Genomic DNA, 438,142 nt, shown 5'->3' on the forward strand with positions numbered 1-438,142 from the left:
AGGTGTGATGATGCATGCCTGTGGTCCCAGCAGTTGGGTGGTTAAGGTGGGAGGATCACCACAGGCTTAAGGCCAGCTTGGGGTACATAGTGAGTTCAAAAGCCAGCCTTACAGAGAGACCCTGTCTTAAAAAACTTATTTATTTATTTAAGCTAGGGTCTCACTATCTAGTTCAGGCTGGTCTTGGACTCACTGTGTAACCCAGGCTGGCCTCCAAACCATGGCAGTCTCCCCAATGCTAGGGTCACAGCTGTGCACCATCACATTCAGCCACTCATATTTACTGGTGAACTAAGGCAGAGGCGCTCATGTAATAACCCAGCTCCCCAGAAAAAGGCCTGGGTCCTGCTCCTATCCTGGTCATGTATCATACTACAACCTAAAGGCCAGACAGGAAGCTTTACTGGGATTGGGAAAGGGTAAATTCTAAAAGATATACTATCCCTGTCCTCTTTAGTGACCTCAGACCTTCAGTGCCTCAGGACCAGAGGCCAGTAGCCAAGCTTCACTGAAGCAAGAATGCACTTTGTCCCCCCACCCCCACCCCGCTGAGAGGTAGGGTTAGTACAGAGCCCAGACTGGTCAGCCTAAGGCCCCTTCCACCTCAGGGGAGCAGGCACAGAGTCCACGTGCTGTTTGTGTGCTTTAATCTCTCAAGCCTGGGAAGGATGCCTGGGTGACTCTGCCTGTTCTAAGCTGCTGGCAGCAGATGATGGACACTGCCACACAAGCTCCCCATCACCTCTCCTTTCTACTACTCTCCCTCCCAAAGCCACTTGTACCTACTCCAGAGCCTGGAGAGGTGACAAGTGCTTCCTAGACAACAAAAGTACCTCCAGGAGACAGACATCCACAAAGCTGTACCACCCTCATTCTGCACTGATTTCTGAATCCCAGCTGCAGGCCAGCTCCATCCTTCCCAAGCCTGTGCATCCTTCACCTCAGGTCAGGCTCTCGCCCCTTCCCCAGTACTTAAGGAAGAAAGGAAAGCCCAGCATAGAAAACCTGTCCTGGTCAAGGTCACCTCCCCCTGGCCTCCCAAGTGTTTCCCAGCAATGATGTCTGTTTTCAACGCTGACCACTTCCAACCTGTGTGACTCTGAGTAAGTTATTTAACCCCCAGCCTGATTTCCCCTAAAATAATATAGATCCCACCTTCAACTGTTCTGATGAAATTTAAAGTACGTATAAAATACCTGCACCTTGCTTGACACCTGCTTAAAACCGAGTCCTTATCATTACTGAGCCACCATTTTTAATCTCTCTCTCATTTTCTCCGCTCCAGATACCGGGTGGCCTCAAAGCCCTTGTATTTTGCTCTCCTCGACCTGGAATGTGCTTTCTGGTGGCTAGGGCTCTGGTGGCTTGTTCCCATCTGTCCTTCAGGTCTGGGCTCAGACAGCCTTCCGCGACTGCCTCCCCTTCTCCAGTCCCGCCCTGGGTCCTCCTCTGGAAGCCTACACCTTTTATGTATTAGCCCCGCAGGTGGCTTCTGGCGCCTGGAACGCAAACCCCGCGAGGACGGGCTGTTCTACTTCTCACTCCCGCGCCAGTCAGCATGAATGGATGACTGTGAGCGCGCCTGGAGGCCAGGACCCCGGGGCTGGAGGCCGCGGTATGCGGGACAATGCGCTAGCTACCACACCCGCCGGGCAGTTGCAGTTGCAGCTAGAGCCCGCAAGGTCACGTCCGGGGCGCGCCGCCCGGAAGGAGGCCCGGAGCGGGTGGGGAGGCGGGGCGTCCCGGCCAGGCCACGTCCCTCCGGCCGTAGCTCGCGGCGGGGGCGGGGCCAGCGGGTGGGAGTTGCCTTGCACTTCCGCTCCCCCCACTTATTCATATTCATAAAGTGGGCATGGGCGGGCCCGGTTAGTTGGCCGCGCCCCGCCCCCGGGATCGCGCCCCGCCCCCGGGATCCCGCCCCAGCGGAGGCTCGGGCCCCAGTGGGGCGCCCCTGGCTTCCGCCTTTGGGAGGGAGTTTCCACTTGGTACAGACTCAAAAATGTGTCGCCCTTGTTCCTCCGCCCCTTCGACCCTACCCAGTGCGGAGAGTCTCCTCCCTTGGAAGGCAGGAGGGACTGGCCAGGGCGGGAGGCGGCTTCTCCCCGGACAGGTCCGTAGGGATGTGGGACTGGCCGCGGGGATTGAACCCAGTTCTAATTAACTGAGCGCTTGTTCTGTGTCAAGCATGATAGCCTTTATCTGAACTGTCTCTTATAAACCTTCAAACAATTCAACTGAAATATGTGAAAGTTTAGCACACATCAGAGCCTTGACCGTGATCATACAGTACCTCAGATTTTTTTTTCTTCCTATTTTTTTTTTCGTGCTTTGAGATATAGTCTCAGCGTGTAGCTCAGGCTGGCCTTAAATTCACTATGTAGCCCAGGTTGGCCTTGAATTTGTGGCAATCCCCCTGCCTCAGCTCCCTGATTGCTGGGATTATAGGTGTACACCATGCCCAGAAATCTCAGATTTTTCTGAGGGGGTCAGTGATAGTCCTTCATCATACTGCAAGAAATGGGGCCTATTTAAACCCTTTGAATCTTGCTGGGTGTGGCTGGGTTGAGAAAGAAACTATGTACCAGGGAAAACCAAAGCATGAAGGCAGGACAGGCTGTGTAGTGCAAAATGACACCCCCCCCCACCCCCCGGCAGATCACTTAATCCAATTCAGGGCCTTCCATGAGCTAGCTCTGTTCAAGTGCAGTTTGGATATCCATGAAGTCCTCCTGAGGCAGAAGCCCAGGGACAGCACAACCAGGATGAATGTCACTCTCCCTCCAAGCCTGGGAGCCTCATTCCTGTGCTGGCATCCTGGGGTCCAGTCTCTCCACTTTCAGAAGTAGTATTCAGGCTGCACAGAACTGGTGTGTTAGGGGTCAGGTGAGACCCAAGACTTGCAAGCCTCAGCCAGGCCTCTGTGGGCATCATGGTATGTTGCATAGTGTTTGCCATGCCCAGCATGGTCCTTGCTTCTGGAAGCCCTTCCTCTCTTCCTGGAGCAGGGCCAGACCACCAGCAAGGGCCACTTCCCAGAATAAACACCTGGCCCACAGAGAACCCCGGTCCTGTAGGCTCAGCAGGCCAGTGCCACCAAGAGAGAGGCAATGACCAGGCCATCAGTTCATTGTTAAGAAGTTATTCTGATCTCAATTTTTTTTTTTTTTTTTTGAGACAGGGTCTCATTATGTAATTTAGGTTGGCCTTGAATGCAATATGTAGCTCAGCCTGGTCTGGAACTCATGGCAATCCTCTTGCCTCAGCCTCCTGAGTGCTGGAATTATGTGTACAGGCACTGCACCTGGCTAGTGGTAAAAACTGAGCATTGAACTCACAACTCATGCTTGCCAAGCAGGCACTTGAGCTACTGAGCTAAATCCCCAGCCCTAAAGGTCTTTTCTAAGCACTTAATACTAAGCCTGACACAGGCCCCCCCCCCATGATATATGCTGTGGAGATTGCTATCTTTCAGAGAAAAATTGGGAGTCAGAAAGGTCAAAGTATTTCACCAAACTAAGTTGTCAAAGCTCAAGACTTGCCACTGATTATCCATCCTGGTTCCTATCATCCCTCCTATGTAACATAGGCCTAAGTTTCATTTCTCTTTTTTTTTTTTTTTTTTGGTACCAGGGATTGAACTCACAACCTCGCACTTGCCAGGCAGGCACTTATGCCGCTGAGCTAAATCCCTGGCCAGTTTCATTTCTTTAAGATATTGGGGATTTAGCTCAGCGGCATAAAGTGCCTGCCTGGCAAGTGCGAGGTTGTGAGTTTGATTCCCCGTAAAAAAAAAAAAAAAAGATATTGTCTTACATCTTTCACACTCAGCTTACATTCAAAAAGATAGGAATTGCCTCAAAATCCCTGATTAATGTAGAGCCATTCACTAAGCTTTCATATTGTACAGATTTCCACCTTGCAGTGCACATGTGTATGATGAGTGAATGGCATTCCTTCTAGGCACTGACAAGTGAAGGGTCCCACTAACTCTAGAAGACTCTTTAAAGGCATGGATGGCTGAGACAAGAGGAGCACTATGAGTTTGAGGACAGCCTGGGTTACATAGTGAGACCTTGGGGGCTGGGGATTTAGCTCAGCGGCATAAGCGCCTGCCTTGCAAGCAGGCAGTCGTGAGTTCGATCCCTGGTACCGATAAAAAGGAAAAAGACAAAAAAAAAAAAAAAAAAACAACATAGTGAGACCTTGTCTCAAAAAACAAAAAAAAAAAAAAAAAAAAAAAAAAAAAAAAAAAAGAGAGAGAAAAGGGGGTAAGGATGTAACTCACATTGAGCTACTATTTAGAATCCTCCTGCCTCAGACTTCTTAGTGCTAGGATTAGGCATGTGCTACCACACCTGATCCCCAGCACTTCTTAAATTTTTACACATTCATGGATTGAGACAGGGTCTCAATATGTAATTCAGGTTGATCTTCAACTCACTATTCACATTGCTCCTCTTATCTCAGCTTCCCATCATTGAGATTTCTATTATGTAATCTCACTGGGCCATTACTAGTCATTTCCATTATATTCCCATTCTACAGAGGTGGAAACTGAGGCACAAAGGAATTAACATAATCAAGATTTTTTTTTGTCTTTTTCGTTTTTATCGATACCAGGGATCGAACTCACGACCGCACACTTGCAAGGAAGGCACTTATGCCCCTGCGCTAAATCCCGAGCCCCCAAAATTTTACAAACTAGAACTTCCAGGTGTGGTGGGACACTCCTGTAATCCTAGCACCCAGGAGGCTGAGACAAAGAGGCTGCCCTGAGTTTGAGGTCAGTCTGGGTTATTCAGTGAGTTCAAGGCCAGCCTGAACTACATAGCAAGAACCTGTCTCAAACCTCCTTCCCAAGAAAAAGAGGAGAGGGGTAGAAGGGAGCTAGGGATTTAACTCAGTTTGATGACCCTGGGTTTAATCCCTAGTACTGCAAGAAAAAAAAATGTCTGGTAGAAAAACTGGTCTAATCGATTGAGGATTGGGGGTTTCTGGTTATGTCCACATACGAGTTTTTTTTTTTTTTAAATCACTCACTAGTTTTGTGGAAGCTAAACAGCCAAATTTAGGGGTTTTCTGTAGGTTAAGAGGACATAAACTGGGTCCTAGGCTGAGCATGCCATCTAGAAGCAATTTTCTTTCTTTTTTTTTTTTTTTTTTTTTTTTTTTTTTTTGTCTTTTTCGTTTTTACCGGTACTGGGGATCGAACTCACGACTGTCTGCTTGCAAGGCAGGCACTTATGCCGCTGAGCTAAATCCCCAGCCCCTAGAAGCGATTTCTAAACTCGATCTTTATTAACTGCCTCAAAAGAAAAGTGCCACTATCCACTATGCCAATGCAGGATCCATAGGGAGTGAGGATCCTAGAGTAATCCATGGAGCAACATGCTGAAAAATAACCTCCAAGAAAGGACCCCCAGGGATTCCTTTTCTTTTTCTGTTTTTCTTTTTTTGAGTCTCTCTTTGTAGTCCATGCCTGTCCTCAGACTTGTAGTGTAGCCCAGATTGGCCTTGAACTCATGATCTTTCTACCTCAGTCTGGGATTACAAATGTATGCCACCACTCCTGGCTCAGATTTCAGATTTATTTTAATTATTATTTCTTATAGCGAAGTTTCCTTCTGCTGGTGTTGTTGGCCTTCTGTGTTTACCACTGCGTAGTTTCTGTCATCCTGCAAGCTTTTTCCTGGTGCATTGGCATTGAACCTGAGTCTCGTACATGCTAAGTATGTGCCCTACCACTACATCCACTGCCCCTCGAAATGTGTTTTTGCAAACAAATTTAAACCAGCTGGCCATCTAGATATCTTTATACGGATGCACTTGGATTTTCCGGGGCAGCTGCTCTGCAGGCTGAGTCTCATACTACTGAGTGTGTCGAGCACAAGGCTGAATCGAAAGGATTCCCGACGCCAGGAGGGGGCGCTCTGTGACCCTTAGCTTCCGCTCCTCCCGACGCTAGGCTGCTCGGCTGACCCAGGGTGCCGGCCCTTAACAGCCTCCTCCTGGTAGCTGTAGATCCGCAGCTGGCGTCCCTCCACCCCCATTCCCCGTGTCCATCTGCCGGCTAATATTTAACTCATCCACACTCTACATTATTCACACTCAGAAAGTCCGGGTGGGGAGGTCACCTCTAAATAGCCCCTAAAGGCCTTGGCTTCGGATAAATGGGTATCTTCAATTCCTTTCCAGTATCAGCCAACAGATTTTGAGTACCTACTACGCGTCTTATTTATTCGTCACACCATGAACACCTATTACGGGCCCACCTGGGCGCCAGGTCAGATGCATATGCCAAGCGCTGTGCCTAGTGCTGATGATGCCGTGTAATCAATCAAGACCCATGTGCTTCAGGCTCTGGTGGCATAACATTAATCACAAGAAATGACAGAATTTTAACCAGAATCAGATGCCTCACCTATAGGTGATGCTGACTCTAAAGTGCCTTTTCTTCTCAAGCCAACTGGAAAGGAGTTGGCCAGCAGCAAGAGAGCTGGTTTTGAGCCACGATTTGCCACCAACCAAACAGCAAAGCCAGACAGCAGAGCGGCAACAAGACATTGGGCGGGGGCTGAGGATTAGCCCAAACAAAACACTCAAGAGGTTCAGTACGAGGAGACAGAATACAGCCCCGCTGCCTGGTGCGGGCCTTCTCACTCGTGGTCACTCGTGGCACTTAACTAACCTGGAGTAAGCGCTGGGCGAAATCGAGGGCCCCGGGAGTGCTCAGTTTTGGGGGCAAGGGCTGGTGGTCCCAGCTGCTGACATCAAGACAGTGGAAGCTCGGATTGTTCCAAGCAGGTCTCATGCTTACTCCATTTCAAGGGAAACTGAGGTCAAGGGCAGAGCAGGTACCAGTCCGGTGTTGCTGGGGCACGAAGGGCTGAGCCCGACCTCAAACCCGCCCGGAATCGGGAGAGGCCTCTGCCCGCGTTCCTGGAACTGGGTTGGGCGAGGAAATCGGGGCCTGCGGAGAAGCATTCCGGCCGCCATCCCCACGGCTCAAGACCGCAGGGGGCCTGGCCAAGGTGACCCTGCAGAAGGAGGCAAGGGTCCCCGCCCTCTCGGCCGCAGCAACCTCCTCCATCTTCCCGGTCCGCGGGGCTTCACTGGAGGACCCGCGCGCCCGCCCCCACCCGGGCTACCCCGAGGGCGGGATATTTCGGGCTTCTGTCCGCCACCCCGGGCTACCTCCGGGCCGTGTCCTAGCGCTGCCCTCCGGCAAGGGGCGGAGTCGTGGGGGGGCACGGGGGAGGCGCGCGTCCCAGTTGGGGCTCCTTCCCCCACCCTTGCCACCCGATGCCCGCTCCAGGGGCAGTCTTCCTCTTCTTCCCTTCCCTGGCCAGCCGGTCGCCCCCTCCCCCCGACACGCTCGCCCCGCCTGGCAGCTGGCGCCCGGGGCCTGGGGCCGCGGCGGCGCGAGGGGTTTGCAGAGAGGGCGGGCGCGAGCGAACGAGCGAGCGAGCGCGCCGGAGGGAGGGAGGAGGGAGCGAGGCAAGGAGGCCGCCCCCCGCGCCCCTCCTCCTCGCCCTCCTCCGCGCCCGCCGGTCCCTCCTCCCGCCTCCTCCCCTCCTCCTCCTCCCTCCAAGACATCCCCGCACGGCCGGGCCCCCACGGCCACCTTCCCTGCCCGAGCTGCAGATGTGGCGGCGCGGCCGGGCGCCGGGCGGCAGTGCCAGGGGAGCCCGCTCCCCGTGAGCTTCGAGCCCCGGCCCCCGCCCGCCCCTGCCCTTTCCCCGCTCGCCCCGCACCGCCCCTAGACCGCTGGAGCCCGCAGCCGGGTGCCGGACCGCCCCCGCCGCCGAGGTAGGAAACCCCCGGGTGTCGCGCCTCGGGGACCTGGAGCGGGCGGGGGGGGTCTCGTGTGCCGCGCGGGGGTTGCAGGGCCTGAGGGTCGCCTCCCCCTCTTGCGTCCGCGCCTCGCCCCGGGCCATTGTGAGCCCTTGCCGAGGCCCCTGCGTTCGCTTGCTCGCTGGCTTGCGCCCTCCCTCCCTCGCCGGTTCCCTGGCCCCGTCCGCCGATCTCTCGGTCTTTCTCCTCCCTCTTTCCCTTCCTCCGTACGGAGGCTGGGCCGAGCCGCGGCTGGGCCCGGGGCGGGCGCAAACTTCAGCGGGGAAGTTGGGCGGCTGTGGTAGGGTACACTGCGAGGTGAGAGGGTACCACCCTGCGCCTGAGCAAGAAGTTGGCTGGGGCAGCCAGGCAGCCGCCCCTCCCCATGACTGCGCCCGGGCTGTTTCTAGGAAGAGGTTTGGAAGGTGCCCTCCTTGTCTCTGAACGTCTCCCTCCTGGTGCTCCTCCAACGCTCCTGGAAAGGCCAAGAGGGGGTAGTCCCTGGGGGGTCAACCCTGGGGGCTTGGTCCTCTCCTGCCTTTTGAGGGGAAGGAGGTCAAGGGTCTGCCACGCAGGAGAGGGGGTATGCAAAGGCGCCTGAGGTGGGTTTGGAGCGGGAGAGGCAGGTGCATCTCTCCCCAGGGAGATTCCTGCTTGTGCTTCTCTCTGGCCCCCTGAGATGGGGTTGGAATCCAGACTGGCACCTGGAGACCTTGGCATACTGCCCTGCCCAGCAGGGTACTCAGGCCACAGCAGGGCAGCATGCCGCCTGTCTGCCTGTCCAGGAGGGCCCGCCCAGCTGAGCCAGAGGGTGGCTGGGAAGCTATGGTAGCAGGGAGCTGCCCAGCCCTGCCCCAGGGCCTGGGAAGCTGGAAAGGATACTGGGAGGAGCCCTGGGCCCCCAGCCATCACAGCCCAGGATCTTGGCTCTGGAGGGAATGCTTGACACTTAGGGACAGCCAGCTTGGCTGGGGACCTGGCCAAGGCCTGGGCTCCCGTGGGTCTTGATCTGGGCAGGGTCTGATCTGTGGTCCTCTGAGCCTGGCACCCTGAGTTGTCAGCAGCCATCCTGCTGTTTTGGCATCCTGGAGGGAAGGTGCAGCAAGCAGCCCTGAGACATTGTGCTTTTGAGGGTTTCCCAAAGCCCCCAAGCTTAAGGAATGAAAAAGTGGTCCCTTCAGTCTGCTCACTCATCCACCCTTCCCCAGCCCCCACTGCGGTGCCACAGTACCACAGCTGTCCCAGGCCAGCCCACACTTCCCTCCCAAGTGACCTCGAAACCCTCCCCCTCTTTTCTCCTCTGGGCCCAGGCTGGGCTTCCCAGCTGGCCCTGACCCATTCTGGAGGAGGGCTTGCACCTGGGAGCCCCATGTCTCGATCCACTTCTAGCTCTACTTGACCTTTCCTGCAGCCAGCCAAGTAAGGGACAGTGTCAGGAGGTTGGTCTGTTGGTTTTTTGAGATGGAGACCCCTTGGAAGGAGCCTTGTTTTCCTTGGCTTTTCCCCTCCCCCTCCTTTCCGGAGCTGCCATTAGTGCTGACCCCCTGTGCCTGCCCGCCCTTCCCTGTCTGTGACCTTTGACCTTTGATGTTAAATCCCTCCAGCTGGGGCTCTTTGGCCCCTGAGTGACCCTAGTCCAGGTCCCTTAGGGGGCCTCCCTGCTCCTCCTGGCTCTCTTTTCGGGACACCTGCCAGCCCCTCCCTCACCAATAGGGAGGGGGTATCCTGGGAAGCCAGACAGTGAGTGAGTCACCTCAATTCCAGGCACCACTGCTTTTGGGGTCAGTGGCTTTAGGGATTTGGTGGAGCCAGGCCACAGCCTGTAGAGTGAATGGGAAAAGCCTTTAGCCTGGAATTCTAAAGTCCTGGGTTCAAGTATCAGTGCCAGCACCAATGGACAGTCTCCTCCTGTCTCTTGGTCTCAGTGTCCTCATCTGCAAAACCAAGGGGTCAGGCAAGGTGAGCTATCTGAGCTCCACAATTCAAGAAAATACTGGGTGGGGGGTGGGAGAAGTGGAGAGTAAATCCAACAAAAGCCAACTTTCAATTATCTGTGGGTGGAGCCAGTATGAATAACTGGATGCCATAGACATCTCAAAACCTCATTTTAAACAATTATGTGAACTGAGTCCCCCTAAAGCTTTGTTTCTAAAAAGCCCAGCTGTGAACTAGTAGCCACAGTCATTTCTTTTGCCCAGGCTCCCCTTTCAGGAAGTAGGAGTGGGGATCCAGAGGGTGAACTGGTCTGCTTGAAGACAAGGTTCTGCACCAAGCCCCCTCTTTATGATCAGGAGGGAGGATGAACTCTTACTACAGAGGCCTCAAGATTCCTTCCACCCTTCCGTTGGCTTGGCCATGGCCCCAGACAATGGGAGGGTCTTTTGGCCACCTAATCCTTACAGGGTCTGAGCTGTGGTGTGGAGGCAAGAATGTGTTTTCCCCATATTTTCCTATGTGCATTTTTATCTACCCACTGGACTTGTCTGGAATCTGAATTTTATACTTCGATGAAGGAGTACAACCAGTACTAGAGAGTCAGGACAATCCCAGGATGAGGGAGGTGGGTAGCTGCAGTGATTGGGGGTCCAGATGTTGAGGCTGAGGCAGAGCTGCTCTTTGGGAGGTATCTACAGTGGGACTCTTTGGGAGGCCTGCTGGGGGTCGGGGAGGTGCTGCTGGTCCTGGCCTCCCATGCCTTTACAGCTTCCTGTATTCCAGGCAAGGCTAAGGAAGCCCTTTGCCCAAGTGGGAAATTAAGATTCCAGTGAAGCCCTGAAGGTGGGCTGGAAGGTGGGGGATGGCACAGGGCAATGTCTTTCTCAAGGCTGCACGAAGCATCCCTGAATCCCTCCCCTACTCAGGTTATGGTTGTTGTATTTCACAGCAGACAACTGAAGACAGGGGGGCCCCTTGAAGGTACTAGGAATGGATCCTCCCTTTACCCAGCTAAGCACCTCAGCAATGGGGATCTGTGCTGAGAAATGACCCTCTTCCAACTGGTGAGGTGTTTCTGGGACCAGACAGAAAGATACAGCTTCCTTTACTGTCTAGTTAATCTTCTCTCTCAGGAGCTGCAAAGGGTTCACAGATATGGGCTTGAGGCTCTGATATGTATCTGGGGATTCATCTACTGGAGGACATCAGGGCCAGTTGGGTGGTACACCCAACCCTGTAGTAGCTTGCTGCCAGCCCTGGGTGTGGGTACCACAGCCCTAGCAAAGCTCATGGGACACAGCTGTTAGCCCAGTGCTGTGACCCCACCCAGATAAATTCTAATCTAGGTGAGGACTGGGGTGGGGATGGGCATTTTCAACAAGTACCTGAACAAACTGATGTGCTGGAGGTGGGCCACTGCTTTGACCCCAGGAACAGAAAAGGACCTGGTGGTGCTGGCAATGTGGGAGTCTTCTACAGGGGCAGCCTGGGCTGACCCAGGTTTTTTTCCTGACTCAAATTTAGCCCCACTAGCTTCTACTGTCTCTAGCAAATAAAACTCCAGTTTTAGGTCCCTAGCTGGGTGGGTTAGGAGGCAATAGCATAAGTTGGGGGGTAGAACAGTGTTGGGGGAACACTTTCTAAGGACACTTGAAAAACATCCAACCAGGATAAATGCCTTCTGCTGGCCTGGTAGATTTTACAGAAACTTGCATCCCTCCCCGGAAACTGTTGGTTTAACCTTGTGTGAGAAAACCATTTATCCTTACTTGACAAATTGGGAAACTGAGGCTCAGGATGGAGGACAAATGGACTGTGATGCCTGGGAGGTCTGGTGCTTTGCTTTGCAGCCGGGGAGTAATGGAACCTGCTCTGGATTGTAGCGTGAGCTGCTGCCATGCAGCTGTGTGCCCAGGACCCCTGGGCCATCTTTTCCCTGGAGCTTCCCCTACCCCAGCTGTAGGCCTCTTCCGGGGGATATCAGGTGGGTGTTGAGACTTGGACCTCCTCCCCATTCTTGATCTGGGGCTCAGGGATCTTCGAAAGATAAGAGTTTCTAGGAGCCTGCTTCACAATAGGTCCTCAGGGAGTCCAGAGGTCCATCCTGAGAGACCTTTCTTGTGCTATTACAGCTGAGACAACTCCCTGTGAGCGTCCCCTTGCTGGGCAGGTGTACAGGCCTTGGCTCTGGTTTCTACTCCTGGTCCCTCAGAAAGGGTGAAGGTTTTGGTTAACTGGTGACCAGGATGGGAGGGGCCTGTGAGGCACAGACATGGGAAGTGATTCTGGGTGAGGAATGGGGGGCTTCCCATCTGCTCCAGATGCTCCTGTTGGTGGATAGCCAGAAGGGGCTGAGAATCTTCCAAGTACTGTCTGTAGGGGGAGGCAGCATGGGCTACCTTATGTTCTTTGTCTTTACTGCCTGAGAGGCCAGGTAGTGCCCACCACTGGGAGTGTGACAGCCTGTGAGTGTGACATGTACACACATGTGCCCCAGCCTTGGCAGATGGCTGCTAGGGAGGGAACTCAAACCCAGTCCCTGGTCCCTTCCTCTAGTCATGGCCAAGGACGAGTGGGAAGCTGGTCTAGGCCCCAGGAGACGTTGAATCGACTGAGTCAGCCTGTGGCTAGGAGCCTCCAGGAAAACAGTCCTGCCTGCCAGACAGGGTCTCTACTGGGGTACCATGTGCACACAGAATAGCGCCCCACTGGGACCCTGGCCATAAAGAGGCTGTCAGGGATTGCTGACAGGGAAATTGAGGTTCTAAGAAATTTGGGAGCATGGGGTCAGGGAGGGAAAGAAGGGAACTGGAGTCTAGGACTGTCTGTCTTACCCCTGAAATAACAGTTCTACCTAGAATATTCCTCACGTCCACTCCTTCCCCTGTCCAGTGGAAGGGCCAAGGGTATGGAGTTGTGTCTGGAGGAATCCTCTCTCCCTTGCCCTCGTTGTGACCCCCAGTCTGGCTGGCAGGTCCTTGCCTGGACCAGTTCTCCTCAGAGCCACACACTCTTATATGTGTACCATCAACCCCTACATTTTCAGGCACACTGACCTCAGCTGTGTTGTCCCCTCTCCCCAAGGCTGTAGGATCTTCCATCATTCTTCCAGTTGAGAAGTTTCCAGGGCTGATAGTCCCTTCCTGCTATGGAGGCCATGCTTCAGGGATACCCTGCTTGGTCCTGTGAACCGTGGACTCACAGGCCCCAGAGCAGGCCAGGTCTGGCAAGGCCCTGCCCAGTGGGTGTTACTCTTTAGAAGGAAAAGGATAAGGATGGGGTTGAAGGCTGCCCCAGCTCCAGGATTTGTTTTGTTGTCCAGAGTGGGTGAGCAGGGGTCGGCAAGGGTGGCATCCAGAGGTTGTGTGGTCCCCTGGCAATGCCTGGTCTTGCTTAGCTGACTGGGTTTTGATCCAGGGCTGGGTAGTAGTGTCAGGAGAGGAAGCTGGGCCCTTCCAGGCATCCCAAATGACCAAAACAATCCATATTGTGTCCTCCATCCCCAGTCTGTACCTGGATCCTTTGTGTCCCAGACAGGAGGAAGAGACATCTCTGCTGAGGGGTCCAAAAACCTTAAACTTGGGAAATCATTTCGCTCCTTAGGCCTCAAGCCCCATTGCCACCACCACAACCAGCACCAACCACACTTATCTATCTCATCTGAATGGTGGGGACAAGAAATTAACTAATTTATTCACTCAGTAAATGTTCACTGAAGACCAAGTGTTTAGAAGTAAAGAGAAGATGTGAGGATGCTATGTAAGGGGAGCAGGTAGAATGTTCTAGGATGTTTTCACTCCAGCTCCACTCTAGGCCAGCCCCATCCTTTTACAGTGGGGAAACTGTAGCAGGTATCACAGAGCCACTGTTGGGGAAGACACCCTGCCTTCAGCCTTGGGGATGAAAGCAGGTTCGTGGACACCTGGAGGAACAGCCTATGTATAGCTACAAGAGGTCAATCAGGAAAGACTTGCTGGAGAAGAGTATGGGGACAGGGAAGGCTGTGAGGCAGGAACTGGTTGATGCCTGAGAGGTGTGCCTCAGGCTCTCCAGAGACAAGGATGATAAGAAAAAGATGTGCTGAAGGGGAGGGCTCAAAACAATGCTCTGGCTTGAAGGGGCAGGTAGCGCTCAGCTGTGTGCAGCACTCCACAGCTTCCAAGTGCTGGTTCTGGCCCAGCCCTTCCCACTGCCTCATGAGCTTCCTTTTCTATTGCCTCTCCCTGAAGGCTTATGCAGCCTTAGGCTCAAAAAGATTTGGCTTTGGAATGAGAAGGTGAATCCCAGTTGTGCATCATTGGAGCTCTGGGACCTTGGTCAACTTCCTTGTCTGGAAAATGGGGAGAAGAGCATCTCATTCATAAGGCCAGCAGGATGAACCCAGATGGTATGTGAAGGTTATGCTGGCTGGTCCCAGCTTATGAAGGACCCTGTGTTCCCTCAGCCCTATGACTGCACTCCATGTTCATGTGGTTGATTGATATCTGCCCCCCAAACCTCAGTAGAGCAGTGCACCCTAACACTTTCTTCACTCCCCAGTGCTGGTATTCCCTCAAGACCTAGTTTCATCTGACTTCTCTGTCATGTGTCCTCATCCCCTTCTACCCTCCAGCGGGCCTGGTGTTGGAATACATAAATGAGACAGGCAGGAAAGGCCAAAGTCCGGAGCCTGCCTGACCCTTCTTGCCCTCTTAATTGGCAGGTGCACCCAGTGGCCAGGTGCCTGCCCCAGGGTGGTAGGAGGGATGGGTCACAGGCATGGGACCCCCTGGGACTTAGGTGTCTGGGGTCTGCCTGCAGCCAGACATAGTTTGGGAAAGTTTCCTTCCCTTTGGGGACCAGACCTTACATTATACTTCCTGCCCCAAGCATAAGCTCCTGAGTGTTGGATCATGACATTGCAATAGGGATGTGTTTGTGTATCGGTATCACACATGCATGTGCCTATGTGTCTGGGGATCCTAAGGATGACCAGTCACATCCTACAGGACACTGGCCAGTGTCTGGTCTCTTCCCAGAGACGACTGGTGTGTGCCTAGGTGTGCTGTCCACCAGAAGTAGCAGTGATGCCTGTGCCTAGCCTTGCTGGATGTGTGTCCAGCAGGGAAGTCTGGCTTCCCTGCTGCTGGCCTCTCCCAGGGATCTGGGCAGCTTGCTAGCCCAGCCCTGTTGTCCTTCCCTCCCGGCCAGGCAGGCGGAGTGGGGGCTGCTTGGCAGACTCTCCTTTGGCTGAGGCCCAGGTGTAGGCAGTGCTTGTGGCCCCATGTACTGCCCCCCCCAAACTGGGCAGACAGGAAAATACCAGACATAGTTGTGCAAAGGTGGCTGCAGGCAGGCAGGCAGCAGGGGGTGGGGGCCCCCTAATGGGGGCCCAGGCCACCAGGACTAGGGGAGGCTTTTGTGCCAGGCTTGCCCTGCAGCTGGGTCATGAAGTGTATCTGTATGAATGTACTGGGCTCCCAATTCCAGTGTCACCCTCTTTGCTGGCGTGTGACAAGGAAGCATATGTAGTAAAGGCTGGTGAGGGGTGTAGGAAGCCAGCCAGTGTTCCTTCCAGTTCCAGCTCTGTTTGAACTATCTTGGTGACCGTGGCAGGCCCAGGTTACTGTTTGGGGTATTTTAACCCCAGGACCCAAAATGGGTATCCTCAATGCTTCTAGTTGTTGGAGCCTTTCCAGCAGCAGGAATGGGGTCAAGATTTGTCCTGCAGGATGCCCTGAATCCCCGGGACCATTTACCTTGGTGCCTGAGTTACCAAGAGGAAACCAAGACAGAGTTAACAGGGACCTGTTTGAGGCACCCAGCCAGGTGTGGTGCAGGTGGCTGCAGCTAGCCAGCCTGCCTGGATTTGTGCTGTGAACTTGCAGTAGCTGGTGTTTCCAAGACACACATCGTTCTCAGATGTTGCTCAGCTGGGGACCATGTTCCCATTAGAGTATGGTGCTGGATGAATGCCCCCCTTGGGTGGGAGGGGCTTCCTGTGATGCCAGAGATTTCCAGGGAAGGCAAACACCTGGCCCCTCTTCTGGGGTCTGCTGGGCCCCGCTTCAGGGCTGCTGCTTCCTAGCCCTGAGGAAGGCCTCTATCTCTAGGCTGATAAAATCTCTCCAGCAGCTCTCAGTGCTCAGTCAGGCTCTGGATGGTGACTAGGGTCTGCAGGGGTCATACCACAAAGCAGCAGATACTCAAAGCTCTCTGAGAGGCATAGACTAGCCAATAGCCAAAGCTAAGGATCTCCCAGTTTGGTGTATGTGGTGGGCACAGAGGGGAGAGCCACTGTTCACTGAACTGTGGACAGCAATGGCGATAATTCACATGACAAGTTTTACTAAGCATCTACTATGTGCTTGACTCTATATTAGATGCTATCACATCCTATGAGAAACAGGAATGATTGGATGTGCAGTATTACATTGCTTTCTCTTCAAAACCCCATGTGGGATCCTATTATTTTTAGCATCCCTCCAAGGCCCTTTTCCATCTGATTTCTCCATTGTCCCCATTTTACAGATGAGGATGACAAGTCTCAGGACTTACAGCAGGAAGCAGCAAAGCCAGGTTGGGCCCCAGGTGGTCCACCCCATGTTTGAAACCCTGCTTTGCTGCCTAGCTGCCTGGTCAGGAAGGAAAGCCTATCTGGCCACCAGCCCCTGCTGCTGGGTAGCCAAGGAGGGTGGAGTTTTTGGCCAGAGTAGGGAGCCACAGCTGGTTCCCAGGAATGCAGGGTTGTGGGGACGTTTGCTCTGGCAGCAGTGCTACCCTCAGCTCTCCAGACCTCCTGGCTACCTCCCCATCCCCGTCAGCCCTTCCATCTTTTTTTTTTTTTTTTTTGGTACCAGGGATTGAACTCAGGGCTTTGTGCTTGCCAGGCCAGCACCGTACCACTGAGCTACATTCCCAACCAGCCCTGCCACCTTCTACCCAGTCTGAGTCTTTGTCCCTTCCCATGTCCAAAGGCCCAGGTCTGCAACAGACAAGGTATGTGACTCTAGACAGGTCACTTGATTCCTCTGTACCTCAGCCTTTGCATCTGTAAAGTAGGAATGAAACAGCACCTGTCTTACCAAGTGCTGGCATGTTGCTATCAACAGCTAGCTGTGGATGCTGTTATGGTTTTGTTTTGTTCTGTCTTTTTGAGACAAGTTCTTGCTGTGCAATTCAGGCTGGCCTTGAGCTCACTTCATAGCCCATGGTGGTTTTATTTTTTTGTCTTTTTCCTTTTTATTGGTACCAGGAATCGAACTCATGACTGCCTGCTTCCAAGGCAGGCGCTTATGCCGCTGAGCTAAATCCCCAGCCCCGGTGGTCTTGAACTTGGAACAATCCTCCTGCCTTAGCCTCCTGAGTGCTGGGATTACAGGTGTGCGCCACCATGCCTGGCTTCCTTTTCTGTTCCTGGGCTTGTCATTGACTTGTGCATCTGTAAGACCAGAATACTGAAGTGATGGTCCCTACCAGACTAAGGGTCGGTCACAGAGCAGGGCCTAAGTGACAGGTATAAGCAGACCAGGTTATGTCCCCTTTTGTTCAGTAAGACCACATGAACTTGTGAGAGGCTCATAGTATGTCCTCAGGACTCAGGCCCAGACCAAAGACGAAAGGCTGGGCATGGTGGTACATGCCTGTAATCCCAGCACTGAGGAGACTGAAGCAGAGGACTGCTGCAAGTTCAAGGTCAGCCTAAACTACCTAGTGAGTCCCTGTCTCAAAGCAAAACAGACTAGCAAGGTTTTTGTTTCCTGTACTGGGAATCAACTCAGAACCTTGCACTTGCCAGTCAAGCACTTATGACACTGAGCTGTGTCCCCAGCCCTCAAAACAAAACAGAATTCAAAGGGCAAGTCTTAGGAATATTTTAGGAATAAGAGATGTGCATCACATTACCCTTGACAACACTGATAAACTCAGCCACTCACCTGATCCCATGCTGCTGTAGGGTAGGCAGGGATATGGCCTCTTCTCTTACAGAGTACAACTCAGTTTCTGGCCAAGAGCCTAACCCCCAACTCATATGCACCTCTACCCCTCTAGGTTCAGAGCTAACCAACTGCCATTCTTTTCTGCTTGGGGGCTTCATCCAGAGCAGGATTCTACTTGGTTACTATCAAAATGATAACTGTTAGCCTCAGTTTCCCCATTGGGCCAAGCCTTCAGATTGGCAGGAGGGTGGGAATGGAGACAGTCCCGCCCAGGCCACCACAGCAAGCCTGGGGCCCTGCAGCTGGGGGCCCGTCTGCACAGTGCACAATAGCAGCCATTGTCTTCGCCCTGGTGGGGGGAAGCCCACCCTGGGGGGGCAGCCCACCCCTTGGGTAACCCCACCCAGGGGTGGGGGAGGGCTGTGCCCCATCCCCACTGCCCTGGTGGTCCCTACACCCCCTCATGCTTCCTCCCTCCCACCAACACTGCTTCCTTTCCCTCCCTCTTCTCTAATTAGTTCCTTTTGCAGCTGCAGGAGCTGCATAGCACTAAAGCCCAGTGACTACCTCCACAGCCTCCCTGTGGGGCCTTGCACGTGGGGGTGTTGTACAGTACACTGGCCATCTACGTCTTGACATCTCAGTCTGTCAGCCCTTAAGTCACTGATGGCAGCTCCCTGTCACTGCAGCAGAGTGCTGAGGCACATCATCATCCAACTCATGGGAAAACCATGGTACTGGAGGTTCTACTTTAAGGCATAGAGGGAATTGGTGTAAGCCATGCAGTGTACTCTGTCCTTCACACATTGGCACTGTAGCCAGAGAGAACCCAACTGTGCTTCTGTGCTCAGGGATTACACTAATCCAAGGAACAGATACACCTTGGGGCTGGGTCTCACACACATTGAGGAGGTCCCAGTCCAAGGCTAGTTAACCTTGCCCTGTTAGAATGAAGCAGGCAACTGCATCACCCTTCACCATGCCCCAATTATCCATTCTCTGACTCTCCCCTTCCTGAGGTTTAAGTCAGGTGGCATAGCTGGCTCTCAGGTGCTTGACTTCAGGCTTCTAGAACAGCAGGTACCTGGTTCTTGCTTTTCTTCTATAAAACCTCTGTACCCTCCAGAGCAGAGCTGAGCCTAGACCAGCTGCTGCCGCCTGGGGATAGGGATGGGACATTTGAGGTTGGCCAAGGTCAGAGCAGGAGAGGTCACAGGCTCTTTTCTCCCTGGGGGGGGGGGTGCTTCTCTCAGAGTAAAAAATTAGCACCAGCCTGCGGTGGGGGTGCTAGGAGGTATGGGCCTTGGTAGGTAGGGGCTCCTTCCTCTTTCCCAGGAACCAGAGGCAGTGTGCCTGGGCTGGACTCTGGCTTCCTTGGGAATGAACCCCTGCCTCCCTGGGCAGAACTCAGCAGCAGGAAGTTGGGGGGGGGGTCCCCTGGGGACTAGGCCTACTGATCAGGGGAGGCTCCCCTTCGCATCTTGGGGGCTGTGCCTGGTCCTACCCAGGGATGTAAGCTTTTCCTGGGGTCCTCCCCAGGTCTATGTAGGAGGCAGCATTCCCTAAAGATCCTAAACCAAAGTGACCCAGTGCCATGGCTTCTTTCCAGCTCCCTCTGGCAGTGGTGGTGGTAGGGCAGGTGGCAAAGGCTGCTGCTTGGGCAGTGTTGCCAGTGTCTCCTTGAATTTTCAGCTCCCAAACTATCCTGCCCTATGGTCCTGTTCTCCATATTGAGGGGCTAGGGTGAAGACAGGGGCTATGGGGAGGCTTGTGGCCCTGGGCCAGCATAAGGACCAGGCCACCAGCCCTTCCTGGCTCCTGAATTCTTAATCAGCATAAATATTTACTTCCTTCCTTCCCTTCCAGGCTCCTAGCACAGAGGAGCTTCAGGGAGGTTGGACTGGGCCTGTGTCTAAAAATAAACAGGTGGAAGGACAGGCAGACACACAGACAGACATAACTGTGTGTCTGTGGGGAGGAGGGATTCAGGCACAAGGTAGCTCCATCCCCTCAAGGAGAACAGAAGTGGGGCACCAAGGCCACTTATCCTTGTCATTCATCCACTTGCCAATTTGGGTCTGGGTCCTTGCACAAAGGGTGGCATGCTGTTCTCCACACCCCTTGTACTGCTGGAAGCCCCTTCCCGGGATGCCCTAACAGATCTGACCGCTTTAACAGGGTCAAGTCAGACCTGGGTCCCATGGGTAGAAGCACCTGGCTGGTTGTGCTTTGATGACATAGGCCAGGGAGGCTGGACAGTCTCCCTGTGCCCAGAGACCCCTTGTTAGCCATATGCAATGGAATCTGAGATGTCATGCAAGTAGAAAGTCTTGAGTGAGGGAAGGGACAATCTGATGTGTCTGTGGGGGCCCAGGGGAAACGATGACAGGGGCTGGGGACCAGGTAAAGACCAAAGTGTTGGCCTAGAGGAGGAGTGAGTGGGCATGTAGGGCTGACATACACCAGTGAGAGCATTCAGACAGCACCAAATTCATATGAGCCACTCTAGCACCCAAGGACATGGGGTATAGGCATTTCAAGTACTTTCCAAATGGTGGGTATGTCCACCATGTCCACCCTTTTATATTAAATTTAGTGAGTTACAGAATCTCACAATGACACTCGGTTAGCAGAGAGATTTTTCAAGTGTGCTAGTCATAACTAATGAAGACCAGGAACAGGAATTTCTCCCCCAGTGGGGGAAGAGATTACTGCTTGGAAAATAAAGTGTGAGTTTGGACAGGACAGTAGGTCAGTGGAACCCACAATTCCATTTATATGTGGACAGCTAACACCAGTGAGTAATTTCTTTTCTTTTCTTTTCTTTTTTTTTGTACCAGGGATCTAACTCACTACCAGTGAGTAATTCTATGAAAATGAAATTACAAAATAAGCCTGGTAGCACACCTGTAATCCTAGCAGTCTGGAAAGCTGAGGCAGGGGACAGCTTGGACAATTTAGTAATTTATCCAGTGTCTCAAAGTAAAAAATTAGAAATTGGGGGTGTAACAATATAAAAGCCCTGGGTTCAATGATTAGTACAAAAAATTATATCATGAAACTTAGAACATTATCACCAGTAAAAGATAACAACAACAAAAAGCCAATGTATAAATGATTTTTTAAAAGTTGATCTACTCTACCACGCCTGTCTCCATTGGACTGACCTGGCTAGTCCCCAGCTGCCCCCTGGTGGCCGCTAGGAGAAGCGCTCTCAGTGGTTTGTGGATGCTCTCTTTGGCTGTACCTGGGAGGTGGAACCCTTTGCCTGTGCTCCCAACTCTTCAAGCCAAGTTCTGTATGGTTTGTCTAGGACAGGTTCTTAGCCTAGCTTCCTTGGAGGTGACACAGTTGCTCGCTGGCCACAAGTGGGCACTCAGCAGTTAATAGCTTCAAAATACTAAGTGCCCTCTTGGAGGAAGGTTGTGGATGGAGGCTTGTTGTTCCCATAGTCTGTTTCTGGGTCTTTGGACTCAGACTGGACAGAATCCTCAGGTGAGGCTCCCCACTCTGTCAGAAGTGACAGATAGGTCTTGGCCGGCCAGTTCTGGAAGATCTATCTTTGAGGTCTTGAGATTGGTAGCTCTGCACACTTGAGGCACTTGTTTAAGTCACTTTTGGGCCGGGGATTTAGCTCAGCAGTGTAAGCACATGTCTGGCAAGCAAAGTGCCTGAGTCTGAAAAATCTCACTTTCATGGCAAGATGGAGGGCATGAATGCTGAATATGATGGTGCACACCTGTAACCCTGGCTACTCAGGAGGCTGAGCCAAAGGGTTATGAGTTCAAAGCCAGTCCTGGACTACACAGTGAGATTATGTGTGAAAAAATAAGATTGAAGGAAAAAGAAGTGGGAGGGAGGACTGGAGATATGGCTTAGCAACACAGTGCCTGCCTGGCAAGTGCAAGGTCATGAGTTCAATGCCTAATACCAAAGGGAAAATAAAAAGGGGGCTGGAGATATAGCTCAGTGAGAGAGCAAGCACTTGCCTAGCATGCACAAGGCCAAGTTTATTCCTCAGCACAGAGACAGACAGACACAGACACATGAGTATGAATGAACATGAGACAGACAAATGAATATGAATGAACAAGAGCTTAGCTCCCCAAGAGATTCATGGGGAGTAGATGCAGAACTGGTTCTCTTAATAATTCTGGCTGGCTAAAGCTATTCAGAGCATCTCCCTCCTCAGTTCCTGTGTGCTTTAATGGGTACAGTCTGAAGAGGAGCAAGGTCACAGTGTCACAGCATAGCCCATCCTTCTCCAGGTTCCTGCTTAAAGACCATTTGGTCACCCTCTTCTGCCTGCTGCCCCCTCTGACACTAAGCCCTCATCACCATGCATTCCTTGGACGAGCCGCTCGACCTGAAGCTGAGCATCACCAAGCTCCGGGTGGCGAGAGAGAAGAGGGAGAGGACACTGGGTGTGGTCCGGCACCGCACTCTGCACAGGGAGCTGGGCCTGGTGGATGATAGCCCCACACCTGGCTCCCCAGGCTCCCCACCTTCAGGTACTGCACAAGGCAGGGTGGGGGACTCAGATGGGCCTGAGCCATGGTGATAGTAAAGATGGCTAAGATGTGTACAGGACATAGCTATACTGTAGTCCCTTGCAGCTTTGGTTTAGAGTGTCACCCTATGCTTGTCCACTCATACTCCTAGTTTAGCTTTAGATAAGGGAGGCCACCCAGTTAATGTAGCTGGCATCAGGACACAAGATTCAAACTTGGGCCTCTAGGAGAATGTGAGGTAGTGTGGGGAGAGTCCAAGAGTAACAGCAACAGTCCCAAGACCTCACTTCCTAGACTTTGAGACTTTTATCAAACGATGGTGGAGTTTGGGGACCTTCAGCCCAGCAATTGTGTCTCAAAAGCTCGGTGCTTGTGTCCAGTATACAATCACCCCATGTGTTCTACATCCATGTGGACCTTGAAAACGGAATCTGAGTTGGAAGGCTTGGGAAGCGTGCAGCCCATACCTACCATTTTATAGAAGGGAGTACTGAGGCAAGAAAGGGCCTGGGAAAAACTATCACAGGGAGCCAGGTATCTTATGTTTTAGTTACTATTCTGTTACTCACCTTGTGTGGCAGACCAATCCCATCCATAAAATGGGTCCTATTTCCTGTCTTACTCCATGGCTGAGTTCTCATGAAGTACAGGTCAAAAACAATAAGCGATATCATCACATCACATCTATTAGCTGCATAGGTTGCTTCTTAAGTACCTGGGGATCCTTTAGTTTGTGGAGACACTGGAGACATGGCTGATGTCTGCTCCTAGGATTACAATGGAGATAGAGACCTTGCCCACCAGGACTTCTGGTTCCTGGCTCTAGCATCTCCTGAGTGAACTGTACCTTTCCTTTAGGCTTCCTGCTGAACCCTAAGTTCCCTGAGAAGGTGGATGGACGCTTTTCTGCAGCCCCTCTGGTAGACCTCAGCTTATCACCGCCATCTGGACTGGACTCCCCCAATGGCAGCAGCTCACTGTCCCCTGAGCGTCAGGGCAATGGGGACTTGCCTCCATTGCCCACTGCCTCGGTAAGAAGGGGTAAGGGTTGGTTAAGGGGTAAAGTGTATTGGTTTCTGGGGGCTCCGTGACAAGCTCTACACAACTGGCAGACTCAAAAGATCAGAAATGTGTTATTCTCTCATAGTTCAGGAAGCTAAAGTGTAAAATCAAGGTGTTGGCAGGGACAAGCATCCTTAAAAGTTCCAGGAAGAGAACCTTCCTTGCCTTTCTGAGCTCCTAATAGCTTCTGACACTCTTGGCATTCCTTGTGTGGTAGCTGCATTCCTGCAATCTCTGCCTCCATCTTCACATGACTTCTCTTGACTTGTACCTCTGTATGTGCTTCTGTGTCCATATTTCCCTTTCCTTCCTGTTATAAAGATACCTGCCACTGAGTTTAGGGCCACCCTCATCCAGCAGGATCTCATCTTAACTTGAACTTCATCTCCAAAGACTAAACTGCTATATAAAGTCACAGGCACCAGAACCTGAGGTTAGGGCTTAAATGTATTTTTGGGGGGACATTATTCAATCCACTCCAAAAGAGAGAAGGAGTTTGGGCTTGCCAGAGGGTCTCAACAGGGCACTAACCAGCTCTGCCCCTTGCCCTCTTATCCTAGGACTTCCAGCCACTACGCTATTTGGATGGCGTCCCTAGCTCCTTTCAGTTCTTCCTACCCTTGGGCTCTGGGGGTGCCTTGCACCTGCCTGCTTCTTCTTTCCTCAACCCCACCAAGGACAAGTGCCTCTCACCAGAGCTGCCCCTACCCAAGCAGCTGGTGTGTCGCTGGGCTAAGGTGAGTAGGGGTGGGAAAGAGTGGTGGGGCCCAGGGTGGCCATCCTGCTCAGACCCTGCCTGGCCCTGCAGTGTAACCAGCTCTTCGAGCTCCTACAAGACCTGGTGGACCACGTCAATGACTACCATGTCAAGCCTGAGAAAGATGCAGGCTACTGCTGCCATTGGGAGGGCTGTGCCCGCCATGGACGAGGCTTCAATGCCAGGTGAGGGAGCGGGAACAAGGGAAGGAGGGAGAGGCTGGGTATGCAGTGAGCTTAGTGCCTCCATGCCCTCCCTGGAGCAGGTACAAGATGCTCATCCACATCCGCACACATACCAATGAGAAGCCACACCGCTGCCCAACCTGCAACAAGAGCTTCTCCCGCTTAGAGAACCTGAAGATCCACAACCGGTCCCATACAGGTGAGAGATCACAGGAGTCTCAGTCCATGAAGGAGGGCTGGACAGGTTGGAAGCAGTGTCAGGGATCTCTAAAGCAGGACTGGACTTTAGTGATGAAGGGCAAACTAGATGTTAGGATATGCCTACAGTTCCAGCTAACTGGGAGGCCAAGGCAGAATGACTGCTTGAGTCCAAGAGTTCTAGGGCAGCTTGGGCAAATATAGCAATACCCCATCTCCAAAAAAATCCAACCACCACCACCAAAAAACCCACTTGTTTCATGCAGTCTTTCCTTGAAGCTTGGTGTGTATCTTACCCTCTCACAGCACATCTCTATTTGGACCAGCTGCATTTCAAAGGTTCAGTGAAGTTGTAAAGATTCAGTTAGTTTGAACTATTTGGTGAAAGGCTACCAAATAAAAAGGGTAGCCAGCACTTAGTACTCTCCATCAGCCAGGCCTCTGCAAAACCTTTGTATAACTTTACAGAGACTGCTCAAAATATACAGCACATTTAAATAAAATGAATTGTTACAGCTGGGTGCAGTATATATGTCTGTAATGCCAGCACTCAGGAAGCTGAGGCAGAATCACCACAAATTGAGGCCACCCTCGACTACACAGCAATTCTCTCTCAAAAAAAAAAAAAATTACTATAAACCTCTTCTCAAAATATTCTTCCTCGCTTTGGCCATACTTATCCCATCATTCCTGCCACTGTTTGAAGCAGTTCTGGAAGTCCAGCTGAAGTCTTCTTCTGGGAGTGTCTTGAGTGTGGTAAAAAAAAAAAAATTAAAAAAAAAATATATATATATATATATAGGGAATGCGCCTACTGAGCACTATCCAACAGAAAGGCAGGCTTGGAAAAAGCTGTGTCCCCATGAACCTTATTCATTGGATATGGCACCAAGTGCTTCTGGCTCTTCTGCAAAGTCAAAATGATCATGAAAGGTAAATGTTTTGAATTAATTCAGGACACTGAAGTAGCCACAACAGTTGAACTAAAGACACTCATGAAAGAGGTCTTCTAGAACTTCTTCAAGAAGTGGCAAAAACAATGGGGTAAGTGTGTTTGAAGTGAGGGGCAGTATTTTGATGGAGATTAGTGGCAATGTGCTTTTTACTATTACAGATTTTAAAATGGTTAACATTTAACTGTATTTTTTGATCAGTACCTATGATCTCTTAAGGTCAAGTTCTGTCCAGCAAAGTTCACCTAATCTGTAGCACCAGAACTGAGGCATCCATAGCAAGGACACAGCAGAGAGCTGGGGCCTAACCATGCTGGGTTCCTCCTGCTACCCCTACCTGGGTCTGATCTTGGGTCAGGTGCTAGGGATGCCCCCAATCAGACAGCAAGTGTTCTAGGTGATTTGGGGTAGGGTGGGGCAGTGAACAGTGTGAGTAAGGGGATAAGACCCCTCACATGACCCACTCCTGCAGGTGAGAAACCCTACATCTGTCCCTATGAGGGCTGCAACAAGCGCTACTCCAACTCAAGTGATCGCTTCAAGCACACTCGCACCCACTATGTGGACAAGCCCTACTACTGCAAGATGCCAGGCTGCCATAAGCGCTACACGGACCCCAGTTCACTGCGCAAGCACATCAAAGCCCACGGACACTTTGTGTCTCATGAGCAGCAGGAGCTCCTACAGCTGCGCCCACCCCCCAAACCACCATTGCCTGCCCCTGACAGTGGCCCCTACGTCAGTGGGGCCCAGATCATTATTCCTAACCCTGCTGCCCTCTTTGGAGGTCCCAGTCTACCTGGCCTGCCCTTGCCTCTGGCCCCAGGTCCCCTTGACCTCAGTGCCCTGGCCTGTGGCAATGGTGGGAGTAGTGGAGGTGGAGGGAGTATGGGCCCTGGGCTGCCAAGCCCTGTTCTGCCCCTCAATCTGGCTAAGAACCCACTATTGCCCTCCCCGTTTGGGGCTGGTGGACTGGGCTTGCCTGTGGTCTCCCTCCTCGCTGGCTCCGCTGGCGGCAAGGCTGAGGGGGAGAAGGGTCATGGATTGGTGCCTGCCCGGGCACTGGGTATAGAGGGTCGCAAGACTCCCCTTGAAAGGACGGAGAGCAGTCGCTCCCGGCCAAGCCCTGATGGACTCTCCCTGCTGCCGGGCACTGTTTTGGACCTGTCCACGGGCGTCAGTTCAGCAGCCAACAGCCCAGAGGCACTAACCCCTGGCTGGGTGGTCATCCCACCAGGCTCCGTGCTGCTCAAACCAGCTGTGGTGAATTGAGCCTGTCTGCCCAACTATGCAGTGCAGCCAACAACTCCAGGCCCCTGCCCTGACAAACAGAAACCCCTCTGTGAAACAGCAATAATGTTCCACTACCCTGGGGCCTGGTGTTTTGTGCTCCCCAGGCAGCTGCAGCCTCAGATGAGGTGGCAGCAGGGATGGTGCTAGGAGGTCAGTGCTGGCCTTCCAGCTCTCAAGTGAGGACCTACCATCCAAGGAGAGCCATGCTTTTGGGTGCTGCTCAGGCCTCACTCACCTCTGGCCATCTTGCCCCATAGTTTCTGTGAGGCCCACTTCTGCCTGTCCTCCCCCCTCAAACCTTCTTGACCTCCTATTCTGGTGCCTCCATCTTGTGGCTGACTTGGGCAGGTCTCCTTTCCTCCCTGTATTGCCCACTTGCCAGCTAGGGGCCAGCAGAGACTGCTGTCCAAGTCTCAGCAGTGGGGTGTGTAGGATAGTATCTACCCTGCCTGCTGGTGTCAGGCTCCTTTAATGTGAGCCATAAGGAGGAGTCCCCAAGGATCAGAGGTCTCACCCCCATCTAGGCTCACCTAGCCCCAGCTCCAGGTTCTTGACTCCTTTCCCTCTAGCCCAGCCCTCTGGAGGGAGAGCAAGATAGACGCAGGCCCAGCTAAGCCACAGGAAGATGCCACATTCTCCCTGCCTACCCCTATGACAAAGTGCCTCCCTGACTACTAGAGAGGGAGGCCTGCTTGGTCAGCTGCCCCTACCCCTATGCCCAGCCTAAATCAGACAGCAATGGCAGAGGTTGGCCACATTAGAAAGAGAAGAGATAGCTGACCATTCATCTGTCCCTGCCCCTGAATCTCTTCCCTCTACCTTTTGGGCACACTGGAAGTATGGGAAGCAGGTCCAAGGGATCTAGCCCTCTGGCCCAGCCTGGGCTTTAGCTTCCTTAGCATCTGAGGCTGCTGGGTAAGGAATGTACATAACCTGAGAAATACACCCTGCAGGAGACTGACTGGGCCACCCCAGGCTGGGAGGTAGCTCCAGGTCTGGGGGTACCAAATCATACCAGGTAGGACCTAAAGAGATTTCTAGAGGCTATGGACTGAAGGTCCTGGGCTTACAGGAGGACAGGCCACCAAGGATGCCTGCCTGGCCCCTCTACTGGAAAACAGCTGGCTAGAGGAAGGACCCTTACTTGTGACAGGATTGCTTCCTGTAGTTTTCCCTAGCTGAGCTCTTCCTAGAGGCAGTCTCTCCTCCACTTCCAGCCAGCTGCCCTATGACTTGTGCTATTCAGAATAGGGTCTAGCTGTTCCGCAGGGGTCAGAATAATTCAAGGACGCTGGAGATGTGTGCTCCACAGGCCCACTACCCAATCCCAGGAATCTGGGCCCTGCAACATACCACGCCTCTTGCTGTTTCCTTCTCTGCCAGCAGCTGGGAGCTCTGGCTTCTAAGAAAGCCCTGCCACTGACTGCAGAGTGATCAACCCCTTTTACCTGTCAACTAGAACAAAAGAGCTTCCAGGTGGCAGTGAGGTCCTCAGTATCCCTGAAGTTCCTCTGAGCAGCTCTGCTGACCCCACCCTTTGCTGGACTGCCCTTCTGTCCCAGAGGGGTCACCCTGATCTGGCCTGCCTGGCTGATGGGCCTAACAGCCCAATCCTGACAGGGCCTGGCCACGTTAGCTCTGCCTCTTGAAGGGGCTGTGAGCAAATAGGAAGGAGCTGGTCTCCTTTTCTTGGGCCCCATCCAAGACCCAAGCAGTCCCCTATCCCTGTCAGAGTCCCAGGCCTTAAGTCCCTGGTTAGGGGACCATGGGTTTGGGACTCAAGCCCAGGAGCAGAGGAACAGGGCACTGGAAGGTGACATTAGCTCAGCATGTGATTCTGTGATAGACCAGGCTTGGAAGGGCCAGTGAACTTTTGTTGTTGTCAGTTTGTTGTTGCACATTCCAGGATATCAGTATTTTAACAGGTTCTAAGTGCCTTTCTATTGTAGCTTATGTTTTTCCTCCTCTTGGCTCCATTGCTGTTAGCATAGAGTTTAAAAAAAGAGATAAGCTAATGACTATAACAATATATTCCTCCATGTGAGAGGAAGTTTATAAAGAAACAATAAAAGTAAGTTGCGAAGATGGTTTGTGTCTCATGGATGTGCCTGAAGCTGGGCTGCCTGACCCCCTAGGCTATCCTATCCTGACTGGCTATGGTTTCTCCCAATTATAGAGCCACAGACCCCAACCAGTGTCTTTCTCCTTGACCCTTCAGGTGCCACTCTCACCTGTGACCAGCAGTGCTTGGGAGGGGACAGGTGGCAAGAGCACAGACAGAAGATTCTGGGTTAAAGCACATTACAAGTGCCACTGTCTGCCATGAGTGCTAAGTGGCACCTCAGTCCCGTGAACTTAATGCTGAGCATTCTGCCCAGCTCTTCATGATGCCAGAGTCAAGCCTCACCCAAGTTCTCTACCCTGAAGGGAGGAAGGCCTAAAGGTGTCAACTGGGTTGCCACCTGGCAGGGCACAGGGAGGAGTCAGACATTGTGGGTGGAGGAGTTCTGTGACAGGTCTCACATGGGCCATTTGCCAGTCCTATCCTCACCCCTCCACCTGGACTACCAATGGTTTCTGCCTCCTATCCCAGCATAGTTGTACAATGCCTACAAAAGCAGAAGGAGCAGCCTGCCTCCTAGATTTGGGATACACGCACAGGAGAAATGCAGGAAAGACATTTATTACCAAGCTATAAATTAAGAGGCGGTGGTGTGGGGTGGGGTGGGGTGAGATGAACAGTCATGTTTGCCTTTTCTCTCTGTCCTCCTGGGCCTGGATTCTGAGTTCCTCATCCAGGCGCTCCTTTGCACGGACGACCTGGGGGGGGGGGGTTCAGGGTATCAGGCTCTGGCAGAGCCTCTGCCCTTGCCCCTTTGCCTGCATGGCTGGTCTCTTCCCTTCCCTCTGTGGAGGGCAGTGGGTGGGGTATCAACAGCTCCTTTAGCAATGTCCCAGGGGACTGCTTCTCAGCCTTTTGGCTAAGATCAAGTGTAGCAGTACTCTGGGGTGAGAGGCAGTCTGTGGATAGTCCCTCTTCCAGGGGAGCCCAACATTGGACGTCTGTACTGCTGCAGCCAGAGTGTAGGTCTTCATACACTACCAGCAGCTGGCTCCTATTCCTTCAAGGTCCAAGCTGCTGAGAAGGCCACTGTTTCCTCAGCTGTGCCCTATGGAACTAGGGTTGCCACAAGGAGTGGTAGTTTGGAAGGTCCTCACTAAGGGTGGGGAACCAGGGGAAGAAAGGCCTGTCAAACATATATGTACCAGCTGCTGTACCTCGAAATGAGGGCCCCAGTGAAAAGGAGGTTCACAGCTTACCTTCTTGCAGAATCAAAGAGCACTCACCTTTGACTGCAAGTAGAAGGAGCCACCCACGGATTTATCATTCACTTTAAATAGGTGTTCATAGTTCTGTGGCAGAAAGGAGATGGTGAGCAAGTTTACAGTCTTCAGAAACACCAGGGAAGCTAACAAGGAAGTAAAGCTAAATAGACCTCTGCATCCTACATGCCACACTATTGTAACTCTAGAAGCTGCTCTGACTGCTTAGGGTCAGAGATAGGCTCAGCTATTCTCTCAACCGCCCTATGTCTTTGCAACTGCTCTGCTTGGGCCTAAAACTTAAGCCACACTGGCAATCTCCAGTGGCTACAATCAGAGCCTCCATACCCACCAACCTTTGCCAGCTCCTCTCCATCCCAACTTCCAGAAATCTGGTAGCCTCACCTTCTGGATTTCCTCTGCACTCAGCTTGGAGATGTTGAGAATCTGCTGGGCCTCCTGGAGACTGAGGCCAGAGAGGTTGGATGCAGCTGCAGACTGGTGTCCTGCACGTCCCCGGGCATCAGCTGCTGCCCGACTAGCTGTGTGGACATGTGGGTGATCACTCTGCCCTCAGCAACCCAGAGCTCCTGGGCTTTCCAAGTGGGTGGCTCACCCCTGCCAGGTGGCACAGAAGAGACGCACAGGGACAGAGGTGACCAGGAGAGGTTCTTGTTCTCTAGTAGTGGCTTATTTTTTTTGGCTAGAGGTGGGTGTCATGGTAAAGTGAAGACAGACATGCCTCACTGGATTAATGATCAGGACAAGATCTGACCATAAATCCTAGCTCCTGAGCTTGGTTTGGTGGCACAAACCTGTAATCTTGGCACATAGGAGGTAGAGGCAGGAGGACTACTATAAAGTTCCAGGCCAGCCTGGCCTACAAAGTGAATTCAAGACCAACCTGCATTACAAAGTGAGACCCTGTCTTGAAACAAAACAAAACACCTGGCTCTTGGTCCCCAGTCTAGATCACAAGATGACCTTGTACCTCTTTTTCCCCTATCCCTTATCTCAGGGACACAACAAATTGGGGCCTTTATGGTAATACGGGGACCAGACAAGAGTGAAGTTAAGAGCAAGTGGAGAACAACAGCTTGGCCAGTACCTGGCTGTACAGCAGATACTCAGACCACCAAACAAACTGCCTTGGGTTAACTGTTTCAGTGACCCTAGTCAGGAGCTAAACTTTTCCTTAAAAAATCAGATAGTAAATATTTTAACTTTGCAGCCAAATAATCTGTACTTCCGTGCAAGCAGCCAGAGGGTATGGCTATGCTCTAATAAAACTTTATTAAAACAGGTAGCCAGGTGAGCCAATTGCCAACTCCTGCCCTTGATGCTCATGTTAACCAGGTGTCAGTGAAAATAAATCTTCTCTTACATAAGAAAGTCCCAAAATTGGACAGTGCTCCCCCCCCCCCAGCCTGGAGAAATACCCCATGCTGCCCAAGCCACAGACCCTCAGCCCACAGATGGAGCCCTGCATTCACAGCCAGCCCAGCCTATAGGGGAAATCAGACCTGGAGAGGAGCTCCCAGCCCAGGGGAAAGATGAGCCAAAGCTTACCTGCAAATTCCTGCCGCAAGGCTCGAGCAAAGGCTCTACCCACCACCTGGGCGCCCATCACAATGATCTGGGCCAGGTACTTGGCCTGTGGGCAGAGCAGGCACCTGGTCAGCAGGCTGCATTCCCAGGGCCTTGAAAGGTAGTACCCATCCTAGTGGCAAGTACCCATCCTTGTCAAGTGGCAAGACTGCTGGAGAGCTGAAGGCATGAGGCACTGAACTGTGGCCACAGCCCAAAGCCCAGATAAAAAAGTTTCTGCTGGTAAGGTGGCAGAGGTCAGTCTCTGGAGTCCCAAGAGTTAAGGCAGTCCTCCCATGACCTTCAGGAAAGGCAGAGAGGAGCCAAGACGGCATGGGTGAATATGGAGAGCACAATTTAGGAAGAAACACTGCAGCCTGGCAGGCAGGACAGTCATTTTCCACTCCAGGGACCCAAACAGCTTCTCTTGTGCTTCTGAGATTGGTTGTTATCCATTTCACCGGGGGTGGGGGGTGAGGGGGAGTGGTGGTGGTGGTGACTTTCTCCAGGACTATTCAAGTCCTATACTTGGGAGTCCATTCCAGTCAACACAACAAAATTACTAGCATTCACTTAGAGAAGACTGTCTCCGCTTGCAGGAGACAGAAGCTTACAAGAGGATAGTTAGACAACCGCTAAGGACTCAGAAGATAAGACAGTATAGCTACTTTATCGCTTCAGCCACTGGGTCAGCCAAGTCACTCAAACACTGGTTTAGGGCCTGTGTTTATAATGCTCTCTGTTCAGCATTTGAGTACAATGACATACAGAACCTGGTCTCTACCATCCGAGTTGGCCACACTCACACAGCCTGGCAGGAAAATTGGCTGCAGCACAGCAAGATTATGCAGACCTTCAACTTTTGATTCAATATTCCATGATGGCACCCAGGGAATTTTGTCTAAGATGAGACCAGAGGTACACAGTCAACAGAGGGGGCACTTAGTAACAGGACATAGGTGCTGGGAAAAGACTACTTTCCTTGAGCTAGGTTCTAATGGGACGATAGAATTTTGAGAGTACATTAGGGCTTTGTAGGCACAGGAACAGGGAGGAAAAGTATAAGGGACATCTGGGGAGCAGCCAATAGCCCGAACTGGCAGGAGATAAGCAAGGCAAATAACATGAAAAATCATACAGATCTTATTGTAAAATAGAAGTAATATATAGATAGCATGTATAAAAAAATGATCTACTAGGAGACCAAGGCAGGAGAACCTCAAGATTGAGCATACAAGACTGTTTCAAAATATTAAATAAATAAATAAATAAATAAAGCAATGGAGGGGAGTGGGTCAACAGGGATATAGCTCAGCTGCGTAAGTGCCGGCCTGGCAAGCACAAGGTCCTGAGTTAAGATTTCTGGTACAAACAAAACAAAACAAAAAAACACATGGGGGAGGAGGGTTCTGGGAGCCAAGCATGATGGTGCAGGCCTCTAATTCTACCACTCTGGAAGGCTAAAGCAGAATTCCCAAATTCAAGCCTAACTTAGGTAACACTGCAAGACTATCTCAAAATAAAAAGCATGAGCTAGGTTTATTAGCACATACTTGTAATCCCAGCACTCTCAGGAGGCTGAGGCAGGAGGACTACCATGAGATCAAGGTCAGCCTGGGCTACAGAAGCTAGTACAAGGCCAGCCCGTACTACATAGCAAGACTGTCTCAAAAAAAAAGTACTACAGGGTTGAAACTAGCTTAGAGCAAAGGCCCTGGGGTTCAATGCCTACTATTCAAAAATAAAAAGATCCCAAGTCTGTGAAAAGGGTATAAGTAGGGGCACAGAGGTCACTCAAGCATACTCACTGTACTTTTCTTGTATGTCCCTGCAGTTAAGATTTCCTGTCAGTATTCACTGAGCTTGTGTGCAAGTGCTGTAGACATGTTCTATTGTTTGTGTCCTCTAATCTCAGTAAGTCCAGGGGTTTAGTGACCAGCCTGAGTACACATGGCTGGAACTCAGGAGTGGGGAGGGGGAACTCAGACCTAGTATACTGGCTACTGCCTCCACAGGATCCTGGGGCTTGGGAGGAGGCAACTGAGCAAACTAACCAATATCAGGAACACACTGCAGGCCAAAGAGGGCCTGTCAGATTCCAGTGGAGTCCAGACTCTAGTAAAACTGGCTTCCTTTGGCTCCCAGAGTCCTGCCCTTTCCTAACAGGCAAGATGTGATTATGGGCCATTAGGAGAATGAATAAACAAGTGGATTGCCATTTCATATAGGTAGAGATTTCATAAGCCCTGGAGATTTCATAAACCCTACATTTCACACTAGAAAGCAAATCTCAGAGAAGAACCTTGTGTGATCAAAGGTGGGCAGGTCTGCAGTCAGCTGTGTTGCAGGTGTAAGTAGTAACAGGGCACTTGCTTATTAGTTATCTCACCTAAGAGATTCTGCCCTCCTTTCCTAAAGCCACTCCCAAGCAGGACGAGAGGCTGAGATAGGCTGGTCCTGTCCGACAGGCCATCAGTGACACCAGAGGGCTTTTTCTTTTTTTTAAAAATTTTTTAATTTTTTTAAAACTTTTTTGGTACCAGAAATCAAACTTAGGATGTCACACTTGCCAGGCAGGCACTGTGCCTCTGACCTGTATTTCTGGCCCCAGAAGACTTTCTTTTACCTGGAATACCTTTTGAGGTGATCTCATCTTCTACCAAAAGCCTCTGTTCCTCTGCTGCCAGACATGGCTTTGTAATCACTGGCTTACCTTTCTGCTGAAATAATGCATGTTAAAAATTGAGGTGCTGCCCAATGTGGTAGTATACACCTGTAATCTCAGCACTCTGGGATGCTGAGGCAGGAGGATCAAAAGTCTTGAGTCCAGCCTGGGTAGTTTAGCAAAATCCTGTCCCAAAATAAGGTAAATATTTACACAAAGAACTACAGCTGAGGTAGGGGTATAGCCCAGGTAAAGCACTTGCTCAGCATGCAAGATCCCCAGCACTAAAAAACAAAACAATTTAAAAAAATCACACTTGAGGCTATAATTGGGAAACTTCCCCAATCACCCCCATTCACTTCAAGTCAAAGTGGCATAGTAATCTGCAGTTCCACTGTCCACAGCTACCTGGCTATGGAGAGGCAGGACTGACCTGTAAAGTTTCAGCAGCTGTGTGGGCAGTGTAGTATAGCAGTTATACAGGAAGGCTTTGGGCTTTCCTTGTGTGCAAATCCTGATTGTGTGGCCCAGGACATGTTCCCAACCCCCGAGACCATCTCATCACCTGTAAAATGTGGAAAACAGTATAGCTGTCACAGAGATTAAATGAGATGATGCCTAAAAGGTGCCTGACAAAGTCTAATGATAAGGTAGGTATCAATTAGATGTTTCATTTATTACTGTTGGATTCATAAAACCTAGGAATGGCCAAATAGTATGGAGTAAAAGATTTTTTCTAACATAGTAGCCCCTTGCTTCTTTTTTTTTGAGACAGGGTTTTACTATGTAAGACAGGTTGGCCTTGAACTCACTTAGGTAGTTCAAACTGGCCTCAAACTTGCAGCAATTTTCCTGCCTCAGCCTCCCAAGTGTTGGGATTACAGGTGTGCAACACCACGCACAGGGCTACAGAAGCTTATTTGATATTGTCCCTTTGAGTGCTCAAGGGTAAAAGCTGCAAAACACAGCATTATTCCCTAGAGAACTGAGAAAGCAGAGAAACAAAGGAATGATGCTGATCCAGACTGGAACCCAGCTCTGCTTCTCAAGAGCTACATGGCCCTGGGAAAACTACTCAACCTTTCTGAACCTCAATTTTCTTACCTGAAAAATGAAGTACATAATACCCTCCTTATGGGAGATAATACATGTAAAACCAAGCAGGTTCCATGACAAGTTCATAACAGCTTTGCTTCCAGACCAGACCCTCTTTGGTATTAGTGGTCTGGCAATTGAGCAGCCAAACCTCTCATCTACCTATATGAACCCAAATATTTCCTAAGTACTGACTCTGAGTCAGACAATGCTCATAGCTAAAGATCTGTGGGGAGCTGGGATCTTCCTGCTGCAGCTACCATAAGGGACTGAAACAGCAACTGGACTTTGTATCAGCCTGAGGGCTTGCAGCTCTGCTTTGAAGGAACACTATATTCCACACAGGCCTGCTAGAAAGCTGGGCTTGCTCCTTTTTTGTTTCCTCCCCACACAGGGCCTTGCTATATAGTACAGGCAATTGAGCAGCCTGTACCCCAAACCACCCCATAATTAATTGATTCTTAGACCTTAGGAAGATCCCAGGCAAGAGCAACAAGCCTATGTGGTGATAAACTTCAAGTGGAGAGCAAAAGTCAGAATCACAGGACCCCAACTCTGGACTCACCATGGGCAGCACATACAGTTATTATCTAGGGAGCAAGTTGGCACAATGCAGCACTCAAACCCACAGCTGGGGTAAAGGACTACAAACAGCACTGTGGTGCATCCAGACTTATGTCTTAAAAGTAAATCAGAAAAAAAAAAAAAAGGTAAATCAGGTGTGGGGGCACATGCCTGTAATCCTAGCATTTAGGAGGCTGAGGCAGTACAACTGCTGGAAGTTGGAAGCCAGCCTGTACTATATAGCAAGGCCATGTGTGGGGAGGAAACAAAAAAGGAGCAAGCCCAGCTTTCTAGCAGGCCTGTGTGGAATATAGTGTTCCTTCAAAGCAGAGCTGCAAGCCCTCAGGCTGATACAAAGGCTGTCACTGAAATGCATCCTTCTGAAGGATGCAACAAGACTGGACAGAAGACTGGTCACCTAGGGTGCCTGCAAACAGCTGCTGGCATCACACCTGAACAGCTGGAAAGTCAGGACTACAATTATGACATCTGCCCCAGTATTCCTGGAGCCCTAGCACTGGCCTGTACAGCAGGTCTCTATCATGAACTCAAACAAGTCTGGCTATCAAGAATCCACATAACTAAGGGGCTGAGGATTTAGCTCAGCAGCATAAGCGCCTGCCTTGCAAGCAGGCAGTCGTGAGTTCAATCCCCGGTGCCGATAAAAAAGAAAAAGACAAAAAAAAAAAAAGAATCCACATAACTAGGCCCCCCTGGGGTCTGCTCTGCCCAAAGCTGTAGTTTCAGAAACTCTTATGTCCTCAGACAGTGTTTCCAAATGCTTCTCTAGCTGAAGGCTCTGGGAGCTCACAGTACATCTATTGCTGCCTGCAGATTCAGCTGACACTTCAGCCTGGCATTCACACCTCTCCATATTCCCTCGACTTTTTTCCTGCCCCCCCCATCCCCACTCTTAGAACAGCTCTCATATTGAATACTCCACAATGCCTTTACTACTGAGTCCTTTAACTCTCTCTGGATTCCCCACCCCAGCCTGACACTGTGAAGACCCAAACATCCTTGAGGTCTTGGCTCAACATGTTGACCTCCTCTCACCAGTTCTTCACTAACACAGTTTCTCTTCCTGGAGAAGTGACTAGAATGACAAAATTGAGGCTTCCCTTTTTAGAGACTTGTGTCACCAAGTAAGGCTGTTGGTACCCAGCTTCCTATCTCTTTCTTAAAGTATTATAGGTATCTGAGACCTAAAACCTCATCCCCTACATGAAATTTTCTTAAGCTCCTCCCCATAACATTTTTTTTTCCTATCAACGTACTGTTATATAGTCTTATTTTACCAATTCACTTCCTTTCTCCTTTAGGATACAAATTCCTCTAGGGCCACATTTTATTTGGACTTGGCAGAGGCTCAAAGTTCAATGAGGGAATACAAACCAAGGAGCTGGTTCTGTAAAGGATCACTGTGGGTCCTCAATAAATAACCACAAGACAGGAGTAATGTGGTGGCAAATGTAGCCTGGGGACACAAAACGCTGGGCTCAAAAATCAGGGCCTGGTTCCTGGAAAAAACGACCCTGGAAGAGTCAAGATTCTAGCTTCAGGTTTCTTATGTGTAAAATAGGGTCAAGGATGGTATGACTTCATTATGAATTCAATGAAAATCTACACAAAGCCTCATCTCAAGGCCTGGAGCTTGTAAGCACCTAATTTCTAATTTATCCTCCTCCTAAGTTAAGAGGTTCCTAAACAGACTGCATCAGAATCACTTGGGGAACTTATATATAGGGCCTCCAGAAACTGGTCAAAGACTTGCCTTTTAAATTTTTATTAAAATTTTTTTTTATTATTTTATTTTTGAGACAGGATTTAGCTAAATCGCTAAGTTACCCAGGCTGGCCTCGAACTCACCATTCTCGTGCCTCAGCCTCCCAGACCTGCTCCCCAAACCCTCGACAGGGTGTCTCTATGTAGTTCAGGCTGGTCTCGAACTCTCAGTGATCCTCCAGCCTCAGCTTCCCAATTGCTGGGATTGCAGGCGTGCGCTACCGCGCCCAGCAACCTATGCCTTTTCAAAGCTTCCCAGCTGGCCTGCCAGCGTACAGGTCTGCAGACTGGCTCTCAGTGCCACAGGTAACACTAAAAGGCTCCATTTTCCATGCCTGCGGATCAGTTCAAAGCCAGGTATACTACTCCACTGGATAGTTGACTATAAAACGGAGATAATAAACGGCAAACCCCATGGACTGCGCAGAACCCCAAGGCTCGGGGGCTGCCCATCCTCCACATCCAACTGCCCAGGGCTGCTCGTTCTCAAGAGGTTGGCCACACGGCTACCGTGCCAGCCAGGCGCTCCCGGCCCACCACCTCAGCCCTGCAGCCCAGCCCCGTAAAGCTGGCCAAAGGGTGCCGCGCCGCTCTCGCCTGCTTCCGCCGCGGTGCGACTCCCCTAGACCCTGCTTTTTGCCGCGCACGAGGGAACACAGTTCTCTCAGCCTAGCCAGCGCTCACAGCTCGACGCGTCTCCCTCTCTCCTTCCCCTTCCCGGGCCAGTGCCCGTCTCAGGCCTCACCATGGCGACTGCTATGCGTCCGGGCCGCGGGCTTGGGCTTCTTGGACCCTCGGCCCTCGCTCAAGGGCGGCCGGCAGGTCAGAGGTTAAGAAAGACAGCAGAGAGCGCGTGCGCCAGGGAGTGCTGGGCATGCGCATTGTCATGGTCTCGGGAACCAGCACCGGCCGTGACGTACGCGGGGCGGAGCAGAATCTCTTTGGGGGCGGAACCTGCTGTGGGTTCAAAGGACTATTGGACTCACGTAAGGGCGAAGGGCGCGGCAGGACCGTGGTTCTCCAGCAACTAAGGAGTAAGGATTCTGGGAAATGGGTCAAATGTGGGGCTGTTTATTCTTTTGATTTCGCGAAAATATTTAGGACCAAAACATAAAATAAACAGACACAGTATTGAGTTGGATGCCAAATTCTCCGGAATATTTAATAAAACGAAGAACTTCAGGGCAGGGGATTTAGCTCGGCGCACCAGCCCTGCCACAGGCAAGCACGAGGAAGTCCTGAGTTTGAGCCCCAGCACCAAAAAAAAAAAAAAAAAAAGAATTTCAAAGGTTTCTGCTTATGAGATAACGGACACTCATTTCTTCCACATCTGCCCTCAGATGACACTCGCGGATGTCTACCTGACGCTCTTCATTGTGCTGTGACATACCCTCCATCCTTTCGGTTTTTTGGTTTGTGTTTTAAAATAAAGGGTCACTGTGTAGTTCAGGATAATCTCAATATTGGTACGTAGTACCTCCACACCTGGCTTCGTGTATTTTTGGTGACAGTTTTTTGTTTGTTTGTTTTTGTTTTTTGGTACCAGGATCCAACTCATGATCTTGCACTTTGCCAGGCAAGCCTTGTGCCACTGAATTATATCCCCAGCCCTCGTAACAGTTTTTTAAGATATAATTCACATGTGATCTGGATCATTTTATTTTATATATTTATTTTTTTGAGACAGGGTTTCCCTATGCAGTTTAAACTGGCCTTGAACTCACAGTGATCCTCCTGCCTCAGCCACCCCAGTGCTGGAATTACACCCAGCCTTTATTTTTGAGGTGAAACCTTACTGTGCTGACCTCACACTTGTAATCCTTTTGCCTCAACCAACTCAGTAGCTGGATTATAGGTATGTGCCACCACACCTGGCCTCAGCTTATTATTATCTGGGAGGGGGTACCACTCAGGACCTTGCACTTGTCAGGCAGGAGCTGCACTGCTGAACTATATCCCCAGCCCACTTTCTATTATTTATTTATTTACTTTTTGTACCAGGAATCAAACGGAGTACCTTGTGTTTGCCAGGCAGGTGCTTGTACTACTGGGCTTATATTCCTGGCATTATTGTGGTTTTTTGACACCGTCTCATTTTGTAATTTCAGCTAGTCTTGAACTCAAGGCTTTAAAAATTTACAATGATCCTGCCATCTCAGTGCTGGGATTATAGGTAATGTGCTACCACACCCAGCTCTCAAGTCACCTTCTTAAAATCTGTAATTCTGATCAGACATGGTGGTACATGCCTGGAATCTCAGCACTTGGTAGGCTAAGACAGAAGGATAGCCATGAGTTCGAACCCCGCCTAGGCTACACAGTGAATTTAAGGTCAGCCTGAACTACATTTCGAGACCCTGTCTTTAAAAAAAATCTGTAATTCAGTCAGTGCCTTTTAGGATATTCACAGAGCTGTGCAATTAACATAAACGTCTAGTTTCAAAACAATGTCACCACTTATCAGCATTCTCTACCCCTTCTCACCTCCAGCCCTTGAAACCACAAGTCTGCATTCTGTACTTAGGGATTCTGTCCCTGTGGAGTGTTGGCACAGGACCAGCACCCACAAATATTTGGTTATTGGATGAAAGTGGGCTGCCTTGGATTATGCTATAGACCACTGCCCTGCTTTCCTTCCGTTTCCTTAGCTGTCCAGATTCTTTCTTCCATCACCTACGCTGCCTTTCCTTTGGTCTGAAATGTTTTCTTCCTGGCTCTCTGTTTGGCTGTCTCCTTCAGGTCTTGGCTCTCAAATTAAATGAGTCATTCTCTCAGATCCCTGAATACCCTGGCTTACCCCGGCTTTTTTGTTGTTTTGTTTTGTTGCTGTGAGAGGGTCTTATTAATGTAATCAGCCTGGCCTTGAACTCACTGTGTAACTCGGACTGGTCTTAAACTTATAGCAATCCTCCTGCCTCAGCCTCCTGATGCTGACATTACAAAGGTGTACCACCACACTCTCCTGGCATGCATCTAAATCTAAATCACATCCTTTCACTACTTTCTTCTCAAATGCTCTCTTAACACTGTTCTCCTGCAGACAGTACAGGGTTCACTTGTGCAACAAAGTTATATTAAATTTAAGCTCCCTGGAAAACTCTCTTTCCTGTTAACTTCAGCAGGCTAATACATCTAGGCTGTTGCTGGGCTCCTGAGTGTTGAATGAAATGAAATCCCAGCAGCCTGCATCTAAAAAGCCTTAGAAGAAAAGTTGAGGCTGGGACTGGAAGCACAGGGCCTAACCACTCTCACATACTCGTGTCCCCATCCCCTTTTTAGTCAGAGACCAGAGAACACAAAAAGTGGCCAGCTTAAAAAAGTTTAATTGTTAAAAACATCCAGGGTGTATGCAAGCTGGTCCCTGTGGAATTGATACTGTACCAACCGAGCAATCAGTTTGGTGAGGCTCCTTTTCCAGGCGTCAAGCCTGGGAAGCAGGGCAAGTGGTCCCAAACCCTGAGGTGGAGGCTGCTTCAAATGACTTAGTGGAGGGCCAGCTCCCCATACTTTTGTCTGGAACTGGGAAACAGGCAAGACTGACTGGCACGTAGTAAACAAAAGTGCTGGACAATGCCAGCCCAGGCTGGGATTGGCCGGGGTCAGCAGAAAGAGTAGGAGAGACAGGGAGCCCCGGGCCTGCCCAGGGACATGCTGCTCATCCCTCCCAACCCCATTCACATGCTAGCAGGCAACTGAGGAGAAGCAGCTGGTCCTAGAGAAAGCAGAGATGCAAACAATCTCAAGAAATTGCAAGTGAGCCCAGTGGCCACAAAAGTGCCCAAAGCCCACAGGAAACCAGGGCTTCTGGGATGGGGTGTGCCAGGGCCAGAGATGTCTTCCAGTTTGGAGAGATGTGAGGTATGCAGGAGCACAAAGTGGTTCTAGGAGGTGGCAGCAACAGCTGAGGCCAGAAGTGACTGGTGTGCAGGCTAGTCCTGGGGTGATAAACCAAGAAGTAGAAGGCCGTTAAGAGGCCTGAGGAGAAAAGAGATGTGCTGCAGTGTACACGAGAGGGGCAGCGCTGCCAACTGGAAGAGCTGGGCCCATTTGCCATTCACTCACCCATTCATCCTCATCCACCCCTTCAAAGGAGTCTTGGGGCAGTGGGTCTTCCCGGTTCCCCAGCTTTGCCACCATAGCATTCAGTAGCTACAAAGGTAGACAGGAGAAGAACTGAAAGGAGCAAGACTCACTGACCTGCAAATCATTACATCCCCCATGGTTTAAAATTCAATAGTGTCGTAAAAAGACTTTTCAAGTAAAACTCTGCCAGAGTTGATGGGCTTTCATTGAAAAGGCCACAAGGACTGAGCAGTGGGCATCCTGGCACATACCTATAATCTCAGCTATTTGAAAGGCTGAGGTAAGAAGATCACAAGATAAGGCCAGCCTGGGCTACTTAAAAAGACTGTCTCAGCAATTAAAAAAAAAAAATTAAGGGCTTGCCATGTAGTTTAGTCTGGTTTTGAATTTGATGTGAGCCTCCTGCCTCAGCCTCTCAAAGTGCTGGGATAATTATAGGCATGTGCTACCATGCCCAGCAAGATTAAAATTTTAAAGAACTGAGGATGTAGCTTAGTATGCTTCCCTAGCATATGCAAGGCCCTGGGTTCAATCCCCAGTATAGCAAAAGAATAGAGACAAGAGAGTTAGAGACACAGAGACTATGGCATGGTGCCTCTGTCTGTTGCTGCTGTCTGTTGCAGCGCTCAGGAACTTGAGGCAGGACTGCCTCAAGGCTCACATGTACACCAGGGTCCCAAACACACTTTGGCTCCCAAACTCCAGCTTTGGCTATATTATGCTGTCCAGGGTGGGGCCTCTCACTGCCCTCCCTCGCTTGGCATGCCCTGGGGACAGCATATGCAGGGACCTAGAAGGTCTCCCCACAAAACTCAGTGGACATATATGTGGCTCCTCTTGCCATTTGGGTCACATTGAGACCTGAAGGACAACTAAACAAGGACACTAGCCAGGACCCCTGTCTGTTCTGTGCACAAGGCCAGCTCTCCCATGCCTACCTCTTCCTTCTTTTGCTGGTCTGACTTCTCTTCCAGGTACTGCACTGAGGATGGGGCTCGCCGGGTAGGGGCTTCTCGGGGTGCTTGGCTCACTGGAGTGGGGCAACGATAGGCATTAGATAGTCCCCTGGGTGGGAGCTGCTTGGTGCCACCCCAGAGGGATTCTCTGGCAGAGACCCGGGAGGGTTTTAATAGCTACTGAACCTCCTTCAAGAGGCCTGCCCTGGGTAGTAGCAGGTATGTTGAGTATGTGTGTTGGGGGTAGGGTCTTGAATAGAAACCCAGACCACAGGTCCTGCTCTCCAGAGGCTCAGAGATGGTCTGGAAACATGGTCCTTCATCATTAAGAGCCAGAAGTCTTGGTCCACCAGCAGGGAGAAAGAATTGGAGTCTGCCCCCTCCTCCAGCCCTGCCCAAACTCCCCTGTTTCCTTCCCATACCCAGCCCCATATTCCACCTGGGGTCATGCCAGGGGGCTGCAGGCTGAGCAGCTGGAGCTGTCCATTAGCACCTCCCAGCCAGGCCTTAGCACTGAGTACTGGCTCCCAGGTCACAGCTGTGTCCGGGAACACATCATCTTGGAAGAACTCTTTCTGCAAGGGTAGAGGGGATTATCCTGAGACCAAAAGCTAGGGCACCCTGACACCAAGACTTGATATACCCACCCCATACACATGCTGGAGTTTCTATGAGTTTTAGATTTTCAGCAGAATATGGAGGCAGGTATTACAAAGAATGAAAAGCAACAAGGTTTGGGGGCAGGACCAGAGAGAAACTAAAGTCCCTGACCAGTGTTGAAAATGGGAACTAAACACTGAAGTCCTTGGACCCAACCTCACCCTGACTCGGGGAAGGCGGAATGCAACAGGTTCTAGGGACGTTTGGCGCAACCGCAGGCACCGGGCAAACTCCACTTCCCGCACGTCACACTCGGTCTTGGGCAGGAGGATGAAGCCCTGGGGAGAATGAGGAAGCAGGAGCTGGAGCCAGGAGTTTCTGGCTGAGCATTTTCACTTAAGACTGCCAGGACTTGCCAGGTGTGGTGGCACACACCAGTAGTCCCAACACTTGGGAGGCAGAGGCAGGAGGATTGTCACGAGTTTGAGGGCAGCATGGGTTACACAGTGAGTCTGAGGTCAACTTGAACTATATACCAAGACCCTGTCTCAAAAAAATAAATAAATAAATAAAACCAACAAATAATAAGACCCTCAGGACCATGGCCTGTCCCTGGACAGTAGCATATGGGTAATGTGCACAACTGGCTCTCTAGTGGGAAGAGGCCTGATGTGTAGTCCTGAACTATTTCTAGAATATTTCTATTTCTAACGCCTACCATGACCCACTCAAACCTGCGATTCTCTCGCCTCAGCCTCTCAAGTAGCTGTGATTACAAGGGTGTACCACCATGCCCAGCTCATTTTTAGTAATACAAAATATAACAACTAGCTCTCAAAATTCCTACATAATTTCATAGCCAGCTGACCACAAGTCACAGTACTCTGATTCTGACTCCTGCACTTTCCCTAGTGGCCACCAGAGGGTACAGAAGCCCTGTGAGTCCACCTGGGGACAGAGGCTCGGTCCAGGATAGCCTTACCTTGTGTGGATCAGGTGAAGTGAAGCTGTTGCATTCCAGGAAGAAAGGAGCCTCAGGAAGCAGCTCATATAGAAATACACGGGTGTCACCCTGGGGGGGCGGTGAGGGCAGGAAGGTGACAGTGAAGTGGCAGCACCAGCCCCTCCCCTCACCCTGCCCTCTCAGCCCAGCCCACCTTGCCCGTGAGGAGGACCAGGCTGGTGTCAGGGTCGTAGCTGGGCAGCAGGGTGGATGGTGCCACGTCAAGGCCCAGGACTGCTGAGGGGCCACTGGCCAGGGCATCAGCCATGTACAGCAGCAGCTGGCGCTCACTTCGACTGCCAGAGGGTTAGGGGAAGAAGCAGGACCTTAGGGCTGGAGAGGCCAGGGAAAGGGCAGAAACTACCTCAGGGACCCTGTCCTTTCTGGGCTAGGAAACCTGAGGTCCACTGGGCAATGGGAACGCTGAATCCAACTCTAAGAAATGGCCTGACTAGAGTGGCGGTGTGTCAACCCGCTGCTCTGTCTGCCTCTGTCTTCCTCTAGACTATGTCCCAGATCCCCAGTACAGTGCTGACCCTGCTCTGGGTTTCTTTCCCTCATACTGCTCCTCAAGTCTGCTCCTGTGGACTGCAGGGCTTTCTGGCCTTTCCCCCCAGGCTCCAATACCTTCTCGGTCAGCAGTCCCTAATAGTCTTGGTCAGCAGCCCCTAATAGGACCCAGCTCAGATGACACCTCACTTTGGAGACCATCCCTGATTCCTCTTCTAAAGTGTATTTGGGACCATCTCCCTGGTCTCCCTAACTAGCTTGGTTCTTTGCTTCCTGTGCTACACTTGGTCTCTAATAGGCCTGGGCTCTTGGACTTGGCTTTCACTCTGGGATCCCCCATTGTCTCATTTTCCCTGCCCAACCCTCCCTCTCACAAGTGCATTTGTTTACTTACCTATCCATCCATCCACTCATCGATCTATCCCTTCATCCATCTGTCTACCCACCACCCAGCCCTACTCAACCAGCCAGTAAGTGAGGGGTTGGAACAGGTTTTGCAGGCCTGACAAGTGTCTGCAACTTTAGGAAAGGGGACTCAGGTGGAAAGCCTGGGAATGGTGGTCCCTGAGTCCTCACCTGTCAAAGCCAGACACCAGCAGACAGCAACCATCACATACCCAGACAATTCGGGCTCCACGGCCACCCTCAGGTCCTGGACCTTCCTGTTGAGATGCAGCATGTAAATCCTAGCCTGGGTCCCCCAAGCCAGGTCTGGGAGCCACCCCCAGCCCATAATTGCTCACCTGAAGGGGTTCAGGACCACTCCTGGGCTCATAGACCCGCACATATCCATCCTTGCAGACAGTGGCGAGCTGCTGCCCATCAGGACTCCAGTTTAGACCAAAGATCTGGGAACAGGGTGGGACATGAGAGGTAGCATCTCACCCCATGGCTGAGTCCCTGCCTCTGCAGCTGTCCTACCTGGTCTTGGTGGCCCTGCAGCCTCAGCCGCTCGGCCCCAGCCTGAAGGTCCCAGATCCGGATAGTGAGGTCATAGGAAGAGGAAGCCAGCACATCGGCTGCCAGTGGGTGGAAGCGCAGAGAGTAGATTTTCTCTGTGTGGCCTGGAGGAGAACTGTGAGGTGACACTAAGCCCTTCAAAGCCACTACCCCACCCAGCCCCATCCCAGGCTCTTCTGACCCATGAGCACAGCCTCTGGCGTGGTGAGTACATCCTTCAGACCCCCTGAGGGCACCCGCCACAGTCGGATCCGGGCATCTTCTCCAGCTGCACAAAGAGATCAATAGCTTCCCATTGTTAGACCCTACCATCAGTTTCCTTACCCCACTCAGGACCTGGGACTCCCCCTCAAGCCAGGATCACAGTCTCCTTACCCACGGCGAGGCGGTAAGGGTCAAAGGGGTCCCAAGCCAGATCAGTTACAGCTGCCCTGTTCTGCAGCGTGGGCAGTGCGATGTCAGGCAGGCGGCCAGGATTCTTTAACTGTAGGAGGTGCCCCAAACCATGGCCCATGAGACCCAGGTAGGAGAGTTGGTCCCAGGAGCTGCAAGGTAACAGGGTATCTGGGCCCCCACCCCCTGCAGATGTCCCCACTGATGAGTGGCCCAACCTCTCTACCTTAGCTACCTCTGGTTTGAGCCCCCCAGCCCAGTGCCAACTGGAAAACTCCAGAAAGTGAGGGAGTAGCAGTGCAAAGTGAATGAAAGAGTTCAGGCTCCAGGCTCAGGTGGTCTGGGTTTGAACCTAGCTCCACTTACACAGCTGTGTGACCTGGGCAGGTCACTCCCTGTGCCTCTTCACCCTCATCTGTAAAATGGGGATAAGAAGGCATCTAATGCATGGGGATGTGGCGGGGGGGGGGACGACTGTGTTTGCTGGCAGGTGTTTTGATATATAGTCTTTGCTTAATGAGGCTTGGTGGGTAGGTAAGGCAGCCCTGGTTGGGCAGGATCACTCACCTCAAGCACAGCTACCTGCCCACCACTGCTCAGCAAAGGCACAGCCACATGCAGCTGGTTGGCACAGAAGCCATCACTCTCACCAGGTGTGGTGAGGTTAAGCCCCTTGAGGTTGGTGATATGACTGTCTCGATGCAGGACAGTGCCCTGAGCATGGCGGAACTTGGAACTGGGGCCTGGGAGGTGGAAGGAATGTGGAGCTTTGAGTCAGATGCTGTGCCTGTCCCCCCTGCATTCTGGACCTTGGTTGCTTGCTTCCTTCATCATGGGAAGGTGCCTGAAGTGTGCCCAGGCCAGGCCTCTGCAGAGGCAGTGCACACATTGGGAAGCTCACCCTTGCTTCTCTGCACCTTGAGGAATCTCAATGGAACCCCAGGGCTCCAGGAAACACTGCTTGGGAGTCAGTGGTCCAGGCTGCCTTCTGATTTTACAGATGACACTTAGGAGCCTCATGTTAGCAGGTAGGCTGAATGGACAAATGATTGCCTAGAACTGCAAGTCTAGGCAAGTGGGGGTGGCCCTCATAAAGTCTCCCCTGAAGACTAGGGCTAGATGGCTAGCCAGGGGTGGGATGGACAGAGTCCTGACTGCCTTACCTAGAAGACTCTGCAGTGACTTCTGACTGGGACTGGTGCCAATGCCACTGGTGCTGGAAAGTGAGGCCCCCAAGCTGGAGGGTGTGGAGGGTGATGTCAGCAAGCTTGGAGGAGAAGAGAAGCCCTCCTGGGGAGAAGGTCTTGGGTCAGTCAGCAGGCCCTTGGGCATGCTAGCCAAGGAGAGAGACAGGACACACCTGGCCGACTCCAGGGCCATCACTCTGGGCCTTTTTAGGCCAGACCATGGGCTGGGCATGAGCCCCATTGTGAGTGGGGCAGAACAGGACTGCAAAACATAGCAAGAAGGTGGGCTGGGCTGTAGGCTATAGGGACAGTAGATAGCAGCTCTTGAGTCTTGGATTCATAGGGATCTGTGACTAGTGAATCAGAACTGCTGATGGTGTAAGAAAAGCCAGAAAAAGTCTCATTTCCTTGATGTCTGGTCAACTTTATACTGTATTTTTTTTTTTTTTTTTTTTGAGACAGGGTCTTATATTGCAGCCCAGGCTGGCCTTAAACTCATGGAAATCCTCTTGCCTCAGCCTCCTGAATGCTGAGGCATTTATCACCGCACTGGCTCTTTTTTTTTTTGGTACTGGGGATTGAACCCAGGGCCTTGTGCATGCTAGGCAAACATTCTAAACATTCTACCACTGAAATATATCCCTAGCCATTGTTACACTTGATGATATAAAAGACCATAAAGAGCATCTGGCAGGTGGCCCATACATGCCTACCTTTGATTTTACCCTGCTACCTACTGTAGCTGTCACATCAGTCATGGGTGGGGGCAGCTGGTACTTACACTTGGGTCTGTGTTGGCCTCTGGTGTCTCTGCAGGCTGGGTTGTGACAGACGGAGGCTCCGTGGGGGGCACCAGACAGGAAGTGAAACTGGGATACGGCCGGCATGCAGGGTTGAGGCTGATCTTTTGCACCTGTGGGGAGGCTGGCAACTAAGGTAGTGAAGCTGTAGGGATGCCAGTAGGGGGCACAATTTGTCAGGGGGAAGGGGACCTCCATAGAGGTAGGATTCCAAGGGGTAAGGCTTAGAGGTCAGCAGAAGGCCCCACAAAAAGCTGGACTGGGGGTTTCCAGAAATTGATGGCACCGTAGGGAGCGCTCAGCCCTACCTGCTGGTTGCTCCCGGACCACCAGGTATAGGGGTTGGAGGCAGGAATGCAGCCAGTTGTGTCCGGGAACAAGTCCTCATGGAACTCTACAGTCTGGTGCCAGAGAGTTAGGTCAGGGAGGCCTGAGTTCCCCAGACCCCCAGCCCTCATTCAGGACCCCCTCACCTTCCGGGGCACATGGTGGCTAATGGGTACAATGGCTGCATCACTCAGCTGTAGGACACGGAGTACCTCGCAGTCCATAACACTTAGTGCTCGCCGGGGCACAAGGGCTGCCCCTCGTAGCACATTCTCCAGGATGCACTGGGTCACTGTCAAGGGTAACGTGGCAGAACAATCAGGAAAACAGAGACTCAAAGGAGAGGGAGAACTGAAGGAGACAGGACTCACCTGGGCTCAGTGCTGGTTGCTGCAGGGCCACCTCGTAACAGTACAGCTGACTCTCACCCTGAAAAAAGCCCAGCCTGAATGTCATTCACTGACCACATCCTGGTGGCTGAGATCTAGCGCCAACTTCCTCTCCACCTTCTGTTCTTCCCCAAGCACCAGAGCCACAGAACCACAGTGCTGCCCAGGAGCCAAGCTGAACCCTTAGCACTTCCTGCCTCAGTTGCCTATCCTCATCTTGCATGCTGAGCACCAGGGGTGTATGTCAGCATTTATGGTATGGTGAACATGTCTTGACACTGCTTTATTGGTCTTGTTCTCTTCAGGGCAACTTTGTAGGGGGTCACATCATCTTGACCCCACCCAGAGGAAGATATCCTGGTAGTGGGGTGTACTGTTCTAATTCTTCCTCTTTTGGGGAACAGAAAGGACACTGTTTCATAGGTTCAACTTTGGGTGGTGACATGAGTTGAAGCCCAGCTTCATGCTCACCTTTCCTGCCAGGACCAGGAGCCCGGAGTCTGGGTCCAGCAGGGGTATCAGAGACCTGGGGAGAGAGGGCCAGTGGGCAGGGGGGTAATAAGTGGCAGCAGAAGCAATGTGTGTCTTATTATCCTAAATCGGGACTTGGAAGGTAACACAGTGACCAGAAGCCACTCAGCTGCATTAGCCTACCCCTGCTAGAACCTTCCACCTCTTTCTTTGTACTGTCCAAGTGCCACACACACAGCCCCACATCCAGAAATCTTGCCCCAAGTACCCAGCCATTTACCTGCTTGTGCTGGGCCTGTCCACTGAGGATATCAGGCCCAAGTTCCATCAAGGATCTTCTGAAGACCCCAGATACATCCCCATTCAGGGCTGCCTGTACTCAGTGGGGTCCATCCCTGCTGCTCTAGCTTGGGGCTAAGGTGTGGTGCCACCTGGGATATTTCCCCCAGTGCTTTGGAGCTTTAAGGTATCTTAAGAGACTCAGATCCCTCTCCAATTCAAAGTCCTTTGCCCAAGCCTGAGCCAGAAGCCCAGGCACAATGGCTCCCACAGCTTCTGGGCTTCCGGCTATTCTCAGGTCTGCAGTTCAGGCTATGTGGGCAGTATGTTCCTGCCCTCTCTGCTTCTGAGGTGAGGGTCATGTCAGGAGGACATGGTGGCTGGGACTTCAGAGAGCAGGCTAGAACTTCTCACAGCCCTTATAATGCTGTGCCAGGCCCTGCCTCCATCAGCTGTCTGCCACTACCACTTCCCTCCCTATAGGAGCCCATTTCCAGCTCCCTGGGTCTATACATCCTGCCTTCCAAGCCCATAGCATTTGAGAGGGGCATCCAGGAGAATTTATAAGGGTGCTTTCTGATTCCAGCTTCTGGTCTTCATTTTTTGTTGCCAGGGACCCTTGAACTTAGACCTCCAGCCTGACACCATCAAACAGTTCTCCATCCCTGTGTGGTCACAAGTCACTCAGCTGTGGCAGCTGTCTCTTTTCCTCACTCGGGCAACAAGGGACCCATCCTCATCTCCTGAACACCAGTTTCCTTGCCCACCTCTCCTACTCTGCCAGGAGCTGAAGAGCAGGCTAGGAGGCTGGGTGGGGCCCTGGGTGCTTCTACAATTTCCTGGAATCCCCAGAGCTGGTAACAGGCCCCTAATTATGTTTAGCTGGCAGGGTGAGCTGGGCTCAGTGCTGCCCTTTTCAACCTGGACTGACCGCCTCCAGCTGTGGCAGAGGTGGTGAGTGGGAACAGAGGTAGGTGGCCTGGGCGTGCCTGTGCTGGCACTTGCACTAAAAGGGTCAGCATCAGGTCCCCTTTAGTAGCTCCCTCTAGGCTTTACTCATTCATTTATGATCAGTTATTCCTTTAATGACCTGATCTGTCCCCAGCCCTCAGCCCAGCCTATACCTGAGACCACAGATGAGTATAAGAGACCCTACCTCTATCCTCAAGAAGCTCATAGCCTGGTGGTACAGGCAGATATAGACACAACTCCACAGCTCAACACATGAAGGAAAGGTCTAAAGACCTGCAGCAGGCAGCAGGACAATTTGGCCTTGGATGAGTGCCTGGGAGAAGGTATTTCTCTGATTCCAATGTGAGGCAAAAACCAAACAGATCACAGGGTAGTCCAGGCAGCAAAAGCAGGATGTGAAAGGTCCGGAGACAGGTGGGTATGAGGCCTTTTGAGGGATGGAAACCTGGGGGCCTGGGTGAGGTTAAGGAGTTAAGGTTCAGGCTACGGTGGGCAAAGCAAGATGGCACAGGCCCGGTAGGGCAGGAGGGGAGTTACGCCTCTAATGAGTGATGGCCATCAAAAAGCTGGTAGCATGTTTTAATTGAAGCTGGTATAAGAACAGGCTGGGAGAAGTGGGAATAAGAGGTGACAAATGACTTCGAGGCAGAGGCTGAGAATAAGTGGGCTCAGCAGGAGCCCCTATGGTATCTCTGCTGCCTAAGTGAGATAGAGGAAGAGGCCTGGGGCTCCACTGGGGCAGTGATGGCTCAGCTGTGCTCTAAACCAACCTCCTGAAAAGCCCTGGGCTGGTCTTCCTCATCCCCACCCTGTTGGCTCCTGCCCACTGACTCAGGACATGGGGGCAGGAAGTCATAGTAGGCAGGGCTGGCTCCTCCAACAGGCCAGTCCAGTCCTCCCTGCCTCAGGCAGAGCCACCTGGACAGCTCTGTCAGGTAGGAGCATCTTGCTGTCCACAGTACAGGCTGGAAAATAGGGTCATGGCACTCAACACCAAAGGTTAGTCAGTTCTAACCTTAGGCCTTATAAAGAGACTGACCTGGATCTAGATTTCTTAGCAGAGGATCAGACATAGCGCCATCACTGCCTCTCCCACTGCACAGCCCCTAGGTGTTACCCCGAAGGACTTTGACCCTGTCCTGGGCCCCAAGTCATAGAAAGTCAAGAGTCAAGATATGCTCTAACCTTCAGACCAGATCCCAGAATGATGACACCAACTGGGTTGAGAGAGGGGTCTTGGGTCTCTGATATTGCTACCAGCTCTCCTAATGCTCCTGTGAGACCACAGGTGGAAGGACTGGGATGCAAAGCTCTCAGCCTCCTCCTTCAGTTCCCCCTCCATTCATCTTTCCTGCTTCAGGTCCCTTCCAGATAGCCTGACATTGCCCCTGGTCCAAACCAGACCTTCGGGCCAGGCCTACCCATACATGCTGGTTCCCTCTCCTCACAGGGCTTCTGAGTAGGGTAGCACCTTGAAAATAGCAAGGAAAGACTAGGTAAACTCTAGAGGTTTCTTGGAAGCTGCCTCTGAATGAATGGGGATGTAAGCCCAGGGCATGAGATAAGGCAAGGGTGGACACTTTAGGCAGGGCAGGGCAAGGGGTCTTTCTCTATCAGTGAGAACTGGCCACAGAAGCGAAGGGCTTCAAGGCTACAAGGAAGTCCTGTTTCTTGGGGAAAATCAGGCTAGAGTCTTTTAGACTCAATAACCTTTTCCTTCAGGCATTGGGATGTTCCCAAGGGCCTAGAGAAGTCACACAATGGAAGAGAAAAAGCATAGAAACAGTCTGACCAGAGGCCACACAACAGGAACTGACAACCCAAATTCTTTCGAGCCAATTGGGAGACTTCAGTAAGTGAAGAGCCAGGCATGAAAAAACAGGGAGGTATAAAGAAAGGGATGACCCATGAGCCCAAGCTTTGGCCAGAGAGGTCAGCTGCCATTCAGCAGCAGCAGAGACTTCCTGTTCAAAGGAAGCTGGGAAGCCCCATTTTAATGCAAAACCACCTGATTTTTCAGTACTAGCCAAAGCTTCAAAGTTTTTAAACTGTCACAGTAGCCAAACAAAACATAGGCCAGCTCTGTTCAGGAACAGAGAGGTTTATAGCCACACATGCCCTACATCCATGACCCAAGAAAGTGCAGGACACAGCGTCCTGCCTGTCCTGGGGAATGGACCCAGCAGAGGCCAAGGAGCTGAAAGAGGACATCTAGGTGACTGTTGCAGCCAGATTCTGCTTGGCCCCTGACAACTGGACACAGGTCATGTTGTCTCCTGGAGGGAGAATCCTCCAGAGACTACCAAGTTCCCAGCTGGTGTGGCCCTACTTTTGGAAAGAGTCTTCAGAACCCCAAAGACTCGCACTAGTCCAGCCAAAGGCCTTGGTTGTAACTGAGCAGGAGATGCGGGAGTCCAGGGGCTCTCCAGAAGTTGAGATCCGAGCCAGGTCCCTAGATGCTCTTAGGCATGACTCTGGCCACAAATATAGAGAGGGAGGAGGGCAGAACATTTTCCTGGAATCCTCCGAGACAGGGGAATTTTCTGGACCAGACAGTCCCTGGACACTTCCTGCCCAATCAAGGACCACTGTCAACTAAAGCTCAGGCACCACCCACTGTTGTAAGGTTCAGCACCTGAAGCTGTCAAGTAACAAGGGGGCCTTTCCTTCCTGTGTCTCAGTCCTTCGCAACATGTAAGGGGTCCAGGGATATTACTCCCCTAATGCTGCTGTGGCCACCAGAACCTCAAACTCAGTTAGTTGTACTTAGGTTTTTTCTTTTTTTTCCCTTTTGGTTTTTTGAGACAAGGTCTTGCTATATAGCCCAGGTTGGCCTTGATTCCGTCTGCTGTTAACCTCCTGCTTCAATCTCCCATGTGCTGGGATTACATGCATGCGCTACCACACCCGGTTTAGGAGGCTCTTTCGAGGGCTTTGTGTGGCCTGCTCAAAAGTTTTTGGAATTGGGATTAACTACCAACAATAACATACTGAGAAATTCCACCTAAAAATCTGGATTTGGGAGTCTCTTAAAAATCCCTTCCTCTGGCCTGCTGATCTGGTCATGGGGACTGAGCCCCACCCCTCACCCGCAAGGGCCCCCACTGCTCCAGCCCGGCTTTTCCATGTTTCCACAGGTCCCGGACTCAACTTCTAGTATTTCTGTCACCCGGCTGCTGTCTTACATGAATCAGGCTGTGACTCTTGGTGTCACTCAATATTTGCTTGCTTTTTATGTGAACTGCAGGAACCTGCTCAGTGTTACACAGTAAACTAGGGCCAGACACAATTTGACTCCTGCTGAAGTCGGGCGGCGGCGGGGTGAGGAGTAGGGCAGCTCTGCCCAATGACCCCCGTCAGTGGAGGGGGCGGGTCCCCGATGGCCCCGCCCTGGCCAATGGGCAGCAGCCCCGCCCCTCGACTCTTAAGGCGCGACCCGCCCATCCTTGAGCAGACTCTAGAGCCAGAGCCGAGGCGGGAGACTAGGACGCTTTCTGGCCCAGCGGGCTGAAAAGGACTAAAGCCGGGGCCTTCCCCGCCCGGCCCCCTCAGCCATTGCCACGGGCTCCTGGTGAGTATCAGGGGCGGTGGGAGGGGTCTGTGAATGGGGGCATAAAGGACGGTGCGTAGAGTCGTCCTGCGCACGCACACTCGCATGCTCACCTGGGTCCACCCAGGTGAACGGGTCCTCTGTAACCCTTCTCTGCGTCCTAGGGTGTCTCCAGCTTCATGGCTGGCCAGCATTCATGTGCGTACATGGCTCACTGGTCGAGGAGGTTGCGAGCAGACAAAATAAACACCCCCCTCCCTCGCTTCCTCCTCCCACGGCTGGGCCCTCTGGCATGACCAGTTTTATGAATCAAACCCTTTTCAGAGGCTGGCCCAGCAATAGTCTTTAGTTACTTTTCCCTCCTAGGGTCAGATAGTCCTGGGCCCCTGTGCAAACCAGCCGCCTGGGGTCTTCTAGGCTTTGTCACTCATGGGCGAGCCGGGGGCTTACAGACATACAGCTCTAGGGAAGGATTTGGGGGGTAGACTTTGGCCTGCTAGGCCCATTAATGCTCCAGGTGTACCTTGCTTCTGCCACGGCAGGGGCTTTGCTTGGGCTTCAAACCCAATGGCCCAGAGCCAGCCTAGTGCTTTTTGTCCCTGGTTGGCAGCCTGCTGAGGTCCCTTGTGGTCACTGGCAAGACAGCTGATTGGTGCCAACTATTCTGCCTCACTCCTGTTTTAACAATTACCACACCAGAGTTCCTGACCTCCTTTCCCCAGGTCCAGAGGTAGAGTCTGCAAGGTAAAAGAGGACCCAAGAGTCTAGATGTCCCCTGATTGCCTTATGCACCAAGTGAGGATTTGGAGAAGCACCAAGACCAAGAGCCCCTTTGCTCAGGCCAAGTGCCTCAAGGAGTAGGGACTGGCCCAAATCTCCAAAATCCCTTTCTGCTAGCCTGGACTTTGGGTGTTGGGGACAAGGGGAGGCTGAACTAGTGCCCTCCAAGCGAACTCCATTAGAGCCGGCTCAGTGGACAGTAAAGTTTAGCATGGGTCCAGCTGTTGGCACAGCCCAGCAGAGCAAAGGCAGACGGCTGGGGGTGTGGGGGAGGGAATGGGAGAGCAGTCCCCTGAGTTTACTGACTTCTCCCAGGGGAATCAGCCCCCAGAGCTTCTGTAAACAGAGTGTCAGAGGCAGGAAGAGGGCTCTGGTAATGAGCAGCCCAGCTGGATTCCCTCCAGACCATTATCTAGCTTCTCCTAGGCCAGGGAGCAAGGAAGGACCAGGCCTATATGCCAGCCTGGGCACCTGGGCACCGGCTGTCTCCACCCTACCCCACCCTCAGTCTCTTGGAGTGAGGCAGACTGGTTGGCATATTGGAACAACTACCTGAGACCTGGTGGTCTCAGTTCAGGGTCAGGGGGTCTCAGGGGGTGGGGTGGGGTGAGGTACTGGTGTCCAGATGACACAATTCTCTCCAGACCCTGGAAGTGAGTGGAAGGAATTCAGCACAAGGAGCCCCTTAGACACTGCCCAGACACAGTATCTCTGGCAGACAGGGCAGAGATGGCCCACAGTTCTAGCTTCCATTACTGATACACCTCCTCACCCCCCACCCCCATTCACACATACACAGCCCTGGTAGAGTTGGGACAGGATGCAGGTAAGGAGAATTTATTCTTAGTGTGATAGGTGGTCCCTACCCTTGGCCTACACAGGCCCTAGGAACCCAAGTCGGATCCCAGCTGGGCCCAGGTGGGGGCTTCTACCTCAGTAGCTCAGCTAGTCAGTCCCCCTCAGTGACCAGAGAGAAGGCTGCCCACAAAGGCACCCTTAGCCATTGGTTCCTCTCAGAGTCCCTCCCTGGGCTGGGGAGCCCAAGGCTCAGTGTTGCCAAGAAAACCAGCTCCCCTCACTGCTATGGAATTTGCATGAGTTCTCCGGGAAGGGGGAGGGTGTGTGCGTGGGCGTGCAGCTTGTGTGTGTGTGTGTCTGTCGTGGGTGTGTATCTCTGCACGTGACTGCTGCAGGCTGTGTTTCAGTCATGCAGGGGTGCTTCAGGAAAATCCGTGCACTTGGGGAGAGCCACAAGCTCAGCCTCCTTGCTTTTATCGGCTTCTGCATTCCAAAGTCAGCCGGGTTGCCTTCTTCAACCCTTCACGCAGTCAGGCCCACAGGCCTCCCCCGCTTTTCCTCATTCCAGCCTCCCAGGGTGTGAGGAGGCTGGAGGCTCCCTGGCCACCTTGGTTTGAGGGGGTGGGAGGCAAAGGGCCAGTTCTTGTCAGGGTTGGAGATGGCCCCGCACCAGGCTTATCCGGGGGAATGCAGTAAGTCTCTGACATTCCTTGGAGGCTGCCTGAGAGATTTCATTAAGGAGAGAGGAGGGAACTTCAGCCTGCATTGAAAAGGGGCCTGGTTACAGCAGGGGCCCTTGTGGGCCCTGAGCCCCAAGCCACTGGGTAGCTATGATAACAGAGGAGGTAGAGTAGCTCAGTGACCAGGGCCTACCTTCCCATTAACTAAACTTCAGGCCCCAAGAAGGGCTCCTTGTGCCACAGGTTGGCCAAAACTCTGGTTACTAGTGGGACTGGTGCTTGATGGGTGGGAGAGAGAAAAGGGCAAGACCCCTTTGGGGCCACTATGTTCCCAGATCCTTGGTTCAGATGAATTGAGGATGGTGACCTACCTTGATGACTAAGGTGTTCTTCTGGCAAGATCAGGGTTAATTGCAGGGTTAAAGGCTTACTCTATGGATGCTTGACCCTGGGTAGGGACAGGGTGGGGAAGAGGCCTGGTTGGTGTCTGGGCCCAGTCCCAGTAGCATCACACCTGCCACGTGCCAACAATGGCATTTAGACTAGCCCATTTCTAGATGGGCCAAAGCTACCATATATCTCCTAGGGCCACTGGTGTTCCTGCCCAACAGGTAGAACCTCTCCTGACTGAGAAGGCATATCCTGCCACCCTGAGGGCTCACTTGAGCCAGGGACTAGCCTTAGCCCTGGACTGGCAGGTCTGGTGGCTGCCAAGTCACCCACAGTGTTACTGAAGACACCCACCTGGGGCCATGCCAACCTCCTTTGGTGGAGGTTAGAAGTGCCCAGCTGCCGGCAGCTCCAAAGCTACTCTGAGATCTACAACTCCCTTCCTGGATAGGTAGATGAGCTAAATGCTCTGGTTATCCCCTTTGCAATCTTCTGGCTGCAGAAAACTCACATGGGAAGCTTTTCCAAAATAGAGCTCTGCCTGGATCTCACCCCAAGTTCTTAATTGGTCTTTTTATTGGGTGGGGCCCAGGTCATCATGATTTTTTAAAAGCTTCCTGGGTGATCCTGACCTGCACTTAGGTGGAAAAGACCTTGGGGTTACAGATGGAGATGGAAGTTGAGGTGAGGTCACAAATCAGGCAGAAGGAAAAGACTCTGAAGAACCTGAGGACTTATCTCTCTTCCTTTTGTGTGGCAACCTACAACAAAGAGCCCCCCCCCCCACCTCTCTGCCCTGCTGAGCAGGGGCTGCTATGTTCCAGGGAAGGGGAGATAGGGTGGACCCAACCCAGGCTCTGAGCCTCCTTGGACACGTCAGTGAAACTGGAGCCAGCTATTCTGGCCGCCGGCACAGTCCCGCCTGCCTGGGGGGTTGGCAGACTCCTGGGGCTGGGCTGCTGCCAGCCCTGGCCGGCAGTGGAGATCCTAGGCAGGCCAGCACCCCGAGCCACAGCGTTAGACCCACAGCACTCAGCCCCCATTATCTACTCCTAAGTCTGTGGCACAGGAAAAGGTGTGTAGGCTCTCTGTCTATGTATCTGTCTGTCCAAGCTATCTTTCAAACAGCTGGGCACATGGCCTTCCCCAGGAGCATGAGATGTACCAGTCCCAGGACTGATGTGGTCACCCAGCTACCTAGGTTCTTTCTCACCTACTTACCTGATCCACAAGTGGGTGCCCACAAGTGTATTGCAAATTCAGAGATGGAGGGACACTCTGGGTCCCCTGAGAGGTGTGATGACGAATGCCCTTAGTTTTTCTTACTCATAGAGCCCCTCCCAGAGGTCATATGCTGAAGAGAGATGGCCAAAGGACAGCTCACCCCCCCACACCCCTTTCCAGAACTCAGGACACCTCACCAGACTTCCCCACCAGCCTTAGAGTGGAGGGCAGCCTTGCCCCTGAACCCAGGCTTCCACTGGTATGAAGGTAGTATACAGCTCCTCTCCTTGGTGGCCTCCAAACCCATGAGGCAGATAGGGCTCCAGGTTTATGGGTACCACCCTCAGTAGCTAATGTTTACCAACCACTTGGCAAGTACTCTAAGTATACACTGAATCCCCTGCATAGCAGGTGCTGAGGTGGGTTCTTGCCAGGATGTCCTGCAGTGACTAAGAACCCTGGGAGTCAAATGTATAGCCACTGGGCACTGCAGAACCTACCTTACTGCATACAGCACTGTGGACAGAAGTGTTGCCCTTTTACTTCTGTCCCCTTAAAGCCCAGGGCTGCTCCAGGATACTCCCCATACCCTTTACAAAGGTAAAAGTCTCTGCTCTAGCTCAGTGGATCAGATATCAAAGAACAGGTTCTGTTTTCAGAACTACTCCACTCACTGGATAGTGTAGCACAGTGGTCACCATGAGACAACTCCACTCCACTCCCACTTGCACACAGGTTAGGCAGGCACCCAGATCCAGATGCCAGAACTTGTTAAAAGAACTACCTGTTTAAAAACAAAAAACAATAAAAAACAATGGGGGGGGGGGAGTGTGGCGAGCTACTTATGCCAGCTCTGTGAGTAATGGACCATAGTCCTGAAAGGCTTGAACTTGGACCTGAACTCAGTGCTCTACATCCTGCTACATCCTTTCTAGGGTAGTGCTTTGTCCTCTCGGGTTCCTCACTGGGGCTGCTCAATCTACTCTGGATGCCAGAAAACCCATGGTGGAGCCCCCCTAGCCACTAGACTGCAGCTTGCAAACTGCGTAGTTTTTCTTAGCAGTCCTAGCACCAGTGATGCCTGTCTCTCCTTGGTGGGTCAGGCTGAGGCAGAGATCAGGCAAAGGAGCTCACCTTTGCATCGTGAGGAATAGAAGCAAGCAAGTTAGCTACTGCCAGTCAGCCTCCTTGGCCAAGGACCTGGTCCCTCCTATCCTAACTCAGCCCCTTTCCCTACCAACCTAATATATATTCCATACCTTGTTACTAACCAGGTGGCCATACTATGAGCAACAGACCCACAGTGTCGCTCCCTTCCTGCCTCTTTAATGGTGATTTAAAGCCCAACACATTAGGATGCCCAGAACCCAGCTGTCCTCCTCAGAGCTCTTCCCCAGCATGTACTCCAATCCCTTAGGGACCAGCCTGGCTACTCTGCATGCATCCTCCCTCCACAGCCAACAGTGGTCCAGGACAAAGGGGAAACTAAAATGCTGAGTGTCAAACTGCCATTTGTGACCTCACTACTTGTACACCTTTAAGCACAGGGCTGCCTGCCCAGAGTTAAGAACTCTTAACCATGACCTTATATGAGACCCTCAAGGAGCTGAAAGCAATGTGGTCAGATTGGCCACACGTAGGATCTCCTTCTGCCCAGGTTCTGCCTGGCCTACTGGGAGGGCTGATCTAGTCATAACTCTCACCTCTGTCTCTGGCAGGTGACATCCAGACATCTCACAATGTCTCTGGCAAGGACATTGTAGGTAAACAGGGCCTCTTCCTTCACCTAGAGCTAGCCAGTGAATTCCATGGTCCCATGCACCTGGGGAAAGGGAAACCCATGGATGGGCCCCTTCCCTCCATCCCAATGTGATGGGGCAGAGAGGCAACCTAGGTAGGGGTCCGGTTACCTTTCTTGCCCACATGGGGGAAGGGAAGGACCTGATAGAAGATGAGGGACCTCACTACCCACATAAACATGGGGTGGGTGTGAGTCACCTGAAGCCCACATCACCTTCTGAGTCAGTGAGGGTGGAGTGAAGGGGAGCCTGGAGTGCAACACACTGTCCTTAGGTCATCAGATACACAGCTCCCATGATACAGATGCCAAGAGGCCCTGGGACACCTGAGGCCTCCTTTGGGTACCTGCTTCGCCTAAGGCCTAGGGAAAGGCTCTGCCCAGGCAGTTCACTCAGCAGAGCTATACTACCAGGGCACTGGAGACCATGGAGCAGAGGCAGACAGGGCAATGCCAGCATGTGCATGCTCCTAAAGAGTTTGCTATGGAGGGAACTTGATGGGTCCGGAAGGCTTCTCCAAATGGCCTCTGAAGGATGTCCATCATTGTTAATGAGTGAGGGGCTTTAGGCTGGAGATTCCTGGAAGGGGATGACTTCTCTGGCAGGGACATTGTAGGTAGACAGGGCCTCTTCCTTCACCTAGAGCTAGCCAGTGAATTCCATGGTCCCATGCACCTGGGGAAAGGGAAGCCCATGGATGGGCCCCTTCCCTCCATCCCAATGTGATGGGGCAGAGAAGCAGGCTAGGTAGGGGTCCGGTTACCTTTCTTGGCCACATGGGGGAAGGGAAGGGCCTGATTCTAGCACAAAAGGCCCTTGTGTGAGTAGCAGGCACCTGGAGGGGGAGGGATACAGTCCACTGGGCAGGACTACTACTTGGGGGACAGGCTGCTTAGGGACTTGTGGGATCTCAAAAGGTGAGTTATGCCTAGATACAGCCCCCAGCTCTCCTAGGAACCTAAATACGGTGTGGAAGAAGCTGGACCCATCTTATATTGGGCAGTTCCAGTGAGCCCTCCCAGTCCTGACAGGTTGTTGAAATGTGGGCACCTGCATCTAGAGTATGGCCCCTTTTTAGGGGCGGGCCCAAGGCTACAGCTCAAGACTTCCTGGCATCTCCAAGCACCCCTTTTCCTGTTACCCAGCAGTGGGAAGAGTAGCTTCTCCTTGCAATAGGTATTTGGGAAACTGTATGCTGAGGGGATTCTAGCCCATGGAAACCACTGGCCACTGTCTGGTAGGGAACAGCCGCTGTTCTTCTCTCAGTGCCCATCCCAGAGGAGGCCCCGAGAACTTTGAGGAGAGATTAAGCCTGTGTCACCCCTCTAGCTTGGCATAGCCTCCAGGGGCCCCTCATCTCTAATTCTTCATGCTCAGGAGGTGGGGCCACTCTACTCTGCCCCACCCCAAGACAAGAGGACACCTGCCAAGGGTTGCAGCCAGCCTCCAACCCTCCTCTAAAAACCATCCTTCTGGCCACATCCTGGCAGCCTGCAGCCCCTGTCCTGGGCAGGTCTGACTGCACAAGTGGAAAAACACCGATCCCATAGTTTCCATGTGAAGTCTTCCCACTGCGGTCTCTCCTCACTGCAAGGAGGGAGGGATACAGAGTGTGGTGCGGGGGCCAGGGCCAGGGGCAGCCAGCTTCTCTGCTTACGCGCTGGGCCTCCTGCCCATCCATCTCTCCCAGACACTACAAGGAGGGGCTGCTGCTTCAGGACCCACAATTCTTCCTTCTTTCCTGTCCACCACAGGCAGCCAGCGGAGTTGGCTAGGCAGAGGCAGGAGGCCCTGGGGTTCAGGAGGAGAAAGCAGTCATGGTCACTGAGTGCTCAGTGGTTGTCAGTTCTTTGCTAGGCTCTGTATGCATCAGCCACTGGGTACTGATGACAGCCAACATCCTAAGGTCATGTGGTAAAAGCATGACAGGGTTGGGTTAGGAATTGGGCTGGGGGTACCAGGGTTAGGGCCTTGACTCATTACTGCTGGGGTCTGCATTTGGGGGCAAAGGCTAAAGAATTCCCTTCTGGCCTTTCCTGATCATAGCTATCCTTTGAACCCTGACTCAGGCTTCGCTGCTCCCAGGGACAGAAGATGTGCTCCAGGAGGCCTCTGCTGCCACTTCTACTGCCATTCCTGCTGCTGTTTCTGGAGTCCAGAGTACAGGGCTGCCCATCTGGCTGCCAGTGCAACCAACCACAGACAGTCTTCTGCACTGCCCGCCAGGGGACCACACTACCCCGAGATGTGCCATCTGATACCACAGGCCTGTATGTCTTTGACAATGGCATCACCACACTGGATGTGGGCAGTTTGGCCAGCCTGCCAGGCCTGCAGCTCCTGGATTTGTCACAGAATCAGATCACCAGTCTGCCCGGTGGCATCTTCCAGCCTCTTGCCAATCTCAGCAACCTGGACTTGACTGCTAACAAGCTACGTGAGATCACCAATGAGACCTTCCGTGGCCTGCAGCGCCTTGAGCGCCTCTACCTGGGAAAGAACCGCATCCACCACATCCAGCCAGGTGCCTTTGATGCCCTTGACCGCCTCCTGGAACTCAAGCTGCAGGATAATGAGCTGCGGGTGCTGCCCCCGCTGCGTCTGCCCCGCCTCCTGCTGCTTGACCTCAGCCACAACAGCCTCCCAGCTCTGGACCCTGGCATCCTAGACACCACTAACATGGAGGCCCTGAGACTGGCTGGCCTGGGGCTAAGGCAGCTGGATGAGGGGCTCTTTGCCAGGCTACATAACCTCCACGATCTGGATGTGTCCGACAACCAGCTGGAGCGCATACCTGCTGTGATTCGAGACCTTCGGAGCCTGACGCGTCTGCGGCTGGCTGGCAACACTCGCATTGCCCAGCTGCGGCCTGAAGACCTGGCTGGCTTAGCTGCTCTGCAGGAGCTGGACCTAAGCAACCTGAGCCTGCAGGCCCTGCCCAGTGACCTCTCAGGCCTCTTCCCCCGTCTGCGACTCCTCACGGCTGCCCGAAACCCCTTTAACTGTGTGTGCCCTTTGAGTTGGTTTGGCCCCTGGGTACGTGAGAGCCATATCACACTAGCCAGCCCTGAAGAGACACGCTGCCATTTCCCACCAAAAAATGCTGGCAAATTGCTGCTGGAGCTTGACTATGCCGACTTTGGCTGCCCAGCCACCACGACCACGCCTACAGTACCTACTACAAGGCCCAAGGTGGAGGAGCCCACACTTTTGCCTTCCAGCTCAGCTCCCATCTGGCTTAGCCCCACAGAGCCAGCCACTGAGGCCCCTAGTTCACCATCCACTCCCCCACCAACTATAGGGCCTGCTCCCTGGCCCCACGACTGCCCAGTTTCTACCTGCCTCAATGGGGGCACCTGTCACCTAGGGGCAAGGCACCACCTGGAGTGCCTTTGCCCTGAGGGCTTCATAGGCCTATACTGTGAGAGCCATGTTGGGCAAGGAACACGGCCCAGCCCCACACCAGACACACCAGGTCCCCCGCAGCCTCTGCCCCTCGGCATTGAGCCAGTGAGTCCCACTTCCCTGCATGTGGGGCTGCAGCGCTACCTGCAGGGCAATACCATGCAACTCAGGACTCTCCGCCTTACCTACCGCAACCTGTCAGGCCCTGACAAGCGGCTGGTGACCCTGCGGCTGCCAGCCTCGCTTGCAGAGTACACAGTCACCCAGCTGAAGCCTAACTCTACCTATACCATCTGTGTTATGCCCTTGGGCATTGGGCGAGTGCCTGAGGGCAAGGAGGCCTGTGGGGAGGCCCAGACACCTCCAGCTGTCCTCTCTAATCATGCCCCGGTCACCCAGGCCCAAGAAGGCAATCTGCCTCTCCTTATTGCACCTGCCCTGGCTGCTGTGCTCCTGGCTGCCCTGGCCGCCATGGGTGCAGCCTACTGTGTGCGGCGGGGGCGGGCAGCAGCTGTGGCTCAGGGCAAGGGGCAGGTGGGACCAGGGGCTGGGCCCCTGGAGCTGGAGGGGGTGAAGACCCCCTTGGAGCCAGGTCCCAAGACAACTGAGGGAGGAAGGGAAGCCCAGCTAGATGGGCCTGAGTATGAAGTGCCACTCATGGGCTACCCTGGGCCCAGCCTCCAGGGGTCCCTCCCCACAAAGCCCTATATCTAAGCCTGGGAGTGATGGAGTAGCAAAAGGACCACTACCCTCCTGCTGTCACACAAGTTCTCATTCATAAAACAGAGACACATGCAGGGTGGGGTTCTGTAACCACAACCAGAACCTGTCCCTCTCTGGGCCTTAGTCTCATCTGTGAGCTACTGCAACCTGGGTGACAAGTTCTAATAGCCACGAGCCGAAGGGAATGAGGCACTGGAAGGTCAGTGTCTGCCCATTCTGGGGCGTGCAATCTGGAGTGTGGTGGCCCCGCCGTGTGCTGGTAACACAGGCCAGGGCTCCAGGCCAAAGACCTGGGGGCAAGTGAAGGAAGCCCCCAGAGGGAGCAGGCAGGAACAGCCCCGTAGCTCCAGCCTTGCCCCAGAAGCACAGGAACATGAGAAACTGGAAAGGAAGGTACCATGGCAACGTGTGGATTTGCTTCTGTTTTAGTTTTTGAAGTATATTTATGAGATCCTTTTCCCATTTATGCTGGGAAAATGTTCTTCAAACTCAGTGTCGAGGACTTTTTTTTTTTTTTTTTTAAGACAAATGATGATATGAAGGCTTTTTGTAAGAAAATAAAAGATAAAAACCATGAATGTTTCTTGGGGTTGGCCTAGGGTAATGGAATGGGTGCAGGAGTGTGTAGAGGGCCTGCCCTCTCTGTGGGCAGCTGTGGCACTTCTCCCTCCTGGGCACCTGGTCTGGGCCTGGAATGCTACTACCAAGGCCCACTTTGGAGAAGGGACCATTTAGGGTACCTTCACCCTATTAGCCCAGTCTTCTGCTAACAGGAGCTACAGTGCCTGTGTGTGAGGCTGGGAGAGGTGTGTAGCAGATGAGGAGCACAGAGGGTTTCTAAGACAGGTCATGCCTTCCTTGGGCAGGCCTGACAGTCACTTCCCCACCTACCTCTTCGGGAGGACAAAGGTCTACCTTAAGCGGTCTCATTCCTGGGCCTCATAGCTAGTTCTAGAGCTGGGAGACCCCAGAACCATCTGGCAGGTCTTAGGCCAGCCAGGTGATGAGCTTGGCCTCAGCTCCTCTTTGCTGTCTCACTGCCCCCTGCACAGGACTCAGTTAAGAAATCCCACTTCGGGGGCTGGGGATTTAGCTCAGCGGCATAAGCGCCTGCCTTGCAAGCAGGCAGTTGTGAGTTCAAACCCCGGTACCGATAAAAAGGAAAAAGACCAAAAAAAAAAAAAAAAGAAATTCACTTCACTTCCTACCCTATCTATGAAGAAGGGCCCTGGCTGGAGGGAAGCATCTATCCATCACCAGTTGGTGGGGAGAGAAAGGATATGCCAGCAACTGTTAGTGGCAGACTTAGGATAGGACCTGAAGGCCAAGTCTGGCTTGCAGATGGTACCAAACTTGGTAGTCCTGTGTTTCCCCCCTTGACCCCTGCGCTGGGGATGTGCTCAGGTGCTCCAGAACTCCCAGAGGTAGGGGTGTTTTCCAGGAAGGCTGAAGGTTCAGGTGAAACCGGCAGGGATGTGGAGGACAGTATGACCTGAACTGGGTGCAGGGAGCTTGGGGACAGTAACACAGCACCTTTTCCTGTTACCTCCCAGGGAGTGAGAGGGGAGACGGCCTTGGCCCAAAAAGAGGCCCAACAAAAGCTGGAGCTCAACCAACTCCCAAAGACTCCAGGGCCATGTCCTATGGGTCAATCCCCTGGCCCCCAGCCTTATGCCTGATGGGAAGGAGGCTGTCTAGCCAGACCCAGAGTGCAAGCCCTGCGGCTCAGGGTGTTGATGTCAGCACCGAGTCAGCCCCAGCCACGCGAGGCTCTGGATTCAATTAGTGGCTGCTGAGGGCTCTGGCACAAGGAAGGAGGTGGCGGGCAGCAGGTCATGCGGGCAGTGGGTGGTGGCAGTGGGCCTGGGTGGAGCCTCTTCCTCCTGAAGTGGTGGAGGCGGCAGCAACCCAGGTGGATTTCCTGTAGGCCTGTGTCCTATTAGAACTGTGACCATGGTGAGGCCTCTCCCCCTTCCCCATCAGCCCTGTCAAAGGGGCCTTTGTGGGCCTGTGGCTGCTGTAGATGCAATGGCTGCTGAGTAAATGTTTTCACTACAAAGCAAACCTGGTTGGGTAGCAGGAAATCCAGAGAAAGGGGCCTCCCTGGGGAGGTTTTTAGAGTGTCTGCCCTCCAATGGGGACTAAGCCAAGATGTAGCCTCTACCCAGGATAATGCACTGGTTTCAGGCCAGGAACCAGAGGCACATACGGGAATATACTCATCCCATCACTGGATTCTGACTGCCACAGGCCTGTGTTGTGCAGGCACTCCGTTCACAGCCAACAAGCCCCTGCACTGCAGAAAGGTGGGACAGGAGCTTGCTCAGATCTCAACACCTTGCCAAGGTAGGGCAACCTGCCATGCAGGAGGGAGTGGGGCACAGGATAAGCGCCTCTCAGTTCACACCCTAACACAGCAACTGAGACAGGTATCTCTGTCTTTCCAGGACCAGACATAAGTGGTGCCTCCAGTCCCTCTCATTATTTCCCCCTTTCTACCCTGAGCCGTGCCTGGGGTCTGGCACACAGAAAATGCCAGGCAACCTTGTAAGAATGACAGGATGGCCTGGCTCCCAAGCCCCTACTCTGCTCCCTGTGGCATGCTTCCTTGTAGACACTCCACAAATGGCAGTGAGGAGAGAGATAGGAACCACAACAGCCCCTGGGATGGATGAGGAGAAGCACCAGGGACAGGAAATGTGCCAGAGTCCTGGCCTCTACAGTTCTTAAGAGCACACACTGTTCTGCCCAAACCAAGATGGAAAATCTGTAAAACAAGAATTGAGGGCAGCTGAGTGGACACAGATGTCAACCTCCCCCATGGCTGTGCCCACAGTTAACGCCCTGCACACTTTCTGTCTTGTGTCAGTGGGCTTCCAGAGTGCCTGGGACGGCAAGAGGCCCGCCACCTCTCAGAACAGCCTGGAGGCTGGCAAGCCATCCTTGGCGCCTACTTTCATGGAGGCTGGAGAGTCCCAGGTCCTTTGCCAAGGCTACAGACCTACTGGGGTAAGGGGCAGGGGCTGGTCGGGATGGAGGGGCGGGACACTGAACTGCACCCATCTGGGAGTGATTTGAGCAACTCCAGTCCTCCCTGGTCCTTCGAGGCTATTCTTAACTGCTGTAATTACAGGGTCAGCCTGGCCAGTGGCACCATGGGGTCTGGGCATCATTAACTATTTCAGGGGCCATGCAGGGGCTGGACAGGGGAGAGGGGCCCATAGCTGACGGTGGAGCTCAGAAGACAGGAAGTGGTGGCGCTGAGTGCTGATGCCAAGCCCCTTTTCACCCACAATGCCTCTGCTGGGGGGCGGCAGGGAAGAGGCCAACCGGTGTGGGAAGGTCTGGAGAATGAGATGCCATAGCAGGGCCAGAGATAAGATGGTTACTGAAAATGGATGTGAAGAACCAAGGTCTGACTGCTCTAATTCCAAGGCAGGGGGACTCCTGTTGACTCCTTTCCTGATACCACCCCCACAAAGCCAGAGCACAGGAGGCTGACAACCCCGGCCTTTTACATGCTCAGTGGTTTCAGGAAAGGACCCAAATGTCACTCAGTTTTGCTCTCCTCATGTGTAAAACTGCCTCACTAGCATCCTTCTTGGGTTTAAGAGGCTAGGATAGAGGTTTCTGTGCCCCTAACCAGTCTTCCTTTGGGGGAGCTCTCAGCCAGGGAACCTATTAGCAGGATCTCTTACAGGCACTCAGGTGAGGGTTCTTTCAGGGGATATGAGGGAGACCCGCAGTCCTCTCTGTCCCCAGATACATTACCCTTGCTACTCCTGGATCTTGGGCTGCCCCCTGCCTCTCTATGACTCAGTTTCTTCAGTTGTGAAATGCAGGAAAGATGGGGCTGGGTGAGCCATGCTGGCTCTGGTATTTCCCAATCCTCTCCCCGAGAGGTCTCAGCCAGGCAACCTGTGAGTCACTGCTGAAACAGACTGAGGCATCAGAACAGGGACCAAGTCCCGGCCTCCTCCCCACAGATGGCCTGGCCAAGTCTCGGACCTTGCCTGAGCCTCGGTTTCCTCAGCCGTAATGTGCTTAGTTGAGTGTACCAAATGGACTGGTCCCTTGCAGTGTTTGCCTGGAGACTGCTGGTGGCTGGCTCTACAGCCACTGTGGACCAAGGCCATCTTTGCACAAAGCAGTGACACGGGAGGCTCGGTGAAAGGATGAGACACACCTGGACCTCTCATGCTGCACAGGCTCCAACTTCATATGGGAACAAACCAGGGACAGCCAAGTGGCAGTTACTGAGTGAGCTTCAGACCTCAGTGGAGTCCAGGCCCACGCGTACCTCCCTTATCTGCCCATCTGTCCCAGTATCACTCCATGTCCAACCGGTATCTACCTTCCCATCATTGCCTCAGACCTGAATGGGTCTTGAGGCCCCCAGAAACATTCACAGCAAAATCAAGCATATTCCTGTGTTTCATCAGTGTTAGAAGTGTGGGTCACAGCTCCCTCCCCAAATGCCAAAACACATCTGGATGAGCTTGAGGCTATGGAAGAGGTCCCATGGTTGAGGACTCACTCTGCTTTCATGGGCCCACGGTGACAAGGTAGAACATATCCATCCGCTCAGTACTTTCTACTCATGAGAGCTGGGGCTCCTGAAGGCTAGGACCAGGTCTTACCATAGTCCAGGCCTGCCTCAAACTCACTATGTAGTCCATATGGACTCAAACTCAGGGATCCTCCTGCCTCAGCCTCCCAAGTGCTGGGATTACAGGTATGAGCCACTATGCTCAGCTCTATTAGGCCAGATTCTTTTGGAGAGACCTCGTAGACCAACTCAGGAACCTGTACATTCAGGTGACCTGCCCTTAGATTTTTTTTTGTCTTTTTCCTTTTTATCGGTATCAGGGATCGAACTCACGACTGCCTGCTTGCAAGGCAAGCACTTATGCCGCTGAGCTAAATCCCCAGCTCCCTGCCCTCTAGACTTACAGCGTGGGTCAGAAGTCCTCACTAGTGACACTCACGCACTGTACCTGAATTGAGGACACTGTCCAAGCCTTGGGCCCACAGCCTCCAACCCCAGTGTGCCATATCACCTACCCAGGAGAGGTATCCAGGGTGAAGGAGGCCAGGGCACTGGTGAAAAGTCGAGTGTCCCACAGTTTCACTTCTCGCTCACGCATCTGGGTAGGGGCAGAAAGAGGCTCAGAAGAACCTGGCCCTCAGCCCCACCCCAAGGTTCCAGGAAGCCAGGGCCTGAGGGTGCACCACAGTATGGGGCACCTGCCCAGAGCAGCGGGAGTCATGCCAGGGAGGGGGAATTTAGGTTTTCATGTCCTTTTCCTTTAAGAACTCTTAGGTGACAAGGAGCAGTTCCTTCCTTAGACGCTGGTCCCTATGGGGCCACCACAGATCTCAAGGTCAGGCTTAGCTATTGCAAATGGAATTTGCCAGTTTTCCACAGCCATCAGTCCCCTGGGGTTCTGAGACCCAGATCCACAGCCAGGCCGTATATGGACAGGCCTGCAACTGGCCAGCAGCCCCCCACCTCCCCGTGGTTTCACCCCCTCACCTCCCAGTGGTTTCACCCACTATTTCGGGGCAGGAGCCCAAAGGGCTAAGCACATGCCCATCTGGCAGTACCTTGCGCAAACCAGAAGAACCCTTACCTGGTTGAATCCAGTGGATACAAGGTGCTCCTGGGAGGCTGTCCATGCCACCCGGCTATCCTTGCTGTTCATGTGGGCCTGCACGCTCTGCAGAAGCAAGATACCGTGCTAAGTCACTGGGCCCCCATAGTGAGCTCGACCTGGAGGCATCCCGCCCACAAAAGACAAGTGGAGCCAGGTCTGCTTCCCCTAGGAAGGCCCTATGGCTGGCCAGGATGGAAATTTCCCCAGGGGGGCTTTTTACGTAGACAGGATGACCCTGCCACCACCCTGAAGGCAGGTCTGCACCCAAAGTCCACCCTGGTCGCCAGACTTGGACTTGGGGTCTCTCCCGAGAGAAATGCCAGTGCAGCCATGCTGAGGCCAAAGGTGGCAGCGCTCAGTGGAGCTGCTCAGCTCTGTTTTGGCTGTGGCCCTACAGCCAAGACCTGTGTGACTGTGGAGGCCTCATACTTTTGGGAACCTCATTTTTCTTGCTTTATAAACAGGGCTCATGGTGCCCACTCCTGGGAGCTATTGCAAAGATGAAATGAAAGTATGTGTGGAAAGGCCAGGCCTTGGGCAAAGCGCCGTGCAAATCGGAGGATTAGGAGGATTACTGCTGCCTCCTAATGCTGCCAGCAGGCCAGAGGGAGGGCCTGGGGCCAAGCTCCAGGGAACATCCTGGAGATGGCAGAGGGGTGGCCCCTGTGGCCTCTTGAGGTGCTGGAACTGCATGGAGAAAGGCTTGTGCCCCCAGGAAGGAGAGGAAAGTTCACATCCCAGGCAGGCGGCCCTGTCCCTTTGGGCCCTGGCAGGGGAAGCTGGGGGGCTAGAGGAAATGCAAACAGCTCCCTCCCAGTCACCCTGCCCCTTGGAGCCTGAGACAAGGACCCTGTTACCAAAAATAGTTCACCCCAAATGTGGCCAGCCTCCTCCAAGCTTCCCACGATCTTGGGAATGAATGAGGGAGGGAAGCAGCCTCAAGGAGCTGGCCCAAGGGCCCCTCCCCAGCCCACAGAGGCCGACCCCAGCGTGGGAGAGCACTGGAAATGCTCCGCATCGTGTCATTCAAGGGGCTTTTCTCACTGCTCCCTTCCCACTCAGCCACAGCAGCTCAGGAAGTGAGGACTAGAGCCTGAGAACCAGGATTCCATATTCCTCTCTATGTAAGATGAGTTGGGGGGGGTGTTAAGACAAGGGCCAGGCACTGGCCAGCCCCACCCTTGATAATCCCAAATGAGTCAAAGTGTCACTTGGGCTCCTATCCTCTTGTTGATGTCCAAATAACACTGTGTAAGCAGCAAACCAGATGATTTTCAACTGGTCCGCATATCATTTATTCAATCAACAAACATAGGAGGCTTCCCAAGCCAAGGACTGTGCCAAGAGCTGGAGTGGGGCTGAATGGTTCTCAGAGGATCAAGAAGGTAGGTGAGGCAGCTTTGCTCACTCATTTTTTCTTTTATAATATGAATATTTAAATTGCATACTCTCTTAAGAGCTAGAAGACATGGTGAACGAAATAAACAAGGTCCCCAAACCATGCAACAGTCACACTAGGGAGACAAGCTGGACCAGAGACGAGTAACTATGTTATTACACATTACTGTTTGTGCCAGTGTGGAGCGGACAGGTCAAGGAAGCAAGCTCCAAGTCAAAACCCCAGCCCTGTTCTAGCGCTCTGCCCCAGGATGAATTATACAACACTGCTGTTCCTCAGGTTCCCTGCTGTAAAAAGTACTGAAACCGGCCCTCCCCTTTGGAGGACTATCTCAAGGAGTCAACACTTACGAAGTGTTCAGGACTGTGTCTGGAGCATATCAAATGTGTTTCTTAAAAGGCTGATAATAGTATAATTAGAGCATAACTGAAGTCACTGTGAAGTTATCATTTGAGTGAGGAAGGGAAGGCCAGCAGGTATGAGCCACACAGGGAGGGGAAGGAGCATCGCTGTCAGAGCCTGGAAGCACAGAGGCTGGTACAGTTGGTGAGTGGGGGCAACGGAGGCAGCCAGGCTAGGCTTGCAGGCCTGAGGTGGGAGGCCGCTGTTGAGCATTTCTACCCAGAGGCACAGGTTGGGGCACACTGTACCTTGGTCCACAACTCCTGGCTTCCTGTTTACACACAGAGAAATCGGGGCCCAAGGAGGAAAAGCTGCCCTGCTAGAGTCACCCAGGAACACAGCTGCACCCCGTGAACTGGGCTTTGTTATCTGAGTTTGCAAAAGAAGGATCTGAGTCTCAGAGGTAAAGATCTGTACAATCACAGGTAGAAGGCAGCAGACAGGACCACCACTGCCCTCCCAGATGTTCCCCTGGTTCCCAGCAGTATCTCCAGACCAGCCTTCACTTCACACAGTACCAGTCTTCTGGGCAGGGGAGCTGGCGGACTCTGAGAATAAGTCAAGCATCAGGGAAGCCAATCTCTGCCATGGCCATGCCCAGAGGTTTGCCTAAGGGCCACAGAAGCAGAGAGGTCAGCAGGCACCTTTGCTTATCTAACACAAGATCACTGGAATGACTTCAAGTTACAAAACTGGAACTGGGCTGTGATGGCACACACCTGTAATCTCAGCACTCTAGTAGGATGAGACAGGAGGATGGCAAGTTCAAGCATAGGAACTTAGTGAGTTAATGGGATACTATCTCAAAATAAAGAAAAATTTAAAAAGGGCTGGGTATGAATCTCAGTGCAAAGGCCCTGGTTCAATCTCCAGTACCACCACGATCATTTAAAAAAAAAAAAAAAGGAACATTCTTTGCTCACCTCAATGAGGCTTGAGCCTCTGGGAGGAGAAGCCCTCCCTCCAGATCTTCAGTCTCAATCTCCTGGGTCCAAGGAAGGCTGCTGCTGGAACCCAGGCATCTGCTACCCGTAAGTCCCAGTTCTGTTATTAAGAGACCCCTTGGGAAGGGAGTGGGAGGCCAGATTACCAAATTGTCTCCCAAAGGCAAGGTTCTGCCAGGAGATGGCTTTTGTCCCCACAGACTACAAGGCATCCTACTAATGGAGGAAGAAGCCAAAGAGGCATTGCTGCTTCTTAGTTCCTGGACCAAAGCCCACCCCATTCCTAGCCTTGGGAAGAGAACAGGAGGGGCAATAGCCAAGTAGCCCCAGGGCGGGGGTACGGGGCAGAATACCCAGCATTCCAGCTGCAGTGCAGCCAAATCCCAGTGGCATAATGACACTTTCTGTGTGGGGCAGGGTGGCTCTGGGGGCAGCCCTGGGCTCCTTCCTACGGTGAAAGGCCCTTTTCCTATGGTGAGACCCCTATGTGGCTCCTTGACCAGGCTCAGTGCTGGGCTCTGGATGTTCATCCTCATGCCTGCCTATCTTGTCACAGGAGTGCAGCTCAGGAGGAACTGGCACCAGCCCAAGAGAGAGTCCAAGGCCTTCCTGGACCCTTCTCATCCCTGACCAGGGCACTGAGGCCTTATCAATGCTTGAGCACCCCCTAGCCTTGGGCCGCTGCTTCCCTGTATAGATATAGCTCCCCTGGGCTCTGGCTGGTGACAGGGCAGCAAAGTTGGGGGGGGGGGTTCGTCCCAGCCTCTGACACCATGCTGTGTGACCCTGGAGCAGTGACAAAAGTCTTGGCCTTTGGTGTCCTGGCCTAGACAAAAGAAAGAACCAAAGGGCCAACAGAAGTCCTGCATGCTAAGTACCTCGCACATAAAGAATAGCCATAGGGCTGGGGATTTAGCTCAGCAGCATAAGCACCTGCCTTGCAAGCAGGCAGTCGTGAGTTCGATCCCCAGTACCGATAAAAAGAAAAAAGACAAAAAAAGAAAAAAAAAAAAAAGAATAGCCATAAACACAATCCAAAAATAAAGTAGGGACAGGGCCTGACTCAGTGTCATACAACTGTTGTCCCAACTACTCAGAAGGCTAAGGCAGGCCAGGTATGGCAGAACACACCTGTGATCCTAGCACATGGGAGGCAGAAGCAGGAGGACTGCCATGAGTTTGAGCCTAGCCTGGACTGTGTTAAGTGTAAGGCCACCTTGAGGTATATGGTGAGACCCTGTCTCCAAAAAAACCAAAACCAAAACAAACAAAAAGAAGACTAAGACAGGAAGATCACACCTTTGAGGTCAATCTGCCCAACACAGTGAAACTCCATTAAAAAAAAAATTTTCAAATACAAAGTGCAGGAAAATAAATAAATACACAGCAAGTCCCAGGCCTGAACAGAAGGGGGCTGTCCCAGGTCCCCTGCTCTGAGTTGTAGTAGCTGTCAGGACTTCTCCTGGCCCTGTATGAGCACTCCAGTGACAGTCCAGGGCTTAGAAGAAGTGACACTCCAAAGATCAAAGGTAGGACAAAGGGCAACATACCCTTCCAGACCCGCAGCCATGGCCCTGGCCAGGCAGAAAATGGGATTTCAAAGAAGCCATTACCACAAGCTTCTCCCTGACTGGCCCCTCGGCTCACACGGACCCTGGCTGCCAGCAGCAGTTTTCCTAATAGAAGCCAGGTGTGGGCCAGATGCCCTGGGCGGAAGTGGGGGGCAGGGCTGGGCGGTGGGCGGCATTCCAGCCTGCGGCCCCCGCACCAGCAGTGGGGAAGGCGAGCGCCCACGCTCTTCCCAGATCTCCTCACCCAAGCCCCTTCGGGGGACTCCCCAGACTCAGATCCTCCCTGCTCTTTAAGAACACAGAGCCCCTTGGCTTGCAGCCACTCCTGCTCCACCTCAGCCTCACCACAACCCACCCCTGCTGCAGAAGGACAGGGGAGGGGGGAGAAGGCTGGAAGGAGGGCAAGAAGAAGAAAACACTCGGGGGGCTGGCCCAGCACAGCACCCAGGCCGGCAGGAGTGCAGGTGCCTGTGCACCGGCCTAGCCAGGACTCTGAGAAAAGAGCTCTGGACACTGCTTCTCCCTCTGCCGTCCCACCCCCACCCCCCGCACCTCCTGCCTCTTTGGTTTTTCTTTTCCTTTTTTTTTGGCTTTTGGTTTTTGGAACAGGAACTTGCTATGCAGTCTATGCTGACCAAACTGTCCTCAAACATATGGCAACCCTCCTGCCTCAGCTTCCTGAGTACTGGGATTACAGGAGTGTGTCACCATGCCCAGCCTTCTCTCTTTGTAAACCAAGGCTTGAAAGTCAGTCAAAGAAAGCTACCAAGAGACTCTTTGCATTGGTCCCCACACCAACTGAGACTCAAATGCCCACAGGCCCAGGGGCCAAGCAAGCAGCATCCCCAGGTCACAAGGCTATGTTATGGCCAAACTGCTCTGCCAAGCTGTTTCTCTGTCTTCAGGTGAACAGAGCAGAGCTGACTTTTCCTTCCTGGTGAAAAAGGTCCAATTCGCCACATGACTGGGTTTCTGAGGATGGGCTGCAGGGGCCCCCAGGACACCAGATTTGGTATAGTATCCTTGACCCCAGGTGGTAGACAAGTCCCACAGATGGCAAGAGGGGCTATGTGTAATGGGGAGGCTACTCCCCAAATCCAGCAGCAGAAGCCTACAATCACCTCTCTGGGGGAAGAAGCTACAGCTACTTGAAAGTTTTGTTTTGTTTGAGTTTTTCTGAGACAAGATCTCCCTACATAGTTCAGGCTTCAAGCTGGCTTTAAACTCACTATGTAGCCTAAGCTTGGCCTCAAATTCAGATATCCTTTTCCCTCAGCTTCTCAAGTGCTGAGATTATAGGCATGTGCCATCATGTGGAGTTAGAAAGTTCTTTTGAGAAGCATAAATCCATTCATCTTACTTCTGGCTTAAAACTCTTTGATGGCTTCACATGGCCTGCTTCCCCTTGTATTCCTTGGTGAAATCCTGGGACAACCTCAACATACCTCAGGACACTTGCACATGTGTCCTCCTGACAAAACTCAGGCCTCAGCTCTAAGCCAGTTGCTCTGGGAAGCACTAAACCCTCAAGAGAAGTTACCAGACAAGCCCTGTGTGTCTGGCTCACCTTAAAGGTCTATTAGAACAAATGGCTCCCTGGGGCTCCACATTTGCTGCATAAACCCAGGTCCCAAAACCCTGAGAATTCAAATGGCCACGTGGACTCTGTGCAGACATAAAATACTATTGCTCCAGGTCCTGTGGACCTGGCAGGCCCTTACCACCCCAGGGTCCTCTGATGCCTAGGACATTAGTAAAGTGGTTCTTTTTGGATATTTTGCAGCTGGCCTCTGTGCCAGGGACAGAGGCTGGGAGGGTGTGTGTCTCAAGGAAGGGTAGGAAACTGGAATCTCAAATTACTTTCCTGAAATTATAGACACTTCACCAATTTCTTGTGGGCAGCCTGGATGCCCCCTACCCTGTGATCAAAGCCAGGCCCTCCCAGGACCCAGCACTGTCTTCCCAGAAGGAGATTCTAGCAGCAGCCTGAGCCTGACATTCACCCCAACTGCCTCTGTCCTCACATTTCATGGAAGCTCCACTTACCCGCTACTCACACGACTTACCTGAGAGGCCTCAGGCTTTGCCCTGGGGTCAAAGATCCGTAGCTGCTTATCCTAGAAAAGCAGAGAGGGGAAAACAGAGCATGCAGTTAGAGCCAGAGGATTCCTGAGCTTGTCTCCCTACTTCAGGTTCCAATCAGCCTATGTCCCAACACGGAGGGTTGGCACTGCACACCAGGAGGTATCTCCCCAGCCCAGTTCCTGCTTCCTCCTCCTGCGGGGGCAGGTCCATCAGTCCACCTCCCTGAGCACCTACTATGAGCCGGGTACATCACACACAACTTTCCCTTATTTCTCCAATGACTTTATAAAAGAGTGTCATTACTATGACCCATGAACCCTATTACATGTACAGAAATGGAGGCCGAGAACCAAATTTGAAGCTACCAGCTGTTTCATGTGTGTCTGGTCTGATGCTAGGCTCAGCCTGGTTCATGAGTTGACATCATTTTCCGCACTTAAAGAACTTTTTACCAGGAATATGAGCTAATACTTCCTAACTATCCACTCAGCACAGTTAAAGATCCAAACTAGCCAAGGTTAAGGATGGATTAAAAAAAAAAAAAAAAAACCTACAATAAATACCCAAACCTCACTCAGGTCCTTATTCCTGCAGAATAATCTGTGTGTGTGTGTGTGTGTGTGTGTGTGTGGGCACACGTATATGTTTATACAAGCATAATTATATTAGTACTTAACAACAGGGCTGGGAGTATAGCTCAACAGTACAGCACTTGTCTGGCATGCGTGAGGCCCTGGGTTTGAATCCCAGCGCCATACACACATACACCCCCCCAAAAAAAACAAACAAAACAGAAAGAAAAAACAGGGCATGGTGATGCATACCTGCAATTCTAGTTTTTGGGAAGCTGAGGCAGGAGGATTACGAGTTCAATATCAGCCTGGACTATATAGCAAGGTTAAGGACAGCCTGACTGCAAAAAAAAAAAAAAAAAAAAAAAAAAAAGAAAGAAAAAGAAAAGCACCAGGGATTTAGCTCTGCAGCACAAGTCCCTGTTACCACAAAAGAAAGAAAGAAAGAAAGAAAGAAAGAAAGAAAGAAAGAAAGAAAGCAAGCAAGCAAGCGAGGCAGGGATCATGGCACATACCTATCATCTCAGCACTTGGGAGGCTGAGGCAGGGAGGACTGCTGCGACTTCAAGGCCAGTCTGGGTTACAGAGTGAAACCCTGACTCAAGCAAGCAAGCAAGCAAGCAAGGAAAAAAAGAAAAAACAACTGGGGCAGAAATAGGGCAGTCTGTGTCCATGATTTATGGACTCAGCCATGATTGGTGATAATAAAGTTATGTGCAAAAAAAGAAATTGTAGAATAACACAGCGTAGTATAATTCTACTGTGATCAAACCAAACAAAAATCTCCCTTTTGGTGACCATATTCCTGTACATTTAGAAGGCATGAAGAACAGCACGGGCCAGTGTGTGAATGTTGGACACAAGGGTGGGAAGTGTAGGGGCTGATCAGCACTTCTTTTTTTTTTTTTTTTCAGATTGGCCCTGAACTCACAAATCTTTCTCTTCAGTAAACTCAGAGAAAGCAGCAGTATAACTATCTTAACTATTTTTATATACATATACATATATGTATGCATATACATATGTTGTTTCTTTCAGTTTCTCACACTAATGAGACAATACAGTGTTTACACATGTGTTTTATGTATTTCACTGAGTATAGTTTCATGTTGCATCCACTTACCTGTAAAGTCTCCAATTTATGCTTCTTGATAGCTGAGCAGTACTCCATTATATAAAAATATCACATCTTTTTGTATACATTCCTCAGTCGATGGGTATTTAGGTTGTTTCCAAGATCTGGCTATTACAAACTGTGCTGCTATAAACATGGGTGTACATATATTGCTGACAGCTACCTTATTCTGACAAAGGAGCCAAACAACTTCACTGGAAGAAAGACAGCCTCTTTAATAAACGGGAGTTTGTAATAGGTAAATCTTAGAAACAGTCCCAACAACCATCAACAAACGAATGGATAAAGATGTGTTCTTTTTCTACATGAAGTACTATTCTACCATAAAGAAGGATAAGCTTGAGACATTTCTAGCTAAATGAATGCACCTTGAGACCATATCTTAAGTGAAATAAATCAGACACACCTGTTTAAATGCTGCATTGTTTCTCTGATGTGAGAAACCAAAAGTGTAAACAAGGACCAAATTGTATAATAGATATTGGGAAATAGGAAGAAAATGTTCAAATAAGAAGGGAATCAAGGGATGGGAAGAAGGAAAGAAGGAACAAGAAAAAATGAAGGAAAAAGGGAAACAAAACTTTTGTAAATACAAGGAGGGAAAGAAGGGTTGGAGAGAAGGGAGGGGAATGGGAAAAAAAGATGACAAAAATGTATCTTGTTTAGGGCCAGGAATATAGCTCACCACCACAGCACTTGCCTGGCAGTGCAAGATCCTGAGTTTGAGTCTTGGTACCAAAACAACAAAAAAAGATATATCATGTATAGGTACAAATTCTCTGTGATGGAGTCGGGTGTGGTGGCTCACGCTTGTAATCCCAGCACTCGGGAGGCTGAGGCAGGAGGATCGTTTCAAGTTCGAGACCAGCCTGGGCTACAAAGTGAGCTCAAGGCCAGCCTGAACTGCATAGTGAGACCCTGTCTCAAAAAAGACCAAAAAAAAAAAATTCTCTATGATGAATGTGATGTAAGCATTTATATATCTTAAAATATACTAATAAAATAACCCAAAAAAAAATGTTGCTGGGAAAACTGGCTTTCCACATGCCAAAGACAGAATCTAGCGTCACCTCTTTTTTTTTTTTTGGTACTGGGGATTGAACTCACTCAGTGTGGTATATATGGACACTCTCCTAAACAGCTGAGTTCAGGTTACAACTAGGTTGTTAAACGAATTGGTTGCTAAATGAAGAATTGTATATAGCATATACATTACAATATTTAGAACAAAGAAGAAGTGATCAAAGGAAACTCCAACCTGATGACACTACTTTTATTTGCATAATTATATGTAGTATTGTAAAACAGACCATAAGACTATAGTACTGTACTGTACAGTAAGCAGAAATTATAGTATTGCATAAATATGATATATCATACAAAGAAAGACATTGAGGCTCTATAAACAAGACATACAGAATTATACAAAAAAAGAGAGACAGATCATAAACCCAAGCAGTGGGTTGTAAGTCTGAACAGTTGTTAAACAGATAGGTTGTTAAATGAGGAACATCTATAAATTCAGTGGGATACTATAAAGCCTTAGAAGGGAAAAAAATCCAAACACGTGCTAAAATGTGGATGAATGTGGCTTATTTCCCTTAGCATTTCATTATGCTAAGGTAAATAAACTAATAGCCAGGCTACATACCTATCTATAATCTGCACTCAGGAGGCTGAGGCCAGAAGACAGCCATGAGTTCAAGGCCAGTCTGAGCTACATAGCAAGACCCTGTCTCAAAAAAAAAAAAAAAGAAAGAAAGAAAGAAAGAAAGAGGCCAGTTAAGTCAGGCATAGTGGCAAATGCTATAATCCTAGCACTCCAGAGGTTGAGGCAGGAGGATCACTGCAAATTCGAGGCTAGCTGTGGCTACATAGTGAGTTCAAGTTCAGCCTGACCCTACATAGTGGACCTTGTTTAAAAAGAAGAGGAGGAAGAGGAAAAGGAAGAAGAGGAAAAAGGAGAAAAATGAAGAAGAGGAAGAGAGGAAGTGAAAAAAGAAAAAGTAAAAAAAGAGAAAGAGGAAGGAAAGAAAAGGGAAAAAGGAAAAGAAGCCAGGCTTCTTGCACACCTGTAATCCCAGCATTTGGAAGACGGAGGCAGGAGAATCTCTGCAAGTTCGAGGCCAGCCTGGGCTACACAGTGAATTCAAGGTCAGCCTGAACTACATATTGAGACTCTGATTCAAAAAAATAAAAAAAATTTTTAAAAAGAAAATAAAATTGGGGGCTGGGGATTTAGCTCAGCGGCATAAGCGCCTGCCTTGCAAGCAGGCAGTCGTGAGTTCGAGCCCTGGTACCGATAAAAAAGAAAAAGACAAAAAAAAGAAAAAAGAAAATCAAAAGGAAAAAAATCAGTGAAAAACAACAACAAATAGTATATGATTCCACTTTTATGAGGTATCTAAAGCAGTCAAATTCACAGGTATAGAAAGCAGAATGGTCGTTTCCAGGGACTGGGAATGGAGCAAAGAGAAATGGCTGTTTAATGGACATAGTTTCCATTTTACAAGATGAAAAAGTCCTAGATATCTATTTCACAACAATGTAAACAAACTAGTGGACTATCCATTTGAAAAAGGTTAAAATGAAAATGTTTGGGTTTTTTAACCAGCTTTTAAGAAAATAAGTCTATGAAAACATAGATGAACTTCAAATGAATGTCAGTAAGTAAAGAAAGTCACATACTACCAAGGCGTGGTGACGCATGCCTATAATTCCAGCACTCTGGGAAGCTGAGGCAGAAGGCTCACAAATTCAACCCTAGCCTGAGCAATTTAGTGAGATTCTAACTCAAAAATAAATAAATAGGACTGGGGATGTAACTCAGTGTGATGGCTCAAATTCCAGTACATACACACATACATACATGCCATACTATATGATTCCAACTACTGACGTTCTGGAAAAGACAAATTCTATAGAGAAAGCAAAAAGATCAGTGCTTCTCAGTTTTTTAGCAAGAGGCCCACAGGGAAGATGAACTTTATGGCAGCAAAACTATTCTGTACAATACTGTAATAGACATATTTATCAAAATACATAATGTACAAAACAAGAGTTGCCTTAGTCACTTTTTTCATTGTTGGGAGTAAAAATATTTAACATCTACAAGTTAAGAGAGGGAAGCTTTATTTAGCTCATAGTCTGTAGAGGTTTCATTCTATAATCTGCTGGCTCCAAGGCAGGGTGGCTTGGATAAGGGGCATCACAGAAGAGAAATAGTTCATGGTGGCAGAAGACAGCAAAAGCAACAAGAATTGACCACAGCTCTTTTTAACCTTTATATCTTATCCAGGATACTTGGCAGGGGGTAGCACCCACACTCTTTAATCCAAGTGCCCTTGAGCCTAGCATTGCACCATGAACCAATTCCAGCATCGCACACTGTACATTCAGTCACCTCTGAAAAAGTCCCATCACTGACTACAAGAGGCTTTAGAGAGACATCTAAACACAAACCATAACAAGAGGAAACCCTAAGGTAAACTAGGTTTTAGTTAATAATGCATCAGTATCGGTTCGTTAACTGCAACAATGTACCACCCCAATGCAAGGGGAATCGGGGTTAGAGGCATGAGAAATCTCTGTACTATCTGTTCAATTTTTCTGTAAAATTATTCTAGAAAATAAAGTTTATTAGCTAAAAACAAGACACAGGGATGCAGCTCATGGTAGAATGCTTGTCTGGCATGCACGAGGCCTGAGCTCAACTCCTAGAACTGGAAGAAAAGAAAAAAGATGAGGGGAGAGGAAAAAAAAGAAAAGGGGAGGGGAGGGGAGGAGAGGGAAGGAGAAGGAAAAGGAAAGGAAAGAAAAGAAAAGAAAAGCAGAGCAGAGAAAGCAAAGCAAGAGAGAGGGAGAGACAGAGACAGACAGGGAAAAGAACAGGGAAAGGCAGAAAGAAAATGAACATACTGAGGGTGAGGGGTGGAGCGTGGGGAGGGGATATAGCTCAATGTGAAAGTCTGGTCTTGGATTCAAGTGAATGCCTTGTTTCACGCACAGCCCCAACCTGGACGCTTGGCCACAGCAATTCACCACCAGCCCCAGGTACCAACGAGCTGGATCCCGAGAGCTGGACTAGATAGCCCAGGTGGTCCTTTGGGACCCTGAAGGACAAGCAGGGCTTTCCCTAGGAAGTGAAAGGTGTCCAGAGAAAATGGAATACCATAAGCAAAGATATGTAGACCCTGGTATATGCTGCCGAGGGGGAAAGAAGGCCAAGAAATGGAGGGGATGGAGGGCCAGGAGACAAGCAGAGCTGCTGAGGCAGAGTCCACTCCAAGAGGGCCTGAAAGCCAGGCTTCCCAGGCACACTCAGCAGGGCCCCAGAGTCTGTGTCACTCCAGACAAAGTCTGTCCAGGGACAGTTCACTGAGTACCTGCTACATGATGCAAGAGCTCCAGACACAGGCCAGGACCCCGCTCCTATACTGCTCCACTGCACAGCTCTGATCTGGAGGCACACGGAGACAAAGAAAGCAGAGAGCTGAGAAAGGGGAGACAGAGAACTGGACAGCAAGGGCAGAAAGGGGTCAACCAGAGACATGACAGAGGTGGCAGGAAGGGCAATGAGAGACAGAGACAGAGGATAACGACAGCAAAAAACAGTTGGGGACAGCTGGGAAGCCTGATTTGAAGCCAAGCAGGACAGAAGGACCTGGTGATCAAGAACACAGGGAGACAGGAGGGAAGAGACAGTAAGTAGAGATGATGGGCAAATATATCCTTCCCACTCTACCTGCTGTCAGAAGATGGAGGCCTGGGTTCAAATCACCATGGAACTTTGTGACATAGGCACACAGAGCCCGATGAATGATGCTGGGGATGGTGGCAGTGCTCACAGCCCTGGGGTTAGGGGTGCACACAGTTCTCAGCACCCAGGGAACATCCCAACAGCTGAGCTGAGAGCCGGGGCTTAAGGCTGGGTCCAAATCAGTGTGTCCTAAAGCTGTTCTGGTCTGGACAGGGTTAGCGGTAGGGTGAATTGGGCTGCAGTGGCCCTGTCCTCACTGGGTCCACCCAGCAGCACCAGGGCTGTGGAGAGCACAGCTAGCCAAGGTCGGCCATCCACGAGACCGACACGCCCCCTAGTGGCCACCTGCTGTTTTCCTCATGCTGGAGAGCAGGGGGAGCAGTGGTCCTAAAACACAGAGGTGGTCCATGTTAAGAGTAGCAGGACAGGAGAAACAACTGGGGATGAGTTTTCCTCCCAAGGAAAAGACACTCTCTGACAAGGGGAAGAACACACTCTCCTGGGAGCAAGCACATCCCCATATGGGCCCAAATCAGGAAGCCCTTTACAAGCAGTCAGATCCCAAACTACTAGCAAAGGAGGACTCCGCCAGGGCATGGCAGCAGCTACCTGTAATCCCAACACTTAGGAGGCTAAGGGAGGAGGGTTGTCACAAATTCAAGGCCAGCCTGGGTTATACAGTGAAACCCAGTCTCAAAAAACCAAATCAAACCAAACTAAAACAAAAAACAAAGTGACTCCGGTCCCACTGCTGTGGAGATGGTTTACCAACCAGTTGCAGACACCAGCCACTTGGCTTGCACTCACAAGGTGGCCTCCTACTTCTAGGACCACACTGCAAAGGCATCACTGTTGGGGCCCTCACCCAGGATGCTAAGGCACCTTTTTTCATTGTCTTTGCTTTCTGAGAGGGTCTCAATATGTAGTCCAGGGGCGTCCTGATCTTACTATGTAACTCACGTAGGCCTCAAAATCACAACAATCCTCCAGCCTGTCTCCCAAGGCTGAGATTACAGGCATGCAGCCTCACACTCAGCCCAAGGTATTTTTCTAGCAAAGGAAGTCAGCAGGGGATGCAGGACCCAGACATGGGTCTAGGAAAAGGGGCAGATGCAGCTGTCCACAGCCTCTCCCACCACTCTCCACTCTCTCGGCTTTAAACTCTGAGTCTAGAAGGGAAACACTTCCACTTAGGGAAATAGCAACAGTCCACTGGGCTCAGACCTCTGCTTCACAAGATGCCTTACTGCAGGAGGCGAAAGGACTGCTTGTCACCTACAGCTGCTCCTTGTCTTTTGCTGCTCAGCTCTGGTGACAAATGGAGCTCAGACCCAAAGGAAGGAAAAGCTGGGCCCCACAGCAGAGATGGAAGCGCTGACCCAGTGGTTCAGATAGGCGAGGTCACCAGTCACACACAGGCCTGGCCCCATTTGGGACCTCTGTCGCTTCCTCAGCCAGGCCTTATCCTCCCAGCTCACTCTCCTTGGGAAGCCATCCCTACCAAGGCTAAACTGGATCAAGCACGCCAGGGGATCTTGGGGATGTCAGCCCAGCTTCTTACTTTTTTTGGCATTTTAAAATTGATATTGGTGCATTTTAGGTATACATAATGGTAACATTCATCACAGGGAATCTGCACCAGTACATGATATATCTTGCTTTTTGTTTCTCCATTCTCCTTCCCTCCCTTCAACCCCTCTTCCCCTCCTAATTTATTTTTTTTTTAATTTTTTTTTGTGTGTTTTTTTTTTTCTCAGTTTTATCGGTACCGGGGATCGAACTCACGACTGCCTGCTTGCAAGGCAGGTACTTATGCCGCTGAGCTAAATCCCCAGCCCCTCCCCTCCTAATTTAAATAACCTTCGTTTCCATTTTTTCCTTCTTTTTTTTCTAGTCCTTCTCTCCTTTCCCCCTCCTCCCTCCCTTGTTCCCCTTCTCAATTTTAGTTTAATGCATGTTGAAAGATATAGGTCTAGTTTTAATGTTTGGCACAAGTAGAGCCAGTTTTCCCAGCACCACTTAAACCAGCCTGTGATTTTCTCTTAGTAGGGTCCTTCTCTAGTTTTGGTATCAGGGTAGTGCTTGTTTCCAGGAATGAATTTTGTAGTATAATTTTTTGTTTCAATTTCATTGAAGAGTTTGAGAAATAGTGGTATTAGGTCTTCTCTAAATTTCTTGTAGAATTCAGCAGTGAACCTGTCAGGACCTGGGCTTTTCTTTGTTGGCAGGTTTTTTATTACATCTTTGATTTCACTGATTTTGGTTTATTTAGGAAGTTTATATCTTCTTGATCAGCTTTGGTAATTCATATGTATCTAGGAACCTGTCCATTCTTTCTGTATTTTCATCTTATTAGAATACAAGTTTTCAAAGTAGATAATCTGGATTTCTGCAGGATGTGTTATGATTTCACCCTTTTTATTCCTAATTACATGGGCTTGAGTCTTTTCTCTCTTTTTTTGATAAGGTTGGACAAGGGTTTGCCAATCTTATTTATTCTTTCAAAGAACCAATTCTTTGATTCATTGACTTTTGTTTTGTATTTTTAGTTTCCAGTGTGTTAATTTCTGCTTTTTTTTTTTTTTTTTTTTTTTTTTGTCTTTTTCCTTTTTATCGGTACCGGGGATCGAACTCACGACCACCTGCTTGCAAGGCAGGTGCTTATGCCGCTGAGCTAAATCCCCAGTCCCTTCTGCTTTGATCTTTATAATTTCCTCCCTCATATAAGCTTTTGGCTTACCCCGCCTTCCTTTTTTCGAGAAGTTTGAGGCTTACCAGTAAGTTGTTTATATGAACTTGCTCTGTTTTCCTGCTTTGGGTATTATAAATTTCCTTCTTAAGACTGCTTTTATTATGTTCCAAAAGTTCCATGTGGTACTGTTCTCATTCAACTGTAAAAACTGTCTAATTTCTTTAATTTCATCTGTAACCCAATGGTTGTTCAGTAGGGCAATATTTAATTTCCATGTTTTTATGAAGTTCATGTGATTTCTTTTGCCATGGATTTACAATTTCATTGTACTATATTCTGATAGTATGCATGGGATAATTTCAATTCCTTTACATTTACGTAAGCAAAAAGGAGCCAGCATACAGTTCATTTTAGAGAATACCCCATGTGCAGCTGAGAATAATATGTATTCTGATGTTGTGGAACGGACATCTACTAAATCCATTTGTTCAAAAGTTTCAGTTCTGCCAGGGGTTTAGCTCAGTGGCATAAGTGCCTGCTTGGCAAACTTGAGGTCGTGAGTTCAATCCCTGGTACTGCCCCCAACAAAAATTTAGTTCTAAAATTTCATTATTGGATTTTTGTCCAGTTGATCTTTTTGTGACAGTAGGGTATTGAAGTCTGCCAATACAACTGTATTAGAGCATATTTTATTTTTCATGTCTGTTAGTAATTGTTTTATATAGTTGGGTACACTGATATATGTTACGTATTATATCTCTTCCCCTTGCGTTATTCCTTTTAAGAGGATGTAGTAACCTTTATCTCTCTTTTAATCAGTCTTTGCTTGAAAATCACTGTTTGCAAATAGAATAGCTGAGTTCCTGTTACAAGGAATAGTTTTCCATCCTTTGACTTTCAGTTTACAAATTTCTTTTTTAATTAAATGTTTTTTGTTTGCAGCATATTGTTGGATCTTGCTTCTTGATCCATTCTGCCAGTCTGTGTCTTCTGATTGGTGAATTGAGACCATTAACATTGATAGTTATAACTGTACGTATTGACTTATTCTTGTCATGTTAGTTTCCTGTTGTTGGCTCCCTCTGCCTTTTTTTCCCCTCCAATTGTTAGCCTTCCCCAGTGGATTACTTCTATTGGGGTTCATGGAGCCATAGTCCTCATTATCTCTTTTTAGAATGTCCTTTAGAACATTCTGCAGTGGGCATAAATTTCCTCACATGTTCTTTGTCACGGAAGTATCTTATTGCTCCATCAATTTTTTTTTGTCTTTTTCTTTTTTATTGGTATCAGGGATCGAACTCATGACCATACACTGGCAAGGCAGGCACTTATGCCACTGAGCTAAATCCCCAGCCCCCTGCTCCATCAGTTTTGAAAGATAGTTTTGTAGGGATACATCAATCTGGGTTGAGAGTTGTTTTCCTTTAGAACTTGGAATATTTCATTCTAAGCTCTCCTTGAGAATTTGTGTTGAGAAGTCAGCTGTAATTCTCATGGGCTTTCCTTTATGTGATTTGTTTGTTTTCTCTTTTCAGCTTTTAGGATTCTATTCTTGTGTTGAATTCCTAGAATCTTGACTATGCCATGCCTGGCTGCAGATTTTTTTGATCATGGCTACCTGGAGTTCTCTATGCCTGATCTATATGCATGTCAAATTTTTTTTGTCTACCAGAAAAGTTTTCTGTCATGAAGTCTGTGAACATTTTTAATGTCATTTGTGGTATCTCCTGCTTTTTCATTGACTCAATCAATCTTTTTTTATCGGTACCGGGGATCGAACTCACAACTGCCTGCTTACAAGGCAGGCGCTTATGCCGCTGAGCTAAATCCCCAGCCCCGACTCAATCAATCTTAAATTATTCTTCTTGGTCTCATCTAGCAGCTGCTGGATTGATTTCTCATGGTTCCTTGGTTTTTTCTTTTTTTTGGCTTTTTCATTTTGTCTTTTTCATTTTTTATCAGTACCGGGGATGGAACCCACGACCGCCTGCTTACAAGGCAGGTGCTTATGCCGCTGAGCTAAATCCTCAGCCCCCCGTTCCTTGGTATTTTTGAGAAATCTTTCTTTTCCTGGTTGTTAACTGTAAGTCTGTCTTCAGTATCTGAGATCTTGTCCTCATATTGGCTTACTCTGCTTCGAATACTTTCAATGGAATTTTTATCCTCCTGGATATCTGTTTGAATCTGCTTTATGGGTTCCATTTATTTCCTATGCTGAGATTCCATAAGTTTCTTAAGCTGGTCCTTTTTTATATCTGTATCTGCTCTAATGTCGCTAAGCATGGTCTGTATTTTGGTAATCTCTGTCATCTGAAAGATTATTTCTGATTTTATTTTTTCTACAGCCTCATTCAATTGCTTGGTAATTGCCATGTTGCAGAAGACTGGTGGGGAGCTATCAGACTGCCCCATCTCATTGCCCCCAGATTTGCCTTTGGTGAACTGGATGTCTGGGACTATAATTTGCTTAAATATCTTCTCATTTTCCTTTCTCTCTTCAGTTTAATTCCTGGGGTGATGCTCATAAATTGCCTATGGTGGATTGCTTTATTGCCAATACTTAACACCCTTAGGTGATGACTACTTATCTAAAGTATCTTCCAGGTGTAGCTGGCTTTTGGGTTTGAGTCTGTTAGAAGATCTTACCTCGTAGTTTGTTGGAGATGAAAAGTTGTTGCTTGTTTGGCCTAATCTATGGCTTTTTGGCATTGTGCCACAGTATTTTCTGTGATCCTCAGTCAATCTCAGTTATGGACTACCAGGACCAACAGCTGTTTAGAACAATTATGTCAATTTTGGCTATAATGGTACCAACAGCATCAAACACAGCCTAGAAGATGACAAACTGAGCTAACCCTTATTTTGCCACTTTTAACCATATGAACTTGATTTGTAATTACATAACAAAATGTAAAACAAACTGGAAAATTATATCTAGTATATGGGTCCTTAATGTATCAATTTTGCTGATGGAGGTTAAAATTTAAAATGGATTAAGGAGAAAATAGAGAAGTAGAAGAGGAAGAGATTAAAAGTAAGGTTGGAGGACAAAGGGGGATCACACCAACTCTGGGAAACTGGTGCAAAAGAAGACAGACGGAAGTGATAAAAGGAAGAACAAAACAGAACCACATCCACAAAGAGGCTAGCAAGTATGTTCACACTCATATAAAATCAATGAGGAGAAAGAGAGAAAAAAAAGAAAGAGAAATGGTCCACTTTCAGGATTCTCTTTGGTTTTACTAGTAGACCACCTACGGAGACAGTCCTGAATTGTGACAATCTAACCTAGAAAACCACAGTAGCTTTTTGGTGGGGTAGTGGATAATCTCAGGAAGCCTGCCCCAGGACCAGACACATTAGGTTCACCACTGTCTGAGCAATTTCCAAGGGTCTGAGCCCTGCTGGGATCTGCTAGATGGAGCCAGCAGTAGTTCTGAGTTCTGAGTTCTGAGCTCAGCCAGTTCATCTCCAAGATGGCTCCCAGGTAATTACTCTCTCCATGGGAGGACTAAGTCCTCTGCACTCACCACCAGCCAGTGCAGTCCCTCACATCTGCTGCTCCCATCCACTACCACATCTCTCTGCAGGGCCTTCCAGGGTTGCCAGCCATGACTTTCACCGTGACTGTGCATCCTCAGGTTTGAACCGCTCCTCTTGTGCAGTGAGACCCATCTCTGGGAGAAGGCCCTGCCGGCTACTGCTTTTTTCTTCACTGAAGTTTTTTTCTTCACTCTCTCTGTGGACTTCAATTTGCATGTCAAATTCTTTCTGGGTCCAGAGGAGCCACCTCCCTCCTTGTCTTCTACACAGTGCTATATTCCAGCATCTGGACAGCAGCTCTCAGAGAGGCTGTTTTCTCTGCTGTTTACCACTCCACTATCTTGGTCCTCCAACTCTGTCCATCAATTTTTGTTTATTTTGGTACTGGGATCAAACTCACTGCCTTACACTTGCAGGAAGGCAACTTATGCCGCTAAGCTAAATCCCCGGCCTGTTCATCAATTTTGAAGATAGTTTTTTGAAGTACTTCAATCTGATTTGGAGGTTGTTTCTTTGAGGGCCTGAAATTCTTTATTCCATGCTCTCCTGGACTTGAGGGTTTCTGTTGAGAACTCTACTGTGATTCTGATGGGTTTTCCTTTATAGTGATTTTTTTCTTTTCTCCAACAGTTTTTAATATACTGATCTCATTATAAATTTCTATAATCTTGACTATTATGATTTGGTATAATTTTTTTATCATGGTTAATTGGAGCTCATATGCCTCATTTAGTTGTCAGATTCTTTTTCTATACTTAGGAGGTTTTCTGTCATTACTTCTTTTTTTTTTCTGTCATTACTTCTATGAACAGGTTTATTTTATGAAGTTTGCACTATCTCTTGCTTTTTCACTGATTCCAATCAATCTTATGTTATTCTTCTTTGTAGCATATATCAGCTGTTGGAATGACTTTTCATGGTCCCTTGGTATTTTAAAGAAAGCTTGCAGGGGCTGGGGATTTAGCTCAGCAGCATTAGCACCTGCCTTGCAAGCAGGCGGTTATGAGTTCAATCTCCAGTACAGATTAAAAAGAAAGAAAGAAAGAAGGAAAGAAAGAAAGAAAGAAAGAAAGAAAGAAAGAAAGAAAGCAAGCAAGCTTGCCGGGTATGGTAGTGCACACTATAACCCCAGCACTCAGGAGGCTGAGGAAGGAGGATTGCTAAAGTTTGAGGCCAGCCTGAGCTAATCATGAGCTCAAGGCCATTCTAGACTGTTCAGCAAGACCCTACCTCAAAAACCAAAAAGAACTACAAAATATTCTGCCTTTTCAGGATCCTATCTTTTCTGCAATCCTGTCTTTTGTATCCGATATTCTGGCCTCATATTAGTCCATTCTGCTGTATAAATATTCAACTGAATTTTTAACCTCCTGGATATTTGTTTGAATCTGTTTCACAGATTCCATTTCTTTCCAAAGTTAGGCATTCATGATTTCCACTATTTTCCTAAGAGGTTTTTTTTTTTTTTTTTTTTCCTGAATCGGCTCTAAAAGTCATTATGCATGTCTTTCATTATGGTCACCATCCAACATCTCTGTAGTCAACTGAGAAATTACTTCTGGTTTGATTTTTTTCCTAGACCTTCATTCATCTGTCATGTTACTTCCACTGTTACCACTTCAGAGAGTACAGGTGAATGGCTTTCGAATTGTTTTACTTCATTACCCCGTGGGTTTACCTTTGGTGAGCTGGAAGTCTGAGGTTGCACCTTGCTTAAGTGTCTTCCCATTTTCTTTTTTGTTTGTTTGTTTCTTTTTTTTTAGTTTAATTCCTGGGTTGGTGCTTATAAACTGCTAATGGCAAGTAGCCTTAGTTCTTAGAACCCTTAGGAAATGACTACTTCTCACAGATGTCTTTTAGGTATAGCTGGCTTTTGGGTTTTTAGTCTTTTGAAAGAGCCTACTTCTGCCTTGCAAGCAGGCAGTCGTGAGTTCAATCCCTGGTACCGATAAAAACGAAAAAGACAAAAAAAAAAAAAAAAAAGAGCCTACTTCTTCTGAGGCAATTTCAGTGTTGATATACCAGGAAGAACTGATTAGAACAATTATGTTACCTTAGCTAAAGTAGCACACTCAGTAATAACAACTGCCTCAAATACAGGCTAGAAAATGACAAACCACGGTATTAATTTGCCACTTTTCACCATTTGAATTAGAATTATGGCTATATAACAAAATCTAAAACAAACAAGGTAACTGTATGCAGCACATATCCCCTCAGTATGGTGATTTTTATCCTCGTGAGAAAATTTAAAAGAGGTTGGGGAAAAAATAGAGAAATAGAAGAACAGGAAGAGATTAGAAGCAAGGCTGGAGGACAAAGGAAGACTACCCAAACTTTGGGAAACTACTGAAAAACAGAAGGGAACAAGAAAAGGAAAAATTAAAAACAAGAATAGAACAAAACAACAACAACAAAAACCCTAGAGCCAGGGATATAGTTCAGTGGCATAAATGCCCGCCTGTGACATGCAAGGTCCTGAGTTCAATACCCAGTACTTCAAAAAAAAAACTAGAAATAATGTTCACATCCCTGTAAAAACAAAAACAATCAAAAAAAAAAAAAAAAAAGAAAGAAAGAAAGAAAGAAAAAGAAAAGAAAATCAAGAAAGACAAAAAACAGAAAAAAATGTTCACTTCAGGGAGTGTCTCAGATATCACTGGTAGACAAAGTGGCAGACACAGTCCAGATCCACGTTGATAACCTAGCAAGCCAGCTGTAGATTTACAGCAGAGTAGTGGATAATGCCGGCAAGGCTTCAACTTTAGTCCCACTGAAGTTCTGGCTGGTTGCTGGTTGTGAGGCTGAAATCCAATCTGTTCAGCCTACAACACTCACGTGCCCCTTGCCAGCTTGAACTCAGCTCCTTGATTTCCTGCTGACTTAAACTCAGTTCCCTCTCACTCTGAAATGAAGCCACTAGAAGGAACCAGCTGCTCTGAGTTCTGAGCTCAGTTGGTTCCTCTGCAAGATGGCAAATGGCCAACTGCTCTCTCCTGGGGGAAGTGTGAACCTAGTGACTCACCAGCCATTACAATCCACTGTATCCACTGCTTCTTCCACTGGTGCATTAGTTACTGTGGGTCTTCAGGTTCAAGTGGCCCCTCCCACTCAATGTGGGGGTGCTCAGGGAGAAAGCACAGCTTGCCACTTCTTCCTTCTTCATTGAAGTCTCTGTCTTTGCTTTCCCCATGGGCTTGTTTTTTTGTTTTGTTTTGTTTATTTGTTTTGAGACAGGATCTCACCATGCAGTTCAGGCTGGCCTTGAACTTCATGTGTAGCCAGGGTTGCTCTCAAACTCACAATGATCTTCTTGCCTCAGCCTCGTGAGTGCTGGGATTACAGGTGTGCACCACCACATGTGATTGCCATGGGCTTATTTTTTGCCCCAGATTCTTACTGGGTCATGAGGACCCACTTCCCTCCTCCTTCTCTTCCTCACTTTGCTATATTTCAGCATCTGGAAACCAGATCTCAGAGACTATCTCTGCTCTTTACCACTCCACCATCTTCACATAAGTTCCAGTTTATTACTTCTTAACTCCCAGAGTTCAGGTTAGTACATGGAACCTTCTGCTTAATGAATAATATTGGGAAAAAATTGCCAGGCTGGGTGACACATGCCTGTAATGCCAGCAGTCAGGAAGCTGAGGCAGGAGGATCCCTGCAAGTTTCAGGCAATCCTGGGCTACATGGTGGGATCAAAGCCAGCCTGGACTACACAGCTAACTCTCCCTCAAAAAGTCTGTATCAAAACCAACCCTCCTCCCTGCAAAAAAAAAAACTACCTTGATAAATACTGTAAAACATGCCTTACAGAAAGGGAGAAAAAAGAACACTGGAATTGGACCCTTCTGAGTATGTAAAGCACATGCCTAAGGGTGTCCGCAGCTGGTTGCCGCCTCCCTGCTTCAGAAGAGCCCCATTTTTCCCTTCCCTGCCAACCTGCTTCCTTCCTCCTCCCCTCTCCAGTTGTACTTCCTCACCTCTCAACCATTCTACACTAGCGTCCTCAGGCTCAGCACAGTACGATAATGGTCCTGAAGGTAATTCATGTCCCCAGTATACCCCTTTATCACCCAATTCTGCTCTGAACCCACCCTAGGTTCCACATCCTAACCTTGTCATAGCTATGTATTTCATACCTTTTCCTTGGAGACTATGATCTTTCCTCCTTGAGTACAAACCATACCTACTTTTCCACCTTCCACAAATCCAGGTGATACCTCCACTGGGATGTACCCCAGATCAACACACCTACAATTCCCTGGGGAGCAGCCCTGCCTGAAACATTCACACCAGGTGTACCCCACCCCCTCCACAGTCCCAGGACCTACTCCACACATGTGTCTCACCATGAGGCTGGTACTGGAGCCAAGGACCAGTCCCAAGCACCCACTCCTCCACACCCAATCCATCAATAAGGGTTTAGGTTGCTCCTCCCAAGGGTCTCCCACTCTCACTCCTAACTGTGTCTCAATACCCTCTAACTAAAGAGAACCTCTTCCCATTCCTCACAAAGTTGTTCTTGGGGAGGGTACTGGGGACTGAACTAACCTACATCCCCAGTCCTTTAAAAAAATATTTTAAGACACGGTCTTGCTAACTCTCAACTCTTTAAGTTGCCCAGGCTCGGTACCTGCCCAATTTATAATCCTCTGACCTCAGCCTCCCTGAATGCTGGGATTTACAGGCATGAGCCACAATGCCCAGCCCACATCTAATTTTACACACTACCCACCCCTGCCATGCTCTGTCCACAAGGCAGCTATAGGAGTATCCCAAGTGCAAATCTGTTTACCTCATGTCACCACTTGCCCTCTCTGGCAAAAACCACAACCTTTACATGTGAGGCCTTAGCACTAGTCTCTCCAGGTGGACAGCCAGGTATCTGCATCAGCAGCTTCCTCCACCCAGCAGGCTTGCTCTGACCTTCTCATCCCCAGGATCAACTCTTTTTTCAGAGCTCTGTTACTTTTTTTTTTTTTTTTTTTTTTTGGCCTTTTTATCGGTACCAGGGATCGAACTCACAACTGCCTGCTTGCAAGGCAGGTGCTTATGCCACTGAGCTAAATCCCCAGCCCCAGAACTCTGTTTCATAGTTCCTGTCTGTGCCATGTCTAATCTCAGGCTTGTCACAAGTAACAAGAGTCTTGGGGCTGGGTATTTAGCTCAGCGGCATAAGCGCCTACCTTCCAAGCAGGCAGTCGTGAGTTCGATCCCCGGTACCGATAAAAAAGAAAAAAACAAAAAAACAAAAGTAACAAGAGTCTTCTCCTTAGTATCATCCCTGATCCAAGTCAGCTGCCCTACTAACACACAGCAGGCCCAATGCCCTGTATAAGGACACTGAAGAATTGAGGCTTAGTGGGAGTAAGGCTGTTTAGACAAACTAGACACTTGGGTTGAGGCTGACTGAAGATGGGGATGGAGTCAAATGGCAGACCAGAGAACAGCAAGAGGCAGTGTAGAGGCTCTCTTCAGGGCCCCATCTAATAGAGCCCCAGCTAGGTGCAGAGTTGACAGATGCCCATCCTGACCTCAGTACTCTCTGGCACTATAAAGATACAGAACCAGACACAGGGCCTGGGCTGGACCCAGGCAGAGCTTGATAGCCTCTCACTACCTACTTACCTTGCATGCAGTACCCACAAGGGCTCCGTCCCGGCTCCAGACAGCACTCTGCACTAGGTCTCCATGGGCTGCCAGCTCTGTGGGGAAACAGCCAAGGTCAGGCCCCAGGTGATGAGGGCACCAGGGAAGTGAAGGTCAGGCCTCAGGTAACTCCCAGAGCAAAGGCAGCCCCAAGGGTTCCTCTCAGCCAAGAGGCATCAGATGCAGCAGCCTGTACCCCCAGGCTTTGACCTTCAACCCTGAACTTGTCAGGCCAGATGTCAACACAGCCTTTCAAGACTCCCTCTTCTTTGGCCCTCGGTCCCAAACCCAGGCTCATGTTCACTCATTTGCCATTCCACCCTGGCTCTCTGCTTCTGTCATCTCTGCTTCTCAATCTCTCGTGCTGGTGTTCTGAAGAAAGTCCATGTGTTCCCTGAAAGTCTTCCTGTCCTATGTTGAATTATGTCCCCCTAAAAGATGTTTAAGTTCTAACTTCTAGGTCTGTGAATGTGACCTTATTTGGAAATTGTTTCTCTGGGTTTTGGAGGTGCAGCCTAGTGGCACAGTGCACGCTTAGAATATACGAGGCCCTGGGTTCAATCTCTAACTTCAAAAAAAAAAAAAAGTTCTTTGTAATCCAATATGACTGGTATCCTTCTGAAAAGGTGAAATTGAAACATAGTGGCACATGCCTCTAATCCCAGCCACTTAGAAGGCTGAGGCAAGAGGATCACAATTTCAAGGCCAGCTTGGGCAACTTAGTAAGACCATGTCTCAAAATAACTTTTAGAGTTCAAGGCCAGCCTATATGACATAGTGAGACTCTCAAACAAACAAAACAATTTTTAAAAAGTGATGAGGAAGGGGCTGGGGATTTAGCTCAGCGGCATAAGCACCTGCCTGGCAAGCACGCAGTTTCGAGTTTGATCCCTGGTACCGATTTAAAAAAAAAAAAGATTATCTGGTGAAAGCAATGGTGTGCTTCCTCCTTCTGTGTATTCTCTCACTTTCTCGCTGTCTGATGCCACAGCCAGCATCTTTAAGTGAATCTCCAGCTGCAGCCAAGCCTTCACATGATGGCAGCCTGGTAAGAGCACCGAGGGAGAACCCCCAGCTTGGCCACCCTCCACATCCCTGACCCTCAGGCACTATGAGATGTCCCTATATTTTGGAGTAATTTGTTCCAAATTAATAGATAACCATTACACCAAAAGGTTACTACCATGGGACAAATCCCAACCTTGCCATATACACCATGGCTTTGGTCACGTTCTGTAAACTCCTGAGCCAGTCTTTATCATGGGGACTGCAAACAGATGTGTGGAGGAGGTCTGAAGTTCAGGGCCAGCCTGGACTACATCATGAGATCCTGTCTCAAAAAGACAAAAAAAGAAAAAGAAAAGGAGAAAGAAAGAAAAGAAAAGAGAAAAGAAACAAAGTAATAGTGGAAGGAAGTTATTCACAAAATGGAAAAAAAAAGAAAAAATACCTGAGAGATACCGAAGGGGAATCAGAGGGATGGTATATTTATACAATTGACAGTGTGTATTTGTTGAACTTTGATACATTCTTAACATTTATTTATTTTTTGGTCTTTTGAGATACAGTCTCGCTATGGAGTTTAGGCTGGCCTGGAGTTTAGTTTGTAACCCAGGCTGGTCTGGAACTTGCCACAATTCTCCTGTCTCAGCCTCCAAAGTGCTAGGATTACAGGCCTGTGCCATCATGCCTGGCTGATACATTCTTTTTAAAAAATTTTTCTTTTTATTTTTTGCAGCCTTGGGGGTAGAACTTAGGGCCAACCTCACACTGAGCTACATCCCCACTAGCCTTTCTTTCAAATTTTTTTTTAAGATAAGGTCTCACCATATAGTCCAGGATAGCCTCAAACTCATTATGTAGTCCAGGTTGGCCTCAAACTCTCAGTGATTTTCCTGCCTCAACCTACCAAGTGCTAGGATTGCAGGAATGCACCACCACATCTGGTCTTTTCCTTAGTTTTTTTATTTTGAGGCACAGTCTCACTAAATTGTCTAGGCTGGCCTTGAACCTGTGATCCTCCTGCTTCAGCCTCTTGAGTAGCTAGGTTTACAGGCCATGTATGGCCATGCATATATGCTAGGCAAGCGCTGTAACACTGAGCTACAACCCCAGCCTTAGCACATACTTTTAAATTCATGTTACTAAAAATACCACTAAGGAATGGGAGGATTGTGCAGATGGAGGCTGCTCCAGGAATGGGAGCGAGGGTGGCCTTACCTGTCAGGGGCTGCTGCTTGGCCGCATCCCACACCTTCACAGCCCTGCCTGCTGCAGTCACCAGAATGCCATCCACAGTGGTGTGGAACTGCAGTACTTCCACTGGCAGCTCCTCAGGACCCAGTACCAATCCAGGCCCCGAGGGCAAATCCTGGCCAGGGTCTGGCAGTCGCCAGAGCTTTACCTGTGGAAAGGATTAAGATTTTAGCCCAGGACTGGGAGGCCTTGCTGCCTTTAGCCAGCCTATGTTAGGCCTCCCTTGCCTCAACGAGGTCCTTAGCTGGTACAAGGCTGATCCACAAGGTGACAGCTTCTGGCCTGGCAGGAACACCTCACCTGGTTCAACTGTTTGGTCCTGGAACTACAGCTGTGTATCTGGTATCATTGAAGGGAAGGAGGGAACCCAGCTAAAAGATCCTGAGATGTGATCAGAGGATGGCAGGGAAGACATGTGAGCGGGAATAGGGGCTCTGCCCAGGCCAGCCCCTCCAGCCTCCCAGATCACCCCATCTAGCTTTCTTGGGCAGTAATGTAATGTAAGGTCAAATCAGCATCTTAGCACTTGGAGTCCATGGGTCTGAAGGAGGGGAAAAGAGCAGGGACAGGGATGGGGCTTGACAGGCACAGAAGGCCCCATACTAGTATGGAGACATGAGCCCTTCTCCAGCTGGCTCCACTCACCATCCTGTCAGTGGAACTGGTGGCCAGGAGGAAGTCATCAAAGGGAGAGAAGTCCAAGTCAGTGATCACATCTGTGGGAGAGGAGGCATTGAACTAAAACATCCTGTTCCACCTAGCAGAATCATCTCCAGGCCCAAACCAGAGCCTAGAGCTTTAAAAGGGATCCTTCTGCTCTGACAGAGGTAGCTAAAAGTTTATGAGCCCAGCACCCCTCTGAACAAGATACAGGGGGGAGCCCCCAGGGCACCATCCTGTGACATACATAGGAGCCCTGGGGACCATGGATGGCCCAGAGCCTTGGCATCAGGAAGCTTCTTTGGTTCCAGGCACCTGTGGGGATCCAAATCTTCAGCCCGGGCCTCTCCTATGGTGCCACATCTAGCTGTGCCTTTCATTTAGAAGGTTCCTAGGAATCTACCAACAAATCTCCTTTAGACTTAAGCAAGACTGATGTGGTCTTAGTTCTTTGGTGGGAAAAAGATGTGAAAGGTACACAGAGTGAGCTACAGCCCAGAGGAAAAAAAGCTGGTGGCATGGGGTGGTGATGAGGTACAGAGGGCAGTGCGGGGGTGGGGTACGGATAGGAGCATAGGCTGGCATCCCCAGAATGAGGAGCAGACACCTGCCTCCCTATGGAGAAGCAGGGCTGTTTTCCTCCTGGCCAGAGGAGAACAAAAAAAGAGGACATACATGGACAGACACCACTTAGGATAGCTCCAGCTTGACTCCCAGACAATAGGGTAAGAGTCCTGGTCCTAGAGCCTCAGAACGCATGCCATGCCAACTGCTGGAGCAGGAAAGGGCAAATTCCCACCCAGGGGTAGCCGGCAGTGCAGGCAGCCTGGTATCTTCCAGGGGAACAAGTTTTAGTAATGGATGAGTAATCTGAGTGCACCTGCACTAAGTCCTTAAATGCACTGAGTTCACCAAATCCTCACAATGACCCTTTAGGTGGTCCTTCAGCATCACCCAGCTGGGAGGGTAACTTGGTCAGAATCACACAGCTACAAAAGTGCAGAGCAGAGGATCAGGCCCAGGTGCTCTGGTGTCAGAACCTCATCAATGTGTGCCATTACGCTGCTTTCCCCATAGTACATGTCCCAGAACCACCCCAGATGCCCCCTCACTCTGTTCCCCCTGGCTAGCAGGCTGATGGCATATGTGGCACTGAGATGAGAGGCTGTAGGGACCTCTGAAGGCAGGAAGGCTTCAAAGGTAGGTTAGCAGTCAGAGCCCAGCCTTCTCAGTTTCCCCCACTGCCAGCACCTATGAGGGCAGAATGGACTTGGAACCACAAGGGCAGGTTTCTTACTCACAAGAACTACTTCTTGGCAGGGCTCCTGGAGGGAGAAACTAAAGAACTGCAGTTACCATGATGCTACAATCTACCCAGCTTCTATTTAGAAAAGCTGGTGATTGGGGGCTCACCACCTTTCAGATATCACCAATATGGGACAGTTCGCCTAGGGAGAAAAAGCATTAAGAAGCAAACATAGATTCACAATTCTGTGACTAATTCTGCTTCTGCCAGCAGCTGCATGTACAATTAGGTTCCTAACTTCTCTGACCCTCAATTTTCTTAATTGAAGAGTAGATTATTTTAAAGCCCACTTCAGCTGGGCATGGTGGCACATGCCTATAATCTCAGCACTCAGGAGGCTAAGGCAAGAGGATGGCCATGAGTTTGAAGCCAGTCTGTGCTACATAGTAAGGTCAAGACCATCCTAAACTACATAGTGAGACTTTATCTCAAAAAACAAAACAAAAAAAGAGCCAGGGATTTAGCTGAGTGGCTCAAGCACTTGCCTGGTAAGCATGAGGTTTTAAGTTCGATCCCTAGTACCAAGAAAAAAAAAAAAAGAAAGAAAATCTAACCAGGGGCCGGGATTTAGCTCAGCATCACAAGTACCTCCCTGGCATTCATGAGGTCGAGTTTGATTCTTTTTTTTTTTTTTTTTTATCGGTACTGGGGATCGAACTCACGGCCGCCTGCTTGCAAGGCAGGTGCTTATACCGCTGAGCTAAATCCCCAGTCCCTAGAGTTTGATTCTTGACACAAAATAAATAAATAAAATAAAATCCACTTAAAATAAAAAAACTCATTTCAAAAAAGTCTGAAGGAGCCAGGTGTGGTGGCTCACACCTGTAATTCCAGTACTCGTTGAGGCTGAGACAGGAGGATTGATGCGAGTTCGAAGCCAGCCTAGGCTACAAAGTGAGCTCAAAGCTAGCCTGCACTGTATAGAGACCCTGTCTCAAAAAAAAAAAAAAAAAAAAAAAAAACAAACCTCTGAAGAGCTGGGGACATAGCTCAGTGGCACAGTGCTTCCCTGGTAAGCATGAAGCCCTAAGTTTGATTCCTGGTACCAAAAAACAAAACAAAACAAAACAAAATACAGTAGATCACAAAATCCATTTCTTATACATACTACAAGAGAGATGAACTTCTAAAATATTATGTTAAGTGAAAGAAGCCAGATTCAAAGGACTATATTACTGCAGCCCTTCCAGGGGGAGAACTAGCAGTGTCTCCTGAGATCCATGCCATGTTGGAAGTGAGGACTCTGGGAAGCCAAGCCAGCACCTCCCCTCCCTGGTAAGCGGAGGCAGGGTGGCAGACTGCAGCCCTTCCAGGGGGAGAACCAGCAGTGTCTCCTGAGATCCACGCCATGTTGGAACTGAGGACGCTGTGAAAACAAATGACCATCCTGCCTCCCTGCTTAGCAATAGTGAACCTACTGCTACATGGCCTAGAGTCAAATATCCCACTTCCCCTATCCTCCTTCTCCTCCTCCTCCCCGCCCATTAGCAAGTGGGAACCAGAAATCTGAGCATCTCCTGGGAGACTGACCATAGCAAATAAGGGGGACTTCCTTCTACCATTTCTTTGAAGGCAAATATTTTTATTACTGTTTTGCTATTTTCTGATTAATGGTACTGCTCTATTCAATATTCTGTTTTGATAAGTTCTATAGTGTTCTATATTTCATCTCATTTTGATATATGGGATTGAAAGAACAACTATTATAAAGATAACAAAATATACTGTGATACCTATTACTGTTATCCTGGTAACCTGCTGTGAAGTTCTGTACCAATTTCACTGTACGATCTTAGTTGGCTTTATTCTGACTTGTTCTGTTGTATACTTTCAAAATAAAAATTTTTAAAAAAAAAGGACTATATTGCATGACTCCATTTATGTGAAATGTCAATTTACATGAAAAGACAAAGCAGAGACCAGCAAACATTTCCTACAAAACACAGAGTAAGTATAGATTTTAGGATTTTTAGGACTATATACAACTGTTGCAACTAATGAATTTTGAGCTGGGGGTACAGCTTATTGCTAAAGCATATGCTTAGCATACACAAGGCACTGGGTTCCACTCCCAGCACCAAAATTAAAATAAAACAAAACAAAATAAAATAGAAACAACCATTCCACTTTGCAGTTATTGCAAAAAAGTATCCACAGACTATATAGCAGGGAACAGATGCAACTATTCCACTAAAACTATTCATGAAAAATAACAGTTTAGGGGCTGGGGATTTAGCTCAGCAGTGTAAGTGCCTGCCTTGCAAGTGTGTGGTCATGAGTTTGATCCCCAGGACCGATTAACAAAAAATGTAAAAAAAATGACAGTTTGCTGGATGAGGCCCTGACAATAATATGCAAGTCTGTTAGTGAGGCAGAAAGTAGATTAATGGTTCCCTGAGACCACAGTCCCAAATGGAATCATCTGGGGAAGGACAGAAATGTTCTGAAACAGAATGGAGGTGCACATAACTCTGTCATTCTCATACATGGACAATGTTTATGGTATGCTCATATTGCTTCAATAGTTCCTTTCCTAAAAGTTTAGAGCAGAAATGCAGATAGGCTGAACCTGAGGCACGTGCCTCTAATTTCAGCACTTGGGAGGCTGGAGCAGGAGGATTATTGTGAGTTTCAGGTTAGCCTAGGCTACATAGTGAGTTCAAAGATAGCCTAAACTACATGGTGAGACCCTGTCTCAAAAAATAAACAAATAAATAAACGATGTTATATAGCACACAGCGCTCCAGGTATTAAATATCCTCAACATTATCATTCTTACACTGAGCAGCTCACCCAGTCAAAGAAACAACGATTGACCCTTTTTCTTACTTCCAACATCTTCTAACAGGAAGCCAAGAATGTGGGTCACAGGGCCCAGAGCTACTACAGCTAGATGTGTAGACAAGGCCAGCCGTGTGCTCCCAGAAGCAACTGAAGTGGACGAAAGCCTTTTGTGAAGTCCCATCTCCAGCCTCCATCCCAGCATGGCCACCTTCAGAGGACCCTGGATGGGTTGGCTGAGGAGGATGCCTAGTGTTAAGAGGTGCTGCTGGGCTCCAGGACAACAAGGAAGGGTAACAGCCATGCAGAAGTGAGTCTTCAGCACTAACATACAGCCTCAGCCTGGCACTGTACATCCTCCCCCTCCCAGCTGGAGAACCTGCAATATCCAGTCTCCCTCCCCTCCACTCAGGCCCAAATTCTATTTCCAGATGTTATTTTTATTTTATTTTAGGTACCAGGGATCAAACTCATGATCTTGTGCTTGCCAGGCAGGTGTTTATGCCACTGAACTAAATCCCCGGCCCTAGGCCCAAATTCTAAATCAGATGTAGCCTTCGGAACACAACCACCTCATAGAGTACTCAGAATAATAAGGCGTGGGCTATAGGATAAGCTGTATATCTCTAACCCTGGGGTCAAGTTCCAGGCACTCACTCACCTGAATGGCATCCCAGGTAGGCCACCTGTCTCTTGTCCTCTCCTTGGCTTTCCAGAGGCACAATGCCCAACACACCTGTTAAACAAACACAGCGGCTCTGACTTCGGGCTCAGCAGGGATCTCTGCTAAGGGTTCCCATAAGAGAAAGTATCTGAAAGCTCCACCTAGGACATCCTAAGAGGGTCCACTAATCACAAAATCACACCCCTCAACACAGCAAATAGTCCAGAATATGTTCTTCCAACCCATGAACTATCCATACAATGGCTATACACTGGGGAAAAGGTTGCATTTTTCTCACGCTGTAGGTCCTACTATGAAGCTATATCACCTGCCTTGTTCCCTGACTTTTTTTTTTTTTTTGTCTTTTTCATTTTTATTGGTACCAGGGATCGAACTCACAACCGCCTGCTTATAAGGCAGGTTCTTATGCCATTGAGCTAAATCCCCAGCCCCTGTTCCCTGACTTCTTAAGCAAAGTGAAAAGGTATTTATTTTTTGCTCAAGTTCATTTAAGGTCTACATTATCACCAGTAGCCAAGAGAGACCCAAATAATAGAAAGACTTTTCAAATCTTTGCATTCTTAATGATTTCAAGTATGTTGGGCTCCACAGACATAACCAGTGGAGATGGCTGGAAATATCACTATCAGCCCCCTCTCTGCCCTTATTTGGGCATGCTCTTGAAGCAATAACTATTACAGTAAATCCATGGGAACATTCTGGGAGAATATTTGTAAATCGGATTCATTTCTAAGTCCAACAAAGTGAGTTTTATTTGGTTTTGTTTGGAGACAGGGTATCCCTGTTGTTCAGGTTGGCCTGGACTCACTCTATAGCCCAGGGTGGCCTCAAATTTCAGCAATACTCCTGCCTCAGCCTCCCAAGTACTAGGATTAGAGGTGTGTGCCACGACCTGCAGCAACAAAATGAGTCATGAAATTACTGCTTTGGGCTGGGGATTTAGCTCAGCGGCATAAGCGCCTGCTTTGCAAGCAGGCAGTCGTGAGTTCGATCCCTGGTACCGATAAAAAAACGAAAAAGACAAAAAAAAAAAAAGAAATTACTGCTTTGTGCTTCCTAGCAGTCCTCTCCACTTTACCACTGTTTTTTCTCTGCTTTGGACACTCTGGCTCTGACTGAACATTGCACACTAAGCACACAGCAGTACAACTGTGACAATGTCTAGCAGACATGTGAGCTATTTCTGTGATTTGTTCACATTTACAAATGTAGGGGCTGGGGATTTAGCTCAGCGTCATAAGCACCTGCCTTGCAAGCAGGCAGTCGTGAGTTCGACTTTGTATCTGTGAAATGTGAGGTCCATTTGTATCTGTGAAAGTTTGCAACTTGAATGTTTCTAAGCCCAGGACTTACTATATAGTTTATCTTCAAGCAAAAATTGATCTGATTACTGCATGGTTTTTTTTTGTTTTGTTTGTTTATTTTGATATTAGGAATCAAACTCAAGACTTCATACTTTCCAGGAAGGCATTGTGCCACTGAGCTAAATTCCAGGCCCTGATTACTGCATGTTAACCAGTTTGTAGAGGTCTAAGCCCTTCTAACCTATGGACCTCCTACTCCAAACCACTGCTAACTCTCCAGTCTACACAAAGCCTGCCCTCTCTCCTTGCCCATGTCCACTCCCCTACCTGGACGGTCAGAATTGAAGGCAATCAAGCTACAGCTTGATTTGATATGATTCCCACAGGAGGGAGTAGTTCCTGCACGAATGTCATTGATCCAGGCCTGAAATAAAGAATAAGACATGTGTGGTGTGGTGAGAGCCAGGTTTCTGCACATGTTGAAAAGGGGACAAGGTGGAGGCATAATTCAGGAAACTGTACCTTTAAACTGTACCAATAGAGATGCATCTTTGAATCAAATCCTATTCCATCTGATAAAGTCCCTTAGAAAATACGAAATGTTCTTGAAATAACCTGAGTCTGAAATGGGTATGATGGTGGATACCTGTATTCCAATACTCTGAGAAACAAAATTAAGATCATAAGTTTGAGTCCAGCCTCAGCAACTTAGCAAGGTCTTGTCTCAAAACAGAAAATTAAAAAAGGGCCAGGGATTTAGCTTAGTGACATCAGTGCCTGCCTAGCAAGTGCGAGGTCATATGTTCAATCCCTGTACCAAAAAAAAAAAAAAAAAAAAGAAAAATTAAAAAGGGCTCAGTATTAAGGTTCTGGTTTCAATCCCCAGTATCACAGGAAGAGGGAAAAAAAAAAGGAAAAAAAACCTATGTCACTAAGAGGGTAATATTAATATTGCTCAGTTTCTTAAACAGGGGGAGGAGCTGTCAGAAGGAAGTGGGGCAAAGGCTTGTTACTATTAAAAGGAGAGGAGGGTTGGGAGGAGAAATAAGTACCTAAACAGAAGACAGGCTCAGCTTTCCCAACTGCACAGCTGAGAGCTTCACAAGAGCCCAGGGGCTCTTCTATCAAGAGAAAAACGCCTATACTCAGGAGGGAAATCAAGGCCTGGCCTTATCAGAACGTGCCCTTCCACCAAGTGTCCTAGATGCCGAAACGCTGCACCCCCACGAAAATGTGTCGATGCCAACACCCCCACATGAAGGGAGGCAGAAGAGTACTATTTCTGAAACAGATCAACCAGGTCTTTATGCTTCCTGTTCGTGTCAAACCACCGCACTCCACTTCTTCCTGCCTCTAATGACAGAGCACCCACACTTCCTAGTCCACCCATCCACAACATCACCACTTCAATCTCCTACTTCAGTGTTCACTTGTCAGTGGTAGAACATCAGTGCTTTACATTATTTTCCTTCCTGATTAGTGTTAACAGTACAAACACAATGACACACAATGTTTTTGAAATGGAGATGGAGAACAGCCTGTCTGTTCTCCCATCTTCCTAACATGTACTGCTTTAGGTTCCCCTGCAATCTCTGGTTCCATCCTGTCTGTTTATCTTGCTGGACTGAGGCCCACCCAGGAGAAAGCATGAGGTCCCTCAAATACTCTCCAGGACCCTCCATCAATACAGTACTTACTGCACCCAGAAGTATGGTCTTACTGAAAATCTAAACACTAAACACCTCCCTCAGCCTTTGCATGGCTCTCCACTGCGCTCAAAACCAAACTTATTCCCATGGCCCTCAGGCTCTGCAGGACTGTTCTGGTCTCATCTGTTTCCACACTTTTCTGGTCAATACTTTCCATCTACCCTGGCCCAATTTCCATTCCCACACCAGGCTTTCCCACTTCTCATCGTTTGGGTCTTACTTGGCTGAAATGTCACTTCCTTCAGGCAACCTGCTCCCCCCACCCTACTGAGATAAACTCTCACTTTCCCATTTTCCATTCCAATCCTTCATGTGTGTTCTTCAGTGCACTTATTAAAACTTACAAGGCCCTGTATGTCTTTCTCTTTTCTGGCTGTCTTCCTCATTGAGGTTATAAAAGCCACAATTGAAAGATAATACTATTACGCTGACAGTGGTGGCTCCAGCAGTTGGGCACAACACATAGGTGATACAGAGGAAATACTGTCCAAAAGAAAAAAATCGAGCATCTGCTCCAAGTCAGCTGCCTTGACTTGCTTAAGACCGTTGATGGGGTCACCAGAGGTCAATTCACAGGCCAATTATCCGAGGACACTCCCAGGCCTTTCAAGTAACATAGCGGGTGGCACCATCTCTGAAGTCCACCCTTCATCAAGCTGCCATTCTGGGGCTCCGTGGTGCTCCCAGCACCTGCCTCAGGTCTTTCTCTGACCACACCCAGCCGCAGGCAGCATTTACCCCAGTAAAAGAGCTTGCGCCAGCAGCGAGAGGAGGAAGCGCCGGCGGAAATCCGAGGGAGGGGCTCCCACACGCTGGCTCGGTGGCCAGGGGGAAGAGCTGCATCTCTCCCCCAGCCCGCCTCGAGGCAGAGAAGACTCGGGACAACAGGGACCAGGAGCCGGGGACTAGCAGCGTCCCTGCCCCAGCTCACCAGCGAGCCGACCGGAAGCCAGGAATGCAAGCATGCATTCTCGCAGGCCTGAGGCCTGGCCCCGGCCCGTAGGGCAGCGCCGCCTGTGGGGTCCCGGGGCGAGCCGGGCGGGCCTGACAGACAGCCAAGATCAGCCAGCTGTGTAGGTCGAGTCCACCAAGCGCTGGACTCTGCACTCCCCGCAGCAACGGAGCGGCCAGGACGCAGGGTCCGCAGCCTGAAGGGGCGCGCCAAGGAAGCATGGCTCGGAAGGCGCGGGTTCGGCGTCCCCAAGCGTCTCCTGCGGGGCTTAAACAGGGGGAGGGCGCCAGCCGCGGCAAGAGCGCAGGGCCGGCGGGTCGGGCTCACCTCACGGCGAGATGGTCGGACCACCGTGTGCCGGAACTTGGACACTTTGAAGCGGTTCATGGCGGCGGGGACCGACTGGGAGCAGCCTGAAGGACCAGAGTGTTGACTCTCAGGTGCAGGCTGAGAACCCGCGTCTCCCGAAGCCGGCAGCCCCACCCGCGAAGCACCGCCCGCGGATACACCCCGACAAGACCTCGGACCAATAGCAGCCATCTGCGGCCCACATCGCCACGCCCCCAAATTGCCTCTCTTTTCGTGCGTGCGCCGCGGTCCCGCCTTCCAACCAATGTCTACTGAGCCACCCCTCGTGGCCACGCCCCGAAGCCGAAAGGCCACCAGCAAGGGTGGGCGATCACTTGCAGTTTTGCTACCTGTCCCCAGACCTGTGAAGCGTATTTGGGGAGTTGGCCACCCGCAGTCTCAGGATTTAATAGAAGAGGAGACTTTCTACTGGGCTGGTTGCGCCCTAACGCATTATCTAGCTTCTTAAGTAGGGAAACCAGAAATTTGCTCCATTTCGGAGACGAGAAGCTCTCCTATGATGGTGTGGCGGCGCATGCCTGTAATCACCACTAGCGAGGTTGAGGTCTGAGGTAAGGAAGATCTCTAGCAGTGCGAGGCCAGCCTGGGGTACAAAGTGAGTTCTAGCCATCCTGAACTGTGTAGTGAAACTCTGTCTCAAAAAGACAAAAAAAAAGTGCCCCTCAAGACAAGGGTAAGAGTGGAGTTGCAGCTGCAAGCATGAGACCTTGGACAAATCCTTAGCACCTGGAAAGGGTCAGTTGCTTACTGCAGACCACACAGGAGTCAGTTCAGTTCTGACTCAAATATCTGTCCTCCCAACCTATTCAAAAGCCCATGAAGGGGGCCCAGGAGTGGCAAGCCCAAGATCCTGAGTTTGATTCCTCATACCCACAAAAATAAATACATAAATAAAATTAGATCATTATATATATACATATATATGTATACAAACATATATATATATATAATGCCTTCCACCCTGTTTGGGCCAGGTGACTGCATGAGAGCATAAGATCCTTTAGCGGCCACGTCTTAGGCCTTGTGCATAGTCGGGTAGGACTTCACTAAAGTCAGCTTACAGATAAACAGAAAAGGCAAGCAGAAAAGATAGGGACTCAGCACTTGGGAGGCTGAGGCAGGAGGATTACTGTGAGTTCAAGGCCATCCTGGGTTACATAGTTCAAGGTCAGCCTGAACAGGCATAAGCAATGAAGAATCCTTTAAGTAGTGACCTACTCAAATGGGCTGTGTGGCTTAGCTCCCTAGCAAGTCCTGAAAGCGCACAAATTTATTCTTGCAGTGACCATTTATTCATTTCTTTGAAAACTGACTCCATGGCTCCAATATGCTTTTCTCTTCGGACGGGGCAGGTCACTTGCGCACATGCTGTCTGTGAAAGGGGCTCTCTGATTTGAGGACTGCTCCTTGTGACTCCCAGCTGGAGAATTCCAGCAAGTTCTGGATTACACTGTGAGTTTAATGCTAAGCTGAACTGCATAGCAAGCTTCTGTAGAAAAAAAAACCCCTTTAGTTAACATCTTTAATTTCTACAGAATAGAACTATGATGCCAGTTGAACTGACTGAAACCTAGGATCCAGAATCCTAAGCATATTGGGATGACAAGTGCATGTGCCACATTCATCTGGAATCCAGTAGCTTTGTTATTATTTTATTTTTTTTTATTTATTTTTTGAGACAGAGCTTCACTATGCAGTTCAGGCTGGACTTGAACTCACTTTGTGGTCCAGGCTATTTTCCTGCCTCAGCCTCCCAAATATTAGGATTACAGGCATGTGCCACCACACTTGGATCCAGCAGCTTTGGGAAAGGCATCACCAGTACAGTCTTGAGTACTTAACGCCAAACCACTCGCTGCATCTCAAAGAAAAAAAGGGAAACAGGCCCATTCTTCCTGAGAATTCTACCTTGGAACCTCATTGGCCACTGCAGTTGCTGCCAACACCTATAGCTTCACTCTCTGCTCCCAGCTTGTCGACTTCCAGACAGTTGAACAGGTTTCAGGTAACTATTGCCCACATTCGACCACAGAGGTCTTCCCTCCAGAGCCTTCTGCTTCTCCATCCTGGTCAGATGGCATCATCTAACACCCACCTGACAAGACTGTCAGCAATTCCTTCTGAGTTCCACATTTTGACTGAGGAAAAATTGGACTGTCAGCCCTGTTGAATGAGTTGCCATGTCATTTCCCAAAGGTCTTGCACCTAGAAACCTAAAATCAGTCAAGTGCTTCTCAAAGACATCAAAGAGGGGGGCAAAAAACCCATCACCCACTGCTACCCAGAAATCTGATAAAAGTATCTAATACTCATAAGAAAATCCAGTCTGGTAGATGCCCCTACCTTTTGGCTCCTGCTCCATCTGTGAGACACAAAAAGCCTGACTATCCAGGCTTACCTCAGCCTAAACCTCTCCTCATCCTGTCAGGGCTGAATGGATAGGATGCTCTATCAAGTTGGGCTCACAAGAGCTGTGGTCACTGCAAAAGTCGGGGGCAAACCTGTGACTTTCCTGGTAGACAATGGAACAGAACACTCTGTCTTTATAAGTTCACTATGTCAAGAAATTACCATCACTGGGGAAACTGGGATTCTTTTTTTTTTTTTGTCTTTTTCATTTTTATCGATACCGGGGATCGAACTCATGACCACCTGCAAGGCAGGTGCTTATGCCGCTGAGCTAAATCCCCAGCCCCAAAACTGGGATTCTTGCCTCTTCCCTCTTCTGCTAGGCATAAACTTGTAGCCTGGGAGGACATCTCACCAGACATGAATTCCTGTATAAATCAGTTCCTATACCACTTTTGGGAAGAGACCTCCTCTTCAAATTAGAAGCAACTGCCTTGGGGCTGGGGATTTAGCTCAGTGGCATAAGCGCCTGCCTTGCAAGCAGGTGGTTGTGAGTTCGACCCCTGGTACCAATAAAAAGTTTAAAAAAATGACTGCCTCCTTTGCACTAAGCCAGTCTTACTTAACCCTGAACTTTCAACTCTGTTTCCTGAGAGGAAGATGAAACCTACATCAGCCTGAGATAGATAACCATAATCCTGAAATCCTGAAAATTCTCCTTCCACAGGTATGAACCTTCAACCGTGCCACCTCACCACTACCCCTTTTGCTGCCAGATGTCATGGGAAACACAAACAGGCATCCATCCATGCGTCAACCTGATAGACTGTTAATCACCTTGGGCAAGATCTCTCTGCCATCAGCAACACAGCTGTCACCTTACGTTCTGTAGTTCCCAATCCATTCACCCTTTTTAGACTGTTACTCAATTGCTGTAAGGGTTTGGGAACTTTCGCACTATTTTGGGGGAAGTCCTAGAAACAGATTTGGCTCTACGACAGCCTGTTTCTCTGTCCCTTCCAGTTCCATCACAGTACCCAGAAAGGAAAAAATAAGGTTTCAAAACTACAAAAGGTCTATAGATTGTCAAACTGTTAAAACGCACTTCTGCCTCTAAAGTCAGTTCAAGATCTCTGAGCTGCCAGTGCCTCCTATTCCATCAGTCTTCTGCCAACCACAGCCTGCTGGTACACTTTGCATCTGTCTGCCTTTGATTGGCTCCTGTCAGCCACTCCTCTTCATCTTTAAACGAAAAGATCCCAGTTCTTGACCCAAAAGTCAACTGACTTGGACTCAACCTCTCAGAAATTAAAAAACTTGTTTACCTTCTTCGGAGATGCGCCCACAGCTGACCTCACTAGTTTACCAGCACAAAATATCGCTACACTTCTGATTAATGACACCCAAGCTCCCTGCTGGAAAGACACATAAGCTCTGCTGCAATGTCTGGCAGAAACTTGTTATAAGAAAGAAATAATGCAAATTTTTTGGAGCTGCTGGCTTCTATGGAATCTGCATCCTTGAGTTCACAAAAGAACAATGATGCTTACTCAGACTGTCAGCCTCTGGGAACACCCATTGGCCTACCAGTACAAATAGTTGGGTCTAGTTACTAAGAGAAGCCTCCCCCTCTCTTTGCCCAAGTAATAGTCCTGGTTACAGTTCCTGTTACTTTGGTTTTTTAGAAAAACCTGGTCACTATGATGCATATTCTAAGAAGCAATCCCCATTTGACAAGTCATTCTGCCTCTGTACTTACTACTTGATATATAAGCCCTAGACCACCAGAGATCCGTGCCTGATATTTTAGAAATGATCCCACTCAGTGCCCATCAACACAAATCTGCCTCCAAATCCTGGATGTCATGTCAGTGTTTCTGTTTGCCATAACCCTGGGATCACAGGCATTTGCTGCCATGCCTGGCACTTTCACCATTTTGAAGTGTACAACTTGGTGGCATTAAGAACATTCACAGGGGCTGGGGATTTAGCTCAGCGGCATAAGTGCCTGCCTTGCAAGAAGGCAGTCCTGAGTTTGTGTCCCTGGTACCAATAAAAAACGAAAAAGACAAAAAAAAAAAAAAAGGAATCTGTTGTTGGCATTGAAGCTGATCTCATTCATTTTTCTTTTGCAAAAACTATCATTTATGAAAACCAGTGATTTACTGGAAGATTAAAATGACATAAAACTGTAACTTCTTTTGTATTAGTTTACAATTAGTGACGTATCACAAGACTTACACTTCTGTGCCGACTTTTTGTCCTTTTTCCCCATTCTTAATCATTCTTTTCTATCTATTAATGCCCTTTCCTTCACTTAGATGAAGTGTTTTTGAATTTTTTTTTTGTCTTTTTGTCTTTTTCCTTTTTATCGGTACCAGGGATCGAACTCACAACTGCCTGCTTCCAAGGCAGGCACTTATGCCGCCGAGCTAAATCCCCAGCCCCTTTGAATTTTTCAGAATAAGAACTGTTTTGGACTGCCAAATTCTTTGCTTTATTTATTTTTTTGGTACTGGGGTTGAACTCACAACCTTATGCTTGCCAGGCAGCTGCTTATGCCACTGAGCTAAATCCCTGGCTGGACTGCCAAATTCTTGTTCAGTTGGGCATAGTGATGCATTCTTATAGTCCTAGCACTCAGAAGGCTGAGGCAGGAGGATTATTGTGAGTTCAGTAATAAACTACATAAGGAAAATCTATCTCAAAAACAAAACAAAACAAAGTTCATTATTAATTGTTCTTTAAAAAATTTTTTTTGTAATATGGATGAACCCCAGGGACTTCATACTGAACTATATCCCCAGCACTTTTTTGTTTTTTGATACTGGGCCTTACTAAGTTGCTAAATTGCCAATGTTGGGTTCCAATCTTTCATCCTCCTACCTTAGTCTTCCAGAGTTCTGAGATCTACAGGCTTGTACCACCACACTACACTCAGAGTAGGGTAGTGTAGTAATCCCCAGCCCTCAGATTCCTTAGGTCTACTTTTTTGCCTCTGAGCTAATTATGCCTAAACTCCACTTTGTTCATTTCAGGAGCTAGTATACACTTATCTCAGAAATGAAAAATTTTATTACTAAATACATTTCAAAAACGGGGGGAGACATCCTTTCTCAGTGTGGCAGTATACCTTACATTATTATTTCTTTTGTTTAAGTGGAAATGTAACAATTTGTTCTTGGGTTCTGGTGTTTTAAATACACCTAGTAGGTGAGGATACAGCTCAGTGGTATGCCATGCCAGCATGTGTGAAGCCTGGGTTTGATCCCTAGTACTGCAAAAAATAAAAATAAAAATAAACAATGGCCAGGGATATAGCTCAGTGGCACAGTACCTGCCTGGCAAGCGCAGAATCAGAATTGTGAGTTAGGTCTCTGGTACCAAAAAACAAAAAAACAACAAAATAATTATATATATATATATATATATATATATATATATATATTCCATATATATGTTAGATATATATATATTCTGTGTATATATATATATACATATATACTGAATTATTTTCATTTCTTATAATAACATACAAATTATTTTACCAGTGGGAAACACAAAATGTAACTTTCACTGTGGTAAATCACACAGAGCATCTTATAAAAAAAGCCTGTTTCCTGAGGGAATGGTTTCACATTAAAGTCTCAGGAGATCCACAGCTTTATTCGTAGCATCTGTGATCATCTTTTTCCTTTAAAAGTGATTCTCACCAGACATATACACTTGTAATCTTGGCACTCAGAAGGCTGAGGCAGGAAGATTACTGTGAGTTTGAGACCATACTGAGCTACATAGCAAGACACTGTCTCAGAAATAAAATAAAACAATACAAACAAAAAACCCCAAAATGACATCACCTTGCACACCTGTAGTCTCAGTTACTTGGAAGTATGTGGCAGAAGGATTATCTCAGTCCATGAATTTGAGCCGAACCTGTGAAACATACTAAGGTCTTATTACCCTTCATCCCAAAAAAGCAACTCTTGTTTTTCTGACATTTGCAAAATATTGCTTAAACTTTTGTGTACAGTATGTGTTTGGTGTGTGTTTGTGTGCATGTGTGTTGCTTAGTTTGGTTTTCTTTGGCAGTACTAAAGATTGAACCCAGGGTCTTTCCACTGAGTTTGTTTTCTTTTGAAACAGAGCCTGGCTAAAGTCACTAAATTGTGCAGGATGGGCTTGAATTTGTGTTCCTCCTGCCTCAGTCTCCCAGAGTGTTGGGACTACAAGTATGTACAGCCAACACCCAGCTCATTGCATACATTTAATCCTAGTTTGCATAGAAGAGTATTTACCTTTGAATTGAAACTACTGTTGTTATTTAAAAGCTTTTAGGTGTTTTGTTTTGGTTTGGTTTTTGTTTAGTTTAGTTTTGTTTTACTGAGACAAGGACTCACTATATTGCCCAAGCTAGCCTCAGACTCACAGTGATCTTCCTGCCTTGGTCTCCTAAGTGCTGGGATTACAGATGCATGCCACCACATCCATCTAGGATGGTGGTTCCATTGAGGGATAACCAGCGGATTCAGACAAAGAAAAATTGGTTTACCCACTGTACATATCATTCCCTAAAACAGTAGTGATGAATCTTTTAGAGTTTTCAGTGCTACAAACAGCCCACTGTGGCACACATGCCACAGGTTTGCCACTACTGCCCTAGGACATCTGGATAACACATTCCATACCTTCTTAGAATTGTCCCTTACCATCATAGAGAAGAAAGTAAATGCTACAGTTAGAAAATCATAGCTAAATTGGGTGTCATAGTACATTCCTGTAATCCCTGCATTCTGGGAGGCTGAGACAGGAGGATCACAAGTTCAAGCTCACCCTGGGCAACTTAATGACTTAGCAAAAAGTATGTATCAAAATAAAATAAAAAGGGCTGGAAATTTGGGTTGGTGTAAAGACCATGGGTTCAATTCTCAGTACTATACACATAAAAAAACAAAAACAAAGCTGTCTTTAACAGCCTCTGAAGAGTCTGACCTCCCTGAAAGGGCCCTGTTTCATAGAGTCACAGCTATCTGGCAGCCATGGATTTCTCCAGGCCCACTAACACTCATATATTTTGGAGACAGAGTCTTGCTGCATAGTTGAGGCTGGTCTTGATACATGTAGCCAATGCTGGGCTCAAACTTGCAGCAATCCTCTTGCCTCAGCATCCCCCAAATGCTAGGATTACAGGTGTGTGCTACCACACCCAGATCCATTAACACTCTTAATTCCCCTTTGCCTTCAGTCTGATTCCTTAGAAGATTTAAATTTCCCACTGGATATTATAGATCTTACCAGGTCAAATGATCAGGCAAGGACCTAGAGAATTACTGCTCTAATAAAATGAAAAGTATACCGGAGGAAATGTTTGCAGTTTTTTTTTTCTCTTTTTATTGGTACCAGAGATCGAACTCATGACCGCCTGCTTGCAAGGCATGTGCTATGCCACTGAACTAAATCCCTAGCCCCCAATGTTTGCAGTTTTACACCCTTCTGAAAGCAACATTTGTTTCTCCTTAAAATTTATGGTTTTAAAGAGATAAAGAAGAGGTGGAGTTTTTTATACAATGGAATACTCCTCCACCATGAAGAAGAATAAGATTGAGACAATTCTAACTAAATGGATGTACCTTGAGACCACACTCCTAAGGGAAACAAATTTGACACACATTTAAATACTACATTGTTTCTGTGGTGTGAGAAACCAATATATAAATAAGGACCAAAATGTATAATAGATATTGGCAAATGGGAAGAACGTGTTCAAATGAAAAAGGGAATAATGGAGGGGGGGAGGTCGAAAAGGAAAGACTGCCAAGAAAAAAAAAGAGTAGAAGGAGAAAATGGAAACAAAACTTTTGTAAATAAGAAGCAAAGAGGGATTGAAGAGAGGGGAGGGGAATGGGAACAAAAAAGAAACAAAATGTATCATGTACAGGTATAAATTCCCTATGATGAACCTGATCATTATGTATATCTAAAATGCACCAATAAAATAAAAAGTCAAAAAAAATTTTTTTTGGTCTTTTTCCTTTTCATCGGTTCCAGGGATCAAACTCAGGACTGCCCGCTTGCAAGGCAGGCACTTATGCTGCTGAGCTAAATCCCCAGCCCCCAAAGTCAAAATTTTTTAAAAACACAAAAAAACAAAAACAAAATATGGTTTTAGGCTTCAGACTGCAAAACACTGAGACTGAAGATCTGGGGCTTATGCCCAAATATAGGGGTGTGGCCTATCTGTGGCAACAAGTGTGGGGTGAATCACTGTGTTCTGTCCCAGCTGATGTCCTTGGAAAGCAGGGCAACAATTTACATGTGACAGTGACAATAAATACTTGCCCTTCTTCCCTTTTGTTATGAGAAGCAAATGAAATTAAGTATGAGAAAGTATTTTGTAAACTGTCAAGGGCTGTGTAACTAAGAGTTATGGATTGCAGTAATATGACATGTGATGTGGTTTAAAGGAAAAAATCATGGCTTCATTGTTAGATATGGGCTTGGGTGTTGGTTGTGTGACTGTATGGTCTTGGACATGTCTTTTCATCTCTCAGAGCCTTTGTGTGTGTACGCGCACACAAAGGTGAGTTTTGGGGAGGAGTCCATTAGAGAAAATGAGAATACCCTTTTCCTACTTTCTTCACAGCTTTGTGGTTACATCAGAACAGAAAACGTGAGAAAGTTATTTGTGAAATGTAAATGAGCTGTTCTTAGCTAGCACAGCTACAGCTTTCAGATTACTGCATAGTTATAACACCAACTACCCTGACATTCATGCCAGAGACATCTCAAGTATGATGAGAGCAAATAACAATAACTCACTCTTTTCCCCAAACCTGCTAACAAAGTTCTTTACCCTGGCATTAAGAGTGCTTGGGGTGATATTTAAAAAGTATCTGCTTTTCTGGGCATGGTGGCACATGCCTGTAATCCCAGCACTTTGGGTGATGGAGGCTGGAGAGTTACAGATTCAAGCTCAGTCTTTGGCAATTAAGTGATTTTGGCAAGACCCTATCTCAAAAGAAAAAATAAGGAACAGTTTGGGAATACAGCCCAATGTGAAGATGTGTGAGTTCACTTCCCAGTGTTGTAAAATAAATAAAGGCTTGGAGTGCAGTTTTGAACTAGTGTTTGTCTAGGATATCCATGGCCCTGGGTATCTCACAATATGGGGTACTGCAAAAGAAAAACAAAATGTATATACTTTGTTTCTTACCAACAATCAACTCAGGATGACTCAAGAAACACAGGCCAGATACCACTAGAAGCAGAGAAAAAGAATGGCTTCCATTTGGCTGTCCAGGTTGACAAGAGTTTTTCCTTCTGAGCATAGTGGTACATGCCTATAATCCCAGTCCTTGGAAAGCTGAGGCAGGAGGATCATCAGAGTTTAAGGACAATTTAGGCTACATAGTGAGTGCAAGGCCAGCCTGAATAACATAGTGAGAGCCTGTCTCCAAATAAACGAATAAATAATAATGGGAAGTTGCACAGCTCATTTCATATTATTGAGCCATCCTCTAGTCCTTAACTCATTTTGAGCTACATCCCCACTCCACTCCTTCTTTTTGAGACACAGTTTTGCTAAGTTAATAAAGTGCCCAGGTTGGGCTCAAACTTTCAATCTTCCTGACTCATTTTCCAAGAATGCAGGGATTACAGGTATGCACCACCACATTCAGCTAAGAAACCAGTTTTATGGGGTAATTGTGGCGGGCTGAGTGTGATCTGGAAGAGTATCTCATTCTTGTTTTCACATCTTGAGAGGAATCTTCATGATTTAAGGGGCAATTTATTTCCAAGAGTTGATTCTTGCTTGGGACAATCTGTTTTGTGAGGCTCTGCTGGAATGTAAACTGACCCTAGGTTTAGAGCTATAAAGACTTCTGGATATAACTGAATATCTCTGTAAACCTCTTATCTTGGTATTCTCAGTATGGAGGGGGAATCTGATAAGCGAGGTACATTTAGGACTAATAAGCCATCTTGAGTTGAGGTGCTTTCAGGACTCTGTTACAAATTCAAGCCCAGTCTGGGCAATTAAGTCATTAATCAATTAAGTGATTTAGCAAGACCCTGTCTCAAAATAAAAAATAAGCAACAGGCTGGGAAATAGCTCAATGTGAAGATGCGTGGGTTCAGTCCCCAGCGTCATACAGTAAAGACTTGGTGTGCAGAATTAAAGTCCTGAGGGAAAATGATAGTCAATTCAAACCCGGCTTGGATGATTTAACGAGTGTCTCAAACATAAAAATGGGCTGGAGATGTAGCTTAGTGAGAGGCCCTGTGTTCAACCCCCAGTACCAGAAACAATGAATCAAAACCCGTTTTATCAACTTTTAGACAGACATTCACTGAATGACTAAAATGCAGAGTTGAGGATTAGACCTAGAGTTTTACAAAAAGACATTCAAGCTTGTTCTACTTTTAGTTATCTGTTGAGTGCCCAAAGGCACCAGTAGAGTCATAATTTTTAGTAAAAAACAATCTTAAATCCCTGATCGCCTCAGAAGAAATTACAAATCATGCTTAGGAGATATTTGCCCTCTGTTGCAATGGTGGCCTTTCCATCAATACCTCAGATAATCTTTTAAGGATGTAATTTTGGGTTCCTATTTTAGAGGAGTGGAAACCGAGGCATAGGAAGGTGAAGTAAATTGTTTAAAGACACAACTACAACTAGGTGTGGTGGAGTATGACTGTAACTCCAGTACTCAGCTGCGTCAGGCAGCAGATCACAAAATTGAGGCTAGTTTGAATTCCAGGCCAGTATGGGTTATACAGTGAATTCAAGGCCAACCTGAACTACACAGTGAGACCTTGTCTCAAAAAAAAAAAGAACATAGTTACAGCTGGACATGGTGAGGAAGACCTTTTTAACCCAGAACTCTAAAAGGCTGGAGGCACAATTTCAAGTCCTGCCTGAACAACTTAGTGAGACCTGTTTCTAAATAAAAATCAACGAAGAGTTACAGGCTCATGGCACCATGCGTAGGTCGACTTTCTTTCTGAATCAACACGTTTGCAACAGGTTTGGAGAAGACTACCAAGCTCTGAAGAGAACCGAACACTCCTAGTCCTACTGAGCAGAGAGCGAAAGAAGACTGTGAACCAACTCTAGGCGCAGAAGTCTGCTGTGCGACGCAATCAGATGCAAGCCCGAGTTAAGAGGCAGGCAGCGGCGCGCAGTATGCTGGGAACTGCGTGACGCAGGGCCACGTTGGATGGGATTTGTAGTAATGTCCCTGGTTAGAAGGCGCAAGTGTTACTGTCGCTATACTACACCACGCTGTTCATAAATAACGTGCAGCCTTTACTTGTTCAGCACAGAATACTGAGTTTCTCCAGGGCAAGTGTACCTGACAGCATTTTTGAAACAAACTGCTTGTCGCCGAGTGGGCACGATTGCGCATGCGCAGCCCTTCTGTCCCAGCATGCATGCGGAGCGCCCCACCCCCGGAAACGTCCTCCAGCGAGGCCTCCTTGAGCCGGGCAGCGCAGGCGCAGTGTCCCCGGGCCAAGATGGCGATGCGGTGTTCTGCACGCTGGTTGCTGGTGGCTGTGGGGACCCCCCGGCTGCCGGCTGCAGCGGGGAGGGCGGCGCGCCCTCTTTGGGAGGGTGTGGTTGGGGCGTCACTGGGTCCCAGGCTGAATGTCGCCGCCTTCGCGCCTTCCCTGGGCGCTCGTGGTCCCCGGGCGCTGCTGACATTGAGACCCTGTGTCAGCCTCACAGGTGAGGGCAGACTCCAGTGCCAGAGTAGCAGTTCAGGGTTAGAAAGGAGTCTCTCGACTCCCTATAGCTGAGGGGATATCAGGGTGGAGGCGGCTTCCTACTCGGATGTGCAATTGCTGGGCAGACAGGTAACCAGGAGGCAGGCCCAGAAGTTGCCCAGAAGTCAAGGGGGCAAGAGCTGCATGGAGCTCGGGGTGGTGGAACACCCCGAAGGCCATGAGCTTTCGCCTTTCTGTCAGCATTTCTTGAGGCCGCTGCTACCTTGCTGTGTCTTTTCCCATCTGTCTACCTCCCGTAGTGGAAGGGGAAAGGCAGCTACCATTCGGTGAGTGCTAAGCAGTCAATAATCTTCCAAAGTTAGATTGTCACCCTTATTTTAAAGAATGTGAAGCCAAAAGCCTTAAAGGAATTGACTTGATCATGGTTATAAATTAGATATCTGAGTTGTCAGCCTTCGAGCTATGGTTTCATAGTTTATGCTCTTTCCACCACGTGGTAATTGAAAGACATAGTCTTTTAGAAATCCTTAGTCAGAGCTTGTAATAGCATAGTTATTGAGCACTTAACCCTGGTTCTATGATTACATTTTACAAGGAAACTGAGGCTTAGCTGCTAATTTGTAGCATGCCACAAAGTTAAGAATGGTAGAGATTTGCTTTTGAAAAAGGAGGAGTGGTTTATTTTGGCTCATGGAAATCTGCTACCTTCTTAATTGCTGAATTAATACCAGATTTCTATGTAATAAGTCTTGACGTACTTAACCATATTTTCATGTGCTGTGTGTTGGATACCTTCAGTTTATTGAGAACAAAAGGAAATATTGAACAATTTATCATGTTCTTGTCCTCATTGTTTTGTGTCTCCTAGAATTTGCACAAAGGATATTAAAGCTGCTTACAGTTTATAAAGAAAGTTAAAGAGCCCTGGCTACGTAATTTATTCACAATAATTTCCTGTTGTGGTCCAATTTTTTTAATGGTTACATACTAGTCATTAATGTTTCAGTAATTGTGATTATTTTGTGCAGCTTAAAAAGTATGGGTAGCTAGATGCAGTACCCCAGCTACTTAGGAGGCTGAGAATTGAAGAGTTTGAACCCAACCTGGGAAATTTAGCAAAAGACTCGGTCTCAGAATGAAAAAATAAAAAGGAAGCCAGGTATGGCTTCCCAACACGCAGCAACTGAAGAAGCAGAATCACCACAAATTAAAGGCCAATTTGGGCTATGCAGTAGAGTTTAAGGGCAGCCTGAGCTACATAGTGGGACCCTGCCCTAGCAAAACAAAACAAAAAAGGTGGGGGCAGGTGTGATAAAAGCCTGCAATCCCAGCAGTCTGGTAGGTGAAGCAGGATTGGGAGTTTGAGACCAACCTGGGAAATTATTGAGATCCTCTTTTAAATTAGAAAAAGGGTAGGAATGTAGTTTCTTCTAAAGGCTCTGGGTTCAAACCCCACCCCAAGACAAAAAGAAAAAAAAAGCATGGGGTTTGAAGACAAACAGATTTGCCTTCACCAGAGTTTGTGACCTAGGTGCAATATTTAATTTCTTGAACCTTTCTCACTCTTTTCTTTTTGAGACAGGATCTCGCTATGCAGTTCAATCTGGCCTTGAGCTTACTTTGTAATCCAGGCTGGTCTACAGTCCTGCTTCTGCTTCCAGAATGCTGAGATTACCGGCTTGGCCCAGCACACCCCTCAATAAATATTTACAATGAATTTTTATGGTTAAGAGAGTCAGTCTTGCTGGGCATGGTAGCCCATCCCTGTAATCCTGGCATTTGGGAGGCTGAGGCAGGAGGATCATGAAGTTGAGATGAGAGTGACTAAAGTAACTCACTCCTTTAACCCCAGCATTTGAGCTACAAAGTGAGCTCAAGGCCAGCCTGAACTGTATAGTGAGACTGTCTCAAAAAGACAAAAAAAAAAAAAAAAAAAAAAAAATTAATTGAGGTCCATCCTATGCCAGCCACTACCCTCACAGGTGTGAAATATGGATGAATTTAGGCACCTCAGCCAAGCCAATTTCTGTAGCTTATTAGGTATTCTAGAACCTGTCTCTGAACTTTTTATTTTTTAACTAAAAATTTTTTATAGCAACTGTGTTATGTACATTTACCAAATCCATAAAAGGAATGGAAAGGTGCCAAAAAAAAAAAAGATCAAGAGATGGATGGAGGTGGGGGGAAGGAGGAAAGGGAAAGGGGATGAAAGAAGGAATTAAGTGTTATGTACATGTACCACCTTTCCACAAGAAATATAAATATACTACACACGTGCTAATAAAAATAAAAAACAGTTTGCTTTTGAAGCAGGGTCTCACTATATGGTTCAGGCTGGTTTTTAACTCACTGTGTAGCCCTGCCTGGTGTATAACTCATGGCAACCCTCCTGCCTCAACCTCCTGAGTGCTGGGATTCCAGGTGTGTCCCATCGTGTCTGGCAGAATTTTCTTTTTTTTTAAAAACAAAAAACAGTATCTCAGCTGGGTATAGTGGTACACACCTGGAATCCCAGCCCTTGGGAGGCTAAAGCAGGAGGATTGCTCTGAGTTCAAGGCCAACCTGAGCTAGCTAGCAAGATCCTGTTAAAACAAAGCAAAACATCATCTAACTGGTGTTCAGGCTGATGTAAACTTTTGATCCAAGTGAGGGGCTGAGGATTTAGCTCAGCGGCATAAGCGCCTGCCTTGCAAGCAGGCAGTTGTAAGTTTGATCCATGGTACCGATAAAAAGGAAAAAGACCAAAAAAAAAAACCTTTTGAACCAAGTGATCCTCCTACCTCAGCCCACCGAGTAGCTTGTACTCAGTTTGCCACTGGCCAATCTCATTCCTTGAAATCCTTAGGTTGGCTTATGAGTGGTTGACAGGAAGTAGCAATTTAATTCTGAACAGGATTTTGGGCAGTGTCTGGATGTATTGCTTTTGGCCTTCAATTTGGTGGGAGGGTGTGTGTTGATTTTCTGCTGGCATCTAGGAGATGAAATCCTCTAGATTTTATAGTACTTGTCTAGGATGGAGCCTAAATTTTGTGTTTACAGCAAGCTGTTTATGCTGCTGAGCCAAGGACCACAGTCTGAGAACCAGCCCGTAAGTAGATAGCCAGAGTTGCGTGATAGTGAAAGAAGGATATGGGGAATTGTTAAATTTTGAGTGAGATAGGAATTTAGATATATAGCAGTGGTAAGTGCTCAGGCTGTGTAAAAGAGTGAGCTAAACCTCTTTGATCATCCTTAAAGTGCAGCCATCTCTGGGATATTTGCAGAGATTATGCTAGTTATATAATGCAGCAAAATCAAATGCATCCAGTAATGTGACATTGTATTTAAATTGAGGTAGTGATTTTAGCCACTTTTTTCTGATACTCGGGATTGAATTCAGGGAGTACTGAGCAGCATCCCTAGCAGTCTTTTGAGACAGGATCTTTTCTAAATTGTTTAGGCTGGTCCAGAATTTGCTATTTTTTTTTTCCTGCCTTGGGCTCCTAAGAAGCTGAGATCATAGATACATGCCACTATGCTACACTAGTCTTAACCACTTTTGAAGAGCACTTGAGTTTGGTCTCTGAATAGGCTTGCGAGTATTGTGTCTATAAACCTGTGCCCTGTTTGTTCCCTCACAGATATATCTGGCTGGTCATTTACTCACAATTTTCTTTGTTGAACACATTCCTAGAGTGATTTTCTTTTTCCATTTTCAGGAACAAAAACTTACCCTGTTGTTTGTACTGCCTCCTTCCACACAAGCACCCCTTTGGCCAAAGAAGATTATTACCAGATATTAGGAGTGCCCCGAAACGCCAGCCAGAAAGAGATCAAGAAAGCCTATTACCAGGTCGGTATGGAAATCAGATTTAGCAACAAGACTGTAGACATACAACCATTGATTTGGTCCAGTGCTGATTGGTACAGTGTATACCCATACTTTTGGATCATATGCAGCTAATAGTATCGAGTGATCTGAGGAAAGTATGCCTTGATGGACACATTTTTCAGTGCCTGATGTTTTAGCAGTTAATGCTTCACAAAAAAACAGATTTTCATTTTGTTTTGTTTGTTTTTTGAGACAAGGTCTAACTTTGTAGTGCAGGCTGGCCTTGAACTCATTGTGTAGTCCAGGCTGACCATGAACTTGTGGTGATCTTGGTGATTTATGCCTCCTGCATGCTGGGATTACGGGAGTGTGCTACCGTGCCTGGTAGCAATGTAGGATTGACAGTTTTTTCTTTCATTTTTGCAGTGCTGGGAATTGAACTAAGGGCCTTGTGTGTGCTAGGCAGGTATTCTATCACTAAGCTACAGATTCAGCCCTTGTCTATTTAGGGCTGGGATTGGATGTAAGTCTTGTATATAGAAAGCACACACACTACTACTGAGCTACATTTCAGCCCCAGGACAGCATTTTTTTAAAAATCCAAAATGTGCTTATTGGGTTGGATTCCCTTTCATTTTGATTCAAGGTACTGTTAGTGCTGCTTCCTGCTGAAAGAGCATCCTTCTCTAAACCTTGCTTTTCCTCTTGTAGCCTGGCAGAGGGCCATGGAGTAGCCAAAACACATGTTCATGTCTGTGCATGACTAAAGACTGTGGAGAGTTTATAGCATCCTGGGGATTTGACCCCGTGAAGTAGGAACTGGGGCTCTGTGCCAGGCACTTCTTGTGCTTTCTCTTGTCCTCCTCTGGAGATGGATGAAGGAGATCTATGAGAGGCATGTTCTTGTAAGGCGGTCCTCACTGCCTGAAAGTCGACAAATTTTAAGTGCACAGATTACTAGTTTCTAGTACATTCAGAGTTGTGTAGCCATCACCACAAGCAATTTTCATCGCTTCATAAAGAACCCCATGTCAGGGAGATGCAAGGACACACCCATATAGTCTCAGCACTCTTGAGAGGCTGAGGCAGGAGGACTTCAAGTTTGAGCTCAGTTTGGGAAATCTAGTGATTTAACAGTACCCTGTGTATCAAAAAATAAAGTATTGGAGTCATAGCTTAATGTGAAGGCTCTGGATTTACTTCCCAGTGCCGGGAAAAACCCAACTCAAAAGGGGCCTGCTGTTACTCATTTCCCATTGTCCTCGCTCCTCAATGCGAGGGCCTTTACTCTGTATACCCGTGGATTTGCCTATTGTATTTCATTTTCATATAAGGGAATCATGTAGTGTGGTATTCTATTCTGTCTTATTTCACTCAACCTGATATTTTCAAGGTTCATTCATGTTGTAGCATGTTACCAGTATTTTATTCATGTTTTGTGATTGAGTAATATTTTACTATGTGAAAGGGCCTTATTATTTTTATTCATCACTTGAGGGACATTTAGATTCTTTTTTAGATGTTAAGAACAGTTGCTGCTGTAAGCATTCATGTGTAAATGTGTAGATGTGTTTTCATTTCTCTTGAACATATACCTAAGAATGTAGTTGCCAGGTCATATGGTAACTGGATACTTACGTCTTTTCAATAACACTAGCCTTTTCAGAGTGGCTACACCAGTTTATAGTCTCAGCAGTAATGTATGAGGGCTATGATTTCTCCACACACCCAGGCCAACACTTCTTATTTTTAAGATTTTAATAAGTATTTTTTTCTTGAGACAGGGTCTTATCATGTAGTTCAGGCTGTCCTTGAACTTATAGCAAGTCAAACCTCCTGCCTCTGCCTCCCAAGTGCTGCGATTACAGGTGTGTACCACTACACCTGGCTAATTCTTTTTAATTGTAAGCATTTTAATAGGTATGAAATGGTATCACATTGTGATTTTAATTTACTTTTCCCTGGTAACTAATGATGTGAGCATTTTCAGGTGTTGGCTATTAATGTCTTTGGTTAAATGTATATTCGGATCTTCTGCCATTTTGATTGGGTTTTCCTTTTTAATTGGGTTGTAATGGAACTAGGGCATTGGCACAAGTAGTAGACCTAGGTTTTGGTTTTGGGGTTGTTGTTTTGTTTGTTTATTGTTCTTTTGACTTACGTAGGAGATTGAAAGTTAACTGTTAGTCTTCATAACTAATTTCATTTATGTGTGTGGCTGTTTTGTAAAAGAGGAATTAAAGTTACTTGTATAACAGGAGTAGGACAGTTAAACTTGCTGCTTTTTTTGTTTTGTTTTGTTTTGAGTATGAGAATTTATTTTAAAAAAGGAATAGAAATGGGACAATTGGAAATAGCAGTAGCTTCTGAGAGATAGGAGGGGTCCTGATTGGATTGCTAATGAGTCCACCTCTCAAAGGAAGTTTGTTTTTTTTTTTTTTTGTCTTTTTCCTTTTTATCGGTACTGGGGATTGAACTCACGACTGCCTGCTTGCAAGGCAGGCGCTTATGCCGCTGAGCTAAACCTCCAGCCCCTTCAAAGGAAGTTTTATAGAACAAAATCATGAGGCAGATACATGGGTCAAAATTACATTCAACCAGTAAGATTGCAACTATTGTGTTTAGTTTTGGTGTTGTTTTTTTTTTTCAATCGGTATCAGGGATCGAACTCACGACTGACTGCTTGTAAGGCAGGCGCTTATGCCGCTGAGCTAAATCCTCAGCCCAAGATTGCAACTATTGTCACTTAGGTAGTTTTTTTTTTTTTTTTTTTTTTTTTGTCTTTTTCCTTTTTATCCGTACCAGGGATCGAACTTACGACTGCCTGCTTGGAAGGCAGGTGCTTATGCCGCTGAGCTAAATCCCCAGCCCCTAGTTTTTTTTTTTTTACACTTTTTTTTTTCTTTTTTCTTTTTATTGGTACCGGGGATCGAACTCATGACTGCGGCCTGCTTGCAAGGCAGACGCTTATGCCGCTGAGCTAAATCCCCCGCCCTCACTTAGGTAGTTTTAATCTAATGGTTGCAAGGGTATGTGAGTGACATCATTAAACTTGGTCAATAATCTATAGTTTTAGTCTTGCCTTTGGTCTTGGCAATTTTAGTTTTAGTTTTAGCTAATCTTAGTGGTTTTAGTTTTAGTGAGTGGGAGAGTATAGTGTTAAAGAGAAAATGGGAAATCTCAAAAGGGTAATATCATTAATCCCAGATCTACATTAATCCCTTAGGGAAGTATGTAAAGAAGCCATTGTGATTTTAATCTTCAGATGCACCTCCAGTTGCAGTCCTAATGTATTGTCCTCTCCTGCACTGACTCCCTCGAAGGGCCAGCCCTGCTGACAGCCTACTATATTTCTACTTAATTTAGCTATCCATCATCCTCCCCTCTGAAGATGAAGAACTGCAATTAGGGGACAAGGGAAGTAGTTTCCATCTAGCTGCTTTGAGCTGAAAAGGATCAGTATAGGGGAAATCTCAGTCAGGAGCCTTATCTAGAGTGCTAATCTAATGTTCCTCAGCTAGAAGGCATGTTATAGTCTAGCAGTTACAAACTCTTTACAAGGTTGATCTGATGGATCCCTGAAAAGGAGCCTGGCACATGTGTCATTGGTTCCATCTGCATGATCACTTGGAGTTTGGCAGCCTCTGGCAAGAGTAAACAAATTTCCAAGAAATAAAAGCATATATAACTGTAATCAAACCAGAGGCACTAGAGAAGAAAGGCATGTTGGGGAAAGAGCCACATGCAGGAACTATTCTTAAGGGACTGGAATTGCTATTGTACACAGTTGGCTGTTAGACCCCTCTACTGAGGGAGGTTATCTATTTTTTTTTTAATATAGCAAATGTAGACATATGCTTTACATTCCCTGCCTTATAGTTAATAGCTTAAGGTATTTCATTACAAGTTCTCAGAAGTCCTGATTCAAACCTTTAAAGTAAATTCCATATAAAATAAAATAAATTAACTACTCATTTCCTCCATGATATCTTGTAGCCACATCTATTTATATATATATGATGACAGTCAACTGTTAAATATTAATGTTCCCTTCCAAGAAGGGACAAATTCCAATTTAAAACAAAAGAGTATGCCATCTTACAATGACTTTACATAAATGGCCATGTGTGTAACCTGTACAAAATTAAGCTGTTTAAAATTACATACCATAAGGGGCTGGGGATTTAGCTCAGTGGCCTAAATGCTTGCCTGGCAAGCATGAAGTTGTGAGTTCAATCCTCGGTACCAAAAAAAAAAAAAAGTTACATACTATAAGCAATCAAATCCAAATATCTAAGTGTACATTCTTTTCCATACTACATTTCAGCCAATATTGTAGAACTAATGAGCCTTAAAGGTTGCTATTACCAATTTTGTCTACTACAGCAAGATACCTTGTTACAACAAAATCTTAGCAAATAAGTCTAAAGCCGAGCATGGTGGCTCACGCTTGTTATCCCAGCACTCAGGAGGCTGAGGCAGGAGGATCATTGGGAGTTTGAGACCAGCCTGGGCTACAAAGTAAGCTCAAGGCCTGCCTGAATTGCATAGAGAGACCCTGTCTCAAAAAGACAAACAAAAAATCTGAATAATATCTTTTATAGAAATGCCCTACTCTTTACCAACTCCCACCTTCCCCTGCCTCTTCAAAATCATAAGCAGTTGTCTTCTGTGACAAATATAAGAATTGGTATAAGTTCCTACCTGCAAGCCCCAGGTTGTAAGTTCAATCCCCGGTACCAAAAAAAAAAAAAAAAAAAAAAAGAATTGTGAAAACTAAATTCAATTTATGTAGCGTATCTCTTGGTCTAGTGTCTGGCCATTCTGTCATATTTTGCTTTGTTGGTCATATATGGAGTGGCAATATTTCCCACCAAAGGGTCTGCAGGATTGCAGTCTGTAAGAAGTGAGCAGATAGAAAAGGAAGACTTTAGAAATACTTATTGTTCCACTCTAGTTCTCTTCATGAAAAAAAAAAAAAAAGAAAAAGAAAAGAAATACTTATTGTTGGACTATAATTATCTTTCATTATATCCAAGCAATAACTCTTTGACTGTTAGTATTGCAGTGATAGATTGGTGTCTGAAATGTAACCTTTGGAGGTTTGAAGGGATATTCTGGAGTAAAAGTGATATCTAGGAAAAATATACCACCTTCATACACAGATCTTGGAGGTCCTAGAATGGTAGATCTCCACTCATAGATGTTATCACCTTTGGGACTAGCACTGCAGTTAGATAGAGGGTTTAGAGTGATGTCTGCCAGCTCCTTCTGAATCCTCTTGGCGCTGGTAGAGAGGAGCTTGGAGTTTCTGCTTATGCTGACTTTACTCTCCTTCTTTGGGGTGTTTGTTTCTTCCTTGGTTTGCTGGTTGGAGGGCGAATATCTGATGGAGGTTATCTGTTTGCCTGATATTTATTAGTCCTTTTAATTTAGTTGTAAGAAGACAGAGAAAAGGAAGTTAGAGGCTCTTGTTGAGCTTTTAGAGATTCCACTGTAGTTTTTTCTGTCTTAGTGACCCATAGTGTCCAACTACCTGTGTAGCTGGAAATTTCCACAAGGGAGTCAGTGACTGGAGTCCCTTTTTGTATCGAGCTCTTATTACTGTGCTATTGTTTTTTTGTTTGGGGCTTTTTTGGTACAGGAAATCAAACTTAGGACCTCACACCTGCCAGGCAGGTGCTGTGCCACTGAGCTATATCTCTGGCTATGGTATTGTTTTTATACATTTTTTGGTTATAGTTTAATGCTGGATGTTTAAGACCAAAGGCTAACTGCTATCTCACAATGAGGCTCAGGATGCCTACCACCTTGGGAGATAATAAGTTACCATCACAGTACATAGTCCTTTGACAGATCTCAAGCATGGATAATGTACTGATCTCCCCTTTTTTTGTGGTACAGGGTGTCAGATCAAGGACTTATACATGACAGACTCACTTTTTTTCTTTTTCTTGGGTGAGGTTTTATTTTTTTTTGGGGGGGGGTCTTTTTAAGACAGGGTCTCTAGGTAGTTCAGACCAGCCTTGAGCTCCCCATCTGGTCTCAAACTCAATGATCCTCCTGTGTCAGCCTTCTAAGTGCTGGGATTACAGGCGTGTGCCACCATACCCAGCAAGTTTTACATTTATTAAAGGTAGGGAAAGAAAAATGCCTTGCTGAGTGTGAATGGGCCAATTATAAGCAGGAAAAGAAGTATGCTTACAGGATGACAGCAGACCACTGTGAAAGAGAGAACACAGGAGAATGTTCAAAAGTTAGGTTTGTTCATAAGTCTGACAAAGTGAATCTTACGTACCTTTGACACGAATATACCATGAAAAGCATAGAAAGAAACCCACAAAAAATACTGTAAATTATTTTTACTTCTACAGTAATCTTAAAATGATGGTATAGGTTTAGAGTGAGCTACTTCTGTGGTTTGTTTGCATCTATAAATGTTGGTAATACAAAGTCCATTGATATTTATGTTTTGTTTTGTTTTTTTTTTTTTTGTCTTTTTTTTTTGTTTTTATCGGTACCAGGGATCGAACTCACGACTGCCTGCTTTCAAGGCAGGCGCTTATGCCACTGAGCTAAATCCCCAGCCCCCTTCCATTGATATTTATGAAAGTCTGCAACTTGAATGTTCATAAGTCAGGGACTTACTGTAATGATTTTATGTAGTAGACAGTGGTGTTTGTCTAAAATCTGGTTTTTCTTCATATCATGGTTACTTTATCCATGTCTCTAACAGACTTTTGGGGTTGGTTCCATTCATATAGCTTTGTGATGTCTCTATTTGCTTTTGAAAGTAATTTCTTTTGTCTCCTCATTTCCTTTTTTGCTGAGCTACAGTGGTGGCTCCTCTGTGTGTATGGGTGTGTGCATGTGTGTCTGTGCACATGTGTGTGTAGGCATGTATATGTAGACAGGATCTTGCTCTGCATTTCAGATTTCAGGCTGACCTTGAACTTGCTGCTACCTTCTTGCCTCAGCTTCCTGAGCACTGGGATTACAGGCATATACTATTGTGCCCAGCCCTATTTTAAAATTTCAGTTTCTTAGAATCTTTTGTGCTATAAGCCATGTCATGATTTCACTGTTGGCCACCGATCCATTATTTATATGTAATGTGAGTCTTTTTTTTTTTTTTTTTTTTTTTTTGTCCTGGGAGCCAAACTCAGGAACTCAACATTTGCCATACAGGTGCTGTGTTGTTGAGCCCATTGTGCCACTGTGTCCCTGGCCCATTGTCAGTCCTTATTCTTTATACATAAGCCACACACCCAGTAGTCCATATGTAATTTCTGAAGTTGTCTGTGGTGATTTACTTTGTTTTTCAGACTAGGGGCAAGTTTTATTTTCCCTTAAGCTATCAAACATATCTTGCCTTATGTGATAGTTGATTTTGGTAACTTGACTGGATTAAAGAATGCCTAGAAACCAGAACCCACTACTATATTTCAAACACAGAACCCACTACTATATTTCATAATGGCCATGCTGATAACTTAGGGTACAGTGACAATATTTTTTGGCTATGGAAATTTAAAGATTCCTCTTAGAACTTCTTCAGTGGCCCACACACACTTGTAATCCCAGCTACATGAGCAGCTGAGGCAAGAGGATTGCAAATTTGAGGCTAACCTGTATAGCTTAGTGAAATCTTCTGTTAAAATAAAAAGGATAGGAGATATAAGTTTGTGGTAGAGTTCTTTCGTAAGGCCCTAGGTTCAGTCCCCAATTCTGAATAAGGAAGGCAAAATTGTGACTTTGCATTGTAATTCATTATTTTTCCTTAGCTTGCCAAGAAATATCACCCTGACACGAATAAGGATGATCCCAAAGCAAAGGAGAAATTCTCCCAGCTGGCAGAAGCCTATGAGGTAATGTGACTGTTGTGCATGTGGTTACTGTCATTGAGCTCTGTGCATAATTATTATTTGCTTTGCTGATCAAGATGGCCTCTCTTGTGACATGGTCCCTGGGAAAGCAGTGTCCTTTCACCATATCACCTTGTAAAAAGGAATATTACAAGAGCATTCAGAATTCTTGTGCTAGGTCTGTTAACTTGGAGTCTCAATAAGGAAATGACTAGAATTCAGTAGCCTCCATTAATAAAGTTCCCCAGTAATTCATATTTGTAGCTGAATTTAGGACCATCCAGTTGCGTTAATTAATTCAGCCCCTTTTCAGTGATTCTGCTGCTTAGAATATTTCTACCTTGGAGATAATGACTGTTTGGAAAGTAGAAGACCACCCTTTCCCCGGAAGACATTAAAATGTGATCAGAGGACAAAGTATACTCTTACAGAACAACATTGACCATCTAGAATTGTTGGAAAGTTGAATTTCTCCCATACTTGATCAGTCTGAAATTATGAATAAGTGGGAGCTCAATAACCTCAATTCATAAATACTTATCAAATGAGTAATCTTTCTACCTGTCAACTACATCTAATGTATATTAGAGTTTTTTAGATAAGTAAAACCAATAGAATACATCAAAGATGAATTCTTTGATTGGATCATGTAACTGGGGACTGAGTAGTTCACAGTCATTGTCTGCAATCTGGAGAGCCAGGGAAACTGGTATCTGGTCAGTGCAAGAACCTGGAAGCCTCAGAATGAGGGGTCAGTGATGCAGCTTAGTCAGTGACTGAAGACATGAAAATGTCCTATGAAGTGGTTGGTACAAGTTTGTGTTTAAAGGCTGAAGAACCTGAGTCTGATGTCCACAGCAGAAAACATACCTATTCAGAAAGGTTAAGTGCCAGTGACCACTAGCTTACCCCTTCTGCTTTTTTACTGCATCTAGGCCCACACCCTGTGGGATGGTGCCACCCACATTCAGGAAGGGTCTTCCCAACTCATACCAGTCTTCTCTGTAAATACCCTCACAGACACACCCAAAGTGTGCTTCACTGGTTTTCTAGGCATTCTTTAATCCAGTCAAGTTACCAAAATCAACTATCACATAAGGCAAGATATGTTTGATAGCTTAATTTTTGTTTTGTTTTTTTGTCTTTTTGAGACAAGGCCTTGCTATGTAGTTCAGGCTGATCTTGGGCTCACTTTGTAGCCCAGGCTGGTCTCATGCTTTGAAAGAGCCTCCTGCCTCAGCTTCCCACATGCTGGGATTACAGGAGTGAGCCATCACACCTGGTTTGATAGCTTAATTTTCAAATAGTAAAGTAACTTAAATTAGCTGATAATAAAACTAAAGAGTCTTAGAACCTGCATCTGTTAAAAATAAGATTCAGTTTGTAGTGAGATGTGATACTAAAAATTTTGTATGTTGATAGTTGTTTGATCCAGTGTTTCTTTTTTTTTTTTGAGATGGGGTCTTGCTATGCAGTTTAGGCTGGCCTTGAGCTCAGTTTGTAGCCCAGGCTGGTTTCGAATTCGCAACGAGCCTCCCGAATGCTGGAATTATAGGTGTGAGCCACCACTTCCGGCTCCAGATCCAGTGTTTCTTTAGGGACAAGTGCTGGAGAGTTTTGTTCCACTGTCTTGCTGATTTCCAGCTCCCAGGAAAATGCTGTTGAAGATAGACAAACTGGACATGGTGGCACATACCTATAATCCCAGCTGTTTGGGAGCCTGGTGCAGAAGGATTCCAAGTTCAAGGCGAGAATGGGCTACTTAGATCTTGTCTAAAAGTAAAAGGACTGGATTTGCAGGTCAGCTGCAATAGAGTACTCGACTAGTACATATGAGGCTCTGGATATTTAATCTCTAGTACTGTGCTTAATCAATGAATAAGGCAGAGGAGCCCAAAACAGCAGTTTCTCAGATTTTTCAGGAAGGCTGCAACCAAGAACTAAAAGCTACCAGGGGGCCAGAGACGCCTATCCTCACCTTTCTCTGTCTTTATTCTTTATACCTTGGCTGTGGTCCCTAACAACTACCTTAGGCTATGAGTTATTTGCCTGAGTCTCTTAGTTCCCTTTCATTCTAAGTGGAAGTGCTTTTTTTCTAGAAGGAAGAATATGCTTTTCTGTTAGATCTCTATGGCAGTACATTTTTTAATTTTTAATGTTTTAATCCAAAGGTAGAACATATACAGAGATATACTATGGGGCTGCAAGTATAGTTCAGTGATAAAACCTAGCATTCCTAAAGCCTTGAGCTTGTTCCTTGACACCACAATGAAAGATTGAGATAAAATGAATACTGCATTTTTTCCCTGTCACTCACTAGTTGCACTGTTTGAGGTAGTGAGTCCCTACTAACAGCTTTATGTCAAAACCTAAATATATATAACTGTATACTGAAGACTCAGTATAGTCTTCAACATGTTTACTTACAAAACACATTCTCCCTGCTGCTTGTTACTGTTATTCCTCCTGCCTAATGTTGCTCTTTCTGTGGCTTCCAGACCATGAAGAGTAAAGGATAGGAAGTCTATGTTTTCTACCAAGCAGTGTCTCCTGTGAAGAGGTGAAATACGACTCTCTGAAAACTACAGAGTGGTTTTGAGGGTGTGTGAGGATTAACAAGCATTTCTCCAGGCAACCCCTGGAGGTTTTTTATAAGACATTTTAAAGTATTTCAGGCTCCATGCTTAAGAGTCCAGCAAAGTCATCTCTTTCCTCTCTAGATGTTGAAGACACAGTACCACCTATTCCAGAGACCCTTACAGAATATTCTTGCACAGGGGCCTATTCATAAATTATGTGACTGCCTTACTTGGTATGTGTTTGTGTGCCCAGGTCTCAGATGACCAAGAAATACCTGATGACTCTGCCTTTGTAATTGCAGGTGTTGAGTGATGAAGTGAAGAGAAAGCAGTATGATACCTATGGTTCTGCTGGTTTTGATCCTGGGGCCAGCAGCTCTGGACAGAGCTACTGGAGGGGAGGCCCATCTGTTGACCCAGAGGAGCTATTCAGGAAGATATTTGGGGAGTTCTCATCTTCATCATTTGGAGACTTCCAGAGTGTATTTGATCAGCCTCAGGAAGTAAGTTGCTTATTTTGAAGGAGCATTGCAATTTTAGGATGTTAAGGGTGATGCAAACAGATTTTGATCAGTTTCTGTTTCTCAGAAAAACAAAACAGCTATTTGGTAGAAAATAATTACAGCATTTGAAAATTCCTATAGATAGTAATAACTATCCATTTTGAGTATATCCTTGAAAGTTGCTTAGCAAGGCAGCACTATGTTCCTCAGAGTTTGTAATTTGTGTGAAAGTGATTTGTGTAGGAGAGCTTGTTGCAGCAAGAAGTTACACTGAATCTCTTTCATATTTATCTGAATAAGACATTGTCAGGGTTGAAGAAGGAGAAGAAATGTTTTTTTTTTAAATTTTTATTTATTTTTTTTAGAAGAAATGTTTGATGATTATGACTGCATAACATCAAGTTTTATTATGTGTTGTTACTCAGCTTTCTGTACTGCAATAAAATATCTGAAATAAGCAACTTAAAAAGAGAAAAGATTTATTTTGGCTTATGATTTCATGTTTCAACCCCTAGTCATTTGGCCCCATGTTGTTTGAGAGCTTTTGCTGAGGAAGCATATCACTGAAAGATATTCATAGCACATAGAGCAAAATTGTTCACTTCATTGCAGCTGCAAAGGAAAAAAGAGGGAAACCATTACCCACAGTCTCCTTCAAGGAATGTCCTCAATGAGCTAAAACTTCCCACTAGCTCTGTCTCTTAAAGATTCTACCACCTTTAGTAGCATCATATTGGGGACCAAGCTTTTAAGAAATGGGCCTTTGAGGCCAGGTATATAGCTTAGCGGCCTTAGTGGCTGCCTAGCAACCACAAGTTCGTGAGTTCAATTCTTGGTACCCCTCAAAAAAAGGAAAAAAAGAAATGGGCCTTTGGGAATATCAAAATGTAGCAAGTACTACAGACAAGTATTATCTGTGAACACTTTCAACTTGTTGAGAAGTATATTTTCACTTAAATTAAGACACATTGTAGCTGGATGTGATGGCACACACCTGTAATCTCAGCACTTGGGAGGCTGAGGCAGGAGGATCATCTAAGTTCAAGGCCAGTCTTGCCTACAGAGTGAGTTCAAGGTCAGCCTCAACTGCACAGCAAGATCCTGTCTCAAAAAAAAAGAACATACACTGTCCATTAATTTTGAGAAGCAGGATAGGAACAGATACGAGTCCTGCCTACCGTCACCTAGCAGAGTGTAAGTATCAGTAAGTACAGTAGTTAAATAGTACCTGCAAGAGGTTCAGGACCGGACCAGACAGAAGACACAGCATCAGAGACCTTTGGAAGGAATGTAGTTTCATTATGTTAGTGGGCTGAAGGGAATGTCAGTTCCAAATCATTAGCCCTGCTTTGAGACTAGCAGTCGCTTATTAGGTTTTTCAGGAGATAACAAAAGACAGATAACAAGATATTCTATAATTGGTTATGTAAGCTGGGTCATATGTTTTCAGGCAGACTTACACTACGTAAGCTAATGTGGGTTACTATTTTATAATGGGGTGGGGGAGTCAGGATTGTGATAAGTAGGAAGAATCAATCATTGTCTTTAACTGAGCCAGTCTGTCCTTGAGAACTTGAAGCAAACTAATATATAACAAATGCAGCTGACCTCCATTTATCTTACAAGTTGCAGCTGGTATGAGCAATGCCAAGGCTTAGCTGAGTTTTGTTTTTTTTTTTTTTTTTTTTATTGGTACCGGTGATCAAACTCACGACCACCTGCTTGCAAGGCAGGTGCTCATGCCACTGAGCTAAATCCCCAGCCCCAAGTTTTGTGGTTTTTTTTAATTATGAAAACAGGCTGTGCTTCCCAGTCCCATCCTTGAATTAGAAATACAAGTTTTTAAATTTCCTATACATTCAAAATTGCCTTTATAGTTGTAGAGAATGACAAGCTATATCTTGGTTTCTTTAGTATATCATGGAGTTGACATTCAATCAAGCTGCCAAGGGTGTCAACAAGGAGTTCACCGTGAACATCATGGATACCTGTGAGCGCTGTGATGGCAAAGGGAATGAGCCCGGTACCAAGGTGCAGCATTGCCACTACTGCGGTGGCTCTGGCATGGTAAGGACATTGCAGAGCCTCATTCTTCCTGCTTTCTTCTCTGTTCCTTTCTTCTGTGCTCCTGTGGGTATTTTTTTTTTTTTCTTTTGTCTTTTTCCTTTTTATTGGTATCGGGGATTGAACTCATGACTGCCTGCTTGCAAGGCAGGTGCTTATGCCACTGAGCTAAATCCCTAGCCCCTTCCTGTGGGTATTTATTCAGGCATCCTGGACTGTTTAATCTAGAACTGTCATAATTGCTTTTCTGTTGAGACAAAATACCCGATGCCCAAAATTAAGGAAGGAAAGGTTTATTTAGCTCACAGTTTGTAGAGCTTTCAGTCCATAATCAGTTGGCTCCAAGGCAGGGTGGCATGGTACAGGGGCAACACTTCAAGGTGGCAGAAGATGACAAAAGCAGCAGGAGCAAAATAAAAAAGAGAGGAGGGTAGCAAACTTCTTTTTCTCCCTTATATTGTATGCAAGTTACCTGCCCTTGGATGTGTGTAGCACTCATATCATTTCTGTGCCCTTCTCTGGCACAGGCTCAGAGTGAGGACCCTGGCTTCCTGCTAAGTCATTTAGTTAAAACTTCTAAACTTTTCAAGTTGACTCAACAAATTACATCCTAGAGTGGTGACAAGGGCATGTTCTCTAAACACTAGGATGTAAAACTGCTAGTTACTTAGATAAGCTTCTGGACTTCTCAAGTTAACAAAGTGTATCGACCATAACTGGAGGTCTTCACTTTTCCAGTACTGCTCTGTCTTGATCAGAAAATGTACTTTGGGGGCCAGGGATATGGCTCAGTGGCACAGAACCTGCCTGGCAAGCATAAGGTTCTGAGTTTGATTCCCTGTACCAAAAAGAAAGAAAGAAAGAAAATGCACTTTGGAATATTTAGATAATTTGAAAATCAGAGGAAAGACTTTTTTTTTTTTTTTTTTTGCTTGAAGTCTATAATGATTTTTTTTCTCCTTTTTGGTAACTTTATATAATGCATACTTATACAATAGTATAAAGTCCCAACTCCCTCATCCCACCTACCCAGATTCACCCATATTCAATATTTTGTCCTATTTGCTTTGTCATTTTTGTTTTCTTCTCTATGTGTGTGAATCTCTTGATTTCTAAATACTTCATTGTAGTATTTCAGTGTGTATTTTTTTAAGAACGTGAACATTCTTTTATGTAACCTCAGTATAGTTCTCAAAATAAGGAAATTTTCACTCAATACCATCATATATGTTATCAAATTTTCTCAGTTGTCGTTTCTTTTTTGTTTGTTTTTTTTTACGGCGTAGGGTTTTGTTATGTATTCTAGGCTGACTGTGAACTCACCATATAGACCAGGCTCACCTTGAACTCTCAGCAATCTTAGAGTTAGGATTATAGTTGTACACCACTGCTTCTGCTGAATTGTCCTTTTTTTTTTTTTTTTTTTTGTCTTTGGTCTAGAACCCAATCTAGAATCATGTTTAGAATCTAGCTGTCATATCTTTATTCCTTTTTTTTTTTTTTTGGTGCATGTGTCTTTGTATAAGTTTGTGTGTTTTCAAATTGAATCCAGAGTCTTTTTATTTTAATTTTTACCAGATCTCTTCCTCAACCTTCAGGCACTTTTTTTTTTTTTTTTTTTTTGGTACCAGGGATCAAACTCATGACACAGTGCTTGCCAGACAGGCACTTATGCCACTGAGCTAAATCCCTGGCCCCTACGAATCCAGAGCCTTTATACTGATATACATTCTCAGTCCTTTATTATTATTTTACTATTATTATTATTATTTTGGTACCAGGAATTGAACTCAGGACTTTGTGCTTGCCAGGCAGGCACTGTGCTGCTGAGCTATATCTCTGGTTTATTTTTTATTTTGAGATAGGGTCTCACTAAATTGCCCATAGTGGACTGGAACTTGCAATCCACCTGCCTTAGCCTCCCAGAGTGCTAGAATTTTAGAATTTTGTGTGCTATCATGCCCAGCTAGGCTATTTTAAATCTGGAACCATTTCTTAATTCTTGAAACTTGTGAGATTGTAGGCCGTGGGGCTGGGGATTTAGCTCAGCGGCATAAGGGCATTCCTTGCAAGTGTGCAGTCATGAGTTTGATCCCTGGTACCGATAAAAATGAAAAAGACAAAAAAAAAAAGAGATTGTAGGCTGTTTATTAATAGAATGTCCCTTGATTTGAATGCTTAAGATTCATATTATTTCTGGGAGAAACATCACACAGAAAAAACGAATGTTAAGACAATATCACCGAGGAGATGTGTTCTTCTTAGTGGAATGTACAAGGGGCCCTAAGATGTCAGTTTGTCCCATTAGGGTTAGGGTTATGATTGTGGGGATTTTGGAGACGTTGTTTGATTGTTTTAGTTTTTTGAAACTGTCTCACCATATAGTTCAGGCTGATTTTGAACTGTAATCAGCCTCAAACTTTTGGCAGTCCTTCTTCCTCAGTTTCTCGAGTGCTGGGATTATAGGAATATGCCGCTGCACCCAACAGATTTTTGTTTTTGTTTTTGAGACAAAGTTTTGTGTAGTTCAGGCTGGCTTTGAACTCACTTTGTAACCTAAACTGGCCTCAAACTCAAAGCTGTCCTCCTGCCGAAGCCTCCTGAGTGCTGCGACCAGCATGATTATTTGTTAAACTACTTTCCAGGCTTTTTAGTATAAAGTTATATTTTTCCCTTGAAATTAATAAATTCTGAGGTATCTTGAGACTGTTCAAATGTCATGTTTCTCAGACTTTTACCCACCAATTTTTTTTATCAGTATCAGGGATCAAACTAACGACCACCTGCTTGCAAGGCAGGTGCTTATGCCACTGAGCTAAATCCCCAACCCCTACCCACTAATTTTTGCATCTATTGATCATTCTTACTGAAATCACTTAGTAGAACCATGATTGTTGTAAAATGATGATTTTCTGATCCCAGTATTCTGTCTGTTATTAGTTGGCATTCTGTATTTTTATTTGGATTTTTTTTTTTTTTTTTTTTTTTTTTTTTTGAGACATGGTCTCGTATTTCAGACTGGCCTTAAACTTATTATGTAACACAGATTGGCCCTGAACTCACAGAGATCCTCCTTTCTCAGCCTCTTGAGTGCTAGGATTACAGGCATGTGCCATAATGCCTAGCATTTGGCCTTCTATTCAAAGGAAGACTTCCTCTTTCCCATTTATTAATTCATATCAGTATGAATTTAGGGATTTTTTTTTTTATATATATACTGGGAATTGAACTCAGGATCTCATGCTTGCTAGCCAAGTGCTGTGCCACCGAACTATCTCCCTGGCCCAGGGATTCTTATTTTGTTCACTGTGTTATAACCTGCATAGTTAACTTTTTTTTTTTTTTTTTTTTTTTTTTTGTACTGAAAATTGTAACTCAGTACTTTGCACTTACCAGGTAGCACTTAATGCCACTGAGCTATATCTATGGCGCTTATGTAGCTATTTTGATGTTCAAATTATCCCTGAGGAAGTCCTTTTGGGTGCAAATTGGCCTGTGCAAGTATTTATAGCTGACTCTTGCATTTTTTTGTTGCTTTGCTTTGCTTTACTTTGCTTTTGTTTTTGGTACCGGCGATCGAACTCATGTCCTCACACTTGCCAGGCAGGCACTTGTGCCACTGAGCTATACCCTTGGCCCCTGTATCTTTTTATTGATTGATCAGTTGGTTTTTTGGGTTTTGATTGTTTTTTTGTTTTTTGAGATAGGGTCTGCATATGTAGTTCAGCCTGGCCTTGAACTCATTGTGTAGACCAGGATGGAACCCTTTTGTAGTCTGGGAGGCTGGGAAGAAGGATTACAAGTTTGAACTCAGCCTAAGCTATTTATTTATTTATTTAGGTACCAGGAATTGAACTCACAGCCTCATGCTTGCAAGGCAGAGCCTAAGCAATTTGATGTGTTAATGAGACCCTAATAAAATAAAAAGTTAAAAAGAACAGTTAGGTTGTAGCTCAGTGTGAAGATGCTGAATTCAGTCCTCAGTGCATCATACACACAAAAAAGAAAAAGAAAAAGAAAAAGGGGTTGTGCTGGAACAGAGCTCAGTGGTAGAAAATGTGTGAGGCCTGAGTCCAATCCCCAGCGTCAAAACAAACAAAAAGAGTTGGTTGCCATGAAGTCAGGGTGAAGGAGAAATGAATAACATTTTGTTTGTTTACCTCTGTTTTCTTTGATCTGCTACATCAGGCATGTGTCTGATAATGTTCTCGTTGTCCCCTTCACCCCTAAAGAAGTTAAGTAAAAGCATAACCAGTTTCTGTATATCAATGAGAATTGATGGAAGTGGTCCAAATCCTAAGGACCCACAGCTCTGGGAGGGGATAGAGGGCTCCTGAAGGGTGGTGTAGGTGAAGTTTGATGTGGGAAATAAGGGAGAAGTTGTTCCTGGAGGAGCATGAGTAGAAGGGTGCATGTGAACCCTGTTCACACTGTCAGCTTGAATGCAATCCCTGTGCATTTGGCTCCATGGTGAGTCTCCTCTTTCTCACATCTGTTTTCAGAGGAGCACTCCCCACTAAAGACTACCTCAAACCCTTTTGAACACTAGTGACATTTGGTACCTGAACTGCTCAGGGGGAACAGAGTTAGGACCGTTGGATGTTAGGAGCCTTCAGCCTTGGAATCAAAGGCTCAGTGACCAGCATGACAGAGGAGGGATTGTATCAACCTGTCCCTTTCTTGTTTACTTTCTAGTTTTCCCAGCTGTCTTTTTTGTAACTAGTGGAAAAAACATCTTTTTATGTGTTGCGCAGCTCTTGGAGATTTCAGATAGTGTATCCTGTTTCTTCTGTCAGCAGCATAGTGGTCTGGAAGTGAGAGGTCGATCAATCCATACATTTTAGTGATGTGAGCCCCTGCTCCTGTTGCTTTTATTTTTTTGTTTTGTTTAATTTTTTGAAACAGGGTCTCCCTGTGTAGTTCATGCTGGCCTTGAACTATGTAGCCCAGACCTTGAACTCACCAATCCTGCCTCAGCCTCCCAAGTACTGGGATTACAGGCGTGTGCTACCACACCTGGCCTCGTGTTGGCTTTTAGATACATACATGTAAGACAAGTGTTTAATGAAGCATTTTCCTCAGGTGCATTTACCTACATGCCTACATTTTTATTATCTTTTTCACCAGGAAACCATTAACACAGGCCCTTTTGTGATGCGTTCTACGTGTCGGAGGTGTGGTGGCCGAGGCTCTATCATCACAAATCCATGTGTGATCTGCAGAGGAGCAGGACAAGCCAAGCAGAAGAAACGAGTGATGATCCCTGTGCCTGCAGGTGGGCTCCTGGGTTTCCCTGTGCCTGCAAGAGCACATGCTACCATTTCTTGTGAAGTGTGGCTGTTGACAGAAACTGAGATTGTGTCCTTAGAACCTTGGGCTGGAGAAGGAACTAAAACATTCTTGAATCTTTATCTTTGTGCCAGTTATCATTGTGTGCTTCTGCTTGATGAAGTAGCAGCTTCTGTCCCCTGGTTTCATTTCCTTTGTCTACTCTCTTCAGGTACTGAGGCCAGATTAACAGGAGTGAGCAAGGAAGCCTGTGGCTGGTCAGTGGGTCTCACGTAGAAAGGGCTGTCAATGTAACTGCTGTCTTTGGAACTTTGGTTTTTCTAGGAGTCGAGGATGGCCAGACTGTGAGGATGCCTGTGGGAAAACGAGAAATTTTCATCACATTCAGGGTAGGTGCCTGCCTTCATAGCTTTTGTCAGCTTATTCCTTTCATGGAGTCGGAGCTGTTGAGGTGCTGGTTGACATGAGGTGGGAGCATTGTGGATACACTTCCCTTTTTTATTTTGAGACAAGGTCTCAACTTAGGTTACTCTGACAAGACTCAAACTTGCAAAGCTCCTGTGTCACCCTCCCTCAGTGGTTGGATAGGAGGTGTGTACCACCATGCCTGACTCAACCTTGGTGTCTTTGATTAAAAGAATGGCTAGATATGATGGTGCATACCTATAATCCCAGCAGTCAGGAGGCTGAGGCAGGGGAAGGATTGCCATGAATTTGAGGACAGTCCAAAGTATATATAGCAAGACTTGTCTCAAAAAAGGCAAAACCAATAAATAAATAAATAAACCATGAACATGGCTTAGCTAATTGCCACGTCATAGAGAACTGCAGGGCTATCAAGAAAAAGGAACATAATGGCATTTACCAGTTATCCCAGCACAAGGAAGGCTGAGACAGGAGCTCATGAGTTTGAGGCCAGCCTGAGTTATATAGTGAGACCCACTCATGAGAGAGAGAAAGACAGACAGACAGAATGAACCAACCTAGCAAGGCAAGGTGGCTGTACCTGTGATGCTAGTACTCTGGGGAAGTTAAGATACAGGGATTGATGTGAGTTCAAGGCCAGCCTGAACTATATAGGAAGACCCCTATCTCAAAATCAGAACAGTAGACAACTCAAGAAGAACTTGAATATGTGTGAATAAGAGATGCCTCAGTTATTAATGATACACCAAAGAAAGCAAACCCTAAAAGAGTGCAAAACACAGGAGGCCATCTAAATATTTTCATGCATGTGAGATGGATTTTATATTATTTAGGGACATGGAAATACACAGCAAAAGTCATGCTTGTGGGAAGCCAGGCATGATGATACATGCCTGAAACAGGAGAATCTCTGTGAGTTCAAGATCAGCCTGCACTATATAAGTGACACCCTATCAAAAACAAACAACAAAGAAGAAAGGAGAAATACCAATTCAGAGTAGTAGTTAACTGAGGAATAGTAAGGAGGTCACATGTATACTATTGTGAGGATGCATCATGTTTGATATTTAGTTTCAATTTTTTCTGTGATGTGAGATGTTTCATGATTTTAAATAAAAGCAAAAGCTGAACCTAGTGTCCAAGTGTCTATAATTCCAGCTATTACCAAGGCTGAGCCAGGACAGTTGCTTGAGCTTAGGAGTTTAGGACCAGCCTAGACAATATAGTGGTACCTTAGTTTATGAACTTAATTTTTTTCTGTGATTTTGGGTGTAAAAGTTACTCCACGATTCAAGTTGTACCCAAATTGTAAGCATATACTATACTGTTTAGTAAGACCATCTCAAAAAACATAAAACAGAAAACAAAGTGTGCAAGGCCTAAGTTCAGTTCTCTATGCTATGAAAAATAAAGCAAGTCAGGAACAGAAAAACAAAAACAAGTAATGTGAAAGGTAAATCTTCTAGACAGAGATGAATGTTGAAGGCAGGGGCTGGGGATGTACCTCAGCAGTACAGTACTTGCCTAGTATATGCGTGGCCCTGGGGTCAGTCCCCTGTATCACAGAAAAAAAAAGATGAAGACAGAAGACTGGATGCCAATGTGTAAGAAAAGTCTGGTAGAAACTTCAGCTTTTCTTCCTATTTAATAATAGAGAAAAAAAAGGAAACAACATTGGAGGCTGAGAATACATAAATACTAAAAAATAGTATTTGTAAAATGAAATAAATTTTAGTGTTGCAGCGGCTGGGGATTTAGCTCAGCGGCATAAGCACCTGCCTTGCAAGCAGGCGGTCGTGAGTTCGATCCCCAGTACCGATAAAAATGAAAAAGACAAAAAAATTTCAGTGTTGCCAGTCAGTTTTGTTTTATATTTCTTTTTGTTGTTGGTTTTGTTTTTTGAGACAGGTCTTGCTATGTAGTCTAGGCTGGCCTTGAACTCGTTATGTTACTCCAGGCTGGCCCCAAACTTTAGTGATCTTCCTGCTTCAGCCTCCTGAGTGCTAGGATCAAAGGTGCTAGGATCACCTGACCAGCTCTCCCTGTCAGTTTTGAAGGCAGTTTATATTGAACAATCATCTGAAAGATAAATCATTTTTACCTTTGAAGATATATTAGTCTGTTTCTCTATTCTTTTTAGAAAATTCTTAGAAAATGTTCAGATAGTCAGTTTTTATTATTTCCCTTCACTTTACTGTTTTTTTTTTTTTTTGTTTGTTTTGTTTTTTTTTTTGAGACGGGGTCTTGCTATGCAATTCAAAATGACCTTGAATCACCTAATAGCCTAGGCTGGCCTTGAGCTCTGGTGATTCACCTGCTTCAGCTTCCTGAATGCTGGGATTACAGGCATGGAACACCAGCATATCTGTATTTTGTTTGAGTCAGGGTCTCATTATGTAGTTTATGATGTAGTTTAGGTTGCTTTTGAACTCACTGTATAGCCTAGGCTGACCTCAAACTCATATTAATCTTTGTGTTTTATTTAGCCTCCTGACTATTCAGATACAGTTATGTGCCATCGCTCCAAACTCCTTTTTCAATTGAATAACGTAGCGGAAGCTGAAGAAATCTAGACCTTGTTCCATTGAGTATGTGGTTGTAGAGGCCCTGGCCCTCCTGAGCTGTGGAGTGCTGTCTTCCATTGCAAATGCAGGTCTTTCAATACTGTGCACTGAAGGTGGAAAAGTGTGTCAGACTCTAATCTTAAGTCTCATGAGCCGTGTAGCTCATGCCCAGCAGCCTCAGCAGGACTTCTTTGGTGGTCACACTCATCTTGTGTTTGACCTTAGGTGCAGAAAAGCCCTGTGTTCCGGAGGGACGGCGCAGACATCCACTCCGACCTCTTTATTTCTATAGCTCAGGCTCTTCTTGGAGGGACAGCCAGAGCTCAGGGCCTGTATGAAACAATCAATGTGACGGTAAGAGGACTATTTGCCACTCTGGTATGTTGCTATTTTCTCCGAAATGGACAGTGGCTGACATACCCTGAAACCTGTGAGCATCCAGCGTGTCAGGAATTCTGAGGGGAGAAGCAGCTTGGGGCCAGGCACTGGGAGCTTTAGGCTGTTCTTGGGTGGGAGTCACAGCTCAGGACTTGCTGTATGATTGCTGCAGAGTAGTTCTTTGCCATCACCTGCACAGGTCAGTAGGCCTGGAAACTGGGTGCATGTATGACACAAGCTACAACATTGTAGTAGGTGCTCTTTGCTCATCTGGCTATGACAGCAGATACCTTTGGCACTGTCTTTTCCCTTTGGCTACCTCTGATTTTAGTAGCAGCTGTAATGGGCATCTGCTTGGGTCCACACATACCTGTTGTCTTATATCCAGGCCCACCACTGTTTATATTTGGCTCAGGGCCTTCTACGGCTTTTGTGTACAAGGGACTTTGGGGTGGCCTCTACTCATGGAGGTGGACACTGGGGATAGATTGTCCTGCCTCTGTTCCTGGGTGTCTGTCTGTCTGTGTCTCATTTTTTTCCTGAAGACAGGATCTAATTTTGCAATTCAGGCTAGCTTGAATTCACTATGGTATAACTCAGGCTGGCCTTGACCTCATGGTGATCTTTCTGCCTCAGCGTCCCAAGTGCAGCTGGAATTACAGACATGTGCCATCGTGCCCAGCTTCTCTTATGTTTTTTCTCCCCTTGCTTCCTAGGCCGATGGTACCACAACTTTTAACCTCAAGACCTAGTCGTAGTCTGCTCTAGGGAGACTGCAGCTCAGCCAGTATCTACATGGTTGTTATCAGGCTCACCTAAACATAAGTCCCTTTTGAGGAGTTCTTTCAAGATTGTTGTTGTGGGACTGGGAATATAGCTCAGTAGTGGTTTTTTTGGGGGGTTTTGTTTTTGTCTTTTTCCTTTTTTATCGGTACCAGGGATCGAACTCATGACTACACACTTGCAAGGCAGGCGCTTATGCCGCTGAGCTAAATCCCCAGCCCCTATAGCTCAGTAGTGGAGCACTTGCCTAGCATGTCCAACTCTGGGCTCAATCCTCAGTGCTAGGGAGAAAAAAATTGTCTATGTGTAGTGAAAAGGTTTTTTTTAGGATCTTTGTCAGTCTTCTGTTGACGCACAGTTAGGGGCTGAGTGCTGACAAGCATGCTGTAGCAAAGAACTTCAGTATGTGGGAAAGTGAAGACCAAGGAACATCACCATTTTCCTTTCTCTATAGATTCCACCAGGGATTCAAACAGACCAGAAGATTCGCTTGACTGGGAAAGGCATCCCCCGGATTAACAGCTATGGCTATGGCGACCACTACATTCATGTCAAAATCAGAGTTCCAAAGTAAGTTCTACGTTGGCTCCGAACTCTACACACATTCCTCTGCCCACTAAGCCATTCACCTGCCAGACTCTGCACCCATCAGTTAAGGTGCCTGTGAGCTGTTTGCTTGGGCAAGACCCTTCTCCCATGAAGTTGGATGTGTCCCAACCCTGTCTACTTCACAGACACATCAGAGATGCTGAGCTCTTGCTTTTTGTTTTTATGAGACAGTCTTGTTATATAATTTCAGCTGGCCTTAAACTCACTATGGAACCTGAGCTGGCCTTGAACTCATGGCCGTTCTCCTACCTCAGCCCCCTGAGTGCTGGAATTGCAGGCACATACTGCCATGCCTGGCTTGCTTGTGCTGTGTTATGGGCAAAGTACTGTAGATACCCTGTTGGGATATATCTGACTTTTCTTTGGAGGCCAGTTTCTGACACTTTTTCTTTTTAAAATATTAATGGGATCATTTTCACTGCCTTCATAGACACTTGAGATACCCTCTCACCCCACCCTGTCACCTATAAACTGTATCCAGCATAACATAGTAATGGTTGTTTAAACAACTTGGGGTATCTTAGAAGGTCTCTTTCTCTTTCTTTCTTTCTTTTTTTTTTTTTTTTTTTTTTTTCCTAGCATTGGGGATTGAACCCAGGGCCTTCACACTGAGCCCTTTTTTGGCTTATTTGAGACAGAGTCTCATTATTGTAGTTCGGACTGGCCTTGAACACAATATGTAGCTGGCCTCGAACTCTAGGTGATCCTCCTGCCTCAGCCTCCTGAGTGCTAGGATGTGAGACTTGCACCACCTTTCCTTCCCTGCCCTTTCCTTCTTTCCTGCCTTCCTTTCTTTCTTCCTTCCTTCCTTTCTGTACCAGGAATTGAATTCAGGACCTTGTACTTGCCAGACAGGCTCTCTGTGCTACTGAGCTAAATCTGTACCCTCCCCACCCTTCTCATTTGTATTTTGAGACATAAAAGTCTATGTTACTATTTTGCCTGTCCAGGTTAGACTCTGAATTGCAATCATCCTACCTCAGTCTCCAGAGTACTGGCTTTATAAATGTGCACCACTGTGCCACTGGCCCAAAGCTCTTCTTTACAGGAGCTTGAGGGAATGACCTCAAGTTATTAATGTAGTAAACATCCCTCCCTGGTTAGGGTCTCACTTTCCCACACACTGAAGTTCTTTGATACAGCATGCTTCTCAGAGGAAGCACTCAGCCCCTAATTGTGCATGGTCCACAGGAGATTAACAAGCCGGCAGCAGAGCCTGATCCTGAGCTACGCTGAGGATGAGACTGATGTGGAGGGAACGGTGAATGGTGTCACCCAAACAAGTGCAGGTAAGGGATTGGGGGTGTCATGGCTACACAGTGGAGCTTATAATACTCTTGAAAGATGGACAGTTTGGAGCAGTGTGTTCCTACTTGGGGGTCTTAATAAAGGCCTAAAAGTACTGTTGAAAGAATGGAACTGAGGGGCAGAACAGCTGGTGTGGTGCAGGGGACCCCAGTGACAGCTTCTTTCCCTTTCTCTGCATGAATCTGTGTGCTGAGGAAAGTTCTGGGAGCTCTGTGTGTCTCAGAACTGGTGTTCTGAGTTCTAGCCTTGGTTCTGCCACTTGCCTCGTGACCTTGGGCACTTCCCTGCTATGAGTTCCTTGTAACAATTTAAGGAGGATGTTAACTGGAGAGATTTGTGCATTCCTGGCCCTGAACAGTTTAAAGACCTTATCAGATGACTTAGTCTCCCTTTTAGAACAGATTAACTTTTTTTTTTGTTTGTTTTGACTTTTTGTGCTGACTATGCAGTTCAGGCTGGCTTTGAACTTACTTTGTAGCCCACACTGGCCTCAAACAGTGATTTTTCTGCCTCATCCTTCAGAGTGCTGAGATTACAGGAGTGTATCACCACACCTGGCTTAATTTTGGTCTGTCCTACAGTGAACAAATGACTGACTTACCAGAGGTCACACATCATCCTCTGTTGGAGGAGCATAGATCAAAACTGGTGATTTGATATTAGCATACCTGCTTGGCTGGAACTTTGACCTGCGCGGTGCCGTCCCTCATCTTGTGGGAAATGAGGGGCTCTTAATTGGGATCTTGCTAAGTCAAGACAGGCTGTACCCAGGAGGTCATTGATTCAAGTTGCATGTTTTCTCTCGTTGAGTCATTCTGTTTTCGTCAGGATCATAGAGCAAGTTCTCAAAACTGGAGTCCTGTGTATTATCCACACAGTTCCAGGATGTAATGGTGAGCACTCTAGACTCTGAACCCAACAAATCTTTTCTGTATCCCAACCAATCACTGAATGGCACATATTTTAATAGTTGGTAGAATATACTTTCCTCTTTTTGGTTTTTTCTCCTGTCTCTTCTTCCTCCTCCTGTCTTTTTTTTTTTTTTTTTGTACTGGGGATTGAACTCTCGCCTGCATGCTTGCCAGGCAGGCGCTTGTGTACTGAGCTAAATCCCCAGCCCTTGTGATGTTTTTTTTTTTTTTTTTTTGAGACAGGGTCTTGCTATGTAGTTCAGGTTGGCCTTGAACTTGCAGTTATCCTCCTTCCTCAGCCTCCTGAGTGCTGGGATAATAGGGTGTGACATCACACCTGGCATTCTTTTCTTCTTCGTAATGGTCTTTGCTAATTTGCACAAGCTGGTTTTGAACTTGCCTCAGCCTCCTAGAGTGCTGCAATTACAAGTGTGTGCTGCCACACTGGCTTTTTCAGTATCTTCTGAACTAATGAAGTGAGACTAGTTATTCTATAGCACTGAGCATTTACCTCTAGTTTCTCTTCCATGAAAGCCATGTGTCCTTGCAGTTGTGTGACATACGATATTTGTTTACACAGCTTTTTTACTTCCTGCCTGCTAGAAAGCTCAAAGGGTGGCTGTTTAACCACGTTAGAATGTTGGATATTAGTGGCCCCTAATTTTATTTATTTTTGTTTGTTTGTTTATTTTTTGTGGTACTGGGGATCAAAACCAGGATCACTCTACTACTGAGCTGCATCCTCTGCCATTTTAATTTCTTTGTTTTGCAAGATAGTCCCATAAATTTTCTAGCTAGGACTCAAACATACTATCCTTCTGCCTTAGCCTCTATAACTGATAGGATTGTAGATGTATGCCATACCACCAGCCTGTTGTTTTGAACCATCTCTGATACCTTACGGTGAGAGTCAATCATATAGTCAGCTTACAAACATCTTTGGAACCTTTATGATTCTAGAGATGAGATTCTTTGTCCTCATGATGAGTTTCTTTCATTCATCCAGATATATTAGGAGCTTCCTGTGTGCCAGACACTTTGTAAACTCTTGAAATTCTTCATGACATAATTTTATTGAATACAACATAACTGGGGCCTGAGATACAGCTCAGTGGCATAAGTGCCTACCTGGCAAGTACAAGGTCCTGAGATCAGGTCCCAGTGCCAAATAAATAAAACATAACCTTAATGTATTGGATGCATATTTGAAAAATTGCTAGTAAAGTAAAATAGGTATACCGATTAGATTTCTTCCTAAATGGCATTTGTTAGATTTGACTATATGCGGTGCACTCTTGTAATCTGTAATGTCAGCTACTTGGGAAGGTAAGATAGGATTGCAAATTTGAGGCCAGTTTGGGCAACTTAGTGAATACCTAGTTTTGGGGGAAAAATCTTCCTGACTTGATTTTGAAAAATGTACTGTAAGTGTACTACTATGAAGAAAATCACTTTTGCAATCCATGTGTGAAAATATTAACAGTGCATTAATTCCCACTTTTGAGTAACTTCATAGCAGTAAGTTTTATTTAAATATACTCCACCCTGAACCTGTTATTTAAAGAATTTAGCATACTGTAGAATGATTTGGTTTGATTTGGAGATAGTTCTTGCTGTGTAGCTCAGGCTACCCTTCATATCACGATTCTCTACCCTCAACCTCTGAAGTGCCAGAGGTTGTTATTTTTATATTCATTCATTCTTTTTTTTTTGGACTGAGGATCAAACTCATGACCTTGTGCTTCCCAGGCAGGCACTTGTGCCACTGAACTAAATCCACAGCCCTCATTCTTCATTTATTGTGGTGCTGAGAATCAAACCTATTGATATGCTAGACACACACTCTGTCATTGAGTTATATCCCCAGCTCTTATTTATTTTACTTTAATTAATTAAAGTTTGTTTGTTCATTTGTTTATTTTGAGACAAGAGCTCACTAAATTGCCCAAGATGGCCTTGAATTTGTAATTCTTCTGTCTCATCCTCCCAAGTAGTTGGGATTATAGGCATATGCTGCTTTGCCCAACTAAATTTTCTTCTCTCCCCTCCCCTCTTCTCCTCTTCCCTCTCTTCTTCCCTTCTCTTCTCCTCCTCCACCCATTCTTCCCTCCTCCCCTTTCCTTCCCCCCTCATTTTCTTTCCCTCCCCTCTCCTCCTCCCCTTTCATTCTTTTCCTCCTCATTTCATGATGCAGGGGGTCAAATCCAGGGTTTATACACTTTTGAGGAATCTCTCTGCCACTGAGTCACATCCCCAACCCATACAACTAGAGTTTTACTGGAAACAATTTGTATTCCTTTAGCATTTATTCATGGGATAAAGGTATACTGTTTGTTTTTGTTTTTGTTTTTTTGTCCCCTGTAGTGCTGAGGTTCAAACCCAGGGCCTTACACATACTGGAAAGTATGCTTACCACTGAGCCACATCCCAATTTCCATATTACTTTCTTTTTCTTTTTTTTTTTTTTGTACCAGGGATTGAACTCACAACTGTGCACTTGCCAGGCAGTGTGCTTATTCCACTAAGCTAAATCCCTGGCCTTTCATATCACTTTCTTTTAAGTGTGATTTATTTTAAATTTTAGTAGTACGTAGTATGTAGTGATAGCATTCCGCTTAGGAAGTTGGTACCTGTGCATGACAAGTCTTTATCATGTTACTTTATAGCAGTATTTAAGGGCTGCAGAAGTGGCTCTGGTGGCCTACCGTGTGTGAGGCCCTGGATTTAATCCCTAGCACCATAAAAACAACCACCACCAAAATAAGAAAACAAATACTCCTCTTTTTTTCTTTTTTCTTTTTTTGTCTTTTTCCTTTTTAGCGGTACCGGGGATTGAACTCACGACTGTCTGCTTGCAAGGCAGGTGCTTATGCCACTGAGCTAAATCTCCAGCCCCACAAGTACTCTTCTAAATTCTCACAAATTAGAGCATCATTAGAGACTGAGAGTTGCTCACAGGTACATGTTTGTTTCTCAGAGTCTTTGAAGATTTGTTTTCATCAAATGAAAAGGATACATGGATGGCATTTGGAATGTACCCAAATCTTTAGCCATAAAGTCACAAACAGCCTGCAGTTATTGGGTTCATTTTGATGGTTGAGATTGAATACAGGGCCTGTTCATGCTGTGTACTACCCACTGAATTACATTCCCAGGCTCCAGTCTAAAATTTTTGATGAGTTTAGTATCTCTTTTTTGTTGTTGTTCAGAACTGTTTTTGTTTTGAAACAGTCTTTCACTGTGTGGTTCAGGCTGGCTGAGAACTCCTGCCTCAGCCTCCCAGAGAGATGAACACAAAATTCCTTCTCTATAAGACTATACCTAGGGCTGGGGATTTAGCTCAGCGGCATAAGTGCCTGCCTTGCAAGCAGGCAGTCGTGAGTTCGATCCCTGGTACTGATAAAAATGAAAAAGACAAAAAAAAAAAGAAAAAGAAGACTATACCTAGTCTGCCAGGGAGAGTCTGGACCTTCAGTGTCCTCTCCTACCTCTCTTTGGTTTGGGGGGTTTTGTTTTGTTTTTTGGGGGGCTGGTGTTTTATTTTGTTTCTTGAGACAGAATCTCACTATGCAGTTCAGACTGGCCTTAAACTCACTATAGCCAAGACTAGCCTTGAACTCGCAGTGATACTCCTGCCTCAGCCTTTTTAGTGCTCCCCACCTCTCTTTGTATCTCAGGTGGCTGATTTGCTCCCCTCTTGCTGTGCTCACTGGCTGAAGACCCAGACAGAGCAGAAGTGCTATATGGTTCCTTCCAACTGGAGTGATTTCCATGGAGGGTAGTTCCCGTTTATTCTAAAGTGCAGATAGCGTGTACTAGCCTCGCTTAAAGAAGCTTTGGAAGTAAAGATTTCACATTTGTGCCCAAAGTACCAAAGTCATCCTGCTGGGAGGTCTCTCCTTCCCCAGGTAGTCCTCAGAATTCTATCAGGGCTTGAAGAGCGAAAAGGTAGTGTTTTAATAGACCTAATTATCTGTGTGCAATACTTACAACTGGCCATTGGCGTTTGGTTCAGAATTTCAAAATCTGTTCTTCATGTCTTTTTACTTCTCTGACAAGAAATCCTGTTCCCATAGGAGCCATACCCCATTAACCCTACTTACAACAGATATATTATAGGTAAAGTGGACATGGCGGCATATGCCTATAATCCTAGCTAATTGGGAGGCTTACATATTTGACGCCAGCCTGGGTAATTGAGATCTTGTCTTAAAAAAAGCAAAATGGGCAAGGTGTGGTAGCACATGCTTTATAATCCCAGCACTCAAGAGGGTAAGGCAGGATCAGTACCTGTTCAGGCCATCCTCAACTGCATAGTGAAACCTGTCTCAAAAAGATAAACAGATAGTCAGTCTATAGATCTAACTCACTGTTAGAGTACTTGCCTACTGTGTGTGAGGTACTAGGTTTACTCCTTATTACCAATAATAACAAAATAAAGTAGAAGAAAAAAAAGCAAAGATAAAGTAGAGATAGGTAAGACCATTGTTATGGTTTTAGGAAGTGAGAAAAGATTTCAGTGTGCATGTGTAGGTTTTGTTATTTTCTTCTGCTCCTTGAACCAGTAATCATCTTACCAGGTGCTTGTTCTAAGTTTCCCAGACTTTTAACTAACCTGGCTCAAGTAGAACACTAGCCATGAGGCACAAACCATTTATTAACCTTTATGACAAGAACCAGCATAGTTAAGGAAGGAGGGAGACAGGAGTTGCTGAGTGTTTTCGTGCCATACTTGGACTAGCTAGGAGTTTGGTGCTGATACCAGATACATCGTGTTCCAGCTCTATCATTGTTAGCTGTAAAGCTTTAAGCAGATGACTTCATCTCTCTGAACCTCAGTTCTTTCTTCATCTATAAATTTGAGATAATAACAGTGCTATCTTATAGGATATCTGTGTGATTAAACGAGCTCAGATGAATAAAGCCTGCGGCATGGTGTCTGGCATATGGTAGAAGCTCTACCAGTGATAATTGGTGGTGTGACGCACTTCCAGCATACCGCATGATTTGTCATTTGTCTACTGAGGACATAACAAAATTCAAAACTCATGCTCTCCCTTGTCTTAGAAGACCCACAAGTGATGAAAACGTAGTTTGTAGACTTGTGTTAGGGGAGTCTTTTTGTAAGAAGAGCCGGTGAAGAACTGAAGGAGGGTGCTGTTTATGGGGGCTGTAGTATACTGTGCAAGGCTTGGTCCTCATCTAGTGAGCCCTGGAGATTAGATGTGACCCAGCTGTATTAGTGATTGTCTAGATCTCATTCAGCAAGTCGTTCTCTGAGGACACAGCTGAGCTCTGTGAATGTGCCAAGTCAGTGGAGTGAGCTGTTTCCCTCCTCTTTATGCTGTATCCAGATAGCCCCACCTGGTCCTGCTCAGGGACCTGCCCCCCTGAGCTTTGGGCCCCTTGCTTCTTAGGTCCTCATCTGACTCAGACTGAGCTCTTGGAAACCATGACTGTTTACACTGTGTTGTGCAGCAAGGTGTTTGTCTTGGCACATTAAAAACATGGCCCTGGTTGGGCATGGCAGTACATGCCTGTAATCCCAGCATTTGGGAGTCCAAAGCAGGAAGATCACGAGTTTGAGGCCACCTGGACTACATAGTGAGTTCAAGAGCAGCCTTACCATGTAGCAAGAGCTAGGCATGGTGGCGCACACCTGTAATCCCAGCACCCAGGAGGTTGAAGCAGGAGGATTGCTGCAAGTTCTGAAAACCTGGGCTACATAGTTCAAGGTCAGCCTGAAACTACATTGCAGGATGCTATCTCAGGGTGGAGGTACCTGTGATTGGCAAATCACTTAGACATCTGTGCAGCAGAATTCTAGTCTTAGCCTAGGACCAGGAGCCTCGGCCCTGTATCTGGAGCAGTCAGGGTTAGGAGCCAGATATGGGGGAAGTTGATAAGGGAAATAAAAGTCCCACCTGGTGTTGTAATATATGAGATGAAGTGCATTATCAGAAGATTCCACATGCCCGTGGGTCCATCACTGGGTATCTTGGGCATGTCATGTGTATACATATATAGTACGGAATCTAGTTAGTGGACCTAGAGATAGTCCTATCTCAGTGTGCATTTTGTCTTATACCCAGTAGCATAGTGATTAAGAGCTTGGATTTGAACTCAGTTCTGCCTCCTCTTTGCCAGTTCTAGGACCTCAGGCAAATCATCTAACTTCTCTGTTGCCATTGTTTTCTCCCCATCTGTGAAATATACCCATAAAGTAAACTAAGGATTAAATGACCCAGTATTTGTAAGCGGAGTGGCTCACCTAGAAAGGATGTAGCATATAGCTCTGTTTCTGTGACTCTGGTTTAGATTAGAGACAGCTGGTCAATCTTTGTCTGTTTTGTTTGCTCACTGCAAGTCCATGACTTAAGCAGTTGGGACACAATAAGACTTTCATTGGTCCAGTTGCTTCATTCTGACAAGTGAGGCAGCCTTTGCCAGCTTAGAAGTGGCCTCTTCTCTTCTTAAGGTGGTAGTTGGTTGTCCTTGAGTGCTTAGGCCTCAGGTTGCTTGGCATGAGTAGGATGGGGCGGGGATGTGATGGGTGGAGGTGTGTGCCCTTGACCCTGGTTCTTTCTGCTGTTTGTGCCCAGGTGGCAGGACCATGGATAGCTCCACAGGAAGCAAGGCTAGGCCTGAGGCTGGGGAGGACGAGGGATTCCTTTCCAAACTTAAGAAAATATTTACCTCCTGATATTCCAGCCGAGGTAGGAAAACCTGTTGAGGTTTCTTCCCTTTGCTTCCCTATATGAACTAATCCCTGTTTTCTCTTACTTTAACCAACAAGATATTCACCCTACCCAACTCCAGGAGTTGGAAGAGGTGCCAGTCAAAGCTGTCCTAATCTGGCATCCTTAGAAGCAGAGTGTGGGGCTGCCAGCCAGTAGCATGCTGGATCAGGCTGTAGTGGCCAGCCTCAGGTTTGAATTCAGTTCAGAATCCTTCCTGCCTCACAGCCCTCCTTTTACCAGTTCCCAGGGGTTTTCAATTTCAAAATGGTGGGACCAGCTTACCTACAGTCACAGAGGGAAAACGGTGGCAGACCCAGGCCTCGAACTCAGATCTCCTTCACTTCTCACCTGCTTTGTAGCTTTCCACCCTGCTTGGGCAGGATAGCACTGCAAATCTGGGGGCTTGCACACTGTGGTGTCCTGTTGTTTGTGCTTAACCCTAGTGTTGGGGCTCTTGACCCTGACTCAGCACAGCCACTCTCCAGGGATGGGGATTAGTGGAAGCCTTCCCACTAGGATGTGAAACATAACTGTGTGTCTCCTTGATTCAGGAAAACGATCCACTGGAAACTAGGCCGGGAGCAACAGTCCTCCTTGTGACCAGGCTTCAGAGACATGAGGATCCCAGAGCAGTAGCACTGAGCTCCTGCCTGCAGAGCCCTCTCAACCACCAGGAAACAGCAAAACAACATGACAGCACATATCTGCATGAAAAGGTCACAGTGGACAGCCTCTGGGCAGTGAATGTAGCACCCAAGGACTGGTGGAAGTTCATGGATAGGTGATGCATCTCTTCTGACTCAGGCAGGGTAAGACAGCTGGACACTTCTTATAGCACTAAAACTATAGTTTGGAATTAAATGTGGTGGAGAGTTTAAAGAATTAAAGGCCATGCTTTCAGCTTAAATTGAAGCCTTAGAACTGCACCAAGTGTGAAATGATTCATTTTCCTCTCAGCAAACCTCTAAGAGGTCCTGAAATGAGTCCTTTGTGACAGGTCATCTTCATCAGAAACAGGGCTGCATAACTCACCAGAGCTATCTTCTCTCAGCACACTCTGCCCAGGCCTCCTCTTGGAGTTTATTTAATTCTCCAAGGTACCAAGCGGCTGGAAAGTGTATGCTGGGGCCTGGGGAGGCACCTAAAGGCCCACAGGGTCTCTAGAAGACAGACAATCTCTTCCACTGATGGCATTCAGCCCCGACAGATGGCATTCGGCCCTGACTTTTGAATTCTGTGATTCCAGCTGAGGGTGGTGGAGCTCCTGCACTTCTGAGCCACAGCCACTGGGCCATGCTGGGGAGACATCAGTTACTGCAGGAACTTGAAGCCATGCCAGCCAGCATCTTGGTTCTTACCACCAATGTTTTCAATATCTGTTTTCCAAGTGTGTTTAAATTACTCAGTGCTAAGAATCACAGTCTTTTCCTGTGTAAATGTGCATTCAAGAGAGGAAAACAGTCCACACCAGTGAAGGTTCCCCACCATGCAGCCAGGGCAAATGCCATGTCCTCAGCCTCTGCTAGTAGCACACTGCAGTTTCCACGTGGTTCACAGTCCTTGCTAGTGTAAGACAGGTTAATGAAGAACATTTTTCTTTATAATTTACAAAATTAAAGATGACAGTAGTGTCTTAAGTATGTAAAATGATTCTGTATCAATGTAAATAAGATTATCTTCTGCAAAACATAATTTAAAAACTAAACTCTGGTCATTGCTTCTTTGAAAGGGGCCATGCAGCTGGGGGAGACTAGAGAGGCAGCTGGTTTCATCCAGGTGAATCCTGGGCACCAACAGTGCTGACCTGATTGCCCTGTTCCTAGGGCAAGGTGCTTACTTGTAAGACTGTGTGCTGGTGGGAGTGAATGTTCTAGAAACTAGTTAGCTGCTGCTTCTCTTCTGAGAACCCATGTTGAGAAATATGTATGAGCTGACTGGGAGCCCACACATTGTGTCCTTTGTTACTTTTTTCCCATTGTTTTTAAAGTCTTTGTATTTTTTTTTTTTAATTAAAATTTACTGTAGTTTATCTGGGCTCCTAGCACAGCCATGATTCCTGGCACAGCTGGAGGACCTAACTTCTTGCTCATATCCACCCTGGAGTTCTGAGCTGAACAGGGTGAAGTATAAGTTTTTCACTTTGCTGAGTCGAATAGAGATTGGGAAAGAGCTGATGCATAAGAGAAGCTCAATAGTGACATTCTGTGTTTCTGAGATTCTTGCTTGTATTTCATCAGCAAAGTATTGCCTGCCTGCTCTGAAAATACATTGTGGTCAGGCACTGCCAAGCCTGGGGCTGTAGCAGGGCATGGGAAGAAGAATGGGCACTATCTTGGGAAAGTCTATGTTTATACCTAGAGAAGTCAACCAGGTCTCACTCACACCCTGTCCTGGGAAGAAGTATAGAGAAATTTTGAAAGAGGAGTATGGATTTTCTGGCTAGAGACACCCTTACTGAGGTACCGAAACCATCTTAGAGGGGAATGTGGCTATGCAACAGTTGCACTATTAAGTGAGGCTTACAAACTTGACTTTAGTTTATATCCACAGAAGGCTCCTGAGACACATGTTTCCAAATAACTTTGTACTCTTTGAATTAGAGCTGGGCTGCAAGATAATATATGTAAAAATGCAAAAAATAAAAACAAACAAACAAAAAAAAAACAGTGGGGGCAGGCATTGTGGTACAGTCCCATGATCCCTGTACTGTGGGAGGCTGAGGTAGGAGGCTTGCAAATTTGAGCCCAACCTGAGTAAGTGAATCTTAGCAAAAACCCTGTGCCAAAATAAAAAATTAAAAAGGGCTGAGGATAAGGTTTCAGTGAGAAGTCGCTGGATTTAATCCCCAGAAGTGGGAGAACAGAAGGACTATCTGTAGGTCCCTGAGTCTTTGGGGAATGAGAATAAGGAGAAAGGTAAATGAATGTATAGCACTTTCTAAAATATTAGGATGACAAAACAGGGCAATAGTAATTTGAGTGGGTAAGGCCACTGTTGGAATTGGTCCTCAGCTACGGCCCCTTTCAGGCCTCTGCTGTTTTATCTCCAACCTGAGCCACCCTCTTTAAAGTTGATCATCTAGGTTCTAGTGCATGGCATTTGCATCCTTCTGTTGTCAGAATCTCTCAACGAACAGGAATCCTCTTCATCCCAGAACTAGAAGGCTAAGGCAGGAGGATTGCTCTGAGTTTGAGGCTAGCTCGGACTCCATAATGAGACTGTGTCCCAAAAAACAAACGAAATCCTCTCTGCAGTTCTGCAAGTCCTCAGGCGACTCCGGCATCACATCATCTTGCCCTGCACTGTTGGTTAGGCTCTGCAGAAGCATGTTGAAGCATTCTTGCCTGCTGACTGTTAAATCTGCACTTATCTTCTAACTAGAGGTGCTACTTTCTTGGTGTGCCCTTCTCAAAGGTTCACAAGGTGAGTAAGTCTTAAACTTTACATAAAAAAGTGAAGTGGGTTCACAATCCCATGGTCTAAGGCCATTAACCCATAACCTCAGTGCCCAGAGGCACTAAGGAATGAGTGATGGATACTGGCCACCCTGTTGAGGGGACGCTGCTCTACGGCTCCTGGGGAGTCCAGACACAGTGCAGCCAGATGAGCACTTTCCAGGAGAAGCCAGCCTCTTGGTATTTACATGAGGGTTTTAATCAGCAGTTGCCTCACCCCTCCCATAACAGCTTTATTGTGATGTCATGCACATGTCATACAATTTAGAGTGTACATTTCAGATGCTTTTAGTTCATAATTGGGTGGGCAAACATCATCAGAGTTTTAAAACATTTTCATTGCCCCACCAAAAAAATCCCAAACATGTTAGTACTTTCCCTGAACTCTGTAAGTTTCTACCAGTTGCTCATCTACTTTTTGAACATTTCATAGAAATGAAATAGTTATTTGTGACCTTTTGTGTTCTGGCTGCTTTCACTGTATAACGTTTTCTAGGTTCATCCATGTTGTAGTGTTTATCAGAATGCCACTCCTTTTTAGGGCTGAGTAATATCCAATTTTATTGATAGTCTGGATTGATTGATTGTTCAGAGAGGGCCTTGCTATGTTGTTCAGCTTGGCTTTGAATTCACTGTGTTGCCCAGGCTAGTCTTGAACTTGCACTAATCCTTCTGCCTTAGCCTTTCAAGTGTCAGGATTAAAGGTATGCATTATCACACCCAGCTTTTTATTTTTTAATCTATTGATAGATATTCAGGAGGTTTTGGGGAGTTTTGTTTTTTTTTTTTTTTTCTGAGACAGGGTCTCATCATGTAGTTCAGGTTAGCCTTCTACTCACTGTGTAGCTCAGGCAGGCCTCAAACTCATAGTGATCCCCTGCCTCACCCTCCCAGGTGCTGGGATTACAGGCATGTGCCACCATGCCTGGCAGCTTCCAATTGTGTGAACCACCTAGAGCGGTCTGATTCATACAGTATATGGGGCAGTAATTATATAGCTCAGTGGTAGATCATTTGCCTAACCTGTACAAAGCCCTGGTTTTGATGCCTAGCACTACAAAAAAAAACTTAAAAATAAGTAAATAAAAATAGAGTGGCTAGGGATTTAGCTCAGCAGCATAAGTGCCTGTCTTGCAAGTGTGCAGTCACGAGTTCAATCCCTGGTACTAGAAAAAAAAATTAAAAAATAAAAATAGAATGATGGTTGTTAAAGTTTGGAGAAATGGAGTATTTTAATAGCTAGAATTTTAGTTTTATAAGATGGTTGTAAAACTGCACGAGTATAGGTGCACACACCTATAATTCTAGCACTCTGAGGGTGCTGAGGCAGGAGGATCATAAGTTCAAACCCATTCTGGGCACCTTAGTAACTTAGTGATACCCTATCTCAATTTAAAAAAGGGTGAGGGGTGTGGCTCAATGCAAAGGCTCTGAGTTTAAACCCCAGTACTGCTAAGGAGGGGGAGCTAGGTTCTATTAAGTATATTTGATCACACTTTAAATATTGACAGCTGCTGTGACCCATGCAACTCTTAAGGTTCCTGGGGTGAAGGACCATGAGAGGATGAGAAAAGAAAAAAAGAGACAAAGCTGGGGTCCGATGGAGCCCATACTCTTAATGGGAGGAAAAGAATTGCTCAACCTCTGTAGCACTTTTTTATTTATATACTCAGAAAAATGACATCAGTTTCAACACTGCTGCCTTGCAACCCACTGCTTGGATTGTCTAGGGGCTTGGTGTTTTTATGGGCTGAAGCAACTTCTTCACCTGGCTTGCCCAGATGCCCTTTGTTCTTTGGATGGCCATACCCCAGCTATGCACATGTGGTCAATATCCAGCATCAATGGCTCCCAACATACCCCTCTTTTTTGTTCTTCTTCTTCTTGTTTTTTTATTGGTACCGGGGATCAAACTCACGACTGCCTGCTTGCAAGGCAGGCGTTTATGCCGCTGAGCTAAAACCCCAGCCCCTCTTTTAAGTCCCTGCATTCCACAATTTAAACTTTGTGCAGTCCATTAATCCATAACAGTACACAGTTACCAGTGTAGCCAGCAATTGTCAGAAACCTTTCGTGATTTGACTTTCTTTTATAGCTAACATTTACTGTGGCATTGCATTATACATTTTTGTGTTGTACTTTTCTATTGGCTGTCCAAGACCAAGTTAGGGGAAACCTCTATTAAATATAATCAATCTCTTGCTATCTATGAAGGTCAGATAAGTCTCAAGAATATGTTCTTCTGTCAGTATCAGCCATCTGGATGAGTCACGGCCATCGCTTGACCAAGTTGCTTTCTATGAAAGCTTGAGAGATTTTTTTTCTCCTACTGATTCTCCTCCTACTGCCTCTTGATCAGAAGATTAGGGACTCATCAAGTAACAGATGTCACAGCAGAGGTTCTCTAATGTCCTGAATTTTCATTGACTTCAGAGGGCTAGGACCAAAATATTGGCTATCCTCTTAGCCCATCTATCTTTCCAATTTTTGGTCTCTAAACCTCAGTTGTGGAATATCCAGAAGAAAAGATTGGTAACAGTATAGTATAGTAGAGACAGTAAGCTTAACATTATTATCTAAGTAACAAATTCCATAGAACATTCAATGGAATCGTTATTTCCTATTAACCATGGATGTTTTAATGTTTGAATACCTATAGAATGTCAATAGACAGTTACATATTTTATACAGAAAATTAGACATCAAAATCATATACAGGAGCTGAGGATTTAGCTCAGCAGCATAAATGCCTGCCTTGTAAGCATGAGATTGTGAGTTCGATCCCCAGTACCCAAAAAACCCCAGAAAACCATATACAGCATTATAGCATGACAATCATGATGACATTTTGTAACCCACCTGAATTTCCATTTTAACATAAAATATGTCCTTTTAACCAATCATTCCTATCTAATACATAAAAAATTTTATGAAACTTGGGGCTGGGGGTTTAGCTCAGCGGCATAAGCACCTGCCTTGCAAGCAGGCGGTCGTGAGTTCGATCCCCGGTACCGATAAAAATGAAAAAGACAAAAAAAAAAAAAAAATTTTATGAAACTTGTTGACTTTTAGTGGATATACATTTCTTGGAAGACCTGTATATCTGAAGGCATGAATACACCATGAGGTAATAACACTCATTTGGGGCCTAGGATGTAGCTTAGTGGCATAAGCACCTGCTTTGGCAAGCTCAAGGTCCTGAGTTCAATTCCCAGGACCAAAAAAAAAAAAAAAAAAACAAAACTCATTTGTCATGACCATATAAAAACCTTTGTATGGGCATCTTTAAATCAAAAACCTTATTAACTGGAAAATTTAATATTTTGACAATGACCAATGTGAACACATTACAATATTTTTTTATATCTTTAGTTGGGGTTTCTCCCTTAAGGCTATGGATACCAGTGGGGCCTCTGATCAATGAACATGAACCAGTTAAGTGTACCAGGCAGCCACTTTCTTATTTATCAAAGTCCTAGCCAATAATCCTCCACAGGCCCTAAGGGATTTTTGTTTGTTATCTTAATAATGTTATCTTAATGATGACTTATGAAAAACCCAATCATAACATTTAACCCAGTAATTTTTTAAACAAGTAGAGACTCCCAGGTCAATAATAAACAATATATATGACATTTACACAACCACTTTTTTTTTATTGGTACTGGGGATCGAACTCACGACCGCCTGCTTGCAAGGGGTGCTTATGCCGCTGAGCTAAATCCCCAGCGCCCTATACAACCACTTTTAGCAACATTTTGACTAGCTAGGAACTCAGGTGGAAGCATGTTTGTTTTTTAAAAACATATGACCCAAATTAAACTTTCATTAAATGATCAAAAAATGCAAAAGACAAAAGAAAAAATTGTTGAGCTCAAATAAATAGAACAGCTGTTCACAGAATGGACAAATGGACAAACAGTCTGTATAGATTGGGACAGACATAGAAACAAGCATAACAGCTTGTTGGTGTCTGTGAGAACTCTAAGCTCTCAGGGGGCCTATTTAGTCGCTTGAATCACACCCCTTTGTTAAACTAGCTCTCTTCTTAGACCCATGTTCTTGGGGCTGGAACACCTGTTCACCTCTAGCATCCCATACCTCTCAGCATTTTTGAGGTGTTTTGTGCCCTCAGGGACTCCTTGTCCCCACCCCCCAGGGATGGAACTTGCAACCTCCTGCTTGCCAGGCAGGTGCTTAGGTCACTGAGCTAAATCCCTATCACCCCCTCAGGGCACTCCTGTATGAGCACTTGTGCCTCCAGCTCCACATGTGTGAATGATCACTAGTTCTGTTGACTCCCAATAGCCACTTATAAATAAACTAAATGAACACACAAAAGATACATAGGCAGACCGACAAGCATCAAACAAAATCAAATTGCACTCAAATATATTTTCGCCAAATTGAATAACACTAACTTTACAGTTACAGTATTTGTAACTATAAATAGACTAGTCAGATTTGTTATAGGTCATTTAGCAGAGATCTCTTATAAGAGATTTGGAAAGGACAAAATCTTATCTATAATTAACATTTTTGTATTTTAATACTAGTACTGTTTGTGTCTCCTTTCATTAAACTTTCAGTTTGGTTATTTCTATGTACTCTTACCATCTATTTAGACCTTTGGTTTTTGGTTTTGCTTACAACTCCTGGGCATCCTGCATCAGTTCCTTCAGTTGCCTCGAGGTCTGGTCTAACCCCATCCTTGTCTTTTGGTTATGGCATGGTTTCTGAGACATCACTGTCATAGGGCTGAACATCAGCTTCTTGAAAGGTAAAGTCAACTCCTTCTCTGTGCTTGGGTCCGTGATATAGCCGGACAGCATGCCCTGGCACCCAGATAGGCTGTTCAGAATTTTCTGGAAAAATACAAACATACCCTCTACCCTAGGTGATTAGTGGCTGGGTCCTTTCCATTATCCAGTATAAATATCCTTCCAAAGGACTCTTTCTAACCCTTTATTCTTTACTCAATTAAACTGTCTTTCTGCTGCTGTAATTCCATCTTTAGTAGAATTTTAAAAGTTAATAGTTTATATTGCCAAATGAAGTCTATTATGAAGTGTAAATTTTATACGAAAAGCTTTATCTTTTTGTTTGTTTGTTTGTTTTTTGTTTCTTGTGATACTGGGGATTGAACTCACGACCTCGTGCTTGCCAGGCAGGCACTTATGCCTGCCTATCTTTTTGTTTTTGTAATTGAATCTTGAGCATATAGTGAACACACAACAATTCCTTGATGTTGAGGATTATAAAGAATTCCTGTGGTAAGGGAAACATGAAGTTTTATAAAACATTTGGAAGGTAGCACTTTATATAGGCTGGGTCATTATCAGTCTTAAGTGCCCCCGGGGCGGCCAAGAGCACGAAAGGCATCTAAGCAATGAGTAATGACATGTTTAGCTGCTTCACCACTGTGAGCAGAAGCAAAGGTAAATCCCAAGAAAGTGTCCAGTGAAACATGGACCCAGCCTTAGAGAGCCAAACTCAGGAGTGTGAATGACATCCATTTGCCAGATATGACTGATGTGTAGCCTCAGGAATTAACCCCCATGGAGAGTGAGAGAAGATGTATTACACAGCAAGAGCATTGTTTAACAATTTTTGGAGCCTGTTCTCAGGTTGAATGGAACTGTTTGCCTAGGGCAAAAGTGTTTTGATGGACTGTGGCATGGGAGGCAGAAGCCTGTTGAATGGTATCTGAGGGAGCAATAGTGAAGGTAGCTAGCAGTCTGTCTGTAACATTGTTTCCTGCAGTAAGAGGCCCTGCTAGTTGGGAATGGGAAAGTAAATGGCCAATAAAACAGGTAACTTGTCATGATTGAATGACATTGAGTTGGAGTGTATGAAATAAGTGAAAGGTTTTGACTAGTGTGTACAGTGGTAGTTTCAGTATGGTGCATCACACCACAAACATAGGCACTGTCTAAAAAGAGGTTAATTGGAGTGGATAAATAATCTTGTAAGGTCCATATTACACCTTGTAATTCAGTCTTTTGTACAGAAGAGAAACCCATATTCTATATTCAAGAAGAGGCCATTACATAACCTTCCTTACCTGAAGATGACCCAGCTGTGAAAACAGAGAGACACCTACTATGGGAACCAAACTTATTTTTGAAGGAAAGACAAAGGGTGTTAGGAAAGCAAATTGAATTAGTTTATCTGGAGGATAATGACAATCAGTAACACCAGGGAAGTTAGCCAATGCAGATTGCCAAGAAGATGAAAACTACCATAACCACTGTGTTAATGAGAAGAAAAAAGGAACAATGATAGTTTGCCCCTCATGACCAAAAAGTTGAATAGTGTATGTTTTCCCACATGTGATCAGTTCTGCCACAGCCTCATAAAAGGGAGTAATGGTTTTGTGTGGAGTATGTATAGCCATTGTAAAGGCCCCTGTGACTGCCAAAGGACCCCAGACATTGGCAAAGATGGGTCAACTCTAGAAAGTTGAGCATTAGAGAGAGCCAGATTAACTTTGTCCAAGGCAGCTTTTGGCCTCTGTTATGAGTGTCCTTGGAGATGTGTGGGCTGAGTCCTCCTTGAGAATGTCAAAGAGAGGACCTAAATCATGAATAGCTGATGATCTGGGCAGAGCCAATTAATATTACCAAATAAGGTCTGAAAATTAGATAAAGTTATAAGATGATTAATTTTAATCTGAACAGGGGCTGAGGATTTAGCTCAGCGGCATAAGCACCTGCCTTGCAAGCAGGCAGTTGTGAGTTCGATCCCCAGTACATATAAAAAGGAAAAAGACAAAAAAAAAAAAGTTTAATATGAATAGTTTGGGGTACAATATGTCTTTGCTGGATGATATAACCCAAATATGAAAAAGGTGCCATGGTTTGTACCTTTTCAGGAGCCACAACTAGGCTGGCACTACCAAGGGTGTTGCCTAATTGGATAAATACTTGGTGCAAAGTGGATAAGGATTCATGTACTAATAGTATATCATCCATATAATGAGTAAGACAAATAGATGGATAAGCATGATGGACTGACAAAATAGCTGTGGCCACAAACTCATAAAGTCATAAAAATATAAAGTCATAAAACTCATAAAGTCATAAAAACATAAACTCATAAAAAACATAAAGTCAGACTATTTGCCATTCATTGTGGCAGACACCACTATTGGAAGCAGCATATAGGAGCCTGACGATTAACAGAAGGTAGACTAAAGGCAAAATGTTTTTTATCCTGGAGATGAAGGGAAATAGTAAAAAAGCAGTCTTTTAAAAAAATCAGTCGCCATGAGGGAAAAATGCAAAGGAATAGCTATGGGAGTGGGCAGTTCTGGTTGAAGTGCTCTCATAGGTTCCATGGTTTTATAGCAGCCTGCAAATCGTGTAATAATCTCCATTTTCCTGACTTTTTTATTATGAAAATTGGGGTATTCCAAAGGCTATTGAAGGATTCTAAATGTCCTGCCATCATTTGTTTGTAAACCAATATGTGAGCCCCTACAAGATTCTCCTGAGTGAGGGGCCACTGATCAACCCAAACAGGGTCATCAGATATCCAAGTTATCTTGGATGCCATCTGTGGTGTAGAAGCAATCAAGGCCCCTCCTGAAAATGTGAAGGTGCATATCCTGTGCCAAAACAATCCTGTTTTGAGTCTATTGGAAGAGATTCTCTCCTTCCTTGATTATTTTTACCAAGTCCTTGCGTGGGAAGAAAATCTTGTTGTAATATCTGATAAGTCACCAAAAAGGTAAGGCTAACCAAAAGTGCCCCCATATCCTATAATACATCATGGCTCCTAAATTGTCTTACATGGGAGAGGACATAAGGTGAGAAATGTCCAGAATGATCTTCTACATTCCTCTAGATTAACAGTTTAGCACATCTAGTATTGCCCATACCCTGTAGATCTGTAGTTGCCACATCCAGAGGCCATGCCATAGGCCAGTGATGTTGGGCAATAATAGAAACATCTGCTCCTGTCTAAAAGTCCTTTAAATACTTTTCCTTCAATGATCAGTTCCATCTTGGGGCGATCCTGCTTGATCTGTTGAATCCAATAAGTATTGGAAGACCTAAAGCCTTCGGATCCTCTTCCCTTATTTATAGATTTTCTAATTTTTGCCATAAGAAGAATAACCAATTGAGTAATACAAGAATCTGGGGTGATTTGAAGTGTTTTGAGTAAACTGAACCTTGATTTCCCCTGTATAGTCAGCATCCATGGCACCTGGCAAGACCTGAAGCCCTTTTAATGTGAGACCGCTATGACCTAGTAGTAGACCCACTTTGCCTTGAGGCAAACGCCCATAGACTCCAGTAGGAGTACTTGAGGTCCCATTTCAGCAGTTAGCATAAAACTGGAGGAAGAACCGAGGCCCAAGCCTCTGATGTCTTCTGTTACTGGCTAGAGGTCAGAAATGTGCTTCATTACAGCAGAGGGTAAGATTGGGGAGAAGTTGAGGAAAGTTCCCCTATTGTTTTGTGGGGCGGAGGCAGGCCCCATTGGAAGTTTTCCAAAATGGGCTAGCCTTCCACATCTATTTTTGACCTATAATCATTTTCCCAATGATATCCTTGTTGACACCTTGTACAATATGAGTGGGTTTTGTGGAAGAGACAGACAACAGCTGGGGTGCCCTGACAGGTGCAGCAGCAGAACAATCTTCAGCAAAATGCCCCTCCCCCCAAGAAAACAAATAGCTTTGTTTTTCCCCCTTTAGGCTGTGGGTTAATGACCTGAGTGATAGCTACTGCCAGTGCAGCTCCCCCACCCTGTACATATTATGGGCCAATATCTGCACAAATCTTAATCATCTCAGATGGTGTAGTTCACTTTCTTTACACCATTTATTTGCATTTTTAAAAGCCAGTTGTTGAACTATTAATTTACTAGTTTTTTTGTCACTTCTAATTCTCTCACTAGTTTGCAATAAGCATGCAGCAAAATCCTGAAATGGTTCCTCCGGGCCCTGATGAATAGAAGTCAAATCTAGGGCTGTCTAACCTTTTGAGAGCAGCTCCCTCCAGGCTCTTGTGGCTACTATTCTAACTTGATCATACACTTGCATACCAAAAGCAAGTGAACTGCCTGCAGTGGCAAAGACACCTTCTCTCATCAACCTATCTTCTGTAATAGCTATGTTCTGAGCAGCATTGCTCATGGCCCGGTCCATGCACAATTCAAAAAAATTTCCTTTTCACAACAAATAATCCCCCAGACTTAAACATGCTTTAGCTATTCCTTTCTGGTTATTTGGGGCCATAACTTGCTGTCCTAGAAGCTTTATAAAATCCAAGGTAAATGGGGCTTTAAGGCCATAGAAGACCCTAAAGCATTTTTTTAAGCATTTTTTAATTTTTTTTTTTTTTTTTTTTTTTTTGTACCAGGGATCAACCTTACGACCTTGTGCTTACCAGGCAAGTGTTTAAGTGTTTAAGCCACTGAGCTATATTCTCAGTGTTTACTTCTTTTAATGACTTAAACAGTACAGTTTCATGATGATGTATAACTTGTCCTGGGTTATTGGGGACTCAAAGTTCTGTAACTGGGTAGATATGCTGAAAACCTTCCATGTACTCACCTGCTCGTCTGGCTTCTTTTAGTGCCAACTGCAAGGGAAAGAAAATGGCTCTACTCCCTGAGAGGTGGCAGTTCCAACTTATGATGCAGGAAGATTTGAGCTGAAAAGGCAGGAATTGCCGCTTGTGGCTCAGCTAAGGTTATCAGGATGGTTGTCATTCCACCATCTTTTCCCTGCTTGGGACTTGATTTTAAAATAGTGCCTGGAGTCAATTCCACTGTGGTTGTCTCAAGAAACTTAAGATTATTAAGACCCTGTCTAATATAAATGCACAAAAAGAATGTAAATAATGGAACCAGGCATACAACAAACAGTTCCTTATACATTTGTGACTCTTTAGCATATGTTTGTCCCATAATTAGACAACTGATATAATCAATATACTTTTTCTTCTTCTTTTCAGGTCAGGGTTTCTCACAAGCCTATTTTTAACTGTGGCCCTAGAGAATAAGGGTTTTTTTCAGTGACCCAATCTTTATACCAATACCAGTACATTCCAGTAATGAATACTGACCTATACCAATTCATTTTTCCTCCTAGTTGTGCACAATGAGAAGTGTCCCTTTGCCCATGATCTCTTACCCTGTCCAAGTTCAGATACATATACCATGACCCATGCGGCTCTTGAGGTTCCTGGGGTGAAGACTATGTGAGGACGAGAAAGAGACAAAGCTGGGGTCAGGTGGAGCCCTTACTGACCCGATAGGGGAAAGGAACTCCTCAGCCACTGTACAGTTCATTTACACACTCAGAAGGATGTCAGTTTCAATCTCTCTGCCTAGCCAACCCATTGGACTGTCTAGGGGCTGGGTGTCTTTCTGAGCCAAAGCAATTTCTTCACTTAACCTACCCCAGGTGTTCTTTGTTCTTGGGATGGCCATACCCCGACCATGCATGTATGGTCAATTTCCAGCTTCAGTGGCTCCCAACAGACAGCTAACCAGTTTTATGGTCCGAATTCCAGACCAGGTACATATGGCTTCCCAGATTGGTACTTATCCTGGGAATCCCTTAACTAGCAGGACCCTATGAGGTTGGTTATCCCGTGTGGTGCTGGCTTGGGTCCCCAGAGCCCTCATACAGCCAGAGGCTTTCTCAATCCCAGTGCAGTCAGCACAGCAGTGCTGAACCCAAGGCTGATGCTGGCCAGCATAGGGTACCTTCATGTTTATCACCAAAAGACAAGAGAAGCAGGTGGACACATGCATCTGTTTAGGTCAAATGGTTTAAAGTATGAGGCATATTTTTTCTTTTTGCAGTACTGGTATTGAGCCCAGGGCCTCACAAAAGCTAGGCAAGTGTGCTGCCACTATACTACATCCCCAGCCCCAAGCCATGTATTTTTATGTGCAGCATATCATTTGTGGCACATGAAACATTTTCTAGAGCCCTGCACAGTTCTCACTCATTGCTTTGGGAACTTGTCCTGTTCCCACTGTGGTCTAAGATGGCTGATGGGACATGAACACACTGAAAGTGCCCTACCTAAAGGCCAGCAGGCCTCTGATGCTGGGTGGCAAATGAGCAGGAAGGTGATGGGGCAGGACTGGGGGCTTTGGCACTGCTTTGCACAAATGACTTCCGTGTCCTCAGCTCAGCATGCCACATAAGCAGCAGATCAGCAAACACCAGAGAGGGTTGGTAATACAGCCCTCCTGGCTTTGTTGCTTGGGGTGAGGAGCTGGCTGGGACTGTGTCCATTCTGGGCCTGGATTTTGGAGGGTCTTACCCAGAGTTGGGTGGCTGACCCTGGACCATGTCCAGGATGTCAGTGCCAACAAGTCTAAGGGGTCATTCATGGAAAGCTGGACACAAATGACCTATTTCTTATCCTATTTTTGAATTAGGTGGGCTTAGGAAACCATACTTGTCACTGTCTTTCTCTCCTACCTGGCCTGGAGGTCTGCTGCCGCTGGCTGTAGATTTCAGCATAACTCTCCTGACTGAGGCCGTTCCTATTCCATCAAAATGGTCCTGGGTTTCAAACTCATGTTTTGTGCACAGGCTCTCCCACTGAAGCTTGTAGGCGAGCCCCACCCCCACCTACTACTTACCTCTCAGCTCCTCTGTGCTTTGCAGCCCTGATGTCAGTTTGTTTTGGTTTGTTTGTGAAACAGGGTTTTCCACTAAGTAAAATTCAGGCTGGCTTCAAACTTACAGCAGTTGTCTCACCCTACCACATGCTGAAATTACATGCATGTGCCACTATGCCCAGCTCATGTAATTCTTTGTCTCTTTCCATCTGACTTTTCCACTAGAAAAGCTTGTTGAGGCAGAGAGCATAACTTATGTTAACATTATAAAGGCCCAGCACCATGGTAAATTGGGGCTGAGGAAATGCCTCATTTAATTTACAGGGAATGAGCTGGGACTACTGGACAGTTTCATGGCTGGAAGTGCTGGAGGCCAAGGTATAGTAGTAAATAGTATGAGTTACACAAACCCTTACACAGATCAAAAATTCAAATATTTGCCATAGAATCTCATGAGGGACTTACATTCTCTAAGTCTCTGTAACCTGCCCTCTAAGGGAGTGGAGCTGAAGGGCTGAGCCCCCAAACAGCCTCTGTGACAGGCCACATCGCTGCCTCACCAGTGCCCCATACAGTGCCACAGCTCATTTTCAGTACTTGCTCTGAAGGTCAGCTACACCATGAACACAAGGATAAGAGGGAAGGGGAGAGCATCTTCATCTTCTGCCCTATCTGCCTGAGTTTCTCCTCAACTCTAAAAAATGTGCAGGCATGAATAGGATACAAGGTGTCAGAAATGTTGCTGGCAGCCAGCTGGACTCCTCTGTGCTATGTATCTGGTCTGTGTATGGATTTCAAGCAGAGTGAGAATGGGCAGATGCTGGTCACAGGCTCCTGTTGAAGTGGTGGTGAGCCTATGGCATGTGCCTCAGCAAGCTGTTTGTCACTGAAAGCTCTAAAAAGTTTACCATCACTGTCCTACAAACAGAGGATGGACACTCCTATTTCCAATCACACTAAACTTGAACACATTCATCATCACTGTTTATCAAATGATCCCTTCAGCCTGACCCACCTTCCTGCCCTCTTTACTGAGGGAAAAGAGAGGTCGGGCACCCACCTCAGCTATTTGGTACCTTCTGGAATTTTCATACTGTTGGTGTCCCAGAAGCTGCCACCTATCTCACAGAAACAGAGCCCTTTTGTTTTGGAAGTCATCAGGGAGAACAATGGTCTTTATTTGAAAAAACAATATTTGTATACAAGAAAGGATGATTGTATATCTGGGTCTCTTGTTCCCTGGCTCAGGGCTGTAAGGTGGAGGTCAGAGCTGGTTGTCCCCTTTGTGCTGCTCCAGCCACTGGTCCAGTGTCTGGGCCTTGGGGTTGAGGCGCAGGGTCAGTTCAATGTTGCGGTCAGGTTTCATGGCATAGAAGCGAAACATGTTAGCTAAGTCGCAGGATCCAGGGAAGTCAAGCTTCTCATAGTCCTCAGGAGTTATCTGGAACCAGAGGGAGCCCAACATGTCTAGCCTCCTCCAGCATTCTGGAAAGGCAGCCAGAAGCAGGGGGGCTTGGTCTCCCCACATCCTTCCCAGAGCCACTGTTGGCCTCTAGATTGGTGACTGCAGTTCTCACTATGAGGTCATTTGAAAACTTTCCAAAAGGGAAAGTTTGTTTTGTTTGTATTTTTTTGAGACAGGGTCTCACTATGTAGTTCATTTTGGCCTTGAACTCACTATGTAGATAGGCTGTCCTCGAACTTGTGATGATTCTCCTGCCTAAGCCTCCCAAATGCAAGGATTACAGGCATCCACCATCACAGCTGGCAAGAAGAGAGTTTGGAAATCACTGCTCTGAAGAACTACCTGATAATGTTAGTCAGTCTAAAAACCGTACTTTCAGTATCATGAGATGAAAAATGTCTTAGTCCCTTCTAAACCAGAAAAATCAAAAGTCAAAAACTATTCTTTGCTCACTCAAATTATGTCTCTTTTGAGGGAGGTGCTTACTGGGGATTCAACTTAGGGCCTTCATACTGAGCTACTTCTCTAGCCCTCCTCCCTTTACATTTTGAGACAGGATATTGCTATGTCACTAAATTGCCCACATGGGACTAGAATTCACGATTCTCCTGCCTCAGCCTCCCAGAGAGCTGGGATTACAGGGGTATACCACTATGTTGAGTTGAACTAAATCCTAACTCTTTGGCTCCTTCACAACCCTTTGGGAGACTAAGGCAGAAGAATCAATCCCAGTATTTGGGAAGCTGAGACAGGAGAATTATAGTGAGTTTGAGGCCAGCCTGGGCTACAGTGAGTTCAAGGCCAGCCTGAACTACACATCGTGACCCTTTCTCAAAAAAAACAAACCATGGGGCTGGAGATTTAGCTCAGCGGCATAAGCGCCTGCCTTGCATGCAGGCAGTCTTGAGTTCGATCCCTGGTACCGATAAAAACGAAAAAGACAAAAAAAAAAAAACAAACCAAAACAAAAAACACTAGGATGCATCTCAGTACAAAGGCCAAATTTAGATTTTTAAAAGATTACCCATGACTTAGCCTAGGTCTTTTTTTTTTTTTTAAAGCAACACATGGCCACTTAGTATGTTTTCTAGGCACTGTGATAAGAAAACTAATGTCAATTACTGAGATGTTAATATACCCATTTTACAAATCAGGAAGTGGAAGTAGGAAGGGGTCAGGGAACAGGCCCAACTTCACACCTTTATGGCGTTTGAAGGACTGGGCTAGAACCAGGATCAGCGTACATGAGCATGACTCCCTATCCAATCCCCTCTTTCTTTCCTACTGTTGCTATTTGGGTCTGGGTAGGGGTTCCGTTCGTGGTTTGTTTCAACCCAGTGTCACCAGTTTTCTTTGTTGTTGTTGTTGTTTTATTTTGAGACAAGGTCTCCCTATGTAGTTCAGGCTTGAACTCACTATGTACCCAAGAATGACCCTGAACTCATGGCAACCCTCTGCCTCAGACTCCTGATTGCTGTAATTATAGATGTATATCACTATGCCAGGCCCCAGACTTTAATGAGTAAGACAACATTAGAAACAAAGCATCCAGGAGTCTGGCCAGAAAACTTAATAGTCATCAGAAAGAAGAAGTGGGGAGGGTGGGCGGCAATGGTACTCTGGCTACCCAGCCACACCAAGAGGAAATGGATCTGGCCTCTGTCTCTCAATATGTACCCTACATAGGGAAGACCCAGTGGACACTACCTTTTCAACTTCCTTGCCTTGGCTCCTACAATCCATTCTTTCTGGAAATTTTCTGTCTCCTTGGTAAAATGCCTAAGCCAAAAATTTCACTCTGGCCATACTAATGTCTCAAGAACAGCACAACATGAATGTTTTTGGGTTTTTTTGTCTTTTTCATTTTTATTGGTACCAAGGATCGAACTCACGACCGCCTGCTTGCAAGGCAGGTGCTTATGCCACTGAGCTAAAATCCCTAGCCCCCTACAACATGAATGTTAACAACGACAGTTAATTTAGATTTACATTGTTCAGAGGGATGGGAAGCTGTGGATACTTCTTTCCTATAACCCCAAAGGACCCTTTGGGAGTTAGAAGCTAGAGGCTAGTCCCTTGTAGCAACTGGGACAACATCCCCTCCCCATCCCCAGAAGAATAAGCCCTCTTGGGCCAGGGATTTACTCAGTGGCATAAGCACCTGCCTGGCAAGCACAAGGTCGTGAGTTCAATCCCCAGTACAAAAAAAAAAAAAAAAAAAAAAAGAATAAACCCACCTTGGTGTGGTGCACAGTCTTGCCGGTATGCCTGGTAAGCAGTGCAGCATATTCCTCTGCAGTATGCCTGCAAGTACTAAGCCCAATGTTCTGCCCCACGTACTCTTCTGGCATCTTCAGCAGGCTGAGCACCACAGGACCCAGGTCACTCACAGCCATGCCATCCATCGGGATATCACCCATGGGCAAGTCTGTGGGGCAGAGAGATATGCTGGCAGACACAGCCTCCTCAAGGTGTTTAGGGCTGTATTCCCAGCAGTGAGTCCACTGGGTACCTAGACACTGACCTATGTGAAGTCAGGAATGGGTGGATCCTGTTATCTTCTTCACCCAAAAAGAGGGGTCACCCAGCTGCTTATTCAGATCATCCAAGGGGCCTGAGAGGATACAGCCTGTTACAGCTTATGTCTAGATGTTACCCCAAAACCTCATGCAGTCATACGTGAGACTTTTCAGTGGTGGCTGGATCTAGAGTGTCTGATGCCAGGATTAAGGATGCGATGTTGGGACTGATTCATGGTTCAATGCCAGGATTAACAGTGCCCCACCAAGTAACTTCGATAGAATATAAGGGACAGAAAGAATGCTATAGTCACTGGCTACTTTGCTGCCTTCTGCCCACCATGAGCTGTTTTTCCTGTGCAATGCTCTTCTACCAAGCCACCCTGCCTTGAAGCCAGCCAATTATAGACCGAAACCTCTAGAAACTATTGCCTGAAATGAACCTTTTCTCTTTTAACTGTGGGTATTGGATATTTTGTCTCATCAATGAAAGAAGACAGCTCCATTCAGGAATATAACGCAAAGTATTCCTGACAACTGCCCTGCATAATATAAAGGGCAGTGTCAGCAGGCTATTCCTAGCATTGGACTTCATGTACAGATGAACAGGACACCCCTGGACTCTGGCAGGATTTTATCCCTCTCAGTGATCTTAAAACAGAGGACAATGAGTAGCCATCAGGCACCAACCTCTCCCACTCTGGCTGCTAATGTGTCCTGTTCTTGTCTACTCCCTGACTGTGCAGGGCACATGTTGGCTGAGGTTTCCTTTCAAATTGGGGCCCATGCATACCCTATGAAGCAGATCCTATGAAGATCCTGAGCAGACCCTATTTTGTGAAATCTATAAAAATCTATCTAAATCTTTTTTTTTAGGGGGAGGAGTTTTGCTGGGGATACAACCCAGGGGCCTTGCACAATTCTACCAACTGAACTATATGCCCAGCCCTCCTTATCTTTGAAGAAAAAGTAACAACCATGTTCCTTTCTCTGTAGCTGTCCAAAGAGCAAAACAACACATCATCACTGCCACAGATTTTCTTATATGGACATAATCAAGGCTCAAGTCTTAGACATGATGTGAGGGAACCAGAGCTTGGGCCCAGAACCACCTGACAAACCTGCTTTTCTTTTCTATTATACTTGTGACTTTACAGGGTGAGAACTCTGCTCACTGTACAGGGGGAAGGACACTCACTCAGCAAGTAGCTCTTTCCATCTGGAGCTTTCTGGGGCAAAAAGTATGAGAGGAGGTTCTCAAAATAGCAAGGCAGCCGCACGCTGGTCATGGGAACACCAATGTCTCGGAAATATTCCTCCACTTCCCCTTTGCCATCAAAGTGGCCAGCTGCCAGCTTCCCAGCCGTCAGCTTTTTGATGTTCTCCAACCCACTGTAGACTATGTAGTGGAGGCCCAGGCGCTTGGCCAGATCAGCTAGCAGCTTTCCCTAGTGGACAGAAATGAGACCATAAGGCTAAGAGGAAGGATATGAGTCTTTATCCATACCATTCACTGATGCTCTAATCCCAGACCTGTAACAAATGTGAGGCTAAAACCCAGGCACCTCTACTGAGGAAAAAACTTGCCCTTCCTGAATGATGTTCATACACCGTACATCTCCTTCAACTCAGAACTATAAGCCTTCTACCAGCAGGCTATGAGGTCACCTTTCTAGAACATTTGCTTATTGTCAACTGCAGCACACCATGTGCACCAAGAAATATGGGCAGGTGTGCTGCCCACAGAGAACCATCTGACACCCATATCCTATTCTTGCTGGCCTGGGTCTTAGCCACAGGGCTCCACCAACTTCCTTGGAGAAGGTGCTGTGGGTTGGCAGTTAAGCACACAGGTTGGATGACCCAGGATGTATGATATAACTATTCTGACCTCATCAGTTAAATGCAAATAATAATAATAATAATAATAATAATATAATATAATAATACCAGGCATGGTAGCATGGGCTTATAATCATAGCTATTACAGAGACTGAGGCATGAGGATCACAAGTTCCAGTCTGGGAAACTTACCAAGCCCTTGTCTCAAAATAAAATTGCACTAGGTATGGTGGTACATGCTTGTCATCCCAGCATCTGGTAGGTTGTGGCAGGAGGATCGTCATAAGTCTGAGGCCAGCTTGAGCTACACAGTGAGTTCAAGCCAGCCTAAACTATATAGCAAGACCCTGTCTACAAACAAACAAATATAAAGAAAAAGAGAAATTAAAGAAAAGGCAGGATGTGCTATTATCCCAGCACTCAGGAATCAGAGAAAGAATTGGCTTGAGTTCAAGGTCAGCTGTGCTATGTAGTTGACTTCAAGGTCAGCCTAAACTGTGTAACAAGACCATCTCAAAAACGAACAAAGGGCTAGGGATACGTCCCACTGGTAGATCATTTGTCTAGCAAACATGAGGCTTTGGATTCAATATCCAGGACTAGAAAGGGAAAAAAAGGACCCAAGCAACCAATATTTGCTTCACTATGTAGGGGGTTAGGATAGTACCTCTAAGATATGTCCATGTCCTCACCCCTGAAAACCTATGACTCTAACCTTATTTGGAGAAAGGGTCTTTGCAGCTGTCATTAAGGATCTTTAGATAAGATTATCCAAGATTAATAAAGTAAGTTCTAAATCCAATGCTAAGTGTTCTTACATGAGACAAAAGAATAAAAGACAAAGGCACAGAAATTGGAGAGAAACAGCCACAAGCCAAGTAATGACTGAAGCCACTAGCACCTAGGAGATGTGAGAAGGGATTCTCTCCCGGAGCCTTTGGAAGGAGTGTGACCTTGGTCACTGCTTGAGTTTTTATCTTCTAGCTTCCAGAACCATGAGAAAATCAGTGTCTATGGATCTTAAACCATCTGGATTATATTCTTTCATTATAGTATCCCTAAAGCAGCTCACAGAGGTTTCTCAGAATGAAAGAGATGAGATCTACTCTAATAAGAGTAGTAGTCTTTGTCCATTCTGTGTGCTATAGTTTGGATGTGGTCTGTCACCTCACAGTTCATGTGCTTAAGAATTTGTCCCCCATCAAAGCCCACAGGGGCATGAAGACGAGTAGAAAGGTCACAGTGCTCAGTCCTCTGTGGCAAGATGGAGCTGTTTTTTTGGTGGTGGTGGTGGTAGTACTAGGGATTAGACCAAGGAGCACTTAGCTGCATCTCCAATTCTTTTATTTTATTTTACTTAAGTCTTTTTGAGACAAGGTTTCACTATGTAGTTCAGGCTGGCCTTGAACTCACTTGGTAGCCCAAACTGGACCTCAAACTATTAGTGATCCTCTTGCTTCAGCCTCCCAAGTCCTGGGATTACAGATGTGCACCACCACACCTGGTTTGCTATTTTGAGACAGGGTCTAAATTGCCCAGGCTAGCTTTGAACTTGTGATCCCCTGCCTCAATCTCCCAAGTAGCTGAGATTATACATATGCTCCTAAAAACTAGCACTCCCAGCATAGCACCTGCCTGGCAAGTACAAGGTTGTGAGTTTGATCCCTGATACAAAAATAAAAAATAAAATAAAACAAACACAACTAGCACTCCCAATCATGGTGCCCCCTCTCAACCTGCTGGGAGCAGCTGAAGCTGGAGATAGATCACACATACCACACTTCCCAGGCTAACCCAAGGCCGGTCCCAAGAACAAAGAGCACCTTCCTATATTTTGTGTTTTTAAAAAAAAGAGCACCTGGGGCAAACCACATGAACAAGCTGCTGCAACCCTGGAAACACCAAGCCCTAAGCAAGGAGTGTCACCTTGACTTTATCTCGCTAAATGTATAAACAAACGCCCATACAGTGGTTGAGCGAATTGCTTTTCTTCCATCACGAGACAGGGTTCAACCTGACCTCCATTTTCCTCTCTATACTTTCCCATCCTCTGCATTGTCCTCCCCTGCCCCCCAACATCTACAGCTGCTGCCAGACACAATACCAACCCCCAAAACTCCCCTCACCTGCTTAACCTCTTGCTCTTGGCTGCAATTCTCCCAGTAGTTGGTCACAATGAAAGCAGCATGAGCTCCAGTCAGGGCCAGTTCCATGCTGGCTTCATCATCCTGGTTTCCCTGCACTACTTCTGCACCTTGTAGTCTCAACTCGTTGGCAGCCTTCTGCCTAGGGTTCCGGGTCACCACTCGAACCCTGAATGTCCCATCTTCCAGGAGTGTGCGGGCTACTGAGCCCCCTTGGGCACCTGCAAGGTGTCAGAAACACAAACAGATCCCACAGTGGGTGAAGCCTGGAAGACACTGGTCCACTACAGCAGGAAATAGTCACGCATGATTCTCATTAAATCAGTTATGTGCCCACTTCAGCAGCAGACATTCTAAACCAGTGATTTATTTTTGTAGTATAAGAAATTGAACTCAGGGCCTCATGATTCTAGGTAAGCAGTATACCACTGAGCTACATTCCCAGCTTCATTAAACCCATTTTTTAAATTTTATTTTTAAAACCACTTTTTAAAACCACATTTTAAAAACCCATTTTTAAAACCACTTTTAAATAATAGCTTTCCTGAAATAAAACTCTTAGTATAGACAGCTGAGGATATAGCTCAGTGGCTCAGTGCCTGCCTGGCTAACACAAGGTCCTGAGTTCAATTTCTGGAACAAAAAAAATCATTTACCTGGCTAGGGTTTAGCTCAGTGGAACAAGTGCCTGCTTAGCAAGTGGCAAGGTCATGAGTTCAATCCCACATACTGAAAAAAAGGTCATTTACCATAATATTTGGGTTAGGGGGGGTAGGTCTTTTTATTTTTATTCTTTTTGATACAGGGTCTTGTTTTGCAGTTCAGGATGGCCTTAAACTCACTTTGTAGCTCCGGCTGATCTCAAACTTGCAATGATCCTTTTGCCTCAGCCTCCCAAGTGCTGGGATTACAGGCATGCACCACCACATACTCAGCTCCCAATGCCATTTTAAAATTTTGATTGTCTTGTTTGGTCCTGAAGTTTTTGAAACTGGGTCTTGGTGTAGCTCAAGTTTGCCTTGAACTTACTGTAGCCCAGGCTGGCCTAGAACTAGAAAAAACTTGTGATGCTCCTGTTTGAGCTACCTAAATCCTGAGGTTACAGGCATGCCCCAGTTCACACTTCACCCTTTCAAAGAATTTTACTTGGGCACAAGGTAATGTGTGCATACCTGTAGTCTCAGCTATTGAGGAGGCTTACACTAAAAGTCACTTGAGTTCAGGAAATTGAGGCCAGATTAACGGATGCACTGAGAACCTGTCTCAAAAAAAAAAAAAAAAAAAAAAAAGAAGAACTGTCAAATTAAAATCAGCCAGGGCCATGGATTTAGCTCAGCAGCATAAGCGCCTGCCTAGCAAGTGTGGGGTTGTGAGTTTGATCTGTGGTACCAAAAAAAAAAAAAAGATTATCAGCCAGCGTAGTGGTGTGTGCCTGTAATTCCAGCATTTAGGAGGCTGAAGCAAAAAGATCACTGCAAGCCGGTCGTGGTGGCTCATGCCTGTAATCCCAGCACTCAGGAGGCTGAGGCAGGAGGATCGTTGTGAATTCGAGACCAGCCTGGGCTACAAAGTGAGCTCAAGACCAGCCTGAACTGCATAGCGAGACCTTGTCTCAAAAAGACAAAAAAAAAAGATCACTCCAAGTTCAAGGTCAGTTTGCACTACACAGCAAGATTAAGATCAGCCTGACTACATAGCAAACAAGTGAATCAATCATCAAATTACATCAAATAATCAGAAAGGCATAGTGGCACAACCCTGTAATCCCAGCACTCTGACAGAATGAGAACTATCATAAACTCCAGCTTATTTTGGACAAATTCTCAATTTAGCAAAACCCTGTCTCTAATTTTTTAAAAAGGCCTGGGAATTGTAGCTCATTCCAAAGGTTCTGTAAACAATTCCCAATACTAGGGAAGGGCGCACCTTGGTAACTGATGGAAGAGGGGTGTAGGAAATTTTAACGTTGGTATCCTCTTCAAATCACCTTGTTGTGAGGTAGAACCCAAGGACCCATGCATGCTAGGCAACGGCTTTACCATGGAGTTAAATCCTCCAACCCTTATTTTGAGTCAGGATCTTACTAAATTATTTAGGTCTGCTTTACATTTAGGGTGCTCCTGCTTCCAACCTCCCAGGTGGCTGGGATTGCCAGGGTGCGCCACCAAGACCATTTACTTATTTTTCAATGCACTAGTAATGTGTGCCCCAGTCGAGCACCGCACCTTCCTGCTTCCGTGGACCCGAGGACCCACAGAATTCAATGCTTGGACTCAGCTGTAAGCCCTGCACTCTCAAGCCTCGCTTACCTGTGGCTCCAAAAACCACCACCAATTTCTTGTCGGCCATGAGGGCCAAAGCCCTACTGGAAAAGTTTCGAGAAGCTGGGCTAGTGAGGCCGCGGAGTTGGAAAGGGGGCAGAGATTTCCTCCAAAACTTAAGGCACTGCGAGCTAACAGAAGGTGGGGAGAAAGTGTTATCTGGAATCTGAGTCTCAAGTCCACCACCACCACCACCACCACCCCAAGACCTGCAACCCTGCTCCCTCCAGGTCCAGTCCCCAGTCCTGGAGGCCCAGGTGAGAAAACCTCGCGGGAACTGGGATCCGAGTCCCGCAGTAGAGTCCACTGGAAGGGGGGACGCGGCACTACGCGCCTGACAGCCCACGCATGCAGCATTAGTTCACCCTGGTTGAACCCTCTCCCGGCCGCACTTGGTCGGAGCCCCTCGCTGCCCAGCCCCTGGACGCCTGCGGGCCCCACAATCAAGCCAGCATGTTTCTGTCCCCCGCCCCTGACATAGATGGTTCATCCCAGCTCGGTGGAGACAGATGTAGCGCGCGAAAAAGGGTTTTCCTCCGGGAGGGAGCCTGGTAGGTCGCAGTGTAAGTCGGTTCCGACCTCAGCGCGTGTGGGTGGGGGTGGGGGGCCCTCGAACCCACTGCCATGTGAAACGAAACAATAAAAAAGTGTGTAGAGGGGAAGTTAGATCTTTACCATGAACATTGGCATTTTTCAGGTATTGGCTGTCACCTATAGACAATTGCATTGAGAGGACTGTTGATGCCGGCACATACAGGAATTTACGAATAGACAAAGCAAAGTAGAAAACTCTGCAGTTTATTTAGATCGAGTTTCCCAAGAAAAGCCAAGGATTTAGCTCAGTGGCTCAAGCGCTTGCCTGGTGAGGGCAAGGTCGTGAGTTCGATCCCCTATACAAAAAAAAAGTTTCCCAAGAAATACCACCTGTCATGGCGAGAGATTTTGACTTTACGAGAACTTAAAAATAAGTCTAGACAGCAAAAATTATCCAGAGAATGTCTGTAAGTCTTTTCCTGGATCTTTAACATCTTGTAGATGTTTGGGGAGCAGCTGCATTGAGTTTAAAATTTTGTATTTATATATGGGGAATGTTGAGACAGGTTCTTGCTTTGTAGTTCAGCTGGCCTTAAATTCACATCAAAAACTTGTTGGTGTCTTAAACCGCCTACCAAGGAGTGTTTAACTGGAGTTCTTTGTTAAAGGTTTTATACAGAATTCAGCGCTTAAGTGTTGTAGCCCATAGGGAATAACACCAATTTTGTCATAAAGGCGTGTTATTGTGGTTGTATAATCCCCACAAAATATTCTTTAAAATATTTCAATTTTATGAGTTTATAATGTTAAACAATGAGCACTTAACAGGCAAAAAAAAGTATTGAATTTTTATTATTGAGTTTATAAAAAAGCATCAAATTTTTCAACTTTTTTGGTGTACAAAGTCTAAAATGTAACAAATTCCTATATGAGCTACAATGAAAATATCAATACAACTCTACAAAAAAAAATCTTTACTTCAATTACCACACCTAGGGCGGTCTTCACACATGACAACAGCACATTCCTATTTGACTAACACTTGCTTACACTGACAGCACATGTTGCTTTCCTGGCATTTTTGTAGGACAAACCTGACATCTTGCTAGCCTAGCTATTTTGGCAGGAGGTTCTTATCATATTATAAAATCTGTAGTTAATAGAAACATGAAATATGAACAAAGTATTAAATTCTTGATATGGATTATGCATTTAGTGTAAACATCAACATTTTCACATCAGCTTGTTACTTGCTTACAGAACCTAAAAGATAACATCAAAAATAAAAACCTACCTGAATTACAATATAAATACAAACAAAAGTCCACCCCAGAAGTAACTACTTGAACTGTCACACCCAAGGCAGTCTTCACCCATGACAACAGCATGTTCCATACACAAGTATCACTTCCACTGGTAGTTTAACTGCAAATAGAAACATTGAAAAGACACCCAGAATTTGGAGGCAGATTTATTTAAGTCAACGGGCATTGATTGGGACCATTCCCAAAATATCAAGCCCTGATCTCTGGTGGTCTGGGGCTTAGATGAGAAACGCAAGCAGGAAGTACTGAGGCAGAATGGCTTGTCAATTGGGGATTGCTTCTTTCTATATGCATCATAGGGACTAGCTATGCATCACAGTGACCAGCTGTTTCTAAGAAACAAAAGGAACTGTAACTAGAACTATTATCAGGGCAACTAACAAACTGAAGTATACTGGCTAGGGAGGGGGCATCTTCTGCTACAATAGTAGGTATGGTTTGTTTTCCTATCCTTTTTTTTTTTGGTATGGGGATCAAACTCATGACCTCGCGCTTGCCAGGCAGGCACTTAAGCCACTGAGCTAAACCTCCATTTCCTATCCTTTCTTATAAGGCACAGTTGACATCTTTTTGTTTTCCTGTTGCTGTAGTAGGTCTTTGAGATGCTGTACCAGTCTGTTCACCTATCAGCTCACCAGTGTGCTCCACAATTTTTTTGTATAGTTTCCTGGGTAGAGACATTTATTTTTTCACTGGTATAAATGATCTCTTACAAGTTCCAGTCTCTCTCTCTTTCTTTCTTTTTTCTTCCTTTTTATTTTTTAATCGGTAGGAGGGATCAAACTCACGAATGCGCACTTGCAAGGCAGGCGCTTATGCCTCTGAGCTAAATCCCCAGCCCCTCTTTCTTTCTTTCTTGGTATTGGTATTTATTGGAGACTGAACTCAGAGTCTTATGCTTGCCAGGCAGGCGCTTGCACTGCTGTGCTAAATCCCAGGCCCTAGTCCAAATCTTGTAAGAAAATTTCTCAATGATATTTTGCAGTTATTTTCCTTGTAAACTATTTATGCCATACCTGTTTAAGATCGAATAAAACAACTATTGGTTCAATGCTTTGTGTTTCAAGTGACATAAATGCTGCATAACTCATCAACATCTCCTCCACCTTTGGTTTTGCTTCCCAGACCAGAGTGTACTTTCATTTTTGCTCTTTTAATCTTTTCCACGTTTGTTTGATCCAAGTTTACTCTACAGAGCCAGTTTCTCCCTTATCCCTTTACTCTTCACTTTTCTTTCTTTTTTTCCCCCCAATTGTTAGATCCCCCTGTCTGAGAGACGGTACGATCATCATGACAACAGTTCAAAACTTTGCCCTGATAATGCATACCTCCTTCTTCCCAGAAGCCTCTATGGCTTCTCCCTCCCAAAAGTCTGTGCCAAAGCTCATGTGTGTAAAGATTTGCCCAATCCCCTGCACTCTCATGAAATAAATCAGCTCATATCAGTCCCCAGAGCCCCACTACCATCAGAGCTTATATCAGGCAGAACCCACCCTTTATCTACTGAGAGCCACCACAGCCTTCTTGTGGTGACTCCCTCTGGGCCCCCATCTTTAAACTCTTCTTACCTAGTTGTCTCCTTTTTTTTTTTTTTTTTGCCATACTGGAGGTCTAACTCACAATATCGTGCTCCCTACGCAGGCACTTATGCCACTGAGCTAAATCCCCAGCCCTTATATTCTGTGCTGCTCGAGATTGAGTACAAACTTTCCATTCAATCACCAATAAAGGTCTTTTATTGTCTCATTAAAATATCACAGATTGGTTTTATAATCCAGAAGCTTGTGTCTGTGGCTGGATAACTGGGGGGATAACTGTTCCCTTTTCAGAAACATAGATAGCATCCAAAACTTTCTGATATCTTTGTTTTAGATTGTTGTGGCTTGCTGAATCAAAGCAGCTGAATTTGAAACAAGTTCAGTGTCATTTCCGTCAAGGATTACTTCATGCTTCTGGGCTTAAGATACTGAGCAAGTAACACCTGCCCTCATAACGAACCCAGCGAATGTATATTTTATCCAAGAAATTCCACTTTTCGACAAGAGACTCACTCTCCTGAATAACAACATTGATGGGGAAATGAGCATACACAGGCTTCATCTTGTAACAGAAGCCCAGATTAACTTCCTTGATCATGTTCTGTACATGACTACAGATTGTGCAAATGGTAAACAGTTCTGTTCTGTTTCCCCACCATTTGTCAACCTGGAGCCTCTTTCTTTCCGAGAAGACTGAGTTCTATATTGATGTGGCTGAAGTCACTCTGCAAGTTTCCTCGGGGACCCTTTACAATATTGTGCATCCTTTCAGAGTGATGTTGACATTTTCTGTAATGTCAACAGCCTGATTACTGAGAATGGTGTTCATTCTTGCAGGAGATGCAACAAAAAGCTACCCCTTTTCAAATGGATTTTGGCACCATTTTGTTTTGTCTCATTCAATTCTTTGTTTGAGGCAAGAAGGACCTGGAATGCATTTAAAGTGAGCCATTTCTAAAGAAACTACCTGTTGACAATCTTGTACAGCTGCTCTGCCTCATGTATTTTTTTTTTTTTTTTCATGCTCTTGAAGCTGGCTTGTCCTTGTTTAATTGAAAATATTCTCGGGGCTGGGGATTTAGCTCGGCGGCATAAGCGCCTGCCTTGCAAGCAGGCAGTCGTGAGTTCGATCCCTGGTACCGATGAAAAAAAAAAAAAAGAAAATATTCTCCTAGGAGCAGAATTACTCCATGCTCTTTGGCTTCCCTGACCTAAGGGCCTGGAAAAAGGTCAGGCATTGCCTGGGGTGAACCCAGTCTCTCTCCCTAGGCTTCCAGCCGGTGTTAGAAGTTGAGAAACTGTGGGTCAGGGAGCAGTATGGCAGCCTGTAGCAGAGCACTTAACTCTTTGAAGCCCCACTCAGCCCACAGTCTAGTGTCAGAAGCAGAGATTCGGCTACTGATTGATGCCATCAGGCATGACTCAGCCTTTTCTAAGGGATTTTTATATCTGACAAAGGACTTGCTGTGAAGCACTTGACGATTACTCAGACTGGTGACATAAGCTAATGATAATAACCTCCACTGCACTATTTTCCTTTTTTTTTCTTTTTGGGTTTTGTTTTTTGAGACAGAGGCTTACTATGTAGTTCAGGCCAGCCTTGAACTCACTTTGTAGCCCAGGCTAGCTTCAAACTCACAGCAATCCTCTTGCCTCAGCTTCCCAAGTGCTGGGATCACAGGCATGTGCTGCCACACCCAGCCTCCTCTGCATTGTTTTATATGTCTGCCACAATCTAAACCCAAATTATCTCACAGCAACTCTTCTCTCAATCAGTTTATTACCATTTTCTTTTTTTTGGTACCAGGAATTGTATTCAGGGCTTTGCGATTGCTAGGCATGTGTTTTAGTACAGAGCTGCGTTCCCAACTCAGTACATTCCCATTTGATGTGTATGTCTGGGGCAGAGCAGGGGATGCACTGGGTACTTCCTATCACCCCTATCTTAAACATGGGGTGGTAGTCACCTATACTTCTAGCCGCTTGGGGTGGGGGGCAGGAAATTAGAGGACAGCCTGCACAACTTAGTGAGACTGTTACAGTAGAACAGGCCAACAATAACCCAGGCTCTTGGTTCCAACGAGAAAAGAATTACCAAGTGTACACCCAATAATAAGTTAAGAAACAGCTACATTTTGGGGGGGGATAGTTGACTCAGGGCCTCACTATGGCGTCCAGGCTGACCTTGACTTTGAACTTACTATGTAGCCTAGGCTGGCTTTAAACTCACAGTGATCCTCCTGCTGCAGCTGCTCGAATAGTGGGATCACAGGTATGAGCCACCATCCCTGGCAGCAGCTACATTTATTGAAGATCATGTGAACTTGTAAGATAAGACACAAAAAGAAGCAGGTACCTGAGTGACAGAAAAGCACTGGACATAGGTCTAAATACACAAAAGTAACAATAGCAAGAAAAAGCCAGAATTTAGGCTTTGGAATTTAAAGGCCAGGATCTCTGTCTTAGGTGCCTCCCACTGAATCTCTAGGTGTGATTGACAGGGTGCTGAGTCATCTCAGAGGCTCTCAATACACATGCTTGTCCCAGAATTCACTCTGATGTTAATTAATGACATGCAGTATATATTTATGAACCTATAATGAGGTAGAACTAGAGTGAAGGCCACCATGTGGAAAAAAGTAGTCTTTTCTGCTAAAGGAAATAATTGTAATAATTCCATTTTAGGCCAGTGGGCCCACAAAGTACTTCTTTTTTTATTATTTATTTATTGTTTTGGTATGAGGAATTGAATTTAGGAACTTGCACTTGCCAGGCAGGCACTTATGCCACTGAGCTATATCCCTGGTCCAATGACTTCATTTTATATGAAGTCATTTTTTTTTTTTTTTGTAAAATGTACAGGTACTAATTTCACCATTTCTCAAGAAACTTAAAATAAAGGGCTACGTGCCTGTCTGCCTGCCATAAAAGGAGTACTTTGTCTATAACAAAGGTCTTTCTAGTTCACAGAATTCTCTTCACCTACATCCTCATTATACTAGCCAATCAGGCTAGATTATGAGGCCATGTTCCTACCAGTGGAATGGGGCACATTGAGGACAGTGCCCAACAGGGATGAAATATCATTGAATACACAGCTAGGCTTGTATAAAGAGCCTGTCCTGGTCCTCTTCTTGGTTCGGGAAGTTTATATTCGTAATCCCATGGAAAAATTCTTGGAACTCCAAGAAGTTAATTCTAATCTATCACTTTCAGTGCAACACACAGGCATATTTATAGGTATGACGAGCCAAGGGATCCTAAGTCTGGCCAGGATGAAGGTTCACTGGAACAAAGGCCTCAACCAAAAGCACAACCTGGATTTTATTAACTTGTGAAGCAGGGAGTGGCTTAAAGTTTATGAGTGACTGTGAGAAAGGGAAGTATGTGACTGCTATGAGCTGAGCTAGATAGGTGACCTGAGATCACAGGTACAATATGCAGAGAAAAGGCTGTGCAACACAGCCCCATTTACATTGCTTAGAGCCAATGGAAGGGATAAAGAAATGGCCTAGCCAGCTCTGTACATATCAGTACCTGGAGATAAGGCCAGGGTTAGCCAAAATGGAGACAATTGCTGTTTATTCAAGGAGAGTCATCCAGGTAGTCCTCCATAGGCTTGCTCTTTGCTGATTTTTGTCTGGCAGCACACCCTTTGTAGAAGTAAAATTTGCCTTTCTGAAAAACTTTTTCAAAGGCTGGTTTCTTTTGCACAACTGATGACACCAGAAAATTCATCCTCAGCAACCAGAAGGCCATGCAGTGTTGTTGAACCTAAGGCATGGTGCTTCAGAGGGCTGTTTGTGTGACTGAAAACTCTAAAGGTCTGCCATCACTCAGAGGAGACTCAACAGGCATGTGCTCTCACCTAGAGCATCAGAGATCTGCGTTTTTTTTTTTTTTTTTTTTTTTTTCTTTTTCCTTTTTATCGGTACCGGGGATGGAACTCACAACTGCCTGCTTTACAAGGCAGGTGCTTATGCCACTGAGCTAAATCCCCAGCCCCAGATCTGTGTTTTGTTATTTTATTTTCTTAGGACAATGGAAGCAGGAAAAACCATAGGGTATTGTTCTAGAATTAAATGGAGGGAAGAGAATGACTCCTTCAGCTCCATTGTTTCTAACAGTACTAAGACTTGTCTCAAAACATAAAAACAAAAAATACTGGGAATATGAAGGCCTCAAGTTAAAAAAAAAGACATTTTTAAAATTTGATTTTCAAAGCCAGTAATATATACTGGATTTATACCTCTTGATGAAAAACTTAAGTTGTAAAGTCCTGAGGCTATAGCTCAGTAGTATAGCACCTGTCTGGCAAGCACAAAGTCCGGAGTTTAATTCCCAGCACCAAAAATAAGATAAGATAAAATAAAATAAAAACAAAAAACTGAAGTGATATAAATATGGCAACAAAGAACCTATGTAATTCTACTGTTTTCTTTTCTTTTTTTTTTTTTTTTTTGTCTTTTTCATTTTTATTGGTACCAGGGATCAAACTCATGACCGCCTGCTTGCAAGGCAGGTACTTATGCCACTGAGCTAAATCCCCAGCCCCCTATGTCATTCTAGTACATAAACTTTCCTTGCTTTTTTTTTCTTTTTTGTTACTTATTGTACCCCCAAAACAAGGCCCTAAGATGTTATTTAAAAAAAAAAAAACAAAAAAAACGGGCAAGACGTCTTTTTTTTTTTAAAGAAAAGAAAAAGGCACCAGCGATACAGTGCAAATGGGGTTTGCAAAGCTGTGCAACTGGGTTAGAATTTTAACAGATTTTTATAGCGGTTAAACCGCAAAATAAGGAGTGATATGAAGCCAGCAAGAATGCAGAAGGCCTTTGTTCCCTTTGCTTGGGTCAGAGGCCTTTCCCAGTTGGTGGTTACCTCTTTCTTTTCTTAATTTACTGCCCTTGGTCTACTAATTCCAGGAACATTTGTTTCTCATAAAGGGAACAAAGGTTGACACAGGAAACAGCTTACTAGGGTGACGAAGCATACAGAACAGTATGATGACGCATCAGTTAATCTATAACTGTGTGCTTGGTGCTCCAGTCAATCTTTTTAACTTTGCATTTTAGTTTTTTAGCATTTTAGTACAACAGTACTGAGAACTGAACTCAGGACCTTGTGTTTGCCAGGCAGGTGCTTATGCTGCTGAGCAGTATGTCTAGCCCCCCACTTTTTTTTTGTTTTTTTGTTTTGAGATAGGGTCACTGACCTTGACCTCAATAGCCCTGGCCTAGAATTTTCAGTGATCCTCCTGCCTTGGCCTTCTGAATACTGGGATATAATAGTGTAGGACCATGTCTGGCCATATTGTTCCTGCTTTTGAATGCCACACACTTATTCTAGAATATGAAGAAATATTTGAGGGGCAGGGTTATGGTTGGATATACTATGTCAATTTGAGAAGTTTAGAAATTTAAGAGAGTCAGCAGGCAGCAGAGATCTTCACTTTGTAAATATCCTCATCCCATGCAAGAGGGAGGCACAGGGATTTTGCAAGTGCTACATCTGCCCTGGGGCGGGGGGCGGTGGTAGGGGTGGCCTGCATACAATACAAGGGAGAAAAAGAGACTTGCTCTTCCCCCACTTTTGCTCTGGCTGCTTTTGCTGGCTGCTGCCTTGAAGTGTTGTCCTAGTGTCATGCCACCCTGCCTTGGAGCCAGCTGATTATGGACTGAAACCTCCACAAACAGTGAGCTAAATAAAGCTTTCTTTCTTTCATTTTGGATGTCAGGTATTTTGTCCCAACAATGAGAGAAAAGTAACCAAGATAGAGTGGGAGGCATATCTCATTGGTAGAGCACATACTGAGTATACACAAAGCTGTGCTTTCAATACCAGGCATCAGAAAAGAAAAAAAAAAAAAAAATAATATTTTATACTTAAAAAAATAAAAACCCAACATGGTGGCATACAACTGTAATTCCAGAATTTGGAAGGCAGAGGTAGGCAAATTATTACAAATTCAAGATCAGCCTGAGGTATATAGTAAGTTCAAGGCCAACCTGGGGAACATGGCAAGACCCTGTCTCAAAATAAATAAATATCCCATGAAACAGGCTCCACCATGGTTATGGGTAAGACCCTCAGCCAGAAGAGGAAACCATGGCTTCCTGTGAAGCAAGCTCTGCCTTGCTAATCAGAGAGAGCCTAGCAAAAGAGAAGCCATGCCTTCCTATGAACCAGCTGGTGGGCCAGTTGAAAAACCAGAAGAGGGTCCCCCCACCAAGCTGATTTGGAGGACTCAGGATGAGATGATAGCAACTGAGAGAAAGGGAATAGCTTGATGCTTATATTGTTTGGTTGACTCTGCAGGCCTGGGGCTGGTGTCTGGGCATCTACTTAGAAGATGGCAGTGTGCATTGTGTCAGCTGTGGGGATTAACCTCCTGTGTTGTTTGAAGTCCGATGTTTTGTTCCATTTTACTGTGTTGTTTTATTTCGTTAGATTCCTACTCTCCACCCCCATCACAGCACAATCCTCATGGCAAGGGTTCAAAACTGTGCCCTGATAATGCATATCTCCTTCTTCCCAGAAGCCCCTATGGCTTCTCCCTCCCAAAAGTCTGTGCCAAAACTCAGGCATGTAAAGGTTTACCCAATCCCCTGCACTCTCATCAAATCAGCTCACATCAGTCCCCTGGGCCCTACCCCCATCAGAACCTATATCAGGCAGAACCTGCCCTTCTTCTGCTGAGAGCCATCACAGCCTTCTTTGTGATGACTCTCTCTGTGCCCCCTCCCATTAAACTCTTTTCTTACCTAGTTGTCCCCTCTTTTAATATTCTGCACTGCTCTAGATTGAGTACAAACTTTTACTCAATCAATTCCTGCCTCTGGTAACCTGAGCAACTATTTTAAAGATAACAATGGGCAGTATTGTTCTCGTTATTTTGTTTTGTCCCCATTTTTTTGTTTGTTTTGTTTGTTATGTTTTGATTGCTTTTATTCTGTTTTGTTTTGATTTTGCTAGGTCCGATGGTATGGACAACTACTGTGAAAATAGTAAGATATATTATGGTAGCTATTGTTGATTTCCTGTTTGGAAGTTCTATACCACTCTCACTGCTTTGTTTTGTTTCTAATTCTTTTTTTTTTTTTTGTACCGGGGATCAATCTCAGAACCTGTGCTTGCCAGGCAGGTGCTTAAGTCACTGAGCTAAATCCCCAGCCCACTGCTTTGTTTTGTTCTGTTTTGTTGGGTTTTATTCTCTGTAAAATAAAAATACATAAATATTTAAAAATGAAATTATAAAAATTTTTCTTTGAAAAAAAAATTTTTGAGACAAGGTCTCTCTTTGTGTAGTACAAGCTGACCTTGAACTCACTGTGTAGCCCAGGCTGGCCTGGAATTCATGGTGATCCTCCTGCCTTAGCTTCCTGAGTGCTGGGATTCTAGGCATGTGCCTGGTTTACATATCACATTTTGATCCTTTTTATTTCCACTTTCCCTAGCCTGTCTCCTGTCTACTCCTATCCCCAGATTCTCTTTCTGTCCCCACAAAGTCTGTCTGTTTCCTTTTGTTTTGTTGAGACAAGGTCTCACTTTATAGTTCAAACTGCGCTTGAGTAGACTATGTAGCACAAACTGGTGTCAAACTCTCTCACCCTCTGCCTTAGGTGTGTGCCCCTATCATGTATCTTTTACTTTGGTCTTTAAATTATACTTTGGGTTTCTCACATAAGAGAACAATATTTAGCCTTCTGTGTCTGATTATATTTTTGTACTTCCTATATATTTTCTTTCCTTCTGCCCAAAGTAGTCCCCCAAAGCAGTGTCTGCCCTTCTTTTGTACCTGTGACATAGCCATGTTACCTTCTCCTCTTTTGATAGACTTTTATTTATTTATTTGGTCTTTGGAATCAAACTCATAACCTTGTGCTTGCCAGGCAGGTACTTTTTTTTTTTTTTTTGGCCTTTTTTCAGGCAGGATTTTACTATGTGGTTTAGGCTGGCCTTGAACTCAGTTTGTAGTATAGGCTGGCCTTGAACTCACAGCAGTCCTCGTGCCTCAGCCTGTGAGTGCTGGGATTACAGGCGAGCGCCTCTGTGCCTGGGTTTGATGGATTTTGAGATTGTCAAAATGTTCACAATAAATGTGCAATAAAGAACAAAATTGCAATTTTGTTTAAAAATCTCAATCAGCTTTATTTTCATTGTTTTGTTTTGTTTCGAGATAGGGTCTTGCTATACAGTTTAGGCTGGCCTTGAATTTACTGTGTAGTCCAAGCTGGCCTCAATCTCAAAGTGATCCTCCTGCCTCAGCCTTCTGAGTGCTAGGATTATAGGCATGTACCACCACAACAGCAGTTGGCTTCATTTTTAATTCTAACATCTACTAACACTTGATTTCTTTCCTTTTTTTTTTTTTTTTTTTTTTTTTTAGTATTTATTGGTAGAAATAGATCTTCAACGCATACTTTGTGTTCAGATAAATTCTACATTCTCTTAAGGTTTTCTCTTGCACGTTATTTGGCATTAATTGGTCTCCAAACACTTGATTTCATAAACTGGAGTCAGGGGGGCATGGTGTTTCATGCCAGCACTTGGGAGCTGAGGCAAGATGATCGAAGGAAGTTCAAGGCCGTCCTGAACTATGTAGTAAGAAATTGCTGCAAGCAAAACAAGAGTAAGTGAGGTGAGAGGAAAAGGATAATTTTTCTCATAAGGTGAGAGGAAAACTTTTGTTTGGTAGTGGGAACTGAACTTAGGAACCTGGGCTTGCCAGGCAGGCACTGTGCCACTGAGCTATACCTCTGACTTGAAAAGGGTAGTTTTATAGACAGTAAAGTACTCAAGAAAGCAGTGTGTGTGCGGAGGAGGCCTGGTATGGTGGTGCAGGCCTGTAATTGCAGTTACATAAGAGGCTGAAGCCAGTTTGGGCAATTTAATGAGAACTTTTCTTTTCTTTCTTTCTTTTTTTGTCTTTTTCCTTTTTATCGGTACCGGGGATTGCGAACTCACGAACGACTGCTAGCAAAGCAGGTGCTTATGTCGCTGAGCTAAATCCCCAGCCCAAGAACTTTTTTTTGGTACTAGGAATCAAACTGAGGACTTCTTTCTTGCCAGCCAGGTGCTGTACCGCTGAACTATATCCTTAACCCTTTAGTGAGAACTTGTCTAAAAAGAAAAAAATCAAAAGGCTGGAGATACAGCTGTATATAAGGCTGAGTTTAATTCCTGATACTGTGAAAAACAGAAAAAGGAAGACTGGTCATTTTGAAGTTACTTTCCATGTAAGGCAGGGACAGGGAGGCAAAAACAATAGAAAAAACTGCTTAACTTCAGGTTATATTTTATGTAAAGATTAAAGCAGAGGGAACTTCATTATCCTGACAACTGAAACTGCCCTGTTTGAGAAATTTGGCTATCTCTCTAAACCAGTTTTCTTGGAAATTTAGATAATTTAGATAACTTAATTTTAGCTCAGTGATATGAAATTTTGGCCTGAGTGATTCTTAGCCTGGCTCAGTAGCCTAATTTATTGGGGTTTAGTACAGGAGCTTAGTCCAAAACAATGGTCTTGGGTCTTGGGTAATTTTTATTTTACAGGAGGTTTTTGGTTTTTTTTGAGACAGATTCACTAAGTTGCCTAGAATGGTCTGGAACTTGAGATCCTCCTGCCTCAGCCTTCTGAATAGCTGTGACTACAGTTATGTGCCACTAAGTCTAACAAGGAATGTCCTTTTATGTATTAGAGTGATCTTCCTGTGTGTGCCTCTTTGGAGTCTTGTAGGCATTCTTCTAGTATAGCTACCCCAAAATGGAGTTGCTGGATCAGTGTGTCCCTACATTAAATTTCACCAGATGTTGCCAAATTGTATCCTCTTAACCAGTAAACTTCCATAAGCACTATTTCACACACCTCTGCCAACACTGGGTATGACCAGTCATTTGATATGTCCAATAATATTAGCTAATTTTGACTAGAACACAGAAGGCAGGTGGAGCCCAGTGCAGCCTATAAGCGGTATGGTCTGGCCTGGTGGTTGGGGGTATATTTTCAGAGTAGTACAAGGATGGGGACAACTAGGGAGCCATGAAAGGGCTTTAAGGAAATGATCACACTTAGGCTGGGGTCTCACTAGGCAGTTCAGGCTGGCCTTGAAGTCACAGTGATTCTCCTGCCTCATCCTCCTGAGTGCTGAGATGACAGGCACGTACCACCTAACCAGGACTTAAACTTGGCCCTTTAAAACATCCTTCTGAGCTGGGGAAGGTGGCATACAACTATGTTCCCAGCACTTTGGGAAGTAAGGCAGGAAGATTACAGGTTCAAGCCCAGCTTGGGCAACTTATTAAGATCATGTTCAAAATAAAACATTTTACCTTATTTTATTTATTTATTTGTCTTTTTTGAGACAGGGTCTCGCTATGCAGTTCAGGCTGGCCTTGAGCTCACTTTGTAGCACAGGCTGGTCTCGAACTCACAACAATCCTCCTGCCTCAGCCTCCTGAGTGCTGGGATTACAGGCGTAAGCCACCACTCCCGGCCTTCAAAATAAAACATTTTATTTTTATTTTTTTTTGTCTTTTTCGTAGGGGCCTGGGGATTTAGCTCAGTGGCATAAGCGCCTGCCTTGCAAGCAGGCAGTCGTGAGTTCGATCCCTGGTACCGATAAAAACGAAAAAGACAAAAAAAAATTTTTTTTAAAAAAAGGCTGGGATCTCATCTCAGCAGTAGTAGAAAAAAAAAAAAGGCTGGGAAGAGGGGAAAGGAAAAGAAAAAATAAAAAAATAAAAAAATGAGAAAAAAATGGAAACAGAATGAGGGGAAGAAGAGTTGAAGGGAAGGGAAGGGAATAAGAAAAAAAAAAGAATTTCTATCATATAGAGGTACAAAGTCCCTATAATGAACGTGATCATTAGATATACCTAGAATGGACCAATAAAAATCATTTTCTTTGGGCGGGGGAAGCTGGGAAATGTAGCTCAATGTGAGGACTCTGGGCTTAATCCTTATTATCGCAAAACCGAACCAAACCACTTTAGGCATGGTGGTGCATACTCTTAGGCTGACGCTTGAAGATCTGTGTTATCTTCAAATCTGTGCTACTTAGCGAGTTCGACGCCTGCCTGAGCTACCCAGTGAGGCTCAAAATCAAACGAAAATTAAACAACAACGTGCACAAAAAGCACGTCGTCCGGAGGCGTTTGCTCTCATTAATGCTAACAATCATTCTGAAGCACCTCAATTCCACTAGCCTCGCAGCTCAGACCAACACATCCCGCGATCTTGAAAAAAAACCGACCAAAAGAGCCTGGCCTCTGGGGGCGTGTCCCACTCAGGGCCCGCCCCCTCGCGTCTGCACGTCGCGCCGTCCTCGCGCTCGCCGTTTGGCTGCTGCGACTGCGGAGGCTGAGGGAGTAGCTGACTGGCGAGCTCACTAGCTGACTGACTGGCAGACCGGTGGCGGGTGAGTGTCTTGTGACCTTTGCGGCGTCCCCGATGGCTCCTCGGCCCTCGGAGGGTCCTGGCCCAGCTTGAACCTCGCGAGCTCGATTAGTCCGGGCCTCTGCGTCCCCGCGGTACCCTGAAGAGATCTGCGGGCAGAGGCCGGCCGGAAGCGGGGTGAGGCTGGGGAGAGGGTGACGGAGGGGACCGGGACGGACGTGGAGGTGTCAGATGAAGGCAAAGCCCCCGATGCTGCTCTTTGAGAGGCGTTTCAGTAGGTTCCGGACGGCCCAAGCGGCTCCTAGGCTGTCCCCTGGGACCCAGCCCTTCCCTGTGTCTGGAAGAACACCTTGGCGAGGTGACCCCCGGGCCGCAGCTGGTGGACAAGTCCACCTACCTGGGCTCCGTGGGACCTTGAGATGGCCTCTGCGTTGGAGATGGAGGCTGGCGTGGCAGCCTCAGGGGCTGTTGGCTTTGGCAGTTCTTGACCATCTCTGTCGTGACTCACTTCTGCGGGAAGTGCCATTTGGATCACGGTAGAGGCTTCGCGAGTGACCTCTGGTATGCCTTGGTGTAGAGTATGGGACTGGGAGGGATCAGGTGCAGGTGCAGCCGGTTAGTCAGCACCAGAAGTTCGCCTGTCGTGTCCTAAGCTCTAGATTTCCTAATTGCCCTGTAAAAGCTACCAGGACCGCCTTGCCTAGTGTTGGCATAGGGCCTATCTGTATCATGGCATTTAAATTGATTCTGAAGGACCAGTTGTTGTGGTTGTGGCTGTTCATCCTTATTGGCTATGAGGCGCTGTGAAACAAAGGAGTTAGTATGTGATTGAAGATCCTCTTGCTCTCAGGCCCTTCCAAAATCTTGTGAGTTGGTAGTTTTTCCTCTTGTAAAATGCAGTCACCGAGAGACTCACAAAATAACTTGAGCTACATCTCAAAAAGGTGGCACAGATGATCTTGAACCTGAGTGGTCAGTCTCTATATTTTGTGCTCTTTATTTAATGGAATTGTAGAGATTGGAAATGGATTATGTTGTGTAAATGATCTTCCTTCTCTTAAACTGTCCTGTCAACTTAAAAGGAAATGAATTTACTGGTTTTGAATTTCTAGTATGTGCTTGTCAACCAGTATGGGCTTTTTTCCTCCCTTAAGTACTAGGCAAGCATTGTACCTCTGAAGTACATTGCCAACTCTTTTTATTTTGAGACCATCTCCTTAAATTGCCTAGGCTGGGCTAGATCCTGGAATTCTCAGCCTCTTCAATAACTGAAATTTATAGGCTTATACCACCACTCTCTGTTCAGGGTGTGATATTTGTGTGTGTGTGTGTGTGTGTGTGTGTGTGTGTGTGTGTGTGTGTAGGTGATGAATACGTGCTGTGGATCCAACCCAAGGCTTCCTACATACTGAATACTCCACCACTCTACCACTGAGTTAAGACCTCAGTCCTAAGCAGTGTATTTTGATTATACTTTTATTTTCTCTTCTCTTCTCTTTCTCTCTTTTTGTCTGTCTGCCTTTCTGTTTTGTTTTTTGGGACAGAGTCCATGTAGCCCAGTCTGGCCTTGAACTTGGGATAATCCTCTTACCTCAACCTCCCAAGTACTAGGACTACAAATGTGGGGCACCATGCCTGACTTGATTACAGTTTTCTGATTAATTTCTTCAGTTTATTTGGGAAGAAAGATGAGGAATGTGTTAGTAAGTCTGTGTTTATTTGTGACTTTTTGTTTTTGAAACAAGGGCTTGCTGTGTAGTTTAAGCTGGCCTTGAACTCACTACATAGCCCAGGCTGGTCTCAAACTTGGACAGTCTTGCTTCAGCCTCCCAGAGTTCTGTGATTACAAGTGTGCACCACCACACCCAGTTTTAGTTATTTTCAAGAAACATTACGAACTCTACAAAGAGGTGCACACTTGTAATCTCAGCTATTTAGCAGGCAAGCCTTCTAAATAGGGTGGCAAAGGCTGTGCAATTAGTGAGAAACTGTTTCAAAATTAAAAGGGTGAGGAAAGAGGCTAGGGATGTGGCTCCTTGGTAGAGTGCTTGCCTAGCATGCACAAGGCCCAGGGTTCAACTTCTACCCAGTACCACCGTAAAAAAGAAAAGAAATATCAAAAGATATAATTGCTTACAAGTAGTTCACAGTTCAGTAGGCATTTATGTTTCCTTGGTAAAATTGGTGATCATCGTCTTTTAAATTTTTTTGCTGGGCTGGGAATCAAACCTGGGCTTCATGTGTGCTGGCAGGTGCTTCACTGCAGAGCTGCACCCCAAATCCCATACTCACTGAAAATGGAAGAAATTTTAAAAAATACCACCTATGCCAGAACACAGGTAAGGATGTGGGAATTGGTGAATTTTAGAATTCACTTGCTCATTGAAAGAACTAATGCTACTGGGGATATGAAGAAGGAAATCCTGCAATTTCTCCATTGTTGGATTTGATTTCCTTTTTTGCTCTGCGTAGGCCAGTAAGTTGAGATAGTGTTGAGCTGGGATTACCAGAGTCTAGAGTGTGAGCTATTCCAGAAATGATAGTGCCAATGAGATGAGATACAGAAAATTTGTTGCTTGCCTTTAATTTGGCTCTCAACAACTTGAAAACTTGTAGAACTGGACAGCTACGCCAGTTTTTGGTTTTTTTTTTTTTTTGGTAGCTGATTTGCTTTACAGAGAAAGAAAATTAATACTCTACATTAAGATTAAGGTTGCATTGGGGCTGGGGATTTAGCTCAGCGGCATAAGCACCTGCCTTGTAAGCAGGCGGTCATGAGTTCGATCCCTGGTACCGATTAAAAAAAAAAAAAAAGACAAAAAAAAAAGATTAAGGTTGCATCAAAAACTGGAATATTTATTTTTCCAGGAGGCAGATAGATCTTTTTCTTTTTTCTTTTTTTTTTTAGTACTGGAGATTGAACCCACAACCTCACACTTAGCAGGCAAGTGCTTGAGCTGCTACGCTAAATCCCTAGCTAGATCTTTTAATTTTTATTAGTACATCTTTGCCATGTACTAATGATTCATTTATTGTGGGGAAGATCCTTTTTTTTTTCCAGTTTCTTGAGTTTCGTGTGTGCGCATTTGCATGTTTTGTTTTAGAGACAGGGTCTGGTTTTGTAGTACAGGCTGGCCTTGAACTCACCAGGTGGCCCAGGCTGGCCTTGAAAGTGCAGGGATGCTACTACCTCAGTCTCCCAAAGTGCTCGGATTACATGCATGTGCCTCCATGCCCAGGTTTCTTTTAGTTGTTTTTTCTCTTTTGAGACAGGGTCTTGCTCTTTAGCCTAGGCTGGCTTTGAACTGTCTAGGTGACCCTAGGCTAGCCTTGAACTTAGGATGATTCTCTTGTCTTAGCCTCTCAAATGCTGTGAGTATAGGCGTGTGGTACTGTTCTTGGCTGGGAAAGTTAATTTTTGTCACACAAACAGGTTTGTTTCCTTCCCAGGAGTATCATAGGCCTAGTTATTGTCATAGTTATTTGTAACTTTAAAAGGGCCCTGAGAAAGAATGGCATAAAAGACTGGTGCCTGGTATTTAGCTTGCCTGACTTTTTCTAAACATTCCCAGTTCTGTGCCTTTGTTTTGATAAGCTTTCTTAGTTTTAGAGTACTCTGGTTTCACTGCATTTTGTATTCAGTCCTACAGTTATCTGAGCTAGCTATTAAAGTACTTGTACTGTTGTGGGAAGGTATGTGCATGATTATAACAATTGGTATCATGATCCCATGATTTTATTATTATTGTTACTTTTTAGGTGTTATATGATTTTATTTAATCTATTTGACTAGCTTGCCTCATAAGTAGCTACAGTGATCAGATTTTTGTCTGCCAAACTCAGAACCTACGTTTTGAGCATACCGGTGTACTAAAGAACAAGATTTTTTTTTTGTACTGGGAATCAAACTAATGACCTCACACTTGCTAGGCATGCCATTGAACTTTATCCCCAGAACACAAGATATTTAAAATTAGAACTGTGCTGAAAAATCTAAAACGTAAGACTGTATCTTTAGTGCTGTTATGTGTACTACACAATTAGTATTTCTTTTTTTTTTTTTTTTTGGTCTTTTTCCTTTTTATCGGTACCGGGAATCGAATTCACGACTGCCTGCTTGCAAGGCAGGTGCTTATGCCGCTGAGCTAAATCCCCAGCCCCACAATTAGTATTTCTAAGGGCTGGGGATTTATCTCAGCGGTGTAAGTGCCTGCTTGGTAAGCGCAAGATCCTGAGTTTCATTCCCTGTACCAAACAAACAAAAAACAACAAAACAAAACAAACCTCAAAACAATTAGTATTCCTAGAAGGGTACACTTTGTTATGCTGTTTATCTTCGTTTTTCCACTTGTTACTCTGTTTAGATTGAAAGCTACTCAAAGTCCAAAACAGTATCTTAGTCTTCTTTGTAGCTAGAGACTATGAGTGTGTTTGTTGATCGTAATATGTAATGTCACCTGCCCAAGTGTGGCTATCACTTTCTATAGATACTTGATCTCTGTTCTTTCCAAAAAGACTGCTCTATGCTGTCGCAGAGGAACTGCTGTCACTTGGGACTATTTCCAGGGCAATGTCGAAGAAGGGAGGAGGAAGGAAAAAAATCAGTAAGAAAAACAATGTAGAGACTGGGAGAAGGGTCCAGGTGGTAAGTAGTATTTGAAGGCAGATGAAATAGGCAAACATAGTGAAGTGGGGTCTGGATACTCTTTCCACTTCTTTTGCCTGGAAAGACATTAAACCTTCATTCCCTTCACCCATCTTTTTATTTTTTGAGACAGCATCTCTCTATGTAATCCAAGCTAGTCTTGCATTTGCAATGTAGTTTAGGCTAACCTTGAACTTGTGATCCTCCTGTTTTAAACTGAATGCTGGGATTATAGGGATGTTGTAGTAGAACATCCTGTGTCTCTGTTTCACTTTCTCTCTCTCTCCCTCTCTCTTTCTCTCTTTCTTCCTCTCTCCTATTCCACTCACACCTATATACTTTGTAAGGTTTTGTTCTGACTGTTTTGACAAGGCAGGGAAGTTAAAGAGTTGAAAAACAGAAAAGATGAGGGAACTTGAACTGAACCCAGTGGATCAGGTAGATGACAAATAGGAACAGAAAAAAAAGGATGGAGGCCAAATAAAAATAAATCCATTTTTGAGCTTTCAAGTCATTGGAAATGTATTGCTCACGAATGTATTGTTACTTATAAAAAACTCCTACAGTAGAATTTGTTTGCTTGCTTGTTTGTTTTAGAATAGGAATTCTTAATCTGAAATTCTTGTCCATGTGTCCATGAGTAAAATTTGGGGGCCTGAGGTTGCTCACTTATAGAATAGGTAACTTTTTTTTTTTTTTTTTTTGAGGTTCTTGCTGTGTAGTTCAGGCTGACCTTGAACTTACTGTGTAGCTCAGGCTGGTCTCAAACTCACTGATCCCGCTGTTTCAGCCTCCTGAATGCTAAGATTACAGACACATACCACCATGCCTGGGGGAATAATTTTTTATGTATGATTATCCTGGAGAGTCTTAGATCTTCATCTTATTTCCCCTATCCCATACTGGGAATTGAAACTAAGGCCTTGTGGCACTGAACTACATTCCCAACCCTTGTTTAAAGTTTTGAGGCAGAGGGGCTGGGGATTTAGCTCAGCGGCATAAGCGCCTGCCTTGCAAGCAGGCAGTCGTGAGTTTGATCCCTGGTACCCATAAAAATGAAAAAGACAAAAAAAAAAAAGAAAAAGTTTTGAGGCAGGATCTTGCTGAGTTACCCAGATTGGCCTCGGACTATATTCTCCTGCCTCAGCCTCCCATAGTGCTAGAATTACAGGCCTGCATTACCACATAAGGCCTTTATCTGATTGATTGAGACAAAGTCTCACTATATAACTAAGACTGACCTTGAATTTAGTATGTAATTCAGATTGGCCTTGAATTCCTGGTGATCTTTCTGCCTCAGCTTCTCAGGTATGTGCCACCATATCTGATTCTTCATCTGATTTTTGTTTTTTTCGTACCAGGGATCAAACTCAGGACCTTGGGCTTGCCAGACAAGCACTGTAGCACTGAACTATCCCTAACCCTGGTTCTTTTTTTTTTTTTTTTTTTGAGACAGGCTCTCATTGTGTAGTTCAGGCTGGCTTTGAACTTACTTTGTAGCCCAAGTGGTCTTGAACTTGCTGTGATCCTCCTGCTTTAGCCTTCCAAATTCTGAGATTACAGGTGTGTGCTAGGCTACTTTATCTGATTCTTAGGGGATAAGCAACCAAAAATAGCTAAGGGTGTTTCTGGCAAATATCTTTCCTCTGCATCTTCAGAAATGTACAACTTTTTATCTTTAGATGAACAGGCATTTGATTGGAAGATTAGTGACATACCCAAGGACATTTCTTTCTAAACAACCTTCATGGGACTTGTATGCATGTTTATCTGAAGCCTGCCTGGGGCAGGGTGCCTGTCCTCCTCATTGGTTAGTATGGGTGAGGCAGAGATGTTTAACACCTTCACAAGGGAACCATAATTTATATGTCCTACTTCTGGACAGCTCTGAACCTGCATGACTATCCCATCCAGTGGCATAGGTGGCAATTGGTATAAGCCACATGATGGGACACTTATGTGTATACTGTTAGTGGTTCAAATAGGAAATGAGTTTTAAGTATCCCCTCAGGGAGACCGTACAGTCACTTGCAGCTGACTAGAGCCTATAGCACATGAATTATGAAGATGGGGTGAGTTGAAGACACAAAAACCACATGTTCTTCGGAAGGTCATAAAATTTTCAAGAAATTGGAGTATTGGAAATGAGATGTGAAATAGTAGGAGCTGTAGCCTGGCATCCAGGAAAGCCCTGGGCAGGCCTAGGAATAATAACTAATGTACGACCAGCTCCTCTCTACTGATTTTCTTTGAAACCCAGCTTTGAATTTCTGGTCACTTAGCCCATGCAGTGGGAAATGGTAGCTTACTGTTTAAAGGAGTATCCTGGCTTTTCTAACCAGAGCTGAACAAACTGGACTGAGCTCAGGGAACTTAAGGGGGAGTGGAAGAATTGAGCTTCTGAGTTTGCCTTTCCTTTAACTATAGAAGCTCCATTTTATTTGCTTATATATTGGCCTTTTGTTCAGGATTTCATCTGAAAAGGCATGAGTAATAATCTCTCACAGCACTGGAAAGTCAATTTCTCCACCTTTTCTAGCCTGAAAGCTGTAAGACAGTTGCCTTCTTTATCTTGTCTACTTGCTTTTTTCCTAAAGTTATTCATTATAGTTAATTGTGTGCTCAATCAGTAGTTAATACTCTGGGCTATTTGAATTTCCTCTTGGTAATGCTTAGATGGTCTTTTGGGAAGCTCTAGGTATCATAGGAGTAAACTTTGGGAATGAAAATAACTTTAATGCATTGTGTAGTTTGTGAGTACCACATCATTGGAAAAAATGGAACAAGTTTTAAGGTTACAAACAGGTGGGGTTTTATTTTTATGTTTTTTCCTTATTTCTGGTGCTAGGGATACGACTCAGCCTTACACATGTAGACAAGTGCTGTGTCACTGTGCTATATCCCTAATCCTTTTCAGTAAATTAGGATCATTAATAGCATTTTGATTTTTTCTTTGTGAAAGGAATAACCAAATACATTGGTATATTTATTCCAAAATGTGAATAGAAACGGGATATGGATTTGTTAAGCAGTTGTATTGTTATTGAATTCTGGTTGATTCTTTGGGGAACAAACATGAAAAGATTTTGTTGCTGCTATGAAGCTCAGAGTCCAAGGATAACTGGGAGGATTCAGGGATGTTTTTCATAGGTGTAGATGTCAGAATGGGTTGGTTTGTGTATACTTTGGGTGGAGAAGGCTGGCAAACATTTGGTATCTCGTTAAAATTTGCCTGTATATTTCTCTTTCTTAAAAAAGTGATAACATGGCTTTCAAAATCTAAAAGGTACATGATATCTACTGAATTATCTATTGCATGTAAGAAAGCCAGGTTAAAACCAATGGAATGGGGTATTTCTCCTTCAGATAGGAAATGGAGTTATTTGAGCACAAAGCACCATGTTTGATTTTCCCTTCGCCCAACAAGGCTATTTTCTTCCCCCAATGAATTCAGTGGGAATTCATTGAAATTTCTGCCATGAAAAATGTTGCTCAGAAATGTCTATGTCCAGCGCTTGGCAGGCTGAAGCAGGAGAATTACTGTAAGTTTGAGGCAGCCTGGACTACATAATGAGTTCAAGGCCAGCCTATATTACTATGTAGCAAAACCCTGTCTCAGAAAATGGAAAAAAAAAAAGTCTATTCACTAGCCAGCTACTTTGCTTACTTCTGAAATTCACCTTCAGTGGTATCATCATCATCTCTTTGAGAATGGCTCAATTTTAAGAATTCCTTGCATTATAGAAATCATTCATTTACCCAGAAAACCCTGGTGAGGGTTTGGCAGTAGGAGATAGAAAAATGAGCTATAATCTGAAAAAAGCAAACAAGTTCTTTTTTTTTTTTGTACTAGGAATTGAACTCAGGACCTTGCGCTTGCCAGACTGGTACTTGTGCTACTGATATATCCCTGTAGCAAGTTCTGTAATGAAATACAAATACTATCATAGATGAGAGAAGGCTTACTTAAATAGCTCTCAATATAATGTATGACCTCTAAGACCATCATGATGTAGGTAGTTTTCTTTTTTATTAAGTTTATTGGTTCATTTTAGGTATACATAATGATATACATAATTTATATCATTTTAGGCATACATAATGATATATTTAAGTGTAGTTTTCTGGACTTTTTATTTTTTTGGTAGTGAGATTGCGCCCAGAGGGCCTTCATACTGAGCTACTACCCCAGGGCTTTTTTTTCTTTTGAGAGTGTCTCACTAAGACCTTATTTTTAGAAATCACACATCCTTTTTTTTTTGTCTTTTTCTTTTTTATTGGTACTGGGGATCGAACTCAGGACCACACACTTGCAAGGCAGGTGCTTATGGTGCTGAGCTAAATCCCCAGCCCCAAATCACACATCTTCCTTTTCAAAAGAAATTTAACAAGGTGTACAGGAGGTGCTCTGACTGAAGTACATGTACACCCCAAAAAATGAAAGAAAAGAAACTAAGTACAGAGTCTGGCCTGAGGCCATGTAGCTGGTATCTGATAGAACCAGAGACTGCTTGTGTGCATGTCAAGAGCCTGTACCTTAACCACATCCATGTGCTGCTTAGCCTCTGTGTGTCTAATAGATTTCTCTGTTGACTGACTCAGCTTAGTTAACTTTTGCTGTGTGCTTACTACCGATCAGATTGTAAAGATCATTACAATTCAATATGCTGCTTCAGCTCTTTGTATGTTATATCAGTACATTGTTGATTGTTATATGCAGGAAGGATTTCTGTGCATATACCTGCTACTGTCTTCTAGAAATTTTCAGATTGTGGAATTTAGTCTCCATGTGGTAGGTTGCATACTGAAATATATATACATATATGTGTGTGTATAGACATATATGCACATAGATATGTATATATACACATATATACATATATACACGTATATACATATATACACATATATACATATTTACACATATATACATATATACACATATATATGTATATATGTGTATATATATGTATACATTAATAATCAAATGATATTTATATGAATATTGAGTCTCTGCCAAGTAACTATTGGGATGAGGAGACTGTATCCTGATAATCTACTGGTGAGGAAACTAAAGAGCATGTTCCTTGGCCAAGTGGAGTGGCACACAACTATAATCCTAACTACCTTGGGAAGCTGAGGCAAAAGTATTACAAGTTCAAGGTCCGCAACTTAGTGAGACACTGCAGAATAAAAATATTAAAATATCTGGAGACATAACACTCCAATGTTTTGGTTTTGTCGGTTTTATTCTTTACTGTTTTGTTCAATTGTATTATAACTAACGATATAGGCAATTCTATTAGAGATAGCGGGAGGCATTATGGTAACCATTGTTGATCACCTTGTATTATGTTTTTACATTATCTATTATGTCCACCCTTTTGACTTGACCGATTCTGTTCTGTTATGTCACATTTGGTTTTACTCTCTTCCAAAAAAGTAATAAGAACCGTGGGAGCAATGAAACCCAAAATGTGTAATAGTCATGGTACAAAAGAGAGGAAAAGTAAGTGCTCTAAACTATATAACTGCATGTATATTTAAGTGTATAAGATAGAAAATGATATCACAGAGTTTTATTGGATCAATGAACAGAACTGTTTGCAGTATCATTGATGGAATGTCCACTTTACAAGCTTTAATTTTGTGACTTGAACAATTATTTCTAAGATGACAATATGTAATCCATTAACTATTGATTTCCTACTGTTCATTTTTTTTTCTGTAAATCTGTATAACTTGTACCCTTTCTCTGCTTTTGTTTCTTTTCTCCTTAAATAAAATTTAAAAAAAAATTAAAAAAAAATAAAAGATCTGGAGACATAACTCAGTCATGGACTGTTTAGTTGGCTTGTGCAAGACCTAGATTCAATCCCCTATACTAAAACAAAGTAAAAGATAACACCACCCAGCCTAGCTCTGAAAGTTTCTGACATAGACCAAGCAGAGTAATGTGTCAGTGCATGGTGGCCCGTTACATCTCATCTTCATTTTTGAAAAGCTTTATTGAAGTCAAGCATGGTGGTGCATGCTTGTAATCCCAGCACTCAGGAGGCTAAGGAAGGAGGGTTGCTGTGAGTATGAGGCCAGTTTGGGCTACATAGTGAGTGCAAGGATCAGCCTGGAGTACACAGCGTTGTTGTTGTCCCAAAACAACAATAGACCTTTATCAAGGAGCTTAAGTGTCTAGAAAGCTTTTCTTGAAAGTTAATTGAACATCATTTTTGCTAAGTAATCACTGTGTCACTTTGATTTTTCTGCCTTTTAAGTGTGGTTATGAGATGTGTTGCAAGTAATTTGGTACTGAAGTTTATCGGTGCTTTCTCTTTTAAAAATAAGTGTGGAGGGGGCATGGATATAGCTCAACAGCATAAGCGCCTTGTCTGACAAGCAAAAGGTCCTGAGTTCAATTCCTGGTACCTCCCCATCTCAAAAAAAGTTTGGGCTGGCTGTGGTGGTGCAACACCTGTTTTATCCCAGCTTCTTAGGAGACTGAGGTAGGAGGATCACAAATCTAAGGCCAGCTTGGACAATTTAGCAAAGTTAAGTTGTCTCAAAAGTAAAATTTTACTTTATTTTTTAGTACCAGGAATCAAATTCAACCTACCTTGCCCTTGCTGCTAAGCCATGTCCCCCTGGCTCAAAGTAAAATTTTAAAAAATCCTGGAGATGTAGCTTAGGTGGTAGAGTGATTGCCTAGGATTTGAGGCCCTGAGTTCAATCCCAGTACCACACACACACAAAAATTGTTTCAAGATTATTCTCATATGCCCACATTCTGAGAGGCCTTATAGACTAGAAGAGTGGACTGCTATTATAGCTAATGTCTGGTAATGTCTCCTACAGTACATTCTGTCTATGCTTCAGCACCTAGCTATTCCTATGGGATATTGTCATTTATGTATAAATCAGACCATATCTACAGAGGGAGAAAAACTGTTAAGGATCCCTATTCCTAAGGACTCTTGGTGCTTTGTTCATTAAGATAGGGATTCCGAGGCTGACTGCTCTTCAGATTATAAACCAGTACATATGGGTAATACTGGGAAAACCAACCTTCCTACTCTGAGAAAGTCATCAGCTGCTTTTGATTACTTGCCACCACAAGACACAGTCTGTGTAGCACAAGCCAGCCATGTAAAGTTACTGGTCCTTGTTTCTTTGCCTGCACTCTACCCCTGCTACCAGAATCTGGATGGAGTTACTTTGCATAAAGATTCTTTATACAACCAAAGTAAAAAATAGGAGCCACATTGTTTAGTTGATCAAAGTCATGTCCTAGGGAGTTGCTAACCTAACATGAAGTTTCTGTTGATAAATTTTCTGTCTGCACTGCCATTTCCAAGGCATCATGCATTTGGAGAGGAAGAACGTGGTTGACAACTTTACCAGATTCTTGAACCCCGCCAGATCTCTCTGTGATACTAAGGGTTCAGCGAGGGCCTTTGGACCGAGCTACATTCCTAGCCCTATTTAAATTTTTGTTTTGAGTCATGATCTTGCTAAGTTGCCCAGGCTGGACTTCAACTTGGATCTTTCTGCCTTGGCTTCCCACGGTGTTGGGATCACACTCATGTGCCACTAAGCTTGGTTTGCAGTTTCTCTGTAGTTTCCATGGTGTTGGGTGCTATAGAGATGTGGAGATTCTATTATGACTTCTTTTTGGTGTAGGGATGTCTTACAATCCCTTGCTTTATTGTCCACCAAAGCCTGGCAGGTCTGGCTGCTTCTTTTCTAGGCACTGAATGGTGGGATGTACCACCTTCCCTTTTGAGACCAGCCTTGGGCTGCCTGTTAGTTAACAAAAGTAGACCTCACCCAGGAACAATCTTATGTAATCTGAGTGAACCAAGGTGAGTATTGTGAATACAGGAAGCAATAGCACAGCAGCCCTGCATCTTTTTTTTTTTTTCCCTTCCATGTTGGGAGTTGTGATAGAATTTTAAGAATGTGGGGAGAGACCCCCCTGACCCTCTGGGGTCTGGCATTGTCTCCGGGGGCTGGCATTCTCTCCCTTGGACACGTGGAGTGGGGGCATACATGTAGCTTAGGTTTGGAGTGGTGCCTAATTTCGCCTAGGGGGGGGGAAAGCTGACCTCAAGTTAGAACCCCCTAGTTCCGCCCCCCAGCCTCCTCCCAGCTACAGTGTCCGGCCTAGGGCAAGATTCTTTCAAGTTGAACCCAGGGTTTTTGTACTAAGCTACAGTCCCAACTCCTAATTAATTAATTAGTACTGGGATTGAACTCAGGGGCTTTGCACCAAACTAGATTACTCGCCCTTTAAAAAAAATTTTTTTTTGGGGGGGGGGTCTTTTTTTGAGACGGAGTCTCGGTATGCAGTTCAGGCTGGCCTTGAGCTCACTTTGTAGCCCAGGCTGTTCTGGAACTCCCAATGATCCTCCTACCTCAGCCTCCTGAGTGCTGAGATTACAGGTGTGAGCCACCATGCCCAGCTAAAAAAATTTTTTTATTTATTTGGTTCTGGGAATCAAACACATGTCTTTGCACTTGCCAGGCAGGTATTGTGCCGCTAAGGATGTGTTCATTTGCCCAGGCTGGGCTCAAATTTACGATCTTCACACTTCAGCCTCCCAGAATGTTGAGTTTATAGGTGTGTGCCATCACACCTGGCTTTTTATTTTTATGTTGGTGTATTGCTAAGAAAGAGTCTCTTGCTGTGTAGCTCTGGCTGAGTTTGAGTCTCTGATCCTCCTACCTCAGCTTCTCATATTGCTGGGATTACAATCATGTACAACTATGCTTTTTTTTTTTTTGGTACTGGGAATCAAACTCACAACCTTGAGCTTGCCAAGCAGGTGCTTACATCACTGAGATAAATCCCTGGCCCTGCCTACCTTTTTTTTTTTTTTTTTTTTTTTTTTTTTAAGGGGAGCATATAGTGCTGGAGATTGAACCCTTTGCACTAAGCTACATCTCTAATAACTTCCCCTGCCCTTTTCTCAGTAAATCACTTAGCTGTCCAGGCTAGACTCGAACTTGGATTCTTTTGCTTAACCGCCAAGATTATTGGGATTACAAGTGTAATGCCACCATGCCCAGCTACTGTGCTTCACTTTTATTTTTTATTTTTGAGACATGATTGCTAAATTAAATTAAAGTTGCTAAATTGCACAGGTTGGGCTTGGATTTTTGATCCCCTTGCCTCAGTCTCCCAGAATACTAGGATTACAGGCATGTACCACCATGCTTTGTTTAGCAGCTCTGGATATTTAGATGGAAGGCTATTAAATTATTATTTACTTTTTGTACTAAAACAAATCATGATTTAGCCCCGACACTGTGAGAATATATACATTGTGGTACTAGGGCCTCTGTATCCTGGAACCTCATTTTCCATGTTTCTTATAGTCTGGTAACACTGTCACATCTATGTACCAGTGAGGGGAACATAGGAGAATCCCCTTATTTTCAAAATAACTCATTTATTCCCAGTTTAACTCTGAGAAGTCTTAGCCATATTTTCTTGATCTTTGTTTCTTCACAATGACCATTAGTCTAAGTAATTTAAACTAGTGTATTCAAGTCTCTCTGATTTGTAATCCTGTAGGCTGTTCTCTGTATCAACCTCTACTGACCTCTGTCCTGCAGGAATACTTTCTAAGGCTTCCAGTTGTAGAGAGTGAAGCATCTGGGAGCTGATCACCTGTGTAGATATTGTAAATTGGCAGTTAGCTGTAGCCTCTTAAACACTTCTCTCTTTCCACCCCACAAAATGCTGTTCATACTTCCTATTTATGATAGATGGTAAACTTACAGGTGATAATCTTTCTGCTTGAGTGAAAGAAAGTGATTAGCTTACTTGTTCACAGGGCATTCAAGCTTGTTCAGAGTGGAAATAAGTTTTACTTGGTGTTTACCTGGAAATGACCCTAGATTTCATCAGCATTTCCTCTGTCACCGAGCCCTGTAGGAAGATGGTACCTAGGTTTTCTTACAGAAATCCTATCCTAGTTGTATGTGGTGTTGTACATGTGTACTCCAAACACTAGGGAGCCTGAGGCAGGAGTTTAAAGCCAACCAGAGCTATATAGATTGTTCAAGCATGAACTACAACTGTGAAATTCTGTCTCAATAAAGAGGGAAAAAAAAAGTTGGGCATCGTGGTACACCTCAGTAATTCTAGCACTCTGAGAAGTTAAGGCAGGGGAATTCAAAATTTGAGTCTAGCTTGGGCAATTCAGTGACTTTTTGTTAGATTCTGTTTAAAAACAAAAAAGGACTGGAGGTACAGCTCAGTTCAGAGTTCTTATTACATCCAACCCCCAGTACTATCCCCACGCCACCCCCGCCCTGTCCCTCCCCCCACCCAACACAAAGAAAAGTAAAGAGAAGAAAAGGTGAGTCATTATCAAACCATTTTAGAATTCAGTCAGGTACTCACCTACAACCCATTTCTCCCAATGCTGCTTATGGGGCTAATGAGTCTTTGTCCTCTTAGCATTGAGTTCCAGTCCTATTTGTAGTAGGAATAGAACTATTTTATTTGTAGTAGGAAGACTCCTGCCATCCCCTTCCAATACCTCCTCACTGCTCTCCTTTCTCTTCCTTTTCTCCTTTCCCTTCTCCTTCCCCTTTTCTTTTTCTTTCTCCTCCTTTTCCTGGAGCTACAGATTGACCCCAGGGTCTCATACATGCTAAGCAAATAGGAAGGCTCTTTATTAAGGCTGATAATCATGCCAATTAGTTGTAGGCCCCTGCTTTGAGCTCTTTTCAGTGTTTTTACATGTCCTTGCTGTCTACTTTGTTTGCTTGTTCCATTGTATTATATTTAGATATGCTAGAGATGGACATTCTCACCTTCCTCAGTTAAAAAAATGTCTGTAAGAGAAATCATAGACTTCCTGAACTAATGACAGTTTTTGAAGTTACTAAGAGGCTGGTTCCTTTAGACTAGTTTTTTGGTTTGGTTTGGTTTGGCTTGGTTTTACAGTACTTGGACCAGGACTTTAAGCATGCTAGATAAGTATTGTACTTGTGAACTACATTCCTTTTTTTTTTTTTTTTTTGTCTTTTTCATTTTTATCGGTACCAAGGATCGAACTCACGACCACCTGCTTGCAAGGCAGGTGCTTATGCCGCTGAGCTAAATCCCCAGCCCCGTGAACTACATTCCTAGACCATGCAGTTTTTTTTTGTTTTCTTGTTTCATGTTCAAATGTGCAAGTACGTGTTTTTTTATTTGTTTTGTAGCAGGAATCGAACTCAGGACCTTGTGCTTGCCAGGCAGGCACTTGTGCTGCTGAGCTATAACCCCAGCCCACAAGTGGGTGTTTTTAGATTCCCACAGTGGATGTTTTTAAATTCCCACAGTGATTGAAAGAAAAAGGATGAGGCTTATATATAAGATTTTCTGCTAAGAGTTCAGAGATCTTAGGCCGTTTACTCTAGAAACTCAGAAGCTGTTGACCTAAATGATGAAGTTTCCTTAAGGTGTTGAGCAGCCCCTATTATCACGTCCTTTGTTGGAGTTAACATGTTCACAGCAGGGCTGTAATTCATAAGTTTTACTGCTGGGTGGCTCTGACCCACCATTGTTCCTATAGGATGTTATGCATTTATTATAAGCTGGCAGACATGTTAAAACTCATTCAACCCTGTTTACTGCTCCCAACATCTGGCTTAGCCAGCACTGGGTGGCATCAGCAGTGTGGTAATTCTAACCTGCATTGGTCACATGTCTCACCTTAGAAAGAGCAGGTATTCCCATTTCCTGATACTACCAGAAGAAAATGTCTGGGTACTCTGACGTGACCTCCTCGTAATTATCTATGAGTTCACTGAATTTCTTGTTCTTCCTCAGTGTTTCACAATTACCCAGGTGCTCATTCTTGCCAGTAACTTTCTCAATAAGAGATCAACATTTGAAGCGTGCCAGCTATGAAGGTGCATGCCTGTTATCCCAGTCCTTGGGAAGCCAAGGCAGGAGAATCACCATGAGTTTGAGGCCACTCTGGGCTACACAGAGAGTTCAAGGCCAGCCTAAACTATATAATGAGACCTTGTCTCAAAACAAAACAAAACAAAACAAAACATTTATTGCAGCATTACATTTTGTGACGCAACTTTCATTGACATTAGCTTGTTAGTTCTCACAGCATTCTTTATATATATATATATATATATATATTTTTTTTTTTTTTTATCCGTACGGGGATCGAACTCACGACCGCCTGTTTGCAAGGCAGGTGCTTATGCTGCTGAGCTAAATCCCTAGCCCCTCTCACATTCTTAAGAAAGCAAAGCAAAAGTTACAGCTAGGGATGAGGAAACTCAGCTTTTTTTAAAAAAATGTTTTTATTGGTACTGGGGATCGAACTCATGACTGCCTGCTTGAAGGCAGGTGCTTATGTCGCTGAGCTAAATCCCCAGCCCCTTTGTTTTGTTTTTTTGAGACAAGGTCTTGCTCTGCAGTTCAGGCTGGCCTTGAACTCTTTATGTAGCCCGGAGTGGCCTCATATTCTCTGTGATCCTCCTGCTTCAGCCTCTGAGTGCTGGGTTTACAGGAATATGCCATCACACTCAGCTTTAACTGCTGTTTTTTTTTTTTTTTTTTTTTTTTTTAGTTTTTAATTTTATTTATTTATTTTGTCTTTTTAAGACAGGGTCTTGCTGTGCAGTTCAGGTTGGCCTTGAGCTCCCTTTTAGCCCAGGCTGGTCTCGAACTTGCAACAGTGCTCCTGTCTCAGCCTCTTGAGTATAGGGATTTTAGGAGTGTGCCACCACACCCACCTAACGCTGGATTTTAAACACCAGTTATTAGCGAAGGCAGTTATACCAGTTAGCAGAGAGAGAGACCTTCAGGCAAAAAGAACTGAAAGTCTCATAACTCACTATGTAGCCTAGGCTGGTCTCAAACTTCCAGGAGGCTGAGGCAGGAGGATCATGCAATTTTAGGACCAACCTGGACTACAAAGTGAGCCTCAAGGCCAGCCTGAATTGCATAGTGAGACCCTGTCTCAAAAAGAAAAAAAAAATTGTGTTATTGAGTGAGCATTTTTTTGTTATACACACAAAAACTTTAGCTAGTTTTCTCAGTAGGGATTCTGCCTGTGCATTGCAACAATTGTAACTCAGGTTAGAGTTTGGTATGTGACCCATGCCTGTAATCTCAGTACTCATGAGGCAGAAAAATTGTCCACAAGTTTGTCAGCCTGGGCTACATAATGAGTTTATTATGAATTACATAATAAGACTATCTCGAAACTAAGGAGGTTTCCTAGGGTGCTGAACTGTGCTAATGGACCCTGAAAATGAGTCGGGGACATGTCTTTATGAAGCTTCTGGTTTAACTGGGGAAACAATTTGACATTCACTTGTGGTATACTATCAGTTCTAAACAGAAGTCTGAGCTTCAGACAGCTTTCCAAAAAGCAATAAGGAACCTCCATCAAGTTGTTCAGCAGGAAGGGAATAGTAGCCCAGTCCTAATGCAGAAGTCTCTGAGCAGCCACTTACTTCCCTGTGTATGTAGGATGTCAACAGACATGGGCATCAGCTGGTCAATGGTCAAGAGTTGCTGCCATAGTGAATGAGTGAGAGGCCTACAGCATTATTCTGATTCCAAGGAGCAGGTCACCCTGGCATTCCTGCCTCATTGTGCTGGCTGAGCCCAGCAGCCTGCTCCCTTCCTTCAGTTGTATTTTCTCTAGGGCAAAGAAAAATCTTTATTGTTCCTGTTTGGATCACCTGAAGGGAAATGAATCATAACATAGTCTTTAGATTATGTTTTGGCCTGGCAGCAGTACAGTGAGGTTTCTGATCTTGTAACATTTGTAGGACTTAAGTCTTTTGAGGATTTCTTTGAATGATATATTTGTTATTTCAGAAGTGACTTGATACAGCAATTTACCAGCAGCATTTTTTTTTTTTTTTTTTTTTTTTTTGGTCTTTTTGAGACAGGCTTTCACTATGCAGTTCAGGCTGGGCTTGAATTTACTAAGTGTCCTATGCTGTCCTTAAACTTGCCAACCATTCTCCTGCCTCAGCCTGCTGAGTACTAGGATTATAGGTGTGCGCCATCACACCTGGCTAAAATTTTTGAAATGAGTTGTTCTAGATCAGGTGTCTACAGGAACCTCTTTTGCTGGAAATCACTGTGATAGGAACTTGCTGCTACCCTCAGATCAGGTGGTAGAATGAAGACCAGTAGCTGATCTGGTGAATGGATAAAGGTAGAATTATAAACAAAGGTTCACAGTTTTCTGGTAGTGGGAAAAAGGCAAAGCGGGTCCAAGGACTGACTTCCTGTTGACTAATTAGTGCAGGGCAGATCTTACCTGGTTTGCTTGGACCCATTTCTTTCTCTGGGTTTTTCTCCACCCCCTCTGTATATTCAGTCCTCCCATTTTCTTTCCAAGAGAATCAAGCAACTAGTTGCCTAAGAAATCCAAGAAAAAATAAGGATATAGCTATCTAAATTTACTTCCTAGCCAGTGTAGTGGTGCACACCCATAATCCTAACACTTGGAAGCTGAAGTAGAGGACTACTGTGAGTTTGAAAATAGCCTGTATGGAGTTCAAGAACAGTTTAAACTGCATAATGAAACCCTGTTTGAAAAAGATCTCTCCCTAAAAAGTTCCCTTTCTTTGTCAGTATACCTATATACTATATTTTTTGCACACAGTTATAGCCAGTTCTGGGTTACTTTTAAAAAAAATTTTCTTTGAGACAGATCTCTTTATGCAGTTTAGGCTGGTCTTGAGCTCACTTTGTAGCCTAGGCTGGTCTCAAACTCATAACGATCCTCCTGCCTCAGCCTCCTGAGTGCTGGGATTACAGGCGTGAGCCCCCATGCCTGGCTCTATTTTTTTTTAATTTTAATTTTTTAAAATTAAGTTTATTGGGGCTGGGGATTTAGCTCAGCGGCATAAACGCCTGCCTTGCAAGCAGGAAGTCATGAGTTCAATCCCTGGTACTGATAAAAAGGAAAAAAACAAACAAACAAAAATTAAGTTTATTGGTACATTTTAGCTATGCATAATGATCATATTCATCATAGGGAATTTGTTCCTGTACAAATATATTTTGATTCCTCTTCCCCCCGGCAATACTGTTTCCCTCATTTAACCACCCTCTTCTCCCTATTTACGAAGCTTTGTTTCCATTTTCTTTTTTTTAAATCATTTTTTGGAGTCTTTTTTTTTTTTTTTTAAAGAAATTATGTAGACTTTTTCCTGTGTGAATGCAGCTTATCAACTTGTCAAAGCTGTGCCAGCATTCCATTGTTTACTGTCCTTTGTTATTGGGTTGGTAGGCTGCATGATTTGTTCTCTCTTTCTTCCTTTCTTCTTTCTTTTGTTTTTTTTGCAGGGGGAGAGGGACAGGGTCTCACTATGAGTTCAGGCTGGCCTTGAACTCACTATGTAGCCTAGGCTGGTCTCAAACTTGCAGCAATCTTACTGCCTCAGGCTCCTGAGTGCTGGTATTTCAGGTGTGTGTTACCACACCTGGCTTGATTTGTTTTCAAACATCATAGTATGACTATTTATTATTTTTATAGAGATTACTATGAATACTTCTTCAGGTATATTTTGCAGAGTGTAATCTTTTGTTTCACTGTGTGTGTTTGGGTAACTTCTTGTTGGTATGAGAGAGTGAAATCTACAAAGGTCCTACATTTGTGGTTGGGAATATCCCACTATTTTAGGGATTCCAGTAATTTTTTTTCTTTAATTTTAAAGATAATAAAATACAATAAAACAAGACAGAACAAAGCCAATCAAGACAATGCAGCAGGGGCTGGGAATTTAGCCCAGCGACATAAGCACTTGCCTTGCAAGCAGGTGGTCATGAGTTCGATCCCTGGTACCGATAAAAATGGAAAAAGACCAAAAAAAAAAAAAAAAAAAAAAAGACAATGCAGCAAAATTGGTACAGAACTTCAGAGCAGAATACCAGGAAACAATAATAGTTGCCCTGGTATATCTTGTTATCTTCACAGTAGTTGTCCATTCCATCAGGTATAGCAAAATCAAACCATAAACAAAACACTATAAACCCAACCAAACTACAGTATTGAATAAAGCAAAACAATTTGAACAAAGCAAAACAGTGAAAACAATGTTGGACTTCAAAGACAAGATAGAAGGAAATCCCCATATTTGTTATATTGCATATCGTCATCCTCCCAAGAGATGCTTAGACAGCTAGTCTCAGGCCTGCATAATCAACCAGTAAAATAATCAAACAGTAAAAGTATTTAGTTGCTTTAGTACCTTAGTTGTTATCAACTCAGGCTGTCGTCTGAACCATCTGATTGCTAATGGCAGGTCGCGGGGCAAGACAGTTTCAGCCGTGCATGCCAGTAGGCTAATAGGAGGTGCTAACTTTTCTTTCCCTGGAACATGCGTGGCTTGCACATCCTACCAGGAAGCCTGGCTAGTTGATTTCTTAGTTGCCCCCCAAGTCACAGCATGGCAGTCCATTGGTTCTTTGAGAGAACAAACACAATTCAAGTATAAAGATTAGCCAGAGTAAGTTTGGATATGTAGCTTTTTCAGAGAGTGAAGAGAATTCTGCTTTCTCTGTTGAAGGGGCTGCATACTGGAGAACGGTAGACATGCCACCACGATGGGCACAAGCTGACTTCCTTGGCATCAGCTTGTGTGGGTTGAATGCGTTAACCACAGTGTTTTCAGCCAGCTTTGAAGACTCAGTATTCTTGCTGCTAGGGACAGAGTAAAACATTATCTTTCTTTAAAAATGTTTTATAGGAAGAAAGCTTTAATTGGAAAGTCTTAGGGAAGACAGGAAAAGATTCAGCATAGGTGGCTGGAGGAGCCACTCTGATACAGGGGTTCAGACCAGCCCTCTACATAAGTGGCAGGCAGCTGTCAAGGACCGGCTGGTGAGTTAGGAGCTGGGTGATCAGTGTCTCATTATCTCGGTCACAGTTCTGGGATCTTGATGGCTGAAGGATGGTTTCCAAAAGAGGACTCTTGAGTCCAAGGGGATCTTAGTCACATGGGGCACCCCCTTCTCTGGAATCCCTGTGATCACAGGTTCAGGACTGTGATTGGGGCTTCTGGGAGTAGTTGAATATCTCTGTAAATTTATTGTAGGAAATCCCTGTATGAAAACTTATTGAAGAAAGGAATGTGGGGAATAGGAATGGGGGAATGGAGAATATGAATGACTCCTGGGGTTCTGAATGAGCTGCCCAACATTATCATTTTTTCTTAAGAAAATCAGTAAATCATGTTTAGAAAACTGTGAACATAGTAGACAACAGATTTTTTTTTTTTTCTTAAAAACCAAAACAAAACTACATATTAGCCAGGTGGGGTGGCACACACTTGTAATCCTAGCACTAAAGAGACTGCAGCAGGAAGATTGCTGAGAGTTTGAGACCAGCCTGGGCTACATGAGTTGAAGACCTGGTCTGAACTACACAGCAAGACCTTGTCTTAAAACAACAACAGGCAGGGTCTGGTTGGGCATGCCTGTAATCCCAGCACTTGGTAGGCTAAGGCTGGAGAATTGCTTCACATTCAAGGTCAGCCTGGACTACAAAGTGAGTTGAAGGCCAGTCTGAACTGCATAGTGAGATCCTGTCTAAAAACAACAGCAACAAGACCTACATATTGTTGGTAGTATGTATGAGAATGAGACCTTTTTCTTCTCCATTTTTCCTTTTTTGCGGGGTGGAGTAGGGTTTATGTGTGTGTGACAGGGTTGAACCCAGGGTCTTGGGGCATGCTAGGCAAGTGCTTTTATCACTGAGCCACCACCTCCCCCAGTTTTAAAAATTTTCATACAGAATTTCACCAGGTTTTTCAGGTTAACCTTGAACTGTGTTCCTTTTGCCTCAGCCTCCTGAATATCTGGGGTTACAGATGTGTGCAATCATTGTGCCCAGCTTGGACTATTATTTTAAAAAAACAAAACAAAACAAAAAAAAAACTTCATAGGTATTCATTGAGAACCTAGTATTTTTCAGATTCTGGAGCTACAGTGGAACAGACAGCTGTGGCCCTGTCCCTGGGGCCAGAGTTGAGCTTCTCATGGACTAGAGGACAGAGTTAAGGGTTGGCAGATAGAAATAACAGGGTCGGTCTCTCTCTCTCTCTCTCTCTCTCTCTCTCTCTCTCTCTCTCTCTCTCTCTGTGTGTGTGTGTGTGTGTGTGTGTGTGTGTGTGTAATCCTTAAGGAGAGATAGCACAAGTAAAGTACTGCACAGAAACAGCAAATGCCAAAGTGAGCATCAGTGGAAGCCAGCTTTCTCTTCGCCATTTTGTATTTTTAAGAGGAACAAAAAGTTTTATTGCTTAAGCAGGACTACATTCTCCCAGAATGAACAATTATCATCAAATGAAACATAGCTAACATTTTTTTTTTTTTTTTGTCTTTTTTGTTGTTATCGGTACCAGGGATTGAACTCACGATTGCCTGCTTGCAAGGCAGGTGCTTATGCCGCTGAGCTAAATCCCCAGCCCCAAGCCATCTTATTTCTGCCTTTAGCATATTTTCCCCTCATTTTGCAGGCCCTCTCCCTCCAACCCTGAATCCTTGCTGTGTTGCAGGACCTTCTTCAGGAATCCTTTCTGCATACCATTCTCTATGTGATGGCCACCAGTCTTTGCATTCTTATGGACAATCCTGTGCACTAATATAGTTCATCAGCATTGTACAGAAGACAAGAAAGTGTCTGGTTGAGAGTCAAGACATGGTTCATTTTCTGTTCTGCCATTTATTTATTTTAATATTTTCATGATGGGAATTGAACCCAGGGCCTTACACATGCTAGGCAAGTACTCTACCACTTAACTAAATCCACAGTCCTGCTGTTTATTTTTTTAGTATTTTTAGACATCACTAAATCTCAGTCAAAATACAAATCCAGGGACTGTGGACTCAGTGGTATAGCACTTGCCTAGCCTGCATGAGGTTCTAGATTCACTCCCCAGCACCACATACATATATTAATAAACAGACCAAAACAATTATAGTCAGTAACATTTATTGAATGCTTACCACGTAACAAGCATTGTGCCTCTGCTGTTTTCATTTAACTTCCTGTGACTGATCCCACTTTATAGGGTGAATCTGAAGATGAGAGAAGGTTCTAAAAGACTATACTGAGCAAATGACATACTATAATTTCCTAAAAGAGAAGAAAGAAAATAAAAAGTAGGTACTTAGAGGAATCTCAGAGAGGACATACACCAGTACATTAACCTATGGGAGAGACAAGTTGTTTTTTTTCTTGTTTATTCCTTTCAAGGGCTATTTCTTACACCCACCCCCACCCCCCGCACCAGTTTGAGGGCAGAACATGTAGAAGATGCTTAGTAAGTAAGTACTGATCGAGGTAGAAAATGAAGGCCTCCTTTCTCTTTGCCCCCATTTGTCTTGGCCTGGCCCCAATATTGTAGCAGTGTCTTTGTGAGTAACTTTATTATTTGTTTGTGCTATTGTGCTTCTGTTCATCTGGAAAGTTCCCCAAGTGGGTTGCCCCTTCCAGTGGCAGAGTAGAAGCCTACAGGGATGGACGATGAGCTTGTTGTGCTGTGGGACCGTATTTCCCTGGCTGACGAAGGTTGAACCCCTGCAGCTGGTGATGGAAATTGGTTGGCCAATTTATTATTTACTTCAGCCCAGAATTCTGAGTAGGCTGGCAACAGTCTGCTAGGTGACTAACACACAGCTGATGCAGACTGGGTATTTCATGGGCTGCTGTGTTTTATTGCACAGTGCTGGGCACAGCCTTATCTAACTAAATTCCAACCAGCACTCTATTCCCTTTGCTTTCTGTACAAGGCACAGATACCAGCAGGTAGGTTGTGGTACCCTCAGGTATACTTGTGGTGATGTGGAAGACTGGCATTGCTTACCAAGCAGAGAACTGTTACAGTGATGTTTTCTTTTCTCTCAACCCCTCACCCTGTACTGGGGATTGAGCCCAAAATCTTCACACTGAACTACATCTTCAGTCCCTTGAGACAGGGTCTTGCTAAATTGCTAAATTATTCAGGCTGTCCTTGAACTTGAAGTTCTCTTGCTTTAGCCTTTCAGAGTGCTGGGATTTCAGGTATGTGCCACAGTGCCCAGTTTGATGTTTTTGGTAGCTTTTAATGTTTATTTATTTATTTTTGTTTTTGTTTTTTTGAGACAGGGTCTCACTATGTAGTTTAGGCTGGTCTTGAACCCACTATGTAGCCTACACTGGCTCAAACTTGCAGCCTCCTGCCTTAGCTCCCAAGTACTGGGATCACTGACATGTACCACCATGCCCAGCTGGTAGCTTTTTATTTCAAATGTACTGTAGTTTCACATGTACTGAAGAGTTGTTAACATGTTAACATGAAGAACTCTTGTATTCTTTTTACCAAGATTCACTATCAGCATTTTGCTTTGATTTCTTTCCTGTGAACCTCTACTCCCCTTTGTCTCTTTGCACATAGGTATACATTGACATCCTTTTTTGAACTGATGATGGTAAATTTCCCTTTATTTGTGAAAGCCTCAATGTGTATTATAAGAAGTTTAACATCAACGCAATGGTATTAACCTTGTCTACTGTCCATATTCTGTCTACTTTATATTATATTCCCAGTAATGACAGTTTTATTGTAAAGAAAATAAACAGGGACATCTCCTTGGTTATATTCCTCAGAGGAGGGCACAATGGCAGGCATTTGAGGAGGTGACTGCCAGGATGTTAATCACCATTTCCTTGTATCTCTACAGATTCAGAGTGAGGGTAGCAAGAATCACTCAGCAACAATGTCAGCAGAAGTGGAGACTTCTGAAGGGGTAGATGAGTTGGAGAGAAAGAATCCTGTGGCCCCAGAAAAGGAAAACCATATCAGGTGAGTGATGAGGGCTGGTTACATCAAATCAAGGGGGCCCAGCATCTTCTATGCACAACATATTTGATTTTGTTTTTGGAAGCACTGGGAGTTGGTCATGGGACCCAGAGCTGTGAATCCTAGGAGGCCTGGTAAACACTGCAGGGCTTTGTTATCTTTTTATTTTGTTTTATTTTTGATCTTTTTAAAACAGGGCCTCACTATGCAGTTGAGGCTGGCTTTGAGCTTACTTTGTAGCAATGATCCTTCTGCCTCAGCCTCCCAAATACTAGGACTTCAGGCATAAGCCACCACACCCAGCTGCTCTTTTACTTTATCCAAGGAAGCAGGGTAGGTGCTGCTGAGAGTCTTTTTTTTTTTTTGAGACAGAGTCTCCCTGTGTAGTTCAGGCAGACCTTGAATTCACTTTGTAGCCCAAACTGGCCTCAAATTTGCAGCAATCCTCTTGCCTCAGCCTTCCAACTGCTGCTCAGGCTCCCATGCCTGGCTTTGGGAGTTCTGAGTAATAGGTTTTAATAATGGTCTTAGACATTTTTTTTTTTTGTCTTTTTTTTTTTGGAGACAGGGTCTCTATGCAGTTCAGGCAGGCCTTGAGCTCACTTTGTAGCCCAGGCTGGTCTCAAACTCAACGATGATCCTCCTGCCTTAGCCTCCTGAGTGCTGTGATTACTGGTGTGAGCCACCACGCCCGGCTCTAGACATTTTTTCTTAAAAACCTAAATTGTTTTTCATTGAGCTGAGAAGTGGTAATCAGTTAAAGCTGGCTTATTTCACAGCCTCTTCCTCAGTCAGGGCAGGCTTTATTTCTTATTATCAAGACTACTACTCTATAAATCTTAAATTACTGGGCCCTTTCTGCATTATTCTTAAGCCTCTCATTAGAGCCCCATCATTAGAACCAATCTCTTGGTTCCTTTTTATATTTAGAAATAGTTTCTAATAACAAACTGGTTCTCAACATGAAGGTGAAACAAGCTAATCTTGTAAGGAAGCCAGCAGAGACTGGGCCATGAGAGGGCCAAATTTTTCTCACTCTAATAGACTGTGGATTAGAGCCCAGCTCAGGTGCCATCATTCTTAGGATCATACGTTTTCTGCTTTGTCCATCAGTTAGCACAACTCTCTCCTATGTGATTTTGTTAACAGAAACCCAAAGTCCCTACCCCAAACTCTCATTGTTTCTTTCTCATATTCCTGCTCCTGGGGCCAGACAAAGGTAGTCCTGAAGACCTGACACACAGTGAGAGGAAGGCAGCAGGGCTTCCCTAGGGGGTCCACACTGTCATAGCCCTTTGTAGCAGCATGGCCTGGGCTCTGGGAGACACATTTCCAAAGGAAGGCTAAAAAGTGAAGCCAGTAAGTGCTGATGTGATTAGAGGTGTGTGTTTATTCTGCCAGTAGGTGGCCACAAAATGGGCTTCCTAGCATATACAGATGGACATATGACTCAAACTCTGAGGAGGGTTTTTTTTTTTCCTTTTCTTCCTTCCTTTTTTTTGAAACAAGGCCTTGCTATTTAGTCCAGGATGGCCTAGAACTCATTATGTAGCCCAGGCTAGTCTTGAATTCAGAAGAGTCCTCCTGCCTCAGCCTCCTGAATATTGGGATTATAAGCATGTGCCACCATGCCTGACTTGAGGAGACCATATATTTGCATGTCACCTGAGTCCTTGGGGCAGACTGACAGGTCTGTTTGTTCTATGTGCTCTAACAAGACCCAGCTGTTTATGCTGAAGTGTCTATATAGCCCTGCCTCCAGTCCATCAAATGGTCACCCTGGGACATAGGCTGACTTTTTTTCTGGGTCCTTTCTGGGGAGTTGGGACACACGCACGCACGCACACACGCACACACACACACACGCACACGCGCACGCGCGCGCACACACACACACACACACACACACACACACACACACACACACCCTTATCTTTACAGAATGCCTGATCTCTCTGAGCTGCTGAAGGAAGGAACCAAGGAAGCACATGACCGGGCAGAAAACACCCAGTTTGTCAAGGACTTCTTGAAAGGCAACATTAAGAAGGAGCTATTTAAGGTTTGTGTCAGTCAAACAAAGATGGATTCCAAATTTTGATATGGGCTTGGGGTGGGGGCCTTAGTCCCTGAGGAAGATACCCTGGAGCTGTTCTCAAGGAGAAGCTGGGCTTTTCTTCATGTTCACTCATTTTTGGCATTAAGCTCTGGCTCTCCTGCCTTAAATGGAATAACATAATGATGGAAAGGAACCAAAAATATCCATGTCCAAAGAATTTATGTCATTCCTTTGAGAAACAAAAGCTTCCCAGGTATGTTAAGTAATTTACCATATAAAAATGGGCAGTAGGTTGGATCTTTGGGGACTGAGAGGGGGTGCTACTTGAGGTTTACTTTCAAGTCACTCTGATGTAGTTGACATTAGAGTGGTAGCCCTCTCCCACCGTTTACCTTCTGTCACTCCCATAGCTGGCCACAACTGCACTTTACTTCACATACTCGGCCCTCGAGGAAGAAATGGACCGAAACAAGGACCACTCAGCCTTTGCCCCCTTGTACTTCCCCATGGAGCTGCACCGGAAGGAGGCACTGACAAAAGACATGGCGTATTTCTTTGGTGAAAACTGGGAGGAACAGGTGATGTGCTCTCAGGCCACCCAGAAGTATGTGGAGCGGATCCACTATGTGGGGCAAAATGAGCCAGAGTTGCTTGTGGCCCATGCATATACCCGCTATATGGGGGACCTTTCAGGGGGACAGGTGCTGAAGAAAGTGGCCCAGCGGGCCCTGAAGCTCCCCAGCACAGGGGAAGGGACCCAGTTCTACCAGTTTGAGAATGTGGACAATGCCCAGCAGTTCAAGCAGTTCTACCGGGCCAGGATGAATGCCTTGGATCTAAGCCTGAAGACCAAAGAGAGAATCGTGGAGGAAGCTAACAAGGCTTTTGAGTACAACATGCAGGTACTGCTGGGTACTGACCACAGGATCAGCTCTGTTGGGCTGCAGTGAACCTTTTACAGGGGGAGCAAATCTAGAACTTCCTGGGAGAGCATCAGTGGCACGAGGAGAGATGAACTGCAATATATCCTATAAAAAGGCAAGGGAACCAAATAGGCACAAGAAGTTTGTGGGCCCAGTAGATAGCCTCCAGCATGGAGACCTGGCTTGGTAGAGGCCTATAGATAGAAAGTTGGGACAGGGAGGCCCCAGCAGATATAAAAAAGGAGCTGTGTGTCTCCCTCTCATCATAGGATGCTGGTATTCAGGACTGGATGATTTTCCCCTTTTGAGCAAGGATTGCTATGAAAAGTCTTGCTTGGTAAGTTCAGCTAGAGCCAGATTCATCAAGGAAAGTAAGCACAATAGCTATTTACAACTAGCTTTGAGTTGGAGGCAAGCTTGAGGCTTATTTGGCCCCAAAAGTATATTGTCAGCCCCCAGGGTGAAGGAAAGGAGGTTTGGGCAAGTGAGATGTCAGGCTGATCACAGTTCCCAGCAGCCCTTTAGTGTAGCTTCACAGGACAACATAGGATGTGTCTGCCCTGCTATGGCAGTTTCTCCCATATTCTCATTTTTCTCTTATTTCTTGCTAAGTAATAGCCAGCAATCAGAAATGAAGTACCAGTAGCTCCTTCACATATCTCTATCCTGATAGTTTTGGTTATTTGAGCCCCCTCAGAGACAGCTGGCATGGGATATGTGTCTGGTTGAGTATTCAGGGAAAATTTACCACAGTGGTTGTTAACCTGTGAGTGCTATCGGCACAGGTATGGCCTTACCGCCTCTGTTCCTACTAGGGGGAGAGAGCACTAGTGTCCTGTCATCCACCCATGGGGCTGCTTGCTTGGCTAATCGGCCCCTCTGCACAAGTGCACCTGTGCCAGCTCCCTCTGTATGAGTAGGGATAGAGTGGGTATCTACTCTGTGCAGTCCAGGGATGGCTGTTGATCTCTGCTTCTCAGATATTTGATGAACTGGACCAGGCTGGCTCCATGCTGGCTAGAGACACCCTGGAAGATGGGTTCCCTGTGCATGATGGGAAGGGAGACATCCGTAAATGCCCCTTCTATACTGCTCAACAAGACAAAGGTAGGTTGTGGGTTCCAAGCTCCTCTCCTGGGGTGGGCATGTTATCAGCCCCTAGTGATACCATGTTTCCTATCGTACTGCACACAGGTGCCCTGGAGGGCAACAGCTGCCCCTTCCGGACAGCCATAAGTGTGCTGAGGAAACCCAGCCTCCAGTTAATTCTGGCCACCAGTGTGGCCCTGGCTGCTGGACTTTTGGCCTGGTACTACATATGAAGGACCTGTCATGCCATGGTGGCACCCTCCTCCCAAGTGACCACTGCCCACTCCTATCTCCACTTCTTGACTACCACCTCAGGTGACTTTTTAAAATGCTGGGTTTGAGAAAACAAGCAACCAATAAAAAAGTCAGATGCTAGAGCCTCTGCCTGATGGCATATTCTCTGCGGGCCCGATGCACAGCACAGCAGGGCAGGCCTGGCCCGGGCCTCTGAACCAGCTTTGCTCCAAAGCTCCTCAACCTCTTGGGCCCCAGACACTTTCTCTCCCCAGTATGTGGGGAAGCTATCCTTGTCTTGATAGAAGTGAGTAGCCAGCATGCCAAGGTTCGGGGCTAGGGGTTTCTTGCCAAATGATGCTGCTCAACTTTTGGGCCTCTCACCTCTTAAGGAGTTTGGGGGTGGGCAGAAGCAAGGCCCCTCTGCTTCTGCAGCTCTAGAACTCATCACTCTCAACTAGGATGCTCCTGAGGTCTACTAATCTGGGCTGTCCCCTCTGACCTGTATAAATGCTTAGTAAAATAGACTGCATGGGGCTGGGGATTTGGCTCAGCGGCATAAGCGCCTCTCTCGCAAAGTGTGCGGTTGTGAGTTTGATCCCTGGTGCCGATAAAAAAGACTAAATAAATAAATAAATAAATAAATAAATAAATAAAATAGACTGTATATGTCCTCCTCCCTTTTTTTTTTTTTTTTTTTTTTAAAGATAGGGTCTCACTATGTAGTGGTTTTGCCTTGAACTCACTATATAGTCCAGGCTGGCCTTAACTTCCAGTAACCCTGCTGCCTCAGCCTCCCAAGTGCTGGAATTATGAGTATGCCACCAGGCCCACCTCACATAAGGTGGGTGAAGTTTTGTTGTGAACCCCAATATCCCATAGGGAAGGACAGTCCCCTCATAACAGTGGCATGTTGTATCCATGTAGAGAAGTGGGTATCTTCCCTGACAGCCCCAGAGAGCTCCCTTTTGTCTTTATGTGCTACCCCCCAGCTCTACAGTTACCTCCTAGCATCCACCTCATCACCAAGACTCTGAATACCTTTATCACAAAGATAATATTTATCTGTACCTGTGATTATTTTCTAGCTTTGATATTTTGGAGGTTTTCTACTTAGAAAGCATATATCTGTAATTTATACACAATTCATCTAAAGTAATTTGTGACGTTAAATATTTTTATTGATAGGAAACTATTACTGTAAAAGTTTTATTCAAAAGGGAGTTAAATAGTGAGGAAACACTTCTTAAACTACAAATTGAGCACACCACTTTCACAGTTAGGGAAGTTAGGCCACTGCCAGGGCTGATCTAGAATCCCCAGTGTCTCTATCTTAAAGGTAGGATGACATCAAGCTGAAGCTGGGGAGAGGGGTTTTCCCGCTTTCAGATACTGTGGCTGGATACCAAGTAAGGTAACTTTATGAGCACTGCTGAAGCCAGCTCCTGTCCTGGGCTAGTCACAGCTGGATTTCCAGGAATAGTCTACATCAGACTCTGGCACAGTTAAGTCCTTATGTATCGATGTTGTTGCCAGACAGTTGGGTTCAGCTTCCTACCTGCCAGTAGATTCACATATAAACCCACCCTCTTTCCCTCAGAAAAAAAGGAAGCCAGGCAAGACAGTAGAGGCCCAGCTCAGGGGAATGAAAGGGCCAATTTAATTAGTAACTACAAACCAGGCCGCAATTCACAGTGATGGGAGGCCATGCAGTGGCAGTGCGAGACCAAGAGAGGGACAGCAATAGGATACAGCATCCACATGGGCAAATTCACAAACTATTCAGGAAATAAACACAGATTTGGGCTATACCGAGGGCAAGGCTGGTATCTACTAGGGTACTCCCAGCACTTACGCCAACTCTTTCCTAGCCCAGTGCCACAGCTGTTTCTACTGGAGTACCCCAAAGGGAGGGTGTGCAGAATAACACCAAGTCAGCTAAGGGTCTAGCACTTACTGAGAAGAGAGCCAAATGCAGAGGGTGCTGCAGATCCCACTACACCTGTAAGGAGTTCCTTTATATCTGTCCTCGCCAGGACACAGTTAATGGGAAGAGGCTATACCCACACCCAGGGAGAACATAGTACACAAAACAAGCTAAGTTTGTGAGAATTCCTTCTGGCCTTAGAAAAATAGTGGTTCACAGAGATGTGGCCAGAGTAGGGCTACACACTGACTCAAAGGGAAATGCATGAAGGCGAGTCCCTCTTGGCTACCTTATACCAGATGGTTGTTGGGCACATGGACAGGGAGTTCTGGGTTTCCACACCTGAGAGATCTGAGGGCCAGAATTACCAGTTATTATTTCTGTCATGCCCTGTCTCTGGCACTGCAGAGGCACAGCATACATCTTAACAAACCCAGGACTTGACTCTGTCCTGCATGGGTCCAGGCAGACTTCAAACAATACTCTGATCTTGATCCAGCAAATCAGAAATGACTGCAGCTCCAGGTACAGCCCCACTATAGATCTCCATCCTGGACCCAGTACTACTATGGCTACTTTTGGTCCCAAGGACAGTCGGGACCAAGTTGGGACCTTGTAGGGAAAGGGAAGAATGGGAACCCCAGTAGGAAACCCTTCCCAGCTTATCTTCTGGATCACAGATGTCAGCCAAACCAGCAATACACAAGTTCAGTGCCGCCACCATCCCCGCTGCCACCCACTGGCCCCTGGCCTTAAATCCAACAGAACTTTTGCTGGAAAAGTCAGATGCTCAGGTTAGGGCAAGGCAAAGAGGACAGGACTTTCAGGGGACAGTGGCACAGCTTCCTACCCCAAGTGAGGAGAGAAATGACCACTGAATGCAGGGAGCAAAGCATGGGGCTAGACTGACAGGCAGATGAGTCCAATCTGGCTCCGTCAGCACAGGCGCTTGTATGTATAGATGTAGGCTTTGCAGCTGGGGCATGTATGTGTCACATCCTTGAAGTCGTTGATGAGGCAGGGGATCAAGCAGCAGCCTAGATCACACCTGAAGCAAAGACAAGAGAGACAGGCTAAGACTTGAAGAGAAGCAGAAGTGGCCCTACCCTACTTGCACCCCTCACCTACCCCATGAAGCAGCAGAAGAAACCCAGCACAAAGTTCATCAGTCCAATCTCATAGGAGATCTTGGTAGTTATAGCCTGCTGGCAGTGGGGACACACAGTCTGCACTGGTGCACCTTCAAAGATCTCTCCCTGCAGCACTGTCACCGTGGTGGCAGCCCCTGAAGGGACCAAGACTGTTGCTGTGTGGCCCCCAGGGCCAGGGTAGGGTCCTGGAGGGTAGGGTCCTGATGGGTAGTAGCCCATGGGTGGGTGAGGACCTGGAGGAGGGTAAAAACCTGGAAAGCACAGATGAGTAGAGACATCTTAACACATGTTGCCTTCCCTGACAAGAGATAACACAAAGCTGGGTCTCCAACACCCAGGACACAGCTTAAAACTTCCTGCCACACTTGTAATGGGGCCACTGAGTGCCAGTGAGAATCCCTGAGACTAAAGCCCAACTTAAGATGGTTGTCCACATTTTCCTAGTCCTTTATGTTCCCTAACCTGTGGGACCAAGACAGATTTGGTGGAGTTAAGACCATGACCCAGTGTTTCCTTCACTTCTAGCATGCAGGGACCCGGTGCTTAGGTGCTTGCAAGGATGACAGAAGAGAGACCTTGCTCTTCTTCAGCCCCTTTCCTGCACAGGGGGCCTCAAATTCAAAACCACCAGCCCACCTAACCCAGTAGCCTGTTCTGGAGCCACACATGCTTCTTGGGCTTGAGTAGGAGCTTCAGAGAGCTGCTGGTGAGCAGACCATGAAGCTCACATTAAGGGCTTTTTAAGTCCTCAGGAGAGCTCGGTAGTACCCATTGTCCTCACCATACGCTACTGTAACTGAGGGGCCTTCCCTGAGCTGGTGTCCTCTAGCATGACAAGCCCAGTAAGACATCTTGTTCTGTGTCATCCCTTGCTGTATCCACAATCTGTGGTGGACAACTAACTGTTTACACTGAAGGCTGGATAGCAGTCACCCCCATGCTCCCTCATGTCCCTTCCCAGTTCACCTGGAGCCATGTAGGTGCCTTCTGCACCCATATGAGGGGGGACAAAGCCAGGCTGAGGCATTGGATGACCTGGTGGCTCATATGGTGGGGGGCCAATGTCTGCAGGGGGCAGTGGCATGCCTGGTGGGGGCTGCATCACAGCTGGTGAGGTACGGCCTGGACAGAGAGAGAGAGAGGCTCAGCTGGTCTCAGTACATAGGCTGGGTAGAGTAGGAGGCCAAACTGTACCTGGGGAGGAAAAAAGAGGAAGGCCTATGACAGGGACCCCAAGAGCAAGATCCCTACCTGGAGTGGGTGGAGCTCCACTTTTTTCCTCCAGCAGTGGGGCTGTGGGGCCCCCAGGATAAGGAGGGGGTGGTTCATTAGACATCTTTGCTGCTTCCCCTGAACCTGCAAGGAAAACCCAGACATGAACCCAGCTCCCAGCCAAACTGCTTCTCACTTGGCTATGGCAAGGACTGTAGTACAAGGTGTGTGACCATCCTCAGAGGTGCCCAGTTGAGCCTAAGCACTTGGCTTCCTATGCTTCTCCCACAGGGGTCTCCCTGCTCAGGGACCTCAGCTGCCACTTTACTTTCCCTCTACATAAATCTTCAAACTCTGAAAGGAGCAGGGCTAATGGGCTGGGACTAAAGCCTTCAGGAGTGCCATCACTGGACTCCTTGGCACTAGGGCTGACCTACTATTACCAGTGGTCCACTAGCTTACAGCTACCAACATCTTCACCTCTCCCCAGTCATCCACACTTGAGGGCAAGTCCTAGTGAGATAAGACCCTGACCCACCAGTCCTGGGACCCTAACCCTGTCTGACATCTAGTTTCCTCACCCTACCCCTCAACATTTAGGAGATGCTAAGGGAGTCATGGAGTGGCTATCCACTACCAGAGGCTTTTGTGATCCAGGGACAGTTTCTCACCTCAGATCTGATACTCAAAGGGAGGCAGACGAAAGTCCTTGAGCTGCTGGCCAGACAAGGCTTTGGGGAACTCTTCAGGGGAAGAGGCAGCATCCTTAGCCCAGGAGGGCTCTCAGGTAGTGCCTAGGCACACCCTGTCACTGTGCTATTTATAGGTCTAAGCTTTCTACTCCCCTGATCACCTGGCAGGTCCAGTGTCTCTCCTGTGTCCTCTGCTCTCCAACAGACCCAACAGATCCACTTCTCATGCATGAAGGAATATAAAATAAGCCAGTCATGGGATGGGTTAGTCTATTAGCTTGGGTTAGTCCTGTTTTGGTTAGTTTGGGAATTGAGAAGGAAGGGATTCAGTCAAATGAAACACATTGGTTTCTTTCTTTCACCAAATTCCTTGAGTACCTAGGCCCTAGGAAAAAAGCAAGGAAGCTAGAGGTCTTCTTGCCTTCACTTTTATTTAGCATCATAAAGGAACAATTATTTATGGTACCAAGAATTAACAGCATTTTGAAATGAAAATAATACTATGAACTAGAAAAAAAACAACAGTACAATAGTATACAAACTACAAAAATGGTTCTCCCGGGGCTGGGGATTTAGCTCAGTGGTATGAGCTCCTGCCTTGCAAGCAGGCAGTCATGAGTTCGATCCCCGGTACTAATAAAAAAGAAAGACAAAAAAAAAAAAAAGGTTCTCCCAGCAAAGCCCTACCCACAGCCCTTATAGTCCAATCGTACAGGTTAGTTTCAAAACAGAGGCTGGGTTTCATAAATTAAAAATTAAATTTAAAAAGTTAGTTGCAGGGCTAGAGGGACCCAGACCAAGATCTCAGTCTCAACTACAAAGAAACATGACCGTTTTACTGGGCATGGTAGCACATGCCTTGTAACCTCCAGCACTCAGGAGCCTTCGACAGAAGGACCATGAGTTTTAAACCAGCCTGGTCTTACATAATGGTAAGACCCTGTCTCAAAAAAAAAAAAAAAAAGAAGGAAATATAGGTATAAATCTTCATGACCAGCATCAAAATTAAAAACTTGTGCTCTGTGGTACACTACGGAGTTTTGTAAGCCATCTACCTGAAGAAGGACTTCTATTTAGAATATATAAGGAACTCACGACTCAGTAACAAATCTCCCCCCACCCTCCGAAAATTAATCTCAGGACCTCGTGCTTGCCAGGCAGGTGCTGTGCCACTGAGCTATATCCCTGGCCCAACAAATCACTTTTAAATGGCCAATGATTTGGACAGATTACTTCTTGAAAGATAAGTGGCCAAAGAGCAAATAAAAAGATGAGCACCTTTTCCAAGGGAAATGAAAACCCAATAAAAAATCAGGCACAGTGTCATTTAGTCCCTAGGTTCTCAAGAGGTTGAGGCAGGAGGATTGATTTGAGTACACAAGTTTGAGAATAATCTGACCAATACAGCCAGTGCATGTCTAAATAAAATATATCTAACCTGGGCTAGGGGGTGTAGCTTAGTAGTAAGGTAGTTGCCTAGCACATGTAAAGCCCTGGACTTGATCCCCAGCCTAAGTACACATACACATCCAAAAGAGATACCGTTTTTTTTTTCTTTTTTAAAAAAAAATACAATTTCAAAAAAAAAAAAAAAACCAGTAAGAAATCACTAGTTGATAAATTACATATTGTCCTCTTAGAAATAGTTGTCCAAGTTACACAAGTAAAGCATACAAAGTGGACATTCAAACAGCAAGACTGCGAACAGTTCTGTTCAACGATCTAACAAAAACCTAGTAATAATGGTTACCAATCCTACACACTTAAAACATACATGCAGTTATATCTGGGTTGTATTACTCCTACATTTTTTATTACTTTTAGAGATACCATTTTATAGCTACTAGGATGGCTACAATCTGAAAGACTAACATGCACAGAAAAGGGAGAACCCACACATTGCTAGGAGTGAAGCCTTATAGGACACACAGCCCTGTTGCTACTCTGTCTCCTCCACATCCTACTAATCCTGTCATCTTCCAGAACTGTAGCAGAAATGGGAGTTGGGGGAGATTCCTCATGTGTTCAAAGAGCATCTATCTGGACAATACCAACTGCCTTCCAATGTAAAATGAATGGATAAGCCAGGAGTGTTCATACACACCTGTAATCCCAGGCTAAAGCAGAAAGATCAGCATGAGTTCAACTCCAGCCTATATGGTGACTGCAAGGCCAGTGTGGACTACAGTGAGACCCTGAATATAAAGAAAGAAAAACTCAGGCCTTGGTCACAGTGCCAAGTGTCTTCAAGAATTTCTTGTGTAGCTGGTAATGGTGGCTCACACATATAATTCTAGTATCTGGGAGGCTGAGGTAGGAAGATCACTGTGAGTTTGAGGCCAGCCTGGACTACACAGTGAGTTCAAGATCAGTCTGAACTACATAGCAAGACCCTGTCTCAAAAAAAAAATATTGTAAACCTTAGGTTCCTGTTTTTACCATTTTCTGGCCAGTGTTGTGAATGCCAGGAGTACCACACTCAGCCCACACTAAAGCAGTGTGCCTACTGATCAGCCCACAGAGGTGGCTCCTACTGTAGAAGCTGTAAGCCCTTGAGAAGACAGAAGTACTTTTCAGAAGCTGAAGTATAGGCAGGAATTGTTAAGTATCCAGAAATACGTATGAGGTGCAGGTTCCATCTAGGAGTACAAACTAAGTTAAACTGCCCAAGGAGCTATGTTGCCTCAACAGTATTTTCAGGTGCAGGTCAGGTCTGAAGGAAGGTTCTGACCTTTGCCAAAAAAATGAGACCCTACCCCAGTGTACTTTTCCAAGGGCAGACCTCAAGGGTAGGACATAGTCTGCCATCCTAGGCATAAGACCAAGTACTTTTCTGTAAAGTCACTCTCATTCTTCAAACCACAGTGTACTGACAGTATCCAGATCTTAAATATCATCTGCTATTCACTCTGGCCTGTTATTCAGTCATGGAGGGCCTTGGGGCCTGAAACCTTTACTTTGTGCCCCAATGATGAAGCCCAATCTTTGCTCCTCCTCAGTCTTTCAGACAACTCTGGCAATGAGTGTGTACACTTCATCTTCACTCCGCCTAGCACACACTACGCAGGGCACGCTCAGCCCTACTGCCACATAGATGCTCTTGCTTCTCTGGGGAGCTGCCAGGTGGAGGTGTTCCCAGGAGTGAGGACAGAAATGATATTTTAAAATGCCTGTGGTAGTTTTAGGGTACACTACAGAGCCATTAAGCTAAGCAAAACTACTGTATTACTCCATTCTTCAATCCCAGGCCACATAGAATGTGACTCAGCTCTGAGAAAAGAACCGACTTCTAATGTGGAACTGATGTGGAACCAAATTTGAAACCACATCTTCCTCGCTCAGTGAGAGTAGAAAAGACCAGCCCGCATCAGGCCACCAGTGAATGAGGAAAACCGTGAGAATGGACAGCATGGAGCTCTGGAGCCAGACAAACCTGGGTTCAAATCCAGGACCTTGGGCAGGTCACAGAGCCTCTACCTTCCTATGTGAACTGAGTCTAGGACACCTGCCTCTGAGTCAGGCCTCACTAGACCCCTTATTGGGGAGAGGAGTGCTGCTTATTAAGAAGGATAAAAACATGGAATTAGATCACAGTGATAATTACACTTTGTGAACATATTAAAAGCACTGAACTCTAATGATGGGTATATTCTGAGAAAGTGATTTTGTCATTGTGCTAACATTACAGATTATACAAACTTAAGGTGGCTAAGACATCACTAGGCAAATTAAACTTATGGGATCTCATCATATATGTAGTTTATCAATGACTAAAATGTTATGTAGCACATAGCATTTGAAAGTAATACAATTCTAGGACAGGGCAGTTAAGGACAGCTTTGATGTGAGAGGGCAGGGAGAGGAGGGAAAAGGTCTGCTTTTCAGTGGGAGCTCCAAGCACAACACCCTCAGGGCCCTGGGAACTGCCTCTGATGTTCTGTTCCACTCTTCAATATTCATTATTGTCTGCAGTGAACTTTGCAGTTGATCCAAGGCCAAAGGCAGGCCAGTGGGCCGTGGCCTACCTGCCACTGCAGGGCCCCTTGGAGTATAACAGCAGGATACACACCTCCTGGCTATAGCCAGTGCTGCAAGGTTGATGGGAATGCTTCAAAACTTTCCTGTGCACTGCAACTGGGGTTGTGTACAAGCTGGGCACCCACAGATATCATAAATTTCTATGGAAGAAAGCCAAAGAGAGGAGAGGAAAGCAGCACGATGAGTTCCCCAGGGACAGTCAGTCTGGTTGGCTCTATCCATTAGTGTGCTTTCTTGGATAGGACAGACCCTGAGGGGCTGAAGCAGAAAGGTGACACAGGGGACAAGCCCAGAGGGACTTCCTGACACTAGTTTCCTCAGGGTCTGGCAGAGTAATAGTTCTCAGACATTTTGGACTCAAGACTTACTTAGAGTTGATAACTAAGGACTTCAAATAGATTTTGATTTTGTGGGTTGTATCAATATCATACTAAAGGCCAGGTGGGGTGGCATAGGCTTCCCAGCCCTGGGAAGGTTGAGGCCAGCCTGTGTTACAAAATGAATTCAAGGCCAGCCTGAATTGCATAGTGAAACTCTGGTTCAAAAACACCAAAAACAAAAACAGAAGAAAAAAAAAAAATCACACCATTGATAGTACCACTAGTGTCAATAGAAAAGTTTAAATACCACATTGTGACGTGGACTGTGGTAGAGCATTGCCTAACATGTGAAAACAACAGTAACAAAAGGTTCTGACCCCAGCCAAAAATCAGGAAGCCCCCGCAGGACTGCAGACCACATTTTGAGAATGACCCACTAGAATGTGAGTGAGTATAATACTAAGTCCCTAAGGCAGGGTCAGAGCTCCTCACCAGAGATCAACAGTGCCCTTGTGGGCCTTGAGGCCTTGAGGGCCTTGAGGTCCCTTCTAGGGAGGCTGTGCCTGTTGTTCTGCTTGGGCCATCCTCCAGGGGGGTGCTTGCTACCACCCAGAGACTTTAGAAGCTAGCCATCAAGATGTGGTTCTGGATCATCCAGATCAAATCCTTCTTAACCATTGTCTAACTGTGTGACCTGTGTGCCTCATTTTCCTCATCTATGTCACAGGGTAGCAATGTGTAAAAGTATGCAAGTCAAGGCATGGTGTCACATGCCTGTAATCCCAGAAGGCTGAGGCAGGAGAATCTCTGTGAATTCAAGGCCAGCCTTGACTATATCACAAGGGCCTGTCTCAAACAACACATAAACTTTGGCCTCTGCATGGATAAATATAAAGAAATGATGAGAAATAGATTTGCCTATATCCCCCGCAAAAAAAGAAAAAAAAAAAAAAAAAAACATATGCAAAGCTCCCACTGTAAGACTGCAGGGCTGGTACACAAGAACACTAAACTAATGGAGCCTGCTATTATTGATTATGAATGACTGCCAACAGGCACAAATACCTCTGCTCTGGGGCAGATGTGATACCAAAAGCATTGATTCCAGAAAGATACACTTGGCTCAGTCCCACAGTATCCCCATGTGCGCTCCATCCCCAGCACAGCTGCAGTCACAACCACTTAGACAACTCCTTGTAAAGGAAGAGGTACTAGCAATCCCCAAAGGGCCAGCTCTTCTGTTATACTTCTTTCTTGGACATGTGGTACCTGACTGGAGGTCACAACACCCTGGGGAAGGCATTCCATCTAAGATATGGTGGCAGGGGGGTCAAGCAGCTGCTGCTGCAGAGCAGCCTTTCCTAGGGCTTGATTGGTTGCCACTGCCCTCCCTACATGAGCTCCTTGAGCCAGCCCTGGCACCGGGATGCCAACTGGTCTCGAGGGGCTCCTCTATCCCTAGGAGGCAGGTCCCAGACATCTGGCCATGAGCAGGGCTTTCTGCTTTGCTGGGGAAACTGAAAAGCAGCTGTCAGCTTTACCTGAAGCCTCCCATCTATTAAACATAGAGGCATCCATTGAGACATAGGTAAGGTGACCGTGTGGCATGAAGGATCACGGTGATGGGCATTGTTACTGGCAAAGGATGGCCTTTGATTCCATAAGCACCATATATAACTCTTCTCATAAACAACCCAGGGATGAGCTTATGTAATCTGTGTAGTAGCCATTGAAAAGAGCCCCTGGGAAAGGCAAGGTGGGCAAAGGCAGTGCTCTCTCTTAGACACTGGTTGTCGATGGCTGCTAAGTCAAAGGACTGGCAAGACCTGAGAAATCCTGATTGTGGCCCATGTTCCATTTTCCTGATGATGCAAAAACAGAATGAAACAGATAGTGCCTCCTCAGACAGCATCACTGGTGGCTCTAAAACATTTATTTCTGAACATAAATGTATCTGATGCTTGGAAATTCTAAACACATTAAGACACAGAAAGCATCAGAAAGCAGAACTGACTTTCCCATCTGTTTGTTCTCTTCCCACCCAGCCCTGCATGTTATGTGCCTATCTCCTGATTAGTTTTCCATTTCAACGGAGTCAATATACCAGTCTAATTTACCTTCTCCCCACTACCAAGAGACAAGAGCCATGTACCACAGATGGAGCTGCAAGGGCACAATTGGGACATAGGCACTAGGTCCTCGCCATATGTCTTTCTATAGTCAGTTTTCTCATCTGTAATATGGCAGTAATAGTCCTGCCCCATAGCTGTAATGAGGCATAAAGGCCTGTGCATGAAGAGCACACAGCTCAGTTTGAATGCTAGCATTCAATAAATAAAAATAACATTGTCATTTGTATCTATAGAGGCACAAACAGCATGAGAAGGAAGTACAAAAGAAAGAATATACTGGTTGTTCTTACACAGAAGAAAAATTAAAAGGCAGATGGGACTAATGGTTTTTGGATTTTCTGTTTGTTTTCTGATATTGGATAGAAGCCAGGGAGTGCTGAGCTATATCCTCAGCTCTTTTTTTAAATTTTGAGACAAGACTTGCTAAATTGCTCAGGATGGTCTTAAATTTGCAGTCCTCTTGCTTCAGCCTCCTGAGTAGCAGATTATGGGCATACACCACCATGCCTGGCCCATGACTAATGGTTCTAAATGTAATACAATGACAGTAATTATCACTGTACAGTTTGCGTTATGCAGAATTCTTGTCAAAGTTCTTGACAAACTATTGCTGTTTCCATTCCCTGAGACCCAGTGTCAAATGGAAGAGCCAAGGCAAAGCTTTTCTGGAGGACAGTTACATTACCTATACATTCTTTTTAATTTATTAATTCCATTTCAATGTACTTACCCTGGCAAAAAAAGGTATATGTGAGCAATGATTCCTATACAGAGCTGTTTGTGTACCTCACCGACTTGATGCCAAAGGCACCGTTAAACCCACCTGGCCTATCAGTGCAATGTAATTGTATTCACTCCCTGAAAATGACATATACTTTTACTGACATGGAAAGATGGTTTTGACACAACCCTGAATAAAAGAAAAATGTAAAGGAAATATGTATAGCATGATTCTGATAGATTCTGTCCACCTGGGGCTTAGTTATCTCTACATGACATCCACCCAACTTGGCACTGGACCCTGAGAAAGGACTTCATCTTTGCAGCATTTTGAGATCACTCTTATGACCTTGACGGGCATTCCTTCAATTATTTTGAAGAAAGTTCTGCTGGTGGAGAACATAAGCCACAGAGACCTGCATCAGTGCTTGTGGGGGGACACTCACAGAGGTCACAGGTGGAATCATTAAATTAAAACCAAAACAATACAAAACCCAACAAACATAGAAGAGATTAGTAACCTCCTGGCCACTCAGTGGATGTTGCTGTGGACAGCCTTTTCAAGAGCATTTTAAAAGCACACAGTAAGCTGTACTACAGAAATGTAAAGAAAATCAACCCTGTGCCTTGGAAACTTCAGGAGACCTGTGTAGACAGCAACTTCAAGCGGGAAGCAAATGTAATTAGTGCCTTACGTGCATTATATATAAGCTGGGTGTGGTGTCACACACCTGTAATCTCAGCACTTGGGAGGCTGATCTCAAGCCAGCCTGCACTACAGAGCAAAACTGTCGCAAAACAAACAAACATGCATTATGTGAAATAGTATATGGACTTTTAAATTTTTTTTTTTTTTTTTGTATCGGGCATCGAACCCATGAACTTACGCTTACCAGGCAGATGCTTATGCCACTGAGCTATATCCCCAGCTATATGGATGTTTACATTCCTACCACACAGTATTCACATGGGACCCTAAGAGTTTACTCACATCAGTTGGGATAGAATTGTTTTGGGTTTTCTCCTTGGGAAAGTCATGTTTGAGGCTGCTATATTTGACCACATTAGATTTCACTATTAAATATATAAAGACTGTTTTTCAGGACTGGAAAAGCCATTTAAATAACTAAATCTTAAGTTTCAGCCAACATTCATTTAGACATCAACATTTACTAAGCACCCACTAAGTGCAGGTGCCACATGAAGGGCTGGACATTATCGTGAGATGAACAGCATCACAGACTGGAGAATAGGCTCTGAGAAGTGACATGGCTATCTGAGCTGCTCAGAGATGAAAGAGCCAAGACAGGACCTCAATTGTCATGACTCATGTTCAACACTCTGTTCATAGCACTGTCAGCTTTTGCCACCTGTACTCCAAAATGTTGTTTAAAATCCATGAGTGGGATCTTACGCTCCCAGTGAATTCTTTGCTATCCATTAAGTGTAGATGGGTTTTGTGATACCCAAAATAAAAAGCTGAATTAGTTCTGTCTCCTGTGATACAGCAGGTCAGGGAAGGGAAATAGGACACTGAATATGCTATCTTTTGGGCTGTGGGTCCTTCCATTACCTCTCACAACTCACAGTCCTTTCAAGGACTTTAAATGGCAGTTTGACTACATGAGATCTTTCCTTGATCAGCTGACTTTAGAACTGATGGGATTCTGCCATCCTGGGGCTAACATGACATCCACCCAACTTGGCACTGGGCTCCGAGAAACAACTTATCTCTCCAAAAGTAACTTCTGTGTTCTTTCTCTAGTTCCAGAAATAAACCTCCTGCTCCCTATTTGTGCGTGTACCAAGACCTTTCCACTCCCGAGACTCCACAGTCACCCAAATGCTCCACTCCCAGCCCAACTCCATAAAGACTGTTCCCCAGCTCTCCCTTTTTGAGGGATCTTGCACTTTTCTGCAGCCCTCAATCTTACTCCCTCTTCCACTATTCCTGCTCATTCTCTTGTAGGACACATAGCTTTACTGGCAGCCTACTCCACAACTTTCAACCTCACTATTCCTCTCTCCCACATACATCCCAATGTAAAATCTCAAGTTTGAATAAAAATTCTCCAATATTACAACACACAACAATCCTATCTCAAACTAAGTTTCCTCCTACTCTATGAGCTCCCACAATGCCCCCACCTTTACTCTAAAACCAGTAACAAAATCCTTGCAATAATTAACTACATAGCCATCAATAATATCCATCACTCTTTGTTTCCTACATACTATCAGCTTTACTTTATTATAACAGTAACAACAAAAGACATCACTTTAGACATAATCAAAAACACCTCCTTCCACTAATACTCCTAGGGTAAAACATGGGCAATGCCTTTTATGACAGAGCAGCACCCTCCTCAGAAAAAAAAAAAAAAAGATTCTTCACATTTCACTCAATGCCCACTAGGACCCCAATCCTAAGTGCTCTTGCTGATGTTGTCTCTCTTCCCCACAAGCCTAGACTTACCACACCATAGCCCTTCATTTCTTCTCTCCTTAATCAAACATTCAAGACTCCAGCAACATTACCATCACTAACAAGGTTTTTCCATCTGGTTTTCTCTGAGATGCTAGGCCCCTACCTCGTCCCCTTGATGGGACCTCTCAAACTACTTGTCATATTTTTACCTATAGCTGTGTTTTAAAATTCTTTTTCAAGACTTCTTCAATCCAGGGTATCAGTCTTCACTACCAAAGAGCAGCTTCTTGCTGAAACCCGTGGCACCAGCTTCTACATGAGCCTAACCCATCATCCCTACAACTACAACAGCTTTCCCACCACAATGTCCCTCACTACCAGGAAACAGTCTAAAATGATCACTACCCCTGTTTACCTAGAAAACAAAAAGATAGGAATGATAGTAATAATAGACTCTACCAGCCTGAGGCTTAGCTATCTCTAACATGACTTCCACCCAATTTGGTACCAGATTCCAAGAAACAACTTATCTCTCCAAAAGTAATTTCTGTGTTCTTCCTCTAGTTTCAGAAATAAACCTCCTGCTCTCTTTTTGTGCATCTCCAATCTTGAGACTCCACAGTCACCCAAATGCTCCACCCCAGCCAACTCCATAAAGGCCATTCTCCTGCTGCCCCTTGTTGAGGGATCTTGCACTATTCTGCAGCTCTTCTGTGCCCACCATATAGGCCTTTTTATCTCTCTCAACTGTGCTAAAAAAATAAATAAATAAATAAATAAATAAATAAATAAATAAATAACAAGAACCTAACCTAATGATTGTACACGAGAGAGAATTCAACTCTGCATTCAAACTGGTATTCCAGCATTTCAGGAAGGCAGTGTGCATACATCGTAGTCTCTGTGCCTTGTAAGCTAACTAGCTATTAGGAAAACAAGATTACTAAAATGCAGAAAACAGAATGTTATTTTATTCAGCCAGCACTCATTATGTGTGAAGCCCTTTCCTTTCCTAGGCAATAGAGGCGGAGGAATAGCTATCTTAATAGAACTTACATGGGGGGGGGCACATACGTGCACTGTAAAACAGAAATACAAGAGAATACTATAAAGTAATTTGTGTCATAGAAGAACAAAAAATAAGGGAGTGCTGAAGAGCTGCAGTTTTAAACAGGGAAGACTTTACCGAATAACATTCTGGCACAAGTCCGAGGAGGCACGCCATGTGCAAATTGTGAGGAAGAGTCCAGGCAAACAGAAATTAACTGCAAAGATCCACCTAAAGCAGCTAAGCAGAGTGGGAGTGTGAGGTGGGAAGGCTAGATTCTCTGGCCATATGGGAGGCTCACCTTTATACAGCAAGCTAAGGGGCTTCTGTACTTCTAAGGAATGGGAAAATCATGTTGCCCTTCACAAGACATCCTAAATTCTGTGGATGTACTAAATTCTGTGTTGTACTAATATGGATTTCTCAAGCTCCTGATATCAAACAGATGGCTACTAGAGATGGGGAGCTTAGAGTACTTGGCCACCACCTCCAGCAGGTACAGTTTCTTTCTGGCCAGCCTGATTGGGATCACAGAGAAATGAGTAAATGGTGTGGCTACTCTCCAGGCAAAGCAGACACAGACACACAACACACACATAAAACCTAAGTTTGACCACATTGGGGAATGAAAAATAAGACCCAAGCCTTCGGAGACACAGAATGCTGAGAAATGGTCACTTGAGGGACCAAAGAGGACACAATTCTTCAGGTTTGAGATGAGCCAGTTCTTTTCTTTTTCATCAGTACTGGGGATGGAACTCACAATGCACACTTACAAGGCAGGCACTTATGCCGCTGAGCTAAATCCCTAGCCCTTTTCTTTTTTTGGTACAAGGAATTGAACTCATGAGCTCGTACATGCCAGTTAAGTGTTGTGCCACTGAATTATATTCTGGGCCCAAGCTAATTCTTTTCTGAAGAGCCATCACTACCCAAATTTCTTTCTTTTTCCAAATGACTGCCTCTTTGAAGACTTAATTCAGCCAACAATTCACTGGAACCTCTAGATCAGTGGTGGCAAACCTATGGCATACATGCCACAGTGGGCTGTTAGCACTGAAAGCTCCAAAATGTTCACCATCACCACCCTACATCATTCACCTGATAGTGTAGGGAGCCACTAAAGCTGGAGATTGATTACATGTTGGGGACTAAAGCAAGACCAGCCCTGAAAACACAGAGCCCAAAGCAAACCAGATAAACAAGCTGTTCCAGCACCAAGAATACAAGGGGCCCAGGCCAACCAGGCAAACAAGTTGCTAGGCAGAGAGGTTGAAATTGACATTTTTCTTTGGAATGTATAGAGTATATAAATAAATGTGCTACAGTGGTTAAGCAGTTCCTTCTTTTCTATCAGGAGAGTAAGGGCTCCACTTGATCCTAGCTTTGTCTCTTTATTTTCTCATCCTCTCACCTTCCTTCCCCTGGAACATCTAGAGCTGCAGCCAGCTGGTCACTATATATAGTCCTTACCCTCAGGAAGCTACAGATCTACCTAGGAAACCAAGTCACCCTTGAGAAGAATTTTACAAAATATACCAAGGTACTCCAGTTCCAAGAATGGTTAAGTGTGTAAGGTAGGAATGGGATGGTTTCTGGGCCTTGCAGGAAAATGGACAAGAAATTCCAGGTTCAGGGCATTAGTCACTCATAGCAGAGAAATTTGAAAGTTGTACTCAAGGGCCCAGTTTCCTAGCCAGACCTGTAGCTCCCTAGGATCACAGAAAGTGTTTGAGGGTAGTTTCCCCATAACATATGGTAGTTACTGAAATACCTGGGCTGAGAGAATAGACACCGCAGCTTGTCTGACACTCCTGGACCAAAGTTCCCCATCTTGAGCTATACCTCCAGTCACCAAACAGAATGGCTGAAAGAGTGTTTCAGGTTTTTCTCTTCTTTTTAAATCTTGACCTGTTGGCAGGTCTTCCTAATTCTGTTTCAAAAAGTGCTCAGAACCACCTATTTCATCTGATGGTCAAGGCTTAAAGGAAAAGTCTGGGCTTAGCCTTGTGTCCTAGACCTACCACAGTTCACTCCAGCTCCACCACACTTTACCTTACACTTTTCCAAACTAACTGTACATGTCTGGTGAATAAATGAGTCCATGACGTTGGGGGGTTAACTTTAGTGGACTTCCTATGCTATTCCTAATGTCCATTATCCAAAATCCCCAGCTCAGAACACTATCCATAGATAAGATTTCACCAGCTTCCTCCTGGAAGTGCCTTTGTTTGTTGGGAAAAAAAAAAAAAAAAAAAAAAAAAACCAGCAAAAAAACATCATGTCTTGAATCATTATTAATTCCATGGGGCCAATAGTCACAGTGGGGCTGGAAAAGCCCACATTTACTTTGTCCTCTCTCCCTTTGACTCCCACTGTTTGAGGAGAGTATGGTATACGGCCCTGCTTTGCCATTATTTGGCAACCTCAAGCAAGTCACTTAGAAACTGCTGTTTCAGGGGCTGGGGATTTAGCTCAGTGGCATAAGCACCTGCCTTGAAAGCAGGCGGTCGTGAGTTTGATCCCCGGTACCAATAAAAAAAAAAAGAAACTCTGCTGTTTCATTAGATGTGTTAATTGTGCCTGTGCTATTCCTTAAATGACAAGTGAGAAATGGACCAATAGGAACCATACATATATATACACATACACACCCACACTACTCATAAATCTCATTCCTTCCATTTTCCCAATTGGCAAGGCTGTTGTACTTAATGTCAGATGGAACTGTGACAATTATCCCCTGAAGGAATAGGGGTTAGAATTCTCAAATATCACTCAAGGTAATCTTTGCATTCTTCTCTTCCCACTTCTATTACTCTATCTATCCTTCTCTTCATCTTGCAAGAAAAACCCAGACCCTGCAACTAGACATGAATTGAGACTGAATTAACATTTACTGACCATACATTATGTATCAGGTATATTCACAGCTTTTACTGAATCCTTGTGACATCTTGCAGTACGAATTGACAATGATGGATCTCTGAATGGACAGGCCAAACAGTACCAACAAATCAGGAATATAGAAAAGATGACAAGAAATGTTTTCTGGGAAAACAAAAAACATATTACAACTGGCTTTTGTATGTTCTCAGACTTCTTTATCCTGTGTTGGATGGTTTTATATTATTTTGTCTAACATCAGGGAATCCTCATCTTTTCAGTGCTTACTGTGGATACAAGTCTTCTTTATCTGGCCTGGGTGTTGCTTTCTACCTCCCACAGATGCAGTGAACAAGGCTCTGAAAAGGCCAAGTGACTTGTCACACAGCTTCAGAGTCACAAGGAGGGGCCTCCAATGTGGTCTGCTGATTCAAAGGCAATACTAGTCCCAGGATTCCATCATTATCACTAGAGCACTGATGATGATTCACGGGGTAGGAGAGGCAGTGGGCAGACTCAGTTGGCTCAGACGCTCAAGAATTGGACAGATCAGCATCTCCTGTGGTGGATGGCCCTTTGGGGGCTCTGTGGCCAAGACCCTGGCCTGGCTCACTTTTCCCTCTCTGACACTATATTACAATGCAGCCTCTTCTACTGCCTAAAGAGATGGTATTTGGGAGAATCCTTATAGGGTGCAGATGGAGACAGAAATCTTTTGTAATGTCTAAAATTGGGCACATTTCAATTTTGTGCAGTCTAATTCCAAGTTCCCTTGTGGAATGAGAAACCTTCCCTCACCACTGCCAGTCTGGCTCTCATCTCTTTCCCCCCAGAAAGGGCCAAAGTCCTCCACAGAACTCCTTGCCTGCTGCCTTCTCCTCAAAATATACTTCACATACAGGTCACAGACATCAACATAAAATACCATACCTTTACCACACTTTTTTTTTTTTTTTTTCTTTTTGAGACATGGTCTCACTATGCAGTTCAGGCTGACCTTGGGCTCACTTTGTAGCTCAGGCTCTTCATTAACTTGCAACGATCCTCCTGCCTCAGCCTCCCAAGTGCTGGGATTACAGGAATGTGCCACCACACCTGGTTTACCATACTTCTTTAAGTATGTTCTCAATTAATAAAATGTTTCTATAAGTAGAGAGGAATTTTCACAAGGCCTGTCTCTTGTCTTCCTCTTAACCAAACCAGGTGAGGGAATGGTGTTCGTGACTATGGAATTAAGTACATCAACATAAAAGGGACTCAAGCTATGACTTCCAATTCATCAGCATAGTGATCCTGCCAACTGTGCTCCTCAGTTCTGTTCCAGAATTAGCAAACATAACAGCTAGGTGTAGTGGTGCATGTCCATAACCCCAGCCTTTGGGAGGCTGAGGCAGAAGGACTGCCATGAGTTCAATGCCAATCTGAATTAGAGCCTGTCTCAAACAAAGAAAATACACACCAGGCAAACCAGCAGGTACAAACTGGTCAGGCTTACACTGTACGAAAAACTAAGACAGCATGCAAACAGATAACTCTAGATTATTGCCAACACAATCTGCTGCAGCAAATGGCCTTTGGGACATATTTCATTCTCACCTTCAAAATAATTTTGTTCTCTGAAGTATTCTTCACATGCCATGTTTCTGCTTTTAGGGTGATTCTACAACTACGGGTAGCTGTTTTTAAGTCACTATAAAAGCAGATGTTAAAAGTCTTTCTTACTTCCACACACAGCTATCCTACAGGAAAATCTCCCAACTCCTTCAGCTTTTCAAGGTGGAGACAGACAGACTTTCAAACATCCAGGGCCCGTGTTGATTAAAATTCAGAATTCTAACCACTACAGTTAATGATATACATTGCTACAGTAATTTGTGAACTATACATTCTCTGTAATGGTCTGCAAGCATACACTATAAAATTCCTTCAACTTCTGTACACTTAAAAAATTTTCCTAATTAAATGTGGGTGTGGGAGGATCTTCTAAAATGGTGACTGAAAATACATTTCACATTAAAAGTAAGGGCTGACACCTCCTCACCCCCAACTCTGGTCAGCTCTAAGGAAACAAAGTACCAAGGAGAATAAGCAGTTCTTATTTGTCTAGGCATGGTCCTGCTCACATCAGGCCCCAGAATACATACAAAACTGATTATAAATGCTACCGAATGCCCTCTCCCCAGGGCCCTTGATTCTCACTTTGAGACAGAGGTTCTTAGCCCCAAGTGTATCTGAGAATATCTAGGGAGCTTATTAAATACAGATTCCTGAGCTGCAGTCTGTGACTACCAAGTCAGAGCCTGACAGGTGGCGGTGAGCCCTAGAGTCCACCCTTTTAACGAGGGCCCCAGGTCGCTCTGACCCAGAGGATCCAAGGCCACTCACTGCATCTTCCCTGACACCTGTTGAGAGGCCCCTAGGAACCCACCTTCCCCGGCGTCCTGCATGGCGTAAGATGTGGTCAGTCCGCAGCCTCTCCAACAGGCCTGCGGGAGCGCGGCGCAGAGCCACGTCCAGATCGGCACGATACTGAGAGCTGCACGGGGAAGGGAGTGTGACGAGCTCCTTTGGGACTGCCAAGGTCACTTGCAGGGCCACCAGCGACCCTCCCTCCCACCCCGCGTCCGCCCTTCCTCTCTCATTTCCTGTGGAAAAATGACACAACCTTCCCTTACATAAAACTTGTAAAGGCATAAGAGGCACCAAGCTTGAGGCTGGGCCTCCGGGACCGTAACCCTGTGACTCAAGACCCCCAGGCTGGGAAGCTGTTTCCGCAGCCCCGCAGTCACTGCCACACTAAAGCCCTGGGCTACACTGGGTCCAGCAGCATCTCGGTGGGGGACGGACCCGCCACGCCGCCCCGGCCCTCTTTACCTCCGAAGCCGGGTACTCCAGGTCTACCCTCAGGACTTAAGAGAGGGGCCTGGGTCCTGCCTCGAGCTCTGAAGAGACCTCTCAACCCGGGGGTTCCGCGCGCACTGCTCCCAAAGGCGCTGGGACTTGTAGTTCGCCCGCGTGCCCGAAGGTCGCTCGGATTCGTAGTCGGCCAGTTCGCCTTCGGCGAGCCCAGAGGCAAGGGGCCTACAGGAACCAGCATGCACCGCGCGGCGCCGCGGGCGGGGGCGGGGCCCCGCGGCTGAGGTCATTCCCTACCTGAGGGGCGCGAGGCCCAGCCCCCTCTGATGGGAGTGTAGGTTGGGATTCCCACGGGAAGACATCCCCAAGTAGGCAGAGGCGACTCACCGTCCCGCAACCCTTCAGCGGCGACGAGCGCAGCAGCTGGAGCGGCTGCCTCAGCAGCTGGCTGTCTCGCTCCGTCAGACGAGGCGGTAAGCTTGGAGAAAGGCCCAGGACCCTGGCGTCGCGGCGAGGAGGCGTGGTCTCGTGTGACACGTGACGGGCCTGGGTGACGTCGCCCGGGGCTGAGTCTCCTTGCAAGCTGGGCGCTTGAGAGGACTCGGGGCGTATTTGCCTTGAGGGGAAGGCTAGAGAGTCTTCCTGTGAGGACTCCTTTCTCATGCCCCTGCTGGGAGTTAGGCGGGGGTCCCACGAACGCGCGCCTTCCTGCCCCTGGGTAGCCTTTTTCTACAACTGTTATTGGGAGATTAGAAGCCGCGCATAAAATTAGGAACTAGCCGCTAGCCGTGGTGGCGCACCCCTGTAATACCAGCACTCGGGAGGCTGAGACTGGAGAATCTCCACCAGTTCAAGGCCAACCTGAAAAGATAGCAAGACCCTGCCCCCAAAAACAAAACAAAAAGCCATAGAGTACCCAATGGCTACCACTTTGCTTAAAGTTTCCACCCCAACAGATAATACACAGTATAAATACATCACAAAATGTGCAACGACAAAATACTCAGGGGCCATAAAGAAAAGCAACAAGATGCCCTAGCAGGAAATTATGGGATGATGCCTGCATTAGAATAAACTGAGGCGCGACTAGGGCCACGAAGTCAGGCAAGTTGAAGCAATAAACAAAATTTATTCCAGGCTGGGTGCAGGCAAGCCAAGGGCATTAAGACCATTGGCCCCAGTGACAGGCGAAGGTGGGAATTATAGGGGTGTTTAGATGCGGGGGTGGGGTATGGCAGTTTTAGTTTGAGTCTGGGGAAGTTGAGAGTCTTGGTAACATCTATGTCTTGTAGAGTAGCTGCCTAGGGCAGTTGCTTATTCATCTCCTTTTGCAAGTTCTGAGTTCCTGTTATCTCTGTGCCTCTGCAACTAGTTAGCGGCTCTGCTTGGGGAGTTTTTTTTCTGCTGCCTAGGTAGGGATCTGATATTCCTACCTTTTTATTATAAAAAAAGGGGGGGGCTAGGGATTTAGCTCTGTGGCATAAGCGCCTGCCTTGCAAGCGCGCGGTTGTGAGTTCAATCCCGGTAGCAAAAAAAAAAAAAAGGTGTGTGTGGGAGGAATAAGGGAGAAAATAAAGGTCAAGTGAAGTTTCTCATAACTGTTTCCCGTGTGCCACAGGGGCAGAGTAAACAGCCCGCTTGGAAAAACATCAAAAAAGAAAAAAAAAAGAGGTTGGTGTTGGACTCTTGGGAGTGCTGTGTTTTGAGAGGTTATTAAGAATTTTCCTACTGGGCTCAGCAACACAGTGCATGCCTGGCAAGTATGAGGTCGTGAGTTTGATTCCCAGTACCAAAAAAAAAAAAAAAAAATTGCTGTCATGGCTTGAATTTGGTTTTGAATAAAGTTGGTTACAGTTTTTATGAGGCAGGGCCCAAAGAGGAGGATTATAATAATTTTGCCTATGGGGCCTAAGATTGGCATAAGCCATGTAGTTCAAGTACTTCAGGAAAATGGCCAGAAATTAGACTGATAGTTTTAAAGTCTTTTTTTGGGAATGGAAGTGTGTTATAGGGCTGCTTAATTAGTTATTTTTTTGAGACAGGGTCTCACTATGTAGCCTAGGCTGGCGTGTAATTTTTGGGTGTTCCTCCTTCCTCAGCTTCTTAAGTACTGGGATTATAGGGGTGCACCACCATGCCTGGCTTGAGTTTTTGTTTTTAACAAAGGACAAGACAGCTTTCGGGCTTTGGTGTCCCATAGAAACCAAATCTTTCCATGATTAGTGAGGCTTTTGCTGGTTTTTATTATACCGTATGTCAGGGTTATAGCTGAAGTTAACCAGAGCCCAGAACCTAAGAGGAGCTGGGACACTTCAGGTGCCTGAGTTGAAAGGAGACAGACCCAACAATCCCTGGTCAGGATAAGTTTGCCTCCTGTAATACGGTTAAGGTTAGGGTCCTAGTGCAATAAAGGGGAAGGAGATCTGGTTATTGCTGGTTTACTGTGTAAGGGGAGTAGGGAAGGTAGTATTAGGCTCTGAGTGATGGGCATGGTGACAGGGGTTATATCTGAGGGCACACAGTGAGACAAGGATGAGCCCCACCAGAATGAGGTAGGTTAGGGCAAAAAGGGCCTTTTGCAGGGTGGTCCAGGCAGCCAGAGCAACTGATGCTAGGCTTACAGCAGGATTTGCAGGTAGCAGGAAAGGGAGATAGCCGTACATGTGGAGAAGTTAAGCTAAAGGGGTAGCCTGGGAGAGAATGAGAAGAAATGTGAATAGGTGTATCTTATCTGGGGAAAAGTTACAGAGTCCCTTGGAAGAACCTCTAGACAGAGAGGTTACAAAATGAAGTGGTAAGGCAGAGGCATGAGGTAGAAAGGAAGGGAAGGGGTGTTGAGCTAGACAGATGAGCTGGGTGACAAAGAGCAGGGGAAAAAAAAGCAGGGAGCCAGTCTCATCAGCAAGATTAGGGTGCTGGAAGACAATAGACTGGATCCAAATCATTTTGGGCCTTGAAGGCTGTTTACTCTAAGGAGTTTGGATTTTATTATAACCGGAACCTGAAGCCTTTGAAGAGCTTTAAGCAGTTTAGTTCTAGACAGTTTTCATTATTCATAGATTTAATATTCACAGATTTGCCTGCTCACTAGCGTTCATCTTCAATCTCCAAATCAACACTTGAGGCATTTTTTCATTCATGTGTGGGCATACCATTCTGCATGTTCTCACGGGGGCTTAGTAAGGGCACTCTCTGGCTACAGGTGTTCTTTTGGAGTATATTTAGTGCCATGTTTTCTTATTGTTGGTGGTGATTTTGCTATTTAAAATAGCTCCAAATGTAGGGTTGAAATGCTGTCTAAGATTACTAAATGCAAGAAGGTTATAACATACCTCAGTGAGAAAATGTACTAGATAAGCTTTGTTCAGGCCTGTCCTTGAGCCAGCTACACTAAATCACCAACATATATATATATGGAAATACTTGAAAAAGATATGTATTCAGGGATGACAAAAATATTGTGATTTGAGGCTTATAGGGACTTAATATAATATTTCTCCTGGAAGCAGGAATTCGATATTCACTCATTCAGTATTTGTGGAAGCTTTATGAGATATAAGTAACTCAAACAATGGGTCTCTATACAAGGTGTTATAAAAAAACTAGAGTGGATGTTTAAAGTTTTAAAATATTTATTGCTGGGGGCTGGGGATTTAGCTCAGCGGCATAAGCACCTGCCTTGCAAGCAGGTAGTCGTGAGTTCAATCCCTGGTACCGATAAAAAGGAAAAAGACCAAAAAAAAAATTTATTGCAGTAGAAGACAGATTGCCATTAATTCACCTCAAAATATATCCCTTTGCTTCAAACACTCTTATCTCTTAGGATTGCCTAGAGGCCAGCCTGGGCTACATAGTGAATTCAAGGCCAACATAATAAGACCGTGTCTCGAAATAAAGATGGTAGCTAATGTGCTTTGAGACTTCATGGGAATGAGGACCTAGACAAGGCTTCAGAGAAAAGATAGACATATAAGTGGGGACTTTATGTGCAGGAGTACCCCATGTGAAAGAAGTGGCAAAAGCACTCCAGGCATGAGAGCTACTTACGTCAAGTCACAGAGAAATGAAATACAGTGTCTCTAGAGAAATGCAAGCAGTTCTATGTGGCTGGATTTCAGAGTGTGAATGCATAACAGACTTCTTATGGAACTTAGAATTTATCCTACACAATAGGTAATATAATGGGGAAAATTAAGAGTTTTGAGCTGAGTGATATGACTAAATTGTGTTTTTGACAACTCATTATGGCAATGTGGAAGGGGTAGAATTTGCGGTTCGAAGGTCCCTTGGGAAGGGAAAAGGATTAAAGTGGACTCAGAGGAAAGACCCATGGAAACTAACAAAGAGGGTCAGAGGAAGGAGATCAGAACGTGGACAAAGGTGGCAAGAATGTCCCACACAGTGGGGGTCAAGTAAAATACCACATGCAGACTAACTTACAATGCCAAACACCATGTAAAAATTTGCTAACGCTGTATAACACACTGAGTATCAGGGGGGTTCAAGAGCCAATGAGAGCCTAAAGTTTAGTTTAAAAACTGGGTGGCATTGTTCAAATATTTTAAAAACATTTTTTTCAAATATTAAAAAATTTTAACTACAAAAAGAAGATAGGCTGAAGCAGAAAGATAACTTCAAGTTCAAGGCCAGCCTGGGCTACATAGTGAGTTCAAGGCAAGCCTGAACTACAGGTAGTGAGACCCTGTCTCCAAAAAGCCAAAACCAAAACAAAACAGAAAGGAATTAGATGTAGCATGAGTTTTACAGGACTTTTCTGAGCATGGAATGGCTTAGTGCATTGAAGTTACTTCTCATGGCACCTGGCATATACCTAGCACTCAATACAAATAATGGTTGTGGTTCTCCTGTGAATACTCTGGACCCTAGTTCCTTTGTCTATAAAACAGAATTGTCACCTTTCTCCTGCTGGTAACAGGAATAAAGTTAAATATAGTCACTAGTCAACTGAGCAATTCCACTCCTAGGAATGTGTTTGAGAGCATTGAGAACGTTGTCTACTAAAATACGGCACAAGTGTTTATATCATGAATGTTCATGTTTGTGATAGATGAAAAGTGGGAGCAACTGACAGACTCTCCTTGACCATATTTTGATCAGATTCCTCTGAATTCTCTTCCCAACTAAACCTTGACTTTTGAACTTCTTGCTCTCTTTACGTTACCCAGTTTTAGCAACCATCCTGTTTAAGTAAACCCCCACCCTCAATAGCTCCAAGACTCCTCACCCCACCCACACCATCCCCTCGCTGACGCTAGATCATCCTGTTGGCCTATCTCTTATCAAGAGTCCTTTTAGGAGCTGGATGTGGTGGCTCACACCTGTAATCCCAGCACTGAGGCTGAGGTGGGAGGATCATTGCAAGTTCAAGATCAGCCTGGGCTACAAAGTGAGCTCAAGGCCAGCCTGAACTGCATAGCCAGACCCCATCTCAAAAAAGACAAAAAAAAAAAAAAAAAAAAAAAAAGAGTCCTTTTTGGTCAGTTTAGTCAAGAATTCCCTGCATCTCAGTAATGTTCCACCCATTAATCATGTATTATTTCATTTCTTGACTATAAATTCCCATTTCTTTTCTTGTTATGTTCAGAGTTGATCCTATTTCACTTTCCCCCTGTTACAATAGTTCCAGAATAAAATCTGTTTTTACAGCTCTAACTTTTGTCTAGCTCCAGTTTTCTTTGCTGCATCCCAAATATCCATCAGTGAATGGATAAATAAAATGTGGTCTTCACCCAAACAATGGAATATTATTCAGCTATAGGAAGAAATGAAGTACTGATACAGGTTACAGTATGATTAACCTCAGAAACATCATATGAAGTGAAAGATGCCAGTCACCAAGGACCATCTATTACATGATTCCATTTGTATAAAATGTGCAGAATAGGCAAATCTATAGATACAGGAAAATTAGTAGTTTCCTCAGACTGGATGAGCTAAAGGCAAATGGAAGGTAAGTGCTAATAGATACGGGTTTTCTTTTTAGAGTGATTTAAAAAAATGTTCTGAAATTGAATGTCATGATGATTACACATATCTGCACATATACTAAAAACCATTGAATTGTACATTTGTTTTGGAAATAGTCTGAAACTCACTATGTTGCCCAGGCTGACCTTGAACTCACAATCCTCCTGCTTCAGCCCACAAAATAGCTGGGACTATGTGTATGTACCACTGTGCCAAGCTGAATTGTACATTTTAAATGGGTGAATTGTATGAGTATGTGAATTTTTTTGGTGGGGGGAGTACTGGGGATCGAACTCATGACTGCGCACTTGCGAGGCAGGTGCTTATGCTGTTGAGCTAAAACCCCAGCCCCTGTGAATTATTTTATAATACAACTGTTATCAGAATAAAGAGTAGAATGGGGTATACCCAAAGCAACTCAAGAATGATTCAAATGAAATAACAGGAAATTAATTAAATAACAAAGGAAAGGCATCTCTATACAAAGGTAGGACAATGTCATTTGTCTGGAATCCTTATTGGGTGTACCTGACAGCCGATGACAGCTGCCCCAGGAGGTATCATTTTCAGCCTTGCAGTGTAACTACTTGTGTCACCTTTTTCTGGAGATCATCAGAACACAGTTCCTTCTGCGTCATTGGCCTCCTCCCTTGGCACCTGAGGCGTGCCTCTGATGCCCACATGTGCACTGCAAAGCTAGCTGTCTTTTATTTTTAGTTCATATTTTACTAAAACTAGGGCAGCAGGAGCACCACAAGCCCAGCACACTTTCAGTGATAGGTGCTTTTGCACTTAGAGCCCTCTACCTTCAGAAGATCATCCTCCTGATCAAAACACACCTTTTCCCTTTAGCAGGGCCAGCTCCTACACTTTGTAAGTACTTTCACTGAACTGTTTGCTTTCAGGTTGTACAAAAATAGCCTGAAGGTGGCAAAGCCTGAGCTCTTCCATCTTTTCCACAACACTGCTTTGCTTTTTCTTGCATGACAGCATCAGGGATCATGTTTATCCCTCTTTTTGGGGAAACTCATGTTTATCCCTCTTTTAGGGGAAAATGGTCTCACTCTGTAGTTAAAGCTGGCCTTGATCTCACTATGTAGCAGCCCAAACTGGCCTCAGACTGACAGCAACCCTCCTGCCTCACCATCCTGAGTGCTAGAATTACAGATAATGCGCCATCACACCCAGCTTTGTCCCCCTTAATTTACTTCTTTTATGCCAGTTAAAAGTAAGTCTAAGTGTTACATTGAGACTCCATAAAGAAAAGTGTATGCTAAATGTTCAGCTTGGTGAATTTCATGAACCTCACACATTAGTGCAGCCAACCTTAGGTCAGGATACAGAACATTACCATCCCATTCCCAGCCTCCCTTGTGGCATCTCCACTCACTTGTTGGTCCCCACTAGGAATTTTTTGAGACAGGATCTCACTGTACAATGAAGGCTGGCCTTAAACTCACTTTGTAGCCCAGCCTAGCCTTGAACTCTCAGTGATCCTCTTGCCTCCACCTCCCAAATGCTGGGATTACAAGCATGTGTCACTATGCCCAACTTCCCCACCAGTAACTCACTAGACCATTTCCTTAAATTGTAGTTACGGTTTACAAGGGAAACAATTTATAGGATTATTTTATAATATTCACCAAAAGAGTTGAATTCGAAACAGTGCGAGAAATCTATCCACACACCAGAGACCCAAATAATCTAGCTGGGGGCCTGGATCTACAGAAATATCCTTCATGAGTCCAATTTAAGATACAGAATCCATTGAAATGTCCTTCACAAGTTCAACTGGAGGTCTAGAGTCCATGACAGTGTCTCATGCAAGTCTGTTGCAAAGATCTGTGCTGGAAAGGTCCAAAGGTCAGTGATAGAAGCTAGAAAGTCTGTGCCAGTGGGATGAAGGATCTGTGCTGGAGCCAGGAGTGACACTCAAAGAACCAGAGCTCCCTGAAAAGAACCTCAGCCATCCTCAGTGACAGCAAGAACCCAAGCTCTTCCAGTGATGAGAATAGTGAGTGCCTATCAGGAAAGCCAGCATAACAGGCTTCTCCAGGAGAATCAATAGTACACCCATGTTCCCATCTGGTTCACTTTTTATGTTGTGGGTAACAATCCTCAGGTGGGCCATCCAGCACCATGCTGATTCAGTTCAGCTGGGTTTTATAAATTGACTAATAATCCACTACACCTAAGTACAGATTTCTTTTTCCAGATTTTTTTTATCTTCTAATACAAGTTGGAACTGATTCAAACCTAAGGTGTGGAATTATCATAATGCGAAAAAAAAACCCTCAAAAACAGAGATGACTAATGAGCATTTGGAAGGTAGTTCTCCCCATTAACACAGAGATTAAGTAGTCAAAACGAGGTACCTCACTCCTCCTGCATTCTGTGCTTCCTCCTTAGCATCCTCTACCCTACCCTCATCAAAGTGATGCATCATTGGCTTGAAAGCCTCAAATTCTTATTCTCACTTTGGGAGACACAACTAAAATCATTGAGCACTTTGTGTGCTAGGTCCTGAGCCAAGAACTTTGCATGCACACTTCCCTTTATTCCAACGAAAAAACCTATAAATATTTGCCTCTGGCTCCTACAAGGGAAGTAACATACAGACTGATCAGGGTCACATAGCCAGGGCTCAGCAGATCTAAGATCTTGGGATTATACTTTATGGTTGCTTCTTATAGCCTAGGCTGCTCTCTTGGTATGGGTGTGAATCAGCACTCAATGAGGCCCCAAGACGTGATGTTATATTCAGGCTAGTTCTTTGCAAGAATTTATCTTTACATCCAACACAGGACAGGAAAGGAGCTGCTTAGAATCGAGTCAGCAAACTCTGTAGAGTCCACATTGTGGGGCCTGTAATTCGATTATTACCAATTCCCAGACTTTTGATATAGAGCAGTACTCTCATTAGAAGTGTATGGCTTGATGAATGTTTTTTTTTTTTTTTTTTTTTTTTGTCTTTTTCATTTTTATCGGTACCGGGGATCGGACTCACAACTGCCTGCTTGCAAGGCAGGTGCTTATGCCGCTGAGCTAAATCCCCAGCCCCTGGCTTGATGAATTTTCACACATCAGTCACACCATGGCAACTCTACTTCATTCTCACCTCCACTGAGTTCACCTTAGAGTAATCACTGTTCTGACACCTGACACCAATGCTTAGTTTCTCTGTCTGTACTTTTCACAGCAATATTCCGATGTGGCTTCTGCCCAGTTTTATAGCTGTGAAAGTTACCTTTATTGCAGCATATATAGTTGTCAATGTTCATCCTCAGTGCTGTTTTATAGTTTATTGTGAGAATATGTCACAGTTTGTTTTGCTATTTGTGGGCATCAACATAATCCCACATGAGGATTTTTGGCTGTTGTCACAAACACTATGATTAAGATAGTACTGTCAGGGCTGGGGATTTAGCTCAGCAGCATAAGTGCCTGCCTTACAAGCAGGCAGTCGTGAGTTTGATCCCCGGTAATGATAAAAACGAAAAAGACAAAAAAAAAAAAAAAAGATAGTACTGTAACAAATGCTCAAATACATGGTCTGTGAATATTTCTATTGGGTTCCCTTGTAGGAGTGCAGTGGCTGGGACACTTGTTCCACTTTGTAGGCTCTGCCAGTTTGGAGCACAAGGGTTTTTCTGTCCACATCCATGCCAATCCTTGGTAGTGTGAGGTCTTCACTTTCTCATACTAAGTGATTCTACCAGAATGTGAATATATCTATTTTATATTTTTATCATTAACATGGTCCATGAGAGCTGAAAGCTCCTCTGAATCTATTATCCATTTAGCAAAAACAGAGCACCTGCTGTGTGCACGTCTCTGTGTTCTGGTACTGGAGTGAGAAAAGTTTCTGCCCTGAAGGAGCAAGCTCCAGAAACACTGCCTCTAGGATTCAGTTCACACATGTCATCTCCAGATGGGCCTCTCTGAGTATCTGCCACCACAGGTATGATTTCATTACTTGCTTCATTTTCTTTACAGTTCTTTTTTTTTTTTTTTTTTTGTCTTTTTCCTTTTTATCGGTACCAGGGATCGAACTCACGACTGCCTGCTTGCAAGGCAGGTGCTTGTGCCGCTGAGCTAAATCCCCAGCCCCTCTTTACAGTTCTTGCCATCATTTAAATTATCTTATTTATCTGTTCACCTATTTGCTGTCTTTTTTTTTTTTTTTTTGAGACAATAGAGTATATGCTGGCCTTGAATTTGCTATATAGCCCAAGCTGGCCTTGAACTCACAGTGAGCCTCCTTTTTCAGCCTCCCCAGTGCTAGGATTATAGGCATGCACCCACCATACCCAGATCAAAACAAAATTTTGTTTTTCTTTCATGAGGGTAAAAATTTTGTTAGATTTTCTCTAGCCCCTAAAAGTCTGACATATAGTCAACATTCAGTACATATTTATATAGTAAGCAAATTACTGCATAATTGATTGAAAGGGTAAGACCTGAGATCTTGGTTTCAAGTTGTGTTCCTACCATCTTTGTTTTTTTTTCTTCAGTACTGGGATCATGAACTCATGACCTCCACACTTGCCAGGCAGATTCTTGTACCACTGAGCTATATTCCCAGCTACCTACCAGTTTTTTTAAAAAAGATCTTTCTCTGTTGCTTAGCTGGCCTTGAACTTTAATCTTTCTGCATTAGCTTCCTGAGTAGTTGGGATTGCAGCCATGTGCCACTGTGCCCAGCTCTGGCCCTGTCACTTATTTGCAATGTGTGATCCTTACTAAATTGCTTAAATTTCCTATTTCTCATTTCCTTATTTATAAAACAAACGTATTTGGAGTGGTAGAAGAAAGAATTGGCAGAATTGACGCTAGATTGATAGGGATTATGCAAACCAAAGAGCAGAAAGAAAATAGAATGAATTAGAATTAGTAGCCGGGGCTGGAGATTTAGCTCAGCGGCATAAGCACCTGCCTTGCAAGCAGGCAGTTGTGAGTTCGATCCCTGGTACTGATAAAAAAGAAAAAGACCAAAAAAAAAAAAAAAGAAAAAAAAAGAATTAACAGCTCCAGAGAGAGGCTGCAAGTGTGGCTCAGTGGTAGAGTGCTTGCCAAGCAAGCTTGAGACCCTGAGTTCAAGCACCCCCACCTCACTACTGCAAATGCAAAGCAAAATGGAGCCTCAGAGAAACTGGAAATCTTTGAATATACCACCACATGCATAATGGGAGTACTTGAAAGAAAGGAAGAATAAAGAAGAACAGAAAAATATACAAAAAAATCCTGAAAACCTTCCAAATTTATTTTTAAAAATACATTAATCTACACATTCAAGATCTGAATGAACTCCAAGTAGAACAATTTGAGATAATGAGCAGAAAGCTTTTAGCCTGCTGTGTTAGTCAGATTTTTGTCATTATTAAGAAATACCTGATATACACAACTTACAGGATAAAAGTGAAAGGGTTTTGGCCCAGACAGGACTCTGTAGCCAGGAAAGCCTCAACAGGAACCAGGAAGCTCCTATCTCCCCCGCCCCTAGGAATTTAACCTGTGACGCCATCTTCCCGCCCCTGGGAATTTACCTATGGCGCCAAACCTAGGACCAATGGGCTACCTGTGCATCCCTAATGCCCCCCTTAGGTTCCACCCCAAACCAAGGCTACTTATGTGCCTCACTCCACGTGTTCTACTGAGAGATAGCAGACCGAGGTGGAGCTGCCACGCCCCAGGGGATTGGGTTGTCTCTCCCTGCATTCTCAAAATAAAGGTCATTTATATTTCATACTTCCTATCTTTTCAGCCACCGCTGGTCCTCCCCCACAGTTCTATCAAAAAGATTTATTGTGTCTCACAGTTTCTGAGACTTCAGTCCATGGTTAGCTGATTCCGTAGCTATTAGGCTTGTGGCAATGCAGGAACATCAGGGTGGAAGAACATGAGAAGGAAAACTGCCAACCTCTTGGCTGCTAGGAATCATAGAGAAGGGGAAAAAGTCCAAGAGGAAGGGTCAGGGATCAAATTAGATCCTAAGATCGTGTTCCTATGACCCACTCTCTTCAACTAGGCCCAACCTCCTAAGTTTCCATTACCTCCCAATAAAGCCATCAAGTTATCTCCTTCATCAAGTTATCTCCTGCATAGATTAATCCACAGATGAAGTTAAAGTCTTCATTATCCAATGACCTCTCAAAACCCAACCCTTTGACACCTCCAACTTTTGGGGAACATTTGAAATCTAAACCATGATGCTTCAATTCTGGCCTCCAAAAGTCTCATGACTACCTCATTTTGCAAAATGCACTAGTTCATCTCTGAGAGTCACCAAAGTCTTTTTGTTTTTTTATTTCTCTTGAATCACCAAAGCCTTAACAGTCCCAGTACAGTTCAAAAGTTTAAGCCCCTAGGGAGCTGGGGATATGGCTCAGTGGCATAAACACCTGCCTAGCAAGTACAAAATCATGAGTTCAATTCCCAGTACGCCCCCACAAAAAGAATCTAAACCCTAAATCTTCTCTGAGAATCAAGACAAACTATGTGAGCCTCTGTAAAAATTTTTGTTAAAAAAAGTGTTAAGATTTTAGTTCACTGGTAGAATACTTGCCTCATGTATAAGGAACACAGTCTTGCAAAAAAATTTTACATACTCTGTAATGACACAGAATAAACATTTCCTTTCCAAAAGTAAGGATGAGGGACTAGAAAAAAAATTGGGCAAAAGCAAGACTGAAACTCAGCAAGATAAACTTTTTAAATCTTATAACTATGTCTGTCATCTGGGGTACATAGCAATAAGGGCTGAATTTCAAAAACCTTGGGCCTTTTGATCCTATAATCTTAGAGTGTGAAGCCTACATGATCCCTTCATGAGATGTTTCTGCTCATTGTCAGGCTGTTTTGCATGTATTCCTCATTTGTGGTATCTCTGACTTCCTGGGATCTCAATTGCAATCTCAATGAATGTAAATTAATCCTCCTGCCTGCTCCAGAGTGTCAGGAAAGCACTGAGTTGGGAACTCCAAGCAAGGCTTGTTTGGAACAACCAGTTTCTTCTCAATGTTCTGTGGCCCAGGTTGAGTGTAGCCCAGGGCCAGGTGTGCCCCTTCACCACCATACCTGAAGGAATTCATAGTCATAAGCAATAAAAACCAATTCTTTGGGGCCGGGGGTTTAGCTTAGCAGCACAAGCACCTGCTTGGCAAGTACGAGGTCATGAGTTTGATCCCCAGTATAAAACAAAACAAAACAAAACAAAAACCAATTCTTCTGAAAAGAAATTTACTGAGAAAAGTTGAGTAGCTAGAGTTGTTACTAGGAGAACTGGAGAATCTGGGATAGGTACTTCACAGACAGCACCGAGAACCTAGACCCCCTGAGCTCCATCTTAGTTCTTGGTGTAACAAATTACCATAAATTTATTGGCTCAAAACAAATCAGAGTTATAGTCTCTGTCTCTCTCTGTCTCTCTCTGTCTCTCTCTCTCTCTCTGTCTTTGTCTCTTTCTATCTCGATCTCTATTTCTATCTCTATCTGTTTTACTAGAGATTGAACCTGTAGCCTTCAGACTGAACCACATGCCCAGTCCTTTAAAATTTATTTTTAAATTTTGAGACAGAGTCTTGCTAAATTGCTCACAGGTTGGGCTCAAACTTGTGATCTTCCTGCCACAACCTCTCAGAATTCTGGGATTACAGGCATGTACCACCATGTCCACCAGATTTATTTTATAGTTCTATAGATCAAAAATCTGACTGGACTAGAACCGAGGTGTCTTCAGGAATGGTTCCTTCTGGAGACTCTGGAGGAGTTTATTTTTCACCTTTTCCAACTTCTAAAGGCCATTGGCATTAAATCTCTCTCCTTCCACAGAAACCCTTTCTTTTCCATTTCCTCACTGTTTCACACACCGTTGCAATGACAGCGGGTCCAACCAAATAATCCAGCATACTCTCCTATCTCAATATCATTAACTTGCTAGGTTGATGGCACATACCTGTGATCCCAGAACTTGGGAGGCTGAGGCAGGGGGACTGATAAGAGTTTGAGGCCAGCCTGGACTGCATAGTAAATTCAAGGCCAGCCTGAATAAGATTTTATCTCAAAAACAAAACAAAAAACCCCAAATCAAAAAGTCTTTTTGCTCTATAAATTGACATATCCACAGGTTCCAGGTTTGAGGACATGAACCTCATTGGGACCGTTATTTTGCTTGCCCTTGCCCCATCCCTTCTACCCACCTTCATTTCCTGGCCATCAGAAAGAGGGGGATCTGCTTTGTATGTTTTGCATCAACATGTTGTTCATTACTTAAATCCCTACAGGGAAATATCTGATTGGTCTTCTGGCCATGCCCTTGCTTTAGAGGAAGCTGGGGAAATTGATAGACTCCTTAAGTAGAGACTTTTCCAGACATTTCCATAGTTAAGATGCTGAGTATCCTCAAGAAGAGACAAAGAGCCATAATACCCTCTTACCCAACATGGTTCCCAATAACCAAAAATTGCTTAAAATTCTGTTGCTTGTAATTCATTGAATGGCCTCAGGCTTATCTTTCCAACACGTTACTGAAGTAGTTACAGTCCCTCTTATCATCTCTTGCACACCTGGATAACATTCGCCTAACGGTGCACAGTTCCTGGTTTGCAGTTCCAAAATTAGAGTGCTCAGATCACAGAAAGATTTTTTTCTAAGTTTGCAGGATCGGTCTCCTCCAGCTCAGACAACCAGGAGCCCACCTGATTCTCACAGTAAGATGTGATTGGTTGGTTTAAATATTTCCAAGATATGGCAGAAGGTGAAGCCCATGAGGTGAGGACAAGGTCAGTACAGCTTGTCTGGCTGGGAGAAGAACTGGCTGGTTTCCGAGGTGGTTTTTGAGCTGGTTTCTCTCCCATTTCAGGAGGCATATCTGTTAAGAGCAGGGAAGTCAGGGCCCCTGGGTAGCCCAATGGTATAACAGTCTGAACCTGTGAGTTGGCAGAGAGAATATTTCAGGAGTTAACTCCTGAAGTGTACAAAGGCAGGGGAGTCTTGCATTTTTGTGTCCAAGAACAGGAAAAGAAGAATGTCTCTCTGTACTGGACATAAATGGACACATTTGCCTTTTGCCTGTTTTTTTTTTTTAACTCTAGGTTCCTGGCAGATTGAATGGTGCCCACCCAGATTGAGGGCAGAAGCACCATGAGGGAAGATATGTTTGGCCTTGCTCAAAACCCAGCATAGGAAAAAAAAAAAACCCAGCATAGTTCTTCAGCCTCTTTTTTTTTTTTTTTTTTTTGTCTTTTTCTTTTTTATTGGTACCAGGGATCGAACTCACCACCACACACTTGCAAGGCAGGCACTTATGCCATTAAATCCCCAGCCCCTCTTCAGCCTCTTTTATAAAACTCGGACCTCCCTAACTCCAAAGAAATCTGTCTTCTGTCCTGATCCTAGGGTCTTCAAGGGGTAAGCTACCTTTGTCACTTCTACATGTTTCTTAAAAGAACCATTGTCTTACATAAGAAGAAAACTTGAATGAAAAGATTACTAATTTACTATTTAAATATTCATCAAATATTAATTAAGCACCTACTGTGGCTGAGGCTTACTCGGTAGCACTTGCCCTTCTCCAGGCTCTCAGAAGGATGTTGATTTAACTATGTTCTCTCGTATCCTAGCAACCAGAAACTGATCTGTGCTCTAGCCAGGACAGAGGTCATTTCTCCCTGACTGCTAGAACTTGCAGCCTCCCCAAGCCTCTGAAGACCTGTCTGTGCAGCTGTTTAGGACCACTGAAACCATCAGTTTTTCCCAAGAACCTCAACCCTACTGACCCACCGCCCAAGTAAGATGAGCTTCTCCCTCACATTCACTGAACTGGTCAACATTGCTATACCACAATGTGGGGTGGTGAACTTTAAAGCCCTGCATCTTCTGCTCCAGGGCATCCTGGAGCACATAAAAATGGCTGATCTCAAGAAGGTCCTCTCAGGGGATGAGGACTTTCTGCAGACCTCACAGGTGGTGGTCATGCCCAGGGAAGGAGATGCCCAGCCTATCCTTAGTCCTATGAAGCGGCTCAGCAATGTCTTTGACCATGTGGTGAATCGTATTGACAAGATAGAGAACCAGCTGGCTGTCCTGCAGGACCTGCCCTCTACCACCCAGCTGCTGGAGGGCAGCCAGGGGACTGTCCGACCCATCCAGGATGTGTGGCATCTGATCAAGCTGAGGAAGATGGTGGAGGGCAATGAAGAAGCCACCACAAAGGTACACTTCCAGTGTGCAGGAGCTTCCCAGTCCCTTTGCTCTGCTCCCAAGCATCTTGTCCTCTCTTCCCTTATAATGGGATAATCCATTATGAAGAGGGAATGAAGTCAGACCTTGGAGTCAGGCAGAACCAAAACTCCAATATTGCATCCTTCTCATTTATGGAGGAAAGAAGCAGACACTAAAGACCATATATTGTATGATGCCATTTATACAAAATCCCCAGAATAGGTAAATCATAGACACAGAAATAGATTGGTGGTTTCCAGGGCCTGGGGGAAAAGGGGAATGAGGAGTGAGTGTTTAGTGGGTGTGTGGTTTCCTTTTGGGATATGCTTTTGAACTAAATTATAGACATGCAGGTGCCATGATAAATGTGGCTATATTCTTCTTTTTCCACCTCCTCTTAGGCTTCTGCTTCTTTCTCTTCTATTTTTTTGGACAGGGCTGGGGATCAAACCTAGGGCCTTGTGCATGCTAGGCAAGTACCCTACCCCTAAGGTACATTCCCAGCTGAGTTGCTCCCTTTAAAATGGTTAATTGCATGTTATATGACTGTCACTTCAATTAAAAGAATTAACTGAGAAACTACCAATAAGGGGGGTATCAAGGTGGGCCTTGTGAACACAGACTAGCAGGAGGAGACAGGCAAAACAAGTGAACAAAACCCCACAAGACCTAACCAGGTAAGCAGGAAAAGGGAACATTACTCCTATTTTGCAGTGAAGAAACTGACATTTAGAAATGCTCATTAACTTTTCGATGGTCCAGCAGCCAGTGACCGGCAGAGCTGGGAGTGGAGTAGGGTAAAGGAATTTCACATTTTACTATAGACTGCAGTGACCCTTGTCTCCTGGTTAGTGCAAAGTTAGTGTTCAATAAATAGTAGTCCCAAGAAGGAGAAAGAAAGGGGAAATAATGATTACTGGTGAGAATGTGGAGAAATTGGAATCCTCACATACTGATTGTTAGAGGGAATGGAAAATGGTATTCTGCTGTGGAAAACAGGCAATTCCTCAAGGATTAAATGTAGAGTGACTGTATGACCCAGCAATTCTACTTCTGGGTATGTACCCCAAAGAACTGAAAACCGGTGTTCAACTAAAAACCTGCACACAATGATCATACTAGCACTAGTGACAATTCACAAGGGTGGAAATAACCAGAGCATCCCCTCCAGAGGGTGAGGGCATTTGTGTGAAAGCTTGCCTGCCTCCTGCTTTCTTATCTATAAACTGAAAATCTCAGTAACAGCTGGGAGTGGAGCCAAGTCAACGAACTTCACACTTTACTGTAGATTGCTGTGTCCCCTGTCCCCCTGGTTAGTGCGGGTCATTGTGTGGGGGGAGTGAAGTAAAGGTACTTGACACCTGGCAGGGCTAAGTAAATACTCAGCAGGGAGTGAATCACTCTGCTCACTGGAAATGGGTGGTGGGGGTAAGCTTGAGTGGAGAAGGAGGATGAGATTCCTCATGGAGAAGCCGACAGCAAGTAAGGAGTAAGAGAAAGAGGAGCAGCCAGGTTTGGGGCCTGTCCCCTGGTTCCAACTGCAGTCTGGTAGCTAAATGTCTAAGGAGGGGTGACCCACATCAGTTAACTTCCCAAGGGATCCTACCCTTGCTTCCAACCTCCACCATTGTCTGGGGCCCCCAGTGAGCTCTTGAAGGTTAAAAAGCACATGCCAGTAAGAATTGAAGAACTGTCACCAGTCCAGCATGATAGCATACGCCCCTCCCCATAATCCCTGCAGTTGGGAGGCTGAGGCAGGAGGATCGCTGCAAGTTTGAGGCCAGCTTGGGCTACATAGTGAGTTCAAGGCCAGCCTGAACTACTGAATTATACAGGGAGAACCTGTCTCAAAAAAAAGTCACCAACTCACACTGAGTCTGGTGGAAGGTGGGTCTCTCACTCTGAGTCTGTTTCTGCGAACTCAGAGAGGGCCTTCTCATCCACATATAGTGGGGTCATGCCTATGAAATACAGGGAGGACTGCTGGTCAAGTCTCAGGAGTGAAACCTAAACCAGGAAGTGTCCTGAAGACATGGACAACACAGGGACTACCAGGTCTGACCTCTGCACCGAGAAGGTAGGCACTTTGGTGTAAGCACTTGTAGAGTGACGGAGAAAGCAGACAGCTGTTGCTCTTTCCTGCAAATGAGAAAAAATGTGCAGACTTAGCATTTTCTCTGTACAGCCCAACTTTCATGGCTTCATACCCCTATTTTTTTTTTTTTTTTCTTTTTGGAGACAGGGTCTCACCATGTAATGCAGACTGGCCTTGAACTTGCTTATGTAGCCCAGGCTGGCCTCAAACTCTTGGTGATCCTTCTGCCTCAGCTTCCTAAATGAGAAGTTAGAGGAGTGCACCACCACACCCAGTGCCCTATTTCTTTGTTGTCTTTTCCCCTTATTCCCTCTCCAGGAAACTGAGTGCTCCTTTAAGCTTGCAGTAACTCAGTGGGGCAGGTGCTATTATCCCTAGCTTTCAGATAAGGAGACAGAGGCACAGACGGGTTATGATATTAGATAATGGGAGCCAATGGAAACCTGGACATTCTGAGCAGAAGGGCAGCATAGGTATCTGAGCAAGAAGCAGGACCCGTCTCTTGTCAGTTTGGGGAAAGGGTGGGGTGTGGGAATGAGATGATGATGATTTTCTTCTAGGACTGTATCTAGAACTCACACTGAAACAGTGCATGGGAAGTGCTTGGCACAGAGTTGGACACGTTCTGGGTCCAACTTATTATTCAGAGGTTTGACCTGAGCAGAGGCAAGTGGATTAGCAGCCTTAGAGGCCTGAAGAACAGAGCTTAGAGTCTTTGGGTAGGACGAGGAGGCTCAGTGCCAGGCAAGAGAGGCGAAGCAACACAGGAAGGAGCCCTGTGACACCATGCCAAAAGGAAGAAGCCAGACAAAAAAGGTCACAGGTTGTGTTTTTATTTATCTGAAATGTTTAGAAGTGGAAAATCCTTAGAGATAGAAAGTATATTGGTGGTTTTTGGGAAATAGGGATGGGAAGTGACTGCTGAAATGTCTTGAAACTAGATTGGTGGCGATGGTCACATACCTTCTGTATATACTAAGTGCCATAGAATTGTATGCTTTAATAACATGCGCTTTTACCACACAAAAGCAAAAATTAGCAAATTGATTGTTTTAAGAACTAGGGGGCTGGGGATTTAGCTCAGCGGCATAAGCGCCTGCCTTGCAAGCAGGCAGTTGTGAGTTCGATCCCTGGTACCGATAAAAAACAAAAAAAGACAAAAAAAAAAAAAAAAAAAAAAAAAAGAACTCCACCCTTAGAGACTGAGGCCTAAGGATTGCAAGTTTAAGGAATACACAGCCATACCAAACAAAACCGTGATTAGGCTAGGGGTATAGCTCAGAGACAGAGCACTTGCCTCCTATCTCACATATACAAGGCCCTGGATTTGATCTCTGGCACTATAAAAAAGAAAGAGAAAAGGAACCCCTATGATCTAACAATATGCTGTCCACAAGAGACACACGATAGGTTGAAAGGCACAAAAAAGTTGAAAGTAAAAGGATAGAAAAAGATACTCCATGCAAGCGGGAATAGACAACTCTGGGAGTTGTACCAACATCAGACAGAGTACGCTTCAAGACAGACAAGGCTGCAGGGGCAGCTGAGGGCCTTGCAGGCAGAAGGACTGGACACAAGCGTCTGAGATGCTGCCCCATGGGGCAGTCTCCTCCCAAGCCTTGATAGACAGAGGTTTCTAGAATTCTCAAATGTCTTAAGCAATTGAACATGATCACCTGCTCAGCTTACAAAAGGGTTCAGGGACAGGTTTGGCTGGCTGTGAAGATGTCAGAGGACTCAGTACAGATAAGAAATGTCCCTACAGTTAAGAACATTGCCCAGTCCCAGTCCCAGAGTTACCACAATGGCCCATCGAAAGGCGTTGCCATGTAGGGATTCTAGAATGGTACATGCTGCTTGGCCAAGTGTCTGCACCCACCAGCCAATGAGGCAGGCAGACCAGATGCTGTGTAAATAATGGGGTTGCCTCAACTTCACCCCTCCACCCCTTTTCTCAGCATTGGCTAGGTCAGTGTCCTGTCCTTTTTTTTTGGGAAAACCTCAGTGGGTACAGACTCAGAGCGGGAATCAGAAAACAATTTGTCTCAAACTCACCCCAAACAGAGAATGATGCTTGGGAAACTAGGACAGACACCAATAGGGGCTTTGCCCCTGGATGAGCAAGAGGCCTGCGGAGAGCCATGTATGTAACCCAAGAACTAGAGCCATCAGTCACATGTCTACTGCCAGATTTGGGGGCTTGAGCCCCAAAAGTTATTTGTTTTGTTTTGTTTTTGCTCTTTTTGAGACAAGATATTGCTGTACTGTTCAGGACAGCCTTGAGTTCACTTTGTAACCTGGGTTGGTCTTGAACTTGCAATGATCCTCCTGCCACAACCTCCCAAGAGCTGGGATTATAGCCATGTGCCACCATGCCCAGCTATAACTCACAAGTCATTATTAAGCAGAGTTAGATTGCAGGGCTTCTCAACCCGGTTCACTATTTACATTTTGAGTCAGAAAATTCTTGTGGCTTGGGGCTGTCCTGTGCATTATAGGATGCTAAGTGGCACCCTGACCTCTACCCAGTGGACAGTAGGAACACTTCCTAAGTGAGACAACCAACAATATCTTCAAACAGCACCAGTGCCCACTATCTCTTGATGGACTTCTGGATTAATAAATCTGGGCTTCCATTTCACATGCCATTTTACTGAGCCATCCTGAGAATTCTGAAACGTCACGGGTCAGGAACCCACTGGTCGTATTTGACATCTGTCTGGGCAATAGTTCCCCCTAGTGAGAGTTTTCAAAATCGCAGATTTCCTGGCCCCTCCCTGACAACCAGTTTTGGGACCTCTGTGGGGCAGCTGTCTTTCCAAGTGTGTTTCTGTGGCTAGATGAGGCCTCGGTTTTCTCATCTGTAATGACAACCCTGGCAGCCAGCATTAAAGGAGAAAACGAGGGGTGTTTGTTACTAAGACTGTTTTATATGACCCTGTTTCCATTAAGTTGATGACAGTACTAGGGAATTTTAACCTGTTGCTTTTTAAATTTTTTTTTGTTGGTTCTGAGGATTAATTTTTTTGTTGTTGTTGTTGGTTCTGAGGTATCCTCCCCCCTTTAGCAGTTGTAGGCATTAAACACAGAACCTTGCACTAACTCACATCCCAGGTTCCTTTAATTTTTTATTTTGAGACAGGTTCTCATTAAATTCCCTAAGGCTGGGCTCAAAATTGTGATGATGTTGTCTCAGCCTCCAAGAGTGCATGGCATCCCACCTTCCTTATTTTTTATTTTGAGAGAAGAATCTTACTAAGTTGTTCAGGCTGGCCTCAAATTTGCAGTCCTCCTGCCTCAACCTCGCAAGTAGCTAAGATTGCAGGAGGGTGCCAGCTTTTTTGACTTCCAAACTTCCTTCCTCATTCTACTCTGCCAGCAAACCAAAAAACACCTATTGTATATCACACAAAGTAAAATGAATTTACACTTAAAAAGTATTTCATAATATTGCTTAAATCTCTGGGAGATGCTTTGGAGTTTAGAGAATGGGCTTGAAGTTATTGTTATAGTAGTCACAAATGTTGGGGTCACCCTTTACACTGCTGTGAAGTGTTTTTGTATCCCTCTTTGGGAGAAGGTGGTATTAGCAGTTTTAGCATTTTTTTTTTTTTTTGCTCTGGATGGGGCCCTGCATGTCCACCTACCTGAGTGTGTAGGCAGGCTTTCCTTTGGACTCTCTTAAGGCTTTTTTTGTTTTTTGGTACTGGGTATCAAACACACGACCTCACGCTTGCCAGGGAAGCGCTTATGCCACTAAGCTAAACCCTTAGTCCTCCCTTAAAGCTTTTGTGAGTATTAGGCTCTTGTCCAATCCCTGCGTTCTTAGATCCCTCTTTAGAGTCGCATGGAGCAAGCAAGTTTGGACAAGCCCAGCTTCCAGTGCCCAGCCTGTGCTGAGGCATGCCATGTGTCAGCCCTGATGTGGCCTGAGGGCCATAAGCAAACAAAAGACTTTGATCCTCTCATTGGGACCTCTCTGCTGTTCTTCCCTAGAATAGGAGCCCAGGGCTTGTCCGCAGCCCTGGGAGGCAGCAGCTGTGTTATGTGAGAAACCTTTCCCTGTGCTTGTCACAGTATAGAACCTCACATAAGAAAAGAGCCTCTTCTCTCTTTGTGTGCCCATCTAGCAACCCACTAGGTTCTGCCTCCTTTTCTGGGCCCTACCTGACCCTTACCTGTTTTAGGGTAAAGATGACTCCTGTCTGGGCCCTGGTCTTCCCCAGAGAGTTGGACGGAGACAGGAAGCACCAGCAGAAAGACAGGAATCAACACATAGTGGGTATCTCTGAAGGGCATTTTATGCAGCAGATAAATTATAGACTCATCCCATAATAGCATTGTTACTTCCAACAAAGTTAGCAACCCATGACAGTACAACAAACAGCATTGAAAATTTCCCCCATCATTTATAAAACAAAAGTTCTGTGTTTTTTTACTACTTTGTTGATATATTTTACACTCCAAAAAATTCATACATTTAAAAAAATTTCTGCATTTAGCTGGGTATGGCGGTGCACACCTGTAATCCCAGAATTCAGGAGGCTGAGGGACAGTTGGCGTGAGTTTGAGGCCAGCCTGAACTACATAGTGAGACCCTGTGTCAGAAAAAAAAAAAAGTATACAATTCAGTGATTATAGGATACAGTGTTCACAGAGTGTACTAATACCTCCGTAGTCTAATTTCAGGACATTTTCAACAGCCCAGAAAGAAACACTGTAACCATGAGTAGTCTGTCCCCATTCCTGGCCTTCTTGAGCCCCCAGTCTTTCATTTTATGGTAGTGTTTTCAAGGTTTGCTCCCATGCTGGTGCATATGTCAGTACTTTATTATTTTTATTTCCAAATAATATTCTTTTGCATGCATAAACCACATTTAGCTTATTAATTGATGGACAGTTTATAGTTACCATCTGTAAACCATTATAGTGCTGCCATGAATACTGGTGTATAAGTTTTTACTTTTTTTTTTTTTTTAAGGAAACAGGGTCTTGGATTGGCCCTGAATTCCTTGACTCTCAAACACCTCTCTCTTTTGTTTAAATTTTATTTTGAAAGTAGTAAAAATTCAGTAAAACAAGACAGAACAAAGCCTGTGCGCCAGTAGGCTCACGGGAGCCACTGGTTCTCCTCCTGGCTGAGCTGGGGGTGCTTACCAAGAGGGTGGGCAGATAAACTGCCTAGGTCCCACCATGGCCAGATCTCGGTGATATAGGGGAATGAAACTCCCAACCTACTGTGTCCATGAGTTCATTTTCTCTAAAACCAAAGAATGAATTTTAGGAACAATGGAAGTGAAGAGTAGAATATATTTATTGAGAGAAAGAAAGCTTCTGTCTGAAGAGAGACAGAAGGGGATCCCGAGTGGGTTGCCCCTCAAACACCTGTTTTTCTTCAGCCTCCTAAGTAGCTGGCAATGCAGGTATGTGTCACTTCACCTGGATATCTCTTTTGCACAATGTTATCTAGTTCTGACACCATTTCTTAGACATAATTCCCTTATTGGGTCAGATCATCTTGGTGCTTTTGTTGAAAATCTGTTGACTATATATGCACAGGCTTATTTCTGGGTTCTCAGTTCTATTATTTTTTTTCCAATCAGATTTTATTAGTACATTTTAGATATACATAATGATCACATTCATCACAGAGAATTTGTACCTGTGCGTGATAACATATCTCTTTTTCCCCCATTGTCCTATCCTCCCTTCATCCCCTCCTCCCATTTACAAAAGGTTCAATTTTTTTTTACTTTTCCCTTCTTCCCTCCTTGCTCCTCTCCCCATTTGGACATTTTCTTCCTATTTCACAATACCTTTTATACATTTTGGTCCTTATTTACACTTTTACTTTCTCATGCCAGAGAAATAATGCAGTATTTACAAGTGCATCTGCTTTATTTCACTTAAGAGTATGGTCTCAAGGTGCATCCGTTTACCTAGAAATGTCTGTAGCAGCTTCTTCTTTTTGGCAGTGTCGTGCTCCACTAGGTAAAAAAAAGCTACGTCTTTTTGTATCCATTCAGCAGTTGATGGGCAACAGCAATATATGTTCACCCATGAGCATATATAGCTGCACGGTTTCTAATAGCCAAATCTCATTTGTTTTTTGAGACAAGATCTCTATGTAGCCCACATTGGTCTCAAACTTGCAATGCTCCTGCCTCAGCCTCCCAAATTCTAGAATTGTAGGCGTACGGCACTATGCCCAGCTTCAAGTCTATTCTGTTGATCTATATGTGTGTCTCTGTGCTACTATCACATTATTTATCTTTTAATTTTTTATTTTAAAGAGGATAAAACAATAAAACCAATCAAAACAAACCAGTGTAAGAGATGCGGGACTTCAAAACATTACAAAATCAACAGTAGTTACCATAATGCCTCTTGATGTCTTCAAAATAGCTGCAGATAACTTTGGGCATAGTAAAAATCAAACAGAACAGAATAGAATACAAACAATAAAAACAAAGCAATGAATACAAAAATGATTTCAAATAAGCCAATAGTACATGCTACCATAATATTTCTTGCTATCTTTGAAATAGCAACTCCTAGGGGCTGGGGATTTAGCTCAGCGGCATAAGTGCTTGCCTTGCAAGCAGGCAGTCGTGAGTTCGATCCCCAGTACCGATAAAAAAGAAAAAAAAAGAAAAAAGAAATAGCAGCTCCTGCCATTGGATTTGACATAATCAATCCAAACAAAAGAGCCCAATAAAACAATGGAAATGGTATAGGACTTCCAAAATAAGATCATTGGGAATCAACAATGGCTGCGACCCTCAGGAGATCCCCCCAGATGCCACACTGGGCACTGCTGTCCTCTGAACCCATGATTAGACCCAGACATTTCACCTCTATAGCTATCATTACAGCTTGTTTTCTCCAGATAAGCCAGTCACTTATGATGAGGTAGGGGGATGCTGATACTTCTTGTTTGCCAGCCGGAGTGCCAGAAGGGTTAGGGTCTGATTGTTCTAATCTGGAGGCAATCCATGCATGGCGTTGGTTCGTTCGCAGACTGGGCCTGCTTCTTGGTGTGGCCTTTTTGTCTCTACTCCTACTCCACAGATGGCGTTGACTCACAGGGAGAGACTGGGGTCTGTCTGGTTCAGTCCAGCAGTGGCCTGCACATGGTGCTGGTTCCCAGACTGGGCTTGCTTGCTCGTGTGGTTTAATTCTTTCTAGCCCCAGTCTGTAAATGACCCACATTATCTTTTTTGTTTGTTTGTGTCAGTTCTGGAGATGGACCCCAGGGCCTTGTACAGGCCAGGCAAGTGTTGTATTACTATGGTATGTTCTGGCCCTACCATACAATCTTGGTTATTGCTGTATAGTGGTAAACTTTAAAATTTGAAAGTAGTGGCCAGGGATATAGCTCAGTGGCACAGCACCTGCCTGGCAAGTATGAGGTCATGATTTGATCTGCAGTACCAAAAGAAAATCATAAAAGCATGAGGCTTGCTGTATTATTCTTTTTCAAAATTGTTTCGGCAATTGAGTGTGACAGCACATGTTTATAATCCCAGCTACTTGAGAGGCTGAGACAAGGAGGATCACAAATTTGAGACCAGCATGGCCAGTTTAACAAGGTCCTATCTCAAAAGGAAATAAATAGAGTGGGGTGTAGCTCAGTAGTAGGGCACTTACCTAGCATGTGTGAGGCCCTACATTTGATCCTCAGCACTGGAAAAAAGAAGTTTTAACTATTCTGGATCCTTGGAAATTCCACATGTATCAGCTTGCCAGTTTCTATGAAGAAGTGAGCTGATGGGAATTGGGTTGTATCTATAGACTAATTTGGAAAAAATTGCCATTTTTACAATGTAAAATATTCTGATTCATGAGGATTTACATTTTTTTATTCAGTTCATTTTTGTTTTCTTTCAAATGTATTTTTGAGGCCAGACTCAGAGGTGCATGTCTCTCACCCCAGGTACTCTAGAGATCGAGGGAGGCAGATCAAAAGTTCAAGGCTCGGGGCTGGGGATTTAGCTCAGCAGCATAAGTGCCTGCCTTGCAAGCAGGCAGTTGTGAGTTTGATCCCCGGTACTGATAAAAAGGAAAAAGACAAAAAAAAAAAAAAGTTCAAGGCTCCATAGGCAACTTAGCAAGAACTTGACTCAAAAAAAAAAAAAATGCTGTGAGTGTAGCACAGTACAAAACCTGCACTGAAACCTCGTACTGCAAAGACTGCAATGTAGTTTTGCATTTTTGTTGAATTTGTTCCTTGGGTTTTTTATGCCAAGTGGAATTACTTTTTTAGTTTCACTTTTTGAGTATGTGTTGTATATGTATAGGAATACATTTATTTGTTTGTTTTTTGGGATAGAGTTTCGCTATGTAACCCAGGCTGGCCTTGAATACTGCCTCAGCCTCCCATGCGCTGGGATTACAGTCATGAGTCACCATGGTTGATTCCCAGTACATTTTCTTTTCTTTTTTTTTTTTTTTTTTTTTGTTTTTGTCTTTTTATCGGTACTGGGGATCGAACTCACGACTGCCTGCTTGCAAGGCAGACGCTTATGCCGCTGAGCTAAATCCCCAGCCCCTCCCAGTACATTTTTATTTATTTATTTTTGAAGCAGAGTCTTACTAAATTGCTGTCTAGCCCAGGTTGGGCTTGAATTTATGATCCTCCTGCCTCAGCCTCCCAGAGTGCAGAGATTCAGGTATATGGTACCGTGCCTGGCTTAATTTTTTTTTTTTAAAGGAAACAATCTCTCTGTGCAGTTCAGGCTGCCCTCAAACTCACCATATAGCCTAGGCTGGTCTCAAACTCTTGGCGTTCTTCCTGCCTCAGACTCCTGAGTGCTGGGATTATAGGAGTGTATCACTACACTCAGCTATGTAGCTTGATTTTCTCATGTGAGTATTACATTCTGCAATCTTGCTAAACTCAATTATTCTTTCTAATAGTGGGTTCTTTAGAACCTTCTATTTGCAAGATAATGTCTTCTGTAAAGTGATTTTACTTCCTTCCCAACTTGGATGCCATTTTTTACCTTTTGTAACCTAATTGCTCTGGAAATAGCCTCTAGACAGTGCTGAATACAAGTAGTGGGAACAGACATTGTCTTATTGCTGATCTTAGGAGGAAATTATCCAGACTCTGTTTTGAGGAGATTTGTTCATCTTGTAGTGTTCAAGATTGAACCTAGAGATCCACACATCTTAGACCCTTGTGAAGCTCTCAGCCCTTTACTATCCATCACATTGAGGAAGTTCTATTCATGGTTTATTGAGTGATTTTTGGTCTTGGTTTTGGTTTCTTTGCCATACTGGGGACTGAATGGAGAATCTTTGCATTTACATACCTCCCTAGTCCTTTTCTATTTTTTTTTTTTGTCTTTTTTCGTTTTTATTGGTACCAGGGATCGAACTCACGACCGCCTGCTTGCAAGGCAGGTGCTTATGCCACTGAGCTAAATCCCCAGCCCCACCTTTTCTATTTTTTATTCTGAGACAGAGTCTCTCTGAATTGCTAAGTTGTACAGACTTGATCAAACTTGCAACTCCTTCTGCCTCAACCTCCAGAGTAATGGGATTACATACATGTACCACTATGTGAGTATTTTCTGCATCAGGTGAGATAATCATGTACTATCTATGTGTGTATAAGCCTAGCATTGCAGCCACCAGCTTTTTGTTTGTTTGTTTTTCAGTACCAAGGAATGAACTCAGAGTCTTTCCACCAAGCTACATCCTCACCCTTTTGATAGATGGTCTTACTAGTCACTTAATTGCCTAGGCTGGGCTAAAATTTGGGATTCCCCTGCCTCAGGCTTCCAGAATGCTGGGATCATAGTCATATACCACCACACCCACCTTTAACAATCAGTTCTTGCCTGCCTGAAAGTTACCTCACTATTCCCCTAGATTTCCCTCTTGTACTCTATAGCTAGTCTCTGTATGCAGCCGGAGAGATCTTTTAAAAATATAAATCTAGTCACATCTCTCCTACTTCTGATCCTCCAAGGGTCCCCACCCAAACTATGCTTCCTCCTGCAGCCGTCATCCTGGCTGACATGCATCACACAGAGAGAAGGGTATGATGCTCCATGATGAGTAACTCCTGTTATTGGGTGCATTCATACCCAAAGAGTTGCCTCTTTCCCAAGCAGAATACCTGGGATGTAGAGCACCATTGTCTGGAACATGATTTTCTTGCCTCAGAGTACATTCCAGCTTAGGCCTAGTGGAGTGAGGAGGACCCCTCTCCTGTCACCAGAAAGCTTCCGTGCTTCCCTTGACTTCTACTCCAGCTATACCCAACTTCAAAGTTTCCTTCTTCTTTCCCTTTCCAGTCCATACAGATCCTGCAGGATTTGCTCACTGATCTTTCTACACTCAAGGCCACAGTTGGAGACCTGAGGAAGGACGTGGACATGCTAAAGGATGTGTTCGAAAAGGTAGTTCCTGTCTTAACGTTCTCTACACTGGCCGTGCTTTTCAAAACTCTGGTGGTTGGGGTAATAAAGAAGGGCTCTTTCTTTTAATTTCTTTGTGGCACTGGGATTGAACCTGGGGCCTATGTACTAAGCTAAAATCTCTATCCCTTTAGTTTTTTGGGTTTTTTTTTTTTGTCTTTTTCTTTTTTATCGGTACCGGGGATCTCACGACTGCCTTCTTGCAAGGCAGGTGCTTATGCCACTGAGCTAAATCCCCAGCCCCCATCCCTTTAGTTTTTAAGAGACAGGCCTTACTAAATTGCTAAATTGTCTAGGCTGGGTTTAAACTTGTAATATTCCTGCCTCAGGGTCCCAAGTGCTGTGATTATAGCTATACATTACCACTATCATCTAAGAAGCCTGTTGTTAGTCAAAAAATGCAACCATAGGGACTAGGGATTTACCTCAGCAGCATAAATGCCTGCCTTGCAAGCGTGTGGTCATGAGTTCAATCCCTGGTACTGATTAAAAAAAAAAAGTGCAACCATGAGTAAAGAAGGGGAATAACCTGACTTAAAAACTTGGCCTGTTTTGCTGAGCTTTCTGCAGCTCTTTCATGCTTCTCATACCATTGTTTTAGGACATTGTTAAGTGGCAGAAACCCAGTTCATTTTAACTTAGGAAAAATAATAGAATGTATTGTCTCATTTACTAAAAATCCAGCAATGCCTTCAGATACAGTTAGGTCTAGGCACTTATACACCATTGACATGTCTCAATGATGCCTTCATTCTCAGGCAAGTATTTCTCAAGTCTTGACAACTCTAAGCTGACATTCTACCAATTCAGCAGAAAGAACATCTTTTTCTTTTTGTACAAAGCTCTGTTCACACTAAAAAGTGGGATAAACCTGACACAGAAACACACACTGTCTTCTTCTGTGGCCCCAAGCTGTGCCACTAAGCATGTTGCAGCATCCTACCATTACATGGAAGGACACAAAATCCCTGAAGCCTGAGGCACTTCCCCTACTCCACAACTGGTCAGCAGCCTTGTCTTCATACTCCGAGGTCAGCATGGTGGCTGAGGCTTAGCCATTTGCCCCAAATAATGTGATTTTTGTTTTACTCTGGATTTGTAGGTCAGGGCGTGCATTTGAACTTCAGTCTTGGTCTAGATAGCTCCTCTGTAAGTAGAAAAGGCACTGTCAGGAAGCAACACCATGAAATGCTGAAAAGGACCCTGTGGACAGATCTGTTTGAGATATAGTGCCTCCATGGCCCACCTTTTAGGGATTGTTAATGTATTTTTTCTCAAAGTTCTGAGAAATGCTGCAGTATAGAAACCCCCAGAATGATTTTAGCTCAGCATTTTCCCGTCTTACTTGTGTATGGAGTCTGTTTCACACTCCCTTTCCTTCCCTGGGAAATTGTTCTTCTTCTCAAGCTCTTAGTCATCTAGCCTCATGGGAGGCAGCAGGGCTGGGACCAGCACCTGTGTACCCAGCCCACAGACTCAGGTCATGTGATAGGTACCCCTAGAAAGACTGGATCTCATCTCTGAAGACCTGAAAACTCTGAACCGACAGATGATTGTTCTGAAGCGTGAAATGGTAAGGGTCCCCTGCCCTGTCCTCCCTCCCTGGGGTCTGGGACAAGGTGTGGAAGGGAAAGGAGCATAGTCTGGAAAGGTTTTTCTTGTAAATGTAGAAGGCACTGAGGGTGATGAGCTCCTGAGAGCAACATACCTCCTGTTTTCCACCCCACTCACAGATGTCTCTCCAAAAAAAGCTCCATGCTGTCCCTAGCTCTGAAGATGTGGTGTTCTGGAGTAGCCTCCATGAGGCCATGTTCACCCCAGCGAGTGGAGGAGGAGGACCTGGGGCAGGTGCAGCAGGGGGAGCTGCCCAGCTGCGTCAGCCCCTTCTTCCTCAGAAGGCTGCTTCACAAGAGCTGGAGCTGTCCAACATGTGGCAGACCACGGAGCCACCCCCACAGGCTGCCATTGCCCAGACCCAGAACATTGAAAAGGTTGGTCACCCCCATGTTCCAGAGCCTATCCAAGGCCTCAGGATTCTACAGGCTCCCTGGCACTCTGACATCCAGGTACCCTTATCAGACCAGGAATCTGTCCAGGCACTTCCATCCGGCAGTGCCAAGGAGCCAGGCCAGCCTCAGGCCCTCATCACTGGGTCTGGGTCTGTAGTTGGACCTGCAACTGAACCTGAACCTGAAACTGTGCTGGGACCAGAATCCCAGTCCCTGGCTACACCAGGTCCCCCTGTGACACCTGAGTACACACCAGCACCTTTGGTTACCTTTGGACCTGGGATTGGCCCTTTGCCTTTCTTGGATGAAGGTTTAGTCCAGCCTAGCACAAGTCCATCAGGTACCCTGCAGTCTTCTCAGCTCCAGCCCTTCAGGGCACCGCCTCCAGCTCGGGAATTTGGATCAGCATGGCCTCCTTCACTGCAGGCTGTTCAACTTCTCAAGAGAAAGTCCCACCAGCTCCCCATGATTGAAGAAAAGGGGGGAAAATATTATGTGAAACACACTTGGGAGGGATCTCCCAAAGATGAGGCACCAAAAGAAAAAGACTTCCAGGATGTGGTCCCCAAGGATGGGGTCCCTAGGGACAGGGCCCCAGAAGTAGGAGCTAAGGACCCCAAGTCTGCCCTGCATCGGCTGAAAACCACCGTTGCCACAGCCACTGCTGCTGCTGCTGCCTATGCAGCTGCTGCAACCTCAGCAGCCCAGACAGCCAGGGCCGCTGCAAAGGTGTTGGAGGAAGCCCCTGCCACCAAAATGGCTACTGAGGCAACAACTATGGCAGCGTCTGGGCCCTTCGTCTTTGCAGATATTGTAGGGGCAGGGTTTTCCCATGGAGCTCTAGACTCCACAGCCCTTGGCACTGACGGTGAGAAGCAGGAAGACCATGTGACAGGCTCTAAAGCAGTCTCTCCCCTATCCACCATGGGCCTTGGCATTTATGACTCATCGCTGTCCCAGAGTATGCTAGCTGCCACACAGGCCGTAAGCCCTGAAGACAAGAAGAAAGCCGTCAAGCACTCCATGAGCCACATAGCCCAAATACCCATTAGACATGACAACTTGAAAGAAGAGTTGGCCCAGCTGTCATCTAATTTGCAACAGCGCTTTAATTATCTAGGTAAGTAGGAAGGGTAGCAGGGCATGTAGGTCCTCCATGCAACCTGCCCCTTTTGTTTGGTTTTACCCACAAAATCTACATGCATTCATTCTTTTGGCTTAAACATAGCTTTCTACTAGTCTATTATTTCTTTTTTTTTTTTTTAATTGTGGTAGAAGTGCTGGGGATTGATCCCAGTCCATGGTATATTAAGCTACATCCCCAACCCTTTATTTCCCCTTTGAAACAAGATCTTGCTAAATTGGCTAGACTAGCCTCGAATTTGTTGTCCTTCTGCCTCAGCCTCCTGGATTTCTGGGATTGCAGGCATGTGCTGCCATTCCCAGCACTAGTTTATTTTACTGTGCGTGTACAGTGAGCTCCTATCTTGGGGAAGAGAGGCTGTTAGGATCTGAAGTTGGCACTTAAAGAGGAAAATTTCATGTACAAATTACTCTTCAAAACTCCTTTTCATAGTAGGAACAATGGCATATACTTATAATCCCAGCTGCTCAGGAGAAGGCTGAGGCAGGAAGATTGCAAGTTTGAGGCCAGCCTGGACACTTGTCTTAAAGTAAAATGAAAATGGCTAGGGGATGAGTGCATGCATGAGGACCTCAGTTCAGAAAAAAGAAAAAGAAAACTCCTTTTCAATTGCCCACAAAATAGTTACATATAGTGTGTTAGTGTGACTTGACCAGAGAATGACCACTGAGCAAAATCCAAAGAGGTCAGCTTGCAATTAAGAGCAAGTATAAGCAAATATTGCTCCTGAGAGACCACAGTTCCCTCTGAGTGGCCAGAACATACACTTTAAGAATGGAGGGAAGGCTGGGCATGGTGACACACACCTGTGATTCCAGCACTCAGGAGACTGAACCAGGGAGATTGCCCTGAGGTAGAGGCCAGCCTGGGCTATACAGTGAATGCAAAGCCAGCCTAAACTACATAGTGAGACTCTGTGTTATAAAACAAAACAGCGGGGCTGGGGGTTTAGCTCAGCAGCATAAGCACCTGCCTTGCAAGCAGGCAGTTGTGAGTTGGATCCCCCGTACTGATAAAAATGAAAAAAGACAAAAAAAAAAAAAAAAAAAAAAAAAACAGCAAAAAGGAAAGAAAAGAAAAAAAGGATGATCCATCCTCAGCCTTGTGCCCAGCTCAGTGTCCATTGGAGGGTCCTGTAAACCAGATGACTGGGTTCTACTCTTAGAGCTTGATCTAAACAGGTCCCAAGAATTTCCATTTATCTTTTTTTTTTTTTTTCTTTTTCAGTTCTGGAGCTTGAACCAGAATTTCACACATGCTAGGCAAGCACTCTACCACTGAGCTGCATCTCCAGTCCCCAGAATTTGCATTTCTCACCTGATCCCAGGTGATGCTGATGCTGAGGCTGTGAACTTAGGGAAACCATTTTGAGATCCACTTTCTTCTGGTCTTTTGAATCATCATCTTGGTTTTTTACTGTCTGAGAAGTACAATAACTGAATTCACTAAAGTCACAAATCTAGTTTGCCTTCTCCTGATAAGCAGTGCTATTCCACAAATCTAGGGGGAAAAAGAGTGAAACTTCAGGTAGCTAAAAAGAAATTGGGTATAGTGGTATTGGCCTATAATCCCAGCACTTGGGACGCTGGGGGAGGAGGATCATCACCAGCCTCAGCTACACAGGGAACTTAGGGCCAAGACCCTGTCTCATAAATAAAATAAATAAATCAAACAGCCATATTATAACATTCTTGAATACAGCTATAGCTATGATGAGGATAGTAATAAATTTAAAATATAAAGCAATAATAGCCTAGATTCTACATCTGTCAGTTTTGTTAAGAAAACAAGACAGCATTTAAACTTTGTCTTGGCAACAGTTTTTCTTGCATTCTTGGTTGTTTTATTTATATAGTTTTTGGCCTCACCAGCTGTTTAGATGTAACTGATATAGGCTACTTTTGAAAAAAAGATTCCCTTTGTTTTGCTAAATGTACCCATTTTTAATCTTAAGGAGAGATAATATACTTCAGAGACTTTCATAACTAAGATACTTCAGGGCTTGGATGTATCTTAGTGGTATGTGCTTGTTTAGCATGTGTGAGGACCTGAATTCAATTCCCAGCATCAAACACACAGACACACGCACACATTAAAATATCATGCTTCACAGCTTTTGCTCAAGGTCATTTCTTGGTGTTAGGTAGTAAGTTCTGGAGGTACTTTCTTAGGTCTTTGGTATCTGATAGGATCACCACAATCAGTGTGTAATGCAGAGCCCTGAAATGTGGCCAGTCCAAATTCAGATGTGACCTCTACATGAAGTGCACACAAGATATGGAAAGTTTACTACAAAATTAAGAATAAAAATTTTCATTAATTTTAGAGCGCAAAGCTCAGTAGCAGAATGTTGACAGAACATATAGGAGGACTAGCCAGGTATGGTGGCTCACACCTGTAATCCCAGAACTCGGGAGGTTGAGGCAGGAGGATTGTTGTGAGTTTGAGACCAGCCTAGGCTACAAAGTGAGCTCAAGGCCAGCCTGAACTGCATAGAGAGACCCTGTCTCAAAAAGACAACAACAACAAAAAACCATATAGGAAGACTTTGGTTTAATCTCCAGCACTAAAGAATTTTTAAAAATTACCTATTAAAGTGATACTACTTGGGATATATTGAGTTAAATAAAGTAGCTTGTGAAAATTAATTCCACATATTTTTAAAAAAATTTTTAAAAATATGGCTACTATAAAATCTAACATTACCTCCAAGGTTCCCTAGTTCTGTATTTCTGTAGGATGGCACTGCCTTAGTGGCATCATGTCAGCAGCTGGAGTGCTAGCTAGTCTTTGACCATCCCTATACCTGACAGCTGCTCCCCTCTTTGCTTTCAGCTGACATGGGAGGTGCTTCCAGGTTTGGAACGGCAGTAGACCTACTGGAGGAAAAGATTATCAGCCTCCAGAAATCCAGGCAAAAGGTCAGTGTCCTGGGCAGAGAGGAACTTTTGAGAAGATGATGGTTTGCAGTGTCCAGGGGGCTGACCCTTGTACCCCACAACCCTCTAGAGACAGCATGTGTCCTGTAGCTGAGAGGAAGACTAAGGAAGTGAGCCAGGCAGGCTAAGAAAGAAGGGGCTGTACAGGGCCTCAGAGGTGGGTGACTGCGATTCCTTCTAATGGGCATGTCAAGTAACTGTTGAGGTGCAGGTTAGAGTGCACAAGTCTGGCACTTTCTTCTTGGCCTTAGGCTCTTTCCAGCCATGCCAGCCTCAAGAGCAGAGGCCTCAGGTGTCTGTGTCCTCCCCCTTTAGGAGGAAGAACTTGAGAGAATTTGGGGCACCCAAATAGAGGAAATGAAGAATCGCTACGTAGTGCTGGACAGGGCAGTGGAGAAGATCCAGACTCGCTTGAATGACTTAAAGGTTTGGAGCCCTGGACAGTCTGAAAGGGGCAGGCAAGGGGGAAGAGTTCTTCATCAGGGCCTGCAGACCCTCCCCAAAGGCTTTTCAGAAGGGGGGGTTGCATTGACAGCTGGGGAACCAGAAGATGGTTTACTTTGTGTAAATTACACTTCAATTAAATAACCTCCTTACACATACACAAGAGGAGCTGGACAATCTAAGAACCCTTGGATGCTGACAATAGAATTGCAACTTTGAGCCCAGCCTGAGAAACTCAGTGACTTAGCAAGACTTTGTCTCAAAATAAAACATAAAAAGTGCTGGGGATGTAGCTCAGTGTGAAGGCCCTGGGTTCAATTTCCAGTATCATAACTAAGAAAAAATGAGGGGGGAGGGCAGCTAGACAATGTCTGTCTGGTATCACCTAACCCTAGAAGGATACAGTAAGAGGTCAGAACATCTGCTGAATGAACTTTAGCTAATAAATAAATCAGAGGATTTTTTGTGTCATCTGTTATGTTTATAACATTTGCCTTAAATCAAATTATTTGAGGAAACAGGGCCCTTCCCTGACTTCTGAGTCCTGCCAGGGGTTTGGAGCTGCAGGGCTGCTTGTAGGATAAATGTGAAAATCACTGCAGAGGACCTACCCAGGACCCACTCAACCAGACACCTCCTTCATGGGCCGGAGGGTCCTGAAGCATCTGCTGACCTGGCCAGAGAAGTCCTCAGGACCTACCGGTCCAATCTATTCCTTGTCCCAGAGGAGTTCCTAAGTTCCACAAAGAGAATCAAGAATGGGTCCCACGAGGAGAGAATGGCCTTCCCTCAGTGCACAGAGATAAACAGAACTGAGCTTGTTTCCATAGGAGCTTCTTTTGTAGTCAGTCTTGCTATATTGCCCTGGCTGACCTCAAATTTGCAATCCTCCAGCTTCAGCCTCATGAATAGTTGGAATCACAGATGCACACCCACACCTGGGTGCATGGTGGATTCCGATTTCAGATAAGGGGGCTGTTGGCAGTATGTATCAAAAAGTGAAGGCAAAAGGAGAAAACTCAGGTAAGCCTGTGGCATCGTACAGTGTTATCAGACTGGGACACATAGAGGGTAATTTTTTTTTTGTACCAGGATTGAACTCAGAACCTTGTGCTTTCCAGGCAGGCACTTATGCCACTGAGCTAAATCTGTGGCCCTTGCAGAGGGTAATTTTAAAGGGAAAAGAACTCTTTGTTTGTTTGTTTCGTTACTGGGGATCGAACTCACGACTGCCTGCTTGCAAGGCAGGCGCTTATGCCGCTGAGCTAAATCCCCAGCCCCAGGGAAAATAACTCTTAAAGGGGGAACCAATTTATAGGCTAAGTTGTGGACATGCAAGGGAGAATTTGCTCTCTTGCACGATGAGGAAGGATGGGGTGGAGGGTATGCAGGGCTGTATGCTCAGACCTTGTGGGCATCACTGATCAGAAGCCACAGTATTCCCTCCCAAGTTGGAGCTCTGCTTCTAAATAATTATTACTGTAAAGCATCTCAAGTACAATCAGGCATGCTGGCACAGGCATATAATCCAAGCACTGTGGGAGGTTGAGGCAGGAAAATCTCAAGTTAGAGCCTAGCCCAAGCAACAATGAGACCATGTCTTAAAAAAAAAAAAAAAAAAAAAAGAACTTAAATTAAAGCTCAGTGTGAAAGCCTTGGGTTTAATTCCAGCGCTGGCCCAGCATGATGGCAAATGCCTATAACCCTAGCACTTGAGGCTGAAGCAGGAGGATCGTCATGAATTCAAGGCCAGTTGGACTATATAGTGAGATCCTGTCTCAAAAAACAGTAACAAAAATCCCAAGGTTGGAAAACCACGAAATTGAATTGCCTATCAAAATTAATCCTGCCAGGCACTACAGCACATTCCTATAATCTCAGCACTCTGGGAGGTTGAGGAAGGCAGATCATGAGTTTGATTCCAGCCTGGGAAAATTAGTGAGAGACTGTTTCAAAATAAAAAATAAGCTTCAAAAGGGCTGTCAATGTAGCTTAAGGACAGATTGAACAAGTTCAATTCCCACTACCATAGAAAAGAAAACATTCTGAAGGAACTTGAAAAAGGGTTTTGTATATAACACAATTCATTAAATATTCATTAAACAAATTGAATAAACATATGCTGTAAGATGAGCAACTCTGATCTCTAGTAGAGCCCCAAAGGTGGCTGCAGTTCTGCTGAAGCATCTGGATCTGTGATGAAACACCACTGCCATTGCCTTACCTTGGTGTCTGTGGAAATGTTAGGAGCATAACAGGTGTTGCAAGAAATTCTCTCGTTATTCATCGACTCATTTAGCAAATGTTACTGAGTGTTTAGTTTGCATCAAGCACTCTAGAGACTGGTAATATAGCCACAAACATCACATGTCCTTCTGCTTGTGTGTGGAGTGGTGGCAGGATCTGTTTGTTTTCATCTGAACAATGATTTACATACAGTAAATACCCATGACTGAAATATAAGAGCTCAGTTACTTCTTACCTATTTATATACTCATGTGACCACCATCCAATCAAGATGAGACAGTTCCATTGCTTTTATGGGTGTGGTGGCACACACCTGTAATCCCAGTACTCTGGAAGCTGAGGCAGGAGGATTGTTACAAATGAGACCAGCCTGGGCTAGAAAGTGAGCTCAAGGCCAGCCTGAACTGCATAATGAGACCCTGCCTCAAAAAATCAGGAGGTGGAGAAAGGGATAATTTGATGCATAACAAGACAAATACAGGGAAATGTTAACTGTAGTGAACAAAGGTAAACATTCACTGTGCAGCTATTTCAATTTTTCTGTTCATGTGAAAGTTTGCATAGTAAAATGTTGGAAGACTCTTAGAAAAATACTATTAAGGGGCTGGGAATTTAGCTCAGCGGCATAAGCACCTGCCTTGCAAGCAGGCAGTCGTGAGTTCAATCCCCGGTACCGATAAAAAGGAAAAAGACAAAAAAGAAAAAAAGAAAAATACTATTAAAAGAATAAAAATATATGTGCTGTAGTATTAGAGTGTTAGAGTTCTTGCTTAACAAGTATGAGGCCCTCTGGGTTTGATTCCCTACAGAGAGGGTGGGGTAAGAAGAAGGAAGGAGGAGGAGGGGGAGGAGGAGAAAAAGTGTAGGGAAATAAAAGAAAATGCAATATCACAGGACTAAGGGAAAATATTTGCAATGTACCTGACAAAGGACTGGCTTTAAAACCATAATGAAATCAGGTGTGGCAGTGCGTGCCTGTAATCCCAACTACTCAGGAGGCTGAATCAGAAAGAACTTGAGTTCAGGTCCAGCTTGGTCAAGACTGCAACACCCTGTCTCAAAAAAAAAAAAAAAAAAAAAAAGAAAAAAGAAAAAGAAATTTCATGAAAGAGTGGATAAAGCAAAATTGACCAACAATAAATGTTGACAAGGATATAAAGCAACTGGAACTCTTGTTCATTGTTTGTGCAAGTGAAAAAATAGCCCAGTACTTTACAGTTTGATAGTTTTCATAAGTGAACTACACACTTTTTGTAATCCAGCAATTCCTTCCTTAGGTATTTTCTCAAAAGAAATGAAAGTTCCAGGTGTTCATGGACTTGTACATAAATGTTCATAGCAGCAAGCACTCATAATAATCAAAACACTGGAAACTACCCAAATGTCCAACAACAGAAAATTAGATGAAAAAACTATGACACATCCATACAATGAAACATTACTGATCAACTGACAAAAGCGAACAATCACTGTATATAACAATGTGCCTGAATCCCCAAAATGTTATGTTGAAGCAGGGTGCATCTGTAATTTCACCTATGCAGAAGGCTGAAGCAGGAGGATTTTCAGTTCAAATCTAGGTTGGGCAACTTAGTGAGACTGTCCCAAATTTTTAAAAAATTTAGGAGCTGGGGCTACAGCTCAGTGGTGGAGCACTTGCCTCACATGAGCATTGCCCTCAATTCCCTCGCCAATACCACACACATGAACACACACACAAAGTACACTGAGCTGAGGAAACCAGGCAGACAGTGGCATATACCTTTTATATCGAATCTAAGAGCAGGCAAATCTAAGTTTTGGAGCTAGAAATTAGATCAGTGGTTGCCTCTAGGCTTTTTTTTTAAAGTAAAAATGTTCACATGCCTATAATTGTGCCTCAGAAAGCTGAGGCAGGATGATTGTAGATTCTAGACCAGCCTGGGCAACTTAGACCTTGCCTCAAAATAAAATAAAAAGTAAAAAGTAAAAAGAACTGGAGTGTGTCTCAGTGGTAGAGTACTTGTCTAGCATATGTGAGGCTGTGGGCTCAATCACTACTATAGGAGGGGATAAGAATGTCTAGCCCACAATATTAAGGCTTTTGCCCTATGGGGCACAATTGTTTTGCACAGCCGGCTGAATTTGTGTTTGCTTTGGGGTTGGTCTTTGGGTGGGTCTGTATCCACATAGAGAAAATCAGGAGCTACAAATGCAGAGAGGGTCACTGGAGCACAGGTGACTATACAACCTCAAAATTCCCCTAAATTTTGAGGAAGGCTTTGGACATCGGGGTGTGAATGAGCTTATCTCCATTTCTAAAGGTTCACACACTTCTGAGGGCTTATTTCTCTGTATAAGAATCAAGGTGAGAGACATGTCCCTGGCCTTTTTCATTGAATACCATCATCTCCCCTTCTGCTGCCCTCTGCTCCAGTCCTTCCCTGCAAACTCATGAGCCCCCATGTGAGTTGGGTCTTGTCCATGAAGCTGCATAACCAGCAGGCAGTTGCTGATGCAGCTTTTGATGTTAGCTTGAGAATTGGCTACAAGTCCTTCCTACCACACTGTAGACTTGAACAAAGCATTCATTTCTGCTCCTTGGCTCTGCCAGTGACAAGAAAGCTGACTGAAGCAGCTCTCCAGTCCTGGAGAAAATGCTGTCTGTCCCAGTGGAACAGATGGCATCTTTTCCCTGCTATTCTCCATCACTGCCAGAGAAGAACAGCTATTAAATAGTCCTGCTACTTAAGCATATATCAGAGCCCTTGAAACTGTGTCCCCTCCCACACTGAATGGGATTGACTTGTGTAACCAATAGGATTTTGCAGAAATGACAGTGTGTGACCACAGAAGCAGTCAATAAATATACTTCAGCCCTGTCCTACTCCCTCTTGGAGCACTCACCCTGGCAAAGGATGCACAGTGTTGGGAGGACAGTCATGTGGTCCTGTGGAGATACATGTGGCAGGGGGACAGAGTCCTCTCGCCAGGATCCCACACTGAAGTGTCACCCCTGAAAGTCCAGCCTGTTGGAAGGCAGATGCTGCCCTGGGCAAGCTGTCAGATGAGTAATCACAGCTGGTGTGCTGACTGCAGCCTTGCTGAAAGCTTGACCCAGAGCCACCTGGCTAAGCTGGAGAACAGAAACAGCTTGAGATAGTAATTGTTGAGCCACTGGGTTTAGGGGTAATTTGCTACTCAGCTAGATAATTAATATGGTTTGAGTACAGCAGTAAACACCATCCAAAAGTCTGGGAGGTGTTAAGCCAGGCCACATTGGTGCTATCTGAGTTAGGATGCCTTAACTGTGGGTGATACAAAGGCCAATGAAAATTGTTTAAACCATAAAGAAAATAGTTTATTTTATATAAGAAGTCTGATGTAGCATGTAATAGTAGCTCAGTGATATCAACAGGGGTCACTACAGATAGAGAGCCATTGAGAAATTATTAAATATTCAATCTAGATTAATATATATCTAATACGGTCTCAATATATGTATTAAATATAGGTATTAAAAAGAAAAATGACAATACAAGACGCAAGCTAAGTGTAGTAGCATACTTCTTTAATCGCAGCAGTCTGAAAGGGTGAGACAAGAGGACTGCAAGTTTGAACCCAGCATGGACAATTTAGTGACTTAGGAAGACCCCCATCTCAAAAAAACTAACAAAAATAAATAATTCTTGGTATGTTGCACAGCATGAAGGCCCTAGGTTCAATCCACAGTATTCCAAAGAAAAGAAGAAAAGGGGAGGAGCCAGGTTAAATGGCTCAAATCTGTGATCCCAGCACTCAGAAGGCTGAGGCAGGAGGATTGCTGTGAGTTCAAGGCCAAACTGTACTGTGAGTTGAAGTTCAGCCTGAACTACATAGTGAGACCTTATCCAAAAAAAAAAAAAAGAAGAAAGAAATGAAATGAAAGGGAGACAAAGAAACAAAAATGAGAGAAATCCAAGAGACAGATAAATCAACTATCAGTCACAGATTTTAAAGTGTCTTTCCATAATGTATAAATCAAGCCTAAAAAACCCTAAAATTAACAGTGAACAAATTTGATCTGAGGAGTGCACCTGTAATATTGCAGAAGAGCCTTTTTATAAAGCACATACAAGAAAGTTATGAAAATTGATCACAAACTAGGGCACAAAGCAAATCTCAACAAATTTCAACGGTTTGGTATACCATAGAAACTACATCCTTTGACCACAATACGGTTCACTTATAAATAATTACAAAAAGTGAACTAGAAAAACCTGTAAATTTAGACATGAAATAACTCATGACTCAAAGAATTGATAAAATCAGAAAATACAGAGATGTGAATAGCGATAAAACACTACATGTCAAAATTTGTGAAGTAAAAGTGATAGAGAGGAAAGTGCACAGCCTTAAAAGCTTACAAACAATGAAGGAAAGGACTGCAGCTTAGAGTAATGAAGGTTTACCTCCTGGAGTGGGGGAACAGACCTGCCTTCCCTCAAGAAGGGGCTACTTGTTAAACAGTACAGATAAGAGTTCTGCATTCAACGAAGAATCGGAGAATTGTGTTGAAAGCAGTTTCCAAAGCAGAAGTGTGTGCTGGCAGTGGGCTTGTTCAAGATGCAAGTTGGTTATCTGAGCCATGCATAGTAGTGCACACCTATAATCCCAACCACTCCAAAGGCTGAGGCAGGATTGCAACTTGGATGCCAGCCTGGGCAACTTGGCGAGACCTTGTCTCAAAATAAAATAAAAAAGAGCTGAGTATGTAGCTCAGTGATAGAGCTCTTGTCTTAGCATGCACGAGGCCCTGGGCCCCATCCTCAGTATGAATAAATAAATAAGGTTGGTTATTGGTTAACAACAAGTAGATCTAGGATGCAGCTTCTCAAACAGAAGCACTGAGCTCAAAGTCATCCATGAATACTCCTACTGCATCAGACTTTGAGGGCCACTGATATAATCTGTCTGTGGCAGTGTTTGAGATATGAACCAGCACGGATGTCACATATGCCTTCCTGGACAGTGACATAAACTTTCTGAGTTGTGTGTGTCAGTGGTTTGACAGAGAGGAAAGCCCCCGAGACATAGTTATAATGTCTGATGTCTTGGTCCACCCTGCACTTCTCACTAGATGCATCACTATTTCCTGCACTTCATTGCTCTTAATTTGGTTTCTTTTTGTGCTCATTCTACTGTTTATCCTCCTTCTTTTTATGTTTTTTTGTTTCTTTAAGACAGTGTCTTTTCATGCAATACTTCAGAAAGTTTTTCTTTCATTAATACAACTTATAATTAACAGTACTTCATATTCATAATCAACTCTTCTCACAGATCTCAGAATACAATTCAACATTTTGGACTTCTCTGAGCTATACAGGATAGATAAGATTTTATGAAATATAAGCTTTGGTAGGTCTTCCTGGAAGTAAAGAGTACGTTTAAACTAGGACAAGCTCAATTTGAGTCTTGTCTACAATCAAGCAGGTGTTAATCTATGTTCTTCTTCCTAACCTTTTAAAACCAAAAGCTGAGTTCAGATAGTTTGCTATCAATATAATAGATGTCAAATGCTATAGACAGTTAAATAGACAGTTAAGAAGGTAATCTTAACTGTAGGAATTCATAGCTCCACTCCAAGTAGCAACATAAAAATCCAGACTTCTTTCTTTTTATGTGTCGTCTTAAAGACCTGGCTTTTGGGAACTGCTATGGGAAAAGACAGGGAAAGTCTTGCTGAAGATTTCAGAAGTCAGTCTAGGTGTGCCTGTATCCCTTCAGGCCACGTTATATTACCCAGAAAGGGTCACATGGTTCCACTTACCACAGCTCTCACTGTGTGTGATAGACCTTGAGACCTCTCTGGAAGGAGGGCAGGCATGCATACTTGGGGTATCACTATGCCCAGAACCTATTTCATTGGCTACTGTATTTGTTGTTCCAGTTGTTCAATCATTTTATTGGCTGGAATCACTTGTTACAGTGATTAAGGAAAGTATTAGAATGGCTTATAGTTTGCTTTTCATTTTATTCTATTCCATTTTATTTTATTTCATGAACAGAGTGTAATTTTATTGTCCACAAATTACTATGCCAAATGTCTTAGAACTGGAGTCTTATAGAAGGCAACCTTTTCAGATTGAGATATCCTCTTACTACTATTAATTTAATATTCATGCATATTTTGAATATCTTGATAACTTATTTCCTCTAGTTATCCCCTTTAACAGTTTGTTCATCCATTCCCTTATTGGACTACTTGGTTGCTTCTAGTTAAGACAGGCTCTTACTATGTGGTCCAGGTTGGCTTTCAGCTCACTAATATAGCCTACACTGGTCACAAACTTGTGGTGATCCTCCTGCCTCAGCCTCCCTTAGTGCTAGGATTATAGTCATATGTCACCATGCTGAGCTAAACTCAGTTTCTTCATCTGTGAAATACTACTTTTGTCATTTTAAGGGTTACTGCTGGACTCAGTAGTGTTTTTTGTAATTCAAATTGTCATCCCAATATCATTTATGGATCCTTCATCCTCCTGCAACAGCTACCTGCTGAATTCTGCTAAATTTGTACCAAGGGTCTGTCTGTCCTATTGATCTGCTTATTCTTACACTAGTTCTACACTATTTCTTCCTCCTTTTTCCTTTCCTTTCTTTTTTTCCTCTTTTTTTTCCCCCTTGAGACAGAGTCTCATTATACAGCCCAGAGTGGCCTTAAACTTACCACGTAACCCTAACTGGCCTCAAATTCCCAGTGACCCTCCTGCCTCATTCTCTCTATTCTGGGATTATAGTTGTGCACCCCAAACCTGACTCTTTATCATAAGATTAAAAGCATAGATAAGTGGGAAGTTTCTCCCCAACTTTTTTCTCTAGCTACCCTAGAAGAAGCCAACAGTACTATTATTATGTGATTTCTTTTGGAGACATTTTATATGCATATATTCTCACATATATTTATACATGTGCATATATTTTCACATATAAGCTTACACATATTCTTTCCCCTTTTGCCTACAAATAGAAAATGTGTGTATGTAAGTTTTTTTGGTATGTTGGGGAGGGAACCCAGGGTATTCCCCTAACCTGCTAGGCAAATACTCTACCACTTGTAGAGCTACATCTCCAGTCCTAGAAACAAATATAAATCGTCTCAGTATATATCTTTCTTCTATTTTTAAAATTTTTCCTACCATGGCATAAGTGCCTGCCTGGCAAGCACAAGGTCACGAGTTCAATCCCCAGTACCAAAAAAAATTCTTACCACATAATGCAGATAACATGTGGATTTGAGTTCCAGTTCTGCATTTTACTGAGTTTATCAGTTTCCAATGCCTGTTCTAATAAATTTCTACAAATTGGATGTCTTAAAACAGTAGAGGTTTATTCCTTCTTAGCCTAGTCTGGAGCCTAGAAACCTGAAACTGAAGTATCATCACGGCCATGCTTTTGCTGAGACTCAAAGAGTGGACCCTTGCTAGCGTCTTTCAGCTTCTGGCGGCTGCCGTGTTCTCCTTGGTGCATTGATGCATTGTACTACCTCTGTCTCTGGGCTCACGTGGCCTCTTCTCTCTGCGCATCCGTCTCTTCCTGGCCACCTTAGAAAGGGCATAAGATACTGGATTCAGGGACTACTCTGATCCAGTATGACCTCATATTAAGTTCACTGGTTATATCTAATAAAAACTTTATTGCTAAGGTTCTGGGCGGACGTGAATTTTAAAGGAGCCACTATTCCACCAGAATACAGCAGTTGCTGGCAGTGAGAGCTAGACAGTCCCCCCGGATGACGTTTCTTATGGTTAGATTTTAACTACAGCAGTTGACAGTGCACACCAGGAATGAAGCAGGGGTTTAAGCACTGATGCTGAGCCTGGTAGCACTGAAAGCCGGCCTTCAGCTGGAGAAAGCAACGGGACTGGAGGATAAAGCAAGAATGTGCTCCCATACCTTCACCTCTCAGACCCTGGGAACCTCCTAGTGGGGGTTGGGGGGCAAAGGGAATGTGATGGGGCTTTGCATTAATTAGAATTAGGTTCAACTTTGAATAACATAAAGCCCCCCCAAATAACTGAATTAAGCAAGGTATAAATGTATATCTCTTTCACAGTCAAAAATTTTAGATAATCAGTCCAGAGCTGGAAAAAAATGCAAACTGTTTTTCTCTGTGACTTCTGTTCATAATGTCACTCATCATCCAAGATGGCTGCTGGTGCTCCAGTCATTAACTTCTACATCCAAACCAGCAGCAAAGAGGCTAGAGGAAAAGGTTAAAGATACCCACCCACTTAGGTTTGTACTCCAGTGGTCACACCAAGGTATAAGAGAGATGTAAGATGTAGTCTTGATACTGGGCAGCTGAATCTATGTAAAAGTTGGGAGTTCTGTTCCTAAGGATGAGAGAGATGACATACGGAGGGAGACATAGAAGCCTGTTCACAGTTTTGAACAGCCTCTGGGGTTGTGGGAGTCCTCTCCAAGCAGGTTGGCTGCTGTTTCTCTCCCTGGGGCTCTAGTGAATAGGATTGCTTCTTCGTGGAGTCATGAGAGTGGGGCATGAGTATGCATGCCCCTGATGCTTGGGCACAGTGTACAGCATGTGGTACGTGCTCAGTTAGTGACAGACTATAATTTTCACTTCAAATCAGATGAGGTCAACTGGTCTTAAAATCTAGGGAGCCAAATCATCATCACTGGTTTATGATTCCCCAGGATCTGCCTTTTGGTGCAGGAAAGTTCCGATGTCACTTCCAAAGGGACCATTTGTCCCAAGACTCACACTCCTTCCCTTCTGCTCTGGGCCCCTGGAGCCTGGGAGCAGAAGCCTTCTAATGTACCCACCTGCGTTCTTGCCACCTTCCCTCGGTCTCCTCCTGGCACAGGATAAGGGTGGAGGCAGGCAGCGAACCCTGCTTTGAGGGCTTTGAGGATGGCTGCATGCTTTTGTTTCTTCTGTGCTTAGACTCTGCAGACTCAAATTAAATCCTTGGAGCAGAACAAGGCAAATAAAAGCACCATGGAGCAGGAGCTGAAAGAAGTAAGTGAGCCAGTGCCTCCCCTCTCCCCAGCTCCCACCTGAGGGAGCAGAATCGGTGAGCAAAGCCAGAATCCAGTCTCCCTGAATCGCTACTCTTCACACAGAAAGAGAGGAGAGGCTTCTTGAAACTTGTCCTGTCCATTCCCATTTTCAGCAGTGTTCTGTTATATGAACTTAAACATCAGGCACCAACTCCCCTACCAGCCTTAGATCTCACAGTTGTTTTTGAGTCAGCATAGACTGGAAGGTGAACTTACACCACAGCTAGGTGCCAGTGTCCCTAACTAGAAGAAAATGGCCCAAAGGATAGAATGTCTGCCAGCTTGCTCTGCTCCACTCCAGCAGCCCTGATCCCAGAACCCCCCTGTCTAGAAAGCCGACAGGAGCGCCCTGGCAAGCAAGGCCAGCAGGGCTGACCTGGAGGTGGTGGTGACAGAGCTGAACAGCATGATTCAGAGCATGCTCTTGAAGGTCTCGACCAGTGAGGATAACTGGAAGAAGTCGGTAAAGCAGCTGAGGAAAGACATGGCCACCAAGGTGAGTACCCCTGTGTCAGCCGTCTTTCGCTGCATGACAAATTACCCTAGAACTTAGCGGCTACAAACAGCAAATGCTGATTCCAGAAGCAGTAATTTGGGAGCAGCTGAGCTAGGTGGCTCAAGGCCTCTTATGAGGTCATCCTGGGCTTTATCATCTGGCTTGAGTGGGGCAAGAAGGGCCACCTCAAAGATAGTACCCTCAGCCATGCATGGTAGTGCATGTCTATAATCCTACCTACTTAGGAGACTGAGGGAAGAGGATTGCAAGTTCAAGGTTAGCCTGAGAAACTTAGAGATCCTGTCTCAAATTTTTATTTTATTTTATTCTATTTTATTTAATTTATTCATTTATTTTGTTATCAGAGATCGAACTCACAACCTTCTGCTTGCCAGAACAGGTGTTTATGCCACAGAGCTAAATCCCTGGCCACTGTCTCAAAATTTAAAAAATTTTTTTTAAAAAGGCCAACGATGTGGCACAGTGGTAAAGTATTTGCCCAGCATGTGTGAAGTCCTGGGTTAAACCCACAATTAAAAAAAAAAAAAGACATCAGGCTGGGAATTTAGCTCAGTGGCATAAGTACTTGCTTGGCAAGTGCAAGGTCCTGAGTTTGATCCCCAGTACCACAAAAAAAAAAAAAGACATCCTCATGCCTTCAGTTTAGACTATATGCACTGTTTCTCAAGACCACTTGGGTAGTGAGAGCCCCCAGAGCAAGGGCCCAGGAAAGCAAGAAAGAATCTGTTGATCTCTCTGGGAAAGGTAGTCCATGCATGAGTCCCAGCACTTGGGAAGCTGAGGCAGGAGGATTGCAGGAGAACTACATAGTGAGCTCAAGGTCAGCCTGAGAGCTGAGGATTTAGCTCAGTGGCATAAGCGCCTGCCTGGCAAGCACATGATCATGCGTTCAATCCCTGGTACAAAAAAAAAAGGCCAGCCTAAACTATATAGTGAGATCCTGTCTCAAAAAAACAAAACAAAACAACAAAAACACAGAAAAGAATCTAAAAATCTCTGGTGTGGTTAGCCGTGGGAGTACCTTCCACCATTTCTGTTACAGCCTGTTGGTTACACAAGTCAGCCGAATTCAGTGTGAGAGGGGACTGCTCAGTGGTATAAGAGGTGTTGCAGGGGACTGTCACATTGGTGGGGCAAGTCAAGGGACAAGGTGGGTGGAGTCTGCCGAGAGAGCCAGGCCAGTTCTTCACTTCCTCTTTCATCACTTCCTGGTCACCTGAGGTGTGCTAGACCTGGGGAAGCATTGATGGGGAGTCACAGCCCATGCCCCTACTTGGACAGGCTGACCAACATGCCTGGCTTTAGGATCCAGCCACTCTGGGTATGAGACTCCTGAGGCTCATCTTTCTCATCTGTAAAATGAGTGTTCATTTGTTTATCCACTATGCATTGTGTCCCAATAATGTTAGTTACCGGGGAAAGCAATGAGCAAAACAGAAAGGGGTTTGGTCTTCATGGAGACACATTTATCAGAGGAAGGACATAACATAGCATGTCACAAAACAACTGACTTTTTTGTCCTCATTAATCCAATTCCAGAGTAGGAAGAGGTGGTGACAGATTACTCCAGATTTTACAAGCTGCAGGAATCCTAGCAACCAAATGTAACATCTGAAGAAATTGTATTTGTTTTGTGGCTTATTTGAGCCCATTCTAAAACTGGGCTGGAAATATGACCCTAGTCAGAAATTATATCATTTGTGTTAGATGTGACAATGAAATTGTGATCATGAATGAAGGCCTCCCCCCCCCTTTCAAAGATAATTACTCAGGTTTTTATGAGGGAAATGTCATGATTTCTGTAATTTAAAAAATTGATCCCACTGGGTATGGTGGTGCACACTTGTAATCCCAGCAATTGGGAGGCTGAGGCAGGGGGATCACCATGAGTACAAGGGCAGCCTGGGCTACATAGTGACTTCAGTCTAACCTGCATAGTGAGACCCGGTCTCAAAAAACAAACAGGAAAATAGCCAGGCACGGTAGTGCATGACTATAATTCCAGCACTTGGGAGGCTGAGGCAGAAGAATCATTTGCAAGTTCAAGACTACAAAGTGAACTCAAGGCTAGCCTGAACTGCATAGCAAGACCCTGTCTCAAAACGACAAACAAAACAAAAAAACAGAATAGAAAAATTCATAGAGGCACAGACTCAATTAGTAGTTGCCAGGGACTGGGGATTTGGGAAACATGGAGGAAATGGGACTTCTTTGAGAGGGATGCAAATGTTTTAAAATTGATTGTGATGTTATATAACTCTGTGAATATACTGAAAGCAATTGAATTGTTCACTTTACATTCACACCCTCTATACATACCTGTTGATGCGTGTAGCATACATGGGGGGTCCATTAGGATATATGTTGCTCAGGTGTCTCTAGATTGAGTTGGTTATAAATGTTGTTGGGTTGTTTTTTGTTTTTTGGGTTTTTTTGCTTTTGCTGCTGGGAAACTCACTTTGCAGTTTCCCTCTACCAATAACATTCTTGAAGGCATGAGCCTTAATCCAAACTGGATTCTTTTTTCCTTTCCAGGACTACCGCACTGTCTTTGTTGCATCCTCCTATTATCTTTGTAACTTTGCAGTATGAGTTAATTGACTGTCTTTCCTTCCTACTGGCCATTGATAGCTGGTACCCAGTGACCTGGACGCTCTGAAGAAAGAAGTGGTCGAGATCTGGCAAGCAGTCAAGAAGCTGATGATGGAAAGCTTCCGATTTGACCCAGATCATGCTGCAGGCTTTAAGAGGTGACCACTACCAGTGTGGGATCAGGAGCCAGGGGTGGGACTGAGAGTGCAGAAGAGCCCAGAGGGGGCCACTCTGGCCTCCCTAAGCGGTGCGAGCAGCCTTCTTGCAACAAAAGAGTAAATAAGGCTCAGAGAGGGACAAGGTGTGCAGGGCTCACAGGGTCGGTTAGATCCAGGGCCTGTGCCAGGGCTCCTGACCCCACTCACTCGGGCAGGCCGTGTGCCCCCAAAGCCCACACTACCTTCAGCCCAGAAGGAGGACAGCCTTTTCTTCTTTATCCTTCCCCTTCTCTTCCTCTTCCTCTCCCCTCGCTTCCCTTCCCTCCTCTTCCCATTCCCCTTGCCTTCCTCTCCTGTTTTCTTTCCTTCACTACTGCACCCGAGGAGTGAATCAAGGGCCTTCCACTGAGCTACCATCCCTGCCCTTTTTATTTTTGATTTTGAAACACAGTTTTGGTAGTCCATTAAATTGCCCAGACTAGACTTAAATTTACTATCCTCCTGCTTCAGCTTCCCAGAGTGCTGGGATTACAGGCATGTGCCACACCGGAAGGAAAACCGTACCAACTGGAACTGGAATCCCGTTTGCCTCGCGCGGCGGATGGGACAACAGGGTCTGCAGAGCCGAGCCCAGAGCCTCTGCAGCCTCTTCCTGCACCCGCCCGCTGATCTTTGGTTGTTTTGTCTTTCAGGCAACTGTTTGAGCAAGTGAAGTGCATATCTTGCGACCGGCAGGTGGAGATCATGACCTGTCCGTAAGTACCGCCAGGGGGCGCGTCCAGCCGAGCTCTGGGCTCACCCAGTTCGGTGAGTCCAAAGTGTCAGTGCGCCCTCGGGCGTCTGTGTTCATCGTCCCACCGTCGTCGTACGTAGTCTTACTCGTCGTTTTATATACACCCTGCTTTCCGTTCCACCTCTGAGGACCAGCGCAGATGGTGTGTGTGTGTGTGTGTGTGTGTGTGTGTGTGTGTCTTTTTACATCACCGACCCTGTCTAGGGCTGTGTATTCAGGCAAAAGTCAGTAGACAAAACAACCGGAAGGAATCCTTGTGGGGAAAACAAACCGTTATTGTACTTTTTTGCATTTATTTAGATAAAAGTCTGATCATATTTTAAATTCATTGAGAGGAAATTCATTTACCATACAAGAACTATTTTATTTTATTTTATTTTTGTCTTTTTTTTTTTTTTTTCTTTTTGAGACAGGGTCTCTCTATGCAGTTCAGGCTGGCCTTGAGCTCACTTTGTAGCCCAGGCTGGTCTTGAACTCGCAACGATCCTCCTGTCTCAGCCTCCGGAGTGCTGGGATTACAGGTGTGAGCCACCACGTCCGGCACAAGAACTATTTTAACAATTAAGTGGTGTTTAGTACATTTACAGGGTTTTGTATTAAGTGGTGTTTAATACATTTACAGGGTTTTGCAAATATTGCCTCTGTTTAACTCCAGAGCCCTATTTAGTTCCCTAGAAAGAAATCTCAACCCATTAGCAATCACTCCCCACTGCCAGCTTTCCTCCTGCCCCTGGCAGCTAAGAATCTGCTTTTTCTCTCATGGATTTGCCTTTTCTGAATGTTTCTTGTACTGAAATCTTACAATATATGGGCTTTTTGAATCTCGCTTCTTCCATTTAGCAAATTATTTATTTGGTTTCTCTTTGCTGCAGCATGAATCCTTTCTACAGCTAAATAATAATCTGTGTGAACAGAGAGCTAATTGGTTAATGGAAATTTGGATTGTTTCTACCTTTTAATTATCATACCTACCGCAGCTACAAACATCCGTGCACATGTATTTAAGCATTCATTTTCGGTTCTTTTGTACATAAACCTAACAGTGGAAGTGCTAGGCTATGCGGTTACTCTGTGATTAGTTTTCTGAGGAGCTGCCATGCAATAATCAATCTGTCCTGAGTGTCAGGATCGTGCAGGGCCTCTACAGTGCTTGCCTAGCCCTAGGACCCATGAGACTCCTTCCTGGTTGCTGCCCGTTCACATTCATGGAGAGCTACAGAACTTCAACCAGGATTTTACTTTCAGATAGCAACTACTTCCTATATTGTATATAGTAGTAAAAAAGTTGAAACAATGCATGTGGTAACTGAGTTCATTCACATCATGCAGTATAAACCAAGTTATATAAGATGCCACCCAATAGAAACCACCCAATAGAAAGTTCTGCCATGGGGCTGGGGATTTAGCTCAGCGGCATAAACGCCTGCCTTGCAAGCAGGCAGTCGTGAGTTCAATCTCTGGTACCGATAAAAACGAAAAAGACAAAAAAAAAAAAAAAAAAAAAGAAAGTTCTGCCATGATGTGGCTGGTAGCTGTGTGGTCCAGTTCAAGAGCTACCAGGGACCTATGGCTGTTGAGCAGCTGAAATATGCCTAATGTGTTTGAGAAACTGAATTTAAAATTTCACTTAAAATTTAGTTAATTTAAGTGTAAATTTAAATAGCTACATATGGCCAGCAGCTCCTGTATTGGATATCATAGCTGTGATATCCAAAAAATATTTCATGATCAGAAAAATGTTTGGAATAAATTAATGGGAATATAAAGTAATATGTGTGTGATTTTTTTTTATTGTTTTTTTTAATTACATAAGGGGGCCAGGGGTTTAGCTCAGCAGCACAAGCACCTGCCTAGCAAGTGCAAGATAATGAGTTCAAGCTCCAGTATCAAAAAAACAAATTATATAAGCATGGTAGCCAGGTAGCACATGCCTGTGATCCCAGCACTCGGGAGGCTGAGGCAGGAGGATCATCACCACTTCAAGGCCAGCCTGGGCTACATAGTAAGTTCAAGGCCAGCCTAACTACATAGTGAGATGCTGTCTCAAAAAAATTCATAAATATGGAAAAATACCAAAAGAACATTTATCAAAATCTGTGTCACATCATTATACTGTTTCTTTTTTTGCACCCTTCTATACTCTATAAAATGTTTAGAATCGATGTTTTACTAAAAAAAAGTATTGTGGCTTATCATGTATAAAAGAACATACATTATTGTTTATTACACAGTTGGATGAACTTTCACATATGTACACCTGAAATTTTTTTTTTTTTTTTTTTTTTTTGGTACTGGGTACTGAACTCATGATCTTACACTTGTTAGGCAGGCTTTGTACCACTGAGTTATATCCCTGGCCCATGAACTTTTGCATGTGGGTTCACTACCACTCAGATAGAGATGCAGAGGAGTCCCATCTCCTCAAGAAAGACATACTGTTTTCTTCATTTTTATTTTCTTCTGGAGGCAAAATACCCATGACATAAGTTTAGTCATTTTTTAAGGGCACAGTTTGGCAGTATTTAATTCATTCACAGTGCTGTGCACCACCACCTCTCTAGTAGCAGAGCATTTTCAACCCCCCAGAGGAAAGCCCCACACCCATTAAGCAGTGTCTTCTCACTTTCTGTGCAGTCCTGGCAGCCACCAATCTACAATCTGATTCTAGGATTTCACTACTTCGAGTTTTATCTTTATAATTGGAATGGTTGTTTTGGGGTCTTACTATGATCAATCAGAGCTGCTCAAGTCCTCACACTGTGGCCCCATGCTGGAGCACTGAAGCAAAGGCCGCATATGATGGTGGGCACACCCAGCTCAGCACTTCCTTCCTCCTGCTGGGAAGGCTTCCCAGAGGATGTGGGAGCTGGAGCCCTCTGCTGGCCACTATGCCTCCCACTGCCCTGGCCATCTCCTCTCCTCCACAGGCAGCTGATTACCATCCGCAGAGCCCACCTGTTGTCGAGGCTGCGGCCAGCCAGTGCCAACAGCTATGAGTACCTGCAACGGCAGCAGATGAGGTGAGTGCTGGGAGCCAAGATATATCCTGGCACATATCCTTCTGTGCCAGGAGCCAAGCACTTCACACTTCAGTCCCAGACATTGGCCACTGTCTGCAAGGGAGCCCTTCTGAGAGGAGGCTAGGGAGGCAGAGAGGCACAAGAGGGGGATGGGGGTTTAGCTCGGTGGCGTAAGTGCCTGCCTTGCAAGTGCGCAGTTGTGAGTTCTATCCCTGGTACCAAAAAAAAAAAAAAAAAAAAGATCTATCTATGGATTGGGCATCTACTGTAGGCCAAAACGTATTAGGCATGTTCAATGAGAGGACTTCTCATTAAACATTATAACCCCCTGTACGCCAAGATTAGTATGCCTGTTTCCTGGTGGAAAAGTAATGATCAGGTCTCCTTTGGGACATCTTTTTATGGCCTGGAAGATACAATGTCAAGAAATTGGCCCTTTTGAGTCCTTGTAGATTCCCTGAGGTATATTCTATGGTCATTCCATTTCACAGTTGAAAAAACTGAGGCTTAGAGAAAGCTTATGTGACCTGTCCAAAGTCATGGCTAGTAAGTGGTAGAACTGACATCTAAACTTGCAGGTTTCTCCTACTTTGCTGGTTTCCTGGGTTCCAGCTGCAGTCCTAACCTCCTGACATCCTTGGTTCCAGGGCTTCTTTCAGTACCCAGCGCCTGTGGAATGTGGACCAGGGTTAGGAGGTGAACAGCTAAGTGTTAATCACAGTCATGCAAAAGGGAGGGACTTAGGGGCCTGTGCTGAGCTCAGGAGATCTACAGCACGTGTGTGGTGGCCTAGACAGTATTCCAGGTGTGGTCAGGTCTGGGGAAGGCAGGTCTTGTTTTACTCCTCTCCCCCAACTGTGCATGTTGGCATACACCCACCAGGCCCCAGGCCCTGCAGGCTACTGAGCCACCTATACCCTGCAATATTAGCTGGGCCTTGGGATCTGTCCTTAGGTTCCTTGGAGGCAGAGGGTCTCCAGGTGGCTGCTGATCTTCTGCCCTGCCTAGGGAACAACACCAACTGCACTTCCAGCATCTCAGCACAACAGAGGACAGCTTCGACCCCTTGAGCTCCCACCAGGACTGGAATGACGGCCCCCGAAATGACCCCAACCTCAAGCTCAAGTCATACAACCTGTCAACTCTCTATCCTTATGGAGATCCCCAAGTGATAGACTATGATACTGTGAGTCTGGGCCATGACCTCCTCCATGGACAGTAGAAACCAGCATGCCCTGGTCCGAGGTGTGGGACTAGGCCTTGAGCTATGCAACTAGGCCTTGAGTTGTGGGTGTGTCTGGAAGGGTATAGCCTGGCTTTTAGGCCTCTCCATGAACTAGAGGGGGTGTTGGGTGGAGACCTTGATATGGGACTCAGATCATGCAACAGGCTGAGGTGGACATCCTGGGAGTGGACGGGATCTTGTACAAAGGCCGAATGACCAACCAGACTGGGACTCGACTCTTGGCCACTGGAGAGAAAGAACCAGCAGGTGAGGGGCATTGGACACTCCTGGGCAACCCTACTCTGATTCTTCCGGGAAGGGTGAAGGGTTAGATGCAGGGCTCAAGGCTGGTGCCATCCCTGATACAATATCTCACAATAGCTGGCACCTGCAGACAGTGGGATGTAATGTGCAATGCGCAGATCATAAACAAATAACAGAAGGTAAGAACCCATGGTTACAAAGAGAGATAAACAGCTGACCTGCAGGGAAGTGCTGGTAATGGGACAGCTGGCCTGTGACAAGGGCATAGCCCAGGCAGGGTACTGGGCTTGTGACAAGACAAGAGTTATGCCAAGGCCTACAGTCCATAGACGAGCGACTGGATCTACTCTAATGAGGAGGTGAAAAGAATTACTTGGTGAATGGATCGAGGGGAGGGAGAGTGGTCTAGGTGAAATAGTGAGCAGGTATAAAGGTTAGAAGCCAAGTACAAGTAGAATTTAGGGATGAACCATCTGGGTGCAGAGACTAGGGTAGATGATAGAGAAGATATATACAGGACACAGGTCTTAGGATCTGGTTCTGGGGCCTCAGGACTCTAGAGTTCATTACAGAGGCTCAAAACATAGGAAGGGGAGGCGACACACCCCTTTGGAGTGTTTCCTCCTTTTTTTTTGTTTGTTTGTTTGTTTTTTGTGGTGGGGTAATTGATCCCAGGGCCTTATAAGACAGGAGCTCTATCACTGAGCCACATCCCCAGCCTAGAGTGTTTTCTCTTTGGAAAGAAGTCTAAATTTTTCCTCTGGGTGACAGCCACATCCTCCCTCATGAAGAGTGGTATAGGAGCCACTGTGGGCAATCCCACTGACTAGAGAACTAAATCCTGGACAGTAAGAAAGGAAAGGCAATTGTCCTTATGATGTGCTGGACAAAGAAAGGCACACCAAGCTGTCACAGCAAACAGCAGCTTATTCTTCCACTCCTGGAGACTAGAATTCTAAAACCAAGGTGGCAGCAGGGCCATCTTTCTCTCCAAAGGCTCTTGTGAAGGATCCAGCTCCTGTGGCTCTAGGCATGCTTTAGCAATGGCCACATCACTCCAATTTCTGCTTCTTTTTTTTACATAGCTCTTTCCATGTGTCCTCCCCTCTACTGTCTCTCATAAGGACACTTGTCATCAGATTTAAGGTTCAGTATAACCCAGGATAATCTTATTTCACCATCTTCAATTACACCTGCAGGATCTTTTCTCTAGATTAAGTCACAGAGATTCCAGGGGACGTATCTTTTTGGGGACCATCAAGCAAACCACCACAAGCCCCACCCTGTTTCTGGGAGGGTAGGATACTGTATGTCTGCCCTTTGCCCAGGCAGCATGCAGCTGCTTTAGGCCCCCTACTGTGGATTTAATGGGACATGCATCGGTTGCTTCAGGGGTCACCACGCAAGGCAGCAACACAGGCTAAGGTTTAATGAGCCTTGACTTTGTGCTAAGGCATCCTCACCTCCTCTTGCCCACCTGATGAGGCCATTTACAAACATCCAAGAGAGGGTCCACTTGCTGGGAAGGTACACTCGGCAAGGGACATGGCAGATGGAGTTTACCATGGAATGTCTCATTCCCTATCACCCCTCCCCAGGGATGTTACCCTCAAAGGTATTGCTTTTCCCCAAGTGGTCATTCATCCCCAAGACCCAGGCATCAAACCAGAACATGGTAGCCTCAATAGCTTTACATTGCTCAGATTGACTGTGTAGCAGAGTGGTCTCAGAAACAGGGAGGTCCCATCAGAATGAAAAGTCTGGCCTCATTTCCTACCTGTTCTGATTTTTTCTCTTTAGTTATGAAGATTCCATGTCCCCCAGGTCAAAGTCTGTGTGATCGTGTGCGCTCTAGTGCCTTAGTTGGTGCCATCTATCCCCGTGAGTACCTGTCCTCAATTGATCCCTCCTAGTCTCAGCCCATTCCCTTTAAACCTCCAGCCTGGAGGCTTGTTCCTGTCCCACTTCAGCTACCTCTCACTTGGTCTGTCCACATCCTAGCAGCCACCTGCCCACCTGAACTGCACCGGGGCTCTGGGGGAATCCCTGAAATAGCCCTGGCCAAGAAAGTGGGGCCCAGACCCTCAGTTGTCCAGTTCCTGCTTTACCTTCAGGGTTGCTTCCTTGTCCCACGCACCTTCCCAGATTCCCAGGCCAGGTTTCTGTCCCCAAGCATCTACCCAGCTGCAGGAGTAGGACAAAGGAATCACTTACTGCTCTTGACAAGGGGCACTAGTAGCTATGCTAAGGGCATCTGAGCCCCTGAGTTCCCTGATTTGTATCACTTAGTACCAGGCATCTAGGGGTGCTTTTCAGTTTATAGAGTACTTTCTTCTTTTTTGTCTTTTCTGATCCTTAATCCAACTCAATGAAGTTAGTCAATTCCAAAGAGAAGGGAGCTGGGCTTAGCAACCTGAGCCCAAATCCCCAGAATCTAAGCCCTATTTCCTCCCGGGTGCTCTGCTTCATCTTGGAAGCCCACTTACAAAGTCATATACTTGGGTCCTCTTCCCTGAAGTTTAGGGTGCCCAGGACCCAGAGAAGCACGGTCACCAACCCTGTCATGGCCCACAAAGTGCCTTCAGTCTTGGTCTTCTCTTCCTCTAACAAGGAGGATCCCATTAGGCCAGCAGCAACTGGGAGCACTCTTGAGATACAACATAGGATTCTTCCTCCCTCCAGCCCAGGGGCCTCACACCAACACCACCTCAACTGTCTCGGGCACTACTGCCGCGACACTGCCTCAACAACCATCTCTGCTGCCCCTGACGCTGCTGCCGCCACTCATTCCAACCCCAAGGGACCCACAACAGACCCCACAGTTCACCAGGCACTTAAGATTTCCACACACTGAGTCCGGAGCCAGCATGCGGCTTGTGGAGGAGCCTGACAACCTATGAGCTCTACTCCTTTCTCCTACTGGGTTCCCTCCATGGCCCCTGGGGCCCTGTGACTGGCCTAAGAAATGAGCTAGGGGCCCTAGACCCAGGAGAGGGGTCTGCATCTATGTAAGGAAGTCCTCATGTTGATCCAGTAGTTGCTTTTAAAACTCTATGTATATAAATAACAAACAACACATTGACATTTTCATATAGAATACAGCTCTCAAGTGCATTATCCACTGAGTCAATGGAATTCCTTAACCAAGTTTTGACACAACAGCATTAAAGTGGCTTTAAAACCATCCCTCTCCTTTTTATTTCCTTGCAATGCTGTCATCAGATTCAGTTCCCATTACAGTTCTTGCCTCTGTGCCTCTTACCTGGGAGCCATTATTTCTATTAAGACCAATTTTCCCATGGCAACCAAATTTCACTGTGTGCAATCTTTTTTGTGTTGATTGTTCTACTGGAAATTATTCCTGTGAATTGGATTGTTCCTTTTCATTTCTTGGGCTGACCCACAAGGAAACTGGTACAATGCCCCTGGAGTATTCTAGAATTGTGGGGCTACCTACTAGCAATTTCTCCTGCTTATAGCCCACACATGTGCTGGGGAATAGAGCAAACCACGAGGTTGCAAAGTCTTCACTATGACAATTTACTAATCACTCTTATAACATAAAGCAGGGGTCTCTCCCCATGCCCACCTTCCGTGGGGTCATGGACTAGCTTTATCTCTTTCCATTTTGATTGTTTACCTATCTTTTCCTCTTCTCAATCTCTTTTGATTTTCTCATTTCCTTGTTCTACTGAGTTCTGCTCTTTCCTTTTCTACCGTCAATAGTTCTGTTCTATTTCACAGAGACAAAACAGCCTCCCTCTGCAAAGGTTAGGAGTGTAACCACCTCCTCAGTTCTCACTAAACACTGAAGTGAGTCAGGGGAATTGGTGGCTGGTGACAAGAGCTGTTCGGGAATAAGCTGGAGAAGGGAGGACTCTGGGCAGGACTAGGAGCCCCCAGGCTCTGCCAGGGGCAGGTATGGAAGACGAACCCATGCCTGGGAAGCTATCAGTGCCTGAGGATGCTGTTTGCTCAGGATTCCTAACAGTTCCCAAAGCCCCTCCACAACTATGACCAACACTAGATGACTTGGTTTTTTATTTGCTTTTGTTTTGTGGTACTGGAGACTGAACCCAGGGCCTTTGCACTGCGCTATGTCCCTAGTCTATTTTTATATTTTGAGACAGAATCTAACTAAGTTGCTAAGTTGCCCAGGCTGTGCTCAAACTTGTAATATTCTTGCCTTGTCCTCTCAGCTGATTGTTTTCTTTCTCCAAGGACTCTGTCCAAATGACGCCAAGCTCTTCCTGACCCAGGTATTCCTCAATCCATGCTGCCTTTGGCAGTGGCACTGGCTGGTATATCCCAAACCCCTACCTCCAGTCACAGATGAGTATTTTTGGCAACTGCTTCCCAGAATAAAATCTTCCTCTTGTCTGACTATAGATGAGGTATACTATTCAGAGGGTGACCTCTCCCTGTGCACAAATGGGACTTGCTGGTCCCTTCTCTAGTTGCCACTCCAAGCTCAGCCTCCTAGCAACTGTGCCCAGCTCACCCAGGTGAAGGGTCAGCAAAACTCACAATAAACCTTCTTCTTCCACCATGTTTCTCCTGGCAGTCTTATGCCCTGAGCTGTCCCAGCATTATGTGGGGAGCACAGAGGTCTTGACAAACTGCCCAGGCAGCCACATCTGCTGGGTATTGTGCATGAGTATCAGGGGCCTGGCTTCATTCCCTCCTCCACCAAGCAAGCTGTGGCTCCAGTTCAGATCAGCTGGGGAAGTAGGCCTCCTGGGGGCAGCCTACTGCCAACACTTTGGCACTCAGGGGCTCTCCTTTGGCCTCACAACTGGGCACCACTCTCTCTCTCTCTCTCATATCCTCCTATCTGCCCTCATTCAGTCCCTTCAAAGTCACGTCCTGAGCCCATTTCAGAGGTTTACCAACCTGAGAAATCAGTGCTTGAGTTGGTTCCTATAGGCCAGGGAGTAAGAAGTAAGGGCCTTGTTGGTCTACATTCCTACAGGTCTCTTGGGTACTTGGAAGCCTGGGACTTCATCCAGGGATGATCCCAGAGGATAGTCCTGCCCCTGGGCAGGGGGTGGGCCCGCAAGCCTCAGGGGCTGATGGGGAAGCTGCACCAACCCAAGGCTCCTGGGTGCCTCAGCAGCATGGGTGACCCCACAGCAATAAAGGAAGGTATGTAGCAACAGTGAAACCCCATTTTGAACAATTTCCTGAGTGAAAGGGGGTGGCTACAACACCCAGCCTGGGTGCTGTAGCTGCAAGGCCAAGTTAGAAGAGGACAAGGTGACCAGCCTCTTCCTGGCTTGCCCAGAATGCAGTTTCCTGGAAACCAGGGCTTTGAGATTTTAGATTGAGGTGAACTGGTCTGGCAGAGTGAGGTTCTTCGGGCTGCACAAATTGGGTCAGGTAGATAGGGAAGGAGATGGCTTCTGATGAGCGACCTGGAGGTGCTACTGGAATGGAGCAGTTATTGTGCAGTGAGCACCCTGCACCACCAAGCCCAACCCTGTCACGGCAGGTGAAAGATCCCTTTTAAAGACCACGGACTCATTAACCTAAGCTATCAATTCCTGACAATGGTAAATGTGTATTCTAAGACGGGTGAGCCACCGTGGGAAAATGAAGTGCAAGTGCCTGAAGACAGATGGATGGGCAGGTGGAAATGCAGGCTGTAGAAGGAAAAGCTTTCTCAGTGGCAACTTTCAAGGACAGTGGACTCACCACACACTGATCCCTCTTACACCTCTGACTTCCTGTGGATTTGGGGCTCTAAGCAGAGACTCTGCAAACACACAACACCAAAGAAGTTTTTTTCTTTTGTCACCCCTTCTTCCCCTAGCTCATGGCTTCATCAGTATCGGCAGAAAATTCGATATTTGTAACTTTGTTGTTCTCCAGGACAGGAGAAAAGGTTGTCTGAAGGAGGAGCCTTGCCTGCCACAGAAGGCAGCTTAGCTTCGTGTTCATGAAGCTAGGTGCCCCCTCCATCCCACCGAGTTGCTTCCAATTAAAAGCAAAGTTCTCCCTTCAAAATGCAGCAGATTCCACAGCAAGAGTTGGAAATGTCCATCTGTGTGGCCAGTGAAGTGGAAGGGCCTGTACTGGCAAGTGTGGGAAGGCTGCATCCCCTACACGACGGTCAGCTCGAGTCACTTGGGGCCTTGAGGAAATTTGGGACATATATTCCAGGTGCTGATAAGTCAGAAACACAGCTTTTCACATAAACCTTCTTGATTTAAAAATGTTGGTAAACATTTAACAAAACGTGACACTCCATACACCACATACCATACAATAGGGACTTCATGTTTCCAATGCCCTCAGATAAAATGTCCTTGCTCACTGGAAGTCCAGCAGACTGGAAGGGCACACCCACTGCTTATCACTAGTCAAGACCAGGTCTTCATTCACAAATACTTCCACATTCTCTTTGGGAATCAAACATCAAGAGCTTGAAGCATATTCTTCTTTAGTGATCTCATGGATGCCAATGGTGTTTGTTAGAGTGGAATTCTGGAAAGTCATTTGGACCTCCAACCAAGTGGGCAATCAGGGCATAACCAGCTTAGAAAAGCTGGACTTCAAAGTAACAAGGCTGGTTTCCTTGTGTTGCTCAGGCAGTTTCCAAGAAGTTCCTGCAATGGAGCCCGACTGGAGTGGCCTTAATTGTGGGTGTTTTGCTAGAACTTTGGCCCTTGGCTTTTCACCTAGCTTACTTGAACACATGAGTTATCTTCAGTCTTAAACTTTGCTTCTGAGCTTCCAAGCCTGGATACCACAGAAATTTCCAGGTTCTCTCATATTTAAGTTGTGGGGTACATGGTATATCTTTGTGGGCCACTTCTGGCTCCCCTAAAGTAGTGGCCCACCTTTTCCTTTTTGTACTACTAGGGATTAACCCAGATCTATATCTCCAGTTGTTTTTTTTCCAGCCAGTCTCATAAGTCATCCAGGCTGGGCTCAAACTTGCCATTCTCCTGTGTCAAAATGCTAGGATTATAGTATGTCATCGTATCTGGTTTAATACTGCCCCCCCCCTTTTGTCTTTTTGAGACAGGGTCTCACTATGCAGTTCAGGCTGGCTTTGAGTTCACTTTGTAGCCCAGTCTGGTCTCAAACTCCCAATGATCCTCCCAAATGCTGGGATTACAGGTGTGAGCCACCACCCCTGGCTTAATACTGGTCTATTCTTAAAGCCTCTTACTTTCCTAGATTTTCAGGCCAGGGACTGAAGCACATCTGGCAAGGCCTCAGGATCTACTGGAACACCAAATTTCCAGGCCCCAGTTCCAGCCCTGTCTTGCTTCTAGATAGCTTCCTCCGAGAGGGTTCAGTTTCCACCTTGCCTAGGATTTATTAAGTCAGTCAAGAGCTCGGTGTGGTAGTACACACCTGTAATCTCACCTACTTGCAATGCTGAGGCAAGAGGATCTCAAGGTAGAGCCTGGCCCGCACAACTTTGTAAGGCTCTAGAATAAAAATTTAAAGGGCCAGGAATAGATTGCATGTCTCAGCATCCACAGGCCCTGGACTGTGAGGGAAAAAAAAACTGACCTAGATCCTAAGGCCCTTCTCCAGGGCATCTGCCTCAGGGGTGAGGCCAGGAATTTGGGTGCTTTACAAGGAGTTAGGGATTCTCATGCTCTGCAGGCTCAGGGATCGAGCTAGTAGTTTCCAAGCACCATGTGCTAAGCAACTGCCTCAGAATCTCGAGAGCTGTTTTATTTTTGGTAACAGCTTTGAGGTGTAACTGGTACACCATGAGGCTCACCTTTTCAGCAGAGTGAGTGGTTTTTAATGGAGGCAGATGGCTTGCAGTTACCCACCTGGAGATCATTTCTCCAGACTGATATAGCAGAGCCAGGAACCTTTGGTCAGCTGGCTTTATAGCTAGGTATGTGAACCCTAGGACTAGGAAGGAACCCTCCACTGGGGCAACTACCTTTTTAATGGTTACAACTAGCGATGCTACTAGATCTAGTAGGTAGATTGGATGCTATGTGCATCTAGTAGTGCACAGGACAGCCCCCACTGTAGGGACAGTAATTTGGGCCCAGAGGTCAACAGTGGTGAGGCTGGAAAAGGCCAAGACCTCCAGGCCCCAGCTCACAGTAGTCCCCAGGACTTGGTAGGGTGGCGTCAGCACCAACATCTCTTGTGTGATGATGCTGGCCTGGGTCACCACTACAGTATGGGACAAGTACAGGGTAACCAAATGTTGCTGTGCACTTAAAAATTGGTGCTCCTCACCTCTCAACCATGCAGAACCTAGAATGCACAACTTGATAGATGATGCTTATGGCCACCTTAGCAATCTGCCTCAGGGTGGGCTCAGGCACCCAGCTTTGAGTGGCGTGCCAAGGGACCCCTTAACACTTCCCTCTGTGAAGTCTTCATCACTCATGAATGTGTATGGCAGTTTCCCAAGAATTTCTCTCCACTCCAGAGTAGATAAGCTGCAGAGTGAAGACCTGGGAGGCTGCAGATCCCTGTCCTGCTATAAAGGTATCCTGCATGACACAGGGGAAACAGGCACCCCACTGGGCTGTTTTTGGAGGCTGGGCTCAGAGGGTCTAAAAGCCTAGGAAGATGGAGGCAGCTATTAAATGTGCTTACTCAAAACTGGGGACCAAGATCTGTCCACCTGAGCAGGGGGGTGGGGTTTCTGGAGACACAGGCCAGAAAACTAACTTCAAGGGAAAAACTTTGTGTGGGCAGGAAGTTTCTAGAGCACAATGGCTGAAAAGACAATGACAGGCAGGACCAGTGTGGAGCTAAGTGATATTGGAGGTGCCTCGTGCTCTGCTTGGCCCCACCACCCCCACATAGCCAGCTGGTAGCAAAGCCTAGGATGTGAGGCAAGACCACAGAGCCTGGTGGTAGTTTGGAATTCTTTCTTCTCTTTCATTAAAAGGGGAAAAGAAAGTGGAAATCAGATACCCCTGGGCTCTGGGGAAGGCATGCATGCAGCCCCAGCAGGCAGGCACTGGGGATGGGAGGGAAGAGTCCTGGAGTTTCCCATAAACCTTTTCTCAAGGGGAACAGCAGTGCAAGCTAACAAGAGGATGGTGGGGTGAGGCAGGGCCCTGGGGAGAGGAGTGGCGGCCAAGGGGATTGGGGCTCACTCTAACATGCAAAGTCCAGCTGCCCCATAAACTAGGTTGCTTTCAAAGAGTGATTTACATATAAATACACAGACACAGCTACACGCACACATGCGGAGAAGGCTCTGCATTCCCAAGTGTGGGGATCTAGGCCAGCTGTAGGGAGCTCCAAGTCAGTAGCCAGCCGTGTCTTTGCTGGGTGACTGTCCACAGTGCCCCTGGGCTAGGGCAGAGCAGGACAGGTGAATCCTCTTCTGTGGAAAGGCTGTTTGGTCTCCAAGGTGCTGCTCACCAGGTAGCTAAGCCACTCTGAGCCAAATCCGTGTGAGCTGGGGACTGCATGCCTTTGCTCCATGAACTTGCATGCATGCAGCTGTGCATGTTGGCACAAGATATATCCCTGCCAGACTAGAGTCCATCTCTCCCCTCCAGGGCTCCAGGGCGCAGGGGTTCAGACAAAGGAAGGGTGAAGGGGGCCCATGGAGACATCCTCTCCCCCGCCCCACGGGGTCCTGGCCTCCGGGAGGGGGGAGGGGCCTCCCTTATCTCTCTGCCTCCATGGCAGGGTGAGCCCTGGGTTCTGAAGCAGCTTGTTGAGGGGCCAGGGGAGGCCAGTCTGAAGCCGGAGTAGGGGGTGCTGGAGTCCACAGGGATGGCTGCGGCTGGTGGTGCTGAGGGCCCCCAGGGGGTGAGGCTGCAGTTGGCCAGCTGGGTGCCACAAAGCTGCCAGTGGCAGCATGGGGGAAGTGTGGTGGGGGCGATGTAGCTGTTGTGGCCATTGGGCTGCCGCTACTGCCACTGTGGAAGCTCTCTGAGGCCTTGAGACGTGAAAACATGGTGAGAGCATCAGGGAAGTTGGGGGGTGTGGCAGGGGTGTTGGCAGGAGTGCACATCTGTGGGGAAAGAAAGGAGAGAGGAAGGAGTAAGTCCTCCTTTTTGGGAGGGCCCCAAGGTCCCCATTGCCTCTGAAAGAGACAGGTGTCTCCATACCCCTTTCCCTAGGTGTCACCTAGGTTTCGCCCTGGCCCAGTTGATCCCAATGCTGGGGCTCACAGGGAAAGGCACAGCTAGGCTGACCCAGCTTCACTGGGGAACCTGGGCTGCAGATCCACACTGGCCAGTGCAGGGCCATGAGGCTTTCCCAGCCCCTGAATCAGCACAGCATTCCCAGAGTGCTGCCCTATTGTACAAGCAGAAGCCCAAGCTCCAAGGGCCAGTGTTACCTAGGTCCAGCTGAACCCACGATGCACACTAAGCCCACACTCCTGCAGACCCATCTCAAGGAAGTTTAGCTGCATGTACACTGCCCTCCCCTGATTTTGAGAACCACTTGTGCACCCACCTGGCTCAGCCACCTTCCTCCCTGTCCACTACAGAAAGCCCCTATCGGGGCACATGTAGGTCTCCAGGGGACACTTACCATCTGGTGGTGATGGTGGCTGTAGGGGATGTTGGTCTCCTGGAAAAAGGCGCTGAGGGCCGTCTACAGGAAAAAAGATTGTGCTTACCCTCCAGAACCCTCCCTAACCCTAGTTCCCAGGCTTCTTTGGGGTTTAGCATGACCATATGCTGGTCTCTGAGTAGAATAAAGTGAGCTGAAGTGGTCAACAACCAGCTGTATACCTGTCAACACCCAACCCTCACCATCAAACATGGAGGCACCATGCAATTGGGGATAGGGTAGATGGATTAAGACCCTCAAAAGGCTGCTTGGCAGGTAACTCCTAGCTCCGCAGCCCATTCTTCACATACTCCTGACACTGTGGCTGTGGCTCTAGGTAGGTAGACAGTACCGTCACTCTATTTTATTAGGAAAGGCTGCATGTTCCCACCTAGACAGTAACGAGGCTCTTCTCTGAGTCCATTCTTTCCTTTTAACCACAGGGATCTTGAGTTCAAACCTAGAGGGCAGAGACCTCTTCTATGTTCTACTCCACCAGTCTATAGGGATCACATTGCCCAGTCTGGACCTCAGTGTCTCTATCTGTATCACAAGGACCAATCAACAGTGACCTCCTTAAGATTACCATGTTCCCTCAGGGAAGGCCTGAACTTAAATGGGAGGGGTCTGGGTTTTATACTCACCCACCCAACCCTTCCCAGGAATGTCAAGATGGTGAGCAGGAGGGTGGCCTTAGCACTGAACCCAGCCAAAGACTAAAGAGCGCCTGTGACAACTTCATGTTGGGAGCATGACACTCCACCTTTTCCTGCCACCAAGCAAGATGCTGCCTTTTCAAGCTGTGTTCCATTAAGCACTTACCACCACAGAAACTGGCCCTGAATCACTTGCTTTTACAGACAGGGAAACTGAGGATGGGATGACTCACTAGGCTAGGTCATAAGATTAACAAACGGCAGAGATGGGGTTAAGACTATGGCCTGAGACTCCAGGCATTGCCCTTGGGACTCTCCCAGGTAGGTGGCTGGAGGCTTAAACAACCCCTGTCAGGATCAGCTCAGACCTCTTGAGGTCCCTGGCAGCTGGGGGAGGGAGTCTGTGGGAAGTGCTGACATTTATCACACCTCCCCTGGGCCTGTGTGGGAAATAAAAGAGCTGACTGCTCTTGTGAAAGTGCTGGGGAATGGAGGGGCCTCTAAATGTGTAAGGGGTCCTTCAGGCATTGCCAAGTCCCTGACTGGGACCTGAAGTCATCTTCCCTGGCAGACCTGCTCCCCAGCTTGTGCTGCCCAATAGACTTCTTGTTTTCCCTTACCAGCACAGGCAGAAATCCAGCCTGGTTCCCAGCCTGTCCTCAGGGTTTTTTTTAAAGTAAACTCAAATAAATTATTTTGAGAATTTCCTGGAGACACCCTATCTGGGTGTCCCTAAATGGGATTGGGGCTGGGTCTCCAAGCACTTTTCCTGGAAGCAGTAGCCATGCCCTTCAGCCCAGGCTCACTTTGCAAACCCCAGAAGCCCAGAGGGCACACCCAATTCTGTCCCCCAAAAGCCACCACAAGGTGAGTACTCCACTAAGAACATCTGCACAGCTAGACAGAAGTCCCCTCTCCCTGTAGCCTCTGCTCCCATTAAAACCTGAATCTGAGTATGTGACCCAGAAACACTACCCAGTATAAGCTGCCAGCCAGGTGAAGGTGGTTATAAAGGGGGATGGGCTAATCATGAGGAATTCCCTCACTCAATCCTAGACAGAGGCTTCAAGTTTGGGGGTTCATAGTCCACTGGCTCATACCCAAGTATGCCCCACTTTATAGACAGTGAAACTGATGCCACCACTCTACAGGGCAGTCCTAACACTCCTATGGACAGAGTTCTTCCCCAGATCCTGCAATCTTCAAAGCTACATTTTCAATTCAACCTGTGGTACCTCAGAGACATAGCTTGGGTGTCTGACTCTGAAGGACAGGCTCAAAGTTGTGCAGGCAGGGCCCCTTTCCACTAGACATCTCCTTGCACAGCCCAGGCAGGCAAGGAGCCCTGCATGTACAAGTGGGACTCCAGCAAACTGCCATGAATGCAGTTTTGCAAGTTTTACCACAACCAACCCTACAGACAAACAGGGCTGATTAGAGTTGTTGGAGAGGTGGGGATCTGGGAGCTTCCTTTGGGTGGGGCTGCAGTAGGGGAGAAGGCAGAGAGTTGGCCATTCAGGCCTTAGAAGCAGACTTACATGGTTCCCCCTAGGTACAGATGTGGAAACTGAGGCCTAAAAGAGCAGCTTCTTCTGTCCTGGTTGAAAACACTGCAGAGGCAGTGACTGAAAGTCTTGGGAGGGAGGAGGTGAGCAAGGTGAGGAAGATGGATGGATCTGGGTGGGAAGATTACTGCCTTTCAATCTCAAGCTGGGGGAATTCTGATTCCCACCATGTTCAAAGCAAAGTAAGCCTTAAAGCCTTCTGAGTTCTGGTTCTCCCTGGAGATCCAAACACTTTCCGTTGGATGGGTCCCAAAGAAACTAGGTTCTGGGATAGAGCTGGGCACAGACATCAGACTACGACCCCACATCTATCAGGGGCACCACTCCAGAACCTGGCCTTATCACCCACGAGAGTGATTTCAGGGGGCTGAGGTCTGATGGACTCTAGGGAGCACCCTAGAGTTCATCAGACAGCTCTACCACCTTGTAAGTGAGCAAAGACCTCGTAGGTGGGGTAAAAGCCCGAGAGGGGCAGCCCTATCTTCTGCCCAAATGGCTTGTGCCACTGACCCACACACCACTTCTAGAGCAGCCCCAAAGGCACAGGTTCCTCTCCCAGCCCAGAGGGTACCTAGACCCGCAGAACGACCCACAGGCACACCTCTGTGTATACACGCACAAACATCTGCACTGTAATGTGGGGCTCCAGTCACTGCCGATACACTCCACGTTGGGTATGCATACACATACCGCACAGATTTGGGCATGATACTCTCTACAAACCGACCCAAATACACAAGCTGAACATACTCGAAACATGACACACAACTACCTCGTACCTGACACGCGGCTGGGCGGACTACGCGTCCGCACACGCACCTACATGCCCACAACCCTCGATGTGCCCCGCTGACGCCAAGCGCAGTGCGTGCGTAAATACAAATGCACATGTACATATACGCACACGCGCAAGCCGCCCACCGAGCACACGGACCAGAAGCCGCCGGGCGGCTCCGCCCTCGGCCCGGCCCGGCTGGGGCGTCCTTCTTCCGGCCAGCCGCCGCCCCGCCCTCGGCCGTTACCCGGACAAAGGGGGGGGGGTCTACAAGTGGACCACTGGGCTGCGGGCGCCGGCCTGACCGGCGGGCCGGCGGATAGAGCCCTCTGCCCGATCTGGGAGGCGCCCCCGGCACGTGTCCATGCCGCCCGCCCCGCGCGCACCTCGAACTGCCAGTGGGCCGCCTGCAACAGCTGCTTCGCCTGGTCGGCCGCGCAGCCCGCCGTCAGTACGAACTGGTTGATCATGACCTGGTGCTTAAGCTCGTCCATGTTCACCGACATGGCGCCGCCGCGCTGCCCGCTCCGGCCGCCTGCGCGCTCGCGCCGCGCCTCACGCGTCCACCATTAGCGAGCCGGCTCCGGCTAATACAAATATTTACCGTGCGCTCTGACTCGCCGCGCCTCGCGGCCCCGGCGGCCGGCGGGGCATGCTGGGACCTGTAGTCCGCGACGCCCCCGCCGCCGGGCGGGCTGCGAGGGCGGGTCTGGTAGCTGAAAGCCTACGGAGTGTCCCGCAGATCACAAAGTGGGCGCAAACGCTAGGTTTCCGGGTTTCGTGGACTTTGCAGCCCTTAGAGAGCGGAGACCCCAGTAATTCTGGCCCAAATACGCTTCATTAAGCCTCAACACACAGTAGGCGCCAATAAATATCCAGTGAACTAGGGAGTCGGCCCTTCCAGGCGCCGCTCAATGTCACTTCCTCCAGGAAGCTTTCAGAGTCTCCCAAAGCATTCTCGCCTTGCCTTCCCCAATCTGGTTCTCGACCAGGTGGAAAGGAGGATTGTCTCGAGATAGGGTCGGTGCCGAGGACAGGCCGACGAGGCCTATAGTTTCTGGCGTTTTGGGGTCACCGTCCGTACAGTGACCACTTTCCCCCGCAAACAGATCGTACTGTACGCCAGAAAGTCTAGCTCTGAGTACAGGGACGTTAGGACCCCGCGGAACCAGTTCCGGAGCCGCTTTGGACTTACCTTCCCATAATGCATCGGTTTATTTGCATCTTTCTGTCCCGGGTGACGTCAACTGAGAGAGGTCGTTCCTCGGCCAATGGGCTGCCACAGGGTGTTAGGACCTGGCCATATAAGGTAAACAAAGCTGGTAGCCCAATGAGGCAGCCGTGAGGGCGGGCGGGGGCGCGTCACGTGTCATGCGGAGGCGGGGCTGAGGCGGGGGTGGGGCATTGCGGGTTGTGTTTACAGACCCGCACATGCCACTTCCGGTTGACGTAGCGGGTGGGACAGATTGCGAGGCTGGTTGGGGTTGGCGGCAGCCATAGGCAGTGGGTGAAGCTCGCGGTTTTGTTAATTTGCGTGATCTTGGCCTGATTCTTTGTGCTTCTTGGCCTCAATTTTTTTGGCCCCAATTTCATGTTAACCTGTACCTGTTGTTCTGTACCTGGCTTTGACTTGGCTCTGGGCTGTAGAGGAGCAAAACCAGGCCCAGGGCAAGGAGCAGAGGAGTATATGTTGGAAATCCCAAGCACAAGTATAAAACTGCTAGTATGGAAAGTACCCTAAGAAAGTAAGCACAGGCCTTGGGAGTGGGCTAAGGGCCATTAAAGGTTTATCATAGATCTGATCAGTTGTTCCAGTCACTATTACTGTAGTCTTGACAATGTGCAGTCCAAATGGTGGCTCACAGTTTAAGTTCCAGTAAGTAAGGTAGATACTGGGAATTGAGCAGCTTGCGGTGTTACGGAGAGCTCTGTCAGGACTCCTGAACCCAGCCAGTGTCTCTCCCAGGGGCCAATGGAAGGATACTGGGGCTATTAGTGAACAACACCTAAAAGGTTCTAGGATAGGGAGGGATATGAGTGAGATCTAGAGAGAGCTGGCGAAGGATCAGGCTTCTGAAGACTAGAGCTGGAAGTAGACACTGAGCGTTCCACTTCCATAGACAGGTACCTGGTCGTGGCAGCAGGCCTCTATCCACAGGAAATGGAGTTTCATCCTCTTTCCTGCTTTGGTGGAATCGCAAAAGGGCAATAGAAATTTTTGCAAATCCTGGTGCAAAATATTACCGTTGTTGCTGAGAATCGCCCCTTATTTCTGTGAAGCATCATAAGCATGAATTAATATGAACTAAGTGCTTAGCACAAGGTCAGCATACGGTAAGAGAAGGCTCTGAGTATGACTTCTAATTCTATTGTTACCATGGGCACTGCAACACAGCATGGTCGAAGGTGGGCAGGTTTGAGAGGGAAACAGATCTGTCAGTCTTTTTTCCTGTAGCTTTGGTTTTCTCTTTTGCAAAACTCTGAGCTCTCCCAGTGCTGGTGTGGGGTATTCACAACTGGGAAGTGCTTAGTATAAGGCCTGGTGATGGGTGTACCTGTTCTTAATAACCTTTTGCCTTCATCTGAACCACTTTTACAGATAAGGAAGCCGAGACTGGAAACCAGCGTTACTATCATTCAGAGCCAATGGAAAATAGCTGGTGTCCCGTGGTCCAGTAGAATGTGTTTCTAGCAATGGAGCGTGGGTGTTGTCCTGGCAGGGTTTACTGGGGGCTGTTTTTGATTACCGAGCCTCCTCCCACCTGCTACCCACTTTCTACCTCCATACCTGCGCAGGCTTGTCCAGCCCTGAAGGAATTCTCCCAGACCAGCCTGCTTTGCAGGGCTGGAGCAGACAAGGCTGGCAGGGACAAAGGTCACCCTGCTGGCCTCCAGTGCACCATCTCAGCCAGCTTGTTTTCCCAGGTCTGGCAGGGAAGAAAAAAAACAATCTTGTTTTCAGCTAGGATCAACCTGGCTGGAGGGTGGACTTTGATTTCTTAACAAACTGAGTGTCTTACCTGAGAGCCACGGCGGTTGAAGAAGTTGCCAAAGTTCATATGACCAATCAGTGGAAAGTTCTCTTACCAAACTAACTTTCGGGCTCTGATTCTAGCATATTCTACCTTTGATCCCTGTTGTCTTGCTTGTCACTTGTCACACAGTAGTTGTATGATAAATATTTATTGATTAAGTAAATGAACCACCCAAGATGTTGATAGGGGAACTACAAATCAAATCAGGAAAGACATGTTTCCAAACTGAGTTTGATAAGCACAGAACAATATTGCCAGAGGAGGTTTGAGGCATCTGGGGACACAGAAAGGTCCCTTAGGTAAGAGTAAATCTCAGCCTTGCCAGCTTTTAAAAAAATTTATTATTTTAATGATCCTTGCTGGCTTTTGCTGTGCAATCAGCTAGAGTGGGAACTTCTCTGGCCTTACTTTCCTTTTCTGTAAATTGGGAATTCAACTAGAACTCCAAGACTTTTAAATTTTTTATTTTATTAGGATGCATCTTAGAGAAATTTTAAATGAGGGACTGTGTGCAAAGACCCCAGCACACCACCCTGGACTATACCAAGTGCTCAGAAGTGTGCATCTTGGTTGAAGGGGCAGGGAAGTTAAACTAGCTACCTCCAAGACCTGGACTCTCCTCAGTCACAGAAGTTCTGTTTTGGTCATTTGGATTTCTCAGCAATAATGACCACTGGATCCTGGTTTCCTTGGAAAGGTAGGAATACTTTTTTTTTTGTACTGAAGATCAAATTTACCACTTCACATTTGCCAGGTGGGCACTGTGTCACTGAGCTACATCCCCTGCCCTAGATAAAAGTATTTTAATGTGATTTTAATTAGCTGTGGAGAACTTGACATCTAAGACTCTTTGTCACTAATCTCAGTTGGCACAGCAGTCTTGACTAGGTAAACACACTTCTTGGAACCCCAGATCCTCAAATGAGAAAGGTACAAACAGGCTTCAAGTTGGCGTCCTCATAGATGTGTGTGTACGTTGAAAGCCAGGAAATACCTTTTGAACTTCAAGGTTCCAATCCTGATCCTGATTCTTAGAAATTTGCTTCTAGCACATACTATGTACCTCAGTTTCCCTGGTATAAAGTGGGGAGACGTCTACTGCCTTTGCGGGGTAGGGGCTGTAAAATTGTATCCCGAGAGTAATGGTCTGGACAATTGTGGGTCCGGAGCGATGCACTGGGTTTTGGCCAAGGTTCACTCTGGTGCATGCGTGCTCTGTGTACACTACCTCAGGAGGTTTGGGGTCCACTCTAGTTTTCTTCTGTGCACCAGGAAAGGTGTGCCCTCTGCTGACTGGGCGGCAGATGAACCTTAGGAACTGGGGAGAAGCAAGGTGCCTCCGGGAGATGTTTCAGACATGGGGTAAACAGGAGGCGCTGGGTCCCCAAAAGGGTATACGCATAAATAGCTCTCGAACTGACGGAGGTTCTACGGGACCAGCACCGCTCTTGGCCTGGGAGAGAAGCCCCTCCTGCTTATGGCCAAGACCTTTCCTTCACGCGCGTGCGCCGCTTGGTAGTCCCAGGCTGACCGTTCTCCGCGAGGGGCAATCTGGGAGGCGTAGTGCGCAGGCGCGCTCCCAGCGCCCTGTCGCAGAGCAGCCGGGCGGAGCGGACTCCATTTCCCGGGGAGCTGCGGGCTGGAAGGCGGGGCGCCACGGCGTCTGACCCGGCCAGTCCGGGTGGGGGCTTGGATCAAGGCACCGCTGTGTCCGTGTGTCCGTGCGTCCGTGCGGCCTGGTTTTGGCCATGTCCGCGTGAGGACTTCACGGCTGCCACCACCCAAGTCCCCGCCGGTGCCTTCATGATGGGCTCCATCCTGAGCCGCCGCATCGCGGGGGTGGAGGACATCGACATCCAGGCGAACTCCGCCTATCGCTACCCTCCGAAGTCCGGTGAGCTTCCTGCCAGGCGCGGCTGGAACGCGGGCCTGGAGGCGCGGCGCGGGACTAGGGATGGAGCGGGGGGTTAGGGGTGATGAGAAGAGATATAGAGGCACCCTGCGCGGCCGCGGACCCTTCCTGCCGGGCATCCGCGGGAAGCCCTCTGCCGCCCTTGTCCTCTAGCCTGATGCGTGCTCTGGGCCCGGGACGGACTGTCCAGAGTCAAATCCGAAGCAGCTCCTTCCTGGCTCTTGACCTTGGGGCGAGTCGCGTGGCGCGGCCTCTGTTGGTCTGGGCGTGTTGCTTAGTGCGGGGCCTGGCGCATCGCTTGTGTTTATAAAGTGTGCTGTGAAGATTGAATCACGGCGGAGGCTGGGTTTTGCTGTCTTTGGAGGCGTGGTGTGAATACCTGGCTCAGAGTCTGGGCACTTTAGTATTCGATCTCATCTCAGGGTTGGCTTTCTGGGTGTGCGGGTGAGGAAACTGTGTCCCCCCCGCAAACCCGGCAGATGATTGTGATTGAGAGAGTAGAGCCAGGGGTCCTTGCTGAGAGTACCAGGACTTTCGGCCAGGGTGGAAAAGAGCTGGCGGAGACCTGTCGGTGTCTGGCTGAGGTTCCTACGTCCCTAGAAAAAAGTGACTTTCTAAGGTCTCAGAGCTGGATAGAGGCACAGCTAGGGCTAGGATCAGTTGTTTTACTCCCAGAGAAGCCTGTTTCTATTGTTTGGTGCCTTGATGAGTGTGGTCCGACCAAACTTTTAGCTTTAGTTCCTCACTGGACATCTTCTCAGGGCCATTTGCAATAGAAAGCAGAGAAGAAAGATGCCCCCCCCATACCCTCCTGGTTTCCTTGTCTTGTGGTCCCCGCTCCATCAGTTTGTGAAACATTCCCAGCCCTGCTTCAGACCTGCTGGCGCCTAGCATCCTCTATTTTAAATCCATGGCCCAGCTGAGTCTGATGTCCACTCAAGTTTGAGAAAGTGTTTTGTGTTGATTTTGAAAGGGGGAAAAGGGGTAGGAGGACACAGGGATGCAAGGGTGGGAAACTGGCACAGTTTGAGGGCAGTTGAAAAGGGTTAGGCAGCTGACCAGAGCGCACTGTTGCCTACAGTGCAGGGAGATTTCCATTGCCTGCTTATGTGGAGGCACCAAGATAGGGCAGCTTGGCCTGGTGTGAGGCTGTGGCCCCTGGGCATTCCTCTACAGCTATGGTGATGGACCTATGGCACTCATGCTGCAGCAAGCTGTTTGTATATTGAAAGCTGTAAAAGGTTCACCATCACTGCTTCGGGGTCTCTAAGGGCTGATAACCTCAGACCAGAAAAGAAGTTATTTGTTATTAACCTCTCCACTTGTGTTCTTCCTGTTGGTCTTTGGCTGAGTGACCTTAGTCAAAGTACCTAAACCCTCCCCTCCTCCACTTAATTTCCTCATTTGTGAAATGGATTGATAGTATATGTATATTATGAACTATGCATGACATGTAAGAAATTTTCAGCAGATACTAGGTGCTGTAATTTCCTTAAAAAGGAAAACAGGTAACTGGCTGTGACCCAAACAGCAGTTCACAGTGGCTTAACATATCAGAAAGTTCACTGAGCCATCTCTGTTACTTGGCTGAGCATTTTTATTGTCACTTCACTTGGACAATTGGACAAAAAACAAACACATGGCATTAATAGCTCCACTTTCTCGTTCTATTGGGGTAGACGTTGGCAGTTGCTCCTGAGGCTTTTTCCCACTGAGGCTACACTTGGTTTCAGAATTCATTACTGAACCCTCCAGCCAGTTGCCCACTAATTGATTGGCACTGACCCTGCAGGTGAAACTCATTGACTACCTAGGTTATAGTGCTGCGGTAGATAGCATGGTCTAGCCCTGCCCAGTCCAAAGGCTGCCCTTTCTAGCTAGTATTTTTTCCCCTTACTGTTCTAATTCTTTGGGGTAATGTCTTTTTTTTTTTTTTTTTTTTGAGACTTGCTATATAATTTAGGAGGGCCTTGAACTCACTGTAACCAAGGCTGGCCCCAAACTCAGGGCAGTCCTCCTGTCTTAGCCTCCTGAATGCTGGGATTCCAGCTGTGTGGGTGATGAGTGTCATTATTCATCCCTGGTCGTCTCACCTTGCATGAGATCTCAGGATCTTCCTGTGTGTGGTGCTTCCCGATTTCCCAGAAGACCACTGGGTCAGGGAGGGTCAATTTTAGACAGAAGGCACTCTACTAGTACTTCATTGTGTTTCCCTGAGTGTGGACCTGGGTCTGCAGAGATGTTGGTGATTTGAGGGGATTCTCCCAATGGGCCAGTCAGCTTTATGAGAAAATGTCCTTTCAGGTTTCTGTTTTGTTGATTATGTCAAAGAGAAGGTATCAAGGGTGCTGTTTGTTTGTAGTGCTATGGGAATTGAATCCGGGGGTCTTAAATATGTTAGGTTCACTACCATTGAGTTACATCCCCAGCCTGGTGCTAGTACTTTTCTTAAACATCCCTGTAATACTGGTTTTCTTCATAGAACTTTCAGAATGCACTGCAACAGTGCTTGGCATAAGTAGTTTTTCGGTTTTAGGGAGCTTTTTTTTTTTGTATTGGGGCTCAAACTCATGTTATGGTGCCTGCTGGGCAGGCACTTATGCTACTGAGGTAAATCGCCAGCCCCAGCATGAGTTTTTTTTTTTTTTTTTTTGCGGTACTGGGAATTGAACTCATGACCTCGCACTTGCCAGGCAGGTGCTTATGCCATTGAGCTAAATCCCCGGCCAGCATGAGTTTTTAATAACATTTACTTTATTTCTTTATTTTTTTAAGTTTTGAGAAAAGGTCTCCCTAAGTTACCCAGGTTGGCCTCAAACTTGTGGTCCTCCTGCTTCAGTCTCCTGAGTAGCTGAGATTGTAGGCATGTGCTGCCACACCTTGCTTGTTTACAGTTTTATCAGGATATAATTTGTGTACTGTACAACTCATTCATTGTAAACATATGACTCAATTTTTAGTAAATTGATAGTATTGCATAAACACTGGTGTAATCAATTTAGAAATTTCTCCCCCTTGAATTTTTTGGTGCCTGTTGTGGTCAGTCTCTATCTTCTCACCTTACCCCATCACTGATCTGCTTTCTGTCTTGTAAAGTTTGCTTTTTCTGAACATTTCATATAAATAGGATTATAGGGGCTGGGGATTTAGCTCAGCGGCATAAGCGCCTGCCTTGCAGGTGTGTGGTCATGAGTTCGATCCCCAGTACCGATAAAAGAGAAAAAGACAAAAAAAAAAAATAGAATTATACAATTATGTAGGTTGTGTGTGTGGGTCAGGCTTGACCTAGCATAATATTTTTGAAGTTCTTCATATCATATATATATATATATAATATATATACTGTATATATTTCTATATATACAATTTATCTTTTCATAAATTGATGAACATTTAGGTGGTTCATTAATTTATTCATTATTCATTTTGACTGTTATGAATAATGATGCTGTGAACATTTATGTACAGTTTTGTGTGGATTGGCTATATACCTGAGATACCTATTTAACCCCCTCTTTTTTTGTGATGCTGCAGATTGGATCAGGAGTGTTGTACTACTGAGCAACATGCCCATGCCCAACCTCTTTTGGGTCTTTTTTCAATTTATTTTAAATTTTGATACTCGCAGAGTTACCTGGGCTAGTCTGGAACTTGCAGTCCTCCTGCCTGCTGTGTCACTAGGATTACAGAGATGTATTACTGGTCCTACTTAACCTCCTTATTTTGAGACAGGGTTTCACTGTGTACCCAGGCTGGCCTCCCAGAGCTGGGATTACAGGTATGTGCCACCATGTCTGGCCTATGTTTAAACTTTTGAGGATCGTCAAAACTATTTTTCAAAGTGATTGTACTACTTTATTTTTATTTTCACGAGCAGTGTAAAAGGGGCCCACTTGCCACACACCTTTTTCAGTACTTGTCTATCCTTTTAACTGCCCTTTAACTCACTACATAGCCCAGGCTGATCTTGAACTCGTGGCAATCCTCCTGCCTCAGTTTTCTCAAGTGCTGGGATTACAGAGGTGTGCCACCATGCCTGGTTCTCTCCTGTTCAATTTGTAAACATTGAATTTTCTTATTGAATTGTTCTTTAGGTATTCTTTATACAGTTCTTTTATCAACCATATAGATATTTTCTCTTAGGACTAGCTTGTGTTTTGCAGAGCAGTTTTCACTTTTGGTGAATGTCAATTTACCTGTTTATTTTTTAAGGGTGGTAGTGGGAATTGAACTCAGGGCCTTGTGCATACAAAGCATATGCTCTGCCACTGAACTATACCTCCAGCTCTATCTGTTTATTTAATTGATTTTTAGATTTAATTTTTTTTTTTTTTTTTTTTTTGGTACCAAGAATCAAACTCATGACTGCGTGCTTGCAAGGCAAGCGCTTATGCCACTGATATAAATCCCCAGCCCCTTTTTTTGGATTAATTTTCTAAAAAAAAAAAAAAACAAAACTATGGCTTTTAGCTGGCCATTATGGTACATGTTATAATCCCAGCCCTTGGGAGGCTGAGGCAGGAGAATCATTACAAGTTTAAGACCAGCCCTGGCTACAAAGTGAGGTTAAGGCCAGCCTGAGCTGCATAGTGAGACCATGTCTCAAAAGAAAAAAAAAATCTATGGCTTTCACAGTGTGTGGTTGCACATAGTGGAGTAGTCCTAGCACTCAGGTGGCTGAGGCAGAATCATAAATTCGAACTTAGCCTGGGGATTTTTGTAAAATAAAAAGAGCTGAGAATGTAGCTCAGTCCAAAGTCCTGAGTTCCATTGCCAGTACTGAAAAAAAAAGTTTATTATTTTTGCATATGGAATCCAGTTATTCTAATATTATTTATTATAAAAATGATCTTTTCCCAATGAATTGCTTTTGCATTTTTGTCAAAAAATCAGTTAACCATTTGGGTAGCATTTCTGCACTCTCTGTTCTCTTTGATCTATATGTCTGTGCCAGTGTTTTTCAACTCAGAGGATTTTGCCTTCTATGGTGGCATCTGGCCACATTTGGTGACACTGTTTTTTGGTACTGGGGATCTAACTCGCAACCTTGCACTTGTCAGGCAGGCACTTGTGCCCCTGAGTTAAAGCCCTGGCCTGACAGCATGTTTTGCCTTGAGGTAGTATATATGTGTGGTGCTGGCATAAAATGGGTAAAAGCCACAGACCTGCCTCCCACAATAAAGAATTATTGGCCCCATAATGTTCATAGTCCTGAGATTGGTAAACGCTTGTCTGCCTTTATGCTAACAGTATATGGCTTGTTTACTGAAGCTTGACAATAAGTTGTGACATCAGCTAACACAAGTTTTCTAACTATTTTTTTCTATTTCTTTTTTGGAATTGTTTTGGGTATACTAGATGCTTGTATAAAGTTTACAAATTCTTGTCAATTTCTGTAAGAAAGTTTGATTCTAATAGGGACTACATTGAATGCATGGATCATTTTAGGGAAAATTGCCATCTTTCAGTGGGAACTCTTTGTGTCCATGAACATGGTATATCTCTCCCTTTTTTGGGATCTTTAACTTCTTGATTATACTTTTTATGGTGTGTAAATAGTAATGTTTGTTCAGAAGGTATAAATATCAGTACTTCTGCAGCCCACACCCTAGGATCCAACCCTGGGCTCCTCTACCTCTGAGTCCTTTTACTTTTTGAGACAGGGTCTCACTCATCAAGTTGCCCAGACTTACCTCAAACTTGGGAGCTTCGTGCTTCAGTCTCTGTAGCTGAAATTATAAGTGTTTGCCACTATGCCTGGCTCTACTACTTACTTAGGTTTTTATTTATTTATTTATTTTTTGGTCTTTAGAGATTTTGAGACAGGGTCTCACTATGTTGTTCAGACTGGCCTTGAGCTTACTTTGTAGCTTGGGGCTGGTCTTGAACTCACAATGATCCTCCTGCCTCAGCCTCATGAGTGCTGGGATTACAGACAGGTTCTTTCTTTTGGTAGATAATACTGGTTTTCCTAGATTAACAGTGATATAAAGTTCCCTTCTCATAATTTTTTAAGGGTTGATTTTGATTAAAATATTAAATACAATTATGTACTTAAGTAATGACACAGTGCTTACAACTTTGGGAACATGATTCTTGTCACATGCCTTTAATTATAGATGAGAACACTGAGGCCCTGAGATGAGAGTGACTCAGCCAGGGTCACATAGTAAGTTGGCTCCCAGTCCTGGGTCTGCCCACTTTCCTCCATGTCCTGGGTGTGAGGGTTCTGATAGCCACAAGAGGTCAGTCTGAGTCAGCCTCTCTGGAAGTTGCCATTTCAATGTTGAAAGGGTTTTTTTTTTTTCTCGGTGTGTCCTTCCTGCTGTGGGGTAGAGAAAACAAGGTGGCAGGGCCAGTGCCTCACTGCTGTATGATCTTGACGATGCTCACGCTGCTGCTTTTCCTCTTTGGCTCTGCCTCTAAGCCCTGCAAGCCTGGGACTTGTGGGTTTGTCATGGAAAGTTATGGGGGCATTGGAACTTGGGGAACTGGTTCTAAACAGATTCAGCCAGTGAGTTGTGAAAAGCTAGTGCTCTTATCAGTGGTCACCTCAGTGGCAACAGCTGCAAGGGTTCAGTACAGGGCTCTGTGTGCCCAACTGGCCTGCGCAGCTGGCACTGTTTCCCCAATACAGATGTGGAAGCTGAAGCCTGAATGGGCACTGTCTTTGCTCTGTCAGACAGACATTTCTTCCCCAGGCCAAGGTCCAAAGTAGCTGTGAGGGCGTCACAGCAGACCTCTTAAAGAAGGACTGTGTCCACCATGCAGAGTAATGCCGGCTGGTCTGCGCTGGCTTTTGAGGTCACACTGGGACCAAGTTACCAGAAAAAGTAGTGGAGGAAGGAAATCAGATGCTTCACTCACCATCTTGTGTGTGCGTGTGTCTGCACATGCATGTGTGTGTGCACCTGTGTGTGCATGTGTGTGTGTTCATTCCATTTCTTTTGTTGTTGTTGTTCCATTACTTTTATGCTGTGTAAATGTGCACTGCATGAATAACTCACATTCTATTTGTCTACCACCCCATGGATACCCCATGGTACCCCATGGATACTGGGGCAGTTTCTGAGCCAGGCAGTCTATTTACCCAGCGAAGTTGATACAACTCCTCATTTCTTGAATTTGTAAGCAGGCTGGTATCCAGCGTCCCTCTGCGTGGGGCAGGGATGCTCTGCCCTTCTTTTAGTAATCCTGGGGACTCAGCAAGTAGAAAGAAGGCAGCAATCCTGTTCCAGGAAGCAAATTTCTCCCCTTTCTAATTTTCTTTCTTATCTGTGATAATCAAAGACTGAGAAGCACTGAGGGGAGCTTAGTACATCATTTTCTGGGGACTAGCAGATAGGGGGTGGTTCTGTGGCCTTGCTGACTCTAGGTGGCTGAGCCTCTGTGTGGAAGAACTGCTTGCTTCAGGGTAAACCACCTGGAATTGTCTCCTTATCTGTAATCCCAGCTTCTTGGAGGCTGAGGCAGGAGGATTTCAGGTTTGAGGCCACTCTAGGAAGTTTAACAGGACTGTGTCTCATAAAACATAAAAGTAAAAAGAGCTGGGAATGCTGCTCAGTGGAAGAGCACCCCTAGCTCTTATCCTCAGTGTCATGGACAACCCCCCTCCCCAGTCTACCTACAGGGACTGTACTCCAAATCCCCTGGAGTCTTGGCTTTGGCCTGGCTCTAAATCTGCACTGGAGAACCCTGAATCAGGATCACATTCCTGTGTCCAGCCGCAGCTGAGCTGTAGGCTTTTGTGATGACAATTGCTTTCCAATGCCTGGCTCCCTGGGATGCCTCTGAGTTCTCCAATAGCTCTGCCTTATAGAAATCAGAGACTTGGAGGTGAGAGTGCTTGGCACATCAAGAGTGAAGTCTGCCAGCCATCAATGGATCTTTTATCCTAGACTGGGCCCATCTCCTAGGGTGACAGCAGTCTTTGGGGTGTTGTGGGGTGTTTGTATTCTTCTCCTTCTGTTTTGGGGGCTATTCTCCTTTCAGTACACTCTGCCATAAAGATGCCATAAAAATTGAAAATAAGTTTCATATTCTCTGTGGGGCTTGAATTTTCTACCATAGGAGTAACTGGCCTGGCTGTGCAGTGATGAGTACTTTGGAGCTCTGAGACATGAATTTGGTCCTTCCTGGGCCAGGAGCTTATTCTGTGGTTGCAGCCCCAGCCTCCCTGACTGAAATCCTGGAGGCCTGTAGTTTCCCAGGCTCCTTTTGGGTGGGATTCTGTCCATTCACAGGAGCCAGCAGGGTGAGGCCTTGGCCTCCCACAGTGGGGCTTTTGTTTTTCACAGAGTTTTCTGGAAAAATGTTCTGTATTTCCTGTGTGACCCCAGATGGTTATTGGTTGTGCTTCTGCCTATACAGCCTCCAGACCAAATGCCTCCTGCGGTTATGTGTAGTTGGTGTTCCCCAGCCCTGGGACTGTGCCCCATGCAACCTTCTAGAGTTGCTCTTCTATTTTGTTTTGTCAGTTGGAGGACAGATGGTTGATAGCAGCATATGGTACCTCCACTGCCCTCCTGTGTCTGACTTGGAGTGCTCATTGGATAACTTTAGAAGTGTCGCATTGGCCACAGCTGCCCCTGTATCTGCCTTGACATGGTTGAACATGCAGAGGTCAATGAAGACATTACTTGACATGGTTGAACATGCAGAGGTCATGAGGACATTACATTTTTCTGGCTGTGTGACCTCAGTGGGTTACTTGTGCCTTAGTTTTCTCAACTGTCAAAGAACAGTTACAGTATCAACACCTTCTCTCATTTGGTGAGTGTGCATGGAGCTCTTCATGTATGGGGGCCAGTGTGGTGTCTTTGGGATATAGGACAGTGATCAGCTGTTAAGTGATACCCAGTCTTAGGGGGAGGACAAATGGCATGTAGACATCAAGTATATGAGGAAAAGCAGAGATAGTGTGAATTCAGAGCTGGGATGAGAAGGTGTGATAGTGAGTGAGCAAATGGCCTCACACATAGTCCCAAGGCAGCAGGTAGCCTGCTGGGCAAGGGAAGAGGAAGGCTCCTAGACCCCAGTAAATGGGCAGGGGGTGGATACAGGGCACTACAGAGTAGACATTTAGAACAGGTACAGGGATATTCACTGTTGGGGCAAAGGGTGCCTGGAATCTGAAGAGAGGGCTGGGCTGTCTGGAACCTCCCTCTATGTGTGGCAGCCACATGGATCCTGTATTCCTGGGACAGGTGGCTCTCGAGCCTCACAGAGACTAGTGCCTTCATTCCAGTGCCATGGTCAACAGAAGACAAGGACTACCTGTGTGTGGATCCTTCATAGCACAGAGGGAATGAAGAGGCAAGGCCTTCTGGCGAACATGGCCTTTGTGCTGGAGGTCTGAGCCCCCACTGTAGCTATTGGGGAGTTCCAAGGCTTGGTGGGTTTGGGTCCCAACTTGCCTCAAAGATCTAGGCCAGGAACCTCTGACCTGGTGGGTGGGTCACAAACTTTGGTCTCTGATAAACTGGATTTTTAAAAGTTGAAGGTATAGTTGAGAGTCAGAAGGTACAGATGATTGTAGGGAGAACACTGAGGCCCCATTTAACACTTTTCACCCCTCTGTCTGCCCTTGTCTGAGATTCCCAACTGGTTTACTTGCATCCACTATGGAACCCTTTGTATGTTTTTATTTAGTTGTCTCCAAATTGATCTGTGCTTTACTTTGCTTGTTCTCTTCTCTTCTGTGGAAAAAAGTCCTTGGGCTTTATCTCTAGCCATTCGCTTCCTTGTTGCCACCTGGACATGTGTAAGTTGGACAGAGGCTGGATCTCTTGGAGCGAGAGGAGCCACCTGAGGTCAAATGGCCTTTAGTTACTGACAGTAAGCAAGGGGAGATTGCAGGCATTTGTTCTAACTGTAATGTTCGAGGTCTACCTTCCGAGATTGTAGCACACATAACTAGAATTTTTAGGCCAACATGGGCCCCTTTAAATGTGGCCACAGAAAAACTTTCATTTGTTCTGATGGGAAGGGCCTTTGGATGTGGCTCTTTTTTTTTTTTTTTTTTAATTTTATTTAAAGAAAGACTAAACAAAACAAAATGGGTAGAAATAATACGTATGTTCAAAGAAAAAATAAACAGTAAGAAATCACTAGTTAATGTTTACATACTGTCTTTTTACAAATAGTTGTTCAAGATACAAAAGTGGAAAATATAAAGTGGGAATTCAAACAGCGAGACTGCAAACAGTTTTGTTCAACTATCCAACAAAAACTTAGTAATATGGATGTCAATCCTATACACTTAAACCTATGTGCAGTTATCCATATCTTCATTTATGTTGGGATTAAACAAACTAAAGCAGGCTAAAGTCATTCTGAACAAAGAATAGTAGTATTGCTGGATTTCACATCATGACACTCCAGGATCAGCACTGGGTACTGTAGTTTCTTTCTTTCTTTTTTTTTTTAAATTTAAAGAAAGACTAAACAAAACAGAAAACAGGTAGAAATAATACATACTTTTAAAGAAAAAAATAAACAATAGGAAATCACTAGTTGATGATTACAGATTGTCCTCTTACAAATAGTTATTCATGATACTAAAGTGGAGCGTATAAAGTGGGGATTCAAACAGTGAGACTGCAACCAGTTCTATTCAACTATCCAACAAAAACTTAGAATATGGTTATCAATCTTACATACTTAAACATACATGTAGTTATCCATATCTTCAATTATGTTGAGATTGAACAAATCCAAGCAGTCTAATACCACTCTGAACAAAGAATAATACGATTGCTGGGTTTCACATTATGACACTCCAAAATCAGCACTGGGTACTTTAATGTCTCTTTTTCTTCAAAGTATCTGTTCATTTTATCATGTGTCATAAGATCAGTTCTCATAAACTGTTTGTAGATTCTACACATGCATGAGTCTTAACATGTATTTCTATCCTTTCTATATTAGAGGGAGAAACAAAACAAAGCAAGAAAATACAAAACGTATTCCTATAAACATGAAATGAAAAAGACTGTTGTACAGGAGTTCTACCATAGTTCCTGTGTTGTCTCTTGTTATCTTCAATAGAATTGGCTATATCATTAGACATAGTATAATTGAATATATCAGTACATAACAGGATTAATAAAAACACAACTTTGTGTGTAGTATAAAACTTCAAAAGCAGGTAGTTATCAAACCAGAATGTGTATCATAGAGTCTTGTCATCTTCAGTGTAGTTGCCTATACTCTCAGACTTGATACTATCAGTCATATCAGTTTTGAATAAAATCTGTTGAAACCAAACTGCAATCAAACAAACCAGGTTTAACTAAGATCAATCATGATAAAACAGTATAAGTCATATAGGGCTCCAGATTAGGATAATAGGAAATTAAAGATGATTACTGTGTTATATCCTGATGTTTTTGGGATAGCTGTCTATGCCCTCAAATCTAATGCAAGCAGACAAACTGGGACAGATTAAAATCTATCTAAGCAGAGTGGTGCGAGTAATATGGGTTTTAAATCCTGATACACTATAACAATATCTTCTGCCATCTTTTTTAAGACTATCCCTCCCCTTTCACTTCCCCAGGGTACACTGCATTTTTGTGTTGACCAAGACCCTTGGTTTTAAATTGGGGGGAGGGGGCAACCTGCTATTTACCTAAGTGGTTCTGAACTTTCTCTCTCCTGGACTTGATCTCTAATTGTATTCCTTTACCTATTAAAGCCTGTCTTTCCAGCCTGTCCACAAATACTGGTCTAATTGCCCCTGTTACTCTCGGGTTCTCTGTCACATAGAGCATTGTTTTCTCGTATTTGATTTTCAGTCCATGTACTCTTTTTCGTGTTAATTATATATCCTATAAATAGTGGACCCTACCTACTGATCTACTCCACGTGTGTTCTTTTTTTTTAAATTTAGTGTATCAACGCCATCTATATTATAACCAACCTTCTCTGCCTTATTTCTGTTAATGCTCTTTTTTTGCCATCAGTTGTCTGCTTTTCTTTATTCTGTTTTCTGTTCCATTCATTGAGGTCTCTCTGCCACTGTTCCTGGAATCCTAGTACTTTTCTCTCTCTCTAGAATGCCCTGCAGTACTCTCTGTAGAATTGGATTGGTGCTTGTGAATTTCCCAAGTTCTTCTTTGTCTTGGAAACATCCTGTTTCTCCATTAATTTCTAGAGACAGTTTATCAGGGTATATCACTCTGGATTGGAGGTTATTTTCTTTCAGGGCTTGGAATATTTCGCTCCAGGCTCTTCTTGACTTGATGGTTTGTGTCGAGAAGTCTGCCGTTATTTTGATGAGTCTTCCTTTATAGGTTATCTGTTTCTTGTCTCTAACAGCTTTAAATATTCTGTTCTTATATTGAATTTCTGGCATCTTGATTATTATATGCCTGGGTATAGCTCTGTTTTGGTTGAAGGTGGCTGGAGTTCTGCACACCTTTTACATCAGAATATCATTTCCTTTTCCTATGTTTGGGAAGTTTTCCTTAATTATTTCTGTGAAAGCCTTTGTAGTTCCTTTGTTTGTACCCCTGCTTCTTCATTCACATTCTTTATTCTCAAGTTATAGATCCTTTTGTCATCTTCTAGCCTTTGTATTGTTACTGCTTATTTCCTTGTTATTTTTCAAAAGTTTTTCCTTTCATAATCCCACATTGCAAGACTGTCCTCCAGTTTGGATAATGTATCCTTAGTTTCTTTCAAGCAGATTTGCCATCTTTCCATAGAGTTTTTAATTTCCTGGTAATCTCTTAGAATCTGCTTCATGTATTCTATATTTTCTTTATATTCTTCATCAAATGGTTCTCTCCTTTGTTTGAGTTCCTCCCTTCTCAGTCTGTGTCTGCTTGAGGGGTGCTTAGCATCTCTTTTATTAATCTTATATCTTGCTTTACTTGGCAAAGTATTTCACTTTTGAACTTGTCTATGAGGTCCTGAAGATATCTCTTTATGTCCACTGGTGCCATGTCTGATATTGCATGTTTGCTGTTCCCATTCTCCTTTGTATTTACCTGTCCTGGGTCAGTATTCTCAGGGTTGGGACCTGGGGACTTTTGTTGTTGATTCCTCTTCCATCTTTTTTGTTTCTTCCAGGAGGCCCCAGTTTCTTTCTTTGTTGGTTACAATTCTTCTGAAGCAGGATGGCTAGGTGACCCTTCCTCCTGCAGTGTGCTAGTGAGTTGCAAACAGGGGCAGCTTATACTGGCCCCTCCCCTCTGGATCAGTCAAGCTGCTGAGGCCTGCACTGTATTACTGTGTGCGGCCTCTCCTCCGGGTCAGTCAAACTTCTGAGGCTTCACTGAGTTAGTGTGTGCTGCCGCTGAAGGGAATTGATTTCAGGTAACCTATTGGGTCTCAGCCAGGTCACATGACCCAGGCCTAGCTCACTCCACCAGGCCCATTTGGGAAGGGAACAACTGAGTGAAGTCACTGCTGCCCCTTGTACTTGCCAGTGCTGCTTGGTCCCAGAATGTCATCTGCCAGAGTCCCCCTTTTTGTGGACTGGCTCCACTGATCCTTTAGCTGTTCCAGTAATAGGACCGGGACTATATGTTTGATTGGTTCTTCTCACCTTAGTTTCTTCCTGAGATGAGAGAATTCATCTCCTTCTGTTTGGGGCTCCCCATGCTGTATTATGTTGAATTCTAAGTTGACTCTCTCAGGGAGCCTCTATAGCCAGCTGTTATCTATCCACCATCTTTGCCCCACCTTTTTTTAGTTTCTTTCCAGCAATTTTGCCAGCTTTCAATGGAATTCTTAATTTCCTGGTAATCTCTTTGAATCTGTTTCATGTATTCTAGATTTTTTTTATATTCTTCATCAAAGTTTCCCTCATTTTTCTGTGCTCCTCCATTCTTCCATCTGTGTCTTCTTGAGAGGTGCTTAGCATTTCTTTCATTAATCTTCTTATGTTTTGCTTTACTTGTATTAGTATTTCTGTTTTGAGTTCTTCTGTAATGTCACAAAGATATTTCTTTATGTCAGCTGATGCTGCTTCCGACACTGCAGATTCGCTACCCTCATCTCTTCTGTGTTTACCTCTCCTGGACCCATATTATTTGGGTTGGCAGCTGGAGTTTTGTTTCTTTCTCTTGTCATGTGTCTGGTTTTTTACAGACAAGTGTATAGTGGAGGTCCCAGGCCCCTTCTGTATTGGTTACTATTACTCTGAAGCATGCTGGCTAGGGATTGCTGCCCTCTCCAGTATGCTGTTGATCACTGAGATACAAGCAGAGGCAGAGCAGGCTGGCCCCTCCCCTCCACGCCAGTCAACCACTGGGGTCTTCACCATGTTAGTGTGTGCCGTGTGGATGGAACTGGTTCGGAACAGCTTCAGGGACAACTTGGTCCCTGGCTATGGGATCCCGCACAGGGGTGAAACCCAGTCCAAACAGTTTCCACCAATCTGTTCTGTGCCAGAAGTGGCCAACTGAAGCCGTTATGGTACTGGGTTTAGGCCCGTCCTGCCCAATTCCAAAATGTCGCCAAGCCAGTCACCCTCTCCCATGGGAGGACCAAATTCTGAGCACTCACTGCGGACCAGTGCAGATCTCCATGCTGGCTCCATTCTCCACTGACATGTCCTCCCACTGAGGTCCTTGGGTTTGCCAACCCCCGACCTTAGCATGACTGTGAGTTGTCGGTCTCCAGCAGTGCCTAGCATACCGTGGGACCGAATCTGGTGAGAGCGCATCTGGCTCCAATCTTCCGCCCATGTTTTTCTTTTCTTTTCTTTTTCTTTTTCCTTGGTTTCTTCCTGAGTCATGAAAATCCCTCTCCTTTCATCTGGTTTTCTCCATGATATTAAATTCTAGCATCTGAGCTGTTTCTCTCAGAGAGGTTCTTTACCTTGCTACGTATGGATCTGCCATCTTCCCATCTACCTCCCCAGTCCTTTTTTAAACTTTGTTTTTGAGCCAGGGTTGTCCCGGGTAACCTTGAACCTACGATCCTCAGCCTACTGGTAGCTGGGATTATAGGTTTGCATTGCTATACTTTGCTTGTTTTACCTTTTTTCTTGAGGAAAAAGAAAGACAGCCGCTCTCCTTACATCCTAACATATGTCTTCGTGCCACGTCCTTCCTCCTAACTCGTAGGAGATCTGGTGGTTGTCTCCTTTTCGTGTTTTTTCCTGTACACATGTGTGGAGGGTTCCATGGCATCTTTTCCTCTTCCTCATCCATACTGACAGCTGCACAGTCCCCTGTCCTACTCAGCTCCATAGGGATTTGCTGAGGCCTGCTTCACTGCTGGCTTTGTCCCTGTCAGCATCCATTTCCCTATCAGTGATTGTTTGACTTGGTTCTATGCTTTTACACTTGAAAATCTTTTGTGAATCACATTGTGTGTATCTATAACCCCAAAATATGTACTTAACTTGTAATAAAAATTTTAAAAAATTCATCACCATGTGCTCTAGTGAAAATTTATCTTGTGGTTTGAATGAATGTCACAGATTATCAATTGATCACGCTACACAAATGTTTTTATTAATAACAAAACAAATAACAAGCATAAAATGTGTCTCTGAAGTGAATTGGCTACTTTCCCCAGGTAATGCTAATTCTGACAATCAAGTATGACCTCTTGCTAGAATGATGTGCATTTCAGCATTAATTCTGCATCAACATCAATTCTAATCATCAGCTCACCATCTATTTTTTTAATCTGAGAAACTTTGATTCCATAAATAAGTAAATGAAAACAAGATTTTGATAATAAAGATAGCATCTAATTCCATGTTACATGCCAAAAATTCATATAAAGACCTATAAGCCATTTGCAGACTGTGAGGAGAGAGAACAGTGACTGCACCAGCAAACAAGCCCAGTCTAGGAACCAGCACCATGTGTGGGCTGCTGCCAGACTGGGAACGGCCATATTCCAGCCCCTTCTGGGTGCAGGCTGGCAAATAAGAAGTACTAGCCCGCAGCCCCCATAGCTGACCAGCTTACCCAGAGAAACACCGGCTGTGATGATAGCTGTGGGGGTGAAATGCAATTGGATGCCTGTGTGCTTTGCTGTTTCACTAACATTGCAGGTCTAGGGCCAGTGGTCTGATCATGGGTTCAGAGTTTAGCAGTACCCAACGTGGCCTCTAGGGAGGGATCTCCTTCTGAGGGTTTCAGCCATTGTTGACTTCTTACGCTTTTCTGTTGAGATCTTACATCATTTCCATTGTTTTTGTTGGGTTTTATTCTCTTTTGTTTTGATTATGTTAAATCTGATGGCAGGAGAAGCTTTTTCAAGGATAGCAAGATATATTGTTGCAGCAATTTTGGATTACTATTGGCTTGTTTGAAATCCTTTATTGCATTTATTGTTTTGTTTTTATTGTTTCTATTCTGTTCTGTTCTGTTTGATTTTTACTATGTCCAAAGTTATCTGCAGCTATCTTGAAGACATCAAAAGGTATTATGGTAACTATTGTTAATTTCATGATGTTTTAAAGTCCTATATCCCTTACACTGATTTGTTTTGATTGGTTTTATTCTGTTTTATCCTCTTTAAAATTAAAAAAAAAATCTAGTACAACCAATATTGAAGCTGGGCAGGGGGTACGTGCCTGTAATCCCAGCATTCTGGGATGCTGAGGCAGATGATAATAAATTCAAGCCCATCTGGGCAATTTAGTGATTTAAGGAGACCATGTCTCAAAATAAGAAGAGGGCTAGGGATGTACTGTGGTTGAGTGGAGGGTAATTTATCAGCTAATTTGATCAAATTCATCCTGTTCTTAACAGTTTTATTGAGATAGTACAGTATTTACATACAGTTTATTTATTTTGATCTTTTTGAGATGGGGTTTTGCTATGCAGTTTATTCTAGCTTTGAACTCACTTTGTGGTTCAGGCTGGCCTCGAACTTGCAACTGTCCTCAGCATCTGAGTTTTGGGATTCCAGGTGTGTGCCAACATGCCCACCCTAATTCATTTTTTTGTTTGTTTTTTGAGACAGGGTCTCACTATGTAGTTCAGGCTGGGCTTGCCCAGGCTAGTCTCAAACTCTAGGCAGTCCTCATGTCTCAGCATCTCGAGTGCTAGGATTACAAGTGTGCACCACCACACTTGGCCCATTCAGTTCATCTCTGTAAAGAATATAGTTTGGTGGGTTTCAGTGTATTGAGTTGTTCAGCCATCCCCATTCTGTCATTGTAAAACATGGTGTCAGGTCCTTTTAATCTCTCAGTATTGAGGGTTGAACTCAGAGCTTTCCCTCGGAGGTACATAGCTAGCCCTTTTTAAATTGTTTTAATTTTGACATATAGTCTTAGGCTGGACTTGAACTTGTGATCTTCCTTCCTCAGCCTCCCAGACCAACAGCCCATGTATTACATTTTTTAATAATAATTTGTTGGATAAGCCATATTACAAGGCTGATCAAAAATATGGTGTGGGTTTAAATTTTAAAATTTGCCAAGTCCTGTGGTGGCTCCACTGTAAACCCAGCATTTGAGAGGCAGAGGCAAGAGGATCCCTACAAGTTGGACACCAACCTGGGCTGCATAGTGAGTAGTGAGTTCAAGGCCAACCTAAACTACATAGTGAGACTATGCTCCAAAGAAAATCATTACAATAAAAGATACATTGCTATTAACCCCTGCCTCATTCCCCATCACTTGAAACATACTTGTTCAGTCATTCTTGCTACTTTTTTTTTTTTTTTTAATATTTTGAAGCAGGGTTTTGTTATGTATCCCAGGCTGGACTTGAACTTCTGGTGATCTTTCTGCCTCAGTCTCTCAAATGCTGTGGGATCACAGGGAGGGCCATGATGCCCAACTTCATACCTGTTTTTTTTTTTGTCTTTTTCCTTTTTATCGGTACCAGGGATCGAACTCACGACTGCCTGCTTGCAAGGCAGGCGCTTATGCCGCTGAGCTAAACCTCCAGCCCCTTCATACCTGTTTTTGAAGCAGCTCTGGAAGTCTTCTTTCATGAATGTCTTTATTGCACTATCACGACTCCTGTGATGTCCTGAATTGATTAAAAACGCTTACCTTTAATAGTCATTGTGACTTTGGGGAAAGACGCCGCGCAGTACTAGATGTGGTGAGGAAGGTAGATGAAGACATACTGTAATGTGTTAAGTAGAAATTGCCGTAATGTTTGGAGTCCATTTGGGACATTGAGGCAGCCATGACAGCATAACAGACAAAAGAGAACTTTCAGAACTGGTTCAGAAGATGGCCAGGATGATGGAATGTGTGTGATTTTTTCTTTTCTTCTTTTCTTTTTTCTTTCTGAGATAGGATCTTGCTATGTAGTCCTTAAACTCAATGTATAGTCCAAGCTTTGAACTTGCAGCAATTTTCCTGTCTCAGCCTTCTGAGTGCTGGGGTCATAACTGTGTCACCATGTCCAGCAGAATAAATTTTATTGGTACCAGGAAATGAACTTGGTCTTGTGCTTGCCAGGCAGGCAGTACACCACTGCGCTACATCTCCATCCTTAGGATAAGTGGTTTTTTTTTTGTCTTTTTCATTTTTATCAGTACCGGGGATCGAACTCACGACCGCCTGCTTGCAAGGCAGGTGCTTATGCCACTCAGCTAAACCCCCAGCCCAGGATAAGTGTTTTTGAAACGAGAGGGAGAGAGCATTTTGAGGGAGATTAATGGCAATATGTGTTTTCATGTGATAAAGCTTTTTAAACATTTTTAAAAATTCATATATTTTGATCATCTCATGCCTGCTGTAGAAAGCTTTTATAAAACATAAGTAAAACAAAAGTAAGTAATAATCACCTACTACCTTTTGGAGTGTGTGTGGTGCTAGGAATGGAACCTAGAGATGTTCTACCACTAAACTACATTCCCCAGCTCTTTGTTGTTTATTTATTTATTTAGTACCCCGGGATCAAACTTACAACCTCGAACCTGATAGGCAGGCGCTGTGCTGCTACGCCTGTTATTTATTTTTAATTTTGAAACAGGATCTTGCCAAGTTATTCATGCCAGGCTGAAACTTGTGATTGTCTTGCCTCAGTTTCCTTAGTACTGGGATTATAGGTGTGTGCGACCATACCTGGCTTACCTGTTACTTTAAATGCATATCAATTAAACAGACTAATGGGTTTCTTTTTTTTTAATTTTTAAAAAATTTTATTGGAACATGTTTGCAGTAATACCCATTACTACTTAACCCACAGTGTTTAGTTTGTAGCATTTGTTCCTCTGAAGTGATGGAAGCTTCAAACTGCACTGAGACTTTGTAGTCTCGGGGTGTGTTCTTTTGACTGAAAGTGCTGTGGAGAAAAAGAAAACAGGCCAGGGTGGGGGAGGTTGCTCAGCAATCAGGTTGAGGGAAGAAATCACAGATTTAAAAGGTCAGAAAATGTCTTACTGGGAAGGGATGTGAGGTTGCAAATTAAGGTAGAGCCTGTGGAGAAGAACTTTATAAGCAGAAGAAACAGCAGGTATACAGGTCTTGAGCTCCAAGTGAGATTGACAGGTTGGCTGCAAAAGAACCCCTAAAACATCATGCACTGAAAGGTCAGGCTTTTCAAAATGATTGGATCATACGGTTGCTATAGCCGATTTGCTATGAGGAGGGAGAGGCCTGGTCCAGAGGCAGGTCCCCCCGGGGTGAGGCCTGGAAGGGTGTACTATATCTCCCTTTGGGCTTTGCCCTCTGCTCTCTGCTTCCTGGATGCCTCGAGATAAGTTTCCTCTGTCCAGGCCCTTCTACCATGCTTTGGAACCAGCCAACTGAAAGCTATGAGCCAAAGTAAACCCCTTTCCTCCTCTAAATTATGAGCATCGGATATTGGTTCTCAACAATGAGGAAAGTGACTAAGAATAATAGTACATGCAAATTAAAAGGATAATTCTAGGGTTTCAGGGCTATTCTAGTGAGAGGTCAACGTGATACAGCTGTATCCAGTGGTCCATTCCCAGACTTCATCCTGCTTCAGTTGCCCAGCAGCATGGACCTAGATGGTCACTCTCCCCTTGGAAACAGGACCTCCTCTTGGCTTGATCACATCTACAAAGACTCTGTTTCTAGCCGGGTGTGGTGATGCACACCTGTGATCCTAGCATTCTGAGACACTGAGGCAGGAGGATTGTTAAGTTTGAGTTCAGCCTGGGCAACTTGGTGACTTAGCAAGACACTGTCTCAAATAATTTAAGAAAAAACTGGGAGTATAGCCCAGTGAAAAAGTGCTTGCTGTGTGAATTATGAAATGTGAAGCTCTGGGTTCAATTGTCAGCAGTGAGAAAAATGTAAAATCAAACCCATATATCCAAATGAAGTCATAGATATGGTGGTAGGACTTGGGTATATCTTCCAAGACAGAACCCAGCTAACCACTGAAAGAGATGCTACTGGAATTGAGAACTGGATGAGTCTGTGAGCAGGAGAGGCCAGGGTGTTGAGAAACCCTAGGGTAGTGTGCAAAGCCTAGGGCTGAAGCCAAGATGGCTAGAGCAGAGTCGGGGAGACAACCCACAGGCCCAGACCATGCTAATTTCTCTCAGCCTTCTTTAGGGGCTGGTTTGTCGGCCATCACATGTTTTCCTGGGCTGTGGTAAGCCTCATAATTTGTTGTTTCCTTTCTTGAACAGGAAACTACTTTGCTTCCCACTTTTTCATGGGAGGTGAGAAATTCGACACCCCCCATCCTGAAGGATACCTCTTTGGAGAGAATATGGATCTGAACTTCCTAGGCAGCCGCCCTGTCCAGGTGGGTCTCCATGGAGCTGGCTAATGACTTCGGGATTGGGGGCACCCATGTCCAGTTATAGAGTTACACAGGGACTGAGTTACTCTAAAAAGGGCAGAGCTTTTGGCAGGACTGCAACTGAGCAAAGCTGGACATGGGCACGTGAGTTGGAGTATGTCCTAGTACTGTCAGTAAGAGGTCAGACAGCTGGGACGGGTCATTGAGAGACAGAGCAGCCATTCATGAACTGGTGCCTCCAGGCTACAGAAAGTCACATATTGATTCTAGGCCTCTTAGATTACTTGCTTTAAAAAGCAAAAAGAATATCTACCTCCTATAAAATAGCAGGTATGAGATATGACCCCTGGGAAAATGGAAATGGCTGGCAGATACTTTTCACCATTTGCTAGAGAACTGCAAGAATAGCTATCTGAGCTGGGTGCAGTGGCTCATGCCTGTAATCCCAGCACTCGGGAGGCTGAGTCAGGAGGATCCTTTGGAGACCATCCTAGGCTACAAAGTGAACTCAAGGCCAGCCTGAACTGCATAGAGAGACTCTGTCTCAAAAAGACTAAAAAAAAAAAAAAAAGAATAGGTATCTGTTTTTTCCACATACACTGTGTGCCTAGGACTGTTTAGGGGCTGGCAACAGAAGTCAGACTTTGTCCCTGTCCATGTTTGTCTGTGTGTGTTGCAGACCATAAAGAGGAAAACACTGAATTAGGTGGTAAGGTTGTGGCTGAGCTGAACTGTGGTAGAAGGGAGGAGCCTCTAGGAGGAAGTCAGTGGTGCTAGAGTAGCCTGTGCCAGGTCCCTGGTAGGCTGTGAATCCGAAGGTAAGCAGGGCTCTCCAAGCGGGCTTGAAGGCAGAGCTGGAGGTGAGGGCACAGTCCCCTGTGGGTGAGGTGTTGGGGTATGGATCTGTTCTTCACCACAGGCAGCAGCGAAAGCTTGTCCTACCACTAGGAACAAAGCTTGAGACCCAGCCTTGGCCACTCCCTTAGGGATCTCTCTGGCCTGGCTGAGTTGCCAAGGGTTTTTCATGCAGTTGGGGATAGTGACTTAGGAATCAAATCACTTGGGATGGCACTAGTCCTGCTCCCTCTGCTGCCTCATGACCATTTCAGTGGAAATGAGAGTATTACAAATCCCATGCCCAGTGCCCAGCATTGTCCCTCATGTAGAGACCAGAGCCCAAGCATGCCTATCTTCAGGGATCTGGGACCACTGCTTCTGTGATTCCTGTTTCTTGGTCTCTCCTGGTCCCCAGGCAGTCACATGGGATCACTGTGGGTTTTTTCTTTCTAGTTTCCATATGTCACTCCTGCGCCCCATGAGCCTGTGAAGACATTGAGAAGCCTGGTGAATATCCGCAAAGACTCCCTCCGACTTGTGAGGTAACTCTGTCTTGTCCTGCTGGGCCCCCAGATTGTGGTCCGAGGTGCCTGAGACCTTATAGGGTGCAGAGGCTCCAGCTTGAGCTTGGGAAGTAGAGGGGAATTGAATGGGCTCAGTGTATGCTCTCGTGTGTGGGAACAGAGGCCATAAGCAGGAGCTTGATCCTTCAAGCCAGAGATTCTCATCTGGGAAATTGTGCCTCAGGGACACTGCAGTGTCTGGAGACAACCAGCAGAGGTCAGACAAGCTGCTGAACTACCTGCAGTGCCCAGGACACCACATAGCCAGAAATGATCTAGCTCCAAATGTCAGTAACTTGAGAAACTACTTTAAAATTGTGTAACTGAAGGGATTTCTAAGCTAAGAGGAAGAAAAGGAAGCAGACAATGGATTGTTGGCTTTATGTCCAAACAGAGAGTGGGCCTCTACATTTACTAGGAAAAAAATGTGCCCAAGCAAGTAATTCCTAGACCCGTGGGCTTGCTTTCATGCCGTGACTGCTGACTTTTGCTTCCTCTGCTTCCTTGAGTAGGTACAAAGATGATGCTGACAGCCCCACTGAAGGTGGCGAGAAGCCCCGGGTGCTCTACAGCCTGGAATTCACCTTTGATGCTGATGCCCGAGTGGCCATCACCATCTACTGCCAAGCGGTGGAGGAGTTCCTTAATGGCATGGCAGTGTAAGTCCTTGGTACAGTCAACTGCTCAGGCTCTGGGGCTCAGGCTCCGTTTGTGAGTTTTCTCTATGTTTTTTTGTTGCTGTTGCTTTTATTAAATAGGATCTCCATGGGTTGTTTAGCCAGTCTTGAAGTCACTGAACAAAGGCTGGATTTGAATTTGTGATCCTTCTACCTCAGTCTCCCTAGTGCTACATTTATAGACACCTATCACCATACCTGGCCCATCTGTATTTTTTTGTCTTTTCTGAGACAGGATTTCTCTCTGCAGTTTAGGCTGGCATTGAACTTACTTTGTAGCCCAGACTGGCTTTGAACTTGCAGCAGTCCTCCTGCTTCAGCCTCCCAAGTGCTGGGATTACATATGTATGTCAACATGCCCAGCATATCTATACTATTAAACATAAGAAAAATTTCTTTGTTCCTACTCTGCCCTCAATACTTTTCTTTCTTTCTTTCTGGTACTGGGAATTGAACCCATTCTTACACGTATCAAGCATGTTTTCCCCCACTGTCCTTTGAGTTTGTTTGAGACTTCCTCATGCAAGCCTTATCAATTATTAATACAATCTTTGATCCTGTTTGCTTTCCTGGAGAGAGTGTGGGGCTGAAAGTTCCAAGCTTATGATCATGGCTTGGTCTTTCTGGTGACCTGTTCTCTCTAGGGGCTCGCCAGAATTACTGCCTTAGAAATGAAGTGTTTATATCACCCAGGAAATTGCAAGAGATTGGGATCTTTGTGTGTGGAATTAGGGGCAGAGATCACATATATATTTTTTAAATTATGTCATAGAAATGCAATTGAGCTTTGGCAGAGGTAGTCACAGTGGTGCTTCCTAAGCATTCCACCAGGCGAGTCTGGTGTTCTCTCCAAGGGAGAAGATGTTCCATCCCTCTCCTTTGGATTCAGGCCCTGGGTTCCGTCTTTAGGGCTGTTGCTCAAGAAGAAGCAGGGGCCTTTTTGTAGATTGTCTTCCTTGTGGCTCACAAACACTCAGTACTCAGTTACTTTTTGGGGAAGAGGTAATGGAAAATGAGCCCATGAAGCACAGAGCTACCTCCCATCACTTTTTATTTGTTTATTTTGAGATATGGTCTCTATAAGTTGTCCAAGCTGGCCTTCTTGAACTTGCTGTCATTTTGTCTCAGGTTCCCAAGTAGCTAGGATTACAGGTGTGCGGCACCATGCTCGGGCTACTCTTTAAGGACACAAAGTGATGCACAAGTATGTATCTAATTATAAGCTAATTCAAAGTTTCAGGAATAGAGTGATCAGTGTGAGCCCCTCTGCCCTTGTATTATACCTCATGAACCCTGGGATAAATGTGTTGCCCTGCTTAAGCCTGAGGCAGTATGACTCTCTGATGCCTGCCCTCCTTGGGCCTCCTATGTGGTGCCACACTGTGGTAGTTGGATAGGAGTTCCTATGCTTCTGAAATATTCTTGGGCTCAACCACAAGAAAGGTGCCTCAGATTCTGGGGAGGTGCCTTGGGCCACCCACAGAAGAGGTGAGGGCAGAATCAAGTGGACCTGATGCAGGTGAGTAGCTCACCACCCTCATAATGATCAGCCCATCTAGCTCTACTGCTCTGTGTCCTGCATGAGACGATCACCTGGCCAGCTGTAGCTACCTCTACAGGGTGCTCCAAATACCTGGGGACTGCATGACAGAAATGCCACATTTACTTCTTCTTGAGATGTGGCTTGAGGCCTCTTCTCCTCCCAGCTTGCAGGCTCTAGTAATTCCAGAACCAAAGCAGTAGGGCCAAAAAGCAAGGAGACCTCAACTGGGATGCATGCCTGGAAACATAGACCCTTGCCAACTGGAAACGTTCTGTCCTGAGTTTGGAGGGCAGGTGACTCTCTGGTCCTTCCCTTGCCCCCTTCACATTTGTCCTAGCAAGGAAACAGAGCTCAGACAAAGTGATGTGTTCAGCTGTGAGAGAAGACATGGATCTGCTTAAAAGCATCCCACAGAGCTATGGTGTCTTTCCTGAGCTCCCTTCCAGTGTAATGACAAGGGCAAGGTCTCTCCTCTCTGCACACATGACAGCATCACCCCTTGCCTGCCTAGACTCTGGAGAGTGTCCTTCATCCCAAAAACTGAAAGAAACCCTCAGGCAAGATAGAGGAGGCAGAGGAGGTGCTAAGGATCATGTATTGGATTTCTGAGTGGAGGACACCCGAGTTTATCAGGATTGGAAATGTGGGTATCCTGGAATCCAGGTGTTCTCTGCACGGAGTCCTCTCTAGGGATCCTAATATGTGGGACTGAGATGTGTGCAGCAAGGTGGTTCTTGAAGTGCTTCTGGAAAAAGTAAGAAAGTGGAGACCACTTGGTATCCTCTGGACTCTTGTGGCTCAGAGTAAAATAGTGGTAGAGCTGTGCAGTGGCTCAGGGAACATAGCACCTTCTGTGTGATAGTGGTGGGACAGCGCCAAAAAGGGAAAGATCAGAATGCAAGTGGCTACTACTTAGATGCTGTGTGAGAGTGTGATGTACATTGACAACTCGGGAGCTATTCCAGGGGGGCTGTTCTGGGGCATGGGTGCAGGAAGCAAATGTGATGGGCAGAAAGGAAAGACTGTATACTACGTTCATTCACAAAAAGTGAAAAAAAATCCAGTGGACAGGTGTCCCATGTCTGGAAAGGTAGCAGAGGAATCAGGCAGGTGTGAATTCTGGAAGAAACTGTCACTAGGCCAGGACTATGCAGAGCCACATGGCCAAAGAGAGAAGCCATAGGAGCCCCCTAAGGGAAAGGGCAGCCTAGCCAGTGGGGAGGAAGGCCCAACAGTGGGCAGGCCCCAGCACTACAACAGTCTCACCCATCTCTGCCACCCCTTAGGTACAGCCCCAAGAGTCCAGCCCTGCAGTCGGAGACCATCCACTACAAGCGGGGAGTGAGCCAGCACTTCTCACTGCCTTCCTTCAAGATTGACTTCTCTGAGTGGAAGGACGACGAGGTAGTTCTCGGCAGAAGCCCTCCTCTCCCATGTTCTTTCCCTTGGGAGTGGGCATGGGCTTTTGTGCCTGGTGATGAAGTCCTTCCTGTTGGTGAGTGCTGGGAGTGACTGCCCAGGTGAGAGCAGAGGGACTGAGGTGGCTGATACTGGCTGCCTAGGTTAGTGGGCTGAGCAGGGAGTGACCATCAAGCAGGTTAGGCACTGGCTTTTGGAGAGGTATAAAAATGTGGTCCATGTATAGTCATTGATCCTCAGAGATACGACATTGTGTCCCTGCATTGGCTTCAGCCCCAGCAGACTTTGGAGAGACATGAACACAGGGTCCCTACATTGTTGTCATCAGCCCAGGACAGCAGTATGGCAGTGTCCATTAAAACTGGGTGGCATCCCTTCAACCCTTCTGTTTGTACTTCTTTTCTAAATTATGCTATGGCCAACTTGCTGTCAGCACTTTCCTCCTCTTTAGAGGCCCCTTTGGTGAGTTTCCAGTCTCCCCTCTGCTCCCCTACCTCTTTGCTTCTGCTTATCCCTCCTTTGCCCTTTGCTTTAGTTCCCAGTGTCTGGTTTCTGTCCTTTTGCAGAGGGGAAACTGAGTCTTGAGTCAAGGCTTATTTACACTGAACAAGTGAGGAACCAGACTCTTCCTTGGCAGTCCCAAGTGTGGCTCAATGCAGTACCTCCCACCCCGTGTCTTTCCCTACTGATGTAGAATGGACCCTCGGGTACCTTGCCACCACCATGTACCTAGGTCTCTGGCTGGCCACTGCTGTCCACATGGACATCAGTCTCTGTCTCCTGGACTCCCTGCAGCCTGACTTGTGACCTGCCTTCGGGAGCTTTGTGGAGACAAGTCTGTGTGGACTTGGGTTGCATATCCTCTCATGTGGATGGGGCAGTTGAGCATGGAGCTGGTGGTCTCCAGGTGGCAGGAAGCTCTGCTGTGCCTGTATGCTGGTGGCGCACGGATGGCAGCTGTGAGGCCGGTGTCCTTGTGCTAGGATGGGCAGCTGGACCACTTGCTGATGTGGTGTCATGAAGTGTACCTGCCTCCAAGCAGCCTAGGTGCTGTCATCTTCACTTGGTGCTGTCATCTTCACTTGGGTGGCCTTCCTAGGCTGCAGTTGGACATTTCTGTTACCTCCATGTTCCTTCTGGTCCTTCTTCTCTGACTACTCTAAAGAGTCTGTTTCCAGGGCTTTCTTTTTTGGTACTGGGGATTGAACTCATGATTTTGTGCTTGCCAGGCAGGTGCCTATGCCACTGAGCAAATCCTTGGCACCCCAGTTCTTTCTTTCTCTATTTTCAATGGGAAATCCTATGTTGCCTAATCTTAGGAAAAAACAACTCCCTTGTCTATAAAAGCCCCTTACAGCCAGTGTCTCTGTGTGGACCAGGTGGGAGGACTTCAGTTAAATCTCATTGTTGAAATCCATTTGTAGGGACTGGGGATATAGCTCAGTGGCACAGTACCTGCCTGGCAAGCACAAGGTCCTGAGTTCAAATCTCAGTACTAAAAAAAAAAATGTGGTTGGTATAGTAATGACCCCTTTTTACAAAGTGGAAACTGAGGGTCATTAGATTAAAAATGAGATTCATCCTGGACCACCATTGGGTGTGGACATACTCCCTCGCTCTGCTTCTACTATTCACTTCATGAAGAACAACTGGAGAAGGGAGACAGGCCTGTGTACCCTATGTGACCTACTAATTCACCCTGACCTTCAGGGAAGAATGTCCTGGGCTCCGCTGAGCTGCTGCTACTCCCGTTGAGGCTCTGAACATCTCCATTCACAAGGCAGGTGTTTGTGCTGGCGTAGGGTTCCAGTGTGTCAGCCCAAGGGCAGCTCTGGTGTGACAGCCCTCTGTGCAGGCGATCTTGCGCTCTCTTCCTGTGCAGTCTGGCTAAGCAAGGCAGCTGCTTGAGTATCAGGGGTAGAGGACTGTTTGGCCCCACTACAGGGGCTCCATGGCACTCTTCCTCTTATTTTAATTGGTACATGTTTGTAGGATGTAATGATTATATTCATCATTGGGAACTGGGCAGGTACATAAAGCATCTTAAATCTTTTTTCATCATCTTCCCTGTCTCCTACCTACATTTCTTGGATTTTTTTTTTTTTTTTTTTGTCCTTTTGAGACAGGATCTGGCTATGCAGTTCAGGCTGAACTTGAGCTCACTTTATAGCCCAGGCTGGTCTTGAACTTGGAACGATCCTTCTGCTTCATTCTCCTGAGTACTGAGATTACAGGCATGTGCCAATATGCCCAGGTGGGGCCATTTCATTTTGATGTTTCATCCATTCTCTGTTCTTTCATTTTTATCAGCTTTGTGTGATATAATTCACATGCCATACTGCCCATTCATTCCAAGTATACATATAGGTTGGTGTATTGTAGTACATTAATTGTTGTGCAGCCAGCTTCCTTCCTTTAGTAAATCTTTATTGAGAATAAACAAACAAATGAATGTGTCTGTCAGGCACAGAGGATCATGGCAACCAGGACTTCATCCTCCGCAGCTTCTGTATAGCAAGGAGTCAGGTGGACTGAGGATCACCTGTTAACTTATGACATGAAGATAAGAGCCGGTGTTTACGGGAGCCCCACCTACATATCTGGGTTCAGGAAAGCCTTTCCTGAGGCCCAGGGCAGGAGTTGACAAGCAGGGAACAGGATAAAGACCAGCATCTGCAGGGAATAGATCTCTACCAGTCAGAAGGTTGAGTTTACTGCAATGGGTGAGTTTGGAGCCAGAGCTGAGGCCAAACTGACTTTTTGGGACCTTTTGAGCCAGAAGTAGGTCATCCTTTACCTGAAAATAGCAAGGAAGTTTCTCCTTGCCCTTGGACTCACTGTGTGCTCTCTCCTTTGACTCTGATGAGGGTCCAGTCCGTTGCCTTTCCTTAAAGACTTCAGTGGTTTGATGTGACCCAGCTCTCCAAGGGGAACACCTAAAAGAATGGAAAGCAGAGAAACATGGAAAGCAATGAAACATATTTGTACCTATTGATCTTAGTAGCCCTGTTCATGATTGCAGTGATGTGGAAACAGCCCCAGAGAATGGATAAACAGAATGTGGTCCATCCATACCGTGGAGTATGTGCAACCATGGAAAGGAGTGAAATTCTGATATATACTGCAACATGGATGAATTTTGAAAGCATTGTGCTCACTGAAAGAAGTCAGGCACAAAAGATCAAAACTGCATGATTCCATCTACAGGAAATGTCCAGAATTAGGCACATTCACAAAGACAGGAAAGAATGGTTGCCAGGGCTGGAGGGGAGGAAGTAGGGAGTTATTACCTAATTCATATAGAGTTTCTGTTTTTTAGTAACGAAAAAAATTCATATAGTAGTTACGGCTGCGTGATACTGAATGTCCTTAATGCTATTCTGTCCTATCCTCTGAGCTTTTTCTGATGCCATCCTGCTTACTGGCTTTTCCTCCGTCAGAGTGTTTGATGGTCATGAGACCTCAGCAGTTTTGCCTCCTTTCCTTCTCAGCTGAACTTTGACCTGGATCGGGGCATGTTTCCAGTGGTCATCCAGGCCGTGGTGGATGAGGGAGATGGTGAGCAGTGTTGGCCTTTCCCCTTTCTCTTGCCTTTTGAGTTTCTATGGGCCCTGAAGGGAGGAGGCCATTCCTGGGGTCCTTCCCACCTCAGCCAGCAAAAGGAGTCCCTTCTAGAAGGGATGAAGGGCTGTGGAGTGGTCATATGAGGGCAGCTTGGAGGATGGGGATACCGGGGAGACCAGGGAGCTGTTACAGAGGTGGACAGGATGAGGATGAGCCCTGGAACAAGCTCTGGGTGCTGCCCTCAGATGTGGCTCTGCAAAACCATGCTGGAGGGTAAGGGACACAGGAGGGCCAGGCAGGAAGTGGTGAGTTCGCTTTACCCTGACTGCTCTCTACTCATGGTCTCTGTCCCCTTTCAGTTGTGGAAGTGACTGGCCACGCCCATGTGCTTCTGGCTGCCTTTGAAAAGGTAAGTGTCATCCCAGTCACTGTCCTGGGAGCTGGGACAGAAGGGTCAGTTTTGAGATCAGAATTCTGAGGTGTGGGGATCAAGCCTTGGTATGGGGGTTCAGGTGTCAGTCCTGGGCAGGTGGAAGATTCTCTAGTCATTCCTTGATTCTCAGGAGACAATCCAAGTGCCCCAGAGGGAATTTGGAGTCACAAGGAGAGAACCTTACAGAATGAGGCTAGCCCTGTAGAGCCTTGACAATCTGCTCACACAGGTTAGGCACCATCATGGATGAGGTCTTTTTGCCATAGATTAACATTGCACTCAGGTATGGAAAGTGTCATAGTTTTTACCTCTCCCTGGCATGGCACGCTCAGATATCACCTGGGGTCCTGTCATAGACCCACTTGATGCCCTGTTCCTCACTTGCCTGTGCTCTGCCCCTTCCTCTGCCTGGCTTCAGCACCCTGACCCTACAGGGCCAGGCAGGTTTTGTTCCTGTGGGAGGCCTTTCCTGATCCACTTGACCAAATACTGTCCTTTCTTATTTGATGTGTGTGAGGGCAGAACTGGCCTCTAATTTGTCATAGCTGGGCAAGACACTGGCCAGAAGATGATCAGTGGTGGTGAGGTGAAGAAGGATCTGCTGCCTGCTAGCATGACCCTAGACCTGTGTAGGTCTCTGCTCACTGAGAAGCTTGCTAGAGATAGGGAGTGTGTGATAATGCCCCCGGAACGCACGCTTTGCCCTTTGACTTTTCCTAGTACTCTGCAGTTGTGAAGTGTTTCAGTACCAGGCTGGGGCCCAGGAGACAGGATCTGGTGGGAAATGGGCCCCACCATGGGGCTTTTTACCACATCTGTGGACTCTAGCACTGACACCAGCACCGGCCCTGGCTCTGCAAGCCCCTGCAGCCCCTGAGTGCCTTCCGTGTCGAGTCCAGGGGTTTCTTTAGGGCTGGGTCTGGGGCCCCTTTGACTTGTTTATTCTGTGGTAAGGCTGAGTCTGCTTTCTTGGAATCGAGGCTGTAGGCAGTGCCGATATGAGTCTTCTGCGTAGCACCTGTCCTCCTTTCTCTACAACCCCGGGCTTCCCAACTCTTCTTCTCAGGGCCGATCTGGTTAGAATAGATCAGACAGAATCCAAACTACTGGACCACATAGCTAACTTTATGGAAGTGTGTATGTGCTGTGCCCTATTACTAGATGACTAAAATGAATGCAAATATAAGAGTCCAGCTTTAAGCCTTGGTGAATGCTGTGTGGATCAACACCTACTCTCCTATTAGCATTCGTGTGAACCAGGACAATGATGGTTACGAAATGATGGGAAAAAGAAGGAGAGTTAAAATGATGAATAAGGATGTGCTGCCACCCTCCATAACTAATCAGTTCATCAGTGAACCAGTGACTGCAAACCTAGGAGCACCTGCCTGGGGTTGTGTTGTGTCCTGATGGAGACAAAAAGCCACGTGTAAAATGAATGGTGACTTTAGATACTTGGGAGACATTTGATCTTATTGATTCCAGAACTTCCAGTGCAGATGCAGAAGTTGACAAGGTTAGAGGAGATGGGACCAGTGTGTCCTTTCCACATGTTCTCTGGAATTCCTTCCTAGCTATGATGTGCATGAGGCCACTGGACAAAAAAGGCTTTCAAGGAGAAGCAAGTTCAATACATGGCAGGAAACCTAGAGAAAGACTCACCCAGCCCTCATTTTAACCATACATGGGCAGTAAGGACAGAATAAAAAGTGTTGTTGTAAAACCTGCAGTGCAGAGAAAGAGGACTGTCTTACCACTTTGTACGCACTAGAATAACTTTATCTTCTTGTTCACATGCTACCTGTGAGGGAGTCCTGTCCTACCAAATGCCTTTCTTCAGCACCCTGAAACATTTTAGAATCTCTTATGCAAAATTCCTGAGTCACACTAACCAACAAAAGCCAAGCATTGTGACTCATGGCTTGAGACTGGCCATGAGATGGAAGAAAGCATGGGACTTGGGGAAAAGATTGAGTTTAGCACAAGGGAAGGGAGCTTACAACAGTATTTCAAAGTGAGACTTCTAGTGCACACGCACATGCACACACACACACAGAGTTATGGTAACTATACATTTGCATTTTCTGGCTGATGCAGATGGCATATCTTTGGCAGACATTCCATTCTGTGCTTCCAATTTAGAGCCCAGTGAGAAGCCACTTTATTTTTGTAGTCCTACATTCTAGAAATTTCCCCAGGAATCCACCAGCCTTACCAGACAATCCTGAGCGCTGGTCTTGACTCATAGCATGTAATTAGTATTGTTGCAAGATCTCAGATCTAATCCCATAATTAATCTCATCAAACTCTGAGCTGCGCATTTCCCTGGATAGTGCTGAACACATTTGTTCTATTTTCTTACATTTTTAGCACCCTGAGCTACTGTTTATTCATGGGCGTACATGGATGCTGTCTTGAAGAATGAGAGCAGGAACTTACTTGTGTTAGTTTTTGCATCTTAATGCTGCTTTGGGATGTTAGGAAATCCTGGGTAGTGTTCAGCCTGACTGTGATGTGGGGTGGCACTCTGGGTAGTCTTTGGGTTTGCAGGGCAGGACAGAGCCCAGGAGGTTGTTATTTTTAGAAGGTTCTCCAAGTAGTTTTGGAGCCAGGTCTGAGAGCCATAGTTGGAGGAATCCTGGCCTGGCTCCTTAACCCTCACATTGTCCTTTTTTCAGCCCTAGATATAGACTGGTCAGGGAAGATCTCGTGGCCAAGCAGAAGTGTTTGGAGCTGCCAGCTTGGTCTAAAACTTAACCTCTGTCTCATGTGTCTTTCCCCCACAGCATGTGGACGGCAGCTTCTCTGTGAAGCCTTTAAAGCAGAAGCAGATCGTAAGTGTCAGGCAAAACATCATAACTCCTTTTGACTTAAAAGACAGAAGCACATGGGCACACATGAATCTGTAGACTCTATGGACTGTTCTTCCTTGACCACTGTGCCTGTGCAGGAGCCTGTGACCTTGAGGGGTGCTAAAGAGGCACCCCTCTTTAGCCCTACATTCTGGGATGTCAAGGTGTACATCTTGAGATATGCAGGCATGGGTTGCACACCCACCAGGTATCACAGTCACTCTCGTAGGCTCTGAGCCTCGTCCAGGTTGAAGCATGGTTCCTGGAACAGTTAGTGCTCAGTAAATATTTGCTGGATGGGTAGAAGTGGGAGGAAAGACAAAACAAAAAAAGTGCAGCCTCCTCTATCATGGACTGCTGAAAACAAGACAGTATGTGGCAGACCTAGGTTGACTTTGCCAGTGCCCGAAAAGATGGAAAATCCTAGAATAAATAAGAGCCGTAGACTAGCACAGCTTTTCTTTGAGGTCATTAATTTTATGATTGATACTGGGAAGCCACTCCTGGTGGTCTTCTACTTAAAGCACCGTGAGAATTTAGCAGGGGTGGGATAGAGATATGGGCAGGACTGCTGAACAGAGCAGGTTTCTGTGGTCTTCTCCGGGCATGTGCCCACCATGTGGGAGTGGAGCTCCACTGGCCCACAGGAGACCCTGCCACCCCTGCTCCTGGACTCATTCCATGCATCCTGGAGGTAGTGTAGGCCCAGACAGGTGCAGAGGAGCCCTCAGTGGGAGCTGACAGGGCCTACCACGCCTTTTCTATTCTCCAGGTGGACCGAGTCAGCTACCTACTGCAGGAGATCTATGGCATTGAGAACAAGAACAACCAAGAGACCAAGGTATGTCCTTGTAGGAGCCTACCTGGACTCTAGGCTGACCATCTACTGCAGGTTTCTACTGCCATATGAAAGCCCACTCATGGCTGGGAAAGAACCAGTCCCCTTTCTTTCTTCCTTTGGAGGCCTGGACCCGCAGGTGCCATCATTTTATCTTAATTCAGTTAACAAAGTTTACGAAATATTTTGCCCTTTTTAGTTTGCCGGCTCATTTTGCAATCTTCATCCATGTCCTCCAGGGCAGCCTGGGACCCAGGGACCACACTCCCTCCACTTCTATGTCACCTTGGGTCTTTTCCTTGTGGCCAATAGTTGCCACCACTGCCCTCTGCTGGCCACCTCCTTTCTCCCTGCAGACTGGTGGAAGAACTGGCACAGCCAGGGGAGGTAGCAGAGTGTGAAAGTGGAACTTGATTGACCTCATTGTGTTTGAAGACACACTGTGAATAAAGCTGCCCCTGTTGTTTTAAACCTCTCTGAAAGTCTTCCTCTAGTTGTGGTGAGCAAGTGCTCTGCTCATCCATATGCCTTATAACAGTGCCTGGCTTATTTCTTGTGAAGAACCAGACAGTAAATATTTTTGGCCTTACAAGCCATATGGTTTCTGTGGCATCTGCTCTGAACGGCAGCTATAGACAACATAGGGTCGTGGCTATTTCAGTAAAACTATACTTGGCAACACAGCAGACACAGTTTTCTGATGCCTGTTTAAAACTTTTGCCCTCAGCTATCTGTTGGTTTGCTTTGTGGAAACTTTTATTTAATGGTGATATTTTCAATGAGTTAGGCTTTTTTTTTTTAAATCTGAGTTTACAGGTCCCTTGACTTTTTATTTATTTTTGGGGGGTGGTACTGGGGATTGAACCCAAGACCTTTCCACTGAACTACATTTTCAGCTCTTTATTTCTTACTTTGAGGTAAGATCCTTCTTACAGGATCTTCACAAGTTGCCAGGGTTGAATTCAAATTTAGTCTCGCTGCCTCGCCCTCCCCAAGGGCTGAGATTAGAGGCAAGTGTCATTAAACCCAGCTAAGATAGTCCCTTAGCAGTGCATCTCTTTAGCATTTTCTCTGTGGGCTTAGGAGCAGAAAGGGGCCACATTCTTGTGGAGGAACAGGTTGTCTCCTGTATAAGCCTTGTGCCCAGCATGGTTCTAGCTGTGGCTGTTCAGAAGTGCTGCCTGGCTTTGTCCACCTGTCTGTCTGGGCTCCCCCTTGACATAGCAACCCCCAGGGAGTAGAAATGGTGGTGGCACAGCTGGGCATAGAAAAGCCTGTTCCAGGCAGTGTGACACTCAGCCTTTGACCCTCAGGAGGCCGCTGACCCACAGGCCCTTGTCCCCGCAGCCCTCAGACGATGAGAACAGTGACAATAGCAGCGAGTGTGTGGTGTGTCTGTCAGACCTTCGGGACACGCTGATCCTGCCCTGCCGCCACCTGTGCCTGTGCACCTCCTGTGCTGACACGCTGCGCTACCAGGCCAATAACTGCCCCATCTGCCGGCTACGTGAGTACACGCAGGGCCTATGCCCACCCAACAGTCCTGGTTTCGGTAGTTGTGGGAGCTACAAGTCCTCTTTGGCACCTTTGGTCCTTAAGCAGTGTGATGTTGCCAACAAGCAGGTGATTAACATTTGTGCCACATTTGCCTCGGTGGTATAGGGTGTTCCAGGGTAGGTGTGTATTGTGATCCTCAAACTGGGTGGAAATTGATCAGTGAATAAAATCTTTACTTTAAAGGTTGTATAAAAAAACATTTTGATTAAAAATTAAAGTGAGTTGAAATTAAGCCTCTGTCACTATCTTGGACTCAAAAAACAAGAGACAGAGGTGGTTTTGGTTCATTTGGTTCACTGAAAGCAGTAGTGTGTCATAGTGGTTGTACCAGTGGGAGCCAGGTGGCATGGGAAGGGTGACTTTGTGTGGCCTGCACAGTGCTAGTTCCCTAGGGCTACAGGGCATCCTGGGTGGACAGACGTGGAAGTCAAGGCTGTATGATCTAGGGTCCAGAGTTCAGGAAGAGACCCTAGGCAAGTTAGGACAGGGAGCCTGTGGGTTCTATGATAGTCCTGCCCAGCTTGCTTGAGACCTCACAGTATAAGAGGCAAGGTGGGCACCTAATGAGCTTCTCCTTCCCAGAAAGTAGGCAGTGTTAGGGGCTAAGATGGTCGTGTATGTGGTGTTCACGTGTGGGCTCTTGTACCTGAAGCACTCAAAAGTAGAGGCAGTGGTTCTGTGAGAGTTGTGCCCAGTGGTTGGGTTGGCCTGGAGCCCTCTTTCCTGGAATGCCTCTGTCAGTACTCCTTTGCATCTCCCTGCTGTGTTCTCTGAGAATCTGGCATCCCAGGGATACCTAGTAGCTCAAGGGCTCCCCAGAGCTCCCTGTGGGTCTAAATCTATGAGAGTGCCTGGCAGGACTCATGCTGGAGTTAAGCACTGGTGTTCCTAGCTTTTCCTGGTTCTTAGTGTTCTGGGTGGTCAGAGCCTGATGCAGATTCCCTGGGACCAGGGAGGTCTCAGCTGGAATGGAGCGGGTATGTGGCCTGAGCTGGGTCAGCTGAGCAGGCCTGTGTCCTTGGCCCATCGCTCTCCACTGGACTCCAGATATAGAGCTCTGTGAACACTAGTTCCAGTCTTCAGCCTGTGTCCTTCCTGGGCTGCTCAGTCTCTGAGCGTGGACGATATGGAGATGAGGCTGACTGCTGCAGGATACCGGTGCTGTGGGGTCATGCAGTGAGTTGAAGGTCTCTTGCCACGTGAAGGTTTCTTGCCTGCGTCTAATGTGGGAGAGAGAAGTGGGAGCAATGAGGTGTGGTCAGGAAGCATCTCTGAGGAGCGCCAAGGTAGAAAGGGTGAGAAGGAGGACCTGAGTCACAACTTAGGACAGCGGCTGGGATCCACTGGCCAGTGTGTGGATCTTCAGGTGTGGAGAGGCTCTCTAGTTGGAGTCATCAGAAGAGTTCAGAGTACCATATGATCTTGGGCATGCCGTCAGAGGGCTTCTTCTCCGTGAGATGGGCTGAGGCTCCTTACCACAGGCAGCTGAGGTGCCTTGCCTGGGAGAAAGGTAGTAGTGGGAAGAACTAAGCTGGAAGGGAAGGATGCAGCCCTGCGCCTCAGTGTGGGGGCAGGTTCTTTGTCCTCTTTCTTGTCTTTTTTGGTCTGATTTTGTGACCTGCTTGATGTAGTTGTGTAGCCTGTACTCTTCACATCTTGAGTCTTAGGGATGGGGCACCGAGGACTGTTGGGCCACAGTGGGTGGAACTACCCACAGAAGGATTCTATGACCTAATTTGTCCTCCCTCAGTGTTCCTGGTGTGGGATGCTCCCAGCCACCAATCTGTTCTCTGGGCTCAGTGCTACAGCCCTGGTAGTTAGCCATAGTCACAGTTACCATCTAGCACTCTGGTGCTTGTTGAATAGTTCATGTGCAGCACACTTGCTGTTGTGGCTAGTGTCTCTCTCTGGTTGGTCCCTTGTATCAAAAATCCAGTCAGCCCTTTAGGATCTATTCTGCCCCAACTGGGAACCTGTGTCTTGTGCCAGGATTGCTGCAGGTTAAAAGGGTGTGACCTTGGGCTTAAGGGTCTCTCTAGCTGCTGGAGCTGCCCTTGCTAACCCAAATCCTGCCCTCTGCCACAGCATTCCGGGCCCTCTTGCAGATCCGGGCCGTGCGGAAAAAGCCAGGAGCCCTGTCCCCCATCTCCTTCAGTCCTGTCCTGGCCCAGAGCATGGACCATGAAGAACACTCTGTAAGTGCCTCCCCTGCCTCCTTTCTCTGTCCACTAGGCAGCATGACCCCCACCGGAGCTGTGAGGTGTTAATGGGGGACTAGGCTGGGCCTGTGATGTTGGCTGCTGGGATGATTGTTGGCCCCTGCTAACAGAAGAACCTGCAAGACAGGCCTGGGTTCTTTGCTGAGTTCACATTAGTGTTTGTCACCATCTGCACCAAGCCAGATGAACTAGGTACCCCTATCTCTTAGTAAATGAGATATAAATGAGATATGTTACCTTCCTGATGAATGTGCTCAGCCCGGGCACTCCAGGGCCCTCAAAGGGGCCTCAACACATGGCCTCGCAGCCTCCCTTATGGGACCAGGTGGGTAGACCTTGCTTTAGACAGGCAGTTCCCACTTCATGGACCTGAAAGGGGTTATAAGAGACAAGTGGAGAGACTGTCTTAGGCAGGGAGAGAGAGACCTAAACACATAGAGACAGATGTAAGAGTTGGGGCTGGGGGTAGATAGGAGAGGCTGAGGTGGATGGGGAAAGAATGGTGGGAGTGAGTAGGATGGGGACATCTGGACAGGGTCTGGGCTTTGCTACCTGCATCCTGCTGCCTGTGAACATAGGCAGTGAGGGAGCCCTGTGTGGCTTCACTGAGGTCCTGGGGTCCAGTGGCTTTTAAAGGGCTCCACTTTAAAGAGCACACCCCAAGACAGGCATGCTTTGAATGGTTCAGTTTGTAGGCCTCCTTTATCTGCCTCAGACTCAGGCTGGGTTGCCTGAGCACGCTGGTCATAGGTGTGATGTAATTGTTTACACAGTGTTTCTGATAGTTGTGCAAACATTTAAAAGCCCAGAAACTTCGCTTAAAGTGCAGAGTTTTGGCTTCTCTTCTAAAATCTGAGATAGTGGTGAGGTGTGAAGGTACGTGCCTATAGGATCATGTGAGACTGAGGCTGGCCTAAGTAATTTAGCAAAACTGTCAAAATTGGATAAAAAGGGTTGGAGATGTAGCTCAGAGCAATGGCTTAATTCTTAGGCCTCTCCCCACCCCAGCCTGAGGCTGTGTCCTGCCAGCTTGAGGAGTGGTCCTTATCACATCACTAAAGGCCCCCCCCCCCATGGAGCCAATCTTGCAGTCTTGCTTACTGGGCTCGGTCAGCATAAGGGCACCTAAACTGAGGCCCTCCAGCATATGTAGCATCACACACTTTCACCAACAACACATTTTTTAGTCATAAGAACAACTTCAGTGTAATCTGCTGCTTGAAAGAGAAGTCTAAATTTTTCGTAGGGATCAACTGACCCTCAGTGGTGGTGGGTTTATTGTGGCTTTTTTTTCCTCTCCCTGGTTGAGGGTCAAGCAAGCCTTCTGGTTTATCTCTCTTACTGAAAGTGAACTGAGGAGCCTCCCCCAGTACAGACAATAGAGCCTTGCTGTGTCACCAGCCAAATAGCTCTGTCCTGCCCTGGGAAAACCGTTACCTTCCCAGGACCACTGTCCCTCCTCTTGAGGGATCAGACTGCCCACTAAGGATGTTCTTGTTCTCTGTTGGGCCATTTCCATGGATGCCCATGTTTGAGATACAAGTTTGTCTTTTTCCTTTTTATTGGTACCAGGGATTGAACTCACGACTGCTTGCTTGCAAGGCAGTTGCTTATGCCACTGAGTTAAATCCCCAGCCCCCATGTTTGATATTTTATGCAGGGAGCCATTATGATAATCATGGGGTTGAACACCTGTGTACCCACTCATACCCACCTTGGCCAAGGCCTGCTGCTCTGAGGTGATATGGACCATGGTGCTGGTGGGCACTGGGGATGGGTTGAGTTCCACAGCCTTGCAAGTAGAACAGCCATGTTGCTCCTGGGAGCCAGTGAGATGTGCAGGCAGCCTGCCCAGAACCCTGATTCAGAACCTGAGTTTCATATGGTTCTGAGATCCATATGCATGTGAAGTTTGCAGAGTGCTTGAAGGACAGCAAACCAGAGACCCTGTCCCACTACCCCAGCGCCGTATAGCGGGTAGTTGTTTTAAAACATGATTTTTATCTTGACAGTGTCCCTTTAAAAAATCAAAGTCGCACCCTGCCTCCCTGGCCAGCAAGAAACCTAAAAGGGAAACTGTAAGTGTGCTTGGTCCTACAGCTATTTTTTTTGCCCCGCACCCTTATTTTAAACCAATGACAAGTGTGGGAAGTCATTTTCACTCCAAGCTAATATGTTTGATTAACGCACTCTGTCAAATCCGCTCTTCCCAGTCCCGCCGACCCTGTCCAGGAAGAGAGTTTTGTGGAACAAGCAAAGCTCAAGGTCTGTTGGCAAAAAGCCAGTCCTCTAGGTCCTGCTGCAGGATGACAGTGGCTTCAGGCCATCCCCTATCTCCAGCTTTGCCTTGCCCCTGGCTCCTCCAGTGCCCCTCCAATCCCGTTTCCCTTTTTTTTTTCTTGCTGGCAGTGGAGTGAATGTTGGTGAAACTAATGTTGCTGCTACTTTTGCAAACAGTATACCCTGTGCATGCTCATTGGTCTTGCATCCTCTGCTCTCTGCCCTTTGGATTTTGGCTCTTTGGGTGGAGGACCATAGTTAACTGGCATTTTTCCTGCATCCCAGGGAATAGGTATGGGAACCAGAAAGTAGGTAGTCACGGGACCCAGGCTCTGCCCAGAGTTTCTGCTGGCCTGGTAGACCCAGCTGGAACCCCATGCCTCCTGCTGTAACTTAAAGGGGTAGAAATTGCTAAAGAAACAACCCAGAGCTTTTCCTTTTTAGAAGGGATTCAGAGCTGTTGTTCACTTTTAAATTCTAGGCAGGTAGGAGCAGATGTGGGGTAGATAGAGGTTCAAGATGCACCTCAAGCCCAGTGCCCATCTTTGGTCCCCAGGGATGCTCCTCAATCCCTGTTCCTTCCAGAGCCTCCGTGGGGCAGGGAGGAACTTCATGTAGGGAGCTTTTGTGAGCATTTTTCCCCTTTACCTGGTTTCACAAGAGGAAGATGGGGCCTACACAACCCTCTTCAGGGCCCAGTAGCCTGGCTACTGCTCCCTGGCACCCAAGCCTTCCTCACCCCCCACACTAGCCTTGTCAATTCCATCCATTCCCAAATAAGGCCACAGTGGCTCTTGACCACATTGTAACCCTGCCCTTGGTCCAGGGCACGCATTTGCAACTATTCTCTCGCCTCTGGCATGGCTCTGCTCTCCCTGCTCCTGAGTGTTCCTTTCTGTCACTAACCCCCTTGACTCTCCACTCCCTGTAAGGCAGGAACAGAAAGTCAGGTAGGGGCTGGCTGAGGATGGGTGTGGGGTGGTATCTCTTGAAGATGCCCCTAACCCATCATCCTGGGCATCTGGGGGGTGGGTGCTGGAGCCGATAGATGAGAAGCCTTGATCAGGATGGCTTCAGAGCCAAGATGGCCACCTCCAAGGGAGGAGGACTTTAGGTCCCTGGAAGGTGGAATGGACACACGGGTTGGTCAACAGAGAGGGCCTGGGAGTTAGAAGTTCCCTAGAACCCAAGACCAGTTTTTGGCCACTCTCTCTTCATCTGCTTTGTCCCCCTTGCAGAGCTCTGACAGCATCCCACCTGGCTATGAACCCATCTCTCTGCTTGAAGCACTCAATGGCCTGCGGGCTGTTTCACCGGCCATCCCTTCAGCGCCTCTTTATGAGGAAATAACCTACTCGGGGGTCTCGGAGGGCCTTTCCCAGGCCAGCTGTCCACTTGCTGGAATCGACCAGGTCCTAGAAACCAGCCATCAGAGCAGGCAGCGGAGCAAGTCTCCTGACAGGTGAGGCCCAGAACATGACACCTTACCTTGAGTAAGGTGCAGAGGGTGCAGGGGGTGAGAAGGACAAGGTATATCTGTGGTTTGATGTTATTTCCTAACATTCTTTTTTTGTGTGTGATTCTATCCAGAAAAACTCATAAGACCCAGTAGCAGGTCTGTTTAATGGCAGCAGAGCAGAAGCAGCAGCTTCCTCCCTCACTGTCCTGGTCTCAGACCATACTGGTGGGATGCCTGCTTGCTCTTGGCAGACACAGGGCCTATGCCATGTCTCTTCATGGAGGCCCAGTTGAGCCTCAGGGTTCCAGAAATTTGTGACAGCTCATCACTTATGCATGTCTCACCAAGTGGCCAGTGATATCACTCAAAACTCGGGTCCCAAGGAGGAAGCAGGTGCACACAGTGGCACCTTCTGAGCCTGGGGCATGGTCCTTTCCAGGCTTTGACAAGAGCATCAGTCACAGACATCATGGGCCTCCCAAGGACCACATTCTTAAGCTGGCCAGGGGTTAGTTATGGCTCTTTCAAAGGATTGCAGAGAGTGATTAGCCAGCCTGGTGGGTTGCCTCCCTTGTGGTGGAATGGTGTCTTTGTTTTGTTTTGGTGTTACTGGCAACTGAATCCAGGACCTTTGTACTGAACTATATCCACATCCCCTTCTTTATTTTGAGACAGTGTCTCTGTAGCTAAGTTGCCCAGGCTTAGCAAATTTGCAGTCCTCCTGCCTCAGCCTCCCAGAGTGCTGGGATTACAGTTGTACATCTCCATACCCAACTGTATTTTTTAGTGGAGAATTACAGGAAAGGGTCATGTTTTGTGCCACCACTGTGGTCCTTGCACTGAACCCATGTGGCAGAGTGACTCTGGAGACGCAAAAAGATGTATGACTGACCTTCCTGCTGCTTCCCACCTGTGTCTCCACTGTTGGCGATTTCTCTTTTCTTCTAGAAATGAGAGGATGTTGGATTTGAGCTTGTGTCCCTTAGAGGGCCTCTGTTGGCAGCTCTGAGTTGCTAGTCAGGGCTGCAGTGTCTTAGGTGGCTCCAGTCTCAGGGAATAGCTTTCCTTGGCTCCTGGTGGACAGGTAAAGGTGGGTATGCGTGGGTGGGAGTGGTGCTCCTGGCCTAGCTGTCTTCCACATGCCGTCCCCTTCTATCCCCAGCACCCTGCGGTCCCCGTCATCCCCCATCCACGAGGAGGATGAGGAGAAGCTCTCTGAGGACTTGGAAGCTCCTCTCCCACCAGGTGGCCCGGAGCTGGCCCTGGGGGAGAGCAGCTCCCCAGAGGTGAGACTTAACCCAGGTGAGGCCTGCCCCATGGCTCCCCAGGTGTGTGACCCCAGTCTTAGTGTCCTCATCTGTGGGCTGGGGTGCCATATGGTGGAGTCACGGGAGGGCTGTAGGAGAGCTGGTATGTGAAACTAAGTGCCCAGTAGCATTTTTTTATCCTGTGGTGGTGGCTGCTGCCATTGCCTTTGCTGTCTTAGGAACTTAGCACCAGATGTGCTGAAAAGCTCCAAGTGGTCTTTCCTCTGTCTCCTAGAGTTTCCTAACAGAAGAGGTTGATGAGCCATCGCTGAAGCAAGGTGAGCACCTCGACCCGCAGAGCCTGATTTCAGAGCCTTCCTGGAAGGACCTTCCTCTGGGCAAGCTTTGGACACAGGCCAGGACAGCCCAGCTGCTGCTGGGGTCTCCTGACTACTCCCCCATGTTTCCTAGGAACTACCATTGTGTTTCTGACCTTGGGCCACCAATCCACAGTGTCAGCGGAGGCCTTGTTCACTCGCTGGCCTCCTGTGCCTGGCCAGGATAGGGCAGTTTGAGCAGAGTACAGGGGTGTGTTTGCTGTTTTTGTGAGCTGTCTTGTCATCTCTCTCCTGGCTGAAATGGAAATGAGGATGACATGAGTTTCTTTACCCTTCTGATAGCAAGATGGTATGACCTGGGCCCCAGTGGCGATGGCCTGCCCATCCCAGAAGGCTGTGGTGTGTGGCGAGGTGCCTCCCCAAGCCTCCTTCCCCCACCTCAGTGCTTCCTCCCCAGTATCCTTGCTGGACAGTTGAGGAAAGAAGGTTCAAAGCTGGCATCAAGGGGAAGCCTGGAGCCACCTAAAGAAGGTGACAGAGTCATGATTTGGTTCCAGCTTGGGGCAAACCAGTAGGATGGTAAAGGCCCCAAAATAAGCAACTTTGGGGGCCAGTAATTTAGCTCAGTGGCGTAAGCACCTGCCTGGCAAGCACAAAGTTGTGAGCCTGGTACCCCCTTCCCCCCAAAAGAAAAGTTCTCTGTTGTGGGAACCACATCCCTCCCAGGAGCTGCTGCTCCTCTGCTGAGCAGGCCGTTGGGCCAGGGTCTTCAGATACAGGGGGACCTGGACCCTGGGCATGGCTGTCTCTTGGAAATGGTGCTGTACTCCCTTTCTAGATCTTACCTCTCAAGTTTCTGTTTTGGGAGCTGTCTCTGAGTGGAGAATTCAGAGTCATGTCCCAGGTGGTGTGACCTTGGCAGTGGGACACTCAGTGAGTCCTTCTGCCTCTGCACGCCTCAACTTTCTGACTTTGAACTTGAACCCTTTCTCCACTATCTGAGCAGCAGCACTGCAGGGACGGGGCCCTGGCTTGCTTGGGCCATTCTTCTTTCAGAAGACACCGTCAACAGCACTGGGAAGTGCAGGTCCCAAGCTGAGGAGTGTGTGTGGGTAGAACCAGGCTTCATAACCTACCGTGCAGGACAGCAGGGCCACAGGCCAGGTAGGGATGAGCAGGAACAGTGATGGTTTTGTAATACAAACAGAAAAAGCGCACACTCCGGGGAGAGGAGGAGAGAGAAAAGGAAGTGTCCACCTTTGGGACCACTAGAGTACTGGTGGAATCAGAGTGGAGTCAGGTTGGGGCCCAGCACCTCTCAACCACAGAGACCTGGCAGGACCTACTCCTGCTGGTTGGTCCTGACCTTGCTCCCCTCCCCCACCTGCTGCAGGGAGCCAAGTGGCATCCATCGAGGAGGTCCTGCAGGATGGCAGCCCCGAGCACCAAGGTTGTGCCCAGTCAGGTCCTCCTGCTGACATCTACCTGCCAGGTAATGGCATGAGGGCGCCACCTAGGCCTAAGAATGGGTCTTGCTCTGATGTCTTGTGAGTGACAAAAAGGACTGCTCCTCAGGAGCTCAGTTTCTATCCCTGGCTGTTAGTAGTGTTACTGTATTCCTGCCAACCCCAAAGCAAGACTTGGGCCAGGCCCAGATCTGCTTGGTGTACTCCTGTAGGCTCTGGCTCTCTGGAGCAGAATCCCTGCCGCAGGCTCCTTCCTGCACTGTGTTTGGCATTGGGAAGGAAGAAGAAGCTACGTGCAGAAGGACCTGGCTGTGTGTGTCTCCCCACACACATACCTTCTGGAACCCAGATGGGCCAGTTTGGTCCCTACTGGGATTGCTGTCTTTCATCCCTGGTCCTTACCAAGAGCATAACTGCCCCCAGAGCTGTAAACTAAAAGCAGAGGCCCAAGGTTGTGCTGGGTGCCCCAGGGTCTGGCTTTTAAAGCCAAAAGTAGTACCCTGTCCACAGCATGTATCCTCCACATGCCTTTCCCAGGCTGGCAGCTGAGTGGGGGTAGGGAGGACTGCTGTGTCCCTGTTCATGGAAGTCTGGCTGAGGTGCAGTTTGCAGCTCTTCCTTGGTGGTAGCAGATGTGTGCACATTCTGTTTCTAGAGCTCCTCCTCATCCTGATGTCAGTGCCTTTGCTGGGGAGTACTCTGTGTCCTGCTCTCTCAGTGTAGAGGAATAAGCTGGTATGGGACACTTCTGCCTATTCTGCCAGGCAGCCTTGGGGGGATCCCTCTTGCCCCCCTGCAAGGCTTCCCTTGGCTTTCCATCTTCATCTACCTCCATGGCTTCCAGGGCCTCCCACAGCTGCTGAACCTTTGCCCCTGAAAAGTGGCTTTCAGCGGGCCTGGCTTGAGGAACTGGAGGATTTTCCCCTAGACTAGGCAGCCTGATGTGGCTGTCCCCAAGAGTCAGAGGCTGGAGGATCAGGGAGCCTCAGGAAGATACCGGGTAGTATCACAGGGGGCATCTCATAAGATTGAATCCCAGTGGTCCCATAGTAGACATGGGGGGTCTAGCAGATTCCCTACTCTCTGCTCATGACTTTAAGCAGCAATTGAAATACACCTCAACTGAGTGAGGTCCTGAGTCTTCAGTGTTCTAGCATAGGCCTTATAAGGGGCGTGGAAATAATAGTCCAAGAATGAGCACAGCAGGCCTCTGAGGGAGGTGGGCAGGCTGCTGAAGCCCTCTGTCGTGGAGAAGCTGCTCACTGGGGTAGCTCTGACTACTGGCTTGTTCTCACACAAACTGATCTCTGTTCTGTCCTGCAGATTGGCTAGTTGGGTATAGCCTAGGTCAGTGGTGGCGAGCCTATGGCATGAATGCCACAGTGTGCTATTTGTATCATTGAAAATTAAACGGCTCGCCATCACTGGCCTAGGTGGTGAAGCTCATGGCAGCATAGATCTGACCTGGGGCTGCCTGGCTGAGGGAGGGACCAGCAGGTAATGGTGCCTGTAGCTTCTCTGCCAGGCTTATAGAGGTGATCCGTCCCAAGGACATGGACCTCACTTGCCCTCGGTGTGATTCTAAGAGCAAGTCTACTGTTCGTGCCAGCCAGTCAGTGTGGGTACTGGGTGGCCCTGCCTGTCTTGAGGCTCTGAGTTGATAGAAGGTGAGGAAGGTACCAGCTGAGCATGACCCTCCCTGTGCTCCCACCCACAGGATGGTCCACATCCATGGAGACGCCCCACAGCCTCAGCACCACCGGACCCCCTTGGCCTCCACATGGTGGCGCCAGTCCTGACCCTGGGACCTCTGACCTGACCCCACTCTGAGAGCCTGGTCCCGCTAGCAGCATGGAGCCCTCTGCCCCCCAGACTCTACTGAGGGACTGCCCTGGACCTCAGTGTGACCCCAACCTCTCCTGTCTGCACGCCCTGTGTGGTACCAGCCTCTGAGGGGTCAGGTGACCCTTGATCAAAGAGCACAGTGGATTGTCCACTCTACACACCTTCTTTTTCTATGGTTGATATGTTTGTAAATGGTACAAGATGAAGGACAGCAGCTCTTAATCCTGGGCTCTGGGCCCTGTTCCCCAAATGCCAGTGTCAACACTCAGAAACTGGCAGAAGAGGAGTTATTGATGGATGATGTGCTGTTGTCACAGACGTTCAAGATGGGGGAGGAGGGCCCAAGTCACAGTCAATGAAGGAAACAGTGCCTGTCTGCCCATCCCACTTCCTGCTCCTTGTGGCAGACTGGCCCTTGCTGCTTTTTCACCCTAGTGTTGTGGCCATGGGTGGCCTTTCCTGGTGCCTGAGGGCCCACCTCTGCTCTATGCTCTGGGCCCCTTAGTACCCAGGTATCTGCCCCAGCGCACGCCCTTTCCCTGACAACCCATCTGTAGCCATCGGTTCCCGGTGGCCTAATACCCATGTCCTGTGCTTTCTCACAGGCACTGCTTTGCTCCCTCTCTAGATGCCTCCACAGTGGTGCCGTTTCTCCTCAGCTGCTGCTGCCAGGCTATGTGCAGCAGCTTCTTTGGTTCCCCTGTTGCCTTTTCTGTGTCCCTTTGCTTTTCTCTTGCTTCATCTGAATGGGGGCAGAGTCACAGCTGTGATGGTGTACTTCTAATGCAGCCTTAGAGAGAAGCACAGGGGCTCCAGATGCTTGTGCCTTCACAGCCTCGAGTCTGTGCTGTGTGCAGCCTGGCCAGGGAGGATAGAGGGTCCCTGACTTGTGGGAGAATGGCTGAGAGGGAGGGCCTGCCCTGGAACTCAGTGAGTGTTGCTTGAGCCCCAGCTTTGCCCAGTGGCACACTAGAGAACCCAGTGGTGGCCACGTTGTTTTGCTTGTGTGCAGAGCACAGTCCGCATACCCTGCTTCCCCTGCCTGCCCTAGGTTCACACATGAACACCCCTCTCCTGGACGGTGTCGGTGGCAGCACTTTGAAGGATGAGATGCAGATTAGTCTGTCTCTGTCTTGGACTCACCATGCTATCATTTGATGTACTCTGACTGGCTAGTCGTTTGTTTGTTTTTACTGTATATTTATAGTAATAAAATTACGCAGCAATATCCTGTCTGAGGCAGTGACTATTTCTTGGTGCACAGGCAAAATGTTGAGTGGTGGTTCCTGATAACTTGTGGCCTCATGTAAGATGGCAGTGACAGCATCAATCTCCCACACTGGTGAGGATTTCTCACCATTGTTATCTTTGTCATTGCTCTGGTTGGTGTAAAGCCAGACTTGAGCTGCCTCAGACTCCTGAGTGAGAGCTGGGGAGATGGCTGTCAGGAATGTGCCTTGCTATATGACATCCATCTCATATTCCTGCCACCAGTGTTTCCTAAGCACCAGTCTTGTGCTAAGGGGCAAAACAGACAAGGTTTAGGCTACTGGTATTTGCATTGGAGTCACTGAGACACACTGATTATCTTTTAGGTAAGATTAGAGGTAGTGATGGGATGAAGTCATATGAGAGACTTAATTTAACCAGGTGATCAAGCAGACTTTCTTGAGCCCTGAAATATGAGTGCTTCAAGCAGCTAGCACAGCAGGTGCAAAGGCCATGTGGCAGGAGTGGACTTGGTGTGCCCCTAGTGGAGAGAAACCCAGTGGCTAGATAATAGGAGCAAGTGGCATTGGGGACCAATACCAATGACCTTAGAGAATGGTGGAGTCTTTTTTGTTTATAAGGGATAGTCAGTTTTAAAAACAACTAGGGTTTTGGAGACAGAGTTCTTGCTATGTAGTCCAGGCCAGCCTTGAGCTTAATCCTTGTGCCTCAGCCTCCTGTGTGCTGGGGATAAAGGCATGCACCATCACACACTGCTGAGTCTAGTCAGGTTCTTTTTTTTGTTGAGACAGGGTCTCGCTGTGTATTCTAGCCCAGCTTTGAACTTGCAATCCTCTTACCTCAGCTTCCTGAGTGCTGGGATCACAGATAGTTCTCATGACACCTGGCTTCAGTCAGATTTTTAAGGCAGGGAGCAATACCCTGTGGCTGTGGTGGTGGGGATGGCTTGGAGTAACAGGTTTGGTTGTATCAAGATGATATGTTTGGAGGCTGGAGCCCATGCAGTTTAGCGTGCTCCCCTGCCTGGCACATCTCAGTAGGAACTGTGCAGTGTACCAGGTTACCGACTACCACACTGGGCCCACAGCAACCTGGTAAACAGTTGAAGCTGCCTCCATGGTCCCTTTCTGACTGAAACCTTTAACAGCAGAGGAAACCAGTGTTCTGGGCCCACTCCTGCCCCAGGAATGCTTGCCACCCTTCACCCTGCAGCTGTTCTGGAACACCTGGGCCTTGCACAGACCCAGTCCCTTGATTAACGTCTGGTGTTGGGGAGGTGTGAGGGCACAGGAACTTGTTGTGACCTGGTCTCACGTGAAGCTTGAATGCCCTGTCCCCTTCAGACATAGTCACATCCTTAGAACCTAGACTTCCCCCTGTAGCTGCCCCTTGAAGCCTTCATTGGTTGGCCACAGCAGGGGAGAGAGGCTTCTTGTCTGAGTCCTATCCCCCTGGCCACCTGATGCCACCAGAGCCCTGAGTTCCCAGCAGATTCTGCCAGTGCTGTCCCACTTCTCATCCTTTCAGCCCCACTGAGAGCAACACTCCCTGTACTACCTACCCAGGAAGCCCTGACTGTACAGCTCCCCTTGGCTGTGGCTCAGTGCAGATGAGGAGGGCTCCTCAACAAAGCCATGGGCATTGTGGGGTGGGAAGTAGCACGTGGGCCCTGCTGATGGTGAGGCAAGCCTCATCACTGTGAGGGCCATGGGTCCGCATCCTCCTTTGAATGGCTTTTTCCCAATGATTCTGAGGCTCAAGGACTTTTACAGCAGCAACACAAGGTAAGTACTAAAGGTCCTTCTTCCCCCTGGAATCCTGTTACCAGCTGCTGGGTGCCTTCAGTAAGTCAGCCTGGAGAACACTTGGAGCACTGGGGTGGCAAGTCTCCAGGCCCCAGATTCAAGTCCATGTCCAGGGAGCCCCAACTCCTTGCCAGGCACCCCATCTACCAGCGCTGACATGTGCTCAGGCACTGGGGAGTGGTGGGGGAGCTCTGCCAGATCCTGCGGTACGGGAAGAGGGAGCTGCCCAGGAGAGATCCAGAGCTGAGGAGCGAGCTCTGGATCTAAAGGATTCCGGGGAACAGCATCGTTAGGTCTAGCGGCCGCCCAGAGGTCACCATCACGTGTGTGTGGACCCGCGCGGGCAGGGTATCGTCCTAGGGCAAAATTCGCACTGTGAGGGTGAAGAAACCGTTAGGAATCTCAACTGTCCTCTTTAAGTGCAGCTAACCCAGATCCAGCTTGCCTGGACTATCCTAGGGCGCCAGGCACGGGCCCCACAGTCGGGGGGAACTCCACTCACCGCGTTGTACCTTGGGAGACGTAGTTTTCTTGGGCGCTGTGTAATGCCTACTTTGCACGCTACCTTACTCCGCCTTTCAACCAGGTATTAGGGTCCCACAGGGCCAGTTCCGGGCTGCATCAACGATTGGTGGAGAGAGCGCGTGTGTGGCTACTTGGATTGGCGGGGCGCGGGGGGCGGGGCCGCGCATGCACGTAAAGGCGGTGACTGGGAGAGGCGCGGAGTGTCAAGATGTCGTCGGTTCCGGAGCTGAAGCGCATCAGCCGGGAAGAAGCGATGCGCCTGGGGCCGGGCTGGAGCCACTCATGCCACGCCATGCTGTACGCTGCCAACCCTGGGCAGCTGTTCGGCCGCATCCCCATGCGTTTCTCGCTGTTGGTGAGGCCGCGGGCCGGCATGGGCACGGGTAGGGCACTGCACAGCCTCTGCGCCCGTGACCCACGCTCCCCTTGCAGATGCAGATGCGCTTCGATGGGCTGCTGGGCTTTCCCGGGGGCTTCGTGGATCGACGCTTCTGGTCGCTGGAGGACGGACTGAACCGGGTCCTGGGCCTGGGCCTGGGCCTGGGCCGCCTGCGCCTCACCGAGGCCGACTACCTGAGCTCGCACCTGACAGAGGGCCCGCACCGCGAGGTGGCGCATCTGTACGCTCGGCAGCTGACGCTGGAACAGCTGCACGCAGTGGAGATCAGCGCGGTGCACTCGCGCGACCACGGCTTGGAGGTGGGGCCGCCGCCTGGGCTCCACGCCCCGCTCCCGCCCCCGCCCCGGGGTTTGGTTCTGGCCCCGCTGAACGCGCAGATGGGTAACACGTCCTCCCAGGGGTATTCTGGCCTTGTGGGATGGGGCTGGGGCTCTGCAGGGCTGTGTTCCATCCGCCTTGCTGCCTGCTTTGCCAGTCCTGGGAATGGGGCGTGGTGAGTGGGATCAGGAGGATGGGACCGGGAGATGGGAGACTGATGAAAAGGAGTCCGAAATCTCTCGGGAGTTGAAGGTTTAGTTCCGGAAGGGTTTGCAGACTCAGGATGTGGGTGGGACGAGCGGCCCAAGCGGCTTCCTGCTGGTGGACAGGCGCAAAGTGAGGTGTGCATGGGGTTAGGCCTAGACACTTAACTGCATTGCACTTGGCAAGATTGGCTGCATTGCACTTGACAAGATTGATATGCTTCTCCAGCCTCAGTGAGGAGTGCCTGGCTTCAGCTCTGGCTTCCTGCCGTGCAGGTGCTGGGCCTTGTACGAGTCCCTCTCTACACCCAGAAGGATCGAGTCGGAGGCTTTCCCAACTTCCTGAGCAACGCCTTTGTCAGCACCGCCAAGTGCCAGCTCCTCTTTGCCCTCAAGGTACTCAACATAATGCCCCAGGAGAAGCTGGCTGAGGCACTCACTGCAGCCACTGAAAAGCAGAAGAAGGCCCTGGAGAAGCTGCTCCCTGCTTCCTCCTAAGGGGGCCCTTTGGGGAGCTGGCTGTCACCCTCCCTACCTGGGTCTGTCCTCAGGAACCCTGGAATTCCCGGGGAGTTTGTGTTTGCACCCTCTTTGGTGACTGCATGGGATGAGTGGGCAGTTGCTTATCTCCATTGCTGGAAGCAATCCATAGGACCTGGCTCCCATCTCAGGTTGGTTGGTGGGTGGCCTGGGCCTAATTCAGGCTCAGACCTGATTCTGTGAATTTCACTGTGGACTAGTGGAGGCCCTAGATCACAGCACAGCTCTAGAACCATTCAGGAAAATTTGTTCTGGTGGAGGTGGCCTTTGTCACTTCGGACTTGTTCCTGCCTCTTTCCAGGAGTCAACCCCAGGACCCGGAGGAGAGTCAGCTTTGTGTAGGGTATTGTTCTCAATAATTCTGGTTATTTGACTTTTGTTTTTTCACAGTATAAACTTTGAGAGGCTTAAAGTGACTGCCCACTGTGGCTTGGTTTGACAGTGAGGCTCTTGAGGGGACCCAGCTGTGCATGCTGTTGAAGGAGAAAGTAAATAAAAGTTGCTCCTCTTGTGGTAGGCATTCACATCTGGACTGAGGCCCAGCACTGCTTGGGAGGTGCCTCCTCTGCCCCCTTGCTTCCTGCTTCTCTTGAATGTGGAGACCAGGCCCAATGGAGGCTGAGTCCCCAGGGCTGGGGAATTGCCAGCCTCTCATCACCTTGTCCTGAGCATCAGGCTCCCTTTCCTGATCTGCTGGCTCCAGCTGCAGTAGTTGAGCCTGCCTTTCCATTCTCAGCAGAGTCTGCAGGTAGACTACGGCATGGTCTAAAAATAGTCTTAAGTGTGCAGAGGGGACAACACCAGAGTCACTGTGTGACACAAAGTCCACCGCTAAAGTCTATCACTTAAGTCCTCTTCTGGGATCTCATCTCAAGACTTCCAGCATGCAGGAGAGGGTCACGGCAGGAGGGGTTGCAAAGTAGGGCAAGCTCTGGAGTCCAGGAACCAGTATTATCCACCCACTGCCCTGAGCCACTGAGTTAGGATCCTGGCATGGCTTTCCCATGAACTGTGGGCATGATCAATATGACATGTCAAACAACTAGAATTTGCTGATGTTAAATTTTATTTTCCAAAACAAATGGCACAATTTCTAAATGGTCCTGGTCCTTCCCTATAAGGTCAAACTTAAGTGTGTATCTGCATTTAGGGGGACGTATACGTACTTCCCACGCCTTGTCTGGTCTGAGTCAAGCATTCCACAAGCTCAGAGTCTTGACCATCAGAGCCACATCCTATTCCACTGCTGACTTTACTGCCCGGGCAGGGGCCAGTCCCTCTCCTGCTGCTCCACAGGCTGCTCCCTCGGGGCCTGATCCTTAGCCCTATCTGGGGCCTGGGCTGTGGCAGCTGCCTGCTTACTGTCATCCATCTTCTGGCAAGTAGCTTCAGGGTGGATCGATCACCCAACGTCAGATTCTGAAAAAGATAAGGCCCTGGTGAGAAAAGAAGACCAAAGCAGGTCCAGAGGGTACTCACATGTGCAGCTGCCCAGAGCAGGCCCTAGGCTGGTGGCCACTCACCATCTCTCCTGGCTAGGGCTCTCTCCACTTCTTCCCATTCAGCACCTGCAGTTTCTCCAGGCTCTGTGTCACTGAGCTCAGTGCTTGCCCTGGAGACATAGAGGGACAGTGTTCTATTTCCACGGCAAGTCTGGGTGGCAGTGAGGGGTGGTGGGGCTAGTGTAGGGCATCAGGATTGGATGACCTTGAACCTCTTGTCAGGCTCAGGCTGGGGTGAGGATGCCCAGGAGGGAAAAGCTTGCCCCACAGTGCTCATGACCCCAGCCACAGGACAGCCTTGCCATGAAAAGGATTAAAACCTGTTTTCCCTGGCAATCGGGGGGTGGGGGTGGGGGTGGGGTGTCCTTCCTACCACAGCCTGGTCCCTGAGTGGGGACAAGGCCTTGCTGCCCTCCTGGAAGTCTCACCCATCTCATGGACTCGGTCTTCCAGGACTCCAGACAGTTCCAAGAGGCTCATGGCCTGCAGGGATGTATGCCAGCTTTTAGAGTCTGTAGGGCAGAAGATAGGGTTGGCCTGAGTGACCCACACACACTCTGCCTCTTATCCTGAGCCTCTGGGACCAGGACATTCTTCCCACTTAACTGTGGGATATGAGTGACCTCCAAAGGCCTTGCAAGGCAGGGGTGCTGTGTAACTCTTCCCTACTTGAAGTCTGAAATAGACCTATGCAAGTATGTGTTCTGTCTTGCACTGAATGCCAACCAGGCTCAGACCCAAGAGAGTGAGGTTCCCTGGGCCCCAACTGGAGAGCAGTCACTGGATGTCTCAGATAGCAGGGCCTTTCTCTCTGCCATACCTCCCACCGTGGGGTACAGTGCATCTTCTCTCACAGGTGAGGAAGTGGGCTTAATCTCCTGAGTCCCTTGGGCATTAGGGAGAGTGAGGTAACAATCACAGAGCCAGATAGAACCCCTCTTCCCCTGCAGAACCAGACTGCAGCTATCCTTACCTGCTGGGAGTAGAGCTGGGCCCATAGCAGTTGTGCTGGGAAACTGGTCCTGCCTCATGCGGGCAGACAGCTCAACTTGACAGGCTCTGCCAAACAAAAGATCAAGTGCCAGTGAGGCAAAAACCTTTCTGCCCACCAGAACTCCCAAAGGCAAAGGACAGTGTTCCTGTCACTGCATCTGGCCTCCACAGGCCTGGCAGACACTCCAGGAAGCTGTCTGGGTATGCAGAAGACAAACCCGTATGGAGCCCACAACCCTCTGCTGCTGGGTCTGTCCTGAAAAATGGTAGGGGGCACTGAAGACACACGAGGGAAGACGGCTGGTGCCAGGTACAGCAAAAGCTAGCACTCTGCCGCGCAGCTCCAAGGCTCTGCATCTGCTCACCTTAGCTGCTCCAGGATGAGAGCAGCATCCTGGACCAGGGCGCAGGTCTCCTGCAGCTGGGTGTGCACATCCTTGCGGGCTCCTTCCTGCTCCAGCAGGCAGCTCTCCACCACAGCCCGAAGCTCCTGTTCCTGGGACACCTGGCCACGCATGGCCTCTACCTCCTCACAGCGCTGCAGGGTAAAGGGCCAGACTGGGTGTAGGCTGAGGCCCTGGTGGCTTGTACTAGGTCTTCCCCACAGGGACCCTGAGTCTGCCATTCTGTCCATGATCCCATCCCCATCTTTGTCCTCAGAACCTGCCTCTGAGGTGTGCTTCCTCGATTCCATCCCATAGTCCCTGTTACTCTGGCCCCTGCCTTCAGTGGCTCCCCCGTCCTCCACCTCTCTCTGTGTGACAGTGTCCCGCTGTGTGTCTGAGAGCTTCCCTTACTGGCTCCAGGTGTGGCTCCTATTCCCCAACCACAGGGCCCCTCAGCATGCTCACTACCCCCACTTGCTTTGTGCAGCTGGATGGCAAGTTCCTGCATCTCAGCCTCCAACCGGTCAGCATAGGCCAGTTCTAGTGCATCGCTGGGAGGGCGGGCACTACTGTGCCAGCGTGCAATGGCTGAGGTCATCTTCCTTTTGGGCCCAAACAACCTGAAGGGACAATCAGAGAAGGATGTACATCTGCCACACACATGGCACTTCCATAGCTCGCCCAGTCACACCCTAGGGAACGGCCACCTATAAGGGTAGGGTTGGATTCTGAGGCAGAGGGCAGACGCCGCTGCCAAAAGCCTGCCCTGCTGTTTCACTCCCCTGTGCCTCCTGCTGTAGGCAATGGCCAAGTCTGCCTACTCCTAAGGTCCTCAAAGGGGAAGCTCACTGGCACTGTCACCCCACCTATACAAGTATTACTTGCAGAAATGGGAATCTTGGCGCTTGGGAGTCTACTGAAGGTTTGGAGGGTAAGTACCATTTGTTTAGGTTAAGTTTAGCTCTACAGGCATGGTGGCACACAAATTAATCTTAGTTACTCAGGAGACTGAAGCAAGAGGAGGGTGATGAATTTGAAGCCAGCCAGTGGAACTTAGGGAGAGCCTGTCTCAAAATTAAAAGACCAGACATATTGCTCAGAGTGATTGCCAAATGTGTATAAGGCCTTGGGTTCCATCCCCATTTGCAAAAAAAAAGAAAAAAAATAGACTCAAAGACAGATATAAGCAGGCAAAAGAATAAACCCATAAATTTGAAGACAACAGAAACCTGAGTTGTGAAGAAAAAGAAAAATGCACAGAGCTTAAGGGACACTTGGGGGTATGCTGATGTATATATCAGAAATTCCAGCAGAAAAAGTAGGGAAGATTTTATATGAACTCAGAGTAATACTGAGACACACTAGAATCGAAGTTTCAAAAGATACTTTTGGAAGCAGCTCATACACAAAGGTTCTTCATAAAATTCCCAGACTTCTCATAAGAAACTTTGCATACCGGAAGGCAATGTGCTAATGCAGTCAAAGTGCTAAAGGGAAAATTCATCAACCAAGAATCCTTCCTCCAGCCAAACTTTCCTTCCAATGAGAGGGAGAATCAAGACATTCTCAGACAAGCAAAAGCCCATGGACAAGCAACCACCAGGCCTTCCCTGCAAGAAGTGCTCATGGAAGTCCTGCAGGGACAGGAAAGGATCCATGAAGTAACGAGCCTTGTGAGGAAATGCAGAGCTCGTGTGCAGGGCACTGCTGCCCAGTTACAGTAAGAAATGTGAGGGTGCTTGGAGGCATGCCTGGGTCACAAGGAAGCAGGATAAATGGTACTAACTTTGACGGTGTCCATTCAGGATAGAAGTTTAACTTACTTGGATTTTATGCTAAAACATAAAACACATGCTCTTGAAACCTTGGATATAAATTATACTGATACCACTATAAGTAGAGATTGTTACTAAATTCTAGTTTCTCCAGTAAAACTGATAACTACCATCTGTTATGTTCTAATCATGAATAAAATCTTAAATAAAAACCACCCTAAAATAAACTGGCAGAAACATCCAAGAGCCCTGAACATGGTAGTGTGAGCCAGGCCATCATAGGATCCTTTATCTGACCTTAGAGCAAAAGGGACAACACAACAAAGCTTTCACACAGCTGGGGCTGCTCTTACTACCTGTTGCAAATGAGGTGTGTAGTGGAAGTGAGGGTGTAAGGACTCACGTGATGCCGATTTCCTTCAGGTCACTCTCAGTGAGGGTCAGGAAGATGCGGAGGTCCACATCCTGCTCCTCAAACACCTGCAGGTACTTCAGACACCCAATTTGCTCCAGCAGTGTGGCAAGGTCCTAAAATGTAATGACAAGCAGGAGCAGGAGGACCACGGGGGTGAGAACAGTTTTTCTGACACTGATTTCCCAAGCTCAGCTCCAAGATGAGAAGTTGTCTTGGAGGGGAGACCCTACACCTCTCCCTGGACACACAGAGGGAGCCCAGCTATGCAGCACATGTTCTTAGACATGCAATGATCCTCCTTTTGGATGCTCAAAATCTTGGTGCTAGAAGAGATGTTAGGAAGTAGTTAATCTTACTAAAAATCCTGTGATAAGTCATTTTCCCCTCTTGTTCAAGAATTCTTTGTAGCCGATGGCTTGGTTTCTATGTCTCTGTTTATTTCCTTGCATTTGTGCAGCTGGTGTTAGTGGTGTTCTGCAAGTGCAGACTGCTGCTACTCACTTTCAGGGACGTGGGCAGCTACCCAGTGGGGCATCACTCCACGTGCTTATGGTGTGGCACAGGTTTGTTTTTCTTCACTCTTTCATTTCTCAGGTAGGCTCCCTCTGCCAGCCTACGTCAAATTTCTTCACTCCTTCCTTGCTGTTGGGCTCATGTAGTGAAATTTTCAGTAGTAGTTTTCTTTTTCCTTTTTTTTTTTGGTACTGGAGACCAAACTCTTGACCTCAAGTTGCCACACAGGCATTCTTAGCACTGAGCTAAATCCCTGGCCTTTGTAACTTCTACTTTTGCAAGTGTTTTGTTGCTTTGAATACAGGAACAAATTTTGAAAGCTTGTTACTCCACCATTTTCCCTTAAGAGAGCACAAGATCACCATGACCACAAACTCCAATCAGTGTATGTTTGAGGGGCCAAAAGGAGGCTTCAGGTTGAGAGCCAGAATCCCCAGGCTTAGTGAATAGCAGAATAGCTCCTTTAACAAGTCAGTGGCAAATGCTTACATCTTAACACTTATGCCTACACAGATCAGGACAACTCAATAAACATGTTAATGTGTATGAGACTGCTGAGTCACATCTATGATCCTAAGGTGCTCAGCCAGGGGACCCCCATGAGGAAGGACACTGCCTTGGCTTTGGTTATGTGTGTGCTATGTACTGTCACAGGGTTTCCAGTTCACATGCATCTTGTCACCAACTGGCAGCAGCTCTGCAATCAGTTTGTTTTTCTCCTTTCTAAGCACGTGGAGGCCAAGCTGAATATGTAAAGTGAGGGGACAGATGGGTCCTTTCCAGAGGCAAGAACAGAATACCAACACTAGATAGGCTGCTGACCATCAGAGGTCATCTCTGAGCCTAAGCAGGTTTGGGGGTTATTTGGAGAAGAACGTTATTGCCACCCTATTCCTTCAAAGCCCGTTTCTGGCACATATGTACAGTACACACCCCTCAAATCTTGGGAGGCACCATTTTGGAGTATAACCTCCAGTTTCACAAAGGAGCTTACCTGCGGTCCAGAATAGGCAGGCAGCTCTGCATGGGGGACAGATCCTGGAGAACAGGCTGTCCCAGAAGTCATGCTTGGAGGCCACTGGCTATCACCGTTGTTGTGACGACTCTTGGTCTTCATATAGCTTTTGGTTTGTTTACGGACAGAGCTTTTGCGAGCATGATCCGAGTCCTGCAGAAAGTAGTGAGTGTTGGGAGCAACTTGGTACTCACAGCCCACAAGGCAATGGCTAGAGCCACTTCCAGCCCCATGTCTCTAGCTTTGTCAGCACCCATGCTGTCTTTTGGGGTGGGTGAGAGTTGACTGTCCTTGAAACTCTCAACTGCCACCCAGAGACCTCCTTAGTGACTCTGTAGCCTGGGCCACCTGAGCTCAAACAGTGCTCCGAGAAAACAGGGCTTATCCCAAACGACTGTCAGGGGTCCCCCAGACACCAAGGGAGGGAATACTGATGGGAAATCTAGGGAGAGACTTCACCTCATTGCTCTCCAAGGAGGCTTCACTGCTGAGTCCCTGGGCCCTCGCCAGGCCCTCACTGCTGCTGCTCCGAATGGCCCCAAAGCTGGTACAGAAAGCAGGCTCCTCTGGTAACAGAGAAGACAGGACGCCTGACCACAGGCCTTGCTCAAGTGGACAGGGGTAGGGGCCCCCCAGAGCCCCGTGAAGTTAGCTGCCACTCAGTTAGTTGCCAAGCCCTCCTACTGGTTCCGTGCTGACTTTTCTTGTCCCACCCCTCAGAGGCCAGCAGCACTCGTATCTTCTGTGACTGAAGGCCAAGAGCTTAGAACAGGCTTGGTATGGTGGGCAGCTGCTGAAGTAAGCCCCAGGAGGGCAGCTATGCAGGTTGGGAGGGCCTCCGGCAAGGTGCTGAGCCCTGGACTTGCACTGGCTCCCCAGCCTCCACTCGGACTGAACCAGATGCTTCCCCTCACCTGCCCCATGGCACACTCTGGTTCTCCTCACAAGAACTGGGGCCTTCTAGAGCTCTCTCCCATTCTCTGAGGGAGCCGGCAGGAGGTGGGGCGTACCCCGGCTGCTGCTGCTGCTGCTGTCCACATCTTGCTCATTGATGGGGGAGGTGACATCCCGGTAGCAGAGACCCTTGCCTTCTAGGGGGTTCTCATCACTGCTCGTGAAGGTCACATAATCCCGTGGAGGCAGCTGTTCTGTGTGCAGAATGGGGCAATCAGCACTCAAGAATGCAAGAGTGACCATCTCTGAGGACTCTTTAGGGGGAGAGGGGACACAGGGTCCAGGCAGGCAGGGAGTCACATGGCTACCACCCCATCTGTTTGTGTCTGAAGGGAAGAGCCTGGTGGCGCAGTGCTCAGACAAGCCCAGCCATTTCAGGAAAATGGCTGCTACTTACTCAAGGGCAGAGGAAAGTGGCATGCCAGGCTGACACACTCCTGAGCCAGTCTTAAACCACATAATCATGAATGTACACACATCTCCTAGGTCTTGTGTTCTCTGTGACTTTTTAAAACATGGGCATTTAGAGGTGAACAGCCCTTTCTGAGTCAAGCCCAGCCTGATCTGGCTAAACAAGAAGGCAGAGGCCCTGGGCTAAAAATGATAAAAAATTGATAAAATGATAAAACATTGATAAATTACATAATTCTTGAATTAAAAAACAAATGGATTTGAGAGTGGTAGTACACACCTGTAATTTTAGCATTCTTGGAAGCTGAGGCAGGAGGATTGCTACTCTAAGTATAGTCTGGGCAATTCAGCAAGACCTTGCCTCAAAATTTCAAAAAAAAGGGGAGGGGGATGTTAAGGACGTAGCTCATTGTGGAGACTGGTTTCAATCCCATATACTGTTTTTTTTTTTTTTTTTTAAAGAGGGTACCATGGCACATGCCTGTTATTCTAGTACTCGAGAAGCAGGAGACTCCTTTGAGGCCAAGAGTCCACAGCCAGCCTGGGCAGCACAGTGAGATCCCATCTCAAATCTAGCAACCTCCAGATTGAGAGGGCACAGGCAAAGCCCAGAATGTCCTCCACACAGATGCACTGTGTGGTGAATAAAATCTGATTTCAGCTTCATTTCTGTAGTGGGACCCTTACTCTTGAGCATACAAAGCCCAGCTGCCTATCCCACTGCAACCTCGGGTCCAGGGAAACACGTTTGAGGGCCAGAGAGTGGTTCTGTTCTCAAGATAGTTCTTGGCCAGGGGCATAGCTCAGTGGCACAGTGCCTGCCTGGCAAGTGCAAGGTCCTGAGTTCAATTCCCGATACCAAAAAAAAAAAAAAGAAAGAAAGAAAAAAAAGGCAGGACAGTATACAGAGCACTCAGAAATGTTGCATGCTCACCATAAGAGGGCCGTGGGGTCTGGCCTCCAAGCCCAATGGCTGTGATCCTGGCCAAGGCTCGTGGTCCCTCATGGATGCTGAGGCCCTTTTTCCGACAAGGCCTGTGCCTCTGAGCAGCAGGGTGAGACTCATCAGAAGAGCTCAGATCGTCGTATTTTTCTGCAGGCCAGACACCAAAAATTAAGATTGTCTGTTTAGTGGTGGACTGATTTGGTAATCCTTATATTAACTGGAAAAAAGAACAGATATTAAATTAAGAAGAGAGGTATGTTCCCCAGAACTTGACTTATGAGATAGCCACAACTGGCAGTCTACTACTCAGGGGGGCAGGAACTGGAAAGTCAGTTATGATGAAGAGCTTAAATCCTTATTTCTCTTTGAGTTTCTAAAAATTTTCATAATAAGACTGTATTATTTATAATCAAATTTTATTCAAAATTGAAGGACTGGCTAAGTCAATTGGTTCATAAAATATGCATTGTTAGTCACAACTGCTTAAATAGTTGAGTGCTTAAGTATACCTGAATGACTTCTTGGGAGCTGAACTCCACAGGCTTGCTGTGTTTCAAAGTACTTCATATCTTTGTACTATCTCGCACCCATGGCTCTTATCATTTCATAACTTCTCAATTTGGTCATAACTGTAGGTCATAATTGGTCATAACTGTAAGGCACAGTTCAGGCATTCATACCAGGGTTCGTCTGATTCAACTTTTTAATGACAAGGAGGCACGTAAAGCAAGAATTGGTGAAATCTTTTCTGTGTTGGTAAATGAGACAGAGATACATAAGATCATTCCACTTTCTGAGCAGGAGAGGATCCAACCATCATGGTCCTGGGTGGTAGCGTGGCCGATCTAGGTGTGGATCCACAGCACAGCCCAATAACTGCCTGCCAGTCACACATGGACTATGAACCCCTAGAGGCTGTTCTGTCCTCTCCTGCACATGCAAAAATCTACACTACCCAGGGGCCTTGAACCATCCAAGCAGAAGATGCAGGAAGTTACAAATGTGAGAGATGAGGGAGGGAAAGGTGGCTGCTTTTATATATCCTCCACATGGTTCCAAGTACACAAAGCCAGGGCTGCTCCTGTCACTGAGGGAAAGCCCAGGTCAAGGAGCATCCAAAAGGACACAGCTAGTATTACAAGTCACCATTTACAATGAAGCTCTAAATGGTTTGAGTATCAACAAAACAAGCAACAACTACATTTATGTATCAGAAACTACGGTACAGGCAAGGAAAAGAGAAACATGAGTAGATGACTTTATGGAAAAAGAAAGATTAGAAGCCCTCAGTAACAATCAAGTGAATTTATAGATATGTACAGAATTTTATACCTAGTAAAATAATTTTTTCTCAAGCACACATGGAACATTTATACTTCAGATAATTAGGAGATAAAGCAAAGTAGAAGAATTATGAACACTCTGATTAGACATAGCAGAGTAAAACTAAATAGGAGAAGTGAATCCTAACATTAGAGGCGCTTCTTCTGGGCATGGTGGCACATGCCTATGATGCAAGCACTTGGGAAGCTGAGGCAGATCCCTTTGAGCTCAAGGCTGAACTACATAGCAAGATCTCAAAAAAGCAAAACAAAAAGCCCTTCCACCTAGAAATTTAAAAAGGAAACCAAGCATTGTGGCATCACACACCCATACATCCAGCACTCAGGGAGGCTGATGCAGGATATTAAATTCAAGCCCAGTCTGCACAATTTGGCAAGACCATGTCTTGAAATTTGAATAACTAAAACCAGGTGTGGCTCATGCGTGTAATCCCAGCACTCAGGAGGCTAAGGCAGGAGGATCTTTGTGTGCTCAAGGCCAGCCTAGGCTCAAAGTGAGCTCAGGGCTAGCCTCAACTGCATAGAGAGACCCTGTTTCAAAAAGACGAAAAAAGAAAATTTGAAAAACTAAAAGACCTAGGGCTAGAGTACAAAAATACGGGGGGGGGGGGCACAACTTCTATTACACAACTCTTGGATAAAAAGGAAAATTATAACAAGTACAGAATATCAAGGCTGGTGATACAGCTCAGTGGCACAGCACCTGCCTGGCAGGTGCAAGGTCCTGAGTTCAATTTCCAGTACCGAAAAAAAAAAAAAAAAAAAAAAAGTAAAGAATTTCTTAAAATAGTATCAAAAGCACTACATATCAGAATTACTGATAGGTCATTTTTCCTAATAAGTAAAAAACCCACATAAATAAAAGGCATAAATTAAAAGGTGTAAGTTAAACACATCAATAAAAGGGAGACAGGGCCCAGGATACAGCTCAGTGGCAGAGTGTCTGCCTGGCAAGTGTGAGGTCCTAAAATTCCTGGTACCCTCCACCGCCCAAAAAAGTCTCAAAATAAATAAATAAATGGCACACAATAAAATGAAAATATATTCCCAACCCAGAAAACTAGAAAAAAAAGAAACCAAGGAAAAAATATATTGAGGCACACAACTAAAATCAGGCTATGATATTTTTTACTAAGACAAAGTATTATGTAATTTTAAAACAAAAACCAGAACAAACATAATATATAAGGAAAAAAACATAACAGGAGGAGGGTTTTTTATTTTTGTTTTGCTTTTGCAATACTAAGGATTGAACTCAGGATCCTCACATTGAATTACCTCCTTGTGCCTTTTTAAAAAATTCTGAGACAGGTGTCTTTCAGCTGCCCAATTGATCTTGAGATCCTCCCCTCATGAGAGCCTCCCATGCTGGGATTACATGTGCTACCTTACCTCTGGCACAGACAAGAATTTTTTTAACAAAAGCTATTTTGAAGACCTCTACAAATGAGTCTGACATCATAGATAAAATAATTTCTTAGGAAATACAGCTTATAAAAATTGAGCCCAGTAAAAGAAAAATTAGACCAGTCCTGTAGGATGAATACAAAGACTTATCAAGGAACAATCTCATAAAAAGACAAGCCCAGATGGTGTCATGGAGGAGTTCTAGCAATCCTAAGACCAGGTAGCACCAATCCCATGCTTATTGTTCTAGAGCAAAGACAAGGAAGAAAAACTTCCAAATTCTGTTTATGAAGCAAATATCATGTCGACACCTATACCTGAACAAAACAAAAATAAGAAAATTACAGAACAGTATCTCTTGTGAATATCTATGTAAAAATACTAAAAAAAGTTACTAGAATCCAAAACACATTAAGAAAAGAATTCACTAAAGTAAGATTTATGCTGAAAATGTGAGGTCAGTTCATTACTAGGAAATTCACAAATACATGAAAAGAGCTACAGAGAAAATCCATAATCATCTCCATAAATGCAGAAAAAAATTCTGGAAGAAATTCAACAGCAGGGCTCAGTGGTAAAACACTTGCATCACATGTGTAAGGCTCTGGGTTCGACCTCCAGTACTGGAAGTAATGCCTACTCCTATGAAACAGCCAGTCAAGAATATAGGAATTGGGCCAGGGAATATAGCTCAGGGGCACAGCACCTGCCTGGCAAGAGTAAGGTTGTAAGTTTGATTCCTGGTAGCAAGAATATAGGAATTGACAGACTTTCTTAATACGATTACTGTCTTGGATACTTTTTTCTCATTGTTGAGACAAAATACCTGATACCCAAAGTGAAGCAAGGGAAGGTTTATTTCTTATAGTTTTTGGAGGTTTCAGTCCATACTCAGCTGGCTACTATGCAGGGTGGCATAGCAAGGCAGCTGTTCATGGCCACTGCAAACAGCAAGTGTGAACAGAGCAAAAGAGGAAAGATACACCTTCTTCCTGCTTACACAGTATGTCAGCTCCAACCCTGGGCGGGTGTAGCTTTCAAACTACCAACCCAGCACTAGACAACAAACCATTCCCAAATGCTAGATGCGTCCATGATTGCATGAGGCTGCGGTGGGGGGAGTCCAGACACAAACCGTAACAATTAAAGACAATAGAAAGACCTTAACAATAGTCTTTTACTTAATCTGGTATTTCCCCTTAGGTCAGCACCAATGGAAGGATATACACTATTTCCACTGTGTTTGAACCAGAGATGTTGGCAACTGAACAAAGGAAGTAAGGTACAAGAGGCAGAATAGTGAATCATCTTGACTTGCAGGTTACATGATGATATACCTGGAAAGTCCTAAAGAATCAATAATGAAATTACCTAAAACAAGAATTCAGCAAGAAGAGAGTATGACATTACAATATAGAAATCAACTGCCTTCATACTCACTGACAAAAAACAGTTAAAGAATATAGTGGTAAAGCAGGCATGGTGACACACACCTGTAATCCCAGCTACTTGGGAAGCTGAGGCAGGAGGATCCCAACTTGAAGCCCAGTCTGAGCAACTTAACAGAGCCGGTCTCAAGAATAAAGTAAATTTAAGCTGGGCATGGTAGTACATGCCTGTAATTCCAGCATTCTGGGAGGTTTAGTCAGTAGGATCTCAAGTTCCAGCACAGTTTGGGCAACAAGGAGACTTTGTCTCAAAATAAGGAATACAAAAAAAGGGACTGGAGATGTAGCTCAGTGCAAAGGCCCTGGGTGCAATCTCTGGTACTGCAAAAAAATAAATAAATAAATTTTAAAAAGGGTTGGGGATACAGATCAGTGGTAGGGCACTTGGTGAGGCCCTGGATTCAACCCCCACATACAGACAAAAGGAAAAAAATATATATAATGTAGATAAAAAACCTCATTGACAAGAGCAACAAAGATAATCAAATACTTCAAAATAAACTTAAGTTGTAGGTAAAATGTATATGAGGAAAAATTTAACTTTCCTGCAAATCCCTAAAGTACACTGGAACAAAAAAACATTGTTCGCTCTTGGGTGGAACTATCAACAACTAAGGACAGCACATTTATTTATTTACTTATTTATTTTTTAAGACAGAGTCTTGCTCTGTAATTCAAGCTGGCCTACAACTTGCAGCGATCCTCCTGTCTCAGTCTCCCAAGTGCTGGGATTACAGGTATGTGTCACCATGCCTGGTGAGGACAACACATTTATACGTGTACCACATTCTCAATAAAAATATCAACAGTCTATTCTTAAGGAGCTGGACAAGTTGATATTCAAATTCATGAAGAAAAGAAACAACCAACTGCTGGCGAAATATTGAGAACTATGAGGGGCTCAGCACTACTGAAAATAAAATCAATGGGAAAAAGAAAAAAGTCTTTGATTAGCATGGTTTTGGTGCACAAAGACCAGGAAAAGACCCAAGTGAAATGGAAATTCAGTGTACAACAAAAATGGTGCCTTTGGTCCCAGGTCAAAGATGTACTTTTTCATAGATGATGCTGAGACAAATGTGTAACTATTTGGAAAAAGATAAAATTAGGTCCATACCTCACATTACATTTTAAAAACAGTAGAAGTAGGTAACAGATCTAAATGTAAAAAATGAAACCATACAAGTACTTGAAAAAAAAAAATGGGTGAATTTTTACACAATCAGCCTAAGAAAAGATTTTCTATGACTCAAAAACCAGGATCAATAAAAATACATTTGATGTGGGGATTTAGCTCAGTATAAGTGCCTGCCTGGCCAGTGCAAGGTCATGAGTTCAATCCCCCTATACAAACAAAACAAAACAAAACAAAACATTTGACTATATAAAAGTAAAACATAGGGGACCAAAAATGATGGGCAAAGTCAAAAAGTAAAAACTGTGCCAGGTGTGGTGCTAGAGATCTGTAATCCCTGCATTCTGGGAGGCTGAGTCAGGAGGATCCTGAGTTTGAGCACAGTGTAACCAGAAGAGACATCTGTGATGCTTTCCTCCGATACCCGCTTCCTGGGGCTCCACACTTGCATGCTGGACACATTCCAGGCTGGTAAGGACTGTCTCCAGGCAAGTGTCTGTCTGACTGTCTCAGGGGCCTCAGTCTCAAATACACAATGAAGCAGGTGCAGGGAGGTGGAGAAAGTGTCCCAGTAGGGACACAAAGTCCAATTTCGGATGAGCAGTGACCATGTGGGAAGGCAGTGGTTTTTCTTCCCAGATGTACCTACAGCCCAGGACAACTCAACTCCACCAGAGGGCAATGACAGAAAGGTTACCTGGGTTCCGGTAGAGGTTCTTGGGCAGAGCAGGTGAGTGAGTGTCTATCAATGCCACAATCTTCATGTGTCCGTACTGCTTGGCCAGCATCCTGGCTGTGGCTCCACTGTGGTCTCTTGTGTCTACTCTGACTCCCTGTGAAGACCCGTGAAAGGAGAGTTAGGAAGCTTCCTTCAAATCCCGGATGCTCCCTGGGCAGCTGGACTGGGAAGAGAGCAGGCTTTCCCTAAGGCGGGAAATACACTGCATTGCAGGCAGGAAGCAGTGCAGGCCTGCTTGACAGAGTTCTGCTCTCTGTTCTTAATTACAGGGGATGGGCTCTGCAGCCACATCACCAAAAGCAGTCACTATGCCTGAGCAATTATTCTGCCAAAAGCTCCCTGCCAAGTGTGGGATCTTGCAGCACAAGGTGGATCCCTTGCTATCTCCATGCCCAGCTGTGCCTGGCTCCCTTCTTGGCACAGGGAAGAGCTCGTTTAGCAGAGGTGGCTCTGAGACCATCCTCTGAATACAGGCACCACCTTCTGAAATAGTGTAGCACCTTTTATCAAAAGCTTTAAAATCCACTTACGGTCTTTAAGCACATGTCCACATCTGTGGAAATCTATGCTAAAGAAAAACACTAAAACACTGACAAAGCTTTCGTGCACAGTTGCTTAGCACAACATATCCGCAACAAGAACCTAGAGAAGATACAAACACCCTGTGGACAGACAGTCAGCCACACTACTGGCCTAAGTGATGACATCCATAGATGGTACAGCCAAGCTTAAAAAGAATCATGATTTAAAAGGAAAAAAAAAACCCCACTAGAATATATACATCATAACTACAGCCAAACAGGACGAAACAAGAAGTGCACAAAAGCCAGGATTGGTGGCACACACCTGTAATCCCAGCACTCTGGGAAGCTGAGGCACAAGGATCACGAGTTCAAGCTCAGCCTCGGCAACGCATTGACTTAGCGACACTGCATCAAGATAATAAAAAAAGAGCTGGGTATGTAGCTCAGTGTAGAGGCCATAGCTCAATTCCCAGTACAAGGGTGGGGGTGGGGAGGGAGCATACACAAAAAGCAATACCAGAAGGAAACACGCCCAAAACACTAACATTATTTTTAAGCAGTAAGATGATGGACATTTTTTCCAGTTTTTCTTACCTTGTGTATTTTCTGAATGTACTAGCATAAACCTGTTTATTTTTCAAAGTGGAAAAGTCCTGTAAGACTTTTACTTTAAAAACTTCAGCCAGACCAGGGATATAGTTCAGCAGCACAGTGCCTGCCTGGCAAGTGTGAGGTCCTGAGTCAATTCCCAGTACCAAAAAACAAAAACTAAAAAAAAAAAAAAAATCTTCAGTCATGTACACCACATTTGACAGTGGCAAGCATTACCCAGAATCTCTAGCGGGTGAATCAGCAAGAAGAACTTGACTTTAGAACCTTAAATGTCTCACCCCATACCAGCCAACTATACTTGCAGGAATTTAGCCTGAGGGAGTAATTAAGGACCTACACAAAACATTTAGTATTTTCATTGCAGCATTTAGCATGAGAACCAAAAAAAGCCTACAATAGGGCGTCAAGGAACTGAGTCACAGCAAATGGTCAAGCACTTCCCTTCCGCCCCTTCCCACAAGAAAGTGTGTATGTGGGTGTGCTTTGTGTGTGTATGCACGCGTGTACATTTGCGTGCAGGAACTGCAGACATGCACAAAACATCACTGAGAGAAAAAAAAAAGCAGATTACAAATACCTGTTGTTTCCACTTTTTGGCTGTTATAAATGCTACTGCTGTGGACATTCACATGCGAGACTGTGAGGACACAGATTTTTGAATCTTATAGATACAATGGGTCCCATGGTAACTCTAGGTGTAACTATCTGATAAATCTCCAGACTGTTTTCCAAAGAGTGGGCCATTTTGCGTTCCCATCAGCTGTGTATGAGGGACCTAGTTTCTCTACATTTTTACTAACCCTTGATCTTGTCTGTCTTTTTACTTATTTATTTGTAATACTGGAATTGAACGCAAGGAGTGTTGAGCTACATAACCAGCCCTTTTTCCTTTTGAGATAAAATCTCACTAAGTCACCCGCGCTGGCCTTGAACTTGCAGTCTTCCTCACCAACACCCAGCCCTCTGCCCAACTGGGATAACAGAGGTGAACCTCTGTGCCTGGCAATTTTTAAAGAGTATTTTCAAGAGCACTACAGGCCATGTTTTACTCACCATGGTACCCTAGCGCCCAGGAACCACAACACTTGGCATCAATAGATTTTCAAAGAACATGTACTGAATAAATGAATGAAGAACAGAATGTGTAAGAATGTATCAAAGGAAATTCTGTCACAGTTCATATTTCAGTGATATATTACCTCAGTTGTTGTGACTACATTATAAGGTACTCAACAGGGTCACTTACATGATTCAGAAAGTACTGCACAATTATCTCATGGCCAGCAGCAGCAGCTTCCATCAAAGGAGTAAATCCATATACAGGCTCCCTGCAAGACAGGCCACAGTCAGATTAACAGAGCCAAGTTCTGCCATGTAACAGTTCCCTGACAAAGACAGACCCAGACAAGACCCCTCAGTGTAGATGCAGCGTGTGCTCACACCAGGGGACACACTCATGCTTGCCTGTCCTCTCCTCAGAGTCCATCCCCAGTGCTGGCTCCTGTCCCAAAGATAAGGCAGGCCTCCTTCCCTCCTTCAAGACTGTCCCCACCTGCTTCTCCTAAATCCCCACTTTAACCACGCTCAAAAGCAGTTACAAATCTTAATTTCTCACAGAAAATTAATGTGTCCTACTTAACAACCCAAATTCCATCTTTTAAGTGAAACCTGTCCCCAAAAGTGCACACGTCAATAATCCTACCTGTCCTCATTGTGTGTACCAATGGCAATGTATTTTTTATGCAGAGTCATCATCACCCCAGTGCTGTGCTCAAAGTGCTCCCTATAACCTGTTTGTTTCCTGCTGGTCTGGGAGCCGGGAACCAAGATAAATACCACCCCTCACCCATTCTAAGACACACACTAGACTGAGCATGTGCACTCGCACATCTGTAATCCCAGGCCTATAGGCACTCAGGAGGCAGAGGCAGGAGGATCGCTGCAAGTCTGATGCCAGGCTGGGCTATAAAGTGAGTTCAAGCCAGTCTGAACCGTACAGCAAACACCTGTCTCAAAAGATACACACTAGGGGGTGGGGGTTTAACTCAGCGGCACAAGCCTAGCAAGCATGAGGTTGTGAGTTCAATCCCCCGTACCAAAAAAAAAAAGATACATACTGCACATTTTAATACATGATAGTACGGTGTATCTAAAATTCAATGTGCAAGTTAAATTTTAATTTTTTTCTTTAAGAACCATTCAACATTGCACTATGTCTTAAAAAGGACAACAGTGGCCAGAGTGCTGCACACAGCATCAGATGGAGGCCAATCAAAACATATTATCCACATGCTTTAGACCACAGTTCGTGGCCTGTTAGGAACTGGGGCTCACAGCAGGTGAGCAGTGGGCTAGCCAAGGGAGCTGTTTGTATTTATGCTGCTGAGCATCATTCACCTGGCTGCCTGATTGCAGTGGCCTCTCGGATCAGTGGTGGCATTAGTTTCTCATGGGAACACAAACCCTAACGTGAACTGCACATGTGAGGGATCTAGGTTCTGGGCAGCTTTGAATTATTTCAAAACCATTACCCATCTCTCACCCATCTGTGGAAAAACTGTCTTCCCCAAAACTGGTCCCTGATGATAAAAAGATTGTCTACCAGTGCTTCAGAAAACAAATCACTTTTAGTTTATAAAACTCATAATAGTTTTCAAAGCTATACTTTCCTTGACATGTACAACAGGCAAGAAAGAAAAAGAGAATTAATATTTAACATGTCATTTAAATGTCATTCTCTATGGTATGCCTCAGCATATGACATAACATTGTACAGTGGTACCCTACAAACAAAAACATTTGGCAAAAGGCTGCTTTTTTTTTTTTTTTTCATAAACTCTTGAACACAAATGTGACCATCTTTTCCAAAACTGTGGAACAAATTAAGTCTGTGAACAAAAGTAATTCACTGTAATTCTTTTTTTTTTTTTTTTTGCAGTACTGAGTATTGAAGCTGGGGCCTTTACAGTGACCTACATTCTCAGTCCCTTTTAAAATTTCTTTTAGGACAGGGTATCACTGTGTTATTAAGTTATCTAGGTTGGGCTTGAATTTGTGATCCTCTTGCCTTAGCCTCCCAGAGGGCTGGGATTACAGGCATGCCACCACACATGGCTATAACATGTAATTCTTCCAATAACACTCTGACACAGGTCTTGGTGTCCCATTTTCAGATAAAGAAAATGAACCTCACAGCCCTAGAAAGATACACTAGATGTCCTGACAGGTATGCAGATGGATTCACACCTGGATGGACCAATCCATTCCATCCCTTCTTCTTCACCTCTCATACTAAGGCAGGGTGGTGCTAATCTCTGGCTAGTGGCTTCGACAGCCATCTTCCCTAGAATCAGACAAGACCTAGCCCACTCCTGTGGCAATCACCTCACATTGGCATTTGCCCCACTGTCCAGGAGAAATTTGACCATCTGCTGGTGCCCGGCACTGGTGCAGTGGAAGAGTGCAGTCCAGCCTTGAATGTCTTTCATCTCGAGCTCTGCACCTTGCTTCAAGAGAACACAGAGCACAAGTTATAGCCCATCTCTCCTGTGTGAGCAGATGGGCAGGCAGTGCCCTCTAGGCCCTCAGCTGAAGAACTGGAAGTGACGACGTGCTCACACACACACCCTGGCCTCTTGTGCCTCACGTCCTGTCAGGGCATCCAGTGAGCCCCTCGGGTTGCTGGGCCTTTGCCCCCTCGTAGCTCACCTGGAGGAGAAAGTAGGCGATGCTCTCGTTGCCACAGCTGGAGGCCAGCATCAGTGGAGTCTGCCCTTCCGGGGTCGGCACATTCACACTCACCCCTGCCTCGAGTAGCAGGTGCACGATGGTATCGTGTCCAATGTAGGAGGCATACATCAGCGGAGTCCAGCCACCTCCATTCTTCTTATTCAAATCTAACTCTCTCCTAAACAAACGCAAGATACACTAGACGCGCCCCATTCTCTCTCGTGGGGTTCACCAGAGCTGTTGGCAAGGCCAGGCCAAGCCAGGTTGGAGAAGCTGCCATTCCAGATATCCCCAAAGTCAGAAGAAGGCAGGGAGGGAAATGTTTCCACCTCCTTAGACACCTACCTTCAAAAAGTCCTTGTCTCTCTTCTCTAAATTCACATTCTCAGCTGTCACCCCATTAGCCCACTACCATCAATTCCTTTCTTTTTGCTACCAGCTAGACACATATTGCTTACGCAGGGGACATTCAGCAAGGTTTGGGGTCGTTTTTGATTATCATGACTGGGCAAGGAGCCACTAGCATGAAGCAGGTAGAAGCAGGGGCCTGAGAACATGATGCACCTTGACAGTGACTGAGCTGGCCTGGTTTGTCAGAGGCAAGGCTGAGACACCCTGACCACTTATCACTGAATAAGTGTCCAATGTGTTAGTGCAGAGCTAGCTGCAAAAGGACAACAATGAAGGAGAGGGACATCGAGGAAAGAGAAGACAACTCAGACCATGGACAAGAACCACTACTACTGACTTCTTCCTTTACTACCACACTCCAGAAACATTCTTGAAAACTATTTTTTCTCTGATTTCCATGAAAATTCTGGAAGTGAATTTTCAAACAGGAAAAAAATTGTGGGCTTCCTGATTCAGACTTTAGAACTGGCCTACAGGAGGTCACATTTTAAGAGAACATCCACTGCCAGGAGCAGTTGCATAGTGAAGGTCCCTTTTTCCTTCCACGACTTGGGCTGCAGGAAGCCCCAAGTGACTTGTGTCTCACAGGATCCCCACACTAAACTACCATACGGAATTATGCATCTTTTACTAGCATCTTGCACACTCTGTGATGCATACCCAGGCAGCCATCCTGAAAGGTCCTGGTCACAAGAATGCAGTGGCAGCCCTGCTAAGAGGCCTATGGGAGACCTCTAGAGATGGCTTAAAGGACTCCATTCATCCTTGCCCTTTCATCTTTTATGTGCAGCAATTCCACAAGGACAGGAAGGAGCAAAACACTGTGTTTGTCAAGGCTCATTTCTAATCAGAGAAGCCACCTTGTCAGCTAGTATCAAACCCCAGTCAGAACACAAACCTTGCTCTTCCCTGTGGAGCTATTTTGGCTATGTTTTTCATAAGACACTCAAAGATCTCAGAGCCTAATTTTCCAGAAGAGAATAATAATGGGGGGTCTTGGTGATCCTTCTGGGAGACATGAGACTGCATACCCAATTGGCTCTTTGGGTAAAGGGGTAGTACAAACTCCCCTGGACCAGACATTGCTACTCCCTTGGCTAGTGATTCATGAACAATGGCAACAACTTGGGAACTGGAGGCCTGGTGCTTTAATGAGGCTTTGTTCTGGCTCACCAGGAATTAGAGAAGGCATTAGAGATGTGGACAAACAGAGATGTGGTCACCAAGTTACCAAATAGGAAATGGTAAACAGAGTAAGTGTAAAGTGTGGTGAGATACAGGGGGCTGGACATGAACTTTTCTCCCAAAATTACTGGAAGAATCATACTATACTCTGAGTAAAACAGCTCTGGGCTCTGCCATGGCTTTTTGTGGTACTAGGACTAAATATTGATATGCAAATTAGTAACTCTGGCAGGTAGACCATGAGGTCAGGAGGTCACCCTCCAAAGAAAACCAAAAGTCTAGACTCTCTCTTCTGTGCAGAAACTAAGAGGGGAGATGCAGCCCCAGAGGATAAAAATGAACTCTTTGGACCAAGAAAGCCAAAGGGCACTGCTTTCTATCTTCACTTTGGTTGGAGGGTGGGGGTACAGTCAGTAAATCCATAAAAGTATAAATTAATGTTTATAAGCCTATGCTAAAAAGACAGTTTATGATTAAAGTTTAAATTATCTAGGAAAAATTAAAAAGTAAAAATAAACAAATTATCTAGGGCCTGGAGATGTAACTCAGTGGAACAGTGCTAGTCTAGCAGGTGTGAGGACCTGGGTTCCATCCCCAGAATTGAGGGTAAAAGGATCTTTTTCTGCCTTGAGATCAAAAGAGCTTTATGTATATATGTATAGATATATATCTGTGTATCTATCTATCTATCTATATATAGATTATATCTATATATTTTTTTCATACATAGGATGTTGCACACACTAGGCAAATGCTGTCACTGGACAGCATTCCCAACCTTTCTATTGTTCACATGAGGTCTTGCTATGTAGCCCATGTGGGTTGGCACTTGTCATTCTCCCACCTCAGTCTCCAGAGTAGCTGGGATTACAGTCATGTGCCATGCTGGCTTGTTATTGCCCAGCATAAGTCATCACTGAAAATGGGTCCAACTAGTAGGGCTGGCCCATACCATGGATATCAGATGTTTACAACTATGTGCAAGGTCTATCTCATGGGCTCTGAAGCCATGGAGATGGTATTAAAAATGTGAGGGGCTGGGGATTTAGCTCAGTGGCATAAGCGCCTGCTTTACAAGTGTGCAGTCGTGAGTTTGATCCCTGGTACCGACAAAAACGAAAAAGACAAAAAAAAAAAAAAAAAAAAAAAAAAAGTGAGGCAAGGGCACGCTCCCCAGGACCTCTTACCGCTGCACACATTCCTTCACCACCTCATACTGGCCAATGGAAGCTGCTGTGTGAAGATCCAGGGGCACATCTAGCTCCTCTCGGCTGACCTGCGTCCCCAGCCCATGCCACATGGACAAACTGCAGTTCAGGAGTTCCGGCTCACTGGCTTCATCGCTGAGCTCAGACATGCCTGCAGAGGAAGGCCCAGGAGTTAGGTCTTCCTGGCTGTTCCAGAAAATGAAATGGCTGACCCTACTCCTATAGATCTCAGGTGTATTACTAAGCTATTAGATGTATTAAGCTATTATGCTCAGATGTATGTATTACAGAAGAAGACTCTCCAAAAGCTGCTTATTGTATAATCCATTTACAGGACATTCTGGGAAAGACAAAACTGAAGTTGGAGGCTAGGTCAATAGTACCAAAACGGGGAGGGGGGACCCCAAAGCAGAAGCAACAGAGAATTTGAGGGACACTGGATGTATTCTGCATCCTATGATGGTGGATATATGACTTTACACATTTGTCAAAACTCACAGACCTAAAACCCCAAATGAATTTTACAGTAAGTATTAAATATAAATTATTTTTCTAGAAAATAGAAAGAAAGCTCCTAGCACAAAAACTAGGATGCAATTTGTAATGAAAATATTGAGCAACAATCTACCTATGCATCCCCTAATAATGAAAGGGTAAAAGGAAAAATGTGACAGGCTGGTAAACTAGTAAGTAGACAAGAGCCCCAAAATGTGATACCAGTAATGACACACCAGGTTACTAAATCTGTGGTTATGAGTGCCTGACATCAAGCAGCACCCTCACTTTGCAGGTTAAAATCCTTATCCTGAACAGTCCCGGCCAACAGAGCCTGGATAAGAATCCGGAAAAGCTTACAACAGATCCTCCAGCCTTCTTTGAGTGTTTCTTCCACTTCAAAAGTTTTCTTCCTCTCCATTTATTAGACACTCACATCTGACAGCCCCAAAATACTGAATGCTGACAATCAGAAACAAAATCAGTCTCCAGAAAACTATGGAGGAAAACTCAGAGGTCATGAGATCAAAAATCTATAATTTATCACCGTTCCTATGGCAAACGTTTTCCAGTGATGTACGAAACATTCATGTGCATATTTGTACACAACTTGTGAGTGTCGTCTGCACCTCTCTTCCAGAACTTCAGGTAGTAGCATTAGAGAATGGGGTCATTTAATTTTTTTCCCCAGTGCTGAGGAAGGAAAAGCGGGTCTCGCACACTACAGGCAAGCGCGTGGCCTCTGAGCCACACCCCCAGCCCGGAATCTTTTAATTTTCACTCTCCTTTTTGGTTCTGTCCAGTTCATAAAATGTTAAGCACCTATTACTTTTAAAGTAGAAAAGTATAACTAAATACAAATAATGTTCGTGGTGGCAGTCGTGCCTAAGAGAGGAGGCCGGTAAAACCCAGAGCTGCCCTTGCGAACTCCCGGGTGGCACCAGAGAGCAGCTCGCAGTCCCGTCCTCAAATCCCGCAACACTAGTGCCGAACCACCGGCTCAGAAGATGCAGACACCTGGAGGGGCCGGCACGCCCCCAAGCCTACCTGCGCTGTCCTCAGTTTTAGGCCACGCTCCTGCAGCCGCTGCAACCGCCCCACACCTTTGGCAGCCAACGCCCCGGTACCAGGCCTAAGGCCCGGCCCTCCCCGGAAGTAAACTGCAGGAGCGCGCGGAGCACACTGGGATGTTACCGACGAGATGGAATTGGTCGTTGGGCGCCAGAGTCTTCCAGTCGGCTCGCCCAGATGGCTGCTGACATCTGTAACAACCAATGAACGGGAAGATCTCTCAGACACGCTCCCTCTGGGGAGAGGGAAGCCAATCCTAATGCAGAACGGTAGGCCACGCCCATCTCGGAAGACCCTGGGAGAGCGTTGAAGGGCGGGTCTCAGGGACTAAAGCTAGCGCGGGACGGTCAGGAGTCTGTTGGCCAGGTCGGAACCACTGGAGGGCGGGCGGAGGGTGGTGCTGGGCCTGAACAACCCCTGAGATAGACATGAGGAGCGGGGCAGGACGTGGGAGTGGGCCTGGAGAATAACAGACATTCCTCTTTCTCAAGGCTGGAATTAAAAAACTAGAGCGGAGGTCTGGTGGCGTCTAGTTGTCTTGGCAACCGACGCTTTGCGGCAGTCGGCGGAGTTAAAGGGCTGCAGCGGAGGTGGGGGCGGAGCTCAGGAGGGGACGCAGAGGCTGCGCTTCAGCTTCGTGTTAGGACCGTCACGATCGAGTTAGTTTTTGTCGCAGTTTCCCAGGAACGTTTTGGGCATTCCCACTCATAAACTACTACAGATATTCTTCTCCTTGCCAGTTTTCTTTTCCTCCCCTCAGTCTGTGGCGGCCCCCTCACCTTGGTGATTTAGTTGCCCTGAGATGTACAGTACTATACCCTGAAGTTCCAAGCAGAGTCCCGGTTCTCCAGTACACTCCCTGAGGTGTGTACCAGGAGAGTTACCACCTGCTGCTCCCCGTTCGGTACGCTCTAAGCAACAGCTCAAGCTCTGAGAAGCACAAAAGACGCAGGAAACCTCTGCTCGCGTCTCCTGCTGCTGCCCTGATGGGGGCACGGACTGCCAACTTTCTCACACAGTAGCCTCTTAGCCAGAGGGTTCTCCAGACCTCTGCCCACATTCCTAAAGCCTTGCTCCCCGCCTCAGGGCCCAGCGGTCTTTTTAGACTGGGATACGAAGGGGCGGGGGGCTGATCCGAATGGTAACTCTATACAAAATCTCTTTAAGACTCCAAAATTGCACATCTATTGCTTTGTAGTGAGGCTGAGCTGGGAGTATAGCTCAGTAGTAGAGGCCTGAGGCCCTGGCTTCCATCTCAAGTACCATTAAAGGAAAAAAAAGTAACAGGACTTAGGATTCCCAATTTGACTCACATTCTCTTCATCATTTATAAACTTCTCTAAGTCTATAATGTGGACACAATAGTACCTATGTTATATATGTATACCTACATGCCACTGTGTATCACATATCTGTATCGTGTCACACATATATCCGTATATCAAGTACATATATCTGTATACCACGTATATGTCTGTTTTCACATACAGATGCTGTTTCTGTAGGCTCCACACTAGTACACATGCTCAAACACGTGTGCACACACATAGTCACCAGTAACAGCAACTGGAAGAACCTGAAGTAAACAGGTAGGAGGTAAAGGTATTTGAGTCCATTTTGCTATCCTGCAGTGGTTGAAGCTTTGGAAAGGCAGCCTCTCATCTATTGACCTCGGCTGCTGGCCCCATCCACCCACCCTGTGTGCTCTGCAGATCTCAGATGATTGTGCGCAAAGAGAGCATCCCATGAGCCTGGCTCCCATGGCATCCAAAGACAAAAATGCAGCGCCTTCGCTGGACTCCCCCTGGGACGCCATCCTCCAGGCTGCCAAAGACCAGCTGCCATCCTTGGACTCCGAATCCTCCTTGGTGAGCAAGGGCTTTCTTCTAAGTGCTGAGTGCCCTTTCTTCCCATGACGAGCATGAGGCCAGCCAAGGACAGCTTGGAGCACTGTTCTCTGCAGACTTCCTTCCACTCCATGGAGTTTGTTTTCCTATTACTTTCAATCTGCTGGCTTTATAGGTGTTTCCTACTTCCCATTTCCTTCCTTCCTTCTGCATTTGTCAGTAATCTCTGAATACATGTGTTGGTGCTTACATCCACCATCTTAGTGGTGGTTCTGGGCCCCACCTGTTCTTGACAAGGTCAGCAACCGAAGTAGTGACCATTCCAGTGCATTGTGATAAGCTCTTGGAGGTTTTCTGCAGTTGTGGTTTGAGTCATCTGAGGTGGCCCTTGAGGATTCTTGACACCAGTAACTCCTGTGCCTATTCTCAGTGATAACCTCACTCCATGTGACAGTTCAGGGGCTCTCAGCACACACTCTGGCACTGGGCACTTACAGCAAAGGCAAGGGTTTTAAAAGGGGCCATATTGAGGTTTTTCCTGCACATCTGTTGGGAATATGAATGTGACAAGAGCTTCCAGGTATTCAGGGCCAATCTGGGCACAGCAAGGTGAAGCAGTGGGTAAGGCAATCCCAGTGTATAGATCACTTCCACATCTTCTGATGTCCCTGTAAGATGGAGGACAAATGGCTCCCTTTAGAGACAGCACACTAACGCTCCACATCACATCACATCACATCACTAGGTGGTGGCTCAAGGTAGGGAGACCGCTAGACTCTGCTCTCGGTCACCCCAACCCTGCTATCCCCTTAACCCTACTCCAACCCTGAATGCTGTTATTCAGCACCAGATACTAATACATTACCTGCCGTGTATGAGGTCTGGGGTGTGGTGGGCACTTACAAACAAGAAACCCTGATCTCAGTCCTATGGGGTGGTATTGCCAAGCTTGTGTCTGAATCAGTGGCAGGAAGCAGTGGAGGGCAGACATCTCTCTCTGAGTAGCAGGGCTGGGGGGCTCAGATGCTGCTATGTTACCCAAGTTCCATTGTCTGCCCACAGTCGGACTTTGAGGAAGAGGAGCCATTCATCTTCCAACGAAACCAACCTGTCCTGATTCCAGACCTGGCAGAGGAGCTGGCTGAAGACCCTGGTGGTAGTGACAAATCTGAGACCTGGGTCCTTGGAGCCAAAAGGCCTCCGCCTGAGGTCTGTAGGACACAGCCTAAGGGAAGCCATTAAGCCTGGCATCTTGCTGGCAGAAGGGAGTATGTCCACAGCTCTCAGGGCACTGTAAATATCAGTACGGGTCTAGAGTGTCTAAAACCACTGGTCTGCTACACTCGGTCCTTCCTCCTTCAGGACAAACCATAGTATTTAAGTGCCCAACTGTTCAGCAGCTCTTTTCCCTAGGACACCCAGCACACTTGCTTCTGTCTGATTCTGTTCTCTTCTCCCCTTCATCTATTCTTCTCCTTTCCTGTTTTCTACCAAGACACTTTGCACTGTCTGGTCATTGTCACAGCTACCTGTTGTAATATCTCTCCATAGCCTGCCTGGCTTCACATGGAACCTGGAGAATAAGCAGAAGTTCCTAGACATTTGTTCAACTATGAAAGGCTCCAGAGGGGAGAAGGTCCTCCATTAATCCTCCAGCAGACATGCATGCTGCTACCCAAGGCACAATTAGAAAAGGCCACAGCGCAGTCTCTACACCTGCTAGGCGTAGTAATTGCCAACATCAGATCCGGTTTCTCTGTCTCCCCACTTCCCAGGACCCTGGGGAAGAGAAGGAACTCTAGCTAAGCTTAATGATTTAATGCTGAAAATGAATTACTTTTATAAACAGAACCCATTCATCAGCTATCATCCCTGAGCAGCCCCTTATATTTGCCCTTTGATGTGAGCTTTGAGCGGTCGTGGTTAAATGTCTAGGTTTCCAATGAAAACTCTGTAAATGTTCTCACTTCCATAATGGGGTTTGGGAGGTGGGGTGAGTGGTTTCAGGAGTACCTGGCTCTGTGTTGACCCAGCTCAGTTGTGCCCAGCATCATTTACCAGGTGAATGGGGCTCACCATACTAGCTTAACGAAATCACGTAACCCATAGCACCTGCTAGCACAGCCATGCCTAGCAGCAGGTCTGAAGAAGCTCCAAACAAGAAATTTCCAGGGCAGCCAGGACCCTGCATTAGTTAAGGTGACACAGTTTTTATGTGACTGTTTTGAGTCTTTTTCACTCCTAGTTATTTTGGCATTTCTTCTGGGCATTTTTGTTTTGTTTTGTTTTCCAATTTGGGCAGGAGGAAGGGGAATAAGGAGTGACTGCTGATGAATATAGGGTTTCTGCTTGGGGAAGTAGAAGAGTTTTGGAATTCATAGGAATGGCCATGAAACTGTATATTTAAAACGGTTAAAATGAGAAGTAATATGCTGCATACATATTTCACCTAAATAAACAGTTCTGAGCCATGCATTTGTGGATGCTAGCAGAGAACACATGTTATCTCAACAGCCAGTTGTAGAGCCTATGGGACTCACTGCAGAACCTGGGAGTGAACAGAACGCAAGGACAAAGGAGTGGGCCTCTTGGGAAGGAAGGCGACCTGGCCAGACGCTCGAGAACTGTGCTGACACCCACACTCTTCCTTGGACAGCTGAAGAGACCCCTGTCTGGTGGGAAGGTGACCTTGGGAACCTGTCCTTCAACGCCAAAGGATTCCAGAATCCTCCCCCAGATCTGCAGGGAGAAGCTGCTCTTGTCCCTGAAGGAAGGCCAAAGACAGAGTCCCTGGGCGCTGCCAGGCAAGAATGTGCAAATCGCAAAGCCCTCCGCCAAGAGAGGAGGAGGAGGATAGAAAAAGATGTGCTCCAGAAAGTAACCTGGGGTCCCCAGGGTCCAGCCTGCGGTGACCAAGGCCAAGCTGCGGAGTTAGGTCCCAAGTTAGTGGCCCAATTGAAGGAGCCCTGGGAAGGCCAGCCGATACTCTCGCTCGAGGTAGGTGTCTCCACTGCCCAGTCCTCTCTCAGACCTATCCCCTGCAGCATGCAGTGGCTTGGGGGTCCTGGGTCCATCAATGGACTGGCAGCCTGCCTGTCTCAGAGAGTGAGTGATGGGGCCAGGAGCTCACCTTAAAGTGGGTTAATAAAAACACAGAAGAGCAAGCAGATTCTGCCTTCTTTAGAGAGAAAACAAAAAGAATGCTGATCCCAAGGGCGTGTTTCTAAGTACCTACAGCCACGTGTAAAGTATAGTTAGGCACTGTCAGAACAATAATCTCCAAATGGGGAAGCCGTCATTCTTACCCAAAAGAAGCACTTGTTCATATTGGAGTCAGCACATGAATGAGGGAACCAACAGGGTGATAAAGGGATTAGGAAACTAGGTGTAGTCGTATATGCCTGTAATCCCAGCACTTTGCTGAGGCTGAGGAGGGGGATTGTAAATTAGAGCCCAGTTTAGCAATTTTAGTGAAATTTTGTCTCAAAATGAGTAAAAGGGCTGGAGGTAGAGCTCAGTGGAAAGGTTCTGGGTTCAACCCCCAGTACCAAAAAAGGAGGCAGGCTAGGAGAGACATACTTTGTGAAATAAAATGAGAAGGAAATGGGAAGAGATGATTGCAGAATAGGGGGTCAGTGTCCTACAGAATGACACAAAGGTGACCTCTGGTCACTGAACAGAAAAAGAACCCCCACACACAGCACCACACACACACAGTTATAAAGTGGACCCTGGTCAGCTATACAAGCCAGCTCACTCTCCATGTACAGGTGGGCCTCCGGGAAGAGGCTCCAGCATGGCATGCATACACCAGGTAATTTTTCTTTTTGTGTTATTTTTAATTTTTTAAAATTTTGAGACAGGGCCTTGCTGAGTTGATCAGGCTGGGCTTGAACTCGTAATGCTCCTCCCTCAGCCTCCCAGAGTACTGGGATTACCAGTATGTACCCCCATGCCTGATTCAGATAATTTTTCTTCACAACATGGAGAAAACTAGTACCAAGGAACACACAGAATTCTTTTTATCCCTATGTACACGAGCAACCCTTTCCTTTCTGCTCGCCCTGAACAATTTTTCTCATGTATAGGACTGCAAGAAGTGAGGTCATGTATAATAAACACTCACTTTTGCTGCAGGTGTAACTCAGTGTTAGAAAACTTGCCTAGTATACACGGGGCCCTATACAGGGTCCTTCTTGGCCCGGGAAGTTATACTTGTAATCCCCATGGAAATGTACTGGAATTCTAATAAATTAATTCCAGTCTACCACTTTCAGTGCACCCATGGTAAGAATAAAGACCCTAAGACATACTCATGTTACAGGGAGCCAAGGGGTTCTAAGTCCAGCCAGAGTGAAGGTTCACTTGAACAAAAGCGTTGACCCAGGGTCCAACCTGCATTTTATTAATGCATGAAGAAGGGAGTGGCTTGAGGATGAGTGACTGTGAGAAATGTGGGAAATATGTGAGCATTGTGAGTTGGACTAGTTAGGAGGCCTGAAAGCACCTCTGCAGTATGTAGAGAGACCAATCTGTATAACACAGTTGAGGTACCATCCAATGTTTTGGGATATGCTTCAGGTCCGATGTGTAAACTTTTCTGCCCTGGGAAGTCAGAGCCTCTCATCTCAAGTTTGGCTCAATCCCAGTTAACAGCATAGAGCCTCGGCTCTTAATCCCACCTGGCTCAACCATGTTTTTTGGGAGTCATGGGGACTGTCACCTAGCTTCAAGGATTATGCAACAGCACTTCAGCCAGTCCTATTTACATTGCTTAGAGCCAGTGGAAAGGAAAAAGAAAGACCTGGCCAGCTCTGTACACATCACTACATGGAGACAGAGCCATGGTTAGCTAAAATGGAGATACTTGCTCTTTATTCAAAGAGAGTCATCCACAAAGCCCTAGGTCGCATTCCCAGTACCCTGAAAGAAGACATTCTCAGTTAACTCCCCGCCATCACATCCTGTCTTCTCCTGGCCTAGTTTTTCTCTTGGAGCCCTTGGTATGACCACCTGTTTCTTTTTTCTTTTATTGGCACTGGAACTTGAATTCACAACCTTGCACTTGGCAGGCAGGCACTTATGCCACTGAGCTATACCCCTGGCTGCCAACTACTTGTTTTTTAAAAGAGCATTTTTTAAAGTTCCAAACATCTCAAACCTGTATGAACCTAAGCAGTTATAAAACAATGCAGGATTTCCTCCAGTTCAAACATTTTTGTGGCCCAAAACAACAACAAAAATTTACAAATTCTCTGATGAATTTGATCATTATGTGTATCCAAAATGTACCAATAGAATCTGGTTGAAGGAAAAAAGTACTGACATAAAGAAAGCTTGAGAGAAGCCTCAAAACACACAGGTTCTGCCTTGCAGGTGTTTGGCTGTAATCATCATAAGGGAGCATGTGTGCATTTGTGGGCATGCATTTGACCCTCGATTTCAACCCTACCACACCCATGAGGGGCACTCCTTGTCCCAGCAGCTGTGAAAGCTGCCTCTGGGACCCTGGGGCAGCACTGTAATCACCAGCTTCATTGTTTCAGCAACTAGAAGAGTGGGATTTGGATTACATCCTTCAGAGTCTGCCAGCGAGAGAAGACAACCAGGGAAATTGTGCACCCAGAAGCGCGTGGTGGGCAGCTGACCGCTACCAAGGCCAAGGTCTGACTGAATGCTACAGCCCAAGTGAACCCCACAAGAAGTTCCTTCTAGGGCCTCAGTGACACAGGGCTGTGGTCTAGGCACAGTCAGCCCGTGGTCATATTTTCCTCTGTGCTTGCTGGGCCTCTTGCTGCCCTAAGCCTTGTGCTGACTGTCCTTGCAAGACTTCATGCATTCATTCAACATACATATGGTTTCCTGCTGTGTATCAGGTGTGTCTCAGCTTCAGGACCTTTTTATTCTCTCCCCTCCCTTCTTGAGCTTGCCCCCTTTCCTCCCAGGGAAGATTAGTCAGAGGAAGGTCACTCTTAGCTCTTTTGATCCTTCAGTCAGCACTTTTGCACACTTCTGCATCCCCGGCTCACAGAAGGATGTTCACTGTCACTGCACTTGTCACTGACCTAGCTCTGCGCAGTTGTGCAGACAACACAGAAACCCTCTACCACCCTCCCCTCTCAGTAGAGTCCACAATAGCAAGGCGGGGCTACAGCTGAGGAGCAAGGCAGATGCCAAAGTTCCAGCTCCAGTTCCACAGCAAAGGCCCACAGCAACTGTGCTCTTTTTCAGCAGTTTTACTGGTAATTCAGACCCCTTATGCAGGATGTAGAGAAGCAGACCCTCCTGATGCTGAGCAGATATAGGTGTAATAGACACTTTCTGAAGAACAGTGTGGCAGAATCTAGTGTTTATTTATTTGACACATGGTCTTGCTATGTAGTTCAGGCTGGCCTTGAACTTGCAACATCTACTTGAATGCTAGGTTCATACGTATGTGCCATCATGCCTAACACAAGGCCCTATTGTTAAGGCAAATAACCCTTAAATCAGGCTGTTCTGTTTTGTATCACTTCCTGTTTGTTTTGGTTTTCTTTTTGAGACAATGTAGCCCAGATAAGCCTTGAACTCACAGTAACACTCCTGCCTGTTATCTGAATACTAGGATCACAGGTGTGGGGTATCACACCCAGCTCAAACTACTGCATTTTGAAAACTCTCTCCTAACCATATACCTTAGTGGGTAAGAGTGTGTATCAAAGGATGTTGGCTACAGTGTTCTTTAAAATTAAGAAAACTTGGAGGCTGGGCATGGTGGTGCATGCCTATAATCCCAGTTCTTGGAGCATGAGGCAGGAGGATCACCAGGAGCTGAGGTCAGCCTAAAGTACACAGTGAGTTCAAGATCAGTTTGAACTACATAGCAAAACCCTGTTTCAAAACAGGCCCTCTTACTTCATGAAGTTCACACACACAACCTCTATTCATAAGGACTGCTACCCTACTCAGCCAGAGGAGCCTTATAAAAGGCTGGGGTGGGACAGATATGGTTAAGCCTGAGGTGCACACACTAGGAGACTCAAATATCCTAGGGCTCAAGCTGCTGTAAATCAAAGGGGGCCAAGTCCCCACTAAGCGGTGTCCTCTCCTCTGCTGTCCCAGACCGCACTGTGCCACAATCCCAGGACAGGCTTCTGGAGCAGCTGGTCCTCCTGTGTGCCACACAGCATGGAGCCCCCACCTCTGCCCAGAAGGTGCCTGCCCACATGCCCAAAGACACCAAAAAACAGGAGGCTGGAAGCAGGTGAGTTGGCACCAGCCATGGCCTGTTGTCTCCCGACTGGCCCGCATCAGGCAGCACATTAGGCCTTCTGTGTATGAGGCACTTGATAAACTGGATCAGGCCGGCAGCACTAGAATCTGAGGCTTGGAGGAGTTGCTTTTTCTGTTCTACACATGGCAGAGCTGAGTTGAGCCCCTGAAGTACCTGCCCCAAACCTACAGGACCTCCTCCTGTTGTCCACTTAGTTCCCCTAAAAGTAGTGCCTTCTGCTCGCACCATGCTAATGGTTCTAGCTGTGGGCTTGTGTCCCCCAACCAGGCCCAGCTTTTTCCTCGAGATTTGCCCACCTCTGTGTTCCTGTGCTATTGGCAGCCACCTGTGGTTCCACATGGAAAAGTTGAAGTAGAGATAGAGCCTCGCTGTACCTGTCCCCTCCCACACTGGTGGTTCCACCCTTTTAGGTACCTCGGGAGTCAGTGCATTAGCTTCTCTCCTCACCCAACTGTTTTCCCATTGGTGTGCCCAGTGAGCAAAAGTATCTAATAGAGATGGCCACATGTGTACTACCCAGTGTGGCAGCCACAAGCCACATGTGGCAGCTGAAATGTGGCAGGTATGATTGAGGAACTGAAATTTTTATTTTGTTGTATTTGTTTGAATTAACTTACAAATTCACTTATTTTTGTAGTAGTGGGGTTGAGCCATAGCATTGCACTGAGCTACATCCCTAGCACTTTCTTATTTATTTTGAGACAGGATCTTACAGAGTTGCTAAATTGGCCAAGGTAAATTCAAATTTGCATTCCTTCAGCTTCAGCCTCATAAAGTTCTGGGATCAGAGGCATGTGTCACTATGCCTGACTTAGTTTACATATATATTTAAACAGCCACTTGTGGTAAGTGGCCACCATATTGTACAGCACAGACAGACAGCATTTCAGGTATCACACAAGTTCTATTGGATAACACTGGCCTGTGTTGAGAATGGCTCTGGGGAATAAAAAGCAAACAGGGCCCAGTGTGGTGGTGCACACTGTAATCTCAGCTACTCAGGAGGCTAAGATGAGAGGCCAGCCTGGGCAATTTAGCAAGACCCTGTCTCAAATTAAGACATAGAAAGAATGGGATTGGAGCAGGACCTGGGGGTGCACATCTGTAATCCCAGCATTTGGGAGGCTGAGGCAAGAGAATCACCTTGAGTTTTGAGGCCAGCCTGAGCTACATAGTGAGTTCAAGGCTAGTCTAAACTATGTAGTGAGATTCCATCTTAAAACACACACACACATACACACACACACACACACACACACACACACACACACAATAAGTAAAAGGGATGGGTGGGGCATGGGATTGTAGCTCAGTGGTAGAGCATTTACATCCACTGGGTCATGTGTTCAGTTCCCAATATCACAAAACAAACAAACACCCAGATGGGTTTAAAGTACCTATCCATATATGGCAGGTACCCATGCAGGGCCATCATGAGCACTGTGATTGGATAAGCCCAGTAGGTCCTTGTTGTCACAAAGAAAGGAATGGGACACCTTGATTTTCTTATCTCAGATGTACTTCTATGAAGCTGGGCTTTCAGGCTGTGCCAGGCCAGAAGCTTGCTGGGGGCATGAGGCCAAGGACAGAGCCTCCTACCATATTCATTGACCTGCGACAGACAGAGCCACTGGAACCACAAGACCAGTCTCCAGAAAGGTACAGGGCAGTGCCCTCCCTGCAGCAGGCTCTCTGCTAGGCAGAGTCACCACTAGCTCCACAAGGCCTAGACTAGGGAGAAGCAGGAACTTGGAAAGACTCAGAATATCGATTATTTGACAAGTGCATTTAATTAGGAGCTGGGGCTGGCCAGTCCCACTTGGTTACCTGAAGAGAGGGAGGGAAAGGAACAGAGGCCAAACTTCATCTAGGCTGGAGTCCATCACTTGTACCCTTCCTCCACTACTTGGCAGGAAGTCCAGTGGTCCAGTGATTTCAGCTGTTACACTTTGGCTGGTTGCCACACCAGGCCTTCAATCCCCAGAGAGACCTGAGTACTACAGGTTGGTGGAGATCAGGCCTGGTAGAGTACATGGGGATACATGCAGAGAACCCGTTTTTTGTTTCACAGCCTCAGCCACAGCTCCTCTGACAGTGGGGAGGAGGAGGCGGAGGAGGAGGAGAAAGAGAACACAGAAGCTCTAGGAGACCAGCAAGGCCCTGCACGGCAGGCATCTCTTTTCTCCTCGGGCCTACGGTAAGCACAAGGGGTCTCCAGCTGCCTTCACCCCCCTGGTATCCTGGCCATCTGGGCTCTCAACCCTGTCCTGCACCTTAAGGACCTGCCCGTGAGAGTGGACCGGAGTCTAGAACCCATGTGAGCCCCACTAGGCCCAGCCTCTATCCCAGGCCTGCCATGCCTTAGCCATCATTGAGGATACCCCAGCTCCTCTAGAGGATAGATTAATATATTCTATTTCTACAAACCAGCTCCCCACTTGCTCTTGCTTCCTGCCACAGGTAGCAATGGAAGTGAAGAGGAAGTGTAGGGATAGAATGAAGTAGGCTTGTTAGCTAGGAATGAAAGGCTTGAGCGAATTAAAGTGTCAAATTCAGAGAGGTGAGGGGGCCCCCCCTGTAGCCTAGGGGTGAATGAGATTCACCCACTGTGGGAGTGGTTTGCGCTGGGAACGTCTGGCCTCAGGTAACTCCACAAACTGCATGATTAGGCATCTCAGGAAAAAAAAAAGCAGGAAGAAAATGGGTGAAGCATTGAACGGGTCCCTTGCTGGAAGCCAGTGACATGGTTCACAGGGCAGGCACTACAACCTCCAACCGTGCATGATGAGACCCAGGGACACACTTGGAACTCACTCTGGTTTTTCCGTTTCAGTCTGGCCCTGGAAGTGTCCCTCTTTCCCTCAGTAGTGCAGCTGGCCGAGGCCATGCTTCCTTGGCAAGGGTCAGGGTGTGGGCGAAGGTCAGAGAACTCCTGCTGGCCTCACTCTGAGACCCCTGAACTGAGCACCTCCTTCCCAGTCTTCCCAGTGCTGATGAGTCAGACCATCAGCACACATACCTGCTCTGCTCTTCAGCAAATGGCTCCATGTCACAAGCCTCGCTGTCTTCATCTGGGACTTCCGTTCCCACTCAAAGGATTCTGGAGTTGGCACATAGAAAGTACTGTCAGTGGCCATGATTTTGTTTCCCAGGCTTTGAGACATTAAGTGTTCTTTCCCTATGCTGTTTGGGAAAGAAGCTGTGCTCCTCCAGATATCTCTTCCTGTAACAACGTTCCTGCTCTGCGTGTTCTATCTAGATTTACCTCTCAATTAGGTTTAACCAGCTAAAACCGAAACTTGGAGGGAACTCAGTGCAGATGGTGTTTTTCTAGTTGCCTTTCCCGCTTGGTGGAAGCCTCTGGGACTTCTGTGAGGGAAGGAATACTCTACCTCTGTGTGGCATCTCTGTGATACTGCCCCCCAGTGGGGAGGAGATGCTACACACCCATCAGTCACTGCGGCCTAACTGAACCCCTGCAGTGGTCAGAGATCACTGAAACCACCAGCTCCAATCCTGGCTTCGCCGCTAGGTTAGGAGACTGGGCCTCCTTCCATGTGGTATTGGCTGAGGTCGGTTTTTCTGTGTTCCAGGGATTGCACTGGGAAGAGTCAACTTCTCCAGCAACTGAGGGCATTTCGGAAGGGCACAGCTCTATCCCAGCTGCCTACAAGCAAGGGTAGCTGTGGCCAGAGAGCTCAGGTCACTGAAAATGCGACTAGATCCAGGAGTGAGAGGAAGGAACATACAAAACCCTGGGCAGAGGGGCAGAGTGCCCAGACCGGACTCCCAAGAGGGCACCCTGGGGCTAGCATCAGTCAAGGAGACCCTGGTGCCTCCTCTGGGCCAGCTATAGGCTCCTCAGGTAAGGAGATCTGGGGTATAAGTTGGGGCGCTCACCCCATCTCCCTGGAGAGTAGGCAGGAGGATCACAGGATCGAGCACAGCCTAGATAACTTAGTGGGACACTGTTTCAAAATGAAAATAGTAAGGGGCTGGGAATGTAGCTCAGTATAAACACCCTAGGTATTAACTCCCCAGTACCACAAAGAGAGAGAGAAAGAAAGAAAGAAAAAATTGATTGGCTATTGCATTGTCATGCATCCACACAAAAGATACAAACACAAATTTGTACATAAAACATGGCAATAAGCCAGGCATGGGAGTATACATCTGTAATCCCAGGACTGTGGGAGGCTGAGGCAGGAGAATTGCAAGTTCAAGCCCAGTTTAGGCAACTTGGTGAATTGAGACTTTGTCTCTAAAAACAAAACAAACAAAATATCATGACAAGAACTCTGGGAAACAAAGCGACCCAATCCTCTGAAGAGCTGGAAGGAAACATGGAGCCACAATGTCATTTGTTCACTGGTAGGACAGTGAGACACCTTCCTCTTTTTCCACTTCTGCATATTTTTTCTTCAATATTATTTCCATCATAGGTATGTGGGGGGGGGGGAGTGTATGCTACTAGACTTGATCTTAGCCAAAAGGCTGAGAAGCGATATGTGTATGGTACTGAAGACCAAACCTAGGAACTTTGCACTCATCTGCTCCTTAGCTCACTTTAAATTTTTTTATTTTGAGACAGAGTCTTGCTAAGTCAGCCTGGCTGGACTTGGACTTGTGATCCTTCTGCCTCAGCATCTCAGAAGTGCTGGGATTACAGGTCTGTGCCACCAGCCAAAAGTCCAAGGCTGAAAGAGATGTCAGCCTGATTTTCTAGGTTCCCAGAGATTTGCTGTTTGTGTATTAAATTAACACACACATAGCCCCACACACATGCACTTCTGTATATGTGCTGCCCAAGTGAGCACAGCACACATGCACTTTTGAAAAAGAAGTAACAACTGAAATTTGCTTTTGTTTTTTTCCTTTACCTAAGATATAGGTACACACAATTTCTGGGGGCCTGCCAGTCTGAAGGCTAGATGCTCTAACACTGAAAACCGTCTCAATACTAGATGAAGGCACCCACCCTCACCAGGAGCAGTGAAAGCTGAGAACCGGCCTGGACAGGAGATGCCTGTTCTCTCTCCACCGTTACTCTGCAAGCTTCACCCCCCCTCACCCCCGCCCCCCCCCCCCACACACAGAGTTTAACAGTACTTTTGTGACTGCCTTCTGAGTCCTGCTAAGCAGAACCTTTGATCTCTTGCTAACTTGTCTCCAGAATGCTGGCCCAGTCTGCCCCATGGAACAGCAGAAAAATCACTTTCATCTGATGCCTTCATGCCACAGGCACAGGAAGCAATGCAGGGTTTGGCTACCACGGTGCTGAGGGGCCCAGGATCCCTTTGTAACAAGTCCTGACCAGGCAGAAGACACTGGCCAGCCTGAGCCAGCGGCAGCATCACACAAATACCATCCACAGGGCCCCATACTCCTATACTTCAGACCCCTCACTTCCAGCCAAAAGGGGCATCGCTACTGCCTTCCACAAAGGCCACACATGGCTCCTCTGGCCCTACAAAAGCTGCTCCTGCAGGCCTAGCCAGGCCACCTCTCCTTGTCCTCCACCTTACTGCAGCTGTCAAAAGCAAAGATGATGATTCCCCCGCCCCATCTTCATTTTCATTTTCTCCTGTCTTCAGGCCTTTTCCCAGCAAGAAGTTCATTTAGAATGTTTCACAGTCATAAACAAACTTTGTTCCAAGTTCAGCTCTGCCTGTAAACTACTGTCTGTCAAGGCAAGTTGGAGGGAAGAGGTGATGAGAGTTCAGACCTGGGTTCAAAGCCAGCTGGGCAGTGTTTATTGCTGTCCTTGCCAGGGCTCCCCACTCAGAACAGGAGTCATGGAAACTGTCTCACAGCACAGGCACCCAGAGTCTGAACCCTTTCATCCAGATCATCAGAGGTGATGGTCGTCAGAGCAGCAGCAGCAGCAGCCATGCCCAAAACAGCCCCTGCAGTAGGCGGACAGGAGGGCTCTGTAGGAGATGCCCACTGAGGTGAGGACAGCTCTGTGGCCAGCATCCTGCAGAATCCCAGAGACAGGATCGACACAAGCCCAGGCCTTGGTGAGACAGGAGAGAAGGGCTTGATGCTTTCTAAACACCTTGCAGCCAGCCTAGCTGCATCGGGCCTTTCAGTTAAACTATGTCCCCACCCCAGCTCCCCTTTTCATTGAGTCGGCCCTTCAGAATGCCAAGAAGGGTGTTGCTTAGTGAGCCTCAATGCCACGTTTGTAGAATGGGGGTAGGGATGGAATTCAAGCAGGGGCCTGCTGTTAAACTGGGAGGGAGAAGATGATAAAAAAGAAGAATGCTATGCACATGCACCAGCTCCTCCAGAGGAATGTGATTATTATGTACTGCAGACACATACTAATACATTTTAAAATTTAAATGATAAACTTTAATATTCTGTAAAAAAGAATCAAGTTTAATAATTTCTCAAAAAGAGATTTATGACCCAGCAACGCCACTCATAGGTGAGCAGCTGGCTCCTAAAAGAGGCCCAGTGCCAGCTACTCACACTCTAAAACTCATGTATAACTTTCTTTCCCCCTTGTTACTGGGGATTGAACCAAGGGCCTCATGCTTGCTAGGCAAGTGCTCTACCCTCAGCTATACCTCAGCCCTTTTTATTCTTACGGTACTGGGGACAGAACTCAGGACCTTCACGTTGAGCTGAATCCCCAGTCCTTTTTATTTTGAGATAGGATCTTGCTAAATTGGCCAGGTGTGGTCTGGGGATGTAGCTCAGTGGATGAGTGCTTGCCTAGCACACACAAGGCCCTGAGTTCAATCTCCAATACCACCTAAGCACAAACAAAAAAGAAACGTCTGGGCTGGGGATTTAGCTCAAGGGTGTAAGCCCTTGCCTGGCAAGTATGAGGCTGTGAGTTCGATCCCTGGTACCAAATAAGTAAATAAATTGGACAGGCATGGTGGTGCATCGTGGTACATGCCTGTAACCCCAGCAGTTAGGAGGCTGAGGCAGGAGGATCACTGTGAGCCCGAAGTCAGCATGGGCTATGTAGGCAAGTTCAAGCCCAGCTTGCACTACATGGTGATACTGTGTCTCAACCCCCACCCCAATAGCTAAATTACCCAGGCTACAGTAGAATTTCAATCTGTTTAGCTTCCCCACAGTGCTGGGAATATAGGTGTGCGCTCCACACCAGCTTATTTTTATTTTTTATCTACATTCTCAGTCTCACCAAATTGCTAAATTGCCCAGGTTAGATTAAACTCGCAGCCAGGTGTGGTGGTGCACATCACAATCCCAGCATTCAGGAGGCTGAAGCAGAACGTCATGGTTTATGTCAGTGGCCCCCAAACCTCATGCAATTATGCATTTGTGATTGGTTCATTGTCTAGCGCTTGGATTGGTGGTGTGCGTACTATACCCGCCTAGGGGTGGAGTTGGGATATGATGTAATGGTGGGAAGAAGCTGTGTCTTGCTGTCCTGTGGGTTTTCACCTTGCAGCTTGCAGCTGCCATGAACTGTGGCCCAACCATGCCACCCTGTCTTGGAACCAACTGAACTGTAAAAAATAAACTTTTCTTCCTTCAGTTTGGGTGTTGGGTATTTTGTCCCAGCAAGGAGTAAAAAAGTAACTAAAACACAGAAGGATTATTGCAAATTTGAGACCAGCCTGGGCTACAAAATGAGCTCAAGGTCAGTCTGAACTGCATAGTGAGACAGTTTCAAAAGGACAAAAAAAGAAAAAGAAAAAAGATTCAAACTTGCAAATTCCCCTGCCTGAATAGCTGGGATTACAGGTGTGACTATCACATCGACTTGCTAATATTTCTCTTGACTGTGAACAGTGTATGTATGGTCTGTAAATGTTGATGTGCATATGTTTTGATAAAGTTTAACTTTTATAATTCACTTGTGTATATTTTATGGTAGTTAATGATAAAACAGATGGTTACCTAGATATATTTTATGCCTTCACGACATAGCTTTTTCTTAGTTTTTTTTAAAAATAATTCTAGACTGCAGTTCACTAGTTTTTTTCAAAACATTGTAAAACAAAAAACCCCTCCACGTTAAGTGCTACCTTTAGACAAACCCTGGGTTTTATTTTGGTGATGCAGATTATAGGACCTTTAGAACTGGCGCCTATGGAGTTGTCAGCAGCAAGTCCCAGCAGATTAGGCAGGGTCAGGTGGCCTCGGATTTGGAAAGGCTGGCCCTGTTTGCAGAGGTATGGGGACAATCTGACAGCTTTCAGCTCAAGGGAGGAAAGGATGGTTTTGTATTTATTTTTATCTTTTGCTGTTATTAGTCTCCACTAATAGTGTTTATGACTTTCAGTAGGTGCTGGACAAAGTGTGTTATTAAAGAAATTTGGGTGCTGAGAATTTTAACCCTTTTGTCACTGTATTTTTCCTGATGGATCAGAAAGTCAAATTATTATAAGGGATGAAGTGGTCACAATTGTAACTATTTTGAGCTGAGTGGAGACACTGTTAGGGGCCTTTTTGCATTTGCTGATTATCAGAAGTAGAGTGACTTTGAGCTCAGAGCTGAGACCCAAACTGGGCAATGAGACCTAGATGGGCTTTGGTATTAGGCTTACGTGTTGGTCCGAGGCCTGTTACTGAGAACTTTAGATTCCAGAAGAAATAAACTGCAGAAGATGGTTATAAACATTAATCAAAGAGAATTATTTAAGAATAATTATTAGTAGCCACTTTTATGGACAGTCAGGAAGGCTGACTTGTCTTTTAGTAGCCTGAGACAGGAGTCAATCTTAGTTTATTATTTGCCAGGACCCAATGTAGGCTGTGTATAACCCAAGAACGCTTTTTTACCTGATATTTGACCTGTAGTTTGACTTATTTTTTCCCTTAACAGACCAAATCTTTATTCTCCAGGGCCCTGGTTGTGGAGAAGCAAGATTTGGTCTGTTAAGGGGAAAATCACAAGCCTGGGAGAGGCTGCCAAGTTATGTGGCTACCTTAGGAGTCTAGGAGAACGAGATGCTAATGCTTCAGACTTGCCTTCAGGCCCAAGGCCTAGCAGCAGGGCAGAATAGCCCTGTAGCCTCTCCACAAGGATTTACTGAGTGCCCACTGTATACCAAGCACAGTACTGGGCGTCTAATACAGCCCATCCTGATTCCCACCTTCAAACACACTGCAGGACCAAGTTCTGGGAGGGCAGAGACTGGTGCCTTTCCTGCCATCTCCCAGCTCCTAACATGGGTCGCATGCAGAGCAGGGGCTCGGAATAGCACTAACAGGACTCCGCAGGCAGGCGGCATGCACAGCAACTAGGAGAACATTCAGTACAGGCTTTGCCTTTCACAAGTTACCTCATTTGGGGATGATTAAATTTCTTGTGCTTCGAGTGGCCCAGTGGCAATAGGGGACAATAAAAGTACCTCTTTCCCCTGGCTGTCATGAGCTCTAAATGATTCACTAATGTGAAGCACTTAGAAAGTGCTCCCAAGGAGGGGCTGGGGATTTAGCTCAGTGGCATAAACAACTGCCTTGCAAGCAGGCAGTTGTGAGTTCGATCCCTGGTACCGAAAAAGACAAAAAAAAAAAAAAAAAAAAAGAAAGTGCTCTGAAGGGATAGCACATTCAGGATGATCAGAAATGCAATCCTGCAGGAAGGCGGTTTGTTTTCAGTGAGAGGTATTGCATCCACGGTGGGCAAGGCCAGTCCTTGGGCATGTTAACAATGATAATTTGTAAGCCAGGCGTGGTGGTTCACGCCTGTAATCCCAGCACGCGGGAAGCTGAGGCAGGAGGATCGTGTGAGTTTGATGCCAGCCTGGGCTACAAAGTGAGTTCAAGGTCAGCCTGAACTGCATAGCAAGACTCTGTCTCAAACAGACCAAAAAAAAAAAAAATATATATATATAGATAGATATAGATATGTACACACTACACATGTAGGTCTGTGGTTTATGGTATTAATATCTCAAGGTGTGGGAGACGGTGGGAGAAAATCTCAACAAAGGCTCCTTAGGGGATAGAAATAAAGAATTAACTTAGACCAGCTGCCCAGTGGTTACACTCGGCAACCAGGCTGTCAGGGTGTAAAATCTCAAATCTAGGACAGATTTACTGTATGGCCTTGGGCAAGCTAGTTAACCTCTGATTTCAAAACCCTCTTCTGTAAAACTAAGTAACAATATTTACCTTTTAGGCCTGTTTGGAATAATAAATAAGTCCATATGCTTAAAATGGGGTTACACTCATAAGTCTCCCACAAATATTTACTCTAGTATTTACTTAATATTGTAATTATTATTATTATTTTGTACTCAGAATCAAACTGAGGACCTTGCACTTGCCAGACAGGTACTTTGCTGCTGAGCTATATCCTTGGCCCCTAATACTTGACCAATTCATTTTGTTTCTTTCTTTTTTTGGTACTGGGGATCGAACTCATGACCTCACCCTTGCTAGGTAGGCTTTTATGCCCTGAGCTAAATCCCCAGCCCTCTTTGACTAATTCATATTGTAGGTCCTGCATGCCTCCTCCATCACCTCTCTAATAAGCTGTGTCAGCATTATCATTATTATTATTATTATTATTATTATTATTATTGTTATTTTGGTTCTTTTAGACAGGGTCTCACTATACAGTTCAGGCTGGCCTTGAACTTGTGGAGTTCCATGTGCCTTAGCCTCCCAAGGGCTGATGACAGACATGTATCACAACACCTGGCTCATGTGTGCCACCACTTTTTGCAGAACATTTAACTATCTACATATGTATAGTTCATCTCCTCTCTGCTGGGCATAGGCTCTGCCTGTCTGTCTTTATGCAGTGGATGATGTATACAATTTAGCAGGTTGTGCACTGCATACAAAGACACCAGATCCAACAGGTACATTGGTCACACCCTACTGTCCCAAATTTGTGCACTTACTAGGATGGTTTCCCAGCAGACAGCAGTCAAGCATCTGGTCCTGAAAATACCTGTGTATGATGACTGCTCTGTTCTAGAGGTGGCAGACAGCATTTTGAGGAAGGAATATCTAATTCCAACAAAGGTGCCCAGTGGACTAGAGGACTGCCCTGCTCAGTGCCAGGCACAAGGCCTGCACATATCAGGCTCAGTGAAAGCTAGGTAAAGGAAATACAACACTCCCCTTCCTACAGGCATGTGGAGACCACGTTCTCTGCAGTGGTTCAGCACTGCCCAGTAGGCCTGCAGGGCCAGGGAACACGTGGACGTGCAGGCCATCCCAGCAGCTCCTGGGCACCTGCAGGAAGATGGCAGGCATCAGCCTTCCCCTCTAGCTGCTACCAAGGAGCACCCCAAGATGGTGCCCCATGCCAGGGCAGGGCCCCCATGTTCTGCCCCCACCCTGCTGACCTTACTAGAGCCTCATCTGCAGGTCTAGTTCCGCTGCTGGCTGAGTGTGAGATGCCGTGTGACCTCCAACTCTTCCTGAGCCAGGGCCTCCTCTTCAGCTGGTAGAAGCTTAACCTAGAGTCACATCAGCCCCTGGACTTCATCTTGCTACTCGAATCACAGCACTGCACCTGCCTGAAATAAGGCAGCTGGATAAAATGGGGTGACTGACTAGTGCTATCTGCCACTAAACAGGCCACTGCAGACGGGGGAGTTGCATGTGCCCTGTGCGTAGGCAGTGACAGGCTACCCAAAACCACTGCCACTCCCTCCACTCATTCAGTAAGCGCCACTGAGGGTCTGCCCACTGTAGTAGGCCCAACACTATGCGAAATGGATAAAGGAAATCTCAGCCAACCACAAGGAGGTGCCTGTGCACATCTATTAGAATGGCTTTTAAAACGTTCACTCTCAAGTTCTGGAGAAGACATGGATCAACAGGAATGCTCAGATTCTGCTGGTGGAGGTGCAAGATGGTTCCGCAACTCATCACACAGCCTGGCAGTTTCTTACTCAACCCCCAACACCACTCCAGGGACTTAACCAAGAGGAATGAAAATATGTGTTCTCACTAAGTCTCTGTGTTATTGGTTATAAAGAGTAAATAAAACCACCACAAACTGGGCACACCTGAATGTGAGCCAAGGAATCACCCCATCCTAAATTCTACATTGCAAGTACCTGACCTCAGAGAATACCTCGGGCCTAGGTAAACTAGGACAGCTGGTCACCCTGTAAACAAATGAGCAAACCAGTGCATCCTATGGTAAAATAAAGGAAGAAACTGCCAGTAAATGCAACAAGATGTGCAAATCTTCAAATGCACAGTAGTATATGACACAGGTTGATTCAAAAGATTACATTCAGTACAATTCCATTTATGCAACTTTTTGGAAAAGACAAAACTATAATGACACCAAACAGATCAGTGGCTGCCAGGTGTGGGACTTGTGGCTGGGGCTGACCACATAGGGGCCCAGAGATCTTTCAAAACTGCTAGCAACTATCCTATAATTGATTATAGAGATAGTAACATGGCTGGTCACTTCTGTCAAAAACTCACAGAAGTGAGTGCTAAATAGATAAATTATGATTTATTTATTTATTTATTTTGGTACCGGGGATGGAACTCACAACCTCACACTTGCCAGGCAGACACTTAGGCCACTGAGCCAAATCACCGGCTCTTAAATAGATAAATTAAACTGTATATAAATTATTCTTTAATAATCCTGGCTTTAAAACGTTGCTGTCTTGGAGGAGCTTGCTTTTTGGTGAGAAGAGAAAGACGATAAATGACTCAGTCCTATCTAAGTCCTATCATTTGAAATCCATGAGGCTGGGTGAGATATGGAAACAGTGGGTGTTTAAACAGGAACAGCAAACATGGGAGCTGGGGCATCCGACCACTGAGAAGTCAGAGAGACCCCCCAGAGAGGCAGAGGGAGGTTCAGGAGGAAACCAGCAGACTCGAGTCCCAGAGCCAGGTAAGAGGACGAATGCCTGCAGCACAGGGAGGGACCCAGCTCCACGGCAAGCTGAGGCTCAGGCAAGAGGACACAGGCAGCTGGCCTTAGCCTTGACAGAAGAGAGCTCAGTGCTTGGCGGGCCTCAGGGAGAAGCGAAGAGGAGGCTTTGAGGTCAGAGGGACAGCATGGAAGGGAGCAGGGATGGGCTCTGATGGAGGAATAGTGCAGGTCCCAGGATGCCAAGAGGTGACTGCAGGCTCCAGGCTCCATTTGCCTTGACCCAGGCACAAGCCCAGGACATGTCTCTCGCCCCACCTGGGGCCTCAATCCACTGCTGGCCTTTCCTACTCTAAGACCCCTCCCCCCAAATAACAACAAGTCCTCATCCTGTTAAAAAGCACACAACTCAACAGGATCTTGAAGCAGGCAGAGATGGGACAAGTCCCCATAGCCTGGACACAGCCTCAGGGCACAGGGCAGGCACACATCATGGGATCTGAGGCCTGCAGCCTAAAAACCTCTAGTTCTAGAGACAACCTATCCTGTTCACTGTCCTTCCAGGTCTGTTCCCTGGAAAAGAGAAGTGACTCTAGCAGCCCCAAACCCCTGTGAGCACCCTCAGGTGTGCACATGTGCACAGGCCTTGCATCTGTGCACAGGTACACATATGCACAGGTGCGTACACACAGTGCTCATGGGCACAGATACACATAGAGATGTGCCCACCTGTACCTTCCAATCACACACTTGTTCACACTCATGAACACTCCAATAGTTTCAATTCCCAGCTGAAAATTCCCTAGAAATGGGGGACACCCTAACATGGCTAAGATCAGGGGTTTGGCCCTATTATTAACATCCCTAACAGACTTGAACCCCAGTTAGCTGTGATGAACACAGCTAGCCTTCCCCAAGATTCCCTAGTTCCAGTCCTGCTGTTTTTCCCAGAGATGAAACAGTTGTCCATCAAACAGCTCACATCAGACCACCCCCTCACTGAATCACCCCATGGCAGCTACTGCTGTCCTGCAGCCCGATACTCTCTTGGTCCAACCATAGCCCTACACGAGGACCAATCTACAGGCTTGAATTTGAACCAGTTATAGGCCCGCAATTGGACCAATACAAGTCTGCAACTGCTTTAAAAGCAGCACTCCCCCTCACACTTCCTGGGCTAGTCTGAAAGGGCTTCCTTCAGTGTAATAACTCCCCTGTGCAGCAGTGCAAGCCCTGTTAAATAAGGCTTGCTTCAGTGGTCCTATAAATCTGCTTGTGGTTTATTTTCTGATAGTGGGGGCCCCAATGTTCATATAAATCTAAAGTAATATGGGCAGCCTCAGGGCACAGGGCAGGCACACGTCATGGGATCTGAGGCCTGCAGCCTAAAAACCTCTAGTTCTAGAAATAATCTATCCTATTCACTGTCCTTCCAGGTCTGCTCCCTGGAAAAGAGAAGTGACTCTAGCAGCCCCAAACCCTTTTTTTCATCTTTTTTTAAAAAAAGCAATAAATACTAGGGGTGGTTAGTCATGAAGACTCCCACAGTACAGACCAACGGCAAAGACCACAGCAGGGACCAGCACCCAGCAGGTCAATCTGTGGTGTCCAGCACAAGCTGGCACTGGATATTACCAGGCGGCAGTGGAGTGTCCAGCAGCTGGCTACGTCAACTACTGTCATCTGGCATTATCTAGTGTCATCGGGGGACATCAGTACTGCTAGCATAGCTCCTTTTTGCTAGTTCATGATTTCTATCTGAGCCAAAGAACTCTCACCACTGGGGCAACATTGGGATTTCAGGTGTTTCCACCATACCTGGCTACCACACACATTTTTATTTTATAATTGTGGAGGTCAGAAGTCTGACACAGGCCTTGCTGGGTTAAAATTAAGGTGCAGATTTCCTATCTGTCTCCTTTCAGCCTAGTATTTCCAAAGTTTATCTGCATTGTAGCAAGTGTCAGTGCTACTGTTTTTCTTTTTCTTTTCCTTTAACTCTTTGTTTATTTCTTTGAGACAGGGCTTCATTATGCAGTTCAAGTTGGCCTTGAACTCATTTTGTAACCCAGGCTGGCCTCCAACTGGAAGCAATCCTCCAGCCTCAGCCTCTTGAGTGCTGGGATTACAGGCTTGCACCACCACACCTGGCGTCCAAAGATATTTACACTCTCATCCTCACAGGATCCTGACACAGTAGTAATAAATATGTCCATACCCATAGAGAAAAAGGGAGTGAACCAAGAAACTGTTGAAGGAAGAGGACTTGAACTGTACCAAGAGGATAGAACTGGGATTGTCTGTGAGTAGACACCTAAAACAAGTAAGAAGGAACTGCTGATGCTTTCTCTACAAGATCCCTGTGAAAGATACCACCAAACACAAGCTTACACTGAAGCGTTTTAAGGTTGCTAACATATAGAAATGATAACACCTACAGCATTTGAGAAGCTGAGGTAGGAAGATCATAGTGAGTTCAGGGCCAAACTCAGACGCATAGTGAATTTAAGGCCAATCTGAACTACACAGAAAGACCCTGTCTCAAAAAACAAAAACAAAACCAAAAGGATTCTGTGATGCCATGAGAGCTCTCCACAGCAAAGTACTGGGGCCAACAGACCTGAGTCTTCACATTCCCAACTGTGAGCAAGACAAACATATTCTGCATAAGATCCTGACAGGGAGAGCTGGCCAGGGAAATTTCAGTTCTATACACATATAGTTGTTAAGATAAATTTGACCCAAGGCTGTCTCTGTATTTTGGGAGATGCTGTAATAAACTTCAAGGGAACTTAGCATATAAACAAACTGAATGACCAGGAGTACAACAAATAGTAGAGTCTCAGCCAATCACTAGCACCCTAGCTCCACCCAATCAGGCTGTCAAAGAATGGGACCATGTTCAAATAAGGTACACACCTGGCTGTAAACAATCAAGCTATTTCTGTACTTCTCTTCTGTCTATAAACACTCACTGCCTACTTGCAGAGCTGAACATTTTTCTGGCTCTGAATACCACCTGATTCATAAATCATTTCTGTGCCCAAATATTGTAAATTCTTAAATTTAACCTGTCAAAAGTAACACCATCAAGGGTATCTGGATTCTGTTGCCAAAAATGAAAGCAAAGTTGAGCATGGTGGTACAGATTTATAATCTCAGCACTCAGGTGGCTGAGACTGAGGCAGGAGGTTCAGTGTGAGGCCAGCCTGGGCTAGAAACTGAGACATTGGTCTCAAAAACCACACACACACACACACACACACACACACACACACACACACACACACACACACAGAAGCAAAGTAAACACTTTCCTACCTGCAAAATCAAAGTTTCTTTATCAACCGCAGTAGACAAGAGTGCCTTAGCTGCGATCTAAGCTGAGTGTGGTGGCCCATGCCTGCAATCCCAGCACTTTGGAGGCTGAGGCAGCAGAATAGCCAGGCTTACATAATGAGTTCAAAATCAGCCTCAACCACAAAATGAGCTCTTGTCTGAAAAAAAATTTGCAGAATGGACAGATGAAATGTGTGAGTGAATGAATACCAGGCTGCCACAGTGAAGGTTAAAATTTCCCCTAAGTAGGTATTAAAATGTTTTAAGTTTTTCCCATTTCACAGGTTTTGGGAAATATCTACAGGACATAAGGAGGACTGGGCTCTCCAGTTAAACAGAGAGCCATCTAGCTTTGGCTAGATGACCTCCAAAAGCTGCTGTCAAAACCTGACACTGAGGAAAAACCAGGCAGGAAGAGCTTGGCCCACTGGACTACAGGTTCTTTGCCTTCTCTCCTAGGCTGTATCTTAGAGGAAATGAATTCCATATAATTTGCTCACTTGCAATCTGCAGTTCTCTCTCCCCCTCCACCATCGTCATAATCTGAACAAACTTGCATCTGAATAACTTAAATTCCTGAGAGATTGTGAGAAACACTGACCTCCACCACAAGCTCCTGCCTGCATGATAGGCTGCCTCCCCACAAGCCCAAGATGATGGGCCAACTAATTATGGGGTAGAACCTCCCAAACTGTGAGTCCCAGTGAACCTTTCCTCTGTCACACCAATGAGAAGCTAACTGACACAAAGCCCTAGCCCCAAAACCACCGTACTGAAAGTTAGGGCTCTCAGATCTGCAAACATCACAGTCCTGGAATAGACTCCAAGAGCCTTCCGTTCTCGCACACCTTCCACTCCAGATCCAGCACTGCCTGCTCAGACACTCACAGGGCCAGGAAGACAAAGCCAGGCTTTCAGCACAAACACTGCGCACACCAAACATTCTGGAACATTCTTGCTTGCTTTCCAAAAAACAAATCTCTCCCATTTTCCTTAAAATATGTCTTTTTAAAAGAGGATGTGTCTCTTCTTTTGTATTACCATTTATGAGAGTAACTGTGGAGAAATTCTCTCCACTGTAAGAAAAACAGATGTGGGGGCACAATGATGCTGCCACAAGACCTCAGAGTCAAGAAACAGGAAGCACAGGGGACGCAGGCCCCAAGATGCTGACCAGCCCAAGATTTTGTTCCAAGAAATCAGCTGTCTGAAATTTTTAGGTGAAAACTTCCAATTCTGAATGCAGATTCATAACGCTTTGTGAAAGTGACCAGATTCAGAATGCAGTCACTTAAGTCAAATTCTAATAAAATGCAGTGGAGACCTTCAAGGAAGGGTCTCACTCAGTCTGCCTGATAGGGAGCATTGCAAGAGACTCCACCAAACCACAGGCTGCAGGATCTTGCGCAAAGGCCGCCTCCCCCAGGACATCTGCTCTCCAACTGCCTACTCAGTCTGGACTGACACCAAAGCCTACTCTGTAGTACTCTTCTTAATCTGGCCTTTAAAAACCTCTCCTCTCCTTTGCCTCCCTGGTGTGCCTGTGACAGCCACCATGGTAAATCTCCATTTATTCTCGAATAAATTCCTTTTTCTTTATAGAGTTTCTCTTTTATTTAGGTTGACAGATTTAGGGGGGAAATGGGAACAAATGTTTAAATGAAAAGGAACATGGAGGGCCTGGGATTTAGCTCAGTGGCATAAGCGCCTGCCTCACAAGCGCGAGGTTGTGAGTTTGATCTCCCATTCTGGAAAAAAAAAAAAAAAAAAAGGGAACATGGGAAGAAGAGATTTAAAAAAAAAAGAATAGAAGGACAAGTGGAAACAAAACTTTTGTAAATAAAGAGAGGAGGTGAGCTGGGCATGGTGGCTCATGCCTGTAATCCCAGCACTTGGGAGGCTGAGGCAGGAGGATCCTTTCAAGTTCAAGACCAGCCTGGGCTACAAAGTGAGCTCAAGGCCAGCCTGAACTGCATAGTGAGACCTTGTCTCAAAAAGACAAAAATAAATAAATAAATAAATAAATAAATAAAAATAAAGAGGGGAGGACGGGAGATATAGCTTAGCAGCACTAGGCATCAGTCTAGTAAGTACCAGGTCTTGATTTTGATTCTCAGTACCAAATAAATAAATAAATAATAAGAGGAACTGAAGGGAGGGGTGAGGAATGAGAAAAAAAGAAGCAAGATATTCCATGTACAGATACAAATTCCTCATGATGAATGTTATCTCTATGTGTATCTAAAATGTACCAATAGAGCTAAGCATGGTGGCTCACACCTGTAATCCCAGCACCCTGGGGGCTGAGGCAGGAGGATCTTTGTGATTTCAAGGCCAGCCTGGGTTATAAAGCAAAGTCAAAGCCAGCTTGAACTGCATAGTGAAACCATGTCTCAAAAAGACAAACAAATAAACAAAAAAGTACCAATAAAATAAAATAACAAAGACAGATCTTCTCGGTGGGAAGACATACAATAAACAAACAAGTAAAAAAGCAAACAAAAAATGAATGGTACCAGGGATTGAATCCAGAGTCTTCACACCAAGGTACATCTCCAGCCCTTTCTAAATTCTTTTATTTGGAGACAGGGTGTTCCTAAACCACTAAGTTGCCCAGGCTGGGCTTAAACTTGTAATCTTCCTGCTTTAGCCCCTCCGAATGGTGTGACTATGGGTGTATGCCACCATGACAGGCAGTTAGTGGTTTTAAATCTGGTGTGAATTATACGAAACAGACGAGCATACACAAATAAGCATGTGTGTAAATGCACATACAGCACAATGCCGGCAGTGGCAGCACTCTGAGGAAAACCACCACCAAGGGAGGATAGGGAATGATACAATTTCTTTTCTAGGTGAAAAAAGGACCCTTCCCTCATGTGGCACTCTACCTCCAGAAGGGAAGCCACTGTACCCTTGGCTTTAATACTTTCAGAAAAGCCTTCCTGTGAAAAGAGCCAAGGACAGAGAAATAGAGTCCGGCTGTGGGCTCTGGCCAACCAAAAGAGAAGAATCACCTTTCCCAGCCACCTTCCGTGTCAGTGAGCTTTTCCTGTTCCTGGCAGGCATGGAGACTGCTCTCAGAATTAAGAAGCACTCTCTGTATTTCTCATTTCAAGAGCAGTAGCTGTTCAAAAAACAGACCAGCCAGGGCATGGTGGCACATGCCTGTCATCCCAGCACTCAGGGAGGCTGAGGTAGAAAGGTCACAAGTTCGAGAACAGCCTGGGTAGCTTTATGTTGTGCTCTATGCTTATCGCCCTAGTAACCATGTACCTGGAGCACTGACCAGATTGTTATAAATTAGTTATAAATTAACTGAGGCATCGCCATACTGTTTTGTATGCGTCAACACCTTAGTAATCTGTTTACTGTGTCAACCTTTGTTCACTTTGTGAGAAACAAATGTTCCTGGAATTAGTAGACCAAGGGCTGTAACTTAACAAAAAAAAAGGGCTAACCACTAGCTGCCAAACATCTCTGACCTCCAGCCAAGGGAAACAAAGGCCTTCCTAATTCCTGCTCTGTCACATCACTCGGTTAATGTGCTATAAAAATCTGTCAAAATTCTGACTTAAGTTGCCCAGCTTTGCGAATTCCACCTGCACTGTGTTGCTGGTGCCAGCTAAAATAAAAGCACTTCTTTTTAAAAAAGACGTCGTCTTGCCCTATTTTCCATCTCGGGGGGCCTTTTGGGGGTACAACATTTGGGAGCTCATCTAGGATTACATGGTGAACCCTCCCCACATTATTTTTCACCGATTGATCAGCTTGAACCATCTGTATTTGGGTCTTTTGTTCTTTGTAATTTGAGTGCACACATTTGAAGTTGCAGATGAGCCTGGCTGGCTCCTTCTGCACCAGAGCAGAATGCCCTCTGGGAAAGGGCTTCTAACCCATTTGTGATTTGGGATTTTTGTCCATTTGGTTTTGTGCTTGGTTTGAATCTGTTACTCAGTTTTAATATTCAGGTTTCTTTTATTTCTCTTAAACTACTGTTGCAGGTTCCATGCGGCTTATTGGACTTAAGGGTCATAATGAAAATATATTTCCTTTAGGTTGCTGAACCACAGACAAAAAAAACCTTTGTTTGTGTCTTTATGTTGGTCCTGTCTTTTGTGGTGCCTTGTTTAATGTTTTAGTCCTCAACTGATTACTTACAACCTCGGCATGCCTTTAAAAAGTATTTTTCTTTCTGGTTAAGATGCAAATATATATGTATATGCATACATATTTACACACACGCACACACACACACACACACACACACACATATATATATATGTTTATGATGTTTAAAATCATATTAACTTCACCAAGTAAAACCAGGTCATACTATTATTGAGCCAGTTAAAAGTTATAGTTTTTAAAGTGTAACATTTTAAAGTGGTAAAAAGTCATAAAATGATTCAATATATTTTAGACTACTAAGAAAGTCACTTCAAGGATTTTGTTAAAAATTTTAATGTTGTCTAAAAAGGTAATTGACTGGTAATAAGTAAAGTACAGAAAAAAACAAATGTGTTCAGAATTTGACAAAATTGGATCAGTAAACCTTTATTGCAAAATGTTTCCATTAAAATAAAATTATATTTCAAAAAGGGGAGGACAAACTGGAGCCCTTTGTCATCCCAAGTTTATATAATGATGATAAGTCAGTGCTGACCATAGATAAAATATATTTGCCAATGAAAATAAAAATTAAAAAGGACCAGTCCCATCCAGACTAGGAGCCATCAGCCTTCAGAATTGCCAGACTCCTCTTCCTCAAAGGACCCTCAGGGCCTTATTTCTCTTTTGGAATCTGTCTTCTCCACTCATTGCCCCACTTGGGACGACTGCCAGCAGATTTTTCAGGTTTTGTTTACAGCAGAGGAGAGAGAAAACATTCACACTGTGAGATAAAAAGCAGTATGCATTCCAGATAAAAACCTGTCCTCGCTCCTGAATGCCAGAACCATGTTTTCCCTTTGTCCTGCCCTGAATCAGACAACCACAGGTAAGAAGGCTCTCCATCAGTATTGCCAGTTGTTCTTGGAAGCCCTTAAGCCAGAAAACCCACCAAGTTGCCCAAGGTAGCAGAGGTGAGACAACTGGCTGGTGAGACTCCCTTGGGGTTTCTGGAAAGATTACTAGAGGCCTATTACATTTTTTTTTCCTGAGGTGCATGAAATCCAAGACCTATTACATTTCTACATCCATAGATCCAGTAGCACCTGAAATGCAAGGACCATTGATACTGTGTTTGTAACTCAGTCGGTCTCAGACATTAAACAAAAATTGCAAAGGCTTGAGGATTTGAGGAAATGCCCCTCAGTTAGTTATTAGAGTTTGCTTAAAACTGACTCTTTCCTCCCAGTGGGTGCAAGCCACCCAACAGATTCCACTCCCCGTGACTAGAAAGCAAGTGTGAGAATTTCTAGGAGCCATAGGATATTGCCTGCTTTAGATTACACTCACAAGACCAGGCTTTTAAGAAATCAGCCTTAACAGAAGCTCCAACTCTGGCTCTGCCAAATTTGCAAAAACCTCTTTCCCTCTATGGTGATGAAAAGTGAGGGATAGCAAAAGGAGTACTGACCCAGAGTTTAGGACCATGGCAAAAGACTGTTGCCTATCTTTCCAAGAGACTTGATAATGTGGCAGCTGGATGGCTGCCTTGCCTGTAGGTGATTGCCTCGGTGGCCCTCCTGGTGAAAGAGGCCCAAGAGTTGACATTTGGACAAAAACTTTTAATTATCTCCTCTCATTCACTGGAGACTCATCAAGGCTCTGCAAGACCAATGGCTGCCTAACTCCCAAGTCATACACTATCAGACATTACTTCTGGATCTGACTACCATCAGTTTCAAGGGGACAGCAGCTTTGAACCCAGCTACTCTGCTGCCTGATGATGATGCCTCCTTGCTCCTCTGATCATCTCATGGGGCCAGACTTGACAGATGAGCCACTATCTGGAGTTCCATCGTATTTCTCCAGTGGAAGCAGTTACATCTATCAAGGTAAGCAGGTCGTGGGAGCTGTCGTTACCACAGACTCTCAGATTCTATGGGAACAAACTTTGGAGCTAGAAACATCAGCCCGATGGGCTGAGCTCATTGCCCTCAATGAGGCCCTCAAGTTGTCAGACTGATAGCAGATATGCATTTGATACTGCCCATGTTCATGGGGCCATTTATCAGGAACAAGGTTTATTGACTTCAGGGGGCCAAAAGATCAAAAATGCTCCCCAAATTTTGGATTTGTTGGCTGCCATTTGGATATCAAGGAAGGTGGCTATTATTCACTGCAAAGCCCATCAAGTGGAAGATAATTCTGTTACACAAGGAAACAATCTAGCAGACGCCACTGCCCAAAAAGGGGCCAAAAATCTGTGGGGATTGAGACAGTCCCGGCATTGCTGCTGATTCCACCTACTCTGTTAGAGCCCTTTTGCACTCAAAAAGACTTGTATTTGGCAGCTCAACTCCCAGGGAAGCCTGAAATCCCTGGGGGCTGGTACCTACTGCCTGATAAGCAAGTCCTCCCCAAGACCTTGGGACGAGAACTCATTAACAAGCTCATCAGTCCACTCACATGGGAGGATCAAAAGTCGCTGCCCATTTTTGAGATCATTTCTTTATCCCTCAGTTATCAAAGCTTACTCAGTCTGTGAGCCGTAAATGCTCTCAGTGCCAGTTGGTGAACCCAAAGCGACCACAACAAATGGAAACTACTTGTTATCATGGGACTATGCCTGCAAAACATTGGGAAATAGATTTCACAGAAGTGGTAAAGCCTGGACTTCAAGGGAATAAGTACTTATTAGTAATGGTAGATACTTTCACTGGATGAATCAAAGCTTTTCCTGCTAAGTCTGAGTCAGCCCTGAGAGCAGTTTCCCTGATTTGGCCTCCCTTTATCCATGGGATCTGACAATGGCCCAGCTTTTATAGCCCAGATAACTCAAAAACTAACCCAAGCCTTGCAGATTGATTGGAAACTCCATTGTGCTTACTGGCCTCAAAGTTCAGGACAAGTAGAAAGGATGAGCCAGACTTTAAAAATGGTAATAACCAGGGGCTGGAGATTTAGCTCAGTGGCATAAGCACCTGCCTTGCAAGCAGGCAGTCATGAGTTCGATCCTCAGTACCAATAAAAGCAAAAAGACAAAAAAAAAAAGGTAATAACCAAGAAATTGGCAAGAACAGGGTGAGTCTCCTTCCTTTTGCCCTCTTGTGCACACGATGTGCCCCTTATGTTGCAGGTGTTTCCCCCTTTTGAAGCTCTATATGGGGGACCTCTTCCTCTTATTCCTAAGATTTCTGAGGAAAAATTAGCTGATCTGGCTAATCAAGATCTTGTTAAGTCCCTCCAGGCCCTTCAGCTAGTTCTGACTTCCATCTACCAGTTATTCTGAGAACAACAACCTCTGCCTGCAGTCCACTCTGAGGATAAATGCCCTGCAGTGAAGCCTGTCCTAATCAAGAGACATCAATGTGAATCTCTTGAACCACGGTGGGAAGGCCTCTATACCATGTTCCTTAGCACTCCGACCACCATCAAAGTCGCTGGAAAGCTTGCCTGGATTCATCATTCCCACTTCAAGCCAGTTCCAGCCTCTGACAGTGATCAACCTACAGATAAATGGACTGTAGTTCCCTCCAAGGATTCTTTAAAACGTAAAATTGCCAAATGTATCTGATAATCTTGTTCTTATGTGTTCTTCCTTATGGATACCCCAAGGAGATACCTCATAACCCACTGTTTGGAATTTGGAAAATTACTATTTCACTGGTGAATTATTGGTAGCCAATGCTACTGTCCATGGGATAATTAAGATAGATTTATGTGCCCTATTAGATAACATCCCAGCAAAAATTAGACAGAAGAAAATGTTGTTCAGTCTGCATGCCATGCTGCCTGATTGGTTGCTAATGGAGCCTTGCAGGGACCTATGTAGTCAAAAGGAATTACAGACCACTGACTGGTATCTTTGCCCCCAAAAGCAACAACCAGCCTCTGATCACATTGATCACACTAGTAGGTGTTCACAGTCCATGGAGACAAAATATTTTTACAGACATTGAGGTTGTAAATCTGTATCTCCTTGGCAGGAAAATAAAGGGGATAATTACCTTTTCTTTATGCAGGAAACCCCATCTTCCTGTACCCTCAACCAATGAATGTAATCTTATGACTTTCAGACCCAAAAATCCCAACTGATCCTGTTTGGAAAGCAGGATTACATTATGGTATTAGGTTATGGGTCTCCAGATATGACCCAGAAAGGGCCTTTACCATTTAGTTCCTTCCTGGGCCTGTTCAGACAGCCCCCACCAGGCCCATAGGCCCTCAGGCTCTCCAGCCACCTCAGTCTCCCTCTGTGAGGCATCTTCTGCCCTCCTTCACTAGACTTCCTGCTCCTGAGACCTTTTTGCCCTCTGCCATTTTTGTACCATCCCTAGACCCCTTCTTGCCTCTGGACATTGCTTACCAGTTTCTCAATCTTAGTGCCCCAAACATCAATGTTGACTGCTGGCTATGCCTTCCACCTTGACTTCCCTTCTATATGGGCACCCCTGTGACTATTATGGCAAATCAACTTTTAAATTCCTCTGCAGATGACACCACTTGTTGGTGGGGTGCTAGGTCCCTGCTCACACTGGACAATGTACAGGGTACTCCAGGAACCTGTGTTTACTCTGCCTCCTACTCCTTGTACACTTCTCCTTATTCATAATTTTTCCTATCCTGCTAATGAGCACCTTGATGCTCCCAATGGAACCTGGTTTGCCTGTACTACTGGTATAACTCCTTGTTCCATGCAACACCTGTTCACCCAGCACCCTGAGCTTTGCATATTAGTCCATATCTTTCCCCAAGTGTATTGATACTCTGGAGATAATGGTAAGAGTCATTTGTTCCCTAGCTTTCACTTACAGAGTTCGGTCCGAGTACAGAAAAATCCTGTACTTGTATTACTGGGAATTGAGATGACAGCGTCAATAGGTTTAAGAGTGTCCAGCCTAATAGTTAGAGACCAAAATTATAGACACTTAAGTGCACTTATTGACCAAGATCTAGCAGCCCTTAGTGACTCTGTCTCCAAATTAGACAATTCTTTAAGTTCACTGGCTGAGATGGTTTTACAAAACCAGTGGGGTCTAGATCTCCTGTTCCTAAAGGAAAGAGGCCTCTGTCTGGCATTAAGAAAAATTGTTGCTTTTATGCCAATTATTCTGGGGTTATCCAACAAAGTATGGCCAGCCTTAAAAGGCGGCTACAGGAATGAGAACAATCCAGACAAGCTGAACAAAATTGGCTTGAAGAATGATTTTCTTTATCTCCCCAGTTGACAACATTAATCACAGCAGCCTCCAGACCTCTGTTAGTCTTACTTACTTGTTTAACAATTGGACCTTGCATTATAAACAAATTGGTAAATTATGTCAAAGATCGGGTTCAAACTATAAAACTCGTGGTTTCTACTTCTGCTTAAAAACTCCATGAGCCAATGATTTGGATAACTGACAAAAATCAGTGGGGAATGTTATGCTGTATGCTTATCATCCTAGTAACCATGTACCTGGAGCACCGACCAGATTGTTATAAATTAGTTATAAATTAACTGAGGCATCCCCATACTGTTCTGTATGCATCAACACCTTAGTAACCTGTTTACTGTGTCGACCATTGTTCCCTTTGTGAGAGACAAATGATGTTATGTCAACCTTTGTTCACTTTGTGAGAAACAAATGTTCCTGGAATTAGCAGACCAAGGTCTATAACTTAAGGGAAAGAAAGGGCTAACTACCAACTGCAAATCATCTCTGACCTCAAGCAAAGGGAAACAAAGGCCTTCCTAATTCCTGCTCTGTCACATCACTCGGTTAATGTGCTATAAAAATCTGTCAAAATTCTGACTCAGTTGCATAGCTTTGCAAATTCCATCTGCACTGTGTCGCTGGTGCCAGCTAAAATAAAGGTGCTTCATCTTGCCCCGTTTTTCATCTCGGGGCCTTTTTGGGGTACAACACTTTAGTTGCTTAGTGAGACCCTGTGAAGAAGGAAGAGGGGAAGGAAAAGGGGGGAGGGAAAGAAGAGGAGGTCTGGAAAAGAGGCAGGGTTAAGGACACATACCATGGTCTCAGCTACTTATGGATCTGGCATGGGAGAATTCTTTAAGTCCCAGTTTAAGGATAGTCTGGGCAACATAGCAACACCCTATTTCAAATAAACCCAGAAAGACTTGAAAAGACGTCAAATGCCTAGGATAAAGGTCTCCCATGTCAATTCTTATCTGGCCTTCCTTCCAACCTTGCCAGGGACTTCCAACCCAAAGTATCCCTCACATCTTTTCTACTTCTTCATTGGGTTTCAAACCTAGGGCCTGTGCATGTAACGACATGATCTACCACTAAGGTAGGCATGATCGTCCTCTTCCTGCTTCTTTCTGACATAATGGCCATCAGTTCTTGGGCAACAAGAGATATATATCTGCACTTCATTTCTTCCCAATTTAGTAATAACAGAGGTATGTTATTATCTCTTTTACAGGTTAAAAAAAGAAAGAAAAACTCTCTGGAGCTCACCAGTGCTTTAAGCATTGAGCCAAGAAAGGGCCACACAGTTATTAAGTACAAAAATGGGACTAGAACCCCAAAAAATTATTTATTTATTTTATTTTTTGCCTAAACAATTTATAGGGCCAGGGGTTTAGCTCAGCAGCATAAGTGCCTGCTTGGCAAATGTGAAGTCATGAGTTTGATCCCTGGCACAAAAATATATATATATAATCTTAGTTCCTAACCATCAGGTTAATCTGCTCTAGGATTCTAACCCAGGCATCTTAAGACCTGACCCTGACTTGATTCTGACTGCTTTTCCTCTTTGATTCAACATTCTCAGCCCTCTCCCTCTGCCAGGGCCACAGGCAGGAAAGAGCGTCAGCAACCAACAAAGGAATACAGCTAAGTGCACATAGCAGGTGGGCATCCAGTTCCTGGGTGGAAATGTCCCAAGCAAGGGAAGCTAAAACTCAAGCCAGGGAAGCCCTGCCCCTGCCCCTTAGGCTGGATCCATCTCTTCTAAACCTTAGCGAGGGGAATGGTACCTACTGGAAGTGGAAGTTGCGAGCGCAGGCCTTGGGGAGGGGATTGGACTACATTTCCCAGAGTAACTTGTGGGGTGGGCTTCTGCCTCATCTTCAGCCCTGCAGCCTTTTAAAAAAATTATTTATTGGAGCAGCCAAGGGCCCGGGGTGGGCAGAGATGCGGCACCCTCTCCGCTGCAGTCCGTGTGAGGTGAATTTGCTAGAGGCTATCCACTAAACTTCCTGAGGTGTCTCTCCAAGTTATGCCTGATAAACGTAGCTAATACTTCATCTGGATGGATGAGACAGTACATCACAGCTGGAGATCAGGGTCTCTCTATGCAGTTCAGGCTGGCCTTGAGCTCACTTGCTAGCCTAGGCTGGTCTCGAACTCACAATGATCCTTCTGCCTTTGACTCAGCATCTCCAGTTCTGGGATTACAGGCTTGAGCCACCACACCCAGCAGCAGTTGTCTTTTCTTCACTTTTACTATCTGTTTTGGCAACTCAAAGAGAATTTACAGGATCAGAAGCCTTTTTAGCCGGGATCAAACTCATGACTGCCTGCTTGCAAGGCAGGCGCTTATGCCGCTGAGCTAAATCCCCAGCCCCCAGAGTGTCTTTCGGTGACAGGCTCATTTCACTTTATGTAATGCCCTCAAGATTCATCCATGTTGTAGCATATGTCAAAAATTCTTTCCTTGAACTCTGGGAGAACATGGCAGATAGATAGCAGCAGCTTCAGAGGCTCTCTGAGAAACCGCACTTAATCCAGGAATGGTGCCAGGCGAGAAGTCCTAAGCAAGGGGAAATATACTTTGCCAACCCAGGAACAAACTAAACTAAGAGAAACCAACTGGAAATACAATCTCGGTGATATAACAGCAACAGATAAGGTCTCAGTGCTGAAGCAGGAGCCTGCACCACTGGAAGCCATGATTTGAATTTCCAGCAGCTGCTGCTGCATCCCAATCGGCAGGGCAAGGAGAGAGGCGTGAAAGCTCTGAGAGTGGGAAGTGGTGAGTGGAGTTGAGAGTGGGACTGGCCAGGAGATCTGCATCGACCTGCAGTGAGTGAGCAGATCGGGGATCCTTCCACAGAGTAGGAGGCTTCAGCAAAGGACATACTGGGACCGGGCGACTAGCCGGAACAGGACACTGCAGTGACTTCAGTCACGTATTCCCCTCTTAAGTGGGATTGGTGGGGAGTGCCTGGCTTGGGTGACGCCTTTGACTAAGACCCAGTAAGCTAGCCCAAACCAGGTCCCAGCACCTGGAGGTGCACCCTAGCAGTGAAGCCTTTGGTAGGTTGATCGGGAGGGGCAGGCCCAGCAGAGGCTGCCCAGGTCTGTGTCTCCCTAGTACACTGCAGTGGGCGGGAACACCTAGCCAGCACAATTCAAACAAACTGTAACAGACAAAGAAAGAAACTGGGCCTCCTATATATGCTTGTATAAAAGGAACAAAAAATATGGGAAGAGGGAGCAACAAGAAAGGGTCCTCGGCCTCCAATCCTGAGAAACATGCAATATCAGACACGGCACCAATAGACATAAAGCAATATCTCCAGAGCCTCATAGACAAGTTTAGGAATGAAGTTATTAACAACCTAAAGCAAGATGTAAGTAGAATAGTTAGAGAAATGCTAAGCACCGCCCAAGAAAAAACAGATGGTGGAATGGAAGAACAGAAAAAAAGGGGAGAATTGTTTGATGGAGAAAATAGAGAAAACAAAATGTGTGAAGCAGGTTTAAAGAGATTACCAGGAAACTAAAAATTCTATCGAAAACTGGCATAACAGCTTGAAAGAAACTAAGGACAGATTATTTTATTTTTTTGTCTTTTTCCTTTTTATCGATACTGGGGATTGAACTCACGACTGCCTGCTTGCAAGGCAGGCGCTTATGCCGCTGAGCTATTTCCCCAGCCCCAGGACAGATTATCTGAACTGGAGGGCAGATTTGTAATATGGGAGCATAAAATAAAAAGCTTCTTAAAAATAACAAAAAAACAAACAGCAATAATACAAAGACCAGAAGATGATAAGAGGATCTATAACTTAAGAATTAAGAACATAAAAGAAGAAGTAGGGACACAAACAAATGGACTACAAAAGCTATTCACAGAAATTATCCAAGAGAATTTCCCTAATTTAGCAAAAGGTAAAGATACTCAGATGTATGAGGCATACAGGACCCCAGCCACCTTCAACCCAAACAGAGCTACACCCAGGCGTATAATAATCAAAATTCCAGAAATCCAATATAAGAACAGAATATTAAAAGCTGTCAGAGACAAGAAACAGATCACTTACAAGGGAACACCCATCAGAATTACAGCAGACTTCTCGGCACAAACCATCAAATCACGAAAAGCATGGGGGGAAATAATCCGAGCTTTGAAAGATAATAACCTCCATCCAAAATTGATATATCCTGCACAACTGTCCCTAGAAATTGATGGAAAAACAAGGTGCTTCCAGGATAAAGAGGAACTAGGGGAATTTGCAACCCCCAATTCAACTCTACAGAGAATACTGCAGGATATTCTAAAAAAGGAAAATGCCAAGATTCAAGAAATAGTGGCAGAGAGGCCACAATGAATGGAGCAGAAAGCAAAATGAAGAAGACAAACTGACAACAAACGACAGAAAAAGAGCTCAACAGAAACGAGGCAGAGAAGATTGGATGATAGGAACAGCTATTTTGGAGAAAACAAGACATCATAATAGCTAGTGATGATTTAGTATCATCTTGTTTTGAAGTCCCATCAAGCTTTTATTCTTCTGTCTCCATCAGTCTTAAAAGGTGGTATCTTATTGGATTTTATTATATATGATAATATAAGCAAAAACTTTTATAGGCAAGGAGATTATACAGGAACCATTGTTCATTTTCTGCTAATTGGTTCTAAATACCCTGTAATAATGTCATTCTCTTGAATGGTTTTATAGTGTCTTGATATGTTTGGTGCTACAGTATACAAAGTTACACTCAAAGATTTCAAGGAAAGAGACACTATGGTAACTATTTTTATGTCAGGATATCTTGTGGTGAAACACTATTTTGCTTAAATGGTTATGCTTTGATCTGCACTGTTCTGTTGTTATGCTCTCTTTTATCTCAATTCCCCCCTTTTTAAAATTATTTACTTTTTTATTTTTATCTTCTTAATTAAGGGAAAAATAAATAAAAAATAGCAGGATATATTATAGTAACCTACTTTGATTTTCTATTAATTTGATTTGAAATCCTGTATTGCCCTCACCATCTTGTTTTGACTGATTTTCCCCTATTCTGCTTTGCTTGATAGTACCAAGTTCGAAAGTATAGGCAACAACTGTGAAGACAATAAGATTCATTATGACGCCCATTCTGGTTGACTATTATCTTCTTTTAAAGTCCTATAATGTCTCAATGCTTTGGTTTTATTCTTTACTGTTTTGTTCAATTTTATTATAACTGATGATATAGGCAATTCTTCTTAAAATAGCAAGAAGCAGTATGGTAACCATTGTTGATCACCTTGTATTTTGTTTTTACATTATCTATTATGTCCATCCTTTTGATTTTTTTTGTCTTTTTCGTTTTTATTGGTACCAGGGATTGAACTCACGACTGCCTGCTTACAAGGCAGGCGCTTATGCCGCTGAGCTAAATCCCCAGCCCCCATCCTTTTGATTTGACTGACTCTGTCGCATTTGGTTTTACTCTCTTCAAAAAAAGTAATAAGAACTGTGGGAGTAATAAAACCCAAAATGTGTAATTGTGATTGTACAAAAGAAAAGAAAGTGCTGTGAAGGTTATAATTGCATATATGTTTAAGTGTATAAAATAGATAACCGTATTACTGAGTTTTTTTGATCATTCAACAAAACTGTTTGCACTCTCACTGTTTGAAAGTACACTTTATATGCTTTAATTTTGTAACTTGAACAACCATTTCTAAGATGAGAATATGTAATCTATTAACTAGTGGTTTCTTACTGTTTATTTTTTAAATTTTGTATTACTTGTACCTTTTCTGTTTTTTTCTTTTTCTCCTTAAATTAAAAAACTTTTATTTATTTATTTATTATTTATTTATTTACTTTTAGCCCTGCTGCTTTATGTCTGTCCAAAAAGCGGTCTGTGTGAGCATAAAGGAAGCTCGTTCAACCTTCACGCGGCTTGTTCTTGTCTCTGAGATGGCAGACTGGCTTTTATGCTAATCCTGGATATACCTGAAGGAGGGGGCAAGAGTGCACACCTGCAATCTCAGAGCTCTAGCAGGCTTCAATAGGAGAACTAAAGTTAAAGCCAAGTCTGGGCACCCTTGTGACTCAGTGAGATCCCTGTCCCAAAATTTAAAAATGGTTGGAGTTGTAGCTCAGTATGAAAGCTCTGGATTCAGTCCTCACTAATAGTGTAGGAAGGGGATACACACGGAGGAACAGAGGATATTAAATCTCATTCATCCTGTCACCTGTTTAAAAAGCGGTACATTGAGGCTAGGTGTGGTCCCCGAATGCATCTCTAATCCCAGAATTTGTAAAACAGGAGGACTGCTGTGAGTCCGAGGCCAGCCTGGGCTGCATGGTCAGTTCAGGGCCAGCCTGGACTACATAGTGAGATCTTGTCTCAAAGAAACAGACACAAATGCATATTGAACCATCCAGTCTGGCAGCTTTACCAGGCACCAGCATTCTGAATGGTGAGCAGGTACCTGCTTTCCTGGAGACTGCATTCTACCAAAAAAGGGATACAGTGGACAGAATAATTACACAGATAATCATGAATCACATCTGTAGTAGAGGTGACCAAATGGTTGGTATAAAGTAGACTCAAGCTTCCGGGACAGTGACCTGCAGAACCCGCTGCTTTCGTCTGCGTTACGAACCCTGGAAGCTTAGGCTGCCTGCAGTCAGACAGAAGGTGATAGTATCACCTTCTCGGTGCTCTAGAATCTGCAAATAATGTTACATTATATGATAAAGTGGATGCTATTAAATTCAGGATTTTGAGGTAGAGAGGTTATTCTGAATTGTCCTGGAGGGTCCTGTGTAACAGTGTGGGTCTTTATAAAAGGAAGCAGAGTGGGATTTACCCCAGGACAAGAGCAGTGTGACCCAGGAACAAGAATCTAAAGTGCTAAACTGGGCATGATGATGCATATCTGTAATTCCAGCATTGAAGGAGGCTGAGGGATAGAGGATCAAAAATTTAAGTCCTGGACTGGGGATTTAGCTCAGTGGCATAAGCGCCTGCCTAGCAAGCATGAGGTCGTGAGTTCGATCCCCAGTTCCCGCTCCCCCCCCCACCAAAATTTATGTCCTGCCTGGCCATTTAGCAAGGCACTATCTCAAAATAAAAAATTAAAATGTAGTTCAATGGTAGACCTCCCTGGGTTCAATGCCCAGCCAATGAAAAACAGAGAGAGAGAGAGAGAGAGAGAGAGAGATTGAGAGAGGAGAGACTGAGTTGCTAGCTGGATGTGGTGGCATAAACGTGTTATTCCAACACTCTGGGAGGCTGAGGCAGAAGAATTGCATGGGCAACTTAAAGATTTAAAAAGATCTTGTCTCTGTTTCTATCTATCTGTCTATGGTTGGGGTTGTAGTTCAGGGCAAAGGATCTAAGTTCAATCTCTAGCACCACAAGAAAAGAAAGTTATCAGTTTTGAAAATGAACAAGTGTACCACAAGCAAGTAACATAGTTGTAGAAGCTGGGAAATGCAAGGAAATGGATTCTCTTCTAGGGCTCTAGAGACAGTATGACCCCGTGATGCTGATTTCAGATTGTAACAAGGCACCTTTGTTATAGCAGCCATAGGACACTAATAATACACTGATACAGATGTCCTTCTCATGATAGGCTGTTTCTCATCCTCTCATCCACCTCAGATACCCTTACAGGACACCATGTACATGCATGAATGGGTGTCATGGTTCCCAGCTGGGGAGATTGCCTCCCCCCCCCCAGACATGTGACAGTATCTAGATGATTTTTATTGTCACAGTGGGGGAGGTTTGCTACTGGTATATAGTAAGTGAAGGACAGAGATGCAGCTGCATATCCTATAGTGCACAGGATGGCAAAGATCCCTTAAATGATGCCTTATAATGTCAGCAGTGCTGAGGTTGAGACATGCAGGATTATCTCTAATACCCATTCCTAGAAATGCAATTGCTGAGCCAAAGAATGTGCGCTGTGGAAATATTGTAGACGGTTCCATATTGCCTACGGCTAATTTTAAGCTCAGGAACATGCTGTGGCTTGGAGCAGTGGCTCATCCTCTAGGTTTCAACTTACCACCTCTGAGACCTTGGTTATGGGTGATGTGTGTGGCCATGGGCTCCAAAGCGAGAACAACCCAAGCCTGGAGTCAACCAGGGTACAGTGGAGAGGCAGGTATGTGAATCAGTGGTCAAAAATTATGGTGCTGGCAGCACAGGGTCCTTTCAGTAAATAATTTTATCTTGAGTACCTGCCATGTACTGGCTGCAGGGATCAACTGACATATCTGCTGTCACAGAGGCCCCAGTATAGTGGAGGAGACTGATCAGAAAACAATCCCTGTGATTCACTGGGGAAGTCAAGGAGGGCTTCATGAAGACAGTGACTTGTTGCTAGGAAAATAAACTGTTTACCGTTATCACTGAATGATCATCATGACTTCAGTCCTTACAGGAGCTGGGGTGTCTTCTAGTCCCTCAGGTTATAGATGTCACTCTTCCTTTACCAACTGAATGAGCTTCAGCTCCACCACACCAAATCCTGTGAAGTCCCTCTGTCTTTGAGGGTGCTGAGCATCGAGCAAGAGCACAGTCCACTGTGCCACAAGTCCCCCACCCTGGAGCCATCCTGTTGCTAGCACCTCTGTCTTTGCACCATTTCTCTGGTGCATGCTTGAGGAAAGAACTGTTTTGTCTGAGCAACAATGCTACAAGAGTGACCTGATAATTGGACATAGTGGTAAATACCTGTAATCCCAGGCTGAGGCAGAGGATTACCATGTGTTTGAGGCTATGTAATGAGACATAATCCATAGGGGTGGGGAGAGAGAGAAGAAACAGACATGTGACTTGCTCCGCTGGAATTTTTGTAGCAGCCTGGCCAGACACCACAGAACTGTTTGCTCATCATTCTGGCCTTCTAGGGCTGGGAAAATAGGTGGGGCCCACATGGCTCAGGGCTTTGGGGACAAGAGCCAGAGGTCCACGAATAATGAGAGGGTGGTTTGTCTGTCTGTGGTACTGAGAGTTGAATCCAAGGCCTCTGCACTGAGCTACCTCTCATCCCAGGTGTAGTCAGCTGTCTATTGTTTGTTTATTTTGAGACAGGGTCTCACTAAGTTACCCAGGCTAGGCTCAAATTTGTGATCTTCCTGCTTTAGCCTCCCAGAGTTCTGGGATTACATGGGTGTGCCACCACGCCCAGCTGATGGGGAGGTTTTAGAGTTCATGATCCAGCCCGGGTTCAGGAGTGAGAAATCCAGCTCTGGCTCACAGTGGAGGGGAAGGGTCTCCCAAGGATCTTGGATCTTGGATCTTGCACTTAAAAGAACCATGCTTTCATTTGA

At 45.9% G+C, this 438,142-nt stretch overlaps 13 protein-coding genes, 1 long non-coding RNA gene and 2 pseudogenes across 49 annotated transcripts; 8 read left to right on the forward strand and 8 right to left on the reverse strand.

Moving 5' to 3' along the window:
- The first annotated feature begins 7,672 nt into the window (after positions 1-7,672).
- On the forward strand, positions 7,673-28,729 carry Glis2 (GLIS family zinc finger 2). Of its 2 annotated transcripts, XM_063226409.1 has the most exons (8): positions 7,717-7,809; positions 13,998-14,155; positions 21,956-22,198; positions 23,057-23,229; positions 23,821-23,997; positions 24,069-24,202; positions 24,283-24,401; positions 25,826-28,729. In XM_063226409.1, exons 3-8 carry the CDS (start codon positions 22,027-22,029, stop codon positions 26,623-26,625), a joined length of 1,575 nt encoding a protein of 524 aa, XP_063082479.1. In that variant the 5' UTR covers positions 7,717-7,809; positions 13,998-14,155; positions 21,956-22,026; the 3' UTR covers positions 26,626-28,729. The 2 variants fall into 2 exon arrangements, with proteins under 2 accessions (XP_003477764.1, XP_063082479.1); XM_003477716.5 differs by lacking the exon at positions 13,998-14,155 and having other exon boundaries at positions 7,673-7,809.
- A 584-nt stretch (positions 28,730-29,313) lies between these two features.
- On the reverse strand, positions 29,314-106,505 carry Coro7 (coronin 7). Of its 8 annotated transcripts, XM_063226403.1 has the most exons (31): positions 106,340-106,504; positions 103,679-103,775; positions 102,024-102,098; positions 97,261-97,331; positions 96,580-96,763; positions 94,339-94,415; positions 75,985-76,035; positions 69,579-69,665; positions 69,010-69,092; positions 49,346-49,400; positions 48,857-48,914; positions 48,632-48,777; positions 48,467-48,559; positions 48,140-48,271; positions 47,335-47,461; positions 46,739-46,914; positions 46,154-46,262; positions 45,960-46,046; positions 45,740-45,882; positions 45,562-45,666; positions 45,395-45,480; positions 44,463-44,604; positions 44,288-44,377; positions 43,527-43,643; positions 43,145-43,280; positions 42,688-42,779; positions 41,729-41,815; positions 31,540-31,624; positions 30,376-30,512; positions 29,995-30,060; positions 29,314-29,466 (listed from the first exon to the last, which is right to left on the reverse strand). In XM_063226403.1, exons 1-31 carry the CDS (start codon positions 106,397-106,399, stop codon positions 29,389-29,391), a joined length of 3,132 nt encoding a protein of 1,043 aa, XP_063082473.1. In that variant the 5' UTR covers positions 106,400-106,504; the 3' UTR covers positions 29,314-29,388. The 8 variants fall into 8 exon arrangements, 6 of the variants coding, with proteins under 6 accessions (XP_063082473.1, XP_063082475.1, XP_063082476.1 ...); XR_010039817.1 differs by lacking the exon at positions 30,376-30,512 and having other exon boundaries at positions 106,340-106,505; XR_010039818.1 differs by lacking the exons at positions 30,376-30,512; positions 31,540-31,624 and adding an exon at positions 38,412-41,601.
- Vasn (vasorin) lies at positions 54,013-64,519 on the forward strand. 3 transcript variants are annotated; one of them, XM_003477717.5, is made up of 2 exons: positions 54,013-54,167; positions 61,887-64,519. In XM_003477717.5, the coding sequence occupies exon 2, from the start codon at positions 61,912-61,914 to the stop codon at positions 63,934-63,936; it is 2,025 nt and encodes a 674-aa protein (XP_003477765.1). In that variant the 5' UTR covers positions 54,013-54,167; positions 61,887-61,911; the 3' UTR covers positions 63,937-64,519. The 3 variants fall into 3 exon arrangements, with proteins under 3 accessions (XP_003477765.1, XP_063082477.1, XP_063082478.1); XM_063226407.1 differs by having other exon boundaries at positions 54,036-54,167; positions 61,864-64,519; XM_063226408.1 differs by having other exon boundaries at positions 54,041-54,167; positions 61,903-64,519.
- An 11,711-nt stretch (positions 106,506-118,216) lies between the features above and the next one.
- On the forward strand, positions 118,217-155,994 carry Dnaja3 (DnaJ heat shock protein family (Hsp40) member A3). 2 transcript variants are annotated; one of them, XM_003477719.5, is made up of 12 exons: positions 118,217-118,460; positions 122,158-122,291; positions 130,055-130,138; positions 133,017-133,217; positions 135,132-135,284; positions 140,409-140,556; positions 140,895-140,959; positions 143,786-143,914; positions 145,176-145,291; positions 146,522-146,619; positions 154,152-154,265; positions 154,841-155,994. In XM_003477719.5, the coding sequence occupies exons 1-11, from the start codon at positions 118,250-118,252 to the stop codon at positions 154,250-154,252; spliced, it is 1,440 nt and encodes a 479-aa protein (XP_003477767.1). In that variant the 5' UTR covers positions 118,217-118,249; the 3' UTR covers positions 154,253-154,265; positions 154,841-155,994. The 2 variants fall into 2 exon arrangements, with proteins under 2 accessions (XP_003477767.1, XP_005007525.1); XM_005007468.4 differs by lacking the exon at positions 154,152-154,265 and having other exon boundaries at positions 118,218-118,460.
- Positions 122,923-123,169, reverse strand: LOC100719640 (small ribosomal subunit protein eS27-like; annotated as a pseudogene).
- Positions 155,995-170,482: 14,488 nt separating the features above from the next.
- On the reverse strand, positions 170,483-179,900 carry Nmral1 (NmrA like redox sensor 1). 2 transcript variants are annotated; one of them, XM_003478144.5, is made up of 5 exons: positions 179,622-179,892; positions 177,295-177,533; positions 174,525-174,774; positions 173,045-173,235; positions 170,483-170,783 (listed from the first exon to the last, which is right to left on the reverse strand). In XM_003478144.5, exons 1-5 carry the CDS (start codon positions 179,659-179,661, stop codon positions 170,607-170,609), a joined length of 897 nt encoding a protein of 298 aa, XP_003478192.2. In that variant the 5' UTR covers positions 179,662-179,892; the 3' UTR covers positions 170,483-170,606. The 2 variants fall into 2 exon arrangements, with proteins under 2 accessions (XP_003478192.2, XP_063082484.1); XM_063226414.1 differs by lacking the exon at positions 170,483-170,783 and adding an exon at positions 173,332-173,421 and having other exon boundaries at positions 173,046-173,235; positions 179,622-179,900.
- A 3,190-nt stretch (positions 179,901-183,090) lies between these two features.
- Positions 183,091-184,269, reverse strand: LOC100720100 (large ribosomal subunit protein uL6-like; annotated as a pseudogene).
- A 10,022-nt stretch (positions 184,270-194,291) lies between these two features.
- On the forward strand, positions 194,292-224,874 carry Hmox2 (heme oxygenase 2). 4 transcript variants are annotated; one of them, XM_003477721.5, is made up of 6 exons: positions 194,292-194,450; positions 219,787-219,908; positions 221,847-221,964; positions 222,372-222,863; positions 223,865-223,991; positions 224,079-224,874. In XM_003477721.5, the coding sequence occupies exons 2-6, from the start codon at positions 219,823-219,825 to the stop codon at positions 224,204-224,206; spliced, it is 951 nt and encodes a 316-aa protein (XP_003477769.1). In that variant the 5' UTR covers positions 194,292-194,450; positions 219,787-219,822; the 3' UTR covers positions 224,207-224,874. The 4 variants fall into 4 exon arrangements, with proteins under 4 accessions (XP_003477769.1, XP_063082483.1, XP_005007527.1 ...); XM_063226413.1 differs by lacking the exon at positions 224,079-224,874 and adding an exon at positions 223,154-223,221; XM_005007470.4 differs by having other exon boundaries at positions 194,447-194,605.
- Positions 224,875-225,366: 492 nt separating this feature from the next.
- Positions 225,367-246,163, reverse strand: Cdip1 (cell death inducing p53 target 1). 6 transcript variants are annotated; one of them, XM_063226410.1, is made up of 6 exons: positions 246,005-246,136; positions 245,190-245,297; positions 228,537-228,641; positions 228,252-228,407; positions 227,263-227,536; positions 225,367-227,182 (listed from the first exon to the last, which is right to left on the reverse strand). In XM_063226410.1, exons 2-6 carry the CDS (start codon positions 245,206-245,208, stop codon positions 227,071-227,073), a joined length of 666 nt encoding a protein of 221 aa, XP_063082480.1. In that variant the 5' UTR covers positions 245,209-245,297; positions 246,005-246,136; the 3' UTR covers positions 225,367-227,070. The 6 variants fall into 6 exon arrangements, with proteins under 6 accessions (XP_063082480.1, XP_005007529.1, XP_003477770.1 ...); XM_005007472.4 differs by lacking the exon at positions 246,005-246,136 and adding an exon at positions 245,636-245,835; XM_003477722.5 differs by lacking the exon at positions 245,190-245,297 and having other exon boundaries at positions 246,005-246,163.
- A 14,673-nt stretch (positions 246,164-260,836) lies between these two features.
- On the forward strand, positions 260,837-305,291 carry CUNH16orf96 (chromosome unknown C16orf96 homolog). Of its 4 annotated transcripts, none has more exons than XM_063226418.1 (15): positions 260,841-261,817; positions 274,229-274,333; positions 275,844-275,924; positions 276,085-277,480; positions 280,340-280,425; positions 280,759-280,869; positions 292,061-292,135; positions 292,508-292,672; positions 295,325-295,443; positions 296,136-296,198; positions 299,164-299,256; positions 300,265-300,442; positions 300,646-300,748; positions 302,546-302,626; positions 303,357-303,601. In XM_063226418.1, exons 1-15 carry the CDS (start codon positions 261,398-261,400, stop codon positions 303,368-303,370), a joined length of 3,090 nt encoding a protein of 1,029 aa, XP_063082488.1. In that variant the 5' UTR covers positions 260,841-261,397; the 3' UTR covers positions 303,371-303,601. The 4 variants fall into 4 exon arrangements, with proteins under 4 accessions (XP_063082489.1, XP_063082488.1, XP_063082486.1 ...); XM_063226416.1 differs by having other exon boundaries at positions 260,845-261,817; positions 303,428-305,291; XM_063226417.1 differs by lacking the exon at positions 275,844-275,924 and having other exon boundaries at positions 260,846-261,817; positions 303,428-305,291.
- Positions 305,292-309,598: 4,307 nt separating this feature from the next.
- On the reverse strand, positions 309,599-314,857 carry Ubald1 (UBA like domain containing 1). Its single transcript, XM_003477724.5, has 3 exons — positions 314,646-314,857; positions 311,243-311,305; positions 309,599-310,715 (listed from the first exon to the last, which is right to left on the reverse strand). Exons 1-3 carry the CDS (start codon positions 314,763-314,765, stop codon positions 310,365-310,367), a joined length of 534 nt encoding a protein of 177 aa, XP_003477772.1. The 5' UTR covers positions 314,766-314,857; the 3' UTR covers positions 309,599-310,364.
- A 4,055-nt stretch (positions 314,858-318,912) lies between these two features.
- Positions 318,913-366,237, forward strand: Mgrn1 (mahogunin ring finger 1). Of its 3 annotated transcripts, XM_003477726.5 has the most exons (17): positions 318,916-319,188; positions 339,757-339,875; positions 341,163-341,251; positions 341,785-341,931; positions 344,779-344,896; positions 348,403-348,469; positions 348,835-348,884; positions 351,695-351,742; positions 352,533-352,601; positions 353,946-354,105; positions 356,241-356,350; positions 358,387-358,452; positions 359,893-360,116; positions 361,276-361,399; positions 361,656-361,698; positions 363,092-363,190; positions 364,882-366,237. In XM_003477726.5, the coding sequence occupies exons 1-17, from the start codon at positions 319,098-319,100 to the stop codon at positions 364,992-364,994; spliced, it is 1,737 nt and encodes a 578-aa protein (XP_003477774.1). In that variant the 5' UTR covers positions 318,916-319,097; the 3' UTR covers positions 364,995-366,237. The 3 variants fall into 3 exon arrangements, with proteins under 3 accessions (XP_012997328.1, XP_003477774.1, XP_003477773.1); XM_013141874.3 differs by lacking the exon at positions 363,092-363,190 and having other exon boundaries at positions 318,913-319,188; XM_003477725.5 differs by lacking the exon at positions 358,387-358,452 and having other exon boundaries at positions 318,919-319,188.
- Positions 366,238-366,387: 150 nt separating this feature from the next.
- Nudt16l1 (nudix hydrolase 16 like 1) lies at positions 366,388-370,554 on the forward strand. 2 transcript variants are annotated; one of them, XM_063226425.1, is made up of 3 exons: positions 366,388-368,924; positions 369,002-369,350; positions 369,767-370,554. In XM_063226425.1, the coding sequence occupies exons 1-3, from the start codon at positions 368,778-368,780 to the stop codon at positions 369,919-369,921; spliced, it is 651 nt and encodes a 216-aa protein (XP_063082495.1). In that variant the 5' UTR covers positions 366,388-368,777; the 3' UTR covers positions 369,922-370,554. The 2 variants fall into 2 exon arrangements, with proteins under 2 accessions (XP_063082495.1, XP_005007538.1); XM_005007481.4 differs by having other exon boundaries at positions 366,874-368,924; positions 369,002-369,268.
- A 524-nt stretch (positions 370,555-371,078) lies between these two features.
- On the reverse strand, positions 371,079-394,395 carry Anks3 (ankyrin repeat and sterile alpha motif domain containing 3). Of its 8 annotated transcripts, XM_003477727.5 has the most exons (17): positions 394,224-394,395; positions 392,661-392,832; positions 389,857-390,055; positions 389,533-389,654; positions 387,395-387,476; positions 384,971-385,106; positions 378,929-379,087; positions 377,640-377,777; positions 377,089-377,195; positions 376,609-376,782; positions 375,090-375,214; positions 373,390-373,531; positions 372,891-373,063; positions 372,506-372,591; positions 371,961-372,044; positions 371,554-371,642; positions 371,079-371,449 (listed from the first exon to the last, which is right to left on the reverse strand). In XM_003477727.5, the coding sequence occupies exons 2-16, from the start codon at positions 392,828-392,830 to the stop codon at positions 371,566-371,568; spliced, it is 1,974 nt and encodes a 657-aa protein (XP_003477775.1). In that variant the 5' UTR covers positions 392,831-392,832; positions 394,224-394,395; the 3' UTR covers positions 371,079-371,449; positions 371,554-371,565. The 8 variants fall into 8 exon arrangements, with proteins under 8 accessions (XP_003477775.1, XP_023416753.1, XP_012997287.1 ...); XM_023560985.2 differs by lacking the exons at positions 389,533-389,654; positions 389,857-390,055; XM_013141833.2 differs by lacking the exons at positions 389,857-390,055; positions 394,224-394,395.
- Positions 394,396-395,966: 1,571 nt separating this feature from the next.
- On the forward strand, positions 395,967-410,888 carry Dnaaf8 (dynein axonemal assembly factor 8). Of its 3 annotated transcripts, none has more exons than XM_013142264.3 (9): positions 395,967-396,115; positions 397,157-397,303; positions 398,609-399,091; positions 401,641-401,758; positions 403,196-403,337; positions 404,883-405,026; positions 405,439-405,564; positions 406,961-407,232; positions 408,253-410,888. In XM_013142264.3, exons 1-9 carry the CDS (start codon positions 395,993-395,995, stop codon positions 408,333-408,335), a joined length of 1,638 nt encoding a protein of 545 aa, XP_012997718.1. In that variant the 5' UTR covers positions 395,967-395,992; the 3' UTR covers positions 408,336-410,888. The 3 variants fall into 3 exon arrangements, with proteins under 3 accessions (XP_012997718.1, XP_063082493.1, XP_063082494.1); XM_063226423.1 differs by having other exon boundaries at positions 408,541-410,888; XM_063226424.1 differs by lacking the exon at positions 397,157-397,303 and having other exon boundaries at positions 395,982-396,115; positions 408,541-410,888.
- LOC134470713 (uncharacterized) lies at positions 396,109-406,741 on the reverse strand. The gene is made up of 3 exons (XR_010039820.1): positions 406,633-406,741; positions 406,387-406,467; positions 396,109-396,762 (listed from the first exon to the last, which is right to left on the reverse strand). It is a non-coding gene; the product is annotated as an uncharacterized LOC134470713 (long non-coding RNA).
- Positions 410,889-438,142: the final 27,254 nt, after the last annotated feature.

This window comes from Cavia porcellus, unplaced genomic scaffold (assembly GCF_034190915.1).
Source record: "Cavia porcellus strain 051 isolate PalLab524CR breed Dunkin Hartley unplaced genomic scaffold, mCavPor4.1 scaffold_16, whole genome shotgun sequence".
Classification (NCBI taxonomy): Eukaryota; Metazoa; Chordata; class Mammalia; order Rodentia; family Caviidae; genus Cavia; species Cavia porcellus.

Bases quoted from the DNA above. Each gene is read 5' to 3' on its own strand.
- Glis2 (XM_003477716.5), top strand. From the start codon at position 22,027: ATGCATTCCTTGGACGAGCCGCTCGACCTGAAGCTGAGCATCACCAAG. The intron at 22,199-23,056 runs GTACTGCACAAG...CCTTTCCTTTAG, and splicing joins CCCAGGCTCCCCACCTTCAG to GCTTCCTGCTGAACCCTAAG. The intron at 23,230-23,820 runs GTAAGAAGGGGT...CTCTTATCCTAG, and splicing joins CTCCATTGCCCACTGCCTCG to GACTTCCAGCCACTACGCTA.
- Vasn (XM_003477717.5), top strand. From the start codon at position 61,912: ATGTGCTCCAGGAGGCCTCTGCTGCCACTTCTACTGCCATTCCTGCTG.
- Coro7 (XM_063226403.1), bottom strand. From the start codon at position 106,399: ATGAACCGCTTCAAAGTGTCCAAGTTCCGGCACACGGTGGTCCGACCA. The intron at 102,099-103,678 runs GTAGGGGAGTGG...TTTGTTTAACAG, and splicing joins CTTCAATTCTGACCGTCCAG to GTGTGTTGGGCATTGTGCCT. The intron at 48,778-48,856 runs GTGAGTCCTGTC...TACCCTTGACAG, and splicing joins GCAACCAGCACTGAGCCCAG to TGACCCAGTGCATCCTGGAG.
- Dnaja3 (XM_003477719.5), top strand. From the start codon at position 118,250: ATGGCGATGCGGTGTTCTGCACGCTGGTTGCTGGTGGCTGTGGGGACC. The intron at 135,285-140,408 runs GTAAGGACATTG...CTTTTTCACCAG, and splicing joins ACTGCGGTGGCTCTGGCATG to GAAACCATTAACACAGGCCC. The intron at 140,960-143,785 runs GTAGGTGCCTGC...GTTTGACCTTAG, and splicing joins AAATTTTCATCACATTCAGG to GTGCAGAAAAGCCCTGTGTT.
- Nmral1 (XM_003478144.5), bottom strand. From the start codon at position 179,661: ATGGCCGACAAGAAATTGGTGGTGGTTTTTGGAGCCACAG. The intron at 174,775-177,294 runs GTGAGGGGAGTT...TCTGTCCACTAG, and splicing joins AAGAGCAAGAGGTTAAGCAG to GGAAAGCTGCTAGCTGATCT. The intron at 170,784-173,044 runs GTGGGTTTATTC...CTCTGGTTCCAG, and splicing joins AGACTGTGCACCACACCAAG to ATAACTCCTGAGGACTATGA.
- Hmox2 (XM_003477721.5), top strand. From the start codon at position 219,823: ATGTCAGCAGAAGTGGAGACTTCTGAAGGGGTAGATGAGTTGGAGAGA. The intron at 219,909-221,846 runs GTGAGTGATGAG...TTATCTTTACAG, and splicing joins GAAAAGGAAAACCATATCAG to AATGCCTGATCTCTCTGAGC. The intron at 222,864-223,864 runs GTACTGCTGGGT...TCTGCTTCTCAG, and splicing joins CTTTTGAGTACAACATGCAG to ATATTTGATGAACTGGACCA.
- Cdip1 (XM_063226410.1), bottom strand. The intron at 227,537-228,251 runs GTGAACTGGGAA...TGTGCTTTCCAG, and splicing joins AGGCACCTACATGGCTCCAG to GTTTTTACCCTCCTCCAGGT. The intron at 227,183-227,262 runs GTAGGTGAGGGG...TCTTTGCTTCAG, and splicing joins TTCTTCTGCTGCTTCATGGG to GTGTGATCTAGGCTGCTGCT.
- CUNH16orf96 (XM_063226416.1), top strand. From the start codon at position 261,398: ATGAGCTTCTCCCTCACATTCACTGAACTGGTCAACATTGCTATACCA. The intron at 261,818-274,228 runs GTACACTTCCAG...TTCCCTTTCCAG, and splicing joins ATGAAGAAGCCACCACAAAG to TCCATACAGATCCTGCAGGA. The intron at 292,136-292,507 runs GTAAGTGAGCCA...CCCCCTGTCTAG, and splicing joins TGGAGCAGGAGCTGAAAGAA to AAAGCCGACAGGAGCGCCCT.
- Ubald1 (XM_003477724.5), bottom strand. From the start codon at position 314,765: ATGTCGGTGAACATGGACGAGCTTAAGCACCAGGTCATGATCAACCAG. The intron at 311,306-314,645 runs GTGCGCGCGGGG...TTTTTCCTGTAG, and splicing joins CGGCCCACTGGCAGTTCGAG to ACGGCCCTCAGCGCCTTTTT. The intron at 310,716-311,242 runs GTAAGTGTCCCC...CTTTCCCCACAG, and splicing joins GCCACCATCACCACCAGATG to ATGTGCACTCCTGCCAACAC.
- Mgrn1 (XM_003477726.5), top strand. From the start codon at position 319,098: ATGATGGGCTCCATCCTGAGCCGCCGCATCGCGGGGGTGGAGGACATC. The intron at 339,876-341,162 runs GTGGGTCTCCAT...TTTTCTTTCTAG, and splicing joins TAGGCAGCCGCCCTGTCCAG to TTTCCATATGTCACTCCTGC. The intron at 356,351-358,386 runs GTAAGTGCCTCC...TTATCTTGACAG, and splicing joins TGGACCATGAAGAACACTCT to TGTCCCTTTAAAAAATCAAA.
- Nudt16l1 (XM_063226425.1), top strand. From the start codon at position 368,778: ATGTCGTCGGTTCCGGAGCTGAAGCGCATCAGCCGGGAAGAAGCGATG. The intron at 368,925-369,001 runs GTGAGGCCGCGG...CTCCCCTTGCAG, and splicing joins CCATGCGTTTCTCGCTGTTG to ATGCAGATGCGCTTCGATGG. The intron at 369,351-369,766 runs GTAACACGTCCT...CCTGCCGTGCAG, and splicing joins CCCGCTGAACGCGCAGATGG to GTGCTGGGCCTTGTACGAGT.
- Anks3 (XM_003477727.5), bottom strand. From the start codon at position 392,830: ATGTCTGAGCTCAGCGATGAAGCCAGTGAGCCGGAACTCCTGAACTGC. The intron at 377,196-377,639 runs GTACGCCCCACC...CTCTGTTACCAG, and splicing joins CAGCAGCAGCAGCAGCCGGG to AGGAGCCTGCTTTCTGTACC. The intron at 376,783-377,088 runs GTGAAGTCTCTC...TACTTTCTGCAG, and splicing joins CCTCCTTGGAGAGCAATGAG to GACTCGGATCATGCTCGCAA.
- Dnaaf8 (XM_063226423.1), top strand. From the start codon at position 395,993: ATGAGCCTGGCTCCCATGGCATCCAAAGACAAAAATGCAGCGCCTTCG. The intron at 397,304-398,608 runs GTCTGTAGGACA...TTATCTCAACAG, and splicing joins CCAAAAGGCCTCCGCCTGAG to CCAGTTGTAGAGCCTATGGG. The intron at 405,565-406,960 runs GTAAGCACAAGG...TCTGTGTTCCAG, and splicing joins CTTTTCTCCTCGGGCCTACG to GGATTGCACTGGGAAGAGTC.